General features: G+C 36.6%; 3 protein-coding genes, 1 long non-coding RNA gene, 1 other non-coding gene and 1 pseudogene across 11 annotated transcripts; 3 read left to right on the top strand and 3 right to left on the bottom strand.

Annotated features, from left to right (window-relative positions):
* Nucleotides 1-36460: 36460 nt before the first annotated feature.
* On the bottom strand, nucleotides 36461-39722 carry RPA3 (replication protein A3). The gene is made up of 4 exons (XM_017674565.3): nucleotides 39450-39722; nucleotides 38229-38303; nucleotides 37362-37470; nucleotides 36461-36835 (listed from the first exon to the last, which is right to left on the bottom strand). Exons 1-4 carry the CDS (start codon nucleotides 39546-39548, stop codon nucleotides 36753-36755), a joined length of 366 nt encoding a protein of 121 aa, XP_017530054.1. The 5' UTR covers nucleotides 39549-39722; the 3' UTR covers nucleotides 36461-36752.
* Nucleotides 39723-39782: 60 nt separating this feature from the next.
* UMAD1 (UBAP1-MVB12-associated (UMA) domain containing 1) lies at nucleotides 39783-297553 on the top strand. Of its 6 annotated transcripts, XM_073238786.1 has the most exons (6): nucleotides 40094-40706; nucleotides 60305-60400; nucleotides 187956-188029; nucleotides 260190-260404; nucleotides 262216-262329; nucleotides 266272-297553. In XM_073238786.1, exons 1-5 carry the CDS (start codon nucleotides 40694-40696, stop codon nucleotides 262322-262324), a joined length of 507 nt encoding a protein of 168 aa, XP_073094887.1. In that variant the 5' UTR covers nucleotides 40094-40693; the 3' UTR covers nucleotides 262325-262329; nucleotides 266272-297553. The 6 variants fall into 6 exon arrangements, with proteins under 6 accessions (XP_036875758.2, XP_073094888.1, XP_073094890.1 ...); XM_037019863.2 differs by lacking the exons at nucleotides 40094-40706; nucleotides 266272-297553 and adding an exon at nucleotides 39783-39938 and having other exon boundaries at nucleotides 262216-263163; XM_073238787.1 differs by lacking the exons at nucleotides 40094-40706; nucleotides 266272-297553 and adding an exon at nucleotides 39944-40059 and having other exon boundaries at nucleotides 262216-263179.
* Nucleotides 128769-130052, bottom strand: LOC118972656 (5-azacytidine-induced protein 2 pseudogene; annotated as a pseudogene).
* Nucleotides 209079-343240, bottom strand: LOC118972658 (uncharacterized). The gene is made up of 2 exons (XR_012132276.1): nucleotides 343108-343240; nucleotides 209079-237192 (listed from the first exon to the last, which is right to left on the bottom strand). It is a non-coding gene; the product is annotated as an uncharacterized lncRNA (long non-coding RNA).
* On the top strand, nucleotides 342555-443928 carry GLCCI1 (glucocorticoid induced 1). Of its 2 annotated transcripts, none has more exons than XM_073238785.1 (8): nucleotides 342555-343143; nucleotides 379568-379719; nucleotides 398627-398713; nucleotides 418040-418156; nucleotides 422528-422680; nucleotides 427350-427560; nucleotides 439780-439900; nucleotides 441051-443928. In XM_073238785.1, the coding sequence occupies exons 1-8, from the start codon at nucleotides 342699-342701 to the stop codon at nucleotides 441391-441393; spliced, it is 1629 nt and encodes a 542-aa protein (XP_073094886.1). In that variant the 5' UTR covers nucleotides 342555-342698; the 3' UTR covers nucleotides 441394-443928. The 2 variants fall into 2 exon arrangements, with proteins under 2 accessions (XP_073094886.1, XP_036875757.1); XM_037019862.2 differs by having other exon boundaries at nucleotides 342558-343143; nucleotides 418043-418156.
* LOC118972675 (U6 spliceosomal RNA) lies at nucleotides 404439-404545 on the top strand. Its single transcript, XR_005061747.1, has one exon. It is a non-coding gene; the product is annotated as a U6 spliceosomal RNA (small nuclear RNA).
* Nucleotides 443929-453559: the final 9631 nt, after the last annotated feature.

Here is a 453559-nt window from a genome sequence, read left to right as displayed (position 1 = left end):
AGTAAAGAAAATCCTAAACTAAAGAATTTTAGGATCTTTCAGTTTAACAATTTTACCAGGCGAAACTAAGATCTATTAGATTGGTTTGAGCTGTGACCTGAGTACTGAGTAAAACTGGGTAAAATTGGTTTTTTTTTACTTTTAGATCTGATACAAAAGTCCCTATTCTAGGAAAACATTGCCTAGCTCTTGCATATCCATCCTAAATATCTCATATAGATGATAATCTTTTTTTTAAAATAAGCATATAGATAATATAAAATGTTATATTGATTTCAGATGTACAACATCTGTTATCACAGAAAATGATAGGAGTGATTTAATAATTATGTACATTGCTAAATCCTCACCACAGTAAGTGTAGTTATCCTGTTACTATACCAAGGTATTACAGTATTACTGATTATATTCTCTATGCTATACTTCCATTCCTGTGACCAATTTACTTTATAATTTGAAGTTCGTACCTTTTTATCCCCTTCTCCTATTTCACTCATCCACCCACCCTCCCCCCTTAAGATAACCAACAGGATGACAATCTTCTTATAAAATGAAAGAATTGGGAATAGGTTATTCTGTTTTGTTTTTTCAAAGATTACTCTAAAGGGGACATTTTCCGGTCTTCTTTCAAGTAAATCATCCTGACTTCATTTTACTAAAATATAACTTTTACCTTTAAAATCATTTCAGTTGAAGTGTTCTTTTTAAGTTCACTATGTCCTAAATATGAAAAGTCAGCTTGAAGTAACATGAAACTATCATACATTTCCATTTCTCCTTCTCCTTAGCTAAAGTAAAATAAAATTATTGAATTTATATTTAGGGTTATATCTAAAATATTTACAATTTTGGAAATACAATATATTAAAACATAAACACAAAGTCTATTATATAAATAATCTGTGGCTTGTAATCATATAGGGTAACCTTTTTAAGATTGTTTATGCCTATGTGTAAAGTAAACCTCCTAATATTTTCTGTGATGCCCAAATAGATGTATAAGATGTCTATTATGTTTGTTTTGTATTACACTTCAGTGTATGTGGACCATGAAATAGATTCAGATTGCTTTTCCGTTTTTATTACTAGGTCACTGATATTTGGGTTTGTAAATTCAGCAAGATATTTTACCTAAACATGTCCAATAGAAGTGTTTAATAAAAGTGTTTTTATTAGTTTTTTAAAAATTGAGTAAATCTGGGTTGAACTCAACATGTCTAATCATGAAATTATGACTCTTCTATACTCAAAGTAATATGAGTACTTATTTTGATGGCAAATTTGATACTTAATTTTAGAAATACCATTTTTTAAATGTTTAACATTTAAACATTTTTTTAATGTTTTAACATTATTAAATTGTTTTTCAGTTTAATACCCTTTCTAGAATGGTTATTGTTCTTTAAAATGGTATATTTAAAAAGTAGCTTTCCATTGTTAATGCCACACATGGTAAGTATTAGAAAGAATATAACTTTGCTTTTAGTTGCATGGCTAAATTTAATTGCATTCACTCATTTGACTGCAAATATTGGAAGTATGAGTTTTGAAATTTAAATTAAAATCCTAGCCTCAGTATCATTACTGAGTGACTTGACCTTTATGAGCTTCATTTTCCTCCTGTATTAAAAAGTACAGAAATACCTACCTCTTAGGGTGATTGGGAGTGTTAGGTGATGAGATAAACATAAACTGCTATATCCCTGTTACATAGCAAGTGTTCCATAAAAGTAGTGATTAACAGTCATTGTAACTTTAATCTTTATTGGTTACTTATGTGTCAGTACTTTTTAATTGAATATGGTATAATTTAAAAGAAGGATCTACATTTAGATCTTGTTTTCCCAATTTGGATAAATCACAGCATTTTCTTTTGAAACAGGACTTAGCTACTTTTTTTATACAGTATTTAGAATACCACTTTTTGTTGTATGAAGAAGCCCTCCAAATGACCACCTGGGAGTTTAATATGATACAGGAATGAACCCAGGGATGAAAATTAAGTTTTTGATGAATCTGGGCAGTTGACCAGTAACTCTTAAAAATTTAAGCTTTTCACATCTATTCAGTTCTTTAATTCTGGTCTTCATAGGAGAAAGTATTCAGTTACCTTTGTGTAATCCTTCCTTTTCTGCTATTCTGTTACAGTTGCTGTTCATTTAACTTAAAATGTTGGGGTGGTACTGGTAATAAAAAAGGAAGTACACTGTGAGATTTGCTCTTGGGATAGCCATAATTAAAACAAGTGGGCACTAATTAATTGTACATGTCTGAAGGTCTACCCAGAGGCATCAGAGAGGTGGGAGAGAGATGTTAGGTGTGAGTACAGCATCCTCATATTGAATGCTTGTGACCCACTTGGCCATGGCAGAGGCCAGGGTTGTTGGAGAGCTGATCTGTCCACTACCCCAGCTCCTTCCATTACATCATCTGCTTATATTCCCCACCTGCTTGGAAATTTTGTAGGTTACTTGGCTGATTATAAAAAGCAATACTTCACCAAAATATTTTTATATAGTATTAATTTTTCCAGATTGTGGAAACAGAAGGAAAGCTTCCTAAATGTTTTCAAAAGCTAACATCATTTAGATATCAAATGAACATAGATTGACAAAACATAGAACTGATTTCACTTAGGAATGTGCATAATAAACTCATAAGTAAAATGAGTAGCAAGTCAACAATATATTAATAGAATAATGGTCACTATTTTGCTTATCATACAGGTAACGTGCACATTGTCGTATTTAATCCTCACACAGCCCTGTGAGGCAGGTATGTTATTACTATTCCCATTCTATACATAAGGCAGTGAAGGTGTTAGGGACATTTAGGACACTTGCCTCGTTTGCACAGCTAGCAAATCATAGAGCAAAGATTTAGACTCTAGTAGTGTGACTTCCAAATCTTCACTTTTAATTACTATTTGTACTACATCATGGCTTGTGTGTAAGAGTAAAGTCTGCTATGACAAAGAAGGGTTTATTATGTTTAGCATTAGTATGTCAAAAGAGAAGAACCATGTCAATAGCTCTTTAAATCTAAAAGGCACTTGATAAAACTCAAAAACTGATTCCTAATTTTGTTTTTTAGATTTAGTTTTTATCACACAAGGGAAACGTTTTTCCTCCATTTTTTCCCTCCTATTTTAGTCTCTTAAACAGCTGGTGTCATGGCTAGAATCCTTCCCATTACAGACAGGATCCTGTATCGCCACTGACCTTGCATATAAGTGCAGAAGAGGAAAGTGAAGGAGGCACACCTTTGCTTCTTTTCCAAGTTCTTTAAAGTTTGTATGGCAAAAATACAAACAGTTAAAAGGAAAGCCAAATGATAATTTCAACATACATGACAAATTGATTACCCCTAATTCACAAAGAACATTCTCAAATCCGTAAATATACAACCAAAAGATAATATTGACTGAAGAATTGTACATTCAAAATAAAATGGCCAATAAATATAAATAAATGTTAAATTAGTAACAAAGTGATACTGATTAAAATGACAGTGGGATATTGTTCATCTACGTGTGTAGATTAAAAAGGATTTCATGGATATGGAAAAAGAACATTCTTAGAAGATAGCAGAATGTATGAATCAGTTCAAGTGTTCCTAAAGACAGGTGAGCAATATGTATCAAAAACCTTGAAAAGTTTCATACTCTGACATAGTATTTTGGGAGTATTTTCTGAGGGATTGACTGGGTAAGTGCACAAAGATGTGTGTTTTTATGAAGTGGTTCATCACAATATTGTGTTAAAAAAAAAAACTTGTAAACCTCAGTGTCCAGTGATAAGAGCAAAGAAATTTTTACATACATGCAGTAGAATACTAACTAGTCAAATGATATAGACATTTTTATTGATAAAGGAAGATTGATGATATAATGATAAATGGAGGGAAAGGCAAGTTATAGGATAGTATGCATAGTGTATATGTGTGTTTGTGTAGAACACTGTTGAAGCTTATTTACAAAAATTTTCACAGTGGTCATCTTTCAAGAGTAGGATTTTAAATGACATTTTTCTACTTGCTTATCTGTGTCTTGGAATTTTTCTTCAATAATGAATGTATATAAATAAGTGAATATGTATGACACACATATTACTGGATTTTATATCCTTGACCTGGTATCCTGTAATTACCATGATGGACAATCAAATATTGGTAATTATCCTGTGAGATGAAGAAAAGTGCTTCAAGGTATTATGAAAATTAGTACTGAGATCTAATTGTTTGGAAAGCATTTTTCTAGATTTTATATTCTATAGTAATTTATCAGAATAACAAAAAGATGTGGTCCTCTCAATCATCTGTCTCATCACATTGGGAAATGGTACATTTTCTTCTCCATTTAGCACATTGGGAAACAGTTTCGTGAAAAAATTCTGATTCTCTGAAGTTAGTGGTATATAATTAATGACATTATTTCAATCTTCTCTCTCCTAGATTTAACTCATGAAATTTCCTGACTCCTTTATTTTGGCTCTGGGCCTGTAGCAGGAAATCTCTCCTCTGTGTTTAAAATTTAGTTGGTTATTGTCCAGTCCATGCTTCCAACAAACCACCAGTATTTGTGTACCTAGGTGTGCCAGACACCATTAAAGTTTATGATTTCAAAGGATTGAGGGCACCATAGTTGCCTTGGAGGAGTTGTATGTCTAATGAAAGAGGTAGACATAGTTTTCAACAGACTCAAATCCATTCAGATTAGTACTTCTAATTCCTGGAAAGAGTCTAAGTTTAGCATCTTGTATTGTTACAAACCAAAAAAATATATATGTACATATAAATTTATTTAATTCTCTAATTTTGGACTTTCAGAAATTATTTTCTAATTAGAAGCAATTTGAGAAATTAGAGGTTGTCCATAACATTTTTGGTAATTTTCTTACTGACCTATTATTAGTACTTTGTTTTGAAATGCTTTGCTGAAAAGGTAACTTCAGGATTAAACTTCTGTAATGTCAGAAATAGCAATAACAGTAATTCAGTGCAGACAGTCTTTTATCATTCAATTTATGAAAAGCATGTTACCTTAATATAATTTAATAACTGGAAATTTAGATATGGGAACCTAATTAGTTGGGCTCTTTATAAAACATGAAGTCATAAAGACATGGTAGTCTAGAAAGCATTAATGTCTCAAACTTGAGACAGGCATTTTTGTAAGAATTTATGTAAATTGTTGGTCTTACATCTTTTTATTTAGAAAGTATTAGCTCCATTTATAGATACATACATACATACATGGGGAGGAGTTGAGTGGGTGTGAGTGGGGTGTGGGTATGTATGCAAGGAAGCTTAGAGTTTGAAATAGCAAATGTTAAAATTCATGCTTATGCAGATTTATATCACATTGCAGCCACACATTTTGCTGACATTTTAAGAAGTTGCCGCTGTAAAACTGTTCTTTTTAGCAGCAAGTAATTTGATAACTGATTGTCTCATAGTAAAAATTTGAATGATATGAAGTTTCTGTACTACATGTATTACTTATATCACAGAAAAATTATTGTCCGTATCAATTTGGAAATTTGTATTATGCATTAAGCAGGTATACTTAATAGTTATACAATGATGAGTGTGTATCTGTATGGTACATAAATGTTCCCCAAATGGATAAAGATGTATAATTTACAGAGCATAATATTCAGCAACTTGATAGATGTGGAAGAAGTATCTTTAGCAAAAGTAATGTTTTCTCACTTTAAAGCTTGTGATCTTTTCCTTCCATTTCTTAAAAGTGGAATGTAGGGTCAGTTGTGACCCTTAGGAAAAGTTACCATTTTTTAAGATAGATAGATTATAGAAATATATTCAATTTGCTTTTGGAAAAGTGAGTCTAACCCTCTCATTGAATGCTAAGATACTGCTGACTTTCAAAAGAGAATACTCTGCCTAGCAGGGAACGTTATTTTCCACTGGAAGATCAGATACAAATTGGAGATAGTAAATTGGGACAGATTCTTGAGATCATTTGGGACTATTCTTTTGATAACATTATTTACCTAATTTAGTGAACAAGTAAAAGTCTATTTTATTGTATTTTGTTATCTCTTTTCAGAAAATGTTATATAAATTAAAGAAAATGTTCTTCCTGGGGACCTGAGAATTAAAAACATGTATCATCCTTGCTGATATAAAACATATTCTCTAGGGAAGAGTTAGCCAAAAATCTTGGTTTGCCTCTTTTTCTTTATTTTTGGGAGGGAGAGTTCACTTCTAATATGTGGAATTCTACAGCTTTCTAAATAACTTTTCAAATATGCTAGATTTTGAGTGGTGTATATTTTCTCAAGCAGAGTGTTCTGAGCAGAGTGAAAATGACTTCTCATAGAACAGAAATGCCAACCATTTGTGATAGAATTGTAGGAGAAAAGAGCATAACTTTAATCTTCAAAGAAGCTTAGAAATAGCTCCACTGTTGTTATACATGAGGCCTGACAATTGACATTTCTCATTTTGGCAGCATTCACCTACAGCCTCCTATCAGCAACTAACACATTCATCTCTGGGATAAATGATTAATGAGCTGCCTATCATTTCCACACCTTTTGTGATAAGTAAGTGGTGGAGGCTTCAGCTGATCATATTGCAGCCATCACAATCATTACTGAAATTGATTCAGCCACTAGAGGGTTCTGCTAGGACAGTCGATTAGCATTTAAATAAAAGAATTAAGTTATGGCATTTAAAATAACACAAAATAATCCATTCTAAGTCACTCTGTCATACCTGGTAAGGTTTTTTTGTTTGTTTACACTTAAACAGCCAGCATCATAAACTTAAACAGCCAGCATCATAAAACTTAAGTTTGAGGAAGCATGGAAGGTATGGAAGTGGAGTTGTTCTTATTTTGAGTATAACCACTAACATTTCCAAACTTTCCATTCTCTCTCTTAATCACTGTTGTGTTCCATGAAAAGTGATTTTATGATATTGTGCAACTCGGATGCAGTAGTGAAAGATGTTGCCAAATTATTAACATTAGAGAAAAAGTAAAAAGATAAAGTTAAACATTTTTGTAAATCCAGAATCAATACAGAAAGGAGAGAAGTTCGAGCATCTAGGTTGACAAGTGACATAGATGAAGTGAAATGGAACTTTTCTTATTTTTCAACAAGCAGATGTGAAATGAGATAAGAACATCATCATTTAGATGTTTCGGTGATGTGCTCTATTTCTAAAACAGATGGCAGAGAATAAGGGTCTGAAAGGCCTACAGAAGGTGCCGATTGTAGTTTTGGTAAAGTGATATACCCAAGGAAAATGACTGGAACTTCGAACTTCTATTTTAGCGTCTCTTTCTGCTCCTGGGATTCCCATCTGAGAGTTTTTGGTATTCCATTTAAGTTCCCTCTTCATCTACTTTTGTCTTCTAGCATATGATATTCTTTTGTATGTTCCCCCAAATGTCTTCCCATTGTTCCCTGTATTTCCTCTTCTCTGAATTTCAGGAGAGCAACTGTTTAATCTACCTCTAAGTTAAGACAACCACCTGAACTACATTATATTGGTTAACCAATCAAAGTGCATGTGAATTTTCTGCAGAGCTGAGACTGGTTGTACTGTGAAATGGAGCCATCATTGGTTTTTCTCACTCCAGCAGCTTTTGCCCTATTAAGCTTCTTTCCAGATTCTAGTAGTTAGGTGTTGGTGATGGTATTGAGAATTTTCATCTTTTTCTGGTTTGTGTGTATTTTAATAAGTTGTAGAAGGCTGCTTTGGTGACTGCTAAGTAGAGGACATTTTTACTCAAGAGTAATTATATTTTGGAAAGTGAGCAGAATGTGGTTATAGTGAGAGGAGACACTGCAGTGACATGAAAAAACATGCGAATGAGTTCTACAAGTGGGTCAATAACAAGCTTCCTTTATATATTTAAAAATTGTCCATTAACAATAACTGTCTTTAGTCACTGTGAGACAAACAGGTTGGGCCATTCAGGTAAACATTCACCTGAAAGAAAGGCACAGGATCATTCAAGGAGGTGCAGTAACTGGGTAGTAAAGTTGGAATTAGATCTCAGGTCTCTTGATTGAAGTCTAGTGCTTTTCTGATTCATTGATAGATGAACTGGACCAGATGACTTCTTCCTTTTTAGTACAATGTAGAGTATATAAATTTACAATGATTTTTTAAAGCTACTGGTTTTATTATAAAATTAATGCAGGCTCACGGTAAAAAAAAAAGTTACAAGAAGTGGAAGTGGAAGTAAATGTATCAGCCCTTTGCTCCATTATCCCCATGCTCTGTGCTCTAGCTCCCAAAATTTTAACTCTCACTTCCCAGGGGGAACTGCTTTAAGTTCGTATACACATACAGAAATGGTCTTTACATAGACTGTTATCTGTATGTGTCTTTTTGTGTCAGTCTGCCTCTGTCTTTGCATGGGTAAAGCCATACTATATAAACTCTTCCAATTGCTTTAATTTTTTTCAGCTAAAAATATCTCTTGTGGAGTTTTCTTTATTAGGCCATATGCAACTACCTTTTTAAAAAAGCTGAATGAAATTTGATTAAGTGATATGTCTTCCCACTGGTAAAAATTTAGGGTATCTCCATTTGTTTTTACCAGCAGTGTTGAAGTAACCATCCTTGCATGTCCATCTTTGGGTATTTGTTAATAAGCACATATATCTGTCAGATAAGTTACAGAGGTAGAATTGTTGAGCCAAAAGTTATATGTATTTTACATTTTGATAACTATTGCCAAATAGCCCTTCAACAGTTGAACCAACTATTTCCATATAAGCTGTATGGTATAGAAACTGCCTATTTCCCCATCTTCAATATAAGACATTATTAAATATGTAATTATGACTGTATGGTAAGTGAAAATCTTAAAAATATCTAATTTTACCTTATGTATATTCAATTCTGAGTGAGGTTAAGCATACATTTTTTGACTATCCACTGTTTGTATTTATTTACAATGTTCATTTCCATGCTCAGTCTTAATGTTTACTTTTGAGAAGGAAAAAAAAATGCTGGAAAGCCCTCAGATATGATTCTCCCCTTATTCATGAATTCAGCTAAAATTTCCAAATTACTTTTGATGCATTTCTCCATTGTCAGGCTCTTAATGTTCTTCTTCCACATTGATCAGCCCTGTATATCCCCGCACCCCAAAGAAAAAACCCTTATCTTTTATCCTGCTTCAATCGGGAAGATTCCAACATTGATCATATTAAAACAGCTACTTAAACTAAACCATTGTCAAGGAATGCAGTGTATAATGGTAAAGATCACATTTTGCAGTCAAATAGAGGTGGTTTTGTCTGTCATCTAATAATTACACAGCTTTTAACTAAATTAGGTAATAACTCCCAGCTTTGTTTTTTCTCACCTGAAGGGGAGTGAGGTTGGTATGCTAAATAAAAAGGCAACATCCCTCATAAGAAGCCTTCAAAAATAGTACCTTTTGTCATTACTGTTCAATAATTTGAAGGATGTAGTATATTTTGTGTAATTTGCCTAGTTCAGAATAAGAACCAGTCTATATCTAGAGTGTTTTTTTTTTTCAGGTTTAAGCGTTTCTTCCAACATAATCATTTTGTTCTCAAAGTTTAACCAGATAGTCATACAAGTTTCCTGTGTTCATGAGACACTGCAGTTAGGGTGAGGAGAACTAAGAGAACTACCAAAAGTCTCTAATGGTATTGTTCAGAGATAATTTTTGTCGTAACAGCGCTTAGCATATTGTATTCTATCATCTCATTGTCACCTGTGTGGGTCCTTAGTATTCATCTTATTTCTCAGTGGTTTCCACTATAGTCAGTCATGTGTTTAGCAAGAGCAGATTATCTGCACCCTCTTTTGAGGACACCTTCATATATACTGACAGACAGGGCAAAGTGACTAAACTTTGTTGATTTAGTTAGAAGGAATCCCCCTGGAAAAAAACCATTTACCTGAGGTCTAACTATTAAGGAGCAAATCTCTATTGTGAATTCATTTAACTTTTGAATAGGAAATTTATTTGCATTCACATGGCTTATTTCATCCTCATTCACTGTCTTTGAATTTCCCCCAGCCTACCCGTACTCTCATGCTTAGCAGTATATTGGAGAGGTAGACAAGCAAGAAATTCGAATGAGGTCTGATAGTACATGCAAGGTCTTCTCAGTATCATTGATTCTTGGTGGGGTTGCAGGGTTCTGAGAGGGATCCTGACTGGGATGCTTCAGCCATTAAATTTCAATATTTATCAAAAGGTGATTTAAAAAGATTGAGAAACACTTAGCTGAAGTAACAAACTGCCATAGATGAAATAAAATGGTTCCTTGGCCTATTTCTTGGAATCTCTATTGGTAGAAATCTCCTAGAGGTTACTTACATGAAAATATATCCTGAAATAGTACAAATTTGGTATGCTTTGGCCACTTCTTACTAAAATTGTGGATTAAAACTAATAGTAATACTTTTGTCTATATCCTGAATCCACCTAAGTAGAAATTACTCATTTCAAGGTTCTAATATATGTGTAATTGGAATATATTGGTACAATTATATATAATATACAAAGTAATACATTATATATAATATTGTATAAATATATAGTTTGTGATATAATATTATTGTGCAATGTATGTTATATGTTGTATCTAAACCCTATATGACAAACTTATTTCCATGCCTGCATTTCTTATGAGTATTATGGAAATGAATAAATTCCTTTCTTAGTAACAAGTTTCCATAGCCCATAAACTCTTAAATATTTATATCTAAAGTTTCTCATAAGTGCTTTAAAAGTTTTTCCCTAAGCAAAGCAATCTTTTTATTTTTCATGAAATCATTTTTCTACTTTAGTATAACTTCCTGTTTCATTTTAAAATCTGTAATCTTCATTATATAACCTACAGTCTATATGAATGAGGTAATCCACTCTTGCCTCTGCTGGACGGGTGAAGGTTTTCCTGTACCACCATGTAATTTGCTTTGCAACAATCACTGCTATTTGTAACCAGATCTTGTGATCACAAGACATATGCAGCTGAATTTAGAATCTTTTGACAACACAGGAAGGCTGCATGACTGTTCCTAAATGTCATTGACTGGATTTTAACTGCTGAACATTTTTAAAGTTCAAATGCATCAATCCAAATCATTCATTTCTGAAATGTACTTCAGATAAATCCCTCAGTGTTATTGCAGCTGTCTTTATGCATTATTTTATTTACCCAAATCCCTGCAGTTTCCTAACTTCATTTCCAATGAGATAATTTATCAGATGATTTATCTCTAGACCCTATTTTTAAAATGATAGAAGCCAAATGTCTTGTATTCCACACTGTTTAGGGAGTCATACCTAGAGGCATATGGTACTTTATAATCCTTTCCAGCCCTTTGATTAAGGAATCAGATATATATGTAGCTGGTGTTTTTACCAGTTATTGGAGATGAAATTTAGAAATGATTCTTTAGCTTATTATTTTTTTTGCCTATTTTTCATTTAAACAAGTACTGAGAGAATTAACCTTAAATCACAGATTAAACAGGTAGACATTATTTTTGTTTATCTTAGGTGTAGTTTTTGGGTTGATATGTACTGATAATGAATTTTCCCTGAGTGGCTTAAAATATCCTATTAAATCTGTGCCTCAAGTAGTTTTAAGTTGTAGAAGATAAAGGAGGAAAAGCACCATAGAACATATTTTATTTATCTTGACTAAATGTTATTTTTAAGTTTTGCTTAAGAAGAGAGAAAGCAGGATATTAGTGCCCATTTTAGCAGATAAATGTTCCTGTGAGAAGTGACAGTGATCGTTGACTCCCATTCTACCTCCACTGGTAACTGAAGTTCACATTTGGGAAAGTCACATTATATAAATTTATGATGAGAAAACAGGGAAAGGATAGAAGCCTTTGCAGCTGTCTTTTTGGAAACAAGTGGGGTAGAAATAAATATATCTCATACTGAGTTGTTTTCATGACTCAATCACACTGCTGAGAGTGAAGGAAATTGCTCAGTGGGTCAATTCCTCTAGGTCAGTGGGTTCCAAAAGAAAGAGGGGTCTATAAACTCCCTTGTTTTGAAGACATGATTTCTAATTCTTAGCTCCTTCCTTGGTCCAGAGTATGCTCATCTAGAAAATATTTAAAAATTTCTGAGGAGATTGTGAAATGAGGCAGCCCCTAGTTCAGTCATAAAAGGTCAAATATATGATGAACTAAGGCATAACATTTTTCTGAGATATATGAAAGAAATAACTGACTCAGAGGACCCAGGTCACTTAGAAGAATAGATGCATCTCTTAAAAAGATAAGTGTTCTCTCATCAGCCCCAATGTTTTCATAATATGGAAAGCTTCTCAAAAGCTAAAGATATTAAAATATGTAAGTGAAATGTGACACTTTAAGATTTTCTATAGGGTTATGCTAAATTTAATTGATATATTTTGGCTCTAAATGATCATTGTATATTAAGTGGAGTTGAAATGAAAACTAAATGTTAAGATCTAAATATTTATTTCTTAAATGAATACCTAAGTAAAAATAATATTAAATTACCTAGCTTTTTAATTAGTAATTATTCAAATAATATCTCCTTGCTGATAATTTTTCAAGATTCAGGGTGACAAGTTACCAGAATCTTTCAATGAAACCATTCATTTACACCTACTACTATTTTTCTTTTTGTACTTCTTCATTTTCTTTAAATTTTGGATCATTAATATAAAATCACATGAGCAACATTGTGGTTACTAGATTTCCCCCATTATTAAATCCTTACCACATACCCCATTACAGTCATTGTCCATCAGTGTAGTAAGATGCTATAGAGTCACTACTTGTCTTCTTTGTACTATACTGCTTTCCCTGTGCCCCTGCCTCTGCTACGTTATGTGTGCTAATTGTAATGCACATTATTCCCCTTCTCCCTCCCTTTCCACCTACCTTCCTCAGTCCCTTTCCCTTTGGCAGCTGTTAGTCCATTCTGGGTTCTGTGAGTCTGCTGCTGTTTTTTCCTTCAGTTTTTGCATTTTTTTTATGTTCCACAGATGAGTGAAATTATTTGTTACTTGTCTTTCTCTGCCTGGCCTATTTCACTGAGCATAATACCCTCTAGCTCCATCCATGTTGTTGCAAATGGTAGGATTTGTTTTTCTCTTACGGCTGAATAATATTCCGTTGGGTATGTGTACCACGTCTTTATTCCATTCATCTACTGGTGGACACTTAGGTTGCCTCCATTTTTTGGCTATTGTAAATAGTGCTACAATAAACAGGGGTGTATATGTCTTTTTGAAACTGGGATCCTGCATTCTTAGGGTAAATTCCTAGGATTGGAATTCCTGGGTCAAATGGTATTTCTATTTTTGGCTTTTTTTAAGGAACCTCCATACTGCTTTCCACAATGGTTGAACTAGCTTACATTCCACCAGCAGTGTAGGAGGGTTCCCCTTTCTCCGCATTCTCGCCAGCATTTGTTGTTCCTACTTTTTTCTATGTTGGCCATCCTAACTGGTGTGAGGTGATATCTCATTGTGGTTTTAATTTGCATTTCCCTGATAATTAGCGAAGTGGAGCATCTTTTCATGTGACTGTTGGCCATCTGAATTTCTTGTTTGGAGAAGTGTCTGTTCATATCCTCCGCCCATTTTTTAATAGGGTTATTTGCTTTTGGAGTGTTGAGGCGTGTGAGTTCTTTGTATATTTTGGATGTTAATCCCTTGTCGGATATGTCATTTACAAATATATTTTCCCATACTGTAGGATGCCTTTTTGTTCTGTTGATGGTGTCCTTTGCTGTACAGAAGATTCTAGCATGATGTAGTCCCATTTGTTCATTTTTTAATTTTGTTTCCCTTGCTTGAGGAGATGCGTTCAGGAAAAAGTTGCTCATGTTTATATTTAAGAGATTTTTGCCTATGTTTTCTTCCAAGAGTTTTATGGTTTCATGACTTACATTCAGGTCTTTGATCCATTTTGAGTTTACTTTTGTGTATGGGGTTAGACAATAATTCAGTTTCATTCTCTTGCATGTAACTGTCCAGTTTTGCCAACACCAGTTGTTGAAGAGGCTGTCAGTTCCCCATACACCTATTACTATTAAATAAACTTTATTTAATATTTTATAGTGAGAGGTTCTTAAGAGCCAAAATAATTGGCTTATTTGCCTGGGTAATATTTCAAACTCCTGTGTAAAATAAATAATCTCTTTTAAAAAGAGACTAAGTCAGAGCATCATCTATGGCATTGCCCAAACCCCTTAAATATATTTTCCTTTCTTCCAAATTATTGTACTCACTGTTTCAAGGACTGTCTTGAAAGTTTTCTCAGTTTTGCATCTTGAATAACATAGAGTACCCAGATTGTTGTTCTTTACCTGCCCAACTAAGAAATAATCACATTGAAACAATTTTTTTCACATATGAAAGCAGCTATATTTCAGCCTAAATGTTTAAAAAAGATGAGGAAATACTATAGAACATAGTGCCCTGCTTGTGACATTGTGTACTATGTAAAGACGAAATAATGGCATGCTAATGATAAATTTAATCTGTGCAGTTAAGATGAATGTATTATACTGTAAATTATTCATAGTCTACAACTCTGGCCTTAATTGGCCATCTTAAAACCCTGTTCCATAGGTCACATGAGTTGATGAAAAAACCTAAGTGACTTACCTCAAACCAACATCACAATTAGAAAGTAACTTGAAAAATATGTTTATTAATACTCTAAATTTAGCATCATCTTTTTAGGAAAGATAATCTGTGATGCTGGGATTATTAATTTTTTTCAGCAACAGATTAGACTCAAATTCCATGTGAATTAAATAAGAAAGGAAACCAAATTGGAGTTTCAAACAGAACCTGTGGAATTTGGTTGTTTTTAATCATAGTGGATTTCTTTAAATCCTTAGACCAGTTAAATAGCTGAGTTGAGACATCTTTAGAGATTATGCTACACTGCTGTAAATTGAGATTTCAGGGGTCATGGGCTTTGGTTATTCGAATATCTATTAATTAGCTCAGGACTTCACACAAAAATTTTTTTTTTTTGGTTGTAAACACTGTTTTTAGTTTGTTTTTGTTTTTTGATTTTTTTTTGAGAGGGCATCTCTCATATTTATTGATCAAATGGTTGTTAACAATAAAATTCTGTATAGGGGGGGTCAATGCTCAATGCACAATCATTAATCCATCTCAATCCTAATTCTCGTCAGTCTCCAATCTCTGAAGCATAGCGAACAAGTTCTTACATGGTGAATGAATTCTTACATAGTGAGTAAGTTCTTACATGGTGAACAGTACAAGGGCATTCATCACAGAAACTTTCGGTTTTGATCACGCATTATGAACTATAAACAGTCAGGTCAAATATGAATATTTGTTTGATTTTTATACTTGATTTATATGTGGATCCCACATTTCTCCCTTTATTATTATTATTATTATTTTTATTTTTAATAAAATGCTGAAGTGGTAGGTAGATGCAAGATAAAGGTAGAAAACATAGTTTAGTGTTGTAAGAGAGCAATTGTAGATGATCAGGTGTGTGCCTGTTGACTATGTGCTAATCCGAGCTAAACAAGGGCAATAAAACATCCACAGATGCAGAAGCTTTCTCTCAAAATGGGGGCTGAGTTTCTAAGCTTCACTACTGTTGTTCCCCAATTTCTCACCTGATGGCCCCCCTCCCTGTGACTGTGCCTTTCTTAGGTTGTTCCTCCCTTGAGGAATCTTACCCGTCTCTGGCTAACCAGTCATCTTCTGGGGCCATACAGGGAAATGTAAAGTTGGTAAGTGAGAGAGAAGCCATATTGTTTGAAAAGGTTAGCTTTTTACTTCTGTGCAGATTTATGCCCTGAGGCTTCTATGCCCAGCACTTGTCTTGAGGTATCTTTACCACCTGGAGGAATTATGATACTCGGTAAATTCGATATGAGGCATGAATTTTATTTAAGGGTTGTAATTAGGAAGGAAGGAAGAAAAGCTATAGAGGTAGCATATGGAAGAAAACATGGGAGGATTGATTATTTCTTTTACATATCTTCTTGTAGAGTAACTTAAGCATATATAGGTTTTAAACTACTAACTAACTTGCGCACACATATTAACATAATAGGAATACGGTGACATAACCAAAGCAGATCTATAATTACCAGCCATCTCTAGTGAAGCCAAGAAAACCAGTTAGGCCCCCTACGCATTTGTGAAAATTTGTCTATGATATGATGGATATTGTCCAACTGTTCTTGAACAGTCTCAGAGAAATCAGACAACCCATTTCTGGGATCTGTTCACATCCCATATGTTCTTTTAACTGTAGATAGTCTATAGTCGTAAGATTTCACAAAAAATATTTTTTGAATGACTTAATGCATATTAAGACCTTAAAAGACAATCTCAATTCTATAACTTTAGTAATAATATTAGTTTATGATTTAATGCATTTAACACCCTCTGAAGAGATGCTTTCAGAGTTTTAATTTTTCTTTGTCAGATGAAAACAAAAATCATTTGGAGAACATCTGTAAAATTACTGAAGACAAACATCTTTTAATTGTAGCTCATCAACTTTCACAGTAGATTCTGTGTGATACTCCTTTTAGAGTATTAGGAAAAAGTTTGAATGTCCTAATGAATTTAAGTCTATTAAAATTCTGTAATGTACTGTTCGTTTCTTTTCCTAGCCTCCCAGGAACACCTGGAGCTAAATACAATGCCAAACTATATTTCCTATTGAGTGTGTTTTTAGTTGTCATTTCCATTTTTTACATGGTTCCCTTTTTATTTTAGTAGCCTAATTCTTTTTAGAAATTAGTGTGATATATAAGCTACCAATGTCAGTGTTTTATCTTCAGTCCTCATCTTCAGTTCTTTGAGCTTTCAGCATTATTGACTCTTCCCTGAAATTCTTTCTTTTCATGATGTTCTTTCAGTAAGTATTTCTTGCGTGCTTACTAGGGATCAGGCACTGTTGGCGTTTTCCTGACTCAGTCATTCCCCAGCTGCTGTTCTGTAAGAGCCAGTTCTCCTGAGTTCTGTCATTGGCTCCTCGGTTTTCTCATTCTGTCTCCTGTCCTTTGATTCAGGAACACAATCCCTTACTTGAAACTCTTGGGCCAAATGTGCCTCAGAATTCAAAAATTTTGGATTTTAGAGAAGTCATAAGCTAAATTTACCATGCTATGAAACACCCACACCAGAGGGGCATCACTCTAATCAAAGACACTAATTATTCTCCATTTAAGCATATGAGTATTTACAGTGAGATAAAGACTTTAGCCTCATGACAATTCTTACCAGGTTTTGTTGCTAAATGAGTTTTGCCCCAAATTTAGGAAGAAGCTTTTGGGTTTCAAACCATTTTAGATTTTGAAATTGCAGATAGGGAATTGATAGATTTCTTAAACTCCACTTAAAATATTTTAGGCAGCTTATCTCTCCAAACTCCGATTGGTCCTACACTTCCAAATACCTTCTAACATCTTCACTAAAGAGCCTATCAACTACTTGAATTTGTTTTGAAGTGAATTTATTGCCTCCTTACCAATTCACCCCATCTTTACTTTGTAAGGTCCTAGCATCATCACTGGATCTCTGTACTATATTCTGAACTTCTTGCTTCATATCCTTTGTCACTTCACCTATTATGGTTCAATTCTTCATTATCTCTTCTCTCAGCCTCATAGCTTCTCAAACCAGGACAAATGGACTAATGGATATATACACTCTGTTAGGCATTGGGAAATTCCAATAGTACAGGTTTTTGTTCTTGTTTTTGTAACTACAGATTCTTCCCCTCCTTAGTGGGAAAGACTAGTTAAATAAACTAGGGAACATTTGGCATGATGGATGCATTAAAAAGGATGAGATTGCTTTGTATTTCAGTAGCCAAGATACATGAAAGGAGAAATCCATGTTGCAGAACAGTATATTGAGGTTCTATAGACAGTTTGTGTAGAAAAAATTCTGGAATGCTACACATCAATACATAGCAGTGTCTCTGGAGGGACACTAGGAACTTTCTGATTTTTGTAGTGTTTAAGTATATATACTGCAGTCTCCTCTTATCTGTGGTTTTGCTTGTACATGGTTTCAGTTATCTGGTCAATTGCCATCCAGAAGCATATGATCCTCCTGATGTAGCTGATGGTTGCCAGAGGGAAGGGGGAAGGAGGATGGGCAAAACAGATGAAGGGGATTAAAAGGTAAGACATCCAGCTATAAAGTAAGTCATGGGGATGAGAAGTATAGCATAGGGAATACAGTCAATGTATTGTAATAACTGTATGGTAATAGATGGTAACTACACCTATTGTGATAAGCATTCCATAATGTATATAAAATGTTGAATCAGTATGTATCATCAAAGGCCAATAGTAGCTTAACACGACATCACAATGCCTATGTCATTCACCTCACTTCATCTCATCACATAGGTATTTCATCATCTCATCGCAAGAAGAAGAGTGAGTACAGTACTATAAGATATTTTGAGAAAGAGACCACATTCATGTAACTTTTATTACAATGTATTGTTATAATTGTTCTATTTTACTACTAGCCATCATTTATCTCTTACAATACTTAATTTATAAATTAAACTTCATCATAGGTGTGAATGTATAGGAAAAAACAGTACAGTATTTGGTACTATCTGTGGTTTCAGGCATCCACTGGAGGTCTTGAAACATCCCCTGAGGATAAGGGGAACTACTGTATATACACACACACAGAGACACATGCACACGTATTTTGGCAATTTTAAAATATAATTTTATAAGGATAATTATTTAGATGATAAGTCACTGAGAAAATTCTTAATTATAATGTCCTATCCTAAATGAGAAATGGATTTTTAAACAATTGTAATTCACATACATTATATTAGTTTCCATTGTACAACCTAGTGATTCAACAATTTATATATATTATAGAATGCTTACCATGACAGGTGTAGTTACCATCTATCACCATGAAATCTTATTACAATATTATTGACTGTATTCCCTATGCTATACTTTCCATCCCCATGACTTACTTATTTTACAACCGGAAGTTTGTACCTCTTAATACCCTTCATCTATTTTTCCTATCGTACTGCCCCCTCCCCTCTACCAACCCCCAGTTTGTTTTATGTATTTGAGTCTGTTTCTGTTTTTTAAATTAATTAATTAATTAATTTTGGTACCATTAATATACAACTACATGAGCAATATTATGGCAACTAGACTCCCCCCCATTACCAAGCCCCCCACATACCCCATTACAGTCACTGTCCATCAGCATAGTAAGATGCTATGGAATCATTACTTGTCCTCTCTGTATATACTGCCTTCCCCGTGCCCCCCCCAACATTATGTGTACTAATCGTAATACCCCTTTTTCGCCCTTATCCCTCCCTTCCCACCCACCCTCCCCAGTCCCCTTTCCCTTTGGTAATTGATGGTCCATTCTTAGGTTCTGTAAGTCTGCTGCTGTTTTGTTCCTTCAGTTTTTTCTTTGTTATACTCCACAGATGAGTGAAATCATTTGATACTTGTCTTTCTCCACCTAGCTTATTTCACTGAGCATAATACCTCTAGCTCCATCCATGTTGTTGTAAATGGTAGGATTTGTTTTCTTCTTATGGCTGAATAATATTCCATTGTGTATATGTACCACATCTTCTTTATCCATTCATCTATGGACACTTAGGTTGCTTCCATTTCTTGGCTATTGTAAATAGTGTTGTGATTAACATAGGGGTGCATATGTCTTTTTCAAACTGAGCTCCTGCATTCTTAGGGTAAATTCCTAGAAGTGGAATTCCTGGGTCAAATGGTATTTCTATTTTTCTTTTTGAGGAACCTCCATACTGCTTTCCACAATGGTTGAACTAATTTACATTCCCACCAGCAGTGTAGGAGGGTTCCCCTTTCTCCACATCTGTGCCAACATTTGTTGTTTTTGTCTTTTGGATGGTGACCATCCTAACTGGTGTGAGGTGATATCTCATTGTGGTTTTAATTTGCATTTCTCTGATGATTAGTGATGTGGAGCATCTTTTCATGTGCTTGTTGGCCGTCTGAATTTCTTGTTTGGAGAAGTGTCTGTTTAGATCCTCTGCCCATTTTTTAATTGGGTTATTTGCTTTTTGCTTGTTGAGGTGCATGAGCTCTTTATATATTTTGGATGTCAACCCCTTATCAGATATGTCATTTGTGAATATATTCTCCCATACTGTAGTATGCCTTTTTGTTTTACTGACAGTATCCTTTGCTGTACAGAAGCTTTTTAGTTTGATATAGTCCCACTTGTTCATTTTTGCCTTTGTTTCCCTTGCCAGAGGAGATATGTTCATAAAGGTGCTCATGTTTATGACCAAGAGAGTTTTGCCTATGTTTTTTTCTAGGAGTTTTATGGTTTCATGACTTAGATTCAGGTCTTTGATCCATTTCAAGTTTACTTTTGTATATGGAGTTAGGCAGTAATCCAGTTTCATTCTGTTCATGTAGCTGTCCATTTTTGCCAACACCAGCAGATGAAGAGGCTGTCTTTTCCCCACTGTATATCCATGGCTCCTTTATCTTATATTAAATGGCCATATATACTTGGGTTAATATCTGGACTCTCTGTTCTGTTCAACTGGTCTCTGGGTCTGTTCTTATGCCAGTACCAAATTGTCTTGATTACTGTGGCTTTGTAGTAGAGCTTGAAGTTGGGAAGCAAGATCCCCCCTGGTTTATTCTTCCTTCTCAGGATTGTTTTGGCTATTCGGGGTCTTTTGTGGTTCCATGTGAATTTTAGAACTATTTTCTCTAGTTCATTGAAGAATGCTGTAGGTATTTTGATAGGGATTGCATTGAATCTGCAGATTGCTTTAGGCAGGATGTCCATTTTGACAATATTAATTCTTCCCAACCAAGAGCAAGGGATGAATTTCCATTTATTAGTGCCCTCTTTAATTTCTCTTAAGAGTGTCCTGTAGTTTTCAGTGTTACAGGCCTTTCCCTTCCTTGGTTAGGTTTATTCCTAAGTATTTTATTCTTTTGATGCAATTGTGAATGGAATTATTTTCCTGATTTCTCTTTCTGCTAATTCATCATTAATGTATAGAAATGCAACAGATTTCTGTGTATTAATTTTGTTTCCTGCAACTTTGCTGAATTCAGATATTAGTCCTACTGGTTTTGGAGTGGATGCTTAAGGGTTTTTTATGTACAATATCATGTCATCTGCAAACAGTGACAGTTTAGCTTCTTCCTTAGCAATCTGGATGCCTTTTATTTATGTTTTCTGAATGCCATGGCTAGAACCTCCAATACTATGTTGAATAAAAGTGGGGAGGGTGGGCATCTTTGTCTTGTTCCCGATCTTAGCAGAAAAGCTTTCAGCTTCTCGCTGTTAAGTCTGATGTTGGCTGTGGGTTTGTCATGTATGGCCTTTATTATGTTGAGGTACTTGCCCTCTATACTCATTTTGTTGAGAGTTTTCATCCTGAGATGAATCCCACTTGTCATGGTGTATGATCCTCCTGATATATTTTTGAATTTGGTCTTGCTAATATTTTGTTGAGTATTTTTGCATCTGTGTTCATCAGGGATATTGGTCTGTAGTTTTCTATTTTTGTGGTGTCTTTGCCTGGTTTTGGTATTAGAGTGATGCTGGCTCCATAGAATGAGTTTGGAAGTATTCTCTCCACTTCTATTTTTTGGAGAACTTTAAGGAGAATGGGTATTATGTCTTCTCTAAATGTCTGATAAAATTCAGTGGTGAATCCACCTGGTATGGAGGTGGGGTGGGGTGGTTGTTTGTGTGGTTTTTTGATTACCAATTCAATTGGTAATTGGTCTGTTTATATTTTCTGTTTCTTCCTTAGTTGGTCTTGGAAGGTTGTATTTTTCTAGAAATTTGTCCATTTCTTCTCGTTATCCAGTTTGTTAGGATACAGTTTTTCATAGTAATCTCTAATAATTCTTTGTATTTTTGTGGTGTCCATCGTGATTTTTCCTTTCTCATATCTCATTCTGTTTATGTGTGTACATTCTCTTTCTCTTAATAAGTCTTGCTCGGGGTTTATCTATTTTGTTTATTTTCTTGAACCAGCTCTTTCTTAGTTTCATTAATTTTTTTCTATTGTTTTATTCTTCTTAATTTTATTTATTTCTTCTCTGATCTTTATTATGTCTCTCCTTCTGCTGACTTTGGGCCGCATTTGTTCTTCTTTTTCCAATTTCAATAATTGTGAATTTAGACTGTTCACTTGGGATTGTTCTTCCTTCTTTACATAGGTCTGGATTGCTATCTACTTTCCTCTTAGAACTGTCTTTGCTGTGTCCCATAGAAGTTGGGGCATTGTGCTGTTGTTTTCATTTGTCTCCATATATTGCTTGATCTGTTTTAATTTGGTCATTGATCCATTGATTATTTAGGAGCATGTTGTTAAGCCTCCATGTGTTTGTGAACCTTTTTGTTTTCTTTGTACAATGTGTTTCTAGTTTTATACCTTTTTAATTTGAGAAGTTGGTTGCTACAATTTCATTCTTTTTGAATTTACTGAGGCTGTTTTTGTGGCCTCGTATGTGGTCTATTCTGGAAAATGTTCCATGTGCACTTGAGAAGATTGTGTATCCTTTTACTTTTGGGTGTAGAGTTCTGTAGATGTCTGTTAGTTCCATCTGTTCTAAAGTGTTTCAGTTCCTCTGTGTCCTTACTTATTTTCTTTCTGGTAGATATGTCATTTGTAATGAGTGGTGTGTTAAAGTCTCCCAGAGTGAATGCATTGCATTCTATTTCCTCCTTTAATTCTGTTACTATATGTTGTTTCTGATTTTTTGTTTGTTTTTTAGATTCCACATATAAGTCAAATCAGAATTGACTCATTTCACTAAATATAAAACCCTCTGCGTTCATCCATGTTGTCATAAATGTCAAGACTTTTCTTTTTTATGACTTATTATTAGTATTTGATTGTACATACATGCTACATCTTCTTTATCCATTCATCTTTTTAGGTTGCTTCTATGGCTCTTGTAAGTAATGTTGGAGTAAATAATGTCAGAGTACATATATGTTCAAATTAGTGTTTTCATTTTCTTCAGCTAAATACCCAGATTTGGAGTTACTGGATCATACGGTATTTGTTTTTAATTTTTTGAGGACCCTCCATTCTGTTTTCCCTAGTGGCTACACCAGTTTACATTCCCATCAATAGTGCATGAGGTTTCCCTTTTCTCCACAGCCTTTCCCTACTTGTTATGCCTAATCTTTTTGATTGTTAACAATTCTGTCTGGTGTGAGGCAATATCTCATTGTGGTTTTGGTTTGTATCTTACTGATGATTAATGATGTTGAGCATCTTTCAATGTGTCTTTGGCCCTGTATGTCTTTGGAAAAATGTCTATTCAGGTCCTCTTGCTTTTTAAATCAATTTTTGTTTTTATGACATTGAGTTGTATGAGTTTATGCATTTTAGATATTAACCATTAATCAGATACATCATTTGCAGATATCTTTTCCTCAATAGTAGGTTGCCTTTTTGTTTTATTGATGGTTTCCTTCATTGTGCAAAAGCTTAGTTTGATGCAGTATCAATTGTTTACTTTTGCATTTGTTTCCTTTGCCTGAGGATAAGAGATCCGGAAAAATATTGCTAAGGCCATTGTCTAAGAGTTTACTGTCTGTTTCCTTTTAGGAGTTTTATAGTTTCGGGTCTTACAGGCTTTATAGTTTTTGTTTTTGATTCATTTTGAATTTTACTTTTTTAAAAAATTTTTTTAATTAATTTTGTTGTCATTAATCTGCAATTACATGAACAATATTATGTTTACCAGGGCCCCCCCTTCACCAAATCTCCCCCACAAACCCCATTACAGTACTGTTCATCACTGTAGTAAGATGCTGTAGAATCACTACTTGTCTTCTGTGTGTTGCACAGCCCTCCCCATGCCCCCCCACATTATACATACTAATCGTAATGTCCCCTTTCTTTTTCCCCACCCTTATCCCACCCTTCCCTCCCTTACTCCCCAGTCCCTTTCCCTTTGGTAACTGTTAGTCCATTCTTAGGTTCTATGATTCTGCTGCTGTTTTGTTCCTTCAGCCTTTCTTTGTTCCTAGTCTTTGAGTTTCAGGTGAGTCTCTTGTAAGCAGCACAGAGATGTGTCTTGCTTTTTTTTTTTCTTTTTTTTTTTTGAGAGGGCATCTCTCATATTTATTGATCAAATGGTTGCTAACAACAATAAAATTCTGTATAGGGGAGTCAATGCTCAATGCACAATCATTAATCCACCGCAAGCCTAATTCTCGTCAGTCTCCAATCTTCTGAAGCATAACGAACAAGTTCTTACATGGTGAACAAATTCTTACATAGTGAATAAGTTCTTACATGGTGAACAGTACAAGGGCAGTCATCACAGAAACTTTCAGTTTTGATCACGCATTATGAACTATAAATAATCAGGTCAAATATGAATATTCGTTTGATATTTATACTTGATTTATATGTGGATCCCACATTTCTCCCTTTATTATTATTCTTATTTTTACTTTTATTTTTAATAAAATGTTGAAGTGGTAGGTAGATGCAAGATAAAGGTAGAAAACATAGTTTAGTGTTGTAAGAGAGCAACTGTAGATGATCAGGTGTGTGCCTGTAGACTATGTGTTAATCCAAGCTAGACAAGGGCATTAAAACATCCACGGATGCAGAAGGTTTCTCTCAAAACGGGGTGAGAGGTTCTAAGCCTCACCACAGTTGATCCCCAATTTCTCACCTGATGGCCCCCCTGTGACTGTGCCTGTCTTAGGTTGTTCCTCCCTTGAGGAATCTTACCCGTCTCTGGCTAACCAGTCATCTTCTGGGGCCATACAGGGAGATGTAAAGTTGGTGAGAGAGAAGCCATATTGTTTGAAAAGGTTAGGATTTTACTTCTGTGCAGATTTATGCCCTGTGGTTTCTATGCCCAGCATTTGTCTTGAGGTATCTTTACCACTTGGAGGAATTATGATACTCGGTAAATTCGATATGAGGCACGAATTCTATTTAAGGGTTGTAATTAGGAAGGAAGAAGAAAAGCTATAGAGGTAGCATATGGAAGAAAACATGGGAGGATTGATTATTTCTTTGACATATCTTCTTGTAGAGTAACTTAAGCATGTATAGGGTTTAAACTACTAATTAAATTGCGCACACACATTAACATAATAGGCATACAGTTACATAACCAAAGCAGATCTATAATTACCAGCCATCTCCAGTGAAGCCAAGAAAACCAGTTAGGCCCCCAAGGCATTTGTGAAAATTTGTCTATGATATGATGGATATTGTCCAACTGTACATGAACAGTGTGAGAGAAATCAGACAAATTAAAGCAACCCATTTCTGGGATCTGTTCACATCCCATATGTTCTTTTTACCGTAGATAGTCTGTAGTTGTAAGATTTTGGAGCACTACAACTTGCACTTCTCCTAATTCTTGGTTGAGTTCCAACAGTATAGATTCAGTCAAATTTGTTGTTTTACTAAAAGCAACGGCAGCTTAGATATCTCCTTCATTCCAATGGCAAGTCCAGGAACCGGTGGGATGGATGCAGCTACAAGTGCAGCATCGCCTGGATCTTTGCTGAGGTTTTTTGATGATCATCTTCAGGTATGACTCTTCCAGAGAGTGCTGATGTTGGAAGTTCTTCTTCATATCGTATCCTAGTTCATTTTCTGGGTAGCCAAATTAGGCTTTGATCCTCTGTTTAAACACAAACAGACCCTTTGCCCACACTTTTGATATGCCATTTATACCATTGTGTAGAACTCATTGGAGGTCACCACACAGGAACTGTTCTTTTTTTTGTTTTTTTTTGTTTTTAAGAGAAAGGAATATTATCAGAAAAGTGTACCTCCATAGCTGATCATCTGACACCCTTTAAGTGATCAAAATTAAGGATATTTAAAGCATGCATTAATCGTTGATTTACAGTTAGTTTTATCCCATCAGGGAGTAATCCCCTTCTCATTCTTTTTTTTTTTATTTTGTTATCTTTAATCTACACTTACATGAAGAATATTATGTTTACTAGGCTCTCCTCTATACCAGGTCCCCCCGACAAACCCCTTTACAGTCACTGTCCGTCAGCATAGCAAAATGTTGTAGAATCACTACTTGTTTCTCTGTGTTGTACAGCCCTCCCCTTTCTCCCTCCCCCCAAGCATGCAAATCTTAATACCCCTTTCTGTTCCCCCCCCTTATCCCTCCCTACCCACCCATCCTCCCGAGTCCCTTTCCCTTTGGTACCTGTTAGACCATTTTTGGGTTCTATAATTCTGCTGCTGTTTTGTTCCTTCAGTTTTTCCTTTGTTCTTATACTCCACAGATGAGTGAAATCATTTGGTATTTCTCCTTCTCCACTTGGCTTATTTCACTGAGCATAATACCCTCCAGCTCCATCCATGTTGCTGCAAATGGTAGGATTTTCCCTCTTCTTATGGCTGAGTAGTATTCCATTGTGTATATGTACCACTTCTTCTTTATCCATTCATCTACCGATGGACATTTAGGTTGCTTCCAATTCTTGGCTATTGTAAATAGTACTGCGATAAACATAGCAGTGCATCTGTCTTTCTCAAACTTGATTGCTGCGTTCTTAGGGTAAATTCCTAGGAGTGGAATTCCTGGGTCAAACGGTAGGTCTGTTTTGAGCATTTTGATGAACCTCCATACTGCTTTCCACAATGGTTGAACTAATTTACATTCCCACCAGCAGTGTAGGAGGGTTCCCCTCTCTCCACAGACTCGCCAACATTTGTTGTTGTTTGTCTTTTGGATGGTAGCCATCCTTACTGGTGTGAGGTGATATCTCGTAGTTTTAATTTGCATTTCTCTGATGATTAGCGATGTGGAGCATCTTTTCATGTGTCTGTTGGCCATCTGTATTTCTCTTTTGGAGAACTGTCTGTTCAGTTCCTCTGCCCATTTTTTAATTGGATTATTTCTTTTTTTGTTTGTTGAGGCATGTGAGCTCTTTATATATTCTGGACGTCAAGCCTTTATCGGATCTGTCATTTACAAATATATTCTCCCATACTGTAGAGTTCCTTTTTGTTCTATTTATGGTGTCTTTTGCTGTACAGAAGCTTTTCAACTTAATATAGTCCCACTTGTTCATTTTTGCTGTTGTTTTCCTTGCCCGGGGAGATATGTTCAAGAAGAGGTCACTCATGTTTATGTCTAAAAGGTTTTTGCCTATTTTTTTCCTAAGAGTTTTATGGTTTCATGACTTACATTCAGGTCTTTGATCCATTTTGAATTTACTTTTGTGTATGGAGTTAGACAATGGTCCAGTTTCATTCTCCTACATATAGCTGTCCAGTTTTGCCAGCACCATCTGTTGAAGAGACTGGCATTTCACCATTGTATGTCCATGGCTCTTTTATCAAATATTAATTGACCATATATGTTTAGGTTAATGTCTGGAGTCTCTAATCTGTTCCCCTGGTCTGTGGCTCTGTTCTTGTGCCAGTACCAAATTGTCTTGATTACTATGGCTTTGTAGTAGAGCCTGAAGTTGGGGAGTGAGATCTCCCATACTTTATACTTCTTTTTCAGGATTGCTTTGGCTATTCAGGGTCTTTGGTGTTTCCATATGAATTTTTGAACTATTTGTTCCAGTTGGTTGAAGAATGTTGGTGATAATTTGATAGGGATTGCATCAAATCTGTATATTGCTTTGGGCAGGATGGCCATTTTGACGATATTAATTCTTCCTAGCCATGAGCATGGGATGAGTTTCCATTTGTTAGTGTCCCCTTTAATTTCTCTTAAGAGTGACTTGTAGTTTTCAGGGTATAGGTCTTTCACTTCTTTGGCTAGGTTTATTTCTAGGTATTTTATTCTTTTTGATGCCATTGTGAATGGAGTTGTTTTCCTGATTTCTCTTTCTATTGGTTCATTGTTAGTATATAGGAAAGCCACAGATTTCTGTGTGTTGATTTTGTATCCTGCAACTTTGCTGTATTCCAATATCAATTCTAGTAGTATTGGAGTGGAGTCTTTAGGGTTTTTTATGTACAATATCATGTCATCTGCAAATATTGACAGTTTAACTTCTTCTTTACCAATCTGGATTCCTTGTATTTCTTTGTTTTGTCTGATTGCCGTGGCTAGGACCTCCAGTACTATGTTAAATAACAGTGGGGAGAGTGGGCATCCTGTCTTGTTCCTGATCTCAGAGGAAAAGCTTTCAGCTTCTCGCTGTTCAGTATGATGTTGGCTGTGGGTTTCTCATATATGGCCTTTATTATGTTGAGGTACTTGCCCTCTATACCCATTTTGCTGAGAGTTTTTATCATGAATGGATGTTGAATTTTGTCAAATGCTTTTTCAGCATCTATGGAGATGATCATGTGGTTTTTGTCTTTCTTTTTGTTGATGTGGTGGATGATGTTGATGGATTTTCGAATGTTGTACCATCCTTGCATCCCTGGGATGAATCCCACTTGGTCATGGTGTATGATCCTTTTGATATGCTGTTGAATTGTTTGCTAATATTTTATTAAGTATTTTTGCATCTACATTCATCAGGGATATTGGTCTGTAATTTTCTTTTTTGGTGGGGTCTTTGCCTGGTTTTGGTATTAGGGTGATGTTAGCTTCAGAGAGTGAGTTTGGGTGTATTCCCTCCTATTCTATTTTTTGGAAAACTTTAAGGAGAATTGGTATTATGTCTTCTCTGTGTCTCTGATAAAATTCCGAGGTAAATCCATCCAGCCTGGGTGTTTTGTTCATGGGTAGTTTTTTGATTACCTTTGCAATTTCTTTGCTCGTAATTGGTTTGCTTAACTTTTGTGTTTTTTCCTTGGTCTGTCTTGGAAGGTTGTATTTTTCTAATAAGTTGTCCATTTCTTCTAGGTTTTCCAGCTTGTTGGCATATAGGTTTTCATAGTAGTCTTTAATAATTCTTTGTATTTCTGTGGAGTCTGTTGTGTTTTCCCATTCTCATTTCTGATTCTGTTGATTTGTATTGATTCTCTTTTTTTCTTAATAAGTTTGGCTAGAGGCTTATCTATTTTGTTTTTTTTTTTAAAGAACCAGCTCTTGGTTTCATTGATTTTTGCTATTGTTTTATTCTTCTCAATTTTGTTTATTTCTTCTCTGATGTTTATTATGTCCCTCCTTCTGCTGACTTTAGGCCTCATTTGTTCTTCTTTTTCCAGTTTCAGTAATTGTGATGTTAGACTATTCATTTGGGATTGTTCTTCCTTCTTCAAGTGTGCCTGGATCTCTATATACTTTTCCTCTTAAGACTGCTTTCGCTGTATCCCACAGAAGTTGGGGCTTTGTGTTGTTGTTGCCATTTGTTTCAATATATTCCCTGACCTGTATTTTAATTTTTTCATTGATCCATTGATTATTTAGGAGCATGTTGTTAAGCCTCCATGTGTTTGTGAGCCTTTTAGTTTTCTTTGTAGATTTTATTTCTAGTTTTATACCTTTGTGGTCTGAAAAGTTGGTTGGTAGAATTTCAGTATTTTGGAATTTACTGAGGCTCTTTTTGTGGCCTCGTATGTAGTCTATTCTGGAGAATGTTCCATGTGCACTTGAGAAGAATGTGTATCTTGTTGCTTTTGGATGTTGAGTTCTATAGATGTCTATTAGGTCCATCTGTTCTACTGTGTTGTTCAGTGCCTCCGTGTCCTTACTTATTTTCTGCCTGGTGGATCTATCCTTTGGGGTGAGTGGTGTGTTGAAGTCTCCTAAAATGAATGCATTGCATTCTATTTCCCCCTTTAGTTCTGTTAGTATTTGTTTCACATATACTGGTGCTCCTGTGCTGGGTGCATATATATTTAGAATGGTTATATCTTCTTGTTGGACTGAGCCCTTTATCATTATGTAGTGTCCTTCTTTATCTCTTGTTACTTTCTTTGTTTTGAAGTCTATTTTGTCTGATATTAGTACTGCAACCCCTGCTTTCTCCTCTCTGTTGTTTGCCTGAAATATGCTTTTCCATCCCTTGACTTTTAGTCTGTGCATGTCTTTGAGTTTCTTTTAACCAGCATATAGATGGGTCTTGCTTTTTTATCCATTCTATTACTCTGTGTCTTTTGATTGGTGCATTAAGTCCATTTACATTTAGGGTGACTATTAAGAGATATGTACTTATTGCCATTGCAGTCTTTAAATTCGTGGTTACCAAAGGTTCAAGGTTAGCCTCTTTAGTATCTTTCTGCCTAACTTAGCTCGCTTATTGAGCTGTTATATACACTGTCTGGAGATTCCTTTCTTCTCTCCCTTCTTATTTCTCCTCCTCCATTCTTCATGTTTTGTGTTTTGTTCTGTGCTCTTTTTAGGAGTGCTCCCATCTAGAGCAGTCCCTGTAAGATGCCCTGTAGAGGTGGTTTGTGGGAAGCAAATTCCCTCAGCTTTTGCTTGTCTGGGAATTGTTTAATCCCGCCATCATATTTAAATGATAGTCGTGCTGGATACAGTATCCTTGGTTCAAGGCCCTTCTGTTTCATTGTATTAAATATATCATGCCATTCTCTTCTGGCCTGTAGGGTTTCTGTCGAGAAGTCTGATGATAGCCTGATGGGTTTTCCTTTATAGGTCACCTTTTTCTCTCTAGCTGCCTTTAAAACTCTTTCCTTGTCCTTGATCCTTGCCAGTTTAATTATTATGTGACTTGGTGTTGTCCTCCTTGGATCCTTTCTGTTGGGGTTCTGTGTATTTCTGTGGTCTGTTGAATTATTTCCTCCCCCAGTTTGGTGACATTTTCAGCAATTATTTCTTTAACGACACTTTCTATCCCTTTTCCTCTCTCTTCTTCTTCTGGTACCCCTATAATACAGATATTGTTCCTTTTGGTTTGGTCACGTAGTTCTCTTCATATTGTTTTGTTCCTGGAAATCCTTTTATCTCTCTCTATGTCTGCTTCTATATTTCCTGTTCTCTGGTTTCTATTCCTTCAATGGCCTCTTGCATCTTATCCATTCTGCTTATAAATCCTTCCAGGGTTTGTTTCACTTCCGTGATCTCCTTCCTGACATCTGTGATCTCCCCCCGGACTTCATCCTCTTGCTCTTGCATTTTTCTCTGCATCTCCTTCAGCATGTTCATGATTTTTATTTTGAATTCTTTTTCAGGAAGACTGGTTAGGTCTGTCTCCTTCTCAGGTGTTGACTCTGTGATCTTTGTCTGCCTGTAGTGTTGCCTTTTCTTGGTGATAGAGATTGTTTGCAGAGCTGGTACGAGTGATGGCTGGAAGAGCTTTCCTTCTTGTTCGTTTGTGGCCTTCCTCTCCTGGGAGAATAGCGACCTCTAGTGACTTGTGCTGGGCAGCTGTGCGCAGACAGGGCTTCTGCTTCCTGCTCGGCTTCTATGGAGTTTATCTCTGCTGTTGCTGTGGGCGTGGCCTGGCTCGGGCTGCTCCTCCAAAATGATGGAGCCCCGTTGGAGGGGGAGCGGCCGGTCGGCTATTTATCTCTCTAAGGGGCCTCCATGCTCCCTGCTGCCCAGGGAGTTAGAGTGCCCAGAGATCCCCAGATTCCCTCCCTCTGGAGTAAGTGTCCTGTCCTGCCCCTTTAAGATTTCCAAAAAGCAGTCTCCAAACCAAAACAACAGCAACAACAACAAAAAACAAATTAAATAAATAATTAAAAAAAAGAAAAACGTGCGATTTTCTTTTTCCTCAGGTGCCAGTTTCAGGCACCCGCTCACCAGTCTTGCTGCCCTGTTTCCCTAGTATTGGGGTCCCTGTCCCTTTAAGACTTCCAAAAAGCACTCACCAAAAAAAATGAAAGAGGAGGAAAAAAAAAAGGCCACTCCCATTTCTTTGTTCTCCGGGGTCGGCCTGAGACATCCGGTCACTGGTCCTGCCACCCTGTTTCCCTAGTACCCAGGACCCCACACATGCACTGTGTCTGCGCTCTGGTCTGGACAGTTGGGGCTCGGTGTTCAGCAGTCCTGGGCTCCCTCTCCCTCCCTGCTGACTCCTCTCCTCCCGCTGGGAGCTGGGGGGTTGGGCACTTGGGTTCCACCGGGATGGAGCTTGTATCTTACCCCCTTCACGAGGTGCTGGGTTCTCGCAGGTGTGGATGTGGTCTGGATGTTGTCCTGTGTCCTCGGTGTCTATTTTAGGAAGAGTTGTCTTTGTTATATTTTCATAGATATATGTGGTTTTGGGAGGAGATTTCTGCTGCTCTACTCACGCTGTCATCTTGCCTCCACCTCCGGGTCTTGCTTTTTTATCCATTCTATTATTCTGTGTCTTTTGATTGGTGCATTCAGTCCATTTACATTTAGGGTGATGATTGAAAGATATGTTCTTATTGCTATTGCAGACTTTGGATTCATGGTTGCCAAAGGTTCAAGGTTATCTTCTTTAGTATCTTACTGTCTGACGTAACTCACTTATTGAGCTATTTTAAACACTGTCTGGTCATTCTTTATTTTTCTCCCTTCTTATTCCTCCTCCTCCATTCTTTATATGTTGGTTGTTTTATTCTGTGCTCTTTTGTGCTTCCTGTAACTGCTTTTGTGGGTAGGTGATTTTATTTTTTTGCCTTTAGTTAGTATTTGGTTGGTCCGCTTTCTTTGCTGTGATTTTATTTTCTCTGGTGACATCTATTTAGTTTTAGGAGTGCTCCCATCTAGAGCAGTTCCTCTAAAATGCCCTGTAGAGGTGGTTTGTGGGTGGCAAATTCCCTCAACTTTTGCTTGTCTGTGAGTTGTTTAATCCCTCCTTCATATTTAAATGATAGTCATGCTAGATACAGTAATTTTGGTTCAAGGCCCTTCTCTTTCATTGCACTAAATATATCATGCCAGTCTCTTCTGGCCTGTAATGTTTCTGTTGAGAAGTCTGACGATAGCCTGATGGGTTTTCCTTTGTAGGTGACCTTTTACTTCTCTCTAGCTACCTTTAAAACTCTGTCCTTGTCCTTAATCTTTGCCATTTTAATTATTATGTGTCTTGGTGTTGTCCTCCTTGGGTCCTTTCTGTTGGGAGTTCTGTACACTTCCATGGTCTGATCGATTATTTCCTCCCACAGTTTGGGGAAGTTTTCTGCAATTATTTTTGCAAATACACTTTCTATCCCTTTCTCTCTCTCTCTTCTTCTTCTGGTACCCCTATAATGCGGTTATTTTTCCTTTTGGATTGGCACACAGTTCTCTTAATATTGTTTCATTCCTGTAGATCCTTTTATGTGTGTCTACGTCAGCTTCTATGCATTCCTATTCTCTGTTTTCTATTCCATCAATGGGCTCTTGCATCTTATCCATTCTGTTTATAAATTCTTCCAGAGATTGTTTCATTTCTGTAATCTCCTTCCAGACATCATCCCTTAGCTATTGTATATTTCTCTGCCGCTACATCAGCATGATTATGATCTTTATTTTTCATTCTTTTTCAGGAAGACTGGTTAAGTCTATCTCCTTCTCAGGGTTTGCCTCTGTGATCTTGGTCTGTATCAATTTCTTCAGCCTTGTCATGGCGATAGATATATTTGTGGGGAGCTGGTATGTGTTGGGTAAGAAAACGTCCCTTCTTGCCAGTTTCTGGCCTTCCTCTCCTGGGAGAACAGCAGCCTCTAGCAGCTTGTGCTGGACAGCTGCATGCAGACGGGGCTTCTGATCTTGCCCAGCCGCTATGGAATTCATTTACCTCTGCAGTTGCTCTGGGTGTGGTCTGCCTCAGGCTGCTTCTCCAATATGGTGGAGCCACGTCAGAGGGGGAACAGGCAGGAGGCTGTTTATCGCTGTGAGGGGCCTCTGAGCTCTGCTGCGGGGTGTTCGGGCACCCAGTGTTCCCCGGGATTCCTAGCTCCTGGGCTGTGTCCCGGGACACTTCTGTTCAGCTTTGGGGTCCCTGTCCCTTTAAGACTTTCAAAAAGCACTCGCTTTTCTTTGTCCCAGGGGCACCAGCTGTGGAGACCCACTCACAGGTCTTACTGTCCTGTTTTCCCTGGTTTCCAGCACCCCACGCATGCACTGTGTCTGCGCTCTGGTGCGGATGGCTAGGGCTGGATGTTTAGCAGTCCTCGGCTCCCTCTCCCTCCCCGCTCCCAACTCCTCTCCTTCTGCCGGGAGTGGGGGGAAGGGTGCTCAGGTCCTGCCAGGCCATGGCTTGTATCTTACCCCCTTAGTGAGGCACTGGGTTTCGCAGGTGTGGATGTGGTCTGGCTGTTGTCCTGTGTCTTCTGGTCTCTCTTTTAGGAGGAGTTGTATTTGTTGTATTTTCAAAAATATATATGGTTTTGGGAGGAGATTTCCACTGTTCTACTCACGCCGCCATCTTGGTTCTCCACTGAGTCTGCTTTTGTGTATGATGTAAGAAAAGCTATGCATTTCATTCTTTTGTATATGGCTGTCCAGTTTCCCCAATACCATTTATTGAAGATACTGCCCTTTCCCCATTGTATACTCTTGCCTCCTTTGTCATATATATATATATATAGACCATATTAAGCATCAGTTTATTTCTCGGCTCTCTGTTCTGTTGATGTATATGCTTGTTTTTGTGCCAGTACCATACTGATTTGATTACTATAGCTTTGTAGTATAGTTGGAAATCTAGGACTGTGATATCCCAGCTTTGTTCAAGATTGCTTTGGCTATCCAGAGTCTTTTGTGATTCCATACAAAGGTACAGCCAGTGGGGAGCCTCTGGAGGTGGTTGTTTCTTTTAAACCCACATTTTACTTTGTAGTCATTTTAGTTTTATAGAAAAGTTACAAAGATAGTAGAGAGTTCTTGTGTAACTCCTCACCCAGTTTGTTTCCCTTTATGTTATCTTACATTACCATGGTACATTTGTCAACACTGGTGCATTACTGTTTAACTCGTTTTATTCAGATTTCACCGGATTTTCTAATAATGTCCTTTTCCTGTATCAGACAGTCTAGTATTCCAAGTCAAATTTAGATGTTATGTCTCCTCAGTCTTCTCTGCTTTGTTTTTCATGTCCTTGACAGTTTTGAATGGTACTGACCAGTTTATAGAATGTCCCTCAATTTGGGTTTATCTGATGTTTTCCCATGATTGGACTAGTGTTAAGGGTTTTTGAAAAAATGCGAGGTGAAATGCTTTTCTTAGCACATCACATCACAAAGCACATTTTATCTGTATGTCATCACTGGTGATGTTAGCCTTGATTACTTCATTAAGGTAGTGTTGGCCAGGTTTCTCTACTGTAATCTTTCCAGTTAAGCTTTCCCCTTTCCACACTTCTCTGGTTTTTGAACTTTGGAGTTATGATAATTAAAAGGATTCACTTAATGGAAAACAACTACCCTATTCATTTATTACAATTTACTGAACATAGTAGTTCAAGGAAAAGTTTCAGGCAGGGTTATCAGTGAGTTTTCAGATGTTAACATGATTGAGGACTGACTCCTCTGGCATTCAAGACAACACTGTGTAATTGAGACTGGCTGTGTCCCTCCTCAACCTCTTATTTCACCTTTAACTGTCTTTACATCCTATAATAAAATGCATTACCCTAAGTGGCTATGGCAGTGTTCTTAAGTCATTCATATTTTGATATCAAAGTTGAAACTGAAAATGCTATCAAATAAGATTCTGCTTGACTCTTTGTCCTACCCTTACCACATCCTTACTTGCCCACAACCATTGTTACAAAGGTGCAAAGGAAAAGTAAAAAGGAATTTCATACTAAGGACAATGACAGTTGAAAGGAAGAAAAAAAAAAACAAATGATACTATCAACTGTTTTAATGATCAGGCACTAGTAAATGCTCAGTCTTAAAATCCCCAGAAAGAGGTACTATGATAGTTAATTTTATTTGTCAACTTGACTGGGCTAAGGGATGCCCAGAAAGATGGTAAAATATTATTTCTGGGTGTGTCTGAGGTGTCTCTGAGATAAGCATCTGAATCAGCAGACTGAGTAAAGCTGGCCCTTGCCGATCTGATGAAAGCTCAAATAGAATAAGGCAGAAGGGCACAGTTGCTCTCCCTTCTTGATCTAGAATGTCCCATCTCCTGCCCCAAGACATCGGAGCTCCTAGTTCTTGGGCTTTTGAACTCTGGGACTTAAAGCAGTAGCCTCTCAGTTCTCAGGTCTTTGACCTTGGACTGTGAGTTTTAACACCAGCTCCCTGATTCTCAGGCCCTCAGACTATCTGTATCACCCCACCAGCTTTCCTGGTTCTTGAGCTTGCAGATGGCAGATCTGGGACTTCTCAGCCTCCATAACCAATTAAGCCAATTCCTTTAGCAAATCTCATGTATATCTACATATATCCTGTTGGTTCTGACTCTCTGGAGAACCCTAATACAAGTCCTCACAAATTTCAGAAGATGTAGAATTCTGCTTTTTAAATAGATTCTAGAGTGCCAAGGAAGTAATTAACATGGTGGTGTCCATGAGAAAGTAAATTCTTAACACAGTTGGCCCAGAGTTTCATTTAGTAAGTCTAAGTCCTGACCTTAACAGCTATGAAATTACAAGTTTATGCTTTAATATGTGACTGAAAGAATAACAATCAACGATCAATGGTTTGTACCATTTAAACTTTTATTAATAAAACAGAAAACTAAATTCAGACAACTGCTATGTTCTTGCATCTGATTTGGCCATATACTGGAGAAGTGATTCTTTATAAGGACATATGTGAAAAGTGTCAATATATCTGTCCCATCAAAAATGACAAGTGGGAATATCTAACAGGTAAATGAAATTAAAAGATAACAAATTAAATACTAAAACTCGCAAGAAAATCTGCAATATCAGGGACCTCCTTTAATAGTCTTTAGTGTAGCTCATGTGCAATCAGAAAATTCATAAATATCAATCATATTGCACAGTCCCCAAAGGAAAAAACTGAGGGAGATCATGGGTGATTTTCACAGCTTCATTGTAAAGTCCAAGATCTGAAAAACATTTTAGCAAATATTTAATCCACACCAATAATTATCTAAAAGATTTGTACCTATTTCTCCTTTCTCTCCCTTTTAGAATTCAACTTATTTTTATAACCTGTCTTCTGAAACTGCAACATGGATTGTCATATTAACTGTGGCTCCGAAAAATAAAAGATATGGGATATGGGATGCCATCCATTTGACATCCCACAGGCACAATTATTACCTGGTTGTGTTTTGGGTGTTAAGCATTATTTGATGCCTTCAATCCACATATTAAAAACAAAACAAAAACTATTTTGATTGCCCTATTTAAAATTCTTTTCTTTCCATAAATATAAATTAATCTTCACTGAGTATCCTACATATACAAGTGCTACTTAGAAACCAAAATGTCCTCCCCAGTTTCCTTTGGGATCAAAAAAATGCTAGAGAAATTGAAAATGTAGCAGGACTCAGACTTAAGAATATTAAGTTAAAAATTGTTTTCTTCCTAATTACATGAAACTACTAAATATCAGAATGCTTTATTTACCAAAAGGATGGTTATCTTCTTTAAACTGTATGTAAGATGCACACATAATGGTTGCCTTGGCTGTTACTCTTCCAACTACTTCCACGATTCCAGAGATTTCTTCATCAAGCTAATACAAACAAAAAATGTCAACTTGAGTGTTATCACAGTTTCAGTTGATAATTCATTTTGTATACTTAATCTTTCATTTGTATTATTAATCTTTCATTTAACAAAGTAAATTTTAGATTTACCAAAGCAAAAATTGAATTGTTAACTTGTTAAAAAATGTTTGAGTACTGTCAACATATCTGAAGTCCTGTTACCTTTAGCAGTAGCTTCAGATCCAAACATCTTTTAAGTTGGAAGACAATCACTGACATTTAGAATGTCCAGCATTTCTACAAGGAGCAATTTGTTTAAAAGGACCCACTGAAAGATATCTTTCATTATCTGTGTCTTGCATGTTCTGTATACCTCAACCAAACACCATACATTTTTGTCTTCAAAGACAAAAATTTTTTGAAAATACAATAATGATAAAATATAGTGACAACTGAAAATATGTGAACAAAAATAAGAGTAGAATTAAAAAATATGTAAAACTTGAAGAATAAAGTAATTTAAATTGAAAATTTTTCTTATGTGATTTTATGTCTTTCATAGGGAATGAGAATTGTCACCCAGCATTTAAGGATGTATTAAAAAGATTACAGAGGCCAAAGATCATTGGTTGGAAAAGTAGAAGTAAAGATAATGTAAGAAGAGGAAAAAAATTTAACTTTATAGAGCCAGAAAAGTTTTACAAGCTGGCCTTTTATACATCCACTCCAGGAATAAACCACATGAACAATTATAATATACATAGAATTAATACTTAAAACATACGGGCTCCAACAACTCAATGGTTCCATGTTTTCCTTCTCCATCTGAAAGAATAAACATTTTTCCAGTGGGATGAATCTAAAAAATAAACATACAATAAAAAAAATCCCACATTAAACAAAACTTAAAAAAATCTCATTAAAATACAAAAATTGTAAGTTTGGTAAGAGATGAGCAGATAGACCCAAACTTAGTCAATGCACACAAAGCCATTGTTTCTGAACAGTTTATTTGGTTCAAATTATTATCTTGTATTACCATATCTGGTCAAACAATGCCCAGTTAAATCTGAATTACAGGATCCTTCAGGTAAACAATACATTTTAGCACAAATATGTCCTGTGTTTTTATTTGCTAAATCTGGCATCTCTATTATAAAAACAAATTAAGGAGGGGGTTTCTGTACTACCTAAAAGTGAGATCTAGTGGCCCCCATGATTTAAATAGTACACCACCCGAGGGTGTTTTAAAAATTACGCATTAAGTACACTGAGAACTGGTGTCAGATTTGCGTTCTCCTCCTGTGAGACAGCTGCAAAGAGTTCAATCAGATCTGGGTTGAATGTCAGCTTTGCTACTTCCTGTGGCTTGAGGATTTTAACCATATATTGCTCTTTCTCAGTTTCTCCACCTGTGAAGGCGTTATAACACCTCCTGCACGAAGAGGATGTGTGGCTGAATGAACTACTAAAAAGCTTTTGTAGTAGTTTTCTTTCCCTTAGTTTTTCTCGCCTTGCTTTGGGCCTGTTTCTCCTCAGCAGGATGAGGGGGCTGCACTTTAACACTGGGGAAGAGCAGACTGCTACGGGATCTGCAAGGGACAACTAAGGAATGTTTTATGGAAAAGTGAATTAAACGAGAAAACGTGGTTTGAGAAGAGAACTGCGTTGAGAAGGAAACAAAACTAGTCAAATCTGGCTTAAGCTAAAATAAATTCATGTGGGAGTCAAGTCTATAATTTACTTAAACATAAAACGAGTGGAGGGGCCCTAGAATTTGGAACGGTGCGCATTCTAAAATATGGTGATTCCGCGCCAAAAATGGGGCTGCAATGGCTAAAAAGTGCGCAATAAGTCCTGTGCACAACAATGCAATGCGGAGCGCAGTGATGCACTAAGGCTTTCTGAACTCCTACACCCACCCTGAGGCCGCCACCCCGGTGGCGTTTGCGGGGCCCCCCCATGGGCTACCAGCTGGGATGCCCTGGGCGGCGAGCACGCGCACCTTTTCCAGCCTCCCCACGAAGCACACAGGCCGGTCGATGAATTGAGCTAGCATGCTGGCGTTGATGCGCGACCTGGGCAACTCCATCACATCCACCATGACTGCAGCGTAAACCCTTCAGCCGGCGGGCAACAGAAGGGCGACCGAACTTGCGCCTCGCGGGCGTCTATGGGGCAGATTTTCCCGCCACCAATTGGCGGAGACCAGCGCTCTCGCTCCACCAATCAAATGCGAGGAAATATCGACCGAAATCGCGCGGACGGACTTAGAGATGGGAAGCACGCGTCCGGAAGTGGAAATTCGCTGCTTAGTGACGCACAGCGTCCCGGAAGTTATCGCGGCCTCTGTGGAGTGGCAGTGCAGGTCTGGCTTAGGTGAGGCGGGGCCTGAGGCGCCTGTAATCTTTGCCTCGGCGCTGCGTCTTGACCCCGGAAGCAGGGTGTCGGGCTCTGGTGCTGATACGACGGGGGACTGCGGCGCGAGCCTCAGGTACCACTTCTCGCGGGAGGCGCCGCAGCCGACCGATTCCCCTTCTTTCCATCAACGGATGCGGAAGAGAGAGGCGGGAATCGGTGCCAGTCTTGCCACGGCATTCCTGTTGCTGTGCACGGTGCTTGTTGCCGTCTCCCCTCCTCCCGGTTCTGCGTGGGAAGTGAGGGCTTCATGCCGAGTTAAATCTCGGAATCTAGATTTCTTACGTCCGTTTTAGAGAGGGGAAGTAGAGTTGCCACTCATTTTCATTGCGTTTGTCAGGCTCCTGCTGCTCCTGGCAGAGGGTTGGCGATTACCGGCCCAAGCTGCGTCACTTACCAGCAGTTTCCCCACCTGTTGGCAGAGGGGTTGACCCGACTCTCTACGATCCTTTATGTCCCTGACAATATGGAGTAGGAGAAGGACCACTGGGTTAGAAAAGGACATGAATTTAAATAGTTGCTAGATCTTGAGCAGATGCGTTCCTCCCGAAACATAATTTACCCATCCGGAAAATTAAGGAGTAGATAACTATTTTGCAAGGTCCCACAGACTAACTTTTGTCCAGTGATTCACTGATGACTGAACTCCCCAGCACATCCCCCTCTCCATTGCTCTCCACACCCCAGGACTGGAGGGGAGAAGCTAATCTGTTTCAAGGAGATGTGAGGAGGAGATTCTCAAATCTGTCGCTGACTCCTATGACTGTTGATTTTCGGGGCTTTATCTACCGAGATTGGTTACCTATCTTGCCAGGATGAGTGCTTATAAAAATGCCTGCCAATGGTACTGAAGAAATTGGAGAGGGGGAACTCCTTTTAATTGGGGTGTGTGTGTATATTTGGAAACTGAGTCAATGAATTTGCATGAAAGCCACCGAGTTGTCATCGTTCAGATTCAGGTACTTAGTTGAGGTTTCCAGTTTAGTCCTGCAGTTGCCTTAAGCAAAGAGGATCCATTTTGAGACTTCACGTAACAAGATAGACATTAATAACCATAATTAAATGTTAGCCTCTCAGTGTTATTAGCACTTGATATATTTGTCTTTGAATTTTGCTGTTACTAAAACTTATAAAGGATTTGGTTAACAGGTGCATGTTGGTGTATAAAAATGTGTATTGGTGCAAGTCAATAAAGTATTTCATATTTCTGCACAAAGCCTTAACATTTACTGTTGCTTGTAAATACAAGTTGGTGTGCATTATGTAAGGTAGGGTACACAAGAATATCTGTAATAGCAATGTTAATGTAAGAGCAGTGCTTAAATACTAGTTGCTAATACTGTTTTGTTTTACAGTTTAAAGACTACTTATAGGTACCAATGGCATTTTTTTAAGCAGGGAAATGAGCCAGAATATAATTTCGTGTTTTAAATATTTTTGTGTCATTAAAAATTATGTAATATATAATGCACATCAAAGAGTGTATATAGCTGATATATATGGTTTCCAGAGAAATTAAACACGCCCACAGTGGGCCTCTGATTAAGTTTTAGAAATGGAACTTTACAGTTAGTAGTTTGCACTCGGTCAATTAAGTCCTCCTTATCAGACAGAAAATAAACATTCTCTTGAAATTTTTCTTAAGTACTCTATCTAAGCTTTTCTAGTTTATCACATGTATAGGCATTCCTAAATGGTATGTTTAATTTTGCTGGTTTTGACCTTTAAGTATATGGAATTATAACCATGTATATTCTTATGTGTTTCTTTTGCTTGTTTTTGAGATTAGTCCATGTTGACACATGTAGGTGGGGTTCATTCTTTTCACTCTGCTATTTCGCTATATTATTGACTGACATTTTGATTGTTGGCAGTTCTTCCCTATTAATTGCATACAGGGCTGTTCTGAGTGTTCTTGTACCTGTTTGTTGGTGCGGTTGTGCAAAGGTTTATCAGAATTGCTGGAACATTGGGTGTGTTATTTAGGCTTTACTAGTAAAACCATGTATTTCCTCCTAGTGGTGATACTGACATATCCTCTTACCAGGCGTGTAAGAGTTCCAATTAATCCACATTTTTGGCAACTCTTATTAAAAGTTTTTCCCCTAATCTAATGGATGTGAAATGGTTTCTCATGGTCTTAATTTGCTTTCCCTGGTTGCTACTATGGTTGAACAACTTTCCAAATACTTATTGGTCATTTGTTTACATTTTGGGTTTTTTGTTTTTGTTTTTTTACTGATTTTGGAGAGCTTTTTGTATTAGTATGGATAGTAATGCTGGATTTTCAGTTTTTGGCATATTTTTTTCTTTCATTCGAAAGAGCTCCTACTTCTAATATAGTTAAAATGTTTTTCCTTAAGTTTAATAAAGTTGAAAAATCAGTTAGAAAAATCTCATTTAAGAATCTAAAAGCTCTTAAAGAAATCCTAGATTTTTTTAAGAAAAATTTAATACCTTTGTCTTGCATGTTTAAAAATAGTCAGTCATTTAGAATTGATGTATGTCAGATAGGCATCAAATTTCTTTGTTTTGTTTTCATTTCAGTTGTCCAAGCATCATTTATTGATTCTATTACTCATTGCCACTGACCTTGAGTGTCACCTAGTTAATGCATATGTGTGCATCTGTTCCTGGGCTCTCAATTCTGTTTCATTGGTCTGGTTTTCTGTCCTTACATCAGTATCCACTGTCTTCAATACTGTGGCCTTGTGATAACTTTTGATGTCTGGGGATCAAGTCTTTCTAGCTTGCTGTGTTCTTCAGGAATGAATATGGATTCAGTGTGACCAAAGGAATGACAGTAGAACATTCTTGGGGTGAAAGGGTTATACCCAACTTATTTCCACAGTGGCAGGTCAATCACTAAAATCTCGTTCACTCAGAGCTAGTCTGCATACAGCAAGCTGGTCTCTGCCTCTGGGCCTCTCTTGCCTACACAGCTGTCCTCTGGGCCTCTCTGTCCTTGGCACCGCCACCACTCCAGCCTCTGCTCTGCTCTCCTGCAGCCTTGCACCCATGTCACTATGTCACCCAGAGCACTGGGCAGAGCTCTTTATATAGAGTCAATAGCAACATAATGCCCACACGTGTGTAGTGAGCTAGCCAACCAGGGCCAGGTGGATATTTTCACTTTCTTTACTTGGTATTTATTTTCACATCTCAACTTTCTTTTGGTGTTATTTCCCCTCTTTTGGAGGTACCTTCTTTGGAAGTTCTTTTACTGAAAATCTTTGGTAGTAAACCCCATCAATTTGTGGTTTTTCAAGGATATGTTTATTTTATCCTTGTTCTTGAATTCCACATTGAATTCTAAATGGACAGTTAATTTCTCTCAAAATGACTTAGATACTATTTTACTCTTATGTTTACTTTTAAATTGTGATTCTGCTGGAAGGTTTCAAGTCTCTTTATCTGCTTGATCCTCAGTTTGTCTTTGGTGTTTTGCAATTTTACTGTATAATGTATCTCAACATGGAATCTCTCTTACTTAGTTTGCTTGTGAGTATGTTGTGCTTTGTGAATCTGATAATTCTTTTCTTTATCAGTACTGGGACATTTCTAAGCAATATCCCTTTAATTATTGCCTCTCTTAAATTCTCTGACACCTTCTGGAACTCCAGTTAGAAGTAAGGACCTTTTCACATGCTCTTGACCTATGTTTTGTAATTCAGTGGCTTTGATTCTTTGTGCTGAATTCTGGATAAGTTTTTCGTATCTTCCAGTTTACTAATTCTTAGTACAGTTGTGACTCATATTCTCTAATATTAGTACTGTTTCTTACTAGAAGTTCTCTTTGGTTCTTTTTACAGATCTTAGTAGCTGCTATTAATATTCTTTGAAGTAGTTTCAGGTCTCCCTTTATTTCTACATATATTACAGAATGTAAAGAAAGTCTGCTTATAGTCTAGTTTTGATACCCATTCTTTATGGGTCTAATTCTGTAGTGTTTTTTGATTCTGCTAACTTCCTTGCTGTGGCTTGTTTCTCCATTTGTATAGTAATTTTTTATTGTAAATTCATGTTTTTTGGAACTTTTTTGTTGATTTCTTTGAGATTTAGTTTGAGGATATATTTCTCCACAGGAAGATTTCTTTCCTTCTTCCCAAGATATGTGAGCCCCTGACTTCGTCCTTGTTCCTTGTGGAATATGGACCTTTAAAATCCAGGCTTTTGACTATTAGAAGTCAGCAGTGGCCACAGAGAAGCTGTTAGCCCTAATACTTGAATGTACCCCTGTGGGTTTATAGATTTTTGTCCTTTCTGGTTTAAAGAATGTCTTTATTCTTATATCAGTTTAGCTATACATTTAAAAAAAGACATTTGTAAGGCATTAGCATGAATGCTTTTTTAGACAGCCAATGTGGGGATGCTCTTAGTCATTGAGGAAAACAAGGTCTTGGTGAAGGTGCAGTAGGAGGATGGGGAGATGCAGGGATTAAGGGTAAAGCTGAGTAGAGGCCAGAACTTGGAATGCCTCCTCATATGCCATGCCAAGGAGTTTAGCTTATCATAGTGCTGGAGGAAAGGGTTAGGTAGGGAGTGGAATGAGCAGTTTGATATTTCAGGTTGAGCATTCTGGGTTCAGAATGAAAAATGGCTTGAAGTTTCCTCATCAGGGTGCTTTTGGTATAAGTAACAGGACCACTTAAATCAGCTTAAACTTTTTTTGATTGATTATGGTAAAATATATATAACATAGAATTTGCTATTTTAACCATTTTTAAATGTAGAGCTCAGTGGCATTAGATACATTCATATTATCGTGTACCTATCACAACTGTCCATCTCTAGAACTTTGTCATCTTCCATACTGAAATTATGTACCCATTAAATAGTCTGTAGCTACCTCATATAAGTAGAATCATACAAACATTGTATTTGTATGTGTATGCTGTACATTCTGGTTGTTTCTACCTTCTAGTTGAAACTTTTAAATCAAAAGAAAACTGTTTGGAACTATTTTGAGGTGGCTTGAGTAGCCTAAGGTTTATTGACCTCACAGGGAGTGGAACCATGAATGGGAAAGCTTTTAGAATTCATGCTCTCTTCTGTCTCTTTTTAACATTGTTTTCTCTTCAGACAAATATTGTCCTTTTGTCTGGCTTATTTCACTTAGCATAATGTCTTCAAGGTTCCTCCATGTTGTAGCATATATCAGAATTTAATTCCTTTTTAATGCCAGATGATACCCCATTATATGTATAAATCACATTTTGTTTATCCATTTTCCCATTGTTGTATATTTGGGTTGTTTCTACCTTCTAGTTGAAACTTTTAAATCAAAAGAAAACTGTTTGGAACTATTTTGAGGTGGCTTGAGTAGCCTAAGATTTATTGACCTCACAGGGAGTGGAACCATGATGGGAATGCTTTCAGAATTCATGCTCTTTTCAGTCTCTTTTTGACATTGTTTTCTCTTCAGCCAAGTATTTGTTGCTTCATTGTTCCATAGACCTATATGGTTATCCCAGGCATTATGGCAGCTCCTGGGAGAATCTACTTTGCCAACTCTGTGGTCACTTGACTGTGTATCTTCCAGAAAGCTGTGGTACGGAAGGGGGCTTGGAGAGGACTGGTACAAACAACTGCTGGGAGCCCACTGTGTTAGGAAGATACTCAAGCACAGACAGTAGGAATAGGAGCCCCACGTTTTATGAGGTATCATGAGGTTGCAGGACTTAGTGGACAGGGAGTGAAAGGGAAAAGACGAAATCAAGGGAACACTTACAGTTCTGTCTCTAGCAGCTGTTTGGACCAGGATGCTTTTTTCTGAGATGGAGAATAGGGTAGTAACTCATGTGCTGACAAGATGACTCAGGCTTGGACATTGAGGCAAAGTAGCACAGAATGAAGAACATAGACTTTGGAACAGACAGACCTGGGTTAAAACCTTATACTTGCACAAACTTGACTTTTGGATAAATTATTCATCCTTTCAGAACTGCAATTTCTGTGTTAGCATAGGAGATAATAAAGCACCATAGGTTGGTGTAAGCATTAAGTGAGATTGTGTATGTAAAACATTGAGCATGGTGCCTTATTACATTAGATAATAAACTATAATTCATGATTGTTATTAGCATGACCAAATTGTCCTTAAGTATCTGTTGGACATCTTAGTGATGATGAAATAGTGAGATGGTGAAGCAGGTAGAAAACACCAGGGTGCTTCCCCACAAGGAAGGAAGCACATGGGCTTGTCTGAGAGTGGAGATCCTGAAGCCATCTATCTGGGTGATGATATGTTTTTGCCCAGCTCTGCTCAGCAGCCTGATGTAAGAAATTGTGTCTTTTTACAACCATTTGAGGATAACCAAGATGTTTTCTATACTTTTAAACCATTTGTTATGGAATATTATCATCAGAGAGTGATTCTTCTTCTTGGGTTCTTATTTCCCCTTCCTCATGTTGACCTCTTTCTGGTGACTTCTTATCGGAGGAGGGATTGACTGGTGAGATTACCTTCCTCTACCTCTGTGAACTTTGTGTTTGCAGGTAGCTTCTTGTTCCTGTGCCTAGTCCTGTAAGACAAATGAGTACACATATTCCTTAGTGCCATTTCCAGGGGCGGACAGGCACTTCGTGTGTGTGGGTTTGCCTCGCTGATACTGAGTCTTCCTCGGCTCTGTTTGTCAAGTTCTCTGAATTAGTTAGAGAATGAGGGGCAGTTTGTAGTTCTTTGCACATGAATGTAGACCTCATTCCTATGCTCTGTCCATGGAGCTTTTCATCTGGGACCGTTTGGCAAACTCTTCCTAGGCAGTTACAAACCATTGCCTGCCTTACTCTTCCCCTATGCTTGCCCAGGCCAAAAGCTGTCCTCTCTGAATGGAGGTGAAGATCTTGTGGGGGCAAGAGAGGGCAGGGCAGGGAATCTAGTTCTGTCAGACTTTGGAAAGTTGTCTACGGCCATACCGCCCTGAATGCGCCTGATCTCATCAGACTTTAGAAAGTTGCCATGCAGTCAGTGGGATATCTGGCAGCCAGCGTTTCTGGTAGACACATCTCCTGTGGAATTCAGTTCAGGCGATGGGAATGGATGAAATGCTTTCCCTGTCTTTGTGGTTCACTCTCCTGTTTTAGTTTGCTTGTTTATTCACTTATTCAGTTATTCCTTGGATAGGATTTCAGAAAATGTAGATGTAGCATGTGGCAGAGAGTACAGCAATGAACTCCTGGTCAGCCTCCTTTGGTCAAGCAGTCAGGGAGATTTGACCAGACTTTGGCATATAGTTGACAGAGCTTTTGCCCGTTTTTGTCTTGTGTTTCTTTATGTGCATTTTGATGAAAAATTGGAAGGAGTGGAACTGCCAGCTTTCCTGTTTACCCCGGAGTCTGAAGCACATCTTCAGACAGATAGCAGTACTTTCTGACTAGAGTGTTAGCAGCTTGCTAGCCACTTGCATGGCTAGTGCTGGTGCCAACTTTAAAAAGTAAAAGTAATTTTATTAGTAAAATGAATTTATTTTGAAATAGCAGAGGAACTGCAATTCAGCATAAGCAAATTATGACAAACAGAAGCAAGTCTGAAGAGACAAAGGCAAAATCAGCCTCTGTAAAGTTTTAGGAGGAAATTTGAGGAGAGTGGTTTTGAATAAAAATTCACTGGAGAAGGACAAGAGTCTGAGGTTGTGGCAGTTTCTCACTGGCTACAAGTGGTGGTTAGTGTGTGCTGCTGGGGCAGGGAGAGATCTTCCTGTTTTTTCTTAAAAACAGGAGATAAAATTCCTACTTGAAAGTGTCCTCCCTTGGCAGGAAGAATATCTTCCTTTTCAGTTAAGTGGGTGGCAAGGAGGGGGTGCATGGGTGAGAGCTCCCCCTGCAGGGCTTCCCGACTCCATTTTAAGTAGGGTTTCCTGTACTTACCAACCCCACCCTGCCCTGTGCCCTCAGTTTTACACAGGACTCAGCACCATGCTTTGTGCCCATCGCATTGTGAGAGGTGGTAGAGAAACAGACCAAGACGGCAGGTAGATGGGTCTATTCCTGAGTTTGGAGAAAGTGCCTGATCTGATTTCGTTTCTGTAGAGCCTAGAACTGTACCTGGTCAGTATTTGGCCTTCAAAACATGTTGGTTGAATGAATTAAAAAATGAACAAATGACTGACTTTTAGAAGTTTGTTTTTTGGGGAGGAGGAAGTAAAGACTTCTGATGATGAAGTTAAGTTGTATAGCAAGTCTCCAATGATGCAGATTTGTAGTGGGCAGTTTTAGGAGTAAATCTTTTTGGAAGTTGAATGTGATGGTTCCTGTTGTGCTAAATGTATGTAAGTGAGCAAAATAAGGCAATTAAAAGACACACAGTAAATAATGTTTTATTTTTTATCTTTGATTCATTCTGGATTTCCCTGTGCTAAAAAGAGTTGTGAAAAGTGTAATCTTGCATGAGGTGACTTCATTTTCCTATAGGACATTATTTAAATATATTTGCTTACTTAAGATACTTGTTTCATGTGAAAAGGTGCTTTTTGTTAGAGTTGTCTGTAGTCTTTTTCAGGATTTTTTTTTTCCCATTTTAGAGTTTGTACTGGTAGCTATCAGTAATATTTAAGCCAAGACCAAATTTTTTTATGTGCATGACAGTTATGTAGAATTGTATTTGTAACTTTTCTCAAGCATAACGATATATCATTGTGTAATTAATTTAGAAGAGTCAGAATAAGACTAAAGCCTCTAGATTATTCTGTGTCAATGAATGACCCAAATGATACAAATTATCAGTGCAGTTTGTTATAAGCTCTCAGAAGGCAGCAATTTTATCTTATAAATTTCTGTATCTCCTTATACTATATATTATTCTTTAGGAAAAATATCTGTTTTTCACATGTATTGCATTAAAAAGGGGAAGGTGTTTTTTAAATAAAACCTCTTGAAGTTAAAACATCTTATGACTGTACTGCATTACCTATTAGATGATCACACCCTGCAGAAGGGAGTAGGTTACAAAAAAGAATTATCTGGCCCAAAATGCTAAGAGTGAAGAGATTGAGAAACCCTGGTCTAATGTAATGGGAGATTTCTTCCCCACCTCCCTTAATTAGTAAGATAAGGAGAAACTTTATTATGCTGTTCCATTTTCATTTGATGAATAAGGATAGTAGAGGGAAAAAGCAGTCAGTACCTAACACTGCCTGGCTACATTCTTGATTCTGAAAATAATATGGTAGTTAATTAAAAGGAAAACAAGCAAAAATACCCACATCCAACAATTACAACAAAATTATACAAAACTTTCCTGTTGTTTCTGATAGAGACTTTGGGAGTCATATTATTTACAAAGTAATGGAGGACAGTAAAAGTGTATGAGGTCTGTTTTTAACTTAGACTCTATTCATTGAGGGAGGAAAGATCAGAGAAGTGATTTTATAATGTGTTTGAAAAGCAATTCTGCTAGAGAAAATTCCAGAAAATAGTAATTCCAGATTATGTAATACTCCCATGATATCAGGATTTTATTATCAAAGTGATAGCTAATGATTCCAAATGGTTCCTGATGGTAAAATATGCTAATGAGACATAGCTGGCAGTTGAGATTATAAAGTGCACCCTCTGTGCTGCTGTCCAAGACAATTAAAGCCAACTGTAAGTCATCAAGTGTGGTGATGAACTAGAACTAGTACTATTAACCTAGAATTTCCTGGATATATTGTGTTTAAAGGATTTCGTGTTTGAGTCCTGTGTATCCATTTCTGAAAAGCCTTAGGAGCTAAACTATAATGATCAAGAAAAAGCCATGAAACCAAGAAAAAATAATTCCACCTTAGCCCCTTTTGAAATCTACACTGTGAAATTCCCCAGAGCTCCTTTGCACTCTTCCAGAATCTTCCCCAGCCTGGTGTTTCATAATCATCAACAGGTAGCTCCAGTTCTTCTCACTTTCTAGGTATTTTAAATGTTGTGTTTTGGCTCAAGATAGTGTCTAATTTCTCAATTTGCTTAAAGTAACTATATGGTCATATTAGGGAGGTGAATTTTATTAAATCAGGTAACTTCAACTTTTAATGGCTGTTGCCTATGCACATGATGTCATTTTCCAGTTAGGTGACAAGTGAAGGGTTAAAAATGTTACATTAGAGGACAGGCTCTCTTAAAAATAAGAGCTATCACCACTTTATATTCACCTGGGTATGTTGTAAAAGCTGCACCCATGTGTTCTGAGGGCATCTCTGAGCTATTCCAGCCTAGTGAAAATGGAATGGAAATATGAGTTCAAGGAGAGAAAAAGACAATGTATGATTTCCTACTATTAGAAAAGAACTTGTTCATGTATTTTAAATGTTTGGTGGTAGTACTAAAATGTTATGATGTTTAGATTCCACAGGATAAATTTAACAGAATGAAATAAGTTTTATTTCAACATACAAATATTTATAATATGCTAGAAATTACATTCCTGATAATTCCCAGTTGAAACTTTTAGATGTCAACTTAAAAAGTGAAGGAGGTTTCATAATTTTTCAAAATTATTTTAGGGGTTACTTGAGCATCTAAGTATGATTATTGGCTTTGAAACTTTTTTGCCTGCAACCAACCTAAAATATACATGTCATGACCTAGCACATCCACCCAAAAGCAAAGTTCGTAAGACCTGACTGTATATGATGGTCTCTGATAATCCTTTGCTTCCTTTTCTTTCCTTTTCTTCTCCCTTCCCCCCTCTATCCCCCATTTCATTCTATTAAAAAACTGGTCATGACCTACTATATTGAGTTTACTTCTGCTAAAGTGTTGGGATCTGCAGTTTGAAAAATATCTATAGATCCAAGATCCATTTCTTTGTTTATTTTGCTTCCTGGGTGTTATTTGTAGGTGGGTGGGGAGTTCTGAGCATAAATCAGAGAGGTGGAATTAATTGGCATTCACACTGTTCTGTGAAGCCCATCTGCAGTATCAGTTTAAATTTCTTTCCTGCACCCCTTTTGCTTATCCTCCCAGATATCTGTACCTTTACCCATTACACCAATATCACAAACCTTCAAAAATTAAAAAACCTAGATGAGATGGAAAAATGAGGGGTGGGGGCTGGGGAGCCTCTGGGTAATCCTAATTGGTAGTCTGAAGTTAATACATTTTAAGAGAGCATAAAATTATATATCTCATACAAATAAAAAATCTGTCAAAGAGTTTACAGAATTCAGTAATTAAGGAGGGAACTAGTAAGACATTATAACTGGTTCAAAAGAGAACTCAAAGTATTACCACACATTTATAGTCAAATAAGGGAATGTTGAGTTTATAAATGGATTCAACATTGGTCACTATCCCCAGGGCAGAAATTAATGCATCCTACCAGGTACTTTTCTATGGACAGGAATTATTTGCATGACTATAAATTTTCTACACGTTATCTCCTACAGAGTTATAACCAAGTCAAAGATAAACAAAGGTGGAGATAACGCTGATGGATTAGCTAGCCAGGATATCCACTAGATTCCAGTGTCTTCTACCATTTTTCCTTATACTGATTCGATTTAGGCTGTTAAACACATTCCTATCCTCAGTCTATGATTTTGCCTCCTGAAGGTACATCCAGTTTGTAGAAAATGTATTCAATCAGCAAAGAATTAAAACAATTTTTGAATTTGTTGCTGTCATCTAAAAAATGGATTTTTACATGATAGTTACATTTCCAGTTTGTCTTTAAAAATCATACATGGTGTCCCTGGGCCCACATTCATTTATAGAACAGAGGGTAGAGCAGCCAAAGGTGCCTTCTATTTTACTTTGTTTTGTTTTATTTATTTCATTTTACTGTTTTAATTTTTACTTTAATTTTTTTTATTTTTAATTTTCAAAAATCTTCTGTTGTGAAATAATATAAAATATTTGGCTTAGCAAAGAGCAAATACTACAAAAGAACCATCAGATGAATATAAACTAGGCATGCATCCTGGTAACAAGTATTAGATTTGGTGCATATTTTTCCATTTTTTTTCCTAAAAATATACAAGCTTATCCCCTCCTTCACAGACAAAATAGCAATGATTTTTGTAATTTTGAGAGCCTGCCAGTTTCATTTTGAAAAAACAAATAATTAGAAAAACTACTAGAAAGGTTAAAATAGTATAAAACAAATATAGTAAAAAGACATCCTTAAAGAATATACAAGAAAAGATATTAAAACAGGCTATTAAAGTATAAGTTAATTATTATATTAGCTAAAATGATATAGTCTAAATAATTTGAGGAAAAATAAGTTACTTCAGCTAAAAAGTTATCTTCTCCAATCGACAGGGTGACAGCAAGATCAGCAATTCTGAGTCCAAAACCCACCAGATTAAATGGGGGTGAGCGCGGGCTCAGAGATTGAAGGGAGGGGATTTACCACAGAGACAGAGACAACTAGGCCTTCAAGCTATATTCCCCGAGGTTCCCAGAGGCCCTGCAGGGGGTCTGCTGCATGGGAGAGGGGAGAGATGCCCTCCCCGCCGAGCGTAAGCCTGGCCCTGTTTTTGTTTTTTGTTGATTTGATTTGTTGTTTTACCTGAGCTGGAAAAGCAAACGCAGATTCGGTTCCAGGCTATCCCAGCTCCAAACCTTCCGCGGCTCTTACTAGTTCCTGAATCCAGACCTCACAAGCCTTTTTGGGGGAAGGGCTCTCCCTCCCTCCCTCTGGGGGTGGACTAGGGCCTGTCTTCCCCTGCAGTCCTGTGTCACACCAGGCTGCGGGCGTTTGGATTTACCACCCCTGGATTACACTGAAGAGGTCAGTTGTTTTTGTAGTTTTGAAATGGGAAACAATATAACATGTTAGTTCTGGTATGATAGCCAAGTATGTTTTTGAAAATTTTGAAGAAATGGGAGTATACTTACCATTTTGATGACAACTAAGGGGGTGTGTATTCATAGTATAATTTGAAATTTCAAATTGGATGATCTCAATCCCTGAACTTTTATATTTTCCATTTGAAATCCGCTGATGTTCATGACTTCAGCTGCCACTTAGGTGCAAATAACTCCCCAAATCCAACTTACTCCTTTCACTGGAGCACTACACCCTATTTTTCCAACTGCATTTTACGTATTTCCATTTGGACCAGTCACTTTGCCTACATCTAGTTTGTCTGAAATGGAATTTATTATATTTTTTCTTTTCTTAAAATGAACTTCCCTTTGCTACTTTTCTTTTTTTATTCACAGTACTATTTTCTTCATTCCCTCAGGCTTGAAACTTCAGTCATCTTGTATTCCTTTCCAACTGTATTTTGTAGAGTTGAGAGTCAGTAGGTCCTCCTTGTCTGTATTTCTTTACATCTCTTCTTTTTCATTTGGATTTCTCTAATCTTGATCCATTCCCTTTTCACAAATTTTCAAGGTTCTTGAATCCACGCTGTCAACCTCTCCAGTGTATTAATCTTTTGAAACACTACTTTCCTCAAGTTTCTAGATTACATATTAACATTAAACAAACCCTGGCATACCACTCTGCATATTCTAACATACTCTTGACTTTTCCACCCTTTCAGTATTAGTCTCTTCTTTTGCAATCTTAATTTCTGTTGCTTATCTTCATGCCATTTAGGGAAGTTAATCCCTTTGCTGTCTTCTAAACACACTGTGCTCTTTGTAGTGATCCCTCTTACCAGAAAGGCCTGCCTTCTCTTTTTCATGTTTGTCTGCACTCTACCCATCAGATGAAGTTAAACTTAAGGCTTCCCTTTTGCAAAGTCTAACGAGGCTCTTCTAATTTTCATTGATCTTTCTGGAATATTTTATACTGTTAATGCTGGTTTTAGTGATACAGCCTTTAATCTCTAGATTAAAACAGTCCAAAGTATGGACCATTATTGTCTTTCGGTATCTCTCTCTCATACAAAATTAGTAAACTTGTTATCTCAGTTTGTATTATTTTTACATGACCATGCAGTTCATAGCCCAATGTACAGAAGAAGAGGAAGATTAGACATTGTTCAGGATTTAAAATTTTCATCAGTATGGAATTTATGTATTTATTGGATTTTGGTGCAAATATGAAGAAAAATATGAATGTGTGTATATGCAGTTATCCCCTGATTTTCAAAAATCTTGTTAGGCCACTTTGCTTTATGCAGTTATACCCTGATTTTCAAAAATCTTGTTAGGCCACTTTGCTTTTATGAAGGACCTACATTTGTACCTGTTTTGCTAATGGAAAGAAATTGGAAGAGGATTTTCACTTACATGAAAAGTGGTGAAAAGGCAGAATACCACTGTTTGTTTTGCAGGGAGCAGTTACAGATACAAGTGCGCACCACAGTGGTTAGAGTAGCACCACCAAGGTCCTTCTCCGGGGACCACACTCAGCATCTCAGTATCAAGCCATCAAAGCTTTGAGCTGTGCCTGTGAGCGTCTGTGCTTTATCATGATCCATTTTGTGCAAGCTGGGTCCTAAGGTATCAGAAAAGCCTAAGAGAAGTTATTTCTTGTGTCTAGGAACACTCAACATTTTTTCCATATAAATTAATGGTAATGGCGTCTTGATGGCATTTTTACTTCAACAGGTTTTATAGGAATGTTCTACTTTCACTGAGTGGATAATTACTTATTTTAATCTTATAGTTATTCTGATTATAGTTAAGTAGGCTGCTGTTAATCACACGTAGAAATTTCAGTCTATTTGATAATATTTACATTATCTAGTAGTCTGCTGAAATTGAAAGAGAATCAAATTGAGAAAACCAGTTTGCCTTAATCCTTTTCTCATGGATAATACTACTTTAAAGGTAAGGCTTAGGATGATAAGGAAAAATAAATATATTAATTGCCCTACACTCCTCCCTTTCAGAGTAATCATGCTAACCCTTTTATATGCAGTCTGTGTATACTATTAGAGACACTCTCCTTTAATTTTTCAGTTTGGCATGAATTAAGAGAGAAAAAAAGCATTTTTTTTTTTCATACAAAGACTGGAAGACACACAAAGTGGTTTAAGAAATTTGAGATAGTTTTCTGAATAATTGGGAACTACAACATTTATATGACATCTAGAATATTATACTAATGATGAATCTTAAAAATAGCTTTGTTGAAGTGTTACCAACATACAATAAATTGCACATATTTAAAGTGTACAGTTTGAAGAATTTTAACATATGCTTATACTCCTGAAACCATCACGCAATCAAGATAATGAACATATCCTCGCCCCAAAAGTCTCCTCGTGCTCCTTTATAATCTCTCCCTCCCTGTACCTCCCCATTCCCTAGGCAACCACTGATCTGCTTTATGTCACTGTACATTAGTTTGCATTTTCTAGAGTTTCCATATAAATGGAATCATCCGGTATAAACTCTTTTTTGTCTGGCTTCTTTCACTCTGCTTAATTTTTTTGAGATTCATGCATGCTCTAGCATATCTTAGGACTTTATTCCTTTTTATTGCTGAATAATATCATGGATATGCCAAGTTTGTTGTCAATTTATCTGTAGTTGGACATTTGGGTTATTTCCAGTTTTGAGCTATCACAAAATGTTGTATGGCATTTGTGTACAAGTGTGGACATATGCTTTCATTTTTCTTAGTTAAATACCTAGAAGGAGAAGTTCTGGGCCATATCATAGGTATATGTTTACATTTTTAAGAAACTGCCAAACTGTTATCCATAGTGGTTGAACTGTATTACACACCTATTACAGTGGTCAAGAATTTCAGGTGCTCCACATTTTTGCTAACACGTGGCATGGCAAGCCTTTTAAATTTTAAATATTTTAATTGGTATGTAGTGGTATCTCACTGAGATTTTAATTTACATTTGCCTATTGACAGATATTGTTGAACATCTTCCCATTCGATTGTTTGCCATCTACATACCTTCTTTGGTGAAATGTGTGTTTCATATTTTGACTTGTTTTTATTGAGTTGTGTTCTTATTGAGTTTTAAGAGTTCTTTATATTTTATAGTCCTTCATCAAATATGCAATTTGCAAGTATTTTCTCCCAGCCTGTGGTTTGGGCAGGTAAATTCTTCATCCACCTTTTTATATTGTGGCAGCTCCAAAAGTCCCATGATTTAGAATTGGGAGGCATTCTGGGTTGGGTCCCAGCTCAGCCAAGGAAGAGTGTTGCTGCTAACTAATAATGGATTTTTTAAGAAGAAATTTTGGTATTTTTCCCTGTTTATAGATATAAAATTTGCTCATTATAGACAACTCAAAAAATACTGAAAATTGTAAAGAAGGCAGTGAGACTGGAACATGTTTGGGAATTCCAAGCAGAGGAGGCACAGCTGTCAAGACCATGTGCCTCAGAAGCGTGAAGGGTTACGGGATACTGGGCTTGCTTGGGACAGCAGGCCAATTACAGGTCTCCTTCACTTTGGGAACTGAGCTCTTAAAATACCATTTTGCTGAGGACTGCCTCAGAAATTCGCTAGGTTTAGGTTCTAGTTTGTTCCCTCAAATATAAGTTGAGTGCTGCATTTGTAGTGCTTGGGCACTGTCCAGCCAAAGCACTTAGTAAATGTTTGTAAGATAAAAATACAAAGTAAGTGAAGGTCTTGAACATAGATGTTGTGCAATTAGTAAATTTCTTTACAGCATAGAGCTGAGCAAGGCTTGGGAAATAGGGATTGATAAAGACAGAGAATTAATTAGATGTATTTGACTAATATTGGGGAATATTATATTAAAGTCCAATACAAATGTAATTAAGTGTTAGGGGCTCCTTGTCTCTGGTGCTTTGTTGATTAAAATCACTCAGTTTAGGTGCCAGAGGGACTTGCTTTAAAATTCTAGCTCTGCTACTAAGGATTCACATAAACTCTGAGCAACACTTAACCTACTTTACTTCAATTCTTTCACTTGCCCATTGTCAATTATTGTATGTACCTGATTGTAGAGATAGAGTATACAGAGCATTTTGTATGGTGTCTGACACATTGTAGGAGCTCAGCAGATGTTAGTGGGGTTATAGTAAATCCCCACTCCTTCCCACTTTCTCATCTTAGGCAGGGTAACTAAATGTGGATGCTGGAGTGGTGACCTAAATATGAAGCTTTCCCATGGCAAGTTGCTCATAGAGGGGATATCTTAGAAGTATTTGCCAGGATAAATTTTTATACCACTGTTTTTTTTCAGTGATATGAAAAAGTATCAATGGGATAAAGACAATTTTGTTATAGATTTTAGTGTCTTGGGACATAGTCTTTTCATGCATGGAGTGATTTATTATAAAGATAGATGGTGAAACTTACCATTAGGTAGGCACCTAGTGGAATGAATCATTAATGTCAGCAGCGGTATTGATCATACAAGGGAAGTCTTTCTTGTATTGTAAAATTGGAAACATATTCCTATAGAGACATCTTGAGGTGGACTATTATAGAGGAAGGAGTTAATTAAGGTGGTGGTTAGGTTGGCAGAATGATAGGTGTGAGGGTGACTGGTAGTTATGTAACAATTTTAGAGCTGTTTCCAATGGATTTGTAGTAAACTAGCTTTTGCTGCTGCTCCGAGTTTTCTTGCACCGTTTCTGTTCCCTTTCCCTTATTCCTGGCCCATTTCTTCCATTCCTGGAAGTTTCTTGACTCTTGAAACCTAAATTATCCCTCCTTTTCTAAATACTTTGGAGTTTTATGATCTAAAATAATGGATTGTAATATTATGCATTGCCAATAAGTCATATGATCAGTTGCTGCAGCCTGTATATTATTTAAGTTCGATGTTTTAAGTCATGAAAAACTTAAATGCATCTGTTAATTACTTAAGTTATAAATTCTGTACAAAATACTTGTATTAAAAAGAGATTCTTGCACTATAGCTGGGTTTGTTCTGGCTTTCAGAACAACATAACAACATAACTAAACTTTCGAGAATGACTTATCAGAGCCACCTTTGTGATTTCCACATTTGTTCCATTTCCATTTGGTTGCCAGACAAGAAAAAGTACTGGGAATTCAAGAAGTTCTATTAAAAAGCTTTCTTTATGTATTAGAACAGGAACCACTTTTTAAAGGGCCTCTCTTTTTCTGTGTCCCCAAAGCTCCTTGTTACAGCATTCTAATGCCATGTGATACAGTGAACTAAGCCACATGGCCATACCTACCTGCAAGGAGGATAGAAAACTACAGTCATGGTGTATCATACGGGCAGAGAGTCAGTGAGCAGCCCTAGTGATTCTGTGGTTCTCATTTGCAGTCACCATATACTCAGCTCTCTCTTCCTACCATGGCAAAATAACTCACCCTTCCCCAAGGGCAGTAACGCATATCTCTCCATTCAGTCACAGCATCACGCACAAAGTTCATCTCTCTGTCAGGTCCAGAGGTGGCACTTCTCCGTCTGGAGACTTCATGCAATAAAAAGACCAGTAGCCTGTCCCTTTTGTCCCGTAATGGAACTGGGAAACATTACTGCCATTCAGAAAGGGGAGGAATGGAAGATAAACATAGTGGTAGCAATTCTGAAATTCCACTGAGCAGGCATTTGGGGGGACCCCCATTTTGGGTTGGAGAATGCTCATTAATTATGCCCTGATTCTGCTGCCTGGGAGAGCCCTCCATCCATTGGTCTCCATGCCAATTGCCTCCAACCTCTTAGAGTTTTTTCCTTTTCCAGTAACTTCCTTATCTACCCCTGAAGTGAGCACTGGAGAATAGACCCTCTGTGGGGGTGGAGCAGTATTCTCTGGCAGCTTCATGTCTGTAGGGTTGTTTTATAATCCAATTGTCATAGTTTTCTTTTAATCCAGACTGGTGGTCTTTTTGGCAATACAGTTCTCCAAAATTTTGCTGGTTTCTTATCTATTTCATTCTGCTCAGCTTGATGTGTTAATAGCTAGACCTACCATTTCTGCTAGATATAACCTGCAAATTTGCTACTTTTCTCAACTTTTTCATCCCTACAAGTGCCCTCTCTCTATTTAGGGCTATTTTTTCCTCTACCAGGCTTCAGTTGGGGACCTACCCACTTCCTTTCTTTTTCCTAAACCATTTTATCCAAAGAGAAAGAATTTACTAAGTGCCAATTAATCAGGTTTGATGACTATACTACTGATTTGTTCCTTACTCACGATTGAGTTCTAGTCAACTGTTGTTCTTTCAGAGGTTTTCTCCATTTTATTTTATATTTGTTTGGGATTGAGAATTTAGTAGTTCCTTCCAGTCTTTTAAGTCTTTGAATTTCAACTCTATTTTCATACATTCCTGCTTATAAACCAACCAGTTCTTTTCTGGTATCATTTCTTTGTTGCATAAGTTTCTCTTTATCTTAATCAGTTATTTTTCTTTTCATCTCACTCTTGTCTCTTCATCTTTTCCATTTTCTTTTTCAACTAATCTTGTTTTTCACCGTTTTCATACAGGCCATGTATTCTATTGAGGGTGCCAAACTATTTCCAGACTTTTCTTTTGGATCCATCACAATATACAGTGAGCTCCTTCTTTGAGGATTTCAGAGCCTGTGCCTTTTCCTTTACATGGCTTGTTTTTTTTCTTCTCCATTTTTTATTTCTTTAAAAAGTGAAATCTGCCAGATATGTTTTCTGTCAACCAATAGGCTCTTTTACCATTTACTTGAATCTGCAGCTCAGAGCAGGTTGACCAACACAAATCCCAGTACAATTACGTTTCTAGAAAGCTTTTGCTTAGATAAAATCCTTACTTGAAGTTCCTGCTTGGTTTTCCAGTGTGCGTGGAATGTATGAAAACTAAAAAATGGAGCCCTTGCTGCCACCAGGATTAGTCCATTCTTTGCTCTTACGTTGTTTTGCTGATAGGGACAGTCCTCAGTGTAATGTGTCCTTCCAAGGTCCCTTCACCTTGCTTCCCAGCTGTTTTCCAGGAATTGTTTCCCTGCCTGAATGTTCAAACATGGGTGGAGGAAGAGGAGAGAGGGGTGTGTGGGGTGTGTGGGGTGTGTGTGTGTGTGTGTGTGTGTGTGTGTGTGTGTGTTCGGGGCAGCACACAGTAAGACCACCAACACAAGAATCCTGCACTGATGGGCATTTAAAGTTGACCACATTATTACAGTGGGTAAATCAGTGTCTTGAGTGTCTGAATCAGGTAAGCAAGTGTAGAGGATGTTTGAGATGCCTTCTTTCTTTATACAGGTGGCCTCAGTTTTATGAGGCTTAAGCTAGTTACGGCATAAGAAGAAACCTGGACAGGCCTTTTTTTCCCCTTTCTTCAGTCCAGTGTCTGATTTATGGTTAGCAAGATCATTCTAGATTCTGTTGTTACCTGTTGATTTTAGTTTCATGTGGAATAATCTCTTGGGTTATTTCCTGTTTGTTCAGAAATTGAGAAAGGTTGCATGAGTTAAGGCACACATGGTTTTAAACTGGAAGTCCATACCCCTTAACTTCTGACTTTGTCTTCTGACATGTGAGGCTCCTGTTCTTAAGTCTGGGAATAGAATTACTAAAAGTAATTATTGTGATACCTTTGCATTTGGCTTTCTACAAAGAGGGAAACGTTCTACGGTTGCCTCTGAATTTGGCATTATATGGTGTTTCTATTGCAGAAGCAGCAAAGGCAATGTTTCACTTCTTCAGAAAGCCTCCGGAATCTAAGAAGCCCTCAACGCCAGAGACAGAAGCAGATGGATTTGTCCTTTTAGGTGAGTCTCTTTAAGCAACAAAATTATATTAGAAGAATTGTATTTCCTTTGAAAGATTACTTGAAAATTATGTGATTCTAGAATTACTTTATATATATGAAGTCTAAAAATAAAGGTCATCAGTCACTTAAGAATATTGTCGTCAGGTCAGATGCATCTTATGTATTGGTTTGGATGTATCCTTCAAATTCCATTTGCAAAATCATCCTGTTTTTTCTGCCCGATAAGCTAGTCAACCTTTTTAAATGTGAAAAACCAAAAATCTTGAAGACTCCTTGACAAATTCAAGTTCTGTTTTATAAATAGCACCAAAGCTTGCTTCTTAAATTAGCATCTGAAATTAAGTATTTCCTGAAGTATAGTTGTAAATCTAAGTATGTTAAATAATTGTCTCCTAAGTGTTTGTTAAAACTAGTTTACTTTCTGTTATAAAATTAATATCTGCTAATTATTAAGATTTGAATGGCTTTAAAAAAGTATTTCTTTCCACCAAATACTATGCTGTTCCCAAGGGGAATTTGGAAAAGTAACATTTCCTGCATGTCATTGTGCCTTTCCCCCCAGGAAGAAATTTTCTGTTTGGCTAGTTCCTCTCAGAAATTCTCTCCTGAAGGGTGGTGAGGAGGAGCCAGAAGCCAGTGTCCCCATTTGGCACACATTCACTTCCGCTGTGGACTTCCTCCCACCAAGTCCAGCTCCTTCTCTGAAAGGATTTGCACGAACCACTGCATGGTTGTTCTCTGGCATGCTTCTCCAGTGTTTCTCTTTCCAGGTTCTGGTTTCCTATGTCTTACTCTCCTTTGCTTGGCCCAGTCAGCCTGGGGTCCCTCAGCATTGGCAAATGCTCTGTATGTTTGGAGAAGTGGAAGATGGCTCTTTAGGTGATCCTGAATTTTCAGCTTAGGCCAGGGCTCACTCCCTGCCACTCATCAGAAGCATGGGTGATGGTTCTCTGCCTCTTGAGCTCTATAGATTCTGGCCTCTCACAGGAAGGACACAGGGGTTTTGCCCCTCTGGCCTTCTTATATATCTTGGCTTTAACCTCTGGGAGACCAGAATTGAGTTTCTCTCATGCCTAAACCTTACAGTAGAATTTCCCATCTTTTCACAATCAAGTTCTGGCAGACCTGTGTGTTTTTCTGACTCTGCTTCATATAGCCTGGGACAGGGGCTGTAGCTAGAGGGGCCAGAGTTGTTTTCTCTCTGACCAGGTCCCCTACACTTTAAGCACAATAATGGGGCTATCTGACCAAGGCTGGCAGTTTTTCTGGGGAGCTTTCTGACGGAGATAAGGTGGGGTGCTGTGGTTAAAGTGGACCCTTCCTACTGTGTCAGGAATTTGTGCCTTGGCTTCCAAGTGAGAACTGGCTCTCTCAACACCAACTTCTGTTTCTTAAAAGCTGTGAAATTTCTGCTTCTTTAGGAGTTTCACAATAAATCTTCTCTCTGATATTTGCTTCAACCAAGCCTGGTTTTCCACTCTTTGTTCTGCATTCCCCATTTTAGAACCTTTCTGTAGTCTTACATATGCAGAGAACTTTGCTCTTTTCTGTTGTTTCATGATTAGAAATCAACATTATTCTTTTTGTTATCAAATAGCCACTTAAAGGGGTTGAGTTTAGTGCACAGACATCTTTGAGAGCACACGCAACTTCTAAAGCTGGACTTCGGACACGCTAGACTTCTTCACCTGCATAGCTCTGTCGCCTGCCACTTTGCAGCATTTTAGAGGTAAGTTTTAACCACAACTGAAAAAACACCTGGTGCTGCTCTTTCTGGAGTTACCTTCACTGTCTGGTAGCTTGTAGCATGTAGATATTAGATCACTAACCCAGTACAGGCCCGGTTTCCAGGGTATTTTGCCTTAGCAGATAAAGCTTATCTGCTGTGGACCTTTCCTCTTGTAGGAAAGACTCTGGTTTAAGAAGTGGTCGTTAATTGAATCTCAGAAGACACAGAAACTTCCACATTTGCTAATTCTTGCCAGAATTTCCAGCACTTAATTGTGCAAATATGCTCTCATGTACCAGCTGCTCCATCTGATATATCTACACTTTAATGGTGCATTTTCCCAAAAGCTAACATGTTGTATTTTGAGGGAGTTTCCCTGAAACCATCTTGGACTGAACATGATTGGTGTGCCCTGCACCATATGTCCCCTTCAGTGTTGGTGTCTCTGGCACTCATGGTGAGGAATCACTTCCGTCACAGTTCCAGGATCATGATGTAGTTGGAATGCAGCTGGGTGCTCCACCCTCACTCACATGATCCAAGCCAGACAAGTCCTCCAAACGTCAGCTGAGTCCTCCTTGTCCTTCAGCTCCCATATCTGCGGACGCTTGTCTCTGTTAAACCCCATTTCCCCCCAGGTGCAAAGCTCTACCCTTTCACCGTTTTCCAGGGAAAATCCTTGCCTACCTACTGTTCTGTGGGTTTAGTTACTTGCCCAAAGTTTTGATGGCATCAGTCAGCTCACATCTTGGCTCTTCCTTCCTCTCTGTATTCTTTCTCTTTTTGTCAGTCACACTGTGTCCTTCCTTCACAGGAGCATCTCAGAGGCACTACAGTGAAGTTCAAACCAGACCCCCTGGGCTTGTATCCTGGCTCCACAACTTACTAGAGTTACCATCCCGAGGGAGGCAAAACTTGACCTCTCCCCTGTCAGTGTCTCTGGCTGGATCTGAGAGTCACATAGACATAAGGCAGATTAAGAGGAGAAAAGCATGCAGATTTTTACCTGTATATGAGAGCCTCCATAGGAAAATGAAGACCCAAAGAAGTGGCAACACCTAGGAGCTTATATACTGGGTTGAACAAAGAGGCATTGTGGAAAAGTAGCTTAAATATGTGGGGAGACCAAAGGAGGTAAGAGTTGTTAGAACAAGTTTCTGTTTGTACAGTTCTTTTGGCCTCAACTCCCCATCTCTGGCGATAAGAATGTTCCTTTCTTCTGGGCATCTTCCAGGAGGGTTTAATCTCCGGCTTTCAGGGAGAAAGGATGGGCAGAGTGCTCTCTTCTTGTGCTTCAGTTAAAAATAATCCTAATGCCAAAGTGGCACATTGGGGGTGGTATATCTGCCACCCTTCTTCACCACTTGGGGCAAGTTTGTTGGGTGTCATTTAGCTTATCTAGAAAAGGAACATAACAGTGCCAATCCCATGGGTTTATTGAGGATATTAAGAGTCAACGTGAGTAAAATATTTAGAACAAATTCTGTGAATGAAGAGGTAGTATTATATCTCAGTACAGGTGAGGACTTAGCTTTTCCAATTCCTGTAGCAAACATACAACAGATCTGGAATTAGCCCTGGCAGTCTGACTTCAGAGCCTCTCCTTTTAACAACTGAGCTATTCATCTTTTTTTTAATGTCATATTATCATTTTTAATTTTAAGATATTATGACAGTTTAAACTCCTTAAAAAAATTGTTAATTGTATTCCTTACTGTTCAAAAGAGAAAATGCTGGGTATTTTTATTTGTTTCTGTTTTTAAATAGAAGAGGGTTGATTGTTTTATTGTTCATAAAGTTTGGCTTTAACTTTGGCTACCCCAAACTTTTCCTATTTATTTAATATTTTAAATATTAAAAATACTGCAGAAAGCTATAATCTCCTTAATGAAGTTGAGATTGGAAGATGGCATACATTATTTAGTAAAAAAAAGCCTTCAACAGTTATGGGCTTAACTGAATTGACTGATGAAAGGACAGATTATTAAGAATATAGTTGTTGTTAAAAATAAGATGGTAACCTCTCTTTTCTTTAAACTGATTTGTTCTGCTAAGTTGCTTTTTAAAATCATGATTCTATGCTGACATATAATATCTACTTCAGTCTCAGAGCATACTGTGTAAAATACTTTTTGGAAAATGTCAATTCGATCAAATGGTAGATACAAAATGCTTTTATTAACATGCTCCGTACTTGGAAACACGTATTTTGGTTATCACATATCCACATAACTTTCTTTGTCCTCATGTGCAGTAGATACATTATAGGAAAATAAATTATTGATTTTGTGTGTATTAACTTCTAAGTGATAAAATCAAATAAGGATGTAGAAACATGATTGTATTTATAACAACAACTTCTTATCAACATGGATTCCACAGAATTTGTTAGATTATCATCACATGTGGCCTTTATAACCTGTTTCTAAAAAGCTTGGAGTAAATTATGTTGTTAAAGGTATAAATTATTTATTTTTTCCTCACTTGAGAATACCTTTTACCCTAGGCAAGCATTCCTGCCTAACACAAATAGGTTTGAGGTCACAGTTACTAGATGACATTGCTGGGTCACTGAAGTCAACACCTCATGACTTGAAATTCAGGGTCCAGGCAGAGCCTTGGCACTTTTGTTGATAATATGAATATTATCAACAAAAACAGGGCTGTTCATATACAACTAGCTTACTTTGGGACAGAAAGCTTTTTCTCATGTTAAAGTTTCCAAAGCTTTTAACCTTTGTAAAATGTTGAGTGTGCTGAATAAGAATAAAGGGGAAAAAAGCCTACTAGAAAAACATCCTTTCCCTTGTAACCAGCTCCTATTCACATAAGAAGGTTAATAGCTATTCATGCATTCCGTAATGAAGTTGAAGTAATCCTCCAGGGTGCTCATTTGACACAAAAACAAATTGCAGTTTTCATTTGCATCACTGGGTGGCGATTTTTCTTAGTATTGTGCCACTGTTTAAAATCCCAGCAAGCATGGTGCTATTTGTAATTACCAGGGTTTTCTTCTGTTATGACATGTTTAATTGTACTTTTAAGACATTATCTTTAAGTTGATTACAAATTTACTACTGTAGTGTGCAACCTCATAGTTATTTTGAATTAGGAGAAAGGGTATGTATGTGTTGCCTAGATGTTGGCATATAATTCCTTCCAAAACTAAGGCAAAGGCATGAATTAACTTATTATATTATAGCAAAAAGAAGGAAAAATAATAGTAACAAAAAACCCTCCCCAGAATATAAAATGAAAAGGAATATCTTAGATCACTGCTGTGCTGTTTGTGTTCACTAACGTTGTGACCAGATATGGAATACACCTTTGGAGCAGGCCGAATAAAATCGGGTGAGCACCATTACAGAGATTAAAGGAATTGGGTTACAGTACATCTGAAATTCATGTATTTCAGACTCTGCAGGTGCTTCTCAGAGTAGGGCATAGGAACTTCTAGTTTCCATTAAGCTAATTATTTTGTAAAGCTGACTGAATTTAGAATCAGAGTTTAGTAATGCACAGCAGCTTGAATTCATCTTTTAAGAATTGCTATTGAAATATGTAATTTATTTCTGTATTCCAGTTTAAATGATAAGTCAGATTTTGAAAAGTAGTGGGGTATTTTTATGATTATCTCTTACTGTATTCCTCATCCTGGGAATCACTCAAACCATGTTTATACACACTAAAGTCAAACCACCACATTTTTATATGGAACTTTTTAGGTAATCGCTTCATATCTAAGTTCTTTCCTTTATTTAAAAGTAGAAATTTAGCTGTATACTATAAGATATATGTTCCAAGAAATGAGGAATGTAAGTCACTTTGATTCTGTCTAGGGCTGAAGGCTTTAATTAAAACAGCAATGACAAAAACTAAACAGATTTTCAGCATGTGCTTCCTATTTTTACTCCATGTTCTTACAACAGAAGTATACCAAATGTCTAAAAAAAATTAGTGTTTATGGCTAAAGAAAAGCAACTGACCCTGTTAAAATCGCTTTACCCATGTACTATGATACCCCCAAACCTCAAATTATAATTAATTTACTTGGCATTCTTTGCTTTTTTATTGCTGACTTTTCAATTCTAAAGCAATGCACCAGGATTTTTGAACTAACTTTATCATGCAGTTGTTTATTTTTCCACTAAGAAATGTGGAGTTATGTGTCTAATAGAATTCAGAGTTTTCACATGTAGTGGTTCCTAATTCTGGTTCACCTATTAATCTAGTCGCAGTGGAGTTGGTGAAAATGTTTAGGCAAGGCTGTCTTAATAAATAAACAAATAAGGAGCCTATTTGTTGATAGAAAACATATCTGGCATGTAGCTCCTGCCTTATCTCCTGAATGTGCCAAGTGAGAGGGAACTTCACTGGACTGCTAGGGGCTGGGGAGGGGTGTCGTTCCACTGTCCTGAGAAGCAGAACTGAGCCCTCTGTTTCACACAATTAATTGTGAGAAAGTCACCATCATGGGACTCAAATGTAAATGAGGGATCTGTCTCCCTAACTTCATACTGTAAACCTGCTGTGCATTAGGGGGCAGTTGGGAAGTGTACTGGTGCTGGGGCTTAGTCCTGCACTCTGGTTAGACAGGCCTGGGGTTTGGCCCAGACACTGTTTTTGTGTTTTGTTTTCCAGAGTTCCCCGGATCGTTCTAGTGTGTATGCAGGGCTGAGAATCACTGCAGTACACTCCCTATAATTTAGTAATTGTATGCCATCAAATAATGTGTTAGGACACTTTGAAGAAGGCCTCATAAAAGTACAAAGTTACAGTTTCTCTTCCTCTGTAGTTTAGCCATAAACAAATAAACAAAGAGCAAATAAAACCACAGAATTTCTAGGTTAAACACACTTCCTTTTAAACATTAAATAGGTAAAGAGCACAAAACTTCAAAATTCTAAAAGATGAAATCTGTTTCTTAATATATTTGGAACCATAAGATTTTTTTATCATTAGAGCAATTGAGAAACATTTTGTTAACTTAATTATACAAATGTGAATTCCAAGTGACCTATAACTCTTTTTGTCTTTAGCTATAGTACATCTATTTGACAGATTAACACCTGTAAACTCTTCAGAAGAACTCTGAGGTACTTTTCCTTCGAACTGAAACCTAGTGGCAGTCATATTTTTAGTATAGCTATTTGGGAGTCGTTGACTGGTTTACTGTGGTGCTATTTCCTGGAGGGCATTTAGTCAGTACAATGTCGGTAGAGAAAAAATTTACATATGCACACCATATTCCATGAATGAGTTTCCTCTAGTATTTCTGTAGAGGCTTTCATAATTCTGTGTGTTCCATATTTGCAACTATTTAACTGAAAAATAATGATGAATAGCTTTTCTATTATAACTTAAAGTTTATTTTTATTTCATTCTGTTGAAAGAATAAATAATGAGAATGAGAATCAAAGTAAATGTACAGTATGATCATTGTACTTGGTACTAGTAATTCACATGGGGTTGGAAGACCTAAATATTGTTTTTCTGTTCATCTTAATACTGTAGTATTCTTTCTATATTTTAGTGTTTATCTTATTCAGCATTTGTTTTTTCCCATTGAATGCAACCAAAGCATATTGAGAAGGGAAGAATTCTTACTGAGTCACACATTAATCTTCACAAATATGTATTTCTGAAAAACGAATTTTCCTGTATTGTAATAGATTTATGGTGTTAGCTCGGAGTAGCATTATCTAATAAACTAAGCCGAAAAAAAGTCTTAAATTAGTGTGATGTAGTCTTCTCTTATTGTAGTATTCATTAAATGAATATTCTTCAGCACCTTCTCTGTCTCAGGCACTCTGCTCTTTGTTAAAAATGCTTGAAATTCTTGGGCCTCACCCATATCTAGTGAAACAGAATCTTTGGAACTATAGCTTAAGAATCAGCATTTTAAAAAAGCAAAAATGCAGTGATTTTTATGTGTGCTGATATTTGAGAATTGTTGGAATAATTATTTTATAAGGTGTGGTGGGGAACTAAAACTTCCCAGGCTATGAGACACACTGTGTTAAGTATGTAGGTTCAGAAGAACTTGGGGCATATTCAGGGCCAGTGAAAAGTTCTTCGTGGCTCACTAGAGAGGGTGTTTCAGGGCTGCTGAGGAGAAATGATTCTAGAAAGGTGGTTTGTGATGGATGGGTGTTGTGTGCTATTTTGAGATGTTAGAATTTTATCCCATTGGCAGTAATGAACTATCAGATATTTGACCACTTTAAAGCAATGAAATAGTGTTTTGGATTTTTTTTAAATCAGAAGTTTATTAATAATTTTTAAAACAGAGGTAATTGTTGTAGTTTCATTAAGATTAAAAATTATTTTAGTGAAAAAACTGATTGCAGCATCATCTCCTGAATGCATTACTGAAGAAGTGTTGCAAGTATAGTCATACCAGATTGACAGGATATGACAGAAGCACCCAATATACCAATGAATTGTGTAGGACCGTCATGCTTCAGGACATTAGATCAAAACCTTAAGTGCATCTTTTTCTGTATCCTGTGTTTTCAACATGATATAGGGGCAGAAACTACTAGTTGTCCCTCAACATCTGTCTCCACTTCTTTCTTAGTTCATAGTATTTTTTTCTTGCTTGTGGCCATTTTGCAATTACATGTGGAATTGTGATGAATTTTCTGGGTAGTGGAAAAGAAGAAGAAACATACTTCAGGTTCTAGGAAACTTTTAAAAACACAGCTGGTGTGTACCTTCCCTCCCCTTTGCTCACCTCCCTCCCAACTCCTCTCTGGTGTGTGGCTATAATGATTTGGTTACTAGCTGCCATCTTGGACCAGGAGGACTAGGGTACATTGTGAGGATAATTGAAGAGATAGCTGGGAAGACCCAGGTCCTGGAAGACTGTGGAGTTGCCTCACCAGCCCTGTAATGCTTTCCTATGAACTTCCTTTATGTGAGACAGGAGTGAACTTCAGTTTTCTGTGAGCCACTGTTTTGACATTTGTAGGTGAAAGAAACCCTAATATGGTACTGAATTGGAACCATAATATTTGGATTCCAAGTTCCATCATTTACTTGCTGTGTGATCAGGGAAGCTACTTACCATTTCAGCCTTGTTTTCCTTACATATATAATGTTAATACCATCCTGGTTTCCTCATTACAGTGTTAGATGAAATGAATGAGGGAACTATACAGACTTCTTCATTGACAAAAGTGAGAAGAAGTTTTAATTCACTTGAGAGTTCTGATCAGTTCAGTGAAATGCTTGGGAGGATGAGTCTGAGCCCACATCTAGGCTTAGCTGGAAAGAATGTTGTGATCATTAATGGTATATGTTGTGGGCAAGGGACTAGTGAGCACCCTACCAGTGCCACATATAGGCCTTTCCCCAGCTCCAACTGGAAGGTCACCACACATTTATGCAATGAGTCCACCAGAAAGTCCATTCATATCCAGTAAAAGCTGTTTAAAGTGTGCATTAACTAGGGAGCATAATCAAAGCATTGAGAATTGCTCCTACACTCTCGTTATTCGTTAAACTAGAAACTGACTCAGCTCTTACAATTGGTGTTTACATCAAAATGGCATATACTTTTATAGCTATGTATGTGTGTGTGCGTGCAATTTTTAATAAGTTAAGTATACTATACTAAAGCCTTACATTATTAATGACTTAAAGGAGTCATTGTCCTGAAATTTTTCAGTGTTATAAATCAGATAGCTCAGCTCTAAGTTTATGGGATGACTTATTTTTATTTCCGGCATATATTATTTCCTGATACACAAATTGAAAATATGCTTGGCAGCACCCAAGGAAAACAACAACCCTTAAAATAGTTTGTTGATGGATTGGGTGAAGGAGTTGATAAGCTGGAAGGAGACAACCAGTCATTGTCTCTGTTGCTATCACTATGTCAGGGCTTCTTAGCCATGAGAAGTTTGGGGGTCAGAGTGGAGTGGTCTGAAATTATAGGCAAAATTTTGTCTTTATGTTTTTCTGGGGAGAAGGGTCTCTGCATTTCATCAGATTTTCAAAGGTCTGTGACTCTGGAAAGGTTAAAGAACTGCTTTTCTAGGTGTTGCTATGTATACCAATGTTTACTAGCCACTGTTTTGATTTTAATGTCAGTGATAGTGTAGTCATTGTCAGAGGTGGGTTACATCTCAATGGCCACTTTTAACTCATTTGGCCTCAGAAAATAGAATGACTTTTGAGCAGGGAATAATTACTATTATGCAAGTACATAAGATGAGATGTCTGTAAGGAGGTTACGATCTAAGTGGCAAGATATGCCAAAATAAAAATTAAGTAACATTATAAAAATTAAAAAACAATAATAAACACTTAAGGTGTTTGATGGAATGACTTGTAGCATGATGGTCCCATACAGTTCATTTGTTTGCAGTTTGTCTCATCAGTTCAACCTGGTATAAGTACACTTGTATACTTTTCCACTGATGCATTTTTTTTTTTTTCATTAAAAGAAACAACAACAAAAATAGGCAAGGGATAATGGAGCTATACAGATCCCAAACTATGACGGGAGAAGTTTTTCCCTTGTTATATTAAATGTGTAATTAGTAATGAGTAATGAGAGTTTGCTTTTGGTTTGCCCTTGCACGGACCTCTTGTTATTTTCATCACGAGGATTTTCTACTCCCAAGCCTTCACGCAAGTGTGTCCTTGTGCAGAGTGCCCGGCCTGTTTGACTTTGTCTGTATCCTGCTCTGTTTTCAGATCTCACGTGAAGTCCTGTCTCTAGGTCTCTACTGTCTGTCTCTAGATAGCTTTGATCTCATAATGTAAATTTTCTTCCATCATTTATTTGCTTCTTGATCATATAGTATCTTGTAGCAGTTCCCATATTAGTCTTTGTAATATTATTTAAACCATTATTAAATGTGTATCAGTGCTATGACTTCCATAAAGTATATCCTCAGTCCACATACTGTTAACAGGTTTTGGAATGACTTCCGAATCATTTAGTGTCTGGTTAGAAAATGTGGTAATGTCTTCTATTAAGATGTTTTTCCAGTGAAAATACATCTTTGTTTAACTTAATGTCACCTATCACCTGGACTTAAGTGATACTAATTTTAGTTACTGTATTAATGCAAACTGAATGAAGCATTCAGAGCATGTTTGCCTACCCTGAATTCATTCTCCATTCTTCCACACTTCAAAGTATTCACCTTCCTCTGCAAGACCATGTGTTTCAGTAGAGACTGCCTGTATTCCTAGCCCTGGGAGGTCAATTCTTATTTGTCTAGGCCAATCAGGATGGGCCAATCCATCTTGCCAGTGATTAGTTTCAGAATGGACACCAGTGATGAGTCTGACTAATTGGATGTAAAGGAAGGTCAGCTGAGGGGCTCATAGGCAGCTACTGAAGCAATGGCCACGTCTTCTCTTGGCTGCTGTTTTATCTGTAAGAAATGCCTGATGAGGTTGCATCCATCATTGCCATCTTTGCTGAGGGGACAGAGGTAGCATGTCAAAGATTGTAGAATAATATAAGGAAGCAACCTGGACCATGATGACTTTGTTAAACTCATATATTTACTAGCCTGGGAGCTGTTGACCTCTAGACTCCTTGCTAGGTGAAATGGTATGTTCCCTGGTTAAAGTTTAAGCCATTTTTTGACAGTCTTCTGTTACTTCCAGCTGAAAATAGCTGGACTGACTTTTGACAGGTATGTTTGTAATACAACATCTTTCTGGATTATCTTTTCTCAGTAGACCCCTTTTAGTTTTAATGTCCCAACTTCATGGAATGTATACATATATATCTCAGAGTTCTTCAGTTTAGGTCTGTATAGGAAAAGTTTATGTTTATGTCCTCCAAAATTCAATTTTTAACAAAACAATGTGTGGAAATAGTCTTGAGTTACATCTCAAATGAAATGAATGGACTGTCAGAATCACGGGTAAACATTTTGAAAGGTATGCCTAGTGGCTTCGAAAAGAATGGGCATTTTGAATATTGCTGCAGCCAGGGAAGACCAAATTACTGCTGCAGAGCAATTGGTGGTGGACAGCTATATTAATTGTTTGGTCATCAGGAAACACATTTAACATAATAGTTTGCTAATTACCCATAGGCATTTTACTGTGTTTTAGTTAATGTTTTAAGAGATTGCTTGGTAGATTTAGATTGATATGCAACACACACTTGTTAAGTTTTCCCATCTAAAGTAATGAGAAATAGACTCCCTTGTGCATTTTCCTACATGTCCAGTTTTTAGGAATGAATTACTGACATTCAGCAGATTCCTATACTAATCTGGACCGACTATTTTATTAAATCAGCATTCCTGCTAATGATAACATAGTCTTGAACTTCATATAGTCTTAGAATGATACAGTCTTAAAGCAGCTCACCTATATGATTCACAATTCATGTACATGTTAAAATCTTTATGTTACATATTAAAATGTACTATTTCCAAAAATGCTGAAGGCAGCTAATGAAATCATAATCCTGTTTTTAAACATGGAAACTTGAGAGAAAAATGGAAATATATGCTTCCTTTTCTCATACCAAATTTATGGTTCTAAGCTTGCTTTTTAAAGTTTTAAACAATTGTATGTTAGGTTTTTACTTGAATTGCATGTTAATCTTGATCAATATGTAAAATTTTAAAGAAGAGTTTCTAAAGGTAATGATAAAAATTTCATTAATCTTATTTTTAAATGTTTATACTTTTTTGTTATAAATTATACTATGTTTTATTATATTCTGCCGGGTGGGAGTAATCCAGCATATTTCTAGGACTAGAAAGAGATTTTAGGGATAATTCTAAACAACCTCATCTGTTAATATTTCTGATTGAGAGTTGCATTTCAGAATATTTTAAAGTATGTGCCTTCTTTTGTTTGCTAAGAAGAGAAAAGAAGGTAAATGTAGTATAGAAGCTACCTTATGTAGGATACCAAATTATGGTATGAAATAATTATAGTAAAAATTTCCTTCACAGTGAGATATAAATACCTTTCTAGCCTGTAGGTATCTTTTTATTGCTAAAGTCTTGTTAAATTTACCTGTTATGAAAATATGCTAATGCATCCAAACATATTTTAATATTATCAGTTTAGGTATACTTAAATGTATTTTATTCCCTAACGGAGTACAGTTTCTTTCAGCTACTTTTGTGTCTCCAAGGTTACAAGACCTTGAAGCGCATAGAGTTCAGTGTGGTACAAGCCTGTATTTCTCAAGCCATGTTGCTTGTGCACCTTCCTGGTATGAGGCAGAGGTGTTATACTGCCAAAATTGAGTAAGGGTGGTTTTTTCATATTTTTAGGAAAAAAATAAGCTGACAAAATTTTGGGTTTTTCATTCTGAAGTTTTTCTTAAATTCTCCAGGGAGCCAATATTAATTTTACAAGCAGATGTTAGGCAGATAACATGTATGAATAAGAAGCAAATGGTTATTAAAGGAATAACTTCCAAACAGATAATCCTACTTAACTTCTACAGCTGTTTTGTTCTTTGAACATCTGTAATAATAGTCCTGGCTTTATATTCTATTTTATAACCTGTAAAAATACGTTGAACAGTAACAGCAGTTTAAACTTAGAATAACTTAAAATAAAATTATAGTTTCTATGATAGAATTTAAAATAGCACTATTTTATAATATTCTACAAAGGGCATTTTGACTTTCACACACTTCACAGCCTTCCCCTGTGAAAAGATCTACATTTCAAAGGAGAAGATAGGAAGTCTGCTGCTTATTTTCCTCCTCATTTTATGCAGTTCAGAGCACTTTACTGGGGCAGAGATTCCTCATCTGTTAAATGAGAGAGTAAATTAGATTTTTCTGTTTTGAGTTTTCGTTTGCTTTAAATAGCTTAACATTCTAGTGATACCTTTTTTGTTCTGTGAACTTAAAGGGGTTGACAAATCTCTCGATTTATTCTAATCTCTATTGACATAAGTTGATGATTCTAAAGTGTGTTCTGGCACATTTTGAGTTTTTCTCAGGAGGGCAGGAAATCGGTCCACCAAGCTGCTGAACAAAAGTCAGTATGAAGATTTTTTTAGTTAAAATTTTTCTGGCTAGTAGTTCCAATTTAGCGCTGGTTAATCTTTTATTAAAATACTCATGAAAACAGAAAGAAAAGTTTACAACCATGCCAAAACCTAAGGGTGGCGGACTGCTTGATGCCAGATCTGGGGTGGAGTTAGACTGAGAAAGGACCAGCTAATCTTCTACACATGGTATAGTATGAGTGTGTTAAGTATGAGTGTATATAGTTTAAGCTGAGACCTACAGCTTAAAACATGGAGCTTGGCAGTTTTCCCACTCCCCTGGGCTATGTTCCGTAAAGACGCAGACAACTTTGCTCCCCATGCCTGCACTACACTCTCACACATCACCATTTTTCTTCATTCTGGGAAAGAGCTAATCAGTGGAGGGAGGACTGGTGGTGATGGAGGGCAAATGGGAAGGTCGTTTCCCACCAAAAAATGTAGGCAAGAATAGAGATAAAATTGGTGTCAGCAGAGGTGGTGTTGGGCATTTTAATTTTTTTAATGTACTTCTGAGGACCAGGTAGTAGCAATAGGAGGAAAAAGACATCCCAAGAGAGAAGAGTTACTCTGAATGAAAAGCCTAGGAGAAAAATGCAAATGGATTGAGTAGTATGTGCGTTAGCCTGCCTCCAACTGGTGGGGAATTTATATTTGCACAATGTTTCTGGAAGACAGATTGGCAGTATGTATCAGAAGTTTTAAAGAAATAGATCTCCTTTGTCTTAGAAATTCCACTGTTAGTAATTTATCACCAAAACATAACAAATGCAGTTTATTAGCTGGGGTGTTTAATGTGGACTTTTTGTTATATGTGTTTTGTGTACCTAAAAACTCGAAGGAAAAACATTTAACTACCATCTACCTTATGATTATAGTAATTTAGTTTTTTTTCCCTTTGATAACTTATATTTACCTAACTTGATGAATTATATTTACTCTCATGAACATGTGGTACTTATAAAGCCCCAAAGTCAAAGGAGTCCCTAAGGGATATTTTCCTAAATCTTTGATTGTCTCATGAAAACTGTAGTTCTCCCACAGCAGAAGTGCATTTTAAATCTTTTACCAATGAAATTACATTCTGCTTCCTGTTTCCAGTAAAGTTCAATTCACCAAATGTTACTGAGTAAATACAAATACTGTTAGTGTCTCTTAAAATATTTATATTAATAATTATAAATATTATTTTGGTAGTTTTAAGGCTAGAGTATAATATATAAAAATCTCATCTTAAACTTTTCATTCATTTTGCAATAACTTCATAATTTATAGCATTTCTAAGAGGAAAAAATGTCTTCGGAAGAGAAGCTAACCAACTTGTTATTTGAGTTTTTCTCTCTTGCTTTCTTGGATGTTGACAATCCTTTTATTCCCTAAATACCATCATGAAACCGGAAGTTCCAGTGTATTAGGAGGCATCCTTTAGACATTAAGGTCAATTTTAAGGTGGAATTTCACTGAATCTCAAAAACTATTTATGTAAGCAGTAGCATTTTTAATGAAGTACACAAACTGGTACCTTGTTTATTTGATTACATTCTACGTCTCAGCACTTTTGGTAATATAGTTGTGAAGTTTTATATTCCTCTTCTGAAATTATTTTGCACAATGTTTTCTGGACTTTTAAGTTTAAACTTTTAAATGCTATTCACACTGAATATATATAATAATTTTCTCATTACAGTGGCTTTGGTATTGATTGTTTAGTTAATAAAGTTAAAATTATGTTTTTATTTGGCAATTATTAAAAAGGTCTTTCTGAGGAATGAGACCTCTTTTTTTATTGTCATTATTTTCAGTTGATCTGAAATGTCTGCAATTGATTTGTTGGCTGAAGGCAACTGAGTCATTAGGAACTTCTGGCAAATATACCAGAAACTAATTTTTTTAAAAAAACAAACCTTTGGTTTTTCTCCTTACTTCTAGAGCAGCTCTATTAAGTAGTTGGAAATTTATCTCTGAGTCATGTTTAAACATTCTGGAAAAGGAATTATGCATATTTTCTAACTAGTAAGAAGCACCATACCCCTCACCAGGTACGTGTACAATGATTTACTTGCCATCAACATTTTCCCCACCAGTTTATCTCAGAATTTTCCAGCCCAAGCAACTTTAGGATTTGATTTATAATAAAGAATGATTATGTTATTTAAGAAAAGATGTGGAGAGAGAAAAATCTGCTAACTTTTGGGCCTCCGTCTTTTTCTAGACCTCATACATTGATTTTTACTCTGTTTCTGTCCATTTAATTTTACTCTGCTTCTCAACCATGCTCTTTTTCCTTCTTACTTTTAGGCATAGAACTTCCTAAATGTTTAGTCTCAGGCTTTTCATGTTCTTTGGCATGAATGACTGTACACGTTGAATTTCTGGCAATGGAATTTTTCCTGAGAGACTGACCCCTTGCACCATTGGCGCTGAGTAAAGAAGCCTTGCTTCTTGGGCATGCGCACCTCAGCAAGAATCTTGAACTCTCGTTCTAAGTAGACCCAGCATCTTTTATGTCTGTGTATGTTGTTGTAAGTTAAGTAGCATTATTCACATTAACAGTTTTATGCACTCATAGTTGGAGTTAGTAAGACAAAAGTGAGTGAGATAGATCATCAACCTTTAATCTATATGAGGCTCTCTTAAACTCTATCTGCATGTGTTTCTGATAAAACTATTACCAGTATGATTTGTTTTCCGCATGAGCTCATATGAAACTTGCTCTTTCAGAGTCGAAATTGATAGGAATAATTGTGTACGTTAAAACAAAACAAAACAAAAAACCAAATATGGCCACATTTGTAAGGCATCACAATAATGATTGGAAAACCTACATGGAATCGTATTAGATGTGTCTCAATATGAAATTTTTATTTTTTAGAAAAAATACTTCTTAGAAGACCTGAGGTTAGCCACTGGAATTGGCCATGAGGCCTGATTTGGGAATAGAATAACTTGTGGTGTAAGTTTGGTAAGTAAAATTGTGGAAATTCAGATCCCATTTGATCATGGGAAGCATATTTTTTCCCCAGCTATTAACCGATGTCAGCTGCCTGAAATTTATCGATCTCAAGGCTCGTCCTCATTTGTTGCCAGTAACTCTCCCTCATACAGAACAAATGACTCACAGGCTCAAGCTAAATAAAGCAGTCTGTAAAGATTTTCTGTCTCTAGAACTGCTCAAAGTCAGCTTTGAATAGTGGGCACTGATCCTTGCCAACTGGTTTACCCTAATAACTTCATGGGTAGGGTCCTGTCAGACCAGACTCAGATGTAGATGCTCCCATTTTTTTTTTTTTAAGACTGCCCTTTTCAGACATTCCATCTGAAATCTGTTAAGAACAGCATAAGACTGGTCACAGATTTATTGATTTTTCCTGGGCATTTGACTATGTGAAGTGGAACCAGCTATGACCTAAGCCTAGAGAGTTCGATAAACACCCTGTTCTTGTTCCAAGTTCTATAGAACTTCAATCTTAGTACATGTTCCACAGTCAGTAGAAATGGTCCTATGGTAGGCCAGATAATTTTCAGTGAGGGTAAATTAGATTTTTTTGCTCTTCTTTCTATTTTTAAAATTACTTTTTTTTCACACATTAAAATCTTGTTGAGCACATACCTCTTCTCAGTGAACTATGTACCTGACCCTGTGCTGGCCTGAAGGGAGAGATTAAAATCTTCTACACTAATGCTGATTGTGTAGTTTTTTTAGTTTTTTATTTGACAGGTCCCATGCTCTCTAGTAATTCTGTTAATTTTTGTCTGAAAGAACTACTTAATATTTATTGCTCTAACATCAGAATCATCAAGTTTGCCACGCAAGTTGCAGTATTTGCTTATCTCTAAAAGACGTATGAAGCAAATAACTTATCCATTTCATCTTGAAGCATTTCCTTAAAGTCATCTGCTTCAAGTAGACACCTTATGGGAATCATACAGAGACTTTTAAAAATGGCTAACATAAAATGCATTTTTAAAAATTATTGTAGCCTCAGTGGCTGTTCTGCTCAAAGTTTTCTTCCAAATACCCCAGTGATGAAGGAGCTGCATGAGCATGCACCCGTGAAGCCTTTGGGGTGGGCGCTTGATTTCAGTGAATTCTTTTTCCTCTAGAGCTGGTATTATCTTCAACTCATGTGAATTTTGTACTCAGTGCAAAATGTAGCTGTACATAAAATTCATATTTTATTTTAGCATAAAATGTATTAGATTATGCAGCATCAAACCATAAATTAGATGCTAGGAGATTTGCTGTGTTTTTCCTCTGTCGTCTTGTATTTTCTCACATGCCTCCTATATTTCCGGGGTGCTCATCTTCTAGTTTGAGAAGTATAAATCCAAGTTCCTCAGTTGCTTAATTGACTGTTTAATGAGACCAGAAGTGTTTTGAGGAGGGTTGTGGTATTCCTTCAGCCCACTTCATAATGGCTATTAAATGCCCTTTTCTTTGGGAGTTACTTTGGGTAGATCCCTTATTTGCTCGTTTGCCTGTCAGAGCGTACAATTCTGCTTTTAACTAAAAATAGAGAATTTCTGCACTTCAGATTCTAGCTAGAAAGTGTATAATCTTGATCTTTTTGTTGTCAAGTTCTTATCAAAAGTCTCAGTAAAAAGCACTATCATTATTGGACTGCCTGAAAGATAAATAATTCATCCCTTACTCAAAAGAAGTCTGGTCCTTTTCTGGAGGCGGACTGTTTGAGAATCTGTTTAAAAATGCCCATGTATCCATGGGCCCAGTAGTTCACCTGCAAGTTCAGGAGATTCATAGAATTCTTGTAACCCATTCATGGATTTCCACTAAGTTAATCATATATGCAGTAAATATTTATTGAGTGCCTGCTCAGATACTTACTGAGTACTCATAGATTAGACACTGTGCTGGTCAGCACTAAGAACAGATAGCTCTGTTTCTGAAGGGGTTTTATTTATTATGAATAGCTAGATGCTTCATAAAGTTTTTTTGGGGGGGTGAAATTAATGAAGATATAGGTAGGTCAAATTTCCATGAAAAATTTGTAAAATGTAACTGTTCTCATTTTTTACATAACTATAGAGAACTATTTCTTTAACTTTTTAAATAAGTATTATGTGAGGGCATTTCCCTCTCCATCTTTGCCATCAATTGCAACCAAACGGGTAGAAGTTTTGATTAAGGGAGAAATAGCTCTAAGTTGACTTGCCACATCTTTTAGAACTTAGCCTTTTTCTTAAAAATCGCTTTTTGAACCAGACCCATCTGACTTAACAAGAAGTGTTTGAGATTGAATCATGGCAGACTTTAACCTGTCTGAATATTTCTCCCTTTTTTGTGGTGTATCGTATAGCTGGAGATCCTGTTTGGGCAGTTCACTCCAAACATTTGGACTATCAAGTAGCCACGTTTTACTGTGGGTATTGCAGCCTTGACTTCTCAGGTTCTGTTTGCCGTTGACCTCTTTCACCCTGCGTTCTCCAGGCCTCTTATTACCTACTCCTCTTCTGTAGTGATTATTTAATGGTAAGGCGATAGAGAATCTCCTCTTAAAATGAACCAATCTTGAAGTGATTTGGAGCCAAAAAGGAGGCCCTGATTTTTCCGGCAGTGTGTAAATGATGAATTCTGTGGATATTAGTTCCAACTCTAAGGGGCAGTAGCTTCACCAGTTACAGGAATAGCAGACCTTTCCTGGAATGGTTTTGTGTTTTTTCTTCTTATCAGATAAATATATTTAAGGTAATTGAATGAGTTTTTAGGTCTCTTAGAGTCTTTTCTCAATGGATGGTTTGTAATATGTGTTTTGCTTGAGCCATTCTTAAACTTGGGCCTCAAGATAAAATTTAATTTCTTTAATTCCTTAGAATTTTATAAGAATTTATGAATTAGAAGTAAGGATTTGTTTTATCTTTACTTTCATTAAAAATAGGAAAATCATTAAGCTATTTAAAAATAGTGGCACCAGACTGAACTAAACAGAAGCACTGGGAAGTTTCACTTTAGAAACTCTGTGAATCCCTAGGGTAGTCTATGGATTCAGTGTTCTGATCTGTAAGGTCATCTTGGCAATAGATTTAGTTCTAAGTTTAGGATGAGAAAGACTACTTCCTTCCTCCAAGCTTTTCACATTTAGCCCCAAAGCTATATTGAGTGAGGAGGGCAGGTTATACTTTTGAATTCCACAGCTGCTGGGGAACTACAACTTTAGTGCTCATATAATGCCTTCCAAATAGAAGGTGGTCAAATAAATCTTTGACTTGAGTATGAGAGTGGTTGAATTCACATGGTAAAACCTTGAAACTGCGCTCTGGGTTACAAATAAAGCTATTTATATAAGTGGAAATTTTCTTTTCACGAAGCATGGTGATATTTTACCCACTTGTAAGCCATTCACATATTTTGAAATGTTCACTCAAGTAAGTAATTCCTTATGAGGGTAGGGGAAAAACCCTGAAACCCAAAATTTTATATTGAAAAAAGATCATATAATTCACACTTGGATCTCTGCAGAGATTTGGTTTACGTCACTATGTGTAAGGTATTTAATAAGCATGTTTGTATTCTCATGAAAAAAATGCGTGAGGTAGAACAGAACCCATCTTTCCTTTTTAATATATGCATATAACTTTAAAGGAGTGAACCAGGTAGTTTCCTCCCTCACTGTGGGGCTCAGGGCCCTCAGAAGTTTTGTAAAGATGAAGTTGTGCTGATAACTTAAAACCTTAGAGGGAAACTAAGATTGGGGCCTTCCGTTGAAGATGTATCTGTGACAGGTTTTGCACTGGCTAAATAAAAACAGTCTGCATGACATTTACACATCTTTAATTAGTGATACTGGAAACTGCTCCACTCGATTCTGTTTACCATCCCTTGTTTGCTAGAGGCTTTGCCAGATCTCTGTCTCCTACACTTGTAAACATGTGTTGCTTTGTTGAAAATAAAACATTTATAAAGAGGCATTTTTCTGAGAGTCCTCATTCATTTCAGTGTTCTGTATCTTTCTGTTTTTCTGATTCGGAGTTGACCTTTGTCTCTTGCTTTGCAGGTCCTGCCTGGGCCTAGTCTTAGAAGAGGTGTGATGAGGAGGTTGGTTAGTCTGGTTAATCGAACAAGTGCAGGTGTTTACCTCCCCACATATTTATTAGCTCCCGTTCATTATATCCAGGTTTTTCCAGTTGTAGGCCATACTGTGGTTATTTCACGATAAACCCCTTTGCCCATGTCTCTGGTCCTTTGCTCTCTGAGGATACCTGGATGTGTTTACTTTCTGCCATTTATCTTTATCTTTTCTAAGATTACACTGTAACCATTTCTGCTGTTCCTTGCCATCAACTATACTTCCATTTTCTATATCTGACCACCTGTCTTGCCTTGTTTCATGAATTTTCCCAACAAGAGGAGGTCATGATTTGTAATAGTAGAATTGAAATTCATCTTGAAATGCAGGTAGAAAAGGTATATGGAAATATATTCACACATAATTGAATTTTACATAAGGAATCTCAAGGTAGAGAAGTAATTCCTATATAGATGTCTAATCATATCCCATTTTTTTAAATTGAAAGCTAGATTTTTATAAGATAAATTAATCATGGCTTGGCTTTAAAACTACAGCATTTGATGACATCAATACAGTGAGAGCAGGCTATTTCACATTTTAAAACTCTAAATCTCTAATAACTAAGACTTTCACAAGTTGGTAATATAATTGATACTGTTTTTCACAGGGCTTGGAGTTCCTGTTTCCCAAACCGATTTCAAAAGAAAGAAATGCTTCTAATTTACATATTTTATAAGACCTCATTTCTTAAATATGACATGTTATTTATGAAGAAAATAGAGAATAGTTTTCTGGGAAGCAGGAAACCTAGGTTTTAGTCCCAGTCAAATGCCTTTTCTCACATATATTTTTTCTCTGATACTTGAAACAACTGTTCTCATTTAAATTCTTATTCCTTGTATTTTTCTAAGGCCTTTTAAGCAAATTTTTTTTTTCATTTCAAAATGAACACCCTGTAAGGATGAAGATAAAAGGCAAATGTTTCTTAATGTGTCAAATAATTAAGTGATTTTCTTTCTTCCAACCTTATTTTTCTACTGACCTCTATCTGAAATTTGTTCCCCTGAGGAAAATTTGATCCTAAGTAAAGTGGCTAGGCTCTGCACCCTACCTCACCATTAGTATCCTGGTTTCTTTTATATAAAAAATGCTGCAAGACAAGCCAACTAGTTTGTGTGTCAATGAACGGTTGCTGTGCCCTCTGTACACTTCACTGTCCTAGCTGCAGTGGAAAAGCCCTTGATTTTTACTTATATCACTCCAGTCCCATTGTAATATAAATTTAGTATGTGCTCTTTGAAGCCATAAGACCAGCCATAGTAGAATTTCAAGACAATGCCATCCGCCAGGCTTCTAGTAGCAGTACACTGAGTTTACAGCTTGCTTTTAAAATTCTTGCTTGCCAAACTTTCACTAAACGACTCTTCATATAATTGAGAACAGCTGTAGTTTATTTTATTTGCCAAAAATAATTACAGAGGCCCACTAAAATGGTGATTAAAATTCACTCAAGGTTTGTAACTCTTTGCTAAGATTTTGAAAGTGTGCTGAAAATGAGGTTTCTCTAGTAAGAATCACTTCAGTTCCTCAAATTACTGCATTTGTATGGTCTTGTTTAAGATTGCTTTTTGAACTGGTTTTTCATGAAAATGTTGAATAAAAAGTAAGTTATCGTCCTAGTTTATTTAACCTATAGAATTTTTAATGTTTTAGGTGAAGTACCATTTTGTTAGTACCCTAATTTTCCATTAAATGAAAAGAAAAACTTGTCTATTGGATGTTACAACACACATGGCAAGAATAGCCTATTAATTTAAGAAGCCTCTTTTCTAACCTATATTAAATTCCAGAGGTCCTAACTCAGGTTTTAAACCACCTCAGAATATGGGGGCCTCCAATGAAGGTGATGCCAACAATTTGTCCCAACCAGATCGGAGGCTGAGGATGAGTCCCTGACAGGTTTTTTCATTTCTTTCTTCTTTGGCCAGTAAGATGTTTTAATTATGAAATGCAGACATACCTTAAAGCTACAGTTCCCAAAGGGATACATTCATGGAGTCCATGAAGTCTTCCCTTTCCGAATACATCTGTGTGACCCTGAGTTTTCCTTAATACTCTTAAGCAAGCAGCATATCACAAAAGCCTGAATGTAGAGCAGAGAAGAGAACCCAGCTATCCACTCTTGAGAATAAATTAAAAGAGTCTGCAAAAATATAGGATGCCTCTCTTTTCACTACATTTTTGTTTTTAGTATAGCTCTTTTTCATAAAAGCATGCTATTTTTAAAGTATAAAATATAATTTTAAATGAATTAATAAATATATTTAAATTTTCTGTTTTTCTTTCTAATGTGATAAAAGATAAGTAGATACAACTGACTCAAAGGCTTTTGAGGTCCTCAAGTTTTCAGGGTATAAAGAATTCTTGAGATCACAAAATTTAAGAACTGCTGCCTTGGTAGAATTGCTTCCGAACCAAAATATCAGTTTACCTTAACAGTTTTTAATCACAAAAGGGTGATCAGTTGAAAAAAAATGTGTTTTATTTGGATAGAAGGGTAAAAGTAAAATAGGAAGAGAAGATTGGCAGATCCTATACTTGTTAAAATGACTCTGCGATGCACGTTGGCTTCGGTAACACAGCGCTACTGACATTGCCGTTATTCTCTGAAAGGAGCTCCCATTCTCATGTATGGTAAACCAGTGTTTGGTTTTCTTAAAACTTCTTATGCAATGGTAGGAAGAGATCTCAGCTTACATAAGCTCTTACTGAACTGTGTAGAATAGGAAGTGAGCATAAAAACTTCCAAGATGATTGTAATGAAGTTTGTATAATTGATGCACTCAAATTTAGTTTTTGTCATTATTAAGATTGCATTTTAGAAAAATTACTGGCTTATAAGAAATAGAATCTTTGTGGTTTTTAATCATAGCAACCACTTATTAGAGAGCTTTGAAGTACTCCAGTGAATGAAATGAATGAGAAATAATTTTAAATGTTCTGAGAAGGTATTCACTCAAGTCATAGATATAAGCATTAATAAAATAACTAGGGTAAAGTAAATATAATTGTAATGGATCATGTGCTCTGTGCAGTGTTAATATCAGTGTGTTATCACAAAATGCTTAATACATATTTTATATAACCTGCTGTAAGTACTATACTTATCTAATCCATTATTTTGATAATCATTTGAGTATTTCCATTATAAGGCAATGAATGAATCATAATTCAGGCTACAACTGTTGAACATATTTAAAAACAGAAAAGTGTTTGAGATCTATAATCTATTATTAGAAATCTTTGTTGCTGTTTTTACATGGAGAAAAACATAGATGAAATAATTATTCCCTAGAATAAGCTATGAAAGTCACCAAAATTAACATGGAGTCTGGGTTTTGAAAATAAAGTAGTTGATGCTCAATAGTGTTTGTGTGTTGGGTGATTTGGGGAAGAGAAAAAGTAGAGATTAATGAGAATATGTGAAACCCATGTTAAATCAGAACAAAATGGTTTGAGAAGTAAAAAATCATCAAGAAAGTCTTAAAAATTAATTACTAAGGAAAGTATAGAGAGGTGGAAACAATGAGGCCAAGCATGTTATACTAAACACTAGTCTAAGTTTGCTGGTTACAGTACATGCTTATGATTGAAGGAAGAGGGACAAGTTTAGGAAGTACTGGCAGATCATAGGAACTGCACTAGGTTGAGTGACTAGTAAGAAAAATCGAAACTAATAATATAACAATGTTAACAATGTATGTAACCTTTTTGCTCCTTTTAAGAAGCACTTTCCAAAGCTTCAGTTAGATTATGCCTTAAAGTGTTAGGTATTGTTATTTCATAGAGTTGGGGAAAGTTAAGTACACAAAGCTTAGGTGGCCCATCCAGTGACTCAAACTAGTAGGTAATAAAGATAACAATGATGATAACTTATATTAACTCCTTTAATCCTCATAGCAGGCTCTAAGAGCTTGCTGCTATTGTCACCAACTCTCAGATGGGGAAACTAATTGTGACAGAAGTTAAATAACTGGCCCAAGATGACACAATTAATAAATGCCCGAGCTGGGATTTTAAAATAGATTGTCTGAGTCTGTGCTGTTCACACATATATTCTACATTCTATCTGTTGTTTGTGTTATTTTTGGATAGACCTTCTTAACTTAGATTTTAAAGATATTTCAATTTAATATAAACATTTGTAATAGTTCCTAAGATTCTAACAGTTTCCCAAGGAGATGACAGTGAATCTTGATGCCTGGCTCATGTTTTTGTCCCCTTCTTATATTTAAAGTTAAAACATTTGCAGTCATGTCCTTAAAAACAATAACATGATTGAGTCAGGTTGCTTATTAATTAGTATGGAAGAGTTGATCTCTCATTATAAATGCATAACAAACAATTGTACAAACATTCTTTGAGTAGTATGATTACTATTTGTACACATATTTGAGGAGCTGGGATAAATAAGCAAAAATCAGTTTCTTTGGCCTTTGTGAATACTGGTCTGTGCAGCAAAAATTATATCTGCCATGGTAAACTCATTGATCTGCCTACAATGTTAATATGGGATGAATTTTATCATCATCTTATTATAATTTAGAAGATTTGAGAAAATCTCCTTATCAGTATCAAATGTGTAATCATGGCAGTGTTAACTTGCCTTGACTGGTTTCCTTGGAAGCCAGAAGCCTGTGTTCCATTTCTAGTGCCACCATCAATGTTACCTTTGGTAAATAATTTAAACATGTGAAATGTATGTTCCATTTGGCAGTAGGATTGCCATATGCTCTCATGTTCCCTAAGTGCAATTTTGAAAAGTGAAATTGAATTTTAAAATACGAATATCTGAGTCCATCACTTATTAAGTAGAACGCTCTGTATGCTTCATAAATCTAACAAATAATAGAAGGAATACATGGTATTTTGGAACTTACGAAAAAAAGACTTCTTTAGTTTTGTATGATCCTGAATTCAGCCTAATTTGACTTAAAACTATTCTTAGTGTTAACATCTAGTGCTTTTTAAAAATCAGCTAAGCTAGCTTTGGACATTTAAATTCCTTTTCTGTTCAGAAATGTCATTAACTTGAAATATAAAGATGCTTTCTAAGGAAATTGGTTTGCCTAGCCAGATCTTTTAATGTAGTTATTTTGCGATGTGAGCTGTAAAACCCAAACATTGAGGCTGCTTTCCACAATGCCTTGTTGCCCAGACAGTGATGTCATGTTTTAAGCATGTTTAGTTTGTAAAGGTCCTGCTTTTGATCCTTTAGTTGTCACTTTTTTTATGCAGCTCCTCCGGATTTACAAAGGTACTGAAAGTAATTTGCTTCATTAAGGTCTGTTGCTGACACTGTTGTATTTCATTCATCATTCTTCTCTTAGCCTCCTTCATTAAGACCTTATTCAAATTTGGATCATGGTTCTACTGTGACATCCATGCTATTATCATCTAAATAGCAATTACATATTCAAAAACAACAGCTTCTCTTTAACTGTCTGTAACTTAACATTTTACATAGATTCAAGTGCGAATTAAGAATAAAATGAATCTTTTCTTTGTGATTTACAACCCTCTCTTTCACCCTTGATTTACTAGTTAATGTTGAATAAGCTACTTGTAGACCAAGGAAGACAAAATTATTGATTGCTCAGCTTTAGTTTTGTGGAGATATATTATAAATTGTTTCTGTATTAAACAGCTACCGAAGTGACAGTGACCCTGATTTAATCACCCATATATTTATTAGAAAGCATTTACCATTTTGGATATAATGGGGCCACACTGAACACTCTATTTAGAAGTTAAGAGTGTCTTTTACAAAAGTAGCAGAGCAATATAACAGGAAACATTTAAAGGACCTTTTAAAATAAATCAATATATTTGTCCTTTGTAGTGTAGAATTCAAAAATAGAAGAAAATTCTAATAAAATCATTTTTCTAACTATTTCGGCCATCTTAAAATTTTATTTTATAATCAGCACATACCTAGCTGATTTCACTGAAATGAGCAATTATGATTACTGAAACTGTTTCAGCAGATACAGTGGGCATAAATATTAGAATTTTTTGGCCATTAATATGTGGTTTAGAGGAAAGAGTACAAGATACCAAATACACATGTGCATATTTTATATATACAAATATCAGCTGAGATAGTGTATGTATTTCTTTTAAGAATTTCTTAACCAGCAAAATGTGTGTGTGTGTGTCTCTATAGGAAGGAGGGAGGGAGTCAGAAGAGATAGGAAAAGAAGATAGGAAAGAGGGAGAGAGTACTAACCATCAAAAATGCAAATTATTCAATATCTACTCCTCTGATGCCTTGCATAATAATTGCTAATATATTTTCCAAATTTCCTGTTCATGGCTAAGGAATTTTATTTCTTCTTTGAAGTGGACTCTTATTTCTTTGTTTTTCTATCCATATTCTCAAATTTGTCAGAATTACATATGTGTGAACAATTGCATAATATACACAATTACTTCCAATGTAGATTTAAGTGAGATTCTTGATTAATTTTTATATATGTTAACATTAGAAAATTGTTCAACTGTGGATTCTCACCAGCAAGAGTCAGGAAGACACACCCTTTGTCATTCACCATCTTTTGTGAAAATGAGATCTCAGGATAAGCTGAGAGGTCAGATTTTGGTGTTCATTTCAAAGGATACCAACCAAGGGGAAAAGATGGTGGCATGAGAAGTGAGGCAGAAACCTCCTCCCAAAACCACATATAACAAGAAAACAAAACAAATGCAACTAATCCTGAAAGAGCGACCCAAAGACTGCAGAACAGACTGGCTACATCTGGGAAAAAGAGAAGACCCCACAGAAAAGGGTAAAGTAGCAAAGCTGTGATCTGGCAGGACCCAGGCACTCCTCTGACCCCAGCCCACAGGCAGGAGGAAGAAAAACAGAGGCAGGGAGGGAGTTGAAGCCCAGGACTGCTAGGGACCCAGCCCTGAAGATCTGCTCCAGGAGTCCAAATCCACATTACATGGTGCTCTGGAGATTAGTGGGTTTGGAATGAAAAGCAGGCAGAATACTTGGAGGGACTGGGATTCCACCTGCTTGTGGAGAACAGGTACGCACAACTGGCCACTCTGGGACCAAAGAAAAGCAATCACTTTGAAAGACTACCCAATGGCAAGAGGGCTGCTAAAGGGGGCAAAGATTACACAGGAGAAAGGGCAGGTAGACAAAATCGTTCCAGCATACTCAGCCCAGCAGGTTGGGAACTTTCAGGAGCTTCATGCATTCCATTCCCCTGACTGGTAGGGCAGCTCTGAGGCTCCCTACTACACAGCCTGCTGCTCCTTCCTCTCAGCAGGCATCAGTCTGCATAACTCCTGCCCCTAACATCGTGCCAGACCAGCCACAGGGTGGCTCTGCATATGGCAGCTACAGGGGCATAATGCAGAGGCTCCTCCCTGTGTGCTCAGCCCACTGGACTTGGCAGTGGAGGCAGGTACTGCATCTGGGAAGCAGGAAAGAGCTCTTTCCTCCAGGCTGGTGCCAGTGCTGCTTGCCTGCGATCCCTGCCATTGCTCCAGGTGCTTGGAAGCTCCAGAGAGCAGAGCTTCTGGGCTGTAGAGGGCAACACCTACACAAAGTTATTATTCCATAGGAGTCACTAGAAAAATGAAATGGCAAAAGAAGTTGTACAAACAAAAATTCAGCAGACACCAGAAAGAGTGCTAAGTGAAATTGAAACCACGGATCTTCTTGATACAAATTTCAAAATAAAAGTCATAAACATGCTCATGGAACTGCAGAAAAATAGTATCTCAGAAAGGACTTCAAGAAAGAGATAGAAACTTTGAAAAATACAGTATCTGAAATGAAACATACAATGGAGGGATTTTAAAGAAGATTAGATGAGGTAGAAGAGACAGTAAATGAGATAGAAATTAGAGAACAGGAAAACAAAGAAGCTGAGGCACAGAGAGAAAAAAACGATCTCTAGGAATGAAAGAATAATATAACTCTCTGATCAATCCAAATGGAACAATATTCACATATAGGGATACCAGAAGAAGAAGAAGAGAGAAAAAAAGGGATAGAGAGTCTGTTTCAGCAAATAATTTCAGCAAATAATTGCTGAAACTTCCCAGTTGGGAGAAAGAAATAGTCTCTCAGGTCATAGAAGTGTAGAGATCTCCCAACATAAGGGACCCTAGACAATACCAAAACATATAATTTAAAATGGCAAATATCAAGGACAAGGAGAGAGTATTAAAAGCCAGTGAAAAAAAAAGATCATGTACAAAAGAAAGCCCATCAGGCTATCAGCAGACTACCCAGTAGAAACAGGCCAGAAGGGAGAGGCATAGAATATTTAATGCAGTGAAACCAAAGTGCCTCCAAACAAGAACACTCTACCTGGCAAGATTATCATTTTAAATTTGAAACAGGGATTAAACAATTTCCAAATAAGCAAAAGTTGAGGGAATTTACCTCCCACAAACTATCTCTACAGTGTATTATAAAGGGACTGCTATATATGGTAGTGCTTCTAAGGCTAAATAGCTGTTAGTAGAGAAAATAAAACCACAGTAAAGGAAGTAGACCAATTAATTACTAAGCATATGCCAAAGTAAATCAACTACCCTCAAAGTCAGTCAAGGGATGCACAAAGAGTACAGTATATGACCTAATATATAAAGAGTGGAGGAGGAAGAAGAAGAATAAGGGAGAAAAATAAACCATTTTGATTGTGTTTCAAATAGCATAGTAAGTGAATTAAGTTAGACTGTTAGATAGTAAGGAAGCTGCCTTTGAACCTTCAGTAACCACAAATCTGAAGCTTGCAATGGCAGTAAGTACATATCTATCAATAATCACCCTAAATGTAAATGGACTGAATGCACTGATCAAAAGACATAGACTTACACAGAATAGATAAGAAAACAAGACCCATCTATATTCTGCCTACAAGAGACTCACTTTAAACCCAAAGACATACATGGACTAAAAGTGAAGGGATGGAGAAAGATATTTCATGCAATTAATAGGGAGAAAAAAGCAAGAGCTGCAGTACTTGTATCAGGCCAAATCGATTTCAAAACAAAGAAAGTAATGAGATGAGGGCATTACATAATGGTAAGGGGTCAGTCCAACAAGAGAATATAACAATTATAATTATTTATGCACCCAGTATAGGAGCACTTAAATATGTGAAACAGATACTAGCAGAATTTAAGGGGAAAATAGGATGCAATACATTCATTTTAGGAGGCTTCAACAAACCACTCACTCCAAAATACAGACCAACCAGACAGAAAATAAATGAGACAGACGCACTGACAATGCATTAGAACAGATGGACCTAACAGACATATACAGAACACTCCACCCAAAAGCAGCAGGATACCCATTCTTCTCAAGTGTACAAGGAACATTTTCCAGAATAGATTACATTCTGGGCCACAAAAAGAGCCTCAGTAAATTCAAAAATATTGAAATTGTGCCAACCAGTTTATCAGATCACAAGGGTACAACACAAGAAATAAATTATGCAAAGAAAACAAGCCCACAAACACATGGAGGCTTAGCAACATGCTTCTAAATAATCAATGGATCAGTGACCAAATAAAAACAGAGATCAAGCAAAATATGGAGACAAATGAGAACAACAAATCAACACCCCAGAACCTGTGGGATACAGCAAAGACAGTTCTAGAAGGAAAGTATATTGCAATACATGCTTACCTCAAGAAAGAAAAACAATCCAAAATAAATGGTTAAAACTCACAATTAATAAAAAAGGAAAAACAAATGAGGCCCAAAGTCAGTAAAAGGAGGGACATAATAAAAACCAGAGCATAAATAAATAAAATTTAGAAGAATAAAACAATGGAAAAAAATCAGTAAAACCAGGAGCCTGGTCTTCAAGAAAATAAAATAGATAAACCACTAGCCATAGTTAACAAGAAAAAAGAGAATGTACATGCATAAAGAGAAACAGAAGTGAGAAAAAAATCACTATAGACACCACGGAAATACAAAGAAATAGAGAATACTATGAAAAAAGTATATGCCAAAAAATTGGATAAACTAGAAGAAATAGACAATTTTCTAGAAAAATGCAACCTTCCATGGCTGACCTAGGAAGAAACAGAAAATCTGAACAGAAGAATTATCAGCAATGAAATTGAATTGGCAATCAAAATACTACCTAAGAACAAAACTCCTGGACCAGACAATTTCACAGATGATTTTATCAAACATTTAAAGAAAAACTAATACCCATGCTCCTTAAAGTTTTGTGAAAAGAATAGGAGAGAATACTTCCAAACCCATTCTATGAGGACAGCATCACTCTAATACCAAAACCAAGCAAAGACACCACAAAAAAAGAAAATCATACACCAATATCCCTGATGAATATGGCAGCAAAAATCCTTACCAAAATGTTAGCAAACTGAATTCAAAAATACATTAAAAAAAAGGGTGGAGCCAAGATGGCAGCATGTGTAGAGCAGCGAAAATCTTCTCCCAAAACCACATATATTTATGAAAATATAACAAAGACAACTCTTCCTAGAATAGAGACCAGAGAACACAAGACAACATCCAGACCACATCCACACCTGTGAGAACCCAGCACCTCGCAAAGGAGGTAAGATACAAACCCCAGCCCAGCAGGACCCGAGCGCCCCTCCCCACAGCTCCTGGGGGGAGGAGAGGAGTCAGAGCCTGGAGGGAGAGGGAGCCCAGAACTGCTGAGCACCCAGCCCCAGCCATCCGGACCAGATCGCAGACACAGTGCATGTGTGGGGTCCTGGATACTAGGGAAACAGGGCAGCAAGACTGGTGAGGGGGTCCCTGAGGCCGGCGCCTGAGGACAAAGAAAAGTGAGTGGCTTCTTTTTTTTTTTTGGTGAGTGCTTTTTGGAACTCTTAAGGGGACAGGGACCCCAAAACAGGATGGAAGCGTCCCAGGACACTTAGTGCAGAGGCAGGGAATCTGAGAATCTCTGAGCACTCTAACCCCCTCGGTGGCAGGGAGCATGGAGGACCCTCACGGAGATAAATAGCCTCCCAGTCACTCTCCCTCCAACGCGGCTCCACCATTTGGAGCAGCAGCCCTAGCCAGGCCACACTCACAGCAACAGCAGAGATAAACTCCATAGCAGCCGGGCAGGAATCAGAAGCCCTCTCTGTTCGCAGCTGCCCAGCACAAGCCACTAGAGGTCACTGTTCTCCCAGGAGAGGAAGGCCACAAACCAACAAGAAGGGAAGTTCTTACAGCCATCACTCATCCCACCACTGCAAACTATTTCTATCACCATGAAAAGGCAAAATTACAGGCAAATCAAGATCACAGAGAAAACACCAGAGAAGGAGACAGACCTAACCAGTCTTCCTGAAAAAGAATTCAAAATAAAAATCATAAATATGCTGACGAAGATGCAGAGAAATATGCAAGAGCTAACAGATGAAGTCCGAAGGGAGATCACAAATACCAGGAAGGAGATAACAGAAGTGAAACAGACTCTGGAAGGATTTATAAGCAGAATGGATAAGATACAAGAGGCCATTGATGGAATAGAAACCAGAGAAGAGGAATGCATAGAAGCTGACATAGAGAGAGATAAAACGATCTCCAAGAATGAAACAATATTAAGAGAACTGTGTGACTAATCCAAAAGGAGCAATATCCATATTATAGGGGAACGAGAAGAAGAAGAGAGAGAAAAAGGGATAGAAAGTGTCTTTGAAGAAATAATTGCTGAAAACTTCCCCAAACTGAGGGAGGAAATAATCGAACAGACCACAGAAATACACAGAACTCCCAACAGAAAGGACCCAAGGAGGACAACACCAAGACACATAATAATTAAAATGGCAAAGATCAAGGACAAGGAAAGAGTTTTAAAGGCAGCTAGAGAGAAAAGGATCACCTATAAAGGAAAACCCATCACGCTATCATCAGACTTCTTGACAGAAACCTTAAGGCCAGAAGAGAATGGCATGATATAATTAATGAAATGAAACAGAAGGGCCTTGAACCAAGGATACGGTATCCAGCATGATTATCATTTAAATATGATGGAGGGATTAAACAATTCCCAGACAAGCAAAAGTTGAGGGAATTTGCCTCCACAAACCACCTCTACATGGCATCTTACAGGGACTGCTCTAGATGGGAGCACTCCTAAAAGGAGCACAGAACAAAACACCCAAAATATGAAGAATGGAGGAGGAGGAATAAGAAGGGAGAGAAGAAAGGAATCTCCAGACAGTGTATGTAACAGCTCAATAAGCGAGCTAAGTTAGGCAGTAAGATCCTAAAGAGGCTAACCTTGAAACTTTGTTAACCACGAATTTAAAGCCTGCAATGGCAATTAGTACATATCTTTCAATAGTCACCCTAAGTGTAAATGGACTTAATGCACCAATCAAAAGACGCAGAGTAATAGAATGGATAAAAAAGCAAGACCCATCTACATGCTGCTTACAAGAAACTCACCTCAAACCCAAAGACATGCAAAGACTAAAAGTCAAGGGATGGAAAAGCGTATTTCAGGCAAACAACAGAGAGAAGAAAGCAGGTGTTGCAGTACTAATATCAGACCAAATAGACTTCAAAACAAAGAAAATAACAAGAGATAAAGAAGGACACTACATAATGATAAAGGGCTCAGTCCAACAAGAGGATATAACCATTCTAAATATATATGCACCCCACACAGGAGCAGCAGCATATGTGAAACAAATACTAACAGAATTAAAGGGGGAAACAGACTGCAATGCATTCATTTTAGGAGACTTCAACACACCACTCACCCCAAAGGATAGAAGCACCAGGCAGAAAATAAGTAAGGACACGGGGGCACTGAACAACACAGTAGAACAGATGGACCTAATAGACATCTATAGAACTCTACATCCAAAAGCAACAGGATATACATTCTTCTCAAGTGCACATGGAACATTCTCCAGAATAGACCACATACTAGCCCACAAAAAGAGCCTCAGTAAATTCCAAAAGATTGAAATCCTACTAACCAACTTTTGAGACCACAAAGGTATAAAACTGGAAATAAAATCTACAAAGAAAACAAAAAGGCTCACAAACACATGGAGGCTTAACAACATGCTCCTAAGTAATCAATGGATCAACGAACTAATTAAAATAGAGGTCAAGGAATATATTGAAACAAATGACAACAACAACACAAAGCCCCAACTTCTGTGGGACGCAGTGAAAGCAGTCTTAAGAGGAAAGTATATAGCGATCCAGGCACACTTGAAGAAGGAAGAACAATCCCAAATGAATAGCCTAACATCACAATTATCAAAACTGGAAAAAGAAGATCAAATGAGTCCTAAAGTCAGCAGAAGGAGGGACATAATAAAGATCAGAGAACAAATAAACAAAATTGAGAAGGATAAACAATAGCAAAAATCAATGAAACCAAGAGCTGGTTCTTTGAGAAAATATACAAAATAGATAAGCCTCTAGCCAAACTTACAAAGAGAAAAAGAGAATCAACACAAATCAACAGAATCAGAAATGAGAACAGAAAAATCACGACAGACTCCACAGAAATACAAAGAATTATTAATGACTACTATGAAAACCTATATGCCAACAAGCTGGAAAACCTAGAAGAAATGGACAACTTCCTAGAAAAATACAACCTTCCAAGACTGACCAAGGAAGAAACACAAAAGATAAACAAACCAATTACGAGCAAAGAAATTGAAATGGTAATCAAAAAACTACCCAAGAACAAAACCCAAGGGCCGGACGGATTTACCTCGGAATTTTATCAGACACACAGAGAAGACATAATACCCATTCTCCTTAAAGTTTTCCAAAAAATAGAAGAGGAGGGAGTACTCTCAAACTCATTCTATGAAGCCAACATCACCCTAATACCAAAACCAGGCAAAGACCCCACCAAAAAAGAAAATTACAGACCAATATCCCTGATGAATGTGGATACAAAAATACTCAATAAAATATTAGCAAACAGAATTCAAAAATATATGAAAAGGATCATACACCATGACCAAGTGGAATTCATCCCAGGGATGCAAGGATGGTACAACATTCGAAAATCCATCAACATCATCCACCACATCAACAAAAAGAAAGACAAAAACCACATGATCATCTCCATAGATGCTGAAAAAGCATTTGACAAAATTCAACATCCATTCATGATAAAAACTCTCAGCAAAATGGGAATAGAGGGCAAGTACCTCAACATAATAAAGGCCATATATGATAAACCCACAGCCAACATTATACTGAACAGCGAGAAGCTGAAAGCATTTCCTCTGAGATGGGGAACCAGACAGGGATGCCCACTCTCACCACTGTTATTTAACATAGTACTGGAGGTCCTAGCCATGGCAATCAGACAAAACAAAGAAATACAAGGAATCCAGATTGGTAAAGAAGAAGTTAAACTGTCACTATTTGCAGATGACATGATATTGTACATAAAAAACCCTAAAGACTCCACTCCAAAACTACTAGAACTGATATCAGAATACAGCAAAGTTGCGGGATACAAAATTAACTCACAGAAATCTGTGGCTTTCCTATATACTAACAATGAACTAATAGAAAGAGAAATCAGGAAAACAACTCCATTCTCAATTGCACCAAAAAGAATAAAATACCTAGGAATAAACCTAACCAAAGATGTGAAAGACCTATACCCTGAAAACTACAAGTCAATCTTAAGAGAAATTCAAGGGGACACTAACAAATGGAAACTCATCCCTTGCTCATGGCTAGGAAGAATTAATATCGTCAAAATGGCCATCCTGCCCAAAGCAATATATAGATTTGATACAATTCCTATCAAATTACCAGCTACATTCTTCAACGAAGTGGAACAAATAGTTCAAAAATTCATATGGAAACACCAAAGACCCTGAATAGCCAAAGCAATCCTGAGAAAGAAGAATAAAGTAGGGGGGATCTCACTCCCCAACTTCAAGCTCTATTACAAAGGCATAGTAATCAGTATAATTTGGTACTGTCACAAGAACAGAGCCACAGACCAGTGGAACAGATTAGAGACTCCAGACATTAACCCAAACATATATGGTCAATTAATATTTGATAAAGGAGCCATGGACTTACAATGGCATAATGACAGTCTCTTCAGTAGATGGTGCGGGGAAAACTGGACAGCTACATGTAGGAGAATGAAACTGGACCATTGTCTAACCCCAAACACAAAAGTAAATTCAAAATGGATCAAAGACCTGAATATAAGTCATGAAACCATAAAAATCTTAGAAAAAAACATAGACAAAAACCTCTTAGACATAAACATGACTGACCTCTTCTTGAACATATCTCCCCGGGCAAGGAAAACAACAGCAAAAATGAACAAGTGGAACTATATTAAGCTGAAAAGCTTCTGTACAGCAAAAGACACAATCAATAGAACAAAAAGGTACCCTACAGTATGGGAGAATATATTTGTAAATGACAGATCCAATAAAGGCTTGACGTCCAAAATATATAAAGAGCTCACCCACCTCAACAAAGAAAAAACAGATAATCAAATTAAAAAATGGGCAGAGGAACAGAACAGACAGCTCTCCAAAAAAGAAATACAGATGGCCAACAGACACATGAAAAGATGCTCCACATCGCTAATCATCAGAGAAATGCAAATTAAAACTACAATGAGATATCACCTCACACCAGTAAGGATGGCTGCCATCCAAAAGACAAACAACAACAAATGTTGGCGAGGCTGTGGAGAAAGGGGAACCCTCCTACACTGCTGGTGGGAATGTAAATTAGTTCAACCAGTGTGGAAAGCAGTATGGAGGTTCATCAAAATGCTCAAAACAGACCTACCGTTTGACCCAGGAATTCCACTCCTAGGAATTTACCCTAAGAATGCAGCAATCAAGTTTGAGAAAGACAGATGCACCCCTATGTTTATTGCAGTACTATTTACAATAGCCAAGAATTGGAAGCAACCTAAATGTCCATCGGTAGATGAATGGATAAAGAAGATGTGGTACATATACACAATGGAATACTACTCAGCCATAAGAAGAGGTCAAATCCTACCATTTGCAGCAATATGGATGGAGCTGGAGGGTATTATGCTCAGTGAAATAAGCCAAGCGGAGAAATAGAAATACCAAATGATTTCACTCATCTGTGGAGTATAAGAACAAAGGAAAAACTGAAGGAACAAAACAGCAGCAGAATCACAGAGCCCAAGAATGGACTAACAGGTACCAACAGGAAAGGGACTGGGGATTATGGCTGGGTAGGGAGGGATAAGCAGGGGGAAGAAGAAAGGGGTATTATGATTAGCATCCATAATGGGGGGGGGGTGGGAGAAAGGGGAGGGCTGTACAACACAGAGAAGACAAGTAGTGATTCTACAACATTTTGCTATGCTGATGGACAGTGACTGTAAAGGGGTTTGTAGGGGGGACCTGGTATAGGGGAGAGCCTAGTAAACATAATATTCTTCATGTAATTGTAGATTAATGATAACAGAAAAAAAAAAAAGAGAAGGGGGATTACTCCCTGCTAGGATAAAACTAACTGTAAATCAACGATTAATGCATGCTTTAAATATCCTTAATTTTGATCATTTAATGGGTGTCAGATGATCAGCTATGGAAGTATATTTTTCTGATAATATTCCTTTCTCTTAAAAAAAAAAAAAGCAGTTCCTGTGTGGTGATCTCCAATAAGTTCTTCACAATGGTATAAAGGGCATATCAAAGTGTGGGCAAAGGGTCTGTTTGTGTTTACACAAAGGATCAAACCCTAATTTGGCTACCCAGAGAATGAATTAAGATATGATATGAAGAAGAACTTCCAACATCAACATTCTCTGGAAGAGTCAGTCCAGAAGATGATCATCAAGAAACCTCAACAAAGATCCTGGTGCTGTTGCACTTGTAGCTGCATCCATCCCACTGATTCCTGGACTTGCCATTGGAATGAAGAAGGAGATATCTTAGCTGGCCTGTCCATACAGTAAAACAAATTTGACTGGTTCTATACTGTCTGAACTCAACCAAGAATTAGGAGAAGTGCTAGTTGCAGCACTCCAAAATCTTGCAACTATAGACTATCTACTGTTAAAAGAACATATGGGATGTGAACAGTTCCCAGAATGTGTTGTTTTAATTTGTCTGATTTTTCTCAAACTATTCAAATTCAGTTAGACAATATCCATCATATCATTGATAAGTTTTCACAAATGCCTAGAGTGCCTAACTGGTTTTCTTGGTTTCACTGGAGATTGCTGGTAATTGTAGGTCTGCTTTGGTTATGTGGCTGTATTCCTATTATGTTAATGTATGTGCACAATTTAATTAGTTTAAAACTATACATGCTTATGTTACTCTACAAGAAGATATGTCAAAGAAATAATCAATCTTCCCATGTTTTCTTCCATCTGCTACTTCTATAGCTTTTCTTCTTCCTTCCTAATTACAACCCTTAAGTAGAATTCCTGCCTTATATCGAAATTACCGAGTATCATAATTCTTTCATGTGGTAAAGATACCTCAAGACAAATTCTGGTCATAGAAGCCACAGGCATAAATCTGCAAAGAAGTAAAAAGCTAACCTTTTCAAACACTATTGCTTCTCTCTCACTTACCAACTTTACATTTCCCTGTATGGCCCTGGCAGAGGACTGGTTAGCCAGAGACGGGTAAGATTCCTCAAGGTAGGAACAACTTAAAACAGGCACAGTCGCAGGGAGGCCATCAGGTGAGAAATTGGGAATCAACAGAGGTGAGGCTTAGAACCTCACTCCCCGTTTTGAGAGAAATCTTCTGCATCCGTGGATGTTTTGTTGCCCTTGTCTAGCTTGGATTAATACTTCATCTAGAGGCACACACCTGATCATCTACATTTGCCCTCTTACAGCATTAAACTATGTTTTCTACCTTTATCTTGCATCTACCTACCACTTCCGCATTTTATTAAAATAATAATAATAATAATAATAAGGTAGAAATGTGGGATTCACATATAAATCAAGTATAAAAATCAAGTGAATATTCATATTTGAGCTGATTGTTTATAGTTCAGAATGCGTGATCAAAACCGAAAGTTTCTATGATGACTGCCCTTGCACTGTTCACCATGTAAGAACTTATTCACTATGTTAGAATTTGTTCACCATCTAAGAACTTGTTCATTATGCTTCAGAAGATTGGAGACTGTTGAGAATTAGACTTGGGGTTGATTAATGATTGTGCATTGAGTCCCCTGTACAGAATTTTATTGTTGTTAACAACCATTTGATCAATAAATATGAGAGATACCCTCTCAAAAAGAAAAGAAAAAAAAATACATCAAAGAAACCCTCCACCATGATTTATTACAGGGATGCCAGGATGATACAATATTCAAACATTCGTCAACATCATAAACCACATCAATAAGAAAAATCACATGATCATCTCAGTAGCTACAGAAAAAGCATTTGACAAAATTCAACATCCATTCATCATAAAAACTCTCAACTAAATGGGTATAAAGGGTAAATACCTCAACATACTGAAGGCCATATATGACAAACCCACAGCCAATATACTTAATAGTGAAAAACTGATAGCGTTTTCTCTGTTAAGATCTGGAAGTATACCCACTCTCACCAGTTTTTTTATTCAGCATAGTACTGAATGTCCTAGTCACAGCAATCAGACAACACAAAGAAATAAAAGACATCGAGATTTATAAGGAAAAAATTAAACTTTCACTGTTGACAGATGATACAAGATTGTACATAAAAAACCCTAAGGACTCCACCAGAAAACTGTTAAAATAACTAAATTTAGCAAAGTTGCCGGATACAAAATTAATACACAGAAATCTGTTGCATTCATATACACCAGCGATGAGCTAGCAGAAAGGGAAATAAGGAAAACAACTCTATTTACAATTGCATCAAAAAGAATAAAATACCTAGGAATAAACCTAACCAAGGAGGTGAAAGACTTATACCCTGAATACTACAAGACACTCATGAGAGAAATTAAAGAAGATACCAATAAGTGGAAATACATCCTGTGCTCATGGATAGGAAGAATTAACATTATTAAAATGGCCATCCTGGCTAAAAGAATCTATAAATTCAGTGCAGTCCTTATCAAAGTACCAACAGCATTCTTCAGTGAACTAGAACAAAAAGATCTAAAATTCATATGGAACCACAAAAGACCCTGAATAGCCAAAGCAATCCTGAAAAGGAAGAACAGAGCTCTACTACAAAGCCATAGTAATGAAAACAATTTCTTACTGGCACAAGAACAAACCCATAGATCAATGGAACAGAATAGAGAGCCCAGATTTAATCCCACATATATATATATATATATGGATACTTAAAATACGAGAAAGGAGCCATGGATATGTAATAGGGAAATGACAGCCTCTTCAACAACTGGTGTTGGCAAAACTGGACAGCTACATGTAAGAGAATGAAACTGGATTATTTTCTAACTCCATAAAGAAACTGGAAATGGATCAAAGACCTGAATGTAAGTCATGAAACCATAAAACTCAAAGAAGGCAAAACTCTTGAATATAGAGATGAGCAACTTTTTCCTGAACACATCTCCATGGGCAAGAGAAACAAAATAAAAAATGAACAAATGTGACTACATCAAACTAAAAAACTTCTCTACAACAAAAGACACCTTTAGCAGAACAACAAGGCATGCTACAGTATGAGAGAACATATTCATAATGACATATCCAATAAGGGGTTAACATCCAAAATGTATAAAGAGCTCACACACCTCAACACCCCCAAAAAAATAACGCAATTAAAAAATGGGCAGAGGATCTGAGCAGACACTTCTCCAAACTAGAAATTCAGATGGCCAACAGGCACATGAAAAAATGCTCCACATCACTAACTATCAGGAAAATGAAAATTAAAACTTCAATGAGATATCATCTCACACCAGTTAGGATGGCCAACATTGAAAAGACAAGGAACAATGGATGCTGGCAAAGATGCGGAGAAATAGGAACCCTTCTACATTGCCGGTGGGAATGTAAATTAGTTAAACTGTTGTGGAAAGCAGTATGGAGGTTCCTCAAAATACTATAAATAGAAATACCATTTTACCCAGGAGTTCCACTCCCTAGGAATTTACCCAAATAAAACAAGATCCCAGATTCAAAAAGACATATGCATCCCTATGTTTATCACAGCACTATTTACAATAGGCAAGATATGGAAGAAACCTAAGTGTCCATCAATAGATGAATGGATAAAGAAGAGGTGGTACATGTACACAGTGCAATATTACTCAACTATAAAAAGAAAGAAATCCTACCATTTTCAACAACATGGTTGGAGCTAGAGGGTATTATACTCAGTGACATAAGCCAGGCAGAGAAACACATGTACCAAATTATTTCACTCATTTGTGTAGCATAAGAACAAAGCAAAACAGGACTAGTAGCAGACTCACAGACTCCAAGAAGGGATTAGTGGTTACCATAGCGAACCTTTGGACTTGATAATATGGATGAATGTTGAAACCCACAAGGTTGTTCATGTGAAACCTTCATAAGGTTGTTTATCAATGATACTTTAATAAAAAAATACCATAAACTGGGTGATCCATTTGGAGTCTCTTTTGTGTGAAATGTTAGACTTAAGTCAAGGATCTTCTTTTGCCTATGGAAGTCCAATAACAGCATTGTTTCTAATGGTTTCAAACAAAAACACCCCAAATGTTCATCATCAGAACAGATAAATAAACTGCAGTGTATTCATACACTGGAATGACAAATAAAAGTGAAAGAACTAAAGGTGCATACACCAACATGGATGAATCCCAGATATACGATGTTGAATGAGAAAGGCAACTTGCTGAATAATAATGTATATATTCTGTGATTGTCATTACATTTATATATGGTTCTAAAACATATAAAACTGAACTAGGGATATAAACAAATATGGCAACATTATTTACAAAGAGAATGAGAAACAATTTAGGCAGTAGAATTTATCTCTGAGGTGGGAGTAAGGGAGAGTGATGGGGGACTTCAAGGTTAACCATAAATTCTATTTCTTAAATTGAGTGGTGGGTGCTTGGGTGTTTACCACATTGTCATTCTGAAAATGTTTTCCAAGATTGCATTTTCTGTTTTTTGCTAGTATAAAAACATCTAATTGATTTGTAAGAACCATCTTGATAGTTTTTTTTTCTAATAGTTCTTCCTTAGATTCTTTTGTATTTTCTAAGTAGAAAATCATAACCACTGTAAATGAGTCTTGTTTCTTTCCAATCCTTATGGCTTTTATTTCATTTTTCTTGATCTTAATTGCATTATCTAGAATCTGTAGTGTGTTGAGAAGAAGTGTTTAAGCACAGTCTTTTTTTCCATTTTTGATTGTGCAGCGAATGCTCATGCTTACAATGTTTCATTTGTATAGATAGGACATACTATTTATCAGGTTACTTCCAATTTGCTGTAAGATTTTGTATATATTTATATATATAAATGGGCAATGCCTTTTTAATATGCCTTGATCAAGTAATTTTTTACCTTTATAAATGTGGTAGGTTAATAGCTTCTTTAATATTTAAACAAACTTGCATTCCTGAAGTAAAGTGAAAGTGTATTTTATTTTTAATATTTAAAATGGAAATTATTGGATTCATTTAGTTTATTTTTGGCTTGAGATTTTTGTACATATTTTTATGAGTGAGATTAGTTTTGCATTCTTGGGTTATCTTTAAAAAGTTTGGTCCAGGCTTATATTCTACTCATTAAATGAAGTGGGAAGTATTCCTTATTTTTACTTTTGTTTTTTTAGATAATAAAAGACATAATTTGTTGGCATAATTTGTGTAGTATTTTAACAGCATTTACTTGTAAATTTATCTGGGCCAGGTGTTTCTTTAGTGGGTAGCTTTTAATCTACTGAATGAATTTAATAGTTATCAACTAGCTTAATGCTTCAATTTGGTAAGTTAAAGTTTCTTAGGAGATTGCTCATTTTTTTAAATGTGTAAATTTTATTCCCTGAGAGTTCTTCATAATATCTTGTTTCTTTTTTAATTTCTGGGATGTTTGTTGTTATATTCCATTTCTGCCCCTAAAATCTTTCACTTGTTCCTTTGCTATCTTCTTGTTCAATCTTGTCATAGATTCGCTTTAGGATTTATCGTTCCTCTCTGTTTCATTATTTCCTTGTTTATTGTTTCTTTCTTTTATTTATTTATTTTTTCATTCTCTGTGATTTGTTTTCTTAAGTGGGTTGCTTGCTTCAGCTCATCAAGTTTTAGCTTTTTAATATTCTAATATATTCATTTAAAATGATGCTCTGTATTTCCTTTTAAATGCTAATTAGCAGCTTCCAATTTTTAATTTGTATTATATTATTTCCATTAGTTAGCCATTTTACATATTTTTCAGTTTCGATACTTCTTTGCTGAGTTACTTAAAAATGTTTTAAGATTCGCAAATATATGAGATGTTTTGGTTATCCTTTCGGTGAAGATTTTAAATTAAATGCACTGTGGTCAGAGAAAGTGGCCCAAATAATAAGTAATCTTTAATTGTGTTGAGACCTTTGTGGAAAAATGTGTTATTACAAAAACTATGTTTTCAACAGCTCAAGCTTTGTAAGTCCTGTCTATAGCTTGTGTGTTATTTTCTATACTTCCGTCACAAGATCAGAATTATATTTTCAAAGCAAGGATAGGGTAATTCTATATTGTTTTGTCTCAGTTTCATAACCTTTTGTTGACATGTATGTGACTGATCTCAAATATTTATTGTTTTTGTAAGGAAACTTGTTTTCTTTTTAGGAATTCTATTAATTTTTATGCATTTAGTTTTTATTTCTTTCATGCACTTGATTATTACCATCTTGTGTTTACTTAAGCAGTTTTTAGATGACTCCATTTCTAGTTCATCATATATTTTAATACAATTTTTCCTAAAATTAGTGGTGAAAGCATATTGTATATATAACAGAGTACAGAATATAGTAGGTCAAAAAATACAAATTGATATAAAATCTTTCATATTAGGACAGAGTAAGAGAAGATTTAGTAATATTTGAGTTAAATTTGAAACATTAACATTTACTAGTTTTTTGGAATGTTAATAGTTGACTGAAAAAGGGAGACTCACGTTTAAATCAAATTTGGTAAATGCTTGGCTTAAAATTGTTAAAGGCAATTCACAAGAATGTTTTAGTCTCTACTGTATTACTTACTGTGTCTTGAAAATGTCTAACTTAGGTTTATAGTATTCAGCATTTCTAAACTTGTTTAAAATTCATTTTTTTCATAGAGGATCTTGCAAAACTGAATATTCTACTGAACCTACATTTGTTAAAATACTACTTAGTAACTTTCAGAAAGTTATCATTAATTGTTAAAAATTTCAGAAAATCCTAGAAATACAAATTTTGAGCTCTTTAGTGAAAATGTTTTACATCATTAAAATTAATTAGTATGTACTGATTAGTAAGAATACCTAATATTTCCCAGTGCTTTAAAGATTTTGGAGCACAATGACATACCTAATTTCACTGTCTTTGAAACAGCCCTGTACTGTTGTGGACTGGCTACCTGAGTCCTTCTGGAGAGCCTCAAGTCAAACATGACTGTTCTCTAAATGCTGCTAGAAATTCCGCTGAGAAATTTTTAATCTTGTTGCTGAAATTCTTTCCATCTTCATTGTTGACGCATTTAAGTAATACATTAGATCGTTTTTTGTTGTTAAAGAAACAACAGTAATCCAATTAAATTAAAATGGAGACATTTTTACCTGTTTATGTTAGCATTTCAGTTTCTCATATGCTGTTTACAGCTTTGTGGATGGTCAACATTAGCTTTTTTAGTTTGTCTGATAGAGTTCTGATTTTCAGATTTCAGTATTAATGAAAATACAGTATTATCTCTATCAAGATGGAAAAATTACATTCATTATCTCTCTTACTTGAAAAGTAAGTTTCATTTCACTGAGTAAAAATTTCTACTTAAAAATTATGTGGTTGATTTTTAAGATTTAATTATATGTACACCAATCAAATCTCTTTGGAAACCTTTATTTAAAGATATGATTACAAGTATATCTTTGAAATAAGGATTGTTAATATAGGACTGGTCCTTGACAAAGATTTGGAAAATCAAAACTTAATTTCTTTCAAATGCTTTTGCTTCCTTTTCAGTGCCTTTTTTATCCATTATTTTGAAAAAGGGGAGTTCCACTTTTTTCTCAAAGAAAAGTATACAGGGAAGGCTTAACTGACCTCCACTTAAGTGACTTTGAAGATTGACTGATATTCTCCAGCTTTTTTAATAAAAGCCCTGAATATTGTCTGCTATAGGTGAAAGGAAAAGAGGGGATGCGAACTCCACAGTCCAAGCAGGTTTATTGCTAAACCTGAGAGGGACACCCCTGTTCTGGCCAGTAGAACAAAGAAGGCATCTCTTATAGGCTAAGAGGGTTTTTATGGCCAGTTTTTTTGGCGGGTTTTTGAGGGAATGGGTCAGCGAACATGTGAGCTTGTGCTTGCTCATGTGTCCTCCAGAAAATGCTTTTAGCCTAAGTAAGATGAAACCTAGGTCTGGGATGGTGGGAGGGCTTATTCAAAACAGCAGTACTCCTGTCCAGGCTCTGTCAACAGGTATCCTATCTAAGTGTTACACTCTTTGCCCCTAAACTATATGCTTATTACTGAAATTGTACAATTTAATTTTTTAAAAATATAAGCATAAAGAAGGAGTAATTATTTCTACAGGAACATAGTTTAAATGTTTTAGAAATAATCTATACAGTTTAAATAAAACAAGGAGCTGTCAACTTAGGTGGGGCTGAGATAACTTGTAAAAAGAAATCTAGGATCTGCATCAGATTGATATGAAAATGTCTTTAAGTTCTCATCTACTAAAAACAGTTGGAGATTGTGTACCATGTCAAGCTTACTAAGTAAAGTTCAGAACCCTAATCAGGTGGGTATACTGCAAATAAAGATTTAGGCCCAAAATCTTCCCCATGTGGGAATGTTAAAGCAAGTAACAGATGGGCTAAAAGTTGGGAGAAAGTCAGAAGTTGGGGTACTGGGCACTTGTAGGGAGAAACCGTCCTCTTATCAATCTGTTGTTTAAAAATTTATAAATGATTCATCTTTTTATCAATGATGACAGTTTTATTGCTGGCCATTTATACCATGTATAACATTGAACATTTTGAAGAACTGTTCAAACAGTTCTTCAAAATGATGGCACAGAAAAGCAGAACATGTGACAATAGAGTAAAAAATTTCAGAGGGTATCACAGTTGCCTTAGCAGTAACAAAAACTAATAAACTATAGTTTTTTTTAAACAAACTACTAGCAGCGCTACTACTAGTAGCAAACTACTAGTGTTGCTAGCAGCGCAACAATTTTTTGTTATAGGCAATTCATAAATCCTAGAACTTTAGAAAAATATACAGCCTACATTTTTTAGTTTTTTACCAGATGGATTCTGAGTTTTTTATGGAATTTTTCTCAACTAATATGTACCTTCAGCATAGAAACACTTGAAAATAATCTTACCTGAACTACTGTTTCCTGTACCTTGAGTTTCTTCACATCCTGTCCTGAGGACCTTAGAGGAAGTGACCTAAAAGTGACCTAAAAGCCGTAGTTTTGCCATTGATTATACCACTGTCCTTGCTCTCTTCTTCAAATGAGAAGATTTTAGAGTATTTAAAGATGAGATTTTAAAAAAGAGTTTTGAGATTTAATTTGGGAAAAAGTATAAGACAGAACTAATAGTCATGTAAAAGGGATAACATCAAACATTTTAAAAATACTATAGTAGCACATACACCCCCCCCCATTCACGGGGGATATATTCCAAGACAGCCAGGGGATGCCTGAGACCATGGATAGTGCTGAACTATGTGGATCTATACCTATGATAAAGTTTAATTTATAAATTAGGTGCAGTAACAGATTACTAACAATAACTGATAATTAAAAGGAACAATTAGAACAGTATGCTGTAATAAAAGTTACATGAGTGGGATCTCTGTCTCACTCTCAAAATATCTTATTGTGAAATACCGTTCTTCTTGTGATGATATGACATGATAAGATGCCTACAGGATAAGATGAAGTGAGGGGAACCATGTAAGGGCTGTGATGCAGCATTAGGCTACTAGTGACCCTCTGATGATTTTTCAGAAGATCGATCATCTGATTCTAGTCAACCGTGGTTAACTGAAACTGAGGATAAGAGGAGACTGCTGTGCAGTGATGGCAAAAAGAAAAATTTCCCTTTAAGCATTTACTAAACTTTGATGAAAACTATGACTTAAGTATATCCTGAATTACAAGGAGACACTGAAGAACATAGTTCATTGTTGTGTAAGTTTAAAAAAAATGCATTTTAATTATATCAGACAAGTTGAAGATGTCACTAAGAGACTAACCTATGATAAATTAATAATAAGTTATTTTTAAATGAAATTATGGGTAATGCAGAAACCATATAGGTTGTGACAGAAAAGGATGCATCTAAGTATGAAGAGAAGGAACAGGAGATAAGAGCAATCTAGAGAAATAACTCATGTCATAGTTACAGGTGCTCTAGAAATAGTTTTATGTTGTAATGAATAATAGACTAAATCAGCACTCAGTAATATAATATGGAAAGGAACAATGCCAAGAAGAATAGTATTTCTTGTAAATGACTTCAAATTATTCACTTTATTAAATGGATATAATTTATTCATTTTAAATTGAGCTATATGTTTAAGATATGCATATTGTAGTAATTTCTTGTTTAACTGGATTTTTATCAAATGAAGAAATGGTTCCAAAGATATTGAATAAGATTTACTCTATTTACTCTAGATTGCCTCTGTTGTATTGAATTTATATTTTTTACCACTGTCAGGCATCAGTAACATGGAGTGTTTATGAAGCAAGTTATATTTTGAACAAATCAAATAAATTTTAAATAACAAAGCAGCAAAGATTTGAAGCAAAGTATAATTTGAAGGTAATTCTATGGATTAGAAACTGTGGTCTGGACAAGTGAGTGAGTTTGCAAGTTTGACCTCAAACTTTCATTTAAATCTTACTACTGTTTGTGTATGCTTAAATTTATAACTGGTCATAAATTGTTAGATTAAGATATTTAGTCACATGAAAGTCTGTTTAGGAAAGTTGCCGTTATTTATTTTGTTTTTTTCTTTTTCTTGTTATTAAAAAAATTTTAAATTAAGGTACATACAGTAAAATGCACAAATCATAGTGTACAGCAGGATGAATTTTGAGATGTGTATACACTCATTTAACCATTTCCCAGAACAAGATATCAAAGACTCTCACTAATTTTTCCCCCTTCGCCTGTTTCATTCAGTGCCTTACCCCCTTTCCCTATGGCAACCATCAGTCTGTTCTCTGGGTTTATAAGTCTATTTCAGTTTTGTCTGTGTGTTTATTTTGTTTTTTAGATTCCACATATAACTGAAATCATATGATATCTGTCTGACTTATTTTACTCAGCATAACACTCTCTAGGTCCATCCATGTTGTCACAAATGACAAGATATTCTTTCTTATGGCTGAGTAATATTCCATTGTATATATGTGTCACATCTCTTTTATCCATTCATCTATCGATGGACACTTAGATTGTTTCCATATTTTGGCTATTGTAAATAATACTGCAATAAACATAGGAGTGCATGTATCTTTTCAGATTAGTGATTTTGTTTTCTTCAGATGAATTCCCAGAAGTGGAATTGCTGGGTCATATAGTATATCTATTTTTAGTTTTTGAGAAACCTCCATACTGCTTTCCATAGTGGCAGTACTAATTTACAATCCTACCAGCAGTGCACGAGGGTTCCCATAGCTTTGCCAACACTTGTTATTTCTTGTTTTTTGGATATTGTCATTCTGACTGATGTAAGGTGATATCTCACTATGGTTTTGATTTGCATTTTCCTGGTAATGAGTGATATGGAACATCTTTTCATGTCTGTTGACCATCTTTATTTCTTTGGAAAAATATCTATTCAGGCCCTCTGCCCATTTTTTAATTAGATTATTTGTTTTTTTGGTGTTGAATTATATGAGTCTTTATATATTGTGGATTAGCCCCTTATCAGATACATCATTTGCAAATATATTCTCCCATAGAGTAGGCTGTCCTTCCACTTTGTTAGCGGTTTCCTTTGCTGTGCAGAAGCTTTTTAGTTTGAGCAGTGCAGAAGCTTTTAGTAGTCCCACTTGTTTGTTTTTCTTTTTGTTTCCCTTGCCTGGGGAAACCTATCTAGAAAAAAAATCATTAATGCTGATATTTAAGAGTTTATTACCTATTTTCTTCTAGTTTTATGGTTTCAGGTCTTAAATTTAGGTATCCATTTTGAGTTTAACTTTGTGTGTGGTGTAAGATAGTGATCCAGTTTCATAGTCTTGCATGTAGCTGTGCAGTTTTCCGAATACCGTTTATTGAAGAGACTGTCTTTTCCTCATTGTATATTCTTAGCTCCTTTACCATATATTAACTGACCATATAGACATGGGTATATTTCTGGCTTTGCTATTCTGTTCCATTGGTCTATGTATCTGTTCTTGTGCAAGTACCATACTATTTTGATTACGGTTTCTTTGCAGTATAGTTTGAAATCAGAGTATAATAACCCCAGCTTTGTTCTTTCTTAAGATGGCTTGGGATATTCAGAGTTTTTTTTTTGTGGTCCAATACAAATTTTAGGATTATTTGCTCTAGTTTAGTGAAAAATTGTTATTTTGATAGGAATCACATTGAATCTCTAGATTGCTTTAGGCATTTGGCCATTTTAACAATAGTTGATGGTTATTTTAGAATATTAAGCTCAGTAAGTAAGTACTATAGATTGCATTAATCAGTTATATAGCTTTTGGATTTTATGGAAATCTGGTTTTCAGAATTGACACAGTAATTCATTATTTTAGCAGTGTTTTGAATAATCTGTTGTAGCAGAATATTTAACTTCATATTTTTGTATACTACACAAATTATTAATTTTAGATCTGATAATAAAGTAAAATTGGCATTCATTTTGGAAGGAGAAATATTACAGAACTTAAGAGTGATTTTTCCAAATAATGTTTCCACTATAATTTGAATGAGTTTTCTTTATCCCCAATGGTATCTTGAAATATATCAATGTCAATTTCTTATAATACACTTTAATAGAGCTATTTTAATATTTTAATTTTACAATGTTACACATGATATGGAATATGTGATATGCATGGGTTGTCTATTCTTGTTTACCACTGAATTCCCAACACTTGTGTGTAATGAATGATATATTAAGAAATGAGAGTAGAAATGTATAATGTAAAGTTTAAAGTTTATACCTTCAAAACCATACTTTTAAGTTATCTTGAAGAAGAACCACATGCATTCAACAAGTTGAAACATGCCTAAAAAATTAAGGCTATTTGGAAATAAGTGTTTTACTCCTTGTCATTACTGCCCACATCCAAAAATATCCTCTTGGAGACTCTAACCTGATTATCTTCTACGGACCTGATGATAGTAGGATTTTATTTCTTCTTTTGTTTTAAAAGCCTGATTTACCTATTTTCTTTGTATAGATACCATTCTTGACATGAGGTGTATATTAAATAACAGACAATAAATGGACAGTAAAAGGCAGTGAAAAGACCTGTCCTAGAGAGGCAGAAACCTGTTCTTTTCCTTCTTTTTTTTTCTCTCCCCCTCTCTCTCTCCCTCCCTTCCTCCCTCCTTTCTTTCTTTCTTTGTGACTCTCAGAAGCAGTATGAGCATATACTTTATTTAACTTACACATTAATTGTAAAAAAAAAACTATTTAAATTATGACTGAGTACGTCTAAGATGAAGCTGGAGAAATCTGTTTTGTTTTTGTTTTTGTAAGCCTCTAAGGGTGAATTTGATCATCAATCAAGTTCAGAAACAACTAAGGTTAATTTTTTAGGATTTGCTTGTGTATTTAATTCCAAGGAAGGAGAAAATTGAAATTTTTTTAAATATGAAAAAGTATCTTTGGTGATGGCATAAGTTTTATTTCATTAAAGAATGTTTTTTTAAGACAGTTTTTCCTGCCTTTTTGTTAACAAGGTTCAGCGATGGCTCAGAGAGCTCAAAACACCTTTGGGATCAATTCAGTAGATCCAAAATACACAGTGATGAAATATGATTTGCAAGCTATAGGGGAGGGCCACAAATATGTGATTTTGAAGTCTTTTCTGTTTGAGACCAATTTTCAGTCCTGAATTCAATCCAGTGCAGAGTATGCTACAAATGGAAAGATTAAACTGGAGCAATATAATTAGGGTAAGCCATTGCATCTGCACTCGTATCGCAGCAACTGAATTTGAAACCAGCTGCAAAATGGTGACTAATCTCTCTGGCAAGCCCACATGAGAGTGTAGTACAATAAGCCAGCTTCAGCCTCAGGAGCACATGTTTCTTCAGTGCGCCTCTGAGCAGGTGATAGTTATGATGCAAACTGATTATACTTTTGAATGTATTCTAACCACAGTCAACAGTTGAGTCTTGCAAGGGATTTCACAAAAGACTTCAAACCAACTATATATTTTTTTGGATAGTTTCAACTATAGAAAGCCATAGAAGTGAATTCTTTTTCACCATAGTGACTGTAGTACTTTGTAATATTTTATAACCTTAAATTTGAGAGGTTTTAATTAATTGTCCATGTGAATGTAGATGAGAAAAATAATGTGTTAAGAAGAAAGTACTTGAACTTGGAGCTCTTATTCAGAATTGTTCATGACTAGTTATACTGATCAATTAAAATAATTAAACTGTCTAGACTGTTTAATTCCATACAAACAAGAGATGGTGAATTGGTGGGCTGGGAAATGTTCCAGTGGTACACTAACCTTTCCATATTCAAAGAAGCACCTCCCTCACCATAGAACCTGTCCTGATGAGGTAATATTTAACAGTGTCTTGAACATTAAAGGTGTTTAATAAATACTCAGTTTGACTTGGATTTGAGCCTTTATTTTTCATCTTTGAAAGGAGTAATAGGTTTCTTCTTTCAGTGTACCACAGAAAGACATGGTGAGGATGAATTTAAAGCCATCTGTTTGAGGATATATGTCATCTTTGAAAAAAAGTACAACAGGACCTAAAATACAGTCACAAGTGTTGTTTCAAATGAATAGCTCAGAAGTAGAATGCTTTGAAATTGCTTGTTCATCTTATATATAAATGTGAAAATATGATATGACTTGCAATAAAGGATGTGAACTCCCCAAGATTATTAAAACAGAACTTACAAAGCATATGCCTTCAATAATAAAGGGGGAAAAGGAGTGTAAAAATCCTTCACCTGGTGGTACTTCAGGTGCATCAGAATTGCTGTGGATGCTTTTCACAAGTGCTTATGCCTCAGCCTCATCCCCATCATTTCTGATTTTGAAGGTTTGGAGTGAGTCCCAGCCACCTGTGATTTTAATAGTCTCACTCACTATGCCTCCCACCCAATGATTTTGAAACACACTGGAATTTGAGAAACACTGACCCAGACTCCTATGGTCTATAATATAGACTGCTAAGTATAGGTATGTTACTATAGTATTCGACTACTAAGCTTCCTAATATGCAAGGAAAAGAAAATTTTCACTGTCATCAGGAGAAAAATCCTTTCTCATGCTAATTATAAAAAGGCTTTTTGAAAAAAAAATAATGATAATTGTGTTCAATTGTGATTTATGTAGAAGTTAAGGTATTTTTTCCTATGTTTTTATTTAAACTTTAAACATAAATAAAGGGCATTTTACTCAAGAACCAAAAGCCTCCAGTGAAATGAATTGAGTGAATGGAGTGCAGGTATACTGCCTTCTAGACATCTCTCTTTATATAGAAAAGTAGCATTTAGACCGCCTGGAAGAATGAGTAGTTAGCATGTGTTCTGTGTTGACTTATGTCCCCCAGAAAGATATGTTTAAGACCTAATCTCCAGTAACTATGGCTGTGAACTTACTTGGAAATAGTCTGTACAAGTCCTCAAGGTATGAGGTCCTACTTACTAGAGCAAGCCTTCATCCAGTGACTGGTGTCCTTATAAGAAGAGAGAGATTTGGACACAAAGACACAAACACACACACACACACACACACATACACACACAGAAAAGCATGTGATGGTGGAGGCCGAGATTGGAGTGATGCAGCTACAAAGCCAAAGAACACCAAGGAATGCTGGCAACCACCAGAAACTAGAAACAGGCAAGGAAGTCCTCCCCAAGAGACCTCAGAGAGAGCAGGCCCTGCAGACCCTAGTTGCAGACTTCTAGCCTCCAATATTGTGAGAGAGTAAAATTCTACTATTTTAATTGTCCAGGTTTGTGATAAGACCCCTCAGAAACTAGTACAGCATGTGAAGGACTCTTCTCTCATTTGGATTTTTGACCAAAACTAGATAGAAGAAAAACATTAAACTTTCTTTTTTCCCATAATCTTTTTGTGTTATAGAGGTTCATGTGCCTTGGGCCTGTCCTTGTGGGCAAGTTGGAATCTTGTTTGCAATATCAGGGAGCCAGTCTAGTACTGTTACCAATGAAAACTACTCTACCTGTGCACGAATACAAGCCATAAGGGTTCCTCCCATTAGAACCCATTTTTTCCTTAAAAGAAGCTCATGTACAAGTGCTAAATGGTGAAGTCAGAGTTTTGTCCCATAGAATGTGGAAGAGTGTTTGCCTTCAGCAGGAACTGGTGACATTCCCTGATCTTCCCCCAGAAATGAAAACTCCCTTCCATCTCAGGGAAGATCGCTGCGGAATCAAGAACCAACTTCTTGTACTGCCTTCTCTTCTACCTCCTGTCTCTGATGTTTTGTGACAGCCCATGAGGATTTTGGCTACATGTCCTATCAGATTTTATTGAGCTCCCCATTCAAACTCAGTCTCCTCCATTGACCCACTTTCCAACCCTTGATACCCTTCATTTTATTGAAAGATGTCATAGTGAAGAGCACCAGCTTGAAGCCAGTCAAACTGATGCATGTTCAGATACTTGTGCATATTTGGAGTTGCTCTGAGTAACAGTTTAGCCTTAAGTATCCCTTTGTCCAGCTTTAAATAGAGATACAGGACCTCTATCTGGGAAGGTTCTGGCTCTGGTACTTCTCTATTTCTCTGTTAGGGGACAATAGGCAAATCATTTAATCTCTTTGAATGTCATTTTCCTTGTTTGGAAAATTGGGATTATAAAACCTGTTTTAGAGATTGATGCATGGATTAAATGAGTAGCCATATCTGCCAATATAGGAAGCAGTTGAGAAATGGTGTCTCTGCTCTAATAGTTTCAAGTACCCAGTGCCTTTTCACTATGTTCATTTGTATATCTGTTCATATATTCATTCATTAACAGCATTTATAGTGGGCCTGTCATATGCCAGTCACATGCTAAGCAGTGGGTATAAATGGTGAATATGATAGATACAGTCTGTGCCCTCATGGAACTGACAGCCAGGTGATTCTGTTGTGCAGTCAAGGTTGAGAACCACTGTGTTAATATCTACAAAGGCTAACAGGCATCTTTACCTCTTGTGCTTTCTGCTAGCTTCCCCTTTAAGCAGATGATCTTGCCTCATCCAACTTCTCTTCCTTTTCTACCTTTTTGCCTACTTACTTTTAATTGTACCCATGCTTATGCAGTTCATGCATTTTTTAAAGAGAAAAAATTGCCTACATCTGCATGTTTGACCCCTTCTAAGGTGCACTGGGTATGTGTGTGTCTCTTCTTCCTCCCTTCCTAGATCTAAGCCAGGGGATCTGAATGTTTAGGCTTAAAAAGTAGGCATATAGTAATAAAAGTGTATTTTCTCATAAAAACAAAACTTGGAGGAAGGAAAAACAATCAGACTTGAGTTTATGCAATATTGAACAGAATATTAAAAGATGGTGATTTTCAAAGCAAATAATACTTGAAGTGGAATGAAAAGTAATAACTGAAAGATGGTTGGTATGGGGGAGGGACAACAGTGGGAGTAGGGGCTTTACCTATGGTACTACAATTGTTGAATATTGATTTTCAAATACTTCAAATTCTTCTGAGTGGAAGGAATAGAATGATCAAATATATGTTACAAGCGCAGAACAACGGTAGCAATGTGGGGCATGATCTGTAGAGGAAACAGGTTGGAGCACAAAGGACATTTGGGAGCCATTTGTGATGGTCTAGGCTAGAAATGATGAAGTCCTGGACTAATAGCAGTGAAGATGAAAGGGGAAAACACCTTTTAGAGATATTTTTAGAGGTAGAACCAAGAAGATTGGGTCATTTTCATTTTGGACTATTATGTCAAAGACGCCTGGGTATTTATTTTGCTCATAGTAATTAAATAACCCAAAAACTCCTTGCTGAATTGCCTATGAATTTATAAACTACCTGTCTTAGTCCATTTGGGAACTGTAACAAAATTACCATACCCTGGGTGATGTATAAACAACTGAAATTTGTTTTTTATAGTTCTGGAATGTAGGAAGTCTCTGATCAAGGTGCTGACAGATTTGGCATCTGTTTTCCTAGATGGCCGGCTTTTAGCCGTGTCCTGCGTGGTGGAAGGAGAGAAGTAGCTCCCTGCAGGTGTTTTTATAAACACTGATCCCATTCTTGAGGGCTTTGATACCATCACCTTGTAGGTGGTTCATTTTAACATATGAATTTGGAGAGGAACACAACCATTTATTCTATCGCACTGACCGAATAAAAGAGATTTTTTTAAAAGAAAACATTTTTGAAAGAATCTAAGTCTCTTCTTTGTAATGTAATATTAGACCAAGTTTGAAGTAAGCTGTTTGATTAGGGATTCAGAGTGGGTTTTTTTTGTGGTCTATTAATGTATAAAATGTACAAAAGTGGCCTTAAGTATAAAAATATAATAACCAGGAGAAGTATAATGGGAGGGTTTGGATTGTGGACACAAACCAGATTTGAAGCTGAAAGTTGGGCAAGTTGCTTATCATTTTTAAGCTTCATTTTCCTTATCTGTAAAATGGACAAAGTAAAAGGATCCACCTCATAGCACTATCTGAAGAATATCTGAGATAAATATTAGCCATTATTATTTTGTGCTAGGTATCAATTTTAGATCAATGCTTTTACAGCTTATGCTTAAATTACTTGTTTTAGCGATTGAGGTTCACTAAATATCCACTAAATATTCTTGTTATCTAGAAAGCAAATGCAATGAGTAATTCATGTCCCTTTTAAGAAAGTATTTATTGGCTGAGCACTAGTGAACTGGTATGTTTGATGTTTAATAAACTTAAAAAAGTTGATCCTCTCATGAAGTTCCAGTTGAGTATTTTTTCCAAAAAATTCTTATTATCCTTAGCTGGTGTAATCAATCAGTTCTGTGTGGAGAAAGAAGTAGGCAGAACAGTAAAGTGAAAAGAGCAACAATTACGTTTTTCAGATTTTCTATTTCCAGATGTCCTATTTCCAACTCTTCCATGAATACACCTGGGCTATAACTTCATTTTTTTGTCGATTACTGGTGTCCTAGTTATCGTTTGCTGTGTAACAAACTACCCAAGCTTAGTGCCATAAAACAACAATTTGTTATTCTCTCTTATAGTTCTGTGTGCTTAGCTGGGCAGATCTTGGTTGAGTTCTTTCACGTGGTTGTACTCAGGTGTTGGCTGGGGCTGCTCTCATTACAAAGCTCTACTGGGCTTGATGTCCAGGGTGGCTTCCTCACATGACTGCCAGCTGATGTGGACTCAAGCTAAGGAGGTAAAAAGAATCCCTGTTCATAGCCTCCCCATATTTCTTGGGTTTTTCATAAAATAGTGTCTGAGTTCTAAGAGTCAGCAATCGCAATCGGAGAGGCAGGAAGGAGAAGCTGCCAGGCCAGTTAAGAGTTACACCCAGAACTGGTACAGCATAACTTCCATGATGTTTCATTGACCAAAGTAGCCTCAAGGTGTTCCCAGATTCGAGAACATAGATAACTATCAGCTCTGAATGGGGAAATATTGCTAAAGAACCCATGTGCTGGGGGATGCTGTGGCCCATTTTGGAAAATAAACTGTCGTAGTCAGTAAGTATAGGAAAGGTAGAGAAAAAGGTGATTACAAAGCTACCAATATTCTCATCACATTAAAAAAAAACTAAGACAGTTTTTATTTTGGAATAATTCTAGATTTACAAAAAAGTGGAGCTATTACGAGATTTTTTTTTTTAATACATCCTTCATCCACATCTTAAACAGCCATGGTAGATTTGTTAGAACTAGGAAATTAACATTAGTACAATACCACTAATTAAACCACACACTGTCCGAATTTTACCAAGTTTTCCATTAATGTCCTTTTTCTCTTCTAGAATTGAATCCAAGATACTACATCATATCTGGCCAAATTCTCTTTTAACATGTTAACCAATCTCTCTCTTATACTGATTTTTCTCCTTTCACAACCCATTAGAAAATGGTTTACTTACAAATATGTATCTTTATACATAATTGAAATTTTAAAATAAGATCTAACTCAATTAGAGAATCATTGATCCCTAAAATATGTGTTAGCCTTTATAAACTCCTATAAAACATTTTCTAATGAGTTGCTATATTTGTCTTCTAACATGAGAAAAATAATAAAACTTTCTAATGGAAATATATAACATCATAGCCATTTTGGGTGTTTTTAAAATTTCCATGTTAACTTTAAACTTTAATCTTTGTTGTATTTGTCACAGGAAAAAAATTAAAAATGACTTTCATCAGTGTGAATAAGACTTTAATGTTGCAGTTTAAATTTATAGACTTCAACATAACCACCATTTTCTGGTGATCCAACATTCAGTCTGATTTTCCACCTCATTGAAAACATTCTCCAGCTGCTGCCGAATGATTTCATAAATTGCATTCATGATCCTGGCTTGAAGTTCCTCTAAAAAATGTGGTCTGGATGAATACACAGCAGTTTTCACACAGTCCCATAAAATATAGTTCAGTGGGATAGGTCAAGTTTAAAGTTGCACAAGGATTTTATAAACACCCTGAGTAGATGGGCACTAAAACTTTGTGTTGTATGGAAAAACCTTATAAAGGATATGGCAGCATTCCAAGCGTAGATTAAGTTGGTCATCTATGAAACAATTCCTACTACTGATGGTTCTTAATAGTACCACCTGCTAGTTCTTTCATAGTAAATTGTGTGAAATAACACATTCTGTAAACTGATGAACTACTTATTTATTTAATAAATCCATCAATGAAAGAAACCTCTGTCATAAGAAACAGAGTCATTTATTAGACCCAAAAGGCCTTGAGCCAGAAATGTCAAGCATTTTTGTGGACAAAGAGTGTTACAATCTGGCATTGTTTTTTAAAACAGCAGCAAGCAGTGCACCATATCCAGTTGGTATGTTTGTCCTTTACCTGGCAGGAGACTCCAGAATCTCTGGGTACTGAGCTGAGTGCCAAGCTAAACCTCAGAAGGGCATCAGTGGTTTTGCTGTATGGTTCCGAAGATAGGACTGGACTCTCAGTGTGCACTGACAGCAGGCACTTTGGGTGCTTCTCTGATGTGTTTCCTTTGTCAATTTGCTTTGTGGTTTAGTAGGAATATCTTTCACTAGCCATGGCAATTGTTATCCTAGAAAACAAAATGAACCAATGTAAACTTCTCATTCCTAAATTAGAATTGTGATCCGCTTGTTAGAATAAACTTTGCTCATTCTTTGAAATTAATATGATATGAAATGAATGGTACACAGAAAACAGCAATATGTGGTTAATTATGCCTACGCAGCATGGTATGTTGCCAGACATGCAGAATTAATCCCAGAACAGTTTTTACTACTAGCCAGTCATATCAATTAAATTTATTAAAGGTATTCTGCTAAGATACCTTATTAATTTTCAATTCTGTCCCTGAACCTTTCTTTAAATGTTTGTGGAAACATGCGAGTTGTTTATACTTACGAATTTAAATGCTTAACATACTCCATGTCTATTAGTAGTTTGGAACCATCTTGATCCAGATACTACACACCAAGAGACATTTCCCACGTGTTGATAAAATTACAGCTTTCTAATATACATATATGAATATCTCTCTTTAGAAAAGAAAATATTAATGTGTTTCCTCTTTCTTGTAGATCATTCTGAACTTCTAATTTCCTTGCAGTTTCATAGGCATGTAATTTCCCTTTTTTTGTTGTTGTTATAGTTATGATTTCAGCAGTGTATGCTTTGACTCTGAAGTATAGTTATTTTTCCCCAGCTTTTAAAAAACTTGTGATCCATACTATTATTACCAAAGTTATTATAAAGTTACTGTAGAACTCTAGGTTTAAATAAGATCATTCCTTTTGAGATGTTGTCCCTAGTTCTGTAATCCTAGGGGGAGACTCTTGTTAACTTGTGGAGATCTGAGCTGAGTCTACTGTAGTGTGATTTGGGAATGCTACATCAAATTAAACTGTTAGATTTACCCTAGTGTAGATGTGACTCTTCTCTCAGTTCCCAGGAATTCTCTGCTTCCTGTACCTTGGGGTTGTAGCTAACTTTATTTATTATTGTTAAGAATTTTAAACTAATTTGAACTCTTAGTAAGTTCATGAATGTAGGAAGTTTGTGCTTTTGAAACTATCTTCTCTATTTAATTAAGCTATATTAGATGCTTTTACTTTCCAGAGCAAAATCTCTCTCTGTATTTGGCTTTCACATAAGCAAATTCGAAAGATTTGTTGTTCTCAGTGACATGGAAAAGTAGATAATCTTACTACTTTTAATCTTACTATGCCTCTGAAGTCTCATCATAAATACTCAAGGTCATAAGGAATATGGCAAAAATGCAGCCTTTCGCCATACTATGCTGTAACCCAGTGCCTGGGGTAAAAGGTTTCTATGATTTTTTTCATTTTCCATTCTCCCCCTTAAAATGAAACAGTTGCCTATCATTTCCATTAATTTGCATTACTACCTTATGATATATCTTTTGGTTTTTGAAGCAAAATTATATGCCTTCTAACTTTAATTTTTCATTCAAAAAGCAATTTTTGAAATCTCAAGTGCATTAACTACTTTGCAATCTCCCACAATGCTAAGACCTAAGACTCTAATACAAAAAAGTATTTTCATTCAAATTAAATTGCATTATGTAGTAAATATAAGACTATAACATGTTTTACTTACACTCCTAAAAGTGTGTTTAATGAATATATTGTGAACAGGGTGGTATTATTTTAGTAGTTTCTATCATGGAGCACTAAGGTTTCATAAAACCAATGATATAAAAAATTTCCAGGACCACATCAAATAAATTACTGTTTAATAGACAATGATTTGTCTTTGAAGAGTGATTATACCTTAAATGAATATTGTTGCAAGGTCAAAGAGAAAAGTTGACTTTGGGTGATTGATAGCATTACACTCTTGAGGGTGCCGATATTAGAGCTAGAAATAACATGTCATGGTTTCAGATTTGAAGCAAAAAAAGTATAATTTAAAGGTAATTTCTGAAGGCACAATATATGTGTGTGTATATTATCCATATATCTCTATTTCCATATCTATATGCATGCTGAAGACTTCTGCAAACTTTAAATCCAAGTCCACTTTTAGTTTGTTATACACATTTATTGAAATACCATTGAGGAAGATCTCATATCTTTATCTCCAGTTGTGAGTCTCTTCAGAATTAATTCCTATAAAAGCAGTTTTGATGATGTTGGTCCTCAAGTTTTACACTTGGTCCCCCAAAGACATCTTCACTCCTTTTAGGACGTCACACATGAAATATCTTCCATAGAATCTTTTTTTTTTTTGAGAGGGCATCTCTCATATTTATTGATCAAGTGGTTGTTAACAACAATAAAATTCTTTATAGGGGGGTCAGTGCTCAATGTACAATCATTAATCCATCTCAAGTCTAATTCTCATCAGTCTCCAATCTTCTGAAGCATAACGAACAAGTTCTTACATGGTGAATGAATTCTTACATAGTGAATAAATTCTTACATGGTGAACAGTACAAGGGCATTCATCACAGAAACTTTCGGTTTTGATCACGCATTATGACCTATAAACAATCAGGTCAAATATGAATATTCGTTTGATTTTTGTACTTGATTTATATGTTGATCCCACATTTCTCCCTTTATTATTATTATTATTTTTATTTTTAATAAAATGCTGAAGTGGTAGATGCAGGATAAAGGTAGAAAACATAGTTTAGTGCTGTAAGAGGGCAAATGTAGATGATCAGGTGTGTGCCTATGGACTAAGTATTAATCCAGGCTAGACAAGGGCAGCAAAACATCCACGGATGCAGAAGATTTCTCTCAAAGCAGGGGCGGTGAGGTTCTGAGCCTCACCTCTGTTGATCCCCAAATTCTCACCTGATGGACCCCTGCAACTGTGCCTGTCTTAGGTTGTTCCTCCCTTGAGGAATCTTACCCGTCTCTGGCTAACCAGTCATCTTCCGGGGCCATACAGGGAAATGTAAAGTTGGTAAGTGAGAGAGAAACCATATTGTTTGCAAAGGTTAGCTTTTTACTTCTTTGCAGATTTATGCCCTGTAGCTTCTATGCCCAGCACTTGTCTCGAGGTATCTTTACCACCTGGAGGAATTATGATACTCGGTAAATTCGATATGAGGCACGAATTCTATTTAAGGGTTGTAATTAGGAAGAAAGAAGAAAAGCTACAGATGTAGCATATGGAAGGAAACATGGGAGGATTGATTATTTCTTTGACATATCTTCTTGTAGAGTACCTTAAGTATGTATAGGTTTTAAACTACTAACTAATTTGCACACACATGTTAACATAATAGGAATACGGTGACATAAACAAAGCAAATCTATAATTACCATCCATCTCCAGTGAAGCCAAGAAAACCATTTAGGCACCCTAGGCATTTGTGAAAATTTGTCTATGATATGATGGATATTGTCCAACTGTACTTGAACAGTCTGAGAGAAATCAGACAAATTAAAGCAGCCCATTTCTGGGATCTGTTCACATCCCATATGTTCTTTTAACCGTAGATAGTCTATAGTTATAAGATTTTGGAGTGCTACACCTTGCACCCCTCCCAACTCCTGGTTGAGTTCCAACAGTACAGATCCGGTCAAATTCGTTGTCTCACTGTATGCACATGCCAGCCTAGACATCTCCCTCCTCATTCCTATGGCAAGTCCAGGAGACGGTGGGCTGGATGCAGCCACAACCGCAGCATCGTCCGGATCCTTGTGGAGGCTTTTTGATTATCATCCCACGGCACAAGTCCTCCAGAGAGTGCTGATGCCAGAAGCTCCTCCTCATATCATATCTTAGTTCATTTTCTGGGAATCCAAGCTAGGCCTTGATCTTCTGCATAGAAACAAACAGACCCTTTGCCCACACTTTGACATGCCCTCTATACCACTGTGCAGAACTCATTGGAGGTCAGCACACAGTAATTGCTTTTTTTTTTTTTTTTATTAAGAGAAAGGAATATTATCAGAAAAGAGTACCTCCATAGCTGATCATCTGACACCCTTTAAGTGATCAACATTAAGGATATTTAAAGCATGCGTTGATCTTTGATTTACCAATAGTTTTATCCTATCAAGGAGTAATCCCCCTTTTCTTTCTTTCTTTCTTTTCTTTTTTTTTTTAATTTTTAATCTATGCTTACATGAAGAATACTATGTTTACTATGCTCTCCCCTATATCAGGTCCCCCCTAACAACCACATTACGATTACTGTCCATCAGCTTAGCAAAATGTTGTAGAGTCACTACTTCTCCTCTCTGTGTTGTGCAGCCCACCCACCCCTTTCTCCCTCCCCCCCATGCATGCTAATCTTAATACCCCGCTTCTTCTCCCCCCACCCTTATCCCTCCCTGCCCACCCATCCTCCCCAGTTCCTTTCCCTTTGGTACCTATTAGTCCATTTTTGGGTTCTGTAGTTCCGCTGCTGTTTTGTTCCTTCAGTTTTTCCTTTGTTCCTATACTCCTCAGATGAGTGAAATCATTCGGTATTTCTCTTTCTCCGCTTGGCTTATTTCACTGAGCATAATACTCTCCAGCTCCATCCATGTTGCTGCAAATGGTTGGATTTTTCCACTTCTTATGGCTGAGTAGTATTCCATTGTGTATATGTACCACTTCTTCTTTATCCATTCATCTACCGATGGACATTTAGGTTGCTTCCAATTCTTGGCTATTGTAAATAGTGCTGCGATAAACATAGGGGTGCATCTGTCTTTCTCAAACTTGATTGCTGCGTTCTTAGGGTAAATTCCTAGGAGTGGAATTCCTGGGTCAAATGGTAGGTCTGTTTGAGCATTTTGATGAACCTCCATACTGCTTTCCACAATGGTTGAACTAATTTACATTCCCACCAGCAGTGTAGGAGGGTTCCCCTTTCTTCACAGCCTCGCCAACATTTCTTGTTGTTTGTCTTTTGGATGGCAGCTATCCTTACTGGTGTGAGGTGATACCTCATTGTAGTTTTAATTTGCATTTCTCTGATAATTAGCAATGTGGAGCATCTTTTCATGTGTCTCTTGGCCATCTGTATTTCTTTTTTAGAGAACTGTCTGTTCAGTTCCTCTGCCCATTTTTTAATTGGGTTATTTGTTTTTTGTTTGTTGAGGCGTGTGAGCTCTTTATATATTCTGGACGTCAAGCCTTTATCGGATGTGTCATTTTCAAATATATTCTCCTATACTGTAGGGTTCCTTTTTGTTCTATTGATGGTGTCTTTCGCTGTACAGAAGCTTTTCAGCTTAATGTAGTCCCACTTGCTCATTTTTGCTGTTGTTTTCCTTGCCCGGGGAGATATGGTCAAGAAGAGGTCACTCATGTTTATGTCTAAGAGGTTTTTGCCTATGTTTTTTTCCAAGAGTTTAATGGTTTCATGACTTACATTTAGGTCTTTGATCCATTTTGAGTTTACCTTTGTATATGGGGTTAGACAATGGTCCAGTTTCATTCTCCTACATGTAGCTGTCCAGTTTTGCCAGCACCATCTGTTGAAGAGACTGTCATTTCACCATTGTATGTCCATGGCTCCTTTATCAAATATTAATTGACCATATATGTTTGGGTTAATGTCTGGAGTCTCTAATCTGTTCCATTGGTCTGTGGCTCTGTTCTTGTGCCAGTACCAAATTGTCTTGATTACTATGGCTTTGTAGTAGAGCTGAAGTTGGGGAGTGAGATCCCCCCTACTTTATTCTTTTTCAGGATTGCTTTGGCTATTCAGGGTCTTTGGTGTTTCTATATGAATTTTTGAATTATTTGTTCCAATTCATTGAAGAATGTTGCTGGTAATTTGAGAGGGATTGCATCAAATCTGTATATTGCTTTGGGCAGGATGGCCATTTTGATGATATTAATTCTTCCTAGCCATGAGCATGGGATGAGTTTCTATTTATTAGTGTCCCCTTTAATTTCTCTTAAGAGTGACTTGTAGTTTTCAGAGTATAAGTCTTTCACTTCTTTGGTTAGGTTTATTCCTAGGTATTTTATTCTTTTTGATGCAATGGTGAATGGAATTGTTTTCCTGATTTCTCTTTCTATTGATTCATTGTTAGTGTATAGGAAAGCAACAGATTTCTGTGTGTTAATTTTGTATCCTGCAACTTTGCTGTATTCCGATATCAGTTCTAGTAGTTTTGGAGTGGAGTCTTTAGGGTTTTTTATGTACAGTATCATATCATCTGCAAATAGTGACAGTTTAACTTCTTCTTTACCAATCTGGATTCCTTGTATTTCTTTGTTTTGTCTGATTGCCGTGGCTAGGACCTCCAGTACTATGTTAAATAACAGTGGGGAGAGTGGGCATCCCTGTCTGGTTCCCGATCTCAGAGGAAATGCTTTCAGCTTCTCGCTGTTCAGTATAATGCTGGCTGTGGGTTTATCATATATGGCCTTTATTATGTTGAGGTACGTGCCCTCTATTCCCATTTTGATAAGAGTTTTTATCATTAATGGACATTGAATTTTGTCAAATGCTTTTTCAGCATCTATGGAGATGATCATGTGGTTTTTGTCTTTCTTTTTGTTGATGTGGTGGATGATATTGATGGATTTTCGAATGTTGTACCATCCTTGCATCCCTGGGATGAATCCCACTTGGTCATGGTGTATGATCCTTTTCATATATTTTTGAATTCTGTTTGCTAATATTTTATTGAGTATTTTTGCATCTACATTCATCAGGGATATTGGTCTGTAGTTTTCTTTTTTGGTGGGGTCTTTGCCTGGTTTTGGTATTAGGGTGATGTTGGCTTCATAGAATGAGTTTGGGAATATTCCCTCTTCTTCTATTTTTTGGAACACTTTAAGGAGAATCGGTATTATGTCTTCTCTGTGTGTCTGATAAAATTCCGAGGTAAATCCGTCCAGCCCCGGGGTTTTGTTCTTGGGTAGTTTTTTGATTACCGTTTCAATTTCTTTGCTCGTAATTGGTTTGTTTAACTTTTGTGTTTCTTCCTTGGTCAGTCTTGGGAGGTTGTATTTTTCTAGGAAGTTGTCCATTTCTTCTAGGTTTTCCAGCTTGTTGGCATATAGGTTTTCATAGTAGTCTTTAATAATTCTTTGTATTTCTGTGGAGTCTGTTGTGATTTTTCCATTCTCATTTCTGATTATGTTGATTTGTGTTGATTCTCTTTTTCTCTTAATAAGTTTGGCTAGAGGCTTATCTATTTTGTATATTTTCTCAAAGAACCAGCTCTTGGTTTCGTTGATTTTTGCTATTGTTTTATTTTTCTCAATTTTGTTTATTTCTTCTCTGATCTTTATTATGTCCTACCTTCTGCTGACTTTAGGCCTCATTTGTTCTTCTTTTTCCAGTTTCGATAATTGTGATGTTAGACTATTCATTTGGGATTGTTCTTCCTTCTTCAAGTGTGCCTGGATTGCTATATACTTTCCTCTTAAGACTGCTTTCGCTGCATCCCACAGAAGTTGGGGCTTAGTGTTGTTGTTGTCATTTGTTTCTATATATTCCTTGATCTCTATTTTGATTTGTTCATTGATCCATTGATTATTTAGTAGCATGTTGTTAAGCCTCCATATGTTTGTGAGCCTTTTTGTTTTCTTTGTAGAATTTATTTCTACTTTTATACCTTTGTTGTCTGAAAAATTGGTTGGTAGAATTTCAGTATTTTGGAGTTTACTGAGGCTCTTTTTGTGAGCTAGTATGTGGTCTATTCTGGAGAATGTTCCATGTGCACTTGAGAAGAATGTATATCCTGTTGCTTTTGGATGTAGAGTTCTATAGATGTCTATTAGGTCCATCTGTTCTAGGGTGTTGTTCAGTGCCTCTGTGTCCTTACTTATTTTTTGCCCGGTGGATCTATCCTTCGTGGTGAGTGGTGTGTTGAAATCTCCTAAAATGAATGCATTGCAGTCTATTTCCCTCTTTAGTATTTAGTTAGTATTTGCTTCACATATGCTGGTGCTCCTGTATTGGGTGCATATATATTTAGAATGGTTATATCCTCTTGTTGGACTGAGCCCTTTATCATTATGTAGTGTCCTGCTTTATCTCTTGTTATTTTCTTTGTTTTGAAGTCTATTTTGTCTGATATTAGTACTGCAACACCTGCTTCTTCTCTCTGTTGTTTGCCTGAAATATGCTTTTCCATCCCTTGACTTTTAGTCTTTGCATGTCTTTGGGTTTGAGGTGAGTTTCTTGTAAGCAGCATATAGATGGGTCTTGCTTTTTTATCCATTCCATTACTCTGCGTCTTTTGATTGGTGCATTAAGTCCATTTACATTTAGGGTGACTATTGAAAGATATGTACTAATTCCCATTGCAGGCTTTAAATTTGTGGTTAACAAAGTTTCAAGGTTAGCCTCTTTAGTATCTTACTGCCTAACTTAGCTTGCTTATTGAGCTGTTACATACACTGTCTGGAGATTCCTTTCTTCTCTCCCTTCTTATTCCTCCTCCTCCATTCTTCATATGTTGGGTGTTTTGTTCTGTGCTCTTTTTAGGAGTGGTCCCATCTAAAGCAGTCCCTGTAGGATGCCCTGTAGAGGTGGTTTGTGGAAAGCAAATTCCCTCAGCTTTTGCTTGTCTGGGAATTGTTTAATCCTGCCATCATATTTAAATGATAGTCGTGCTGGATACAGTATCCTTGGTTCAAGGCCCTTCTGTTTCATTGCATTAAGTATATCATGCCATTCTCTTCTGGCCTGTAGGGTTTCTGTCGAGAAGTCTGATGTTAGCCTGATGGGTTTTCCTTTATAGGTGACCTTTTTCTCTCTAGCTGCCTTTAAAACTCTTTCCTTGTCCTTGATCCTTGCCATTTTAATTACTATGTGTCTTGGTGTTGTTCTCCTTGGATCCTTTCTGTTGGGGGTTCTGTGTAATTCCGTGGTCTGTTCAATTATTTCCTCCCTCAGTTTGGGGAAGTTTTCAGCAATTATTTCTTCAAAGAGACTTTCTATCCCTTTTCCTCTTTCTTCTTCTTCTGGTATCCCTATAATACGAATATTATTCCTTATGGCTTGGTCACATAGTTCTCTTAGTGTTGTTTCATTCCTGGAGATCCTTTTATCTCTCTCTATGTCAGCTTGTATACATTCCTGTTCTCTGGCTTCTATGCCTTCAGTGGCCTCATGCATCTTATCCATTCTGCTTATAAATCCTTCCAGGGATTGTTTCACTTCTGTGATCTCCTTCCTGACATCTGTTATCTCCCTCCGGACTCCATCCCACTGCTCTTGCATTTTTCTCTGCATCTCATCCCATCGCTCTTGCATTTTTCTCTGCATCTCTGTCAGCGTGTTCATGATTTTTATTTTGAATTCTTTTTCAGGAGGACTGGGTAGGTCTGTTTCCTTCTCAGGTGTTGTCTCTGTGATCTTTGTCTGCCTGTAGTTTTGTCTTTTCATGGTGATAGAGATAGTGTGCAGAGCCTGTACAAGTGACCGCTGGAAGAGCTTCGCTTCTTGTTGGTTTGTGGCCTTCCTCACCTGGGAGAATAGCGACCTCTAGTGGCTTGTGCTGGGCAGCTGTGTGCAGACAGGGCTTCTGCTTCCTGCCTGGTTGCTATGGGGTTTATCTCCGCTGTTGCCCTGGGGGTGGCCTGGCTGGGGTTGCTCCTCCAAAATGGTGGAGCCCCATTGGAGGGGGAGCAGCTGGGAGGCTATTTATCTCCGTAAGGGGCCTCTGTGCTTCCTGCTGCCCAGGGGGTTAGAGTGCCCAGAGATCCCCAGATTCCCTGCCTCTGGTCTAAGTGACCTGTCCTGCCCCTTTAAGACTTCCAAAAAGCACTCTCCAAACCAAAACAACAACAGCAACAATGAGAGAGGGAGCAGAAAAAAAAAAAGGAAAAAACACGTGATTTTTTTTTTTGTCCTCAGGCGCCGGTCCCAGGCACCCGCTCACTGGTCCTGCTGCCCTGCCTCCTTAGCACCAGGGTCCCTGTCCCTGCAGGGCTTCCAAAAAGCACCCGCCCACTGGTCCCGCAGGGAAAAACACATGATATTCTTTGTCCTCAGGCGCCAGTCCCAGGCACCCGCTCACCAGTCCCGCTGCCCTGCCTTCCTAGCACCGGGGTCCCTCTCCCTTTAAGGCTTCCAAAAAGCACTCCCCAAAAAGAGGGAAAAAAAGGGGAAAAACGCGCGATTTCCTCCGTCCTCAAGTGCCGGTCTCAGGCACCTGCCCACTGGTCCCGCAGGGAAAAACGCGGGATATTCTTTGTCCTCAGGTGCCAGTCCCAGGCACCCGCTCACCAGTCCTGCCGCCCTGCCTCCCTAGCACCGGGGTCCCTGTCCCTTTAAGGCTTCCAAAAAGCACTCGCCAAAAAGAGAAAAAAAAAGGGGAAAAACGCACGATTTCCTCCGTCCTCAAGTGCCGGTCCCAGGCACCCGCTCACCGGTCCCGCCACCCTGCCTCCCTAGCAACGGGGTCCCTGTCCCTTTAAGGCTTCCAAAAAGCACTCGCAAAAAAAAAAAAAAAAACCGCTCCTGTTTCTTTCCACCCTCAGGGAGCTGGAGGGAGGGGCACTCGGGTCCTGCCGGGCCAGGGCTTGTATCTTACCCCCTTCGCAAGGCACTGGGTTCTTGCAGGTGTGGATGTGGTCTGGATGTTGTCCTGTGTCCTGTGGTCTCTATTTTAGGAAGATTTTTCTTTGTTATATTTTCATAGCTCTATGTGTTTGGGAGGAGATTTCCACTGCTCTACTCACGCCGCCATCTTGGCTCCGCCCTTCCATAGAATTTTTGCCATAGTAGTTGTGTTCCTGAAATGCTGTCCAATCCATAATTAGAAATAGATCTTTAATTATCTACCCTTGGTTGGAGAATTGCTTTTTCTAATAAAGTTTTTCTGTCTCCTGGTAAAGTGGTAATGGTGGTATGTATTACAAAGAACTTTGCCATTTGGTTAGAGACAAGGTTGTTTTTTGAATGTTGCAATAAAATGAGACAACCAGATTTTTGTGCTGTCCTCCTCAGTGACTTCAGTGCATTCCCTTGGGCTCTCCTGATTGCATTTGGGGTTTTCAATGCTCTTAGTAGTTCAGGTTGCACTTGAGTCACAGATATAAATTAGTCATTTCTCTCCTCAGTTTCCAGTATGATTGCTGCACATTATGACTTGAGAAGCTTGGTTTTTGGAGAGGTCTGCTGTTCAGATACTCTTCCTGAGACTGATCCCTTTAGATATTTGAGCTCAGTTTTGGGATCACTGCATTTCTTCCTCTTGAGTTCCAGTTTTTGTGCTAAAAACTATGGGTATTCAGTCCATAGCTCCATTTTACCTCCCAGTTTGAGGAAGGTAGATTTCAATGCCTCTTCACCTGCTGACCTTCTATACCTCTTGAGTTTTCTTGAAGGAGGAATTCTGTTCATTTAGATTGCATCTGTTCTTTCAATACTTTCATATTTGGTTGTCTTTATTTATTTTATTCCAATGTGCTTTTCAATCTGTGTTCTTGATACAGGCCTTCTGATGTACACGATAACCTTTATTGTTTTCATTTCACAGAACATGTATTTATCTAACCTAGTTCCTGTACTTCCAAAATTCTTACTTTTTTTGTTAAGAATTCTCTTTCTTTGAAGTCTAAAATTGTTTCTTAATCTCTTCTCATAGAGTAACAAGGTAACATAGGAATGACAGACTTGTTCCTCAGTGTATTGAGATGAGAGTCACTGTGTCTCTCTGAACTTTCTCACAATTCAGAAGGCAGATGTCATCCTCTGCTGATGCATCCAGAATGGCTGGAGCCTGGCTTCCAGTGGCTACCCGAAGAGCCCGTCACTCTTCATTCTCCCGTGTTGAGAAACAAACTCAAGACAAGCGGGATGGCCACTGGTCACCAGGCCTTTGGTTTCCCTGCAGACCCTGTGGCTTCTGCAGGCACAGTAGGTACCTCCCTCCTTAAAGGTGTTCCTTCCATTGGCCTGGCTGCACCCCTGCCCACCAGGTTCTCTAAAGCTACGTTTTGAGAATCCTGTTGTCCATTGGAAAGAAACAAGTTAAGCTTACAAAAAATATATAATCTTTATATGTTAATTTAGGGCAAAACTCTGCTGTCAGGTGAGTTAGACATCTGGATCTGAATCTCAGTTCTGCTTCTTGCCAGCTGGGACTTTGGTGAGCTAATTAACCTCTCTGGGCTTCAATTTCCTGAGCTGTGAAAGGAGGATGATGACATGGTCTCAGTAGGGCTGCTGTGATGTTTGTATCTGCTAACATGTAAAATATGCCACCCAGCACTGGGCACAGAATGGGTGCTCACTCAGCAGCAGTAAGCTGAGGTTTCTGCCCAGGCCCACCACCATTTCTTAAATGTGGGTTTTGTTTTACCCATTACTTAATTTCCAAAGCAAATAATGTTTAGTCATGTTGTGGAATAAAATGCCTGGAGAAAACAAACAACCATCACAGTAGAAGTGAAAAACAAAATCAGTAGGAAATACTCAGTATTGTTTGATTTCACCTATGACAGTTTTATTTTTTTGATGATATACCAATGGTTGTTGTTATTTTTGTGTGTACATTGGGACTTACTAAGTTTTAATTACCCTTATATTTTCATCTATCAGAAAATGATTGTTTTTGCTTGTTAACCTATCAGTTTGCTAAGTTGGTCTCCTTGAAGTTTGACATATTATCTTTTTATAGTAATTTAGTGTGTGGAATGTAGCAGGTAGCATAATTTTACAGTAACCAAATTTTATGAAAAATTATAGAATATACACTGTAATATAAGGCTGGCACATTTGCTTCTTTTGAATTAATCCTTAATATTTTTTCCTTGAAATAAAGTCTGTTCCCTTGGCTTTGCCTCCCATCTCTTCTGCATGCTCTCAATAAGAATCTATAGATTTGACTACAGAACTTATCTCGAGGTAGGGGGCTAGCCTGAGTAAGCCTCTTGGCTAATCCAACCAAATCATTTTCTGTAAATTATCTGTGTGAATTACAGCAGGAGATCCCAGTGAGAAACAGTCCACCCTTGCTGCCAGAGGTTTGACATCTGAAGGTCATGAGACCAGAGTTCAGATCTGATCTATATAACATTAATTAGCTGTTGGTTTTGGCAAGTCACTTACTATCAGTATGTGCCTCAGTTTCCCTATCTTTAAGATGGAATAAAATGCCTAATTTCTCATGTCATTTTAAAGATTAAATGAGAAAAATACTTGTCAAAGGCTCATCCCAGCACTTGCATACACTAAGTCATCAATAAACATTAACCGTTATTATGTAAAGGAAAATATACTGTGTCTTGCCTGAGCATTTTAGCCCCAGACAAGTTCACTCTGGATTCAGTGAGATCAAGAAATGATAACAGAATGTTCTTGGGGTGAAAGGGTTTATACCTGACTTTATTCTCCTGAAGGTGGTCGAGAGCGCTAGAATCACATCTCATCCAGCAGTCTTCATGTCTGTAATCCTCCTTCATCTCTGCCTCCCCCAGAGCCCTGGGCGGAGCTCCTTACAGTGACTCAGTCAGTAATAGCTCATTGCCCACCCGTGTGGGAGCGATAGCCTAGCAGCAGGCCAGTTACATCATCATGTAGTTCAGGATCAGGTGAGGGTCCTGCCACAAGAACTTCCATTTTCACCACAACTGTTAATACAACTTTCTTATTAGTCACCTTAAAACAAAGCAACAGTGTGACCCAGTTTCTCATGTCTAGTTTGAGAAAATGGGTTTGAAAGCCAAGCTAACAGGAAAATGTCATTTTGATACATGCAGGATTATAATTATTTTGAAGTGATAAAAGGGTCTTAGAATATTAAAACAGTAGTTAGCTAATTTAAAAAATTAATCTAGTTTCTTAAAAACGTTTATCATAGGACCAAGGCCTAGTGTAGGCACTGGAAGAATTAGTATACTTTGTGAAATTTTTTCAGTATGGGATCTAACTAACTGAACTTGAACATGAAAGAATACCGAAGATTATTCTCCCTGTGTCTTATGCCAAAAAATAAATCATTGCTGTGCTCATCAAGTCATAAAATTTAAATGGTGTCTGTTTGAGTTGGATGCTAACCACTGGTTTACCCAGGACCTCCTAATAGTTAATGGACTATTGTTCAAGGTCAACTGACACTGAGCTGTTGGATCAATGTTAGGTATTGCAAAATGGATCTAAAAAAACTTCCATTAAGCAATGACTATAAGTGAACTTTATTTGTTTTGTAACTAAATATGCTGTGGCTATGGTAATATAACCAAATGGTATGTATCAACAAAATTTTCTATCTCTAGATTCATCAGTAATTTGCCCTTTTTCTGAGCTACTTCTAGAGCTGGGATACTCACTGACAACACATGTAGGCATTTCTTTCGCATTTCTCCTGCTTTTGTATTTTCTACAGGCCAGGATCCCCAGCCTTTATCTTCTCTGGGATGCTGCTGATGCTCAAAAGTGGCACTGTCTTTACCCTTGAGAGTAAAGTGCCAGCCTTTCTTTGAAATCTGCCATGAGCTACAGATGCCTTGACGTGGCTGCATTTGGAATTATATGGTAGCTGGAAAAGGTCGAGCTGTTGGTTTCAGGGTCAACATTCCCAGGTGAGAGAGAACTCGCAGTTGAGATTGAGTTGCCAGGTGAAATAGAGAATGGGAAAAGGGAATAAAAAGGAACGTAGTCAGAGAGCATGAAATCATGTCGTTTGAACTCCTGAAAAAACTGGCAGAAATATTAGGAAGAAGGGTAAGAAATTTTTTTTTCTTCCCAGCACCACTATTCAGGCACAATTTCTAAACAAGTTAAAAATTTTTAAATATTTCAGATGTTGCTTGTAACATTATACTTTAAGTAGTTTAGGTTAATGTATTTTTAAAGTAAGAAATTAGCAGTTTGTTAAAATACCAAATTTTTAACTTGACAGACCCCAGATGAGACCATATAAATACTTAGGAATGAACTGCTGCATCAGCAGGCATTTGACTTTTAACCAGGCAGTGAGTTTTATCTCACTGTCATTACCTTGCCAGGTCCCTGTGAAATTCACCGTATTATCAGTAAGTTGCTGTAACTTCAAGTGAGATGGCATTTTTTCCCATCCCCGATTCCTGCCCTTTTCATGTATTGCTCAACAAAGTAAAATGGTCCTTTGTAGCACTGGTGGCTCAGTAAGTGTTTGTTTAAATAATTGATTATTTACTCTTGTTCAGTTGGGTTAACCTCAGCTCCTTTGGCTGGCTGAAAACAGTCAAATATTCTTGAAACTTAAATTCTTCAAGATCTGTTTTTCTCAAGGAAGCTGATGGTGTTTCTAGTAACATAGCAAGTCAAACAGTAACTAGAAAGTCTAGACATTTATGTTAAGGTCAAAAGCACTTGGTATTTCTTGATGTGGAAAAAATGTGGAAACTGAGTTTATAGTATGCATACCTTGCATATACTATACAAGGTATTTCGTGATCTTCTGAGAAATTATAGGATTTTAAAATTGCTACTTTGGAATGATGATGAATTCATGAAGAGAAGAAATGGCCCAGTCGGCCATTGATTGGTTAGAGAAACTTATAAAGACGTTCAGATTCCACATATTTGTCCAGATAAAAGGACGGTTAACCAGGTCTTGCCTGAAGAGAACTATGAATATGCTTTGTAGTTCCTGTGTCAGTGGGGAAAATAGGAAGGCAGTGTAAATAAATCAAGACTGTTAAAATTGAATTACTATGTGGAGAACCTCCTTTTTTTCCCTTAAATAGGAGCATGACTGTTAAAGTTCTTGAAACCCTGGAATTGCTACTATCAGAGTATGAGGCAGATTTGAATTCTGAGCAGTGGACTAAACCTTTCATCTGAAAACTAGTCAGTGACAAATTTTAATATGCAGCAAAAGAATTTCAGTGTTTGGTCCAAACTCTTATATTTTTGCAGCTAACCCAAAGGATGTTTTTTTAAGAATTCATTATTATCCTTTGTAATAACAACCCTAAAAAGTTATTCCATATCCTCACCCAAATATATTTGCAAAATTACTTTTAAGTCCAAAATATACATAAAAATCAGCTAAATCCTTCTTCAAACTATATCATGAATTTAGCTTTACACCACTTCCTACAATTTTGATGTTTTCTGTACACACATTAAAATAATGTGTCCTAAGTTATCTCAAATTTTAAGTTGTATTGCCTTTGTTGTGTAAATCTGAAAGTCTAGAATTTTGAAACTTAGCCAACAAGTAGGACATACCTTTCATCACAGTTCCTACCGTGCACTCTAACCTGCTTTTTGCATTACCCTTTTCATCCTGAAGAGTCCTAGTCCTTCTTACAGTTTACCACCTGTAGCAATCAATAGATTCCTTAATCACTTTAATTTCTTTGGACCAGCATTCATTTATGCCTTGACATGTAGTTACCAGAATTAAAGACAGTTTGAGAGCACAAATAAGTTTAAAGTCTTCCTCAGCTAATGTTGAAATCAGGAATTCATTGTTTCTCTAAATCCCTGTTAAACCCTGACTTTTAGGCATGGATTTTTTTTTTTTCTGGACTCCATTCATTTGATGGAAACATTGATTAAACTAATAACATGGCAGCATCTCCCAGTGCCACCTTGCGTCCTGAGCATTAGTGAACATTACATTAACTTCTGCAGGTTATAAAGCCCTTATTTTGCACAATGAAGCAGTAATTTCAGGAAATAGCTCTTAATGAGGTTTCTCCAGGTGTTGAACTTACTAGGAGAACTTTGAATTCCTTTTAAGTGTAAGGAAAAAAAAGTCTTTTTAAAATAGATATATAATGCAGTGAATTAAAACACAGTTGAAATGATAGTTTTGGTCTTCTGTGCTTACTGAACCTATATTAATTTAATAAACATGAAACCATTGTCTTGCTGAAAATCAGTTGTGGACTTTGCAGCTAACTACAATTAATATGATAAGGACTGAACAAAAACTGCATTTCTTCCTCTGAAAATGTTAAGTAGGGGGCTTTAAATCAGCTTATTAAAAATTTACCTTTGTAAAATGACAAAATAAAGTTAGTTTTCTACTCCTAAGTAAAATATTTTAAGTTTTAATGTGGTAAAATTAACCATTTTATAATTATAGTTTCATTGAAGAAATCTCTCTTACCAACTGCCTCTTAAAACTTGTCATAGTTTAAAAAAATGCTGTTGTTAAGCCATTACTGACATGAATCACCTCCATTACATAGCACAGGACCTCTTACATAATAGATGCTCAGCAAATGTTTATTTCAAACCTTTTGAAAGTTTACATGTTAAAGGCCTCTTTCTGTGTAACATTTACTTTTTGTAGTCAGGTTCTAAGAAGGTTTTACTATATTTTAATTCTGTAGTCCTTGCTTCCATTTAATTATCTCTTTCTGAAACAATTTTTTATTAGATTTAATTCAAATGTAAAAACTTGCAGTAGAAAAACATACTAAAATATGTTCATGGTTGAACCCTTTTCCTTTTAAACATCTTTTCATATCTGGAAAGATAAAACACTGTTATAGTGGTTGTTTTCAGGGCCTAAGAATGCTGTATCAGTGGAGAAGTGGACTTTTCACTAATTAGTTAATTCAGCAAATATTTATACAGAATCCATTAGGTGCCAGATGCTATGCAAAGTGTTGACCATGCAGGGGTGACCAAGACAGATGTGGTCCCTGTCTTCATGAATTTTACAACTTAAGTGGAAGAGCCAGGCATTTAATATACACATAGACATACATATATATTTATTTACTTATAAATTATAATTAGTGATATAAAAGAAAAGGATACTATGAGAGGGAATTTACAAGAGGAAACTAATTTGGCGGCAAGGGTTGATTAGGGAGGCCTCTTCAAAATACAAATGATATTTGAGCTGAAACTCAAAGGATGAGTCAGAGTTAGTTGGGCAGGCAGTGAGGGAAAGTGTCCCAGGTAGAGGAACCAGCATGTGCAAAACCCCTGGGGCAGTAAGGATTTTGGAGGAACGGAAAGAAGACAGTTTTCAGCTGTAGTACCGAGAGGGCAGCAAAGAACACAGGATGAAGATGGAGAGGAATGGCAGGTCAGAATATTCAAGGCTGGGTAGTTTGAATTTTGTTCTAAAGAACAAGGGAAAATTATTGAAGAGTTTTAAAGCAGAGGAGTAATAGTTGTGGTTTTTGTCTGTTTCCTTTAATTTAAAGACCCCACTGGTTGTTGAAGAAGAGAATAGGTGGACAGTGGCCTCAAGCAATGATAAATACTAGTCCAGGTGAGAGATGTTGGTGACTTAGACTAGGGTAGTGACAGTAGAAATGAAGAGAGGTGGACACATGTAGTATGTATTTGGGGACTTGGTGCCATATTAAAGATGGGAACAAGAAGGTATCCTCAATAATCTCAGTGTCTGGTGGCATGAGCCACAGGGTGGAGGACACAGAAGTCTCGAGAAGGAGCAGGTTTGGAAGGAAAATCAAGAGGAATTCAGTTTTTGGACAAAGTGACTTTTATGTAGTAATGGAGGTTTTTAGCAGAGGTTTGGGGATTATTAGAATGCAGATGGTATTTACATCTTTGTGAATGGATGTGACCATCAAGGGAGGGCATATTAAGAAGGAGAGCCCAAGACCTAACCCTAGGGAATTCTAAAATTTAAAGCTTGAGTAGAGTAGAAGCTCACAAAAGACACTGAGAAAGAACAGCTAGAGAGTCAAGAGGAAAATATTGAAGAGATTGGGTGTTACAAAAGCTAAGAGTAAAGTGTTTCAGTAAGAATTAGAACCATCCTTGTGTAGTCTGAGTAAAAGCTTATATTACTTTTATAATTATATGTGTATGTATTTTTTTTTCCTAGAAAATGCTTCTTATGTATGGGTATCCAAAAAGCAAACTATATGGTAATGAAAAATCAAGTTAAACAGGGAGATGACCCTGGGTGAACTCCTTTTTAGACTAATTTTTTTTTAATGTACAACTATAAAAGATGCATTCTAATACATGTACAAAGTACATAGTGGGAAATATACAACATGAGAATCCACGTAGAAATGATTTTTACAAAACCTGCATCCTATTTTCCATGTATCATCATTAAATTGCCTCTGCTGATTGGATTAATAGAATGTTAAGAAATAGAAATATTAAGGTTGAATTTCATTTAGTTTTGATCGCTTATTTGTTTTTTCTGGTGTGCCAAAACTTGGAAAAGTAGGGATTGTTATGCATAAATGTTTCATTTTTCCTTCATAGCTGAGTGATTAGAGCTGAACCAATCAGACTGCAGGATTGTCTGGTATTCTCTGAGGTCTTTCACAGCTACAATAACAGATGCTACTGACTTATTTTGCTAAATGATAGAATGTTGACCATTGGAAGGAAGAATGGTATAATGGAAAAAACATCACTTGGATTCAATCCCAGCTCTAATTCTTACTCCTGCAAATTTGTACAGACTGCTTAATCTCTTCATCCTAAATTTTCTCATGAATGAAATGCCTATACATAATGAATGCCTTATGACATTTTTGTGAGGATTAAATAAAACTAAGTCTGTAAAGTGCTTAGGAAAATATCTTTTACAAACTACACTTAATAAATGTATTCACTTAAAAAATTTTAAGTGGTTTCTGGTGTCTCCTAGCCCTTACATCCAAAGTTCATCAGTAATTATTTTTCTCATCTAAAAAGATTACAGTTTTCATCACAGAAACTGAGATTTCACCACATGTGATAATTGTTTGTATGTATACATATTAAGGTATGATTTATGTCATTATTTGTTGCTGTTTTTCCCAAGGTGCCTTTTCCAAGGCACAATTTCTTAGAAGGATTAATGCTATTCCTTCATGAGCCTAACACTTAGAACCAAAATTTGCAGGTAAAATGATTTTCAAGTTTGTCAGTTGAAGAGAAAAGAAGTATGGATAATCACAGATTTGAAACTCTGTATTCCTTTATCTAAAAGAAGCTTAATTGATTAAAAAGTTGCTATTGTTTGACACTTTAATTTTTCTGGCTTTTTATATTAATGCTTTACTTCATATCAAATGGCACTACGATAGAATATTTACTCCTCTTTTCGACATACAGACTTGCTTTAAACTAAATTCATCAAAGTGCTGTATATTCATATAGATCATGTTAAGGTAATAATTCTCAGTGTATTAGAGAAGGCTTGCAAAGATGTATTTATTGTAAAGCACATGGGTTTTATGCTACATGCACTAGGTTGCTTTTGCTTAGTTTGTATGTATATATATATATATGTGTGTGTTTACATTCCTAAAAGAGGCGCTATATATTTAAATGTTATTTTTAGTTTATTCACATCAATGTGCATTTCTCTTTAAGTATCTGTCTGGAATTGGTTTAGAAGCAACACAATCAGATTTGGTCTGGTGAGTCAAAATGAAATGTATACAAATTCACATTCTTACAAGTAAGTTGCTCTAAAATCAAAGTAGGAGAATAAATGTAGTGTGAAATGTTATGTAAAACCCAGGCACAGCATAATTAGCAAAGGATAGTAGAATGCTATTTGTTAAAACCTGAATTGTAACAGTCAATTAACTTCCTCAGAACAGGAAATAGCAAAGCAGTTAACATCGTCTGTCAAAAACAGTTAAGGCAGGTTAAAGGACCACAAATATGAAGTTTATAAATTATGAAATCAAAAACAATTTCCAATAGCATTTGATTTTGATACCCTTTACAGATTTTTTGTTATATTGATTGATTTATCTTAATAAACTTTCCAAAATCATGTTATATATATATTTATGTATATATATGTAGGGGTTTAAAAATCTTTCAGATTTGGGATTTTCCTATTTTGAATCAAGTCAGTCTATTGGAGGAAAAACTTACTAATAATTAAAGCTGGGAAAATAAATATCCATTTTGCACTGGTTTTTAAACACTTTTTATTGTGTTAAAATATATGTAAACTTTTTCATTTTAAACATTTTAAGTGTATAATTTAAACGTGGTATTAATTACATTTACAGTGATGTGAAATCATCACCACTATCTTATTTCCAGAATGTTTTCATCATCCCAAACAGAAACTAAATTTTGTGGGTAAAATCTTCACTGAGCTATAATCCATATACCATAACATTAACCGAGAAAGATTGTACTTCCACATCTGTGCGCCAGCCAGGTCCAGTTCCTAAGTCTGCACTCTGTACCATAGCATCGGGAAGCATTTATTCTGGTGCCTGCTAATATGCTGGACCCTGGGTCCAGCTTCCGGAGGTATGAATGGAACTCATTCTCAGTAAGCTTACAGTCTAGGGGACAGGAAGAGTTATGTGGCCGGGAAAAACACTGTATCTTTACAAACCAAGGAGTTTTTTTTTTTAATTAAATTTATGATTTAAACTTGAGAGTAGTTGAAGGAGACTTGACTATCACTGAGTTTAATTTACTTATGCTGTGTGAAAACTTGTCTAGTGCAGTTAGTGATTTCTAACAAATGGTCTTCTCCCCAGTTTCCCCTCCCCTTGTCAGCATTCTTCGCCAAGTCTCTGAGGCCTGGTTATAATATTTTGTCATTTCCCAGGCTGTTTCTTCTGCCCATTTACCCAAGTCTTATCTGGCATCCAAGGCCTTCTGTAAGGTACCTCCTGATGGGTGCTTTTCCCATAACTGAAGATCTTTTCTTTGTTCAATTGCTGTACTACTTTTGAGCCTTAATTGTGCCTGAAGTGATAAATCATATTTGAATCTTGGTTGTCTTTACGGCTTGTATGTACTGTAGAGTTCAGACCATTTACTAATTTCTTTGGGATGCTGCTCGTGGAACTGAATGGAAAAAAAACTTGATAAAAGCAATGGTTTCTGTTCTCACTTGGCAAACCATTTGGAGAAGTGATGGAGGGAAACATACTCTGGGCAAAATCAGCAATGGGCTTAGCAGATGCAGGGTTTGGTATAGTTAATTTAAATAAACTGTTGACTTGAAGGCAAAGAAAATCTATAAATTCAAATATAATTTAGGCTATTAAGCATATTTCTTCCACCTCCAGATTTTTCATGGGATATGTAGTTCAGTAGGAACTCATATGTTTAAAGTTTTCCATTTCACACATGTTGTCTAAATATGTGCCTGTAGTTTTTGCTTTAGCTACTAGCCTAATAAAAGCCTCTTGTGAATGCTTATCACCTTGTAAAGTAGTTACCAGAGCTACAGTAAAATTTGCCTGTGAGTGAAAAGGCTTTGACTTCCCTAGAGGAAGAATAAAAAACATATGAGACAAACAGCAGCAACCAGAATTATCTGGTGTAGAAAGTACCAGAATGCCAGCCAAATACTCTGTCCCTAAAATGTTTAACCCTTTATCTCAACTTACTAATAAGGCCACCTTGTTTAAAAAATTTCAAACACAAACATGGAAATGTCTCATTATTTTGGTATAATTTACACAAACAATTCCCTTTTTTACTGCTATCTTCAGATGTTAAGGTTCTGTACATTTAAAAGCATTTTTTAATGTTTATATTTCATTTAAGAAGTAGTACGCGTGTGTGCACACATACGAATTGTTGCTGAAAGTTATTGCCATATTTATTTTAGACGCTTCATATACCTAAATAGAAATGCTGTTGATTGTGAAGGAAAAGTCACCTTCAAGTGCAGGGTGAGAAGTAGTAATGGATACATTCATTAGTCCTCCAGCCATGAGGACTTTTTTCCCAAATAATAGAGATGGAAGGGATTGATAAATCTTACTATTGTTTTGGAGTTGCCATAGAATAGACTACTTTATGTAGTGATATTTTGATGTCTGTCCTCAGGTAAGGGACAACTCTAGCCTTGTTCTGCTCAGAAGTATTGGTATTTCTTTGAAGTTACCTTTTAAAGAGGTCATCCATCCTTTTCCCTTTATAATTCTTAAAATTCTTAAAACCAGAGTCCTAATTCTAAAAGCCCAATTATGGTTAAATGTTTTATTTCATGAATAATCATGATGATTTTTGCTACTATTATTAATAGCACTCCATTCATTGAGCACTTTCTGTCTTACTTAGCATTTCATATATGTAACTTTATTTGATCCTTCCAGAAATCCCTAGAACAAGGCAGGGCAAATGCTTTTATCCTGAATGAGGAAAACTGAGACTTAAAAATACCCAGTGACTTGGTAAGAGTCCCAGGGTGTTCAGCAGAGGATGGTTTCTTTCACTGCTCTAAGGTGCCAATCAGAAAGCTTCACATCTTAGGTTATTGTAAAAATTAGCAATTATAAAAGATATTCTTACCAAGAAATAATAAACCTTTTAACAGTTGAAACTGCCAGAAAGGCAGCCAGAGTAGTAACTCAAAACAGAGCAGAGAAGGAGGTTTTGGTCCTCCCATCTCTAGCTTTGAGCCCATAAAGTCCAGGTTTCAGAAAATGGGAAATCTTCCTGGTTGCTTGCTGAGGTACCCTGTTTCTCTTTATAACAGAAAACTTGGCCTTCATTACTTTCAGTTTAACAATTAATTTTCCTTAAAAGAAAAGGAAGGTTTGTTTGCCTGTGTTCTTCGAAGAAGGTGCAGAAATTAAATCTAAGCCATTAAATTATTAGAGAATATGGGCCAAGAAAAGGAAAGCGAGGTGTAATCATCTAATAAAGAATTATATGTTTTATTCTTCACATTGTTTTATATATAAAATTAAATATTTTAATTATTTTTTTTATTACATGTTTATGTCATAAAGTTATGTGACATAATTCCTTAAACAAAATTCTACTCCATGGATTAGGACAATTATAAAAACCTATTCACAAAATAAAGATTTATAGAAATATAGGGAACTAACAATGACATGTAGAAATGGTTGCTGCTACAGAACTAGATGACTAATCCTAGAATTGGAGTATGAATTAATTGATCTGGTTAGAGCTGCTATAGTATTTTTTGAGCAGGGCAGGTGAGGTAGAACTTATCTTTACCTTGGATTTACATTTACAGCAAAGTAATCAGTGTTATGCTGTGGTGGTGCATTCATAAGATAATATTGATTCACTCATTTACCAAGTTTTGTGAAATATCTATACCTTTTCATACCCATTTAAATGCTATATATCATGTTGCTCTTTTGAGAATAATAGTACGTAGTATATGTGTGTGTATATATATACTACTCTTAATATATAAACTTAAATATCCATAAATTTAAACATTTTAAAATTTATATACAAATTCTATTTACAAATTTAACCTTTTTCCTATTATGTTTAAAATCAAAATTTGGGGGAAAGAATTTAATATTTCTCACAATAATACATTGGAATTCAGCTCTCTCAACCTAGCACCAGGCATGGTCACTAGTAAAGTCTAGGAACCCCCAAACTTACATTACTCCTAATACCACTTCATATCTCCTTTTATTGCTGTGTTGGAGACCTGCCATCATGTAAGATTTCCCTCTATCCTGGGCTCCTCTTCACACATATCATTATGTTTGCATTGATTTCTGTATTTGCTATTCATGTTTTTTTTTTTTTTTTTTACTTTTCTTTTTCAATAATTTCCCTTGCTCGATCTTTTCAAAGTTCTAGCCTGTAGCTCTTCCATACTCGGTATTGGTCTTTTACAATGGATTTGAAGCAAACCTGTGTGGGATTCCAAGACAAGTATTTATCAGTCCATTTTTTGGAGTTAAAATGAATGCTGTAACTATATTCCATAGTAAATACAGTGAGATTTAATGTGCTAAGTTAATTTAAACAGTTTTGACATTTTTTTCCTTGAAGGACTCTTCTGGGTTTTTATGATTTCACTTAAGTGAGGATACAAGGTGGTTTAATCACTTTCCAGCAGTACTCTAACAGCCAACATTCCAAGTTAAAGCTATGTGTCTTCTCTGGGTTTGGACTATTTCCACCTAATCCAAGGAAAAATATTTGTGAGACATTAGTTAATGCATTTTCCAGGAATGAGAGTGGGAGGGTTTTTTTTTTCATAGCTTATAGAATATTAAGCAATTCAAGCCTCTAATATTTAATTTTACAGAATTGTCAGTACTGGTAGCAAAGGCTTCCTCTAGAAAGTGAGAAATAATGTGAATTCACTTTTTGGTATGTTTAAGAGGGCAAGTCATAAATCTTTAGTCTCAGATTTTTCTAAAATAAAACTGGGCATTGATTTTTGCTGTAATCTAATATGCAGATATAATGAAAAGATCCATAAAGCAGTGTATATATTTTGAAAGTTCTCATAAAAGGTGGTGTACACTGAAATCATTATTATGCAGAAAACATCTAAGATGTAATTATTCTTTTTTATGGTAGTTTATCTAAGTTCTTTAAAAACTTTAATAATGGTAAATATTAATGGAAGAACCTTATGTGTCACATTTGCATTCATAAATATCCATGAAGGATCTCTTTCACCAATATTATTCAGTCTTGGTCCAGGACAAGATCAGACATTGATTATGCTTGACAATCTTAACAAAAGTGAATAAGGAAGATAGATTTTCTTAATTATCTAGAATGGTGAGGGGCAACAATCTTTAATATAAAAATAATAAATAGGAATATTAACAGATAGAATGATAATGGTCAATTACAAGTAAATTATAACTATTGAGCTAATACCACTATTAGCTCAATATGGATGCTGGACCACATAATAGCTCTTTATGTATGTTTTATATAATGTAATTTAACAAATTTCTTACAGAAGTTCAGGTAGTTCTATACCCATTTTACCCAAATGTGGAAACTGAGGTTCCAAGAAATTAAGTGATATGCCTAAAGCTTCCCGGCTAGAGTCATTTCACATACATCAGACTCCATTAGGCAAAGCTGCTTGTTAGTGTTTGACTACCTTGTGATCTGAGGTAAGGTATTGATAATGTACAAATAGTTTATTTTGTTCAAAAATATGTGTTTTCAAGATTGAATTAACTGTCTGGCTATTTGGAATTTATAGCATAGGTGAGGGAGTAAAACTCCATGTAAATGACTATCTTGGTTTTAGCTTTTCTAATCACACCCCATTTCATATTACACATGGAGATATATTTTTCTTGTATTTAACAAACATGTATGTAGCCCTAGTGTGTGTCAGGCACTGCTCTTGGTAATTATGAAAATGAATTCATTTAATGCTCACAGGATTTCTATGGGGTAGGTATTATTTTAAACCCCATTTTACAGGTAAGATAACTAGGCATAGAGAAGTTAAGTGACTTGCTCAAATCACAGAAAGTGGCTGAGCCAGGATTTGAACCCAAGCGGTTTGGCTCCAGAGTTTATGCTCTTAATTGTATGTATTTTTCAGATTTTATGGAATTTGTTAAAAGCATTAATTGTTTGAAACCAAGTACTGAACTTAAAGTGTGGAGGGTAAGTGGAGACAAACAGGGTCAATAAAACGTTTAGTAAATAATGACTCCCAATAAGACCTTGGAATTCTCTATGTTAAAAATAAAAGATGAATTGTAAAGAGAAGCTGAAAAGAGCTTTAATTATGTTAAAAGCCAGTTGAGACTTCTACTTTATATATCTGTTTGGTGTTTGCAGGCTTTGTGTCTATAGCTGAGCAGTGTGAATATCATGTCATCATTTCCTATGTTGAACCATTGGTTACCTTCCTTCCACTAATGAAGTATTGAGCTCTGTGATGGCTATTTCCCACCCCAGTTATATGTATCCTGCTTTAGCCCGTATACCATAAATGACAGGGTTTGTTTGTTTTTTATCAAGGTATGGGGCAAATGAGACTTTCAGAGTTGTTTTGTTAAATAGGGCTGATGTTTCAAGACCTTTAGAAAGAAAGAGGCTGGACAATGGATTGTTGTCGATCTGAACAATGGTTTGTTAAAACTGAAAAAGGGTTGGTTGGTTACTGTTGATTTCTATTTCGTTTTTTTATAGTACACTTTTTGGTTAATTTGGTTAACTTGTGTGAATCTCAATTTTGGCAAAAACTATGTTATGTGTTCTTAGATGTGCCGTATGGGAAAGATCAGAGAAAGAAAGAGTTGCAATAAGATTTCCTAGAGGTGTACTACAGCCTGAAATTGAATATTCTATGTGGGGGAGGTGAAGGAACACCCAACGCCTCTCGGGTAGGGTTAAGGACCTTTGGCTTCAACTGGATCTTCTAACGACTGTTCACCTGTAATCAGAGGCAAGTTTACCAGGAGCTAATTTACTGGGACTTAGGTTACAGGGCCCCTTCCTTAACATCAGCTCCCTCCAAGGTTTGGGAGGACCTCTAGCTATGTAGCTGCATGGTTTTGTAAAATTTGAAGAATCTTAAGATATTTAAACCCCAGTTAGTTAAGACTGCTGTCTCTTTTCTAGTCTGACCTTCCTTCCACCACATTTCCTACATGTTGGATTGCTTTGGCGTGATCACAGGCATTTTTCGGATTTGGCTAGAGGGAAGTTGAGCTGGGAGTATGCAGCTTTAACTGCAATTTGAAAATTGTTTTGGAACATTTCAGTAAGACAGCTGAGGAATTACAGATTCCTAACTTGGACAAATATGAAGAATTCTTTTTTCTCCTTTACCTTTTGCTTCTTAGAAACTAAGAAAGTTCAGATAATAGAACATAAAACTAAAGTAGTACAGATGAAGGATGAAATAAATAGAAATTAGCCTGGTGTCAAATATGTAAAAAAAAAATCAGATTATCCCAAAAGTTGCAACCCATTGAGAAGAGATAAATATTGGTTAGATGTAATTAATAAGCTCATCTGATTCTTTGAAAATCTAGCTGACAAAAAGGAGTGAATCATATGAATACAATCATTTACAGTTGGGGAAAGAGTTGTGTTTCTTGCTTGTTTGACCATAAAATATTAACATGAAGAAAGAGAAAGTGAAACTTCATAATATGTGACTACAGGGAGCTTTAAAAGTTAATGAGCATCTTCAATTTACAGAGTACTTACTTAGGAGTAGTTACCACAGAGGAGACTGAAATACCCTGAAATTCTGCAGCACACATATAAGAGAAACTTTATACAAGTTTCCCCAAATTTGACAATGATCCGGAAAATTGACTTGACATGAGTTGTAAAGTTAGAAGCTTTCCTAAACATCTATTTCTAAACAACTACATTCCCATACAACAATTAGAAGAAACATGAAATTATTCTTCAGTTGTCTATGTAGAAAATTATATTACAAAATTGTCACTTGTCAAAATGTGCATATTCAAAAATTTTATGAAAAAAGATTATAGAGGTTTGACAGATGATTAATAAATATAGGATGGCATTTTTCTGAATTTTGTGATGGTGGTGGTATTTTTCAGTTGCTTACAATTTGTAACTTTTGGTCATTTTTCTTGTTCTCAATGCATTATCACTCTTACCCGATTTTTTATTAATAGCTTTCTATTCTTCTTCTTTAAAAGGGTCTAGAAGTTGTATGAGCTCTAGATCCCACACTACTTGCCTATAGTTTTTAATGTGAAGAAAAAGGTTTATTATATTGTACACATATTTCAGAAAGCATAATGTGAGAAGTAGAAGATGCTTCCCCACTCTTGTATCTAAGCCCCAGGAGAAAACAGATTTAACCTTTGCTGTGTATTGTCCACAGTTGTTTAGGTCTGCCTTGACCAATAAGGTAGACACTAGCCACATGTGGCCATGGAGCACTTGAAATGTGACTGAATTTTTAACTTCATTTAAGATTTTAATGAATTTAAATTTGAAATTTAACACAAATAATATATTCATTAATTGGAAAACTTTTAAATATGTTAAAAACAATTTGGTATATGAATTTACTTTAGGTGTAAATTTTGTGAAATGTAAAGTATGGCACTGGGGTGTGTGTGTGTGTGTGTGTGTGTGTGTGTGTGTGTGTGTGTGTGTGTATGCTTTTTCCATAGAGGATCATACTCTGCATATACTATTCTACATCTCAGCTTTTTAACTACGTTTGCACATCTTCCCACAGCAACAGATTTATCTCATTAATTTATTAGCTGCATAATATTGTATTCTATTCATACAGTCTTTTTTTCACAGAGATGCTGGAGTGATTTTTGAAATGTGAGATCATTGTCACTTACTCCTGTGTTCAGAACCCTCCCGTGGCTTCGAATCTATCTTGAAATAAAATCTCAAGTCTTTAGTATGTCTCTAAGGCCTGACATCTGTTTTCCACTGCTCTTCTACCCAGTTCAGAGTGGTACGTGCATCTATTAATCTATAATTTGGGAACTAAACACAGGTGTTTCATTCTTGTTAAATACTCTTGTTAGAAATATTACCAGTAAAGCAAAGTCTCTCCATTCACTAATTTAATGTCTTAGTTTCTCACATGTTTGGCCACCACCAGCTCCTTTTAAAGCAAGAAATCTTATTTTTTTCCTCATCAGTAGTGCTCAGTGAAGTAAAAAAACATACTCTTGTTAACCAAAGTAAAAAATGTTGCAGGGCCTGTCTAATCAAGGGCACATTGAAAGGAGGAAATGGTGTTATGGCAGGTAGCTGAAATGTACTGTGTCTTAAGAATTTGGTGCTTCTTTATTGCTAGATTAAATTTCAGAATTTAGAGTCTAAATTTTCCCTTTCACATCTGGTGGCACTTTTTTTTAATCAGTGCGCAAAAAGAAAAAAATCTGTCTGCCTTCTCTCCATGCCTCTTCCTACAGTGCAGCCTATGCCAGGCTTAAGGAAAAGCCTTTTGTGTTGGCAAGGAGACTCCAAAATGGTTTCCAAGTATATTAAAAGTAAAGGACTAGTTTTGCAGAAAAATTTAAGATTTCTTTTTGATTGGAGTGGTAGAAAGTACAAGACAACTTTAAAAATTAGATACCAAAAAGTAAAAACGTGTTTGCTCAGTGTATATGTAATATTAGTGTTCCAGGGTCACTGATGTAAGGTAAAATCCTATGATCTATTTAAACTTAAAACTTAATGTAGAATTTTGGAGGATTTATGATGGACAGCCAAAGGGATTACGATGCAGGGTATGGTGATAGTTGTAAATATGTGGATTGGCACACACTTACCAGTGAATAAATTTGTTGGATGAAAAAATGCATAAGCAAGGCACCCATGTTGCTTTCAATAAGTAGTGTCTGTTACAACATTGTGCCCTGGGAGCAGGGAACTAAGTAGAGATGAATTAAGCAGAAAGGAATATGAAGTGATGGCAGAGAAGAAGTAAACTTTAAAATCAAGGATAGTATGAAAAAGGACACTTGAGGATGAAGACAGTTATTGGGAAATGAGAAGGTAACCTTCTGTGTGTGGTACTAGGCAAGTGACAACCCCTAGTTGGAGTTATCAGAAGTTTTTAGGCTAATGTTTAATGAAATCAGGAAGGAGCACAAAAGGTAGAGTGACCAAAGTGTGCTTGTCAGTGTGTTCAGAGAAGCTGAGAATTAAAGTATAAGTGGCTCTTCACTGAGTATCATTTGAAACTCTTTATGAAGAAAGTGACAGAAAGTCCAACATATCCTGGCTTGAAAGGCATTTTATCAGCCCATATAACCAAATGGTCCACAGTTTAGGCTGACTTTTGGCAATGCCCTGATGGAGGTTCTAGAGATGGCCCAGGATCTTTGTGCACTACTCCCTTTGTGTGGGGGCCTCATCTTCAGACCCGCTACCCCATCTGCTGGCAGGATGGCTACATCAGCTCCACGCACGTCAGGCCTTTCTTTGACATATGTGATGGTCACTGTCTCCCTTGCTGAGCGTTGCCCTCCCACTCTACTAGGGTGCCTTTTGATAAACAAGTTTTTAATTTTAATGTTGAGTTTATCAGCCTTTTCCCCTTATGGTTTGTATTTTTGAGTGCTTTGCAAACTATCTTTGCCTAACCCAAGATGAAGAAAATACTCCCTTTTTTTATCTTTTAGATGCTACTGTTTTACCACATTTATGAGTATAATCTGCTCAGCATTCCTTTTAGTTTCTTGGTGATTCTGTAGAGCCAGGGTTGAGGACCACTGGCTAAGATGGTGCTGAATCCTCCCGAGAGTCCCAGGTACTGTTACAGTGCGGGGTTGCCTACTCACCCAGAAGAAACAACCAGTTTGATAGAACAACTTCATGTTCATCTGTTTTGTGGCAAACCAATATGTATTAAATTTTTTTGTTTTAAATTAATAGGATTTGCCTTTCTTTGAGAGGTGCATTACTATTTCTATTGAGATGAATGATATAAATGTGTTAGTGGTATAGTAACAGGAGAAAACTCCGGAGAGGGTGTAGATTCATCAGCAGTGATCAATTGTATTACATATTCAAGGTGTCATCTTGGATTCTGAGATCTTGAGACTCTTCAGCCTCAGTACTCCTTGATCTTATAATTTTGACATCATTGCACACTATGAGGTGTCCAAGATGTGAGAAAATAAAAATTTTTCCAGATGGTGCTCTTTTTTCATTTTTTAGAATGTTTCCATCTAATACTCTCCCACAAAAGGAAATCTCCCCTTGGATTTGCTTCTGTTATTATTTGTGTTCATTTTTCAACCTTGACAACTATGTGGATGTGGCACAGGTGGTTTTGTAAAGACAGTGATCTGTGAAGCTCCTTGTGCTGTGCTCCAGAAGGGGGAATACTTAAATTGCCAAAAATCAAAGCTGCTTTGAAGTAGTTAAACATGTTTTGGAGTCAGATGTAAATGAGGTAATTTTTTTTTAAGATAGTTGACAGATATTAGATAATTATAATTCTGGATAGACAGAAAGCAGAATAACGCTTATTACCTGTCAGGCTCTGGCTAGCATCCCAGCTCCACCACTTGCTAGCTATGTGGCCTTGGCAAGTCCTTAAGCTCCTCTGAAATGAACAGTAATGCCCACCCCATAGGGCACTGTGTGGATTAAATAGAGAATGCAGAAAATGCAGATAACGCCCTAAGCTATCAATGCCTGGTACATAGTATGTGCTCACTTAATCTCGCTATGCTGCCGGCTCTGCTTCTGCTATTCCAGAGGCTGCTGCAGGGTCTGTGTTGTGTTTGATCCTATCTCCTTATGGTCCACCCAGACAGGAGACTTGGGGTGGGGTTGGGGGCACTCTTAAAATCAACATGCAAAAGTTGAGGGAAGGATCTGGAGTGTAATTTACCTAAAATTTTAAAAATGTGTTTATTTAGTTGGGTTTTTTGTTTGTTTTGTTTTCTTATTTTGAGAGCCAGAGACTGCTTTGCTTCCCTTCTCTCACACAGCCTATGCCAGTGGTCTTGAACGCTTCAACATGTAGAGTGCCTAAACTTGTTTCTGTTTATGATGAATTTTTATAGTGAATATCACAAAAGACAAAAATTAAGAGATGTTTTTATAGACCTTTTTTTGTCTTGAAACTTTATCACACAGTAATTAAGCTTTATAAAAGTTAAAAAGTGTAACATAACAGTCATCCACATGCCTATGGATGGATATCAGGGAGCCTGCCTGTGTACCCCTGCAACTGTCAGAGAAGTAGCCATTTACTCCCATGTCATTTTCTTATACTTTTACCAGGTGTGGTGTGCAGTTCCAAACTACAGGTTTTAAAAATTTATCCCAGGGCTGTCATTTTCTTTATGTTCTGCTGCTACATGCTTGCTTTATTCAATGCCACATTTGCCAGATGCATCCATGTTTATATTTGTAGCTCTGGTTTGTTAATTTGGACTGTCCTATGGTATTTCTTTGCATGAAGATGCCATAATTTATTTATCCCTTCCCCTCGTGGTGGGCATTTACAGTCTCTCTGTGTCTTTCAAAGACTGTGCTGCTGCCGATATTTCTGTATATGTTTTGTTTCACACATTTTTGTTTGTTTTTATACAGGAAGTGAATTATTTTTAGTTTAGTCATATTTTGTGGACCTCAGTTTTTTCATCATCATAAGGTTGAACTACATCTCATATCTTTTCTAGCTCAAAATTGCACTTTTTGTATAGGTGATTTAAACAGGATAGTTTGAATTACTGGATTTTGTTAGTAATATAATCTCACAGTCCCTTCAGTGTACCTCTTCAGTATGTTTTGTAGGATATGGACAAAAGTCAATGCAACATTAGAAATAATGATTAAGCATAATGACACAAGACACTACACATTTTACCCCCAATTTTGTTTATCCTTCCTGGAATCTATAGCAATTAGAAATGTTAATAATTTAGAATAAACATAGTTGTTTGTATACCATATATATGGTCTCCTCTGGCATCAGCCTGGACATAGAGCTCAGGACCTCTACCTGATTCCACAAAAATTCCAGTCACATTGAGTGTTTTGTGTCCTCTTTAAACTTGTATGAGAATTTTTAGGGTCACAGCATTCTACTGTCCCCTTTGCCTTTCTTTCTTTCTTGTTTCTTTTTTTTTTTTTGTATAAACTAATTTTTCTTGGCAGTTACTAATTTTTATTATCCTCAGCTCGTGTCAAAGAAAACCAGAACAGTACACACCAAAAATGACAATAATCATATTGGGGTCATGAATTATTTGTTTCCTAAAGCATTGCAATTAAAAAAACAATGGAAAATAAACACACAAAAACTAACAAGAACCATAGTGGATTTTGACCTATAATATCTAATTGTCTTCCCTTAGTCAGGTCTAACTTCCTCATCCTCACTTTAGGAGTCCGTTGTAATTTTTCAGTCCTTGGCTGTATCATTTGCACCCACAGTATAGATCCAGATTCCGGAACGACTTCCTTGCCATTAAAGCTCTGTTCACAGCAGTGTGTTGTAAATCAAATTAGTTAACAATATTATTCTTTTCTGTGTAAAATGCCACTTGGATAAGCTCCATGAAAATTTGGTATGAATCTTATTTCACCTCTGTAGATCTTACCAAGTGTGTTTAGTTTTCAAGAGAAATCACTTTCCATACTATTTAACATTGGTTTATTACATTTTTATGGTGAAAATTTAAAATTATATTTATCTTGTCCTTCATCAAGTCAAATACTTTTTTTTGATATCGTTAATGTACAATAACTTGAACAACATTATGGTTACTAGACTCCCCCTATTATCAAGTCCTCCCACATACTCCATTATAGTCACTGTCCATCAGCATAGTAAGATGCTATAGAATCACTACTTGTCTTCTATGTGCTAATCTGCCTTTCTTGTGTCTCCCCCACTCCGCCGCTACATTATGTCTGCTAATCGTAATGCCCCTTTTTTCCCCTTATCCCTCCCTTTCCACCCATCCTCCCCAGTCCCTTTCCCTTTGGTAACTGTTAGTTCATTCTTGGGTTCTGTGAGTCTGCTGCTGTTTTGTTCCTTCAGTTTTTTCTTTGTTCTTATACTCCACAGATGAGTTAAATCATTTGATACTTGTCTTTCTCCACCTGGCTTATTTCACTAAGCATAATACCCTCTCCATCATTCCATCCATCCATGTTGTTGCAAATGGTAGGATATGTTTTCTTCTTATAGCTGATTAATATTCCATTGTGTATATGTACCACATCTTCTTTATCAATTCATCTACTGATGTACACTTAGGTTGCTTCCATTTCTTGGCTATTGTAATAGTGCTGCAATAAACAGGGGTGCATATGTCTTATTCAAACTGGGCTCCTGCATTCTTAGGGTAAATTCCTAGGAGTGGAATTCCTGGGTCAAATGGTATTTCTATTTTTAGTTTTTTGAGGAACTTCCACACTGCTTTCCACAATGGTTCAACTAATTTACATTCCCACCAGCAGTGTAGGAGGGTTCCCCCTTTTCCATATCCTCCCCAACGTTTGTTGTTGTCTGTCTTTTGGTTGGTGGTGATCCTTACTGGTGTGAGGTGATATCTCATTGTGGTTTTAATTTGCATTTCTCTGATGATTAGCGATGTGGACCATCTTTTCATGCGCCTATTAGCCATCTGAATTTCTTCTTTGGAAAAGTATCTCTTTTGTTTCTTATGTAAATGAAACAATATAAGATTATGAATGGGAAAAGTACTATAACAAAGAGAAAAGTACTAGAGATTCTGAAGCAGTGGGAGATTAAACTTGACTGTAGGAGCTGGGAAGGATTCTTGGAAGAAGAGGAATTTAAGCTGGGCCATAATGGATAAAGATGGTAAAGGTTCATGACAAGGAAGAATGGAGGCCCTCCAGACTAGCCTATCTGTTAGCTGAACACCAATACCAGAGCAGCCTCTAACATTCCAGCATAAAGCAGAAACACTCAGTTTCTCCAAATTGCTGGCCCACAAGTTTGTGAGATATAATAAAAAGTCATTTTTTAAGTCACAAACTTGGAGTAGTTTGTTACTTACCAAAAGATAACAGGAATGCCAGCCAATGTCAAGAAGGGGGATGCTTTTTATGTTGTTGGGTATGTGCTGAAGACAGTACTTAGTCATCTAAAATCTCTCCCCAAAATGTACTAATGAATGCAATTTAGAACTTTTAGCAGGAAGACTGAGTTTGGAGAGAATTCTAGGCAGAGGAAGTGATATGAACTAAGATAGCAGGTATGGAAGGACTGGATATATGTAAGGCAGACAGGAATTAGATGTGATGGAGTAGGGTACCTCTTGGCAGCAGCAGAAGACTAGAAAGGAAAGTTATGGACATGTTATGAAGGGCCTTCAATGTGAGGCTGAAGAAACTATACAACATGGAGCCACTGAAGACTTTTGGAAAGATAAATTATGCTGGTGGAACTCTTCTTTAGGAAATCTTTTCAGATATTTGTGGGATTGACTCAACTGTGCAGAAATTAGGGAATCAGTTTAGAAGGTATTGCAGGATGTTATGTGAATCTGATTTATGGTGGTTGCAGCCAGAAGGAAGACTATAGAAAATAGATGGGAAATATTTTGGGCAGTGCCACCATTAGCACACTCAGTGCATTCTGGGAATTAAAAAGGCACCCTTTCTTCAAGACCTTTTACTTCCATCTGTTAGAAAATTGTTGTAATACATTTATTTAATTAGAATAAGACACTTGACTGCCATCTACTGGAAAATTGTTAAACATATACATCTATGATGTGAATGCTCTGCCCCACAGATGTCGCAACTCTTGTGCAGTACGCAACCTGTACTACTATGCTTGTGATCGTAATCATGTAGGGCTAAGTGATAGGACTTGGGAACCAATTGTATTAGTTATCAGAGGGAAAAGGAGGAAATTTTGAGTCTGGATTATAGGAAAGTAGGTAAGAATATTAATAGAACTGGAACCTATTCTAAGGGAATAGTTTTACAAAACAATTATTCTAAACATGGAAAATTCAAGAAGTCGTTATTTGGCTCATTGATCCCAGTACTTTGCATTTACCCCATAAGAATTTTGTTGATCTTTTCTTCTAGAGTCTCAGATTTCCACCCTTTGTGACATCTAAGAATGTTGACCAATGCCATTTCCCTTTTGAGTTCTATACACCCCTCTCTCCTATATCTTGTCCTTTCCTAATCAGTGCTTTTTCTCAATCTCCTTTGCAGGCCCTTTTCTCTCAAGTTTTCATTCTCATGCCTTTGCATATAGTAGGTGCCTAATAAATACTTTTTAAATTAAATTACATTGCCTTTGAAAGATCAGTTTCAGGTTTACCAGGAGACTGACTCATAGGCGCCAGGGACTAAGGGTGTGCCAGACTGCAGTAAGTAGGAACCTATCCCAAATAAAGTTCCTTGTTTTAGACTCTATTTTCTACACAATGGGTCCCTCTTTAGCAGGGAATTCCTGTCCTGTTGATGTTCATCATTGTTCAGCAGTGGCAACACCAGGAGAACAAATTATTTACATTGGCTGTGCCATGTGGGTGTGTCCAATTCAGAAAACACTTTAAAAGAAAATAATGAAGCTTTCCCAGCTTCTGACTTGGGAAGAATGAAAGGTTACCTTTTTTTTTAAATCTCCACTCTTGTTTACATTAGTGATAGGTTATGTAAGATCACATTTAAAAATTTTCATTTGAGTTTACTTGCTAACCTTAACCACCCACTGCCTTGCCTGCCCCTTCTCCCCCACCCACATCCATTCACCTAAGTTATTTTTGCTTTCACTTTTCATGGGGCTTGTGTATCTAGGCAAACCCTAGAGCTTTACTTCTCTGATACAACTTCACAAACATTTATTGTGTGGCTGCTTTGTGTGAAGTGCCATGGGAGGCCTCATGGAAGATAGAAAGGTTTCAGATTGCTTTTGCCTTTCTGAAGAGACTGGCTTAATGGGAGAAGTAGACACATATGTAACTGCTCCAGGGCAGGCGATGACAAGGGTCATAATATAGTGCAGACAGAGCCAGGATTCCCTGTGTAAACATCACTTGGAGACTGAGCCACATACATGTACTTGCCATATTTCTTTTCTAAATTGCACATGTTTTAACTCTTAACTTACCTAAATTGAGTTAGCATGTGTTTCCTCAAAGATTCTTGACTCAAAAAACACTATGATAATTAGGATTTAATGGATTTCAAAAATGCATTATATTACACTAAATTTAGCAGATATAATTTTTAAAGTGCTTTTAAGTTGACACAATCAAAAGAAATGAGAGAAAAATAGAGTAGTATTAAATAAGGATATAAAACAGAAGTTTTATGTTTATATAAAATCCAGTATTTAGGAAATGTCTTGAAAATCTGTAGCCAAATTATATTTTAAAATATGATTCCAGCACAGGGAAAAAAATGTTAAAAACAGCATAGTAGGAAAAATTATGACTTTCATAAATACAATAAGGTAACATGTAAAAGAAGAATGGATCATTGCTGTTTAAGTGAGGTGTCTATTATTTAATTAAAACCAATGACATTTTTAGTTATTGGAGAACCAAAGACATTTGAATTTTTAAAATTTAAATATTTAAGATTTGAAGTTTAAATGAAAATATTACTTTTGCTTCTTGACATAATCTTTATGTCTGCATAACTCATTCTGAACAATGAATGAGTGAAATTGAACCAAGTATGCACATTATACAAAAATAAATACTACAGAAAAATCATTGTATCTTTTATTTAAAGCTAGTCACAAGATTAAGGGTGTATTATTTATGTAAACAATTCAGGTTTACTGTCCTAATAACATGTTTGAAAGTCTTACTTAAGAAATTCATTCCTCTAAGATGAAATGCAGCTTCTTCGTGAAGCCATGCTACCTAGTTTTCCTTTGCATGTTCATTAAAAATCTAAAATCAGAAATGAACAGTGTGTCAACCAGTTTTACAGATGATAGAAGAATCTCAAATAGTGAAATAAGTATCAGAAAGATACCTAAAAAGGTTTCAAAGTATCACAGGAAATGGTAAGTGAGATGCAGCCTAAGAAAATGCAAGATAATACACCTAAGAGCAAATAATCTGAAATAGATATTCAATGGGAGAAAATGCTTAGTAATGCTGAAAGGGAGCCAAGGTGATATCAGACTGCAGACTAGGTATGGGGTTGCAATGGGATATGGCAGGCACAAAGAGAGCCATTGCCATTTGGCGAGTCATCTTGCAAACTCACTACAATAAAGAAAGCAGAAATCTCTTACAAATTAATGGTATCAAGAACTCATTTATCTTATACCAATCCAAGAATTTCTTAAACAGTAGTAATCAATATTTTGACTATGGTGGAAAATAGAACTTACAGTGCTTAGGAAGAAATGACCTAGTAAAGAGATTTAAAACAATAAATATCTTCTCTTTAAGTAATAAAAACAACATGAAGTTATATGATGGATGTAAGCAACTTGGAAGACAAATTTGTTTAGATTAAACTGAGGCCATGGAAGCTGGATGTAGTGTTAACACTTACATAGTCAATTCTCAACATTGAGGCCAATTGTGCAGATTGCAAAAGAGCCTCTAAGGCAGTGATGGGAGCTGGATCACTTAAGTTTGGAGTTCATGAAGAACTTTTAGATAACAGTGCCAGAACTGATTGGTAACAGCATGTTTTAACAATGAGATCCTATTTCTACTGTTGTCTATGCTGATCAGATTACTCTGCCTCATTGTTTACAATCTGTGATTCAGTGTATATACCCTAGGACCATTTAGATCCAGGTTTGCCAGGGTACCCTGCCCTTTTTCTTAGCATCCTTTTTGAACTTGGCTTCTAGAATTTCTTTGACTGGTTTACCATCTGTGCAACTGGCCTTCTGTTTCCTCTGAAAGCACTTCTTGTCCTGTATGTACCTGCTATCCTGTCTTAGAACTGATCATATTTGCACTTCAGCTGTCACTGTCTACTACTGATGACACCTCTTTGCTCTAATTCTTAGTCATTCGTTTTTTTTTAAAGGACACATCAAATCAGATGTTGTCTTGGCTTCTCACACTTAAGTAGTTGAAGTCCTGTTCCTAGTCTTCCCTCAAATCCAGCAAAGACAAAGCTTTCTGCTTACCCCAGTGAGGACAGCACCTCACCAATCAAAAAGACTGAACTCCTTCTAACCCTTATTCGTATCCTGTTTTGCACCATTTTATTCTTTATGTATCTGTCCTTTCTGAATCTGTCCCCTTTCCTCTAGTAACCAAATTCTTACTCTAGTCTTGAGGTCTTTCTCTCAAAATCTTCTATTTGTTTTCTTGCACAATACTCCAGTGCTAATAATTATAATACTTAATAAAATCATGCCATTTTTTTCAAACTATTGATGACTTACAAAACTTATAGTTTAGATAAGATTTCCATTTTTAAGACTTTCTTATTTAAAATCATACAAAAAGAGAATTAGTTATATTAAGCAAATTTAATATTTGTCACTTATTATGTAAGCCCTATGTGTTGCCTTTTCAATTTGAAAATTGTTTAGGCCATGAAGTGTCATCTTTCATTGAGCTTTCAGCCATTTCTTGATTTCCATCTCTGGGTCTGAGATTGAGCTAGGCCTGTGCTGAGGATTATGACTGAGGTGTGGACTTTGGCCTTAAAAAGCTCACATTGTTGTTGGGGGCAGTGATTTTGGTTGAATGACTGAGAAATCATTCATATGTTCAGTAAATACTTATGAAGCCTCTGACTCTATGCTAGGCACTGTGCTGGGGTCTGGGGATACAGTATGGTAAGCAGGAAATACATGACCACTGCTCACATGGCTTCCAGTCAGCTGGGGAGACAGATCATTAAACAGTAAAGTGGGGAGTTGAGAGGCGCTGCAGACTCAGGCACACGTAACCTAATAGATGAGTGAGCACGAACTACGGGGAGATGAACTCTAGTGAAGAAAAATGCAGAGCACAGGTACTTAGAGAATGGAAAGAAGGTTGACGTGAGTTTGACTGTTGGAGAGGAGAGGGCTGGTAGCTAGAGGGAGAACTGGGATTCTTACAGGCTCATTTAATAAGCACACACATCTGTCTGAAGTTTTAGAATGAAAATGTCCTATTCAAAATATTAGCAATGATTATGTTCCCCCTGCTTAGGATCTTTGGGATAGTTTCCTTAATACTTATTAAATTCTTAGCCAGGAAAGTAGTGAAGTGTACATATCTGTGTTGTTGTATAAAAATATAAATATATATAAAATAGGTGGTCTCTTCAGTTACAAGTTATTTTACCAGTGGAATAATTTGAATCAGAATTAGCCTTCTGGTCATTTGTTTGGTAAAGACTTTTACATTTTAATCCAAATGTGGCAGTTGGAAACCAAACACAGCAATTTTCTCATTTTAATAAAATTGTGATTGTGCCAGGGCATCAGGTTATAACAGAACAGCCTTGCCAATAAGCAGCAAAATTTACTTGTCTGTTTTTTCTTCCAGGGTATATGTAGTTAAATTCAATCCATTTTTAAAATATTTCACTAAAAGTTATTACTTATCACTAGTAAGCCCAATGATGTACTATTTGTTACTCATATCTGCAGGCCAACAATTTATATTAGGAAGTAAAACTTTTACTGTTTGGCATTAAAGTTCATCTGCTTAATAAACTGATATTGCCTCAGGTTTCAAACTTTGTCATGAATAAAATAGGTCCTCATGCAGTTTAGAAATAATGCACCAGCTGCAAGTCCAAAAACACTTGCCGTTCCTCACGTAATAAAAAAAACCCCAAAGCCTTATAATTTATAGATGCATAATCGCTTCTTGGTGAATTTATTCATCTAAGTGGTGCAGGCACTCCTTTGGTTTAAAACATACAACCCTCTCTAGGCAATCCACAAGAACTCTAAGGTACTTAATTTTTTCCCTTCCTATATTGTGAGCTGGTTAGTGTTGAGGATAAACTTAGCACTTCATTTAAAGCTCAAAGGCGTGATTGTTTTAAAACTTACCTAACATCTTTTTTTTTAATCATTTAAATAGACATGTAAGTTCCTACAGGTGTGTCCTTGGTCTTTTATTTAACATTTGGACAGTTCCTTTAAAACTGTATTGTGCATTTTTTCAAAAACATTCGGATCCTGACAAGTTCCACCCAGGTCTAGATGGTGGTAATACACAGGTGAATACAGCAGAAGTCGCTGCCCTCATGGCCCTTCACAGCCTGGTAGAATTAATATTCCAGTGGGTCCTATAGGTACACTTGCTATTTTGCTTTCCCGGAACCTCTGGTCTGATAAAATCTGGGCAACTGTGTCATGTCGTGTCTTTTTAAATCCTTTCACTTCAAACAGATGGCATGAGTGTGTTGCTTCAGAGACGGCTGTTACTGTTTACCGTGGAGAGTGAACATTCCAAGAAAATGAAGCTCTTAACCAGAAGTACGATTAAACGAGTTGCATTGCTCAGCACTGTTAAGCTAGGTTCTAAGTTTCAACTCTAGAGTATATTAGTATTCCATTAATAAAGCAGCGTTTTCACACAGTTAATAAGATAATCAGTTTTCCAGGAGATCATCAATGGCTAAGTGAATTCTACAGTAAAGTGCTCAGCTTCAGATGATAATCCTCCCGCCCCATCCCCAGCAATAATAACATTTTATATTTAGGTGCCAAGTACCATTTTTAAGAACCTTACATAAATTTCTAATCTATTCCTGGAGATAATTCTTAGAGATAGGGACTGTTATTATACTTGTGTACTGCATATGAAGAAGCTCATACTACTCAACTTGCCCAAGGTTACCAAGTGGGCAAGAGGCAAAGCCAAGGAGAGATCGCAGGCCGTCTGCCTCTCAGCCTTTGCTTTACTGCCTCTCATACCTAAATAGATGCTTTCCTGCTACCCTTCTGGCTTGTTTGTGTCTAGCAATTTGCTTTCTCTCAGATACGTAAATACTGATTTGTTGCCCTCTTAATGTGAAAATGAAAATATGGGCTTCTAATTTTTTTTCCTTATTCATAACCTAACATAGGCTTTTTTTTTTCTTTATGAGTCTAGCAGAGAATAACCTGGAAGTTCATTTGTTTTGGTTCTTAATTGTGTTTGCTTGCTTGTTGGTTTATTAATGTATTTGTTTCTTTATACTTAGTGCCCTGGCAGATTTATCAAATTTAAAATGAAGATTTAGTCAAATTGGTTGCATACAAAATTTTATTTTTCTGGACCTCTGGAAAACAAGGGAGACAAACAGAAAAGCAGTCTTTGTTTTCCCATAAAGAGAAATAGCACAGTTTTGCCAGCCTCATGTTTGGAGAGGGACTTCCTCCCTGCGGTCTCTCAGGTCGCTTTTCCCCTGGGGGTTTCTTGCTGGAGCAAGTAGCTCTGCCATTCTGACCCCACGCCTGGTGCCCTCCTACAGCAGTGCTGTCTGCTTCCTCACCCCCCTTATCTCCTCTGTGTCTTTCTGCTCCTCTTCCCAGGTCAGTCGATTGCAGTCTGAGGAGGCCTGTGCTCTGCTCCTCGCCTGGAGGAGTTGCTGCCTTCAGAGTGTCTGCTTCATCTTCTTCCCTCATTTTTTTATTGATCAACCTCCTTGAGGACAAATTTTTGTTTGTTTTCTTGTTTCTTTCACTGATAAATCCTCAGCACCCAAAACAGTGCAAGGTATGTGTTAGGTGTTTGGCATTTGTTGAATGAACACATACCTGTGTCATGGTACTTACTGTATTTATTGTATTTAATAGTTTCATATATGTTCTTCTCCTTCCCTAGCCTGTATGCTTCTCATTTTATTCATCTTATCAATGACTCTGACGTATGAGGTACTCAGTGAATGTTTATAAAAACGCTTAGAGGCTAATTAATACCTGTACATCTCTGGGGTACTGGGTGGAGGTGATTAAAAGGAGGGAGCAAGAATAGGTGGTGCCTGATAGGACCTATGAATTAGACGTTTTCAACTCTGAATCAGAAAGGAGGAGCAGAAACAGAGCCCCGATGTCCCCTGCCATGCATCTGGGCAGAAGTTTAGCTTCTGCACCCTGTAATTTGCTCATTTGGGCACACCAGCCCCAGATACTCATTTGTTTTTCAAGGTAATGTGGTATGGGGCGTAGCTTTAGAGGTAGGAACCTCAGTGAACCTCAGTGAAAACTCCACAAATCTGCTTCTGTCAATTAGGGGCACCTATGTGGCATTAACTTCCACAAAAATCCAAAAAGCAAGTGCCCTCCATTGTCTATTCTTTTAAAGACACTGAAGTGTTATTTTTTTATTTTAAATTGAATCAAATTTAAAGGACCTCAGGAGTAATATATTTTATTCTACACCGAGGTTTGTGGAGGGATACTTGCAGATAGCCATTATTTCCAGTATTTCTTTCTCTTCACATGCATAGAAACCCTGCCTCACTCACAGGGTGGGTTTTCCTTACATACCATATGATGCCTTCACCAATCAAAGGCTTGTGGAGTGTTTACTGTGTACCCCGCTCACTGGCTTGATGGCCTGCTGACCTTGGCCAATCCAATTTATTTTGGAGGTTCCTTTTAGTTTTCATAAAGAGTGGAGGGAAGTGGAGAGGGGTAGATGGAAGCACATATATAGAAAGGAAGCAGCATGTCCTAAGACAGAATTCTGACAGAGTAGCATGTTCTAGAAATAGTGCAGCGTGTTCATAATGGTTGAAACACAGGTTCTAAGAGAGGAAGAGGAATGGAATGGCCCTGGCCTAGGAGAAACTGAGCTAGATGGATAAAGGTGGGTATTGAGAGCTGTTGTCGATTTAAAGCCCATCAGCACCTCATACACTCTCCCCCCTTCTGCCCACCAGCTCTGCAGCCAGCATTCCTCCTATTGGGCTGATTGTACAGGTTTAAGATTTCCAACCTTAGCTCAGTGCTCAGGATGACTTTCTTCTCATGTAAAAATTTTTTTTCCAACTTATTCTAATCAGCTGCATTTTACATTATGCATAGTGGTTATTCTAAACTGAAACAACTTCTCTCAGGAACTCAGCTCTCACTGCTTCTTCATTTTAAGTGTTCAATCTCCCTGGTCATTTTCCCAAGGAAATAGATAATAGCTGGTGTATGCTTCCTCAGCTTGCCTACTCTCCACATTTGGACTCACCTCCATCTCCAGCCATCCTTACGGTCCGTCTTTCTGCCTCAGAGGGAAGCGTGTCTTCACCTTTTTCAGAGCTAACCCCCACTCCAGGGCTCTGGAGCTTGTTTTATGCTCCGGGTCCTTGCTCTACTTATCATCTACTTTCTAATTTCTTCCTTATGGCAGACTTTCTTTCAGCTGGTCAACACTCTCCAATCTCTCCTAGCTGCAAAACTGCACTCTTTGACTTCTCTTTTTTCTTGAGATATCCTCTGTTTCCCCTTATTTAAACAAGGATTGTCTTGAGAATTTAGAAAAATTAGTCGACTGTGATGTGGAGGAAGAAGTGAAGGAGAACAGAAGCCTGAGGGAGAAGGTCTTTGAGGATAGTACTGAATCAGAGTGGGGGCCATGAAGAGCAGCCGGCGTGTTTAAGAAGTATTGAGGAGGTAGAATTGACCAGACTTTGAACTGGGATGGGGATGAGATTCAAGGCGGAGGGAGAAATCCATGATGACTCATGTGAATTGAGTGAGTGCAGAAGAGGGTCACTGCTTCTGGAGAAAATGAGGAATTCCCTTTGGGAAGTGTCAAGGTGAACTGCTCTTGGGCCATCCAGTTGATGAAATCGAGTAAGCGATGAAGTATAGGAAGTATGGTCTGTAGCTCAAGACAAATGTTTGTTTCCTAGGAATACCTTTTGTAGTCAAAAACATATAGGAATATCTTGAGTTACAGAGTTGGATAAGCTCCCCTAGAGGTAGAGTGAGAAGAGAATAACCTTGGGGAATAACAGAGGAGGTAGAATAGGAAGGCCCTGTGAAGAAGACAGAATAAATGGCCCAAGGGAAAGATGGCAAATAAGAGGGGGGGGTGTGTGTTTTGTGTTTATAATTTTTGTTAGTTTTTTTGGGGTTTTTTAGCTCCTTGAGGACATGGATAATTGTTTCACCAGCTTCTAGCAACATCTGGCAAAACTGTAGATTCAATAAACATCTACTACATGCTGTTATTGACAGGGCTCATTGCAAACAGAGTAATCAATCACTTGGTGAGAACTTCTTTGCCTGAAATCACATTGCTAGGGTTTCTGGCAAGAACAGGTATGTAAATCAGGGAGTTCAGAAAGGTAGAGTAGCAGTAGGAAACACAGGACTGGGACGGGTTGGAGGGTACAATCACTGCAGCAGCCGCAGGACCATATTCTCACTAGAGACCTGTTTGTTGATGTAGATTACACTGCTTATTTCTGTGTTAGAGAGGAATCATTACTTGCTCCATGCCAATAGTTTTACCAGCAAAGTGGAGGTTCAAAAATCTGCACATTTTCTTGTTTTTATCTCCATAACTTTGGATTGCATTTAAGTTCCATTGTAACACTTTAATCATGAGTCAGAATTAAAAGCTGTTCTAAGCTAGGTTACATCCTTATGCCTCCCCAGAAAGATTTTGGGGGTAAGGGTAGAAATTTACAATCAAAGAATTCATCCAAAGCCACTAGTGACTCAGCTTGGCCTCACATTAGCCATGGCCTGTTTAGGGTCTCCACAGAGACTGTGCTGGTCACTGTCCCCAGAGCTGTGCAATAGGGCCTCTTGGACATGTGCAAAGAAAGGCTTAAAACTTCTATTTATAAATTATTTTTATCCCATCCTTAGCAAACAGCTATTTTTGTGTGTTTTCAAATGTGTGTTAGATGTCAGTACAGTGTTCTGTGTTTGTAAATAAGTAAATTATATATTTATGTAAATATAGGAGAGCATGCTCAAACATTTTTTAATTGATGAGTGTTTGAGAATATACTTCGGAGACTTCAAGTTAGAATCATAGGTATGGTTTGAGCATTGTGAGTACATTGTAACAATGAGAACTTTCCCAATAAAATTCTGTCAATAACTTTAGCTGTAATCAGATTCCAAGCGTTTTAGTTGCAAATGCAGATGTGCGACTTGACCTGAATTCCACAGTATGGATTTTAACTGAGAGCATTAAAACACAAGTTCAGAACCATTTGTTGCACTTTTTGTGAGCACACTGCAGTTTTCTCATGAACTACCTAATGCCTTGCCACATACGGTATGTTCTTTACAGTCATCCTTTAGTCACAGGCAGTTTAAGCTGTTGAATAGTATCTTGCTTTAAAAGGTAGGCTGATGGCGTTTCTATCTTCTGGTACATCTGGTAAGTTAATATATACAGTCTCTGTGAGTATCCTGCAGGGACCTGTTTTTACATGCATACAGGGACATTTATGTAGAAATCAAAGGCCATGAATCAGAAGAACACAACTCTTGTTTCCAGTGTAGTGGAGGCTTAAAAAAATTGGCTTTGAAAAATTGAAAGTAGTGTGGTTTGTTTTTATTGTGGAACCGATCAGGAAGAACAATTTACAGTCATTGCCATTCTTCACAGTTGAATGGAGTAGAGGTGCCTGCCTTGTGAAATGGAGCAGCTGCCCCCGTTTTCTCTGGGCTCACAAAAACATTTGCTTTTTAATCGAGAACTTTGGATGGTAGGGTACAGTTTGTTTTCATGGTGGAAGTAGTCAGTTGTGCCTTACCAGACAGCTGTAGTGTAATTAAGAAAAACTGTGTGAAAGTGGATTAAATATAACAGAAGCCTTTTTTTTAAAAAAAGAAAGAAAGCGTTGTTCACCTTAAATTTAATCATTTTTTCTTTAATGTTTAAAAGCAGAAATATCACTGTAATTCTGGTCTACAAGATTTTGCTATTTCATGATATCATTTAGTTCTAGAAACGTAAGACGCTCTACTAGAGAAAAATTTTTTGTAACAAATGCCAGCTAACAAGTATAGATTTTAAGATGATTTAGCTTGTGAGACATCTGCTTCCAAAATAATGTCTAAAATAAGGAATTGCACAGCTACATTTATGTTAATGTCTATGCATGAAAAGGTTAGTGATCTACTTTTGTAGAAAAAAAAATTTTGAGGCTGCTTTTTAGGCTTGCTTTGTATATAAGTTGCAACATTAGGAGAATTATCTGATTTTTAAGACCAGAAACTATGAGAGATGAAAACGACACTTTTCTTGATACATTTTTAACTGAATTAGTCAAATATAATGAAATAATCTGGTGAGGTGTTGATTTGTTGTAGTTAAATGTGGAACATTTAGGCTGTCAACTGACTTTGAAAAGCATACACCTACTTTATGCAGCAGACTTTGAAATAAGAATAGAAATGCCTTAATTTGCATCACAGTCTCTACAGTAGTGGATTAACTGTTACAGCAAGGTCAAAGGGAACTGAATTTTTTAAGAAAACTGTTGCATTCACAAATAATCAAGATTCAGACTAGACACTCATCCATTACATAGAAGCTTTTACACTGACTTCTCAACACTCTAGAAAACAAAATTTTCACCCTAGGCAAAATAATAACTCCCAATTCAAGTTCACTTGGAGTTCATCATATACTGAATTTCTAGGGAAGCCCCTTGGGCTTTATTTCAGTTAGGGGAACTTGGAAAGCTGGCTGAAGGGAGCAGTGGGCAGGCAGTTACAGCCCAGAAGCTCTAGCGGTTTCCTGTCTTGCAGCCCTTACCAGAAGAGTTGCTAGAGGAGAAGTCTATGTTGGGAGTTGTAGAGAAGACCCCCAATTGCCATTTCCCTCACTCTTTGGTGGCCACTCTTTCCTGATTCCTGGGTCTTTCCTCACCAGAGGTCCTAAGAAAACACTGAAAATCATACCTGAGTTCATTCTAAAGGGTAAACCGTGGCAGCAGCTCGATGGTTGGTTTGTCTGTTGCATACTGAGCCACATGTGCACCAAACTGCTCTGCAGACTCATGCAGATACTGGTGCAGGAGCAGAGTTGAGTTTAGGAAGGTAAATGGAAGGGAATCGGTGGGTGGACTGGGAAGGTAGAATAGCAATTGAGAAATGATCTGAGGCCAGATTTTAAGGTAAGAATGGCAGTGAAGAGCCCTGATGGAACAGAGCAGTGTGAGGCAGTAAGGAAATTACTGGAAATTCTAATGACTGGAATTAGGGGTCTGGATCCAAGTCCCAGCGAGCCAAGCATTTTGAAAAGGTCATGCAGCATCTGTGTCTTCATTTATAAAGTGGAACCTGTTCTACACACCAAACAGGTTGTGAGTCCTATAGAACAAAGAGAGCGTGTGTGTTGTGTGGTAGTAAAGTCCTGTAGTGTAGTTACGGAAAACTTGACCCATTTGTGTCTTTTATTTTATTTTATTTTTTTGAAACTCTTGGCAGCTAAGGAAACGGAATGCAACAAATATCAGATTTTACAAACAAGGATTCTTTCTCTATGCATGCTCTCAGATCTCCTTGATAATCCCAGGATTTCTTTCTCTTGAATTCCCACCTCACCCTTCCCCATAATATCAGTTCCAAACCTTTTCACCCTCCTCAAGCCCCAGCCCATGCTGCCCCTCCTCTCTTAGTCACAGCAGATAAACTCCTCCCCTACTCCCTGAGGAAGGTGAGCAAGGCCCGTGAGCGTCCCTGGCCACTACCTCAAAATGTCTGGCCTTCATCATCTCCTTCTCACTTTCTCCTCCCTGCAAAAGGTTAACTGTGTATTTGACACATTCTCAACCTCATCTCAAACCCTGGTGCATCACTTCTCGCCTGTCTTTCTCTTGTTCTTTTAATCTCCCTCACCTGGTCCCTCTCCATAGTCAGGAAACTGAGCTCAGTGCCACATATGTGGCTTTCATTTTCACTGCTGAAATTTTCACGAGTGATCTGAGTACCTTCCTTCTTCCTCCTCCATGCCTTTTTTTGGTACATTTTGGTCTTGCTTCTGTCTGTTTCTTGTGTTGAAACTCATGCCTCAAAGGCCACCACTGATTCTCATTTCCAAATCCTGTGACCGTCCCCCTGTTTCACTCCCTTTGGCCTCCATGCAATTCCCTGCAGACTCTGCCAACCCACGCTCTCCTCTCCTTTGGTGTCTGTGAGCCAGTACATGACTTGTTCTCATTCAGCTCGGTCACTGCTTTTCTTCTCAGCCCCTCAGTGTAGACATTCCCTAGGATTCTGTGCAAGGCCCACACAGCATGCAAAAATTAGTTCAAATTGGGTAGGTGAACTAAATGTAAAATCTAAATCTATTAAAACTGATAAATGAAAACAGGAAAATCTTTGTGACCTTGAATGAAGATTTCTTAGATATAGAATAAAAAGCAGGATCCATAAGAGAAGTAATTGATAAATTGGACTTCATCAAAATTAAACATTCTTTTAGGAAGGCATTGTTAAAAAGATGAAAAAGCCCCAGGGAGAATATATTTACAAAACACACATTTTGATAAAGGACTTGTCCACAATATAATGACTCTCAAAACTCAATGAACAGCTTCATTTAAAAAAAAAAAGGCAAAAGATTCAAATAGACATTTCATCAAAGAAGATGCATGGATGGCAAATAAGCACATGAAAAGATATTCAATAATATTAATTATTAGGGAATGTAAATTAAAACCACAATGAGATACAATCAGAATGTCTAAAATCACGTATGACAGTACCAAATGTTGGTGAGGGTGTGAAGGAATTGGGACTTGCATATATTGCTGGTGGAAATGTGCAATGGTGCAGCCATTTTGATGTCTGACAGTTTTTTAATAAGTTAAACATACACTTTCCATATAACCCCAACTATTCCACTCCCAAGTATTTGCTGAAGACAAATAAAAGAGCATGCTGTATGATTCTCTTTATGTAAAAAATCTAGAAAATACAAACCTATGGTGATGGAAAGCAAGTGGTGGCTCAGAAATGGGGGTGTCACATAGGAGGAGTGGATTATTAAGGAGGGCAAGGAAGCTGTTGGAGGTGATGGATATATTCATCATGTGGATGGTGATGATGCTTTCACAGATGTAATACATATGTCAAACAGATCAAATCTGTCACTTGAAAATGTGTAATTTCTTATACATTAATTATATCACAGTAAAACTAAAAAAGCTCACAGAACCACACACTTAAAAGGATGATTATTACAGCATGTAAATTATCCCTCAATAACCCTAACTTTTAGAAAAAAGCATATGGGAAAATGAAACATGGGGATTGAGGTTGCAAAAGAATTAAAGCCAACCTGAAAAGATTACATAGTATGATACCATTTGTACAGTATTTTCAAATGACAAAGCTTTGGAGATAGAGAACAGATTCCTGGGTGCCAGGCATTTGGAATGGTAACCATGGGAGGAAACGAGGTGAAGGATACATGGGAATTTTCAGTACTATTTTTGCAACTTTTAGTAGTATATTTGTAATATACTAATGAATCTATAATTATCTCAAAATAAAATATTTATTTTAAAAACAAAGATAGCATGCCAAAAAATCATCAGTTTTTTTATACCTTAAATCTATAATAATGTTACCAGGCAAACACTAGGAATGGAAGATGGAGTGTTTCCTTTCATGGAGATGATTACAACTTAATGTTGCATTGTTGCACATAGAAGACATAACAAGCATTTTCCAATTTCCAATTCCCCATCTAAGCATTCAGTATGTTAGTTTTTTCTCAGAGATTCTTACTTATGTTTTTATGACTGGATAATATATAAAATCGTTCAAAAATACATAAAAAGGGACACATTGTAAAGTCTTCAACTGTCCTCCATCTGTACAGTTCACACGCCTCTAAAAGTAAACAACTATTAATTTCTTGTGTATTCTTCCAGAATTTCTTTGTGTATACAAGTAAATGTGACTATATCTTTTTACCCTCCTCCCTGCTTTTACAGAAAAGGTAGTTTGCTAAACAGTATTTTACACTTCATGTTTCACTTACCAGTGTTTCTTAAGAAATTTCCAAGGTGGTACGTAGAGAGCTTCTTAATTCTTTTCTTTTGGCAGTTGCATAATGTTCTATTATATGGTCATGCTGTACTTTATCGATTGACATTCAGGTTATTTCTAGACTTCCATTTTTGTAAACAATCCTGTGGTGAATATCCTCACACATGTCATTTCCTACATGAACAAATACATGTGAAAATATGAAATTGCCCATATTGATTTTTTAACCTAGAAGAAAATGTATGTGATTAAATCTGATACCTGTAGAATACATTTTCAGGTGTATAATTATTGGAGACAAAATATTAGTGTCATTTTGATTTTCTGAACCACTACCAGATGTGCACGATAGCTTGGATACTTGAAAAGGAAGTGGAGGAGCTTCGTTTAAATGTTCTGTTCAGTACAGCTAAGGGGAAAATATTCAGGCACACGTGGATATTTCTCAAAGCCCTTTGCCAGTAGCTTCACTTAGGAACTCAGTCTTGCTCAGCTCTGTGAGTCTTCTTTGCCTGTTTATAAGAGCCTTTGCTTTCTCCTGATTAGCAGACCTAAGAACAGAGGCCCTTTATCTCCCCCATGGGGGTACTGCCAAAAATATCTTCTCATCTATCAGTGTGTTGTCCTTCATTGACCCCCACAATTATTACAGCTTTAATAATACAATATTTTATGGCTTATGCAATATTAGATTCTCTGAAAAAGGATGACTTTTTGTACACTTGGCAAGTAGATGGAGGGTGCTCTTCTACCTAGTAAGCCAGACAGTTGGAGTCTTGGGCTTCTCCACCACTGGTCTGTGTGTGTAAGAGAGGAAGTAAATATGGCAAAATTTAACAATTGGTGAATATAGGTGAAGGTGAATAATCTAGGATGTTTATTTTATCGTTACAAGTTTTCTATAGAGTCAACATTTTTCAAAATAAGTTGAAAGAATATTTTTTGCTGAGATTGTTTTCTGTGAGTTAGGGGCTGCTTCTTCATTACCTTTTATGTTCTTAGTTTTTGTTTTGCTCTTTCTATTTCTGAAGACATCTTAGAAACTGTTCCCAGATTTTTAAAAAAGTGATAGCAATTCACAGTTCACAAAATAAAGGTCTCCTATGTGCCACATGTTAGGCTAAGCAGTTTATGTGGATCTCATTTAAGTCCCTTTCAACCTATTATCATCCTCATTTTTCAGACATGGCCACTCGGGCACAATGAGGTTAAGTAACTTGCCTTAATCCACACAGCTAGAGCATGGTTGAAGTGTTACTTGCCAACATACCTGCTGTCATTATACATGACCTGGCTTCACTTGACCTGTTTTATTTTGGCCTCTGCAGTATTTTGAAGTGAGAGATAGATTATCCTCTGGCTAAAACTCTTAGACCAATTACCTGATCCAGATAATATGATAATCTGAAGGTCTCATGAAAGTACAAATGGATACACATGGAGAGGAAAATTGACAAGTTTCTTGACACAATAATTTGCAAAGCTCTATGAAAAAAAGAACTGCTTTGTGCCCATGCAGTAGTCAAAATGTTCCTGTCCTTTTCTGAGTTTGCTTTCGTTCTGTATACTTACTAGCCTGCTAAAGGGCATTATTGCTCTTTTTCTGTACATTTCCTATTGACTCCTCTCTGTTGACTCTTTTCCACCAGTACTTCAACAGGTTCAAGTCTTTCCTGTCTTAAAACCATCCTCATTTACTCTACAAACCCTCTAGTTTGTGGTTTGTTCAAAACAAGCTTTACTAACAAATGACTCTTAGCAGGCACCAAAGGGGATCTTTTCCATCTCCCACTAGCTTCTCTAATTCTCCCAAACCCCCCACATACATCCCCAGCTATCTGTTTTCTTTCTATCAACTTTTCTGTGCTATTCTTTTATTCACAAAACTGACAATATTTTATGTACAGTTTTGTAGCCTGATTTTTTTCTGCTTTAATATTATAGACATTTTTCATGTCATTTATTTTGAAAAAATTTTACTGATGAATAGCACACATACACATGTACAAATAAGTTCAGTGACTTTTAATAAAATGTTATTAGCATCCAAGTCAAAATAATAGAAATTACAGGATCCTAGAATCTCCCCCCAATTCCCGCTTTTAGTCAGGTATCCTGACTTCTAACAGCACAGATAATTTTATATGTATGAAATGTATGTAAATGGAATAATATAGTGTGTACGTTTTGTGTCTGCTCTTTCACTAAGAATTATGTCTGTGAGATTCGTATTGTATTCAATTGTAGTTCATTCTCATTTGATAATCTATTATACGAATATACATTAATAAATTTTTAAACATAATGTTAATGGCCATATATTATTCCACCATATTGATGTACCATAATTAATTTATTATTTCTTCTGTTATGTTTACCAGGTTTTCACTATTAAAAATAACCCTCTAATGAAAGTATTTGTACAAATACTTCAACTAGTTTCTGGCCATTCCTGAAAATAAATTCTAGAAATACATTTATTGGCTAAAAGGATATAAACTCCTTAAAAGTTCTTGATAACATATTGCCAAATTCCTTTTTAGAAAGATTATACCACTTTTCTGTTAACATAATACTTGACACTTAGATATTATTTTAATTAATTTTGATTTTTGAAAACTCCCTATCTGTTGTTTTTAATTTTTTTACTAGTAGAATTTTAAAATGTTGCCAAATTCACCCAAAAAGAAAGTGGAGATTTAATTGGAATTACCTTTCTGGTATTTCTATACATTTATGTTACACAGATGTTATACATTTATGTTATAATATGTATAATATATAATATACATTATACATTTCTTCATATTGTATGTATATTACATATGATATACAAATATATTGACATATTTATATGTATATAAACCTACCCAGGAATGATTCTCCATTTAAATATTTTTATTAAATGCCCCTCAGTAAAGTTTTATAGGTTTTTTCATGTAAGACCTGTTTTTTTAAAAAAAGCATTTATTTGCACATACTTTACATTTTGTGGCTAGTGAGAATTGGATAATTTCTTTCCATTGTGTTTTGAAACTAGTTATTTGAAAGCTATTGCATTTTATATATTAATTTTTTATTAATCATTCTGAGTTGTTATTAATGCTGACGTTTGTTTGGGTTTGGGACCATTAATGCTTTTAGGCTTGGGACCACTTAATTTCTAAATTCAGAAAGGAAGGAAGTGATATCTGGAATAAAGAAATAGAAAAACAATAACTTGGAAAACTGTTTTAAACTTAAAAATAGAACTCTGATGATTTGCAAGCCTCCATTTTATTCATGCATTGAGGTGCTTCCTTTGTCAGCTTGAAACCATTTTCTCTAGCCTTTTATTTGAATGAAGAAGCAAGTCACAGAGTTAAACATAAAATTAATAAAGAAACTCAAAAACGTGAAAATAATTATCTTTGCATTAGGAAAATTATGCATACAATGAAAATCATGGCATTTACCATTTGTATTACTCTAGGTTCATTTTTTCCGTTCTCTTATTTTTAAACTTATTTTTTCTTATTTGTTCTCTATTTCACTTCTCCATTTCTTTTTAGGAGTACAGCAGCTTGGGAAGAAAATTTTTAAATATCAGTGGGAAATAAACTTCAGAGTAAGTAAGGGGAAATGAAAATCTCTCAATTTTGTTATCAGATTTTTTTCCTCCATATTCTCAACCTTTCTGTTCTGTATATTTCTCAGGATTCTCTATGTCATACTGTTTGTTTATCTGAAAATGTAAAGGTTTACATATGTGTCTATATGAGATACACATATTTGTGTCACATACTGTCTTGTGCATCAACTTCCCTTTCATAGGTGAGAAAATATGTCTTGGTCCTGTATATACGTGACACTGCATATATAATAAAATATATTTTTTCTCAGTTAAATTATTTACTTTTAATTTTGTAACTTAAAAATTTTTTTTAATTCATTTCAAATTATAGATCTTTGTTTTATTTTAAGAATAGTTTTAAGTACCTAGAAACTTGAACCACAAATATAATCAGAAGATAATAGTGTAAGCCTAGTTAATCCATATTATTGACCTTCTGTGCCTACATCAGCAATAGCAGAATGTCTGGTGTATAATCTCCTGTGTAGACACACATACTCACTAGCCAACGCTAATCTAGAGATGAACTATCCTCTTTTGAGATGGTAGTTTTGCTGATTTTTAGGAAGAGAGTGTCTAGGATTTTATTTAATCCTTATGAGACAAGCTGGTTGTACTGTCTTGTCTAATTTGTAAAATGAAACTAGGTCAGATCAATTACAGATAGTTGTAACTTGCTCTAAGTGGTCTGTAAGCCAAGGCTGGTGTTATTAAAATACTTATTTCCTGTGTCAAAATAAAAAGAATTCATTATCTCTATAATGACCATAGAATTGGAGTATGAGAACTTGAGAGTCCTATCTTTGGTACAATAGAAATCATGTTTTTAAAGGGTGGATGCTGTAGGGTGTGTTTCTGTGGGTGTTTGTTAAGCTTTGGGGCAGGGAGGTGAGAATCAGAATGGATGATAAGGATACTGTCTTCAAGATGTGACTTTTAAAATGGATTAGGAAGCAGGGATGGAGAACAGTAGCCATAGTAAGCTCAAAGATGCTTCAATGTCTTAACTACCAGGAGTTCTAGTTTTGAAAAATGAGCTGTGGAAACTGTAGAGGTAAAGTGATGTGCTTTCATTAGAGAGATGTAAAACTAGCTCCAAGTCCTTAAAAGAAAATAGAAATGAAACATCAGAACCAGAAATAATTATACCAACAGCATACTTAATGATCAACAACAAAACTGCTCCAACGGGCACCTGTTATATGCGGTATTCAGTTTGTTTTGCACAATGTTATAAAATGATCGGTGTACTTCTGGTTAAGTGAAATGAAGCCAGAATTAGACATGGTATTGTCTATTCTGATTAGATATATTTTTAAAAGGTGGCAAAAAATGAAGAAGAATTTAAGCTGATTATTGGGTCCAGTTTGCCTGTAACAGTATGCCATTCTGAAGGTGGATATTGTTCATGGAGAGAATTCAGAGTAAATAGTTTCTTTTCATGTTACAAAGAATGTGTCTTGAACCCAAATAGTTTGGTTTGAATACTGGTTCACTTAGCCATATTGTGATACTAGGAACTCTGAAATCTTTTTTATTATTTTCGTCACCTGCTAAATAAGCAAAATGATACCTTCTTCATAAAGTTGTTGAAAAGAGATTGTTTCCTTTTATGCACTTGTCACAATTTCCTTGAAAAGCAGAAAAAAAAATATTTGCTTAAATACTTTGAGGAAACTGCCTGGGTACACATTATATCATCTGAATGTATTTTTAAACTTGTTTCTGCCCCTCCTTCTTAGAAAGGTTCCCTAGTTATTTGAACTGCCTTGGAGTTTTTGTTACATGTGAAACATCCCTGGGTAACTGTGCATATTACTTTCCTGTATAGTCATTTACAAACAAAAATGTTTAGAAAAAAAAAGTGAAAAGGGCTCAGGATTAATTCTAGTTCTATTTTGGTTGCAAGGTTAATGGAAGCATGGAGATCTCTGTCTCTATCTCTACCTCTGTCTCTATCTTTATATCTAGATACTTTTGAAGACTACAGGCCAGTTATTTTGTAAAATATCCTTCAGTTTCGGTTTGTCTGACATGTCCTGGAAATTAGATTTAGGCTGTGCAATTTTGTGGTTTAGATAAGATAGATAGAGGCTGTGTCTTTTTTATATTCTGTGGAATATCATAGAAGTGATGTGTCCTTCTCATTGTGTCCCACTGTGTAGTGCCCAGTTCCTATTTGTTGTATTACTGGAGATGTCAACCATGATCTCTTACTTGAGGTTGTACCTACCAGATTTCTCTCCTATAAAATTACTCATTACTTTTTATAATCAGTATTTTGTGGAGGGTGGTGCTTTGAGGTTATATAATATCCTGGTCCTTATCAACCTCCCAGCTGCTGGTTTTAGCATCTCTCTATGTTTCTTGGCTGAATTATTACTGTGATGATTGTTAAATGATGATATCCTAATTTCTTCATTCCTCAGTTGACATTCCACTGCAAGGAAAAGCCTCCTATTTTTTTTCCATTCTCATATTTATATCAGTACAGGTTCATGTATTATTTTAATTAAACTATTATTTAGGCATATACAAAATAAAATTATTTATTTATATTTTGATGGATTATAATCTGTTACTGTCATTTATTTTGATGCTTAAAATGTCCCAATGTGTGTCAGTCCCCCTTTAAGAGGTCCTGCTTATTCTCTGAGCTCTTTATGGAACAGTGATACCCTCCAGGCCATCTTCACCTTGCTTGCACTTCAGTAGTCTTCCCCACATCCTCCTCTCCTCACTTGAACGCCAGTAGCCTGCCACCGCCTACTTGCTGGAACTGTTATTTGGAAATCTAGAGGAAAAGGAAGAAAGACACACAGACAGGTAGGTAGGCAGGCTGGCTGACTTTTTTTTTTTTTTTTTAATGTTCTGCCCATAGAAATTGGGAACTAAAAGACTAGCCTACTAGTCTTACAGAGACACAGATACTTGGGTAATCAGAGATAATGGATAAGCCCCAAATAACTGATTTATTTTAATTTTGGAATATGTCTTAGTCCATTTGGGCTGCTATAACAAAATACTAGAGACTGGGCAGCTTATAAACAACAGAAATTTATTTTTCACAGTTCTGGAGGCTGGGAGGTCCAAGATCAGGGCACCAGCAAGATTGCTTTCTGTTGAGAGCACTCTTTCTGGCGCAGAACTGGTGCCTTGGGAGATGTCCTTGCACCGAGGTGGGGGCGAGGGAGCTCTGTGGGGTCCCTTTTATAAGGGTGGTAATCCCATCCGTGAGAGCTCCACCCCTAGGATCTGATCACTCCCGAAAGGCCCCACTTCCTAGTACCATCATCTTTGTGGGTTAGGATTTCAGCATACACATTTTGAGAGGACACATCTAGACAGTAATAAAATATTACTATTTTCTACTAATATTTGAATATGGGTCCAAGTTAGTCTTTTGAGAACTCAGGGCCTAAAGCAACCTAAGTTCTCCAGCACTTCATCCCACTACTTATTATACCATAACCTAGTCTATAAAACTTCTTATACTATTTACTATAATCTTGGAATTAGGCTTAATAAGGAACCATACATAGTCTTTATTCTTTTCTTCCCGACTTTTGCTATGAGATAGGAGGTAAGTGGATGTAGAGACATGATACAGACATGCAGAGACACTGTAGAGACACAAGCATTCCGTATTTTCCCCCTCAGGAAGCCTTGAGGGCAGAGCTGCTTTTTGCTTCTCCCTTTGACTGAGAGGCTTTGCCTGTTGCCTCTGTGCTCAGGTTTCCAAGGGCCTTGCCCTCTTTCAGGTCCAGGGGCTTTCTCATATGGTGAAGACAGAGAATCTGATAGCTGCAGGAGGGAGTTTTACATCATGATGGCTGGAGGTGGGCAAGTGGAAGAAAAGGAATTTGAGTGAAACAAGTTGATATGAATGAAGCAAGTACTCGACGCTTTGCACAATAGACCTGGTTGGTTAATGTTTGTCTTTTCCATCCTACTCCTTTAAATCTTAAAGAAAAAGTTATTGGGGACTGGAACTTTTTAATGTATTGCAATTAGGCATATATCCAGATGAACTCTTATTTCACTGAACTCAACCCTGACAGACTACTGAATTTATGTGAAATCACTGAATCATGAAGATCTAAATATATAGTGGGGATTTAATAAATGAATCCTAACTTCAAGAATACTGAATGTATGAAACAGCAATACTGTAGAATTCGGTAATAAATTAGAAATATAAATTTCAAGTACATAAACCATACATAATTTCCATAATTTAAAAATGGCAAATGGTTTTACTTTAATTTAGCCAGCCTTGAAATTAGCAATTCCTTCTTTACAAACTGAAAGAACTGCAGATTTTTCCTGAACATTACAACTAGTTTTAGAGGAATTTTTAAAATATCACTATATTTTAGTATATATTTCCAATGTAGTGCTATGTTTTTTGAAGAAAGCATTTTAAAATATGGCAAATACATGTCAGTAGTAAACTTAAAAATATAGCATTAAATACATTAAGATAAATAAAAATACTCCATCAGAATTCCTTTGGAATCCCAGCCAGTTCTTATATTCTCTGCAATTGCCTCAAACTCATTAACCACTTAGAAACTGCTAAATCTCTTCTCTGGTTTCAAAGTCACTATTGACTCTTTGTCCTTTTCTTTTACTCTTTAACAAACTGCAGGGAGGTACTTTACAGCTGGTCTGCCCTGTCCTCCCTCATTGCACAAATCCTGTGCCAACTTTACTTTAGAGCTGTGATTGTAGATCTCTTCTTAAGCCTTTTGTTCAGCCTCTACCTTTCACCCAGTTCTAAGTGCTATTAATATACTGATTTCCTCTTACCAGTCATAATGCATCCTTTTGGCTTCCTTTATTTATCCCATAATCTCATCAGACTTCTATTTTTCTAGACTTCTGCCACTCTCTGCTTGATAGTGCCATGCGTCAGAAAATCGCATCTTGTGAGAGCCTGCCATGTGCGTGCTCAGTGCCAGCCGCTGTGCCAGGTGCTGGGACTAGCGTGGCATAGAAACACATCATTGCTCTGGTGGAACTGACAGTCCAGTGGGAACAGCAGCTGTTATACAAGTGAATGTGTATAATTAAATGATTACAAATATGTGAAGTGCATTGGAGAAGAATGAGAACATATAGGAGTATGTAAAGGGGGTGTGCATTCTGTTGAGGGGGTCTTGAGGAAGTGAGGTTGAGGCCAAGACATGAAGATTGAGTACAGTGGCTCTCCTTTATCTGTGGGGAATATGTTCCAAGACCCCTCAGTGGATGCCTGGAACTGTGGAGAGGATTGACTCTGTATATCCTGTATTTTTTCCTTATACATACATACCTATGATAAAGTTTAATTTATAAATTAGGCACAGTAAGGGAGTAACAACAATAATAATAAAACAATTACACTGTAATAAAAGTTATGTGAATGTGGTCTCAAAATATCTTACTGTACTCACCTTTCTTCTTGTGATAATGGGAATGATAAATGGCCTGTGTGATGACATGAAGTGAGGGGAATGAGGGAGGCACTGTGACAAAGCGTTAGGCTGCTTCCTATTGACCTTCTGATGATAAACCAGGAGGAGGATCATCTGCTTGCAGACTGTGTTTGACCACAGATGACTGGAACAATGGAAAGTGAAGCTGCAGGTCAGGGGAACTGAACAGATTAGCAGGTTGGGGTCTGTGCTGAGGAACGTGTCAGAAAAAGAGTGGGTCTTGCTCTTTCCATCACCACTTTTACCCTGTGATCAAGCAAATTCTAATACTTTTTAGTCAGGCCACCAGCTCACTCCCACCAGGTCATTTTTTCCTTCTTAATTGGCTTTTGCCTTTACACCTTTCTGATTTTGTGCCATCAACCTATGTTGGAGCTCCTGAAGCCAGTGTCCCCCAGATATTAGATTAGGACCTACCAGCAGCAGGTTCCCAAAGTCTGTCTCGTCCACTGCTCCTACTCTGTAACTTTCCTCCTCTTTTCCTTCCCTTAACTCCTCAGAATTGGCGGGATTTCTGTGAGAAAAAGCATGAGCCTGCACTGGGGACCTTAGAATTTATTTGTTGATATTGAACCCCTTGCCCCAAACACCTGGATTTCATTGTCAGCAACCTCTCCTTCCCCCATCCTAGCAGCATCAAGGCTTTAAGGGGATTGAAAAATGTCTTTTCCTTAGAGGAAGTCTAGCTGTTTGCTTAGAGCAGTAAGGCATATTACCTCTAACGTTTTCATAATCTAAGATTGTGCTTCATTTGTTTATCTAGTACTTTATATTTTAGATCTCTTGTTTCAAGTTACTCAAAAATTTCAAATGTTATAACCAGCAGTTGAGAGTTTCTTAAAATTCAGTGTATGAATATTCAGTGTCAGTAACACTGTGTTTTTACCTGGTAAAGTAAGTGCACACAAGCTTTCAGATACACATCAACAGAAACAGCATTATTGTATTCACACAGAAGAGCCAATTGATGATCTCCCTATACTGGTTATTACTGTCATACTGCAATTCACTGTACCCAGGCCTCTGCTCAGACTGTTTCTGGCAGCCGGGCCCTTTGCTGAGCCACACGCAACCAATGCTGTCAGAGAAAGAAAACACACGTTTTCCTTCAGTTGGTTTTTCCTTTTCTCTTTAAATATATGTGTGTGTATATAAAGACTAATTATAATATCTGTATGTGAACAGATGTTATCATTAGAACAATACTAAAATAAATTTTAAAATACAGTATTGACCAGGAGTAGGCTTATCTTTAATTTTGACTATTTTATTGTTCTATATAGAGGGTGACATTTAAAAAAATTTTATATTTAGTTGTAGTAAAATACATATAACAGATTTCACCATCTTAACCATTTTTAAATGTACAGTTCAGGTGCAGTAAGTACACTCACAGTGTTGTGAATCAGCCTCCAGAATTATTTTCACCTTGCAACGCTCAAAACATGTGTACCAATTAAACCACAAAGCTCTATTCACTACCCCTTCCAGCCCCTGGCAGCCACTAGTCCATTTTCTGTCTCTATGGATTTGACTATTCTAGGCACTTCATGAATGGAATCATACAGTATTGGTCTTTTTGTGACTGACTTGTTTTACTTGGCATAATGTCTTTAAGGTCATCTGCCTTCCTTTTAAGGCTGAATAATATTGGATTATACATACATACCACATTTTGTCTGTCCATTCATCTGATGGACTCTCGGTTGCCTCCACCTTTGGCTCTTGTGAATGCTGCTACTGTGAACCTGGATTTACAAATACTTCTTCAAGAACCTGCAGTCAAATCTATTGGGAACTTATCTTATTGAGCCCCAATCTTCACACAGAGATATGGACTCTCTAAATATATAAGCTCTGTGGGAGGGAAGGAGAGAAAGGAGGGGACAATCATTCCAAAAATTAGCAGATTTTAATTGACAGCCATATAAGATTATCTCACTCTGCTTCAGTGTTCCTCAAAGTATTGTCCATGAGCCACCTGCATTAGACTCTCCTGGAATGCTTGCCAGAAATTTAGATTCTTAGGCCCTTCATCAAACTTCACAAGTCTGACTCTCTTGTGAGACTTAGGAACTTGTAATCCAGGTAATTCTTACACACTGAAAAGTGAAGTGCACTACCTCCCTGGCAATGACATGTCCCTGAATTTACCTGTTTATGAATATGAAGGCCCTGCTCTGGGCTACTTTCTGCCCCTGCTTGCTTTGGGGCACATTCATCCCAGGCTAGCCCATAATTCACTTTTTTTTTCTGTCTGTATATTATAGCCCAACTAAATGTTCCTTAAATATATAGCAAAGGATAGCCAGGTCCGAGTTTGAAACCCTAGACTTTGATACAGGCTCATTCACCATCCTCCGTGCTGGACCTTGGTGCTTCACTGTTGGACCCCAGCAGCCGTGAGCAAGTCAGGACTTCCTCCCTCAGGCCTTGTGTGTAGGTTTACCTGACTTCCTAAAGGTACCAACTCTCTCTGTTTCACGTAACCTGGTAGAGTGAGCCTATTTTTTTCCATTTACAAATTAAATCTTCATGTCACACTTTCTGAAAATCCTTTCTGTGTCAGTCCCATTTGTTTTCAGCAGAGCCCATGGAACATGCTGTCAGAGGACTGCCGAGCACAGCTCTTGGGAGAGCTTATGTTCAGGGTTCAGGAGCATTTTGGGATCCATGGTCAGGAATGGTCAGCCCAGCTTATTCTCACATCATACAAATTTAGTCTGACTTAGGGAACACGTTAGCAGCAAACCTTTGAAGGTAGATCTGTACAACGTGATGCAATATTGTATAAGTGTACATGTACAAAATCAGTTTGGCCTTTTGACTTTCTAGTCTCCCAGCCTAAAAGTGAGAATGCCTAGGCTCACTTGTTTAATACAGTGTTAAATGCTTTAGTAATGTTTGGGGATTACTTTAAGATCTTCCAGAAAAATGATTACCCTTAGCTACAAAGCAGCAAGACTCAGACCTAAAGACATCTGTGGAATCCCCCGGCAAGTCAATCGGGAGCAGGCCCGTAGGACTGCTCAGCGGGTCTGACCTCAGCTGGATTTGCTGGTGATTCTTACTTCCCTAAGTCAATGCCCTCGAGCATTCACTGTGACCCTGCTTTCCAAGTAGTAAGCAGGCATTAGCTGTGTGATTTTAATAGCAGCCATAAGGTTAAAATCTAACATGAGGCATAAAAGTTGTATATGAGTATGTTTTAAGTTAAGATTCACACTACTGTCTTACAAAGTAGATCGCCTGTTCTGTTGTACCCTAATTTAAATTTTTCTTCAGATTTCAACCACTTACGATTCTTTTCATAAGCCCTTCATGATTATGTGTGTAGAATTCTTTTATCCCCCCTACCCCATTCAATCTTTACTAAATATTCACTTCATTATCAGAAAGATGTGTGTGTTAGTTGTGTGCTATCCTTAGTGAATTTGGGGTGTGATAATTTTGATATGTTAATCGAACATGTTCTTGGTGCCATTTTAATTTGCTTACTACCCAGCTTGATATAATTCCTACTCAGCTTGAACCTTTTCCTACATTTGTTTGCTAGCTGCATTCCTTCCTGTGTGGCTTAGCAGTTCCTGTTCTTGGCTCATTTTCCCATGGGGTCATCACAACCACCATCAGCATCCTGACCAACAACAGCAGACTCCTGGTCAGGGCCTGTCTTCAGCAATTAGGATTGTGGTTTTCTTTCTATTCCTCCTTTCTTCATTATAGTGGAAAATGGGGAGTAAGCGGGCAGTAAAAGAAAAAGCGGAGGGGAAAACTAAATTGAACTGAAGGAGACTTGAACGTCAAGTGTATTAAACTGAATTGGGTAACCAAACTCCAGTCCAGTAAGTAATGGGAAGCAGCATGGTATTATGTAATGATTTAGCTCTGTCAGCCAACGTGGATTCCAGCACCAGGTCTGCTATTCCTAAATGGGTATAATAAAATCGACTCACAACACTGCCATGAGGATTAAATGAGTTTATCTGTGTGGGCCCCTCCTTCCACCTTTCCTGTGGTGAGGGTAAGGGCAACAGCCACAAGGCAAAGGCTGAGCAGTAGTTGACACCAAGACTTGGGACAAAACGTTTTCTCGCCCCTCTTCCTTCTCTGCAATTAGCATTGAACATGTTTTCTCACTGAATCTTTGTAACAGTCTTTGGATCATCATTCCCATTTTTCAGATTAGAAAATTGAGGCTCTGAAACGTTAAGTAACTGGCACAGGGTCTTGGATTTAGTAAAGGTTTTGGGTCGAGTTCTGTCAGATTCCAAAGCCATTCTTTTACCACAGTGTCAGGCTGCCCTTGTATAATGAGTGTGTGTCTGAAGAATGAAAAGGAGTTAATGGAGTGGCCATTCCACTGTTCTTTCCACTACTTCACTTGGTGAATGACTAATAAGGAAACACTCCCAGAGGGTATTTGCATTTTAAAAGAGGAGCTCATTAATCCTAATGAATCTCTAATTAGAGGAATTTGTGGGGGAGATGTTTCTGAGCACTGGGCTTTCTCCTGTGTCTTCAAGGTGCTTGGCTAGCCTTTTCTGCTCTGTAGATTATCAACTATTCTGGATTCAGAATTCTGTGGTAGAATGCAGTCACATACTACTGGTCTGCCCCAAATGCAATGAATGAATGAACAGGGAGTTATGAAAATAATCAACTACAGAAAGATAAGTGTGGGTTAGCATCGTGTAAAATGAGTGTTCAAAAGCTTAATAACAAATTTGGCAATGTTGTAAGGTCTTCTGAGGAGTCAAGTAAAAATAATGCATTTCATAATTTTAACCTCAGAAATGTTATATTTGCATTTCCCATAACATGTTCATAGACCTCTGCAAGATGTTTAATAGATATCAGGTGAATAAGATGGCTCTACAGGTCAAATACATTGTGAAAAAGAAATATAATTTCTTCACCGAAGAATTTTTCAGAGCGTTTATGTGTTAAAATGTACTAGAAGGGAATACATTCTGTAGGTTTTTCTCATACTTTTGGCCACAAAAACATTTTTTCCATGTAAACCCCTTGAAAATAGTGTTTGTTAGACTGTGTTCTCAGATACGGAGTTCTAGATAATTCTTCTTTAATTAAAGAAAAGAAAAAAAAAGCTGTATTCATAGCTTTTCACTGGCAGGCAGGTTTCAACTTTGCCCACCAGCCCATTCCCAGTCCTGTTGGGCTTTAGGGCGTTCCTATAATAACACCCCTCTTCCCAGGATAAGATCTGGTCAGTTTAGGGAAAAAACAATGCAAAACAAAACAGAGACCAAATTCTTATCTGTATTACTTAAAAAGCTGGTGCTGAAGAATGTGGCTTCTATCAAGGAGCACATGGATTTCCTAGACTGAACCCCAGAATTAGGTTGAGCCTCCTGCAGTTACAGGGCATGCTGGGCTGGGGCAGGCTTTCCCAGCCGGGAGGAGGTCCCTGGGGAGGCCCACAGCCCACCCAGCAATGTGCCCTCTTTGGTCCTCCTATTCTCAACAGAAGGGAGGAGAAAGGCAGAACCACGGCAGCAAAGTCCTCCCAAATCACCAACCCACAGACTGGAGAGAGGAGGGAGGCCGGGGTGAATGTCACTAGAGCTTCCTCCACACTGGAGGAGGCCCAGGGATGGGGGCCCTCCCTCACCCACTCACCGAGAGTTCTGCTGGCCACCAGACAGATCTCTGGGGTGACCCAAATTGGTATCCGGTTCCCCTCCCATCGCTGGGGATTTCTCTCCTTTCTACCTTCCCTCCTATCTAGTACTCACTCTTCACCACCATTTCTCTTCTCTTTCAACCCAATCCACTCAGTAGAATGGGATCGTGATGATATCCTAATGACCATCTCTTTAATCATCTTACATAACTCAAACATAATTCAGCTTTTTATCCTAGAAAAGGTGTAGTACATATACATTCCCTAATACAGAGATCAGGAAACAACAGCCTGACACCTATCTTTGTAAATAAAATTTTATTGGAACACAGCCACACTCACTGTGGCTGCTCTAGGCTACAATGGTAGAGTTAAGAAGTTGTGACAAAGACAGTATGGCCCACAAAACCTAAAGTGTTTAAAAATTGCTAACCCCCTAACCTAAAATACAGATGAACACTTCAGTCCTTTAAATTCTGCAAGAGCTTCTTTGGTATTTATATGTAGCCTTTATCATTTATTCACTCGAAACAAAAACTACATTTTAAACTAAGAAAATTTCATGGCCCTCATATAAGAGAGATTTTGCCTATTATAAAATTGTTTCTAGCCATAGAAATTTCTGGAAAACTATCAAGGGGACTGTGTGTTTGCATTGAAAGACTGGAAGGAAGAGCCGAGGCCTGCATTGGTCAGAAGTACTTGGCATCATCAGTGGAAAGGGAAGGGAGCAGATAAGCCATGGGTCTATCCCGGAGGAGCCAGAGGAGCCTAGGGTCCCCGGGGCTGGACCAGCATGAGATCCTGCCTTCCGAGCTCCCTTTCCGAGTTCCGGGCTCTTCTCTTTGCTGTTCCTTATCTCAGAGACTTGATTTCTCCCATCTCAGCTGCTGCCCACTGGAACCTTGCACCAGACCACACAGACTCCCCAGAGATGTCAGGAGACTGGGCTCTGCACCCACTGGGACCACCTTCTCCCTGGAAGACTGGGGCCCCAGGGGGTTCACTCACCATGAAAGGGGTAGAGGGATGGGGAGGATCTCTTACTGTGCCAGAGTGAGGATCAAATGTGGTATTATAAAAAAGACTTTATAAAATGTAAAGCACTGGGAAAATGTTGGTCATTTTTGTTTGATTGTTTTAAAGCTGACTTGCAAATGAAATTTTTTTATCTATCTGGCACATAGAGTTACCTCATGTTTGAAAACTATAGAGTACCTTAATTTTGCATTTGTTGCATCTTTATAAAGTATCTAACTTTCAAGTGGGTTATAAAATTTAGAGAAAATAATTGAATTTTTACCTTGATAAAATAATTCTTCAGTGGGAGGGAAAAGAAACTTCAAAAATCGTATTTCACTGTGACCTGTCCTTTTTTGTTTGTTGTTTGTATAGTTTTCATTTTGTGCCTTTGTTTATAAAGAATAATCTTGCAGATGGCATTTTTCCTTATAATCAGTTATTATCCTATATGAGTCATCACCAGACATGCCATTTCAGTAAACAGTGATTCTACAATTGCCTGCAGGCCAATGTGTGTGGCACATAACCTTTCTGGTTATCAATCAGTAGGGAGAAATGGAGACAGTTTTGTACAGATGTAACTCTTGAAATCAGGAAAACGGCATAGGAAGCATAGACTTTATACTGAATGATTTTAGCCAAATGCAGTGTGTGTATGGCTATGAGATAGAGCAATAATCATTTTAAAATGTAAAAAAAAAATCTTTCTTGAGTAAACATCCTTTCACATGGGGATATTTTTCTTACAAACATCAGGCATGTGAGTATTAAACACAATTTGACCTGAGCGTACAGAGCCTCGCATTACTTGGGCTGCTTACGCTGCTGTGGTCTCATAACTTTAACCAAACAAAACTCCGTGTCCGTTGGTTTTGCCACCTATAAACTGGGGATTATCCCTAACTTTCAGAAAGGGGGATTTCTGAAAGTAAGACTCTTCTTGATATACAAATAAATTATCAGTTCAAATTTTTAAAAAATCAGTCAAAATAGTTTGACAGCCTTGGTCACACAAAAGTAGGTTGATGTAATTTTTCACTTAACAACTATTAACTTTATTAACCTATAGGCATGACCCAAAAGTTTCAAATGCTTTTGTTTCAGCATGATTTCTCAAAATCATTAACTGGACTTAAGATCTGATCAATTATGTCACAGTTGTGAATTACTAGTAACAATATATCACCATGATATTTAATAAATTTGCCTTTGAAGTTTCATAAGTATGTTTTAGAAGAAAGACACTAATTGTGTGTTCAAATACAGCTTTTATGATACAATATATAGTATTATTTTGCTACAGTTTTATAGACTGGAAACTATAAAGAGAAGTTCACCAATTTATTCAGTGAATATTTATTGAACATTATGTGCTGGGTGTTGCTGAATAATAATAATGTTGCATATAGCTAAGAACAAAGCCTATAGGCTGGAATATGCATTGATGTACTTGAATTTTAAACATTCTGAGGAGTTACATTATCTTAATAAACTACTAGTTTAATTCTTGCTTCATGATTTTAGAATTTAACAGAATTTTATTTAACCCCTGAAAATTTTCATGAAGTTCTTCCTTGAATACAGCCTTTGGTAAACTAAAGTTTTGTGTTTCATATGGAAAAGTAAAGCTCATCCAAGACTTTCATACTTTGCTATCTCCAATCAAGATATGTGACCTTCCTTGAATTAACAGATTCCTAACCTTTAATGTCAGCCAAGTCATCATCTATGAATTTTGTAATCTTTCCTGTAATGGGCAGTCCTGAGCTGGCTTAATTTTATGGGAAGAGCAGTTTACAATTACAAAAGTAACCTTATTATGCTTTTAAAAAGTAGTCTAATTGTTTCTCTGCTTACCGTGTGTTAACCACAGATCATCAGTGATAGTTAATAAATTAAAATAGTCATTAATAAATTTAATTATACCTATACTTACCTAACTATATTTGTGTCTGTTGGAGCCAGCTTCGGCACCAACTTCATGTAGTAATATAACCCACCCAGGTACCAGCCTTAGGAATCAGTGTATTAACTGAAAGCTAATTTATGCTTTTGTTTGTTCTTTCCTGCTGTAAAGATTGTTTGACATTTGGCTAATTATTACATACAAGCATGTATATCTACTCTGAGCCAAAGCACAGACACAAATGCACACTTATAAAGAATAAACCTTATAATCTGAAAGTAATTTTAACTTGAAAATTAAGACTTAATTTGAAAATAAATTGCCTTATCTTCCTTAAGTCAAAAGCTTTCCTAGTTTATTTGAAGTCTGACTTGATTTACAAAATATGAACTCACTTGATTTTTCTAAAGTAAACCTATGTAAAGCCAGATACATTTCTGGCTTAGATTGTATATATTTATAGGTGATTTATGAGATCTCTATAATATTTGTTCTTACAAGTTAACTTTTTTACTTTGTAACTAAGGAAATAGTAGTTGCTTCCATAATGTTAAACATATAAAACAAAAGATTTTTCAAATAAATAGAAGACAGTTTGACTTCAGTGGTACAGTGAATTGGGTTCTTTTTCTTTTGCTTCATAGGGGATACAGCACCTGAGGAGAGGATAGCAGCAAGAGGTAAAACTTCAGAAGGAGACAGTAACCAGCCTTTGGAGGTAAGTGAAAATCAATGAGTTCTTCTGGGATGAAACTGGATGCATTACTATCACTATATATTCCTCTGAGGATAAATGGTAACTAATCTTGCTATGCAGACACTGCCTAGGTACCTGAGAACAAGTGATCTGCTGAAAGTGAGGGGAAGGCAGTACAGGGGTGACCTTCCAAGTGCTGAGCTTTTCCCAGTGCTGGAAATGAAAAGTTCATGTTGCCAAAAGAGCCAAAAGAGGCATAGAGCACTTTAGTTAAAACATTTGAACTACTTTTAATGGAATGATTATTTTCTAATACACTTGAAGAAATAGGTAATATATGAGCCTCTATAAACCTATAGAGAAAGGTTTGAAAATACCTTTTCAGACTGTATTTATTATATTACCATTTCCAGCATCAAAGTGTGCTCCTCCACATTGTTTGATAGAAAGTCTAGGGTATTTGTTCTTTTCCACAGGAGAAAATTATTGGTTTCTTGTGGGTACTTGAAGGTGGAAGCTTGGATACTTTTAGCTACTATGTAGAAACATGTTAACATTATTTAATCACTGAAGTAATCATTTTTAAGTCCTAGAAGGAATGTTAATTTTTAGGGTGGAAGAGATATCCATTAATTTTGAAACTTTCTGCCTGGGGGCACCCCTCCTCATTGTTGCATACAACTTGAGGTGGTCAGGACCTGGCCTGTTTGGTTCACCCCTGTATCCCCAAAGCCTACCACAGAATAGGCAGTCAAAAAAATGTGTTAAATGAATGCATGAATGTAATCATGAGGTATATGTAAAGAGTAATATTTAAGGAGAGGTGCTTTTTATATTTAAATTTTCCACAGTGAGCAAATATTTATAATCAAGAAAAGAACATATTTAAAGAAGTGATATGGGAAGTAAGTTGATGTAAAGTCATCTTTCCCATAAAACTGTGTATTTGTTTTTTTCATTCCAGCATGCAACAAATATTTATTCAGTGCTAACCATATTTAAGGCACTGTGCAGAGAGCTGAAAATACAGGGGGAGAAAAGATAACAAGGAAAAGAAAAATGTCCAGCCCACATGCTGAAGCAACTTGGTATCTCTCATTCATTCAAACACTTCATGAATGCTGACCCTAAGTAGCACCTTTGATAGGAAATAAAGGTTGATGTATTTGAGGTTTGGGAAAGAACCACCAGGAAGGTTTGGAAACCATCCATGATTACTTGAGTTTAATTTCTGAGTTATGTGATCCAGTGGAGATATCTTGGAACTCAGTTTTTTTCAAAATTGATTCAGACAGAAGGAATTCCGATGTTAATTCTTAAGGAAAGAAGCTTTTGAGAATATATCCTGCAAGATTTTAAACTAGCTCATTATTGTGCTACTTTCTAGTCTCTCCATTGTACAACCAACTCTTAGGCCTCAGTACTGGATTTATGTACTCATGCTGCAACAGACAAAAGCCCTTCTGGCTGAATAGTTGCTGAGCACTGGGAGGACAGTGTTTGCTCTCAGAGAGCTTAGTGATGGAGCAAAAAAAACAGGGAGTCTACAAATGAGACTGCAGCATTAAGTCACAGTTCGAGAGGATAAAAGTAAAATAATTTCAGAGGCTAGATATGATTCACCACCGAAAACCAAACAGTCATTTACCCCAACCTTAAGTGTCTAAAATGGAATTTACTGTGGCCCTCTTTAAAAATCCGCCCACGAGGAAAACATTGCTGCATGTTCCCCACTCTCTCATACTGGACTTACCTTCATCAGTCAAGATGAATCTTAGCCAATCTCATGGTTTTCAGTTCTATGAAGAGGCTAATGCCTTCCAAAGCCTGTCTCCACCTAGACCTCAACCCTGAGCTCTAGACTACATCCACCTGCCTATGTGCCATTTTACTTATGATTTTCTAGACACTTCAGCCTTTGCTTGACCAAAGAAGAACTGTTGATTCCTGGCCAGTCACTTTCACATAACCCTGTTTTATTTTCTCCATCAAGTTTATCATATCTCAGATTGTTCGTTTGTTTGTTGTCTGCCACACCACTAACTAGAAGGAAAACAGACTTTGTGGGCCCAGCATAGTGTCTGGTATATAGAAGGAGCTCAATAAATACCTGTTAACTGATAATCTAGATTTCATTTATTGTCATCACCTGTATGCCAAGGTAAAGGCCTAAAGTCTTTTGACCCATTCTTCTCAACCCCGCTCTCTCAAATCTGTCATAAAGTCCTATTGATTCTACATCAAAAATATCTTCCAATTTGGTTTCCTCTAGTCGAGCTAGGTCCTCATCTGTTCACTGGACCATTATTAGATGAGCAGCTTCTTTCTCAAATTACTTCCTGAAAAAGAAGAGCAGATTTTCTTACTTCAGCCCCCACAAATTTCTTGAACCTGCAGAATAAAGCTTAAAACCAAACCCCTGTTCAAATGTCACCTCCTTTGTGAACTTTTCCCTGTTCTCCCAGCCAGAGAGAACATCAATGTCCTCTTACTATTTGTATTGTCTTTCTGACTTCACTATAGTGTGAGTTCCTGGAAGGCAGAGGGGACACTTTAGTTAGCTTGACAGCCTCAGCCATTCAAATATTGTCAGACACATGTGGTGTGACAGAGATGCACTGTCGATGATTTCTGGATCTAAGTTAATAAATTAGTGGTCTTCTGCAAATGCTATCTTATGAGTAAATATTTCATTAAATTCTATTTTCCACTTTATATTATAAACACATTATCTTTACTCAGGTTAAAAAAAAGTTTTTTCTTATATTTCTTAGGAGTTACCAATAAAAAAGCCTGTTAATTTACACTATTTTTGGCACTCTTGCTACATCAGTAAGGAGAAGTATAATGATTTCATTTAGTTTTTAAAAAGATACACATCTGATTAAGAAGCTGTATGTATTATAACTAGCAGGATTGTCAATTATTTAAATTTTTAATGACTAAAGAAGAAGTGTTGAAATAGTATTTGTAATGAGAACATATTTGGTAAATTAGGATGGGTTCATAAAAATAGTTTACTTTGTTACCAAAATAGGTTTTTGGTGAATTCAGATAAACATGTAGATTGCCTACTGTTTTCAAGGAGTTGTTGGATGTGGGATAGAAAAGATAAAAATTTATAAGATGCCATGATTCTTATGTGTAGAAGCAGAAATCTCCATCTATGAATAGTAAATTGAAAAACTCCACAAGTCACTGTAATATACAGTGAAATAAGTAAGTTCCTTAAACTCCCTAAATTCAGTGAGATTTCAGTGAAGCTTAAATATCATTAGGGAGAGTCAAGAAAGGCTTCATACATTAGGTGAGCTTTGAACCATGAAAAATTTTTTCTTACTATTGATACAATTTTTATAGGATAAAGGTAAATTTTTATGAAATGAAATCCTTCATTAAGAACATTTTAGAAACAGAAGCAAATCATGGTATGAAACTGGTTTCCACATATGAATCTCAATGATAGATAATAAAGGGTTAAAAAATGAATATAGCCTAGCCTGCGCTGCATTGTAGTATTAATGACAATTAAAATATTTTGTTAAGTAGTCTGTGATAGTTTTCCTTATACTTTATAGCCCAAATATACTTCAAAACTGTGTTCCCTCTCCAAGTACAGTTCCCTCACTGACATCATGGAAATTCTAGCATTTAGATGGAATGAAATTTGAAAAAAGGAGATCTGGTTTGGACAAAGAATAAACTATTTTTTGCAGAGTTGGATTATGACATATTTTAATATATTTACACAAAAGACTATGAAAAGCGCATATTTATTTGTACTAAGTAGTTAGTTCAACTTTTTATGTAATAAAACTGAAAAAATACAGTATTCGTTCCAGAAAATCACAATTTCTCAATTTATTTGACTCTTTTTCACTGCCCCTCCCTAAATATTTTAGGGTTTCTCTCAAGGATGACTTTAATTAGTTACTACTGTTTCTACCTTAGCATTCCCTACATATGATCCCAAAGTGGCATCACCAAAAATAGGATAACTTAAGGAAACATTGAACTATCTAGTCAGTAAATGTGGGTTCTCTCAAGTTGTGCTTTAGTCTGTGTTTTCAAAGCCACTCTAAATTTTAATAGAATTCACCATTGTTTTTGGTGTGTACCGTATAAGCTCCTATAAACCCATGTTTGCATTATTAAAATTAAGGTCATTAGACTCTAGTACTTGGAGATTGCAGTATTTGGACTAATTATCCAGTTAGAGGCTTATCCACCTTCTATTCCTCTTTCTCTTGCCTTTTCTGGGTAAATTTTGCTAGTGAGTTGTAATGATCTTACAACTACTTACTGTCTTGCAGCCTGTTACTTAAATAGCTTGGGGGGATAAACCCACAGATTCATCGGGGGCCCAGTTTTGAGTTTTTGCCATTATGACTCATCTCTTCAGGGAATAAACATTACAAGTAAGCAAATAATTAGTCATTCTTCCTACTCTTCAATTGTGGAAAAGTGTTTTATATTATGAAAACTGGAACCATATTGGCTACTAATTTACCTGTTCCTTTTTGGTTTTGTAGGTGTATTTTGAGAGCTGTGAATATGTATATTGCAGTTTTAATATACTTATATCCTATTTGATGACTATTAATTTTAATCTAGTTTTTACAAGCTACTTTTAGATTTGTTGGCTGAACTTAAATTTTTAAGTTTACTACAAGAATTATTTTTCAGTTTACATTTATTTTTGGTCTCCAAAACTGAGGAATATGCTTATTTATTTAGTTCACTGGTTTAGAGATAACAAAATATAAGAAAAGGTAATAAAAAAACTCCTCACAAAACCACAATTCCATTTGTGTATTTGTCTTGAGTGACAGCTAATTCACATATGCATATGGAGACGCATACAAAATAATAACTAACAGATGGTATAGCTGCAAAGTAGAATTTATAAAGATTATTATCAGCTGGTGGTATTGAGATACTACTGTGGTTATACTGACACAAAAATTATTTATAATAATAAACTGTCACACTAATATCTCCCCAACTTCTGTTAAGCAAAGTAGCTTATTGCATATTTAATACAAATTTCTTAATGAAGACCTAAAACAATCTTGCAGCCAATTTATACTAGGAAATTTAATAGACAGCACTTGCAAAACAGTAATTAAAGTAACAGCAACAGCCACGAAACATTTGCTAAAATTGTTACGTGCATAATATTGACTCCTTGGCAAGTGACGTAAGGATTCAGGGGACTTTGAGTAGTGTGACCTGAATAAACAATCTAGTACACAGTATTGGTAGTTTTTTTTTTAATTCACATATTTGTTAATAGTTGAGTTGCATGTGAATTCACAGGTCAGTAATTTAGGGAACAAAAGTTGATTTTTTTTAAAAGTATGGACTACACATATTAATGAAATATAATCACTTCCATACTTCCCTTATGTCTTTTAACAGAGTCTATAGGAGCCTTCAGACTCTGTAGGGACTAATACCCTTGTTGGTTTTATTTCATATCATCACTAAATGAATGAAAATATCCTTGATCTCTGAGAATTCCATGTTATGTAGACTTTGGTTACCACTCTTTAGAAAGGAAGTATCACCCATTAAATATCTAGTTCCTTGTGGATAAGAATCGGGGTTGCATGGCATAGGAAAAAGGAGACCGGGTAGAGTGATTCTCTAGAAGAGTTTCAAGAATAGCAAACATTCATCTATTGGATGCCAGGATTTCAGTTTTAAGAATTTTTTAATGTAACATAGTATATGAGTTTATAAATTTAAAGGATTAATGTAAAGATAATTCTCAAACTGTTTATTCTTTTAAGATAATCTTAGTCCAAATTCAGACATAATGGGTATTGATACTGAAAGGCAGTTTTAATTGGTACACCATTTTTGGAAAGCAGTTTGGCACTACATATTGAGAACAATAAAGATGTTAATATAGTTTGACAGTAATTCCACTTTTAGGATTCTATCCTAAGAAAATAATCCTTTTAATCCACAAGTTTTATGTGCAAAGCAATGGCAATCCATTCAATGAGATATATTTTAGTTTTCATAAGTGAAATTTATGATTAGTTTCCAATAAAATATAAACGCTCCTGGATTCACAATTTCAGTTAAAAATATGAGGTACAAAACTATATACAAGATGATTGCTTTGTGTGAAAACTGCAGAGAAAGATGATGTAATACATAAAAACATTAAGAGTAGTTGCCGTTGGGAGGATGCGTACATGGGTTAAATCATCCTTTCCTTTCCGGTGTTCTGACTTTCCAATTTGTCTATAATGAGTATGTCTTATATTTTAAATGAAAGTAAGGTTGGTGGTGAGGAAACAATGTGTTCATTCTAGGGCAGTTTTTGCTTAATAGAAAAACTATTTTGCATGCTATTAAAAACAATGGTAAGGATCTTCAGGAGATGTGTTGGTACTTTACTGCTTTGGTTCATTTAGGTTTAAGATCCGTTAATTACTTCATCACAGAGCACCAAATCTGAGTGCAATTTGTCAAACATTTGTCCTCTCACCCAGGGGCCTTTCCAGCAGAGAGAAGAGTGAGGTGACTTAGAGGTTATTCTTCACATCACATCTCGTTGGAAATCACATAGCCCCAAACTTTTCTCATTGATCAACCTGACTGTCACAGACATTGTATCAGTTACAAAGTCTCATGTTTCCCCCAAAAAAGGTGTGGACTACTGGTTTGAACATGTATTCATCTAAAAATCTTGCTTTCTCCTTTACATGTATGATGCTGAGGCTCTTAATTTGAAGATACTAATTTATCCCTTTATAATCGTTAATGAAAATATAATTTTATCAGATGATGATTTGCAGGGATCTTAATTTATTGTTTATCCTCATATAAAACATTTTCATATTTCTGATTTAGTGGGAAGTGAAACACAGGTGGATTATTACACTGTTATTTAAACAGTAAATTTAATTATTTGATGTGTTTATCTTATGCAAGATACCTTTTAGGGAGAAGATTTTGTAGAGTGCATTTCTCCAATCTTTATTTTCATTTGAATTACTGGGCCATATACTATAGCAGAAAGTACATTTTTGCTGAACTTCTCTGCTCACCAAGCATATGATCTAGGACAACTTGCTAAGCTTCTCTTCAAATTCAATTCTCAATAAACTAGGTGTATTAGATGCAGTGCTTGAGATCTTTTTTTTTTTAATTTGGTATCATTAATATACAGTTACATGAGCAACATTGTGGTTACTAGATTCCCCCCATTATCATGTCCCCACCACATACCCCATTACAGTCACCGTCCATCAGCGTAGTAAGATGCTATAGAGTCACTACTTGGTCTTCTCTATGCTCTGCTGCCTCCCTGTGCTCCCCGCACGCCCGCTACTTTATGTGTGCTAATCATAGTGCCTGAGATCTTTTCCTCCCCAGAGGTCCTCGCTCTTTACTTCTTCGGAAAGTGTATTGGGATTTTGCTACCAAATGCCAACCTTGATACTACTACTTTGATTCGGGGGTAGGTGAGATATGAGGAGATGGGGATCTGCTTCATAATGAAGATTTTAGGCAATGATTAATCAAGCTTCCATGTTTGTTAGGAAAGAATAGTCCATATTTCCTGCAGGTAAATTGTCAGATTGCAAAAACCACTTCCAAGATCTTTGCTTTTGCTTACAAAGTCTGTCTTAAGACATTGTAAATCTGGCTGCTAATAAAGAACAATTAAAACACTCACTTTATTATTATTTCTTGAAATCTATAAACTTTTGGCTTCTATTTTGACAATCAGATTAGCATAGGCTGTTGATCGCTCAAAACATTGATAAGATTAATTAGCTTGAGGCATGCTTATCAGATATGGAAAAGATCTTTACCATAACTTCAAATTTGTTTATTTTTGTTACCTCTACATCTTTGTCCTAATTTCAGTTTTGCTGGAAAAAACTATAACTGAAAGGTCACAATTCTGTTATTTTTTCTCTTCCTGTGAAGTTAACTAGCACACTGAAACATAATGTTCATTCATCCTCGCCAGTAAGACCAGCTATGTGAGGTGCATGAGAGCTGCCCGTGTTCCCATCCAAAGTGCACATATGGTGTGGGTAAGCCAGTAATGTGCGTTTTACGCAATGTTTCTGCTCATGTACACAGTCTGTTGCTCACCACCAATTATTCCTTGCCAGAAACTGGCTAACCTGCTGCTTTTGTAGCTCTGCTTGTTGAAGCTAGGTAGCTTAAAGTGACCACGATGATATTTATTTAACTTTAGCAATTTTAGTTTGTTAAAGTTGTATAACTTTAACTGCCCATCTCAGCTGTTGATTCACTGCAATTGATTGCAATTAGAATTAAGGAACTGAAACCTTGTTACTGTATTGCATGGAGCTACTTTAGATTCAATATGTGTGTTTATTATATAAATGCTTAAAGGAACCAACATGTGGTAATGCTAGTAGCTTTTTGCTTAGCAAATCTAGTTTTCTATCTCCAGCTTAGAAATTATTATAAAAACAATATAGAATATTCTGTTCATATTTTGGTAGTCATTTCATTGCCATTTTTCCAGTCTTCACTTTGGTAGTTTTAAAAACCACAAAATCAGCAGGGTGAGAGGTCCATGTTGGGAGAACAACTGTTCCTATTTCCCACAGCCATCTTTTCTCTAATCCCCTGATTTTAATTAGTAGCAAATGGTCCTTATTTTTTCCTCTTTTGGTTCATGTTACAGTCGTAACTTCTTGTGACTATATAGAGAGTTTAAATTAAACAACCATATTTCTATTGTCTTCACACAACTACAAATTTTTCTGAATGAGAAATTCCATCTGACTATGCAATGAAAAAGTAACTTTTGTCTGATGTGTGCATCCCTTCACGATCTGGTCCTGCCCCCAGTATCTACATCTGTTCTGTGTCACCATAGGGAGTTAGGGAGTTTCTTAAACCTTGAGCATATTCCTTTCTCTTTGAGTTTAGATGTGCAATTCTCTCCTTTTCCTGAAGTGCTTTCTTTATCCCTTACCCCTTTATCTCCTTTTCTTAAAGAGCTTTCTTTATCCAAGTGTTCACTTGGGAAAGTCCTATCATCCTTCACACCTGTGCTCAAACGTCTTTCATCTTAGATACCATCTTTGCCCCTTCAGGCAGAGTAAAGTCCTGTCTTCTGCTCCCTCAGCACCTTTTTGCACCTGTGTTCTAGTTCCTTGTATCATGACCAGGAGCATTATGAAGTGGAGATACTGGTTGACTCCACATTGTGTTCCTTGTGCCTAGCACTGTGCGTGGCATGGGTTAGCCACTCAATAAATGTTTAATGTCTGCTGTGTGCAGGAATGAACATTTAGATTAGACCAAAGACAGAATTAACTTGTCCAGTTCATTACCTTTGAAACACTGTTCCTTTATGCAAGTTCCTTATTTTTTCAGTGCTAGATTAATTGGAGTATATTTGTAAAATGACTCCATCTCTCTGAATTGAATTATTCTCACCAGGTTCTTCCACAGTTTCTGTTAGTTTTTCAGATTATCTTTAATCATTTCTGTTAGGCCAGCTCAATGAGGATTCTGATTCCCAAACCCTCAGAGACTTTTAGTTCTATCATGTATTATGCTGTTCCTTAAAACTCAGTTGCATTTTGGGTGTTTTTCCTTTTATTAACTGTTTGTGGTATCCATTTCTGAATGAAGACACTCTTTAAATGATTCAAAATGTTTTCCTCTTATTTTTAAGTAGTGATTCCTAAGTATCTTTTTGCATGTGTTTTGTCCCCTTTTAACTAGTTAGTACAAGACTTTTTTGCATAAAAATTTAAAAATTGACAAAATAAGTAAATGATAAGTATCCAAAGATTTTCTCAAAACAATTAATTTTATTGCTGCTTCTTAAGATTTTAATTCCCAATTTTTAATGTATCAAATAATGTTTACATTCAAGAATTGCTTATATTGTGCTGTATCTGACAAGTTACAAGCAATTACTGGAAGAGTGTAAGATTCTCAAAAGATGGGGTTTTCACTGTCTTATTTGTTGGTGAAGCTCCAATGCCTAAAAATACTCACATGTAAGTGTCAAATAAATAGTTGTTGAATAAGGAAAGAAGGAAGCATTGGCAGTAGCATTTCTGTTAAACCAGTGCTTGGGCAGCCAGGGCCACAGTGAACTTGCAAGTCCAAAGTCAGTGAAAGGGAATTTCAGCACTCATACACCATGTCTGCAAAGACCCTCCAGAAATCACACTTGTGCAAAAGGGCCATGGAATCATATTAGAGAGAGATGAACCAGTTTTAGTTGGATAAATCTCCATCGGTGTTAACTTGTTTGTTCTTTTTAAACCTCCACTTAATGCCTATTGACTTTGAGAACCAAAATCAGTGTTCTGTGCTTTCAACTTAAAATGATTGTAAATTCAGTCTAAAAGAAAAATAGATTCAGAATCTGGTATAAGGTTATTTAGTCACTAAAGATCTGATGAGTAACTTTGCATTTGCATTTTTATCATTACCTAACTAAAACCTGATTAGCCTGGTTAATACATTATATTTCCTTAGCTTCTTCTCCAAGTGCCTTTTTGAACTATGAGACCATTTCATCTATTTCTATAACTGTTGCTCAAACACCCATTTGGGCCAAGGCTATGTTAAATGTTGTTTTCCATGTGTGAAAATTTATGGGCTATTAGTCTGTTGGAGATTTGTGTACTTCTTAAAGCTTATCATTCCAACAGCAATGCAAGCCAGTTGACCATAACTGAACTCCAGCTGGGAGGCTGTAACTCTATGTTTCAAAGGTAATCTGCAGTCAAACAAATTTTAGGGCATCACAAAGCTAACCATCAGTTAACCAAATTAACCAGTTAACCCTACCACTACTTTCTTAATCATGTTAAATATTAAGGATTTTTACTAATGGTGGGTGCTACAGGAGTGTATGAGATCTGATAATGATTTATAATGAGGCATATAGGTTAAATTATAAATTGTGGATAAAAGCATAATATGAGAATATTTTTTCTGACTTATTTAAATATGTTACTTAATTTTATTATAAGTGATTAAGAGGAATCTTCTGTTTGTATCTCAAGATCTTTTTCAGGTGTTGATTATAAAATTTATAATTCCACTAACTTTTTGGTTTCAAATATATTTCCTGGAATTGTCAGTTAAGTCAAAACCCAAACTTGAAATTAAAATTTTCTAACAATAAATGAGAAGAAAACATAAAATGGCATTCATTAAAAAAAGAAATGTTCTCTATTAAATTTTGACTATTCAGATGTGAGGATTAAATGCTGGCACTTCTCTGTTGCTTATTTTTCCACTAATGATCATCCCTGCCTCAGCTTTTTAAAATGGCTTGTTGGGTTTCAGTACAGCATGCAATCCCTTAAGCTGTCTTTTGTAGCTTCATAAGGCCAAAGAGCTTGTTAGCCTGGAATTCAGTGCATTTTGGCACTCGTTTGTTTTTAGGGATTATTTTCTTGATTTTTTGGAACTCTTTTCATGAGGAAACTCCATGATTCTCACCAATTAGTCATAAACCAGTTTGAGTTTAGGAATAACATAATATTCTACTTTGGAAAACTATTTTATTCACATAGCAAATGACAAAGATGTGTCTCTTTCACCAAATGCTGGATGATGTGGCTGCTGATTAGATCCTGAGAGAAAACTAAAACTCCTGAAATTTGTGGCAAAATCAGAAATTTTGGTTAGGAAAAACAAGTAGTTTAATAGATAAATACTAGTTATTAATGAAAATTAAGCTTGGCCTTCTTGGGATTCAGTCTGTTTTTAGTGGTATAGTTTTCGTGTGTTTTTACTGTGTTCATTAACACAAAGAACGAGTAACCTCACTCATGGCATGAGATTTGACTTGCATCAAAACATTAGGTAGTAATTAAGAACAAGGTTGTGGTTTGTTTTTTTTTTTTACTTGGTTAAATTTTAACTACACTGCCTAATGTGGTAGCTGCTTGCCACATGTAGCTATTAAGCACTTGAAATGTGACTAGTGTGAATTCAGACAGGCTGTAAGTGTAAAACACATACTGGGTTTCAAATTCTTGGCATAAAAAAAGATTGTAAAATATCTTGATAATATTTTATGTTCATTCCATGTTGCCATGATAATATTCTGGATATACTGGATTAAAAAAAAAGCATGAAAATTAGTGTCACCTGTTTCTTTTAACTTAGCATGGCCACCAGAAAATGTAAAATCACATATGTGGTTCACCTTATAGTTTTATTGAACAACAACCATCTAATAGGTTAAATCATTAATATGTATAATAAATATTAGTTAGCAGCATATCTGATTCAGCTTTTAACCCCTCTAACAGTCAGTCCTTTTGAAAGTCTGGGAAGCTCAATTTTTCTTTTGCTCTCTGCTGGGGCTGCGGTTGAAACAGCTGTTCTTAGGAATTGCCAGCCCTGGGCCCCTTGACTGAGAGCAGTTGATAGGTAGTTATGGAAGGAGCGAGTGCTGCTTTGTGGCCATGCAGCCCAAAGGAATGAACCGCACCTACCTTTGCTCTACGTAGTTGTTAATGATTAATTGATATTTATAGTAACATAAATATAAATGAATGCAGGTTTTCGAAGACCCAATTTGTATGTTACCATGTACCATAAATTATGGCATGTCATAAATTGTCATGGTTTATCATCTTATTTACGACCCTTGAATAATATTCTGTCACCTATTTACAGATAATAATATTCATAACCAAAAATGAGTTTTTGATACTGTGCTTTTATAAGAAACCAGGTGAAGCAGAATGTACATGTCGTAAGGAGCATTGTGTAAGCATTTATTTATAATCAGCCTCTCTTTACCAGTGAAGTTCAACAATTTCCTTTGTGAAAAAAAATCATATAAAACTTCTGTGTACTTTATTTTAAATTCTTACTTTATTGTCTGTTTGACACCAGCCTAAAGGATTTTGGAGCACTGAAATTAGTAGAATGAAGTCACATTATGTTAGGCAGAGAGAGGGAGTTGAATAGGCATTGATAATAATAAAACCTGAAAAGGTCATTCGGTGAAGATAAATGTAATACTTGAATTAGTCATTTACTTTCTTTAAAAAGTAGTAAGTTAATCTTGTTCCAAAAACCCCTCTGAAACTGGTAGTTTTCTTTTTAATGCCTTTCATCTTAGGCAATCTTTTGTATATCATGCTAAGGACCGTACAATTAGCATAAAATGAGAGAGTGCTTTTTTAATTTGATGAATGAGGGCTCTTTTTACTCCAGCCGATATGCATACAAGATGGAGGTCTGTATCTCCCAGCAGACAGATGATTTGGTATCTACCCTCTACATAGCTCCCAAGTGATATCTGTGCTTTAATGGGGAAGGTGGTCTGGAAGTAACAAAAGTGAGCTCATGGTGCATACAAAGTAGCCACAATGCTTCAGTGTAAATGCTGTAAGATTCCCAGATTTGGACAGTTAGGTTTTCTACCATCTTGCCCTGGGTCCCAAACATGGCACTGTCACCCTTTTTCTGGCAGCCAATAAGGACAAATTAGTAACACAAGTGAACAAGAAAACCTTTTTTGGCAGTGGGTTGGTGGCGGGTGGGGGTAGGGTGAGGGGGGGGGTGTCTTTTCTGTCATTTATCATGAAAGTATGCTTTGTTAACATTTTTTTCTAAGTGTTATCTCTTTGCAAAAGGTTTTTATACCTCCATATTCTTGTGGGCTATTTGCTCTTTAGAAATAATTCTTTGAAGTTGTGGTACTTATAATATGTTAATAAACCTTATTTATTCTTTCTTTAAAAAGTACTTATATACTGTTTCATTAGTTAGATATCCCCCCACCTTTGCTGTTTTAAATGGTACAGCTTTTAAAAGATGAGATTCCCAGTATAGTTTGGAAAATTTTTATAACTTCCTAGTCATTTATTCTCCCAATTTTATATTGTTGTGCTTCATGTAGCTTACATGTAGCTAGACCATTTCCTTTTACATAAAAGGAATAAAAATGCCACAAATAAGATGAATAGGAAATTAATTGAGTGAAATTTTTCCCCTTAAGTTATTACCATAAGTAGGACCACCAGATTTAGAAAGTAAAAATTCTGGATGCCCAGTTGAATTTGAGTTTCAGATAAACAGATAGTTTTTTATTTTAAGTTGTTCCATGCAATATTTGTGTCATGCTTAGACTAAAAGAAGAATCTGTGATTGATCTGGCAGCCATAACCATAATTCAGCTCTCTTACTAACTCAGAGAACTCCTGAGTCACAGAAATTCTGTGCTTGGCCCTTCCATACATTGCTATTTGCTGATCATCCTATCACAACCCAGTACTTGCAGGTATCATACTAGGGACAAGTCTTTGAAGCTCAAAGTGTTTCAAGTATGTTTCCTCACTTACCACATATTTTGGAGGAGAAAGGACAGGGCGTACTCTATTCTCATCTTGCCTACTTCTCATTTTAAAAAGAAGAAAATGCCATCTTCTATAAAGTGATTCTGAAAACTAAGAGGACACCGACAGCAAAACTCAGATTCTCCTTCTCGCTTGCCTCTATTTTTGATTCATTTAGTATGAAATCTCTAAGAGTATCATTACAGATATTTTAGAACTTTAAAAGAGTGATTTCAGAAAGAATATGCATTTCCTATGTGCCTTATAAATGTGAAGGGCAGGTGAAAGTGACTCTTCCAAAACTAACCGTCATGGTGAAAGAGTCTAGCTTCCCTGTCCTCTCCCTCCTCCCTGCACTGGGCCCTCTGCATGACAAATCCTGAGAACCTCTCAACATGCACATCGTGATCCCTGTCATCTGCATTGTAACTAAGGTTTCCTAGGTGATACTCCTTCCTCCAGCCTCTCTCCCTTCCAATTGACAGGTAGCAGTGATTTTTCTGCAACCTAAATGTTACCATGTCACTGGCTCACCTCCTGTGACTACTTACCAGGTAAAGTGCATGCCAATTAGCATGGCATTCAGTGCTCTTCCTGATCTGGGCTCTACTTAATTCCCCTTCTTTTACTTCTTCCTTAGAGCTCAACGCTACAGCAATAACAGTATTTGTAGAGCCTCTTAGCATGCTTTTGTATATCTTCAGCTTGTTGCTCATTGTTCCCTCTGACTAGACTGCATATCCCCTTTTATCTCCCCAGAAAAATCCTGTTCATCCTTGAAAATCCTGTACCGGCTTCATTTGCTCTGAGCCTTTCCCTGACCACCCTTCACTATCCTTGGAGTGAACTCAGCTCTCCTACTTCAATTTTAATATACACTTGTGCTGTCACATGCCTCACTGTGCATTGCAATGGTTTATTTACAATGTTTGCCTCTTGGAGAAGTTTGCAGGTTTTTTGAGGACAAGACATTATCATCATGATCATTTCTGACTCTCTAACTTCTAGCACAGCCTAGAAAATAACAAGCCCATGAGAAGTGTTTCAGAACCAGAAAGGATCAACTGTCTGCCGGGTGAAACTAAGTAAATCCACTGAGCTTTCCTGTGCTCAGCTGTGCACTACCATTCTTGTTCTTTCCTTCCTCTCGTTGGTCAATAGGAAAGTGACTCTTAGCTTTCAGCTAAATAGTTAATCTGCCAATGCTTTTTATTAAATGCAGAATGTTTTTATAGAGTAAATAAAGTATTCCCATACAAAGAGGTAGTCATGGGCAGCCTTATGTAATAAAGACATAGGTTTGCCTTTGGCAACCTTTCCTTTCAGGTTCTATATCCTTTATTTTTGTACCTTCTACCCCAGAGGCTTCCCATCAGGAATGAAGTCAAAGGGTTGGGGTGGAGAGACGAGGGCAGGAGAGGGAGGAAAAGGTTCTTAACTGTAGCATCCTGGTGTTGCTTCTGTTCTTGATTAGTCTTCCTGAAGGAAAACTTATCTGTCTTATGTTCCATTCCCACAGGGCCTACCCAGTCATGAAAGTTAATAAAATATTTCATGTAAGATACTCAGTTATATTGAGAGCTTAAAGTATAACTCCTCTCAGGCAACATTTGCATTTTCACAAATGCTCTCAGTCCCCATCTCGAAAGAATGAATAGTATTGGCATGACTATACTTTACAGCAAGTATATACCTTATAATAATACCAAGGAAAAAGGTGTTTTTTAAAAAAGCTGAGGGTCTTTTAATCAAAATTACCTTGGTGCTGCCTGAAGTGTGTAGGTGCACAGATGAATCAGGAATTGCTTTTGATTGCCAATGATGGGCAATCTTAAAGTAGTGACCTAAGCAAATCAGGGGTTTATTTTTCTTCATCTAAAAATGTCCCAAGTTCAGCATTCGAGGGCCAGTGTAATGGGTCCATGATACCTAAAAGTCCTAGACTTCTGTCTTTCTGCTCCAACAACCTGTAATAGCTGGCTCCCGTACATTTGCCTCTTGATTACAGTATGGCTAATGCATCTCCAACCCTAGAAGGAGGGGATTGGGGCAAAAGCAAGACCCTTTTAAGTAGCTTTTCAAAAAGTTCCAACAGCTTTCACCTACATGTGACTGGCTACCTCTGCTAGCAAGGAACTGGCTGGGAAATGTTGTTAGCTAGGCATGTTGCCATGATACGTATCTGTAACTAAAGAAGAAAGGAAAAAGCTCTCCAATATGCAACTAGTTATCTTACAGAAATTCAAATTGGGGCAAATAATCTGTTATCTTCTGTCTTTATGGGATTATTCAAATAAAAAATACTTAGAACTAAAACCTAGCTTATTTTAGTCAGTGTTATATTAGGATTGCCTTTAAGGTGGTAATTATTTTAATGAATATAAGGAATTATAAGACCATTCAGAAAAATATATAGAAAAATAGTGTGCTCATTGTTTGCATAGTACTATGCTTGGTGCTAAGGAGATGAGTGAATTCTTTTTGCCCTCAAGTGTTTTATCAGTCTAATAGTCCAGGACATAGATACTTGAAAATTTAAATAACGGTATATTATATCATATGATTATGTATTAATCACATAGTAAAACTAAATCATATAGATTAAATTCTATAGGAGAAATTCAGAATCCAGAGAGTGATGATTGTGACTATGGTGGCCAAGGAAGACCTACGAAAGGTAGGAAATGGATAGATTTGAACAGGCAGACATGAATGGTGGAGGCCAGGCCCCTACCTTTGATTTGTACCACCTGTTATTGTAGCATATTTAAATTAATATATTTGATTTACTTACACTATTTGAATTTTTTTAGTGTTTTAAAATATTATTTCTATTTTAAAAATTGACCCAAGCTTTAACTTATATTTTAAGAGAAAAAAAATTCACACCAAAATCATAAATGTAATACCAATTTTACTGGCCAACTAAAATGTAACTTAAGAAAATGACAATAAGATTTTAACATAATGAAATAGAAGTAACAGTATACCTGAGTCAAATTAAGTTCTTTAGAGGGGAAAATGGACCATTCTGTGATTAGTATGTAGTAAAGGGATATTTGGTTCAGTAGCATGCTGTTTAAGACAAAGGTGAGCTTCTATATCCAAAAAGACAATTCTGGTTCTTAATGTTAACCAGCAGCAACAATTCCAATTCACACAAATATAAAGTTGGAAATACGTAAATATGTTTAAGACTGTCTCTTATAAGCTGTTTGTACAATCAGTTTTTAACTAAAATGCTGTCAAAGACTTTTTTTGGAGCAAACGTTTGTTTCAAGAAGCCATGTTAAGGCCATTTTTAGAGTTCTCTTCTTTTGAATGTATCAGATTTTGGATAATGTTCAAAAAGTGGTAGTACAAAAGAGTTCCTTTGCTATTTACCACTACCATCTTGTTTGGGAAAATACTTAGGAAAACCTCTGATAAGTTCAAAATATTTTTACTGAATTCTTCATTTGAGTTTACAACACAGTGTTTTAGGAAGTAAAGGGATGTTTGATAGTTGCCGTTTGTTTAAACGGACGAATGAGGTTATTAAACTGAATCCCCGAGTTCTGGTGTTCTGAATCTAGCATTCAATAATAGTAAGAAAAGTTATTTTTTTCTCTTCTACCAGGGTTGGGGTACTATGCTGAATGTAGCATATGTACATATATCATTTAGTTCTCCCCATTTTACAGTTGAGACTGAGACTTAGAAAATGACTTGCCCGGTCACTTAGAGGGCCCAGTGACTCTAACTTGAATTCGCATGTATTGGACTTGATCCAAACACTTAACTGCCCAGTCACTGAATGAGAATTGGGCACTAGTGCTCTGCCGCCGGATTCCCAGAGCCCCGAGCTCTGAGCTCACCGTGGCTCGGTCAGTCTGCCGAGACCCCATCCCTGCTGAGCACTTCGTGTACACACAGGTGCTGAGCGTGCAGGCTGAGGGGCCACCACTAAAGGCTTTGATACAGAAAAGAAAGGAAATAGCCGTGCCCTGTCCTGCCCTCCACTGTGCCTCCTTTCTGCCCAGCCTCCTAGTGCTCCTCCTCCTCAGCACATGCACAGCCAGTGGCACAGACCCTCACTCCTCAGGAATCACTGGAGGGAATGACGACTAGAGGTCAACCGGCTCAGATCCTCTAGGGCTTTGACTGGCAAAACTAAAAGTTTGACCTCTATTTTGTACGTGATTAGGAGGACCCTGACAACGTTATCTTTAAATTAGGGTAGATAAAAATCAGTGGTTTTCCTTCAAAACACAAAAAACAAAAACATGTCCAGATGGAACACATTATAAGGGGCAAAATTTCTAATTTTATAAGAGCAGACGTATAGTCATGTCACTTTCTAAAGAAACATTGTAAGTTTGTTGTAGTGTCTCCCAAACATTTTCTTGCTCCATCTATAGCAGTTTTTAGAATTGGCACTGCCGAGACTTGGCTTTGGATATAGCAGCATGCAGTTTTTCATAACAACACATTTTGTTGGTGATTCAGGTCAATTATTTAGGAGATAGATTTTTCTTGATGAAAATTTTATCATTTAATGGACAGCCGTCAGTGACACATGTGCATGTAACCATAATGCTGTAGTCTGGTACTAACAGTAATCACTGCCTTTAGGTTTGGGGAGCAAGTGATTTGTTTGATTTTAATTTTGTTTTTAAATTTATTCATTCAGCAAGTAATTTTGAAGTATCTCCTTTGATCATAGTTTTGCCTTGTTTTTGGCAAGGTGGGAGGGCTATACAAAGGCACTTGGTGAGTGCCAGTCATTTGAATATCCCTGAAAAAAAATGAAAGCACCTTTTACTTTTTATAAATGTAAATGAGCAGAAAAAGGAAAATGCTAAAACCTGAGCTCAGAGCACAACCACAGTGCTTTAGGTCTCATCATAGGACTGGCAGAAATAGCAGATTTCATTTTTATTTTAAAGAAAGATGTATGTCATGTCCTGACATAAGCTTTTTAAAAATTGTGTATACTTTTTTCATCAATGAAAAATTTTCATGATACAAAAGTATATGTTACTTTTATTGACATCAGTCCTAACAACACATTAGAGAAAGCACGCAGTATCAGCCTTCTGGATGTCTTTGGTCAGTAGGATTTAGGGGCTGGAGTCATGTGCGACTCATCCTTTTCCTCGCATTTAATTATTCACTAAGTCCTGTCAGAGAGTCTCTTGTCTGTCCTCTCCTTTACCTCTCCTCTGCCAGGACCAGACATCAGACCCTTATCATCACTCATCTGATTTATTATAGCCACCTGAAGATCCTTCTTCCTCCTGAATTCTGCCTTTCTGGTCTATTTTTTTACATGGTGTCAGAGTTCTGTACTTAAAAAAAAAAAAAGGAAAAAAGAAAGAAAAGAAGCGGTTGTATTCCCAACTTCTCCCCCTCTCAAAATCTAATGTCACCTGCTACTTAACAGAAATGTACAAAGCTTAGCATGGTGTTTGCAGGTGGGCCTACACCCTCGGCAGGTCCCTGCAGGACTGCAGTCTGCCTCACACTCTGCGCTAGACCGGACTTCCACATCTCAGACATGCCATTCGGTTGCACAGCTCTCTGCTCCCTGGGTATTGAGCGTGCAATGCTTTTTGGGCGGCATCCGACAGCTGTTATGGAGCTCAGCTCTGACCTTCACACCCCAGCCCAGCATAGGACTGTTTTCCAGGTTCCATGTCAGAGGTTAGTTCCCCATTTTAGACATTCCTACATTATACTGATTGTTACCTTTGCTAGCATTTTTTAAAATTTTGGTTTTGTATTCTAGTGTCTCTTCCTCTTTTCTTTCTTTCTTTTCTTTTTTTTTTTTTTAACACTTGTGTCTTTCTTTTGTGCTGCAGGTGCCCAGGAACTTTGAGCCAACTTTGAAGTGTAAAAAATACAGTCATACTGATTCTTATCTGCAGCATACTTTGTTTCTATTTTCCTTGTCCCTGAATTTCTTTTTCAGTGTTTTATTTATTCTGTAGGATATTGACTCAAAACTTTTGGAGAAAGAGATGTAGTAGGGCTTGAGTGAATATGAATAAATGGGCAGACCATATGTCTGTGAAAGCAGGAACTGTGTCTCGCTCATCTGTGTATCTTCCAGCACTCTGTCTTCATTGCATAAATGAACTGAATTGAATTGAAGCATATTTCTATCTCCACATCTTTAAAAGTAGTAGTTTAAATAATGCTGGCAATAAAATAGAATTGCCAGAGTATAGATAGCAATTTTAAAAACCTTCCCTTCAGAAGTACTAATAATTGACCTAATAAAAGTAGACTTGACTTTCTAGTTGTCTTTTCCTTCAGGTTTGAAGACTGCATAATAACAGGACCATTTACAGTTTTTATGATGATTTCCTGGCTTCCAAACGCACGTGGTAGGGATCCAGGCAGCTTTCTAGTCAAGATGTCACAAGTTTCTCCTTTTCCCTCATTTAGCAATGCTCAGAGAAATAACTCCCTCTAACAAGCATTTAAGTAACACTAAGCTTTATTCAACCTGTCCTCTGTTGGCATTTTTGAGGGCACCAGTGGCATCATTTGACTCTGCCATACTTGGTGGAAGTACTACATTTGGTACTGAACATAATTTTAACCAAACTGTGAACATCTTAGACACCAGACCAACTGCTGATGTAGAACTGGAGACTTCCTGCAGTGAAATCACACATTTATGTAACTTCAACCTAGTTACCAAATTCACTGAAATGCATTAAAAATTGCTAAACACATTCTCTTTTTAAAAACATTAATGGTATGTCATTTTATTTTAAGATAGCAAAGGAAATACAGATTGACCATAAGGTATATTTTGATACATTTAGTAGTAGAACAAATTCTTAAATTCAGTTAAAGTTACTGTGGAAAAATAGATGGCACAGACTAGCCAAGTTGAAATAGGCATTGACAATTTAGCCAATTAATATTAACAAATGTTAAAAATTATTTTTAAAAAACAATGTGCCAGATATTTCACTGGCTCAAAAGAGCTTCCAGGGGTATCTAAAACTTTCAAGAATTCCTTTCCTCATTTAGTAGTAAGGTAAAAAAATTCTTCATTGCCTTAATTCACATTTGCTAACATACATCAAAAGATGATTCTCAACTGAAAACACTCTAAGAATTTCATAAGCATCAAAAGAAAGCAAATGTCTTTTAGTAGAAGCTTCGTCAAATGAATATAAAAATGACCATTTTGCAGTTAAAAAGTGTGCATGCTAATTATAAAAATGGCTAAGGCAGTGTAATACAGAGGAAAGAAATGAATTAGGAATCAGAAGGTGAACTGCATTTGTCTATTAAAAGAGTATCTGAGTCCCTTTAGTGTGTCTGGCATAAGGCATGGCACCAGGCAGAGTGGGGAATGAAGTCATGGCACTGCCCTGGTGAGGATTATAGTACAGTAGGGGAGTTGGACAAAACATAAGGAAACCAAGTGTGGGAAATATTATAAGGAAAGAACAGCAGGCAATGAGGAGAAATGGGATGAGGGTGAGCATGAAGGGGAGTGAATTTTGACTGCACATATGATCAAATATATTTTAGAAGTGAAAAACCTTTAAACATATGTGACTGAGCGGAATATCTAATGGTAAAATATTTTAAATTTGGGAGCAATTATTGAAACTCAATACATATGAAGTTTTAAAATCTAATTCAATGTTATAACAGAATCTGGTATAGTTACCAAAGCATAACCAAAGATTATCAAATTTTCACCATGATTTCAAAAAGCCAGTTAAAAAAAAAGCTATTTGGATGAGTATTGTTTTTTATTTTTTCAGCTGTTTTTGAATTAGGCCATTAGATAGACAGATGAGTAGTGAACAATGAGAGAAATTAACATGTCTAAGGTATCTTTTTAATTGAGATATAATTGACAACATATTAGTTTCAGGTGTAGAACATAATGATTCAATATTTATCGCAATAATTATCACAGTAAGTCTAGTTAAGATCCATCACCACACATAGAAACAAATTGTTTTCTTGTGATGAGAGCTTTTAAGGTCTGTTCTCTTACAACTTTCAAATATACAATGCATTATTAACTATAGTCAGCATGATGTACATTACATCCCCAGGACTTACTCATTTTATAACAGGAAGTTGGTATCTTTTGACTCACTTCACCCATTTCTTCTACCCCTCAACCCTAACCCCTGGCAACCACCAATCTGTTCTCCTGTTCTCTGTATCTAGGAGGGCTTTGTTTGTTTGTTTTTAAATTCCACATGTAAGTGAGATCAGTCTGACTTATTTCACTTAACATAGTATCCTCAAGGTCCATCTATCTTGTCACAAATGGCAAGATTTTCTTCTTTTTTATAGCAGAATAATATTCAGTTATATAATATATATATTGTCGCGACCCTTCAGGGGCCGAGGCAACATGCCCAAGGTCTTGATTCTTCTCTAGGCTTTATTGTCTAATCTCTCACGGCGGTTACAGCAGTTGTCGGGAAGCTTTTTTTCCCTCCCGGTGGACTCCCTTATATTCAGTCACCCAACCAATCCGGGACAGTATCATGCATGACCTTTAAGCGGATAGGTGTCACGCGCCACTCTAAGCGGGCAGCACGAGCTGTGCACGGGTACGGAAGTCTGCTGGGCCAATCCCCAACAGGGAAGAGGGGAAAGTGTGGTGAGCAGGAAGCAGGCGCCATCTTTAGGGCATTGTCCAGCTAGAGTGGGGCTTAGCCTCGGCCGTAGGCCGGGCCCCCACATCTCCCCCTTTATTGTTTTATAACCAAAGGGCTGTCGGGATCATGCCTGTCTTAGGTCGTCCGGAGTCTGTGGCATTCTTACCCGTCCTCAGGCAACAGACAGCTTAGGTCTGCGCCCTGTCTTAGGTTGATATGCGCAGCTCCCGATCTTACCCGTCCTTGACTACTGATCCAGCATATTAAGCCATACTCTAGGGGAGATGCCTTCCTCTAGCACTGCCATGGCCTGCAACAGGACCTTCCGTTCTCCCCATTGCTGTTTTTGTATGGAACAGAGTTTCCTCCCAACCAGGAGGAGGCCCACAATTAGCAATATTCCTATGACACCTACACCTGACCAGGCTTTGGTGGCGTTTAACATCTTGCCTAACTGTCTGGACAAGTTGGCAGCTTTAGAATAATTATGAAAAGGAATACCAGTAATACACCCTCATATACGCAGCCCACAGACAAAACCTCCCCCAAGAGGTCCAATTGTTCTTGAAGAAGGTTCAGTGGCCTGGGACAGACCATTCAGCGTCTCTGCCGTAGGAATGGTGGTAGTCAGCGTGGCGGTGGCTGCAGCTGCAGCTCGGCTCCGCCGTTGCCTGCTGTAGGATCCACGGCAGGAGCAGAAGCAGTGCGATCATCTTGTACCTCCGCTCCGGGATTTTCCACTCTGCATATCAGACGTTCAGGCACCCAAACGGGGTTCTGCTGGCCCTGTGGAAAAACACAAACCGAGCCTCGGGTCCAGATTATCACTGGGTCCAGGCCTTTCCATTTTCCTTCCAACACATCCTTCCACAAAACTTTAGGCATGTGTTTTGGCCAGTGTTCTAAAGTCTTCTCCTATTCCCCCTTTTTGTTTATATAAGGCATTCTTGAGGGTGAGGTGGTGTGTTCCACCATACCCTGACCCTGAGGGTTGTCTCTAGCTCCCTGCTGCTCTCATGACACAAAAGGATGTCATCCATATAATGATAGATGATTATCAGGGGAAACTGTTTCCTGACAGTTTGTAAGGCCTTCTTTACATACACATGGTGGGGCTATTAGCCATGCCCTGTGGCAATAAACCTTTGACAGTCTCTGAGGTGAAGCGGGATGGAGAAGAAACAGTCTTTGATACTTTTTCCTAATTACAAAAATAGGTGTGTTCCATGGCGAGGTAGAGGGCTGGAGGTGACCAGCTGCTATCTGTTCTTGTACTCAAGTTTGGGCTGCTTCCTTCTTTTCTTTGGTGAGGGGCCACTGAGGTACCCACACGGGCCTTTTTAGGCTGTTCTCCCTCAGTGGCCCCGAAGAAAAACCCAATCCTGGTCCTCCGTCCCCATCCTCTCTCTAAAGGGGGAAGTATCCTAGTTATGATTTAGATGGACTACGTCGCTAATTCCGTGAACCTTTTGATTTCATCGCCACTCTGCGAACCTTTTGATTTCGTCGCCACTCTGCGAACCTTTTGATTTCGTCGCCGCTCTGCGAACCTTCACTGGCGCCTCCTCATTCCATATATTATAATAAACAATGTCACAAACACTAACCGGACACACACACTACACATAAACACCCACCACAACTGCCTGCTGTCTGCCCAGCCACGTATACTTTCAGTTTACTCGCCGATCCACTCACCCTCCTCGGTTCCCTCTCCCGGTCTGGCCAGCTGACTGAACGGCGTCCAGCGACGTTCATCGGCAGGCACCAGGGTCAGCGGATCAGGTCGCGACGAGGTTTAGCAATTCCCGGGTTTCGGCACCACTTGTCATGACCCTTCAGGGGGCGGAAGCAACACGCCCAAGATCTTGATTCTTCTCTAGGCTTTATTGTCTAATCTCTCATGGTGGTTACAGCAGTTGTCGGGGTGCTTTTCTCCCTCCCGGCGGGCTCCCTTATATTCAGTCACCCAACCAATCCGGGACAGTATCATGCGTGACCTTTAAGCGGATAGGTGTCATGCGCCACTCTAAGCGGGCAGCACGAGCTGTGCACGGGTATGGAAGTCTGCTGGGCCAATCCCCAACAGGGAAGAGGGGAAAGTGTGGTGAGCAGGAAGCAGGCGCCATCTTTAGGGCATTGTCCAGCTAGAGTGGGGCTTAGCCTCGGCCATAGGCCGGGCCCCCACATATATCACATTTTCTTTTCCCATTCATCCATCAATGAACACGTAAGTTGCTTCCATGTCTTGGCTATTGTATAATGCTGCAGCAAGCTTGGGCAAGCATATATCTTTTTGAGTTAGTGTTTTATTTTCCTTTGGATAAATACCCAGAAGTGGAATTGCTGGATCATATGGCAGTCCTTTAATTTTTTGAGGAACCTCCATACTGTTCTCTATAGTGGCTGCACCAATTTATATTCCAACATACTGTGCATGAGAGTACTTTTTCTTTTTTTTTCTTTTTATTTATTTGTTTATTTATTAAGGTATATTGATATACACTCTTATGAAGGTTACACACGAAAAAACAATGTGATTACTACATACACCCATATTATCGTGTCTCCCACATACCCCATTGCAGTCCATACCCATCAGTGTACTAAGATGCCACAGGGTCATTATTTGCCTTCTCTGTGCTACATGTCTTCCCCATGATTCCACACCATGTGTACCAATCATGATACCCCTCAATTCCCTTTTCCCTCTCTCCCTACCACCCTCCCCCACCCTTCCACTATGGTAACTGCTAGTCCCTTCTTGGCGTCTGTGAGTCGGCTACTATTTTGTTCCTTCAGTTTTGCTTCATTGTTACACTCCACAAATGAAGGAAATGATTTGGTACTTGTCTTTCTCCGCCTGGTTTATTTCACTGAGCGTAATATCCTCCAGCTCTATCCATGTTGTTGCAAATGGTAGGATTTATTTCTTTCTTATGGCTGAATGGTATTCCATTGTGTATATGTACCACATATTCTTTACCCATGCATCTATTGAAGGACACTTAGGTTGCTTCCATATCTTGGCTATTGTAAATAGTGCTACAATAAACATAGGAGTGCACATATCTCTTTGAATATGAGAAATTATATTTTTTTGATAAATTCCTAGGAGTGGAATGGCATTTCTATTTTTAGTTTTTTGAGGAACCTCTCCATTTTGCTTTCCACAGTGGTTGAATTAGCTTACATTCTCACCAGCAGTGTGGGAGGGTTCCCCTTTCTCCACATCCTTGCCAGCATTTATTGTTCTTAGTCTTCTCAATACTGGCCATCCTAATTGGCATGAGGTGATATCTCATTGTGGTTTTAATTTGCATTTCCCTGATAATCAGTGATGTGGAACATCTTTTTGTGTGTCTGTTGGCCATCTGAATTTCTTCTTTGGAGAATTGTCTGTTTATATCCTCCACGCATTTTTTTATCAGGGTATTTGCTTTTTGGTTGTTGAGTCGTGTGAGTTATTTGTATATTTTGAATGTTAACCCCTTATCAAATATATCATTTACAAATGTATTGCACTTTACTGTAGGATGCCTTTTTGTTCTGTTGATGGTGTCCTTTGCTGTACAGTAGCATTTTAGTTTGATGTAGTCCCATGTGTTCATTTTTGCCTTTTTTCCCTTGCTCGAGGAGATGCATTCAGAAAAAAGTTGCTCATGTTTATAATCAGGAGATGTTACCTTATGTTGTCTTCTAAGAGTTTTATGGTTTCATGACTTACATTCAGGTGTTTGATCCATTTCAAGTTTACTTTTGTTTTTGGGGATAGACAATAATCAGTTTCATTCTCTTGCATGTAACTGTCCAGTTTTGCCAACACCAGTTGTTGAAGAGGCTGTCATTTCCCCATTCTATATCCATGGCTCTTTTATCATATATTAATTGACCATATGTATGATCATATGTACTTGGGTTTATATCTGGGCTCCCTAGTCTGTTCCACTGGACTGGGTCTCTTCTTGTGCCAGTACCAAATTGTCTTGATTACTGTGGCTTTGTAGTAGAGCTTCAAGTCGGGGAGCATAATCCCTCCTGCTTTATTCTTCCTTCTCGGGATTGCTTTGGTATTCGGGGTCTTTTGTGGTTCCATATGAATTTTGGAACTATTTTCTCTAGTTTGTTGAGGAAAGCTGTTTGTATTTTGATATGGATTGCATTGAATCTGTAGATTGCTTTAGGCAGGATGGCCATTCTGATAATATTAATTCTTCCTATCCATGAGCACGGGATGTATTTCCATTTACTGGTAACTTCTTTAATTTCTCTCATGAGTGTCTTGTAGTTTTCAGAGTATGGGTCTTTCACTTCCCTTATTAGGTTTATTCCTAGTTATTCTTTTTGATGCAATTGTGAATGGAATTGTTTTCCTGATTTCTTTTTCTTCTAGTTTATCATTAGTGTATAGGAATGCAACAGATTTCTGTGTATTAATTTTGTATCCTGCAAGTTTGCTGAATTCAGATATTAGATCTAGTAGTTTTGGAGTGGATTCTTTAGGGTTTTTTATGTACAATATCATGTCATCTGCAAACAGGGACAGTCTGACTTTTTCTTTACCAATCTGGATGACTTTTATTTTTTTGTGTTGTCTGATTGCCATGGCAAGGACGTCTACAACTATGTTGAATAAAAGTGGGGAAAGTGGGCGTCCTTGTTTTGTTCCCGATCTTAAAGGAAAAGCTATGGGTTTGTCTTTTATGACCTTTATTATCTTGAGGTACTTGCTCTCTATACCCATTTTGTTGACAGTTTTTATTATGAATGGATGTTGAATTCTGTTAAATGCTTTTTCAATGTCTATGGAGATGATCATGTGGTTTTTGTCCTTTTTGTTGATGTGGTGGATGATGTTGATGGATTTCCTAATATTGTACCATCCTTGCATCCCTGAAATAAATCCTACTTGATCATGATGGATGATCTTTTTTATGTATTTTTGAATTCGGTTTGCTAATATTTTGTTGAGTATTTTTGCATCTATGTTCATCAGGGATACTGGTCTGTAATTTTCTTTTTTTGTGATGTCTTTGCCTGTTTTTGGTATTAGAGTGATGTTGGCCTCATAGAATGAGTTTGGAAGTATTCCCTCCTCTTCTACTTTCTGGAAAACTTAAAGGAAAATCCATATTAGGTCTTCACTAAATGTTTGATAAAATTCAGCATTGAGGCCATCTGGTCCAGTGGTTTTGTTCTTAGGTAGTTTTTTTTATTACAATTCAATTACATTGCTGATAATTGGTCTGTTCAGATTTTCTATTTCTTTCTGGGTCAGCCTTGGAGGGTTGTATGTTTCTAGAGACTTGTCCATTTCTTCTAGGTGATCCAATTTGTTGGCATATATTTTTTCATAGTATTCTCTCATGATGCTTTGTATTTCTGTGGTGTCCATACTGATTTTTCCTTTCTCATTTCTGATTCTGTTTATGTGTGTAGACTCTCTTTTTTTTCTTGATAAGTCTGGCTAGGGGTTTATCTATTTTGTTTATTTTCTCAAAGAACCAGCTCCTGCTTTCATTGATTCTTTCTATTGTTTTATTGTTCTCAATTTTATTTATTTCTGCTCTAATCTTTATTATGTCCCTCCTTCTACTTACTTTGGGCCTCATTTGTTCTTCTTTTTCTAGTTTTGTTCATTATGAGTTTAGACGTTCATATGGGATTGCTTTACTTCCCTAAGGTAGGCCTGTATTGCAATACATTTCCCTCTTAGCATGGCCTTTGCTGTGTCCCCCAGATTTTGCATTGTTGAATTATTATCATCATTTGTCTCCATATATTGCTTGATCTCTGTTTTTGTTTGGCCGTTGATCCATTGGTTACTTAGGAGCATGTTGTGATGCCTCCATGAGTTTGTGGGCTTTTTCATTTTCTTTGCATAATTTCTAGTTTTATACCTTTGTGGTCTGAGAAGCTGCTTGGTACTATTTCAATCTTTTTTAATTTACTGAGACTCTTTTTGTGACCTAGTATATGGTCTATTCTTGAAAATGTTCCATGTGCACTTGAGAAGAATGCTTATCCTGCTGCTTTTGGGTGGAGAGTTCTATAAGTGTCTGTTAGGTCCATCTGTTCTAATGTGTTGTTCAATACCTCTGTCTCCTTACTTATTTTCTGTCTGGCTTATCTGTCCTTTGTAGTGAGTGGAGTGTTGAATCTCCTAGAATGAATGCATTGCATTCTATTTCTCCTTTTAATTTTGTTAGTATCTTTTCACACATGTAGGTGCTTCTGTGTTGGGTGAATATATATTTATAATGGTTATATCCTCTTGTTATATTGACCCCTTTATCATTATGTAATGTCCTTCTTTGTCTCTTGTGACTTTCTTTGTTTTAAAGTCTATTTTGTCTGATAACAAGTACTGTACCTCCTGCTTTTTTCTCCCCATTAGTTGAAATATCTTTTCCATCCCTTCACTTTTACTCTGTGTATATCTTTGGGTTTGAAGTGAGTCTCTTGTAGGCAGCATATAGTTGGGTATTGTTTCTACCATTCAGTGACTCTTATATCTTTTGATTGGTGCATTCAGACCATTTATAATTAGTGTGATTATCGATAGGTATGTACTTATTGCCATTGCAGGCTTTAGATTCATGGTTACCAAAGGTTCAAGGGTAACTTTCTTATTATCTGTAAGAGTCTGACTTAACTCACCTAGTATGCTATTACAAACACAATCTAAAGGTTCTTTTTTATTCCCTCCTTTTCTTCCTCCTCCATTCTTTATATATTAGGTATCATATTTCTATACTCTTTGTGTATCCCTTTTTATTACCTCTGGTGACAGCTATTTAACCATAGGAACACCTCCATCTATAGCAGTCCCTCCAAATTACACTGTGGAGATGGTTTGTGGGAGGTAAATTCTCTCATCTTTTGCTTATCTGGAAATTGTTTAATCACTCCTTCAAATCTAAATGGTAATCTTTCTGGATAGAGTATTCTTGGTTCAAGGCCCTTATGCTTCGTTGCATTAAATATATCATGCCACTCCCTTCTAGCCTGTAAGGTTTCTGCTGAGAATTCTGATGATATCCTGATGGGGTTTCCTTTGTGTGTGATCTTATTTCTCTCTCTGGCTGCTTTTAATAGTCTGTCCTTATCCTTGATCTTTGCCATTTTAATTATTATATGTCTTGGTGTTGTTCTCCTTGGGTCCTTTGTGTTGGGAGATCTTTGGACTTCCATGGCCTGAGAGATTATCTCCTTCCCCATATTTGGCAAGTTTTCAGCAATCACTTCCTCAGAGATGCTTTATATCTCTTTTTCTCTCTCTTCTTCCTCTGGAACCCCTATAATATGAGTTTTGTTCTGTTTGGATTGGTCACACAGTTCTCTCAGTATTCTTTCATTCCTAGAGATCCTTTTTTCTGTCTGTGCCTCAGCTTCTTTGTATTCCTCTTCTCTAATTTCTATTTCATTTATCATCTCCTCCACTGTATCTAATCTGCTTTTAAAACCCTCCATTGTGTTCCTCAATTATTGGATCTTTATCCTAAATCCATTCCTCAGTTCTTGAATATTTTTCTGTACCCCCAGGAGTATGTTTATGATTTTTATTTTGAAATCTCTTTCAGGAAGATTGATTAGTTCAGTCTTGCTTGACCCTTTTTCTGATGGTGTTGAGATTTTGCTTTGAACCAGATTCCTTTGACGTTTCATGTTTGTAGGTGGTGCCCTGTAGTGCCCAGAAGCTCTTCTCTCTGGAGCTGCTCAGCCCCTGGAGCAATGTTGGGGGTCGCAGGGGAGTGGTGCTGGTGCCTGGGGGAGGAAAGAGCTGTTTCCTGCTTCCGGGTTACTATGCCTGCATCTACTGCCAGAACCAGTGGGCCAAACACACAGATGTAAGCCTCTGTGCTTTGCATTTGTAGCTGCTGTACAGGGCTTCTCTCTGACTGGCCTGATGCTAGGGCAGGGTTTACCAGTTTGTGAGGGGCGAGGCTGGCTGGGAGGAAGGTGCAGCAGGCTGCCTATCATGGTGGGGGGTCTTGGAGCTACATAGCTGGACAGGGGGTTGCAGCGCCCAAAAATCATGAAAGTTCCTAACCTGCTGGGCAGAGTGCACCCCAACAATTTTGTCAACCTGCCTTTTCTCCTGAGCAGTAAGCTCTGTGAAATCCTTGCCCCATTAGCAGCCCTCTAGCTTTTAGGAATTCTCTCAGACTGCATGCCCAGATCAGCCAGATATGCATCCATTTTCTACAAGCAGCTGGAATCTCAGTCTCTCCAGGTATTCTGGCTGTCTTAGTTTTCCAACCCCACTAATCGCCAGAGCACCATCCAATGTAGATACATGCTCCCAGAGCAGATCTCCAGGGCTAGGTGTTCAGTCGTCCCAGGCCTCCACTCCCTCCATGATCCATTTCTCTTCCTCCAGCCAGTGAGGTGGGGTAGGGGAAGGGCTTGGGTCCCACCAGGTCACAGCTTTGGTATGTTACCCTTTTCCGTGACATCTGTTCTTTTCTCCAGGTGTATGCAGTCTGGCGCATCCTTCTTTTCTGTTGTTCTTTCTGGATTAGTTGTATTAATTATATTTTTGTATTATATGTGATTTTAGTAGGAGGTCTCTATCTCACCTCTCATGCCACCATCTTTAATCAAAGAGTACCTTTTTCTCCACATCCTCACCAACACTTTTTATCTCTTGTCTTTTTAATAATAGCAATTCTAACAAGTGTAAGGTGATATCTCATTGTGGTTTTGATTTCCATTTCCTTGATGATTAGTAGTGATGAGCACCTTTTCACGTACCTGTTGGCTATCTGTTTATCTTCTTTGGTAAAATGTCTATTCAGATCTTCTGCCCATTTTTAAATCAGAATGTATTTTGTTTGTTTTATTTGCTATTACTTTGGATATTAACCACCTATCATATAAATCATTTGCATATATTTTCTTTCATTCCATAGATTGCTTTTTCATTTTGCTTATGGTTTCCCTTTTTGTGCAAAAGCTTTTTAGTTTGATGCACTCCCAATTGTTTATTTTTGCTTTTGCTTTTAAGGTCAAATACAAAATATTTTCAAGACTGATGGCCAAGAGCTTATGGCCTATGTTTTCTTCTAGGAGTTTTCTGGTTTCAGGTCTTATATTCAAGTCTTTAATCCATTTCAAATTGATTTTTATGTATGATGTGAGATAGGGGTCAAGTTTCATTCTTTTTCATGTGTCCATCTAGTTTTCCCAACACCATGTATTGAAGAGTCTGTCTTTTCCCTATTTATATTCTTGGCTTGTTGTCATAAATTAATTGACCATGCATGTGTGGGTTTATCTTTGGGTTCTGTATTTTGTTCCATTGAGCTGTGTCTTTTTTTATGCCAGTACCAGGCTGTTTTGATTGTTATAGCTTTGTAATATATTTTGAAATCAGGGGTCATAATGTCTCCAGGATTCTTCTTTCTCAAGTTTGCTTTGGCTTCTCTCTTATGGTTCCATATAAATTTTAGGTCTGTTCTATTCCTGTGAAATCTGCCATTGGAATTTTGATGGGGATTGCATTGAATGTACAGATTGCTTGGGTATCATGGACATGCTAGCAATGTTAATTCTTCGAATCCCAATCTATGAGCACAGAATATCCTTTCATTATTTATGTCTTCAGTTTCTTTCATCAGTGTCTTATGGTTTTCAAAGTACAGGTCTTTCACCTCCTTGGTTAAATTTATTTCTATGTATCTTATTCTTTTAATGTAATTGAAAAAAAACTATTTGGATGAGCTTTTTAATACAGTTTCATCTATTTATATTTTATTGCATATATGTGATATTTTATAGATATTGTATTTGTAATGAAATAGTATCTCCAGCTATAAGTGTTATAAGGATTGTGGTATCTCTCAGATAATGATTAAGGATTTTTATATCACCATGGAAAATAAGATGTCCTTATAACCAGATTTGACCAAAAACTCTTATTTCAATGGTAAAGGATTTCTGGGAGAGAGAGTAAAAAGGCTAAAAATATTTTAAAGAAGAAATACTTGCGCTTATATCTTTTCTTTGTACTAAGATAAAATTGATACTATGAGATATTTTGCCATACATGTAAGCTTCACATATGTGTCATTCAAATTCACACAACCACCCTACAGGTAAATAGTAGTATTATTCCTAATTTACAAATGAGGAAAGTGAGATATTAAGTAACTGGTCCAAGGTCACCATTCATATACCACAGAATACCACTCTATACTGCCTTTAAAAGCTAAACTCTGCATAGCCTTTCTATACATAAACAGTTCTTTAGTTCAAATAAAGGCTGTTCTCACAATACTATCACAGAGTGTTAAAACTTAGCAAGAGAAAATAACTAGTAACCTAGCAATTTACCAAGGAGATAGCCTGAAGGCCTCACTCTTACTAGCATCATTTCCCAGTTAGTTATATGTAAAATGAGTGTATGACTTAGAGCATACCAAATAAGGATTTGAAATTTATGACATATCTATATTACAAGCATGGAATGAGTTGAAAACTATAGCACAGTATTTACTGGGTCTATTTAAAAAATATTCCTACTACCACAAGTGTTCTGTTTGCAAGATTTTCATAAGGAAAAAAACTATAACTGAAATTTCAGAATTATAAAACAAACTTAAAGGAATTTTTACTTGTACTAGAGAAAGAATCTTTGCTCTAACTAAAAGACTCAGTGAAGAATTCTAAAGGATTAACATTTCTTCCTATAATAAAAATATTAGAATCACAAAAGCTGGTATCACTGAGAAGGGCATTGGTTTTAAGGTTTAAAAGGAATTTCTAGTCTCAAGCTTTGCTACTATACTAAAATGATAAGTGACTTAAAGCAAGTCCCTTAATTTCTCTGAATTCTATTTGGTCTTCTTATCTTTAAAATGAAGAGTTGGATCAGAGGATCTTTAACCCTATAGATAAGTGAAGTCAAATAGAAATTAATGAGAGCCACATATTTAATTTAAAATTTACCATTAGTGTTGTAAAAATGGAAAAGGAAAACAGCTGAAATTAATTTTTAACCATGTAGTTTATTTAACCTAATATATCAAAAATACCAGTTCAGCAAATAATCTACAAAAATTATTAATATGATACTTTAGATTCCTATTTTCTTACTAATAGTCTTTGAAATCTATTGTATATTTTATACTTAGAGCACATTCCAACTCAGACTACCCACATTTCAAGTGCTCAGAGTCGTATGTGTATATAGTGGTTATCATATTCGACAGTGCAGCTCTAGAAGTCTGTTCTCTAATAATTTATTGAAAATGTTTCCATTTCAATACTCTATTATTAAAAGTGATGTGCACCAACAGAAATTAGGCCTAATAAAAGGAGTTGCCCACACAGTATGGCTTAATGGCAACACTGTGGAGGTCCCCAACTATAGAAGCCTGAAAATTCACCTTGGATGGGCATTCCTTTGTAGAAAACCTGTATTTTTCAGTGTTTTAAGATATAAATCATAGAAAGGTGACAAATTGACAAATTAAGTTCTTAGTGCAAATTGGAAGTCTTTATAGATGCACATGGACATTAAGTATAAACTAAAGTGTCTTTAACAGTTGATGTGGATGTTTGAGTTTATCTTATTAGGTGGATAGGATCACAAGCCATTTCCATGACTTTGGGGAAGTAGGGATCATAAAACTATGGAGGGTAGATAACCAAGGAAAAAACTTACATATTTATGAGTCAGCCTTGCATTTTTATAGTCTAACTGTAATGGGAACTTAGAGTCTCAACCAAAATGGAAAAAAGATAACACGGAAAAAAATATCCAAATTATCACGTGCTAGGGGAAGTTACACAAAAATTGACCTGAACATCACTTAATGACAGCTGTGACAGACCGTGTTGGGGAGGGAATTAATGCCAGCAATCACTGTTGCATGATGCATCTCGGCTCCTCTAAAAAGAGCTATTAACAAAACACATTAAAAGTTATTAATGGAAGCACAGTTAGGCAAGCCACTTTAAAACAGGTCATAAACAACAGATGAAATTCAAATCTTGAGCTGCACCTTGATAGGAAAAATGGTAAGACTGTGGCATGGAGCTTGTTGAAGGCAGAAATCTGGACTGTGTGTACTTTGTGCCCTCTTGTCAGCCAGTTCCCAGTGTGACATTCAGCTGAAGTTCTGCAGAAATCATTATCTGCAGGTGACCACAAAACAGATATTTCGGAAGATGGTGCCAGCCTCTGACTAAGAAGAAGGAATCAGAGACGTCAACAAAGCACCTTCAACCACGCATTTTTATTCAGTCAGGCAGATGGCTGTGAATTTAGGATAAGTATCCATGCATTACATGTAAGCGTTCATTCCTTCCCACTGGCAAGCCAGGAAGGACCACTTGGTCATAAACCAAGGATAGTATCTCACTCAGTTTACTCTTGTAAGGAAACCTCAATTTTGAACTTAGAAATTTGTATGTGTATATGTGTTGGGTAGGACTCCCTGCTGGTTTTTGAGACTGGAGGCAGAAAGGGCTTGGGAGGTTCTAAAATTGACATTTACTGGGCCTGTGGCATGTTAGCTGTTCCAGTAATGTTATTTCAGGAAATTGTGGAAGTAGGATTATAACCTAGGTAAGTCTGGCTCCAAAGCCAGAACTTTTTCCTAGATGGAAAGGATTTTATCTGAGAACCACGAGGTGGCAAGGAATCCCCAATGCAAAAAATACAGCAATCAATTCTTCCTTCTATCCTAATAGGCTCCAAAGTTATCTCCAGCCTAGTAATCCCATATTCACGAGCAGATTTTAATTCACTTCAAATACACAGCTCAATAATGTTACATAATATTAAATACCACAACTATAGGCAATTCACTTCATCTCTCACTTATTTTCTGTATAAGAACAAGCATACTATTCTTCATTGCCAGTCCCTGCAGACTCAAAGAAATAGAGATTTAAAAAGCTCTAGAAGCAATCAGAAGAAAAGTACTCTAAGTTCTGAACCTTTTTTTTAAAGAGGCTTACCATACCTCAGAAGAATATGCGAGTCTTTAGCAATCATTTTAGTTCTTGAACCACCCAATGAGCAATTGATTGAGCCAAGAAAGAGGTTCATCTTGACAGTGAATCTCAGAATAGACGGTGTGTATCCTGACAGGGGCACCTGCATGCTGAGCTTTTACACACTTTGCAGTCAGGTCAGCTGTAAGAGCAGGGGATTTAAAGTGGCATCTTGTGTTCTGAAAGTGTTAAGGAGACTTTATTTAATCTACTTTTTTAGAAACTAAATAAATTTTTAAACTTGTGCATCTAGACTCCTGTTGGAAGGGCTGGCTGTGTGGGATGGGCCATCTGAAACAGAATCATATTTAAGAAACAGTGAGATTCTCCACTTGGCATATGATGGCCATGGCATCCCCCTTTACTGCCACATGACTGACTGTACAGGGTTTGTGTAACTATCTCTATCCCCCCAGGGAGGGCACGGACCATGTCTATCCTGTTCATACCTGATTCTATCTCCATCCCTGAGAACCATGCCTGGCATGTAACAGGTGCGGAGGAAATATTTGTTGAATGGAGAAAAAGAGAATTTTTTAGGAGAGGCTAAAAGAAACAACAGTGGACCTCCAGTGACCAAGATCTTGGAAGACTATGTATTGAGTAAGAGATGTACACCTTATTTTTTCACTATGATAATTGCTTTCTTCAGATAATGAACTTTCTTCTCAGTGAAATAGTCACATAACATCAATTCAGAAAATAAAAAAGCAGCTTGATTTGCTGTGCTATATTTTACTCAACACTGTCAGGGAAATGCCCAGAAGTTATCAGAAAATATAATACTATTTATCTTTTAAATCTTAATAATATAATACTACTACAATAATAATAATTCTTAAAATATAATACCTTTTTTCCTTTAGGCCTTAATTAGTTACTATAAACTTTTGATGGATAACAATAAAAAGTTTTAAATGTCCTAAGTTCTTATGCTCATATTGTTAATGCTAAATCAGATTTTAAACCTCTTGGTCATGCTTATCGAAATATATAAGGTCCACCTTTCAGATCAGAAATACAGCAATGACAGCAACGTTACATGATATTGTGATGACAAAAACCATTACGTCTAGCAATTTCTAATTTACAAAGTACTTCCACATCTGTAACCTCATTTGCTTGTAGTAACATTCTGTGGAGAAGGCAGAGTTACTACCTTCATTGTACAGAGAACTGGAGGTTGTAGAGCTAAGTCAGCTCAGTGTCATGCAATTAGTAAATGAATTGTTGGGAATTTCAAGTGAATTGAGGGCAGAAGCACATCTGAAGTTGTTTAAAAGATGACTGTTTTATAAAACAAACTTTTAGTTTAATGTGCCTGCATACCTAACAGAGACACTGTCCAGAAATTACTTTCTTTACTATAAAGTGTCATCCGGCCTTGTCATCTTTATTTTTGTTTTATACAATAGGGCCATGGAGAAAAGGGTATGCCTTTCTGTATCAGATGGTAGGTTTCTAAATTAGCTCTTTTATTCATTTATTAAATAAGATGACAACTGTTATGGAGGACAGAGAGGATTGGGAATAAAACATAAGACATTATGTCTCTTTATAGCATACTAAGATCCAGTTGGATATAGAGAGATTCTTCAAACTAGAACAGAACTAATCTGGAATGTTTCAGATGGGAATAATTCCTAATTCTTTCTCTGACATTATCTTTTCTAAGATGCTTGCCTGCCAGCTTTCCCAGTGATCTTGTGAATCTATATGAAAATATGCTTTTGTTTATAATAAGCCCAAAATAAGATTATTTATGTTATGTTGACAGTTTGCACCTAATAGAAGTCCTTGCATTCTTTAGTGAGGTTACATCTTGAGGAGTCACTAAAGTACCTCAAGAACACATGAGCTTTAAACAGTAGTTTACCCTGATGAATAACACTCTTCCTTTGGTGGTGGTGGGGGCGAGGGTGAGAGGGCAAGAGTGTAAGGTGAACACAAAGGAATTTGAAAACATAAAATGTTAGAGTGTTCTATGGTTTAATGTCTGCTCTCCCCACCTCCAGTCCTACGAGAGAACATTGCAATGCAGCTAAAAGGCTTTTCGGTTCTTACTAGCAGGGAAACACCCATCAGTTGTCTTAATCTTTAGGTTTGACAAGAGAAAAGTTGTATCCCTCCTGACCAGCTGGTGCTGATGCCTGACCATTGCCAAATCAGGCCATGATGGGAAGGAGCACCTCCCTGTTTTAGTATTAGTCTGAAGGTCAGTTAAAAATACTACCAACTTGGGAATTTTTTCCAGACTCTATCAGGAACTCTCCTTGGTGGTCATCTAAAATTAGTGTTTTTTGAATCTTTGTAAGGACCCTTTGAGAATTTCATAAAAGATCTAGACTCTCTCCCAGGATAATGCTGCTATTGTTACCACTGTTGATAGTAATAACAACAATAAAAACAATAGCTACCATACTGAGTGCACACCACACTGTACACAATGACTTGAGTTAAGTGCCTTTCAAGGGGACACTAATCCTTGGAGTCATGCCTCCATTCCCCTGTACTTCCCCAGCTCACCATTTGTGTCTCCGCTATTTCTCGTATGATCATCTTTGACAGTGCCAGCATGAATGTAGACTTGTGGTTCTCAACCCTGAATGCACATTATAATCCTGGGGGAGCTCTTAAAAATAGCAATTTTCCAGAAACCGCACACAGAGATCCTGATTTAACTGGTCTGGATGAGACCTGGGCATCGATATTCTTTGAAAGCTCCTCAGATTATGTGCAGCCTGTACTGAATACCATGAATAGATAACCCATCCAACACTCCATCTGGCCAGTTCCCAGTCTTCCCGTTAAATGCCGTGAACTGTCCCTGAGGCCAAACCACTCATTTGTACACTGTATCATTTCTCAAGAACTTAGATCTTGATACTACCCCTTTTTATCCTAATTATGACTTTTCTTCTCTTTACTAGATCACTCCTACTAGCATTCAACATAGTAGAACATCTTATATTTTTAAGTCGTTGTATTCATCTCCCTTCTCCTATTGCTTTATTTCTCTGTTCTCCTGTGTAATAAAATTCCTCAAAAAAGTGTCCATCCTTGCTGTTTCCATACTTCCTTACCCACTCCCCCTGTGGATTTTACTTCATTTCTTATAAACAATGAGGAGTGATGTATTAAAATATGTGTAAGGCATAGAGAGTAGAATATAACAAGAACCTCTATTTCACCCCTCAGTTTAAGGAATAGAACATTACAAGATCTCTAAAGTTTACTCTGTGCTCCCCCTTCCCCTTCCCCCATTTTTCCTTCCTCACTAGGAAATAAATGTTATTCTTTTTTCTCCAGCTTTATTGAAATGTAACTACCATATAGCATTGTGTGAGTTTAGGGCTTACACTGTGATGATCTGGTATACAAATATATTGTCAAGTGATACCACAGTAAGGTTACTTATACCTCAGTTGCCTCATACAGTTAGCTTTTGTGTGTGTGTATATTATCAGAACATTTAAGATCTACTCTCTTAGTCACTTTCAAATATTCAATATGGTGTTGTTAACTGTAGTCTCCAAACTATACGTTAGATCCCCAGAACTTGTTCATCTTCTAATTGGAGGTTTGTACCTTTGGTCAACATCTCCCCATTTCCCACACCCCCATCAACCACCAATCTACTCTTTATTTCCATGAGTTCAGTTTTTTATGATTTCACTTATGAGTGAGATCATGCAGTATTTATCTTTCTGTCTTATTTCACTTAGTGCCATGCCCTCAAATTCCATCTGTGTTGTCAAAAGTGGTAGCATTTCCTTCTTTTTTATGGCTGAGTAAAATTCCATTATACCTGTACATCACATTTCTTTTATCCATTCCTCCATCAATAGATGCTTAGATTGTTTCCATATCTTATCTATTGTAATAATGCTACAGTGAACATGAGGGTGCAGATATCTTTTTAAGATGGTAATTTCCTTTGGACATATACCCAGAAGTGAAATTGCTGGATCATATGGTAGTTCTATTTTTAATTTTTGAAGGAACCTCCATACTGTTTTCCATAGTGACTGCACCGATTTATATGCCCACCAACAGTACACAAGGGTTCCCTTTTCTCCACATCCTCACCAATACTTGTTATCTCTTTTTGATAGTAACCATTCTACAAGTATGAGGTGGTATCTCATTGTGGTTTTGATTTGCATTTCCCTGATGATTAGCAATGTTGATCAACCTTTCATGTGCCTGTTGGCTGTTGGTATGTCTTCTTTGGGAGAATATCTATTCAATACCTTTGCCCATATTTTTATTGGATTATTTGGTTTTTATTGCTATTGAATGGCATGAATTCTTTATATATTTTGGCGTATATGTATGTGTATACATATATATATACACATACTTACCAGATATATGGTTTGCAAATATTTTCTCCCACTGTGTTCATTTGCTGATGGTTTCCTTTGCTGTGCAGAGCTTTTTAGTTTGAAGTACTCCCACTTGTTTGTTTTTGCTTTTGTTGCTTGTGCTTTTGGTGTAATATCCAGTCATTGCCAAGACCAATGTCAAGGAAATTACTGCCTAGGTTTTCTTTTAGGGAGTTTTATGGATTCAGGTCTCACATTTAGGTCTTTAATCTATTTTGACTTAATTTTTGTTAAGTAATGTAAGATAAGGGTTCAGTTTCATTCATTGCATGTGAATATCCAGCTTTCCTAGCACCATCTATTGAAGAAACAAGCTTTTCCCCATTGACTATTCTTGGTTCCCTTGCCAAGTATAGTTGATCATGTGTATGTGGGTTTATTTCTGAGTTCTCAACTCTGTCCCACTGGTACATATGTCTATTTTTATGCCAATACCATTCTGTATTGGCATATGCCTTAGCTCTGTAATATAGTTTGGTATCAGGAAGTGTGATGCTTCCAGCTTTGTGCTTTCTCAAAACTGCTTTGTCTGTTAAGATTCTTTTGTGGTTCCATACAAATTTTAGAGTTGAGTTTTCTATTTCTGTGACAAATGCCATTGGAATTTTGGTACAGATTGCATTGAATCTATAGGTAGCTTTGGGCGATATGGACATTTTAATATTAAGTCTTCCAATCCATGAACAGGGGCTATTTTTCCATTAATTTGTTTCTTTAATTTGTTTCATTAAAAGCCAATGTCTTTTAATGTCTTATCATTTTCAGTGTACAGATCTTCCACCTTCTTAGTTAAGTTTATTTCTATGTTGTTGTTTGAAACTATTACAAATGAGATTTTTAAAAATTTCTTTCTCAGATAACTTGTTAGTATACAGAAATGCAAGTGATTTTTATATATTGATTTTGTATGCAGCAACTTTACTGAATTGGTTCTAGTAGTATTTTTGTGGAATACAGGGTTTTCTGTACAATGCAGCTCTGAGCTTTGTGTATATGCTTGCTTTTCTTTTCTTTATAGTTGCATAAATATTTATAGCTTGAAACAACATGTTATATAGCCTTGCATGTTTTAAGCTTCATATAATTGTATTTATTCTATGACTTGCTTTATTCTCTTAACACAATGTTAAGATTCATCCATACTGCCATGTGAAGTAGCTTTAAATCCATTTTTACTTCCTTGGAGTATTCCACTTGTGAATAAGCACTATTTTTTCATTCTGTAGATGATGAATATTTGTACTGTTTCTAGTCCTTAGTATAATAAACAGTGCTACTGTGATCATTCATATGCTCCTCCACTGGTGTGCAAGAGTTCTAGGACATATACTGTGGCATATATGGTCCATTATGCATCTTATGGGTCCTTATGTGGCTTATTTTCATAAATGTTCCATGCATCCTTGAGAGGAAAATCTATTCCCTATATATGTGTGGTCAGTATCGACTTGGTTAAGTGAAATAATTTACACCCTTCCTGATTGCTGTTGTCTATTTCATTGGTCCACACACTACAGCTCAAGGCCAAATCTGGGCCACAGCCTGTTGCTATACAGCAAAGTGAACTAAAAATGATTTAAAGAGAACTATAGGACAGAGACCGTATGTGCCCAGCAAAGCCTAAAATATTTGCTCTGTGGACCTTTTAATAAAAGTTTGCTGATTCCTGGGCTATTTGATAAGCCAGTTACTAAGTGAAGTATATTGCAATCTCCAGCTGTGATGATAGATTTTTCTTTTTATCCTTATATTTCTGTCCATTTTCACTTTACATAATTTTGGTCAATGTTATTAGGGGCATACAACTTCAAAACTGTCATATTTTCCTGGTGAAGTGAACCTTTTACCATGATCTAATGACCTTTTATGTCTAGTAACATATTTTGCATTCAAGTCGGAACTAACTGTATTTGTAGTTATGTTGTCCTTTTTCTCTACCCTTAGGATTTTCATGGGATTCATGTAAATCATAATGCTGTATTTAGATTTCTTTTAAGTGAGTCTATCTTTCCAATAAGTCCTAAAAAACTTTGCTTTTGAACAGATAGATTTTGTTAATTTACGTTTATTATGGTGACTGAGATGTTTGCATTTATCCTACCATCTTACATGTGTTCTTCATGTCCCTTCTTCTGCTCCTTTACTTCCTTTTAGGTTGACCAAATGATTTTACTCATTTTTAAACCCCCACTCATTTAGAAGTTACACTATTTCTTTTATTGTAGTGATTACAACTAGAAATGTTAATATACATACTTAACAAAGAATGAGTCAGTGATTTTACCATCCTCCTACATAAAACAAGGACCTTAGAAAGCTGTGAGTTCAACTGTTTCTCTACCAAGCTTTTTGCTAAGCTATTACTGCTTTCATTTCTTAAATCAATATTAGTTTAGGTTGATTCTCATATGAACCATTTTCTCTGCTCATCACCCCTCCTCACAGCTGAGGTCTGTCACCCAGGTTCATCTTCCTTCCATCTGAAGTACATCCTTTAGAATGTCCTTGCAAGAGGTTCTCTTGGTGCAAATTCTCCCAAGTTTTGTATATTTGAAAAGAACTTTATTTTCCTTTATTCATGAAATTTTTGCTTAATATAGAACTCTAGGCTGACAATTTTATTTTCTCACAAATTTGAAGATAATATTTTGCTGCCTTCTGGTTCCATTGTTGTTATTGACAAGTCAACTGTATGTCTGTTATCCCCTTAAAGCAATCTTTTAAGATATTTGTCTTTGGTGTTCTATAGATTCACTGTTACAGTCTAATGTGGACTTTTTCTATTTGTTCTTTTCTGTTTATTCTTTTTGGAATTTGGGGGGCTTCATAAACCTGAAGATCAATGTCTTTTACCAATTTTGGAGATTTTTAGCTTCTATCCTTTCAAATATTTCCTCTGCCCCATTCTCTAACTTTGACCCCGCTGCTTCTGAGATATCCTTAAAATGCAGGTTACACGTCCTCATTTCTTTATAATATTAGCTATTACTTTACTGTATTTATACCCTCTGTGTTATTATTTTGCAGTTTTAAGTCTCTTTGTGTTACATTCCGAGTGACTCCTTGAGATCTGTCTACTAGCCGATAAAATCTATGTATGTCTGATGTGCATTGAATGACTATTTTTAATTCCTAATGTTTCATTTTATTCTTTTCCAGATACACTTGATTCTTTTTCAAAAGTCTGATGATCCTTATCATATTTTCAAGTCTGTCTTTTAGTCTTTAAATATAATACACGTAATTATTTTGTATTATATGTGAGCCATACCAGTACCTGAGCCCTTTGCAAATCTGATTCTGCCATCTGCTCTCGTTAACTCTCACTCATAGAGCCTTGGTTCCTTATGTATTTTGTGAATTTTAATTGAAGAGCCAATATTCCTTGGAATTCTATCTGTAAGACTCTTCTAGGACTGGTTAAAGGGGATTCCTCCCGAAAGGATTTATGTTTGCTTCTGCCAAAATCTGGGGACACTATCAACCCAGAAATATTTAAGCTAAGTTCCTGACTTCCAGTTTCTTTGAATCTTTAAAAGATCTTTAAAAGGTTATTGACAAGTCAACTGTATGTCTGTATCAAGTAACTGAAAAATGTAATGGCAAAATTTTAATAGACACAATATGACAAATAGAAAACAGAGGAAAGAGAAGTGAACTCTAAACTACTACTAAAGGATACTTTGAAGAAAAAATTAGTCTTCAGACCCATGTACCTTGCTATATATGGCAAATTTTTAAATTTCAAAGGTAAAGAAACTATTGAATGAAACAAAAAAGATGAAACCAGTTATCTACCCAAAAGAGAATGGAGTGATATGTACAGTTTTGAAAAAACCAATGCTTATGACATAAGAATTTTATAGCCAATAAAATTGTTCATGTGTAAAGACAACAGAAACAGTTTTAAATATGCAAGAGCTTAAAACTACATTTAAGCCATATTTAAAGTAATTATGTAAAGATGTTTAATATCAAAAATTAAGAAATTCACGAAGATAAAATTATTGTATAAAGATTGATGGTTAAGCATTAAAAGCAGTTAAATGTAGAAGTAAATAAGTATGATTGTTGTGGCTACGAAACCAAATTAAGATAGTTATTTAATACAACTAATTAAATCCAACCCTAAAGATTACATTAATAAAGACTCTAAGTAAGAAGGAGTATGGAAGATTACATTTTACATGTTACAAAGGAAGAAATAAAACATGTAATTAGACTTAATGGTTAGGCAAAATTTAGACTGGAGAATGTTTTTAGAGAATGTAAAAATAACCACTTGTGTAAATATTATTTATTCAATGATTTCTGTATAATTGAAGAAAAAAATAAGATATTATTATTTGTAGGAACGAAAAGTATAAAAACTAAAAGGAAAGAACCCCAGGAAACCTAAAATAAGATAGTTGATATGTGTGATCTTGTATCAGTTATTTCAATAAGTGTGTTTTAAATATCTTTATTGACAAATAATCTCCTTTGTTACCTGACTTTTATCATGCTGCTTGTCATACTAGCACATAATGGTATTTTATTTTCTTCACAGCACTTACTACTATAATAATTATTTATTGCTTAATTCTCTGCACCGGAATATTAGCTCCATAAGAAAGCACCATGGCTATCCTGTTCACACCTGTATTACTAGGAGCTCAATAAATATGTGTTGTATCAGTCAGTGAATGAGTGAATGAATGAATTACTAGAACTCATAAAATTAAAAACAAAAAGGCAAAAAAAAGAAAGCAGATATCAACAATAAAAATGTTATATAAAATGTGGTAGAAAAAATTTTTAAAAAACTTGTTGGCAAAAGACAAAATTCATACTGAAATTTAAAAGTCACAAATTGTGTGACATCAAAAAGGATCAATATATACAGAACAAACCAAAAACACATAAATACAAACAGAAAATAGTAGAATTATAGTGATAGTGAGTGACTAATATATACTTCTTTTTTAAATATATTTTTTATTGAAGCATAGTTGATATACAATATTAGTTTCAGGTTCACAACATAGTGATTAATAGTTACCTATATTGTTAAATGCTTACCCCAGTAAGTATAGCTGCTGTCAACATAGAAAGATACTACGATATTATTGATTATATTCTCTATGCTGTGCTTTCATTCCTGTGACTATATAACTGAGACTTTGTGTCTTTTTATCCCCTTCTCCTATTTCACCCCACCCCACCCCTCCCCCAGAGTAACCCCTTATCTCTTCGCTATGTCTGTAAGCCTATTTCTATTTTGTTCACTTGTTTTGTTTTTTTTAGATTCCACATATAAGTGAAATCATATGATATTTGTCTTTCTCTGACTTATTTCACTCAGCATAATATCCTCTAGTTCTTCCCACATTGTTGCAAATGGCAAGATTTCTTCCTGTTTTTTAGATGAATAATATTCCATTGTACATATGTACCAAATCTTCTTTATCCATTTATCTATTGATGGAAACCTAGGTTGCTTCCATACCTTGGCTACTGTAAATAATGCAGCAGTATATACTTGGGGTGCATATATCTGCTCAAGTCAGTGATTTGTTTCTTTTGGGTAATTTGCAGTATTGGAATTGCTGGTTACTTCTAATAGTCTTTGATAGATTAGGAAAATAAAATACAACAGAGTATTTGAGTAATTTATCCCCTTGAATGTATTTGTACATGTGTACTTTATATGCATATAAATACCTTTGCCCCCAAAATATTTTCTAAGTAGCAAATTTTGTTTAAACAGAAAACAATCATTACTAACAAATACTTACTAGATTCCAATAGAGAAGAAAGCTTTTGACAAGTTTTCTTTCCCAAAAGCTCTTAGAAAAATAATTTGTGGAACTGAAATAAAAATTTGGAATAGATACAAATTAATCTAGTTGGAAAACATTTTTAAGTGTTTGGAAACCATTAGTAAGACTGGTTTTTTGTAAATGTCAGATTTATCTTCTAAGTAAAATGATTTCAAACAGACAAATAAATTGCAGGAAGATCTCATAAGCCTGAATGAGTAGACAGAGAAATGGAAGAATGCTTTCTCAAGGCACTAGTGCAATATAGTCCTTTAGTCACATGTTAAATAATGATCAGTTTTCTGCATAAAACTATATTCTGTGTGCAACTCTGTATGCAACATCTTGAGAAGGGAATTAAGGTAGCATTTATTGAGCAAGTATCTGTTCTGATGTACCATTGCATTTAATAGCAAGTACCTAAAAGTATGGTGTTTTCATTCATTCAACAAATATTTCCTGAACACCTCCACTATGCCAAGCATTGTTATAAACCCTGGGAAGGACATATAATAACATGAGGTAAGACACATTGTATAGTAGTAGGTGGTGATAGGTACTAAGAAGAAAAAGAGTAGAGAGGAGGCATGGATAGTGTTGGGTGGGGAGTTACACTTGCAAATAAAGTTAGTCAGGAAAGGCTTTCCTTAGATGGTAACTGAAGAAACACTTGTAGGAGATGAGGGAAGTGTGTCTCAGGCCAGAACAGCCACAGCAAAGGCACTGAGGCAGGTGAATGACAGCCAGGAGGCAGTGAGGCCGGAGCAGCATGAACAAAGGAAAAAGTAGCAGGATAAAGGGCTGCTGGGAAACCAGACCACACAGGACCTTGGGTTATGGTCAAAGATTTCGGTTTGTACTTGAAAGTGATCTGTCACGTGTTTGAAAAGAATCACTTATGTCCTTTGTGTAGATGAGAATAGACTGCTGAGTAGCAAGAATGGAGGGAGTTAAGCTATTACTGTAATCCAGGTAGGAGATAATGGTTGCTTTGACCAAGGAGGCAGTGAAGGGGGCAAGAAGTGATGGATTCTGAATATATCTGAAGGGACAGCTGACAGAATTTGCTGGTAGTTTCGATATAGGTGTTAGAGATAAGAGGAGTCAGCCTAACTCCAAATATTTAGCCTGTGCAAATGGAATGATAAAGTTCATGGTTTGCATTTTATGGAAAAGGTAACTAGATTATCATTGTAAAGCTCATGATCTTTCCATAGTACTTCATTATTTTAGGAAAAAGGCAACCAAAATTATGTGCATAGAACACCTACCATATGGATTACAGACTTTTCATTTTACAAGTGATGGCCGAGAAGACATTTTCTTTTAATTATTGGTTATGTCTCCCTGAATTATCAGATTTATTACTGAACAACATGGTGAAGCTTGAAAACTGGAAAGAGGGTAAGAGATTTACAGATGACAGAATCCTGTCAGGTTATCGAGGGATGTTAAGGAGACTTGGTTTGGTACATCGCCACATTCTTGAGGCTGACAGCATGATAAATTATCCATAGAACCTCCTTAGATACCAGTGTTTGGCAGAACAAGATGGATATCAGACTTTCCTAAGATAAGATATGAGAAAACTGCTTTGCACTGGCTTCTTCATTTTAAGTGTTTCAAATAGAAACTTGAAAAAGTAATTACCAATGTTCTAGCTGCTTTTCAGTGACTACAGATACTCTTGAAGTGTATACACAGAGCCATGTTTTGGACATAGAGCATATATGTATAGCTTTTTTTTTTTCAATCGGTTTTTAATAGTATCAGACTTAATAGGCTCCAAGAAATGGATTTAATTTCTCCAAGCTCTCTGTTTATATTCTCTCATTTGCCATGTTAATAAGATGCTCCAGCAATATAAGTTGATTTTGTTGAGATACAATATAATTATTTTGCACTATTCTTATTGAAAATATTTCATTAGGTATCTAGAATTAATCTCTCTCTATCCTGCTATTTTTGTCTATTTGCATAAACATACCATACTGTGGTAATTTTGGTTCTCTTAAAAGGCTCTCCCTTCTCATCTCCCTGTTTCGATGAAAGTTACTTCCCTCTTTTTTCCCCAGTCATTCTGACCCAGCTTCTTCCTGTCGTTCACCTCTGTGTCAGGATAGTCACCAATATCAAGAAATACTAACTCTGCAGTGTGCCTCATGTGTACAATAACTCTTTCTCTCCCAGTGCTAACAGTCCAGAGATGACTCTGGGCTTCGTTTTGGCAGCACCTCTGCCTGCATCTCCTCTCCCCAGTCTGTCCCTGTGACGCTCCATCTGGCATGCTGGCACCTGCTTAATTCTAAAGCATGGCTCTAGTCAAACAGCTCTAGCAGAACCGTCCAGTGGCTTCAAGTTTGGGACATTTTTCTACCTACCGTTCAAGGCCCTCCACAGAGTGTCCCTGCACTGCCTCTGTAGTCTTATCTCCTACCACTTCCTTTCCAACTCTAGCAAAACCACTCACTCTTCCTTGAACCTGCCTCTCTTTTAGCAGCTTTGCTCACACAAAAACATTCCCTTTTGTCTTTCAAACTCTCCCTCTATCAAAAGTTGACCTGTCATTAAGGTCCCATCTCAAGTGCAGCTCAGGAGAAGCTTCTGCTTGATGCCCTGATTAGTGTGACACATACCCCACCCTGCCATCCCTCCAGGACTGCCCCACTGTCCTCCTGGCCCCCAGCCCTTTGCACAACACTTACCACAGTCTGCAGACCTGGGCACCTTTCTTATCTTCAGCTTTCTTCCAAGCTCCCAGAAGGTGGCAAGTGTGCTTTGCTCATTTCTGAATCTCCCACGGTGGTAGGATGGGGTCTTATACACAGTCAAACTGAAGGATTTATCGGTGACAAGAAGAGTTGAAGTACAGACACCTTGAAAGAGTCTGTTTTTAAACTTACCATTAAAAGCCATGAACATTCCTCTTTCACTTAATAACAGGATGTCAGTGGAGATGGGGATATAACAGTATCTTCCTGGTCTCCCAGTATTCTTTCTTCTCTTCTGTATAAATAGAATTTACATTATAGTGATTAAAAGTCCCCTGTAAAATGGCATCACAAGACCATATTTGGGAGGAGAGGATCAGTAATAATCTGTTCCTTACTCACCACTTAGTGAGTAAGGGGAATACAGATGAAAGAAAAGAAATGGAGACAGAAAGGAAATAGAGTTTTCAAGAGGAAAAAAATTACAAAAGAAAAACCTGTTTCACAAAATGTAGTCTGTGGAAAATCTTTCAGCTGAATGTCAAGATTAAGAAAAATCAATAAAACCCTTTGAAACCAGAACTCTGTGGAAGGGTTTTTAGACTTGCTGGCAAAATACAAAGCTATGGCTTCAAGAATGGAGAATCTTTCTCCAGTAATCACAAAAGCAATTCTTCAGTATTCAGGAGGCTCTATGGCTCCAAAATACAAAAAGCACAAATTACTTATTGCATAGATAGGGACAGTCAAGATTCAAAGGGCCAGCATTTTCAAAAAGACTTTTACCAAGGCTGTAATTAGTTGTTCTGGCAAAAACTGCACACACGTCTAATTGCACACACAATTGGCTAATTGTATCTTCAAAATAAAGGGTAAAGGGTTAATTGTATCCACATCTGGCCACAAAGAAAGAGATTCTCCTTTGAAAATATGACATTACACTTAGATGAAAATTTGCATTAAACAACCATTCCTATTACTACCAATAATTATAATAATACCACATGCTTACAAATTAATACCTTTCATCATGATTCTGAAAACACTTTACAAACATTAATTAATCTCACAATACTCCTATGAGGTATGAAAGGCAATTATCCCAACCGTGTCAATGAGGAAATACAGGAAAGTTAGATAATTGTCAAAAAGTCACAGAGGGAATTACAGCCTCCAGCCCCTGGCTCTGAACACTGGCCCAGGTCACCAGGGAGGTTCAGGGGGGAGTCTGGTCTACATAATCATTAAAAAAATGAGCCTAAAATGAATGCAAAGCTAAGTAATCAAATTTCAGAATAGTGAAACTGGCTTGTGATTTAGATACAACTGACTTACTTTATTCAAAGAAAAATAGCATCAGGAGTGGAGCAGGAGTGTTAGAGACAACTGGGAGCAAAGGCAATTAAAATATGATACTTTTTCACATTCAGATTGGAAGAGCCTGAAAAACACCAAGTTCTGGTGGTGGCATAGGGACAAGAAGCCTTCCCACCCACACAAGGCTGTACAACTACTCCAGAGAGCAACCCGGCAATAATCTAGTACGTGTGAAGACAATTTTATTTACATACTCTAGAGCAGCTATCCTTAAAAGAAGTCCTAAAAACAACATCCCCCTTTTCACATATTTAAGATGTCATACAAATTTTCTATAACTTAAATAATTGCAAACAATGGAATTTCCCACATATTGACATTTAAACATAAAATGATTACATCATTCTTTAAATATAGCCAAAGAAATTGAAATCCCATAACAATTTGATACATGACATCATCTATTAAAAAAATACATGAACATGAATAAGCTCTTTAACAATCAGAAATTTTACATCATTCCTTTTTAACTCAGATTCCCATCCACTTCCCCCAAAGAATTTTATCATTGATCTTTAAAGTCTCTTATCACCATACCGTACTTATTGCCAAGACAAAGTATTGATATAAATTACTTTTTAAGGAACAAAATAGCAGCAGACTCAGAGACTCCAAGAAGGAACTAGTGGTTACCAAAGGGGAGGGGTGTGGGAGGGCAGGTCAGGAGGGAGGGAGAAGGGGATTGAGGGGTATTATGTTTAGTACACATGATGTGGGGGATCACGGGGAGAACAGTGTAGCACAGAGAAGGCCCATAGTGGATCTGTGGCATCTTACTACACTGATGGACAGTAACTGCATTGGGGTATGGGTGGGGACTTGATAATATGGATAAATGTAGTAACCACTACATTTAAATTGTTTTATCATGTGAAACTTTCATAAGACTGTATATCAATAATACCTTAATAAATAATTTTAAAAAGTAAATAAATTACTTTTTAAAATATATTGACTATGAGCATAAGGCTAAGTGTTAGAAAAATTCTTCTGAATTATTTTAATTAGCATTAACATAATCAGTCAAGACAATATAAACATGTTATACATTTTTATAATAAATTTGAAATGTAATGCCTTTAGAAGGGTATCTTCTAATGAGATGGAAGAGCTTGAGTTTTTATCCTTCAATTAGTTCATGTATGGTTGGATGGCTATTACTAGAATGAAGCTAATAATAAAATAAAGAGAAGGAATTGGACTACTAATAATAACAGGGTAGAAGGTGGACTTACAAAGGTGTATTAATGTTTTCTAAGTGCATTATATATTATAGAATATATACTGTTTCTTTCACATTTACCTAGATAGGTTAAATGAAATTTAAAAATAAATATAGATTTTTGATATTCAAAAACATTTGCCAAAGAATAAAAATGTTTCCGTTATGATTCTGAGTAAATGTTCAAGAAATTTAAAAAACACTAATTATGACCAATATATATTCCTTTATCTTGAAGATGTAGCTTTCATCTATTGGATGTAAAAATGAAATTTCACCACCAATCTACTTTCCATCTTAATAACTTTGCCTATTCTGAATCTTTCATATAAGCACAATCATATAATATGTGGTTGTCTTTAAATAAATTAATCTAATTTTTATTAATGATGCTAATAAATTATAAATAAAACATTATTGATTATTAGTAAATGAGCATTTATTAATAAGTAATGAGCTCAATGTGTACAGTTGTGATGATGTGTGAGTGATTGCTAACATTTATCTAACACCTCCATGGAATTCAAAATTTTTTAAATTTGCCCCTGTATGTTTCTTAGGATAGGGCTCAATTTTTGTCTTCACCATCCTCTGGGAAGAGTGTTTCTGGTTTTGCCCTAATGTGTGGTCTTTTATGACTGGTTTCTTTCACTGAGCATAATGTTTTCAAGGGTATCCATGTTGAAGCATGTATAAGTACTTTGTTCCTTTTTATTCCTTCAATTGTTGAATAATATTCCATTGTGTAGATATACCCATTTATCCATTCATCAGCTGATGGACATTTGGGTTGTTTCCACCTTTTGGCTAATGTGAATAATGCACCTATAAACGTTCATGTACAAGTATTTTTCTGAATGCCTGTTCTTAATTCTTTTAGGTATATGCCTAGGAATGGAATTGCTGGGTCTGATGATTACTGTTTAACTGAGAAAAACTGCCAGACTCTTTTCCAGAGTGGCTGTACCATTTTACATTCCTACTAGCACTGTGTGAGAATGGTTCCAGTCTCTCCACATTGTAGCCAGCAGTTGTTATTATCTGACTTTGTTGACTGTAGGCATCCTGATGGGTGTGAAGTATCTCACTGTTGGTATCTCATGGTTTTGATTTGCATTTTCTTCATGACTAATGATATCAAGCATCTTTTCATGTGTTTCTTAGCCATTTGTATATCTGCTTTGGAGAAATGTCTATTCAAGTCCTTTGCCTATTCTTTAAATGGGTTATTTGTCTTTATTGTTGAGTTGTAAGACATTTTTATATATTCTATATATAAGTCCCTTATCAGATAAATGGTTTACAAATATTTTCTTCCATTCTGCAGGTTGCCTTTTCACTTTCTTGATAGTGGCCTTTGAAGCATAGAAGTTTATAATTTTGATGGGGTCTAATCTATTTTTTTTTCTTCTGTTGCTTGTGCTTTGGTGTCGTATCTACTAATCCATTGCCAAATTTGAGGCCATGCAGGTTTACCACTATGTTTTCTTCTAAGAGTTTTTAGTGTATCTCTTATAGGACTTTGATCCCTTCTGAGTTCATTTTTATACATGGTATGATATATAAGGGCCCAATTTCCTTTTGTAAGTGACTGCCCAGTTGTCCCAGCACCATTTATTGAAAAGACTGTTTTTTCCCCATTGAACAGTCCTGGCACCCTTGTCAAAAATCAAATGACCATAGACACACAGGTTTATTTCTGGACTTTCAGTTCTTTTCCATTAATATATATGTCTGTTCTTTTGCCAGTACCACACTGTCCTAATTACTGTTGCTTTGTAGTAAATATTGAAATCACAAACTGTGAGTCCTCTGACATTTTTCTTCTGCTTCAAGGTTGTTTGGTAATTCTGGGTACCTGGTAATTCCAAATAAATTTTAGGATCAGCCTGCCAACTTTTACAAAGAAATCAACTGGGATTCTTATATGAATAGCTTTGATTTTGTAGATAAATTTGAAGAGTATTGCCATATTAATAATACTGTCTTGATTCATGAACATGGAATTTCTTTCCATTTATTTAGATTTTCTTTCATTTCAACATGATTTTCAGTGTATAAATTCTACACTTCTTTTGTTAAATTCCTAAATATTTTATTTTTTGATGCTATTATAAATGGAATTATTTTCTTAATTTCACTTTTAGATTGTTTATTTCAAGTTTATAGAGATAAACTGAGTTTTATATATTCACCATGTATCTCACAGCCTTGCTGAACTTACTAATTTTAATAGTATGTTAGTGGATTTCTTAGATTTTTTCTATAGACAAAATTATGTCATCTGTGCATATAGTTTTACTTCTCCTTTTCCAATCTGGCTATCTATCATTATTTATTATTTACTTTTAAATTTATTAGTAATTGGTGGATTTGTTGCCTAATGGGTATCTAATAACATGCTGAGTAGAAGTGGGAAGAGTTGACATCCTTGTCTTGTTCCTAGTCTTAGGAAAACATTTCAATTTAATTTCACCATTAAGTATGATGTTAGCTTGGGTTTGCTGTAAATGTCTTTTATCAGGTTAGGAAGTGCCCTTTAATTCCTATTTTATTGAGTGTTTTTATCTTGAAAAGGTATTGGATTTTTCGGATTTTTTTTCTTGTGCCTATTGAGATAATCATATGGTTTTATTTTTATTCTACTGGTGTGGTATATTACATTAACTGATTTTCCTTAAACTTGTAAACCATAGGGGATAGTATAAAGCTTATGCTACAAAAAAGTATATACTTTACATATATTGTCTATACAGGTCTCTTTTCACAAATTAAGTTTTTGGGCTGTGAAAAGAAACTGAAGGAATAACATCAACTGGGTAAATTTTTGTGTAAGTGAAAATATGTTTATCATTTACTCTCAGTAATTATCTACTCAGATTTTTTAATTTGTTTTTAAGCTTACAATTCCTTACTTTTTCTGGCTGATGATCCAGATATTTTTTATATCTTTTTTAAGCAGTCACCATGAAATTTCTATTTTGAACTACATCACTTTAATCAATTTTTGTTTAGGTTTTAGTTCAAAGAAACTAAATAGGAAACAAAATACACTCATGGGCCATTTTAAAATCAACTGTACACTTTGAGCAAAAAGCACCACTTTTATTTGTGCTACTATTTGGGCATAAATAGTGATGATGCACTTCCCCTTTTTTTTCTACACTTAAGGGTCCACCCAGAAGTTTGCTACTATATTGAGTCCCGGAAATGTTCTCATCATCTTTTCTTGCCTGTGATATAATCTCTTAGCATAGTTGGTTGAAGAGTCATGCTAAATAGAAACAGATTATATATGCGAGCCTGTTAAAGAAAAGGTGTCTTCTCTGTTTCCTGAGAATAGATTGCATCCCAGGTCCCTGCCACCTGGCACCCTCTTGCCCTTGCTCACCAAATGCCATGGCCGAAAAAATGTGCGCAGTTGAAGGCAGTCATTCCCTGTCACTGGACAGTTGGCTGCAGAGGACCTGTCATCTTCCTTGAACAAAGGAGTGTGTGGTTATTTTAAGTTCTTAAATTTATCTGGACTATATGGTTAAGGCAAAAATGTAATTTTAAAAGTTATATTATTCAGGCATCACCACAGTGCTTTTAGGGATTAAAATAGTCTAAAAAGTAATTTCAGGGTTTCTAAGATCCACATAGAATAAGCATATCCAGCTGGATATGAAAATGACACACAATACAACACCGTGTTTTCCTTTGTTTTTTTTCCAAAAAAAATTGGTGTCTTCCACATTCCATGTGCTTTGTTTTGTTTTGAGAAAAAAAACAAAGTATGACCATTAGAAAAGTATTCTACAACCCTGAAAGAGAAGATGCTCTAGAAACAATATAACACCACATTTAAAAAGACTGAAGTGAACTTTCCTTAGACTCTGTTGAATTTGGGAGGCAGCATGAAGGTGTGGCTAACAGTGCAATTCAAGTTAGACTAAACTCTGGGTTTCAGTGTTCCCCATATATTAAATGGAAATGAAAAATAGTACCTAAATCATAAAGGGAAAATTAAATGAGGTAACACAGGTATAGGGCTTAGAAGAGTGACTTAGTAAATAAGTGCTCATTAAATGTGAACTGATTATTTTGGATAGTAAACATAGGTTCACTATTAGAACCTTAAGACTGACTCAAAATGAAGTTAATAAAATTAGAATCAGTAATATCTAATATGTATCAGAATTCATAATCTAAATAAGCATTTCCATCCTTATGGGTAGACCATAAATTATTTAGTTTCTTTAGAGAATTACTATCATCAACTCAGCTGCAAAGAGGAGGTGGGGTTAGTGTGAGGAGACAGAAGCTCTGTTTTCATCTGAGTATAGATTCTGTACATTTAAGAAATTTTGGGAAGTTGCAGGTGTTCATTTTTAGCCACTTTGGCAGTTGAAGCTATAGCAATTATTTCTAGAAGGTTAAAGGAGAATCTGTTGTAGGTTTTGAAGATCAGCTTCCTAGAAATACCAGACCTTTGAAAACTAGGGCTCAGATTACCAAGAATCACCAATGAAAATGCCAGGGGTCCTAGAGAGTTACAGGTTACAACTGCTTCCTCCACCCCTCAGGAGGCCTCTTTGTTCCCCAGTCCCACCACCATGAAACCAAGCTGCCCCATGGTGAAGACACCTGGTGGCCAGAAAGGAACCATGGGGGTGCTATCCTCTCATATCCCATTTTCCATTTCTGTCAGTAGACACATGGTTTTGCTCATACTTCCATTTCTCATGGCCAGTCATTCCCACCTCCAGTAAATTGCTTTTTTTCTACACTTATACATCTTTCTTAATCCCATTTTGTCTACCAGATTTTGCCACTAACCTCAGGAAACTGTACTTTGTCATCTTGCTATTTATGGAATTTAAAAAATGTAAAGAATACAACTCTCTGGATTTCCTACAGATATTTCTAGTGAAAATACCCCACAGTAAACCCAGAGTAGGAGTCTTGAAAGTGCTCCCAAGTACCCTTCAGATTCTCTACCAAAGTTCAGCTCCTACAACTGAACAAATTAAAATCTAATCTAATCAAGCAAATTAATATATTGCTATTCTGATTGTAATACTAACAATAATTTTCTTACATCTATTTGTTGCAGAAATATAGGATTTCATTTCTACTGACCTAAGTAAATATATGCTGAGATTTTAAAAATGTGTTTTTTAGGCCATAACTCATTAGAAGATTGGCACATGCCTGTATTTTTCTTGTTTGACTCCTGAGTGTTTATTCCTTATCATAATCAAGAGCAATGTGAAGTTAGACATTCTTCTATGCTAGGAATGCTGTGGAATATCCTTCTGAGTTATATGAGTTTCTTCTCAAGATACATGCCAATCAGCTGATACTTTGTTGCAGTACTATTTCCTTAAGCATTACTAGGGCAGAAGATCGGAGGTCTAAATGTATTTGGAATCAAGGCACTTCAGACCTGGGTCATTTGGTCCACTTATTTCCTATTGCAGAGGACTTAAAGGAAACACAGAGGTTAAATGATTTGGTTAAGGTCACATGGTTTAGGTAGAAGCTCCAGGCATTGGAAATTGGATCTAGTGCTCTTTCTCCTAAGTCTCACAGATTAATTTTTCAACTTGACATACAAGTAACAGTACATATTCTGATAATTACCTTCTTTCTTCCTAAAATTTTTGGAATCCTGAAAAAGGCTGATCCTAAAAATCAGCAAAAGTTGATTAACTTTTCTGTTGTTGACCTAAAAGCATTTTTCAACAATTCTATGAAGGCATTTTAATTTTTTTAATTTATTAAGCTATGTGAATTTAAAATTCACCTCTCATTACTTCTTTTGGACATGATTGTGGCTTCCCATTTTTTAATCATTCCTTAGAATTATTCACTCTCTCTTTTGTTGGATAGGTTTTTCCCAAGAGCAGGTAATGACATCTTGTACCCTTATAGTAACATGCAAAAGAGCTACAGCAGAGAGTTCCAGTGTGGGTAGAAGAAGGTCTTAGAGCTGTTTCAAATAGGATTGAAATACCATCAATTATATTCAGATTTTAATTCATAAAATATTAAGTTGGCAAGGCTTCCGTAGTGATTTTTTTAAAGCCAGGCAAAGTATTATACAAGTGTGCAAACAAATTTATTGTACCTAAGCAAATGTATAACTCAAACTAAGCAGGAAACATATTTTATGTTTCCCTCACTTCAGGCTCTTACTATTTCCTCCACATGCTTAAATATTTTTTATTCCTGTATTTATTGAATCCTGACAGTCCTTTTAGAACTATTTCCTAGATTTTCCAACTAGATGTTTTTACTCTAGCTTAAAAAATATTGTTCTTCCATACCCCAAAGGGGAAAGAACCCAAATACCTATCAACAGATGAATGGATAAACAAAATGTGGTATGTACATACACTAGAATGTAATTCAGCCTTAAAAAGGAATGAAATTCTGATACATGTTACAACATATATGGTCCCTGAAAACATGCGAAGTGAAATAAGCCAGACACTAAAGAACCAACATTGTATGATTCCATTAAATGAGGTACCTGGAAGAGGCAAACTGATGGAAAGTGTAATAGAGGTTACTAGGGGCTGGGGGAAGAAAGGAATGGAGAGTTAATGGGCTCAGGGATGTTTGGGATGATGAAAAAGTTCAAGAGCTAGTAGTGATAGTTGTACAACACTGGAATGTACTTAATGCCACAGAATTATACCCTTAAAGTAGTTAAGATGATAAATTTTATGTTGTATATATTTTACCACAGTAAAGAAAAAAAAATTACCCTGAGTTGGCCACAAAATGCAGTAATAGCACACTGTCTTGTGGGCTCTGAATGTGCACCAAGAAGGACTTAGCCTCCTGCCATTCCAAATAGCCTCTTCATTCTTGCATGGGGGTGGAGAAAACACAGCTGTATTTATTTTTCCAATCCCCTCTTCTATTTTGAAATACAACCTTTTTGCAAACAAGAGCCAAGGTCAAGTGACACAGCTTTCTGCTCACCTCTTCAGTTTGCCAAACACTGTTTTTCTAGAGGAGTTCTGGGTGAGGTGCGGCAAGTGTGGGTAATACTATCTATCACTCATACGCCCTCTGAATGGAACTGAATCGGCCTACCCTCCTCAGTCTGTGCTCAGTTTGGGATGAAGCATTTCCTTTCCTTTCACTTTCATCCATGTATGAAGACCTACAGCTGTGTATTCACCACCTATAGTATTTCTAAGTGTGTAGACGATTCCACCGCCCAAATTCAAAGAAAATAAGGCTTTTCTTATCCAACGTTTTCCCATTTACTAAATAATTGTTTCCTGATCTTAGAAAGATATATATACATAAGCAGGGTAAACCTGAGGTCCAAATGATATTTGTCTTTGAATTTTGGGTATGGACATGACAATTCTAAATTTACACTAAAAATTATATATTTATGTTTTTACCTAATGTGGAAAAAATGATAAAATATAAATCAAATTACATAAATTATACTCTTCAGTATAAATTAAGAGCTGCAAAACAGATTAACTTTCTGTCTTCAAACAACCTTAACATGACATAATTACTTATATGTATATAATATATAAATAAATTATGTTTATTTATAATTACTTATACACATATAATATATAAATAAATTATATTTATTTATAATAACATCAAAATGTTTGTTCCTAAAAATATACATAATACTTAGGATATGAACTTGTCAAAAGTTCGTTCCATCAAAGCACATGCCGAAAAACCAGCGTGTAAATATTACCTAATGTTTTTAGATTTACTTTCCTATTGTAGTTCCTACTAGTATCCTATTTATTTAACCCATTCAGTTAATACCATATAAGTGATGTCTAATTTTATAAAAACAAGTATATTTACATCTTCTTTCCAGCTTTAAAAATAGAAATTGTTCCATTTCCTTTCTTATTGCACATGCAAATGACTGAACTATTTTATTGTTTTAGAACATGAAAATCATTTGAGTGAAATTAATATTAAGTGTGCTGAGGAGATGTGCAAGATCATTTTTCATTGTTTTCCTCTGAAATCATCTGGAAAAAGTAGGATATTGTTGCATTGTATTCTGAAGAAGTTGAATAGATATTTAAAATAAATCTATGTAAACGGGAAGTTAAGTAGAAATAAATCTATGTAAACGGGAAGTTAAGTAGAATCCAATGTCACTAATAAGGAATATCAAATTCTTCAGACCTGTGGTGTACATAATAAGCTTGAAGAATTTGTGCACAAAAGCCTAAGCCATTGTGTAACCTTGGCTATGATGAGATGCTGTTGTTTTCTAAGCTATTACATATTATACCAACTTGGTAGGTTTAACCTAGTAATAAGATGCTCAGCTGAACTGTTACTTTAAACTCTGTTTCTATAGTGACCATCTGTATTCTGGGACCTTCATCATCTACCCCAGGTAACACTTATTCAAGTAATTGCTAAATTCTTAAAAGAAAGAAAGAAACAACCAGATAAGTTAGCTTTAGCATTATTTCCTGTTATGATTGCCTTTATATCAGAGGGGCAGCATTAGATTGTACGTTAGGAGACCCAGAGTACAAGCCTCTGCCAACTAGCCGTGGTGTGACCTTAGACAGTCACTGAACTTTGAACCTCAGAAGATGAGAATAGAAGCAATAGCTTCCCTATCAAACTTAGTGGCTTGGGAGGCTCAAATGAAGTAACGTATGTGAAACTATTTTGAAAAATTTGTAAAACACTAAACAAATGTTAGTTGTCATTTTTCCAAGATTCTGATTAGAACTTTGATCTGACAGATTTAAGTGAATTACGTAAATGATAAAACCAAACCAGTAAGTTGTTTCATAGAGGGCGTGTAAGTTTTCAAAATCATTAGTTTGTTATATTTTTAATTTCCAGATCATTTGACATTTGAATGGCTTTGTTGTTTTTGTCTGGTTCTGATTTTGTTTTGTTTTGTTTGTTTTCTGATGTGGTTATTATGCCTCTTTTTTGGTAAATGGAGTTGGTTTGGGAAATAGAAATTGGTGGGGTCTAAATGTCCTAAAAATGGGCACCCCTTTTCCTCAGCTGACTCTTGTGCCAGTGGAGAAGTAAACCAAAGACCCAACAAACAGAAACAAAATGGGCCCCTTTTGACTGCTACAGCCCAGGCTGGGAGAAGCAGCTTGGTGTGACTGCTAGACTGGACTGCTGTGCTCCCAGTAACCTGTGTCTGCACCTGAGCGGAAAGTTTAAGTCAGCTCAACAGGCACTCTTACTATGGTTACTTGTCTTCCCTGGTCCAAGTAGAGACAGAAGGAGTAAGGGCCTCAGGATCTTGGATGGTAGCTTCCCCCATTTAGAAACACGGACCCATGGCTGTCACCCAGCAATCAGGTAACTCAGTCTACCTTCTTGGAGAGAAATAGAGCAGAAGGCCAAGGTGCTTAGGAAAAAAAAAAATCATTCTTTATGGAAACCAAAGAAAAAAGAGGCTTTTCCCTTTAACAGAGGGGAACAAAAATAAGATAAATGGAATTCACCTACTTATCCCTTCTCCTGTCTTCCTGTTGAGCCCTTATCTCCGAAGCTTGCCTCCCATTCCCAGTCCTGCTGCCCTGTCACTGGTCCTGGCCCTCATACCTCTGATCCCAAGCAAAGGGTACTCTGCAGCTCCTTCAAACGATCCCACAAAGCTGTGGAGAACTACCAGTTTCTGGGAAAGAAAAGCTATGTAAAGTAGACTGAATATGTCCCTCTAAAATTTGTATGTTAAGAGCTAATCCCCAAGGTGAGGGTATTTGGAGGTAGAGCCTTTGGGAGGTGATAAGCCCTGAGGGTAGAATAGAGCCCTTATGGATGGGATTAGCGCCCTTATAAAAGAGGCCCCAGAAAGGGCCCTGGCCACTTCTGCCATTTAATAGGGAAGATGGCCATCTCTGGGCCTGGAGGCAGGCCCTCCCCATTCAGGGATTTGCTGGTACCTTGGTCTTGGACTTCCCAGCCTCCAGGTGTGGGAGAATCATTTAACAGCCACTCTGTCCCTGGTGTTTTGTTATAGCACCCAAATGGACTAAGACAGTTGACTAGGAGGAATTTGGAATAGATAAATTAGCTTCTTCACCTTTCTCAGTGAAAGGTAGGTCTATAGTAAAAATATTTCTCAAATAGTGTCATCTACATTGTAGAAGGACCTCACTGAGCTCCCTTGGGGGGACATATTTGTGAAGCTGATCATTTGGCAAGTCAAGAACAAGCTGTCTCATTCTTCAGGAAATAGATGTAGCTGGAGTCTCAAACTAGTTTTAAGTTTTATCTGCATTTGAGCTCCCATAGCTTTAAGAGCATGACAGAGAAGTCTAGTCCAGTATGACATGCATGCTGAGAGAGGGATGCACAGCTGTATGGGAACACACCACAGGCACTTAGCCCAGGTTTGCGAGGTTTCTTGGGAGATTTTCTAAGAGTTCTGATCTATGTCCTGAAGGGCAAGTTGAAATAGGCAAGATGAAGGGAGAAGAAGAGAGAAAGAGGTGCTAATTTAGGTAAAAGTAATGGAATGAGCCAAGGCTCAGAGCTAAAGGAGAACCTGGCATGTTTGGGTAATAGCAAAAACTTGGTGTGGTTGGAACATAGAGTTTAGGGAATGGTAATAAATTAGGGGTGTATGCAAGGCCAGATCAGACTTTGTAAACTATAAGGAGTTTGGTCTGTTCTCCAAGGACACTGAGAAGTTTTAAGCAAAGAAGAGCATGCATTTCAGCCAGCACCAGAGAGAGGGAGAATGTAGTACAGAGGAGGAAGGCCATATGCCAGAATCCCCTGCAACATTCAGGGCAGATGACTAAAGCAGCCTACCTGAAGACAATGATGGTGGAACCAGAGAAAAATGGATGGAACCTGGGAAGACCCTGAAAACATCAAAATCAGCCAACTCATTCACTGGATGGAGGAAATGATAGGCAGAGAGAAGCCAAGATAATTCAGGTTTCTGTGTTGGCAGCCATATTGATATTCTTCACTGATAGAGAAAATATTAGCATTAAATTTGGGGTAGAGTTAGGAAGGAGATGAGAATGAACATGTTGAGATTAAGATTCTTGTGGAACATCCAAAAGAAAATGTATAATAGGAGTTGAGCATATGGGTTTAGGAGCTCTAAATAGCAGTCTGTGTTCAAGATTGGCGTGTATGTGTGTGCACCCATGCACACATCTACATGCTTATCTACTCCCTGGGAGTGGAGAGCAGGGCTGTGGGCACCGAGACTATGGATAAGCTCATCCGAGGACGTGTGCTGACACTAAGAAGAATTAGGGAACAGAATGATCAGTTAGATGGAAGGCAAAATTAAGTGGCACAAGAAGCCAGGAAATAAAAACTCAGAGAGGATTACCAGTGCTACAAAGAGGTTATATAAGATTAGCAATTCAGAACATCATCTGAGTTTAGTAGAAGTGTGATTATTAGTAACCTTGGAGAAAGCAGTGTCAGTAGAGGGGCAGAGTTCAGGAGACAGATTTCAGTGGGTAAAGAGTGAAGCAGAGTGTCAACAGTAGTCTCAGCCTGGCTGTGAAAAGAAGTGGAAAGATTGCGTGGGAGTTGAGTGGGTAAGATGCCAGTGGGCGGAAGAGATGTTCGGAGAATTTTCTGTAAGTGGTGAATTGAACGTATGGAAGATGAGCAGTTAGGAGGCACCTCCAAACTACGAAGCCATATCCTCGAAGAGTGGGGAGGATGGCTGTGGAGCACCAGGGGAGAGGCTAGCTTTGGGTAGGAGGAGGGCACCTTGCCTATTGTGGCAAGACGGAGGCACATCCAGGAGATGCCTACAAATGCAGATGAGTTTTAGGGGTTCACCAGTTAGAGGATACCCTCCCCTGATGGTTCCTATTTTCTGTTTAATAGGAGGCTTCCTCACTTGCTCACAGCACAAAGAAAGGGGTGATATCGGACAAGAGGAGAGAAAGGGTGAAATACATACTGTGAATATGAGGAAATCATATTTCTGGATAGCTCAAGGTTAGAGATCATGCATTTCTGTAAACTTTTAAAAAGTTTTTCAAAAAAATCACTGGAACAGCCGTTTTATTTTCAAATCCAGTATTAAGCAGGATCCCACATTGAACACACTGTTTCTTGCTGGTCCCTTTCCTAAAATGCTTCTCTTTTTCTGCTGTTCCCCCTCTCTAGTTGGCTAGTACAAAAGATTTTTTCCAAGAATGCCTGGAACAGATTACAGAAGCAAGTGACAGGCTGCTTACTTCCCCTTCTTCACTTGTATACATTCAGCTGGAGTTCTGAAAAGAGGAAGTCTGGAGAACTTTTTTTAAAGAAAGATGGGAGTAGGAAACACAAGCAGGTGGAAATACTGAGGGGGGGTGGCGGGGAAAGGGGAACAAATAATGAAAAAAAATCATGAACCAAAATTTAAATTGAAATGATGTCAGAGATTAGGAGGGAAAGGGAGTAAAGAAAACATCTACTTCCTAACCTCACCTCTTCGCTTGCTGCAAGTATATACCTCATCCTTGTACTAGGAGCCCAGGTCACATGGAAAACATGGGATTTTGGAGAACTCAGCTTTCTTCTGCTTAATTTACCTGTATCAGTAGCAAAGTGGTCTGGGCTTTTGTTTGTTTCTTTGGCCTAATCCCTCAATTTAAAAATCAAGTCTGGGGTATCTAGAGGATCTGAGAAACAAGAACACATCCAGTGCCATTCAAAAATATTTAATGAGCACTTGTGAGGTGCACCAGTACTGGTGGTGTAGGTACTGGGGGTTTGCAGTAAAATAGGAAACAGTTTCTACTTTGCATATAATTTCTCCCAAGTGAAGGGAGACTATTGCTTAGGACTTTTGTAGGTATAAGAGACCAATCCTCTGGCTTTTATCAGCTAACGAGACATTTATTAGCAACTGGCTTCTAGAAAAAAAATAAGAAGCTGGAGTAGGGCCTTAGCTCTGCCACTGCTTGTGTCACCTTCTCCTAACCTCTTGTCCCCTGAGGCCTCTGACTCAGATCTGCTCCCCACCCCCATCAAGACCCTGAGGTAATGCAAGCAGATACCAGCTGAAGCCAGAATAAAATGGGTAGTTATCTGGGGAGATAATGTGACAGTGTTGCCAGTTAAGGCTGTTGTTCAAAGGAACATGCCTTTTATTTATGGATGTTGGAATTTAAAGGCATAGACAGCCAGAGCTTGATATTATCTCTTATTATAATTGTTTCCTAGAATTATACTTATAAAGCCACCTTCTTTGCATGTAAATTGAATGTGTTAGGTAGGTGTTTTAGACCTGGTTTCATGTTCTTTTAATAGGTTCTATTACTGTTTTGGTTAAGGCTGGTTTTTAAACTTAATGCTTCAATAATTTTCTTTTATACGACACTGTTTTATCTCTACTTATTTGAAGCAAGGGTTGCTTAAAAAAGCAGAGGTTTTTAAATATGCCATACATAGGTAGTGTTCATATTAATAAAATATCCATACTTCCGTTGGGTACAGCTGAGTAGGTGAAGTCTCCAAATTGTCAGCGGGTTTGCAAAGTCGGCTGGCACCCTTTCAGAAATTTCGTGGTGGTTTGGGGGACTTCTGTGCCAGGAAAAATGTAGTTGTCTGTTCTTAAACCTGCATTTCCCTGCTTTCAAACACCCAAGAGTGAGGTGCACAAGGACGCCCCCAACCTTCTGTTGCTTCAGGGAAGTGACTTCATTTTTATAAGCCTTCACAAAATGTGTTATGTGTGTTGTGTTCTTGGAGAGTGTTTTTCCTAAGCTCTGAGATTTTACAGATTGAACCTCATGAATCTTTATATCCTCCTCTGCAAGAAAGAGAGGAATAGAGCCTATGAACCTCTTTGAATTATTAGAAACAAAGGTAATAGCATGTGAGGAACACAAGATAAACTTGGCCAATCCATTTTTTTTATTAAGGTATCATTGATAATACACTCTTACGAAGGTTTCACATGAAAAACATTGTGGTTACTACATTCACCCATATTATCAATTCCCCCCTAAACCCCATTGAAGTCACTGTCCATCAGCATAGTAAGATGCCACAGGGTCACTACTTGTCTTCTCTGTGCTACACTGTTTTCCCCGTGATCCCTCCTACCATGTGTACCAACCATAATACCCCTCAATCCCCTTCTCCCTCCTCACCTGCCTTCCCCCACCCCTCCCCTTTGGTAACCACTAGTCTCTTCTTGGAGTTTCTGAGTCTGCTGCTGTTTTGTTCCTTCAGTTTTGCTTTGTTGTTATACTCCACAAATGTGGAAAATCATTTGGTACTTGTCTTTCTCCACCTGGCTTATTTCACTGAGCAGAATATCCTCCAGCTCCATCCATGGTGTTGCAAATGGTAGGATTTGTTTTCTTCTTATGGCTAGAAAATTCTACTGTGTATATGTACCACATCTGCTTTATCCATTTATCTACTAATGGACACTTAGGTTGCCTCTGGATCTTGGCTATTGTAAATAGTGCTGCGATAAACATAGGAGTGCATATGTCTTTTTTAACCTGAGATCTTCTTTCCTTTGGGTAAATTCCTAGGAGTGGAATTCCCGGATCAAATAGTATTTCTATTTTTAGTTTTCTGAGGAACCTCAATACTGCTTTCCACACTGGTTGAACTAGTTTATATTCCCTCCAGCAGTGTAGGAGGGTTCCCCTTTCTCCACATCCTCACCAGCATTTGTTGTTCCTTGTCTTTTGGGTGTTGGCCATTGTAACTGGTGTGAGGTGATATCTCATTGTGGTTTTAATTTGCATTTCCCCGATAATTAGCAGTGAGAAGCATCTTTTCATGTGCCTGTTGGCCATCTGAATTTCTTCTTTGGAGAAGTGTCTGTTCATATCCTCTGCCCATTTTTTAATTGGGTTATTTGCTTTTTGGGTGTTGAGGCACGTGAGTTCTTTACATATTTTAGATGTTAACCCCTTGTCAGATATGTCATTTATGAATATATTCTCCCATACTGTAGCATGGCTTTTTGTTCTACTTATGGTGTCCTTTGTGCTTTTTTAGTTTGATATAGTCCCGTTTGTTCATTTTTGCTTTTGTTTCCCTTGCCCAAGGAGATGTGTTCAGGAAAAAGTTGCTCATGTTTATATTCAAGAGATCTTTGCCTATGTTTTCTTCTAAGAGTTTTATAGTTTAATGACTTACATTCAGGTCTTTGATCCATTTTGAGTTTACTTTTGTGTATGGAGTTAGACAATAATCCAGTTTCATTATCTCACATGTAGCTGTCCAGTTTTGCCAACATGGGTTGTTGAAGAGGCTTTCATTTACCCATTGTAAATCCATGGCTCCTTTATTATATATTAATTGAATATATATACTTGGGTTTACATCTGGGCTCTCTATTCTGTTCCATTGATCTATGTCTCTGTTCTTGTGCCAGTACCAAATTGTCTTGATACTGTGGCTTTGTAGTAGAGCTTGAAGTCTGGGAGTATAATCCCCCCTGCTTTATTCTTCCTTCTCAGGATTGCTTTGGCTATTTGGGGTCTTTTGTGGTCCCATATGAATTTTAGAACTATTTGCTCTAGTTCATTGAAGAATGCTGTTGGTATTTTGATAGGGATTGCATTGAATCTGTAGATTACTTTAGGCAGGTTTGCTTTAGGCAGGATGTTGGCCAGTCCTTTTTTAACAGGTTAACTGATGAACAAGAAAACTGTAAACTTTGTTTGTTGTAATGATACATATAAGGAAATTAATTTTCTTCCTTAGAGTGAAAAACAAAATAAGCCCATTCTGCCATGGTATACATATTTAAACCATGTAAGGGCAAATGCTAATGTGAAAAACAAGGATTAAAGCTGGATTATATAAAGGAATTTATACCCAAGAACATTATCCTAGCAGCATTTCTGTGAACAGGATTAATCACAAAATAATGAATATGCTTTATGAACATAATATTTGAAGTAATTTTTTAAAAGTTGGCTATTAATCACAAGGTTAATTGATTTTTTTCTTCCTCCATTGTGGTTAACATACTCATTCTTCTCTTTAAAGACCCATTTTATTATGCAAATGGAGAAATTGAAAGACTGTGTCTAAGAGAGAGGGCTGCAGGGGAACTCATGCACCTGTTTCAGCCCTCTGCCCCCACCTCCGCTTCCACTGGCTGCCAAGCTAGAGACTTAGTGAGGAGGGTTACTGAGTGGGGGTGTGGGGGGCCTTGAGTTTTGACTCACATTTTCTTTGTGACTTACTCGTTTTGCCTTATAATTTCTCCCCTTCCAGCTCTCAGCATGCCAACAGCAGCTGCATCATGGCACTCCCGCTGCTGCCAAGAGGGCAGGCAGCCTCCTTGGAGACCGTAACATTGCACCCTAGCCAACTGTTAAGAGAGAGATGCTGGAGTAATACAGACAGCACAGCTAAGATCCTCCTAAGAGGCATTTGGTGGAACACTTTGTGCATGACATTTTTTAAGTTAATTTTTGGAACCTTTTTTTTGGGGGGGGGGCCTTTTTATTATAGAAAATTTTCAAACATACACAAAGATAGAAAGAATACTGTAGTGCATTCCCTTGTACCTTCCTATTTCTCCAGTGATTTCAATAGTGATCAATTCATAGGCAGTCTTGTTTCCACTATCCATGGTGGTTTTCCCTGTGGTTTATCCAGACTTCTGGTAGATTCATCTCCTGGGATAAATTTCTCTTAAATTACAGCTGCTTTTCCACCCTTCTTTAGTCTAAGATCTATCACCCTAATGATTTCCTCATTTCTTTCTTCTTAAAGGTAATAAATTTGTATTTTTTTCCTTCTAAATTAAGCCAAAATATGCTGTGTTAGGAACTTCCATATTTTCTAGTACTGTCCCCTAAATTTTGAAGGCTTATTTTATTCAGTCAGCTGGTCTATCCAAAGCATATATGAAGTGTGCAGGATCTTAGAACATAAGCATTAAAGATCAGTGGGTTTGCCTTTCAGTTTTGCCACAGACTAGCTGTGTAACCTGGGACACTTCCTTAACCTCTGTGTGCCTTGTGTCCTCCTGTTTTTAACATGGAACTAATAATAGTACACACCCCACAGAGGTATAGTGAATACACTTATACAGTTTAGATGGAGCTTTATACAAAGTATGGCATTAAATTAACAGATCTAGGGAACTTTTGCATGTGAGATTAAGAGAAGGCAAAATACCAGAAGAGAGGGGAAGGTCAGGTGATTTGAACCACCAATGAATGTCGACACCAAAATAGATGGATGGATCCTAGCCCTTATCTCCAGCCAAGTGGGATAGTCCCAAAGTTTTTATTTATGCACTTATTTTAATGTGTGCTAAACATTATTCTACTTATGAACATTACTTCATTTAATCCTCATAAGGATCTTATAAAATAGGCACTATTATTAATCTCATCACACAGCTAAAGCAGCTGAGGCAAAGGGAAGTTAAATAACCTGCCCAAGGCTACATGCGTATTAATGAGGAGGAGACCTCAGGTTTGCACCCAGTCAGCTGGCTCTAGAATCTGTGCTCATACACCCTCTGCTGTGCTGCTCCATGATAACCAAAGCCCTGGTGTAGACACAGCCACGCAGGAACCAGCATATGCTTACACCCTTTAGCGAAGCTGACCCAGGGACGCTTAGTATTATTACTACGTCCCAGTCCAGTTTCAGGAGGCAGGCCCTGTCCACTGCCTACGTGACCTTTCTAATAAGCTTTGTGTGATTGATTACATTTGTTCTAGTTGCAGTCTTGAGAAAGTACTCTGTGTCTTATCTTCACATGGCGTTATAAGACAACTCTGGATAGGGGTGTGTTTGCTAACTTTAATAGTTCAAAGTCACTCACTAAACAAATATTTCCTGAGGGCCTCTGTTCTAGATGTTGGGAGATGCCTTGTAAGGAGAGCAGTTCCTCCTCTACAGCTTCTCCATGGAGTTTTCCTTCCTCTGAGCTGCTTCTTATTAGCACATAAATGGCCATTACTTCTCTCAACATAAAAAACAAAAAGAAAAATCAAGAGACACCTTTCTTCACCCCATATCCCTTTCCAGTCCTGGCCCATATCTCCTTTCCTATTTTCAGCAAATTGTCTTAACAAAATTGCCTGTTCTTCAGAAGGGACAAAACAGCAGTAGATTCACAGACACTGAGAAGGGACTAGTAGTTGCCATGGGGAAGGGATAGGGTGGGTGGGAGGGTGATAAAGGGGCGTAAAAATTCTCAATCATAGTGTAGGCTGGTCACAAGGATGGTAGTACAGCATGGAGAATACAGCCAATGATTCTGTAACATCTATGTTGACAGATAGTAGCTGTACTAGTGAGGGTGAGGATTTAATAATGTGGGTAACTGTTGGACCACTGGGTTGTATGCTGAAACTAAAATAAGACTATATCAGTTTTAAAAATTGTTTTTATATTTGTCTTTATTTTCTTTCCTACCCACACCAAGCAGACTTTCTTCACCAGATCTCACACAGCTCCAGACTCTAATCAAACCCCTTGCCTACTAACAGGTTCACTTGGATTTCTGCTGGGCACCTGGAATACCCAGAACTAAGCTCTAGACCATCCTGCCCAAGCCCCGCCCCTGACACTCTCTTCCTGTCCCTGCAGACGGAGAGGCCGTCTTGTTGCTCAGGCCTGGAGCCCTGGCTCCAGCCCTGAGCCCGCTCCTGCTCTCTCACCCGACATGCATTCTGGCAGCAGGTCCTATTGGCTCTGTCCTTAAAGATCAACACAAAATCAAATCGTTTTGTCTCAACCTCTATTATCACAACCTTTATCCACAATTATATCTTCTTCACAGCTGATCTTCCTGCTTCTTTCCCTGGATCTTCCTGCTTCTTTCCCTGGAACCATACCCCCCACTCTCTACCGGCAGCACAGCTACCAAAGTGATTCTTTTCAGATGTCAGTCAGAATATCTCTCTTCCGCAACAACATGGATGAATCTCTTATATATAGTTGAGTGAAAGAAAGCAGAAGCAAAGTTCATACTGTACAATTACCTTCATTTAAAATAGAACAGGTAAAACCAATCTATGCTATTAGAAGTCAGGATGGTGACTGAGGGTACAGGGAGTTCGTTGTGACAAAAAGCACGAGGGCCTCTGGGGGAATGTTTTTTTATATTCAGCTTCTGTTTATTGACATGTTTCAGACATAACAGAAAAGACCACATAGCAAAAACATACAGGTCAATGAATTTTCATACATTCTTGATCTGTGTACTAGTTGCTCACAGGTGTTTAGTTAAAATTTAGCAGGCTGTATAATTATGATATAGTCTTTTCTGTATTTTTCACTTAATGTTTTACAGAGTTGTTCTTTCTTACACAGAATATCATTCTCCTAGAATTAGAGAAAAGGAATGTATTAGCATTTATAATTTGTAACCATTATAATGTATGCCCCATGCAGGTAAAAATCTTGTCTGCTTTCATCCATTCACATATATTTTTAAGCAGTAGACACTCATTTGACATTTGGGATATAGCAGTGAACATGAGGAACAGAAACTCCTTAAGCTTCCAAGGGATGATAATCAGAATAAATTATGTAACACGTAACAAGGCATTAAGAGCTGTGAGGAGGAAAAAAGTAGGAGAGGGAGACAGGGAGGAGGGGGTGAGGGGCAGGGAAGGCCTCACTGAGAAGGCAACATTTGGGCCAAGGCTTGGAAAGAGGTGAAGGAAGGAGCCCTGGTGCATGTCTAGGAGAACTACCTAGTCCACAATCATATCTTGTTCCAGAGCTACGAAAGCAAAGGCCGGAGGCAGAATGGGTGCGCACAGGGGACTGCAGGAGGCGGGGGGGCTGCAGAGCAGTGAGCCAGGAGGACTGGCTGGGGATGGGGGAGTCACTTTTAAACTAAGCTGGTTTGAGCCTAAGCCCCTTGTAGTGGCAGGCTGTTTGTTCACATTGCTATAAATGTAGTCCAGTTTATTATTCATTCTGTGATTGATGGATCATTAAGTAGTTTCCAGTTTTGGGCCTGTGTAGAGTGATGCTGTAAACACCCTACTGCACACCTTTTGGCAAACTAATGTACGCATGATAAACCAATTTTAAAGAAATTGAACAAGATATATTAATTTATCTTACTTGAATGACTTACATAACATGTTAGCTCCAGTGGAAGTCAAGCAGTCAGTACTTAGGGTCCACATTAGAGGTAATTCTCAACTGTATGTACGGATAGTAAAGTATGCAAGGTGGAGAACACAAAGTTAGCACACAGAAATTGATTGCCCTTGAGTTCCCTAGAGTATAGTTGGGGATGAACCACATGCATAGCAAAGAGCACCTAGCAAGGACACAGAAAGGCAATGCCAAGCACACTCCCAGGCCATCCGCCCTGTCGTCATTCTGAAGTGGGCACGTCACTTCCGGGCTGTGTTGATAGAAGCTTTCACACGGAAGCTGGGTATTCTGTAGACCCTGAAAGAAGCCACTGGATTTGGAAAAGCAGAGACAGACTTACAGACATTATCTGGGTTAGGGAAATAGCTAGAGCGCCAGTTTGTATTTGAGGGGGCTCTGGTGGTCAGTCTGAGTACGAGGGTCTGAGATTCATTTTAAAGCTAGTGGAGATTTAGATGGATGTACTTCTCAAAGTAAATAGCTGCATTCTAATCTAGGAATATTTATATTGTCCACATTTCTGTCATTTTGATACACTAATACCACATTTATCATTATTAAATCTCAAAGTCCATAAGGTCTAAATCACTTAAATGTATATGTGTTTTTAGACTGGCAAGGAAAGCTCATCCAGTGTGACTGTAGCAGGCCCCGAGGCGGAAAATAAGGCAGGCCAGACTCTGGAAAACAGCTCCTTAATGGCTGAGCTTCTGAGTGACGTACCCTTCACCTTGGCCCCGCACGTGCTGGCCGTGCAGGGCACCATCAGTGACCTTCCAGACCACTTACTCGCCTATGATGTCAGCGAAAACTTATCAAGGTTTTGGTATGATTTCACTCTTGAAAATTCAGTGCTCTGTGATTCATAATCTTTATGTCTGTTTGCACCTTAACAGCTTTAAAACAAGTTTGCCTATTTTATTTAACCTGTTTGATGTTCTTCGCCATTTCACTGTGCAAAGGTCCTCAGAAAAGCAAGGATCAGAAAGCAAATAACATTACGTTCATTGCTCTATTTTTTAGAATAAAGTATATTTGTACAAAATGGAACTCAAGTTCTACTCCCTTTCCCCAAAGTAATAAACACAAAAACTGAGCTATCAAGGTTTTATGAAAGGAATAGAGTCCTTCAACAGGTCTCTCAAAATGCAACGCCTCACATTTATCTTAGAACAGTAAGAAAGGACAAGGGCACTTAGTTACCATTACTCTGAGGTCTGTGCTTAGACTGGTGAGTGAATTCTCTTCTCTGGTTTGGAGGAGACTTGAATTAATGTTATTCCCTATCTTCTTCCACAGTGTTTATGCATGAACTCAGAGGAAAAAAAATTGCCAGTTAGCTTAATTTCTTCAGTCCTGATTTAGACACTGATGTGGACACTTAGAACACTTCCTAAAAAAGCAGTATACAGAAATCCTGTGACCCCTGCGGACACTGTCTCTTCTGAACACTCAGCTGCAGTTTCCTGAAACCCATGGCAGTCCTTTCCATCCTGAGTGATGGCTGTGTTCCTGCCTTTGTTTTCTGCCTTATTGCTACTTCAGACTGAACTGTCACCCGCTTTCCCAAGAACTTTCCGTGCTCTGCCTCAGTTGGCATTTGCTCCCCTTACCACATATGTTCCCAGTTTATGAAGAGATCCGCATTTCCTTTCAATCTCTCTGCCTCCTAAAGAAAAACAGCTCATGATGATACATGTTATTGCTGATAACACCCTTATTTAGAAATTTGTTGGCCACAATACAGATGGAAGTGTTTTACTGCTAGAAAAACTGAAATAACTCATTTCCAGTTAGAGAATAGGCCAGACACCTAGCTATGACTTTCAGTTCTTGAATATCCATTATTTGTTCAGCTAAAACAGAAAACTGCCATTGGTCAATAGCCTGTAAAGGGAAGAGGTAAATTGTGGTAGAGTATTTTCTATGCCATGGAAAACTCAAATCACATTTGTTTTGATTACGAGCAATACAATTTATTTATTCTGTGCCAAATTTTAAGTATATTTTCACAAAGATAGAGTGCTGTAGTAAAACTAAACACTGCATAAAGTTACCTGAATTATTCAAGTTTTAACCTGTTATGCATGTTTTTAAAATAAATGTAGCATGGTCTTGATAGAAATACCATATAATTTAAAAGGTGAACATTTCTATTGAAAAATAAGGCAAATGGTTAAATTAGATCTTTACATAGTTTTCATAAAGCATCAGTCTGGAAAATGTGACTTATTAATAATGCAAATGTGAACATTTTATAGCAGCATTTGTGAAAACACACCCTTTTCAATACCCATGTTGATGTACCGTAAAGCTAAATGTAAGCATGTCATCAATTTGTCTAATATATATTAAATTTTACTTAAAATAAACATTTCACTTATATTTATGTTTTCCATGTTATAAATATGCTTATTATAAGTATTTTCACTTGTCTACAAAAATTGTTATATTTAAATAAATGTGAATTAAAATAAACTGATATTTTGATTATTTTCAAATCCAGAAAAATACTTTTCTTTGCAATATTCTTATCTGAATGAAAGTTACTAATTCTTTGGGAGGCAAAGATCTAACTATATAATTTGTATAATGCAGAGAAAAACATGAAATTTCCTCTTATATGTAACTTTTAAGGAGTAACACTGGAAATGGTAAGATCGTCAGTCCTGGCCTAATAGGACTGGAGAGATTCGGGAGAAATCACATCGACATCTCTCTCCAGACAGATCTCCATCATCACTAAATTTGGTAAGGGCCAATGTTAATGACCTAGTTTTAACAGAAACCTTAGGAAGATGGCCATTTTAATGTTCATATCCTATATATATGTCAATGTTACTATTTTAAAAGTGGAAGAAACATTCTTAGAAATCAGCTACCAAACTCCCATTTTACCCAAGACAAACTTGAAACCTAGAAAGGTTAAATGACTTAAGTCACTGATATAAACATTTGTTTTAATAGTGTTAATAGTCATAATATAAATTATAACAAAACTGTATGCTCTGGTGGAAAAGAATTCAGACACTTGAAGCAGCCAGAGTTTGTAACAGCCCCTTTACTTAGAAGCTGTAGGATCTTGAGTCAGTCTCCTAACTTCCAGTGTCCTTAGCTCCCTGCTTGTTAAATATATGCACCTTGCAGGGTTGTGTTAGGATTTGGATGGTATATGTCAAATGCCTGGCAGCATAGAGCTCAACACAGCAAAGGGAGCTATTACCATTCTCATTATAATCTAATGGAATGCAAAATATAAACTGAACTGCCTAAAGAATAATATAAAATACTTTTATGTTTTTTATTATAAATTTTTTATTAATATAAAATATTTCCTATATTTTATAGGTCCCTCTTGTCCCATTAATTTTTTTCCACATTAAATACCTCACTGTGAAAAATATTCCTAAAATGTATTGCTTGACTCCTCTGCAATTGCTTAGGTAAGACGTCCCCAGGGAACACTTCTTTTTCTCTTATTATCAAGCATGTGGTCCTTTTCCTCAATTAAGGTTATCATTATAAAGTACTGTAGGTACAGAATCTACAAGTGATTTTACTCTATCTTATTTTTAACCCCACAATATATTCAGCAAGTTACATGGTTGGTTTTTTTTTTTCGACTTTCTTTAATGGCATTTGCATCTTTTCCTAAAAACAGAGTCAGGCCATTCTGACCAATTTATTATTCTGGTTAATGAAATTTTGATTAACTAGACTTAAAACTGTACTATTAAATGTTAACAAAAATATAATAATTCTAGAAACTCACAATAGTTTAAACATTCATTGACACCACCACTATTTTCCCCTCTCTCAAAGTAATAATAAATTGAAAACAGCCTGACAAATATATTTTCTAAAATTCCCAGAAAGCTGATTTTGTATAGTTGTAAAGGATAGATGTGGAGTAGCAAAGAAATAATCTCATCCATGTTCTAAAACAGCAGGACATCAACTCTTACCCCATTACCTCTCCAGATAACAATTGGTCACTAAATGAACACTACCCTCAGTAATCTAACAAAGGATATGTTACTTGGAGAGATTAATACAGGTTTATTAATCATGCCATTAATAATACTTACATGAAATGTAAGTGTAATGGATAAGTGATTAAAGGGTGTTACATCTTTTAAAGTCATTGAGAAATACGGGTTTGTGGACATTATCTTTTGAGCATTTGTGTCATGTCACAAAAGGCATGACATAAATATTGGGAAATCCAGAATTCTCAGAATAGGTCTGACTCCATTCTCACTGCATTGGCCTGAAAGACAAAGGATTCTTCTGTGTCAGGACTCTTTACACCATATGATTTTGTGGATAGGTGTGAGTGAAAAAGAGAGAAACAAAGATGTATTGATTGATGTGTAGGAACTCTGTTGCAGTCAATATATCAATATGTCTGTCATTAAATATTTTAGAGTATTTTTAGACTTATAGAAAAGGAATGAAAGTAGTGCAGTGTTCTTATACCTCCCACCCAGTCTCTGCTTTTGTTAACATCTTCCACTGCTACAGTTCATTTGCTGCAACTGAGGAACCAACATGGGGACATTACTGTTAACAAAAGTCCATACTCTGTTCAGATTTCATCATTTTTCCCTAACATCCTTTTCTGCCTTCCTGCATCCCATTTGGTCATCGTGTCTCATTAGGCACCTTTTGGCTGTGACAGTTCCTCACTTTTCTTGTTTTTGTTGACCGTGACAGTTTTATGGAGTACTGGTCATGTATTTCCTAAAATGTCCCTCATTTGGGGTTTGTCTAATGTTTTCACATGGTTAGTTTAGGGTTATGGTTTTTTGGAGGAGGATTGCAAAGACAAAGTGCCCTCCAGTGAGTAATCTTATCGAGAGTATATGCTATCAACATGACATCACCACTGATGTTAACCTTTATCACCTGGCCAAGGTAACATTCACCAGGGTTCTCCACTGTAAGTTACTCTCCATCCCCACTTTTCATACTCTAGTCTTTGGAATTAAATCACAAGTATAGCCTACATTCAAAGGGTAGGGAATTAAGCTCCACCTTCTTGAAGGGTAAGTAGCCACATAAATTATTTGGAATTCTTCCACATGAGAAATGTATCTCTTCCCTCCCATTTATTTATTATTTACTTATTTATATTGGTATTCAAAGATACTCAGACTTTTTTTTCCAAGTCTAAATTAGTGGTGGCCAAGAGATATTTACATTTTTTAAAAAGTTAAAGAAAATTTGGAACATTTTATATGGTATAAATGATTACCATTTGATGTGGACTAGAGATACTCTATAATTTCCCCAGAATTCAGCTTCCTATAAATATCAGATGAATTTCTCCTTCACTTGCCATGACTGTAGCTAAATGCACAGTAGATCCTTCCTGTAGGGCTATCTTGGAACCCTCTTAGAGGCTCGGCCTTCTCCTACCCCAGTTCCATGATTGTTTCATACACCTAATGCCGTTCCTCAGCAAGTGGTGTAGAGGCAAAGTTATAATGTAATCGTTTTCCTCTCTAAAGAACCAAGATAACTTAAGAAACAGCTCTTCTCTACAATAGATAAGACTTTTTGTAATAGCAAAAAGAGAGCTGTGGCTCTGTAAGCTTCTAAGGAAAGAAACATTTCATTTTCAAGCTTTAAGGAGTAGTTTAAAGAAGCAGTTTAAGGAAAGTTTTCTTTCAGGGGGGCGGGTGCACAAGAAACTCTATTTTTACCTCTGTCTAACCAAAAGTCACTCTGTACTAAAAGATAAAATTGATTTCATCCAATTTCAGTTGGAGAAAGAATCAATCAAAGCAGAAAGCATCTTAGTTTGTCCTTGGAAGAGACCTGAATATAGTTTTTTGTCAAGAATTTGCCCAGACCCAATTTTCACCCCTACAAAGGAAATAAATTCCTTACAATCAAAGGTAAAGCAAAGGATAATTGCATCCAGAACAACCCGTCAGTACACTAATCCTGAACCAGCCCCACAGACAGCTTTTTAGTTCCTACCCCGACCAGAAAGGGAGTGAGACAATAGACCATTTCAGAGGTCAGTTAAGGAGACAGCCTCCCGCTTAGGACTGTTGCCAAGGACGTGCAATCCAGCGTCTGACATCTGGGTTCTGTGGCTGCCAAGTCTGCCCCTTGTGTGGCCACAGGTGTTAGCTATAACTCTGAGATACATGGAAGAAGGAACAGGCTAACGTCAGTTTCATTGTGCATTTGTTTATGTGTATGGTTTTTACTTTTAATTTTGTTTTTCAAAAGGTACATAATTTATTTTGCTTCCAAATCAATGTATTTATGCATAATAGCAAGGAGCATCTGGGAGGCTAACTAAGAAGCAGCTTTTGTTCAGGAAAAGGGCAAAATAAAGTCAACTTCTTACACCTATGGGGTACACTGTACATTAACATGCTGTGTGTGGCATTGTTAACTTAGTCATTTGATGAGGCCTTCTCAGGACCAAAAAAATAAATGGACCAAGAAAAGCAAAGAGGCAGTTGGCCTAGGATAAAGCCGAAATACTCATTCTCTCCCTATAGTCTCCCTCTCATCCTTGTTATGGGTTTTCATGAGAATTTGTGTTATCAAATGTATTTATGAGCCTGAAACAGACTGTCTCTAGTTCTTCTAACCCACATTATACCGGCTGTAACCATCATTTAACACAGTTTAAAGCAGTAACGCCAAGTTGTCCTCTTCCCCTTGCAGGAGACTTAGCTCTTGTTTATGACGCAAATCTAGAAGTTTCTACATCAGGTAGGTATTTGAGATTCCTAACCCTAAAGATGTGGACAGCAGTAGAAATGAAGATGATTAAGAAAAGAGAATGATACTAGTAAGAACATAAAAAGCCAACAGTTAATGCCACCATAACAAAACACATGCCTATATCTCCATAATTAAATATATATTTCCTCCTTGTTTTGCCTACTTTGTGTGTAAAATTAGAAATTGAATTTAATGGAGTGGAGGGAATCTTCAGATTTTCTCTTTTTATTCAATCTCTTCTAAGGAGAAATGCTTGAATCCTTAGGCCAATGTTTCTCCATATTTTAAAGCTAATGTACCTTACAAATGTTTTTTCACTGTGTCCTCTAAATATTCCACCAGCCAAGAAGATTTTTGACAGATTTTGTGCCTATTATGAAGACAATAGGCAAATTGCATATGCTTTTTCAAAAGACAGCCACCACCGCATTTCCCTTAAGAATCTATGCTCCCTTGTTGATGTTCTATCAGACTTATGCTTTCCACATAATAAATCCTCAATCAGGATTGTTGAATGAAGGAGTGAACCAATGAGGTAAATCATTAAATTATCTATAAATGAGACTTCCCACAAGAAAGGAATAGAATTTCAAGACTTCTGTAGTTTTTCAGGCCCCAGTATGTTCCCCAAATGATCATGATGTTTAGTTTACTGAGCCTCTACAAATCGTGCCTTTTGGCTGTTCCAGGTACTCTCCATGTTTTTCAGGTTGTGTTTTCCTCTGCCCAAAATGAGCCTGTATGTCCTCATGATGAATAAGAACTGGTTCTAGACAATACAGTGTATTTTAGTGCTGTGGATTAACTCATTTCATTTGAGGTTTTATCTAGCTGCCAAGTTTCCCTTGAGTGTTCTGGTTATTTTTACGTCTATGCCTGTCCCAAAATGTGTTAATCTTATCTGACCTGTCCTTGAAAAATGTTTTCCTTTTTCATATGCTTTCCTCCATGCACTTTTGGGCATTTTAAATGACCTTGTTTCAGAAAAAAGATATTATTCTAGGAGCACTACTGCACCACTCTGTAGTACAATTTGGTATCTCTGTCTTCTGTTTCCTATTCAACCAATTCTCTTCCCATGCCATATAAACATGTTTAGGTCTTTCTTCTCTAATATCAGCTAAAGATATTTTTTTTGTTCTCTTCAGAGTCAAGGTTCTTGAGTCGTCTATGTTTTGTCTCCATTTCCTTACTTTCTGTTCACTCATCAACCTTCTGTAATGTGGTTTCCCATCCCTGTTCAGAAGCTCCACTGAACAGCTTCATCTGAGAGCCACCTCCCACCTGCCAAATGCCCCATCTGTTTCTATGAGACAGTTACCACTGTTGATCAGTTACGCTCTCCTGAAAGTACCTTTGCTCTTGATTGCTGTGACACTGCTTTTCTGGTATTCCTTCCATCTCTGTGACTATTTCATCTTCCACCTTTGGAGACTTCTTTTCCTAATTCCACCCCTAAAATGTTGGTGGTCCCCAGAATTCCATCATTGGCTCCTTTCTCTTGCCCTTTCTGTCTTTTGCCTGCACAATCCTATTCATGCCCATCTTCCACTATTGGTACCCGAATCGACCTCTAGCCCAGAACTCTCTAAAAGTTCCATATCCACAACTTGTTATGACAACCTCTTGACTCTTACTCTCAGCTTCTCTAGCAGACCATGGTAGCTGTTTTTATTTGCTCCACACTCTTTCTCATCCTCCCTTTTCTTTTGGAGAATTCCTTCCTCACTACATCGGGTGCTGATGGGAAATAGCATGCTATTATCACTCCTGCACCCCAAGGGAAAAGACACATAAGCCTGACCTGTTCCAATCAGCACCCCTCTCACATGTACCATATTTATTAAATATAAATATACATTTAACTGTACTAAATGTAAGGAGAAAGCTGTACCTCTTTTGCTGGCATACTGCTGACAGCCATCCTCCCATCCCATGTTTCAAGGTCTCGGCCTTATCATGTGAGACCCTGGATTACCCAAGCGGGAAATCTAGACATCTATCCGTTCTTCCTGCTTACTCCCATCCATACTCAGTTGCTAATAAACCTATGGATTATATATCTTGAAGACTTGTCTCCCAAATGCGTCTCTCTTCTCCATACCTACTGCGCTACTTCAGGCTGGGCCTTTATCAGTTCTCCTTAATGATCAGCCTGCATCCAGTTTAGCCCTTCCCATCCATCCTCTAGACTAAAGCCAGGAAGAATTTATTTAAAAACAGATTAAATTCCTCAATAGCTCAGGAGAATTGAAGCGCCTTAAGGCAAATAAGGACCCCTGCCTTCCTCTCTAGGTTCCCCTCCTGATACTCCTCCTCCTGTCCTCTGTGTTCTTAACCTAGTGCACAAAGCCACATCTCTCAACATCCTTACATTCTGTTCTTTTTGCCATGCTCTTACCTTTGTCTTTTTCTTTTTTTGTGTTTGCTGTTTTGTTTGTTTTCCTGGTCATAAAATATTTATTAAGGTATACTTTAGGGAATATAATGAATATAAAATTTAGGATCACATTATGAAACCATTTCAGTCCTCTCAAAAGTCATCCCAGCCCTCAATGCTCTGCAGATATAAAACCACTAATGGGACTCACTGAAAGCAGTCTGACTAGTACAGAAGAGGCTTTTCATGAACATTTTCAAGTAGAGCATCTAAATACCTCTTTTAAGTGCAAAATCACACCACATTTCACCTATGCAGCAACAATGTGTTCATATTGTTCTCATTAGTCACTAATAGTTAACTTGCATAGAACACCCCAAAAAAAGTGTAACAGAGCTCATAAAATGGGCAAAAAATGAACCTGTCCTTGCAAAACACACACTGTAATGGAAGAAGAAACATTAAGGAAAGTATTATGCACACCACAGAAGCCACCTTTATTCCAGTGAGCTCAGGTGACCCAATCCATAGCTGAGTTCTTTCACAAGGTTTCCTTCAGGTATCACCTCCTCTGGGAAGCCTCCCCTTCTTCCTCCAAAGCTGGACTGGATGTCCTTCCATGTTCCTGTATTATCCTGTGCTCTCTTTCAAGGTTCTTGACCCACAGTGTTGTAATTGTTTACTTGTCTACTTCATAACTCTGCAAATGGATCCTAATATACACTTCCATGCTTACCATAATGCCTGACTCATAGTTTGTGCTCAGTAAATTTGCTGAATAGGCAAAAGATTGATTCACCATTGATTCAAGGAAATGTATGGAGAGGTTTTATCCCATCTACATTAGAATTTGCCCTTGAGTCTGTATTGGAAGACTAGGCAACCTTTTAGATGTTCACCCTAGAATGTGCTACATTTCCTTAATGCTCCCAAACTTACCTTGTATCCTAAGTAATATAGCTTCTTAAATTTTTTAAAAGTAGAAATGTACCTTTCATTTGGTTAGCTGTATCAATACCACCACAATAACAATATTTTGTATTTATTATAACCTTTAAGCAGTGTTAAGTCTAGATTAAATTTCTGGAGTATAAGTGATGAATCTATTGTATCTGGGGGTTTATTTTTGTTATTCTTTAATGTACATGTAGAGGGAACTTTCTTCTGCCTTCTTCCAAATCAACATTGATTAATACTAATTAAATTACATGGCTCTTTTAAAATCATAGATTTGTGTGGAATTAAATATATACCATAAACATTGAGTGCCTGATGTTTTAATGGGCTGTGGCATTTCGTTTTGATGTAACCTAACCTTATTGATGGATTTGGAAACATTAACTCTTTTGGTGGTGGTATGCATTCTTAAAGAATAATCTCATTTAACTTGTAAGGAAGAACAAATAATTATCTGAGGAAATAAGACCATCATGTTGATTTTTTCCATTCAATCAAAGCAGGTTCTAAAATATTCTGCCTGGTTCATTCATTTGGTAGCCAGTTTACTGATTGAATTCACCTTTTTAATTTCTGTAATGGATTAGAATGATTCTGTACTATAATGATTAGTCAATTGAATTTCTAGCCAGTATAGTCACCACATCAGCTTTTGCAACCTCTGAAATGCCCCTCTTCATGCGTACACTCCTCCCCAGAGACGCAAAGATGCAAATGCACATTATTTTCAACAAATGGAGAGAACAGTAGTACCCAATCTCTTAAAACTTTCAGTTAGTCTATAAAAAGAAAAATTCCCTTTATATTGGTTAACAGAATTCCACATTTCTGTTGTGTAAATAACTTGTAAATACTTTATAACATCAAGAAGTAATAAAGCCTGCCATTAGACAAACTTTATAGCAAAAATAGTCCCCAGAACTAAACTTGAAAGGAAGTTCTTAATCTTTATTACCTTCCTATTCTTGATTAAAACATTGTGTTGAATGAGTATCAGGGGTTAATAGTTTTTTGTTTTTTTAATTTCCTAATTGAAAGACTATGTGCTCAAACTATCCCTGCTCGCCTTAGGTTTACCCTGGTCACTTTGAGTGACTCTGGTTTCCCCAGTTAGCTGTGGACACCTACCAGAGTGACTGTAGGAGTGAGACCCTCCTGGAGCAAAGCAGCTGCCAGGGTGTGTATTATCTCCATTCAGCTTTTCTAGTGTTCCTGGAGATACACTTGAGGCACAGTTTTTTTCATGTAGCCTGTGCTAAAAGCCTCTGTCACCACCCTGCAGGCTGGAGCCCCCAGGGCCTGCTGCTAGTGCTGTGCAGGGGGATAGCAGATGCTATACACACCGGCCGGGCCTGCTTTGTTATGCTTGTTAAATACAAAGTGCCAGCAATGGACCTGGTGCTTGATGAAACAAAAAACACAATAGACAAGAGCCCTGTCCTTACAACCTTCCACTCCAGAGTATAAAATAGCAGGTAGCATTCACCATATCAGGTTGACTGAGAAAGGCAAGTTTGGTCATCCTGAGATGCCAGGTAGGTGAGCCGATTTAAATGAAATGTAAAGAGGTGACTGGGAGGTGACTGTGGTGATTATTTGGAGGAACCTAAGAAAATTTGTTGAGAGCTAGTTTTGTTTTGTTTTTTAGTTAATATATACTCACTTTGCCTAGCATGTGTGTGACAGGAACCACAACAATGTGGGAAAAGAGCGGGTTGGGATGGAGGTGGTGGGATAGAAGGAGAACCCACAGCACCAAGAAATGAAGCCATAGTCTTTCATGACTAGCCTGGAAATGACAAGCTACTTCGGACCTGTGTACTTTTTGGGCACAGCCCTTGCTGTTGAACCTTATTTCCCAAGGGGGCCCGGGCAAATGAACCTCTCTCCTGCCCACTCAGCCTTCCACCACCTCTCTAGCACCCTGTCATACCTCTGTGGATGATATTTCTTTCTTTTGGTTTTCTGTTCTGTTCTGCCTACACCCATTCTACCCACTGCTCAATGCAGCTGGAATTCTAGCTCCCTCATGAATGTTTTTCCGAGCCTGGACTTCACACACCATCTCAGAAGCCCTCCTCTCCCTGGCATTCTGATTTTCTCACTGTCTTTCCACTTGCTTTCTAAAGATACTGTGTTGTGAATCTTGATCCTCTAAACAAAACTGCAAGATACATCAGGGCAAGCAGATAATTATTCTATACATAGAACACATTGCACACAGGAGGTGCTCCATGAATAACTGACTTCCAAACATTATTCCAATTTTTGACCTGAATTGATGGATCTCTAGACACTTGTCTGAAAGATCTTCAGTGCCAAAGTGAGACTTGCTATCACCACTGTCATCAGAGGCCTTCCCTCCTCTTCACTTTTTTCCAACTCCCTGTTTTAATGTGTTCTTCAGTATATGCACCCTTCCCATACCAGATCCTCTCCCAAAAATCTCTCTCCCACCAGCTAAAAAGTTGACTTGCTATGCCTCTCTGCTGTGGACAGACCGTTTACTTCTCCTCTCTGCCTATCCTTGCTACTTGGAGGTGGAGGTTTATTTTTCTCACATACAAAATAGTAACCCTTCCTGGGACCTGCCATGACAGTCACTATATGGAGTTTTTGCTTGATACCTTTGTGAATGAAACATTAGGTACAAAGGATAAAAGTCAGTAATATGTATGAATTTTAAACAAAATTTAAATTTAAAAAGTACTTAGGATGAGGATGTCATAAAAGCAGTTTAAGTGCCTTGCTCATTGATAAGTTTGGAGAAATAACACAACCCAGTACTAGAGAAATGTGTGAAGCTCAGGACTGATTACAGGGCTATTTCATCATCACCAATGATGTTTATGAAGTGCCTCCTTTTCTTCTTAGTCATTTTCAAAAATTTAATCATTATATCAAGGAAGGAAGGGAAAGAGGGAGGGAGGGAAAGAGGAAGAAAGGAATGAAAAAAGGGGGGACTGTCCATCATACTTTAAGATGGCCACAGATCCTTGGGAGTATTGTTTGTCTTAAATTGCCTGATAAGTACAATTATAGTTTTATTTCAGCACATCAACATGCTACTACATTCCTCCTTAGAACAAAAGACAGTTAACAAAGTGAATGTGGTGGGACAGTATAATTTAGCTTATATTTCCTGAGTTCTTAGGTACCAAGCACTGTGCTAAGTGCTTTAAAACCTTATTGCCAAAAGGTGGAACTTGAATGCCCATCAACAATGAATGGATAAACAAAATGAAGAGTACACATGCAGTAGAATATTATTCAGCCATAAAAAGTAATGAAGTTCTGATACATGCTACAAAATAAATGCACCTTAAAAATGTTATACTTAACTAAAGCCAGACACAAAAGGACAAATTTGCATTAGTCTACTTGTATGAAATATATATATAGGCAAATTTATAGACACAGCGAGTAGATTTGAAGTTATCAGGAACTTGGTGGAGGGTTGGGGTAGGTGAAGAAATGGCAGTTATTGCTTAATAAAGAGAGTTTCTGTTTGGGATGATGCAAAATTTTAGAAATAGATTAGTGGTACTGGTTATACCACATTGTGGATGTAGTTGACTTGTACACTTAAAAATGGTTAACAGCAAATTTTGTGTTATATATATTTTACCACAATAAAAAAATAGTGGGAAAATGCCATTATTAACCTAATTTGAAATCTGAGTATATCAGGAATGTCTAAACAAATAGGCGTTATATATTCTAACATAACAAGAAATCTAGGAGGATTATATGACATTGGTTCATGGTCTCGACAATATAATCTTCTCTTTGAGTCTCTCAGCTTTCCCTAATGATAGTGAGATGGCTACTGCTGCAACTCTACATATTGATTCCATGTTCAAGGTAGGAAGAAGAGAAGAAGGGAACACATCAGTCTAATCTTTTTCTTATATCAGGAAAAACAAAAGCTTTCCTCATATCCCAAATAAATTTCCACCTCTGTCTTGGGTGGAACTATGCCTCAGGCTATCCTTAGTTGCAAGGCAAGGGAGGCTGGCAAGTTGAATCGAGGTGGCCCCTGAACAATGCAGGAGTTAGGGGCATCCACACCCCACACAGTCATAAATTTGCATTTAGCTTTGGACTCCAAAAAACTTAACTACTGATAGGCTACTATTGACCAGTAGTCTTACAACAGTTGATTAACACATACTTTGTATTTATTGTATTATATGCTGTATTCTTACAATAAAATAAGCTAGAGAAAACATTTTCTCAAATTGTCACAAATCTCCAAAAGTTTTCTAATATATTTATTGAAAAAAATCTGCACATAGTTCAAAATGTGTATGTAGTTTAGACCCATGTTGTTTAGGGTGAACTGTGTTTAGCTTTTCCAGCCTCTACAGTTGAGGCAGCAAGAAGGTGGGTTGAAGTGTCTATTAAGAAATGAACACTATCTGGCACAATGACAAAATTGAGGAACAGAAAGGTTTAATCAGTTTTGTAGCCAGGCAGTTGACAGTTTATGGATAATTCTTTGTTGTGAGAGGCTGTCCACCATGCTTTGGCATATCCCTTAACATCCACTTATCAACGTCTTCCTTCAACAAATTAGGAAGAAGTTACCTACCTTTCTCTCCCTACGTGGAGAGATTGTGGAGATCAAATCAAATCATTCTTTGATACCTATTCCATGAAGACAGAATAAGGCATAGTCCCTACATGCATTACATTTACATTTGCTTACATTCGATTCGCTGACTATAGAATCTTTCTTATTTATTTCAAACCCTTTGCATAGTGCTTAGCACATAATAAACATTCAAAAAGTAACTGATTTTTCTTTTGTCTTGTTCTGTAATATAGCAATTTGAAATGCACCTGAACAATATATTGCTGACTGATGACCTTAGGAAAGTGGGTGCTCATTGTTGTCTGAGTATCTTATGTAGGTGATTTGTATCAAGAACTAGCTGTACCCCTGAATACACAATTTAGCTGTCTATTGATTTGGGGTAATAAAGTGTTCAGAAAATATCTGCTTTTTATAATGGGCAGATAGAGGTGGAAACGAGATGACTTTGAAAGTAACTGTTGTTTGTTCTCTTATCTGAAAATAACTGTACTCCTTAGTTAGGATTTCTTTGAGTTACTAAAGCTATAGATGAGGGTTTGGAGAGAGAGGATAAATAATTCTTCCAAGCTGTTAAAATATATGTGAGATATTACCATTAAGGAGTTACAAGAAAATAATCCACAGCTTTACTTTATGATTTCATATGACTGTAAAGCAAGTTCCTCATGGGATATAGCAGTCACTTTTATACTTACAGTGTTAGTTTAAAAATCACTATAACAACTACTAATAATGACTTTATTTGCTAGAAAGTCTTATATTCTACACTAAATTTTGGCCTAAGGAGCTGATATTACTACCATTATGTGAAGAGTCACAGGATAATCTTACAAAATGTTCATAGCTAAGCACTGGATTTTGTCTTCTCTGCAATGTACCAGATCCCTTAAAGAACTCCTTCTTTGCTTAAAGGCAGCTGGTATTTAATTTGAAGTTGTTGCTGGTCCCAACTATTTGACACGGATGTCTTACTACCTGTTAGCCATCATCTCAAAAACATAATTGAATATGTATATTCATCTCTTCTGAAACACCACTTTCCTTCCAGTCAACCTACTTCACCTCTTCTCCCATCCCCTTGTCATATTAATTTTATCATATATCAGTTTTTTAACTGCAAGAACGGAATTGCCTGACTATAAAGTTGAAAGCATAGAAGTCATAAACTGCTGGGCTAAAGTTCTCCCAACAATCCTAACTCCTATTACGGCCCCCTCTGCACACCCCAGTGCCCATTTCATAGCCCAGCTAGTCATCCCCACCCTTTATAGAAAAACAGTACTTTTTGGTTTCCTGGCTTTTACTTGATTGTGTTCAAGTGTTCCCTTTACCTTGGAATTTCTCATTTATTTTTGTTTCTTTCTACTTTATCCCTTTTATTCTAAGGAAGGTTAGAGATTATATATAGATTGAAAAATATGTATCCCCAAATTGAAATTCCTTTGAGTCTGAGGTAGGTTTTTTCAGACTGGGGTGAAACTCTTTGTCTAGATTTATTTATCCCTTGTGGTTGCTTGGATATTTTAAGGACTTCCCACATCTCTTCAACTGGCCTTTGGGATCCACTAGAATGAATAGAGATGCTCAGGAAATGTCTCTTAAATGAATGTAATAATAAATGCACCTTAAAGTATTTATTTTCTACCCATGTCTTATGTCACACACCATGCAACTGGGGTTCTGCCAGGTGGGTGCCAGCACCTGGATAGTATCATTCTGGTTAGGACTTCCTACAGGCATGGTATCAACCGAGCCAAAGAACAATTATTATTGTGTCTTATAAAATAGAACTTTACTGTAGCACATAAAGACAAATATATAAAGGAACATTTTATTTAATTAAAAGTCACAAAATAAAACCTACACTCCATATTATAAACACTCATTTTTTTCAAAAGTCACATGTAAAGCCAGGGCTAAAGAAATACATGTATCTAGGTATGGTCAAGTACCTCACCAGCATTCAGCTGTTCAGTCACTATAATCCAAATTCAGTATTTTCCTGGGCTTAAGTAGATCCCAGCTTAAATACAGAGCTTTCTGGGGCTTGTCCATGTTGTGAAGTTTTTGAGGAAGTTTCTAAAAAGCCTTACATTTCTCTCTAGTAAAAATGATCTTTTCTTGCTGGTTCTCAATTTAAATTGAGGAAGAAGCTTATTTGCCATTCCAGGAGTAAAGATCCATTTGCTTCCCTAAGTAGCTTTCTTCTCTAACCTAAAACATACAGAAAGAGAATGTCCAAAACAGAAAGAAAAAAAAAAGTGATAGCACTAAACCTAGTCACAAAGGACATTTTCACCACCACTTCCCAAATCCCCACAACCTCCCTGTGTCTACTCCGGCTTCTGTCTACCTTATTTTTAAGCTGTATCTCTTTTCTCAGAACCCTTTTTAAAAATAGAACACTCACTCTACACACCATTATAAATATTAAGTAGAAATAGGAGATTTTTTTTCACCCTCTACTGTCATGTTTATGGTGCATTTTACTTACCAGAGTTGTGTAATGACTTATGAAACTTAACACAGTTCCTTTTAAGGACATTAAAAACCTCTCTTTCCTAAGGAAGTGACACAAAATTCTCCCAAGTGATACTGTTTGGAAAGTATTCTAGAAGTTTAGTACTGAGGAAGCAACACCAACTGTTTGGCAGCTCGGACTGTGCTCCTCTGGAGAGGCAGCCTGTGTGCAGAGTCTGCAGAGCGGGACCCAGAGGAGCATCAGAAGCTCCTCCAGCCACTCAGACTCTTGGTGGGACGGGGGAGCTAAGAGAAGAGGAAGCGGAAACTGCGGTTGATTTCAGGCTCCTCTGGCTTGCCTCTTGTCTCTAGGCACAGCCCAGAGATGCTCCGGCAGGAGTGGGAGCAGCTGGACAGATTAAGAAAGACCTTTGTCCCTGCCATTTGCTAATAGACCAGATTTGGTGTGACAGATAACAACATAGACAGGCAGGACTTCAGGCAAGTCCAGAAAGATCTGAATATTCCAAAGTTTATTCTTGATTAGCCAGCTTTAGGTTTTAATTGTTTGGAATTTTTTAGACAGAAGTTAAGTGGATCTTCACCCTATGGATGTTTTGAGGAATGCATCACCTTTTCCTTACAATAAAACACCTAACTTTCATTGTAATAACACTAAATGCTTTTATTTCACTTCCTTTTTTCCTGTGAAGAAAGATCACCATTAAGAATGTCTACAAAGAAATAATGCAAATAACAAAATCTCTCAACATCTATTTTTATGTGCAGTTACAAACAGCCATGTGTTGTTGTTGTTTTTTCTCTTAATCGTTCTGAAAAAAATTTGTGACCAAGGATGATGTGGAAAACTTCAGTATTAAAAATAATGCTGTAATCCTAAGTAATCCAAAAGGGAAATTAATTTTTGCTTCGAAGGTGTTCACTAGCACAAACACTAAAATAATGAGTAAACTGGCTCTCCTGAGAAAATGCCAACTGTCACCTGCTGCTTCCCACTGGGCTCCAGGTGTAACAAGCCTCTCTCACTGCTCTAACTTCTGACTTGTGTCAGGAGACTTAAGAAGGACATCTCTTCAAGCAATTACACACAATCCATTGCACAGTTAGACTGCAGCTTCTCTCATTGTTAAGTCACTCAGCATTAGCCAGTTTCCTTACCGAGAGAAACTCTCATTGCTATTGAAAAATAATAATAGTAACACAAGGCAACTCAAAGAGCAAAGGATGTTTAAGGTGATGCCATCTCATCATACAGCCCTCTAGGGGCAGCCAATGTGATGAAGCACTATCTAAACCCATACAGAGACCAGTCCCTAGGGAATGGCTTTGTTGGAAATTCAGACAATGAAACAAATTAATAATTTCACTCTTGAACTTTATAGCAGATTTGGAAATATGTGTAATATCAATTTAAATTCATTTCCTGTAATGTTCCATATTATTATATAAAAGGTAGAAGTTGAAAAGAAGAAATAAAGGTCCTCAGCAACCCATTAAGTGAATAATCATTCACTGAAATATTGCAAGTTGACTTTGGAAAGGCCACTTACAGATCTGGCTTGTTGAAAGCACCTTTTTCTGTGGCCCCTTCCCTTCAAACTGACTTATCTCAATGTCTCCTACCATTTAAGGGGTGATACAGGCTCTGCCACTCCAAGCTGTGTGCCTCAACTCCCACCCATAAAATTCATAAATATCTTCATCTGTTAGTGTTTTTCAAGAGTAATAGCAGAAGTGGGCCATACTATGCACAATCTAAATATGGATTGGTTTAAAGGTTCACAGTTCCCCCAAAAGAAAATACCTCAGCATAACTATATCCAAACTAGTGTCATATTTGACTAAAACAATACCTGCTTTTGATAAGTGGAGTTACATGCCAGAAGATTTTTGGGGTAGAGGTTTGGGTAAGTGATAGCACTAAACCTAGGTACAGGTAGAGAATCAAAACCTGAATGGGAGAGAAAGTCAGAGGAGAAAACAAAACAAAACAAAACCTTCTAAGTACATTATCTTCCCTTGTAATGCTGACATGGAAATTAAAATTAAATTAAAGATATTAAAATGCCACTGGGGGAAAAAAAGCTATGAAAACTTTTCAAAAGGATATATAATGATTTGTATGGCCTAGTCATCTAAAAAGAACTTAAAGATATATGTATCTCTACACCAGCCTTCAAAATATCTAAATTGAAGTTTAGGACATTAACCCAAATATGTTAACTTTAAAAATACTTATCCTGAACAAAACTAATAAAATAGAAAATATCAGATAGAATTCAAGAAATCCCAAGGTTGCTTCTAGCAGCTATTCATAATTCTGTGGGAATGCTGGTATATCAGGTGTTTTTCTAATCCTTTTCATGATGACTTTATTGATTGCCTCTAGTTTTCCCTGTTGCTCTCCATGAACTATATTATTAATTTTGTGCTATGCTAGTAACTGTGTATGTTGACAGATTTCCTGAGGACTATTGATAAGCTCTGCCTACAAGGTATCCCACTTTTTCTCCCAGTTGGTGTATTCATGCAATTTATAACTTTAGCATATGAGTTAATTCAGTGGAGAGATTATTTAAAAGGCTGCTTAAGACGTAGTATAATTTGGATTAAGATAGCTAATCCAAGTCACTATAATCCTCCAGAAATTGTTTTTGTGTATAAATAAAAATAAATGTTCTTTGTGTACAATTATTTCAATCTTAAAGGCCATGCTTATTAGGGCATGTAGATTAGGATCCTATAGTTTCCTTTAGTGCTCCTAAGGTATTTTCCTGATAGGCATACCTATCTATATATTAAATTGTATTTATAATAGTTTTGATATAGGTGTGGATTTAGTGATGTATATATGTGGTTATACAGGATACATGTATACATACATAGACTTGGGTAAGTGTAGACATTAAAATAAAATTATAAACCTTGTTATAATGCAAACAATTACAGGTGGAATTTAATATGACATGTCTTTTAAAATGATGCCTGAAGAACAAATCTCAATAAATTTAAGATTGAAACCATATCAAGCATCTTTTCTGACCACAACAGTATGAAACTAGAAATCAATTGCAAAAAAAAAAAAAAAAAAAAACTGGGAAAAAAATCACAAACATGTGGAGGTTAAACAACATGCTACTAAACAACCAATGGGTCAATGACAAAATCAAAGAAGAAATAAAAAAAACACCTGGAAACTAATGAAAATAGCAACACAATGGTTCAAAAATCCTTAGGACACAACAAAAGCAGTTCTAAGTGGGATGTTTGTAGAGACACAGACCTACCTCGAGAAACAAGAAAAATCTTAAATAATTTAACCTTATACCTAAAGGAATTGGAAAAAAGAAGAAACAAAGGCTAAAATTAGTAGAAGGAAGGAAATAATAAAGATCAGAGCAGAAATAAATGAAAAGAGACATAAAAAAACAGTAGAAAAGATCAATGAAACAAAGAGCTGATTCTTCAAAAAGATTTAAAAAAAAATACAAACCTTTAGCCAGACTCATCAGGAAAAAAGAGAGAACTCAAATACATAAAATCAAAAATGAAAGGGGAAAAGCTACAACTAACACCACAGAAATACAAAGGATTATTACAGATTACTATGAAAAGTTACATGCCAACAAACTGGACAACCTAGAAGAAATGGATAAATTCCTATAAACATACAATCTTCCAAGACTGAACCAGGGAGAAATAGAAAATTTGAATGGATTGATTACTAGTGGCAAAATTTAATTGGTAATAAAAAAACTCCCAATGATTAAGAATTCCCAGACTAGATGGCTTCACAGATGAATTCTACCAAACATTTAAAGAAGAAGTAAAATCTATTAAAACTATTCCAAAAAACAGAAGATAAAGGAATGCTCCCAAGTTTGTTTTATGAGGCCAACATTAACCTGATAACAAAACCAAAAACATTACAAAAAATGAAAATTACTGAACAATAGCCCTGATAAACATAAATGCAGAAATCCTCTACAAAATATTAGCAAACTGAATTAAAAAATACATTAGCAGGATCATTCACCACAACCAGGGGGAATTTAATCCAGGGCTGCAGGGATGGTGCAATATCTGCAAATTAATCAATGTACTACATTAAACAAAAGGGAGGATCAAAACCATATGACCATCTTGCTGGTTGCAGAAAAAGCATTCAACAAAATTCAACATCCATTCATGATAAAAGCTTTCAACAAAGTAGTTATAGAGAGAATGATGTGCCTCAACATAATAAAGTCCATATATGACAAACCTACATCTAACAAAATACTCAGTGGTGAAAAGCTGAAAGCTTTTCCTCCAAGATCTGGATGTCAACTCTTACTGCTTTTTATTCAACATACTACTGGAAGTCTTAGCTACAGCAGTCAGAAAAGAAATTAAAAGCATTCAAATTAGAAAAAAAGAAGTAAAATAATTACTATTTGCAGATTACATGATACTATACACAGAAAACTCTAAAAGGCTTCACCAACTATTAAAATAATTGAATTCAGTAAAGTTGTAGGATGCAAAATCAAGATACAGAAATTTGCTGTATTTCTATATACTAATAATTACCTAGCAGAAAGAGAAATAAGAAAATGATCCCATTCACAATTGCATCAAAAATAATAAAATACCTAGGAATAAATTTAATAAAGGAGATGAAAGACCTGTACTCTGAAAACTAAAAGACATGATGAAAGGAATTGAAGGCTATACAAATAAATGGAAAGACATACTCTGCTCATGGATTGGAAGAAATAATATTGTTAAAATGTTCTACCCAAAGCAATCTACAGATTCAAAGCAATCCCTAACAAAATAGTAATGGTATTTTCCACAGATCTAGAAGAAATAATGTTAAAATTTGTATGAGAACAAAAGACCCCTAATAGCCAAAGTGATTTTGAGAAAGAAGAGCAATGATGGAGTTATCACATTTCCTCATTTCAAAGTATACTAAAAATTAATAGTAATTTAAACAATATGGTACTGGCTCAAAAATAGACACATAGACCAATGAAACAGAATAGAAAGTCCAGAAATAAGTCCAAGCATATACAGTCAATTAATTTATGATAAAGGAGCCAAGGATATACAACAAGGAAAGGACAGTCTCTTCAATAAATGGTGCTGGGAAAACTGAACAGCCATATGAAAAAGATGAAACTGGATCACTATCTTATGCATACACAGAAATCAACTCAAAGTAGATTAAAGACTTGAATGTAAGACCTGAAACCATAAACTTCTGGAAGAAAACAGATGATAACACTCTTGGACATCAACATTGGAAATTTTTTTCTGAATATGTCTCTCCAGCCAAGAGAAACAAAAGAGAAATAAAAAGTGGAAGTACATCAAACTAAAAAGCTTCTGACAGCAGAGGAAACCATCAACAAAACAAAAAGGCAAGCTACTTAGTGGGAGAATATATTTGCAAGTGATATATCCAGTAAGGAGTGGATATCCAAAACATATAAAGAATTCATACAACTCAGTACCAAAAAAAAAAAAAAGAATCTGATTAAAAAATAGGCAGAGGAACTGAACATTTTTCTAAAAACAAAATACAGATGGCCAAAAAACACATGAAAAGTTGCTCAATATCACTAATCATCAGGAAAATGTAAATCAAAACCACAATTAGATACAACCTCACACCAGTCAGAATGGCTAGTATCAAAAAGAAATAACAAGTGTTATCAAGGTTGTAGAGAAAAGGAGACCCTCATGAACAGTTGGTGGGAATGTAAACTGGTGCAGCCACTAAGGAAAACAGTATAGAGTTTCCTCAAAAAATTAAAAATAGAAATGCTATACAACCCAGTAATTCCACTTCTGGATATTTACCCAAAGAAATGAAAAACAGTAATTTGACAATATACATGCATTCTTGCATTCACTGAAGCATTATTTACAATAGCCAAGATATGGAAGCATCCTAAGTGTCCATTGACTGATGAATGGATAAAGAACATGGTACATACTCAGCCATAAATTGAATATTACTTAGCCATTAAAAAGGGTGAAATCTTGTCATTTTTGACAACCTGAATGGACCTAGAGGGTATTATGCTAAGTGAAATAAGTCGGAGAAAGACAAATACCATATGACCTCATTTGTATGTAGAATCTAAAAAAAAAACACACACACACACAGAAATTGACTCATAGAGAACAAACTGGTGGTTGCCATAGGGGAGGGAGGGGGAAGGATGGGTGAAATACATAAAGGGGATAAAGAGGTACAAACTTCCAATTATAAATAAGTCATGGGGATGAAAAGTACAGCATAGGGAATACAGTCAATATTATTATAATAATTGTATGGTGACAGATTATAAACATATTTACACATTGAGCATTTGTGATGTATATAATTGTCACATCACTATGTTGTACACCTGAGGTTACTATAATATTGTATATCAACTCTACTTAAAAAAAAGTCCGACCTAAAGAATAGAAGGACCTCTTGAAAAGATTACTGGATTGGACATAAAATATGGTTTCTAGTCTCCACTTTATCACAAGTTGGGTAAGTCACTTAGCCTTGGTCCCAGTTTCCTTACTTATAAATTGAAAATACAAAAATAATTATAGATACTTGACCCTTTAAATCATAATAGGGCACCTTATGCTGGGCAAACTGACATAGAATGGTCAGCACATGTGTTTTATTTATTGAACTTCACAGGTTAAGAATAGAGTTTCCACTTCCAACAGCAATAGCAGACAAAACACTCCCTGCTGGAAACCAATTAGATCCTAAATAAAACATCTGGTTTGTTGCTGGACTCCCTGGAAGTGGGTAAAATAATCCTCCTCTCCCCTGTCTCCCAATAAAAAGGAACAAGCTGAGTCAACACTGGAGCTCAGAGCAATGAGTAGCTAAGTGTGCTGAGACAGAAGCAAAAGAGAGAAACTGTTATACTGAGGAAAAATGGCAGTAGGATACTATAACTTGCGATTCTAGAGTCAACAGCAAGAAAGGGAACAGAGCCTAAAATTATACATTAAACCAGGACTCTCAAGGAGAGTGAGAGTGGCCCCAGGTTGGTAGTCTTCCTAGCTCCTAGAAGAAACCAACTAAATCTCCATAGGAAAGCATCCTACAGTGTACCCCATCAGATTCCCACAATTTACAATCAGTTCACAATCAAAGACTACCAAGCACACATAGGTAAGCCATCTATATTAGAAATGTTAGATATAGAATAGCTGCTTATGAAGTATTTAGTTAAAGCACGAAATCAAAAGAATGAGCAAACAACAGAAAGCTATCAGGAGTGATCAGGCAGTTCTGAAAAATAACCAAATGGAACCATCTAAATATAAAATATGTAAATGTTGAAAGAAAAAACAAAACATGTTTAAAAAAACAGATTAGTTACATCTGAAAGAGAATTAGTGAACTTAAGACAGAAGTGAATAAATTAACCAGAATACAATCCACAAAGAAAAAGGACTGGAAAAATATGAGAATAATGCAAAATAGTGAGGATAAAATGACAAGGTCTAACATAGATCAGAGCCATGCAAGAAGAAAATAAAGCTAATCAATGAGTAATAATAGCTGAGGAATTTTCAGAAATGCTGAAAGTTATTAATGCATAATTTCAGAAAGCACAGTATTCCCAATCAGGATAAATGAAAAGAAATCAATGCTTAGATATTACATAGTAGTGACTCTGCTGAGCAAGAAAGACAGAAGTATTTTAAGCAGCCAAAGAGGAAACACATCACAAAGATATAATCATTTATGGATAGCAGACTGTTCAACAGTAATAACAGAAAACAGAAGGCAATGGAATAATGTATTGAGGGGAAACAGCTAATAACTATCAAAGCTTGGAGTGAAATAGACATTACAGTTAAGTTCTGAGTGTTTATCATCAATATATTCACACTAAAAGAACCTTGAGTCTATAGTTTACTCCTTAGAAAAATAGTATTCTTTGAAGACAATTCAACTCAACATAAAAAGTTAGCAAACTTTGAGAAGAGAATTTTCTTTACATGAAAATGTATCTAGCAAAGCCTCAGTAAACATCATTTTTAATGATGAAAAGTTAGATGCATCCCATTTGAAATCAGAAACAGGACAAGTTCACCCACTAGCATGTTTTGATCACCATTAAAGCTGGAAGCTCTAGCCAGACAATAAGAAAAGCAAAGAAAGACATAAAAATTAGGAACAAACCCATCACTAGTTGCAGATACTATGATTATATACATAGAAAACCACAATCTAAAAACAACTTATTAGTAAGTCTACAAGAGTAAAGTGTCTGGCTCTAAGATCAATATACAAAAATCAATTGCTTTTCTAAACAATGGTCATAAATATTTTTAAGTGTTATATAAAAAAGGTACAATTTATACTTGTAACAAAAACAGGGTATTGGGAATAAATCTAAGAAAAGATATACAAGATTTAAATAGAAAAAATAAAACTTGATTGAAAGTCACTAGAGGCCTAAATAAATGAAAAGATGTACCATGTTTATGGATAACAATACTTAATATTGTAAAGATATATATATTCTCTCAATTTGACCTATAGATTTAAAACTCCAGCAGGATTTTTTATGGGGTGGGCAAGATAATTCTAAGCTTTGTATGGAGCAAATGGCTAAGAAAAACTAAGACTCCTAAAGAATCCAGTGTGACAACTTGTACCAGGTATGAAGACTTTCTATAAAGCTACAATAATGACGACAGTGTAATTTTGGCAGAGAAGTAGAAAAACTGACAAATGAAGAGTCACATAATGGAACAGAGAATAGACCAAACATATATGGAAACTTGATATATAATTGAGGTGGGATTGCGCATCAGTGGTGGTAAGGCAGGGCATAAGGGGAAGAGGGGATTGGGAGTGACTGCTAATAGGCATATGGTTTCTTTGGGGGTGATGAGAATACTCTAGAAGACGGTGATGGCCACCCAACTTTAAATACACTGAAAGCTGTTGAACTATGTACTTCAAATGGGTGAACTTTATGGCATGTAAATCATATATAGCAATGTTCTTAGAAAATGAGTGCTCTATAGTAACATAAAACAACAGGGATGAATCTTTTAAAATATTAAATTGAATGAAAAAAAATCCCAAAGATTATATATAGCATGATATCATTTTTATATAACTCAAACACAAACAAAATGAAGTATTATTTATGAACAAAACTATTTGGAATACTGCAAAGAAAGGATAAACATACAGGAGAGTTGCTACCTCAGAGGAAGGAGAGGTAAATGGAACAGGAGAGGAATGCAAAGGTAGATGCAAAGATATTGGTGATTCTTTTAGTTCTTGAGTGATTATTTTAAAGTTTTTATTTTAATTATTCATAATTTACATATTTTATATTTAATATTTTGAATGTATGAAATGTTATATTACAAAGATAATAAAATAAAATGCCTTTAAAATAAATAAAAATTAAGGCACGTATAAAGGAAGAAATCAGACTAAACCCAAACTTCCCCACACTACCCTTAAAACCAAAAACAGTGAAGCAATGTTTAGAAAGTTCTGAAGAAAAGAATGCATGAAACTTGAAAATTTTAAACCAAAGCAAGTTATCCCCCTAGGATAAATGCAGCAGATAGATAGTAAGCATGAAGGTATGTAAAGAAATCAAAATCCATGAGCTTTTCTTGAAATAAAAGATAAATTTCAAACTGTATGACAAAATCTAAGCAACCAAGTGTATAACTCAAAGTAAAACATGCACAAGTGAAGCATCCATAACAAAAAGATCATGTGGTAAGCATAAGATCATTTATAATAGAATCGAGAAAGAACAACTATTTGAATTATAGTTTCATTCCAAGATATAAATGTTGGAAACCCAAGAATTGTAAAGAATAATATAATAACAAAAAATGGACTTAGCAGAAAGGTGGAAAGAAGTGAAATGGTGTCTGTTTTCTCAGATTTCATGAGGAAGTCAACAAATACCACTCAAAACTGAAACAGAATTTTAAAAATATATTGACTCTACCTCAATGTTTGTCACTGAGGGAATAACTGACACTTAGGGTCAGCATGGCTTTGATACTAGCACTTTTCTACACATTGTAAGATGTTTGGTATCTCTGGAGCCCAGGCACTTGAATGCCAGGATCACCCTACTTATTGTCTCCTCCAAAAACATGTCCATGCATTTCTAAATACACCCTAAGGACTTAGTGCTATCGTCAACTGAGAAGTACTGCTCTAGCCAATTAAAGTTTTCCATAGTATTTTTTCCTCTTAAATTTAGAGCAATGTTAGAGAATTATAGTCTTTAGATTTAAAATCACAAAAGGGATCATTTACCTGAAATTCATTCAATTTCATGTTGGTGGCCCTTTCTTCTATTAAATTAGAATAAAAATAAATTTAATATAGAATAAGCCTTCTCATCTAATGCAACTATGTGTGAGTTCACAAAAGATATTTATTGAAACCAGGAATCTGAAAAAATATATGTACTTTGCATATTTTATTTTTTATTGTGATAAAAATAGTTTACCATTTTAACTAATTTAAAGTGTATTCTGTGATTACTGATATATTCACAATGTTGTACAATTATCACCTCTTTCCATCTCCAGAACTTTTCATTTTCCCAGCTGCATATTTTATTTTAACATAAACTATATATAGTTTATAGATATATAGTCATTTGCCAATCTTTTGATTTGGAGCCAAGATGTTTTCTTTGAGAGTAGTCCCCTGATTGGAATTCCCCCTGGCCTTCTTTTTTGCATGAATGGCACCAATAATGTACTCTCAGGATTTCCAGATTCAGTATCTTTAAAATGAAACAAGAACTGAAAGACATTTGAGAAAGATCTGAGGGCAGAATCCTGCTAGATTCTCCCTCTACCTCCCAGCATTTTACTATGGTTACGCTCACACCTAATTTGAAAGTAAATTTTGAACTACCTTACGTCTATCCAGTCTTCATAACAAACTCAACCTAGTCTTTATGAAAGCAAGTTATTCTTCTTGCATTGGTATTTTATCAGGTTTCATAAAATTTAATTAAGTTACATGATTTTAAAGTGTAGGATCAAACACAATTGCCTTCTGGGAAGTATCCAGCTGAACTGATGGGAACACAAGTACAGTGTCATCTAGAGAGCTGTCTGCTTACTGTATTTAATTAAAGGATGTCACTTACAAAGTGATCTGGCAAGTTGGATATTATGTCAAATTAAAAATACTATGTATATCTGTGATGGCCTAGTTGTTTGGTCAAATTTATTCTGGATATGTGTGTTAGCATGTTTCTCAATGATATTAACATTTGAATGGGTAGACTGAGTAAAACAGATTGCCCTTCCTAATGTGGATGGGTCTCATCCAATCAATTGAAGACATAAATAGAACAAAATGGCTGAGTAAAGAGAACTCTTCTTGTCTGACTGCTCTGAGCTGGGGCACCAGATTTTTAGGTCTTTGGACTTGAACTGAAATATCAGCTCTTCTTGGGTGTCCAGCCTGCTGGCTTTTAGACTGGAGTACGTTGGCTCCCTGGGTTCCCTAGCTTACTGACTATAGATTTTGGGACTTCTCAGCCTCCATAAACAAGTGAGCCAATTTCTTGTAATAAATCTCTTTTTAAATACACGCACATACACAAACACACACATCCTACTGGTTCTGCTGCTCTGGAGAATCCTAATACAATACATGACAACTAAATGTAATGTGGATCTTGGCTCAGAATGAGGAAATCAGTGGAAAAACCGATGAAATTCAAATGAAGTCTTCAATGTAGCTGATGGTAATGCACCCATGTTGGATCCTTAGTTGTGTTAGATATACCATAGTAATGTAAGACATTAACAGTGGAGGAAGTTGGGTGAGAGGTATGTAAGAATATTCTGTACTGTCTTTGCAACATGCATTCTGTTCCAGTGCTAGTAATCTTTACTTTGGGGGATTCTTTCCTTGTACCATTCTGGATTGCCTGAATTTTTCAAGAATAATAATGGATGGATGTATTATTTCAATAAAATGATAGTTATTCTTTAAAATATTTCAGTCTGTCTGACAAGCTAACTTCTAGAAATCATACAAATTCTAAAAGCATTATGATGTTTGAGTTAGTGCTACTTTTTCGTAATGTGGTTTCATCTGTTAATCCTCTCCTTGAGGATCCAAAGATGATTTTAAGATGAGGCTCCAGGATTCATACTAGGCCACAGAATTAGAAAAATCACTAGGTCATGTTAGTGTAAGAATATGTTGTTCCTGAGCCATACACAGCCTAATGGTTTATGTCTCTGTCTTACTTCTGCTTTTTGCCAACTGTACGCATCATGAGGGAAGGAAAGGCTTTTACAGTTCTGTGGTTCTGTTCAGGGGAGCAGTGGCAGATTAAAGAACTTGCAGGGGTCTGTCTGTCTCTTCCAATCAAAGCAGAGCTTGTCACTGAGTAATTGGATGGATTAAAATACAAATTCCTAAATGTTCTAGTACAAATAAAATCATTTAATATTCAGTCTCTATACTCTTACTTATCTTTGTTCTCTTCATCCTGTCTCTCTCTCTCCTGCCATCCAACCTCTCCCTTTGGACTATTAGATACTCATTGTAAATCATCAAGGGAGCCATTGCTTTTTCTTTTTTCACCAAGACTGTGAGCCCTTTGCAGACAGAGAGAGCATCATCATTGCCATGTCCCCGTCTAGCACAGTTCTCACCCATCAATCTCTTGAGAGCTGCTGAATGAATGACTTCAGGATGGGAGGTGGTGGTGATGTGTATGAGCCAAGCCATAGGCAACCTTTCGGGTTCCCCACTTCCTCCCACTCAGATGAAATTCTCTTTCCTTTCTATTGTTTTTCTTTCTCATCCTTTTTTCTTCTCATAATATAGCTAAAGGCATAGTACCTTTATATTGCTCCTTCTCAATGTGCAAACTCTAGGATCATTCTGCTCCTTGCAGGAGGCCAAGACTTTCACTTATGTTTCTTAGAAAATAGTAATCCATGCCAGCGGTTCTCAAACTCTGTCAGGGATCAGAATCACCTGGAGGGCTTGCTAAAATGCAGCGTGCTGGACCCACCCTCAGAGGCGCTCATTCAGTAGGCTGGGGCAGGACTGATGCTGACCCGGCTGCTGGTCCAGAGACCACACTCTGAGAATCACTTATCTAAATGCCTCGGAAGTCCTAGCCAGTTGTCTAATCCCCTGTACCAGGCAGAAAAAAGAGAGGGAGGTAGTCATTGTCTAGAACTTAACCATGAAATAAAAATAACAGGAGGGATATGCATATTTTGTTTTCAATCCAAGGAGTAAAGACTTTTTAATAATCATGATTCGTTAATTCAAATCACTCCATAGACCATAAGTTAAAACTAACACCAAGAAAAGACTATTGATATTTCTATCAGAGTACATAAGAAGGTTAATTATGGTGTGCACATCTTAAAGATCTCCTTGCTGTGTGAGCCATCTCCAGAAATACTTGCCATAGAACTGAAATAGAAATGATTGTATGAGTAAATTATCACCCACACTCCTTGCATGCATCATTTCATAGCGCAAGCCTTTTCTCTTTTCAAGGAATAATGGTTTTACATTTTACTTTGTGACGGCACTCTAATTGCTAAATATAATAGGGGCATTATGCTACAAAGTTAAAAGATTCCAAGTGAAAAGATAAGTCAAATATAGTAATCTCATCCAGCCAATGATTCTTTACAGTGTGTTCTTCTTCTCAGCTGTCCCCCCAGTTCTAAACTCTCACAGCATGATTGAAACTGAACACCATGGCAGAAAAAAGCTGAAAGGGGTCCTGGAATTCACTGAGTCCAGGTGTTTGAAACTATGACCCACTGGCCAAATCTGGCCCACTGCCTGTTTTTGTAAGTAAGATTTTATTGGAGAACAGGTAGCTTATTTGTTTATATATTTGTATGGCTGTTTTCACACTACGATGAGAATTAAGTAGTTGCAACACAGACTATGTGGTCCAAAAATATTTACTATCTTACCCTTCAGCAAAAAGTTTGCTGACCCCTGCTCTAGTCCAACTTGCTTATTTGGCAGGTGAGGACATTTATCCCAAGAGAGAGAGAGAAAGGAGTAGCCCAGGGTTAGACACTCAAACAGAAACAGGATTGCAGAATGCCAGCCATCATCCTCAGTAGCTCCCATAAGAGCTTTGGTCTCTTCAGAGTCAAAGCTGTCCTTCATGTATTAAAGAAAGGAACATTGGGGTAAGTTTGCATCTCATTACACTTTTCAAAGAGCCCTCCATATGACAAACCCCAAAAGAATAGTGTGACAGAAATGTGCTCTGATGTTAATCCAAATGTATAAATGGCATCATTTTTTTCATTCGTGTGCAAAACACATTAGCAGCCTAACATTTATAGCTTGATTCTAGTAATGAAAAAGTCCTGTTTCACTGAGCAGACAATTGTTAGGATCATCTTGTCTTTCAGAAAATACACTAACATTCTGTCGTGTAGTATTCTCCACAGTGTCCAGAGCTCAGGAGAACGTGCCTGATGGTGTGAATTCTTATTTTTTCAAGTTACCAGATTCACCAAATTGACAGAACGATACGACTAAGAGACAGAAAGAGAGTGTGTGTGTGTACATAGGTGTTTTTACATAATTTAGACATCTATGTCTAAAGTGAAATTATGGGACGCTAGGTTTCAGTGGTTCCCAATCTCTTATTTGTATGTTAAGGAAAATATATCTATTCTGTTAGACATAATATATATGTCTGTTCTACAAATGAACCCAAATTCTATAGGTAAGTGCACAGAGTTGTGCAATGAATTGAAGTGTTTTCACCCAAAAGACCATTATTTTATATGTCTATTCATCAGTGCTGTACTGGGTATCTCCTCTGTGCCAGGAACTCACTGTGCTAAGACCAATAATACACAATGAGAGTAAGAGGATCTCACTGTCTGGTGCAGGTGATCATCAACTGAAGACACACAGTACAATATCCCTGAAAGTCCTGCCATGGGGAGAGCACTGGGAGAGAATCTGAGCAGAGCCCTGAAAGATGAACAAGGGTTTGCCAAGCAGCTATGCAACTTCCAGAGGAATGAAATGCAATTGTCATGTTAGCTCTCATGGGAGACTCTTGATTCCTCATTCTTACTTAAATGTTCCCCCCTTTGTGTTTCCATAGCATACACCTGTCATGGAACCTTTCCCTCTGCCTGGCCCTCTTTAAATGAATGATGAGTCAGTGAATGAATGATGAGTGAGTGAACACACAAAAGGCAGCAGTGTGAACCTCTATGGTTATTCAGGGAACTGTTTATGTAGCTAGAAGATAGGGCATGGAAGGGGAGACAGCTGACTGGGAGAAAAGGCTGAAGAGGTAGATCAGGGTGAGATTATAGAGGACCCTGTAGATCACCCTAGGAATTTGGACTGTGTTGATTATTTCAGCAATTCTCTTGGGGGCCTACTAAATGCCAATCCTGTGTTAGGTTCTGGAGGTACATGATATGGCACCTGCCCTTGAGGAGCTTCCAGTTTCACTGAAACAATATTAATCATGGGTACCCAAGGGCTTTGGACGCAGACTGCCTGGCTTCTAGTTTTTATTTACCCTTCACTAGCTATGTAGCCTTCAATTTCTCAGGACAGTTTCCTTATCTGTAAAACTGTAGTAATAATAGCACCTACTCATAGTTGTTTGATAACTAAAATGAGATGATATATATAAAACTGCCTGACACATAGGAAGTACTAAATAAATATTAGACACTCTATTATTGGAGAAAAGAGATGTTGAGCAAAGAATTTAAAGTGTGTTGGAGAGCTAGAGAAGGTGAGGCCCAGAGGGCAATGAGAGCAGTGGTGGTGGATGGTGGGCAGAGGGGCAGCCAAGGTGATCTGGAGATTCTAGGAGGGCCTATTTAGGGGAAGAATGGGTGGAAAGATGTTGCAGGGTGAGGAACACCTTGTGAGAAGGGAAGAGACCTTTGAGAGAGTGAAGAAAGGTCACCAGTCTGCATTCAGCTTATCTAGTGAGAGGTTGGAGCTGATGCTAGAGCGGCCCAGCTCATGGAGGGCCTTATGAGTCATGGTAAGATTTGCAGCTTTGTCCCAAGTTAAGGGGTGTGAATGAAAGGATTAAGTATGGGAATGACATTATTGGAATTTTTTTAAAAAAAAAAAAACAAGAGGACAGATTCAAGAGAATATAGGAATTGAATTAATTGCTAACTGACTAGATACAAAGTATGAGAAAAAGAAAGGTGGAAGATGTCTCCTGGATTTCTGGATTAAGCCCTTGAATAGACAGTTTGCCATTTACTCAGATAGGAATATGAGAGGAAGAGCAGACATTCAAGGTCAAAAGATGAGAGCTGCTGAAGTTGTGCTACCAGCATTGGGGAGGGAGCTCAGAGCATCTGAGCATAAGAACCCGGGCATGCATGAGGTTGCCAAGAAAGTGTATAAAGTGAGAAGACAGCCAAGATGGAATTCTGAGAGTAAAGGAGTAATGCAGAGGAGACAGAGCAGATGATCAAACAGGTCAGTTAGAAACTAGGAGATGTGGATATCAGAGAAACCAATAGAGGAGAAAGGAAGGGAAAGGCAGATATGATTAGCATCATCAAATGTCTCATATTTTAATGACTTAAAATGGTCAACTGGATTTGGCAATTAGGATATCTCTGAACAGGATCATCGAAAAGTCTGCTAGACCCTGAACATGTGGATTTTTGGAGAACATACCCCATGTTATAGCAAACATTAAAATGCACCAAATTCCATGTTAAATTTTTACCTCATAAAAAAATACAGTAGATTAAAATTTTTTCCTTTAAAATTATTACTAATTAAAATTTCCTAGTTTTCCTTTTGTATATAAGCCAATCAATTTTTCTGTACATTTCAAACATTTTATAGGTTCTTAAAATCCCAGAGAATCTAAGCTCTTATGATGTCCACATTCAGAAAAGGCTACAGTGGGTTATGGAGTGAGCAAAGAAGCAAAGACAAGTCGGAATGAAAGAGAAAGAGAAAGGCAAAGAAGGGCCTAGAGTCCAGGAAGGGTGTGATTTATTTATGATTAGAGCTTTTCATACAGTTTGGAAGAAAAAAGTAGCAAAACAAAAAAGTTAATGATGTAGAAGAGAGTAGAAATATTTTATAAAAATGCCACTCAAGGAGACAGCAGATAGCAAGGGTTCCAGAACATAAGTAGGACTCACCTTCTTGAAAGTCCCTCTTTCTCTGAGTACAGATGGACAATATGGGTAGACAGATGTTTATACCCTATAGCAATTATTACTAACGAATGTTAAAATGAAGACAAACAAGTAACTCATCATTGTTCTTCTAAAAATCAGAGAACACACAAGAGTGGCTCTTGGAGGTTACAGCAATTAACAACTCTGTTTCATAAATAATCCCAAAGTACTCTGTGATGTAGAGTGCTATACAGATGCCTTTTGGGGTTTTGCTCTGGTTCTTTTATGAGCCAAGAAGAAACAAGTACTTCATGGCAGTAAAATGCCCACCTGTGTCAAGCAAATTGACTTTTCAAAGGCCCCATCTGATAGATTAGTTGATTTACACAGAGAAAGTAAAAGGTATATGGAAAGTGCATTAACTCTTTGGGGCCACTGGGGCAACATTAGTGAATCATTGGTACAGTAGTAAATAGTTCCCCTAATGGCCCCAAAGAGTAAATGCATCCCTCAACAAGTCTCAGATGGTCCCAGGTGGTCATTTGTCCTCTGAGATTCAGAGTGATTATGAGGGTTTTTCAAGAGCTGGGTCAGGGGCCCAAATTCCCACCTTATTACAGTTAAGGAAACGAATTTTATTCTAGGCCACATGGCCAGTTAATGACAGAGTTTAGATTAGATATTAGCCAGCTGAAGTGTTAGCTAGTAAGCAGCACTTCTGTTCTGATACCAGTGTTCCAGTGATCATCTCAATAAATGCTTGTCATTCAAAATGTAATTGTTCAGTGAAATACTCCGTATCTGTTCCCATGAAGTAGGCAAGTGGTTCCCCTAAGACGGTACTGAATGATCTTTTGCAAAAATGTTATTTTAGTTGTAGCTTTTTGTTGATAGATGTTGTCAGTTACAGAAATATAAATGAAAACTCAAGTTAATAAAGGAGGGGATCTTTTCATAATAGATATTACGAGTAGGTCCCAAGTGTGTGAGTGTGTTAAGCAGATTGATGATTGAGTGAAATGCATCATCTTTGGGAGTGTTGTTGGAGGAAGCTTGAATGTTTCAGAGTTGTGAAAGATCTTCTCAGAGATCCTCATCTCAAGGGCCCTTACTCCACAAATGAAAAAATCTGCGCCAGAGTGGCCCAGCCAGGCCTTTTACCTTAAAGCTTACAAAGAAAACCCAGTTACCTGAAGGCAACAAGGAAAGGGGGCCGGGGGCTCTTAGGATCTCAAGCTGGATGCCAGTTCCAGAGAAAGATAGCACTGCTTATATGGTCATTATTATGAGTCAGGTTAATTATCAAAAAGGCTGCCAATTTTTACAAACACTCAGTTATGAGGCCCTCTCCTCCTTCAAAGTGAATAGGGAAATACGTAGAAAAGAAAAGCAAGAAAACAAATGAGAGTTTGTTAAGTTAACAAATGAAAAGAGTATAAAATTTGAGACAAGGAAGTTCCATTCCAGGGCTTATCCTTCTCTATTCTTCTCAAAGCTTACTTGCATGGCCAAGGGATTTTAGGAATTTTGTGATCAGATGCCCAATTATGAATTTTCTAGAAAGATAGCTGTAAGAATAAATTATACTCTGTGAGCACAATTAAATCTTGATTATTTTGTTCCCTAGTATATTATGAATGTGTTATTATACAGCTTACATAGAAGAGAAGCAGCCTGTGTAATTTTTGCCTAAAATGGCAGTTTTTTGGTCAGTGGACCAAGAATGAGGGCAGTTCAGGGTTCTGAGATTGCATGCAATGGGACATTGGTTTTGTTTGTTTTGTTTTGTCTTGCCTTTGGTGACTAGATGTAGGATGTTAAGTGCCAAAACAGCCCTGTTGATTTTAATCAAGAGTAGAACTTCCCTGTTGATGTCTTGGCTGAGTTCAGTGAGTTTTGCAAACATAGAAAAGCAGACTTGTAAAGGCAGAAGGGTGGCTCAAAGAGGAAACGCAGCTTTCTTGCCTAAACAAGAGATGCATGTGATTATTGATCGAAATAAATCTAAGGGTCAAATAATTATAATTATGTTAATCTCTCTTGGGATTTGGGACTCCTCTAATATCAATAAATTAAGAATCACTATTAGCAAATTCATCAATTAATAATAACCCCTGCAGTATGTGTAATCTCACACTTTACAAACTGCTTTCACCTCTTATGACTCCATTTGATGTTCTCAACAAATGTGACATGGCCAGGGCAAGTATCATTAACCTCATTTAACAGATAATCAAGTTGAAGCTGCAAATATTCCAGAGCTCTTTCTATAGACAACACTGCCTCTAAGGTCCTCTTGGCAGTTCCTTAGTGATGAGTAATAACTGCTTGGCTCAAGTAAGGGTTGAGCCTTCAAGGACAACTGTCATTTAATATAAATGTTGACTGACAATGTGCCCACCCTGCTCTGGAAACATAAGAAGGGTGCCGCTGATAATAAGTCTTTGTGAAATTGAAGCAGGCTACCTTTTTCTAGCAATAAAGATTGAAATAAAAGAAGGAGAGTACAGATTAAACATGTTTTCAGTCGATGGTAGGAATATAAAGGGTATGAATGACTTTGTTAATAGTCCTTCCCACTCACTTGGCTGGATGCCCAGTTACCAGCCAATGAGTTTGGGTGTTGGCCATAACATTAACCTATTTCTCCAAAAGCCATTTTCATTTCATACTTGAGTTAGGCTACCCAAGTTGGGCAGTGCCTTCCTACCAGCCAGGCGGAGGTTCTGAAAGCCTCCAAATTAGCACTACCTAGGAATCTATATTCTTTGCACGCCAGCTGTTGTGCCCCTTTGGTTCCCCAACCTGCACAAGGTACATTACTCAACAAGAGAGTTTTTCTTTCTGTTTCACCAAATGCAGCTGCGCAATCATTCTGAGAGCTCCGGCTCTCAGAATCGACCACGTAAATGACCTCCCCAGGTCCAAGGTCTGAAAAAATTAGTTTTTCATAATGACAATGAAAAGCCACAATATTTGTACTTCTTTTTTTTTCAGTCTTCTGAAAGTCTCCTTCCTTCCTCCAGCAACCTCACAAATGGCACCAGTCATTGTGGGAAGCGTTTTTTTCAGCTGGGGTAGGTTTGTAGAAAAAATTTTGTTCCAAAACCATAAATAAGTAATGAAATATATTGGCTCATTCTGAAAAAGCCCACCAAATGTCGTTTCTTATATTTACTTTAAAATTTTTCCCTGGTACTTAAGAATTTTTGGACTGTATATCTTCTCAAGCATTACTTTTATCTTCTGCAGCCATTTCCTATAAAATGTACCTGTCTCATAGCAAGAACACCAAACTGAAATACTCAGGTGAAGAAATGTTTTCTTCTTCCCTCACTTACATTTATGTGCACTGATGCTCACTGGAGTACAATTAAGGAACTGTGAACCTTTAGACGTTTTAGAAAATCTGTTCTTATTAAAATGGAGAATTTTTAGCCTTCATTCAATATTACAATAACTGGAAGTTCCAAGGATATATAAAAGATCAATACTTGCATGTACTTCTCTTACATGCAAGTCAGACTCCCATAATAAGCTTATACTACAGCTCTTTAAAAATGTCAAAAATTTTATCACATCTAAGAAAAATGTGTGATTTTCCATGCAAACTGAATTCATTAATAATTCTAATTTTACTCACTATCAAAGATAAGATGATGTTGAACTTACTCTCTATCATATAAAGAACTAAACTTTTATTGATAGGAATTAATGCTTTACAACAAATTTTCAAAATCATTAAATAAAAATATAAAGAAGGAACCCAAACATTTTCTCCATATGATTCTCTTCATTTTTAAGCTTTGTTCAAAGCTTGGGCCAATACTATGAAAGACAAAAAAAAAAATCCTTCTCTGCATTTGCTTAAACTTAGTCTCCAAGTAAAATTTTATAATTACATTCAAGGTTACTGAAGTTTTAATGTTTACAGTTATAGAAAAAAAGAGTATTATAGTTGGTGTCCTTTATGCTCCAAATAAGGCATAATAGAGCCTTAAATTGCTTGCAATAATAATATATCAGAAGGAAATGCAATCCTTTTATATTATACAGCATGCTGTTGGCTGAATTCAGACTGCCAACCTCTCACCATCCCACTTCCTTTAACTGGATGGATCACTTTTCTGGAGATGTTATGTAAGTAGCCTGTGCTGGTAGAGTGAGGGACCCTGAGATATACACAAACTTCAGGCTCAGACAGACTCCAGAGGGCTCTAGTCCCAATGGGCATTGCAGAAAAGACAATTTTGTGCCATAAACATGGGCAGTTTGTGAGAATTCTTTCATCTTAAATATGTCTTCTGATCAGCTCTCTTTACTTTCTATTGATCAGGCCATTGGGAGGAATAAAGGGATTTTTGCAAAGTATTTGTCCTTTCAGGAGCCTGTCTTTTGGATATGGAAATAGATACTCCCCACCCCGACCCCGTAGCCTTTCTTAAGAGCCTACCAGTCATCTTCCCTCACTCATCCTTGCCTGGAGCTCAAGCCCCCTGCTCCTTTTATACCTGTGGCCTGTGTCTTAATCACTTTCGATTTTGCCAACTTGCTTTCTTCAGCAGATTGTTGGTGCTAAGTAAATGGTGTGATTTGTTGTAATAATGGTGATGATAATGAATCTTAAACAACCTAACTAATCCCAGTGAACTCTGTGTAATGCTAAGGCTATGTAACACATGGTTGACTAACAGTGATAATGACTGAAAACGAGGTGATAAATCACTATGCAGATTGCTGACAGCCCGCGATCTTCTCAAAAGGAGGACATCTCATAAGAGATCTGATCCCATTTAAACAACTATATGTGTAGCATTATGAACATACAGAACTGCGTCTGTACAATTTTTATATTAACCTGCTCCATAAAATACAGGGACATCAAGCAACTTGGACAAACACTCCTTAGGTCAAGAGGCAGAGGACGTAAGAATTAAAGTTGTGTTTGCTCTTTCTTGAATGTGGCATTGTTCCTGGATCTGAAGCATAACTTTGGCGACTCCACCAATATAAACACAGAACTACCTAGTTATGAGCCTGTGTTTACACAGTCCAGATCAAAAGCATAGACACTCACTCAGGTCATTTGCATTGGCTGCCAAAGATGTGCTGATTCTTCTTTTGAAAAGTAGCAGTAATTCCTATTTTGATGTTATTTACTCTCAAGGTTAATTTATATTTCTAATTGACAACTGTGTTGTCAGTACTTTCTTTTCTTGGGAGTAACATTGTTCTTTTCTAAGGAACTGATTGTGTGGCAGATCATCGGATCATTGCAGGGAGCACAGATGAAAAGCCTGTTATTCCAAAGGATTAAATTACAATTCTTAGTGAACCATTGCCAACCTATTTTTTTTTTTCAAACCCTTGAGGATTGGAAGTAGGAAATGTTATGCCTTGAAAAGGGGTGGGAATGGTTGAATGAAGAATAACCATCCTAGTAAGTGTAACTAGATTCCCTGCAAGTAAAATCGTGAAGCAAATAAAAGATAAAAGTCTGTAAAATATCCAAATGATCAGGAAAAATAAACAACTGAGTTTGTAAGGGGTATGATATTATGGGATTGATTTTTACTGAATTATAAAAATGACTAAGGGAAAGAATCCAATAGATGTAGCATATGCACATGAATACACAGAAACAATGAAGATCCCAACCTGACTTGAGGATATTCAGGGTTCAAGGAATATGGGGGCAGAGGACCCAAGATTTGCAAATCATTCATAGTTTGCATATGAGCTCTCTTGGGAAGGATTATAAAATGTAGTGGGGAAACAAAATGAACAGGAGTCTCTACCATGGGTATTTGGAGCACTTTCCCAAATAAGTGGCCACTTTCCCAAATATCTGCTCTTCTAAAACAAGGAAAAGAAATCAGCTCTGAGATTCTAAACACCAGGGAAGCATCAGATAACCTGGGAGGGGTTGGGATAAATAAATTTGAAAACGAAGACATCATAGAGAAGAGATGTCTTGAAATTCAATTCTGAAACATATGTTAATGCATCTGGAGGAAGATAAAGGACTTAGGTGCCCAGTGGCATGGCGAGACTGCAGTGAGGAGAAAGGAAACTGGCAATTAGCTGTGGCGGTCACTGTGCCGGGGAGTCTACAGGCTCCATCATGGTTTCTGCCTTTGTAGCACCATAAGAATCAGGAACAAACTGCACATGAAATGCTGAATAAAAAGCTCAAAAATATGCACCAAGGGCTTTCCAGGGTTCAGGTACATACCAAGTATGATGGTAGGTGCTTGGGACAATCCTTGCTCATTAGGAGTTTGCAGTATTTTGGATAAAAGAGACATATAGGCAGGAAACGCTTCCAAAGGGGTTTGAATTGGATCTTGAAGGAAGAGTTCTCCAGCCACAAAGAAACCATATGAATAAGGAAGGATAAGGTGCATGCAGAATGATGGGCTCAGGGTGCATGAACTGGGGAGCCAGCAGGTTAGAGGATGGCGGGGTCAGGCTGTGAAGGCCTCGCCGCACTGAGGCATTGGCTTTAACCAGATAAGTGAAAGAAAGCATTTTCCAGATGGAGAACAAGGGAACACCCTGATGAAATGTATATCTCAGAATGGTAGTTCTGTCTGTGTAGGGTAAGGCTCAAGTCTGCAAGGAGCAGTCAGGAAGCCACAGCGATGGGGACATATTGGAGATGAGAAGATAGAGCCCCTAGATGGTATGAATAGACCTGTATGAGCTATATATAAAATGTTAGGGGTGAGGAAGCGGGAAAAGTTGAAGGGGACCTCAGCACCTAAGAGGGGGATGCCATTAACTGACATGAAGAATGGCACAAAAGGAATATACCATTTTTGCCTGCAGCAGGGCAACATAGGCTGTGGGGAGGTTGGCAAATCTGTTGTTAAAATCCTAATAAATATGATGGTGGTGACCCACGGAAAGCAGCAGCCAGGAAAGTGTTCTCGCTCTGCCCCACCCTACTGTGTCCTTGAAGAGACCCAGGGGGCCATAAAACATTCCACTGGAATTTTACTTCACTTTTAACTATTACAAAACTGTGTGTTTAAAAACAGGCATATTCAAGTGTGTCACAGTCCAGATGTCAGTACAATGAAGACCAACAACGAGCTTACTTGTCTGACCAGGTTAACTCCGCTGGTGCTGTCCTCAGAACAAACAAGGCACCTTCTCATTACTTGTAATTGAAATCGTGTCCAGAGATTACAAGGCAACTTGTTCAAAAATCATGTTTTTGCCATTTCCCATACTTTATCTTTGTCATCAAGAAAACTTGATACTACGCAACTAAGAAGATATCTCAGAAATAAATTAGCTGCTGAGGCTCATATAAGATAATAATTGTCATCTAACCCTCTAACTTTGATCTGAACTGTTGTTCATCAAAACAGCCTTGTTTTTTCACTGAATTTGAGTAAATGTGATAAATTTGAACTAATGAAATGCTTACTAGACATATTCTTATCTACTTTGTAAATCCTGTTTTATATATATGTGATTCTTCAGAAGACATCTTCTGAATAGGGGTTTTACTTCTAAAAAAGGTTTTTAAAAAAACTGAATGTAAAGTGTACTTACAACATCTATTTTTACAGACATTTATTTCTGACATCGTTAAGCAAGTCTTCAACTTAACGGACTCATTTAAAATTCTAAGACCATCCTCACTCTCTTCATACACATCCAGTTTCCTCCCTGCTTTCTACTTCTCCCTCTGAGCTCTGTTTTTGTGTAAGACAATAACAGAAACAATCTGATTTGGCAGTATAATAACCAAAAATGAGTCTCTTCTGGTTTTCATTTTGCTTGACTATGAAGTATTTTGAAGTCTGCCTTTTGAAAACACCTGTTTACCGATGTGGGTGTGTGTGAATTTTCACATTTAACAATACAATAACAGCTTACTGTGTCATTTTCACACTCTCATTCCAAAAACCAGTGGCCTGGACATATTCTGGCAAAATATATTCAAAGGTTATGGTGGCAGCTAAAGTTTTCATGGACTGTACATTAATACAGTTTACACTTATTAGTTTATACAGCCTTTATAAGCAACAACCTACTCCTCTGTCATACATAACTTTTTAATGTGTTATTTGAACTTCATCAACAGCTTCCTGATTGGGTCTTGAGCACTAATCAGACCTGTCACAAGTACTGTCAGAGGTTTAAACATCTTGCATCCATCGTGAAGAGTACGTAGGATCATAATGACTAATCACATTTGCATAATTTAAAAATGTAGAGCATGAATAGATTTTTCCCCCCAAGATTTGTAGTAAAAACATACACACAGTAAGACTGCAGTGATTCATTACATCATCGGCTTGTTTATATTATAACATATTTATGTGGTTGGCAGAATGGACCCATAAAACCACCATCAAGGAGTAGAGGAAAGAGGTTCTTTTTTTAATTGAATTACATGAATTCAGGATGAATATATAAAAAACTATATTTCAAGGAAGAGAAAATGCTATTCTCTTATGTCCTCTTAGGACATTACGAAACCTAATCTTACTATAGATCTTTTTAGTAATAGACAATCTGTACTTTCCACTGTGAGCCAGTTTCTGACCATTAAGCCAGAGTGAGTTGCAGGTGAAGTCACTGCTCATCACTGACACACATCACTAGCGGAAATTCTTCTTAGAAACACACTTCCTACCTTTTGGGGAAGGTATCCCACTTAGAAATAGTATATTGCCACACAAATGGATATAAATTCACTGACTTCCTCTCAAGCCTCGAGGTACTGCTTGAGGACAGAACTAAACTGCTAAATATCAGCTCCTGAGTGCCAGGCACTGAGTGGGGCACTTTGGATGCAACTATGAAAAACGACCAACACAGTCCTTGTCTTCAGAAGGCTTATATCTCATGAGGAAAGCAGAAAAGGAAACAGATGTTTAAATTACCATATAAGGAGTTCTGTCATAGAGCAATTAACAGGCAAGGCATTCTGGAGGGTATAATGACAGTGTGGATGCCTGGGCGCAGTGGCTCGCCAGGTGAGAGGATGCAAGGTGCAGACACAAGTACTCCAGGCAAAGGGTGGGAGCTTATGCAGCACGTTTAAGGAGCTGAGAATAATTTATCAAATAATTATTAAATATATTTTGACTGCAAGCAACTAAACCATAGATTGCAAGGAAGAACGTGGCAAAAGATGACGCCTGCTAGAAGGGATTCGTTGGCCAGATTTATTCACTTAACAAATATTCAGGGGCAAGGGATCTATCAGTGTACAAGATAGACATGTCATCTGCCCTCAAGAAGCTTGTAGTTTAATAGGGAAAAAATACTAAAAAATAATAATAATCAGCATAATAATGTCAAATTGGGACACAATGAAGAACACAGACAAGGTATCAGGAGAAAGTCACAGGAAAAACCCCCGTAGACAGGGTCAGAGGCAATACCTCTAAGGAGGTGAGACTAAGAGGATGAGAAAGAGATCATGAGGGCCTCGTGAGCCTCCTTAAGGAGTTGGGGTTTTGTCTTGATGGTTATCCATGTGTAAAGGTTTTGGGAGAGTTGCAATCAACTGCATGGTAGACAAAGCATTCTGGCTGCTATGCAGAGTCTGGAGATGAACAAGGCAGGAGGCAGGTAGATCAATTAGATGGCTTTTCCAGTAATCTAGGTGAGAGATAATTTCCTAGTGCCAGAATATCTTAGTAAGAGTGGTATTTATCAGGGATATTATTCACATATTGAACAATCAGTTTGGCACGAACATGAACTCATCAGGATGGATGCTAGCCTCAGCACTAAGCAGGTCTGCAAGCCTCTCTGCTGGGCCAGGCTGGATGAGCAGGCGGATCCCAGAGGAGGGGCCAGCACAACTGGGGCTTGGGCTAGCAGCTCTTTACAACCAGTGTGGAAATATTTCAATATTTTAGTGACTGGTGCAGCTATACAGTTTGGGAATTAGGTATAAGGAGCCAGAGAAAGAATCAGGAGATGATTAGGAAAGAGAAGGCTTCCATTTAAGAAATGCATGAGGTGAGCAAAAGGGAGGAGTTAGTGATTAGGCTCTGGTTTCTGCTTGAACAACCAGCTAAACTCATTTTATTCAATCATATTTATTCAGCACTTTATGTTTTAGACATCTGAGAGACTTGAAATGTCAAGTGGGGAATTGGATATGTGAGGAAGGAACTGGGTAAAAGATCTGGGCTGAAGAAATAAATCTGGGAGTTTTCAGAATAAAGATGTCATGGGAGAGAAGCAACAGAACCCAGGTCAGATCCCTGAGCAACTCCAGCATTTAGAGTTTGTGAAAAGGACAGGAGCCTTTGATGACTGCAGAAGAAATCCAGTTGTGTGACGTTACGGAAGCTAACAGCAGAGAGTATTTCCAGAAGGAGGAGGGAGTGGTTGGCCATGTTGAAAGCTGTGGAAAGATTGAGTAAGAAAGAAAGGACTAGAGTGTCCAAGGAATTTAGCAACATGGAGATAGTTGCTGACCTTGATAGGACAATTTCAGTTGGTGGTAAACACAGAGGTCAGAGTCTAGCATTCAAGGTAAATGATAGGTGGGAAAGTAGAGATGGTGAATATAAGACAACCCTTTGCAGTGAGGTGGAACTAATTTGATTTTTTTTAGGGAAGAGACTTGAGCAAGTTTAATTGCTAGTGGGGGAGCCAGTATAGTAATTTGATAGATGTCAAGGGTCAGGAAACTAGGACTCTTGCCTGTTTATGTAAATAAAATTATATTGACACATAGCCCCTCCCATTCATTTGTATATTGCCTATGACTGTTTTTAAAGCTACGAGACAGCTTAGTTTAGTAGTTGTAATAGAGACCCAAGATATTTACTCTTTGACCCCTTATAGAAAAGGTTTGCCAGCCCCTGGATTAAGTATTCTATGTCCTAGCCCATTTAATTTCCTTAGGAACCAAACTATTGCATACATCTATAAATTGCATGCACAGATACTTCAACCAACCAACAAATAATTTCCCAAGTCAATAGTTAAATAGTCTCCCTAGTCAGTTTACCAATTTATCACTCAAAAAGACAAAAGATTTAGCTTTTGCTCTTCTGCTAACAATATATATCTGTTGTTGACAATATAAACCAACACATTTTATTCACCACTACACTGGTACCTGGTGCTGAGCCTGACTTTGTTAGGTCCCCAATTAATAGTGGTTGAAGCAAGGAAAGAAAGGAGCTAGGGGCTTTACTAGAGACTTGCCTGCGGCCAGGTGTAGGGAGCCTTTTTTAGATTCAGGTAGATAGCAGAGGAATCATCCCAGTGAGGCATGTGGAGGCTTGAAAAAATCACATTCCTCTAGAATTAATCTGGGAAGTGAAGGAGATGGGTTGGAAAGATCTGACTAAAGCTAAAGAGTAACCTTGATGTGAAAACCAAGTCACAAAGTGGCGGTTTGTAGTCTGGCAGCAGGAAATGATAGTCTCCACAGTTCTTTATTTGTTGTGATAAAACAGAAAGTAGAAATGAGCTAAATTTATGTATAATCCAAGCCAATTTATCCAAGAGGAGCAGGACCAGGAGTTGATCTGTTAAAAAGTAGGTTAAAGCAACAAATCAAAACAATGATATTTTCCACAAACATGTTATTTAACTGAAAACAAATAAGTACATATCAATTGACCAGTCTTTTGACATAGGGGCAAGGCCTTTTCTTTCAGCACAGGGCATCCTTCTGGAATAAAGCAAACCCATAATATATTAGCTGAGATTTAAAGTATGGGTCTCTTTAAAGGCGAATGAAAACTTACACATAAATGGGAAGTGACTGAGTAGAGAACCTTCTAGATTTTTTCCCACAATCTTTTGCAGCTGTATCACTCGCACATTTTGAAGCTTTCAACTTGTTTGCACAGAAATAGCTCTTTTCTTTGTCTCCATCTTTCATCCATTTATGTGATATTTAATAAAATCACATAATTATAATGACAAAATATAACCATCATAAACAGATGTAGGAAACAACTGCTTCTCAGGGAGCATATAATTCATATCAGAGAGTAACCTACTAACTTTGTTCTGTGTGCAGGAGCCTTAAGAGACAAGGGAAATAGTCAGTGATTCTGGTGAGCCCAGGAAAAGGAGGAAAGTTAAGAGTGTTTCTCTGGCCAGAGGGACAGCATGATGTGTGACAGAAGTTGGGTCTTATGCCTGGGCTGGGACCAGCCCTTATCAGAACCCTGTAAAATTATAACAGCCACTATTTACTGCCTCCTCAAAAGAAAAGAAAAATTGAGTCAGTCAAAATTAGCTCATTTAAAAAAACAAAACAAAATAAAAACAAATATACAAAAAATAAAAATAAAAACAAAAACAAAAAAGAGTGTTTCTCTGCCAGTGTGTTATAAGCATGTTATGGTGCCCCAGCTGGTACTCCTTGAGTCACTGACAAGCTGCCACCAGCATGACTGGGTCCCCTGAATATTGACTTGGGGCAGCTGTCCCAAGTCCTCACACTCTAGGGATCATTGAGTATGGTGTGTTGGAAAGCATGCATTCAACACTAGCTTTAACTTCTTCTAGAATGTAATATGTGGAATAATAGATGACTCCTCCCAACAATGCAACTTCCAGAGAATTATAACTGATAAGAAGTTGGTCTTATGTATCCCAAAGCAGATTAAGCTTTGCAAGGCATATTAAAAATTCTCAAACTTCTGTATCTAGACTGATACAGTAAAATCTTAGTAAACATATTCTGGTAACACGTCACTTGGTAACTAACAAAGAACACCCAAAATAGTAGGCAGAGATTACTGAACAATATAAAAGTTGGGAATCAAAGCAGTGGTTGGTTGATATTTTACTGTTAACTCAAACTGGGAGCCCTCGGCTCTGCAGCATATGCATGCCCAGCATTCTAACTTATGTTATGCTGAAATTGGATTGATAAAAAATGATCCTATTTTCCACTATCAATAGATTGCCCTGTGACTGTTAACTATAAAATCAAGAATACATATAATTGATCAAATAATAGATATGTAATGTCTTATAAGAATATTTCCAGTATGAAACCTTTTATAATACTAAATTTCCTATATCAAAACAGTAATTAATGATAGAGCTTGAAGGAGCCTAGAAGGTTCCAATGGTTTCTTTGACAGATACAGTATTAAGACTCAGAAAGGTCACATGATTTGGTCAAGGACCCAAGGCCAGTTCTGCACTAACCCAGCCTATAACCTGGTCTCCCACACCCTAGACTATTGTTTTTCTCATTAGAACACACTCCTTCTATATGGAATTTTCTGACTAGCTGCAGCAGGGGTGGGGGGGTCACTCTTTAGTGATCTGGTTACTATCACAGAGTAACAAATTACCCTATAACTCAATAATGAAAAACAATCATTTATGATGCTCATTGAATCTGTGGGTAACAGATTCAGACAGGGAGCTAAGGGGATGGTTTGGGACTGGGATCCTATGAAGACTCTCTCACCTGTCTGCTGATTGATGCTGGCTATCCCTGACACCGCAGCCAGGGCTGTGGGCCAGAATACCTACAAGTACCCTCTCCATGTAGCCTGAACTTCCTCACAACATGATGACTGGCTTCCAAGGGTGGGCATCACAAAAGAGAGAGCCAGACAGAGGCCATACTGACATTTAGGATCTAGCTTGAAAGTCATACAACAGATTTCACCTCTTGATGGGAAATGACAAGGTCCTAGAACAGCATGAAGGACCAGAAATGTTGCTGTGGCCACTTCTGGAAATTAAAATCTGCTGTAGTTAGAATTAAAGGCTTTTTTTTTTTTTTCAAGAAAAAAACTGGAAGAGAAAAAAAAGCAGCAGCAGAAAAACTAACAAATCATACCTGAAGGCTGAATGTGCCCACTCCCATTTCTCTGCCTCTGGGGAACTTTGCAATCTGTGCTTACTGCAAATTGAACAGGAATAAAGCATTTTAACTCAACATGATTTAAGCTTTTATTTCATTTAACTGCCTAGTTTGGTGTGTTAGAAAGTTGTTTATAGGATGTATCCCTAGCATAAAAGCCTTTGCAATGAGAAGGGGAAAAATTATTTTAATTGAAGAAATTATTTTTTAAAAATCATGTAGTACACTATAAAGAAAACATCAGTAAATCTTCTAAAGTACAAAGCATGCATATTTCTGACACAGAACAATAAAACTACAAATTAGTAACAAACATTTAAACAAAAATTTCCCACCCAGTTGGAAATTTAAAAATACTCTTCTACGTATCTCTCAGGCATAAAAGGGGAAATATGATTACAATTATAGAACATTTAGAAAATAAGAATAATGGAAACACTACAAATCAAAACTCATGGGATATGGCTTAAGCTAAATTTGAGGCTCCTAAATCAATAAGAAATGAATAATGACAACATAAACCATAGCAGTGGCTGACAGTTCATGTGTCAGGCACTGTTCTAGGAGCTTTACATGTATCAACTGATTTAATCCACACAACAACCTATAGGTAGATATTATTTTCATTCTCATTTTATAGAGAAGGAAATTGAAACACAAAAGGGATGAGTGATTTGAGCAACTAGCCACTATCACGTGCTAAGCAATGTCCCAGGCACTGGGGTTACAGCAGTAACCTAAACAGGCAAAGTCTATACTCTCTTACAGCATCTCAGTACTGCTGTGCAAGAGTGGGAGTGTCAGCTTCCCACAAGGCCTCCATTGATACCTTCCTGGCTGGGAGGGACAGAGGTGCCTCATTATTGCTCCATGCGTGACCTCATTACTGCTGGGTAATGGAGGCCCTGAAGCTCCCCCAGGCCTTCTCTGACAGCACTGCATCAGGGATGGCAAGAGGTCCTTGTTACTGCTGTGCAGGGGTAGAAGGCCAGCTCCCCCTGGCACTCCCACTGGCACCTGGGAGGGGTGATAGAGGGGATTGTGTGTCTTTACTGCCTGGTGAGGTTGAGAATCCCAGCTCCCTACTTATCCTTCTCTGACACCACCTTGACAGGTGTGTTGGCATCTTGATACAGCCTAGTAGGGAACTGAAGCCTAGGCTTCCCACTAGGACTTTGTTGTCCTTGGTGGGAGTGCAGCCACAGTTTTTTTCTGTGGTTCTCACTGGAGTAGAGCAGTTTAGATAATTCTAAAAGTTTTCTATTTTGCTAGGCTGACCCCTTCCTGATTTTTTGGCTAAACAGAGCATGCTTTATGGGGGGGGGGGGCTTTTGTCTGCATCTGTTGGACCTGAAGAAACTGTCAACCTGCAAACACCAAGTCTGGGGTATATGAGGCAAACAAACAAACAACATAGGAACTAAATACTGTGTTATTCCTCAGGTCTCTTAGTCCCTAGCTGGTCTGCCTTCCTCTATCTTTCTGTCTTCTTATGTTTCTTTTATATGTAATGTCCAAGGGTTTTAGTTTTACTTAGCTGGAGGAATATGGAAAAGTATATTGACTTCATCTTCCCAAAAGAAGTCATCTTCTGTTTAGTATGAAGAAAAAAAATATGATCACATATGTCCATTCTTAGAGCATTAAGAGAAGCAGAAAGACTGAATCATTGATAATGATGGATGGAGGGTAGAAATGGGGACAAGATCCTGTGCACAGGTGGACAGGGTGGCCTTAGATGTGAACATGGATAGTTCATCCAAAGTCACAAGATGAAAAGTTGAGAATATATTACAAATACAGGGAGCTTGGTGGGTAGATAGAAGAGCTCTAGTGTTAGATTCCATTGTCTCAATGAAATAAGAAGGGAAACCATCAACTGAGAAAGGGGGTTGCAGTCAGGGAAGGCTAGTCAGCATTGTTGCTTATTTTCCTCCAGAACTAGGTACAAAGTAGGCAGATAGATGTGGGTTTAATCAATAGATGTTACCGGATCAGATGTTAGAAGGGGAAAGAAACAAAGACATAGAGGGTGTGTGTAAGGACATACTTATGATGCTGTAACACAAAATCAGTACCATTGCATAGCACAACTCTGGAAGGCACTATGTATATTGTATTTTGCAGCACAAATACCCTGCATAGACTCTAACCTGGATGAGGACAAACTAGAGAAAACAGACAATGAACATTTGGGGGTGGATGGATTGGAGTCCTAAAGGGGTTGAAGAATTGTTGAAGAAGCTTGATAAATTAGAGGCATTCAAAAACAAGAGATGATGGCCATGGAGAAGTTATTGAAATAGAGATTTAGCGGGAGAAACAGATATTGGAAATGAAAAGGATCTAGGGTATGAAAAGGTGTAACTGAGGAGGGGTGGATGGAAGACCACTGGCAAACTAGATACCCTTAACCTTCCTATTGATGATAACTAAAATCAATGAAGAAAACATAGAAAAATATTTTTAAATGCATCAGTGACATAATAATAAAGTAAGGTAAAATGAACTCAAAATAAGGCCCTAGTGAGATGACTCAGGTTCTGATGCTGGCTTTTACACTGAGGATTCTTGACAAATCAGGGGAAGTAGAGTTGCAGTATTCACAGCCTTGTGACATATGGATGGTAGATGATAAGCCCAGGTCCAGCCCAAAGGAGACAGTCTAAAAGTCAACATACTACATAAAACTTGAAAGGGTATACTAGAAATAAAAGTGCTCCCACAGTAGACAACAAACACATTTGCTTATCTTAAAATTTAGCACTGTGCAAAAGGGAAGAAAAGTCTCCCATGAAAGTTTTTAAGTACAGGCTAGCCCTTATGTGTGAGTTTTGCTGCCTAAGTTGCAGTATCTGAATAGTCTGGAAAAACTTTAAGCTGAAAATTTAAAGTGGCCTTTCTTCAGAAACAAATGCAAATTCATTTTAAATGAACCCCTTTAAATCTAGGCTTCAAAGAATTCCCATAGAAATATGCATTCACAATGAAAAAGGAAAAACACAATGAGTGAGACCCAACAAAATAACAAGCATCACTTGCAAAAACCTTAGTTCAGGTATTGTAAATATCCAATACAAAATATCAGGTACAAAATTTATATGTGATTTATAATGATTAGAGAGGCAGAAACTAGGAGTCATCATTTGCAGGAGATAGGATGTTTTACAGAGAAAATACAAAGAACCTATATATAAATTTGAATTAAGATTTTTTTTTGTAAAATTGCTACTTGTAAGGTCAGTATTTTAAGAGTGCATTTCTATATATCAGCAGCTAAAAGAACATGTAAAAAAAATACATGTTACTTACAATAGTATCCAAAAACATTAAATACCTAGGAATAAATTTAAGAAAATATAAGACCTGCATATCAGTTATTGTGATAAATTAAACAAAACTTAAATAAATGGAAAGAGATACTATGTTCATGGAGAGCAAACTTCAGTATTATAAAGATGTCCCTCCTTTTCAAATTGACCCATACATTTATTTTGTTACACTTAAAAACCCAAAAAGGTGTTTATTTTGGCAAGTGAGCATTGAAGAATGGATAGTGGAACTTGACAAGTTCATTTTCAAATGTATTAGAGCTGACAGTGAAAATCAGTGGAGAAAGTAAGGGCATTAAATAAATGATGCTGAGACAACTGATTGATCATACAGAAAAAAATGAACTTATCTCGTCTCACATCACATGCCAAAAATCAATTCTAAAGAATCATAACTATGTAGAGCTTTAAAACTTTTTGAAGCTAATATAAGAGAATGTCCTTTTCAATTAAAAGAAGGGAAGGATTTCTAAAACTAGACAGAAAAGCACAGATAGTAAAGGAAAATATTATGAAAGTCCACTACATTAAAATTAAGTACTCCTGTTCATCAAGAGATACCAAAACAAGAGTGAAAAGATGTACCATGAACTGGGAAAGGGTATTTGCTGTATCTACATGACAAAGGGCTAGTATTCATAATTAGACTACATAAAAATCATAAGCCAATTAGAAAAATACAACCTTACTTTAAATGGTAAAAAGATTTGAATGGGCATGTCACTGAAGAGAGAACACAAATGGTAAATTAACATATAAAAGTATGTTCAGCCTCATTTGTAATCAGAGAAATGCAAATTAAAACCACAGTGGTATATTATTTCAATCTTATCAGCTTGGTATTCTAGACATACCAAGAAAAGATATGGAACCACTGAATTCTTATACACTGCTGGTGGGACAGTAAATTTATTTCATTCATTTTGGAAGATAATTTAGCATCAACTGTTAGGTTGAAAATGTGCATGACCTTTGACCCAACAATTCCACTTTTTGATTTATGGCCTAGAAAAACTCTTATACACATGTACTAGGAGATAGAAGCATTATCTGTAACAGCAAAAACTGGAAGTAACCAAAATATTCACCAATAGTGGAAGGATTAAAAATTATGGTATAGTCATATAACTGAACACCATACTTAAACCAACATTGATGAATCTCAAAAACATGTTATTGAGTAGAAAAAGCAAGACACAGAAAGATACATACAATAAAATTCCAATATATTAAGTTCAAAACCATACAAAATTTCATATTACATGTGTTTGGGCATGTATGTGCGTGTGGTAAAATAGAAATAAAAGGTATGATAGGGAAGGAAGATGCGATTAGAGAGAGACACATAGGGGAGTAAATGTTTTATGTCTTAATTAGAACAGTGGTTACACAAGTGATCATGGTATTGTTATTTTTTAAAAATCCCTAAACATTTATTTTATTTTATAAACATTCTTTTGTATATATTCAATATTTCATAAAAACAACATTTTAAGATTCTTTGGAACTGAAGAGGGAAAAGAGGTTCATCATAGCATGATTTCATGCTTGGAAGTTGGAAATAGAAAGGGTCCCCAAAAAGAGTCTGGTTAGGTAAATTAAGCTACATCTATCTATATAACAGAATAGCATGCAGCAGTGAAAAGATAATAGGTTAGAAGTGATATACTGAAATGAGTAAATGTTCTTCATATAGAAGGTGAAAGAAGTTACAGAACAATATGGAATCTCATTTGTATAAAAAACATAAAAATACATATACATAACAACATAGAAAGTGTTTAGTCAATACTCCAAAAAGTTAACAGTGTTAGGATCAAGGTGTTAGCTATTAGGATTATATATGAACTTTTTTTCTTCTTAATTTCTCTCATCTTTTTCTTCCAGAAATACATATTACTCTTACACCAAAAAAAAAATATTTAAGAAACATGAGAAAGAAGAATGTAAATACAAAATATTTGAAAATGACTTTCACAAAATATGCATAGTATATGAAGAAAATGGTTATACTTTTCTTAGAGTTAAAAAATGAGATTTGAGGATAAATGGATCACTGTCAATTTTCTAGCTAAAAGACTGAATATAAAAAAGATCTAAATCCTACCCAATTAAAATATTTCCAGGATTAAAATAATCTCAAACAGTTCTCATCACACACACACACACACACACACACACACACACACACACACAATTTTTGTTAACTATATTTGATGACAGATGTTAACTAGATTTATTATGGTGATCATTTCAAAATATATCCAATCATTATGTGGTACCCCTGAAACTAACATAATGTTGTATGTCGATTATACCTCAAAAAACTAAATGAAAAACAATCCCAGTGGATTTTTAATTGACAGTATGGTTCTAAAGTTTATCTGGAAGAATAAATGGGGCTATTGATAATAGAACTCTCTGAAAGTTAAGAATTAAAGAGGTTAGACTTGTTTTAATAGATAATAAACTCAATGATAAAGCAACAAGTAGTGAACCACTACAAATAATATGTGAAGAGCTCTTAAACAAATAATAGCAAGTGCCTAAATATCTCTTTGTACTTTAACAAACTGTATGATGAACAAAATGATGGAGAGAGAGTGATGAGCTGTATGTTTAATAAATAATGTTGGAATATGGCTAAGGAAAGGTAGTTAACTGTTCACCTTAAACTATATTTTAAAATAAATTTGACTGTATTTATCTAAATTTTAGATTAATTTAAAAAATTAATGCATTATAAAGAAGAGAACACAGAAAATGCATAACAGATTCACAGTAGTGTTAAGTCACTAAGTCCAATCCCTGCTGAACCAACTGGTAGTCTTGAGTACCAGCTAACTCTCTTTTCCTTTGCTTCCTTTGCCTTCCATGAAACACAATCCCCTGATTTTTCTCCTACTGCTTTGGTTACCACTTATCCAATTCCTTTGCAGATTATCCTCCTCTGGAGACTATTATATGTTTGAATTCTTTAGGCCAACTCCTTCTCTACACTGCCTCCCAAGGTATTCGTATTCATACCCATGGCTCCAATTACCACATCCACTCCAGTGACTCAAATTTAACTCTAGCTCAGCCATTCCTTACTTATCAGTATTAGTCAGGATCCCTGAAAGAAAACAGGTGGCACACTCAAAATGAGTAATTAAGGAGATTTTAGTTAAGAGATCATTTACAAAGGGTTTGAGGAAAGCAACATATGATTAATGGCACAGTATCTCAGGGAGCTATTTCTGCCTTAGTCCTAAAGAAGCAAGGAGGTGGAAATGATTGCAGGAGAAGAGAGAGAGAGAAAAGAAAAGGTATGACGAAAAGTGCAGGAGAAGGAGGCGAACAAAGAGAGTTCGAAGAGTGTGGAGTGGAAGGAGGAAGAGATGGGGAAGGGGCCCAAGAGAAGAAGGGGAAGAGAGAATGGGATGTAGAAAATACAGAGTAACTATTCAGCCTTCACTCCATCCTTCAATCTTCTGTTGTATTTCCAATTGGCTGAACCTAACTAGAAGCCAGAGTTGATGGGGGACAGGTGTTGGGGATATTTAGAATCTCAATACATTCTGCATAGGTCAGTCTCTCTGGACAAGGAGAATAGAAAAGGGTAGAGAGTAGTTCTCGATGGGTAAGCAAGAGATTCCTACCTAATATTCACCTCTTACTTGGTTTCTTCTCTAGGACATTCAAGGGTATTTCAAATTCACCAGGTCCAAAATTGAACTTGTAAACTGCCTGCTCCATACCCTTTCCTCTCCAAAGCCAAACTAACAACAAAAACTGGTTGTCTTTCATTGTTTTCTATATCATCAAACGCTATGAAGGTCAGGTCTGTGCTTTCATAGCCATATAGGAGTGGATTGGAATGAGACCAGGTAGGTGCAAACAGATCATTGAGGAGGCTATTCTTCTACTGCAAAAAGAAGCAATGATAGAATGGGTTAAGGAAGTATTGGTAATGCTGGATGGAAGTGGATGGATTGGAGAGATATGTAGAAAGCAGAATCAATAGGACTTGGTTTTGGATTGGTAAAGGTAGTGTGGTTGTCAAAGATGACACCATCAATGATTTCCCAAAGACCTTAGGAAAGAGACACAACTCCTTAATATGGACTCATGGGCCATGAATGGTCAGCATCCCCTACCCCCACTCTCCAACCTTAACCTTTATACCTTCATCTTATACCAGCCCCTCTCAGGATGTGGGCTCTACTTACATTCTTTCAGTACCTCACATTTCCTGTGTTTGTCCCTGAGAAGGGCCTTTGCACCTGTTATTTCCACTGCCTGTAATGATCTTACCCAGCTACCTCTTTATCATTCATAGCTCAACCACCACTTCCCCAGGGACATTTCCCCTGACCTCCCTAATTAGATATAATCTTATACTGTGTCCTTCCCTTTGTAGGATCTATCCATCAGCAACTCTCACTTTCTGTGGCTTTTCAGTTAATGTCTAACCCATTTCCAATCTCCCACTAGAACGCAAACTCCTTAAGAACAGGGACTGTGTCTTTATTGGCTCACTTATATAGTGTTATTGCCTCTCACAGTGTGGCACCTTATAGGCATCTTATTGTACACACACACACACACACACACACACACATTAATGAAAAGTAAAAACAATGGAATATATCACAAAGAAAAACACTGATGGATTTAATAGATTTAAATTATTATCTTCTCTGCATTAAACAAAAGTAAAGAAGAAATGAAGTGATAAACTTGGAGACATATTCACAATATAGACAAGCAAGATTATATCCCCAGCAGAATTCTTATCGCATTAAAAAAAAATGTCCAACAGGAATTGACAAAAAAAAAACAACAACAAAAAATCACACAGAACAGAAAAGGTAATGACAACCTCACTGTAAAAATTGAAACTCCAAATCAAACTGACCTAAACGGCAAGGAAATATATTATCTCATGTAACTAGAAGGACTTCCCTCAGGATCCTAAGATAGTACCCAGAAACCAGTGGGGGCAATGTTCTTGTTCACGTCCAGCAGAGAAATGAAGTCTCTTTCTTAGCAATGAAATTCAAGCTCTTCTCTTCAGCCTTATCAAGTCGCTTTAGGACCAAGCTGGATCAAATCCACCATCAGAGAAACACCATGTTCTGATTTTGAACCATTTACTGGCAAGAGAAATTGGATTACTGTGCTTGGTTTATTTTAATCAGAACCCATTCCTGGTGTTGGGGTCAGTTCCAGAAACCACATTGTTATGGAGGAGTCAAATATATACAGTGTCCACTAATATTAGCATGGAGTGAGGAAGATATAAGAAAATAATTACAGCAGTGAGGTATCATTTTTCAGCAAATTTAAACTATTTTTAAAAATTACATTTTTCATTGAAAATAGATTATAAATTAGTTTAACCTCTCTGGAGGTCAACTTGGCAATGTATGAAAAACCTTTAAGACATTTATAACAAATTTTGGAAAGCATACAGGTAGAAATAAGAAGGAAACACACAACTATGTTCATGTGGTTTTCACTGGCTAAGTTTATGGGGCAATTTTTATTTTCTTTTAAATATTTTCCAAATATTTAATGTGCTTAATTTCATTTGTTTGAACACAAAGAACATGAGGTAACCTATTATTTCAGAGCATGGACAACTTCCTCTGGAAGCTTTAGTAGGAAAAGTAGTTGGAGGGATTCATTTGTTTTCTAAGGTGATGATGAGAATATAGTAATCTATCTGAATAAAAGATTCCAAGTTATGGAAGTCTCTGCTTCCAGAATTCTAGTTTAGCCCAACTAGTCTGGAATCAGGGAAAAAAGAGACAAGGCATAAAATATTGCATAAATATGTGTAGCTATAAAGAACATTTAGCCTAAAGCTTATTCTAATTCAGTTCCATAGGCCCTTGCCTATTGGCCCTAGTGAGTAAATAGTTGAGGCCACACAACCAAACTTAGTTTGATTTAATGTCACTCTCATTGAGGAGAAAAGGTTGGACATTTTTAAAAATGGAAACATAGGAAAACATCTGAGTTCACTTTTAAATTATGAGTCCATACACCTAGGATAAAGGAATATGTGTTAATGAACTGGGAATTTCCAATAGATATTTAACCTAATGTGAGGGTCTGGATTACATCAGATTTCTTCAGTGATGATGCTCTTTCTACAGATTTCATTTGCTAAGTTCCCCCATTTATTCTCAAACCACTCCCTCATTCTCTTTCTGCGTATACCATCACCTGTCTGAGTATCCTTGGACAAGTCATTTGACCTCTGCTGTAACAGAGTTCTTTCTAAAACAGGCCTCTGTCTAAACATATCTAAAGTTGCACTGAAGTGAAAGATCAGCAAAATATTTCTGTGAATTTGAGATAGCCCTTAGGCTAAGAAGGAGTTTGTATTTTACAGTCCTCCTTTCAAAAGCTTAAAGCCACATCGCTCACCTGGGTAAGAAGGGACAATGCCAGCAACAGATTCCACCCCATCAGTTACAGTGAGCCTGCAGCTCAGCCTCGGCCTAAACCGGCCGTGAACAGACAAGTGAGGGCAGCAGACAGGCAGGAAATGGGGTTAGGTGGATTTCCATCTCTTAGCAGCTTACACTGGCGAGCTGGGCAGCTCTGCCTCCCATTGGCTACAGCTGCTGAGAGCAGCAGGCTGAGAGCTGACCTATATCTGTCGAGTGTAAGTCAAACCCTGAATTTGTTTGTAGCAAACGTCATTGTTCCAGAACGTCAAGTTTAACTTATGCCCAACCACATACAATATTTGTATCAGGAACCGTGATATCCTCCACCTACAAAGAACTTACATCTGTGGGTTCCCCTCCCACTCCACCACACCCCCGCCCTGGATTGTTTTGCTTTCCTTCTCACTGCCTCTCCCTCCTGACACCCTCTTACCATTTTTGTCCCCCTTCTTGTGTGTCATCCTCTGGTTGAAAGGGGTTGTTATGGTCACAGCTGTGCCCCTTCTAGCAATCACAGTGACGCCGGCCCTTCTGGGCCTGCCCCAGTTTCCATCTGACCAAGCTGTGCCCATTCCTTGCAGTTGCACTGCTTTATGCCTACATGTGCCCTTTTGAGCCACCAAGAGTTTCAGAATGTGTCAGTTACTAATACAGTCACAGCTGTGCACAGAAATACAGTATAAACATGTTCAAAACGTGGGCCCTACAGTTCCCACACAGCAAATGTTTCTTAATAGTTTCTGAAGGCCAAATTATTTATTTATTTTTTTAAAGATAAGAGTTTAAGTATTTGGACTTTTATTTTCCTAGATTAGAGGATAAACTACTTGACCTTTCATTTATGCAGCTACCATCCAAATGTGCCAAAGCTCTTTTTCCTTTGTCTTGGGTCTCAATCAATACTGTGTACGCTGGTTTGGGTCTCAATCAGTACGTGTGTGTATTTATTTACAGTGACATCACAAGGTGACACTTAACCTAGTCAGTTTTGCCTCTACATTAACACATCAGGACATGGCAGGCTTCTATTTGTAATGCAGAAACTGTGCTGTATTACCTATTATCATCATTTCTTCAACCGAGGCCCTGTAATAACACTAAAGAAGCCCAGATGACGGAAAATTATTCTAGCAACACGGGTCCCCATGCACACAAGCCACATTGCAGTAATTTGAGATGGGAAAGACCTATAAAGTCATCCCACTGATTCTCTGAGGGCATGCGGTGTTTTTTCCCCTCTCCAATATGCTGATCTACTTTTTAGTGCCTTTCCAATTGTAAATGGCACAAGTGATGGGGCTTCCACCCCTCCCCGGGGGGCTGGGGCAGCACAGTCTATAATAGATGTCTCCATTAGGGCATGAGACTGGCTTAGCCGCCTAAATCATCTTTGTTTTGACTTTCATTTCCATCATTCCTCCTGCTGTCCCCTTGGACCACACTAAATAATTTCTCTCTATCCCTGCTATTTACACCCTTCAAGTACTTGTGGCCGATGAGCCAGTCCCTGTTAGTTAGAGCTGGTGGTCATGCTGGGAGACTTGTCTCTCTCATCTCCTGGAGGCAGTCCCTTCAGGCTTATAGATCATATTTGTTGCTCTTCGATGAACGCCCATCAGTTTCTTAATAATTTGCCTCATTTCTTTGTCACTCACGCTGCAGGGAAATCTCCTTTTTTTGTCTTTGCTGCCTCAAAATAAGATGATGGTAGTGGAATCCCTGCTTACAGAAAACAGCAGATCTCTTCAGCCACCACATATCTTCCTACCCGCAGGACATTAGAGTCATCTAGTCCATTATCTTTAACTCTCTTACTTGGGCATGGAACTAGCCTGTTAACATGATTTGGGTGTGTACATAGAGACAGCAGTAGTAGATGTGTATTTCATCCAGCCAGCTTTCCTTGTGATGTATTTAGTTAACTCCTATTGGCTGTTTAAATCATAGTTCACTGCCTGTCTCAGTTTCCATTTGGAAACCCTTCCCTGAACTCCCTCAAGAGAATGCTAACTTTCTCCCTTCCATTAATACTCCCACATTTACTGATATTAAAATGGATGGCACTGCACACCTTCTGCTGAAGGTAGTCCCTTTGCTATAAAAGAGGCAGAATGGATCCTTTACCTTGAAGGACCATGAATGCCACTGTAAATCAGGAAATTCTGGGAGTGGGTTTTGAAAAGTCAAGGTCAACAGTGCTCAGTCTGTCCTCTCTCCACCTCTCCAGTTAATGGCTACGCAAAGTGCTTGCTGATGCACCAAATTTAATATCTTTCCTGATGTGCTCAATGCTCACATTTATGCAATAATAACCAACACGGTGTTTTGCAAACTGTTTTTAGCTAACTAAATCATCCTTTTTAATAGCCACACTACCTGTGAGGAAGGAATTATCTTTTTCATTTTACCAGGGAGGAAACTGAGGCATAGGGAGTGCCATGGCCCAGGTTCACAGATATTCAGTCAATTCTCCTTTCAATTCCCTTTCATTCCTTCCTCTAAGTCATTGGGAAAAAATGCTCCTTCACAGTATGTGAAGAGGTGCTAACTGCATATAGGTTCCAAAGACACTGAAAGGCTGCCTATTACATAATGTCTCTCTCTGCTCTTAATGGGCAAAAATAGAGTAACTAGACATCATCCCCAGCTTGATATGGTCCTATGGTTTATCAGTAGGATAATTCACTTGTTATTTGATGACAGAAAGAGTGTATTAAGGTTTAAAGACAGTCTGCTATCTCTTTCTAAACAATAATGTAATGTTATTAGGCATGAGCTAAAATTGAGCTTATCATTTTAAATACTAGTTCAGCGCTTAAGGATATCTGTTTTGGCTGCAAAGCTGATAAAATTATATACACTGAGATAAAAGAGGAAAGGGCTATATGTCAATAAATGTTAATATTACAATTTATTATTAAATAATAAAATATGGAAACAAGCTGAATAGTACTGGCTTTTTTGAGTTGTATAAAAAGCAGACATAATTTTCTACCTGGAATGTGATAAAGACAACACAGCAACCTCAAATGGTGCTAAAAGCTAAGCAAAAGAGGACATTTTATTTATTGTATCACTTATTTTTAAATAGTGCTTATCAATATTTTAATTTGGCACAAATATGGTTACAGTAGGAGAAAGACCTGTATTGAATAGGGTTTTATGTTTTAAGGAATTGCAGTAACATCTAAACAAAATACTTTTCAGCTCCAACATTTTGAACAAAATCCAGATCAAGAAATTTTGCTTTTAAATGAATTGCTCTTTTCTGTTGCCTGGCAAGAGAAAGCAGATAACATCTGTACACATATACTATTAACACACAAAAACATGCAGAAGTCTCCATGTGTCAAGATGGATAGATGGCAGAATTATCCCTTCTATATCAGCTTATAGGACCTCATTCTCTCATGTAGGACAATTAAAAAAAATTTTATTCAGTTGATTTAAACTAAATAACAAACACAATTTTCCCATTTCTCCTCCCACCCATGCTTCTTGCAACCACCAAAACCACCAATCTGTTCTCTGTATCTATGAGCTTGAACTTTAGGATTTTTTTTTAGATTCCACATATAAGAGAGATCATATGATATTTGTTTCTCCCTGCCTGATTTATTTCACTTAGTATAATGCCTGTGAGGTCTATCCATGTCATTGCAATACAGCAAGATTTCATTTTTTATGGCTGAATAATATTCCATTTGGGTATATATACCACAATTTCTTTATCCATTTATCTGTCATTGGGCACTCAGGTTGTTTCCATATTTTGGCTATTTTAAATAGTAGTGCAATGAACAAGAGGGTATACATATCTTTTCAAATTAGTATTTTCATCTTCTTCAGATAAATGCCCAGCGTGAATTGCTGATCATATAGGTAGTTCAATTTTGAATTTTTGAGGAACCTCCCTACTGTTTTCCATAGCAGTTGTACCAATTTACATTTCTACCAATAATGCACAAGAGTTCCCTTTTCTCCACATCCTTGCCAACATTTGTTATCTCTTGCCTTTTAGTATCGGCCATTCTAACAGGTGTGAGGTGATAGCTCATTGTGGTTTTGATCTGTATCTCCTTGATGACTAGTGATGTTAAGTATCTTTTCAAACACCCATTAACCATCTATATGTCTTCTTTGGAAAAAAATGTCTGTTCAGATCTCCTATCCTTTCTTTTTTATTAGATTGTTTTTTAATCAAACTATTTTTGCTATTGAGTTAAATGAGTTTCTTATATATTTTGGATATTAACCCCTTATCAGATGTATGGCTTGCAAGTATTTTTAGTAAGTTGCCTTTTCATTTTGTTGATGATTTCCTTTGCTGTGTTTTTTTGTTTGATGTAGTCCCACTTGTTTATTTTTGCTTTTGGTGTCAGGTTAAGAAAATAATTACCAAGACTTATGTCAAGGAGCTTACTTCCTGCTTTCTTCTAGGAGTTTTATGGTTTCAGGTCTATGTTCAAGTCTTTAATCCATTTTGAGTTAATTTTTGTGTGTGGTGTAAGAGATTGGTCCAGTTTCATTCTTTTGCACAGAGCTGTCTGATTTTCCCAATACCATTTATTAAAGAAACTGTCCTTTCCCCATTATTGGGGCTCCTTTGTTTTAAATTCATTGGCCATAAATATATTGATTCATTTCTGGACTCTCTAATCTATGATTCCACTGATTCATAGATTCAATTCCACTGATCTATATGTCTGTGTTTCTGCCAATGTTATACTATTTAAATTACTATAGCTTTGTAATATAGTTTGAAATCAAGAAACATGCTGCCTCCAGCTTTGTTGTTCTTTCTTAAGATTGCTCTGGCTATTCAGGTCTTTGGTGGTTCCATACAAAATTTAGGATTGTTTGTCCTCTTTCTGTGAAAAATACCTTTGGATTTTGATACGGTTTGCATTGAATCCATATAGTCCTTTGGGTTGTATGGACATTTTAACAATGTTAATTCTTCCAATCTATGAGCACAGAATATCTTTTCATTTATTTCTGTCTTATTTAATTCCTTTCATCAGTGTCATAGTTTTCAATATATAGGTCTTTTACCTCCTTGGTTAAACTTATTCCTAGGTAGTTTATTCTTTTTAATACAATTGCAAATGAGATTGTTTTTATAATTTCTCTGATAGTTCTTTATTAATGTAAAGAAATACAACAGAGTTTTGAGTATTGATTTTGTATTGGGCAACTCCACTGAATTAAATAGTTCTAACTGCTTTTTGAAGGAGCCTTTAGGGTTTTCTATATATGATATTATATCATCTACAAATAGTGACAGTCTTACTTCTTTCTTTCCAATTTGGATACCTTTTATTTCTTTTTCTTGCCTAATTGCTCTGGCTAGAAGTTCCAAAACCATGTTGAATGAAAGTGGTAAGAGAAGATATCTTTGTTTCATTCCTGATCAGCTTTCCCTGTTGAGTATGATATTAGCTCTGAGTTGTCACATATGGCCTTTGTTATGTTGAGGTACATTCCCTCTAAACCCATTTTGTTGAGTTCTTATCATAAATGGATGTTGAATTTTTTCAAATGCCTTTTTGTGCATCTATTGAGATGATCAGCTGACTTTTATCCTTCATTTTGTTAATGTGGTATACTCATTGACTGATATAGATGCTGAAACATCCTTGTATCCCTGGAATAATTCCTACTTGATCACAGTATATGATCTTTTCACTGTATGGTTGAATTTAGCTTGATAATATTTTGTTGAGAATTTTTGTTCATTAGGGATATTGGCCTGTAATTTTCTTTCTTTGTGGCATCCTTGTCTGGTTTTAGTATCGGGGTAATGCTGGCATCATGAAAGGTATTTGAAAGAGCTCCCCCCACCCCCTTCTATTTTTTTAAAGAGTTCGAGAAGGATTGGAATTAGAATTCTCCAGTGAAGCCATCTGGTGCTGGACTTTTGTTTGCTGGGAGGTTTTTGATAACTGATTCAATCTCCTTGATAGTAATCAGTGTGTTCATATTCTCTTTCATCTTGATTCAGTCTTTGAAGGTTGTATGTTTTTAAGAATTTATCCATTTCTTCTACATTGTCCAATTTGTTGATGTATAATTGTTCATAGGAATCTTTTATGATCTTTTATGTTTTTGTAGCAACAGTTGTAATATCTCCTCTTTCATTTTTGATTTTGAGTCCTCTTTTCCTTAGTGAATGACTAACTTTAAATTAGACTTTGTGGCTAGACTGGATGGTGCCTATAAGTTTTCTTGGAAGAAATTATTAAGCAACCTAGTGATGCACCCTTGAAGATTCCTGCTGTACTTTACAGTACCCACTGTTTAATTATAAAAAAGGAAAAGCCCTTACTACTTTTTTCTTTTTCTTATTATTGCAGATGCAACATATTTACTATTGCAAAGCTTAAAAATATGAATGAGAAAAAACTGATAGTTTACATTCAGAAGTAACTACTTTTGACATGCCCTTCCACAGCCTTATCTACATATTATCTACATATCTATATGATATGTGTATATACTCATCTTTTTAAAACAATAATTTGTTGCTTTTAATCTTCAATAATACTGACTTCTTCACTATTTTGTTTCTTTAACTTAAGGTCTCTAAAGCCTTATGAAGAACTGATGCTGTCTTGAGATGACCTAAATAGGATGACAAAAATGCTTTATTTAAAAGTTACTAAAAATACATTTACTTGATATTAGTCTTATAAGGCTCTAAATATTTTTAAAATACAAGACACCTCTACAGCCAAACCTTGGATAAATATAATACCTAAAAAACATATTAAACCTACCATTCTACTCAGTATTAAGTATACAATCTTTTCCATGGGTTCCAGTATATCAGCAATCTCCACCGCAACGCAAAGGGACTGAAACTGACTAGATGTAGCTTTAGTTTAGGAAACAAAACAGGAGAGACCAAGATGAGTTTGATGCCTGACCATAAACACTAAGTCTTCCTTAGGCTCATTTTCTTTGCCCACCAACCTCCTCCTAACCAGGCATATCATCTTTACTCCCCAAAACAGACCTTCTCAGGAGCTTTTCTTTAGCATTTTCCAAATTACTTTTAAGACAACTCACAGACATTGAAACATCTATGAGGTCTTTAGGACTCTAGACAGAGTTTTGGTTTTTCAACTGTATTGAATATTATACTTCATCCAATCTAAGACACCTTCTACTCTAAGTTGTATCATTATTTTAAGTGGCGTTAAGAAATAAGATGCTGCCAATTAAACTATGCATTAATTTCATATTCTATCCACATTTCAGAGATGTTAAAATGTGGGGAAGTGTATCTTATAATAAATGTAGTATGGCATTTATTTAATGCATACACATTGCACAGAAAATATTCAGTCACATACCATTAACAGCTTTTTAGTACCTACTACATATTAGGTTATATTGAGAGAAGTTCAAATTAGAATAGGCATCTTTGCCATTTAATTCATGTCAATTTTTTATTGAAATCAAAGCAAAATGTTCATGTTTTACCACTTATGTTTCTATAGAGAATATTCCTTTTCCAGAACTTACTTTCCAGTCTTAGAGTGGGAGCAGAGGTCATTCATGTGATCTTGAGTGTCTTAATCTTTTTGTCATTTTTCCTCAAAGACAACAGAATTTTAAGTAGACCACTCTACTTCAAGAAGCATAACTGAGTTCTTTTATCTTCAAGATTCCAATTAAGTCATTTAATTCAGTTTTTAAAAATTCATCAGGCTTGGAAAATGCAGATTCATTCTAATCCATGTTTATCATATCTTCTTGGCCAATTAAATTACCAAATTTTAAGCTGAGAAAGTGAAGCTCAGGCCATGTAACTGATTTGTCCTTCAGCATTCAGGTGGGCTCTTTTCCTGTCCAAGGAAGTCTGTCCAACACAAAGTACAGTCTTCTTCAAGCTTTTTTAGCTTTACAGATCCAGATATGTTCTTTCAGTTACTTATCTATTCTCTTCTAAACTTTCTGATATGAAAATCTATATTTCCATCATCTTTTTAAATACCTTCCCCATATCAGAAGAGGCTGTCTAGGATCTAAATCTAGAATCATGTAGTTACCCCTGAAAGAAAGAGATATTCCCTATTTATCCACAAGAGAAATTTGCTACCTGGAATATAAACATAGAACTACTTATCAGTCAAATTTAAATTAGCTCCAAGTAGGAGAGAATAAGGGAACCACTTTTTACAGGCTCCCATCCTTTCCCCTTTTGAATTTTATTCCTATTTTCTTGCTTTAGAATTAGTGATACTTAAATCACATGATAGAAACAGACAAAACATTAAAAAGTTTGAAATGTGAAAATTTGATGAAGTTTTAAGAAATCACACTGAGCATATACAAGGAAATAGAGAAAGCTGTGGTCTTTGGTAGAATGAGTTTACCTAGGTGTGTATTGATGGTGATGGTATTTTGAACTCCCTCTAATCTCTTCCTCCCCCTCCCATTATCCTGCCTCCTGGAGCCAAAAATAAACCTGTTAACTAGAAAATAATCTAGGTGAGGCTGGGCAAGGATTGACATACAAATCACCTAGGACAAACTTGTTGAAAAAGCAGAGAAAGCCTCAATAACTGTGAGGAAAGTAGACCCCAGAGGCCATTAATTAGCAATGGTCCTAGAGGGAATCATATAAGGGACTTTGAAGAACATGGTCAGAGAAAGGTCTGAAAGGGGTAGGGCTGATATGTGAAGTACAGTCCTTACTTGCATTTTGGAAATGGCTGCATTTGGCAGAAGACATCCTTATTCACCAAGGATTGGCCTCTTAAATCATCTGGATTTTTTGCTCCCTTAAATAAATGCTTCTGATCTCAATCAGTGTGCAGACAAACAAGTCTAATTGTTTAAAACCCTACTCATATTTCTGCACCACTTTCTTATCATTTATAATTGTAGCACCTTTCACTTAGTAGGTAACCGAGGTTTTTATTTTTGACCTTGAAATATAATGCCAGACCCAAGCCATATTCTTTGAAATCATTGGGTTAATGTGTCTTCACCTAGAAATGTGACTCCTACTAAAATGATTTCCCTTAAAAAATGTGGGACATTTAACTATGCCAATTTTACCAAATATAGATGATTAAAATATATTTAAACAAGTGTATGTCTCTGCTGTAGACTGCATGTTTTGTGTCCCCCCAAAATTAATTTGTTGAAATCCGAAGCTGTAATGTGATGGTATTAGGAGGTAGGAACTTTGGGAAGTCATTAGGTCATGACTAAGGCTTAGTGATCTTTTATAAGAAACCCAAAGAGCTCTCTCACCCCTTTCTCCATGTGAGTACATAGTGGAAGATGGCTTGTCTGCAAACCAGGAAGTAGATTCTCACCAGAACCAAATCTGCCAGCATCCTGATTTTGGACTTCCCAGCCTCCAGAACTGTGAGAAATACATGTTTATTGTTTAAGCCACTGTCTAAGGTTATTTTTGTTATAGCAGCCTAAGTCTCCAAATGGATGATGGCATTTCAAAATTTCAAAGAATTTTATATTTGCTTTTTTTTATTATGTAGTAAAGGATATATCTAAACTCAAAGCTGTTTTTATCACAAATATTTTACATGCAAATAATGTTATAAAATGCTAATATTTTCTTAATATTGCAATCATTTTTCATAATGTAAACATAAGAAAAGTGATTAAGAAAAATTAAATTATATCATGGCTTCATTTCCTGTTTTCATTACTCATTAAAACTTAGTAAGTATAGTGAATGAAATGTCCTACATAATTACAGTGTGCTAGAAATTCCTTTGGATACCACCTACATTAATTGTAAGGCTACTTAAAAATGAAATATGTGTGCCAGGGGCTGACAGGAACTTAAGTCAACAACCATCTTCCTCTGTAATAATTACTCCATTCTTTATCAGCAAAAACATGACTACCAAGATAGCCTACATCTATTGAGTGCTTACGATGTGCTAGGCACTATGCTAGGAGCTTTACACATATTATTTTATTTAAGTCTTTTGAGAACCCTGGGAGTTAGGTCTGATTATTATCTTCATTTAACATGCACAGAACCATATGCTTAGCTGTATTTTCTGTGTGCATTTGGAGTAAAGTGTTTTAGGCAGGGAGCTAAAAGAACTCTGGTAGTTACATATCATAATTTTAGCATACTAAGAAATTACATGAACGACCAATTTTATTTCCAGTGAAGGGTATGCTGACAGCCAATCTCAATGCTTTTTAGTAAATTTTTCATATCCTATACATAACTGTATTCATAATACATTGTTATTCTATTTCTAAATTTTAAAATATTTGCAAAAAATTGTGTAGTGTATGTGTGTGCACATGTGCGGTATACATTCTTTCTAGTAATATGAATAAGACCTCTTATTTTAGAAAAATGTAGAGAAGCCCAGAGATGGAAATTAAAGTCACCCATTATCTCAGTTTCTACAGGAAACCACTGCTAATATTCTGGTGTATATTCTCCCAGTTGTTTTTACCCATCCGTATGTAAATACATATTTAAATTCAATTGAAAACATACTTTATAGCTTGGTTTTGTTTTCTGATTTCTTTTATTCAATTGATAATACAGCAAAACATTCTTTATAACATTAAAATTTCTTCCACATAATTCTAACCATACATAGGATTCCATTGAATGTTATACTCTTAATTATTGGACCAATTCCTTATTGTTCAACACTTAAGTAGGTGGAGAAAACTCCAAATATAAACACCTAAAGCCTTACTCATATTATAGGTCTCAGATCTTTCATGATTAAAAAATAATAATAATAACTTGCACAGTAAAAGCCTTGGTCTAAATCTCTGTTGATCTGAACTTTAATCCAAAATTACAGAGCTAAAAGCAACCTCAAAGGAATTTAGCCCATTTTCCTGTTTCTAGATAGGAATATGTCACTATCCCAGATAAATGTCTCTAGAAACTGTTCTTGAATTTAATGAAGGAAAAAGATTACATAACCCCACCTAATGGAGTATTACAGAGACATGCTGTCAAGAGCACAGGCTTTGGAAGTACCCAGATCCTAGGACTAAATATCAGATAAAGGACTTTGACTTTTGACTTTATTATATTACTCTTAGTCCCAGTTTCTATAAAGATTCCATTGCAGGGTTTCTGTGAGGATTCCACGAGACAATGTACATACTTATTTTTATTTACCCTTTTTCAAATCTATAACTTTTTCTTACATCTTTCTACAGTAAAAAAACATACCCCACATTAGTATTTATGGCACTAAATATACCAGCAGACCATTACTAAGCCCTCTGAGCTGCTTCTTCAAACCAAGTAAAACCAATTCATTTGACTTTTTCTAGAGTCTACTTTCATAATTCTTTAAATAAGCTGTGGAACCCCAAATTAGACAGGATAAGTTACCATCAGCCTGACAAGTGATACAGATGGTGGGAAATAGCACCATGCCTTATATATTATATTGCTGGCACTATAGTAAGAATGGGAATCCTTAAGAAGCTATGATGTTCTAATTCAGGTTCCATTTATAGGCCACTGTAACAAAGATACTGCTTTTCTGTGTTGTACTTATTTCTTCATACTGAGTCTTCACCTTGCTTAGAAGCCATTCCTTCATTGTGTTAAGTCAGTTTCATTAACTTGGATCTGTTCACCAGTGTCAGAATGGTTTTAATCATATAATACTGTCACCTACACACGTACTTGAGTCTATTTTTAAGTTACTGATTAAATCTGGAGGCAAATGAGTTAATACCCACACAGATCAACAAGAAACCATTACTCATCTATGTAGCACAGTCCAGCAGTGACATAGAAATAAAGGCTACTTCTCTTTGGAAGTAGTTTTCTTTTCCTGTGAGTCCAGCAGCACTGAAATTTTCACCACCTTACATGACTGAGTAGCTTTTAGTATGTCATCTGTGTGGGTTATGAGTTTGTAGGCTTTGGCTCTGAAAGCTGTAATTACTAATGTTTGAAAGATATCTGTGAGGGTGAGGATATGAAGAAGATAAGCCAAGAGCAAGCTATATAATTACCACACCCTGTCTTCCTATCAGGAACTCTGGATGTTTAAAGCAAATTAGGACCTTTAGACAGGCCCTTCTCCTATCAGGGTGCATCATCAGGTTGCCCTGCATATAGGTAATCAATCTCTCAGGCAGTAAGTGTCTACACTTACATATACTACTAGCTCACAGATCCTTCAGAGATCAAAAGTGGAAAAGATCCATGTTTCTCTATATCCAAATGATCATATCCCTGACTCTGTTGCTATAAAGACAATTTTTATAGTGAGGGAAAAATACTGGGCCTGGAGTCAGGAGACCTGATTTCCAGTTATGAATCTCTCATGAGCTAATTGTGATCCTAGCCAAAGCTGCAGGCCCCAGTTTCCACATCTGTAAAATGGAAATTGTATATGTGTTCTAACTATTTGAATTTATTGCATACAAAAAGGTCATAGATAGAAAATACTCTACTAATACTATGAAATTTCTATAAAACTCAGAATATAGAAGGGGAAAAATCATGTAGAGTCACAACATTTCCTTGGAAATTTGAACATTTCTGTTTTCATCTGCAGCTAAATACTGACCATACATGTTTTTAATATTCATGAGTGCATTGAATGCATAATACACTCTGACTTGGAAGTATTGAAATGACAAGATTCCTTGTCATTGATAATTAACAAAGGAATTAATCCTTTCAAAGGTAAAGGTAGCTTAGACCTTACTCACAGTACTTGTGCTCTGCCTGCTCTGCTTAGATTGTCTTTAAAGAAAACTGCTTAAGAGTTTTCCAGAACCAGTAAAGAAAAATTGGCCCTTGAGTAAGGAAAGGGCAGCTAAATCTTCTTTCTTCAACAAAGACATTAAGTGCCTTGTTTATTTTTACGTTATTAAATGACACTTGTATAAATACCTTGTTGAGTAATAGTGGTGTGGCAAAACTGAAGTTTATTTAGGACACCACTCAGCCCAAGGTGAGCAATTAAAGTAGGAATGTAAACTAGGTCCCTTTTGGTTCATCTACTTAACCTACTAAGTAGTACTAGAAATCAAAAATGGGGTGGGGCATAGGGCATGCCTAGAGGTGAGAAGAAATAGGAAGGGCAGAAGTCTTCCTGGGAGAATGAAGAAAATGTGAAGGGTGTCAGGAAAATTTTAATAATTGAAAATTGATTCTGACTGCTTATATCAGTATATCAAGTTAATGCAAATGAGGTGGCATGAGTTGTTTTTTTTTTAAAAAAACAAACAAACCTTTTGTGCCATACAGTATAATAGTAACCATTCTATTTTAAATGTAGCCAGGAAGGGCTGTGTTTGCTCATGTGATCAGGTTTCTGCACTTCCCACACCTGAGGAAGTATCAGCTAATATTGATTTAGCACTAATTTATACCTGATGGTTAGGGCCAACTAGAATAGAGGGAAAACTGGTACAAATTAGTGGGGCTCTATGGTCCCAGAAAGTGGTCTGGGGCCCAACTGTTGTATGTCAATACAAACCACTTTCTGGGAAGGAATGGAAAAAATATTTTAAGTGGACTTGAATCTGCTCTCTCTACTGTCAGCAGCTTTACTGCTAATGTGCAGGAAAAATCCCCTTTAAGAATGTTAGGAATGGATAAGATCAAGTTATAGTGTTAGATTTTATTGTGTTTAGTTTATTAATCTGGTGGCTAAGCAAACAGGCTTTAAAATATCTGACTTGTTATTTTATAAATAATAACTGTTAGCCAATCAGTTCCATTGACCTTTTCCTCAATGAAATTCTCTATAACTAAAAAATATCTCTAAAATAACCTTGTATTTTAAGTATCACTAGATTATTTGCAACCATAGAATTAGATACCATCTCTCCGAAAACTGTTTTCTTTGGGTAATTTCTATGAATTGATGTCAGTTATCAACATTTCTCAGTACTGGGTTAAAAACTGAGAAAATATTTTGGGGCTGCAAGTAAGTGTAGTGAACTTTTTTCATTTCTAATCCATTGTTTCCCAAATTTGCTTCATCATAAACATCACCTGGAGAATTTGTTAAAAATTATACAATCCTATCCTTCCCACTCCCACACCTGCCGAATTAGACTCTCCAGGGAAGGAGGCTGAAATCTGTATTTTATCAAGGGCCCAGTATGCCTAATGATCAACATGTTTGGAAAAAGCAGTTCTGTGTCCTTGACATAGTCCTCATGATGGCAGAGTTCTTCAAACCCCATATTACCTTCTGACTACTCTTGTAGTCAGAAGCTCGTTACAGGTTTTTTTCTGCTCCATCCAACCTAAGAAGTAAGGCACATTCCCACCAACCACTGTGCCTTCAGCAGGAGCGAGTCTCTGCTCTAGAGGCAGGGGACAGGATCTATAGTCTTGAGCAGGGAGGTGATGGGCTAAAGGGATGGATGTGTGGTTCTCAAGTCTTTCAGGAGATTCTGACCCTCCCCTTGACAACCAGCTGCAGATGACTTTGCTATCTCCTGAAGTGGCCATGCTCACCTTCCATCACTCAACATAAAATCTGTCATTACCTTCACTCTTTTATTCTCCCTCCTTCAGGGTGGAGGGGGAAATAGTGTCCCTTTTTGTCAAACCTGTGCTCTTGATCATGAGCCTTTACAGCCTCGTGGAAGCTAAGTCTACTCATCCTCCTCCCCATTCATACCTTACAAGCATATAGCCATGTCTTCCCTATTCTTTTAAAACTAAACCAATATATATTTTCTTGGACTCTGCTGAACTGCAAGATCCCATTTTATTTCATACCTTATTTTTACTGTCAAATTTTTCAAAAAGAGTATTCTACAGTGGTTGAATCAACCTTTTCATCAACCAAACTGTAACCTGGCTCCCTGGAGCCAGATTTGAAGGCTTGAAGGGCTTGAAGATCACCAGTGATGAGATCCAGTGACTTTTTCTTTGCTCTTGACTTCTTGCCCATTCAACAACATTTGACATTGCTGATCACCTTATCCTTTAAAAAACTTTATCAATTAGATTGTTCATTGAGTACCCTATGCAGAATTTTATTGTTGTTAACAACCATCTGATGAATAAATATGAGAGATGTCTTCTCAAAAAAAAAAAAACTTTATCAATTAGTGATCATTATAAGAACAAATTCTACTCAAGTAACTGAAACAAGGGGGATTTTAACATAAGACCAAAGGGAACTCTCCCACAGAAAGTGCAAAGGATTGGACAGGAACTAGGAAGGTATTGGTAACCAATAAGGTTTTAATAAATTATTATTGGGCATCTGCTACATTGTAGGCACTGTCTAGGTGTTAAGTGACCAAGTTGTGAACAGAGAGACAATGTCCATGCCCTTAGAGACTTTACAGTTTAGTGGGGGAGGCTTACCATAAGTAAGTCAACAAATGTATATTTACAACTTGTAAAGAGTACTACAGGTAAAAACAAACCAGCTTAATGATAGATTATTGCAGGTTATTAATGATAGGTGAGGACTCAGAAAAGATACTCTGAAGACATGGCAGTTAAATTGAGGCCTGAAGAATGGGAAGGAGCCATTCAGGGAAACTGACGTGTGGGGATGTGGAGGGAGTGTTAAGGCTGAGGGTACACCTGTGTGAAGGCCTGGCAGTGGTGTTTCAGGGAAGTGAAAGGAGGTCACTGTAGCTGAAACTTCAAAGGCAAGAAGAAAATAGAGCAAGATTAGGTTGGAGAAGGAGGCAGAAGCCAGAGCAGGCCAGGCCTTTTAATCTATCTTAAGGAATTTGGATTTTATGGCAAAGTAATTGGACGACACCAAACTGATGTGTAAGTAGGACACAACATGGCCCAATATATTTCCATATTTATTGTGACTGATAAGCAGAAACTAGGTTAAGGAAAGCAAGAGTGGAAGTTGGAAAGCTAGCTGGCAGCCATAACAATAGCTCTGGTAAGAAACAATGGCAGTTTGGATTCATGCCATAGCAGAGGAGATGGAAAGAAGCAGATGGATTAGACATCTATTTATGAAAAGCAAATGAGAGGACTAGCTGGTGAGTTGGGGTTTGGGAGGGAAGGAGTGTGAGAAATCTAAAATAACTGGGAGAATGGATACCATTTACTGAAGTGGGGAAAAGTAAAAATAGAATTTATTCTTGATGGGGGGAAAGCAGGAATATAGAAATTAAGAGTTAGTTCTGTTTCAGATATTCATGGAGACTTGACATGTCAAATAAGCAACTGGATATCTGAACATATAATTTGGAGGAAATGTCTGGGTTGGAGAGATTAATTTGGGAGTTGCTAGCATTTTATAGTATTTAAAGTCATGGGGTTGGCAGAGATTACCAAGAAGGTGATTTTATAGAAAAGAAAGCAGAGAAAAGAGACCAATTTTCAGATGGGACTAGGAAGAAAACCCCCTGAAGGACAATGAACAATAGCAGTTACAGAAAAGTAGGTGACAGTGTCCTAGACTTCAGTGTGAGAGACTTTTTTTCTCAAGAAGTTGAACATGACCAACTATGTTGAAAACTGCTAAAAGGTGGAGTAGGATGAGGTCCAAGGAATATTGATTGGGCCCAGCAACACGTAGGCTGTTGACAGCAATAACTAGCAATTTTCAGTCACATGGTCGGGGTGGAAGCCAGACTGGAGTAGACTGAATAGAAAATCAGAGTTAACACATACTCATCTCTCTCATGAAGTGATGCTGTGAAAGGATCAGAGAATTAGGACTTCAGCTGGAAAGCAACAGCATAAGAATCTTTGTGTTGCCTTTTTTAAATGTGAGAATGGAACATGTTCATACATACTGAGAAAACATACATAATAAAGAATTTGATGATGAACAAGGGGAGGGAGGATAACTGAAGAAATGAAGACCCTGAGAAGGTAAGAGGGTAAGGAATTTAAATCACAAGTAGAGGAAATGACTTTTGATAGGAGAGAAAATGCACCACCTGTAAAAGAAAGGAAGGAGAAATAGGTCCAAAGGCCAAAGGATTTGTAGATTTGATGGTAAGAATATACTGGAGGTGTATCAGGGGTGGGCAGGTGTCGCAATAGTTTCAGAGGATCAAAGAAAAAGGATAAGATGAAAATAGTCTTCATGGGGAAATGAGCGTACTCTCAGACTCGCTCAAGTGTTCTCTCTCCCTCCCTCCCTCCCACCGCCCTTCTCTGTCTCTCTTTCGCAACCTGGTCTCATTTCTATTTTCTGCAAGTCACTTCATTCTTTTCTCACAGAACGCTTCTCTACCTGTATCAGAAGATGGCCACTCCAGGCACAGTTTCTGTGTTCACTCACTTCATGCCCTTAATAGAATAATACTGTATTTCTTCATTCCAAATTCCCAAGGGGAGAAAATTTGGTCCAGCTTTGGTCTGTTGTCAAACTCAGGTCAAACCACCCATGGTCAGAAGAACAAGGTCATTTGTACAGAGCTGTCAGACCCAAGCCCTTTGTGTGTTGGGAGAGAATTAATCCTTGGAGGAGGACATAAGCTGTCAGATACCCCATATTCATCTACCAAATTTATATTCTGAGATGCCAAGCTCTTTATCTTAGTAAGGAGTCCTTCCCTTCTGCCTTCTTTTCTAGTTTTATTTTTCTTGGGTGTTTTATTTTAAACTCTTCCCTGACGTGTAATTTCTCAAAATTTTGTCCTTCATTTCCTTTTCTTTTATTTTTATACTTTTCTCCCTTGCCAACTTTATTTGTGTCCACTGCTTCATCTGCCATATGTACATGGATAACCCTGAAATCTTTATCTCTGCTCCTATCAACTTCACTATCATTTAAAAACTGCCCCCAAAACATTTTCTTTTTTTTCTTGTATCCATAAGAAATGAAGGATGTTAACTAACTTATTATGGTGATCATTTTGTAATGCATACATGTAAAATTAAGTCTTTATGCTATGTACCTTAAACTTATATTGTGCTCTATGTCAATCATGGCTCAATTGAAAAAAACCCAACTGCCTCCACTTGAAGATCCTCTGGTCCTTTTATTTATAGCTGAACTCATTATCTTCTCCCCAAACCTACTCCTTCTCTCAGCTGCCCTATTACTGTTAGAGCCACTATTATCCTCTCAGGCATCAAGCCTGAAGCTTCAGAGATGTCTGACCCCCTACTTTCAAGGTCCATCAACTGAGAAGGAGCATCACCTGCATCTTTCCTTCCTCTCCACATCCTCTGTCGCTGCCCACTCATTACATCAATTTATGTGGACTATTCTCAACGTCTGCTATATCATCTTCCAGTTTACAGTCTCCAACCCAGATTATGAACTGTCCTGGCATTAATCTTCATAAGGCACATCCCCCCGGTGCTCTCCTCATCCACTCAAAAATAATCTTCAACAGCTCCTCCCTGCATACTCAGTAAAGTGGGTCCCATGCTTGGCAACTGCCATGACCTTTTAAGAAAACAAGCTTTATCTTCCATTAACATCAGTCAAGGTAGGCTGTTCAATCATCTCCTAACATACCTTGTATATTCCTAATAACAACATTTCTTTACATTCTTCTTCCTGAAGCCTTTTTTCAAAAGTGATCTTTCCCTACCATCACTTCCCTATTTTTTTGCATCTCTCCTATAGAAGACACATAATTAGACACAGTTTTTACCTTTATTTGTAGACATATCTTTTTGCCTCTGATAGACTAAAATTTGCCAAAGAACAGCTCTGCTCTGTCAGGCATACAACAGTGGCACTTCAAAGACATTTAATAAGTAACTTGATGGGGATTTACTAAAGCCTGATGCTAGCTAGTAATGTTGCTATTAAACCTTCATATAGTCCTATTAGATGTATGAATATGGACCTTTTCAATAAGATATTGAGTAGGACACTGAAACTTGTGTGCTATAGAAAGCTTAAAATAATAAGAAGGAATTTCTCTAGTCAAGCGCTGCTGATAAACGGGTTGCACATTAACATCAGTCCCTCAATACATTTATATGGTAAAAAGTAAAATTCAGCCACATAGGAGAGAATTAATCCATGACATATGTCAATAACTCTAAACTCTCATTCAAAAAAAAATAACACTGTGATAATCAAGCATACTCTCTTCATGGATTACTATTACTCTCATGTATTGTTGGTACCATGTTTGGAACCAAAATAAATGGAACATTGCAGCATCAAAAGGGTTAAAATATTTGCAGTTCTTTGGTCCCCAAGTCTTTAGCCTCTGATCTGTTGGCTTTTCACAACATAGCCTTTTAGTTAAAGTATAAAAGTCTATGTATCAGCTTGGGGATGTGCCGTTGGCATCACAGTTGGCAATAGTAATTGCTGGGGAGACGAAAGCTGAAAAACTAGTGGTCCTCATCACTGTTTTCCATCCTTGCAGAAAGAACTGCATGCTCACTCTTTTGGTATTTACCACATAAAAATAAAAATCCCCTATTTCTATTGCTCTTCCTGCACTTCTTTTAGAAACAGAGCAGAGGGGAAAAGCTCCTCAACATTGGTCTTTACAAGGATTTTATGGATATGACACCCAAGGCAACAAATAACACAAGCAAAATTAAATAAATGGAACTAAATTAAAGCCTTTCTGCATAACAAAGGAAATGATCACCACGTTGAAAAGGTAACTTGTGGAGTGGGAGAAAACATTTGCAAACTAGGTATCTGATAAGGGGTTAATATCCAAAATATGTAAGGAACTCATACAACTCAATAGCAAGAAACCAAACAGTCTAATTTAAAAATGGGCAAAGGTCCTGAATAGATGTATTTTTTAAAGAAGATATTCAAATGGTCAACAGGTTTATGAAAAGGTGCTCAACATCACTAATCATCAGGGAAATGCAAATCAAAACCACAAGATACAACTTCATATAAGAGATAACAAGTGTTGACAAGGTTGTGGAGATAACCCTTGCACACTGTTGGTGGGAATGGAGATCGGGATAGCCACTATGGAAAACACTGTGGACATTCCTCAAAATATTAAAAAAAGGACTACCATGTGATTCAGCAGTCCCACTTCTGGGTATATATGCAAAGGAAATGAAACCAAAGGGCTAGCTGTACACCCATGTTCACTGTAGCACTCTTATAATAGCCAAGACATGGGAACAACCTGTTAACGAAATGAATGGATAAATAAGATGTGTTATATATACACAATGGAATACTATTTGGCTATAAAAAAAAGGAAATCCTGTCATTTGTGATAAACATGGATGAAACTTGAGGACATTATGCTAACCACAAGTCAGATGGAGAAAGATACTCTATGATAATATCACCTATATGTGGAATCTAAAAAAAAAATCTAAACTTGTAGAAACAAAGAACAGATTGATGGTTGCCAACAGCAGGGTGGGGAGTGGGTGAAATGAGGGAAGGTGGCTAAAAGATATAAACTTTCAGTTATAAGATAAGTAATTTTTGGGGATCTAATGTACAGCATAGTGACTGTAGTTAGCAATACTATATTGTATATTTGAAAGTTGCTAAGAGAATAGATTTTGAAAGTTCTCATCACACAAACAAAAATAGCCATGTGAGGTGATTGATGTGTTAACCAAACTTATTGTTCCAATTATATTTCACTATATATTCATATCAAACCATTACACTGTACACCTTAAGCTTATATAATCATTTGTGTCAAATTACACCTCAATGAAGTTGGAGGAAAAAGAAACGAAGAAAATATTTTGTTATTTACATGAAATGTTCATTTCTGCTTAAATTTTTTTCAGTTCCTTTACACAGGCCTCTTGAGAATAGCTGTCCTAACAGTGAGACAGAACTAACTACAAATCAGCAGATGTCACTCCTTAACTGATCCTCAACTGCCCTCCCTTGTCAATTTCAATTGGTTATTATTTTTTCTGCACATTTCAACTGCCTTTTCCCCATTACCAATTTCATTTTCCATTTTCAACCTCTAAGGAGCCTCCAAAATCCACTGGGGCTAATATTTTTTCACATTGCCTGCATAAGGACCCAGATGAAACGTAAGTGTTCTTTTTGAATCTCAACACAAATATATGTAAGGTTTACAGTAGCCAACTGGAACATGTTTCTACTCTGTGGCTATCCCTTTGTAGGAGAGATAAAACTGTTCAGTATATTTTTTTCTGATGAAAGGCACAGTTTTAGTACATGGGACAAGCACTGGTAAAAATTTGCTACTGTTTCAACAACACTGGGTAGACATTGATTATCTACCAAGAACCAAGCGCTGTTGTGGGGGGAGATTCAACAGCTATAAAACATAACTGCTTTTTTGCCTCCATGGTTCTTATATTCAAGACTGACAGAACAACAAAAAATTATAATATACACTAGGTTGATGGTGATAGGTACTCTGGGAGAAAAAAGTACGATAGAGAATGGGAAATGCCAGAGGGGTGCTTACAGTCTTAAAAAGGGCTTTCCAGTTGGGACATCTGAGTAAAAACCTGATAACAAGGGAGCAAGCCATGTGGGTATCTGGCAAGGACTTCTTGGGCAGAGGGAACACCTAGTGCAAAGGCGCACGTAGGCTGTCACAAGCAGTAAAGAGTTTTACGCTAAGCATCTGCCAGGGACAAAAATCCAGGCAAGGCTTTTGTTATTGCTATAAAGAATCCACCTACAGGAGAGTTTGATCAGCTTAAGATGAACATGAGTGCAGATCTGTTTAGTGTTCTCTCTCAGCCATGACCTCATCGCTAATTCTGACAGCCTGGGCCTTGGATGTGCAGTCAGGCAAACCTGGATGAAGCTAGAAGGGGGAGGTTTTGGTAGCTGTGTAGCCCCGATAGTTCTTCATCTCTCTCTCTATATTAATACTAATCATAATCTACATTTAATCATATGTAGTCACTGACACCAAGTTTTAACTTAACTTAAAATATAGTCCATGACCATATATGAACTAAGAAGTGAACATAATAGAATTCTACCTCAGATTAGCTACCGCAGACAGCCAGAACATAGGGCTATTGAGAACAAAAGGTTATTTCCCATGATGCCAAGTGCATTTTCAATGTTGTCTTCTTCTAGTCAGAACAACATAGTAAAGAGGTCTTTATGAGTAACACTAAGTCTTATATAGAATTTCCAGAGATTGTTACACTTATATACAACAGAGATAATCTTCACTGGGTCTATCCATTCCATAGGCTAGCATAATAGTCTAAAAATTCTCTTCTAGCACAGCAAGCCACATCTCCTTCTAAGGGGTTTCCAATTTACTGAGGAGAACGTTTTCCTAAAGCTTCTTTTACATCCTTGGAGGCCACTCCCACCCTCACTAAGAATAAAATGTTATTAAGAACTGAATAAGTGGACATTTGAAAGCTGCTAGGTTGTTTGTTTTGGCTCATCTTTGATTTGTTTGGAGATTGAATTCTTTACACGTGAAGATCAGTATTTGTCTCATGAGTATAAAGGTTTAAAAGACTACCAAGATTTCTTTAGCAAAGAGAAGGTGCTTGAACATCCAAATAGGTCATGATGACTTATCAGTAACTGAAAATAGTATTTTATGATCACACTAGTTCTCTTTGTGGGTCATTTAGATTTGCTTTAGGTATCTGATCTGTGTTGGCTATGGTAGATTTGAACAAACACAGAAAAAGCCTTTAAATATGGCTAGGTACATTGTTTGAGATCCAAATCAAGTATTGATCATTTTGACTGGCTTGGTATAAATTTAGAATTATTGTAATGTAATGTGTTGAGGTTGTTCCATACTTATATTTAGGAATGGCCAGAGAGGATATTTCTACATCCTGTAGAAATCAAATCAACTATGCTGTAATCAAATCAACAATGTAGAAATTGACCAGCATTTTTTTAACTTTACATATTTTAATATGTAATATGTCAATTCTTATTCTTGATATTGTGAAGAAGTCATTGGAAAGGAGACATTTACCATTCTTTTCCCTCAAAAAAGAACGCAATTTCCTTTCCCCAAGAAAGAATGCAATTAACGTGGAATCTTTAATTTTAGATGGGAAAAGGAACACAATAGGTCAATTAGACCAAATTCAAAAGAGTAGTTTTTACTGTAATTATAATTAAAATATATATTATTCTGATTTTTTATATACATACAGTACACTATAATCACTTGCAGAATTTCTTTTTTAAACTAATGGGAACTTATCTTACAAATGAGATTTGTGAACTCTTGTAAATACTCCCTCCACCAGTCATGTACTCCACAGCTTTAAGCTGTGATGTGCCAGAGCAGAGGCTTACAGACTTAAGTCAGTTCTCCTGGGTTAGATTCTTAGCTCCCCATTTACTAGCTGAATAAATCCAGGCAAGAAAATTAGCTTTTTTTGTGTCTATGACAGTAATAGTATCTACCTTGTGGAGTATTGGAGGACTGAATGAGTTAGCACATACAACATTCTTAGAATAGTGGCTGGCACATGGTGAATGTTCAGTAATGTTAGCCATTATTCTCGTGTGTGATAAAGTGAGGAATTATCACTAGTCTTAATGGGATGAAGTACTAGATACAATTCTTGTGCTTTTTATTGCATTTCATTCACTTTTTACAGAACGTAGTATGCTTTCTGGTCTGAGAGCTAGCTGTACAAGGAAGCAGAGAGGGATGGCTCCTTTAAGTGAAACTGACCCCTGCGTATAGTGCCTGAAATTAGAGGAAGCTTGTCAGTGTAGGCAGAGGAGAGAGTAGATCAATCTGACCTCCCACTTTTCTTTTTTAATCTCACGGAAATTAACGGAGGGTATCTCATGCAGATCATTAAATTAACTGTTCCTGCTTAAGGTTTAAAACTTGGTTCCTGTGGAGTAAACTTAGGTTTTTGATAGTCATCCAAAATCCTTGTATCTCTTCAGTTTCATTGCAGAAAAAATACTAAATTTAAACAGTAGATTGTTGCATTAAATCGGTATTTATTTCTCCCAAGAGCCATGCTTCTGGAGAAAAGAACAGAGAACCCTCCATTAATGTATCTAGCTGATGGTGTAATGATGTACAATTGTTTGCTAACCCCTGCAATTCAGAGTTATTGTCTTGGAACACAAGATTTGATTATCTCTCTTCCCTACATAACTATAAATGTTAAGATAAACTATAAAAGCATCAATCAGCCCATTGTTCAATTCAGCTCCCAGACATTGCTTCTGATGGCCTACGGTTCTTTTGATCAATTAGTCTACTTGCCACAAAAACTCAGGTTACTAAAATTAAAGGGGAAGGGATGGTTTCTTTTGGTTCCAACTCTAAAACATCTTATCAGAACAGGTGTACTTAAACACAGTAAACTTTATCTTACGTGTCCTCTGTCTCAAACTGTACAATCGGCCCTGGAGGTGGAGCCCTCACAACCTGCTCACCCGAACGGGGGCGTGTCTGTGGGTGTCCGCACCCGCGCAGCACACGCAAAGACCCTCTTTTCTAGGGCAGCCCAATTAAAGTTCCACTCTCACCTGAAAGGCTGTCAACTCTCACGCCCCTCCCTGTGCGCACAGCCTCCTCCTCGCTCTCCCACCCCTTACGCCCCGCCTCCGAAGTAGGATCCCCCACTTTCATTGGTAGGCCCTCCGCTCACTCCTATTCCAAAACCAGTCACTTGAGTTCTGGAGGAGAGCGGCGGAGCCAATGGGAAAGCTTACTGGGGCAGCTGCCGGGTCCCGAGAGCCGGGAGGCGGTGCCGGGAGCGGGATGCTGGCAGGGGATTAGTTGCCTTTTGGAGTGAGGAGCGGGCGGCGGCGGCGGCGGCGGCGGCGGCGTTTGCGGTGGCTAGGGATCCGCGAATAGCCGGACACCTCGAGGCCCTTACCCCAGCCCCGGGTCCCAGAAGCAAGGGTCCCGGCCCTCCCTGCAGCTGCCGGGCTCTCCCGCGCTAGCAGCCCGCGCGCTGCGTGATCCGAGCGGTTGCCCCACTCCCCTGTCAGCGCGATGCCCGGGGCGGCGGAGGCTCCGCGTTCCTCGCGGCCCCGGCCGTGACCGCCACACCGAGACCGGCCCGGCAGCTGGGGCCGCTGGACGTTTGTTTTCGCAGCGCACCCCTCCCCCTCGCCGAGGCGGCGGGGGTGCGCGCTGGGGAGGGGGAGCCGGGAGACTCCGCCCCTCCCACACCCCCGCCCCTCCCCCTTACACACTCGCACGCACCGCCGCGCCGGCTCCCACACGCTCGCGCGCCTCCCGCTCCGTGCCTCGGGATCGGCCGCCGCAGTCCCGGGCCCGCGGAGCCACCATGTCCACTGCCTCCTCCTCCAGTTCCTCTCAGACCCCTCATCCTCCGCCGCAGAGGATGCGGCGCGGCGCCGCGGGCTCCCCGCCCGCCGCCCCCGCCGCCGGGAGCGGGAACGGTGCGGGTGGCGGCGGCGCGAGCTGCGCCCCGGCAGCGGGAGCCGGGCGGCTGCTGCAGCCCATCCGCGCCACGGTGCCCTACCAGCTCCTGCGCGGTAGCCAGCACAGTCCCACGCGCCCGCCCGCCGCAGCCGCCGCCGCCTCGCTGGGCAGCCTCCCGGGGCCCGGCGCGGCCCGCGGCCCCAGCCCGCCCAGCCCGACGCCACCGCCGGCCGTAGCCGCGACCGAGCAGGCGCCGCGGGCCAAAGGCCGCCCGCGACGGTCCCCCGAGAGCCACCGGAGGAGCAACTCACCTGAGAGACGGAGTCCCGGCTCGCCGGTGTGCAGAGGTAGCAAGTCCAACCCTTCCGTCCTCGCGGGCTGCGTCTCCCCGACGGTGCCCTCCGTGGAAACTTCAGCCTCTCCGGGCTTCTCTTTCCTAGTGCATTACCGAAGGTGTGAAAGTGGCTTTGGGAATCCCACCTCCCTGCGGTCGCTGCTGGGTTTGGAGGAGCGAACTGCAAAGCAACTTTTATTTGACCCTCCTTCCGCCCCTCTGATTTTATCTTCCATCGCTCGCCTGCATCGAAAGGTTTTTCAGTTTTAAGAGCTGATTAGCTCACTCATGTGCTCGCTTTTTGTAGCAGGGGAAGGAGGAGCTGGGTTGAAAACACTTAAAAAAAAAACACGCACACAAACTCTGGCAGCCGATAAGGTGGTGGTTGTAATTTCTACAGCCCCTTTGTGCTTCCTACAAAGTTCCTAACGTGTCTGTGACTACCGGGATACACATACCTTTTTCTTTATTGGAGGAGTAGTGGCAGTAGTTTTAATGTAAGGATATCTTGGATGTGTAGAGGGGACAGATTTGGATGTGCCACTGAAGTGTATTGTGTTTTGTTTTCCGGTCTCCCTCTTTTCTCTATATAGTCAAATGCATCAGAGCAGTTCTGCACTGAAAACAGTACTGCCCAACTTAAGATTTTCATGGTAAATTTGTAAAGACCTGTTTGTGGAGTGTACTCACTCTTTCCTTCCATTTTTAAGTACACTTAACAGTTCAGTTGAGCTGTTAAAGGATCTAAAGTTTCTTTTTTGTTAGGTGTCAAAGATAATGGTGATCTGTTGGATGCTGTCGGCTTCCCTTAATGTTTTCTGTTTTGGTTTGGTTTTGTTTATGTCTAGGGACACGGTGCATGATCTAGTGGAGTCCTGGGGGAGAAAAGGAAGATTAGCCAAAACAGGGACTTAAAGCTCATAAGGGAGAGTGGAATAGCTGATATTATTAGATACCAGGCTAGAGCTACAGATGCTGCTCCTGCATTGTGGAGAGAATCGGTTATACCGAGTGGAAAAATCTCCGCTTGGAAGGGAGCTCTGTACAGTGTTTATGTGGTATGTGGAATTTTTTTTAATGGAATTCTCTTGATGAAGGTCTTAGACTTGGAGAAAGTGATTGTGTTATGATAGGTTGCTGTTTTAGTGTTTTGTTTTAATATTTCTGACCTGTAATTAGTGTGTTACTAAGGCACTTGTTTTCAGACCACTTGATGGTGAGGCAGGGTGAGATGTAGTGCAGTGGCATGTGTACATGAACACCAAGAAATGCATCCTGTAATCTGTATGCACCAGGAGGAATTTGCTCCCCCACTCCTCCCCCAGGTCATGCCAGCTGCTGCAGAAACTGACATCCTCCAGCAAATCCTGAATGAATGAATGAAAACAACGTGATTGCCCTAATAATGACCACAACTGAACACACACATCTTTGGCTGTATTTTATAGAAAAGGCCACTATTTTCTAACAGATTAATGCCATATGCAACTCCCTTGCATATTTTCTGGAGCTATGTGAAATGAGAGGTAACAGAAGGAAAAGAAGGCAGCAGTTAGATGAATTTTTGAATGATTTAGCTTCAACAGCGCATAGATTGAGTTTTGGGATTTTCTTTTAGGAACTAATATAAGAGCTAGAAAATAAGCATTGCAGAGAGATTATATACAGAGGGTTTTGTGGGCAGAGTAAGAGTAGTTTTAGCAATTGCTGCAACAATATAATGGCCATCTAGTACCTCCTCCTCTTTTGTTGATAAACACTAACATCTTACAACAGATTATAGTACAACTTGTTTTTCTGCATCTTTCAAAAGGCCTAATCGTTTAGGAATTACATGGTCCATCATCAGGTAGTTTTAATTAAATTTGTAATCAGGCTTACACTGTCCTCTTTGTTGTAGTAGGGCACATCCGAGTTTAATGCAATTTTAATGCAACCGTGATGAAAACACTTTTCTGAGTCTGGTTGTGCAGCAGACAGATTTGCATCATCAGAGCTTGCATTGGAAAGGGAAGAGGCTTTTCTGCTCTTTTCAACACCAGGTGGTTTTGTCAGTTTTCTTGCGTTTTAGAGATTTTGAAGAAGGCAGGCTCTTCTGCCTCCATTCCCTGATTACATTACCTTTATGTTACTTCACATCCTGCCTTGCTTCTCTCTACCGAAATTAAAACTGTACAACTAACCTATTCTGTTTACTTAGCCATTTAAAATCCGTTCTATGTACAGTTGAACAATTTTTCAAAAGATTATCTACTCAGTTTCATTTGAATTCTGCAAGGTTCTGACTTCAGTGGATTTTAGCCTCCACAGGTCAAGGCTCCCGCCGCCGCTGCTGCAGACACTGACATCACTATACTGCATGAATGAAAAACAACGACGTGCTCCATTTCTTGCTCTCCACCTCCTCCCTTTTCTGCACACTCCTGTGTGTATGTGTGTTTGTTTAAGAAGGTGCTATGCTGCATTTGAAACTACATTTAAAAATCCTCAGTTAAGATTGTGGCTCAAGGGATATTTATTAGTATAGAGGCATATTGTTTACAAAAAGCTTCAAGTGCTGTGAGCATTTGGGCTAGAGGTGACATAACTGAGAATTCTGTATTTTTTATCTGGACTTTTATCTATGGTGTTCATGGAAGAAAATGTAGGAGCTTTAAACAATATTCTTAGTAATTGTTCTACCAAGAAGAAATGACACAATATAATTTCTAAACATGTTAGATCATTGTTATTCCCCTCTTAAACAGTTGCATTTGTAATATGTATATTTACAAGGTTAAGTCTAGAGTAATAAATGATATTCACAAGGCTGAAGAAAAGCTGAATTTTGAAAATAGTCACATCAATTTTAATGTATTATAAAATCCAGCAAGAAGATGGTAATTTCCTTCATTTTGGTAGCATAGTTTTAGATAATTTAAACGGGTATCATAACAAGATACATAAATCTCCAAACACTTCGCTCTATAAAGAGGACATGGAGTTTTACAAATTGAAACTATCTTGTCTATGTATATGGATCATATTTTTGTTAGTATTTTAAAAATTATTTTGTAATTTTAAAACTTAAAGGATTGCTATCTACATTCATTTCTTTACTTGTCACTCTCCCCCTTGTTTGGTTCTGAAGGGTCTTGAAGTGGTGAATGACAAGCTGCTGAATGCATCCACAGGCTCCCTGTGATGTGTTTGTAATAGATGTAAAATCATAAAGTATTATGCAAATAGTTTTTTTGTAATGGTAATACACCAAGTCTACCTTTGAGATAAGTAAAACTACTTAAAAGGGAATATAGAATAATGTTAGTGTTAAAATTAATGATCTTTAAGTGAAAATCAGGAGTAACAACCAAAAGAAAATTATAATAGAGTTGCTTCTTTCTGAAACCTCACAGAGCAAAGCCTATTGATTTAAAAACAAAACAAATACTCATAATTTTACTGTGCATGATAGTAAGTATCAATTGGAAATCCTCTTGTTTTATTTTTTTGGTAAATATTGAGCATGAGGATGAGTTACAAATTCTAAAAGATATAAAAAACAGTTGCATTAGAATACTCTGGATGGAGAATACTGCTCATTTTTAAATGTACCAAATCTAGTAACATGGAAGAGCTTGTAATTTATTGGCTCCTGCATTGATTCCTGATTTAACATAACAGATTTATTTCAGACTAATATTCTTAACAGATTATTAACTCTGGAGTGAAATTTGATTAGAAGTTTTCATAAGTATCTTGAGAGCCTTATTTTATACATTAAGAAGTAATTATTATATTTTAAAAGAAAATACAAAGCCAGCCAGCATATGTTGAATTGACTATAGTATGTGTGTGTGTGTGTGTGTGTGTGTGTGTGTGTTTAATCAATTAATTTTCTTTCAGTTTATCTTTTCATTAAATTTCCCTTTTTGAATCATCTTCATGCTGTGCTTAGTATGTGGAATGCCAACATTTTTAATTACTTTTTCTTTTTAAAGATACCCAGACATTCTCTTCCTATAAAGTTACATCTCACAATAATATTCTTGGAAATAAAGGTCCTTTTCCTCCCCCACTCCCCTTTGAAAATTTCCTTAGATAAGCTTATTTCAGAGCTTTCCTATAATAGAGTGAAAATAGTTAAAAGTTTTGGCTTTTTTCCCCTAAAGTGACAGGTTTCAAATACTGATTTTGGGGAAAGGTTTTCAGCCTTTGAGAACTGCACTAAGTATCAGCAATGTTCACTAATTATGTATTTAATTTTTCCCATCAGTTATGGTCTGTAAAATGTCTAGATCAGTGGATAAGTAGCAAAATAGAGAAGTGAATTTAGAGACATCATTTATTCTTTAACTACTGTCTTATGTTCAAAGATTATATTCCTCTCAAATAATTATTTCTCTAGGCATATTGAACATCATATATCTAAGATATTCAAAATCACTTTGGTCAGTTTAGCTGTATGTAAAGTTTTGTGTGTATATATTGAACTAAAAATTATTTCATTATTTACAGTAATTTTTTATGGGAGGACACTTCATTCACCACAGTGTTTCTTTAAGGTTTTAGTACAAATTAGTTAACACTGAGGAAACATTAAAGGTCACTGGCATCCTTGTGATTTTTATTTTCTGATAATGAGGACTAAATGTGAATTAAGAAAACAAAGGAGTAATTGAGCTCCATGGCAATAAATAACATTGGAAATAAATGGCAATGTTTGACAAATGACCAATAGGAGAAGATTTTACTTAAGTCTGAAATTTTTTAAATTTCTGAAAATCTGAATTATCAAACCTCCATATAGTTAATAATCTGTCAAGGAATCTATACTAATGGCTTTGTTGCTCTTACATTTAGTTCAGTCTTTTCTCTAGAGCTTTAGGTTCCCAGATATCATCCATGTGGACATTCCCAAAGCACCTATCTTTGATCAGTGCCTGCTGGTAGTGTCTTTTGTCTTTAATATATAATTTTGTTCTGTTATTAAATGTCAGAGAAACCAAATCAACAATGCTTTTTCTGTCCTATATATGTTTATTTTAACAAGAGGTTGAGCTTATATAGCTGATGATGGTCCCTACCTGAGTTTGCCACAAGTTAAGTGGAGGACAGAGAGAATGCTTCTCGTCTATGGATATAGAAAGCCTAAAGAACTGATGGACGAGCCAGAAGCCACCTCTCTTTCCCTCTACCCCTCATCTGGACTCCTGGAACTGACCATGATTCTACACATCATTCAGCTGATTCTAGAAAAATAAGATTTGTGTTTATTCTGTGAAAGAAATTATAATGGTTTAGTAGTAATTTTGAAGAAAATAAGGATTTTACTTACATCATGAACAAATTGTGGAAAAGTACTTTTTAGGAACAACATGGCAGATACTTGTAAGCAGTGTTGTTTGGTTCAAGTGAGTGTTTTCAAGGCAAATACCAGGAAAGGGCAAATTTGCAAACATCTGAGTGATTTCTATGTTGTGTCTCTAAATGTAGGTAGAAAGGAAGAAAACATTTTGAGTGCTTACTATATGCGAAGCACCTATATTTTATCATCGAGAAAGTGAATTTGAAGTGCAGATCTGATTGCAGTGTTCATTCCACAAGACTATCCTGTTGCCCTTAATTAAAAAAACTTTGATATTGCTGATGAGCTGTGATTTCTGAGCTAAAAGAATTACCAAAGAGTTGGCTTTTTGTTGTTTCCAAAGTACTGTCAAGATAGGCTTTGACATTTTCAGAATATCTAAAAATTTAAGGATGTGAATGTAAACTGAATTAGAATATGGATGTATCGGTCATTTTTCTCCATTTGTTTCTCACATAAAAGTATGTGTGTGCGCGCATGTGGGAGAGAGAGCACAGAGCAACCCTTGTTCCTGAGGGCTTAAGGATATGAACGGGATTGCATATGGCCCTCCTTACATCTAGAATCTGTGCTACTCTTGAATCATGTGATAGTGAGCAAAAGTACTTTCCTCCATGAATATGAAAAGTTAGTTGTATGTGGTGGTCGACAGATGAATTCTTCATGAATCACTAAGCAGAGGCTCTGGTCTCAGGTGATTGTCCCAGCAACTGGTGCTGAGTTCATTTAGCCTTCCCAAGAGCGAACTGCACTGTAATTTGTGGTTTGACCTCTGTATAGTTTGTAACTTAATGAAGTGCCACCACGGTACACTTTAATGATGGCTCACTAAAAATAAGGATGAGTTAAAAAACTAGTGAAGCCCATTATTATGTGGCAAGGTTGCTGTCCAGAATTGTCTTCCAAGTTACTAGAATTAAGAAATCCACTAAACTTCTGAATGTGTTTCATAACAAGGAGGCAAAAACTCCTACAAATTGTTACCTGAAGACTAAATACCTGTGAACTATTGTCAGTAATAGCCCCTTATTTAGCAAGGATGGCCATTGGAATAACTTTTGTGATTAGTCCATTAAGTTAGTTTTAATTTTTACATTACTAAAAAATTAACTGTTTCATGAAACATTTTCTAAAATTATGACTCATTGTTTTTTTTTTTCCCCACACAAGAGATTTTATCTAAAAGAGCCAGTGGCTGCCCCTAGAGGTGGGGTGGGGAGAGAGAGAGAGAGAGAGAGAGAGAGAGAGAGAGAGAGAGGGAGCAGCAGCTGTGGTGCAGAGTGGTGCCTTTTATTGTGGCAGATCCACTCAGCCTGTTGCCTTGGGGGAGGGTCAGTATGTTTAGAAATAAGGCGGGATAACCCCGGGCAAGACCCAGGCAAGCCCAGACATAATTCTCACCGCCTTATGTGCTTGGGACCAGAGGAAAATGGAGGATAAATTACTATTTTCTTATATTCCTCCCTTTTCTGTTTTATAAGTGGTAGAGGATTTGGGAAGGGGTGAAGGTTAGTCTTCCTGCTGATTAGGGGCGATGAAGTTCATTTTTGTATTGATGGGGGGCGGTCCTCAGATGAGCCCTTGGTCTGCAGTGGCGATGGCATTTTCTAGGTTCATTAAGGATCATCGTCTTTGGAGAGAGTTTGGTAATCCAAATTGAAGGCCGGTGTTGGGCGAGAAGGAGCGACCGGGGAAATGGACGATGAGCCCGTGGAGGAGGATCGGGCAGTGAGGGTTCCCAAAGCAGCTCAGGTTCCCAGAACGACTCAGGAGACACGGGCCCACGCAAGAAATTTTATTATCTAAAAGAGAGTGGCTGCCCCCAGAGGGGGGTGGGGAGAGAGAGAGGGAGCAGCGACTCATTGTTTTTTAAGCTGAACAAACAAGACATAACTGAACTCTGTGCCTTAATTAGTTTTATTAAAACTATTATTTACTTAAAAATGATTACTATAGATAATATTGAATATAAGATTGAATGAACATTGACTTAGAACTCAGGTTGCCCTATAAATGACTATAAATTTGCTTTGGGGATTCTCTTTTTTTTTCTGATGCAGGTGGAATGAAGCAATCTGTGGCTGCATTATTCCTTGAAAGAATATCTTGGCTCTTTTTCTGTAGTATTAATTATCTAGTTGATGACCTAAGAAACTTTTTCATATAGTTCTATGAGAGAATCTTAGAAATAAAAAGGTATATAGATTTGGAGTTAAGAGACTTGGGTTCCATTTTGAGATTTAACTTTTGACTTACAACAAGTCACTAATACTTTGCATCATATTTTCCCTATCTTTAAAATGAGAGAGGTGGGGTTTTTGAGATTTTTGTAGGGAAAAAAATTCTGCTATTGAAAAATAAATGTATTAAACTAGATAATTATTTTTTAATAACTCTCGCCCAAGTTTACTGAGTGTAACTGACAGGTAAAAATTGTACGTATTTAAGGTATACACTGTGATAATTTGGTACACATATGAATTGTGAAATGATTACCACAATGAAGCTAATTAACACATCCATCACCTCATACTTACTTTTTCTTTTTGGTGTGTGATAAGAACCCTTAAGACCTACTTTTAGAAAATTTCAAGTATACCATCCAATGTTACTAAGTATAGTCACCATACTATACATTAGATCTGCAGAATTTATTCATCTCATAGCTTAAAGTTGTGCCCTTTGACCAACATCTTCCCATTTCCCTGCCAGCCCCTGGCAAATCACCATTCTACTCCCTGGTTCTATGAAATTGACTTTTTTAGATTCCACATATAAGTGGATAATACATATTTATTTTCTGTGTCTGGTGTATTTCACTTAGTACCATGTCCTGTGGGTTCATCTAGGTTGTTGCCAGGGTCAGGATTTCCTGTTTAAGGCTGTGTGATACTCCATTGTATACACACCACCTTTTTTAAATCTGTTCCTCCATCAGTGGATGCTTGGGTTATTTCCATATTTTAGCTGATATGAATAATATAATGAACATGAGAGGACAGATATTTCTTCAAGGTGCTGATACCATTTCCTTTGGATATATACTCAGAAGTAGAATCACTGGATATATGGTAATACTATTATTAAGGAACCTCCATACTGTTTTCCATTCCTACCAATTAACATTCCCACATTAATGGTGTGTAAGGGTTCTCTTTTCTTCACATCCTCACCAACACTTGTTATCTCTTGTCTTTTTGATAATCATTCTAAAAGGTGTGAGGTGATAGCTCATTGTGGTTTTAATTTGCATTTCCCAGATGGCTAGTGATTTTGAGCACATTTTCATGTACCTGTTGGCCATTTATATATCCTCTTCGGAAAAATGTCAGTTCAGATCCTTTGCCCATTTTTTAATTGGATTGTTTGTTTTTGTGCCATTAAGTTGTATGAGCTCCAGATATGTGGTCTGTGTATATTTTCTCCCATTTCATAGTGTGCCTTTTTATTTTGTTGATCATTTCCTTTGCTGTGCACAAGCTTTTTCATTTACTGTAGTGCCACTTGTTATTTTTTGTTTGTGTTACTTATATTTTGATGTCATATTCAGAATGTCATTGCCAAGATCCATGTCAGGGAGCTCTTATATTTTCTTCTAGGAGTTTTATGATTTCAGGTCTTTTATTTAAGTCTTTTACCCATTTTGAGTTAATTTTGTGTATAGGGTAAGATAAAGGTCCAATTTTATTGTTTTGCATGTGGATATGCATTTTTCCCAGCACCATTTGTTGAAGAGACTATTCTTTTCCCATTGTGTCTTCTTGGCACCCGTGTCAAAGATTAGTTGACAATATATGTGTGGATTTATTTCTGAGCTCTTTGTTCTGTTTCACTGGTCTGTGTGTCTGTTTTTATGCCAGTGCCATACTGTTTTGATTATTACAGCATCGTATAGTCTTAAGTGATTCTTCATAGAATGAGTTATCATTTATTGAGCTTTTATGTCAGCCACTAGTCTTCACTGGAACACAATTTCCTCATCTGTGAAGAGAGGTTATATAAAAGTATATGGAAAGGATGTTTTGAGAAGCTAAATAATTTGCCTAAGGTCAGGCAGCCTGCACAAAGAGCCCAGAGGGCCCATTTAACTCTCTAGTCCCCACTTCAAGTTAGCTGGGAGTTGCTTTTGGAACCCAATTCTTATGGGCATGGGAAAGCATGCACAATGGGTTATCCCATTTCTTATACAGATAAGTCACAGAAGGGCCAAAAATAGCTTTTGGAAGGTTGGATGAAGAGAAAGTTAACTGTGACTGGACTCTTAGGTTCACAAAACTTAAAATAGCTGCAAGTATTCCTAGTGATTCAGGCTACAGGTATGCATTTAAGAATGTCATGGCACTTTAAAACTTTATTATGCCATTAGTAGGACTTCCCCTTGGTCCTTAAAGGACCTACCAATTTAAGGCAGAATTCAGATTTAATATTTTAAAAGCTGCCTTTCACATGAAATCTCAAATTCTGGATAGAATAAGGTATTTTGTATTTTCATATTTGTCAGTGTAAGCTTGACAGTTATAATAAAGTATCTTAAGGCTCCAGTCATCCCTAACATGATTCCATAGTTTACCATCCTTTGGTATTTTAGCAGCATTCAGAAAATAATATCTTCTTATTTCTCATTCTCATGGCAGAACAATGAGGTGTATTCTCTTCTCCATTTACACCTGCTTTGGCTCTTTCACTCTTTCTAGGTTTGCTGATGTGATACAGAAAAGATATTTCGGTCTCCGTTTTAATAATTTCTTCCAGGGTGTTCAGCATTTTTTCAGTGCCACTTGTGCTTACTGTACACTCTTTTTAATGGTCAATGTGGAGCATGAGTCCTTTCATATGTAAAATTAGGAATGGTGTTTTTATTATGATATTGAGTGTCATATAGAGTCTATGTGATAGATGAAGTTTCTCATGGCATTTCTTCTGTAATTATATTTACTTTCTTAGTTAAATACATCAATTTATAAGTTGGATTAGTGAAGGTAGGATATGTATCTTAATAACTAAAAGGGCTCAGTTATTCAGAGTTACATCAGGTCTAGGCATGAGAAACTTTGCTATTCTCATGTAAGCCTATGAAGTGATCTTTCCATGAAGGTTCAAAAAGGTCACAGTAAAATAGAAATTTGCTGTTACAGTCACTGGTGGTCTCTAAACAAAGTATATTCATGATATTTCTGTGAGAGGTCTGTGGCAATGTCATTTTCTTTCCTCTAAACTATTTTGGAAGTAATCTGATGCATTGCCCTGAAAAGAACTGACTACCCTTTTCCTGCCTAAAATCAGGTTATTTTATTGTCTGGTACTTACTAAACGGGTGTTAGCAAACATTGCTAAATGCAGTTTCATTAGTATTGTAAAATTGGGGACTTAGACTGTGCTCAGAGATAAGACTTTTTTTAAATACAATATTCCACGATATTTTGATCAGATAGCTTTAAAAAAATTATTTTAAAATCCTATTTACTCTTTACATGCCAGAGTGACCCATCACCTAGTTCAATCGATTGCATTTGCTTACTGTGTTTTTTTGGTTAACATATGGCCAAAATTTAGTGTAGCTCTAATGTTATTTCAGTGATAGTTGTTTCATTCATTCAAGAAATCTTTGTTTCAGGTATTGTGCTAGTTGTTGGCAATATGTTGGTGAGTAAAACTAAAGGATTTTCTCCTTCTTTAACCCAATATTTATTGAGTCCCTACTATGAGGAGCTCTGATCCTTACAGAATACATATTGTAAGTGAAATTGATATGCCCATATTTGTATTTCTCAGCAAGGGCGGTTCATTTAAAATTTGCCAAAGATTCAACCCCACTGTTTTCTCTAACCTTTGGACTTCATATATGAATTACGTTCTTAGGCAATGTTACTTTACGCTTTTGAGTATCCTTTTTTGAGTACCAGATACACTTTTTAAATGCTTTTCTTCCATTAGATGAATCTTAGGAGAGCTTCATCCTGTGGCTTCTGTAATATACCTAGGTCTGTATTGCTGCCTGAACATATTATAATATTTGGCTATCGTTTGGCCTATAATGATATCATTGATGCTTTTTCTCAACACATACATTCACATCCTCTCAGAATTCTGAACTTTATTGTTGGATGTGGCTTCTTGTGTAAAAATGTTGTAATATGTAGTAATAATGTTGTGTGGTAATACCTGCACAGTGGTGTTCTGTGAGGCTATTGAGATGAGGAGGACTTAACTTTGTTGTTACTGAGCTAGAATGGAAAATAAGCTTTTCCTGTGTTGGATTACCATTTACTTGATATCTTAGTCAAATGCACAAAGACTTAACCTATCTTTAATATACTCAGAATTTACTTGTTTTCAATTTTTATCTATTTATAGTTTTTACCTGAAGGAATTACTAGTATTATTATAGACTTGCTTACTCAGTTTTGTTTAGTTAATCCTTAGAACACTTGCTGTATTCTACTTCATATTAAGCCATGTGGTCAAAAATAACATCTTTATTTAGATATTCTTTTTAATGGAATAGATACTACATTTACTGTCATGGTAAAACAGAAGTTAGGTGAACCATACTTTCTGGGTTGATTTTATTTTTTTTATGTTGCATACAGAATATTGAAGGAAAACTTATAGTCCCTGAATATAACCATATAATAAACCATCTAAACTTGTGTATAGAAATTTTAGGAAATTGGAAGGGATAAGAAAAGTAATGAAATATTAATATTTGTTTTATCATTTTTAAATGTTATTCCATTCTTGAATTAAGTGCCTCAAAAAGTAAAATAAAATAACTATATAGTACACTCTCTAAATCTTTGATTAGACTCACTGTATTATTTCCATAATTAATACAGCAATTTTAGAGGCTTTAACAGCTTAGTTATGATATTTCATCTATCTTACCTCAGTGTTTCTATAATTCTGCACTCAAGGTAATTTTGGTGGATGTATGTGCTTCACCAAATAGCACCTTGTCATTTTTAACATTCCAGCATCCAGCATGATGCCTGGTGCTTAGAAGGCAATGCAGTAAATGTTAAATCCTTACATAGAATCTACATAGAGATAGCTGTTTAGCTATATATGTAGCTGGGTTCATATCACTGAATAGTGATTATTATGGCACACAGTCCTATAAATATCTGACAGAGATGAAAATTTATACATTATATTTGTGTTGCCCATTTTCTAGAATGCCTAATGGTTTAGGTAACTGATGGCTTTTGCCTCTTCAGGGCTTGTCATTCACTGGTGATATGTAAGGTTGGAAAAACACTAATTTAGACCTTCACTTAAAATAGGAGCTGGGTGCTCTTGCTGATAGAAATATGTGGGGCAAAAATGGGTAAAGTTAGGACATCCACAGTTTGGAAGGTAGAAGATACACTACCACAGAGTAAGCTTCTAAGTTACATCTGGAGTTCTACTGAGTGAATTTTGGTCTAGTGAAGCTCCATGAAATTAGCTTCTGAAGCTGTTAAATTTAGAGAAACTTTAACCATCATGCCCAAAATTTGGTGGACCTTTTCAGTGAAATCCTAAAGGTTTTTATAGTCCCTTGTAATGGTTATACTAAGCTCCAAGTAAGGAGAATATAAATTACCCATTAATTTGTGCTTCATTATAATGTAAAGTTTTTAAACTGTAGAGCAGATTTGGGGGTGATTATTTGCTTTCGGGAATGTCTAGCTTGGGTTCAACTAAAATTATTCAATTTACCAAAGTGTTATTTGCACAGACTTTTTAGGAAGTCAGTTAACACAAGGTTGAGGTCCATCTAAGGTTGAAAAAACAAAAACATATTACTGAATAGTATAATTTCTTATTGCTGCATAAAATGTTCTGCTGACATTTAGCAGAATTAAGTGATATCCTATGAAGTTGTTATAAGTGAACATGAGCAGATCTTTCTCATTCCCTTTCTAGTCTGAATTCAGAAATTCTAGGGGTATTCAAATAACCCCTAACAGGGAAAGAACTCATATGTACCAATGGTTTTATTTCTCACATTCTCTGTGGAAAGGTATGCTTTTAAAGTAAATTAATAGTGTACAGCTTTTTTTCTGAACTATTTTGTCCTTATAATAAAAAGAAGTTATTACTTCATGTATAATTTCCTAGCAAACCGTTCCCAGCCAGCTTCATGGAGAAAGTATTTCTTCCTTCATGTGAAATTTTCATGAAACCTTCTATTGTTACTAATGTCAGAAGGACAAAGCAATAAGCTTAATGAGACTAGAAATATGATTAATGCTGTGGTTTATGATTGTATTTATAATTGTATATTCCTATAGGCTAACTTTACCTTAAAGTTTCTGTATATACTTAAAGACCAAGAAATTAATTGGCCAACTAATCTGCTTAATCCTAAAGTCTGTACAATATGGGGATATTTTGTATGGGTGGTTGTGAGTGTGGTGTGTGTGTGTGTGTGTGTGTGTGTGTGTGTAAGAGAAAGAAGGTCCTAAAGTTCACATTGTTTTCTCAGCAGTCACTAGATAGATAGATAGTCACTGGCTCCTCATTCCTTATCTCCATACAGGGTAGAGATTGATGGTCATCTTTTCGTGATACTTTAAGTAACTTTAACATACTGAATGGTAGTGACGTAAGGAGTTTGCTTATCTTATAAGATAAAACCAGTGGACATCTAACTAGCTGCAAATCTGAACATCTTTCTTGTGAATGTGGGGAAATTTACTATATACATATTACTATTATATTTCCTTCCTGGAGGCATGTCTTAGATGCTGAATTCTTTGTTTACTTTAGGGTTATTTGGTAAAAAAAAAAAAAATAAGTTTATTGGGTGGGTTTGGAGAAACAAGTTAATCATCTTAAATATAAATTACCTTTTCTGAATCATCTAACAATTTAGAATGACAATCCAGTTATCTACAGTTTAATTTTCTTTTCATATGTATGAGAATTTGCTCTGCTGGTGTTGGCTTTGTTATTTTTGAGCAGAGGATAATGTTCATACTTAAATTCAAAGTTGAAACAAGCATAAAAAGCTGTAAGTTACTGCATTTCTACTGACTGGAGACAGTATTCTTATAGGTAGTACCTGTATATAGCAGATTAAAATACATAATCCGTAACAGTCCACGATTTACATATCCAAATATTTTAAAGTATTGTAACTGTCTTCATGTGTTTTGTTTATGCTCTTTACTTTCTTGTTGGTCTTTTTACCATCTGTATAGTTTTAAAGTGTATTCAACTTGTGTTTCACAGAGTAGTCTGTATCATACTCCTTAGCTAACATGCTTTGAAAAAGTGGCCTAGTGTATTTTCTGTGCTACTGAGAGAAAACCAATAATTTATCAATAAATTTTACTCTGTAATTCTAAATTTGAGTCATAGGCTTTAACTATTCATATGTAATAAGATGATTAGAAGTGTAGTTATCAAGATAAGAACATTAAATGCTTTAATTTTAAACAGAGACTTGTCACAGAAAGTGAGTTGGATAATTTTTTAATTGCTTATTGCTGCTATGGAACAGTCTTGGTTAGGACATTTAAATGCAGGACATCCTTGGGTTGGGTTCCTACCAGCATAATTGTTGGCTTTTCCTCCTCCCTCATTTCCCTTATCCTACTGATCACTGTATCTTGTCCCATGTCCTCAGTCAGAATTGTCCTCAGTCAGCTGAATCTGGTGGCTTCTTTCCATCCCCTCGTATCTTAGTTTTTGTTGTTTGGACTGTTAGAACTGCCATGTCTTAAGTGGTTTCTCCTACTATTAGTCTCCCATCTTTTGTCTTTGCACTACTGTAAAAGAAAAATGATCTCTGAAGTTCAAAATGTTTAGCTTGATATAAAAGACTTATCTGAATATCCTCCATTGTATACCTTGTATTCTTTGCAAACTGAACTCACTTTTTACTGAAAATGCTGTTATCCTTTTATAACTCCATACGTTGACTATAGGAACCCTGACAGGGTAAGGTAAGATAGATTACTTTAAATTAGATTAAGTTAGATTATCCTATTTATGGTGACAATTTATGGTAATAATTCAGCAAGACTCCCGCTAAAATTTGGGTCCAGCTATCTCCAAGGATAGTTCAGACAACTGGAGATAAGCCCTTCTGTAGTAGAGATTTCTATGTATTCACCAAATCCTGTCTCCCCTGTTGAGACCACATTTATACTATATTTTGTACCCTTCCTAGCAATTAGGTATGGCTAAATTATATACAACACTTTAATCCTTATTCAGTAAAAAGCACTAGTTTGACCGTCATTCTTTCTCTTTCCCCGTCGGCCAGCTGGATGCAGATCATCCAGCAGAGGACTCCAGCCAAGGCTCTAGGGGGGAATGATGGGAGCTGTGAGGAAGTCTGAATCCCTGGATAATCATGTGGAAGGCCATCTGTCAGCCCAGGAGATAACCATTAGGCTTTTATTGTGATAAGCCATCAATTAAAAAAAATTGTAGCTACTATCATTATCAACTTTACTGTACCACAGAGTTTAAAGAGGGGTGGTCCACCAGCTACTGCCACTGATGTTTGAAAGATCACCATGGGAGTCCCAAGCTTACCTCGTCTGATCCATCACTCTGGCAAGTGGGAGTGGGGTTCATTGTGGTCTGCTGCTGCTACTAGGCGAGAGATACTTCATCACATTTGATTGTGTGATCTTAGTGAAATGTATTTATTTTTACTTAGTTTGCTATTACTCTCACTAAAGATTCTGTAACTTCAATTTGATTAAAATATTAAAAGGCTGTCTTCAAAAAGGTCAGAGATGTTTGAAACACCACTAGCCTTGTAGAAAGGAGTCCATGGTCCCCCAGAGTGCCCAGCAGGACAAGTTTAGTTTAAGTGGTCTTGTTATTTTATATAACCATGTTATGTTTCTTGGATTTTGCACTGTATGAAGAGTTCTTTATTATATGAACCTATCCTAATGACCTGTTTGTGAAATAGCTGAGTGCAGAAATTGTAGTATTTTACATATTATCCGGAAAACAGGATAACAGTAGGACCTGAATTCAAGCTATTTTTTCACCATCTTGTACTTTATTCACAATTCTAGATGAGCCTTGCATACAGAGTATTACAAAGAAATATGGAGCTGTTCTATTTGAGGCTCTTCTAGAAAGTCTCCTGTGGTAAAGAGGTCCAGAATACATGCCAGGTGATTTCTAGTTTTCGGATATTTATATCATAAAGACTAAGAAAAGGATTGGTAAATGATATCTACAAGTTCAATTATTCCATGAGTAGTTGTACTGGGTAGTAGAGAAACAAACAAAAACAAAAAGCCTTTCTTTTTGGGAAGGAGCCTACCCTCTGGTAGATGTGTCTTACATTAAACATTTAAGGTCAAGCTAAGCAGACTAGTGAACAGTATTAGGTTTTTCTTTCCTATTTCATCCATAAGTGAAAGTAAAATAGCTAAAATACAGCTAGAGAGACAGATAAGTGAGTTACTTGATATCTTCATGAAAAATAAGTTAATGGTGTTATTCATAACATTTGAACATGTATTGTTTAGTACTTGTTCTATCTCAGCATTATATGCAATTCTAAAAATGCTCATCAGAAGAGGGAATGTGGAGACAAAAATCCAATAGACCCATTTTTTTGTATGTAATTGGTTTAGTGTGGTTTTATTTGCTTCTCACATTGAGATGAGTCTTTCCAGTACACCTGGAAGTGATGTTCAGGTTTTTATTCCAAATGCTCAGCTATCCTCGATATTGTTAATGATTCAGGCTGTATCTACAACTGCAATCTGGTATCTGCTCACACATTTCTTGAGCGTTTGAATTGCACAACAATCCTTCACCATTTAAGGAAAAAAATTTAACTTAGATGCTAATAACAATAAACTCTGGAACTTTGTGACTTCAGTCCATTTGTAGCTTGTGGGCAGTGCCATTTTGACTGAAGTACGGTTCAATCAGTAATAGCAAAAGACTATTTTTGACTAAGATTATAATGGCCAGTTTTATGGTTATTCTAGAGAAATAAAGTATGCTATTCTAAAATATTTTTTGACACATTTCCCCTATACTTAGTCATTCCAGTAGTAGTTTTATTTTATTTTTTTCTTAAGTTGCTCTCAGTCTTTGGCAATGTTTCCTGGCAATGTTTTAGGCACAATATTTGTAGAATTGTTGAGGTGGAAGGTGTTCTCTGTATTCACAGAACTGGTTTTTAACCATGTTCTGTTTTACTCTGTGGCCTCTACAAAGGTGTCATTTGTATAAGACATTTTCCTTCAGGATGTTTCCTGCAGCTTTTGGCCATTTCTGTCTTTAATGAAGCATCTAATTTTGGATAAACTACTGCTTCACAGCTACATATTTGATTCTTTGGTGTCAATATTTATGAAAGTAAATGCTAGAATAAATATTTGTGTTTCCTTGTTTCTGAAGCCTTCACTAGGTTGAGCCTACTAATTCGGAGTTTATTCTGCAGAAGTGTAGTTAGTTGGATATTTCCCAGTCAACAAGGTGTTTACCATTGCTAGATATGGGGACATAGTGTGGTGGGAATTCAGCTTGTAGGCTAGATTTTAATTATTATATTCTTTTGCATTAAGAAAGTCAGTGGTATCCAGACATAGTACAGATTTATTTTTATCACTTGCCAACCATGAGTAAATGAACTTGACTGGTAGTCATCTTATTGAGGTTAAGTAGTTACTCTTTTCCTGGGCCGTATGCTTTAACATCTCCATTTAACCATGGAGTTAACTACTTACTCTATTACTATGTTATTATGAGCTAACCTGTAGTCATTATTACCTAAGCAAAGGGTTTATAGTTTATAGTTAAGTGTTTGAATCTTTCATTTATAAATTGTAAGTTGTTAAAATATATTTGGATTTGGAGTTCAACAAATTTTCAGTTATAGATATCATGAGATGTGTCTAAGAGACTGTTGTACTTTGTGTCATATTAACTCATTATTCTTTATTCAAATAAGAGATAAGAAAGCAGATAATTTTTTTCAGATTCTTTTTCAGAATAAGAGGACCTACAGTCATCAAACAGATTTCTGAAGATCTCATTTTATGTGGTATAATTTGTCCTTTATAGTAATGGTAGGACCTTGATTCTGTAATGTTAATAATAATTCTTTCTTGGCCTTCAAAATCATTTTAGGACTCTTTGTTCTTTATCGATGTGTCCATTAAATGGTGGGATGACATGGAAAGAGCCCAGTTATTTTCATCCCTTCAAAAGGGAAACCCCTCTAGACTGAACCCCTTGCAAGGTGAAGCCCTCTTCAAGGCTTCTTTCCATTCTGTCTTGTTCACATGACTCTCTGTTCAAGCCCCTTAGTCCATTGCCCTACTATTTCCCAGGGTAAGCCCCATCTTTCCTAATAAAAGGAATCCTGTCTCTTCCTTCCTGGTTCTTGCTGCAGGCTTTCATAGTATTCACTCTGAAACTTTACTCAGTGACTGCCAGCTCTAGAATAAGGGGGTGGGAAAATTCCTTTTGATTGCATGGCTATGGATGCTTCAGTTCGTTTCCCCTCTACATTAGGCAGGAGCTGATTTCTTTACTAGGTTACCTAAGATGCCTTTCTTAGGCTAGCATTAATTTTTTGCAGAGTCAACACAAAATATTGGAGGAATATTAAAATTTTTTAAACATATATATATGTATCGGGTTCTGGAATGAATTTAATAACACATTTGGTTATCATATATTCTGGAGATTCATAGTCTTAAATTCAGATATGCTAAGAGGATTATATGAATTTATAACCTTTGTCTTGTCATTTCTTTTATGTAGTGGTAGAAAACTTGCCTTGGAGAGATAGTGAGCATTCTGCTGCTCTCTTGACCTTTTAAAGTTAAACTACCTGAATAGCTCACACCTCTGGGCAGCACTTATGTTAATTCCTTTCCAAGCCATTAGTTATATGAAGGTTATTTTCTGGTAGATTATTTAGGAAACACACTCATGGGAACAACATTTCTCAAGTTCTACATACTTATGTAGCAAGAGCTCAGATAGTAGTTTTCATCTGTTTTTCTACTTAAAGTTCTCTTTTGCTTTAATAAAGTATGTTTGATATAGGCTATTCTGGATCATTTTCCCCAGATACTTGTGTGTTTTTTCTTTCAATGTGTAGTTTCAAGTTATCTTTTATTAAGGAGAGTTTTATTATAGTTTTTAATATTTTTTGTTTTGTTTTCTTTGATCAGCTTCAGCAACTCCTATTAAACATATGTTGGACCACCTTGCCTATGTTATATATTAATCATTTTTTCTTGTAATATTTCTATTTCTTCATATTTTTTTCATTCTAAATTTTTTCTTATGTTCCATTTTCTACTTCTGTTAAGGCATATCCTATTGCATTTCTTATAATTTAGTCTTCATTCCTGAAATAAGTCTCTCATTTATTTCGATATCTTTCCTGAGTTTGGTCACCTCTTTTTTCTTTTTTTTTTTTTTATGTCTTCCTTGCCCTCAAACACATCATTTCAGAATTTTTCTAATTCAGAGGTTCTTCACTGCTTCATCATTTAAAAAAGATTTTTAGCTTTAGCTTGTTTTAAAATATTAGATTACAATTTTTGTCTTTCAAGGCCTATCTTTCTGGCCTGTTTTCATTATTTATAGGGACTTTTATTCCTTATGGCCTTTTTCCTGTATGATATAATTACATAGGGTTAATTTGCTGTTCTTTATTGTTGCTCATTTTTTTAAGTAAAACAAATTTTCTTGTTCTTTTTGGAGGGATGGATCATTCAGGTTAGCTTCTCTAGCCTCAGAGCTCTAATCTTCCCACTTATATTGTTTTTGTAAAATGACTTTTTAAAAAACATCTCTTGCTTCTATGATCAGCCTCCTTGACTCCTTTCCTCAACTATATCTCAACTTTCTCTTTTCTTTGCTTCCACTGTCCCTGTTCTATTCAGTTTGGATTCAATTCCTAGTAATTTCTTCTCAGTGTTGGACTGTATTGGAAGCAGCTTTTGATAGGTTTGAGACTAACCATATTGTTTCTGTACTTTAGACTTCATTTAATATCTTCTTGAATTCACTTGGAAATTGGATCCTGTGGAGCTCTCTCCCAGTTTTGGCTACTGTTCTCAGATTGGCCCTTTACATTTACCTGTAGTGCTTGGTATTCTCTTATTCTCAGGACTTTTAGAAGCTCTGGTGCTTTCCTTCTGCTGCCTCTCGTACAGATGCTGAAAACATGATAGTCTTTTAATTTCTGATGCTTTGGCCCTACTTGCTTATATTTGAAGTTTTTGTGGGGCTATGCTGTGACATTGTTATGTCATAGATAGTGTCCTTGAGACTTTGCTTTGGCTGTCCTCATTGCTCTATGGTTACAGGGAGATATAAAATCTTTTCTATCATTTTAACTACTTTTGGAACATTTTGACAAAACTTTTTTATAAGGAACAGTCTTGAATATTAACTTTTTGCTCTACTTATTGGACAGAAAAATGCTACATATATTGGACACCTGCCATAATGCTAAAATAAAAAGTAAGAGACAGGTTAGTATTATGAAGTGAAACTGTTACTAGGACAAATGGAGAGAGAGAGAGAGAGAGAGAGAGAGAGAGAGAGAGAGAGAGAAGGAATTTATATATGACATACATTCCAAATAAATCTGAAATATTATAGTAGTATCCTCTACTAGATGGATTAATTTTTTTCTATTTGTAACTTTCTTCCTTTTTCCTCATTAAAAGGTAAGCTGAGAGAAATAATGTCTTTTGTTGTGAATCAGTGTTTTGGGAAAATTATTCCCTACTTTAAAAATCAAGGAGTTTTCATCAGTAACATTGATTATCATACTATGGTCCAGGTATAGCCCATTTGGTGGCTTTTAGTGCAGGCTTTTTTTGTTTTAATTTTTAAATAGCATATAATAGTGTATCTGCTTCATTTGGTCAGAAATTTCCAAGCTCTACTAATGCTTTCACTAGAAATTAAGTGCTTTGAAACACAGTTTTGTGAACTACTGAGACTTCGGATTAAAGAATATTTGTTACCTTTCCTTATAATATTATTTTCTATCTTTGGTCATCTTGTTCTGACTTTTTTATAGTTGCTAATACTTTGTGGTTATTTCTTTAACATTTGAGCCCATTAGCCATAATGGATTTTAGATATTTAGAATCTCAATTAATTGAATTCATTGGACGTTCATAAAGTTGATGAACTGTCTTCTTCTAATTATGCTTTGCCAGGGTTCCTTAAAGGATTATCATTTTTTCATCAGAAAAAAATGAACTTAAAAATAGTTAGCATCTCATCTGCCATATATTTAATTTTTTTTTAGTTGTATTCCAGATGTCAGAGCTCCCTCTTAATTTATTGGATAGTCTTCCTGTGCTTATCACTGGGCTTCCTAGCCATTTTAGTGAAGTTTTCTTTACAACCTTGATACAAATAGATACTCTCTTGGGTTTTCTTTGAAAACACACTGGCGGCATTCCTCCAAATACCTTATCTCAGTTTCTGTGTCACTTGACACAAATTGAGTGAGTTGTAACCTAGAGAATTATTCCTAAATGGCTTCTTGACTGCATTTTTGTTGCTGTTTTTCTTGACAGACCTCAGGTCACAAGTTCTGTCAGGCCTCCTTTGGTCAGAAGCATGTTTGTTTCACTTGTCAGCTTCTTGATTGGTTCCTTTCCAGATTTCTGCAGAGCAGCCATATGGTCATTTCTGCATGTTTTCTTGATGGCTTCTGTGGCAGGATTCCAGGTCTGGTTGATTAGTGTTTCAGAATCTACTCACACTGAGAGGGCTTCAGCTTTTGCCCTTTAGTTTTATTGCACATAGTGTATTCGGATCTGGTGTCCTTCCTGTCTCTTACCTGAAATTCATTTCATTTTGATGATTTCATTTTATGTGGCCCTTGTATTTGGCTAGCACTGATCTTGTAATGTCAAGGAAGAAAGACCCATAAAGACTGTTGGTGAAATGCCTGCACTGTGCTGGTTTTGGAAAAACTGAATCTGGCAGTAATCCTATTAGATGATAAACATTAATGTACATTAGATTGGCTAGACTGCTATACCAATCTCTTTTCTACATTTTTGTTTTCTTAATTATACAGATCTTTAAATTTTTTAATTTTTTAAAAACTTATTCTGAAAATCATTTTCTGTAACTGTGAGGCAAGGAGAACATTACAATGTTCATAGTGATGTTAAAGAAAAAATTGTTCGTGACCCTTTGTAAAAAATGGTAAGGCAGACTTTACTCAGAGGGACTGTCATCGTAAGTGTAGGTTCCACTACAGGGGGGTTTTGCCAAAAGGGGAGAGAGATTGGGCTCAAACTCTGAATGTAAGGAAAAGTGACAGTTCAAAGCCAACAAGCAGGGTTGGGATCCAGTGGATGGAAAGTCACTAAGAGTACAGAAACTTGGGGGAATCAAAGATTCTGACCAAGCAACCTACCAGGATTGTTGCTAAAGGGAAGCCAGCATGGGCAGATATCCCATATGGGGTGGTAGAGGATGAGGAACCTGCTTAAATATCAGGGGTGATCAAAAGTTTGGTCAAGGAGAGACTTTGTCAGTGATAATAAGTTTAAAACTAAAGCTTTTTAAGGGAGTAGCTCTCATTACAGAATTACTAAAGCAACTCTATTTACAAAATAAATCTTTAGCAAATTTAGCTTAACCTCAGTGAACTAATAGCAGAAATATTTACCTACCTGTATTTATTTATGGCTGTTCTGGATCTCCACTAGATTAGGAACTGTATCATTTCAGGATATTTTGAAGTTGAATAGAAGCAATGTAGTGTCATGTATTCAGTCTGTGCTCAATGAATTTGTTATTTTGATTTCAATGATGAAGATTGAAATTATAACATGAATGAGTTAACTTTCACATGTATCATGAAAAAGTCACTGATTTTTCTGTTAAGGATAAAGGTTATTTAATAAAGTAGCTATAAAGTATAATATTAAAATCTAAATTTCACTTGCTTATATAATTGGTCAAATTTTGTTCTGGCCCTTTTGTTTTATAAGGGAAACTACCTAATATATTTTTTCAGACTTCTTTATATTTCTCAGGAAGTAAATTTTATTGTAGTTAACTCTTCTTTTTGGTATCATTAATATACAGTAAAGTGAGCAACATTATGGCTACTAGATTTGCTCCATTATCAAGTCCCCACCACATACCCCATTACAGTCAGTGTCCATCAGCATAGTAAGATGATACAGAATCACTACTTGACTTCTCTGTACTATATTGCATTCCCTGTGTCCCCCCACTGCATTATGTGTGCTAATCATAATGCCTCCTTTTCCCCTTATCCTTCCTTTCCCACCCATCCACCCTAGACCCTTTCCCTTTGGTAACTGTTAGTCCATTCTTGGGTTCTGTGAGTCTGCTGCTGTTTTGTTCCTTCAGTTTTCACTTTATTCTTATACTCCACAGATGAGTGGAATCATTTGATACTTGTCTTTCTCTGCCTGGCTTATTTCGCTGAGCATAATACCCTCTAGCTCCATCCATGTTGTTGCAAATGGTAGGATTTGTTTTCTTATGGCTGAACAATATTCCATTGTGTATATGTACCACATCTTCTTTATCCATTCATCATCTACTGATGGACACTTAGGTTGCCTCCATTTCTTGGCTATTGTAAATAGTGCTGTGATAAACATAGGGGTGCATATGTCTTTTTCAAACTGGGCTCCTGCATTCTTAGGGTAAATTTGTAGGAGTGGAATTCCTGGGTCAAATGGTATTTCTATTTTTAGTTTCTTGAGGAACCTCCATACTTCTTTCCACAATGGTTTAACTAATTTACATTCCCACCAGCAGTGTAGCAGGGTTCCCCTTTCTCCACATCCTCACCAACATTTGTTGTTGTTTGTCTTTTGGATGGTGGCGATCCTAACTGGTGTGAGGTGATATCTCATTGTGGTTTTAATTTGCATTTCTCTGATGATTAGCGATGTGGAGCATCTTTTCATGTGCCTGTTGGCCATCTGAATTTCTTCTTGGAGAAGTGTCTGTTCAGACCCTCTGTCCATTTTTTAATTAGATTATTTGGTTTTTGTTTGTTGAGGTACGTGAGCTCTTTGTATGGTTTGGATGTCAACCTCTTATTGGATATGTCATTTATGAATATATTCTCCCATACTTTAGGATGCCTTTTTGTTCTACTGATGGTGCCCTTTGCTGTAAAAAAGCTTTTTAGTTTGATATAGTCCTACTTGTTCATTTTTGCTTTTGTTTCCCTTGCCCATGGAGATATATTCATGAAGAAGATGCTCATGTTTATGTCCAAGAGAGGTTTGCCTATGTTTTCTTCTAAGAGTTTTATGGTTTCATGACTTACATGCAGGTCTTTGATCCATTCGAGTTTACTTTTGTGCATGGAGTTAGGCAGTAATCCAGTTTCATTCTCTTACACTGTCAGTTTTGCCAACACCAACTGTTGAAGAGGCTGTCATTTCCCCATTGTATATCCATGGCTGCTCTATGATATATTAATTGACCATATATGCTTGGGTAAATGTCTGGACTCTCTATTCTGTTCCAGTGGTCTATGGGTCTGTTCTAATGCCAGTACCAAATTGTCTTGATTACTGTGGCTTTGTAGTAGAGCTTGAAGTTGGGAAGTGAGACCCCCCCTGCTTTGTTCTTCCTTCTCAGGATTGCTTTTGCTATTTGGGGTCTTTTGTGGTTCCATATGAATTTTAGAACTATTTGATCTCATTCACTGAAGAATGCTGTTGGTATTTTGATAGGGATTACATTAGGCAGGATGGCCATTTTGACAATATTAATTCTTCCTACCCAAGAGCATAGGATGAATTTCCGTTTATTAGTGTCCTCTTTAATTTCTCTTAGGAGTGTCGTGTAGTTTTCAGAGTGTAGGTCTTTCATTTCCTAGGTTAGCTTTATTCCTAGGTATTTTATTCTGTTTGATGCAATTGTGAATGGAATTGTTTCCCTGATTTCTCTTTCTGCTAGTTCATTGATAGTGTATAGGAATGCAACAAATTTCTGTGTATTGATTTTGTATCCTGCAACTTTGCTGAATTCAGATATTAGTTCTAGAGATTTTGGACTGGATCCTTTAGGGTTTTTTATGTACAATATCATGTTATCTGCAAACAGTGACAGATCGACTTCTTCCTTACCAATCTGGATGCCTTTTATATCTTTTTGTTAGCTGATTGCCATGGCTGGGACCTCCAGTACTATGTTGAATAAAAGCAGGGAGAGTGGGCATCCTTGTCTTGTTCCTGATCTTAGAGGAAAAGCTTTCAGCTTCTTGCTGTTAAGTATGATATTGGCTGTGGGTTTGTCATATATGGCCTTTATTATGTTGAGGTACTTGCCCTCTATACCCATTTTGTTGAGAGTTTTTATCAGAAAAGGATGTTGAATTTTGTCGAATGCTTTTTCAGTGTCTATGGAGATGATCATGTGGTTTTTGTCCTTTTTGTTGATGTGCTGGATGATGTTGATTGATTTTTTAATGTTGTACCATCCTTGCATCCCTGGGATGAATCCCACTTGATGATCCTCTTGATATATTTTGAATTCGGTTTGCTAATATTTTGTTGAGTATTTTTGCATCTATGTTCATCAGGAATATTGGTCTGTAGTTTTCTTTTTTTGTGGTGTCTGTGCCTGGTTTTGGTATTAGAGTGATGCTGGCCTCATAGAATGAGTTTGGAAGTATTCCCTCCTATTCTATTTTTTGGAAAACATTAAGGAGAATGGGTATTATGTCTTCTCTAAATGTCTGATATAATTCAGTGGTGAATCCATCTGGTCCAGGGGTTTTGTTCTTGGATAGTTTTTTGATTACTGATTCAATTTCATTGCTGTTAATTGGTCTGCTTAGATTTTCTGTTTCTTCCTTAGTCAGTCTTGGAAGGTTGTATTTTTCTGGAAAGTTGTCCATTTCTTCTAGGTTATCCAGTTTGTTAGCATATAGATTTTCATAGTATTCTCTAATAATTCTTTGTATTTCTGTGGTGTCCGTCATGATTTTTCCTTTCTCTTTTCTCATTCTGTTTATGTGTGTAGATTCTCCTTTTTTCCTAATAAGTCTGGCTAGGGGGTTATCTATTTTGTTTATTTTCTCAAAGAACCAGCTCTTGGTTTCATTGATTTTTTTCTGTTGTTTTATTATTCTCAATTTTATTTATTTCTTCTCTGATCTTTATTATGTCCCTCCTTTGGACCTCATTTGTTCTTCTTTTTCCAATTTCGTTAATTCTGAATTTAGACTATTCATTTGGGATTCTTCTTCCTTCTTTAAATAGGCCGGCATTCTTATATACTTTCTGCTTAGAACTGCCTTCTCTGTGTCACACAGAAGTTGGTGTGTTGTGCTGTTGTTGTCATTTATCTCCATATATGGCTTGATCTGTTTTAATTTGGTCATTGGTCCATTGATTATTTAGGAGCATTTTGTTAAGCCTCCATGTGTTTGGAGGCTTTTTGTTTTCTTTGTACAGTATTTCTAGTTTAATACCTTTGTGATCTGAGAAGTTGGTTGATAGAATTTCAATCTTTTTAAATTTACTGAGGCTCTTTTTGTGGCCTAGTATGTGGTCTATTCTGTAAAATGTTCTAAGTGTACTTGAGAAGAATGTGTATCCTGCTGCTCTTGGGTGTAGAATTCGAAAGATCTCTGTTAGGTCCATATGTTCTAATGTGTTGTTCAGTGTCTCTGTGTCCTTACTCATTTCCCATGTGGTCGATCCATCCTTTGGAGTGAGTGGTATGTTGAAGTCTCCTAAAATGAATGCATTGCATTCTATTTCTCCCTTTAGTTCTGTTAGTATTTCTTTCACATACGTAGGTGCTCCTGTGTTGGGTGCATAGATACTTATAATGGTTATATCCTCTAGTTAGACTGACCCCTTTATCATTATGTAATGTCGTTCTTTGTCTCTTGTTACTTTCTTTGTTTTGAAGGCTATTTTGTCTGATACTAGAACTACAACTACTGCTTTTTTCTCCCTAATGTTTGCATGAAATACCTTTTTCCATCCCTTCAGTTTTAGTCTGTGTATGTCTTTGGGTTTGAAGTTGAGTCTCTTGCAGGCAGCATATAAAAAGGTCTTGCCTTTTTATCCATTCTATTACTCTGTGTCTTCTGATTGGTGCATTCAGTCCATTTACATTTAGGGTGATTATCAGTAGATATGTACTTATTGCCATTACAGGCCTTGGATTCATGTTCAAGGGCAGCTTCTTTACTATCACCTAACTTAACTCACTTATCATGCTATTATAAACACACTCTGATGATTCTTTATTTCTCTCCCTTCTTTTTGTTCCTCCTCCATTCTTTATATGTTAGGTGTTTTATTCTGTACTCTTTGTGTTTCTCTTGACTGATTTTATGGATAGCTGATTTTATTTTGCATTTAGTTATTATTTGGTTGGTCTACTTCCTTTGCTGTGGTTTCATTTTCTCTGGTGACAGCCATTTAGTCTTAGGCATACTTCCTTCTAGAGCCAGTCTCCTTAAAATACATTGTAGAGATGGTTTATGGGAGGTAAATTCCCTCAACTTTTGCTTCTCTGGGATTTGTTTAATCTGTCCTTCAAATTTAAATGATAATCTTGCTGGACACAGTATTCTTGGTTCGAGGCCTTCTGTCTCATTGCATTGAATATATTATGCCATTCCCTTCTGGCCTGTAAGGCTTCTGCTGAGAAGTCTGACAATAGCCTGATGGGTTTTCCTTTGTAGGTGATCTTTTTTGTCTCTGTGGCTGCTTTTAATACTCTGTCCTTGTCCTTGATCTTTGCCATTTTAATTATTATATGTCTTGGTGTTGTCCTCCTTGGGTCCCGTGTGTTGGGAGATCTCTGGGCTTCCATGGTCTAAGAGACTATTTCCTTCCCCAGCTTGGGGAAGTTTTCAGCAATTATTTCTTCAATGACAGTTTCTATCCCTTTTTCTCTCTCTTCTTCTGGTACCCCTATAATGTGAATATTGTTCCATTTGGAGTGGTCACACATTTCTGTTAATATTCTTTCATTCCTGGAGATCCTTTTATCTCTCTCTGCCTCAGCTTCTCTGTATTCCTGTTCTCTGATTTCTACTCCATTAACAGTCTCTTCCACCTCATCCAGTCTGCTCTTAAATCCTTCCATTGTTTGTTTCATTTCTGTTATATCCCTCCTGAAATCATCCCTTAGCTCTTGAATATTTCTCTATAGCTCTATCAGCATGCTTATGACTTTTATTTTAAATTATTTTGCAGGAAGATTGCTGATTTCAGTCTCACCAAGCCCTCTCTCTGGTGTTTGAGAGATTTTGAACTGAACAAGGTTCTTTGGCCTTTTCACAGTGATGGGAATGGTCGCCAGCAAGTGGCACATGTGTTAGCTGGGAGAACAAAGTCCCTTCCTGCTTGCCGGTCACATTGCCTGTCTCCTCTGTCTGTGCCAGTTAACTGCTCACAGGGAGCAGCCTCTGGGTTAATCCCCTAAGCTACTGTGGTTGGGCAGCCTTCGAGATAACCTAGGACAATGTCAGGGGTCACAGGGCAGCAGTGTGTGTTTGGCTGCAAGAGCAAAGCTCCTTTGTGCCTCCTGGTCTCTGTGCCCGTCTCTGCTGCCTGTGCCTGTCAACTGCATGCAGGGAGCAGCCTCTGGGTCTGGCTGGTTAGCTGCATGCAGGGAGAAGCCTCTGTGCTAAACTGTGTGGTTGCTGTAGGCAGGGCTGCTCCCCGGCTGTTCCGCAGCAATGGCGGGTCAGCTGGTTTTTTTGCAGTGCCAGCAGGGTGGAAGCAACAGCAGGCTGCTTATCGCCTCAAGGGGCTTCAGAGCTGCATTGCCACCCAGGGGGTTAGGGCACCTGACGTTCCTTAAAGTTCCCTGCCTGCTGGGCTGAGTGTGCCAGGATGATTCTGTGCACTTGTTAAACTCTTGTCCCTCTAAGACTTTTAAAGCACCCAGTTTACTTTTGTCCCAGGGCAGCTAGCTGTGGGAACTTGTTCGCAGTCTCAATCTCAGACCTTGCTTTTCCACTCCTCCAGTATCCAGTATACCATGCAATGTGTGTCTGTGCTCTTGGGGCAGACCACCAGGGCTGGTTATTTAGCAGTCCTGTGCTTCCACTCCCTCCCCACTCTGTTTCCCTTCCTCCTGCCGGTGAGCTGGGGTGGGAGGAGTGCTCAGGTCCTGCAGGGCCACAGCTTTGTATCCTGCCCTTTTCCGTGAGATGTTGGGCTCTCACAGATGTAGCTTCGCTCATGTACTGTATCTTCTGGTCACTCTTTTAGGAATAGTTGTATTCGCTGTATTTTCAAAATATATATATGGTTTTGGGAGGAGGTTTCCACCACCCTACTCATGCCACCATCTTGAGAATCTTCATTGTAGTTAACTTTTATTTGCATGTAAAATGTCCTGTTTAGATGGGAGGGTCTCTTTCCAAAGAAGACATTGAATTTGGCCTTTGTTAGCTCCTCTTTCCTAGAGTTCCTAAGTGTTCTGCTTAGAATTTTCTGTATTAAGTCTTGAAGGATTTTACTGTCACAGTTGGAAAGTGATCTTTTGAAGAAGATGACTAGATGTTTAAATTTATTAGAGTCTAGAAGTTTAGCTACTAGGTGCAGATTTCAAGGAGCTGGTTGGCTTTTTTGCATCAGAATATTTTCTTGGACATATAGTCAAACTTTCAGTGCTTCTCAATAGAGTAGGTTATTGTCAAAAAAGAACTATGTTCTTGAGGATCTACAATTCTACAATTCTAATGGATCTAGTACCAATCATTCAGATATATTTTCTTAAGTTTTTAGTAGTATTAGAGTTACTTGAGATGCTTTATTAAAAATTTAGATTTCTTGGTCCCACTAACAAAGAGTCTCATGTTCATGAAAATTAGGCCCAGAGATGAGCTTATTTAACAAATGTCTCACACTCAGAGAAACATTGCTTTAGGACCTCAGTGGTTCCCAAACCTGATGATGCACCTAAATCAGTCAGGTGTTGTTTAAAAAAGATGTTGCTACCTGGTTCCACCCTATGACAACTTAATTAGGATCTCTGGGAGTGTGGCCTAGTAAAGTGCATTTTTAACAAGCTGCTTGGTGATCTTTATACAAAAAGCCACATCTCCGGATACCATCCTTGAGATCCATTGCGTAGTCCACAGGCCTTGAGCCTTTATGTCCTAGGTTCTCCTGACATCTGATGGTTGGGTGAAATATTAGAAAACTTTATTCTCAGGCATGCCCAGAAGTTGACATTATGGTGGATAAGAAGCATTGCCAATTTTTTTACTCTTCTAATCAACCCTAGGTAATTTGAGGTATGCACACCTATATCTCAGACATATTTAATAATATGTTTATCTTAATGGGACTTACAGCTGTTTCATGTTGAACATTAACAAAGTTAGTTGATAAGCTTGATTGTTTTTGCTATGTTAATTGTTAAAAGACAAAAAGATTTTTAACACTTTAGGAGCTTACTCTCAAGATAAAATGTCATTAGATGTATGTGTTTTGATACTGTTGGCTAACATTGTTAATTTGATTTTTTATATGAAAACTAGTTATTTAATATGTGTTCCATGTAGTAAAAAACTGGAAGAAGTGGTATTAGTTTAGTTATCTTAAGTATTTTGCTAAATTGTATAGCTTGAGGATTCTTTGTATTATAATCAATGGATTTTGAATAAAGTAAGAAGCAGTTCATTCCCAGTGGTGGTGTTATAATGGCTAAGTTTTAGGAAGTTCTAGTACTTACACAATAGTTGGAGTAATAGCTCTTTTTCAAAGGTTTAAATAAATTGCTATTTAAATGCTTTATTTAAGTTTACTTGTGCTTTGCTTATGTAACAAATGTTAACGGAAAGCTTGGGTAATAATCACTGATTGAGAGCTAAACACAGAGAACTGACCATTTTTATTTGCTTATGCAGACTGAACATAGGATAGAAAAGGTTGGAATGTGTTAAGGTCCAAGAAAAGAATGTGGGCACTTTTTTTATTATGTGGGTTGGTTTACATTCTGTATGGCTTTATGACACTCAAAAATAGTGTATCGTCTTTAACACTTGGAAAGAAAGGTGTGGTGACTTGTTTCATATTCCTCTGTAGCTAAAGTTCTTAAAGTTTTCAATTTTCAATAACTTCTTTTAACTTACAGAAATTCTACTTTGTTAATTTCCCACTGCAGATTAACTTCTTGAGACATCATATTTCCAAACTCACTCGCCAATCTGCAATCATTGCCACTAAAGGAAAAATTCTTGGAAATGAGTTAATTAATTAAACATTATATTGCATTGCTCTGACAATTAGATATTAGGCTTTTTTTTTTTCTATTTAGAACAGTGCCTGTTTTACTATTCAGAGTCAGAGTTATCTTAGTAAAGCTTCTTGTCTTTAAGCCTATTTTACTATTACTGCTTGGAAGTTGAATTTCCACTTGGCTGTTAGAGAGCAAGAATTATTTTGTATAGTCTTCAGTAGGTACCGGAGGGAAGCTTCAGGCCTACTAAGTGCTGCTGCCATGAGTCTCTATTCAGGGAGTGAAACAGGAAGAGAAAGCACAGCCTATAAATGACTGTAATAGGGAAAATGTTTAACAGACCCTTGCTATGAACTCTCATTTTCTGTTTCTTACAATGATGATAGTACTGGAAATAGATGTGACTCTTTTCTAAGTATATTTTTTGCTGAATGTATTCTGTATATTACTCTCAAATATTTAAGTAAGAGATCTTAGTAACAGAAGTGCTAAGTGGCATGGCAGAAGTCTTGTAACACCCTGACAGTTTCCCTTGGTGTAGAGGGCATCTTGCTATATGCTACCTAATTTATTTTTTGCTTTGTTTGCCTTCCTGTCCTTCATTGCTGTGCATGTACCAATACATATATTGCTTTATATTATAATCTAATTATATGTGTTATTTCTCCCCCAACCAGATTATAAACTACTTGAGGAGAGTTAAAATTTATTTTGGAATTCTTCTTGGTACATGGAACAGTGTTTTCCACATAATAAACATTCAGTACTTTATTTAGTAATGATGATTACCTGGTTTTACCACTTATGAAGGTAGTAGTTTCCTGTTGCTCATTTAGCCAACGTAATGATAGTAAGTATTTATGTAATTGATTTTCTTTCTTACTCTACATATGTAATTGAATATTTACCTTATTTTAGCAACTTTATTATGTTATTCAGGCTCTTGTAAATTAATTCAAAGATTGTTGACGATATTAATGTATGTTTCTAGTTGATAAGGTGTCCTTTTGTTTGATCTACTTGAATTGAGGTAATTTTGTAACAATAAATAATATTTGACTCAATTCAAAACTAAATACATATTCTAATCACTACAGTGATAATAAAATAAACAATATATTATGTTGAATATATAAATAATACAAAGCAATGTTGATTTTCCTATTGCATGAATTGCAAAACCTGAATTGGTAGGGGAGATAATACTAATTCAATAAATAAAAATTTGGGAGAATCAAGACTTAGATATGAGGCAGTTAAAAACTTATTGTCATGATACTTTGGATAATAGGAACAGATCATCTTGTTGAAATACAGTTACACTTTATGATAAATCTAAGGCCCTAGTGACATTTGGTAAGTGTGGTTATTTTGGCTAATCATATCTTAGAAGAGTGTTATCCTTGCCAGTTATTATATTTCTTCTGAACTTTTACTCTTTAAATAATTTCAAAATTACTAACAGTTTCATACCTTTGAAATTTTCCTGGTCTGAGCAATGGTGAAAAACTTTCTTTTAAAGTGTATGTTTGCAATACAACCTTTCAAGTACATTTGCCTTGTATACTTTCATTTTTTTAAAAATGATGACTGGTAAAGTGAATTTTATAACAAGGTACAGACACTGTTATACTACTTCTTTCTTAGTAGGCAGACCTTTTCTTTTGGTATTGATAATGGGTGGTGCTTGTCTATACATTCTTACCACAGTTTAGCAATCTGGTGATATCACAGAATTAGACAAATCTAACTGGCCAATCTGTAGATTGAATTTAGCACCCAATTTCAGATCCCTTATCCCAGTGGTCTTCACTTTGAGGTGAGCAAGGCCACCCATTGAGATACAGGAAGAAAACATCACAGCTTCTCTAGTTTTTAAAATATTTTTTAAATTTTTTATTTCATTCACATAAATATAAGCTTCTGTTTTGTCTGTTTTATAATATGTATAACATTAATATAGTACATACTCCATTTATAAATAACTACAGTTATTGCTACATGCTTACACATTTACTAATAGGAGTACTTTGTCAAAATAATTTGAAAACCATAGTTCTGACAAAGTAGCTAATCAGAAAGTAGACACTAAAGGGAGAACTTGAGATCTTATGAAAGTGATAGGCAATGGTCCAGTGATTAAAAACATAGTTGATAAATGCAGACTAGAATATTGTATTATACAGATTGGGGGTCTCCTTTGTAGATTCTTCTTATCTTATAACACAGAAAAATGGTCCTATTGTTTATTTACCCAGTTAAAAGAAGTTCTAATACTGTAAGTAGACCCCATACAACTTTTTTGATAGTTTGGAGCAGTTTAAGTTCAGGTAGAAGTTTTTCACTTATATGATGGGTCTTTGTTTTCTGGACATAGTTGACCTTTATGTAGGCCTTTTTTACTTTAGCAGTGACCTGCTATAAATGTTGGCTCTTTTTCAAGGGATAATCTGTTTTTGTCTTCTGTTTTTTCCTGGTGAAGGGAATGTAAGGTAACTTTAAAAAATGTTAAATAGATCATTATGGATTAGATTATGAGAGACATGTTAATTTTCTGTGTTTCCTAAAGTTGCTAAAATTTATGGGTATTGCTTTTATACCCAGAAAAAATTATTTAAAAGAATTGATAGAAATACCTAATAATAGTAGGACTAAAAACAGTCTGCCTATCTTCCAAATTACTTAAGATACGGTGGGAGGTAAGAAGAGAGAAGAAGAAACAGTAAAACATAGAAAACAAGTAGCAAGGAAGTATTACAAAGCAGGAAGAAAAAAGTTACAAGTTAAACCAAATTTGTTAAAAATGTAAGTGGGATAAACTTACCTTCTATAAAAAGAAGGCTTACTTCAAAGTTTTTTCAAAAAGCCTAATTATGTGCTGTATACAAGAGATACACATAAACAAAATGGCTCAGAATGATTCAGAGAAACTGAAAATGAAAGAATAGATATGCCATTATATTCAAAGAAAAGCAAATTATAATACAAAGAAAAGCAAAAGGAAAGTCATAATGTTCAATTGACAGTTTAAAAGTAAGAAGTAATAAATGGAACAGATTATAATGGTGAAGCATATAAGCCATAATGATGATGTCATGGATCAATATGTACCAGATTATAAAGAACTAAAATATAAGTGATAAAAAGTTGCAAGAAATAGAGATTTATAGATCTCAATAATAGTTTAGAAATTTTAAGGTACTTCTCTAAATTATCTAATTATCTGCTGGTAATTAAATTATTTATATAAGCTATATTTTTATTTCAGTTCATGTACAAAACAACTATACTAAAAATAAAAATATACTTCTCTATGACTCATGAAATGTTTATAAAAATTGGCCATGTTTTTGGTCACAAGGGAAATTTCAGGTAATTTTTACCAAAGGATAGAAATAGGTCATCATAGATTCTCTGCTTATAGTGAAGTAAAATTAGAGTTAAGTAATTAAGATAGGGAGGCTATTTGGTAATTTTCAAATCTTCTCTAACACTCTTGAGTCAAAGAAGAAATCAAGACCACAGTTGTAAAATATGATAACATCAGAGTATATATTTTCTTTTGCTTGTTTTCTGGTTTAAAAAAGAAAACTAATTATGTATGCTGGTTTCAGGGAGGCAGTTAAAGGACAGCATTCAACAACAAATGTTTCTTGACCCTCTATAATGTACAAGGCATTTTGTTTGATGGGATACACCTCTGAATAAGACTTTGAGCCTTGGAGCTTGTAATCCACTGGATTTTATTATGGAATGCACATTATTTAGGATGTATGTATGAAAAAAGCCTCTATAGTTTCTTGACAAACTATAGAGTTCAGTATGATTCGTTTCAGTTTTCAACAGAGTTGCCCATGGTACCTGTATGGAAAGGAGAGCAGATTGGCATTGTAGCTTAACTGAACAGCATGTAGAATGTCTGGAGATCTTAGTTCCATTTTACCTCTGTCACCTCTTAGCAGTTAAGTTTCTTTGGACAATTCAATTTTATTCTTCTGGGCTTCACATTCTTCATTGATAAATAAGGAAGTTGAATTAAAGTATAAGGTTCTTTATACACATTATTTTTATATAGCTGTGAATATTTGTTAAATATTTAGCCATTGACTCCTTTTCAGTCTGCAGGCACCTAACTTATGCTCCAGTGGAGGGGAAGACAAACTTACGGTTCCATGCAGAGGAGGGAGCATATATCTTAAACAAAGAAATAGAGAAAGGGAGGCATTGGGGAAGTTTCCACTGAGGCAGTGTAACACCTGAGCTGGTCTTGAAGCTGAGACTTTGTCAAGTGAACACAGAAGGAGAAAGTTCTAAGTTCTGGAGATAATAGAGACAGAAGGGAGTGTTTTACATTTGGGAATCTGCAGTTCATGTGTTATGGGTTTATGCAGGAATAGCAAGACATTAAGCATTTAGTAAACAGGAGCCAAATTGGGGGGTGAAATACAGGCTTTAAGTGAAAGACAATGAATAAACATGGAAATTTTTTCAGCAGTGAAGGGGAAGGTGGCACTGTAAGATTTAGTCGAAATGGATGCAGAGATAGCAGTTAGGAAATTAGCAGTCCAGGTGAGGCAGGATGAGGTCTTGAAGTAATGGCAGTGGGATGATAGATTTTAGAGTAGGTCTCTCAAATGGATGGGCTTCCTAGAGTCTGAGACAGCCCTTGAAGTGTATGCAGGAAATTTAATATGTGAGTGTATTTTCTTTTGGAGAGGGTCTGTAAACTTCATCATCATGTACAAGGGCTATTAAGGGTGAATACATACAGTAAGGAAAATTGACAGGGTGACATGACATCCTACAAACTATGAAGTTTAAATAATTTTAAATTTTATTTTATTTGTTAGCCACTAATCTAATTTTTTTTCACTTTTTATAGTGGACAGGCCAAAATCTCAGCAAGTTCGAACCTCTAATACAATACGGCGAACCTCTTCTTTGGATACTATAACAGGACCTTATCTCACAGGACAGTGGCCGCGAGATCCTCATGTGCATTACCCTTCATGCATGAAAGATAAAGCTACTCAGGTAAAATAAGCAAATCATAACTAGCTTTATTACCCTGTAGTTTTGCTGTTTTGATCACAGTAAAGAAAATGTAATTGAATGAAGTTTCCCAATTTTGAAATATAATATATTCAACCAAAGAAGAAAGCCATTTCTTTTAATAAGTTGTACACTAATTATTTTTTGTCATCTGGCTTTAAAAAAAAGTTTTAGAATCACTACTTAATAAGTAGCACATCATATGTATTACATGGTTTTTGAGATCTATGTTACACTTTTAAGAATTGCTTCCAACAGAAATTAATATAGTGATTAGTAATTTTTGAAGAAAAGTTTGCATGGTTCTTGGAAATAATTTATAAACTATAAACACATAGCTAATAAAATTTATGTTGAAAGATTTTTTTTTTTGCCATTTAAAGCTAAGACTAAAAACCTGGAGAGATACATAGAAAATTTGACACACACTTCCTATTTGTGGAAGGTTACCCAAACTTTTGATTTGAAAAGCTTTTCCTTCTGTATCAGAAAAAAATCTACAGACATCTTAATTTATGATTTTTCAGTTCTTGACCATATCTTCATAATAGTCAATCAATATTATGAAGAATACTGAAAGTGTAAGAGATGTTTGTTGGCCATTAAAGAGTATACAGCATAGTTAGGAACATAAGTTGTTAATTTATGAAAATTAGGAATAGAAGACTGTATAATTTGATGTCAGATGAATGGAACATTTTAATGTGTGAGCGAATTCAGAGTAATGAGAACATTTTGGGTTTTGTAGGTTTGGAAGCTAGCTAGAAAGATTAAAGTTTCATATCTGGTGAGTGAGGGAAGATAAAAAGGGGAGAAAATTTTGGACATGATTTAAGAATCTTCTCAATTTTTGTAATTTTCTCAGACAAGCTTGAAACCATGAGATTAGCTTCTTTATCATCCATTCTGTCAGTTCTGCCTTTATAATATTTTATGTCACACGCAGGCTTTTGCTTTCCATTCTTCATTTTGTAAGGATAAGAAACAATTTGGGATTCCCAAGTAGAAATAAGTAGCAAAAGTCAAGAGATGTGGACCTGGACACTCAGAAATAGACTCAGGTAATTCAAAACTATCTTTCAGGAAGAGTAGGGCTCACAAATATGATAAGGTGTTGGTTGGTATGAAGAGTATGAAGAAAGGTCCAGGGACCAAGGACCTAGTGTTTGAAATGAACCCAAGGTAAAAAGAAAGAACAAATATATTCACCTGGAAGCAACAAGAAAAGGAGGGAGTTAACATTTACTGAATATGTACCATGTGCTGTGTGTGTCATTTAATTCTCACAAGAACATAATAAGATTACACAGGTGGGGAAACAGAAACTCAGGAAAGTTAGGTGACTTATTCTGGATCATAAAACCAGAAAGTTTGGAACCAAGTTTCTAATACAGGTTAATTTTTCCACCATCCTGTGCTTCAATTTTATGGTGATGTTAGGATAGTTGTTTTTAGTGATGAATGTGCATGCATGTGTCACATAGTAGAGTAACTGGCACTGTATTTAAAGTGGCTAACTATTCTTTTAGATTAAAAAAACTTTTATTTACTATATGGTTTATGCTGACACTATCCAGAAACATTATCTTAATTCATCCTTCAAAAATTCTGAGAAAGAAGAGGAGCTAGAGAAAGAGCAATAGCTAAGACGAGAACTGAAATAGTCTATCCTTAGATAGCCAAAGGAAAGAAAGCTGTTCTATGAAAGGAAAAATTGTTAATAGTGTCAGCTGCTGAAGAGAGGTCATGGAGAATCAGGACTGGATTTAGAATTAGGGGCACATAGTTTTGGAGAGTTTATTATTAATGATACAGTAGAGGAGGAAACTCATGTTTGGTAGTTAAGAAGAGAGATATGGAGGTAGAAGGAAATGACACTGGATAGGTTTCTTAAATGTGTCTGTTTCATTATCTGTATGATAAGTTAGTGAAACCTAACTCATGATAATGCTATATGACTAAATGTATTTGAAAGTGAATATGGCACTACACATACTAGGTTATTAGTTCTAGATATAGACATACCCATTCGTAATATTTGCAGAGTCTGAAACAAATATAAATGAAGACACACATAATATATATAAGTTAGCAAACTATTACATTAAACATGTTTTGTCCTTCCACTTTGATAAACTTTCACATGGCCCTTGAAGTTCAAGTTGGAACTAAGAATTCCTGGATTCTTCAGTTACATGCCAGAATATGTCTGCATAGGTTGAGCACACTTCACCTTCTGAGCTTAAAACCGTATCTCTTCCTCCCCTGTGCACCATCCATGCTCTTTACATTTATATCTGAACCCCCCACTCCTCACATTCATGAGGACTGTAGTCACCCTGTAGTCTGAAGCATCAAGCTTCCTCTCTGGACAGATACTACATTCTGTATATGAATGTGTTTTTAATGAGAGGAAATGAGACCCTGAGAGTAGGTCCCTGCAAACCTCGGACACTGGGCTTGCTGCTATTTGGGCAAGGAATTCTGTGTCTAGATTACCCAGAGCATGGTCACTGACAGAGGTGAGGGCTCATGGTGTGCATGTCCTTCTGGCCCCAAGTCTCTTCCTTCTGTGGGAAGGGACATGATTGGAAGAGGAATAGAGTATTTTCTCCTAAAGCTTGAGTTCCAGGGTAGGGGTTTTTCTTGTCTGAATCTGTACATAGGTGATTTATTTGAGAAACCTGACATCAAAAGGAAAGCAAATATAAGCCACATTTTACAAGTGAGATGCTAAAACTTAGAAAAATTAAGTACCATGCATATGGTTTATAGCAAATAAATACAAAGAGATTGAAACCCACATTTGGCTGATTTTGCTTTTTCTCCAGTTTCCCACTGCCTCTCATAGTAACCACTAAAACAAAGAGCACTTAACCCAGTGCTTGCCTGACAAGCATAAAAAGCGGTTGTGACCCCAAACATCTATTAGTTTAATTGGAATATGAGAGATGAGCATATGAGATGGTTTTTATTGTTATATCCATTCTTCTTTGATTAACTCTTACACTCCTGGGGAAGAAAGTAGAAGTTTTTATGTAGTGGCAGGGAGGTGGTACAGTCAGCTTGCTAGAGATATTAAATACTTAGGCTGTCTGATTTGGGTGGAGGGCATCTCTGGTATTATCTTCCTTTCATATTTCTATATTTCAGCTCTCTTAGTTACTGAGAGTTAGAAATAAAATTCTTGATTTTCACACTTAATGTGTTGCACTCAGGACCTTTTAAAAAGAGTAGCAGAGTGTTGTAAAAAAGACTGGACTTCTGAGACAGATCTTGTGTTTAAATCAAGGCCTAGTGTGAGGGAACTTTCTGTGGAAGGGTTGTATATCTTGATGGAGGTTTTGGTTACATGGGTGAATTCATTTATCAGAACTTTGTAAGAATACCCTTGTGCATTTTATTTTATGAGTTTAAAAATATAGAGTATAAGCAAATATTAAACTCTAATAATATGTATGTTTAGGGGTAGAGTGTATTGCTATCTGAAACTTGCTTTGAAATAAACCAAAAATAACATCTACTGAAGGATGGATAGATGAATAGATGTGATAAAGTCAGTACAGCAAAATATTAAATATAGAATCTAAGTGCTGGCTTTATGAGTACTCACTAAGCAGTTTTTCCACTGTTTTTTGTTTGAATTTTTAAAAATGAACTGTTGGAGGTAAAAAAAATGGTGCATTGAATTAACTGCTGTGTGGCCCAAACGTCAGTTTTCTTTTCTATAAATTGAAGTTAATAATACCTAGTTTGCACATTCACACATTTATTCTGAGGAAAATAAGAGACAGCTTCACATTTTTAAGGCCAGTGAAGAAAGGGATCATTGCCAGCTTATTGTAATTATCTGTATAGTTCAATAGAAAGAAAACTCAGTTTTCACCCTGTAGTCTGAAGCATCAAGCTTCCTCTCTGGACAGATACTACATTCTGTATATGAATGTGTTTTTAATGAGAGAATAATATCTACTCTTTGTAAAGTGGTCAAACAGTAACAATAGTATAGACCAATAATCAAAGGTGTTTCCTTTGACTTCCCAGGTATAGTAATAGTTAGGGCTGTTAGCAAATATTTGCATTACCTCTCCTTGGCACACATGGTAGGATTATACTTCTCTGCCCACTAGAAGTTAAATGTGGCCCTGAGACTTGCTTTGGGAAGAATTTTAAAGAGTTGGTGTACCAAAACCAGACAAGGACAGTACAGGAAAAGAAAGTTACAGGCCAATATCCATGTTGAACATAGATGCAAAAATTCTCAGCAAAATATTAGCAAACTTAATTCAGCCATACATTGAAAGGAATATACTGTGATCAAGTGGGATTTATTCCAGAGATGCAGGGTGGTTCAGTGTCTGCAAATCAATCAACATGATATACCACATCAACAAAATGAAGGACAAAATTCACATGATCATCTCAAAAGATGCAGAAAAGCTTTTGACAAGATTCAACATCCTTTCATGATAAAACTCTCAACAAATTGGGTATAGAGGGAACATACCTCAACATAAAAGCCATATATGACAAACCTATAGCTAACATTCTTAATGGTGAAAAGTTATAAGCTTTTCCTCTAATATCAGGAACAAGTCAAGAGTGCCTACTCTTAGCACTCCATTCGACATAATATTGGAAGTTTTAGCCGGAGCAATTAGGTGCGAAAAAGAACTAAAAGCCATCCAAATTGGGAAGGAAGAAGTAAAACTGTTCTGTCTGCAGATGACATGATACTATATATAGAAACTAAAGTCTCCACCAAAAAACTGTTAGGATTAATAAATGAATTCAGTAAAGTTGCAGGATAGAAAATCAATACACTAAAATATGTTTTATTTCTTTACACTAATAACAAACCTCTCAGAGAAATTAAGAAAATAACCCCATTTACAATTGCATCAAAAAGAATAAAGTACTTAAGAATAAACTTAACCCAGGTGAAAGTCCTATACACTAATAACTATAAAACACTAATGAAAGAAATGGAAGAAAACACAAATAAACAGAAAGATATTCCATGCTCATTGGTTGGAAAATTTACTATTGTTAAAATGTCCATATGACCCAAAACAATCTACAGATTCAGTGTAATCATATCAAAATTCCAATGTCAATTTTCACAGAAATAGAACAAACAGTTTTAAAATTTGTATGGAACCACAAGAGACCCTGAATAGCCAAACCATCTTACAATAGAAGAAGCTGAAGGCATCACACTCCCTGATATCAGACTATGCTACAAAGCTACAGTAACCAAAGCAGTATGGTATTGGCATAAAAATAGACACATAGATCAATGGAACACAACAGAACCCATAAAAACCTACACATATATGGTTAGTAAATTTATGACAAAGGAGCCCAAAAATATACAATGAAGGAAGGACAGTCCATTCAATAAATCGTGTTGGGAAAACTGGACAGCTGCATGCAAAAGAATGAAACTGGATCACTGTCTTACACCACTCACAAAAAATAAATTAAAATTAAGGACTTGAAACCATAAAGCTAGAACCAATGCAAGCAGTAAGTTCCTTGATATGGGTCTTAGTGATGATTTTTTTGTATTTGATAATCAAAAGTAAAGGCAAAAAAAGCAAAAATAAGCAAGTCAGACTGTATAAAATTAAAAAGCTTCTACACAGCAAAGGAAACCATCAACAAAATGAAAAAGCAACCTCCTGAATGGGAGGAAATATTTATAAATTATGTATCTGATAACTGGTTAATATGCAAAATATATAAGTAACTCATATAACTCAATAGCAAGAAAAAAAACATGATTAAAAATGGGCAGAACATCTGAAGAGACATTTTCCAAAGAAGACATACAGATGGCTAACAGGCACATGAAAGGATATCCACCATCACTAATCATTAAGGAAATGAAAACCAAAACCACAATGAGGTGTGACTTCGTATCTGTTACAATGGCAGATACCAAAAATACAAGAAAAAACAACTGCTAACAAGGATGTGGAGAAAGGTGAACCTTTTTGCACCATTGGTGGTAATGTAAATTGGTACAGCCAAACTTACAAAATTTTGAAATTTCCTCAAAAATTTGCAAATAGAACTACCATATGATCCAGCAACTCCATTACTGGGTATTTATCCAAAGAAAAAGAAAACAGTTGCTCAAAAAGATACATGCATGCTTATTGCAGCATTATTTACTTCTTCCATGGCTCTTGGTCTCTTTACAATAGCAAAAATATGGAAAACAACCCAAGTGTCCATCAGTGGATGAACGGATAAAGAAATTGTGGTAAATATATATGCAATGGAATATTATTCAGCTATAAAAAAAAGAACAAAATCTTGCCACTTACAACAGTGTAGATAAACCATGTGGACATTATGCTAAGTGAAAAAAGTCAGAAGGACAAATACTATCTCACTTACATGCAGAATCTTAAAGAAAACAAAATAAAGTTCATAGAATAACAGAGAACAGATTGGTGGTTGCTGGAGGTAGGGAATGAATGAAATGGGCAAATGGAGTCAAAAGGTACGAACCTCCAATTATAACAAATGAGTAAGCCTAAAGGACGTAGTGTATGACATGTTTAATAATACCACATTGCGTATTTGGAAGTTGCTAGGCTAGTAAACCAATTTTAAAAGTTCTCATCACAAGAAAAACAAAGTTCTGTATGTATAATGGTAAATGTTAACTAGACATTGTGATCCTTTCACAGTATATACAAATATTACATCAATATTTCCGAGACGAGGTCTGAAATTTTTCTTTTTCTTAATGTAAGCCTTAGATTAGTATTGTACATGCTTCATAAAAAAATTTTGTAAAATTTCCTTCCTTTCTGCTCTGGCATGGTATAAATATCATCCCAATTATCTGTTACTTGGGTCTTAAAGAATTTTACCTATGAAGCTGACTAGACTAGTATGTTTTTGGATATAACTCTAGTAAATCTCAACTTCCATTGCTCTTGGTCTCTTTTAGTTTCTACTTCTTCTATTCAAGTTTTTTCATTTGTTTTCCTAGAACATAATCCATTTCATCTAGGTATTCAAGTGTAATTGTGTAGTATTTTGCAAAGCACTCTTATATAAATTTTCTAATTTCTTGTGTATCTGCAGTAATTTTTCTTCACTCAGTTTTAATATTGCACATTTATGTTTTGATTGTTTATTAGGTTATATAATATTTAAAAAAAATTTTAATGTTCTGAATTTATTTTCCTGTTTTTCTTTTTTTTAGTTTATTGTCCTCTGACTTTGCTCTCTCATTGCCTTTCTTCTGCCTTCCTGGAGCATATATTACTCTCATTCTAGATTCTAGAGATGAGTGCCTAATTTCTGTATTTGTTGTATTTCTTGTGTAGTAATATGTGTTTTTTGCCAAGATTTATCCTCTGAACTCAGCTTTATGTTTGAAAATATGCAATTCAGTTTTGATATCTTGTTCATAGCATATGAGAGCTTTTTGTTTTTAATTTCTAAATGGTTAAGTCTCTTCCTAATAAAAATTTAATTTTTAGTTTATTGTACTAATGTTCAAGTATAGAATTATAGGTCTTTGGAAACAGCATTGTTATTTTTTTGTGGCCTAATACCCGATGAGTTTTCCTCTTAATACTCTGTATTTGAAAATGAGGTACAGTCTTTACTTTTAGATATAAAATTCATTATATATTAATTCAACTTTATTAATTGTATTACTCAGTTTCCATATAGCCACTTTTATTTATGTCTGTTCTGTCATGAGCTAGCAGTTGTTAACATTTCTATTGATGTCATTTTCCAATGGTCATTGCTTTATATATCTTGATTAATAGCATAGAAGTTAAAAGATTTAAATCTATTGTTATCTCCCCCATGGTTGATAATTGTTTGTTATTATAGAATACTCCCTGTCTTGATTAATAATTTTCCCCCAAATTTAACCTTTTCATTATATAAATTAATATTATAAACTCTTTTTTCATTGTTCAAGAGCTCTGGTTCTGGAATCAGACAAGCTTGCTTTTGAATCATGGCTCCAACATTTTCTAGTTTTGTAATTTTGGGCAAATTACTTTACCTGTGTGCCTCTGTTTTCTCATTTGTTAGTGGGATGTTATATCTCCAGGATTATTGTAAGGATTAAATCCAGTAAATGCATTTGAAATGCTGACTAGTGACTGACACATTAAATGTCAATAAGTAATTGCTATTATTATCTACATTTACCAGCAGAGACAGGGAAAAATAGGTGAATGTTTGGATATTGGCCATGGCCCTGTTAATTTGCAGCTGGAAAGGAGAACCTCAAATGGACATTTCTTTGTCCTTTATTCCCACCTCTTTGCCATGCTTTTTATTTCTTAGTTTATTTTTGTCTTTTGTCTTTCTGTTCTGGTAAATCTTGCTTATTGCTGGCAATTATTAGCTTTGAGCCTTTTATTTGCCGTATTTCTCTGTTAGGGAAAAATGACATTGTGCGCCTGGCAGTTTTTTAACAAGGTCTGATGGGCATTTGAGGTGAGAGTAGCTTGTAGTCTATGTAATTCCTTTGATTTTGATTGCCTATCTACTCTCCTCATTTGTACTCCCTCCAAAGTTAGTATCAGAGAAAGATTTCAGGGCTTTTATTATTTACCTCTTGTATTCTTTGAGTCGGAAGATGGGATGGTTAGATCTTAAATGAAATGCTGCAAGCTCTACTTCCCTTTCTCTATATGATGTTTTCCTTTCTATTTTTATTTAATTTTCAAAAATTAAAGTACGAAAATATAAACATGTCAAAAGTGAATACAATAGCATTTTAATTAATTGTTCTTAGTTTCTTAATGATCCTACTTCTATGCCAGCATCTTTCCCTGGAAATCTATTTATTTTTATTTAGTTATAAGAAACATATCTGGAATAAGTACTTAACATTTGGCTTTAGCCAAATCAATAAAATCAAGTACTCAGAACTAGAATATGTAACTTCTTTGCTATTGAAATTATATTTAAAATACTATATCCTTTTCCTTTCTTTGTGAAAGGAGCTTGGTTGGGGGGACTTTAATCGAAGGAGTAGAGATGATATACCTCAAATAGTAATAGATATAAAAGAGAACTTTCAGTTTTACCACTCTGATCAGGAACTCATTTCCTGACCAAAAGTCATACTTGATACCGCTATTTGGGTTTCCTGTGCCCTTGTTGAAACGCTTGCTGTTAAAGTATCTTTAAGAAGCAGCCGTTGCTGGAACATTTTGGAGGGTGGGAGATTTTTCTTGAAATGGAAGCAAGTCTAAAGATTTAGCCTCTTAGATTATGTTCTAGGGACCTAAGCTGTTGTTTTTACAGAGCTGGCCCCTTACTGGATGTTGACTAAATGTATACGAATCTGTACAAGATCACCTTTATTTTTTTTCTTTCAACCATTAGCTAATTAAGAGAGAGAGGATGGTATATTCCTGAATCAAACAGTTTCTGGTTTATAGAGTAATATTTTTGGTTGCCCCCAAGAATATACTCAGTATATTAATGAAAATTTTAAATCCATAGATAAAATACTTAATATTTTGTGTAATTTCAAATAATATCTGTAAAATTACCAGAAACTCAAACTTTTACTTACTAACTTTTAAAAAGTATTTACTCTTTTGGTCAGAAGTAAAAAGTATATAGCAAAGAGCCTTCTCCATACTCCAGTTACCCATATTACTTTTTCCTCCCATTACCAGAAATATTTAACATGTAACAAAATTAACCTATTTTTCTTCATCTCTTCCCCATACCTTTACTCCTAAGCTAGCTCTAGGTAATATTGTGAAATAGGTTGTATTTATTTGTAACACTCCTCTTGAACAACCCTGTTGACCTTTGTTCTCAACCTTTCACATCTTAAAACCCATCATTTTTCTGTTAAAAATCCTGTGCTAGTAATAAACAGTTAGCATTTATTTAGGTATTCATTAGAGACATTAAGCTTTAAGAACTTAAGAATTACATCATAGTTAAGGGTATAGTATGATAAAGCAGTATGCCTTTTAAGTTATTAATAACTAGTATAAAATTGTGTTAAGAATAGGATATATCATATTGATAGGAAACGGTATAAACCAGGTGAAAACAATTAGCTCTGCTATTAGAATTCTCATAGATTTTGGATGATGACACAATTTCCTATTGCAAGGACAATTACATAAAATAATCCACATTAAGCTTCTAGCACAGTGTCTACAACATAGTAGATGTTAATATGTTGGTGAATTTAGCTGCCTTTGTATTAGAATCTATAACATTTTACTGTCAGCAGGTTTAAGTATAAAAATTGGTTGAAAAAGTTATTATTACTAATGCAGTTATGAACATTAAGTAAGTCTGGATTGGTAGAAAATGTCATAGAAATGATACAAATAATTCCAGGGTATAACGGCTCTGAAACTCGAACAGTTCCTGGTAGCTCAGGATTCATTTAGTGTGAAGTATCTTACTGCTGTCTACTGTTGAGTCTTACAAATAAGAAATGATACTTAAGGTACACAGGTTCAGATATGGGAGGTGAACTTAAATGTTATGGAGATTCTTCCCTTCCTTACTATGTGTATGTCCCATTGATGATATTCATGTCATCAGTGGAGCACTATTAGTTTTAATGACCTGTGAATGGTGAGGAAATATTTTTGGCAGATACCTAGTTGTCATCTGTGTTGGTGATTTGCTATTCAGATATGAGACATTTAAAAACCTTTAAAAGCTATTGAGGGACAAAAAAAGTAATTCCATCTCTTGGATAATTCAGGGCAGTTATACTCCCATGTGATTGTTAAAATGTGTATCATTTAAAATGTTTGAAAATATTACTTAAAAAAAATAAAATTGCTCTCATTTTTTTTACTTCTTGAAACTCAGAAACCAAAGCAAATTGTAATTCTAAAAATTGTATCACCAACAAATGAACACATTAATACTCTCTAAAAACTGAAAATTAGCTCTTAATATTTGATTTTAAATCTATCCTCAATAGCAGAAATAGATTTGTTGGAGTAGATACTACTAAGTGTAAATATCAAATAATAAATTGAAATATTGCTTATACTTTAAATTCTGCATATAACTGTCTCCTCTTAGTTAAAGCAGAAACTGGGTATTTGTCAAGAGTCAAGAGTCTGTTTCATAACTCTTTTTCTGTAAGAAAGAGAATAATATTTCTGATGTATACTTTATTTTATATTGCATTAGTTCCTTAGTTCCTTTGCTAAATGTTCTCACATGACTTTAGAAATCTGACCAGATAGATTATAAATGTACAGTGCCTCCTAGCTTTTTCTGTTATACTACTTGACTAGTGCCTCTGTGTGATTTGAAACTTGACAAGAAAAGCATGGCAGAAAATATCAATTATTTTTAAGAAAATACAATTGATGCTTGGGATTTACAGGTTCAGCAATACATAGCTTTTTTTTCATTGAAAAATAAGAGTATTTATAATTGCCTCTTTCACTTAAATATTTTTAGTAAAAAGTTTTATTGAGATATGATTTATATATATACCATAATCTTCACCTGTTTTTAAAGTATATAATCTATATTACAATTTAATATAGTCTCAGAGTTGTGCAACCATTGCCATAATCAATTTTAGAATGTTTTCATCACTCCAAAAAGAAATCACTGTAACCACCACCTCTCACTCAGTGCTTCTCTCATCCTCTCCCTCAGCTGTAGGCACACATTGGTCAACTTTTTGCCTCTATAGATTTGAATATTTTGAACTTTTCATATAAATGGACTCATACAATATGTGGCCTTTCACTTAGTATTTTTAGGTTCATCCATGTTGTAGCATGTATCAGTACTGTATTCCTTTTTATTGCCAAATAATACTCCAGGGTATGGATATACTAAAATTCCTTTATACATTCATGAATTGATGAACTGCTGTGAGCATTTGTGTACAGGTTTTTATGTAGACATATGTTTTCATTTCTCTGGGAATTTCTGGGTCATATTGTAGCTCTGTATTTAACTTTTTCAGGAAAGCATATTCATGAATATTTTTACCTTCATATAATTAAAGTATATCATGAAAGGCATATCCAAGCTAAATTGCAACTTCCTGTCAGTATTCTTATCAATAACCTCCCACTAATATTTGTGAGTGTTTGACATTTCAGTGACCTTCAGTTTTCAGTTACTTTAAACACTTAAATGTTTCAGTTTTTCTGAAGTCTCCAACTCCATTCTCATAACCAGCATTTGATAATTTACCTAGAAACACTTGTAGTTGTAAGAGAACCCAAACTCCCTAGTCAAAGGAAGCCCTGTCTATTGAAAAATACTTTATGGGATGTGTACTACCATCCTAACTTACATGTAATTTACATGTAATTAGTCCAATGGATTTGAGGTTTATATCTGAAGTTAGGATTTTTATAATTCTATATTGGACTTTCTCAGAGTACATGCACATCTGCACTTACCAATTCTATATAGCATAGCTATTTTTTAAAATACTGTTTCAAATTTTAAAAACAGCAGTCACTGTAGAAAATTAGGAAAATAACAAAAATCACAAAATAAATTATTTATATTCCTAATACCCATAGATATTCTTAACATTTTGATATATATCCTTTTATATTTTGATAATTTACATTAAAAAAATAAATAAGCAATTTAAAAATGTTCTAAAAATAGAATTCAAATGCTACTATAGTGTTTTGCAACCTTTTTAAGAAGTCATAGGATTTTCCCATGCCATTAAATATTCCTAAACATGATTATAAGCCTTTTTAAAAATTTTTTTGTCATTGAGCTGAAAACAACATGGATTTACTATAGAATTATCTAGAATTTCCACCACTATTTGTATTTTCAAACATCCTTTCTAGTCTTTTTCTCTTGTATTACTAAATACTAATCATTTGTATATTTACTAAAGTGTGATTATAGTAATGTGCTATGGCTTTTGTATTGTTATAAGAATGTGCCACGATTTTTCATCTCCCTGTTGATAGACGTTTAATTTATTCCCAATGCTTCCTTGGTGTACATCTCAGGTTAATTCTTGGAAATAGATTTACTATTAATACTCTTAAGGTTGTTGACATGTTTATGATTGCTTTTTCTCAAGTTAGCATTTCTTACAAGAGTAAGGCAAATTATTTCATTTTATCATGTCTAGCACAGATGCCATGGTTGATTGCTGTGGTATTTCCTGTTTTCAAAAGTTGCAATCCAGAGATTTACTACCATCACCCACCCTCCCCCTCATTTTAAGATCTGGAAACAGAAATACAGCTTCCTAACTCTTCAGAATAGATTGCCTGGTTAATAATCTGGAAAGTCACATCGTTACTTCACAGACTTTCATTCAATTGTGTGTTGAAAACACTGAGGCCTAAATAGATATTTATCTTACATATGTTACTTAAATTCTCAGGCATGGTAGTTCTTGCTAAGGACTACTGTGTAATGCTCCTCAGTAAAGAAAATTTTCTCCCTGTCAATATAACTTTCTACATGGTTCCAAACAGTATTCACATTAGAAATGTTAATTTCCAAAGATGTAATCATATGCAAATTGATATTACACTTGTTAATGGATATTAGCCTAACCAAGAAAAATGAGTGGGCATATGATCAGCATAGCATCTTAAATGCAGAATCTATTTCATATTCATTTTTATTTCCTTAGTCTTAACAGTGGTTTTCAAACTTTAGCTTGCCTCAGAATCATCTGGAGAGCTTGTTAAAACCCACATTGCTGGACTTAAACAATTTCAGATTTAGTAATCGGGGAGTGAGCCTGAGAATTTACATTTCTAACATGTACCCAGATGAGGCTGCTGCTCCTCATTCAAGGACTACATTTTGAAACTAGACTAACATAATGAGCATGAGGTATATAGTTGGAGCATGATAAAAATTTTGAGTGTGTAAACTGCTACTGTCACTGTATTCCTAAAGCTTTTCAACTGAACTCTCCTTTTCTGTGCTCTTTGTTTGCAAGTGAAGTGGCTATTTATATCTGATTATAAAACTGTTTATATGTCTATACTGTTTTCAGAAAAGCAAAGGATAATAATATTAGAATCATCATCCTTTTGTGCTCCTTTTTATGCTTGAGATAGACTTCAAAATGATCTTTTAGGCTGAAAGCTTTTTAAAATTTAAAATTTTCTGTTAGTTGAAAGAAAACCAAATCTAAAAAGAATATATTTATAAATGGATTTGTTATCTGCTTTGAAACTTTTTATAACTTAAAATTGGTCTATAATAGTAATTATTAAATATCATTGATTTTCAGGTAATTCTATTTCATTTCTTGCCAGGCTTGTCACTTTAAGGCTCATCTATTTAAGTACTGTGAAATAATTAGCAGTCTACAACATATTTCCATAATAGATTATAGACCATAGTAAATTTCAAGGCAAAGAGTGAACCAAATATAAATCTTAAAGTTATTGTAAGATTTAAAATAAAATAAAGGAATTTTGTGAAGTAATTAGGTTTTTTTTGTTTTTGTGGAGTTTTTTGGAAGTGACTTTGGACTTTTGCATATTGACAAAGAGTACTTCCTTGCTAGGAATTCATTTTATCTATTTGGAAATTGATAAAGCAGGAAAGTGTATTTGTCTTTGGTAGTTTGTGAATAAAGATATTTTTAAAAAGTACCCTTTGTTCACATCAGATAAAGGACTGTCATCCAGAATATATGGAGAACTCTTAGAGCTCAACAAGAAGAAAGCAAACAATCTGATTGAAAAATGGGCCAAAGACCTTAAGAGATAACTCACCTAGGAAGATGGCATGTAACCATATGAAAAGATGTCCCGTATCATATGTCATCACGGAAATGCAAGTTAAAACAACAATGAGATACCACTATGCACCTATTAGAATGGTCCAGGTCCAGAATACTAGCAGCACCAAATGTTGGCCAGGATGTGCAGCAACAGGAACCCTCATTCATTGCTCCTGGGAATGTGAAATGGTGAAGCCACTTTGGAAGACATTTTGGCACCAGTTTCTTATAAAACTAAGCATACCTTTACCCTATGATCCAACATTCATGCTCCTTGGTATTTACCCAAAGGAGCTGAAAACATTAAGTCTGTACAAAAACCTACATACAGATGTTTATAGCGACTTTATTCATAATTGTCAAAACTTGGAAGCAACAAAGATGTTCTTCAATAGATGAATGGATGAATAAAGTGTGGTATACCCAGAAAACAGTATATTATTCAACACTGAAAAAAAATGATGTATTAAACCAAGAAAAGACAGAGGAACCTTAAATGCATATTACAAAGTGAAAGAAGCAACTCTAAAAAGGCAGCCTACTGAATGATTCCAACTATATGACATTCTGGAAAAGGCACAGAATTGTGGTAAAAGTAAGAAGATCAGTGGTTGCCAGGGGCTGGGGGACAGGGAGAATGGTAGGGGGACATGGAAGAACGAGTAGACAGATTACAGAAGATTTTTAGTGCAGTGAAAACAGCTTGTATGATATCATAATGATGTATGCATGTCATTATATGTTTGTCCAAACCCATAAAATATATACCACTAAGAGTGACTCCTAATGTAAACTATGAACTTTGAGTGATAATGATGTGTCAGTGTAGGTTCATCAGTTATAACAAATGCACCACTTTGGTGGGGGATGGCTGTGCATGTGTGAGGATAGGCGGTATATGGGAAGTAACTTCCACTCAGTTTTACTATGAACCTAAAACTGCTCTTAACAAATAGTCTTAAAAACAAGTGTGCAGTCCTATGCAGTAGACTCTCTTCCGTGTGTTACACCGAGAAGTGCTGTTCACACAGGAAATTAGAGGTAGGAGGTGGACCTGGAGGTTGGAGAGAAAGTTTCATGGGCTAGGCTTTAGATGAGTCTGAGAGGTGAAAATAAAAAAGGCCTTGTCCACTTACAGGTATCTTTTTCACATAGAAGGGATTTTTGGGGCCAACTACTTTTTTTTGTCAACAGTCTTTGCGATAGGCTTTGGTCCTGTGCTGCTCAAGTGCTCTTCCCTGCTAGGTCTAAGTGGAGGCAGCTGCACAGGAAGAATCCTCTCAAGTAAGGTAGCTGTAGAGCAAGTTATTATATGTAATACAAATTATTGAAGATTATATTTCTTTCCAAGCTATCTGGAGGGTGTTAATAGGTGTACTTCTAAAATAAGTGTTCTGGGGTAATATAAGTAAGAGAAAGAAAATAAAGCAGATTTTTAAAAAAGTGTATGTATGTGTGTACATGTGTACACAATGCTAAGTGCATTGTACATTCAGTAGAGGAAGGTAAAATATACAATATTTCCCAAATTTGTTTGTCAATGGAACCCTTTTGTCATATATGCTTACTAACATCCAGAAACAATGTTAGAAGTAGCACATTTCATAAGATTCTACTTTAGATTAATGGGTGGAATAACAAACTAAGGAATTGGTTGCTTATATGAAAGGGAAGAACTTTTGTTAATGAAGTTTCCCTAATTTAAATGGTAAAAACATTTCTCAAATACTCAGATTTAACTAATTGGATACAAATTAATTCATCTTCTGTGACTTCTCAAGCATGAGCTTTAAGTTGATTTGATAAACCAAGTAATCATCTTTTGGTTTTGCTTTGACTAAAATCAGTTGTTAAAAATCATGATTAAATGTAGAGAAAGAACACTGTCCTCAGTACAACCTTCTGCAGTAATAGAAGTCCTCCATAGCTGTGCTGTCCTGTATAGGACAGTGTGCTTGTCCAGCTGCCACTAACTACATAAGGTTATTCAGCATTTTAAATGTGCTAGTGCAACTAAGGAGCTTTAGTTTATTTCCTTTTCATTAATTTAAAGATAAATTATTGCACGTAGCTAAGTAGCTGTTGTATGGGACAGTGCAGTCTGTAGAATATATTTATAGACTAGGGCATTTTTCATAATGTTTATTTTAAATTGATGTGACTAAAATGTAACTACTTCTTGGGGAATATTTTTTTGAAAAGTTGAGGCTATGATGAATATACTCAAATAGTTTAAATGCATGTAACTCTATAGTCACATGATTGAGTATTCTTCCAGGGTTTTGCCCTTTTAAAAAACTACATATTTTACTAGCTAGATTTCAGGAACATAAATATTCTTCTATAGTTAGTCTTTATCTCTTTTGTATGACTAATACTACATTCTGAAATAATTGAATAGGTTTTCACATTCAGTTTTAAGCAGAGAATGGTAATGTGGAGAAAGAAGATACTCTGAGGTAAAAGACCTCAAATTTAAATCTGTTTGCCAATGGCATGCTTGGCAATATTAAGGCAGTCTTTGCAAAGGTTTTTTGACTATTGATTTATCTCTAAGTTAGAGGTACAGTTTATGTAAATGTCCTCGAAAAAGTTAAAGCTGTACAAAGTGAAAATAGTGTTTTAAATGTAATTTTTGAATAATTATGGAAATGCCAGAAATCTTACTCATTTTCTATGAATACACTTTTAAATTTTAAATATTGTGAACCTTAATCATTTTATTTTTGCCAAGATTAATGCTTGCACTTACAGGAAAGGTAAAAATATTAAGGCACATAAAGTTTCAAAATAAAAGTTTGACTAAAACTGTCATAATTGAACAATTTTAAAATAAATGGAATATTAAAGATACGACTACTTAGTGGGGGCTACTTGTTTTCAGAGTAGTTTGTCTATCTAAGACTGAATTTAGAAAATTTTAGTAACAATAGTTCTTTTTAAGCAGCTTATTTTAACATATTGATTCCTCTTATCCTTGCCCTTGCCAATAGAATACAATATTTCACTCTCTCAATTAGAACTAAACAGCTTCAATTGATATTTAAACTATTTAAGCAATTTATTTGTATTTTTATTCAACCATCATTCAATTGTTATGGATTTAATTTTGGATTATCATTTAAGAGGTGGTAATTATTTTAAAAGTTTTCCACAAGCATTTTCACTTGCATAAAGTAGAACTGAAGGCTTCTACATAAAAAGATGTAGACACAGGGACAACCTCAACATCAGAGATGATTTGTTCAATATGTAACAAAGATAATTTTTCAAGCTATATTTACTGTGATAATCATTATCCGTTGTTTGTCTTTAGATTGTGGCTTTTACTTTCCCTAATTTGTATTACACTGGGTCTTCTCATATGTTAAGGATGATATTTTAATATTGGTTGATTTTTAGTACAATTACTAAAAAGTCTTGCCATTTGGGATTTAGTGTGTTGCATCATATTTGGCTATAGTGTGTATTACTGGTTAAATCATCGAAAATGAAATTTGAGGTAAAAACAATTATGTTTTTCTGACATTTAGCTCATTTATTTAAAGATATATTCCTTTAGATTATAGTTTTATTTAACTTTATCTTTTTCATGTCTACAATAACTTGGTATTCCTATGTAAAGATGCTTGATGTTTTTCAAAAAAAGATACTATCTTTCCTGAGTATAGGAAAAGTAGTACAGTCAGCCCTCTAGCTAGCTAGATATTTGACATGTAAGTCATCCATAGTCCCACTGATGCTGAGCTAGTTCTGTTGATCTTAAGTCTATTTAGTAGAAATACCATTTCATTTCATATTTATTTTGGCTATTACCTTGAAAAAAATCAATATGTATATCATAGTTCTCTTTGAGTTTGCTAACTTTTAAGTTATTAGTGTTGATGTGAAAAATCAAATGTTTTGAGTAACATTACTCCAGAGACATGTTAGATTGATAATGTCTAATTCAGAATATGGCAGAATGTTTTCAACATTTAACAGGGTCATGAAAATCTTAGCATTTAAAGGATTTTAGTGTTTAGTATAGCCCCCTTGACTGTTATGTGCTAAGATTTTGAAATCTGTTTGAGTTGCTCTTAGATTAAGGAGCAGAGACAAAATTCCTAATTTTGTATTTTGCTTTTTTTAAAGACACCTAGCTGTTGGGCAGAAGAGGGAGCTGAAAAGAGATCACATCAGCGGTCTGCATCATGGGGGAGTGCTGATCAACTTAAAGAGGTAAGTTATTTCTATTTTCAGTCTACAGGCATACCTTGGAGGAGCTGCGGGTTCAGTTCCAGACCACTGCCAAGAGTATTGCAATAAAGCAAGTCAGATGAATTTTTTGGTTTCCCAGTGCACATAGAAGTTGTGTTTACACTATAGTCTATTAAGTGTGTAACAACATTATGCCTAAAAAAAATAGGAGTGCCTTAATTTTAAAAGATTTTACTGCTAAAAAATGTTAGCCATCATCTGAGCTTTCAGCAAGTTATAATCACTGATCACAGAGCAGCACAACAAATACAATAATAATGAAAAAGTTTGAAATATTGCCAGAATTACCAGAATGTGACATAGACACAAAGCAAGCAAATGCTGTTGGAAAAATGATGCTGATAGACTTGTTCATGCAGGGTTGCCACAAACCTTCAGTTTGTAAAAAATGCAGTATCTGCAAAGCTCAATGAATTGAAAGTGCAATAAAACGAGGTATGCCTGTATAACCTATTTAGGTCCTAGTAAATTATCTTACTATATCCTGACTGTAATGGTACTTCCTTTATTTGTACTAACATTACCTCTTACAGGACTTTAAGGACTTACAGAGTTTAAGGACTCCCTTGCACATTTTGCTGAACAAGTCTGAATTTACCTTATCTGTGCCCTTTAGGTCCTTTATAAACACTTGATATGCACCCACTCAACTTTTCCCTTTCCGGAATGAAGTCTGATTTTTTTGTAGCAATCTCTGTATCTTGTGCATTTTAGTTATCTTTTGTTTCCACTTCAGCTTTCCAATTTTTGAGTTATAGCAACCAAAACCATGGATCACAGCTTTCCACAGTGGTTGGATAGTGTCTTCTGGTCCTAATGGCTTTTTTATGATATCCAACATTTCATTTCCCTTTAGACCCAATAGTACAGTAGAATTCATGTCTTTTAGAAGTAGTTTTTAATGACCTGTTCCCTTATTTGTTACGAATAACCTAAATGATTACAACCTTTATGAATATTTTGGATTATTTTTCCTGAAGTTATCTTTTATCCATTTACATTCTTACAGTTATTATAAAATTATAGAAACTTACTTAGAAAGTTATCTAGTCCATCTCCTATATAAACACTCCTTAAAAAAGATGGTCATCTAAGGCTGTGATGATCATTGTCAGTGAGAGAAGCTCATCACTTTGCAAGAGGATGCAGCCAGTCTGTTTTAGCCTAAGTTGTTAAACAGTTATATGCTGTATATTGAACTCAAAATTATGCCCCTTAATTTTGACTCTGCCCTCTGTATCAATATTGAGTAAGTCTATTTTAAGTATTTGAAAGGCTAGTAATGTCATTTTTCCCCCAGGATAAACAGTGACATCTCTTTCAAATATTTTTCATATGGCATAGTCTTTACACCTCTTACTATGATTTCATATACTATGGGTTATTACTCTCTCTCATATACTGTGGTGTCTGGACTGAATTGATATAGTCTGTAGCATGATTTTGCCTGTGACTGTATTACATTTTTAGTAGCTTCTTTATATTATTGATATAGAGAAATCCTCAACTCCTGTCTACCTTACACACAAATTCACATGCACAAAATCAGTTTTTCCTAGCAGTAGCAAAAAAGGAATCTGAGTCTAATATATCTGGTCTAAATATAGGTGCATATGTATGCATACAATATGAATAACAGAAAAGTTAACTTGCAATTTTATCTCAGAGATAAACACAATCTCCAAGTTATAGCCAAGATTTGTTATAGTAGAACTTCAGACTATAGCAACACTGTTTAAACAATAAATGGCTGACATGACTGAGAGAGAGTTGATTGCTCTTCCCACAAAGCAACCATAAAGCTGGACAAAACTGTCCAAACAACTAATTTAGTGCTCTGGAAATCAACCAAACAAACAGAGAAACTTTATTCATGTAAAGCACTGAACTCAGGGTAAGAATGACTTAAGTTTGTGGTGTTCTTATCTAAGATACTCCTCTTCACTTCATCCTCCTCCTTAGCTTTGTTGGTGTGGCATTTCAACCACGACGGGGCAAGCCTTAAAGACCAGAAGCTTGGCTGGCCCTGCTGGAGAGAGCACTTGATAAAGAGTGTTGTAGATATTTTTAAATAGTGACCTTACTTACAAATAAGCAGGGAGAGCCAGTGGCTCTGCTAGTCTGAGGCTGGGGTCTAATTTTGATAAGTAACAGACTTATGGAATAGCAGAATATTACAAGAGTTCTAGAGGTAAGACAGTTATGTGAGCTAGATAATTTCACATATCCCAGGTTGATTGGAGGCTATGGACATGCTCAGCAGAATGTGAAGTGGGCCTAAGCCACCCACATATCATTCATCACTGGAGCCTAAGAATATGTGGAGAGGAGATTCAAGAAGGCCTGGTGATAATAAAATCTGGGGCTGACTTGTAAAAGACCCAAACTTTGAATGTACTGCTCATTCTACATGCAAATCTTATTCTGGGGGCAGAAGCCTTACTGGATTGAGATGTTTAATAAAGTCTCTGTTTTTGGCTCTCAACAATAAGATGAACACTAGAGACCAGCTTAAAGGTCTTAAAAAGCCAGCCTTAGAAAAAAAAATTAGGAAAAAATATAATGGAATGGAGACATTAGTGGCCATACATTGCAGGAGAAACAGACTTTTGGTCGATTAAGTTAACTAAGAAACAAGCAGATAAGGCAGCAAACAGCCCTCAGGAAAAATCAGAATGTAGAGTTGGTACAATGTATTACCTAAAATGTCTAACATTCAACAAAAAATTTAGAGATATGCAAAGAAACAAAGTACAAACTGTACTCAAGGAAAAAAGCTGTCAATAGAAACTAAGTATCTCCATATGTTGGATTTAGCAGACAAAACATCAAAGCAGCTATTATAAGTATGTTCAGAGAACTAAAGGAAACCATGTTTAAAGCATTAAAGGGAAGTAGGACGACAATGACTCAATGAGTAAAGAATTTCCATAGAGATAGTTATTATAAAAAGACACAAGCAAAAACCCTGGAGTTAGAAAGTATAGTAACTAAAATTAAAAACTCACTAGATGGGTTCAGTAGCAGATTTGAGATGGCAGAAGAATAAGTGAATTTGAATATAGGTCAATAGAATTTATACGTCCTGAAAAACAGGGAGAAAAAGTCTGAAGAGAAGTCAGAGAGCCTCAGGTGCCCATGGAGAAATATTAACCACATACACAAAATGGGAAACCCATGGGAGGAGAGAAAGGAGTTTTAAAATATTTAAAGAAACAATGGCAGAAAACTTTCAAGATGAAAAGCAATCTGTAGGCTCCAGAAGTTCAGCAAACTCCAAGTAGGAAAACACAAAGGGAACCACACATAGATGTATCGGTTTGACTCTTGAAAGCCAAAGGAAAAGAGGTAATCTTGAAAACTGGAAGAAGAAAATGATTCATTACACATAGGGTACCAATAATACCTTGAATGGGTGACTTCATCAGAAACAACGGAGACCATAAAACATGACATCTTCAAAGTGCTGAAAGAAAAAAAACTGTTAGTGTTCCATATCCAGGAAAACAAGTCTTCCAAAATAAAGGTGAAATAAAGTATTCCCAGATAAACAAAGATTTAGAGAATTTCCTGCTACTAAACTGTCTTACAAGAAATGGTAAAAGAAGTCCTTCAGGCTGGAAGGATATGACTCCAGATGTTAATTCAGATCCATAGGAAGAATTGGGGAATATTTGGTATGATAAATATGTGAGCAAATATAAAAGAGTCTATAGATATATTTTTCTTATTTGTACATGTATTTAAAAGATCATATAAAACAGTATTGTAACTGTTATTGGGTTTATAACATATGTACATGAAATATATTTGGTAGTAATAACAAGGGCAAAAAAAGAACTGTATATTGGAGTATAAGTTTTACTTTACTAGAATTAAGTATTATTTTGAAGTAGACTGTGATAAACTAAGATGCATATTTTAATCCCTAGAACAGATGCTGAGAAAATAACTGAAAAATAGAGTAAAAAAAAATCACAGAAGGATTAAAGTGGTACACTAAAAATACTTAACACAAAAGAAAACAGTAAAGGAGGAATAGAATAAAAAAAGATGTGACACAAGTAGAAAGTGAATGGCAAGATGACAGAAGTAAATCCGTATAAGTAAGTACATAAAATGTGAATGAACTGAATGTTCTATTCAAAAGGCAGCAATTGTCAGACTTGATCAAAAAGTAACATTCAGCTATATGCTGTCTATAAGCAGACACAAATAGGTTGAAAGTAAGAAATGGGAAAAGATACACAATGAAAACAACAGTAAAAAGATACAGATAGGTTGAAAACAAAAAAAAAGGGGAAAGGTACATAATAAAAACAGTACAATAAGAAAGCTTATCAGACAAAATAGACTTTAAAATAAGAAAGTACTGAAGCCAAATGAGACATTTCATACTGATAAAAAAGGTCAATACATTAAGACGGTGTAACAATCATAAGTTGTGTATTCAACTAACAGTCCCCCCATGAAACAAAATTGTGAAAGGAGAAATTCAATACCTTATTTTCAATACTTGATAGAACAACTACTAGACAGTAAATCAGCAAGAAGATAGAAGACTTCAGCATTATCAGTCAACGTTACCTAACTGACAAAAAATAGAAAACTCCCAGTAACATGTTATTTTCAAACATGTGTGAAACATTCTCTAGGTTATACCATATGCTGGGCCGTAAAACAGGTCTCAGTAGGTTACAAAAGAATGAAATCATAAAACAGAAAGAAATCTTGAAAAACCCAAATGTTTGTCAATTAAATAACACTTTTCTAATAACACAAGGGGAATTTTTTAATATTTTAATGAATGAAACCAAAAGGACAACTTAGAATTTATGTGCGCAGCTAACACAATGCTTCATCAGTACCTAGCTTCCATCTTAAAAAACTAGAAAAAGAAGAGCAAACCAGATTAAAAGCAAGCAGGGAAAGAAGGTAACAAGAAGAATACAGCAGAAGCCAATGAAACAAAAATATTAGAAAAAAATCATTGAAACTAGAAGTTGATTCTTTGAACAAAGTTGACAAACCTTAACTAGATTGACCAAGGAAAAAAAACAGATTTACCAAAATCAACGGTGAAAGGGATGATATTACTGTCAGTCTTCAAGAACTCAGAAGTATTATAAAGTTAATGTTATGATCAGCTTTATGTCATAAAGTTAGAAACTAAGATGAAATGGATTAATTCCTAGAAAGATGCAAGTTACTAGAGACAAGTTACCCAAACTGATTAAAAAATGAATAGAAAATATGAATCATCTTGTGATATGTAAAGAAATGGAATGAAGAATTAAAAATCTTGCCAGGATCAGAAAATCCCAGGATCAGATTTGATGAATTCTATCAAATATTCAAGAAAGAAATAATGTTTGTACTTAACAAAATCTTTCAGAAAAATAGAAGAGAAGGGAACACTTCCCAATTCATTTTATCAGGCCAGAGTTACCTTATTTCAAAGCCAGGCAAGGACATCTCAAGAAAATAAAATGGCAGATCAATATCTCTTCTTGAACATAGATGCAAAAATCTTCAACAAAATGTTAGCAGACCAAATCCATCAACATATGAAAAGGGTTGTAGACCACAAGTGAGTAGATTTGTCCCAGGAAGTGAACAAATCAGTTTAAGATCCATATCTCAATTAATGTATAGTACACTATATTAATAAAATAAAGAAAAAGCAGTGCTCGCTTCGGCAGCACATACACTAAAATTGGAATGATACAGAGAAGATTAGCATGGCCCCTGCGCGAGGATGACATGCAAATTTGTGAAGCGTTCCATATTTTTACTTGGTGAAGGGGGGAGCCTAGTAAGCATAATGTTCTTCATGTAATTGTAGATTAATGATAAAAAAATTTTTTAAATGCCAAAAAAGACAAAGGAAAGGAAAAAGCACTATATAATCATCTCAGTAGAGTCAGAGATAGTGTTTTGCCAGATTCCAACACCCATTCATGATAAAAATATCTCAACAAACCAGGAATAAAAAAGAACTTTCTCTACCTGATAAAGGGCATTAATGAAAAGCCTGCAGATAACATCATACTCTGTGGTGACAGATAGAATGCTTTCCTCCTAAGATCAGGAGCAAGGCAATTATGTTAACTATCACCTTGTCACCACTTCTATTCAGTATTTCACAGGGGGTTCTAGTTAGTGTAATCAGGCAAGAAAAATAATAAAGGATAACCAGATTATAAAGGAAGTGATAAAACTGCCTTTATTTCCAGGTAATGTGATCCTATATGTAGAAACTCTTAGGAAATATACAAATATATTAGTAGAATTACTAAATAAGTGCAGTAAAGTTGCAGGGTACAAGATCAAAATACAGAAATCAGTATATTTCTAGATACTAGATATGGACAATCCAAAAATAAAGCTATTTATTATAGTTGCATCAAAAAAATTTAAATATTCAAAAATAAATTTAACAAAAGCAGTGTAAGATTTGTATACTGAAAAGAATGAAATGTTGCTATGTTGCTGGACAAAATTAAATATTTATATTTATGGAAAGACTTTTGCCATGGATCAGAAGACTCAATATTAAGATGGTAATTCTCCCCAAATTGATTCAGTGTAATCCCTATTAAAATCCTAGGTTTTTTGTTTCAGGATTGACAAACTAATCTTAAAATGTATGTAGAAATGCAAAGGACCTAGAATGGCCAAAATATTTTCGAAAACAATAAATTGGAAGTCTTAAACATTACACAACTTCAATACTACTTATAAATCTACATTAATGGCTTTGGCGAAGTATTAGCATAAAGGAAGACATAGAGAGAGATCAAAGGATAAAAATCGTGAATCTAGGAATAAACCTTTATATTTATGGTCAGTTGACATTTGACAAAGGTGCCAACACAATTCAATTAAAAAAACGTGTTTCCAACAATTGATGCTGGAATAATTGTATATCCATATGCAAGGAAAAAACTTAAGTCCTTGACTCTCATCATAGAAACAAGTTAAAATAAATCAGTCCCAAATATAAGCTTTGAAATTATAAAACTTGTAGACAACTTTGGACTAATCAGATCATTCTTAGATAGAACACCAAGAGTAAAACCATGAAAGAAAAATTATAATAACAAATTAAACTTTATTAAAAGGAACATTTACACTTCAAAAGACACCACTAAGAGAACAAAAAGACAAACCCCAGACTGGAAGAAGTATTAGCAACTCACATATCTGATAAAGAACTTAATTATATCCATAGTATGTAAAGAACTCTTACAAGTCAGTAAGACAACCCACTTAAAAAATGGGTAAAATACTTAAGTAGAAGTATTTCACCAAAGATATATGGATTTCAATGACCATATGAAAAAGGTGTTCAACATCATTAGTCCTTAGGAAAATGCAAATTTAAACTACAAGATACAACTACATACCCACTGCAATGGCTGTAACTTAAAAGATAAGGATGAAGAGAATCTGAACCTTAAAATATTTTGGGAATATAAAATGGTACAGCCATTTTGGAAAACAGTTGTATCGGTTTCCTTAAAAGTTAATCAGAAACTTACCATATAACCTAGCAATTCCATTCCTAGAAATCTATATAAAAAAATAAAAGTTCAGGTCTGCATTGAGACATATGCACAAATGTTTATAGCATAGTTGCTCAAAACAACTAAAAACTGGAAAATATCTGAATATCCATCAGTTGGTAAATGGTTAAACAATGTGTGTTCTTGCAGTGGTGTACTATTCAGCAATAAAAAGGTACAATAGCCAGTATACTAATAATACATGCTACAATGTGAATGAAGTTCATAAACATTTTACTAAGTGAAGGGTGAGCAGGTTTTTTGTAAAAGACCAGACAGTGAATATTTTAGGGTCTCTGGGACATATAACTTCTGTTGCAACTATTCAGCTCTGCCGTTGCTGTGTGAAAGTAGTCATAGACAATACAGATTGGGTGTGGTTATATTCCAATAAATTTTATTTACAAAAACACATGGGAGGGTAATTTGGCCTGCAGATTTTAGCTTGCCAATCACTACTAAGTGGAAGAAGCAAGATGAATAAGGCTATATATTAAATGTTTGCATTTATATTGAAGTGACAGGAAAGGCAAATTTGTCAGAGGAAAAAACCTAACAGTAGTTGCATGGGGCTCGGGGAGTGTTGATTGGCTACAAATAGACTGGAAGCATTCTAAAACTGCATTGTGATTATTATTATAGAACTCTACAAAGTGATTAAAACAACTGAATTTTACTTTTACAATGGATGAAGTTAGGGGAATGTATATTATACCTCAGTAAAGATTTAAAAACAGGAAAAGTTGTAAAGGACTGGTGGTGGATTTTACATTTTATGTCAAAAGATATTAAATTCTATATGATATGTAACAGGCTGGAGAAATAAGAGCACATGGGTGAAGACTAAAAATGAAAATAAGAATATAGTTATAATAGATGACAAAATTGAAATTTGAGAAAATTATGAAAAGCCAGAAATATTATTGAATTCACAATATTTTTTAAAGTTCTGTACTACTGAAATTCAGTGTTTTCTTAAAGATATCTTTTGACCTGCATACTTGTCACAGAAACAAATTCAGCTGTCTCACACATCCATTCTTCCTGAGTCACATAATCTCCCCCCTCAGATAATTTGTATCACAATTTCTAATGAAAATTTCAATGAAAGCTTCCACTTTGCTCCAAGCTTATAAGAATGCAATATGAAAATTCTCAGAAAATAAGCAAAGTATATTCTAGCTCCATTTAGGATTTACAGCATTTTCTTAAGAGGTTAAGGAAAACCTCAGTAGACCATGAATAGAAAGGAAATCCTTAGTGATAAGTGGATGCTGATGCTGTCCGGCTCACAGGAACACAGGTCATGTTGGCACGGGCTTTGAAAGAGGGTTTTAAGCCAAATTCAAGAGAGTGTAGATTCCTACACATTTTAAGAGAGCCAGATGTGTCTCACAAATGGTAGGAGATTGGAACTGGGCTGTTTGCATAAAGCAGGGAACTGGGACCAGGTTTCTAGGCAGTAAAACTGGACCTGAAATAACTCCACCATTGTTGGTGTTTTCCTGTGGGCCAGAGAGGCAGCAATGCAAAAATGGAAATAGTAACCATATGTTGTATGTGGAAGTGACATCAGGAATAGAGTTCTCCCCATGTGGGACCAAAGCCCCAGTCTTCCTAATTTAAGATCTGCTCTGGAGCTATGCAACTCTATAGAGGGCTACTCTGAGCAACCATGAAACAACATGACAGGAAAGAGCTCACAAAGAATAAAACTCCCACAAACGATGTGCTTGCAGGCAAGCATTTTAGGAAACATAAGGATATCAGTTGCCATAAGAGACAGCAGATACATTAAGTAGGATCATTCACATCAGAGGAAAAAGAATAACACAATTCTAATAAAGAACTTAAAAATAAGAATGTTTAAGAATATCAAGTAAAATAGTAAATTGCAATGATAACAGGAGTAAGTAAGAACAGGGAGATTGATACCATTTGCAAATCTTGTGAATAGCAAACGTTGGTGAAATTTAAAAAACTCTTTGATGGATTAAATTGATGTAAGCAGAAGAGAGAATTAGTAAATCAAAAGCCTCAATGAGAATTGAAAGTCTGATAAGCAAATCATCTAGAATATAGAACAAAAAGATAAAGAGGTTGAAAACATGAAAAAGAAGTTAAGAAACATGGAAAATAAACTGAGTTAGGGGTTCACAAAGGAAAGAATAAATAGTAAGCATCAGGGAAGAGAAATTTTTTAAAGGCTCAAAATTTGCTAGACCTGGAGAGCGATGTGAGTCTTCAAATTGAAAAAGCCCCTAGTTCCAAGAAGGATAATAAAGAAGACAAAGAAAAAATTTCTACCTTTACGTATAGTGTAATGGAATTGTAGATCAAGGTCACACACCCACTCTCACAATTGGGAATAAAAGCAGATTAGCTACAAAAAAATGGCAATCAAATTATCAATATATTTATCAGAAACTGTATACAATGAGGTGTATAGTTAGTATACAGTGAGGTGGTGGGGTGTGTACATATTAAGGAAATGAAGCCAAATGAGATATCATTTTCCTTTATGAAAAGATTATGTTTCCTATTTTGGAATTATGTTTACTGGAGGGTTGTTAACCCTTCTAGGTGGCCCTCATAAAAAGGACCTAAAACAGCCTTTCATGGTGACTATCCCACTCAAATTTCCCAGCTGGTTCCTGGGAAACTCTCACACATTTTTTCGTCTGGGAGTTTAGGCAGAGTCTAGTTCAACAGTAAATCCCTTATCCTAGCTCAGCATTTTCAGTATCTAGGGTGGGAGTCAGGACGCCAGTCCATCATGTCTCAACTGTGGGGAACATAACATCAGTCTTTCCAAATTGTTCCAGTAAAACTCCTCTCTTCTTCATTTGAGGCAAGTGAAGTAGTATACTCTTCTTAGGCCTTGGATTTGATGCTTTCCTACTTACAGCCTAATAAGTTAGTCTTTTACTGTTGCACGGATGCTGGCAGAATGCACGAGACTCCTGGTTTAGAGACATGGACTTGATTATTCACAGCACAGTAAGTATCAAGACTATCAAGTTTGCATTAGTTCTCCTGAAACCCAAGTCCTCTGGGGAGTAAGGAGAGGGGCCCAAATGGATGCCTGCACATAGAGTAGATCACATTACAGGAGACACAGAGTTTGGGGAGTCCAATGTTTTTATAGTAAGCAATATGCAAATTGGCTCTTTATCCCAGAGTGACCTTTCCCAGAGAGAACATAAATAATACTATTGTATTGTTGTTTTAATTTTTTTTTTTTTTTACTATCTCTGATTTTGTTGAAGATATATTGAAAAAGGTGGGTTTCTACTTTTAAATCCTTCAGTGGAAATAAGGAAGAATCATGGGTTTTATTGTGCCAGTAAGCCCTCCTCCCATTAGTAGGATAGTGTTTTTTTGATGAAACCATCTGGAGTAGTAAGTGAAATGATTAGGAATGTTTCATGCATCTGATCTAATAGTAATTAATAGATATTACTGATGTGGTCTTTCTTTTTTAAGTAGAAAAAATAATAGTTTCCTTGTAGTTTTACTAAGAGTATGTCTTCTCTGCTAATATTCTGTTAAATTTTAGCATTAAATTTTTTTTTATTATACTATACTAGGGGAAAATAATTGCAATAATATTTACTCTGGACCTAAAAGACTGTAGTCTGAAGAATTTTGACTGTCCCTTTATGATCAAAGGGATTATGTGTTAAACCTTTTGTAAATACATATCCTATCCAATAAAGTCTCTGATAAATCCATATTAAATTGAATTGTAAAGATGTTTCATAATCTTTTCCTTATTTAAAATTGGATCCAATAGGAACAGTTTTTAAGGTCATGCAAACTCTTTTTCAGAGAAATAGAGACTTATCAGTAAGTTAATATGTATTCAGTCAATTGCTTCATCAAATTTTTGTTCATCTTTATTTCGGTTTCACATCTTGCAGTATCTCCAACATTAAGAAAGGAAGTTACCTTGCAAAGTGGTTGATATTATAAGCCAACAAGTAGTGACTGGTAGTTATTTGCAGTTGAACATTAATATAGAAAGAAGTTGCAAATTGAAAGCTAAGTGAGTAGGTCTGGCATTTCCTAGCTGTGTCACATTGGTAAAGGTACTTTATTTTTGAGAGTGTGTCCTCATCAGTAAAATAGATATAATAAATCTGGGATCAAGTGGGTTTGTGAACGAAGTGTTTTTTAAATGTTAGTCTGGTATTGTTAGCATGCTTCTGTTGACAAATATGCCTTATTGGTAGCTGTAAATACACTTCTACATTAAAACTTACTTTACATGTGTAAATTGTCCCCAGTCTAGCTCTCTCTGTGGAAATGAATCTGTGTATGGGAGTCTCTGTCTGTTTCTGGGTTAGCAGGTTTGTGTGGGTCTGATTGTGGGGCAGGCATCCTGTCTGTGGGCATGTAAGGATTGATGTGCATGTGCTTGCACATGTGTGTGCTCCTTATGTGCATACGCAAATGTTTGTTCTTTTGGATATATTGGGGCTGAACGACTAGCAATAGGTTTATTAGGGTTTGCCTATTGAGACTTTAAAGAAAAACATGGAAACAACACTGATTATTCATATTTATAGAACGGCAAAAAGGAGTTTTAAATGTTTTATTTTTAGTGTTGATTAGGTACTATTGTATTTTAAATTCCTTTGAACATTGTCAAGGAATATAATATGTAAAATTTGATTTTGTACTGCAGAACCTTTCATGATTTTTTTTGAAGTACTGTTGATATACAATGTTATATTGGTTGCACAGTGGTTCAACAGTTACCCACATTATTAAATCCTCACCCCAACTAATACACTTACGATGTATCTGTCAACATAGGAAGATGTTACAGAATCATTGGCTATATGCTCCATTCTCCCTGTGACTAACTTATGATTGAGAATTTTTGTGCCCTTTTATCCCCCTCACCTACCCATCCCAACCCCTCCCCCATGATAACCACCAGTCACTTCCCAGTGTTGAGACTACTGCTTTTTTTTTTTTCATTTTGTTTTGTTTTGTTTTTATATTCCACAAATAAGTAAAATCATATGGTATTTGTCTTTCTCCACCTGGCTTATTTCACTTAGCTTAATACCCTCTAGGTCCATCCATGTTGTTACAAATAGCAGGATTTCTGTATTTTTTATGGCTGAATTATATTTCATTGTGTATATGTGCCACATCTTCTTTATCCATTCATCTATTGATAGACACTTTGGTTGCTTCCATATCTTGGTCATTGTGAATAACACAGCAGTAAACATAGGGGTGCATATATCTTTTCAAATAAGGGATTTTGTTTTCTTTGGGTAAATTCCTAGAAATGGAATTACTGGGTCATATAGTAATTCTGCTTTTAGTTTTTTGAGGTACCTCCATACTGCTTTCCACAGCAGTTGTACCAATTTACATTCCCACCAACAGTGTAGGAGGGTTCCCATTTCTCCATATACTCGGGAACACTTGGTATTGTCTTTGAGATAGTGGCCATTCTTACTGGTATGAGATGATATCTCATTGTGGTTTTCATTTGTGTTTCCCTGATGATTAGTAATGTGGAGCCTCTTTTCATGTGCCTGTTATGGCTTTCTGTATTTGTTCTTTGGAAAAATGTCTGTTCATGTCCTCCACCCATTTTTTAATTTGGGGGTTATCTTGATGCAGGTTATGTGGGGGGTTATTTGGTATTAAAGTATATGAGTTCTTTATGTATTTTGAATGTTAACCCCTAATCTGATAAATCATTTATGAATATATTTCCCCATATCATATGTTGCCTTTTTGTTCTGCTGATGGTATCCTTTGCTGTACAGGAACTTTTTAGTTTGATGTAGTCCCACTTGTTCATTTTTGTTTCTCTTGCCCAAGGAGATGTGTCCCGGAAAAAAATTGCTCATGCGTATGTTAAATAGGTTTTTGCCTATTTTCTTCTAAGAGTTTTATGGTTTCATGCCTTACATTTAGTTCTCTGATCCATTTCAAGTTTTCTTTTGTATATGGGGTTAGTAATCCAGTTTCATTCTCTTACATGTATCTGTTCAGTTTTCCCAATACCAGTTACTGAAGAGACTATCTTTTCTCCATTGTATATTCATGACTCCTTTATTGTATATTAATTGACCATGTATGCTTTGGTTTACATCTGGACTCTCTATTCTAATCCATTGATCTATGGGTCTGTTCTTGTGCCAGTATCATACTGTTTTGATTACTATAGCTTTGTAGAACCTCTTGAAGTCAGGGAGCATAATTCCTCCAGCTTTGTTTTTCTTTCTCAGGATTGCTTTGGCTATATAGGGTCTCCTGTGGTTCCATATGAATTTTAGAACTATTTGTTCTAGTTCATTGAAAAATGCCATTGGTATTTTGATAGGGATTGCATTGAATTTGTAAACTGCTTTGGGCAGGATGGCCATTTTGAAAATATTAATTCTTCCTATCCATGAACATGGGGTAGATTTCCATTTATTGGTGTCTTCTTTAATTTCTCTCTTGAGTATCTTATAGTTTTGAGAATACAGGTCTTTCACCTCATTGTTTAGTTTTCTTCCTAGGTATTTTATTCTTCTTGATGCAATTGTAAATGGAATTGTTTTCCTGATTTATTTTTTGCTAGTTTGCTATTAGTATGTAGAAATGCAACAGATTTCTGTATATTAATTTGTATATTAATACGTATCCTGCAACTTTGCTGAATCCAGTTATTAGTTTTCATAGGTTTTTGGTGGAGTTGTTAGGGTTTTCTGTGTATAGTATCATGTCATCTGCAAATGGTGACAGTTTTACTTCTCCCTTACCAATTTGGATGCTTTTTATCCCTTTATCTTGTCTAATTGCCATGGCTAGGACTTCCAGTCCTGTGTTGAATAAAAGCAGTGAAAGTGAACATTTTTGTCTTGTACCTGATCTTAGAGGAAAGGCTGTCAGCTTTTCACCATTGAGTATGATGTTGGCTGTGGGTGTATCATATATGGCCTTTATTATGTAGAGATATGTACCCTCTATACCCATTTTATTGAGAGTTTTATCATAAATGGATGTTGAATTTTGTCAGATACTTTTCAGCATCTATTGACATGATCACTTGGTTTTTATCCTTTTTGTTAATGTGGTGTGTCACGTTGATTGATTTACAAATATTGTGCCATCCTTGCATCCCTTGAATAAATCCCACTTGATCATGATAGATGATCCTTTTGATATATTTTTTAATTCAGTTTGCCAATTTTTTGTTGAGGATATTTGCATCTATGTTCATCAGGGATATTGGTCCAAAATTTTCTTTTTCTGTAGTGTGTTTGCCTGGTTTTGGCATCAGAGTGATGCTGGCCTCATAGAATGAATTTGGAAGTATTCCCTCCCCTCTGCTTTTTGGAATATTTTAAGAAGGATGTGTTTTAGCTCTTTGAATGTTTGGTAGAATTCAGCTGTGAAGCCATCTGGTTGGGACACTTTATCTTTATATGCAATATAGTTTGTCACATACTCCCTTTTTTCGTATAAAAAGGAATAATACCTTGAGATTCATGACTTGTCGAACTCTATTTCCAGAATAATTTGTTGAATTAATCTTTAGTAACTGTGTTGGTGTTTCTTTTCTTAGTTGAGCTGATATCAAATTTTCATTCCCACTTTTATTGTCTTTACTTTTTGTAAGATTTCTTTATCTCCTTGTGAGTTATTAACTTGACTCTTCAGGTAAAATAAAATAGTGGTTAAGAGAGCAGACTCAAATTCCATTAACTAAGTTCAAATAATTGTTTCACCAATTAATTGTGTGACTTTTATCAAGATTTTTAACCTATCTACCTCTCAGTTTCCTGACATATCAAATGGGGTAATAATAGTACCTATCTCACTTTTATTGAAAAATGAATGAGACAGTTCACATAAAAGGAGCAGCAGAGTGCTTTTTTCCCTGGCTTTAAGCTAGCTCTCTTTCATGTTTAAAGGAGGCTCCTCTGTCCTTTCTTCTCATTTTTTTTTTCTTTCAAGGCTTTATTGAGATATAATTGACATACAACATTGTATAAGTTTATGGCATACAGTGTAATGATTTGATATATATTGTAAAATGACCATAGTAAGGTTATTTAACACATCCCTCACCACACTAGTTACAGTTTTTTTGTCTTTAGTGAGAACTTTTCTCTTAGCACCTTTCAAATATACAGTATTGTTAACTATTATCAGCATGCTATACATTAGATCCTCAGAACTTACTCATCTTATAACTAGAAGTTTGTACCCTTTGACCCCCTTCACTCATTTTCTGCCCCCCTTCCCCCTGGCCCTGACAACCACCAATCTGCTCTCTGTTTCTTCAGGATTTTTTTAGATTCACAAATAAATGATATCATACCATATTTGTTTTTCTTTGTCTGACTGTTTTTCTTTATTTTACTTAGTATAATGCCATCAAGGTCCATTCTTAATTTTTTCTTACAGCCACAGGGTAGCTTGAATACTTGGAAACACAAAGATTCATCTATAGTTTAGTTTAAAAAGTCCAGTCAGTATAACTTAGTGCTTCCTTCATAAAGGGAGGTTGTGTGGGCATGTCATTGTAATGACTAGGGTGGGTAAGCCCACCAGCGTGAGGACCAAGAACTTCTGTGTAATGCAGTGGCATGTGAGCCTAGAGAGGCTGTCTTAGGTAGAGGTTGGGAGATATGGATGAGGTGATGGGTGTGTGTGTGTGCATATGTGCACACGTGTTTGTGGGTGGGGTGTTGGAGTTTCCTTCTACCCCTTGTCCCAAAGACACTTCTGTGTCTACTCTCACAGGTACTAAGATTAGGAAAAAGAGGTTCCTTCAAATGATCCATGGGCTCTTGAGCATCACAGGTAAAGAGAAAGGAAATTTTTAGGAAAGCTATAGACAGTGAAGAGTATTTGTTGTGGTTATGTAGATCTGTTCCTCTTCTGAATGTGGTGTAAATAACACAGGAGCCCCCTGTATTCTGAAGCAAAGGAGGATTTATGGCATTCTTGCTTTCATTTCACATAGTTCTGGATTAAAATTTGTTATGTTCTGAGTGTATATATATATATGTGTGTTTAGTAAAATGGGCCTCCCTTTTACCCTAATCTCTACTGAATTGCAAACGAGCATAACTGTATTACATTCCAAAGATAAACAGTATTGTGTGAAAACTATAAGATTGCATAATATACATCTATGCAGTGTTCCAAGCGAAGTAGGTATGTGCCATGATGTATCCTTTCTGTTTTCAGGGTTTGTTAAAGCTGTTTAGAACTAAAACTTTTCTAGCTTAGTTTGATGTCTCAAAGACTTGTAAAAATGGAGTGATCAGAATTGGTCAATTATCAGATTATTTTTGTTTGTTTATTTTTAAAGATGATTTTGAAAGTAAAAGTTCAAATTCCTTGATTAATCCCTGGGACTATGGACTCTTCTATATAAGCTCTTGCTGGTTTAAAAACACCACTAGAACATTAATGTTCAGAAAACACTTAATTTTATATCTCTATCCTAATTAAATGACTTGTACAATTTGAAATCCTATTTATTTTTTATTATAGAGAATAATCTGTCCTGACTTATAATGATTACCTACTAATCTTGATTCCTTTTCTCATGAAAATTAATGTTCTCTAGAAGAAAATTATGATCATTTCAACAGAGAGTAAGGAACACATATATTAACATAGATAATCTTATTTGTGTATCTTTGCAAGAATATTGTATGAGAGGTCATTTAAGCTATGAAAAGAGCTTTATAAAAATAAAGGAATCCCAGGATCTTAATATAAAAGAAAGGATATAAATTATTTCTTTGTTTAGGTTCTTTATTTACTTCTATGCTGTTTCCCTACTACTTACTACAGGTAAAAAATGTTTTCCCAGCAATTTCCCCTTGGCCCTTTTTATTACAGGTTTTAAAAGCAACTATGTATTTTGCTTTTCATTGCCATGGTTATTAGAGGTTAGCATTTAGCTACTATTAAAATACATTGTATTTTTGCTTTATCTCTTTGAGGAAACCAATATATTTTACAGACTTTACTTTCTACTTACACTTTTCCTAGTAGGTAACATAAAATGGCTCACTGTTGGTGGTGTTGAAGGAACACTTAGGTGATATCATCTTTTGTACAAGGAAAATAATACCAGTAGTAAATAACTTTCCCCAAATTGCTAATGATTCCCTTTAAAATGCTCAGGAATATTTTACTCCTGGACTAGCACACTTTAAAGAATATTACATATACATCACCTAAAATATATTAGTAGTTTAATGAATTCCAAGCCATGTTGTAGTAATAACTTTTCTCTTAAGCCTGGCAGTGTTACCATTCCATTTAGGAGAATACACCCTAAGTCATATTTGTTTTAAATGTTATGTGACTATAGCCAAGTATCTGTCAACAGATAACTGGAAAAAGATGATGTATATATATATACAAAGGAATATTATTCAGTCACGAGAAAGATAGGAATCTTGCCATTTGTGACAACATGGATGAAACTTGAGGGCTTTTGCTAAGTGAAATAAGTTGGACACAGAAAGGCAAATACCGTACAGTATCACTTGTTTGTGGTATCTAAAAAAATGCATGGAAACAGAGAGTAGAGTGGTAGTTACCAGGGATTATTTCGGAAGGAAATGTGTCAAAGGACATGTACTTCCAGTTATAAGATGAATGAGTTCTGAGTATCCAATATATAGCATTTTGATTAAAGTTAATTATACTGCATTATATTATTATTATTATTATTATTATTATTATTATTATTATTATTATTATTATTATTATAAGATGCTTAGATAATAAATCTCAGATGTTCTCACCACAAAAAAGAGATGGTAATTATGTGACCAGATGGAGGTATTAGAGCTGTGGTGGTATCATTTTGCAATATATAAATGTACCAAACCAACATGTACCCTTAAACTAGTAGAATATTGTGTGTCAATTATAGCTTAGAAAATAGTTGTGTGACTAAAGATTATAGTAAGATATTAAATGCTGACAAGTTACTAATACTGGTTGCTTGACTTTCCTCACCACCATAGTATATACAGTTTTAAAGTACTTAACAGTTGATAAATCAAATTAATTTTGTTTATGTAACATGGAAATTCAGAAACTAACATGAACTCTATATTAAGAGATTAGGTTTAACTTTGATCAATAAATGCATGAAATACTAGCTTTTAACCTTACCAAAAGTGTTTAAAGAGGAAGATATTCCTGGTGTTACAAGGTAAAATCTGAAAAAATTCTGGGGTAATTTAGTCTACATACTTATCAACAATACTATTTAAATTATACAAGTGAAGCATTTTTGGCATATATATTTTTTATTGAGGTATAGTTAACATACAATATTAGTTTCAAGCATATAGCATAGTAATTTGGCATTTACACATAACTACAAAATGCTCACCATGGTAAGTCTAGTTATCATCTATAGTATACTGACCATATATGATAACCATATATAATCATTACAGTATTAGTGTTGTATTCCCTATGCTGTACTTTACAACCCTATGACTTATTTATTTTATAACTGAAAGTTTGGACCTCTTATTTTCCATAGTTTTAATCATAAAAACTTACAAGAATAAGTCATTGTAGGAAATATGACTTGAAACCTTTGAGAAAAATGTATTTATCAATATTCAGAAATTAAAGAAATAAGTACTTAAAAACTGGTGTTCACTTTTGTTCTCTTTTTGTTTCTCCTCCTCTCTCCCCGAAGCAGATTGCCAAACTGAGGCAGCAACTACAGCGCAGTAAGCAGAGTGGTCGGCTTGGTAAGGAGAAGGACCGGCACTCACCTCTCCACGGCAACCACATAGCAATCAGTCACGTGCAGGTGGGCTACCTTCTTGTTCACACGGGTATGGTTCCTCTTAAGGGGTTTATTATTAAGGAAGAATCCATCATTTTAGGATTAAAAAATTCATCTAAATCCCTATCTCTACTAAATCACTACTGTTTATTAAATTATTGTTAAGCTTTTTGTTTTTTGGGTTTTGTTTTAGCCATATGTAGGATATTCTTTTAATAACAGATGTAGCAGAGTGTAGTGGTCTCATAGATGACTGATACTGGCCTGTGCTGAAATCCTAGTTCATTTACTTGTTGAGCAACTATGAGCCTTATCTCATTTAATCTTCCTAACAGCACTTTAACCCATCTGTCTCTGTATCTCTTAATATTATATTTTACCACTATTTACATGTGAATATATTGAGGATTAGAGTTGTGTTGGGGTTTTTTTCCCCTTGAAAACATCTACTAATATATCCCATAGAACAAAATTTGGAAAATGCTGTTCTGACCAAATTTACCTAATTAAAATTACTGTTATAAATTTTAGTAAATCAAATATAGTAGTAGAGAAGACAGGCAAGTAGTGTATCAAAACAAATTCAATTTGGGGATATTTCACAAATTAAGGATGGTTCTGCATTAGGAAATATATTAGTTTAGTTCATGCATTACAAGGTCAAAGTAGATGCTGAATGACACTTGATAAAAGCTCAGTATCTGTGTGTGATAAAAACTTATTTAACTAAAAATAGAATACTTCTTAATGTGACTAGCTGCAAATGTGGTACAATCCTAACAATAAAATATTGGAAGTATTTCTGTTAAATACAAATCAAGTTACAAATGTCTGCAATTACTGATATTATTTACTAGCAGTTTAGAGGCTGTAGACAGAGCAGTAGTAAGAAAAAAAATAACTTATCACAATTTGCATGTTATATATTTAGAAAAGCAAAGTGAATGAACTAAGCTAGTACAGTTAATGATAGGATAACTAAAATAGAAAACGCTGACAATACCATGGTTGATGAGGAGGTAGATCAACACAACAGCTACATATTGCTGGTGGGAACACAAACTGGTATAGCCACTTTGGAAAATAGCTTCACATGTTCTTTGACAGTTAAACATACGGTGAGCATACAGCCCCAAAATTCCACCTTTTGATAGCTAGCGTAAGAAATAAAAACATGTCCGCACAAAGACTTGGACATCAGTGTTCATCATTATTCATAAGAGTCAAAGAATGGAATCAAACATACCACCAACTGGTGAATGGATAAAACATTTCATACATCCATACAGTACTGTTCAGCAGTATAAAGGAACTACTAGTACTTAGAGCATAGTTGATGCTCAAAAACATCATGATGCTAAGTGAAAAAGGTCAAGAGTAAAAGGTTTCATACCATGTGATTTGTTACATTAAACTCTTGAAAAGGCAGAATTAGAGGCAGTACTAGAGACAAAGTACTAGGGGTAAGAACTAGCTGTAGAGAGATCCAAGGGAATTTTTTGGGCTGACAGAAGGTTCTAAAATGTGATTATACTGATAATTGGATGACTATATATAGTTACAAAGTTCAGCGAACTTCATACTTAAAATGGGAATATTTTATTGTACACAGGTTTATAGTTTATCAAAGTGTAAAACAAACATGCAGTTAACAAGCAAGCTTCGGACATTTCAAGTGAAAATTCACATTATGTCTTCCTTTTTTTCTTAATCTGGTAGAACTAATATATTATTCTTACTCTGTTTATTTCAAGCACCTTTACTGTAAGAGATCAATGCATGTATAGTAGGTCTATTGACTTGACCTAACAAAGAAGACTTTTACACTTGTTTCCAATTTACACTAAATTTTTTGGTATTGTGGTCATGTGTAAAAATAATTATCTTTTGCTATACATACTGAAATACTTATAGGTGAAGTCTCAGATGTGCTTTAAAGTCTTCTAAGAACAAAAAAATGGATGTTTAGCTCAAACAAGATTAGCAAATGTTGATAATTTTTTAAGTTGGATGATGTGTACCTGATCCATTATGCAATTCAGTTTAATTATGTTTATGATTATAACTTTTCATAATTAAAAGAAAAAACTGAGTACCTAATGAAATGATTAGATAAAATATAGCCATATTAAAATAAAATAAGTAATTTTCTCTTATTCTAGTAAAAGTAATCTATGGTACCCTGTACGCACAACCCTTTTTCCCATACCAACCAATTCTCCAACTCTCTAGATACCAACTGAGTGTCCTACAATTTAATTATAATACTGACTACCTGGAGTTAGCACAGAGTCCTCAGGTTAAGGGCTGAGCTCCCTCTTCAGAGACCAGTCCCATTCCCAAGTTGTCATCTGTATTTTGGACCAACTGGCTGTACACACAACTAAATGAAATAATTTGCTTCTTCACTTCTTCAAGTTCAGTAATTTGCTGTAATGGCTCACAGAACTCAGGGGGAAGACATTTACTATTTCATTATATATAAAGCATTCAGTAAAGGGTACAGATGAACAGCCAGGGAAAGAGGAACACAGGATGAGGTGTAGAAAGGTCGCAAGTGCAGAGGCTTCTGTCCCTATACAATTGGGTATGCCATTCTTCTGGCATGTGGACATGTGTTCCCCAACCTAGACACTCTCTGAACCCATAGTTCAGGGATTTTTATGGAGGCTTCATCACATAGGCATGATCAGTTATTAATTCAGTCTCCTGTCCCTCTCCCCTCTCCCAGAGGATGGGGTGCAGGGCTAAAAGTTCCAAGCTTCTAATCATGACTAACACCGATCCTGAAGGTATCCAGGATCCCATAAAGAAATTTACCTCATTAAAACAAGATTCTTGCTTCTATAACCCAGGAAATTCCAGGGGATTTAAGAGGTCTATGTCAGGATCTGGGGTCAGAAACTAAATATTGGTACAAAAGATGCTCCAGTAACCCTCTAACTCAGGGAATTACGGGAATTTTAGGAACTTTGTGTCAGGAATCAGGAACAGAAGCCAAATTTATATGTCTTATTATGTCACAATTAGTAATAACAAGTTAATATATATAATGAAGTATATAAAATGCATAGAACAAGTCCTAAAGAAATATGCAAACTGTCAGACTTTGTTGAGGGTGTGATACATAAACTAGAGACATAAAAGGGAAGTCTTTACACATTCATGCAAAGGAGGACTTCATATTCTTCATACAGAAATTTACCTGAAGTTGATATACAAATTGAGTTCCAATGGATATTTGAAAGGAATTGTTACTTGAAAAGTTGTTTCAAACGTCATATAGAAAAGTAATGCCAACTAATAGAAAAGAAAATTTGAAAGGCTTTCCCTGCAAGATAGCAAAATTACTATAAAATTGCAGCATTTAAAGTAAACCTCTATATAAGGATTATCAGATAACAGCCCAAGGAAATCAAATACAGATTCCATAAAGAAATGTTGGAGCAGTTGTATTACTATGTGGGGAAAAAATACTACCTCACACCATATACAAAAATGAATCACAGTAGGTTAAGTATTTAAACACGAAAAAACATAAAAGTACTGAAAAGTATTTGATACTAAAGTAAACAGCAAATATATGACAAAGAACTGCAACTTCAATAGAGAAAAAGCTCTTGCATCAATAAGAGACAAAGGACATCAACAGTTAACAATTCACAGATGGCAGGAACACAGCATAGGAAATATTCATGTGCTAATCAACGACTAACAGTCTACCTTATGAACCATATATATTGACTTTAATCATTCAGAATAAGATGGTGATCACATGTTGTTTTTATTTTTATCCCGTCCCATCTTTATTTTTATTTCTCTTCTGTTGTGTAAGTTGCTTAAGCATCAAAAGGATCATCTTACACTTTTTGTTCTCCCCCAACCCTCTACTCCTTGACAGGACCTGTAAAAACAACTTGAAAGAGTCATTGAACTAATATGATATTGTTGCCACTTTATTTACCAATTCAAGAGGTTTTCTTAAATGGTTGACAAAATGGAAATGAAAAATACTAGAAGGTAATTGTCACAGTACGAGAAACAGATCTTTTAAACATATACATAGAGCTGCACTGTAGAATCACGTGATACACATAACTTAAATGATTTCAATTATGAATTCTCAGTAAAAACAGAAAAGGAAAACAAATAGTGCATAAGATTATAAAAGTGTAAACGGTTACCTTTACACTTACAAAAAAGATTATTTTCACTATACTTCTTACCGTACTTCCTTACATTAGAACCTAAATTTTGTATCTGAATTTATATTTATTTGAAATGTCAAAATAACTCTGCTCTGTGAGTTTCTATTTTCAGATTTACTATGTTCATTGATTTCTTGATTTCTTTGGCCACAAATAATTTAATGCCACCTTATCTTCTGTTTTGTAGGCTCCTGGATCAAGATCAGTCCCTGTACCACTGTCAAATATATCAGTGCCAAAATCATTTGTTTCACGTGTGCCCTGCAATGTAGAAGGAATAAGTCCTGAATTAGAAAAGGTATTCATTAAAGAAAATAATGGGAAGGAGGAAGTGTCCAAGGTAAGATTACATTGGAAGTTTGAAATCTTTTTTTTTTTTATTATGGTGAACTTAAAGGTCTTAAAAAGGCCTTTTTTGGTATCAGCTTTATTAGCTATAATTCACATACCATACAGCTTACCCATCTAAAGTGTACAGTGCAGTGGTTCTTGGCATATTCACAGCTGTGCAACCATCACCACGTTCAATTTTGCATCATTTTCATCACCCCAAAAGAAACTGCATACCCTTTAGCAGTCCTCCCTCATTTCTCTCTAATGCCCCCAACCCAGACAACCACTAATCTACTTTCTTTGTCTATGTATTTACCTATTATAGACATTTCATGTAAGTGGAATCATATACCATATAGCCTTTTTTATAACTGGCTTATTTCACTTATCATAGTGCTTTTAAAGTTCATCCGTGTTGTAACATGTATCAGTACTTCATTCCTTTTAGTTACCAAATAAGACTCTACTGTGTGGATTGTATTTACCCAGTTATCAGTTGATGAAATATATAGATATTCTACTTTTTGGCTATTAAAAATAATGCTGCTGTGAAATCTCATGTGAACATAATATTCATTTCTTTTGGATATATACCTAGGAGTGAAATTGCTGGTTTAGTATAACTCTTTGTTTAACCTTTTGAAAGACTACCAGATTGTTCTTTAAAGTGGCTGCACTGCACCATCTTACATTCCCACAGTAATGAATGAAGGTTCCAATTTCTATCTTTACCACCATTTGTAATCTTTTTTTATTATAGCCATCCTAGTGGTTGGTTTGCAGTGGTATATCATCATGGTGCTGATAGGCGTTTTCTGATGGCTAATGATGTTAAGCAGGTTTTCATGTGCTATTGGCCATTGGTATATCTTCTTTGAGAAATTGTCTATTTAGGTCCTTTGCCCATATTAAAATCGCTCATTTGTCTTTTTATTATTAATTATAAAAGTTATTTATAAACTTTATTTTCTAGATAAAATTCTTACCAGATACGTGATTTGAAATTACTTCCCATTCTGGGTTGTCTTTTCACTTACTTGATGGTATCCTTTGAAGCACAATATTTTTAATTTTGATAGTCTGATGTATTTTTTTTCTTTTGGTATTGTAGTTTTGGTGTCATTTTTTTTTTATTCTTGGGCACATTTTTTTTTTAATTTTGGTATAATTAATCTACAATTACATGATTTACTAGGCTCCCCCCTTCACCAAGACCCCCACCACAAACCCCATTACAGTCACTGTCCATCAGTGTAGTAAGATGCTATGGAATCACTACTTGTCTTCTCTGTGTTGTACAGCCCTCCCCGTGCCCCCCGCCCCACATTATACATGCTAATTGTAAGGCCCCCTTTCTTTTTCTCTGCCCTTATCCCTCCCTTCCCACCCATCCTCCCCAGTCCCTTTCCCTTTGGTAACTGTTAGTCCATTCTTGGGTTCTGTGATTCTGCTGCTGTTTTGTTCCTTCAGTTTTTCTTTGTTCTTATACTCCACATATGAGTGAAATCATTTGGTACTTGTCTTTCTCTGCCTGGTTTATTTCACTGAGCATAATATCATCTAGCTCCATTCATGTCATTGCAAATTTTGGTGTCATATTTAAGAAACTACTGCCTAAATCTAAGGTCACAGTGATTTATTCTTGTGTTTTCTTCTAAGAGTTTTACAGTTTTAGCTTTATCTTATATTTAGGTCATTGACCCATTTTGAATTCATCAGAAATACTTTATAAATTACCTTTGTCCCAGAAAAGAAATCTGGACACTACTGCATGTGAACCTATACATGACTACATTTTAAAGGTATACTCAACAAATAAAACCATCAAGTCATCTTTGGCTTAATTATTTGTCTAACAGTTTTTTGGCAATAAAAGATGATTTAATTTTATGTCAAGTGTGTATCTGATTCCTTCATAAAAGGTATAGGTTTTAAAACTGATTGAAACCTAATCTTAAAATATAAACAAATATAAATACTTTAACATTTATAAAAATAAAAAATTAAACTTTCTTTCAAATCTCAGTATTGCTTAGCAGATAAGAACATTATTCATAGTCTTGTATATCTTTCCTCATACATGTTTGTGTATGCTGATAATAGTGAATCACTGTATGAATGTACCATAATTTAGAAGTTCCCTGTTGATGGGCATTTAGATTGCTTTCAGTTTTTCTCATCACAAGCCATGCTTTAGAAAATATTGTATACTCTTACTGACAATTTCCTGGAAACGAAATCACTGAATCAAAATATTTGTATATTTTAAGTTTTGATAAATATTGGAAAAGTTACTCTCCTGCAAAAGGTTGTGCCATTTACTCGACATTTCACATTAAACTTTTACTTTGTATTATTTTCCCATAAAGGAATCCTTTATGGGAAAATAATTAATAATAAGAAATTATGCTATGTCTTAACTATTTACATTCAGGTGTTTCCTTTATACATTAGGTAACATTTAAGAACAGTGATGTAAGGAAGTGTAATTTGTCTGACTTTTTGAAGATGAGATAGTCACATATTTGCTAATTCCTTAACTCAAAAGCAAAACTATACTAGAATTTAAAACTTAGTTCTGCTTTTAAATAAATCATATTTTAATTCCATAGTAGCCATTTCAGAATTATCTGGGATAACCTGCACACACATAATTAAAATATTAATTTTTAGAATTTTTAGATTTAAGCTTAAATATGCCTCAAACCTTTAATAAATAAAAATGTCACCATCAGTGAATCTTCCAGTAGCTAAAAAAATTGTCCTGTTAAGTTTATTGATGTACTAATAAGCCTTTAATATTTCCCACTCTTCTTTTGTATAAATGTATAGGTTTTTAAAATCTGTTTGTACTGTAATTCTTCTATCATCCCTCCCCCCAAAAAAACAAAATTTGGTTAAAAATTGACTGTATTATCCAGTTATAGATTAGGAAATAGAAACACAAAGATTGTGTTTAAGTAGGACATAAATGAAAGATAAATTAAATTCTTTAACATTTTTTAGGTGCAAATTAGTATTTTATTCTTTTACCAGTTACCAATATTGAGCCTTTTATTAAAGTAACATTTTCCTTGACCTAAATATCTAAGTTTTGAGAAATACCTCTCTCATGAGGGGCCCTCAGGTATATGTTCTAAAAATGATCTTTATGGGTTAGTCTGAGAACCTCACGTCTTATAATGTCATACAGTTTTGTCCCAAAATAATGCAACAATATTCCTTGTTCATTCTAAGGTTTAGTGCAGAGTGGGAATTAAAATCTAAATAAAAGTAAATGAAAAAAATGTATTTTAATTGTAAAGGAACATTTTCTTAGCATTTGATCAGGTTCATTAATAATCCTTTGGGAATGTTTCTTTCCTAAATTGGAAAGTTTTACTTTTTTTATTTATTTACAAGTGAACTAATATTTACATAATTGAATATCCTCTTTCCAGTAGAATAATAATTGTGAAGTTGTGAAGCTAGGATAGTTTTGGTTTAACAGCATTGCAGAGATAAATGAAGTTTTTTATTTCAGCACTTAAAGTTTTCATCCTTCACTTAGCTTGTTAAATGAAAAATCAATATATTTTGAATCTTGCCTAATTTTATTTTAATCATTTTCAAACCCTGACAGTGTTTCTCAAAATTCTGAAATAGAACTCAGAATAAGAGCAGTAAATAGTGAAAATAAGTTGTAAATAAACTAAGAGTATATTGGTTCTTTTTACTAGTACCGAAATCTTGTCTGTATTAAAAACAAAAAATATTTTAAGTGATAAATATATAAAATTATATTTGTTGACCTTGCTTTTTGTTAGCACATAGATGAGGAAAATGGAGTAAGATCTGTCTTTACAGCAGAAGCAAAGTAGGAGTCCACTGCAGCAGAAGCTCTGATGCCATTTAATTAGCCATGTCACCAGTGCTCCAAACTATGGGTTCTTTATTTGTAAAGACATTGGGCTAATGAGCTCTACGGTCTTCTCAGGTCCAAAATATATGATTCTATGATTATAGTTTCATTTCTATTTCTTTTGCCACTCAGAATAATGCATTAGAACCAAGTAAAATTATGTATCGTCCTACTCAGTTGGATACCAGATTGGTAAAATTGTTCTGAATTATGTTGATATTTTCCATTGACTACTAATAGAATAAACTTATTTACTAGAAATTTTGGGTGATTTGCAAAGGAAATAGAAAACTTGGGGTCTGGTCCTGGCCTCTAAAAAATTAAGATAAGAAAGAATGAACAAAACAAAAAAAAATCCATACATGTGAATATGAGATTTTAGTTTTCTTACTAGCAAGTCAAAGTGATTTCTTGAGCAGTTCAATTAATTCATTCAGCAAACATTAATTAAATGTCTGCTATGTGTTGGACACAATGCTTGCCATTAGGGATACAGCATTTTAACAAAGCTCCTGACCCTGAGGGGATTTATGGGAAGTGCTCACCTACAAATACATAGGGGGAGCTATTGAATTTCTTGATGGTTTATCCTATTATTTTGAAACACTACTTTGGGATTAATTTAAGATGCAGGATTGGTATCTTTAGTCTCTGAAGAGTCAGTTATGGATGTGACAGCAGTGGAACAGGAAATCAAAGGAAATGCCATGTGTTTTCCCTGTGAAGGGAGTGTAAGTACCATCGTTCACCTGTTTGGTGGCTATTCCTCTTGCAGCCTTTGGATATACCGGATGGCCGGAGAGCTCCCCTCCCTGCTCACCACCGTAGCAGCAGTACGCGCAGCGTGGACACCCAGACGCCCTCGGTGCAGGAGCTCAGCAGCAGCTGCAGCAGTCACTCGCCCTGCGTCTCCCCCTTCTGTCCTCCAGGGTCCCAGGACGGGAGCCCTTGCTCAACAGAGGATTTACTCTATGATCGTGATAAAGGTGAGCGTGAGATCATCCACTGAGATGGTGGGTTTGGTACAGGGCCTTGCTCATTATACTTGCTTTGTCTTAGACCATTGCATCGCTTTTCTTCTGTCGGGTGGTGGGGCTGTAAAGGACTGGTTAGTCTAGGTTTGTTCGTTCATCGGTTTCACATACCCCCTTCTTTTGTGACTCTCTCAAACATCTTCCATAAATGTGTCAGAGAAGCACAGCGCATGGCTCTAACAGCTAATGAAAGCTATAAAATGGAGTGTGTATAGCTTCACATTGTTTAAACATGGTTTTTCCTTGGCATTGCCCAGAACTAGTGATGATTGAGGTACAGTTTATATTTCTTGTGCCTGAAGTTAGATTTCATAATGAAATTGATTTGGGAGGAAGTAATTTCTAAAAATTCTGTTGGAAGAATGAGTATATTTTTAACCAGGTAGATAGGTTTAATAACTGCCTGCAGGATGTCAGGGGTATGTTATGGCACCAGATGGATTATTAACCAACTCCAATAAAAGGCAAAACCTCTGAGATGCTGTGTGGCCTCTCAGGCCCAAACTGTCTCCTATGCTCTCTGGTCCTTGCTTTAGGCACTTGGTGACTGCCACTCACTCTTTTCCTTCAGACCCAGACACAGAAGGAACAAAGACTACCCAGCTTCCACCGTACTAGCTGTGTTCAGAGAAACACTGACCTTATTTTATAACACAGTTACTGCTTTGCACCATGGAGACGTAGATCATAGGTAACAAAAATTTAAAAACAGAAGTTAAAATTTACAGCATCTTACAGGATTTTTGTGATTGACCCCCATTCCCCTTAACTTGTTTTATTTTTGAGGTATTATTAATGTAAAGTGCCCAGATCTTCAGTGCACAGCCCAGTGTATTTTTACAAATGTATTCATGAAATTACTACTTAGATTAAGATATAGAACATTTTTAGCATCATAGAAGGCTCCCTCGGCCCCCTTCCCAGACAGTATCCTTCCCCTTTGTGCCTGGAAGTGACTGCTGTCCTGACTGACCCCTGTGACTTGGTTTGTCCATGTTACCATCTTTCACAGGGATGGGACAGTAGTACGTTCTTGCATGTCCGTCTTCCTTCACTCGTCATTATGCCTGACTCTCTGCTGAGATGTTAAATGGAAGCTACCTTGGACTTTGTCCTCTGCTTTTATTTCTGTGGTGTATCTCAACAGTTCTGTTTTTTTTTTCAGCCTTTCATTATTGAAGGCCTTGTGAACTCCCTCCCTCCATTAAGGATGCATTGAAGGCAGTACCTTAGGGGCATCTCTGCTTCAAGTGGGTAGTTCCATTTCATGGAATGTCAGACTAGGAAACTGTCTCACTGAGGCATCCTATCAGAGCAAACACCTTTTAATCACTTCCCCACAATATTTTTATTGTGGATGTTGCACAGTAAAACAAACAAGAAAACAACTTTGCTTCTAGTAGGAGTGTTTGTTTTAAAGGTAAATGGTAATGTTAAATAACAGTAATTTGCTTTAGGCTACACAGGTGGTAAATGGCAAAGGGTAAATGGCCACTGTTATACCAGTAAAAGAGATCTGTGCAATTCTAGGTGGCCAGTTTTGCTACTTTTTAGCACCTGTAGTTGCATTAAAGTGAAAAGTAAAAATAAAATGATAGGCTAGACAATTACTTCTGGAGTTTTTGTTTTCTTCTTTGTAAATTTATCACTGTGGATAACAGAGATGCTGAAAGATTTTAGGAAGGTGATAGATGAGTTCTGTGTTAGGCAACTAGTTGTGAGATTGCCTTCAGGGCCTTTGAGTGACTATACTTGATGAGGCAGAAATATGTGGTTTCTGCAGTTCAGAAGAGGTGCTCACGTAGATCCTAAGCTTCAAATGTGTATGTTCTTCATATCTCTTTTTCTCAAAGATCTATAATCTATTTTATTATTAGGTGGTATATTCATGTCATGAAAACGACCTTGCAGAAGACAAAACACCAAAATTAAGAGCCACACTGGCTTTGACACACAGGAATGGATTTGAGTCCTATAAAGTTTTGGTTATAAAACTCACATTAGTATCTCAAGGATTCAACAAATGGTAGCTGCTGCTATAAAAAGAATCATCATAATTATTACTTATTAGCTCCACAGTGCCTTCAGGAAATATACAGACTATTTGCTTTTACTTTACAACTTAACTAAAACCTCCCTCTCTGGCCTAATTTCTGCCGATTATCTAGTAATCTGATTTTTTTTTCAGCTTTATTGAGATAAGATTGACAGATAACATATATAAGTTTAATGTACAATGTAATGATTTCATACATATATAAAGTGAAATATTTACCACATAAGGTTAACACATCCCTCACCTCATATGATTTCCATTTTGTGGTTGTTATGGTGAGGACATCAAGGCTCTACTCTCTGTTATGAAAGTCGTAACAACTTACAAGTATACAGTACAGCATTGTTAAAGTCAGTATACTATACCTAGCTCCCCAGAACTTTACTTATCTGTAACTGAAAGTTTGTACCCTTTGACCAACATCTCCCCATTTCCTCAGCCCCTGGCCACCACCATCCTTCTGTTTCTATGAATCTGACGATTTTAAGATTCTCAGTCTAAATTCTGACTGTACAAAGATACTAATTTTTTTTAAACATACTAACTTTATCTTAAAATTTCCATTTTTGATAATAAAGTACAAGTTGGTCTTTTGTTTCTTTATACTTATTTCCAGTAAGGAAAAAAAATAGAGGCTATAGGTTTCAAACAGGTATTCCTTATGAACTGTGAAAACAGAATTGGTCCTGTAATTTTGCAGTCAACTAGGACTGATTTGGAGTGCCTCCATATTCCACGTTTGCTGTAGAGAAATGTGTTCTGTGGTAGAACAGTGAGTTCAGACATCTTAGGGTCTTGGATAGGCATGCAGAGGAGAGAGGGATGGCCACGGTAAATAAGTGCTCTAATGAGAGAGATGCTGGTGAGCTCATTATTTTCTACTACTCATCTGTTATATACATATCCTTTCCCTGACTTTGCTAACATTATTTCTGCCTATTCCTAATATATATTCTTTTCTAAGACTCATGTATAATTTGAGACCTATAAAATAATTTTAGCTGATTAGCATATCGGCTCTTTCTTTGGCTATTTCAGTTGCAGTGCCTCAACAGAAACACTCTATTGAGAACAGTCCAACCATTAAGAGATTATTTTCAGGTTTTGATTGTTTTGTGATTTTTCTTTTTGTCAGGTTTTTCCAGTGACCTCAAGACTGAAGGCAAGCTGGTCACATATGTAAAAGTGCCAAGCTAAGTATTTTAATAACAGCCATAGTTCCTAATTATGGTTTGTGTGGAGAATTCAGAGATGCAGACAGAAAAAGAGCTCTCATCTTGACATCCACAGACTATACCTTAAGAGGTAGCCTAAATTCTCCCACATTATGATGCCTAAAATGTAAGGGAGAAAAACAGTCATTTATATAATACACTTGGCAACGTCAAAATATTAGTTCTTTAAGCAGCTCTGCCCGTGTTCCTTGATGCTAACCAAACTGGTGCTGGGCAAGCCACAAAATCTAGAATTAAGTCTGCCACTCACAGTTGATCTTTGGCACAATCTACTTAAAATTGTTATAAATACTGCAGTTTTGCAAGATACTATGGAAACACTGATTATTCTAATCATGAAGTCAACTGAACTACTTAGGCCAGATACTGAGAGTTGTCTTCCAAGAGTCCATAAATTTGTTACTTGGAACTTAAACTATATTTTCCCACAGGAACAACGTATGCTATGTGGATAGAGTTCCTCAAGACCAATGCATGTAAGCCTATTTAACTCATACTGTGATTAACTCATAAATATTAATATTTCTAAATTGTGGGTATTAGGACTGGGGCTAACCCTAGGCAGACTTTTTTTTCACCACTTCCTATGCCTTTCTACATATATTTTAACCCTACTTGCATTTATCTCTAGGGTTCTAATTCTTAACCTTTTTTATCTTTCCCCACCATACTCTGGGCTCTCTAGAATATAAACAGTTAATCAGCCAATATTTTGTGTTACTTTTCTTTTTGTGATCTTTTTGTGATTTATTTTGTAAAAATAGATGTTTGCTGGCTATACTATTTTTAGCCAGGACACGTTGGCTGTTTTTGAGCCTGGATCCATTTCTTATCAAAAGATTCTCCCATACTGTTCTAAGATTCCTTATTATCCTAGAAGAAACCCTTGGTAGTAAAATTACAGAGTGTAAAGGTACTGTTCCAGCAAAGGAGTTATTCCATAGGCTAAAACTTATTTGTTCTAGAATTATGTTCCTAAGGTCATCTTCCCTGTTTCTCTTTTTCAAGATAACATTTAAAATTACTTCTTTTCCCTTCGTCTGAGAGCACATAAGCATCTAGGAAGTGCTTTTTGCCCCTCTTTTGGAAAATGTTCACAATTGTCCTAATGGCAGATGGCGGGCTAGCCTTCTGAGGATTAGTCAGTATTCATAATTCAAACTAGTAAGTATACAACTGAGTTCTAGCAGCTACAGCCCAGAAGTAAACAAGAATTCATTAATATGCCTCAGTATATATATATATTACACTTAATCTGCTGTTACTGTTTACCAGAATGAAAGCTCCAGCAAGAGCAGGTAACTTTATTTTGCTCATTGTTTTGTCCTCAGAAAATAGAGTGCCTAGCATGGAGCAGTGTTCAGTGATTTTTCTGAATATTCCTTTCAGACCTTTCTTCATGACATCTACATTTTTTAAAGGTATATTTTTATTGCTGTTTGAATCAGTATTTTTTTTTGTTTTAGTTGTTAAATCACGTTAGGCTTTTGAATGTTCAGGACAAGAGTGATAATCTCCCCCTCCACCCTGCCAGCACCACCACCACCATCACCAGCAAAGACTATAAAGAGTAGTCAAACTAAGGTGATACTAAGTTCGTGATAGGTCTTTTGCAGGAAAAAAGTCATGAAGTTCAAATTTCCTGTTGAAATTAGAGGAATGGAGATAAAAACCTTTCTCATCTTCCCTTCTGATTGTAACTGGGGAGAAAATAGGGTATCACCTCGGTTAGAGGAAATGGGGATATGTTGAAATTTTCTCCCCTGATCTTTTGTGATCCTTGTGAGCGTAACAGAAGGCAGATTCAGTACCTGAGCTGTACCTGAGCTGTAAGTCTTTAATTAGAAGCACAGAACGTTAGATCAGAAGGAATTTGGTCATTTAGTCACCACCTCATATCTCTAATGAGGACACTTGCGTTGAGATAGAGCAACACTTACTGAGGCAGATAGTGCTGTGGACGTGAACTCTGCCTGTGGTGGAGCCAGGTTGAATCCTTTGCTCTGCCACTTACTGATTAGGTGCCCTCGGTCAAGTTACTCTACCTCTCTGTATCTCAGTTTCCTCACCTATATATATGGGCAGAAATGATGGTACCTGTCTCATAGAATTATTATCTTGATTAAATGTGCCCAGGTGATTTTACCTTGGTTATCTCCTGTAATACTACTACAGTCCTGTGAGTTACTGTTTTAGGAATGGGGAATGTGAGGCTGGGAGAAATGAAGGAACTTTCCTAAATTCTGTGCAGTCCAGAGGCCTACAAAAATCTTCTGTAAGACCTTCATACTACTCGCTGCCTTTGCAGGAGGAACAGCCTTTATACAGGCATTCAGCCATGAAAACACCTGGTATATGGAAAACAGGAAGAAATTGTGTGGCTGGAGCATAGGGGAGACTGGTGAGGGGGGAGTAGAAAGCAGGGAGAGTGGAGAGGTAGAAGGTCCGTTATTTCATACAGGGCTTTGTAGGTCTTGCCAAGAGAAATGAAGAGCCAAGCACAGATCTTTGGACAGCTAAAGGGTATGACTGGCTTTATCTTTAAGACCATAACTCAGGTGGAACTATAGAAGTGGAGAGAGACAGCAGGAAGACAAGATAAGAGGCTGCTTTTAATAGTCTAGTCCTGTGGTATCTGAACTTGATTTATTACATATCTTTTTAAGCAATTTTTAATTTGTACCACTCATGTAAGTTCATATATTTCTAAGTTATATATGTGTATAATTCAATCCAATCCATGAACAAAATGCAGTTACTACTAGTTTTAAACAAAGTACTAAAATGTGCTAGTAAAGCTGACTTTCTTATTTTTAAAGATAGGAAATATACATGTTACAATATTTTCTTCCCCCATGTCAACAGCTTTTTTTGTGCACCTTAATTGGATAAGCACAGGTGTGTGCGCAGATGAAATGGGTAACAAGGGCTGAAGGGTTGGAAGAGAGTGACTGAAAGAGGATGAGCATTTGTAGATGTATGATTAGATGTATGAGGTGAGGGAGGAGAAAGAGATTAGGATAAAGGCAAAGTTTTAACAAGTTCTAGTTTGAGGAATGTGGGAAATGATTGCCACCATTCCTAAAGCAGTGAATACCAGAGAAGGAACAGGTGATACAATAGTATGTTTAAGGTTCCTGTTGGTTTCTGCCTCAAGATGTTAAATTAAAAAAAAAGAGAGGAAATACCGAATTTTACCCAAAACAGTAAGACAACATTTATGCACTTTTCCTTTGCCTTCTGTGTTGCATGTAGCTAAGTGCTCAGTGAATATTTAAGTGAGCCCCTAAAATTATAGTGAAATTTGAATTAGAAGTGTTCGTTCCACCCCCCACCCCCACCCCCCCGCCTCCACATAGGATACTTTGGGAGCAGTATAATAGGAGCAATGTGTTTCAGTTTTTTGAACCCGGTGTCCCTGGACATTTTTTCACTTAAAAGGTTCAAGAACATAAAAATTAACATCGTATCAGAATGATTTTCCTGGAATCCTTAATTACATTATTTTACAAGATAATTCTGTATAATCTAAAATTTGTTTCGGTTTAGTTTTACCATTGTGATTCATAAGAGGCATGATTTTAGTCTAAATTGGTTTGAGGACTGCCTTCAATAAAGTGATTTGCTTTCATTTGTAACTGCTGTGTCATAGATTCAGAGTGAGTTGTTCACATTCATGTAAGAGTCTGAGTGAGTAGTTGGCTTATCAATAACTCCAAGTTAGATGTGGAGGCAATACTAAGCAGTGTTGTCTCATGTCAGGGTTATGTTTGTAGGAGAAACATTGTACTTATTGTGAGTATACAGAAACAAAGCAACTATCATTGGTCTACTTAATTTGTAAATTGATACCAGTTCAGTGAATACTTAACAGAAGGATAAGTGGTTAAAATGTAAAACACTTCTCACATATAACAAATATTTAATTAATGGGCATAACATTTGGAATGCAAGTTAAGGTCCCAGATATTCAAAACACAATCTTATTTGAAATAGTGTTCAAAAATATAAGTAGCAAATGTTATGATGCTATTTTTTTTTACTCCTTACTCTTTGTTGAATGCTGTTCTGAGGGAGATCTTAACTATAGCGAATGTTGTCTTTTGTTAAAATTCTGTAACCTCCTGAAAAAGGGTTGACCTTGAAATTTTAGAAAAACTATAAAGCATATTTGTGAAAGTCAAGTTTTCTTATTTGTTCATAATTTGGCCTTGGAGTTAACTGAAAATGGAGGCTTTTAAATACAATTAGTAACAGCAGCTGGTTCCAAAAGTTTGTTGCCAAGAAATGCTACACAATTGTGTGTTTCTCCTGATGTCAGTAGGCCGTCAACCACTCTGGGCAGATAATTTCATTTCCTGAAGCAAAAAATGTAATTGTAGCATTAAGTCGTAATTCTGTTTAGATCCTATCTAGTCAGTTCATATTTCCAATCAAATTCTACTGTTGAACCCTTAATTATGCTTTTTGTATGTCATAGAATACGGTGTTGGTGGAACTCTGTGCTCACTTTCCCAGCCTGTTATTCTAGCTGCAACAGATAGAATAAGAATTACATTCCACTGGTTATTGCTGCACATACTATAAAGATATTTTCTTTATAGAGGAATACATAGAATCTGCATGCTTTAGGCAATGATTTTGATTTTAGGATTGTAGGTCTCTTTATGCTAAAGGAATGCCATCATGAACTGGCAGAGGACGTGCTAGGCATTCATTAACTGGATAATCTGGTACTGCAAATATATTACTCAGCTTCCCCACTAGATAAAATCTTTATGTACCTGAGTAAAGTTAGGGTGGAAAGATCTATTAAAAATGACATTTCTGTTGTCCTCTTCTGCTGAGAGATGGTGGAACAGCACTTAATTTCTAAATTGTTAACCTTTTTAAATTTGCAAATTAGGAATGATGTGTCCTTTCTACTATTATGGTAGTATTTATTGAGAGCTTACTGTGTTTCAGGCACTATCCTAATCCTTTAACTCACTCTTTTCATAGCTTTCATATCAATAGTTATTTTCATTTTACGGAGCAAAAAAGCAAAGGAATCAGACCTTTTCCAAGGTCATATAGTTAGCCTAGGTAGAATCAGGTGTCCAGACAAGTATTTTAACCATTTCATGATTTGTGCTGAAATCCGACTGCACTTGGAAAGCATTTGGGAGCTTTACCTACCCCACCCCACCCACAGACCCCCACAAAAAAAGAAGGCAGCACATGCCTGGGAGGAACCCCCAGTCTAACTCAGAATCTCTTAGGGATGAGGTCTGGACATTGGTATTTATTGGTGTTTTTAAAACAACTATGATGAGTTCAAAGTGAAATCCGAGTTAGAAACCACTGCTTTGTAATTCTATTCCTTTTAGAATTAATTACACTTAATTTGGTGAAGTAATCTGATAAGTAGGAGATAAAGCTACATCTGAAGACTTCAGGCTAGAATAGAACTATGGCAAAGATTTTACACACCTACCCACATAAATGGTCAACTGAATAAAAATGATTTCTATACTCAAACTTTGAGCCATACAACTTCACATACCAGAGATGATGAAGGCAATTTATAAGGAGAAAATCTGAAAACTCTTAAACTATGAAAGTACATGTAGTTTAATGAATGCTGTTTCTATATGAAATTCCATACTTTAATAGTGTCTCTAATTTTTCCAAGCTTTAATTCATTATCATGAGTTGAAAAATATCGGGCAAGCTACTTGTATTTTAATGATAAATAAGGTACACATGCATAAGTATGATCTGTAATAATAAAACAGCCAACAAATGTTCCGTGCTCTTGGTTTTCAGAGTTGGGTGATCCTGTTATAAAGATAGATGAAACGTTAATGAATACAGAATTATATATAAATAATCATACTCATTGCATTTAATTTTATTAATTGATATTGGCTATCATGTTATAAGAATATAGAGCAACATTTGACTTAATCTTTACATGTCTAGTTATTATCCTACAGTGGGATAACAGAATGAAAAAATGTATCATGCTTATAAACAAGAGGGATTGAATTAAGATTGCCGTAAGACTTTTCATCTTGAATCTCCTGAGTAGACATGCTCACCTCACATTTATAATGTTCTGTTACTGAAATGTGGTCATTAAATTTAACACAGAGTTGTGAATGAATAAGGTAGACATTCAAGTTTGGAATGGGGAGAATAGGTTGTTCATATGGGTTGTTTTTAAAGCATGCCATTTTGTAAAGCACAAAAGATGTTTTGGTACAGTGTTCCTTCTTTGTATGTTAGAACCACTGAAAAAGCCACAGAATTTTAGAGTTAGGAGTGGCAGTTCTTTGAGTTCAGGCATTTGTGTTCAAGGTTATACAGCTATACAGCCAGTGAGAGTGCCAAAACCATAGCTGAGATGTCTCCATTACCTGTTCCTCTTTGCACTCTTATCAGGCTGCTCACTTTATATGAGGAAAAAATCAGGTTTAACATTTGTTTATGGTTCCAAGTTTTTTCTTCCAGGCTTTGTCTTTCCAGATCATCAAGTAATTTTATTGAAAAGGCGAGGAGATACAATGAATACTGCCTAACTAGAAATAACTACAGATAACTATAGCTAACTATATATATATATATAACTATAGCTAGCTATGTAACTAGATATAATAACTGAATACTCTTTCTAGGATAACATTATACTTTTTTTTGTTTGTTTAACATTAAAATTAATGTTTTTTTTGTTTGTTTAACATTTAACAAAAAAATACAGAACAATAATTTTTAAGTGGGTAAAATTCTGTAAAAATATGAGGTTCTGAAATTAGAAAAAGTTCTAAGAAGAAAAACCATTTAATTCATTGTAGGTTGCTAATAGGAAGATAATCATTTTTGCAGATTATCTAACTCACATCTAGCTTTCAATTCTGGGGAAGTCCCTTGAAACTGTCGATAAAGTTACAAGAGAAATCATGTGGTGAGCCTGAGGATGTAGTAAAGAATAGAACACAGAAGACAGCAGTGCAGCCAGGATGACTTTTCTTACATAATAGGGTGGATCCTTGGCTACTGACACAGTCCCACCCCTGCTGAAGGCAGAAGAGGCTTGTTAACAGCCATCAAGCCCATGGCTTTAGGCCAGTGCTGCACTTGTGGGGGCTGTGTTGTCACCAGCAGGCATCTCCGTGGGGGCATCACATGCCATATCTACTTTCTCTTGTATTTCATCTACATGGCTTGTTGTTGACTGGATAATAAAGCAAGGTCAAGCTGTTCAAGGCATCATTCTCACCAGTTTTTGATTGTGGATCAGTCTTTTCTGGCCTGGCCTAGTTCAGTAGAGAGCTTTGTCTTTCCAGATCATCAAGTAATTTTATTGGAAAGGCGAGGAGATACAGTGAATACTGTCTAACTAGAAATAACTACAGAGCAAACTCTGGCTCTAGTCAGGTTAATGGTATTTTGCTTCTTCTTAAAGGAGAAAGTCTTATACCCTTACTCCCTCCCATCTGTTTGAGTAATGTAGGATAAATGTTGAATCCAAGAAAATCCTCAAATCTGAATGGAATGAAGAAACCCAACTTAATTCTAACACTTAATTCCTTGCAAGAGGCTCTGCATAATCTGTAGGGACATGCATAACTGCAGTGATGGAGAAACTGTGGTTCCCTAGGTTTCCCAATAGTACAGCCTTGTTATTTTGCAGGCAAAATTTCCCAGCCAGCGATACAGTTATATTTAAATATAAGCACACATCTGTATTCCCAAGACTAATGTTTACCAAATACACTGTAAGTGTACCTCAAGGGTCTTTTTTTCTAAGTATGTATTATATTTTATTAATGATGATACAAACATCCCTATTACTCAGATTCTGAATATTGGACTGTGTCCTGTATCCTAAACTAAAGCAACTTATCAGAATTGTGACAAATATAATTATGGTGCTAATGTCATCTTTCAAAATATATATGAAAATAATACATCTAAGTAGATTATGTGCTTATTAGTATGTTGGCAATGGGGATTGGTCTGCATTAAGTCAGAATTTGTTTAAATAGGACTATTGTATTTATACAAGTATGTTACTGACTTTACAGCTTGGCATCTTACAAAGACATTCTGGTGGATTTGAATTTCCAAAATCCTTTGCCAGGTAGGAAAGGGAGAAATCGCATATAGGTTTTATGACTTTTCATGAATAGACCATTTTCTTTCTGTTTAAAAATATGAAGAAAACATGTTAGGTAGAGATGCTTTTAGATTTATCATGCTTCCAGTAGCAAAAATATAAACTGTGCTGCAAAAGTTCTTTTACACAGACCCTGTAAAGGTCTGAGGAAAATTACTACCTTTTTTCATGGTGGGCTGAGGGAAAACACATGACATGTTATAAACTTGTTTTTTTCCCCTGCATTCATATACTCCTGGGGTGTAAAAGTAATGTTTTCTGCTAAGAACTTTTGTAATAAAGACTACTCCACATATTAAAAATTTTAATTAAGTTGGTTGGACAGTGAGAAAAATGGAGAACCCTGTCTTACAATCTCTTGTAATTCTTCTGCATGACTTATACATATTGCCCCATTCAGTTACATTTTTGAAATACATAATAATGTATTTGTTTTCAGGATTACAACTCTACTTTATTCAAAATGCAGTTTTCTGGACCAAAATATCCTCTCCTATATTCTGTGGTATGGCAGATTACTGTTGCATTGAAGATTTCATTTATTTATAAGAAATGTACTACACTGGGGTGTTAGAAATAGCTTTACAAAAATGGAAGCTCTGTAGTGGAAGCAAAGGGGCAATAGTGGATAAATTGTGCAAAAGGCTGCTTGTTTGGAAATCAAACTTAATTTAAAATAGCTTTCAATCACTAGTAATGTAACTGCTTTAAATTTACAGACAGTGGGAGTAGCTCACCGTTACCCAAGTATGCTTCATCTCCCAAACCAAACAACAGCTACATGTTCAAACGGGAGCCCCCAGAGGGATGTGAGCGAGTGAAGGTCTTTGAGGAAATGGCGTAAGTAATGTCTTTTCTATCAGCTGGGATCTGCAAAGCTGTAAAGCTTCTTACTGAGACCAGTTGATTACATATGAATCAACTACTCTATCCAGCTGATAATGTGTTTCAAAAGCAAATTATGAAATGAGATTGAATAGGCCAAAGATATCTTATTGGAGAATTGGAGTCTGTAATGCCGGAAATATACAGACTAACACAAAAAAACTTGGAAATTCATCCTTACTACCCAATGGCTTATTTTTAACCATTAAGAATTTTCCTTTCAAAGGCTCTTATTAATTTAGATGGCTAACAAGACATAACAGCAAAGCTAGTATGTATGTATGGCTAGCCCAATGGTAGTGAGTCCACCAGTCAGAAGGAAATTAACTAGTTTCCTTCCCTGTGGACACGTGTATTCATTGAACTTTCTGTTCCCAGATATTTTTTCTTTTTGAATCGCCAATATGGATAACTTACAAATTAAAGGAAAAGAGGTTCATCCTGTAAATACTTGGCAGAATAGCACAGAAAAAGACTGTATGGCTCTTGGCCTCACTCATCCCTTTGTCCCAGCACAGGTGTCTGGTGGAGGCTGCTATACTCTTGCAGCCTAGAAGGCAACAGACACCTGTCTTGCAGAGGCTGAGGACTTAGTTCCCAGGAATGAAAGGAGAGGAAGGGCTTCTGTACCCTGCTCTGTTGGGTTGAATTAAAAAACTACTGGAATTTTTTTTTCTGCTCTGTGTTAGCAGTGTGTATAGAAATGCAGAAAAAGGAGGGAATGCTCAAAACAAAATATATGGTTGAATAATCCTTCTCCCAGTATGCTTTCTTAATTAACAAAAAGTCATTCTAACCTTACATAACATTCAGCTATAATACAGGTTTTTCCATATTCTTAAATAATTAGAAGCAAACTAATGATCTCTGAAAAAATTTGTCTGCCCAGTCCTTTTGGAAATACTTTTGTCTCAGATATCACTTCAGTGCTGTGTACATCAATTGTCTGCCAGCTGACTTGTGCTATGGAAGATGTTTACCCCTGTGTGTACACTTAACTCATTCCCTGCCATTCACATTTTACCTGTTCTAGCGAAGTCCAATTAATTCAGAAAGTGCTTATCGTCTTACTGATTGTAAACCTAATTTTGTTTTATGGTTTTAGGTCTCGCCAGCCTATCTCAGCCCCTCTCTTTTCATGTCCTGACAAAAACAAGGTTAATTTCATCCCAACCGGATCAGCTTTCTGTCCTGTAAAACTTCTAGGCCCTCTCTTACCTGCCTCTGACCTAATGCTCAAGAACTCTCCCAACTCTGGCCAGAGTGCGGCACTGGCCACCCTGACCGTGGAGCAGCTCTCCTCCCGGGTCTCCTTTACGTCTATCTCTGATGACACCAGCACGGTGGGCTCCCTGGAGGCCTCTGGCCAGCAGCCATCCCAGCAGCAGCTCCTGCAGGAACTGCAGGGTGAAGAACTCCTCCCGGCACAGAGCTATGTGATCATCTGAGGCAAAGGGGGAGCTGGGCTCTGCCCTGTGGGCCGTGGATTAGGAACTAGATCTCAGACATCTATCTGCATGGAGCGACAAACTTACTGACCACCACCACCACTGACAGAATATTTATCAGCATCATAAAGTATCTCTCAACACCGATATTGGCAGGGACGGAACTCCTATTCAGCAGTTTTTGTGGAAAGCAGTAATGCTTGCAAAATGTGTGTGTGTCATTCAGAATTTTAAGTGGAGACTATGCATTTCATAGTATGTTTGACAGATTAGTGCTATGTCCTGTGTTTTGTTCCAAATTCTTCAGTATAAATAAGCTCTATATCAAAAAGTTGCCTGTCTAAATAGAAAATGTCTTGCTGTGTTTTGTCCTATGGAAAATACTGTACTTCACAATTATGTTTACAATTGATCCAGGTGTTTGTTTCTAACTTCTGTAATACATACAATGCAAAAAATAAATAAACCAATGGCCACAACAGTTGCACAGTGCCCACCCTATGGCCTAGCTTCAGGTACTTCTGTTGAAGTCTAAACTCAGGTAACTTGGAATGTATATCATATTGGGATAGTAACTATTTCACAGCTAAAAAGCTAAAGAGGGAACATCACTCTTTTGCCTTTCCTTATTTTATGCATTTCCCTTTCCTCATTACATTCCACATTCTTAGAAGAAGTGCATTCAACCCGAGGGAAACGGTTATCCTGGACATGGGTGAACATGAGGAGAACCAGCAAATCTGTGGTGTCTGACATCACTTTTGTAATGTGGTTACAAGTAAAACAGCTTGCATTCACTGTCAACATGTGTAAAGGTGGCTTTTACAAGTTCAGGTGTTGCTCAGTTAATAACTGTTACAATGTTGCAAAAAAAAGTGTCCAGTACTAGGCTTTACATAAACATTCCACATTGTGTGTGCTTGAATTTAAAGACAAGAATGTCTGGGTTGAATTTCAGAACAAGAGAAGTTTTGCAGGGGATGGTAGAGATTTTTTTGTGTATGTTGGCCATGGCGGTCATGAAATGCTACTGTTTTATCTAAAGGCATATTTATGTTTAGTTTATTCTGGAGATTCTTTAATTTGCAGGTGAAACAATGACACACTTTTGGTTATTGTTTTCCTCCAGCAGTGGAGGTGCATGAATTGCATTCACATAGAGAATATAGGGCCTGAGGATGAATGAAATGTAAGTAAGCAAGTTATTTGGTGACTTACCAAGGCGGTAGTTTGAAGTGCTCTCTTATTTGAGCCTCTCATACTAATACGGTGAATAGATCTGTTCATATTTTGGATGTCCACAGCAAAGCATAAATCCATGTAAATAGCCCGGAACTTGCAGACTTGACCTAACTTCTCAACCAAGTGTGAAGAGAGCCCTAGATACGCCTGGCTGGTCAGTGGAAGAACCCAACTCTTGGGCATTGTTTCCTGCAGCACAAACAGGGTATCCAAAAGCAAAGGGAAAGTGTTGTGTTTTTTTTTTTTGTTCCATTGCTTTCAGTTCAGTGAAACAGAGTTGTTTCATCTGCACCTAAAGTATATGACATAGTTTTCTTAAGAATTAGGGGAACAAGGTGCCTATGGTTCCAGGAACATGTCAGTTCCTTTCAGTCATTCCTGGGGTTTTCTTTGCGTTGTTTTCTAAGGAGGTTGAAGAAGAAAAGGTAATGAAAAAGAAAGCAACACCATTGATTTTTTTTTTAAGACATGGTATATATGTATATGTTTGTGTGTGTATGTATTCTGTGTATTATTTTGTCATCCCAATTATCTTCTTTCCACCAAAGTTTGCAGTAATATTCTCTCCTGAAGGTGCATCTGGCTCCTTTAAGTTAGTCAGTGTTATATTGTAGGAGACTGTCATGGAAAAGGACTCAGTTTACTTTTGCCATTTTCACAGGGGAACCTTTTAAAACAATCTCTTCAGCAGCAGACACCTTTAACCCTAATAATCTCAGGCCTTGATGAAAATACTATATTTTGTAGGTTATGGTTAAAGGGAGAAAATTATTAGTTCTGTAAGATAAATATGAGCTCCATTAACTTCTGCTATCTGGTTTAGCATTATGTAATGTGTTGATCTTCTCTGCTTTTGTCCAAATATGATGCAATAGTATCAATATCGATTTATGAAAGATGGACTGAGTGCTTTTACGGTGATGAAATCTGATGTACGATATTTATAGTGATGTGCTTTTATTTTCTCATGAGAAACTAAATATTGTGTTGTACATTTGTTCTTAGCATATATTAAAGTTTTGAACCAAATGTGTTAAAGCTTATGCTTTGCCTTGTAAATTTCCCAGAAGTTGTTGAGCTCAAATGTATCCTACATCCAGCTGTAGAAATTTGTCAGAAATTGTTTAAATTTTGTATATAATCGTACTGTTTAATTCTAGCCACTGTGCTGAACAGTATTCGAGTTACCATACAATATGGCTTTACACGACGAAATGTGTGGCTTTTGTTTTGTATTTTTTCAGTATAGAAGTTCTGTGTCTTATTTAAATAAAGTTATTAGTAAAACTGGAACAGTGCACAAATGTTTTTGGAAAGACTGTTGTTATCATCTTACCTGACAGAGACAAATTCACCTCAGGCTAATAATGGTAGTGCTCAGTGTTCATTGAGTTCCTGACCTTCATCTCTGGGGCTGTGGGAAGGCTACAGATTTCCACACCTGGTTTCTTCTTAACATTTAATTTATACACTTTCCCTCACAAGGTAAGAAGCTAGATGTCTAAAACTCCAAGTTATACTGCTCCCAGCTATGAGCACCTTAAATAGAGAAAACACTGTCCCTACATCATTATTTTATACCTAGGAATTATTTATGGAAATAAGTTTTTTAAGATCAGTGAAATCACCTCAAAGGAAGTTGCATATTTCTTGCAAAGTAAGCTGCACACACACACACAAAAGCCATTTTTACTCTTTCTATTTATGTTTAGATTCTGGATAGGAGAAAGAAAAGCTGTACAGAACAAAGGAGTGTTGATGTTATGCCCAGTTATCCAAATAGGGTCATGATAGGCCAAGTAAAGCGAAAGCTTTCAGGTCATGCAGCCTCAAAGCAAACACTAGTCACTTTGAGAAATAATTGAGCACCAAAGTGTTCTTCATTTCTGAAGCATGTATCATCAAAGAGATTGGTAATATTTGACCTTTGACTTTTACTTAAAAATGACTGTTTAGGACCTGTGTTTGGGCAGAAAAAAATAATGCAACTTTTTAGTGGTGAGATTCATCAACTCTCTTCTTGAGAATGTAATAGGCTTGATATTAACAGCCCTGAGAAACAAGTCAGTATTTGCAAAAATCAAACCTTAAGAACAAGGAGGAGGAGATTAGGTCCAAAAACTTAACATATTTTTAACCTTATCCTAGCCAGGAAAAACCACTTGACATTTATGAATTTTGCAAAATGAATGTTTACTCTGTCCCACCCGCCATCCCTTCTATGGCTCTGAAGCCCCACTGTTCCCTACCTATGCCCTGCTGCTCTCCACAGGCAGCTTCTGCTTCCATATCCCATCTTTTTACCCCTCCACACCCACTCTTTTGGTGAACTCAGGGCTCTCTGGAGCTGCAGGGCCTTTGTGAAGATGGATCCTTTAAGTCACACGTTGAGTCAAAATCTGAACATGATAGTTTGCTCTCCTGTCCCTTTTACCTAAAGAGCATTCCCTCTCAGACCTCTTGCCTCATTGCAACTTCAGTGATTAAATGGACTGGAGATACTGTCTTGTCCCCTGTCATACCAAATCAGCTCTCCTCTACCCTCCTATTCTTCCTTTTTCCAGAAGATAAGGACTGGAATTCTGGCCTGAAGGTTTGTCCACCTAAATCTCAGATTTGCTTTTCTGTCTTCCTGTTAGCTCATCACTGCCTTTCAAGCTACAAAGACACCATGGTGGCAAGTCAGACAGCCATGCCATACAGATGAATTTCTTTTGAAATAGGATTCTGATGGCAAGGAAACAAAATCAAGTATGTTAAATTTCCAATAACCTCTAATAGCAATAGGCCAGGGGTCAACCAGCAACATCCATGGGCCAAATCCACCCCATGCCTTTCTTACAGAAAAAATCTTACTGGAACAAAGCCACCCTTACTGGTTTTTATATTGCCTTTGGCTGTTTTGCAGGACAGCAGCATTAAGTGGTTGCAACAGAGTCTGGCTGGCCCACAATGCCTATCTGGTCCCTTACAGAAAAAAATTACCGACCAAAGAAAAACTAGGTATAGGTAATTTGTATCATACATGTGGTCACTTGAAAAATATGTCCACAAATTCTTTGACATTCTACTCTTCAAGAGGTAGAGCTTAATTTTCCTTAAGTGTGGGCTGGACTTGCTGATGGATAGAATACAGTAGAAGTGAGGGTCTGTCACTTCCAAGATTGGGTTATAAAAAGGCTGCTGTCGGGTGTGAACTCTCCTGGATCACTTGCTTTGGGGGAAGCTGTATTGTGAGGATCAGGAAGTCTATGGAGGGACAGCCCCACATGGCAAGTAGCTGAGCCCTCCAGCCACTGAGTGAGCTTCCTCTGCCGGAGTGAGCAGATCCAGCCTGACACCTAACCAACAGCTGACTGCAACCTCACAAGGCACCTGGAGCCAGGCCAGCTAAACCACTCCTGGATTCCTGCCCTCAGAAACTGTGGGATAATCAGTTTATTGTTTTAAGATGATACGTTTTGGGGCAATTTGTACCATAGGGTTACAGAGCTAATATAGTACAGCAGCTGCCCTGTGTGCCGCTCTCCACGCAGACATACACACATTGCTGTCATTGAGCGCACCTAGCGTATGGCTATATCATTCTGTCCTCTGGATCCAGAAAATGAGGTTTGCTTTTAAGAATGGACGCTTCTTGAAAGAAGCCCTTTTGAGACTAGGTCCAAGACAAAGGTTTCTCATACAAAAGTTTGTTATTTGAACAACACATGATATTAAGTCTATTGTATGTGCCTGTCTTGTCTAACACTAAGCCATCTTATTTAAAACAATCCAATGGGGGTTGGGGGGGAACAAACCCTTGTAGGAAAGGATTCCCTGTGGAAAATGATGCAAAAAGTCATGGGATAGGTAATCAGTGTTTGAAGCTGGAAAAGAAGAAAAACCAGAATCTCTTAAGAAAATGAGAAATATTTCCACTTCTAATGTCTTTTGTTTTTTGCTTTTAGTTAACAGGAGGCTGGTAACCCAGCGGTTCTAAAATGGCCTAGTCTATTGCATAGGCATTTGCATTCCTCAAAGAAGAGAGGAAAATTTTTTTCAAAGGTTCAGATCAGTTTGGTGATGGCCACTCTCATTAAAATAAGCTATTTTCTTAACACTAATAATTTGAATAATGAGATCATTTTTTGCAAAAGATTTTCTGGTAACAAGGAATGGGTCCCCTTTCACACTACAAAACCTACTGAAGTCTTGGCATCTGTTTTAAGTGTGACTTTGATGAAATTTCTTTAGCCAGAATTGGGTGTGACCCTGCAGGCAGCGGGTGATACCCTGAAACCACTGTCAGAAGCAAGCTGGATGAAAGGTGGATGTCGGGCTCCACAGGACCTGCCAAATGGGTAGAAGCGTTCATGTGGGGAAGGCAAACCATTTCTCAGGTTTTATTTTCCACTTTATAAAAGAAAAGGGTATATTCAAAGGACCAAAGTTAACAAAGGAGAGGACATTTCTCCTGTGCTACAGTACACAGCTGGCCATTTTTCACACAGAGTGAAGGGCAATCTTCCCCACTCTCCACTCTGGCCATTCGGTTAGACAAACACTGGTGTGGTGTCTCCTGCTCCCCTTCCCAGTGGCCACTCTGGGAGCTTGGGATGAAGAACCTCTTCCTTTCCTAGTCCCTGTCCCTGTCTGCTTCCTCTCCTCAATCTATGGGTGATTGCAGCAGGCCCTGCAGGAAGCCAGTGAGGAGGGAGGAGGAGGAGGGAGGAGAAGGAGGTGAAAGCCTGTTCCACCCAGGGAGTAGGATCTGTGGGCAGGGGAGGGGAGTGCCAAGGTGAGCTCTCACAATACTCATCTGCCCTTTTGAAGCATTTGATTCTTTTCCTTAGGGTGAGCACATACCTAGTCCTTTTGTGATGTTTTGTGAAAGATGAGGAAACAACACAACCTTAAATCTGCAAATTTGCCGGCAGTTCTGTCCCTCTGCTTGCACCACCTTCTTCCCATCTGGCGTGCAGCAGGAAGCAGGTGTGGCTGGACTGATTGCTTCATATGTTCCTAAAAGACAAGGTGAAATTCAAGGGAAGGGAGCAACGTAAAAATAAAGGCTTAACCTCACTAGTAGTAAAGCAATGCAAATTAAAACAATTTTTTGCCCTTAAACTGGCAAAGATTAAAAAGAAGGATGATGTTCAGTGCTAAGTGATGTTCACATGGTCACTCTCCTATCTGCTATTAGAAAGATAAACTGGGTGCATCTTTTTTGAACAAGACCATGGCAACAGTTGGGCCAAGCGGCAAAAAGCAGGTCACAAAACAACGTGATCCCTTGGTTTTGGAAAAACGCATATATGTAAGTTAAGAAAAAAGGACATCAAGAATGTGCAAAAATTAATAGTGGTTATGTTGTGGCTAATTTGTACTTAGTATTTGCATTTCTTTTCTAAGTTTTCTCTAGTAGCAGGTGTTAACCTTGTAGTTTGAGAGAAAATGCATTTTTACTACTATCAAGGGAAGGAAAAAAGGAAAGAAAGGAAGGAAATCGCAGCAAAAGATTTAATTTTATGGAAATGTGTAGCAGATCTTTTAAAATCAAGGTGGCTAAAGAGAAAGCTTGGTACACTGAATTTGAGCTCAGTGGAAGAATCCAAATAGGACATACACTTTCAGGCCTTTTCCTCTTTCCCAGGAAAAATTGGTCCTCACACCCTCCTCCGCAAGTAAACAGGATTGGATTATCGGAATCTGCAATGGTGTTGGAGATGCGTTTGGGAAAGGCTAAGGTTTCAGCCCAAATGACAGTGTCTCCTTGCAGTGTGACCCCTACTAAGAGCCCTCTGCTCAGTGGATTTGTAAAGCGGGCACCAGGATGCCAGAAACCTGTCCTGTCACTGACTTGAATGTGATTCATATTTCTCAGAACACTACTGAGGGTTTACTGAGGGTTATTTAGTCTAGTTTTACAGAGATGGGTACACGTGAGATGGACATTGACCAGAATTTATATGAGAGAAGATTGGGAATCAAAGCACTGGACAAGCTGCAGGGGATTCCTTGGCCAGAGAACAGCCTGGGTGGGAGACCAGGGCTCCTCCTACTAGTCTTTAAAGCTGTAGCTGGCCTAGTCAGTGGGGCACAAGGCAACGCAGGGCTCAGATACTTGCTTAGTTTTCCCTCTTGGCAAGTGTCCCCCTTACACACCAAACTTATTCTCAGCTCCCTGCCATCTGTGATCTCAGCCCACTGGCAGGCCACACCTGGTAGAGCTGCGTCCCTCCCACATTCAGGAGCTCAGAGGCAGTGTGGCAGATGGGGAAGTGGCCCAGCTGGGGCATAAGATGAGAGTGAGTGAGAACTCTGTGAGCCTGGAGTCTTTAATTATAAAACAGAGGTAATATTCTCAGTCTGCTGGGGCTGCCGTAACAGAACGCCACAGGCTGAGTGGCTTAAAAACAAACTTACTTCTCACAATTCTGGAGGCTAGAAGTCTGGTTTCGGTCAAGACCCTCGTTCTGGCCTGATCTCAGCGTGGCACTGTCTGTGCTTATAATGCCAGTCCTGCCAGCTCAGGGCCCCACTCTTATGACCTTGCTTTACCTTAATTATTTCCCAAGGCTCCATTTCCAGATACAGTCACATTGAGGGTGATAGGTTCAACATACATATCTCCAAGGGGACACAAGTCCATCCATAGCAAAAACTATTCCGTGACAGAAGTGCAAATTAGAGTCACAGTGAGATACTACTTCATACCCGCTAGGATGGCTGTAACCAAGAAGACAAGTAATGACTTCCTGGATGTGGAGAAATAGGAATTCCTATGAATTACTGATGGGCATCTGAAATGGTGCAACCACTTTGGCAGCCTGGCAGTTCCTCAAAAGATTAAACATAGAGGTACCATGGAACCCAGCAATTCCATCCTTAAGTATATACCCAAGACAATAAAAAAAAAGCATGTCCACACAAAAACTCATACACAAACGCTCATAGCAGCATTATTCATAATAGCTAAAAAGTGAAAATAATTCAAATGCCAATCAAGTGATGGCTGGATAAATAAAATATGTTCTATCTACACAATTGACCATTATTTAGCAATAAAAAGGAATGAAGTACAGACACATGCTACAACATGGATGAGCCTTAAAAACAGTGTGCTGAGTGGAGGGAGCCAGTCACAGAAGACCACCTGTTATATAATTCCATTCATATGGTGTCCCTTATAGGCAAGTCCACACAGAGTGCAGATTGGTGGTTGCCATGGCCTGAGGTAGGGCGGAATAGGGAGTGACTGCTAATGGGTACAGAGTTTCTATTGGGGTAATGAAAAATGTTCTGGAATTTGAAAATGGTGAGGATTGCATAACCTTGTGAATATACTAAAATCTACTGAATCACATAGTTTAAAAAGGTGAAATTTACACACAGTATGTGAATTGTGACTCAAAAAACACACACATATATCAAAATCCAATCTCATAGGATAGGTAAGAGGATGAGAGAGGCTTATGTGTACGGAGCGCAGAGCCTGGCATGGAGAACCCCAGGGACAATAGATGCTTTTATTGTTCATAGTCCTTGTAGGGTCAAAAACAGTGAAGGCAGTAAAGCTGTAAACACGGTTACATGAGCCTCTAATCTCTGCCTCTGGTGTCCTCAAAGACATTCACTGCATGGCCTTCCTTCCTCTTCTACTGTCCACTGTCTGCCATTTGCACCTTTCCTCGTTACTAGTAGGTGAGTCAGTAGGTGAGTCAGTCAGGTGCCCGCCATCTTGGCTACAAGTTTGTGCAAGAGGCTGAAATGTGCACGCCCAACCTTGCCTTCACAGACGTCCGTGTCTCGCCCGCTCACTGTGCACCTGTGTGCCTGGCTTCCCTTGCCCAGCCCACACCTGGGAAGCAAAGCCCGAGGACCATGACACCTCGGGCTTCAGCCTGGGCTCACTCCTGGCTTTTCCAGGGGCTTGTCTTTAACCATGGACTTGATTGTAGGGCAGAAAAAAATCAGCCTGTTTGGCCCTGAGCTTCTCTTTCCCCAGGCTCACCACTGAAGCCCAAGATAAAGAAGCAAGTGTCCTGTGGGGCTGCTTCTGATGACAGGTAACAGATGGGTGGCAGAAAGCAGGGAGCAAGAGCTTGGGCTAGTGTGCTGTCAGGATTTGCTTTCTCCCTTCTAGCTTCTTGCTTTCCACTGAGAGCCGAAGTCACAGCTCGCCTGGGATGGCAGCTCCTATCGATAGGATGAAAACACACCTCAGGCCCATGCATGGCCACCTCAGCCACTAAGGGCCGAGAGGGAAGAACAGACCAGAATGGCTGGGACTCCCCATAGAAAAGGTGGCTGGAGGAATGCCCTGCTTGCTTTCACATGGACGGCACAGGCTTTCCGTGCTCATAGGAAGTTCCAGTCACACTGGTGTCCTCCGAATCAGCGTCAAACCTGTGGTTAGTATGAATGTTTCTCACTTTTATTGTTCATCAACCCTGTTAAGAATTTATGGAAGCGGTAAACCATTTCCTCAGGAAAAAATCCACAGAGGTGCATTTTCAACAGAAAATTACATATGATTTCAAAGGTGTATTGAATTGTTGAAGCTAAGAGGTCCATAAATCCTTTGACCAGGATAGAGTTTATAACAGGGCAGAAAGCATGGATGACCCCACTGTGGGAGATAGCGAGGACCTCCTGGAAGAGAATGAAAGAGAACAGGTTCATCTGTCAAGTGCTATGTGTCTGGTGCCTTCTATTTTCTCTAGGGACAGGGAGCAGTGAAGGATGCTGTAGATATGGAACAGACCCTTATTCGGGGCCAGAAATACCAGAGGCAAGATACCTCCAACCAAAATTAATGCAAGAGCTCCCCAGGAAGTGGCTGAAGAGAGAGACCCCAGAGAGCTGATACATCATTCAGCCTCTGCTGAGGAGGTGGTTCTAAAATCAGCTCCTCCCCCATGGCTGGCAGATGGGGCTTGGATGCAGGCTCCTGTCAGAGTTGAGAGGCTTACTGGGCATATAGGAAGAAGTTGCCATCTTAAAGCCATGGCCAGTGGTGGTCCACACTGAGTTCCTTCTCAGCAGGTGGGTCCCAGCAGAAGGAGGGCCATCCATGCTCTGGGACTGCCTACTGCAGCACTGTGAGAGAGCCACGCAATCCAAGCAAGGGGAGGCAGAGATTGAGAGGGAGCCTGTGGGGCCCCAGAATTCCAGTGAGGTGAATCGTGCTCTCCAAGAGAGCACAGATTCGGTGAGTATGGACAAGTCCTCAAGAACTCTACAGGAAGTATGTGGATGCGTTGAAAACAGTAGGACCCTCATATCAATTTCCTACCAACTACTGTCAGAAGGCAGGACATAGGTGATTATTTTGAAATAAGGCCAAAGATCCTATTTTCATAGGAAAGTACAAAGAGGTGCAATTGATCAAAGAAGCAGAGATGAGCCGCAGGAGAAGAGCTCTGGCTGTCCCCACAGTCCGGCCTCCTCCACCCATCACCCCTCCTCTGCCGTGCATTTGTCAGCCTCTGCTCCTGCCTGCCTGGATGACTCCTGGCACTTTACAGTAACTGTGCATTGCTTCTGTTAATTTTGGTATCTACCCTTGTACAATTGACAAATTGCTTTACATCATTACCAGTTCAGAGGAAGAAGCTGATAAGCTCTGACTCTTCTCTGAGTGAATACTTATGTTGCCAGGCCTACCACATGGGCCTCCTGAGCCAGTCAGCTGAGGTTGGAGGGCCTGCGGCTCCGGGCATGGCTTACTAGCCTCAGATCATGTCTCTCCTGCAGTGGGGGCCAGGACCACTCAGAAGGGGTCGTGGCTGTGACAAACAGTTCGAATGTTGGTCTACGTAAGTACATCCATGTGGAACCTTCCTAATCTCCTGTTAGAAGATAGAACTGCTAATGTTTCAAGATCTGTGTCTACTAAACAGATAACTAAACAACCCACAGGAAACCCCTCCTTCAATGCATATATATTTTCTTCTTTCTTTTGAACAGACTGGACTTTCTTGTTGTAAGGTTTTACAAAGTCAGCTTAAAATTTGGTATCTATGCTGTCCCAGTCCCCAGCCCTGCTGTCGGGGGGTGACCATTTCCGGCCGACGGGCTGTGGGAGAAGAGCAGTGTGCAGATCTTTGGTGGGATCACAGCACAGCCACCGCTCTACCTGGCACAATGCCCCGGCTCTACCTTTCCGTGCAGCAGTCACTGGGAAGCTCGTGTTTCATGAGATGAGCTATAGGCTAGGGTCCCTCCACCAGTATGAGTCCCTGAGGATTCGTGGGGCTAAGCCCCATGGACCCACACTGGAAATAGAGAATGAGTGAGAAAGGAAGAAAACGGTCTTGTTATAAACCACTGAGGTTTGTAGTGATTGTCACTGAAGCATGATCTGGCCTACCCTGACTTCCCCTCAGGATGCTGGTGGGCATCTCATGAGAACACCACTGTGAACACAGCTCTCTTCTTTGGGGCTTCAGGCTGTTCACACCCCCGACTCTGCGACCCCATTCGGGTCTCTGCTTTCCCGGAGTGTTGGGCTCTTTCTGGCCTTGCAGGGCAGCCTCCCTTTGTGGAGGAACCATAACCCAATTTCTTCTCTTCTTTCTTTTAAAACCATACTTACAGAGGCATGACTTGGATACATTAAAATTCATACTTCTTGGTGTATGGTTCTATGGATTCTGACAAATGCACACAGTCATGTAACCACTGTCAGGGGCGGCCCTGGGGGAGGGTCTCCCTGTGGTGGCCTGTGAGAGAGAACTAGCATGGAGTTTGGTTAGTCAGTTCCTGGGGCTGAAGCATGGGCAGAAGGCAGGAGAGATCTGGCAGGTGCCACCTTGACCAAGACGGCTAGGTGGCCTCACAGCTAGGTGGCCTCACATGGTGCCCCAGGGGCTTCCCCATTATGGCGAGCCCCATCTTTATACCCACTGGCAGCCCTGAGCAGATCACACTTGCTTGC

Source organism: Manis javanica, chromosome 6 (assembly GCF_040802235.1).
Source record: "Manis javanica isolate MJ-LG chromosome 6, MJ_LKY, whole genome shotgun sequence".
NCBI classification, from domain to species: Eukaryota; Metazoa; Chordata; class Mammalia; order Pholidota; family Manidae; genus Manis; species Manis javanica.
The sequence above is the reverse complement of the archived record's forward strand: the minus strand, read 5'-3'. Positions and strand labels throughout refer to the sequence as shown.

Bases quoted from the DNA above. Each gene is read 5' to 3' on its own strand.
- RPA3 (XM_017674565.3), bottom strand. From the start codon at position 39,548: ATGGTGGATGTGATGGAGTTGCCCAGGTCGCGCATCAACGCCAGCATG. The intron at 37,471-38,228 runs GTATGTTTTAAG...TGTTTGTATTAG, and splicing joins CCATTGAGTTGTTGGAGCCC to CTTGATGAAGAAATCTCTGG. The intron at 36,836-37,361 runs GTAAATAAAGCA...AATGTTTTTCAG, and splicing joins AGAAGATAACCATCCTTTTG to ATCTTGGACTTTACAATGAA.
- UMAD1 (XM_073238786.1), top strand. The intron at 60,401-187,955 runs GTGAGTCTCTTT...TTTGCTTCATAG, and splicing joins AGATGGATTTGTCCTTTTAG to GGGATACAGCACCTGAGGAG. The intron at 188,030-260,189 runs GTAAGTGAAAAT...ATGTGTTTTTAG, and splicing joins ACAGTAACCAGCCTTTGGAG to ACTGGCAAGGAAAGCTCATC.
- GLCCI1 (XM_073238785.1), top strand. From the start codon at position 342,699: ATGTCCACTGCCTCCTCCTCCAGTTCCTCTCAGACCCCTCATCCTCCG. The intron at 343,144-379,567 runs GTAGCAAGTCCA...CACTTTTTATAG, and splicing joins CGGCTCGCCGGTGTGCAGAG to TGGACAGGCCAAAATCTCAG. The intron at 418,157-422,527 runs GTGGGCTACCTT...TCTGTTTTGTAG, and splicing joins TAGCAATCAGTCACGTGCAG to GCTCCTGGATCAAGATCAGT.